This window comes from Ochotona curzoniae, unplaced genomic scaffold (assembly GCF_017591425.1).
Source record: "Ochotona curzoniae isolate NIBS_2020 unplaced genomic scaffold, NIBS_Ocur_1.0 contig_50, whole genome shotgun sequence".
NCBI classification, from domain to species: Eukaryota; Metazoa; Chordata; class Mammalia; order Lagomorpha; family Ochotonidae; genus Ochotona; species Ochotona curzoniae.
In genome coordinates, this window is record NW_024466446.1 from 1,762,962 (window position 1) to 2,339,677 (window position 576,716).

At 44.3% G+C, this 576,716-nt stretch overlaps 4 protein-coding genes and 1 non-coding gene across 21 annotated transcripts in view; 3 read left to right on the forward strand and 2 right to left on the reverse strand.

The window, feature by feature from the left end:
* Positions 1 to 12,289: 12,289 nt before the first annotated feature.
* VPS13A (vacuolar protein sorting 13 homolog A) lies at positions 12,290 to 130,508 on the forward strand. Of its 5 annotated transcripts, none has more exons than XM_040988780.1 (72): positions 12,290 to 12,473; positions 20,099 to 20,142; positions 21,973 to 22,015; positions 24,292 to 24,387; positions 24,625 to 24,726; positions 26,406 to 26,515; positions 27,120 to 27,179; positions 28,725 to 28,784; positions 28,966 to 29,046; positions 29,922 to 29,979; positions 31,524 to 31,651; positions 31,833 to 31,939; positions 32,897 to 33,068; positions 35,726 to 35,788; positions 36,194 to 36,323; positions 38,109 to 38,203; positions 38,472 to 38,614; positions 40,390 to 40,579; positions 40,664 to 40,778; positions 43,975 to 44,111; positions 46,241 to 46,373; positions 49,337 to 49,454; positions 51,875 to 52,013; positions 52,792 to 52,876; positions 54,780 to 54,934; positions 55,321 to 55,477; positions 58,042 to 58,121; positions 59,429 to 59,488; positions 59,766 to 59,919; positions 60,371 to 60,487; positions 60,562 to 60,665; positions 63,606 to 63,773; positions 65,268 to 65,572; positions 67,963 to 68,110; positions 70,698 to 70,845; positions 71,935 to 72,062; positions 72,402 to 72,571; positions 73,104 to 73,321; positions 75,066 to 75,298; positions 77,384 to 77,476; positions 78,223 to 78,579; positions 80,951 to 81,052; positions 81,410 to 81,568; positions 81,729 to 81,984; positions 83,634 to 83,794; positions 85,555 to 85,658; positions 86,652 to 86,934; positions 87,746 to 88,141; positions 88,361 to 88,465; positions 88,580 to 88,726; positions 90,663 to 90,791; positions 91,204 to 91,337; positions 93,111 to 93,240; positions 95,091 to 95,323; positions 97,475 to 97,628; positions 98,432 to 98,578; positions 98,904 to 98,985; positions 99,934 to 100,003; positions 101,759 to 101,864; positions 103,300 to 103,413; positions 104,097 to 104,242; positions 105,605 to 105,686; positions 106,507 to 106,620; positions 107,344 to 107,419; positions 107,500 to 107,663; positions 108,290 to 108,335; positions 108,442 to 108,565; positions 110,669 to 110,780; positions 122,955 to 123,040; positions 125,388 to 125,511; positions 127,088 to 127,162; positions 129,160 to 130,508. In XM_040988780.1, exons 1-72 carry the CDS (start codon positions 12,374 to 12,376, stop codon positions 129,208 to 129,210), a joined length of 9,516 nt encoding a protein of 3,171 aa, XP_040844714.1. In that variant the 5' UTR covers positions 12,290 to 12,373; the 3' UTR covers positions 129,211 to 130,508. The 5 variants fall into 5 exon arrangements, with proteins under 5 accessions (XP_040844714.1, XP_040844715.1, XP_040844716.1 ...); XM_040988781.1 differs by having other exon boundaries at positions 71,938 to 72,062; XM_040988782.1 differs by lacking the exon at positions 60,371 to 60,487.
* A 2,877-nt stretch (positions 130,509 to 133,385) lies between these two features.
* Positions 133,386 to 234,755, reverse strand: GNA14 (G protein subunit alpha 14). Of its 4 annotated transcripts, XM_040988787.1 has the most exons (8): positions 231,697 to 233,104; positions 231,026 to 231,585; positions 171,040 to 171,224; positions 144,787 to 144,941; positions 142,332 to 142,460; positions 140,543 to 140,672; positions 138,183 to 138,336; positions 133,386 to 136,994 (listed from the first exon to the last, which is right to left on the reverse strand). In XM_040988787.1, the coding sequence occupies exons 2-8, from the start codon at positions 231,147 to 231,149 to the stop codon at positions 136,804 to 136,806; spliced, it is 1,068 nt and encodes a 355-aa protein (XP_040844721.1). In that variant the 5' UTR covers positions 231,150 to 231,585; positions 231,697 to 233,104; the 3' UTR covers positions 133,386 to 136,803. The 4 variants fall into 4 exon arrangements, with proteins under 4 accessions (XP_040844721.1, XP_040844722.1, XP_040844720.1 ...); XM_040988788.1 differs by lacking the exons at positions 231,026 to 231,585; positions 231,697 to 233,104 and adding an exon at positions 234,513 to 234,755; XM_040988786.1 differs by having other exon boundaries at positions 231,026 to 233,104.
* A 15,926-nt stretch (positions 234,756 to 250,681) lies between these two features.
* On the reverse strand, positions 250,682 to 470,832 carry GNAQ (G protein subunit alpha q). Of its 7 annotated transcripts, none has more exons than XM_040988794.1 (8): positions 406,862 to 407,126; positions 405,510 to 405,622; positions 373,650 to 373,834; positions 300,536 to 300,690; positions 284,025 to 284,153; positions 281,536 to 281,665; positions 264,197 to 264,350; positions 253,441 to 257,918 (listed from the first exon to the last, which is right to left on the reverse strand). In XM_040988794.1, exons 3-8 carry the CDS (start codon positions 373,794 to 373,796, stop codon positions 257,728 to 257,730), a joined length of 906 nt encoding a protein of 301 aa, XP_040844728.1. In that variant the 5' UTR covers positions 373,797 to 373,834; positions 405,510 to 405,622; positions 406,862 to 407,126; the 3' UTR covers positions 253,441 to 257,727. The 7 variants fall into 7 exon arrangements, with proteins under 7 accessions (XP_040844726.1, XP_040844728.1, XP_040844729.1 ...); XM_040988795.1 differs by lacking the exon at positions 406,862 to 407,126 and adding an exon at positions 405,922 to 406,247; XM_040988793.1 differs by lacking the exons at positions 405,510 to 405,622; positions 406,862 to 407,126 and adding exons at positions 376,143 to 376,146; positions 381,090 to 381,094.
* Positions 470,833 to 555,489: 84,657 nt separating this feature from the next.
* The window catches only part of CEP78 (centrosomal protein 78), a 24,428-nt gene continuing 3,201 nt past the window's right edge, over positions 555,490 to 576,716 (forward strand). For 3 of the 4 annotated variants that reach the window (XM_040988801.1, XM_040988797.1, XM_040988798.1), the window contains exons 1-13: positions 555,490 to 555,882; positions 558,705 to 558,877; positions 558,981 to 559,053; positions 560,068 to 560,171; positions 563,642 to 563,816; positions 566,533 to 566,646; positions 568,363 to 568,427; positions 568,693 to 568,804; positions 572,202 to 572,337; positions 573,165 to 573,210; positions 574,824 to 575,030; positions 576,110 to 576,276; positions 576,459 to 576,630. In XM_040988801.1, the coding sequence (XP_040844735.1) occupies positions 555,630 to 555,882; positions 558,705 to 558,877; positions 558,981 to 559,053; positions 560,068 to 560,171; positions 563,642 to 563,816; positions 566,533 to 566,646; positions 568,363 to 568,427; positions 568,693 to 568,804; positions 572,202 to 572,337; positions 573,165 to 573,210; positions 574,824 to 575,030; positions 576,110 to 576,276; positions 576,459 to 576,630 (1,797 nt within the window). In that variant the 5' untranslated portion in view covers positions 555,490 to 555,629. Of the gene's footprint in view, positions 555,883 to 557,532; positions 557,548 to 558,704; positions 558,878 to 558,980; positions 559,054 to 560,067; positions 560,172 to 563,641; positions 563,817 to 566,532; positions 566,647 to 568,362; positions 568,428 to 568,692; positions 568,805 to 572,201; positions 572,338 to 573,164; positions 573,211 to 574,823; positions 575,031 to 576,109; positions 576,277 to 576,458; positions 576,631 to 576,716 lie in introns of all 4 variants that reach the window. The other variant, XM_040988799.1, reaches the window with a different exon arrangement.
* On the forward strand, positions 561,282 to 561,406 carry LOC121162092. The gene has a single exon (XR_005884756.1). It is a non-coding gene; the product is annotated as a small nucleolar RNA ACA64 (small nucleolar RNA).

The window sequence follows — 576,716 nt, forward strand, 5'->3', positions numbered from 1 at the left end:
CCACTTAAGCTCCTGACCCGGAGAAAGTGACTTAAGAACTATTTTTTTCCTTAAGCCACTCTATTACATTTTTTTAAAAACAATAATCGAACTCTCATACAACTTCTAGTGATATTTCAAATACCTCAAAAAAAAAAGACACTCTTGTAGTTCTTAGCCAGCTATACATTAAAAAAGAAGAAGAAGAAAATTCAGAATGATCAAAGATTAATTTAGTATATCGTTCCTGCCTTTAAAAGGGGAAAGATGTGCAGCCAGTGCTGTGGCACAGTGAGTCAGGCTGTTCCTAGAGAGCCAGTATCCCATCTGGGCGCTGGTTTGGGAGCCCCAGCCACTCCACCTCCAATCCAGCTACCTGCTCATATGTTCAGAAAACATCAAAAATGGTCCAGGTGCCCGAACTCCTGCATCCGTGTGGCCGACCCGAAAGAAGTTCCTGTCTCCTGGCTTTGACCTCTCCCAGACTCAGATGATGAGGTTCGTTCAGGAATGAATCAGCGGATGGGAGACCTCTCTCTCTGTCCCTCCCCTGTTCCCTCTGCCTCTCCCTCCTTAATTCTATCTTTCAAGTAAGTAAGTATTTAAAAAAACTGGAAAAGATTTATTAAGCCTCAGAAAAATTTATCAAGAAATTATTCCAAGGAATCACTCAAGTGGTTTTAATAGAACTTATGAGCAGATGGGTGTCATGCTGTCTGATCTGCATGCAGTTAAGGCTCATTTCATTAAATTCAGGGTTTAAAAAAAAAAACTTCACAAGGTAGATTTTTTTCTGATCTCTATACTGCATCTTCTGAAGTATTTTGTACTAATTATTTCCATCATTTTTATGATTAAGAATTCTGATTAATGTTTCATTTTCATTCTTTTTAATCTACTTCCTTAGGAAATTTCTACATTGGATATCTTCTCTTTGTCCTTCCCAATTCACTCCCATGTTTCTCAATCTTTTTTTTTTCCTTAAGACTTATTTACTTTAGGGCCCATTATGATAGCCTAGTGGCTAAAATCCTTGTCTTACACGTACCGGGATCCCATATGGGTGCTGGCTGTTGTGCTGGCTGCTCCACTTCTCATCTGGCTCCCTGCTTGTGACCTAGAAGAGCAATAGAAGATGGCCCAAAGCCTTGGAACCCTGCACCTGCAGGAGAGTCCTAGAAGTTCCTTGCTCCTGGCTTTGAATGAGTTCAGCTCCGGCCATGGTGGCCACCAGGAGAGTGAACCAGCAGACAGAAAATCTTTCTCTCTGATTCTCCTCTGTAAATCTGTCTTTCCATTAAGTGGTTCCTTCCCCAAATAGCATCGATGGCCAGGGCTGAGCTGATCCTAAACTGGGAGCCAGGAACTTCTTACAGGTCTCCCATGTAGGTACCGGGGCTCAAGCACATGGTTCATCTTGGCTGTTTTCCCAGGTCATAAACAGGGAGCTGGATTGAAAGTGGAGCGCCTGGGACATGAATCGCTGCCATAGGGGACGCCAGCACTAGCAGGCAGAGAATTAGCCTTTTGAGTTACCGTGCTGGCCCCTCACCCTCAGTTCTACTATCTGTACAAACTACAGCAATGGGTGGCCTTCCCAATGGTAACTGTCTCAATTTTTTTTCCCTCTTTCTTTTGATAGCTTTAAGTGCAATCAAGGGGTATCCTACACTGAAAGTGAAATTTTGGCTTTCTTTCAGCTCCTTGCCACACAATACACACACATATGCTTTTACCTCCTATCTAATTTCATATATCAGTGTGCGTGTATATGCATGAAAAGTAATGCTTACATAATGCTAACTATAAATATTGACAGTTAAACACATCAAAAGCTGTGATTACCTTCTTATCGTGTATACTCTATTCCACCGAAGTTGAGGATTGCCTTGTTTTTTGTCCTCATTTTGTGCATGCCTAGCTAGTGAGTGCTCCCCCTTTCTCGTGTGATGACTCTCTGCCAGAGCCCCCCTTCCTGCTGCTTCCTTCTGAATGAACGCTTTCCTGATCTACCGTGCATTTGACACGTGGGGGACCTCATTTCACCAGAATAGTGCAGATTCCTCTCACCCCTTGTGTGTTTTAGTCCACATTTTTGGGTCTTCTACTGTACACTCGCTTGTTTGGAGCACTGTGAAAAATGACATCTGAGAATATATTTGGGGGGAGAGGGCTTATAGACTGTAGTTCTCTTATTTGTTGGATGGGTTTTCTAAGCCGTTGCTCCATTGTCTTTTAGTTTTCAATGTTGCAGTCATAGGGGCTGGACCAGGCTGAAGCTCCTGGGCTCCAACAAAGGTGCAGGGATCCAGGGACTTGGCCATTTCCTGACACCTTTCCCAGACACATAGGTAGGGAGCTGGATTGGAAGCGGAGCTGTTGGGACTCAAATCAGATTCTGAAAACCATTTCATTGGCTTTGAAGAAGTTTCTCTTCCTCCTCTATGGAATTATTTATTGAATTCAAAATGGAAATTCCCACTGAATTCATGTGCACAGGAATTGAGAAGTTGTATGAGTCACAGATAAAGTTTGCAGTGTATGGCTTCAAGGATTTGTAGTAGAAGTGATGAGCAAGTTCGGCTTTGGTTGAAGGGGAAGAACCTTGGGTTTATAAATGTCTGAGGTATTTCCAGTAAATTGGAGGTCACCTCAGAAGCTGTGAGGATAATAAATCTAGCCTCTAAGATCACACTCTTTTTGCCCAGTGGGGAGCCTCCTGGGATCATGTGTCTGCCGCTATTTATCTTGTCTGCATTATTCAACAGCTCTGTTTCTGCTCAGTGTGCTTGGGAGGGCTTCGAACAGCTCCAGCGTCTTCCAATTTTGACTTAAGTTGTCTTTCTTCAAGTAATAGCAAGGACGAAGAGAAGGAGATGGAGAAAAAGAGAAAGAATGAAAGAAAGAAGAAAGAAAAAGAGGGTGGGAGGGAGAAAGGAAGAAAAGGAAGGAAGGAGGGAAACTTGTTATTGATATACAAGAAAACATCTTTGAAACTGTCAAAATCCAGCCTTTTAAAATTATCTTTTCAGCAATCGTATTATCAATATTACATTGCAGTATCTGCGAGGGGCCCAAAAGAGAGAGCTTACATTTAAATACGACGAATATAAAGCTTGGTGCCCTGCTGTAGCACCCATCTGGGTGTTCCACTTCTGATGCAGCTCTCTGCTGATGGCCTGGGAAGGCAGTGGAGGAAGGCCCAACCCTTTGGGCCTCTGCACCTGCAGGAGAGTCTCAGAGAAACCTCCTGCTCTTGGTTTGGGATTGCCCCAGCTCTGACTGTTGCAGCCAGTTGGGGAACAAGCCAGCGGGTAGATCTCTTTCCCTCTGTCTCCCCTTCTGCATATAACTCTGCTTTTCAAATGGAAATAAATCTTTAAAAAAATATGTAGGATTTTTAAGAAATATCTACACTATCTAATGCATACAATGCAAAGGCAAAATCATTTTTAATATGTATTCATAGTTATTTGAAATGGAGAGTTACACAGAGAGAAGGAGGGACAAAGAGGGATCTTCCATCTGCTGGTTCTCTCCCTAAACGGCTGCAGCGGCCAGAGCTGGGCTGCTATGAATGAGGAGCTTCTTACAGAGGGCCAAGGACTTGTGCCATTCTGTGTTCTCCAGGCACAGAGCAAGAAGCCAGATTAGAAGTAGAGCAGAACCGGCAGTGACACCCATATGGGATGTCAGCGCTGTGGGCAGAGGCTTCACCTACAATGTCACAGTGCCAGGACCCATTTACCATCTTAGAGATACTAATTTTAAGCTCGCTTTTAGGAAAACAAAAAAAAGTTTTTTTAAATATAGAAAACCAAAAAAGAATTTTTTAAACTTGAATTGATTGGTTTGAAAAGCAGAATCGCATGCATATACACAGAGTAAGGGAACACTTTGATTTACTGACTCACTCCCCCAAACACCCATACTGACCGAACTGGACATGGCTGAAGACAGGAGCCGGGAACTCCATCCAGGAATGCCATGTGGGCGGCAGGAACTCACGTGCTTTAGCCATCACTGGCTGCCTCCCAGGCACGTTAGCAGGAAGCTCAGGGGGAAACAGAGGCAAACCGGATCAAATTTGGCAAATCGTAAGAATCTCTAGCTTCCACCTTCTCCAATGCCAGGGAAAGCAGTGGAGGACGACCCAAATCCTTGGGATCCTGCACCTGCTTGGGAGACCTGGGAGAAGTTCCTGGCTCCTGGCTTCAGATGGGCTCAGCTCTGGCCATTGCAGCCATTAGGTGAGTGAACCAGCAGACAGAAGATCTTTCTCTCTGCTTCACTTTCTCTCTGTAAATCTGCCTTTCCAATAAAAAAAAACACAAATCTTTAAAAAAGATGGGAAACATTTAAAGCTGCTCCATCCTCACAGAGTGGGTACTCAGTTTGATTTTCTGAAAATAGTTTGCATGTTTTATTTTTAATTATCATGTTATTAAAGCCTCAGGTTCCTACTCTGGAGATAAAGATAATTTATCAATACTTTTTTTTTGGCTGATGTCCTTATCATCTGCTCATCAAGTCCATTTGTGTAATAATAAGTTAAAACTCAAACTGAACCAACATGGGTACCACTTGCCTGCATCCCAAGTTTAAGTTCTGGCTTCTTGCTAATGTGCATCCTGGAATGCACAGGTGATAGTTACTTGGGTCCCTGCTGCACATCCATGAGAGAGCCGGACTGAATTCCCACATCCTGGCTCAGCCGTACCAGCGGCAGGCATCCAGGGAGTGAAGCACACGGGAGAGCTTCGTCCGTGTCTCTCTGCTTCCCAAACAAGTGCCTGCACTGCTTTTATGTTCTTAAACAGTTAAAGAGGAATTTTTTTATAAAAGCACCTCCATATTCACGACACATAAAATTATACAAAATTCAGATTTCAGTATAGATAAATGAAGCTTCATTGGGACACACTGACATCCATTCATGTCTATATTGTCCATGGTTGCTTTTGCTCCTCACTGGAGTTGAATAGTTGACACAGATTCCATCTGGTCTGCAAGACCTGAGCCATTTACCTTCTGGCTCTTTACACAAACACAGAAGCTACTGGTTCCTGAAGTCAACTCTGCTACAGATAATACGTGCAAATATTTTAACAGCCATAGGCCCCGCACATTCTAGAAAACTCTAACCATCATGTAATTGCATGTAGAAAATTCAATGCTTCCTCCCAAATAAACCTTGTAGCAGAGTCCATAACACTAAACTTTATGACTATTACAGTAATAGTGCGAAGATTGTTTTCATTTCCTTTACAAGGTTTCTCTCTCTTTTTTTTTCTTTCTACATCTTTATAAGCTTTTATAAAATTGGCCTCTCTAATAGCTGGAAAATTCCACAACCCTTAGAAATGATTCGAAAAGTGCTAGTTTCTTCTCAGGCAATGCCAAGAGTCCTGTAATATATATTCTTTCCCAAACAAGGTTGGCAAACTTGGCTGTTGAGGCAGCTGTACAAATGGAAATGCAATCACAGGAGGAGTTATCAGCCTTATGAATTGAGGCGTCTTGACACTACTTGACATTCATTGTCAATTACCAAGTTCAGGCTCCGTGCCTTCATCGAGCTGCACTACAGAGCTCCTCACATAAATGAGTGGATTCTGGAAAGCATGATGGTGTTAGCAGCGTGCTCTACTCCAAAGGACCTGGGTCAGCCAACCAGGCGCTCGGCATTGAATTATTTTTGACAGCAGCCACAGGCTATTAGAATGTATCCCACCTCTCTCCGTCAGATGTTTATCTTTGAAGAAACCACTCACATCTTTATTGCAGTCATAAAATCTGATGTAATGATAAAAAATAAAAAGGACATTTAACCTATACCTTCACACAGGAGCAACCACTCTGGGCTTATTAATCCCCTTTTTCTCTCGCTTTCCTCACTTGTAAATTGCAAGGCTTGTGGGAAGATGAAAGCAGAGAGGGGTGGCCCTAGAGTCAGCAGAGGAGTCATGCACGTGTTCCCAAGCATCCGGATGCAAGTGTGCTTTGTTCACACACGCATGTTTTTGCTGCAGTGTTTAACAGTAACTCCTTGAATTCTGAGAGATGGAACCATCTTTGGCTTAAAGCATTTGACATTTTATAACACTGTGCTATGTTAGACCCTAAAAGAGGGTATGTTTATACATTAATGTCCTCATGTGTTCGTAAGTTTCAGGTTTTGTTATGCTAAACCAATATGACGTACGGGACTACCAATCGTGACCAACGTTGTTAAAATAAAAAAGCATTTTAGAGAGAGTCTGGCAGGGAAAATTTCCTGCAGGCTCGGGCTGGGGAAGTCTCAGGGGAGATGCTTGTGGAGGAAAGGACATTTAGACTGAGACATAAAGGAAGAAGAGATTTCAACAGGAAAAATGTCCCCTGCCTACGAACCAGCAAGGGGGGACGTGTGCAGCACCACATTCCATCAGTTTGATTCACTTAATTAGGAGACCCGGAAGAAGCTCCTGGCTCCTGGCTTCGGATTGGCTCAGCTCCAGCCGTTGCGGCCTCTTGGGAAGTGAACCAACAGACGAAAGATCTTCTTTCTGTCTCTCCTCCTCTCTGTATATCTGACTTCCTAATAAAAGTAAACTAAAGATTTTTTTAAAAAACCTTACATGTTATATGTCATACTGTTGGATTTTCATGAAGACCCTTTAGAAAGGATAAGCGAGGTCTAAAAGGGGTTAAACTCATTACTTCTCAATGAGAAAGTGTTACAGGAGAGCAAATATATAAATTATTTGGACTCTTGGGTCCAGCGCAGTAGCCTAGTGCCTTGCACGCTCTGGAATCCCAAATGGGTACTTCACATCCAGCTCCCTGCTTGTGGCCTGGGAAAGCAGTCGAGTATGGCTCAAAGCCTTGGAACCCTGGACTGCGTGGGAGATTTGGAAGAGGTTCCTGGCTCCTGGCTTCGGATCAGCACAGCTCTGGCCTTTGCGACCACTTGGGGAGTGAACCATTGGACGGAAGATCTTCCTCTCTGTCTCTCCTCCTTTCTGTATATCTGCCTTTCCAATAAAAATAAACATATCTTTAAAAACCATTAGTATTGTTTTTGTTTGTTGTTTGTTTTGTTTTGTTTTTGACGCGAATCTGGAGGGGGGAAAGCAATTTTAAAAATCAAGTTTATAGGTCTGAGTTTGGTCCTTAATCCAGTCAGCACCTGCTGCCGCCTTCTGGTCAAAAGAGCAAACTGCAAGAGATGGACAGGTGGCAATTCAGGCAGCTTTGTGCCACAGTGTTTGTATAGGTCAACCAGGAATTAATTAAAAATGATGCTGTTAAAAACACATATCTCCAATGTCAGAGACATGTCCTTCTGACTAACGAAGGAGAAGCACGTAGCCTATGTCGACCTTCCCCCCTTAACGTGTGTGTGTCCTGAGTCAAGAATCTTGACCCCTGTACCCTCCGTTAAAGCCCTGCTCTCTGCACTGCATTGCCAATCAGTGCGGCTCGTTTCACCTTGTGTGACACAATAGTCCCAGAAGTGCTGCTTCTAGGAAAAATGGTACTCAGAGGTTGCATACTGGAAGTTACATAGGAACTACAAAATTCAGGCATAAAATTCTGTTCAAACATGGGTACTAATTTTAAAACAATAAAAATTTGCAGAAAACCCTGGATTGCTAATTTCTTTTGGAAAACTGGATGTTCACAGCACAGTGGGTCCCATTGCCACAGGGCTAGGGCAGGGTAGAGCTGACCAGACATACCCCTCACTGTTCCTACCACCTTGAGCTGTGTCCCTGATGAATCTGAAAAGCAAGCTGATGTTATAGCTGAGTCCCTGCCATGCATTTGGGAGATAGAAGTAGAATTCCTGCTTCAAAGCTTCCACTTGGCCCAGCCCTGGAATGGAAGGATATGGAAGATTCTTCCCTATCACTCTGCATCTTAACTTTGTCTTTCCAATTAATTATTAATGCTTAAAAAAAAAACTCATTAAAGGCCCAGCATGATAGCCAGGATCCCCTATGGGTCCGGTTCTAATCCCAGCTGCCCTGCTTCCCATCCAGCTCCCTGCTTGTGGCCTGGGAAAGCCTTTGGACCCTGCACCTGTGTAGGAGACCTAGAGGAAGTTCCTGGCTCCTGGCTTCAGATTGGCGCAGCACTGGTCATTGCGGTCACTTGGGGAGTGAATCATCAGATGGAAGATCGTCCTCTGTGTCTCTCCTCCTCTCTGTATATCTGATTTTGCAATTTAAAAATATATATAAATTTTTTTTGTTTTAAAAATTTTCCCTTGAAAATGTTTCTCAAAATGTCCACCAGATGGTGCTGTTGTACTTTCCTCAAAAGTTCAAGCCGAAGTGTTTCTCAAAATGTCCACCAGATGGTGCTGTTTTACTGTCATCAGAAAATTCAAGCCGAAATGTTTGTCAAAATGTCCACCAGATGGTGCTGTTTTACTTTCCTCCGAAGGTTCAAGCCGAAATGTTTCTCAAAATGTCCACCAGATGGTGCTGTTGTACTTTCCTCAGAAAGTTCAAGCCGTTCGCAGCTGTAGCCGAGGCCTCTGCCAGGATCAACTTAGTTCGTTTTCCTTTGTCTACAATTGTCTGCTCCCAAGTGTTATCCACATATTGGGTACCAAGGACTGCTTCTGTAGGGAGTTCTGAAGTACCCATCTCACTGGAACCTTATTTCTTTGTTTCTATCACTAGACATTTCCTGCTGACTTTCCACTTATTTGCTGCCCCAGTATTTTCCTGCAGAGTTCAGACCTCATCCTCCGCCAACCTCCATCCTCTCTCATGGAGCCACTGGGCCTTCTCACGTTTAGTTGCCGTGATGGACACAGTCTTGGAGTTATTTCATTGACCTCATCCACCATACTTAACCAGTTACAAGGCTGGTAACTTCCGCCTTTATGACCTCTATCCTGAATACCTTTAATCCATTTAGATTGCTACGGCCTACTTGTTATCCATCATTCCCTCCTGTCTACGTCTTGGCAGTGCCCTCTGGGCGGCTCTTTAATTCTGGGAATTTCCCACCCCACTCCATCCTTGTCAGTTGCTTCCTGTTTGTTTCAATTTACCTGCTTTAAAAGATAGTCAGAGCAGGGTGCACAAGATAAATGACAGGGGCTGGCTTTGCAACTGCATGCTGAAACAATTAATCCTTATGGGTGTGGATTGGATTCCCACCCACTTCCAGTCCAGCTCCATGGTAATTGCTCCATATAATGACCTGGGCAAGCAGCAGAATATGCTCAAATGCTTGGGTCCTACGCCCAAGTGGGAGATCTGAAAGCAGCTCATTATTTGGCTTCAGGATGGCTCAGCCCTGGCTGTTACAGCTATTTGGGGATGGGGAGGCGAACCAGCAGCTAGAAGACCTTTTTCTCCCTCTCTTTAAGATCTTTCTCTCTCTCTCCCTCGTTTACTGTCTTTTCCTTAACTCTGACTTTCAAACAATTAAGTAAATAATAAATTAGTATTTTTAATATTACCTGAGCTCTGGGAAGGGCTTAACAAAAGCAGAATACCCAAGCTCATGGGGCTGCTTAAGTCAATAAAGGGTGAAAGAGGAAAGCGTGTGGAGATAGGAACATGAGACAGCGGTCAATGTTAAGAAATGCAGAGAGGTAGAGAGTTCATTTCAGGGATGTCTTTCACAATCTAAAATAAGAACGGCTTCCGCAGGGGAAATGCGGAGGGAACAAATCGGGAAGGGCGTTGCTCTGGACTCGAGTCACAGAGGACCTAACGCCACAGCTCCCGAGCCACGGGTCAACGAAGAACCCACTCCCTTTGCACCCCATTCTCATGGCCGTTCTTTTCCAGCCTTCACCTAGACCCACTTCACACTTCACTGCCTGACATGGTCTTGATTACCTGTGCCCTTGACCTTGGTCTCATTACCTTTTTATACATTGGCAGTAGCTCCTTGTCCCGACATGTAATCTGCTCTCTAGCCCTGAGCCTGGCTTCCCTCCCCTCCAATAATTTTCATTTACTTCCTTTGATGATACTGCTTCCTTCCCTCAGCCAGACATCCCCCTTGGCGCAGACCTGTTCCCATATAGAAGTACGTCTGTACAAAACTATAGCAGATTATAATTAAGCAGCTATAAAATCAAACAATAAAAGGGCAAAATGAGCGCTCCAACCTATGGAGGCATCAGTTACACCAGGAGGAAGCAGAAGCAAGCTTAGGGTTAAGTGAGCCAAGGGAAAGACTTGGAAACACACAAGGACCCCTGGAACTGCAACCTGACTTCCAGGGAGGACAATGGCTGGTCCCTGTGCTTCAGTTGTGACACACAGGCAAGGACAGAGGACCACGGGGCGGTGGCCGTGTGTGGGCTGCTGGAATGCTGCTGATTCTGCAAGTGCTGAGTTGAAAACACAAGGTACAGTCAGATGCTGCTCACGTGACGTCACAGCACGGATCTGAGCAGTCAGAGATGCCTCAGATTAGACGCTATCTGAGATGGCAGGACATTTCACCCAGGGAAACCTCTGAGATCAGCACACGCGGACGGGACATTAACACCTGGAACCAACCTCGTCTCTCTGGAAAGTTAGTTAGCCAGAGGTAGGCACCCTCTTCCACATCTTTCTTTCTAACATTTGGCTGGGACCACAGAGTAATCAATGTTTCAATGCATTCTTAGGAAGCATCAATTTCAGATACTATCCCTTCTTAAATAATTTATCCTGCATCCTGTGCAGGGATGTGACAACATCAGGTAAATGTTTTAAGTCTCAGCATCTTTCGGTCAACAAGAAATTAGGAGACACTAAAAAAAAAAAGTTATTTAAAAATACTTGAAGTTCCTAGGGAGTTAAAGGGCGATCCTATTGAATCCATCACCCAATTTCCTCTGATGAGAACGTCTCACAGCTATCATGCAAAAAGAACAGCGTGCTACCCACAGATTTCCTCACATTTCCCCAGCTCTACAGGCACGCACGGCGTATGTGCTTTTGTGCAACTTTCTGTACACACGATTCAAGACACAGCAGTATATCATGGCATGAGACTCCTTCTGCTACCCCTTTGGTAGCCACGCTTATCATTTGTGCCCACAATTATCATTTGGCGCTGACTCATCTGCTGTCTTTTGCTTTAACTTTGTTATTTCAAGCATGTTTCATGAGAGTGGGCATTTTTAGCCCCCTGATGCCTCCCTTGGTTTCACGACAACTTTGTCTCTGATGCCCTGCTGGTGCCCACCGTGGGAGACAGCCATGACGGCTCCCGGGTGGGGGTCTCTGCCCCCCAGGTGGGAAACCCGGGTTGACAGGCAGCTTTTGCCTGGCGCAGCCTTGGCTGTTGCAGACATTTGAGGGGGAGTGAACCAGCAGATGGGGGAGTGGCACGATCTCGCTCTGCCTCTCAAAAATGGGTGGAACAGAAAGCTCACCACTCCTTCGCCGCGACAAAGGATCAAGGTGCACTGTTTCACATCAAGCCCTCGATAGGGTGATTAAATATTCCCTAAATCCCACAGCTTGCTGTCTTTATGACCTCAGGCTCGTAGGATTCATTCATGACAAATGGGCGGGGCTGACAGAGCTTCACTTTTTATTTATTCAGTCACTGTGAAGGCCAGGGGTGAGGACCAGTGTGTTCCTGGGGATTAGCAGAGGGCTGACGCCGCACCTGCTGCTGGCCAGGCGCCACTCTCCGGAGGAAGGCGTCGGCTGAAAAAATGGATGTGGAGAAGGCAGGTGGAACTCCTTCCACACCAGCACGTTTCTTTCTTATCCGCCAAGGTCCCTTCCCCAAACTGTTGTCGGAGCAGTGGTCCCCAGGGCAGGTGGCGCGTCCTGGCCAGAGGACTAGCCAAGGGCCGTTGGCAGCATCCCACACCCCTAGGCTGGCCAGGTCCTCCTAACCAGCACTAAAGGGGAGGGATGCGCCCTGGGACACCGCCCGGGCCGTACACATCCCTTCTCCCCTCACGCACACACGCTCAGCCCGCGTGGGCGCCGCTGTCACCACCTCGATGGCAGTGGGGGAAGGAATATTCCCTCGGAGGGAGAAGGAATGTTCTCTGCGGGTCTAACCGCCGCCGTCCAGTCCCGGCACCCGGGCGGCCGGTGGGCTAGCGGCCGGTGCTGATGGGGGCGAAGATCGGGTCTGCGGTTGCTAACGCGTGGCGGTTGCCAGGCGACGGGGGAGCCGACTGGGCGGGGCCTTCAGGTACCTCGGGCGCACGCGCCACGCCGGCGCCTGCGCAGCCTCGCCCGGCCTCGGCTCCACCTGCCGCGCTCCGCCCCCTGGCCCGAGCTGCGCACGCGCGGCGCCGCGGCCCCGCCTCCGCCCCGCCCTGGGCTCGCGCTCGGGCCGCGGCCGCCGGGGCAGCCGGTGAGAGCGAGCGGGCCTCGAGAGGCGGGCCGGCCGCGTCGGGTGGGCCGGCCGCGGGAAGATGGTGTTCGAGTCGGTGGTCGTGGACGTGTTGAACCGGATCTTGGGGGACTATGTGGTGAACCTGGACTCGTCGCAGCTCTCTCTGGGCATCTGGAGAGGTAACGAGGTCGCGGAGGCGGGCCGGGTCGCTTGGCGGGGCTGCCACCTGCCGCCTGCCGCCTTTCCGGTCGGGCAGAGCCGCGTCCCGGGGAGCAGCCGCGTCCCGGGGAGCAGCCGCGTCCCGGGGAGGAGCCGCGTCCCGGGGAGCAGCCTTCGGGCGCGGGGACGAGGGTCCGGGCGGAGGGGCAGGAGGGGTCGGACCCGCAATGGACCCCGTGGGGTGTGCAGGGGAGGTGCGTCCTGCCCCTTGCTGCCCCGTCCTGCCCCTTGCTTCCCGGTCCTGCCCCGTCCCGTCCCGTCCCGCCCGGGTCTGGGGGCGGCCAGGGCCCCTCGGTTGGGCCCGCGGCAGGTGGCACGCTGCCTCGCACGTGAACCGGCCTCCCTCCCACTTCCTTCCCTCGCCTCCCGCTTCCGGGCCGCCGCCTCCTCCGGGGGACCCTGAGACCCTGGACCCTGGGTTTGGGTGATAACAAACACACAAACAAGCACAACCGAAAAACGGCCGAGCTAACTCGGCTGCAGCTCCCAAGCTGACAAAGTGATGGCGAGCACGGCTTTGGAGTTGAGTGGTGGGTTGGAGTGAATTCCTGAACCTAAAAAGAGAAAACAGGTGTACTGGGCACAGCGTTGCAGAAGCCGGGCGGGCGGTCCCACACCTGACAATGCCTGGGTGCCGAAGGACTCCCCACCTTGACTTTGCATCTGATTGACTTGGCTATTCTAATTAGAGCCTCATTTTCTAGTGCTCTCATGTGTTACTGTGTTACACCCTTAGTCATGGTAGGCAGCCGTTAGAAATGTCGGCTCCTTTTGATGTAGCTTTTCCTGGTAAGTGTCTGACATGTAAAATAGAACGATTTTTGTTCGAAAGACAGAGCGAGGGGAGAGAGTGGGCTTCCCTCGACTTGGTCCCTACCCGAGTACCAGCAGCAGCGAATGCTGGGCCGGCCAGAGCCAGGTGCCTGGGCCTCCACCTGGGCCTGTCTTGGGGGTGGTGAGAACCCGTTTGGGTCAGCAGCTGCTGCGTGTGGGTCTGAAACCAGGCATTGCGCTCACGTGGTAGCCACTGAAGCGGTCACCTGCCCAGGTAGAGCCATGCAAGGTTATTAGTCCTGGGCATGCACACACTTCTAGCCTATTATGAAATAGGATGCACAGGTGATGTAGTTGAGTACCAATACACACACATGCACCTCATTCCTGTTAGAGTAGAAAAACTAGGTGTAAGGACCAGCCTTTAATTAGTAGCTGGATCTTGTGGATTGTTCTCGGTTGGAGTTAGAGACCTTGGGAACACCTGCTGTGCTTTGGTTTCTAGTGAGGCCTCGCTTCTGAGAGGTTTGTGTGGAGTGTGATTGCTGTAAAATCCACTCCCGTGGAAGCCGGCGTTGTCGTGCAGTGGGTTCCGCTGCCGCTTGCGGTGGCAGCGTCCTGTCGAGGAGCGCGGGTTCCAGTTCTCACTGCTCTTCTAATCCAGCTTGCTGCTCCTGGGAAAGAAGGGAGAACTCCTTGGGCTCCTGCCGTCGGGGTGGGAGCCGTGGCGTTGCTGGCGTCCCTGCTGCTGGGACCAGTGGGAAGGTGAACCAGCGGGGACTGTCTTTTCACAATGAAATGATCATGGGATGTTTCTTTAACCAGCTGATGGGAGGGGTTCTATTTATTTATTTTAGTTTTTCTTCAAGGGGCAGAGAGGGAGACTGCAAGTTGTCATGCACCGGGTTACTTTCTGTATGGAATGCAGGTGTGTTCATTGGTATCGTAGTTACTAACCTTTTTTAAATTCAATTTTTAAAGAATTTATTTTTATTGGAAAGGCATATTTTACAGAGAAAAAGATCTCCTGTCGACTGGTTCACTCGCCAAATGGCCTCAGTGGCCAGAGCTGAGCTGATCTGAAGCCAGCAGCCAGGAGCCAGGAGCTTCTTCTGGGTCTCCCATATGGGTGCAGAGACCCTCTGCCTTCCCAGGCCATAGGCTGAAAGCTGGACTGGAAGTGGAGCAGCCTGAACATGAACCAGTGTCATATGGGGTTACCTGCACTTGCTTTTAGAGGATTAACCTCTTGAGTTACTGGGCTGGCTCCCTTAGCCACTAAGCTAAATGTCTGCCTTGCACTAATTGATGTTTGAATGTTAAATCTTTCATATTTGTAATAAGCTGAACATGGTGTGTAATTCTTGCACAGTGTAGGATTATGTATGCTCATATTTTATCAAGGACTTTTGCATATTTGTGCATGTTTATTTATTTATTTATTTATTTATTTATATGTCTTGCCCTGCTTTGGGTGAGAGGATGGTGTTGAGCTCACGGAGTGAGTCGCAGTGTTTGCTCCGCTGCTGTGTTCTGGGAAAGGTAGTGAGGGGTTGCTGTCATGCTTTCCCCTGGGTTTGTAACATCAGAGAAACCCAGCTGGCTCTGGGGCTCTCAGCTGCTGATTGAGTCCTTGAATTCTTTTTGCTTTTGAGACTTTGATACAATGTATCTGTCAAGCAATTGTGCTCTTGCCTTGAGGGCTTTGTGGAAATGTTTATAACTCTGTTGTTACTTTGTTAATCTCTGTGCCATCAGTAGTGGTGGGCCTCCTGACACTTCTCATTTTCTTCCTTGATTAGCTTGGCTAGAAGCTTGTCAGGCTATTTTTATAAATCTGTTGATTTTCTACATTTCATTGGTTTCTGTTCTCATTTTAATTTTTTCCTTTTGCTTACTTTGGATTTATTTTATTTGTAAGCTGGCAGTTTATTGCATTTTAGATCTTGCTTTCCTAGCATGTGTAGTCAGTGCTATATGCATTTCCTTCTATGCCTTGCTTTTACTGTGTTGCACAATTTTTGGTAAGTTCAACTTTATTTGTTTTAAAATTTTACTTAAGAAACTAATTCGTGCTTTATTCAGAACTATTGGGTTGGGAATGGGCATTTTGAGCAACAGACTCTCACCTTCTGGGGCCCTGTGGGATAGCCTGCTGGCTAAATCCTCACCTTGTGTCTTCTGGAATCCTTTATGGGTGCCGGTTGCTGTCCCAGCTGCTCCACTCCCCATCCATCTCCCTGCTTGTGGCCTGGAAAAGCAGTAGAAGACAGGCCAAAGTCTTAGGACCCTGGATCCACATGGGAGATCTGGAAGAAGCTCCTGGCTCTGGCTGTTGTGGCCATTTGGGGAGTGAACCAGCAGACGGAAGATCTTCTGTCTTTCCTTCTCTCTGTAGATCTGGATTTCCAATAAAGGTAAATCTTAAAAAAAAAAAAAAGAGAGAGAGAGAGACTGAGAGACTCTTCCCTTGCGTATCGGAGTACCTGTGTTTGATTCTTGGCTCTGGGATTGTGTTCCTGTCACCGATGTGGGAGACTTGGAATGTGTTCCTGGTTCTGGGTTTCAGCCCCGGCGGTAGTAAGTGCTTGGGAAGTGAATCTGTATATCGGGGATCTTGCTTCTCTCTGCCTCTCAGGTAAATACAGGAAAGTCATTTGAATATGTATGGGAAGGTGCATTGGTGAACTTTGGACTCTCATCCACTAGCGTTGTACTGGCTGTATTGTCTGTACTGGTACTGCACTGTGTTGTTAAGTTTTACTAAGTTTAATCTTGTTTTAAGATTTATGTTATTTGAAGGGCAGAGTGTGTGTGTGCACACGTGCGTGTGTGTGGGCGGAGTGTGTGTGTGTGTGCGCGTGTGAGAGAGAGAGCAACACAGAGGTTGAGGGCTTCCATTCACCGGTCAACTCCCCAAATGGCTGTTCCCTCCAGGTGGAGGCAAGCCAAAGCCAGGCGTGTCCAAACACTGGGACCACCTCCCGCTGCTTTCCCAGGAGAGTTAGCAGGGAGCTGGGTTGGGAGTGAGGCAGCCTGGACTCAGTTGGCACTCTGACGTGGGATGCTGGTATAGGAGGCAGTTTAACCCCTGGACTACAGCACCAGTGCCTACAATTTTTCTAAAATTTATTTCTGTGGAAAATAAATGAATCTTCCACGTGCTGGTTCATTCCCACAATACCCAGGACTGGGTCAGACCAAAGCCAGGGGATCGGAACGTGTTACAGGAATCCTTTGTGGGTTGCAGGGACCCAAGTAATTGAGCCATGTTCTGCTGCCTTCTAGCATGTGTATTCATCAGGAAGATAGATCCCAAGTGGAATTGTTGTTGTCCCTTGGGAGGCAGAGTCCCTACACGTTGGGCTGTCTACTGCTGCTTTAGCTTGGCAGCTGGGGCTCAAACCGGTGGGTGTATAGTTTCACAGAGGTGAGCCCACAAGTCCCTGCAGAATCTGCCCCCAGATCTAGTTCTCTCATGTTCTGTTGGGTGCTGTAGCCCAGCCTGATGTGCCCTGCTCACCCTCGTGGGTGGGTACCATGGCCTAGCCCAGCATGCCTGCCAGCTGGTGGCTGCTTTTCTCCCCTCCGTGTAACTCCTGCCTAGGTCCAAGCAACGTAGGCAGTTGCCCCCAGCTGGGTGTCTTTTCTCTTCCTTTCTAGAATTCCTTTTTAGAATTTTTCGTGGGTAGTTGTAATGGAAGTGAACTTACTCAGTTTTTGGTTATTTTGGAATGTTAAATTTTTCTGATAATTTTTGAGAAATCGAAGCTGCATGGTATTAAATTTTTTTTGAGGGAGGTGGAGAGAGGTACAGAGAACAGTTTTACATGCCTGCCCAGCCAGGCTTGGCGTGGGAGCTGAGGACTCAGCCCTGGCCTCCGGTGGGAGTCGCAGGGCTGGCAGGGACACAGGTGCCTGAGATGTGTCACACTCCCAGGGTGCGCTTGTGCAGGAAGCTGGGATTGGAAGCCATGAACCGAGGCTGTCTCATCTGGTGCCTTTTTAAAAGATGTATTCATTCAGTAGTGGATTCATTTATTTTTAAAATGAATAATCAATCAGTTGGTCTCCCATGCATTGACCCACTCCCTGGATGGCCGCTGTGGCCAGTGCTGGGCCGGGCTGAACCAAGGAGCCAGGACCTTGGGGCAGCTTCTACTGCTTTTTGCAAGCCGTTAGCACAGCTAGCTGTGTCAGAAGTCGCTGGTGGCAGCTGGCACAGTCACCTGCAGGGTGAGCCAGCAGACGGAAGATGGCTATTCCTTCTCTTTCTCTTGCTGTATACCCCTCTGACTCTGCCTTTCAAATAAATATGAACAAAAGGAACGGAGAGCTTTGGTGTTTGGTGTAGCAGTCAAAACCAGATGGGAGGCAGGTCTGCAAAGCAGAACCCCATATGGGCACTGGTTCTGTGCTGGCTGCTCCGCTCCTGATCTCTCTGGGGATGCCTTGGGACAGGCAGTGTGAGTGGGCCCAAGTTCTCGCTGCTGGTTTATCCTGTGGATGACGTTCTTTTTTTAGCTTCTATTTTTAAAAGCTTTGTTTGAAATAATACTTTACATTTATGTTATAGTAAAAGGTTTACTGACTACACTAAAGAAAAATCAAAGAAAAAATAGCTGGTTCAGCATGAAAAAAATAGGTAAAGAATTATAAAAAATAGTTGAAAACATGTTAAACAATTACTCATAAATTTGGAAATAGTCATAAAATCTTGAAAGCTATAATGTATCATTCTTTTCAATTCATTTGACAAAGATTTAAAAGTTTGGCAAAACTTTTCAGCAAAATTGATGCACACATTTTTTATTGATTCATTTTTATTTATGTAGAAGTTTTACTGAGGGAGGGAGAGAGAGGGCCCAAAGCTGTTGTTTGCGCTGTTCTGATGGCTGCAGCAGCTGCAAGGGCAGGAGCCATCTCAGTTTCCCATGTCTGCAGGGGCTAACGCGCTGGGACCATCCGCGAGGGCGGTCAGCTGTGGCCATTCTGGCACTGCAGTGCCAAGCCCTCCTTCTGCTTACTGGGTTTTGCTTTTGCTTTTTGAATTTAGGCTCATGTATATGTGCACTGATCTTTAAAATCCCCTCATTTCCTGTCGCGTGTCATCACTGCTGATGCTCAGGGCCGTGGATGCTGTGTTCTCCCTTCGTGCCCCGCACGCTCGGGCACAGTTGTGTGCAGTTCCCCGTGTTGTGTGTGCCCTGCTGCCACTGCTTCCCCCCCATGTGCAAACTCTGCCACTGTTTCACCTGATTCCAAGCTCTTCTGAGAGAAACCAGTCATTTCAGCAGTCCTAGATGAGCAAGACCTTGACAAACGAGTTCTGTTTGCCTCCCATCCAAGGGAGGAAACAGGGATTGGCTCGATGAGCACAAAGCGCCCTGTACTGTACTGGGGATAAGATTGGACAAGTGTAGATGAGATGATGGTGACATTTTTATTATTCAGTGTGGCTTTCTATCGGGTACACATTTAGTGGCATCCTGTGCATCCTTTAACAGCACACGGTCTTTGGGTGATTCTGATCAGCCTGTGGCTAACATTTCCTTGAGGACGGCAGGACCTTCTCGTGCGGTGTCTTGCTGCCATCACTCCCTCTGCTTCTCACTTTGGAGTATAATTAAGTTGGTTAGTTTCTACTCTTCAGCCCTTTCAATACTTTGCTCTTTTTGTTTTCCTGGATGATACAGTGTGTGGTGTATATGTATGCACCTTTGTCGATACATCCTTATGCACCTTTATAGATGTTTTAGTTACTCTGCCTTCTTTGAACATATCCTTTGCTTTTATGTGATGAAGTTTTATTATGCCATGTTTAGTGTTTATTCTGCCTTGTGAGCTCTGAACTTCCTCTGTCATTAGTTTTAAAACTGTTGGAATGGGTACTGTATTGCAGTGGTTAGGCCGCTGCTCGGGACACCCATATCTGAGCGGGTGGGTTTGAGTCCAGCCACTCAGCATCTGCTCTAGCTCAGTACTGATGTGCTTGGAGGCGTAACAGACGGTGACTCAGTGAGTGAGGACCTGCTGCCATGTGGGAGGCCTGGTGTGGAGTTCCTGACTCCTGTTGTCAGGCCGGTGCAGCTCTGACTATTGCGGCATTTGGCGAGTGAGCCAGCAAAAGGAAATTCCCTTTTTGTCTTCCTGTGTCTTTCAAGTGGATAGAATGAATCTTTGAAAAATATTTTTGGATGTGGTCACTGTTTTTGCGTTTCCTTCCTCCCCTTGGGTTATTCCCATCACTGTTACTCTAGAGCTTTCTAATCGCCCGGTGCTGTTGCTCAACATTCTTTCTCATTTTTTTTCTTTGCATGTGAATTTGGAAATTTATTCTTGGATCTCAAGGAGATTACAATAAGTTTTTTTTTTCATTACAGTTTTTACATTACATTTAAAAGTACATTTAAAAAATTACATTAAAAAACCTGTTTGTTCCAAGTATTTAGATAGAATTTGCTTTTCCTTTATCTACCATCTTGCTACTTTGCTAGCTAGATGTTTATATAATCTGATTAAAGTTAATTAATATTGGCTATAACTGCATTGATATTGGCCTGTAACTGCAGAGAGGAGAAGATTACAAAAAGTGAAGTTGTAGTCAAGCATCTATTGTAAATTGCATGAACAATAAATGGGATTTAATAGAAGCAAAGGTAGATTCTAATTTCTGTTAACCACATTATATATGATTATTTTTCCCTAGCATGCCATGTAGGAATAAAGCACACTTTTTAAAATGAAAAATATTTTAATGCTTCAAGTTCTTTTTTAGTAAATAATATATATATATCTTTTTTTCTTTTAGGGGCTGTGACCCTCAAGAATCTTGTAATTAAAGAAAATGCCCTGGTATGTTTATGAAAACTTTGTGCATTTAATTATGTGTATTTCCTCTTGATTGTGCATACTACCTTAAACTGTAAGGAAAAGTTTTGGAGCCAGTTTTTACAAAATGTGAATCAACTCATGAGAGATTTTAATCTCACTAAAATTAAGTGCAAATTGAAAAATTGTATTTTGCTCTTTCCTTTGGTGTTTCAGTTGTCTTGTAATGATTTTCAAGTTTGGGTACTACAGCCTTGCCTAGCCCACTCCATCCCCAACCTAGGCTCTCGTACTCACCAGTGGAAGCTACAGCTTTGTAAGGGTATCCCAAAGTTCCCCTGCTAGGCTCATTGCAGGCTCCACGTCTTGTGTGTGCTGGTGGGTGCTTCAGTCTAGCCTGGCCGTGGCTCACCCACAGTCCAAGCTCTTGCTGGTGGGTGTTGCAGCCTAGCCCAGCCAGGCATGGGCCACACCCCATCCTGGCTCTCATGCATACCAGTGGGTGCTTGGGCTTGGCCTGACCTGACCTGCCCCCAAACATGGCCCACACAAATGCTGATGAGTGTGGCTGGCCCACCTCCAATCCCAGCTATTGTGCCTCCCAAGCAGGAGCTGTGGCCTGGTAGGGGAGTTTCCCAAGATCCTCTACCAGGCCTGTTCTCATTCCTGGATCTCACACTTCAGTGGGTGCCATGACCCTGCTTGGCATGGTCTGCCCTCTGTTCTAGCCTTTGCATATGCTGATGGGTGCTGCAGCTTGGCCCAGCCTGGCCTCCCAGCCCCAGGCTGCTGCGTGTGTTGGTGAGTTCCATGGTGGGTCCAGGCTGCCCTGGTGCATCTCCATACCAGCTCTCGTGCAAACTGGTAGGTGCTACAGTCCCACAGAGGTGAGCTCATAAGTCCCCTACAGAATCTGCCCCCAGTTCTGGTTCTTTCATGTTCTGTTGGGTTCTGTGGCCTAGCCTGTTGTGGTCCATCCCCACCTTGACACTTGCACATGAGCACTGCAACCTAGTCCAGCCAGGCCTGGCCCTAGCCCCAGCTTCACTGTGTGCTGGCAGGCGATGGGCTGTGCTGCTTGGCCTAACGCAGCTCTCCCACTTGGGCGGGGGCCTTGGCCTGACCCCATGCCCTTCAGTTCCCCCTCTGAACAACCTTGTTTCCGCTCCCTTGCCCACCTGTTTGTGCAATGGCCTGGTGCATGGAAGACCTCAGAAGTCACTCCTCACCTGTCAGACATGCACTTGGCAGCCCCCGCTGCAGCATGTCCCCAGACCGCCTACCCTGGGCAGTCTTAGTTTTCCTGTCGTGCAGCAGCGTGCAGTGTACCTGGGAGCCAGGGGGCATGTCCCGGCCTGGTGTCCCTGCCTTATATTGTGCTGTGTCACACAGCGGTGCTCAGAATTGCTCATGTAACTTGAGCAGTAGACAACTGTGCTGGCACACTGGTGTAGTTAACACAGATTTGGCATTAACCAGGCGCAGAACGCCCACCATCTGTTGGTTGCTTTTCTTCCAGCAGCATAGCACTTACCTAGGTACAAGGCAACCTAGGCAAGTGTTACAAATATTGTATTAAAAATAATGTAAAAGCGACAATGGTCTTGATATTTGTGGTCAGTGTTGATATGTACCCTTACCCCTCAATTACTATAAAGAAGGAAACCTCTCTGGATTTAATGGAATTTTGAATATTAATATCTTTATAAGTTTGTGTCAGTGTTGGAAGCAAAGAGAATGTGTGAGTTAGCTTAAAACTTTAATAAATTTCGGAAGAAAAAAGTTGTCATGTTTGTTGTTGAACTCATGTTCTTTTCGTACATGTGTATATAAACACATTTTTTTTCCTTGCAGAATCAATTGGATGTACCATTTAAAGTTAAAGTTGGTCACATAGGTAAGCCGTGTTTTTACTCGAGTTCTTCCTGGAAATAGAGCCTAGTTTCTCTCTAATATGATCTTTTAAAATGTTTTTTGAACATTAATTGAAAGTATAGTAGGGCCCTTCCCATCCAGCTCCCTGCTTGTGACTTGGCAAAGCAGTTAAGGACAGCCCAAAGTGTTGGGACCCTCACGCTTGTGGCAGATATGGAAGAAGCTCCTGGCTCCTGGCTGCGGATCGGTGCAGTTCCAGCTGTTGTGGCAACATGGGGAGTGAACTAGAGGATAGGAAGATCTTTGTGTCTCTCCTTCTCTGTAATCTGCCTTTTCAATTAAGGGAAAAAAAATTATAATAATCATGTGTCTTAATCCAAGTGGAGCCAGCATGTAACTTAAAATACCGATGGAGTCCTTTTATCTCTTGTTCAGGATCTGATGTGTAGGTAATTACTTACCTGACTTGGTGTTAAAGTTGAGCTAGTTGAGATCCAGAGCATTCTCATAGAAACATGGTCTGATTGGCGCGGGTTCTGATGTTGGTTCCTGTTGCCATGCTGACTGGTGTTGGATATGTGGTACAAAGAATGGGGTCCGCATCGTCTTAAGGATTGTGGTGTGGGACTAATCTGAAACTAGTTTTTGCTTTGAAAGTTTAGTTTGCCGTGTTTAGTTCTGTATGATTTTACCAGTGTTCATGATTATATTTTGGCTGTATTAATTGGGCATAAGCTGATTGCTCTAAGGTTTTAGCATGTTTAATATTAAAACACTAGCTGTTAGGATTCATAAATTATGTTGTGGTTTGATAGGTTTGAGCAGTGTGTGTCTGTGGGAGTCTGAACTATGTTAGCTGTACAGACAGTATTGGCACTAGTGTGTTTTTGATGTTATTGGAGCTGTTGGCATCACTGGGGAACAGAGTATTCTGAAATCCTGTGTGAATCACGTGGAAATCTTTAGCATCATGTACTGCAATTATGGGTTGTTTAGCTCATTCTTCTTGGACAGCTTTTGTTATGTTCCTAAAACCTCAGTTCAGTCTCTTCAGCTCGAGTTTGACGACAGTTTAGCGTGAAGGGGGAGGGATGCCATCCATTATGTTCTCATCTAACATTTTCATTTTTGCTGATTTTTTAATATGTATTTTTGGAAGGTAGAATTACAGAGAGACAGAGACGCCTTCCGTCTTTCCACGAGCTGGCGTACTCCACAGAACGGCTGTGATGACGGGAACTATGCCAGGCAGAAGCCAGGAACCCATTGGGCTGAGGGGTCCGAGGATTTGGACCGTTTTTTGCTGCTTTTCTTGGCACATTAGCAAGGAGCTGGGTAAGCTGTAGAAGAGCCAGAACTCAAGATGTAGGCAGTAAAAGGCAGTGGCTTAATCTGTGCCATGCTGCTGTGCCCCAGGTTTATTTACTTTAGAGATAGGGAGGCTATGAGGGTGTGTCCAGATGCCCAGGATGAGCTGGACTGGGCAGGGGGCAAAGTTTAATCCCCGTTTCCTCCATGAGTGCCAACGACACAACAATTTGAAACATCCTCTGTATGTTGCAAGAATACTGGAATTGGGATCTGGAGCCAAGAATTCTAGGCATTCTTAAATTGGGACTCAGGTGTCTAAACTGGTTTTTAGTTGCTAGACCAAATGCTAGTTCCCATTTTTGTATATTTCTGATTATTTACATGTATGCATTTAATACTTCTGATTATGCTGTTTTTACAGTTATTTATGCTTTCTCCATTTAAAATGTTTTCATTTTTTGTGTGAAATTGAGATGGGTTGGGTTGGGGGAGGAGGAGGAAGATACAGGAACCTGATCCTTCTTCAGATGCCGGAAGTAGCTGGGAGTAGACCAGCTGCAGCCAGGAGCCTAGGGGTCAGTCCCTGGTCTCTCATTGGAGTGACAGGGACTCGGTCGTTTCAGCTCTGACTTCTGCCTGCTAGGCACAGGGACCCGAATGCTTGGGCTGGGAGTGGAGCTGGTACCGGGCCCAGGCCCTGCTGTGGGATTTGACATCCCCAGAGACAACTGCAGCACCAACTCCCTGCTCCAGGTCTCCCACAGGGGTGCAGGTGTCTTTCCAGGTCCATTGACGGGGAGCTGGGTTGGAAGTGGAACAACTGGGACTTGAACCAGCACTTACATGGGTGGCTGCACCTCAGATGTTACCATAACCCACCATATTACAGTGCCACCCTTCCTTCACCTCTTCTAGGCCCGGTAGAAATAGGGTGACAGTACATCTAGGTAGAATGAATAATTTGCTGTGTTTTTTTCCTAAATGTAGGAAATCTTAAACTTATAATTCCTTGGAAAAACCTTTATACTCAACCAGTTGAAGCAGTATTGGAAGAAATTTATTTAATCATAGTGCCTTCCTCTAGTAAGTAAAGTTTAATTACTTTTGTTGTTGTTAGAAAATCTTTGTTAACTATGTTCCAAATATTGTGCCGATAATTTGAGATTTTTAATATTTAAGTTTGCTGCTTGTTAATTCAAATTTAACTTTTTTACTTCAAAATTTTGCAGACTTTGAATTAGTGATTGCTTTCAAGGGTTTTTTGGGAGTAAATATATTTAAACTTAAAGTAATTGCTATCCTTTTCAATGCTTCCCACAGGAATAAAATATGACCCAGTAAAAGAAGAAAAGCAGCTTATGGAAGCAAAGCAACAGGAATTAAAAAGAATAGAAGAAGCAAAACAAAAAGTAGTTGATCAAGGTAAAGAGAACTGTGGCATTAGTATTAACCAGCATGGGGAAGTCCTAAATATTCATCCTCATAGAATATTTTCGTTGGAGGCACTTTTAACAAATGTGAGAGAATATTATTACATAAGGTATTTTGATGTGGCTTGTGTTATTTTGTCAATTGGTGGAGAAATTTTACTGGGCAGAAATTTACGTTAAGGCAAATAATGTCTGGTGTGTCAGGATAGCTGTGTATTTATGGCCTTGGCGTTTGAATTCTCATTGTCAGGTCTCTACTCCCTTGAAGATACTTAGCTCCTTGATGTGTTCACTTCCCCTTTCGTCTTTTCTTCTTCAACCTGCCCCATGTGATCAATTCCTGCAACCCATTTTTCATCACTAGAAGAGATACCTTGCAGAAACCAGATTCTGTTTCACCTGTCCCGTGTGCTGCGGTAGGACAGAGGTGGCTGCTTGGTAGTCGGGCTGCAGTGGGAGTGTGGAGGTTCTGTTGCTCCTTGTGCAGACTGTGAACCAGTTTGCGGTCCTCTCTTTCCCCCGCAGCGTTTCCCCTGCAGACGGTTGGTTTTCTTTTTGTGTGCTCTGCAGCCCTGAGCTGGTCTCGCGCTGCCTTATAGTGTCTCTGTCTGAGCGCTCGGGGTGCAGTTGCTTCATTTTGGCTCGGTGGATAAGGCCATCTGCTCTCCAGCGTCTGAAGTTTTGTTGTTACTCAGCTGTTCTCTCCTTTTGGCCTGGAGGATTTATTCATTTTCCCCCTTTTATTTGTGTTTTCGTTAATTTGTAGAGAGGAATAGAGAAGTACATGCAATGTGTTTGTTTAAGCAGAAGTCCCTTGTAGTTGGTTATACCTAGGTCTAAAACAACAAGTTTAGCCATGCTTAAAAATAATTGGTGATAACCATGTTGTTTTTAGGATGCTTTAACTCTTCAGCAGAATAAATAAAAGATGTGTTGACTGAAATTTTCCCTAACGTGTGGACTTGTACCTGGTCCCAAACCTTACCTGTTTGCCTTTGCTTTGTGTCCCACTGAGCTGCTTGGAGCAACCAGGACATGAACCGGTGCCCATGTGGGTGGCTGGCGTTACAGACTGGGCTTTACCCACTGTGCCACAATGCCAGTTCCCCTTTGACATTTCTAGAGGAGGAAGGGCTAACTAATTAATGGTTATCAAAGGCACATACATACATTTTTTTAAAATTAGGAACCTCAATTCTTTATTCTTTTTGTTTCCCTGGAAAACATTGAAATGAGAAACTTTTCAGAAAATGAAATGGGTCATAAAGTTTCTTCATCCTTGTTTCACAGTAGCAGAGACTTTTTATTTCCTATTTTATATCTAATAGGAGAAGGAGCACAGTGTTATGGGTTGAAGCTCAGATAAGTCTGTATAGTATAAGTCTGAGTTGCTTTTGTTGATACTGTCTTTTCCAATGTAGCCTATTGTGTACTTACCCAAATAATCTTCACTGCTCTGTCTCTTTATGTACTTATTCATAGTTCATTGGTAAATTAGTGTTCTAATAGGCTATTAATAGCGGTCCTCTCTTCCCCCGCAGCGTGTTTTTAGTGTTTTCAAGTGGGTTTTTTTTTTTCTTTAGCAAGGCAACATAGGTATGTTTTCTAAGTATGTGTATATTCAGAGCACCTTTCCATTCAAGTTACAAAAAGAAATGTTTGTACTCACAGGAAATCCCCAAGAGGAAAAACAGGACACTTTTGTAGAAAAGTTAGTTACTCAGATCATTAAAAATCTTCAAGTAAAAATTTCCGAAATCCATATTCGTTATGAAGATGATGTAAGTATTGTGTGTGTGATTTAAAAAACTGCTTTTATGGGAGCTGTTTTCCTGTTTGTTGACACTCTGTCGTGGGCAGGCTCTGAGCTGCCTGGAGGGGGGGCATGCAGAGATGAAGTCGGCATGAGTTGTTTTTTTTTAACCATTATAGTTCTAATTCTGGTGATGCATATTTGATTACACTTTGCTAAAATGTTCAAGCAGTGGATTATGGGGGAAAGTGCCCTAGGGGTTATTAATTTCAAGGCTTGGGTTTAAGACGCATAAAAATGCCTTGCATTTACCTGTTAGAAAGAATAATTGTGTCGGAATCATTCGATTTAGTCTTAACTGTTTGATCTTAAATAGGTTACTGTTCTCGAACCTGTAATTATTTGCTTTATAGTGCTGCTCTGTCACTGTTGTAATGGAAAATTAGGGCAGAGGCAGTGTTGCAACATTCATGCTTGGCATTCTGTCTCAGGAGTACTTACAGGAACAGAAGTTACTCTGGAAACTAATAGTTTGCAGTATTTGAGATAGGTTGCTTCCCTGAAAGTGGACTTTTCCTGTGAAATGCATTTTATCTGCTAGACTTGCCGACTTTCCTGTGTTTCCTCTTTAGGTCACGAATAGAGACAGGCCGCTGTCATTTGGAATCTCCCTTCAGAATCTGAGCATGCAGGTACTCTGTGGAAAAAAATAAACTCTAGCTATTGAATAGTACTCATGTGGGCTAACTTCAAAACTAGATGTTTTTACAGAATTGGTGCAGCAGGCATGGCTGCATTGGAATATGAGGGTCGGGGGGTGTGTATTCTGTGCAGTGGTTGAAAATCAATCCAGTTAAAGTATCATGACCTCTTATTGTTGCTGATTCCAGTGCTGGTGGTTTTGCCTTACCTTAAAAGTGCACGTTCACGTTTTCAGTGAATAAACTCAAAAGTAGTAACTAATCATTTCTGAAACTTCAATGTCTTAACAAACATGAGCAGGTTGTTTCCTCATGACCACTCTTAACTCTTTGGTCTACGAAGACGGATGCTTGTGGAGAATTTGGACACATTTGCTTCCCCTACTTGGGTGGTTATTGACCTGGCATTTGCTGCAAGTCTTAAATACTTTGTAGGAATAAATCTTAAAGACCAAAGTTAAACCCCTGCTGTTCTCTGTTCCATCTATCTCCAGAAATAGACATTCTATATTTAAAACTTAACATCTGTTAAAATGTAAGTTTTTATAAATGTATATAATCTTTTTATAGGTTACTCTTCTCACAATATTGTTGACATCTGCTTTACCATATGTATTACAATTCATTAAGTCTCGTCTGATATCGTCATTACATGGTTTTATATCTTGTATCTGTTGGGGTTTGTGTAAAATTTATTTTTAAAACATTGTACTGCAAGGGGAAAAACAAAGCAAACCAAATGAAAAGTTGTTCAATAAAAAGTTGAGTGGGGTCTGCTGATAAGGTAAAAAGTAAGGATGGAGGAATGGTCTTTTGGCAATGTGCAAGTCATTGGTATCTGTGAACACAATTTTAATGATCGTTTTTGCCAAAACAAACTTATTGATTTAGAAATTAGGATTAGGACCAGCAGTGGTTTTCAAGGCCGGCCTGTTGGCGGTCATGCATGCTGTTGCATCCAGTTCTCTTCACAGAAGTGTGAACCATCGTTGTGTATCTGGTCAGTTTGTATCTCCTCAGTACCTTTGAATACAGACCTAGTTTTTAACTAGTTTATATCCTTGTAAACTGATTGTAGATAGGAAGTCTGATTTTGCCTCTTTTTAATCTGTTTTTTTTTTTTTGTACATTATATCCCGTGTCCCTACGAAATCATTTCAGTGCCTTGAACGCATCTGCTCAGAACCATATTCCTTGCTGAGCCTAGGTTCAGTTGGTGTGTGTGTTGCATGGTAGGGAAGTCCAAAGGTTATCCTCTCAGGGATTGTTCTTGCGTGAGCTTGGTGCCTCTGCCAGTCCTAGACTGCCTGCGTCACTGCTGTGGAGGCCTGCTGGCTCTTGTTTACAATTGCCAGGGTTTGGTGTTTTTTGGCCAACAGTGAGCTTCTTGAAAGTAGAGATGTTTTAGTGGTTGATAGACTTTGAATGATACGTCTTCAAAGGCATCTGATGGAGATTGGTCTAGGATATGACAGATGAAGATTTGTTGTTCTGCCATATCTAATGTAGTCTTTATTACTATTTTTTCCTTTTCAGACTACTGATCAGTACTGGGTTCCAAGTTTACATGATGAAACTGAGAAGCTAGTTCGTAAGGTAAACTCTCACCTCCCGGGCTTGAGAGAGTGTCAGAGAGGCCGGAGTGACACGTGCATGATGAGGATCTCTGTGAATTGTGTCTATTTGCTTAACTGTAGTAGAACTCAGCTATTTGAGACTTCTGAAAACAGCATATTTAGTTAAAAATGAGACATTTAAAGTTGTTATTTGTTTCCAGTTAATCCGGTTGGATAACCTTTTCGCCTATTGGAACGTGGAGTCTCAGATGTTTTATCTTAATGATTTTGATGCCTCATTGGTAAGCAAATTTGTTTTTCTTGCTATATGTTTTTGTTCGTATTATTTTGTGTGAATTCATTGTTGATACTCCAACATACTATTTTTTTGAGGAAAAAAAATCTATTAAAATTTACAAAAATGTATTTGCAAATATGTAAGTACACATATATCTTAATACCTTTAAAGCATTCTTTTGTAATAGTTCAGTGAGAAATTATTGTTTAAGCACTTTGCTGTTTTGCTGTAGTGAAGTCCTTACTTGGAGTTACTTATTTATTTTGGTTTTAAATTGAACTTCTTTTAATATAAAAGGCAGAGAAAGGGAGAGCGACATCAGTCCTGTTGGCTAGCTCACCTCCCTGGTGCTCTCAGTGGCTGGCACGGGGCTGGCACTGGAGCCTGGTCAGGCATGCAGTTCGTGTGTTCCATGCAGGCCTCTCATGGTCTGCATTCATGCTAATCTGTAGTTGAGAGCTGGAACGGGAAATGATGCTTGGGCTGAATAGCTACTCCTTAGTTATTTTGCTTTGTTCTGATTATTTGAGGAGGAGGGAGAAGGATCTACCATCCCCTGGTTCACACCCCAGGTAACCACAGCGACCAGGGTGGGGCCCGAGGCAAAGCCAGGAGTGAGGCCTCCCTCGTGTGTGCAGGGTGCCAAGCATTGGACCACACTTCTGCTTTTCCATGGACATTAGCAGGGAACAGAATTGGAAGCACAGCATCTGGGACTTGAACCAGATTCCATACAACTAAAGGCACTGTGCCTCAGTGCCGGCCCTGACTTACTTATTTTTTTAAACTACTTTTATACATTTTTATTTTGCAGAAATAGGATTTTTTTTTTAAGTAAAAGCATGTTGTGGTAAACAAATGTGACTTGTCTTTTAATAGGAAAAATTGAGGAATGGCATTGTCAATGAAAATATTGTTCCTAAAGGTTATGATTTTGGTAAGTATAAGAAAATGCTAAAATCAGCATAAATTTTACATTAATGATGACATTGCTGTGATATTTTGTTAAAAGTTTGTTACATATTTTTAGGAAGTTTTTGTATTTCAAATCTCCAGGACAAATGTCAAACAAAAGGGGCGTTAATAAATTGTGACATCTGTTTGTTGAGCCGCACCTGCTGCTTGGGCAGGTATTGGGGTAGTGGGTTTGGGGGCTAGTAGTGAAGTGAGAAGAGCAAAGGAATTGAGGGGATCTGAGGAGGTGTTACCTAACTGCTGATGTAGTTTTCAAAGGGTACGGATGGCGCTGAGTGAAGCAGCGGTGAAGGACAGAAGAAAGTACAATGACCAGACAACAGGCTGTGCCTGCCCCCAGTTCTAGTGTAACTTGTTTTCTGTTGGTGGAATAAAGAGCAAGATGTTCAAGCATTTCTTTTTTTTTTTAAAGTACCAGAATAAATATTTCTTTTTTTTTCACATTTTATTATTCTATCATTTTATGATAGTTCTATATTCCCTCATCCCCTCCCTAATACCCTCCCTCACCACCTACTCCGTCTATATCATTACTAACATATAGTTCTTCATACTCAGTCATATGTCCGTCATTGCGGGCATGGAAAATGGCAGATAGTCCAGCATCCTATTGTCAAGATATAGTAAACAGTTTCATTGTAAGTCCATCTTTGCTGGAAGCAGAAATGCATACCACACTGCAACCTCACATCTGGATGTTAGTCTCCATTTCACAGCTACTGTACATCCCCTTAAATGAAAAGTCATGATACAAAATCAACAATAGGAGGAAAAATAGAAATTTACAATGCCATGAAGTTAAATGACATGTTACTAGATATGACAGTCTCCATTACACAACTACTGTACATTCCCTTAAATGAAAAGTCATGATACAAAATCAACAATAGAAAGAAAAATAGATATTTACAATGCCAAGCATTTCTTTTTATATAAAAATATTTTTGAAAGTTTATTGTCCAAAATAAGAGGAATATATTGTGTCTGTAGGGATAAGCCTATAGTATAAACAGTACCTACCTAGATTGTTCTGTTAATAGACTCCTTAATTCTTGTTTTTGGAACTAAATACAGGGCTGGAGGAAACGCAGATTGTTTAGGTTAAGACAAGCAGCTGACCCTGGGCAAACGCACACATCTTCTCTCAGGCTTTTTGACTTAAAGGTGAATACAGAGGGATTGGTCCGAAATTCAGAAGTTATAATCATGATGAAACAGTTTTTCCCTCAGCTCTGTAAGACTGTGCACTTGCTTGCAGTTGCTTTTGGCAGACTGTCCTTGTCAGAATTGACTGCTGGAGGGGCTGCTGGTGTTGGGGGTCAGTGCAGCCCTTCTCGTGCTTAGAGAGGACGGGACACTAATGACGGAATAGGTGATCTTACCCAATTGTGGCAGCATGGACATTAGAGAACTGTACAAGGTGTGAAAAATGAAAATTACTGTCTTCAAAGTAATTTGTTTAGTGCTTTCAGATTTTTAAAATTGTAACTCTGTTTTGTTTCCCAGTGTTCCGCCCCTTGTCTGTTAACGCCAGACTTCAGCTGAGCCGCCGGTCAGACTTTGACTTTTCTGATCCCAAAATCAACCTGGATGTTGAGCTGCACAACATAGCAATTGAGTTTAATAAACCACAGGTGATTTTCTTTGATGAAATTTTAAATTGTGAGTAATTATTTGGTTAAAAAAGCCTAAAATTTTAATGTCTTTCTAAAATGATGACATTACATTGCTAACATATCCTTAAAATATCAGTAATTGTTAATCTTAGTAAAAATAAAAAAATTCAAGAGTCTTAATTTTTCCCCTGTTCTTTAGTATTTCAGTCTTATGGAGCTTCTTGAATCTATCGATATGATGAAACAAAATATGCCATATAGGAAATATAAGCCAGATGTACCTCTCCATTACCATGCCAAAGAATGGTAAATGCTCTATGTTTTCACAGTGTTAAAAATGACATAGAAGTAAATTTCTTAAAACTAAGAATATTTTAGAGATAGTGTTTTTATGATTAGAGACAAACTTTGATTTGTGACTGCAAACTTGTGAATTGTTTCGCTTACTGTGTCAGTGAAATGGACCTGGGAGGCCTGCCTAACAGAAGCTACGGAAATAGTGAAATGACAAAACTTTAATTTACTGTAGAGGGATCAATATTTTTGAAATTATTTTTAAAACTGTATCTTGGTATGTTTTAAAGCATTTTTCTCCCTGCTTACTTCTTCCTATTAATTTTACTTTAAAATCTAAAAAAGTTATGAGAACCTATGCAGGATAAGACCATTTTAAAATTCACAAGTCTTCTCACTCCAGTATTATTACTTTCCACAAAGTGTAGTTGGGTTTTCAGCGACTTTTTCAGTTGTTATTCATGTTACTCTAAAATGTTATTTGTCAGCTAATGCCTTAATAGTTCGTAGATATGTATGTATATTAAGATGTATATATTTGATAGGCAGAGTTGTAGGGAGGAAAGAGATCTTCAGCTGCTGTTTCCCCCTATGTGGCTGCAGCAGCCCAGGCTGGCCTAGCACCCCAGAACTCCATCGGGGTCTCCCGTGTGAGTGACAGGGCCCCCACAGTAGATCATCCTCCATGCTGAGGTGCCGTGGCAGGGAGCTGGGTCAGCACTGGAGCCCTGGGCTTACCCTGCCCCACAACACTGGCCGCAGTGTTTATTTGAATAAAGCTGAATGCTTCTGCTTCCACATTGGAGAGACAGAAGGTTCATGTAGTGTTCCTGCAGGTAGGGCTGAGGAAACAAGTGCTCTGGTAATACACTGCTTCCAGTCTTTGAATTATAGTTGAGTTTTTAGTGATGCAGTGCCACTTAATGTCTCTTACTTTGCCTTACTGGTATTTGTGTGTGTTTTAACTAGGTGGGCTTATGCCATACATGGCATTCTGGAAGTAAATGTGATGCCCAGCTTACAGATGTGGTCCTGGAAGCATATTCGTGAACACAGACAGAAAGTGAAGCAGTATAGAGAACTGTATAAGAAAAAGCTAACTAATAAGAAGCCCCCCGGGGACGTCCTTGCAGCTTTGGAGGTTAGCATTTAAGAAACGTTGTTGGGCAGTTGGACCTGCGTGACTCCTCTGGTTAGTGACCACTACGAACCAGTTGGCCTGTTGTTTACAGGCTGTTTAAGTTGGTGCTTTTTTAACACGCTTATTCTTGGTTAATTTTGTGTGAGTAAAGTAAAATCCGGTGAAAATCTCTGTGTGGTTTTGAAATTTAAAAGAGTTCAATTTCACAAACATTATCATGTGAAACTTACTTTACTATGGCATTTTTAAGCTTCAGAAGCCTGCACCATGCTTACTGCATTGGTTCCGAGCTTTGCTGTGTTGATCTTAGCATGCATTGCTTCTGTTACGTCAGAGGGAATCCATGTGTGTATAAAGCACATTCTTACAGCCATGCTGTGCCTGATCTGAAAGTGCTTGAAAACCTTTATGGAAAAATAGAATTAAAAGATTATCTTGATACAGACTATTTTAAAACTTTTGCATATGAGGGATTTTAAAAACAGCATTGAGACTGTATTATGAAAGGATTACATAGGCCTAAGAATCTTAGTCAAAATAAATTATCTTTTAATTCCATCTGAATTTATTTTTATAACATTAGTTTTAAAGATTTGTTATTTTTACTTGAAAGGTAAATTTTACAGAGAGAAGGAAAGACAGAAATCCATCTGTTGCTTCTCTGCCCATATGGCTGCAACAACCAGAGTTGGGCCCGTCTGAGGCCAGGAGTCCAGGGCCTCTTACAGTTCTCCTATGTTATTGCAGGGGTCTAAGAATTTAGGCTATTTTTTCCCCTACTTTGTCTGGCTAACTAGCAGAGAACTGGATTGGTAGTGGAACAGCTGGGACTTGAACTGGTGCCTATATGAGATGCCGATAGTACAGGCAGAGGCTTAATTCATTACATCACTGTGTTATCCCCTAACATACTTTTTTGAAAAAAATTTTTTTAAAAACTTTTGAAAGGCAGAGTTAGAACTCTTCCATTCTTTGATTCACTCCCTAAATGGCCACAACAGCCGGAGCTGGGCTGCTCCCAAGCCAGGAGCCAGGAGCTTTTTCTGAGTCTCCCACATGGGTGAAGGGGCCCAAGAATCTCCACTGCTTTTCCCTGGCACATTAACAAGGAGCTGGGTCAGGAGGGGCACCTGACACGATTTCTCAACACATGGGATGCCAGCATCACAGGAGTCCTTATACATGCTCTGCCACAACTTTGGTCCCTTATGTTTTTATTTAAAAGTCAGAGTTGCAGAGAAAGAGAAGTGTCCCAGCCTTGGCTTCACTCCCCAAATGACACTGTAGCTAGAGTTGGGCCAGGCTGAAGCCAAGAGCCTGGAACTCCATCCCTGCTGCTTTCCCAGGAGCATTAGAGGGTGCTGGGTGGGGCAGTGCGCACAGCGACCCTCACAGGGGAGGTCAGGGTTACAGTGGCTTAGCCCACTGCAGGACAGTGCTGGATCTTCGGATCCATTTTCCATAGGCTGCAGTGCACTCCGGTGCATGGAATCTGTTCTATCTTGTCTCTGTGCCTTTCTCGGTTCTGCTGCTCTCTGAAGTTCTCTTTGAGACTCATCTGCTGCATGAGTGTCCTTGGATTTTCTGTCCGTGCAGGGCTGGCTTTCTGTTAAATGGGGGGGTGGGAGGGAAGGTTATCCCTAATCTTCGTCAGCAGCTTTACACTTAATTGTCGGTTTCTGTCATCCTGAAGTTAGTCCTCCTTAATTGACTGCTGTATAGATGAAGCATAGCTTGTAAAGATTAAAAGTTAGCCTGTCGGATTGAAGTATCAGTGAATCAGGAATCCAGAGTGGATTTCCAATTAGAAACTCCCTAAAGAATGAGCTTTGTTTTGGGGCCTGCACAGTGAATGGCTCAAGTGGCTAACCCTGAGCATGCAAGCAGGAGCATGCCATGTGGGCGCTGGTTCATGTTGCAGTTGCTCCACTTCTGATCCTGCTCCCTGTTTGTGGTCTGGGAAAGCAGTGGAGGATGGCCCAAAGCCTTGGGACCCTGCACCTATGTGAGAGACCTGGAAGAAGCTCCTGGCTCCTGGCTTCAGATCAGCTCAGCTCCAGCCATTGCGGCCATTTGGGGAGTGAACCAGCAAGTGAAACATCTTTGTCTGTCTCTCCTTCTGTCTGTAAGTCTGACTTTGAGCAGGAAAACTTGAAAGTAAACATGAGAAGTTGTAGCTGTGTCGGGAGATGTGGTTTGGTTTGGCTTGTTGCATTAGCCATAGTAACTGAAAAGTGGAAAAGCTAAAAGGGTTTTAAGTATATATATGTATCTAACTGGAATATCTTCATGATGGTATGCAAAATATACACATAATATGAAGGTTTTATCTTTACATTTTTATTTGAAAGTTACACCTATGTTTACCGTTAGTTTTAATTTAACCCCAAGTAAAAGATACTTTAAATCACAGATACGTTGTTTTAGCATATGACTATTAGAGTTTGTAACTTTTCTGTATGCTTGGCTTGTATGGTTTCTTTGTTCAAGAAGTTACTCTGTACTACTAACTTGAGTTGATACGTGTGAAGACTTTGCAGAACCGGCTGGTGTATTGGTTTTCTGCTTCCTGTCATCTGTTTCTGATGTAACGGTTTAATAGACTCTGCAGTAGTTACCTGTGGACCAACACTAACACCTTTTGTTTCTATTTTCAGGAATTAGAAAAATCTCTGGATGTCTTTAATATAACTCTAGCCAGACAGCAGGCAGAGGTTGAGGTAATTTCAAATTATCTTTAAATTAGTCAAAATAGATATGCCTTCCACGTGGATGCGGTGAATATTGTGATGTGACGGACACTACTGTGACACTCTTCGTTACGGTTCAAATTTGCTTTTTTGTGTTACAAGAAAGTTTGACTTCATGTTTTATCATATGCATTTAAACTGGATTCCTATGAGAAAATTCTTTGGGCTTATGAAATGTACAGAGTTGGTATGAAGGTAGGAGTGGTTGGTTTCCTAATCGCCATCTTGTGTGAGTAACAACTAGGGAGTAGTTCTAAATTCTCACATGGCTGTACATTCATCAGTCAAACAAGGCTGGGGATTACACTGTTAATTCCTTCAGTTTTAAATGAAGGATAACGTCTCATTTATTTGAAGATTTATTTTTTTTTTCAGGTAAAGAAATCTGGGTACAAGATTTATAAAGAAGGAGTTAAAGATGCAGAGGATAACAAAGGATGGTTTGGCTGGCTGTGGAGTTGGTCGGAACCAGATACGAAACAGCAGCCGGATGTTAAACCTGGAAGTATGTGAAAAGACAATTTTTCAGAAAATTTTCTCATTAAAATGAATAGATGTGAGCATTTATAATGATTTATAGTATACGTACTTTAAACTTATTGTCAATATAATTGCTCAAGTTGCTTATAAGACAAATTTTATTCAGTGTAATTTTTAATCTTGCTAATGCTTATAAAGAGTTCTATACCCAGAGGATTTAGCAAAGTCACGTAGCAAAGTTATAGATGCATAAAAATTTCAAAATATGGGCCCGGCGTGGTGGCCCAGCAGCTAAAGTTCTCGCCTTGCATGCGCTAGGATCCCATATGGGCACCAGTTCTAATCCCGGCAGCCCTGCTTCCCATTCAGCTCCCTGCTTGTGGCCTGGGAAAGCAGCCGAGAATGGCTGAAAGCCTTGGGACCCTGACCTGTGTGAGAGACCCGGAAGAAGCTCCAGGTGCCTGGCTTTGTACTGGTGCCACTCCGGCCATTGTGACTGCTTGGGGAGTGAATCAGTGGGTGGAAGATCTTCCCCTCTGTCTCTCTTGCTCTTTGTATATCTGACTTTTCACTAAAAATAAAAATAAAAAATCTTTCCAAAAAGGTCACTGAATGCTTCAATTTTCAAAGTGCTTTGTTTCATTATTAATTTTTTGACATTTTTTTTTATTTGAAAGGCAGAATTAGGGAGCTATAGCTCCATCTGCTGGTTCATTGCCAGAATGGCCTTGGCTGCGTGTGTGGACCAGGCTGAAGCAGGAGCCGGTAGCTGCAGTTGGCTTTCCTGTGTGGTTGGCGGTAGGGCAAGCACTTGGGCCAGCTAGTGCTGCTTTCCCAGGGCATCCTCAGTGAGTTGGATAGAAAGTGGAGTGGTTGGGACTCCAGTTGATGTTTATGCTGGATGTCTCAAAGCTTAACGTGACCACACAAAGGCCCCAGCATTGCACATGTGTATTGAAATTCTCTCTCGGAATTATTTTTGTTAACCAAAATGCCTTTGATAGCTTTTGAGGCTTAGATACTTAGCTGCCAGAATTAAATCTATCACGCTTTGGCAGTTTGTCTTGTAAAGTTATTTAGGCTCTACTTTAACAAAGTCCTACTCCCAACTGCTTTTTTGTATGCTAAATATGTTACATGCTAATAAGTGCCCGGTTCGTGAATTTTTGATTTTTTTTTTCTTACTGTGAATGTCTAGAAAGTTAACATTGCTAAATTTTTTTATATATATATGTGTATACACACATATGTATATATACACACATGTGCACACACGTACATTCACATAACATGTGCATACTTATTTAAAATTTTATTTATTTTACTTGGAAGTCAGAGTTACAGTGAGAAAGTAAGGGGGAGACAGATTTTCCATGTGCTGGTTCACACCCCGAATGGCCACGTAAGCCAGCACTGGACTAGTCTGGGGCTGGGAGCCAGCAGTTTCCTCCAGGCAGCCCCCCACCCCACCCCATGGGTGCAGGGCTACGTGCCTCAGGGCATTTTCCGGTACTTTCCCAAAACACCGTCAGGAAGCTGGCTTGGAGTTGGAGTAGGCATGATTCAAACCAGTGCCCACGTGGATGCCAACCCATTGGCAGAGGGATGGTCTTCTGTGACAGTGTGCTGGCCCTGCTAAATTAGTATACTAAGTAACATTTTTAGAGAATAATTTTTAAAATTACCAGTGCCATTCTAGTCTTCATTTATTCTTAAAAGTTCAAGAAAAAGAAAATTCTCCAGCTTAAGAGCAGCGAAATATGTTAGTTTCATATCACTGTTAAGAAATGTGAATTACTTTGAATTGTAGCTCTTGAAGAAATGTTGACACCTCAAGAGAAAGCCTTACTCTATGAAGCAATTGGCTATAGCGAAACAGCAGTTGATCCAACCTTGCCAAAAACAGTAAGATACTTCCTTGCCTTATACCTCAGATTTTAATACTAAGTATGCAGGTGATGGATCCGCTCAGAAATAAAACTGATCATATGGGTTTCTGCATCTGTCAACACTGTGTTTAATTTTTAAGATATGTTTTTTGGTGTTGATATAATGATTGTTTAATGGATGAATGGTGGTTTTTAGAGTAGTTATGGTTTTTTTTAAAATGAATGAATATGAATGTTTGTTATGTTAATTTTCTCCCCATTTTATTCTTCTGCATATCCTCTAGTTTGAAGCAATGAAGTTTTTTGTGCACTTGAAAAGAATGTCTATTGTCCTGAGAGAAAGTAACCAAGAGCCTGAGCTGTTAGACGTTGTGCTGGAAGAACTCAGCACTCTGGTTGTGCAGAGACCCGGAGCACAAGCATTAAAGTGAGTGCCGTCCGTTGGCTCAAGCACACTGAGCATCCCTAAGCTGAAACCCGAGAGCAGGAGAGCTGCAAAATTTGAACTCCTTTGAACACTGAAATAAAGTGCCTCAGCTTGGGAATTTCATATTTACAGTCAAAATAGGTGCATGGTAAAAATACTGTGTAACATCATCTGCAGACTACGTGTTCATATGAAACAAGTGCATTCCCTGCTTTGACTTGCATCTTGTCCTTTAGATAGCTCAGTATTGTGTATAAATCATCTAAAATTCATTACGTCTAAGCTCTGAGATCTTCCGTCTGCTGCTCCCTTCCCCAGATGGTTGCAGCAGCCCTGGCTGACCCAGCTGGAAGCCAGTAGCTGCTTCTCTGGTTCCCGCACACGTGGCAGAGGTCCAAACAGGAGGGCTGTCTTCCACTGCTTTTCCCTGCTGCCAGACCCGTGCTCTTGACCCCATCCATTACACTGTAACACTGGCCTTCCTCTGTGTTTGTAACAGTCATTCTGCGTGGAGGTCTGTGTAATGGTGTGGTGGGTAGAGCTGCCACCTGTGATGTCAGCATTCCATTTGGGTGCCATTTGGGTCCTGACTGCTCCACTTCCGATCCAGCACCCTGCCTAAAGCCTGGAAAGGCAGTGAGACTTGGCCCAAGTCCTTGGGTCTCTGTAGCTGCCTGGGAGCGGTGGATGCAGCTCCTACCTGGTCTATGCTGGCTCGTGTGATTGTGCGGGCAGTGAGCTAGCACGTCAAAGACCTCTGTGTCTCCCCCTTCTCTCTATAACTGATTTTCAAATAAATCTTTTAAATAAGAGGAGTTTCATGGAGATAAAATTGACTTATCTGTACTTTATCCGTTTAAAGTAGGGAATTCATTTTTTTCATATCTTATGTACCAGCTTACATGGATATGTTTGCAAGGTTGTACAACTCTTGCATTAATTTGAGAATGTTTCAGTATGTGACGTAGAAGCTCTCCTAGGAAGCAGTCCCTGTGGCCTCTTTCCCCAACTCCAGAACAAGCCATTGTCTTTCTGTTCCTAAAGATGTGTATGTCGTATATATGTATGTTTGAATATTATGAAGCATGTGTCTGAATATTCACGAACCAGATTTTGGTTGTTTTTCTTTTGGGGTTTAAATGTCGGGTATATCTAGGAATGGGATTGTTGCATCAGACGGTTAGTTGATGTTTAACCATTTGAGCAATTGCCGAGTGTGTTAAAGCAGCTGTACCGTTTGACATTCTTACAGGGCTGGTTTTGTTACAGAGCTGGTTAAGCTACCATCTGCAATCCTGGCTTCCTGTATGAGCACCAGAGTCCTGGTGGTTCATTTCATATTCAGATCCCTGCTAAGGCCTGAGAAAGCAATGAAAGGTGACCCAGGTCCTTGGGCCCTTGCGTGTGCATGCAAGACCTGGATGAAGTTCTTGGCTTCAGCCTGGCTCACCTGGCCATTACAAGACATTTAAGCATTATAGGAATTCACTGTCAGTTTTCCTTTGGATTTTGTTAGAAAGTACAGTAACTGTTAATCATAGCTTTTTACATAGAAATTGGTACAGAATTCTTAGTGAAGTCTGTCAGTTCAGAGACTCACTGCATATTTCCTTGGAAGTGAGTGGACTGGATGGAGTTGTGGAATATGCAGAGTGGTCTTAATTACTTTCTATTATTCTCAATTTGAAAATTCAGTTTCCTTGAAAAATAGAAAACAGTGCAATTTCTTAAAACTGTATTGATGCCTAATTTTGTCTTTTTTTTTTTCTCCTTAGATTTGTTACCAAAATAGATTCATTTCATGTTACTGGCTTACCAAATAACTCAGAAAAACCCCGCCTCTTGTCATCTCTGGATGATACGATGTCACTCTTCCAAGTCATATTTGAGATAAATCCGTTAGATGAAACTGTTGCCCAAAGATGTATCATAGAAGCTGAGCCTTTAGAAATGATATATGACGCAGTAAGTGTCTGGTAGATGTTCGTTCTAGTACAGTTCAATGTTCTTTCAGTTTTTGTCTCATGCTAGTGGTGTTTATTTTAACAGAGAACAGTAAACAACATAGTGGAATTCTTCAGACCTCCGAAAGAGGTGCATCTCGCACGGCTCACGTCAGCCACTCTGACCAAACTGGAAGAATTCCGTGATAAGACAGCAACAGGTAAATGCTGGCGTTCGTGTTGATGAGTTAGCTGTGGCCTGTGTTAGCTTGTGTGTTTGTGATACTAAAATGTTAGTAAATTCTACTTAATTATTTCTGTACTGTATACATCGTAATAGAAACCGAATTGGTGCTTTTCTGTTTAAAGACAAATGTAGCAAATCATTTTTTAATACTCAAAAGTTCATTCTTGGTTATTTATGCTAATTGCAAAATTTTGTTTCTTCTTTTGACTTTAATGACAGTAGCAAGCCTGATACTTCTTTTGGTATATTGGTTACAAAAAATAAAAATTGTATTTTTTGTGTTATCTAGGAGAGTTTGTATAAGGTTGGGTGTTAATTTTTTCTCAAATATAGTAGAGTTCAATAGAAAATCCATTTGGGCTTGGAATTATTTTTGTGGGAAGATATAAAATTACAAATAGAAGTTTTTAAATAGTTGAATGTAGAGATACTGTGTGTGATTTTAATGCTTTATAATTTATTGGGACTTGATTTCTTAGTATATGTTCATTTTAAGTGTCCCACATGTGTGAACAAGCCTGTCTTTAACTGTTTCATATCCGTTGGTTCACATTGGTTACTTAAGTGTTCTATATTCTGTGAGATTTCCCTCCTCTGCTTTTTGTTACCGTGACCTAGTAATTGGATTTAGAAAAATATATGAAAATGCCTCATTATGAATATACATCTTTCTGTAACTTAGCTGTCAAGTTTTAAAATTTGATGCTGTCAGTTTTTCTGTGAACAAATCTTTCATCTTTACAAATTGATAGTATATTTTCAATAATGCTTTGATATTTATACCTCTGTGTTTATTTTATTCTGATATTGGTATGGATACACTGGGTTTTTGTTTTGATTTTGGGTTAGAATTTGCTTGGTACATAATTTCCCAATTTACATCCTTTTTCCCTATTTTCATGAATAAGTCTATAGAACACAGTAAAATTTATCTCAGTCTAGATTTATTATGTATGCTGTATTTTTTTATCTGAAATCCAGAGAAAGAGTGAGCAACTCATTCTATCTGATAGTTCACTCCCCAAGTGTGTGCAGCAACCATGTAGGGCAGGTCCATGGCAAGGGTCCAGAATGGAGTGCAGGGACTCATGGAGTGTGTCAGGTGGCTGCTCGGCGGCAGTGCCCAAGGCATGCCTCAGTAGTCTTTGCTTTATATTTGCAATAAATGTATTTAATTTTGTATCTATGAATTTTATTTTGTGCTTTTTAATTTGGCTTTATTGTTTTATTTTTCTCCTGGCCTTTCTTTGTATGAATTCTAGGATCCTTCCTTCTTCCTGGAAATGCTATAATTTGGAATTCAAAATTCTTTTATTCTATAAATCCTAACCAACACACATTTTTCCAACATATAGATGTTACACATTTACATTCCTTCTAGTCACTGAAAGGGCTTCAGTAGACTTGAACTTCCCTTACCACCCGACTGTCTTGCATGCTGTTAGTATTTTTTTCCTCTTAATTGGACTTAGTTTTGTGTAGTATGCATTGATTTAGAATGACCAAGTACATCTCTGCTCTTCATTCCTGCGATTCAGTTCAGCCTTTTATCTGAGGTCAGTTTTTGGTGTGTGTGTTAGAGGTTTATTTGTGAATTATTTACTTTGTGGCCAATGTAAAGTGTCCTCTTTGAGGAGCTTTGAGATGTTTTGACTGGGTATGTGTTTTTAAATTGACTTTTTTTTTTAAAGACTTATTTATTTTATTGGAAAGTCAGATATACAGAGAGGAGGAGAGACAGAGGGGAAGATCTTCCATACAATGATTCATTCCCCAAGTGAGCGCAACAGCCAATGCTATGCCAATCTGAAGCCAGGATCCAGAAGCCTCTTCTGAGTATCCCACACGGGTGCAGGGTCCCAAAGCTTTGGGCTGTCCTCGACTGCTTTCCCAGGCCACAGCAGGGAGCTGTATGGGAAGTGGAGCTGCCAGGATTAGAACCGGTGCCCATATGGGATCTCTGGGTGTTCAAGGCGAGGACTTTAGCTGCTAGACCATGCCGCTGGGCTCCATCAGGTTTTTTTTTTTTTTTTAAAAGATCAATTTGTTTTACTTGAAAGAGATAGGAAAAAAGCACAGAAACATATTCCATCGGTAACTGCTCTCCACATGACCGCACCAGCCACAGCTGGGCTGGGCTGTGACAGGAGGTCCTGCGTGCGCTCCTGCGTGGGTTCAGTGAAGTAGGCCTCACACCTCTAATGCTCTCCCAGGCTGTTAGCTGGGAGCTGGGTCGGAAGTGGAGCAGCTGGGACCTGAACTGGGGCCCATGTGGGATGCTAATTGATACCAGAGGCAGAGGAGTCATTTGCTGACATTGCACTGGCCCCCATGTTTTTAATAATAGTTGCACGTGTGTTTTGGGTGCGGTGTGTTGTTTCAGCACACGCACACAGCATCTAGTAAGTTCTATTAATCAGCATTTCCGTCTCCTTATCTTCCTCTCTCCATACTTGTTAAATAAACCAGACTAAATCTTCTTTTGTTCACTCAAATGGGTCCAGTAGCTACTAATGTGATTTTAACAAAAAGGAAAAGGCTTCTGAGTTCTGAGTTGTCAAAGATAATTTGTTTATGTTCAAAAGCTGATTTTGGACTAAGGAACACAAAATAGATTAATCTGAATACTAATTGCATGGAAATGAATGAATTAGGTATATTAGAATTTTAAGAACTCTTTAGTGAATGAAGTATCCAAGGAAGAAGGAACCTAGTTTTGGTATCTTTTGGTTTACATTTGATTTTATTACAGGTGATGTAATAATTGAGGATTTTCATTGTCTCAGTAATGTTACAAGTCAGTGTATTGCAGTTTGATAGATACAGCTGTGCTAAGTTTAGAAATTGTAAACAGTCTACTCTGAATCCAGCATTAATAGCAAAAATGTTTTAATACCACTTACTAAAGTCTTTCTCAGTTTTGCTCAAATTTCATTTATGGATTAAAAATTCTAAGAAATCACTCTGGTTTTGTGCTCAGATTTAATTGGGAATATATACAGTGATGAACAAATCTTCCAAATTTACATTGCAAATACTTTGATCAAGATCATTTAAACACTCATAGTACCTTTATATTATTAAGCTTGTTATCAACTCATATGTACATTCTCTAATTTTTGAGTAATTTGGATAAGAATTCATTGTGAAGATTTGAAAATTTTTTTCAGGTCTGCTCTATATTATTGAAACACAGAAAGTTCTTGATCTCAGAATTAACCTGAAGGCTTCATACATTATTGTCCCGCAAAATGGAATTTTTAGCTCGATGTCAAATCTACTTCTTTTGGATCTTGGTCATTTAAAGGTATGCACTCATAATATTTATGTTAAGTGATTTAGGATGTTTCTTTGTTTAAAAATGCATTTTTATTTTTGTACAGTTTGGATATACTGAGTTTATTTTTGAAGATTTATGTTCTTTGAAGGCAGAGCTGCAGAGGGGAGGGAGAAAGAGACATTGCTTCATGCACTCCCCCAACGTCAACAGCTGGGTTCGGCCCAGGTCAAAGCTGGGACTCCCCCTGGGTCTCCTGTGTGTGTGTGGGACCCATCTACTTGGGTTGTCTTTGGCTGCCTAACATGGCATATTAGCAGGAAGCTGGATCTGAAACAGAGCAACTGGGACTTAAACCAGCTCTCCAATGGGATGTGTGTCCAAAGCTGCAGTTTAACCTCTTGTGCCGTAATTCTGACTTCAGTTTGTTGATTTTTAAATTTATGGTAGACACTAGGAATTAAGAAATCTCCTTTTGGTGAAAAAAGTAAAACATTTAATTATGTGATTTGCCTGTATTTCTTTCTTTTTTTTTCTTTATTTTTTCATGGTACAGTTCCATAGGCCCTGGGATTTCCCCTTCCACCCTCCCATTCCCCCTGCACACTCACTGGTTTCCCACATATTACTACAATAGTATTGTTCCTTTGAAACATCACAGGTCTGTCATTCTGCAATTCAAGTGTATCATGACATTATAGGTTTGGACAATGGTAGAAAGACAAATAAAAAAAAAATCAAACGAGCAAAAGAAAGTCCAGCATCCTGTCATCAAGATTTATGTGATAGTTCAATTAGAGTCCTTTTATTGAGAGTAGGGATGCGTACTGTAGTGTATCTTCACAGTATGCTAGTCTCCATCATGTAGTTCATCTAGATGAATATATATTTATACATGTTTACCTATGTATTATCTTGTATTTTGCATGAAGGATGCTTAGAGAGAACAAGAAGAGGGAACTTCCTGTTTGGTTTTTTATCTTTTATTTCAACAATGAGAGACCTTTCATCTGTTGGTTCAGCCCTCAGTTTTCCATAGTGGCCAGAGGGCCAAAGCCAGGAGACAGGAGTTCATGTTGGACTCCACGATGGGTGACAGGAGCCATCACCTTGTGTGTGCCAGGGAGGGAAGTGCTTGGGGGTGAGGCAGCGCCAGCAGGAAAGTGGAACACAAGCTAAGTAGGGGCTTGAACCCAGGGACTCCGAAGATGACCAGTGCCCCAGAGGCCATGCACAGGACTTTCATAGCAGTTCAGATATTTACTTAAACACTCAGCTGACTGCTTGTCCAGGGGCAGTGGGAAATAAAATCTGAGCTGTACAAATTTATACTTGTGCTGTACATCAACTGGGTACGTACCATCTGAACAGTCCAGCACATGTGCATTGCTGAATTTTTTTCCTCACCTGTTACATTTTCATGTTGTAGGTCTAAACGTCAAAATCTCTATTTATTGTTTGAAACTCCCCCCCCCGCCCTTTTTTTTTTTTTTAAAGATTTAACTTACTTTCGGGTCCGGCGCGGTGGCGCAGTGGTTAAGGTCCTCGCCTTGCATGCCCGGGATCCCATGTGGGCACCGGTTCTAATCCCGGTAGCCCTGCTTCCCATCCAGCTCCCTGCCTGTGGCCTGGGAAAGCAGTCAAGGATGGCCCAAAGCTTTGGGACCCTGCACCCGCATGGGAGACCCGGGGGAGTCTCCTGGCTTCGGATGGGCATAGCATCAGCTGTTGCACTCACTTGGGGAGTGAATCATTGGACGGAGGATCTTCCTCTCTGTCTCTCCTCTCTGTATATCCACCTTTCCAACAAAAAAATTAAAAAAAAAAAAAGATTTAACTTACTTTCACTGGAAATGCAGATTGACAGAAAGATTCCCCATTGCTGCTTCACCATTCCACAGTGGCTGGAGCTGAGCTGATATGAAACCCGGAGCCAGGAGCTTCTGGGTTTCCCTCATGGGTGCAAGGTCCCAAGGCTTTGGGACTCAACTGCTTTCCCAGGCCACAGGCAGGGAGCTGGATGGGAAGTGAAGCAGCCAGGACATGAATCGGTGCCCAATGTAATCCTGGTGCTTGGAGGTGGAGCTTTAGCCAGTTGAGCTAACGTGCTGGCCACTGAAATACTTTCTATGACCTAAACTACTATTACTATCTTCAAGGTAACCAGTAAAAGTCGTTCACAGTTGCCAGATGTGAAACAAGGTGGGGCCAATCTTGAAGAGATAATGCATAGAGCGTATGATTCCTTTGATGTCCAGCTTACAAGCATACAGCTGCTTTACAGCAGAGTTGGTAAGTCTGTACACGCTGTTTACTGATTGATTTGCTGAAGTAATGAGACTTCTATTCATGTTTTTTAAAAAGGAATTTGTGTATTTATTTGAAAAACAGAGCAGCTGAGAGATACAGGTTTCTTCTGTCTGCTAGTTTATTGTCTAAAAGGCTACAACCACAGCTCTGCACTAGGCTGACCCCAGGAAACAGGAACTCTGTCAGGGTCCCCCACGTGGGTGGTGGGGACCTAGGTCTGGGCCATCCTCTTCTGCCTCCCACGTCACATTAGTGAGCTACAAGTCTAGTGCAGCAGGCTGCAGGCTGCTAATGTTTTGGATACTTGGCTTGAGAATCTTCCAGTAAATGTGTCAGGACTCATGTGTGTATATTTGAACATTTACTTGGGAAGCATGGACACAGAGTTCTTACCCACTTCCCACACATGCAGAGCAGCCAGTTAGGCTCAGTTGAAGCAGGTGCCTGGAACCCTAAATCCCTTTCAGAGCTCCAGCTTGAGTGGCACAGCCCCAGGAATGTGAGCCATCATTGGCTGTCTGCCAAGTGCACCTTAGCAAGCAAGCGTCAGAAGTACAGGAGTGGGACTCAAGCTAAGGTGGGTCCCTGACAGTGTCTGAATTGCTCCACCCAATGCCTACTCTCAGACTGAGAAATTGAGATTTGGATCAATGTTTTCCTACCTTTAGCAAAAATTGTTATGTTAATTATTTTAAATACAGCTGGATGGCCAAGTGGCTTTTAAAAGTAGCTGTTGTGGTTGTCGGTTACCCAGCGCTAGCCACACAGAGACTGAAGAGAGCCGTTGTTGTGGGGATGCTGTATCTCACACCGTTGGATACCTTTATCCCACACGCTGAGCCACACGGAGTGTTTAAAATGAAAACAGAACCGGACACTCACTTAATAAAAGCCACTAGGGTAGTTAGAGATAGCTCTTGGACTCACTCAGGCTCACTCTGCCATACTGCTTTTGAGTCTCTGGTATTAATTTCCATATAGTTCAACAGTTTGGGGATTATTTCAGAGATTCATTCATGTGTACGTGGCAAAATTTAAATGTCTGAGCTGACTGATGGAAGCAGTGAGAATCCAGTTATTCATAGTTAAAATCATTAATCTGTGTAGTATTGGAGCATTTTTTTCTCCAGTTGTGTTACTTTAAGGTAATGAATTTGTTTTTTGTTATTATATTCCAGCTTTTAGGGAAGGAATCAAGAGCTACAGTGGTGGCAAAAGTTAATTGTTTTCAAGAGTGCATACATTCTTTTTCAGGGAGTACATTATGATATTTTGGTTTAAGTGATGTATGTTAAGGTTCTTGAAGACCTTAAATCATGCTCAAATTAATATTTAAGATATAGAGGTGGGTGTTTGGCTTACAGGTTGGGACACTGGTTGGGGTGCCTGCCTACCATATTGGAGTACCTAAACTCCATTCTGTTCCTTTATCTGTCTTCTGCTGGTGTCCACTTGGGGGAAGCAAAACCTAAATTCCCATATTTCAGCTCTGGCCTGGCTTAGCCCCAGTGGTTTGGGACAGTTGAGGAGTGACTCAGTTGATCGGAACTCTGTCAGTCTTTTTGTTTATTCTTTACTGCCCAACTAAATAATTCAAACCAAAAAAGATACTGATAGCAAAATTTTAGAAATATTTCGTTATTACTGCCAGAGAATTATTGCAATTCCTTGGAGCTGATTTTGATGACTGTTAATTGTTCTTAATCTTTTTAAAGCAGGTTTTTGTTTTGCTATTGTGGTTACTTTTGTTAGAGACTATCTTGATACATACTGAAGTATATGGTTCTTGATAAATTTTGTTTTCCATAAAATGGGAAGTGAAGGAAATTGGTTGATAATTATATAACTTTAAAATTTATGGTAATATCCTTTTTATTACCTGTTACCAGGAATTTGTGTTTTCTTGGCTGCTTTTCCATGACTTATGACTCATAGAATTACTAAGCAATTATGGAACTGCATCATGAAAAATAAAACAACAGATTATTAGGCATTAATGAAGTAGTATAAGTGAAAATGATTAATTAGATCTCATTAGTCTGTTATAATTTTTTGATGCTTTTTCTTTATGATTGTTAATATTCCTGTTTTAGAGAAGTTGACAATTCAGGTAAAATCTCATCCTTTATCTTACGACTGAGGCATAAGCACTTTTAATATTTGAGTGCTTCTTTTTTTTTATTAATTACATTGCATTATGTGACAGTTTCATAGGCTCTGGCTTTTAATTGAAGGCTTATTTTCGTTGTATGTGTCTGTCAGTGTAAGTAATGTGCTTGTGGTTTATTTTGTGGTATTTTTACCTTCTTTATGTGTTTGTATCCAGCTATCTTTTTCATCTTTCTGCCAATATTTAGGGCGCTTAAAACAGAAATTATCTTGTTATTTAACCATTCCTTATTGTACATTCCAATTTGTTGCCAAGAGGGTCACTTGTTAGTGGACCTGAATATTGAATTTCGGCTGTATCACTAGCATATTGTCCAGAGGAAAATTGAGTTTGAAGTCGGTTTTCTGAAATATGATTACACACAGCTATGAGAATTAAAGTATAAACATTGTTATAAATCTTGAATTTTTTAGTTATTCTTAGAGATCCTCAGTTTTTCTCACTCCCTTGTTCTTGCTGCCATGTTGTGTTTTCAGTAAGTCAAATGGATTGACTTGATTGCTGTAAGTGGATGCATAGCTGATATGATTTAAAAATGCATTTAAAACAGTTTTTCTATTAGAACATAGTGAATATTATGAAGCACTGGAAGAAAAGTAGTGAAAAAGTTAACCTTCTAACTGTGTGTACCTGGGAATGTGACATGAAGATGCTGTGCGTGTGGGACAGTTTTCCCACCCTGTGTCATATGTGATGTTGAAGTATAATACTGATTTTCGGTTTGGTGTGCTGTCAAGTCACACTAATGGTAAACATCGACTTTTCCTGTAATTAGGAGATAATTGGAAAGAAGCGCGAAAACTCAACGTGTCTACACAGCACCTTCTGGTCCCTATGCACTTCAATGTGGAGCTCTCGAAGGCCATGGTTTTCCTGGACACAAAGATGCCCAAGTAGGTGTTGTCTGTGTTGTGCCATGTTGGATTTGCAGTAATCCTTATATGAAACAAAACCGTTGTTTATAATTAGCTCATTTTATTCATAGAAAAATGTACATATGTAACAGTTGCCATTTGAATTACCTTTTTAAACTGGTATTCATTTCATTTTTTGAGTGTCAGAGATCTTTCATTTACTGGTTTCCTTGCTCTAAGTCCTACAACAACCAAGACTGGGTCGGGCTGGAGCCAGGGCTCCAGAACTCCATCTGGGCGTCCCACAGGGATGGCTGAGACTTACGTACTTGAAGATTTTTCTGCCTTGCAGAGTTCAAGTTAGCAGGGAGCAGGACCTGACCTGGAGTAACCAACAGACTGGGTGCTCTAGTACGGGGTATAGGCACCTCGAAATCACACACCCTCCCTCTCATCCACCCGTTGAAGTAATTTTCAGTGTGTGGTTCAGTGACCTTAAGTACATTTACATTGTTTTGTAACCTCTACCACCATCCATCTGAGAACTCTTTTTCGTCTTCCAAATTGAAATTTTCTACCTGTTAAATAGTGATACTTCATTCTGCTTTGCCTTCAGACCTTGATAAACATCATTCTGTGACTTAAGCTTGATCAGTTTTACTGTCCTATGGATCTCCTACAAATGACATTATGCAGTATTTGTCTTTTTCTATCTGGGTTACTTAGCTCAGTGTTTTCTAAGTTCATCTACATTGTAACATGTATCAGAATGTCTTTTGTTGTTGTTGTTGTTTATTTGAAAGGAAAAAGGACACAAATAGATTGGTTTTCCATGAACTGATTTATTCTCCAAATCTCCACAACAGCCAAGTTTCACACAGGCCAGAGCCAGGATCCATGTACTGCAACCTGGTGTCCTCCCTGAGTGACAGGGCTCCGAGCTTGGGTCACTGCGCTGCTTTCCAGGCTCACAGTCGGTAGAGGCTGGGTTGGAAGCACAGTGGCCAGGACTGAAACTGGCCCTACTCCGGGATGCCATTGTTGCAAGAGGGGTTCTTAACTCAGTTGGCCATGATGCTGGCTCCTCATTCATTTTTAAGGCTGAATAATACTCCTGTACATATCATGTTTTGTTTATTCATTGATTTATATAGTTTGGCTGTTAAAATGAAGGTACTGTAAGCAAAACCTGTTCAAGTCCGTATTTTCCATCTTTTTGAGTGTATGCTGTAGAGTTGTGGAGTCATCTGGTAGTTCAGTGTTCAGGGTTTGAGGAATGCTTTACTGTTTTCATAGCAGCTGCACCATTTTATATTCCTGCTGGTATGTAAAATGGTTCCAGTTATTCACCTCCTTGCTAAGTATTTTGTTTTGTTTGGTTTGTTTCAATAATTTATTGCTAAGGTGAGGGGGTTGGAGACCCACGTGGGCCTACTATTATGATGGAGAGGGTTGGGGTGGAGGGAAGTGAATGAGATGAATGTTTCAATTTCCCTCCTGTGTAGGGATGGGGTAAGAAAAGGAAGATGTGTGTCCAGCTGCCTGCTGTCATTACATTAGCGCTGGGGATGGAGATGGTCATTTGACGTTAGCTTTGAGGCTCCGATGTGGGGAAGAATGTCCCAGGGGTGTTACTTGAACGGCCTTGGTTTTTCTGAGTAGTAGTTGGCTTAGTTACAAGGCCTCTTAGCTGCAGGTGTCTGTTTCAGTGTGCCCGCAGACCCAGGTGCTTGTTAAAGAGCCTGACCTTTCCATCTTTTGATGAAATCCTCAAAGTCTTCTCTGGGCTTAGATGAGCTGGCTGTCTTGTCCTTAATCTGCATCTGGCTGTGCTCTCTGTTCTTCAACAAGAGTCAGCAACTGAGGTGGCCTGGTCTTGCAACATGTACTGTGGGTTGGACCACATGTCTGATTTTCCCTGAGGTCAGGGGTTGAGTGCAGTGATCTCGTTGGGGAGTCCCCTAAGAAAGCTCACTTGGGAGGTGCTTAGTGCTTGCTCTCAAGTGCAGCAGGTGGTGCAGGGTCGTGCTCAGTCCACCATCTGTACCAGCCAAGGAATGTACTAGTGGGTACAGTTGCCTGGTCAGTCCCAGCTCTTGCGCACACTGGCTGGTGCTGCTGCCTAGTCAGTTGGAGCAGCTCTGAAGAACTGCCTGGCCTGCCTCCAGCAGCCCCAGTTTTTGCACATGCCATCAGGTTCTGCAGCTTAGCCTGGTCCTGCTTGCCTGCATCTCTGGTTCCCTGTGCCCTGGCATGTGCTGTTTCCTCTTAACGGTGACCTCAGAGAACCTCTGCCAGAGGTAGAAGCTGTGACCTAGCCTGCCCAGTATGCCCCTAGCCCGGGCTCTTTGCACACTCACTCCCTGGTGCTTTGGCCTGACCAAGCCAGGGAGGTCCTTCAGATTCCTTCTTATTTTATGTAGAGATCTTACTCTCTGGCTCCTGTCTTTTTAAAACAGATTCAAAGTTTCTGGAAAGTTACCCCTTGTTTCTTTACGAATCTCGGATAAAAAACTGCAAGGGATTCTGGAACTGGTTGACAGCATTCCAAAGCCTCAACCTGTGACAGAGGCATCTGCCCCCGTCAAACCACTGCAGGTAATTTTATTTTCAGAAATAATAAAAGCATGAATTTCAAAAACTGTTATTGAAAGAGCTGTGTTGATTTTGAATCAAACAGTTGTGCAATTGATTTTGAGTAGAAGGTAAAAAAGTTAGAAATTGATGAAATGATGAAAAGTGTAGGTAAGTGGGAGAAGTATAAAATAAAATGGATCTTTACTTTTACAACCTAGTTTTTCGTTAAGTGTCTTAGAAAATGTTCATGGTATATACTAACACAAACCCGTCCCATATGTATATAAATGAGACTGTTAGATACTTGCTGCTCCGAATCTGTATTCTTTTCACGATCACGGTCATTACCATATGTGTACATCTGTATTTTACCTTTTTATGCTTGTACAGTGGTTTCTACTTTTCCTGGTGATAGAATACTGAATTGTGTGTTCTTACAAGGATACTTTAGGAAGTTGACAGGGAATGTTTAGAAGGTAACTCCCTGTAGTCTGTGCCTGGGTTTTTAAAGTGCTCATCTTTCCATGCACTCTTTGACCCCTGCCCATGGGGCGGCAGGAGCCCAGGCACAGACCGTTACCCACTGCCACCCAGGTTCTGCGTTAGCAGGCGCTGTGGTGGGCACAAGCATGCTAGCCAAAGTCCTGCCAGCTGAATGTCACCCAGGAAATGTGCTTTTCAGATTCTCATCTGATGATTTTTTCAGGTATTTCAAATTGATTGCCTCTTGGTCAAGAATGTTTTAGACGTTTGAATAGAGTCCTTGGTGCTAATTGACAGTGAATGACTTTTCTTTCAGACTCGCACATCTATTTCTTTGGGAGCGTCACAGCTTACACAGAAAAGAATTACTCTCCTGGAGCTTCCTTCTGTTGCGGAAGATGGTAAAATGAAACTGCTTATGAATATTTTCCCGCTTTATACGTGTATAAAATCATTTCAATTTTGAGGCATATCTTCCTCAAATGACCATGAAGGGAATGAAGATACCTGTTTGCTCTAACATACTGGGTTTTCTGTAACAGAATATTAAGAGCAAGCAAGTTTATCAACATATCTCATGTGTATTTGGGAGAAATTCAGGACTGAGTAACTCAGGGATGATTAAAGCTTGAGTTTGCATACCAGTTAGGGTTGATGCAAAGGAGAAGAGATTTGGGGTTGCTTGATGGGGCTAACGTGGAGGTAAGTACAGAGCACAGAGCAGGTGACAGGGAAGGCACGGTGGCAAGGGGAAGGTGTGTTAGTTCCTTCTCCATTCTAACTTGCAGTTTGTAGAGAAAGACCCCATTACAAACAGCTTTCCTGACAAATGTTAATTTTACCAGAGGGAAATGTGTGCTGTTTTCAGAACTTCATTCTGTGAGAATGATCTATACAGTGTCATCCTTATGCTACACAGGCACTGGCATTGCACAGTCTCTAACCGCAATAGTAATTCAGACCACAGCAGTGTGTATTTTCAAGAATATCATAGAAATTCCTTTGATGTAAAATCAAGATGTTCCCTAAGTTTGCTTTGTAGATTTGTTTTCATCTTATTGGAGGGCATGGTAAAAAGTGGGCTCCTAGGACCACTGAAATGTTGCTCATCATTTTCTTAGCTGTTGCCTAGGAGATTCCACCACATTTTGGAGATGTCTAATTTATAATGTTTGATTTAATTATTTGCACATTTTTGTTGCTGCAGTATGTTTTTAAAATGTTAAGCCATCTTTGTTATTAAATTAAAAGTCTTAGTAGTCTATATTCACATATGCAAGTTAGTAATATTCCTGTTATTAGGTATCTTATGTTTCTTGGCCATAGTGGAAAAAAAATTCTTTGTTTATAAGACTTTAAAATGAACTAGCTGTTAAATGATGGTAGCAACCATATTGGTTCTCTGCTTACTAGAAAATGTTTTGTATTTGATGGTCTAAGGGGAAGCCAAGCTCATGAGATCGTTACTCTAAATTCAGTATTAGATTATCAAGGCTCTATTCAGACTTAGCTTTCTTTAACTCTTGAATGGTTTTTATAGGTAGTGCATATGGTAGAGCAGTTGGAAATGCTGGCATTGTGGGCATCAGCTCAGCCTGCTGAGCCACAGTGCTGGCTCTGTTCTAGTCTAATTGGTTCTTTCACTTAAATCTCCGTCATTTTTAACTTTAAGATCCTAATTGTCACTTTATTCCAGTGAGCCTTCTTAGGTTGCAGGGAGGCCGTTTACGCCTGTGGTATATCCTGACAAAAGACAGAATCATGGCAGATCTTATTACATTACTCAGAACAGCATGTAATTTAGAATTTTGTTCTAATTGTCTTATTAAATGAAAAATTTCAGAAATAAACTCTTTTCAAAATGTGATTGTGTATAACTGAAATCACATGAAACAAAATAATAGACATAGAAAAGAGAAGGTAGTGGGGTACTACACCTAGCTCAGTTACAGGCTTGTTTAAACGCAGAGTTGTGACGGAGTCCTCTGCTGCTGTGGCCAAGTGGGCATATTCACATTTCTTACTGAATAGTCACGATTTATGTAATCGTCGAAATTGTCACTTGCTGTAAAATTTTTTGTGAAATTTTGAAATAGATGAATAATTTTTAAAAGTTTATATTTTGTAAGCTGAAGATTTTATTTTTTTATTTTACATTTTGTCATCCAGGTGTGATTCAAGTGTTTTTCTATATGGTTTAAAATACACCTTAGTGTTTTTAATGTTTATTTCAGGAAGGTAATTAAAATGTTGATACTTTGATCAATTTGATTATTGACTTAAGCAATGTTCTATGAAATTTAGATTCAGAGGAGGAATTTTATGATGCACCATGTAGTCCCTTAGAAGTAACTCCTCAAATTCCAACCAGAGTTAAAAGTATTCGACACAGAAAGTCACAAAAACAGGATCGTTCTGTAAATTTGACTGAGTTTAAAATACGATTTGAAGTAGCAGAGGTATGTACTATGGTAAAATTAACATGGCTTATTGTAACTGTTTCCTTTGCTGTTAATTACACCTTCCTTACACAGCCTCGTTACTAACAAGGGCTCTTGTTTCTTCTTCCTCCTCTATTTTTTTAAATCCTGGTTAAACTAATCCAGACTTGCTGTTGGTACTTCCTCAGTCTTTTTTGTTGGAGTTACCTTTCTTAATCAGGAATCAGGAGTTTACAGGATATACTGTAGTTATTCAATTCGTAGCTTTCAAAGTGATTATTTATACATGTGTATGTTTAATATGTGTGGGAAAATAAAGGTACTCAGATCCATGTAATTTGTATCATGTGTACTGCATAGATCTGAACAGCACACGTACACATGGTTTTGCTTTCCTTCCACAGGTTCTGATTCAGTTTTGCCGCCTTGTTGGAGATTGTGAGCTACCTGTGATAGAACTTGATATATTAGGATTGGGAACAGAAGTTGAGATCAGAACATTTGATTTGAAAGCAAATGCATTTTTGAAAGAGTTTTGCTTAAAATGCCCAGAATACATGGGTAAGAATCTGTTTTTTTTTTTTTTTTTTTTGATAAATTTTGTGTGTAGGATATCACATGATGAGAGGAAGCCAAAGACTGAATTAGGGTTAGATCTAATGAGGACTAACAGGGAACCGCACAAACTACCTTAATCCCCTCTCAAAAGTGCACATCTCGTGACATAATGGCGTCTCTTAAAGGTTTATTTGTTCTGTCAGAAAAGCAGAGTTAGAGATCTTCCTTCTGCTGGTACACCCCCCAAGTGGCCACAGTGGCCAGGGCTGGCTAGGCCAAAGCCAGGGGGTTCATCTGGGTCTTGCCTGTGGGAACAGGGCCCAAGGGCTCGGCTCCCCAGTGTATGTGCAAAGAGGGGCCAAGGGCTCGGCTCCCCAGTATGTGTGTGGGAACAGGGGCCAAGGACTCAGCTCCCCACCTGCTGACCCAGTGTATTAGTAGAGAGCTACTTTCCAGTGGGAGCAGTCTGGACTTGAACTGATGCCCACATTGGAGACTCGTGTCCTAGGTGGAACCTTTAACTCATTAGGCCCTAATGCCAGCTCCTAGGTACCACATCTGACACATGAACGCTTGGGGGAGAGACCACAGGCAGGTTGTCAGACAGAGTTAGTCTCTACCTTTAATCATTCATCCTGGTTACTCAAGGATGTAGTCCTAAAAGGAGGAGGAAAAAAATCTTTTCATTAAGGATTTTAAATCTAATTGAAAATACAGGAACGATTAGTTTCCTAATGCTTTTCCTAAAATTTACTATGAGCTTATTGTCTGAAATAACTCAAATTTATTAAAGTTCCTTAAAGCAGAAATCTGATCCAAAGCTCAGTGGACAAAAGTCAGCGTGTTTGCAGTGTTTTGTTTTTTCTTCTGGGGACTTCAACAGGAATCTGTTTCCTTTCCCAGATGCTCACTAAATCTGAGTTACTTGAGATTTAATTGCCCATTTTCTTCCCACTAGCTGATGACTGTATTTAATTCAGGGAGACCTCTGGTTCTCTACACATTGTAGCCCCTTAACACTGAGCACCAGGCATCAGTTCTTCACGCACTGTCATCCTGAATTTCTGTGTTTTGTTGCTGTTCTTGACATACTGGGTGATTAGATTGGACATACTTTTACAACCCAGGCCATTCACTTTTTAAACATAACCCAGATCACATCTTCAGAACCCTTTTGCTATTTAATGTAAGGTGTTAATATTTCAGGAAATCAGTGAGTATGTAAACTTGCGTGTGAGAGAAAAAGACAGGCTGCTGTTTACCGCAAACCCTTTGTGTTCTAGAATCACAATGAATGTATTACCGCTAAGGTGACAGTGTTTCCTGTGTTCTATACATGCTTATACTGCATTTCTTCTTTGATATTTTTTGCATTTTTCCTCAAAAGATAATTATTAATCATAGAATATTGGTCTTTATTAAACTTCTTTATAGCATGATAATAAATTAGTAGAGGTGACATTCCAAGCTTTTTAAATAACTTTGATGTAACATCTGCAAAGATATCCCCCCCCCCCCCCGCCCCGTACTCTGTCTTCACACACACATCACCTCTCCCATTGTCAGCACCCGCACCACACTGTGGCATGTCTGTTAAAATTGATGAGCCTGTGTGAGCACAGCCCTATTGCTTGTAGTCCACGGGGTCAGTGGGACCCACACTGATGTTTTACAGTCGTCTGAGGGCGTACATCCACCGTTGTCCTCCTGTACAAGGTAGTTACTGAGCTACAAATCATCCTCTGTGTTCCACTTTCACTTCCTGCACCCCTGGAATTCCTGGGAGCCACTGATGTGGTTATTGTATCTGTAGTGTTCTCCCTGCTAACATATCATTGTCCAAACCATAAAAGGAGTACCCTTTTTAATATAGGAACAATTTATTATTATTTATCATTTTATGATACAGTTCCATAGGCTGCTGGGATTTCCCTTAACCCCTCCCCAGTTCCCCACCCCCCAAACCTAGTTCCTCTATATCATTACTAAAATATAGTTCTTCCTATACAGTCATATGTCCATCATTGCAGGCATGGACAATGGCAGAGAGTCCAGCATCCTATTGTCAAGATACAGTAAACAGTTTCATTGTAAGTCCATCTTTGGAAGTGGAGATGCATACTACATTATATCCTCACATCTGGATATGTTAATCTCCATTTCATAGTTACTGTACATCCCCTTCAATGAAAAGTCACAATTCAAAATCAATAGGAAGAAAAATAGAAATTTACAATGCCATGAAGTTAAATAACATGCTACTGATAGATTAATGTGTCACTGAAGAAAGGAAAAAGAAAATCAAGAACCCTCTTGAAGGAAATGATGCTACAGTATGATTGATCTATGAGTCATTGGAGGAGGAGATTGTGCTGTGACTGTTTCATGGCAGTTACACACACTTGGGGAGTTTGAAAAAGTCAAGAGGCTGTCAGGTTGTGTAAGATAGTCCCTGAGGGCCAGAATTGTCACAGGAATGTCTTTTACACTTCCACAGTTACTATTATTGCCTTCGTTTGTTTTCAGTAATTTTATGATTTAAAGGTCATTTTAAAAATAATTTTTAGATGTAAACAAGAAACCAGTTTATTTGGTTACAACACTGGATAACACAATGGAAGACCTGTTAACAATGGAATATGTGAAGGTAAGAAGGCAGTCCATTATCTGTTTGTTAGGTTCGTGTGCTGGGTTGCGATGGGCAGGTTTCATGTTGTGATTTACAAGGAATTTCCTATAGCAAATTAGGAAGCTGTGTATTCTAAGAAGACAAGGTCTGCTGTTTGATTTTCCCACAACAGGATATAGAAGAACAGAAATGTTAGTCTTGATGGAATTTATTTTTGTATATAATGCAAGATAATGCTTACACTTCATTTTAATGTTTATATTACTATTTATTAGATTTTTTGTATTACAGTCTCTTTCTGCATTATTCCATGTTTTCATTGATCTATGTTTATATGCAAGGTCAGCATTATTTTAACTACTCTGAAATAAGACTAATGATAAAACAATATTTCACTTTGCAGATCACTTTTGCTATCTATTACTAATGTTAAATACTTTATGATTTTTTGGGTGGTGGTTTTGAGTTAAATATCTTAGATTTCCAAAATGCTCTGGAGCTAAAGAAAGTTAAATGATATAATATGATTAAAAAAAAAAAAAGTAAAATATTCAGCCTTTTAAGGAGGGTGGGGGAATTATGTTATTTGCAGCAACATGGATGACTGAAAGATAGTACGTTAAGTTGAATCTAGGCACAGTAGACCAGTACCTGGTGGCTCCCAGAGGCTGTGGAGGATGGAAGGCACCGATGGGGAGATGCTGAGCAAAGGGAGCAGCCTGATACTTAAGGAGGACTGGGTTTAGAGAACTGTTGCTGAACAAGGCGACTATAGTAATCAGTCATATCAGGAAGAGTAGAATTTTCAAATGCCTTGACATACACAAAAAAAGAGCTGACACGATGGCTTTGTAAATTAGTTTGATTTAATCATACTATAATATTTATGTGTGTACATCATATTTTCTTGTATAAATGAGTATGTTTTGATTTGCCTATCAAAAGCAGTACTAGTGATAAGTTCTTTTTGTAAAGAAAAACATTCGATTACGTATCTACAGTGTCATAAGTTTTGTTTTCAAATACAGGAGGAAGAAATTCAGAGAAATTGTTGATAACTGAGTAATTGTTTCTTATACTTGATGTTACATTATTACCAGGAGAGGAAATATTAGATAATATTTGTTAAATATTTGCTGTGTGCCATAGAGGCTTATGGTTACCAAATTGTTTTGTTTTGGTAAAGGGGTGGCTTGTTCAAAATAAAGTGAAAAAATATATAAATTCCTGGAAAAAGTATATAAATGTATGTTAGAACCATTATGCATTATTTACTCCAGTACACCTGTCCAAGATTCTAACAGCTTTGTTTTCTCTTTGGGTAGGTTGAAAAAGCTGCACCTAATTTGAAAAGTGCCTACAACAATGTTGTACAGTTGATTAAGGTATGAGGATACAGTTGATTACAGTTGATTAAATTGAGAGGATACTTTCTTTTCAGTTAGATGCTGGATGTCTTAAGTATATTATATATATTCTTTTCTAACAACCCCTTAGATCTTTGAGGGTAAAAACAATTTACAGAACTATCTTTTGTACCCAAAGTTTAGTGTTTTTTAGAGACCAAGCTGAATTTTTAATTTTATTGTATGTTCTGTTCTCAACTCCTATGAGTTCAGCTTCGTTCGAGTCTTCATGTAAGTGAGAGCATTTGTTTTGCAGGTGAATTTTTCTTCTTTGGATATTCATTTACATACTGAAGCACTTCTGAATACAATAAATTACCTTAATAATGTCCTTCCACAAGCAGAGGGAAAACCAACCTCAGTGTATGTCACAGAGACTGAAGACAAAGGGGATGTCATCAAAAAAATAGGTATTTTTAAAATTCAACTTCTGATATTTTTATCAGGCAGATAATGAATTTTGTCTGGTATTTTATTAACTTGATATTAAACAGTTATTTATTTGAAAGAGTTACAGGGAGAGAGGTGCAGACAGACACAGATGGTCTATGTATTGGTTAGCCTCTCTTGCTGGCTGCAGTGGTCAAGGCTGGTCCAGGCTGAAGGTAGGATTTGCTTCAGGTCTCACACACGGGAGGCGGGGCCCAGACATATGGGCCGTCTTCCAGTGCTTTCCGCAGGCCATCAGCAGTGAGCTAGAGCAGCTGAGATGGGAGCTGATCTCCACTGGCCTCTGGTTTTTGTGTTTCTGCTTTGGGTTTTCTCTAGTGCTGTGGTGACACCTCTGTTGCTTCGTGAGTGTGGTGAGGCAACCACCAGAGCTCTTCCTTATTGTAAAGTATTTATGCATTTACTTTGCAGCTGTAAAGGTCTCCACGAATGAAGATATCATTACCTTGCAGATTTTAGCAGAATTATCATGCTTACAGATTTTTATTCAGGATGAGAAACGTAACATTTCTGAAATCAAAATTGAAGGTAATGCCATTTCACAAACAAAGTTTGAAACTTAAATAAAGGAGCCAGCAGTTAGTTATTCCTCTTTCCCTTAGGGCTTGATGCCGAGGTGGTGATGAGGCCTCTGATCACAGAAATTAATGCAAAGCTAAGGAATATAGTTGTTTTGGATTCTGACGCAACAGCCATATACAAAAAGGTAAGAATCTGTTTTTACTGAGTAGGAAGACGGCATTAAATATAATTATCCTTCAAGAGTCATCAGAGTTGCCAATTAGAATAGTTAAAGTGTTAAATTTAATAATGAGACATACTGTGTTCTACCTGCATCTTAGAATGAGTCATAATTTGATTCTTGTCTCTCTTCCTTGTGATGTTTGGCAGCTAACCTGAGTTTAGATTGTGTTTATTTGTGAAATGAGGAATAAACATTTGTCAGAAATCAACTAAGCAGAAAATAAAGCAACAAAAATTTAGATTTAGAGTTTATAAGGGTCAAGAAATTTTCCAAGAGACATCCTTTCAGGGGTCTAATTTATTTGGAAAAATTTTATCTTGAAAAATCATGTGGAGCATTTAAGAAACAGAGTACCAGCTTTATTTTCCAGATCTAGAAAGTGAAACTCAGATGAAAAGCTGTCTATGGAAAGGCATGCAAAATTTATTATTTTTAACATATCAGCAAGGTTTAAAAATTAATTACGGAGTGGAAAAATCCCATTTTTCTCTCTCATCTTGGCACATTTTCATTCCTGCATTATCTTATTGCCTCATTCTCTATTCTCTGTTCTTTCTCACTCTCCTTTTTAAAGATTCATTTGAAAGTCAGAGCCAGAGAGAGAATTACTCCCCAAAACAAGGTTTTGATAATCACCTGGTACAAACATTTCTTTATTGCTAGAAGGCTTTCCCAGTCTTTATCCTGCCATTGCCAGTGTTTCTGGCTTCTGTAAAGCTGCTGCTTCAGTAGAGCTCTCAGGCAAAGCTCTCGGGGACAGTATTTCCTGGAGTGTCTGCCTGTTCCCTGGCTTGTCAAGCAGTTTGAATCTTGAAATTTTTAATTTGGGTTTTCATTTATTTGATAAATGGGAAAGGGGATATGGAGAGACACAGAGATAAAGTCTTGCACCTGTTGCTTCTCTCCTCAAATGCCAACAACAGTTGGACCTGGGCCAGACAAAAGCCAGGTTCTTCCAGATCTCCTGTGTGGGTGGCAGGGACCTAAATGCCTCAGCTGTCAATTCCTACCCCAAAAGATGCACGTTATCAGGAGCTGGGCGGGAAGAAGCATCAGGACTCTGACTCGGGTGCTCCATTTGCATGGTGACATCTTAAGTGTCATCTTAATGACAGCATCAAATGCCCAGTCCCCAGTAGAATGTGGTTCGTCAGTGTGCTTGTCAACATTTGGTTGTTTTACACATGGTGTGAAAATCTTAGAATACTGCATTTCCAAACCTTGTTCTCTGTGTTGGCATTGTTGTCATATGCGCTTTACTTTTGTCTCCATTGAAAATTCACAGTACAGACCTACTGATCTTGTCATTTCTCCACCTCCACCCTGCTTCCATCTGGAAAACTTTCTCATTTCTTAGAGTTCCAAGGGTGCTGGTCATACATGCTTTCAGATTTTTGGTGGATCCAAGAAGAAAGGTTTAAAAGAAACGATCTCAGCCTAATTTCCTGAGTGGTGTTTTGGTGAATGTATAATTTCTGAGTTGATACTTCTTCCTTTTTCAAGCTGTTAAAGACATGACTGCACTGGTACTGCAGGTCTGCTCTATATCCTGTCTTTGTTCTCGTGTACCTCAATTTTCAGATTTTTCCAACTTTAGGGTTTGTTTATGGTATGTTGTAGAATGTTTCAGCCTCTTTTGGTATTTGCTGTAGTTGGATGAAGCTTTTGTAGTTTTTATGATTTTCCCTCTCCAAGTGGCTTTTCTGTCCCCTGCCTCTGTTCTCTGTCCTGACCATCTCGTCTCAGTCTCTGTCTTCTCCCTTGACCTCCTTCATTTGTCTTCCTTGGGAAGCTAGAGGCATTTTCTGCTCTGCATGCAGTCTCTCCTGCGAGCTCCCCTCAGAGTCTCACCAGGTGCCTGCTGAGCAGAGTCCTCCTGTGTCAGTGGTTTCCAGGGGTTCTCTGCATCACATAGAATGTAGTGGGCCTTGAACATTGCAACAGAGTTTTATTCTTTCCTGTCTTGGCTAGCCTCTGACAGCCTTTTCCCCAGGGAGTTAATGCTTGCTTCTAATTCCCTGAAATACTTGTTTTCATTTTTCATTAGTTTTTCCTGTGCTTCTTTGTCCTTGGGCCTCAGATTTCTACTAGCCTTAAGGAAAATTAGTCCTGTGGTTCTTCTCTTGTTTCGTGTGTTGATAGGGTTTGGCGTGGCCCTCACGCAAGCCTTGTGCATCCTAGACACAATGGAAAAGTAGAGTTCTTTTACAGCCCCAACTTGTGCCTCAGCCTGGAGAGCTCCCTCATGTCTCTGGCTTGGGAGAATCTTTATTCTGTTGTTGAGATTGGTTCGCTTGATGTCCACCAGTCAGTCAAGAATACTAGTGCCCTTGCCAGGTTCCAGAATTTTAAAGAAAGGTTATATGTCTTCTGTTGTCTCCAATTTAAATTGGTATCTCTCAGCTTGAGATTACAAACTGGAGTGATGCCTAGTTAGAAATTAAGATGACTGTTAACAAACTCAAAAATTAAAAGTGTTCCAGAGCACTCTGAAATCTGTTCACTTATGTCAAACCAAAAGTAGATTTCAAAAGTTACGTGTTCATGTGCAGTTTTCATATTTTGCACAGAGAGCCAAGAAATGCTTACATGGTGACTCTTAGTACAAAAGAATATACTGTGAGTAAAAAATGCTTTTTCAAGTATTTTCTGCTCACCATTTAAAACACATACACACAGTGAAGCATACCTGCTAATTTGAATTTTTGACTCAGAGAGGGAGCTGAAGTGAGCAATTTGAAAACCTTGTAGTATAGATTCTAAAAATAAAATTGTTATCTCGTGTATTTGGTTTGGATACTTAGTTTTTAGTCAAATATGTGTGTGTACTCTTTTGTTTTTTGTGATGAAGATGTGTCACTTCAAAAATGGGTTACAATAATTTAGTTTTACTTCCTTAAGGCTTTATATATAACTGGAAAAGAAGTTTTCAGCTTCAAAATGGTTTCTTACATGGATGCAACTGCCGGCTCTGCATACACAGACATGAGCGTGGTTGACTTCCAAGTTGACTTAACTGTTGGTTGTATTGAGGTAGTTTTTGTCACGAAATTTCTGTATACTGTATTGGTAAGTATTTTAATAAATTCTTCTTTTTTATGCTATTCTGAAATTGTGGTATGTTGAAAATAGAATAGTAAGAGTTCCTTGCTTGGTGCCCTTTTTCATGAGTTTTCATAATTTTTTGTATGTAGTACATTACAATGATTAAAATCAGTTCACATGAGAATATTACAAGCTACTGAAAAAAATTTTAATAGTGTTTAATGTGTACATTATAAAGCATATATTTACATATCTATTTTTTTCAGTGTAACATTGGCTTAAATATTTTTGCTTCACTTCTAACTCTAATGAAAAAACACTGAATATAGAATTAAAACTTTTTTGGTTTCTGTTCATTAAAAAATTTTAATTGCCTTATAGGAACTTTAAAGAGGTTTAATCTCCGTTTGTCTTTGTTCTAAAGTTATGGGTTTGTGTGTGTGTGTGTTTTCCACAAATTTGTCTTTTGTTGCCATTTTTCCTGGTTGCAGTTGATACTTTTTCCAGTATTACAAATGTCTTTTTATCATTACTATCTGTTTCTTCAATATGCGCTGAGTTCTAGAGTATAAATAACTAATGGTACCTAAGGATATGGGAATCAGGTAATTATCCTGTTGGTGAAGATGTCTACCCGCCCGCCTCCCAGCAGAGCTGTGCTCGATTCTGACTCCAGCCTCCTGCCAGCGCAGATACTGGCAGGCAGTGGTGCCAGATGAAACCCCTGGGTCCCTGTGCAGGCTCCCAGCTCCCCAGCAGAGCTGTGCTTGGTTCTGACTCCAGCCTCCTGTCAGTGCAGACTGGGAGACAGTGGTGTCGTGGTTCAGTCCCCTGGGTCCCTGTGCAGGCTCCCAGCTCCCAGCTGCAGTGTGGCTCAGTCCCCGCTGTTGCAGGCAATTGGAAAGTGCCCTAGAAGATGGGACCCCTGTCTGGGTCTCAAATAAATGCATCCATTATCTTAAAAAACACATAAATATGTGATACAGTAAGTAAACCAGGGCAGAAAAGGCTTACAAACAGGCAGTGTTATATCATAAAAGCATTTTAAAATTCAAAAACTAGATTTTTGAAGAAAAATATTTTACTTTTTTAATCTTATAAATATGGTGTTTGTCTGTTGAAGTTGTGTGGAAATTAGGGCTATTTAGCCACTATGCAAAGTAAGACAGTACAAAAAATATATACTAATGAAACATTGAAGCATTGATACATTGCTTTATTCCAACGGGAAATTCTTATTTCATCTATGCTAACATACACAGTTTTTAATAAAACACTTTTTGTGTCAAAGTAAATTTATCTCCAAATACCATTTTGCATAAACTTTTTGGAATACTCTGTCTTTTGTGTTAATAAATTTTACTATGGAACATTGATTTTAAAAATAGATCTTCAGATTTTGAATAAATATATGACTAGTTGTAGAAATAACAATTCTTAAAGGAAATAAAATCATAAGCATCAACATGCATTTATTGTTTTATTGATGGTATAAGAACACAACCATTACCTTGATAGGCTTTTATAGATAATTTTCAAGCAGCAAAACAAGCGTTGGCCGAGGCAACTGTTCAGGCCGCAGGAATGGCTGCAACTGGTGTGAAGGAACTGGCACGCAGGAGCTCCAGGATGGCCTTGGATGTGAACATCAAAGCCCCTGTGGTGGTGATCCCACAGTCCCCGGTGGCTGAGAACATCTTTGTTGCTGATTTTGGACTCATCACCATGAAGAATACCTTCTACATGATAACGGAGAGCCAGAGCAACCCCCCACCTGTCATTGATCTGATTACAGTCAAGCTTAGTGAAATGCGGCTGTACAGGTAGGCCTTTGTTTCTGGGCGTGTAGGATGCAGTCTTAGGTGTTGGGCAGCATCGGCTTGGGTATCTTGAATACATTTTGTCCAGTGGGATTTGAATCTTCCCTAACTAATTAATACTGTGATTCTCTCTTGCCCTACTACTCTTTGGTGAGATCAAGAAAAGGAGAATTTCTAACATGTTCACTTTGTAAATACGCTTGTAACTCAGCTCTTCCATCAGTTTTGCCCCATGAGCTGATGCTTGAGTTTAGATGAATAAACAAGTTGTGGAATGCAGTCTTGCCTAACAGTTGGGCATAGGATCAAGAAGATGTAAGGAAATAAATGAATATTCAGATATTTCAGTGGTTTTTTACATTTATTTTCTGATCAAGAGGGAAGAAATTTACTCTAAGATGTTTACAATGATAATGATAAAATTATTTCTTACATTTGAAGAATTGGAAACAACACATTAATAGGCTGATTGAATGGCAGAGATATAATTGTACAATATTACACAGCCGTTAAAATTATTTTATATAATATTCATTAAAGGTCTTTTAGATTTTTTTTTACTGTATTAAGTGGGGATTACAAGGATGCATGAATACATGTGTAAGTTTAGTGTCATTTTAAAATGATTGATCGTAGGCATAGTTTCATACCTTCGTTTAAAGATTTGCTGACAATTACGGGCCAGCAGGATGGCTCAACTGGCTAATCCTCCACCTGTGTCAGCGTCCTATATGAGTGCCAGTTCCTATCCCGACTGCTCCACTTACCGTCCAGCTCCCTGCCTGTAGCCTGGAAAAGTAGTGGAGGACGGCCCAAGCCTTGGGGTCCCGCACCAGCCTGGGAGATGTGGGTCTTCTGGTTGGAGTTGTCTCACCTGCAGCCATTGGCGGCCATTTAAGAAGTGAACCAGCGTGGAAGGTGTTGCTCTCCATGTCTCTCCTTGTCTGTGTACATCTAGCTTTCCGAAAGAGAAGTCGTTTTTTAAAAAAATGTATGAAAGTGTTTCAAAAAGTTAACAAAAATGAAAAAAAAATGAATTTCATGTGTAGTTTTATAATATACATTTCTGCATATATAATATGAAGCTCTGATCACTCTGGCCATTTGGGGAGTGAACTAACAGATGGAAGAACTTTCTCCTCTTATCTGTGTAAAAGCTTTCTTTCCAATAAGAATAAACACATCTTTTTTGTGAAAAAAAAATGCTGCCAATTTAGATTTAAGTACATTATTGGAAAGTTGCACTGTGAAATTGCACTTGAAAGTGCAGTTGTCATGTGCCAGTGCAGCAGATTGTGAAGAACAAGACACGGGTGCTGAAGGAATGAAGGACAGCAGATTGAGTCAGGGGAGGCCAGGCAGCTTGTGGCGTAGCAAAGCATAGGAAGCAACCCTGGTATCTCACATTGATTGGTTAGTTAATGATGACATGTTGTGTGCAGAACATCAGAAGGTGGGTTAATGCCTCAAATTATGTTACCTCCGCAATAGCAGTAGGAACAATGAAATACAATGTTCCATAGTTTGGTTTTTCAGAGCTGTTTTGCATGCACCCAAAGCCAGGTGCTGGGTAGTCCGTGTCACAACCCTCTAAGACAACCATATTGTGACCATGCACTGACAAAGTTTTTCATGAAGACAAAAAGCTTTGAGATGCTGATATGCACTGCATCCTACCTGGCTAAGCCTTATTGGCTTCCTTGAAGTTTCCCAACAGCAACCCCAAATGTTGTAATTGACTTTAGGGTCATGTCTTGGGCAGCTGTAGCTTTCGAAGACCCTCATATGCAGTAGGGATCTTTCCTGGTCACACTGGATTCTGATGGAGCTTTTATTTCAATGTGTTTCTTAATGCTGAACGTTAGTTCTTAGCTTTGTAAAGTGCTTAGAAAGGCACATGCAGTTCAGTTGAATATGAACTTCTACACTTACAACTGGTTTCATCCAACAAATGTAGTACAACTTAATCTTTTTGTTAGATGTTATGGTATTTGCACATATCTGAACCAGTGGTTTAAAATGTTCTTATAATGTGGTTTTTTAATGTTTGCTTACAGATTGTATAGAGATAATTCTTATTTTAATGATTTGCTGTATAACTGGTATATTTTTATTATAATATTACAAAATCTTATGTTAAAAATTTATTTCTCCATGATTTGGAACACTTGAGCTCTGAGAAGGCTTTCTAGATTTGTAGTGAAATGGAACATGTCCTACCTGGCTGTGCCCTCACTTGCTGTATTTTTAACCTGATATTGTTTGTTATCACACATGTAAAATACTAATTCTCTATTTGTGTTTAAAATGTTCAACTTAATTAAGTCACTAGAAACCTTTTAATTATCTGCATGCATATGAAGCAATTCAGAACAGTATGTTCATATTTATAGGTCTCAGTATATTAATGATACATACCAACAAGTGCTGGATATACTGCTGCCATTAAATCTTGAAGTGGTTGTCGAGCGAAATTTGTCTTGGGAGTGGTACCAAGAAGTTCCTTTTTTTAACGTGAATGCTCAGCTAAAACCCATGGAGGTAACGTGGGATGCGAATTGATTTTTGTTTTGTTTGTTGAGAACTACTGCTTGTGGATTTTGAATTGAAGCATAATCACCTGAGGCAGAATTGAAATAGCAACTGTGATAATTTAGAATTCACTTAAGGCTTTCCATTCATTCTTTGTAGCAAATATTTGAGTGCCTACTATGTGCCTCGCCATGCTGGAAATTGGAGTTGCAGTAGGAGAGCTGTGACATTGTGTCTTGTTTCATGGAACTTCACCAACTCAGTGCCAGGATGATAGTGATTGTTGTTTGGAAGCAGATAAATGGAAAGATAAGACATTTATTCAGTTCCTTGAAGGAAACAAACAATAGGCATGGTATTACAAATAGTCAAAATATTAATAAAGAGTTTAGTGACAAGTTCTAGGTTGGAAATATTTGAATCATCGATATATAGATGATATATGTGGGAATATATAAAATAATTAAAAAATGAACTTGTGAAGCCAGTGAAAATTCTAGACTAATGGAGATAAGTAATGTTCTGCAAATGCATCTTAGGCATAACTTTATTGACCTCACAGTTGGCATTCCTTCACAGTTCTCTAATGAAACATCATAAATTCATGTTTTTCCTCTTGTCTGGATGGAAATGAGAACTGTGTCTCATGCTTGCTGGAATGCCAGTGCATGTTTTCCAGGAGGCTTCTTTCAGAAACCTACTTAACACATTGCCTGCTTCTTCTTGCCTCCGGTTTCCTTTTGTGTTTCACTAGAAAAGAATTATGTTCAGAAGGAGAAAAGCACCATCGTAGAGACTTAGCATTTTAAATTTAAAATGTGAGGATGTCGTCTGAAAATCTTTAGGCTCCTAAGTGTGTAAGATAATATGGATACTTTAACTTACAATGTCATAGATGTCAAGTAAATGTTTGAAGTCACTTCCTATCTGTAAGACAACAGACATCTCTAAAGTAGAGTAGCATGTTACACCCAACATGCTGGGGAAATCTGTGTCCCCAAAGGGTGAGATGTTTAGCAGATTTGTGTGAGATAGCAGGAATGTTGCTTGCTTTCCTGTGAGGGAGAATTCAGGCCGAATGTTGAGGCCACGCTCAAACCCATGTGCACATGCCCCCTGACTTTGGGATAGACCCTCAAGAAAGGAGCTGAGTCTTGCCCTGTCCTGATGCACTTGGGCGGGGGGGGGGGGGGTTGCAGCTGTTGCAGATAGCCACAGAGCCCACAGAATTGCTTCCTTTTGGCCCCAATCCTCTCGTGGCGGGAAAAGCTAGAATCGGCTCTAGTCAGCTGATGTAGCTTGTCATTTCTGACTGCTGAGGTATCTAGGGGTTAGTCCACACAGCCTGTTCTGACAGAAGCCACAGAGCAGGAGACCAGAAGTCTTCCTCTACTGAGATGCTGGAAAGCGTGAACAGTGACATTGAGTGGTGTTTAGTATATGAATTAACTAAAAGATGCATTAGAAATTGTACTTTACTTGGTTTATTCATTTATATGACACCCAGATTTTACAGTGCCTGCCTCATAATAATCACAAGATATTTGTCGTGAGTTTAAAAAAGGGATAAAAAAAATTAAGCTTTTTGTTATATTTTTATTTTGAATTTTGTGGTATAATTTCATATAAAATTTTAAATCTTAAAACCTATTTAGGATTACTAAGGTTCTCCTGTCCTTAATTTTATAAAATTTTGTATTTTGTATTTAGTGTTGTTTACAAAGTTGAGAGGGATGCCCACTATCGTGGGCCTCTGATTAAGATGGGGAGGGCCGAAGTATGGAGGCAGGTGGATTGGATAAGTGTTCAGTTCTTTTTATTCTCCTGGTCTGTTGGGTGGCAGGAGCTAGGAGAGGGAACTGCTTCTTGCTGCCAAGCTGCATCAGCACGTAGGGGTATGGGGCAGTCACTTAATGATGCCTCAGGGACCCTGATGTGGGGAAGAATGTCCCAAAGGCGTTGCCTGAGTGGTTTTCATAGTTCTGAGACGTTGGTGACTTCGTTGTACCAGGGTTGAGAAAGCCTTTCCAAAGTCTTTTGGCTGACCAAGTCTACTTAGCTATGCAAGTGTAAGACCCAAGCACTGGCTGCAGAGCATGGCCAGGAGAGTTGTCCAACCTGTTCTGCTTTGCATTGTTTAAAGGAGGCACTCAGTGTCCTCTGCTGGCTGTCATGTCCCTGTGTGTATTTGGGCATGATACCACTGCGGAAACAACAGCAGCTGAGGAAATACAGTTCCGATATGTGTACTCTAAGGTACTTCTGATTTCCCCTATGGCTGGCGTGTGAATCAGTGATCTAGTTGGGGGAATCCCCCAAGAAACTCAGACTTGACTCGTGTGCACCAGCTAGTGTAGGGTCAGGTTTGGTTCATCACCTACACTACCGGCCTTAATATTAAAACATCAAATTAATATGTATTATCTTTGAAATGTAGTCAAAGGAATCCTTATAGAAACAGAACTTTTAAATTTGATGAGATCAAAGCTACTCTGTAGGTGTTATATTGGTTCTAAGTAAATGCTTTCACAAATTTAGAAATGACCCAAAGTACCTTACAGAAACTGTCTTGATTAAATGTAATGTTTTAAAACAGTTTATCCTCAGTCAAGAAGATATAACAATTATTTTTAAAACATTGAATGGCAACATCTGGTACGAAGACGATTACATTGCCTCAGCTGCTGCAGAAGACCAACAAAATGTTAATAATGAAGTTCCCAGTGCCCCACCCCATTCAGCAGGTACGCTTAGCATTAAATTAGTTCCCCCTCTTTTTCTCTCCTCTTTGCCTCCTTTCCTTCCTTCATTTCTTTCTCTGGTTTTGGACAAATAGGATTGATAAAGCTCTTTCCAACCAACTAATCCTGTTTAAACATTTCCAAATTACCTGTTATTAACCATTCTGTTGATCTTTCTCTTCCATGAACCCAAATCCCTAGACCTGTTCTGAAATTCATTGTTCTTGCTTGTTTTCCCAAGTGCCCTGTGATCCTTCTATTTCTTTACTACCTCTTCTCCCTTTTCTGGTAGAGCAGCGTGGATCCCATGTGGGATATTGTCTGTTGACACTAGGATTGTGATAATATTAGACATGTAACTAGAGGAAAATCATAAGATGGTCAACATTAAAACTAACTTTGAAGGTAGATGCATAGAACAGAGTAACACAAACTAAGAAAAAAGGCTTCATGCAATATTGGATCCCAGGTGCTATGTGCAATATGACTTGTACCTGAATTTAGCAAAGAGCACACAGAAAGTTGGCTTGGTTAGAAGTGCCAGGATGATTTTACTATACAAAGCTGAAGTCATCATTGTGGCATTTTAGGAACTTCCCTGGCCTGTCTACATCAAAAGTGAAGGCTACACATTCCCAAGACCAACCTCAGCAGAGGCCTGCCCTCACATGGAGATCTCCCACACGGAGCCATCTTACATTCACAGCATTATAGGGCATTTCATTCCTACCAGCTAGCATAGTTGACCCAGTATGTTATTACTAAATGTGAATGGTCTGATTTAAATAGATTTGACAATGATAAAAGGATCAGTTTGTGAAGATGAAATAGTAATTCTAATTCACACTGAGTAACAGAACTTGAAATACATATAGTAAAATTTGATGCAACTAGAGAGAAAACATAAATATGCCAAGTAATTATGGAAAGAATTCTAAGGCAAGATTTACTGAGTTCACAAATTGTGTATGTGTGTGTGTGTGCCAATCTTCTTGATTTTCTTTGAGTATCATTTTAGTATATGCATTTAGTCCGTTGATTTAATGCTATTTTTCCTGATTTTTCTTTCTTTAATTCAACAACTCTTTCAAGGAGCAACTGTGGTGACGGCTGCTGTGGTGGAAGTGCACTCACGTGTGTCTCAAGTGAAGACGATGCTGAACATGACCTTGAAGACGGATTATCTCACCATGGTGCTGTACAGCCCAGATCCTGCGAAGGTGAGCTCGGGGAGAGGATGTCTTGGGAAGCAGTGTGTAGGGGAGCGTTTGCTAAGGAACACTTGGTCATGTGCACATGCAGTTGATAGACTTTGGTCCTCGGAGAAAAATAGGTGTTCTTTTCACTGCAGTAATTCAGCCATTTCCGTTATGAAGTAATTCATGGATGTAAGAAGTAAGTTTTCAAATTAGAAGAACCGTCGTGGCTTTTTGTGGGAGAACCTGTTGGAAATAGAGAACCTTACTGTTTCCAGCTGGCAGAGGCAGTAGTTTCTAATACTTCTTGTAGAATACACTCTGCACTATTGTGTGTCATTTGCATGTTGATGTCCTCCGCAGGCGTCCTTTACAGATGTCCGGGATCCTTCCCTGATTCTTGCTGAATTTAAACTGGAGAATATTTTAAGTACTGCAAAAATGTATTCAGATGATTCAACATCATCTTCCTTCTCATTAAAAAACTGTATTTTAGATGATAAAAGGCCTCATGTCAAGAAAGCAACTCCTAGGTATGAAATAATGCTACTGTTGTATGTTGTGTGTTGTTACTGGAGAAATTGTTGATTTTATCTTACAGACTTACCCTAAAGTTGGCTTGTTCGTTTTTTGGATATATCTTAGAAACTTGTTCGTTTCCATGTAAGCAAGTGATGGCTCTCCACTAACATGGAAGATGTCTTGTTTCGGCTGGGTGCTGTCACTGATTGGTGTGGAAATCAATAATCCGAGTAGCTAAGTTGATCTTAAATTAATCACCGTTCTCTGAATTACTAACCCATGCTAATTGTGATGGGAAATTCATGAGAAACAGGGAAGAAAAAGTATGCTTGCATTCAAAACTGATGATTTCTTGAAGAAATTCTTCCTAATTTATTGAAACAGTTCCATTTCAGAAGCTTGTAAGCCCATGACCTCAGTTTGTGGATCTTCCCAAGAGACATTACTTCTAAATACTTTGAAATAGAAGGTCTCGTGTTTCTTTAGTATGTGTAGTTGCTGTAAGCTACTTGTACGCAGGAATTTTACTGTTGTGTTTTTCAGGATGATAGGACTAACTGTTGGGTTTGAGAAAAAGGACATGATGGACGTGAAGTATAGGAGAGTCCGCGATTACTGTGTGACAGATGCAGTCTTTCAGGAAATGTACATTTGCGCCAGCGTGGAGTTCCTCTTGACTGTGGCCAATGTCTTTTTTGAAGCGTACGCTGCAGGCTTAGTTGTGGAAAGCAGTGTTCAGACGTGGGCTTCTAAGGACGAAGGTCAGTGACGTCTAACATGCTCTCACTGCCTGTGGTACTGACACGTTACCAGAGCACTTACTTTAATTGGGCTTTTAGAGGATCAAAGAAAATACATTAGTAAGGTAAAACTGTTAGTTTTCAGCAATAGAATGCTGTGATTTCTGGAAGGACGTGCAGTTTGCTTTTTCCGCGAAGGTGTGAATGTAGATTGCTTTCAGAAGGTGTGCCCCCAGCCTGGGATGAGTCATTGAGCTCTCTCTGCAGGCAGTAATTGGAATGGATTTTCTAGAAGAAAACAAGCAGGAGTCATAATTCAAGATGTGCTTTAGTTGAAAGCAGTCATACTTATTTCTGTTATATCTTGGCTTTTAATAACTGAGCTTTCCCCCCCTTTTTTCTCCTGTGAATTTTATTTATTGTGTTACAATAAGGAGTGTCAAATCAAGATTTAAAAACTGAATTCTTCAGCTTTGATAGGTTTTACCCACATTTAAAATGTTCTTGTGCCTTCAATTGTCTCAAATCTTTGTTTTTGTTTTTAATTTTTAAAGTTTATTTATGGGCTGGTGTGGTAGCCTTGTGGCTGAAGTCCTCGCCTTTGATTCACTGGGCTCGCCTTGGGGGTTGGTTCCAGTCCCTGCTGCTCCACTTCCCATCCGGCTCCCTGCCTGTGGCCTGCGAAAGCGGTCAAGGACGGCCCAAAGCCTTGTTACTCTGCACCCATGTGGGAGACCTGGAAGAGGCTCCCGGCTTCAAATCAGCTCAGCTCCGGCCGTTGCAGCCACTTGGGGAGTGGATCAGTGGACGGATGGAAGATCTTTCTCTTTGTCTCTTCACCTCTTTGTAGATATGACATTCCTATAAATAAAGATAAATACATCTTTTAAAAAGGAGTTTATTTTGAGACATTTTTATCTTTCACTTGAAAGAGTTACAGCAAAAGAGGGTGAGAGATCATGGCCACTATGGCTAGAACTGGGCTGGTGTGACACTGGGATCCCAGAGTTTGTTCTGGGTCTCCCAAGTGGGGTAGGGCCTCAAGGCCTTGGGATTTTCTAGGCCATTAACAGGGAGGTAGATCAGAAATGGAACAGGTAGGACTATAATCAGCCCCCATATGGAATGGCAGCCCTGCAGGTGTAGGATTAGTACACTGTGCCACAGTACTAGCTCGGTAGTACTGCCACTGCTGCTTTGCCTTTTATGTTCAAAATTTGTTTATTTGAAAGAGTTACTAGAAGGGCGGGATAGACAGAAGTAGAGACAGTGGCTAGTGGGTGGATGGTGGCAGTAGAGGGTACGGAGTAGAGGGTGGAGGCAGACATTGAGGTGAGGTCAGAGTAGAGGTGGATGTAGAGGTGACTCTTCCACTTGCTGATTTACTCCCTAAATGATAGCAGTGTCTGGGCTGGACTGGGCCGAAGCCAGGAGGCAGGAACTTCAGCAGCGTTTCCTGCCTGCGTGGGAGGAGCCCAGCCATGTGGGCTGTCTTCCTCTGCCTTTGCAAATGTGTTAACAAGGAGCTGGATTGGAAATGGCGCAGCCAGGTCTTGACCTGGCACCTTATGAGATGTTGACATTGTATGTACAGCTTAATCTACTGTGCCATGAGGCTGGCTCCTGCCTCAGATCTTTTTATTAAGAGAATTATGGTAAATTCCTTTGGGATATAGTTGCTTAAAATGGAGTAACTTTCTCACGATTTATTCATATATACCAAATACTTCCAGATTCTTAAAAGACTAATTTGTTTTTATTTTAGTACCTGCACAGCAACCAGAGAAATATGAAGTTAATATTATCATTAAGAATCCTGAGATTGTGTTTGTGGCTGACATGACCAGAAATGATGCTCCTTCTTTAGTCATTACAACGCAGTGTGAGATCTGCTGCAAAGGAGACATGGAGAACAACACAGTGACTGCTGCTGTTAAAGACCTCCAAGTGCGGGCATGCCCGTTCCTTCCCGCCAAGAGAAAGGGCAAGATCACCACTGTGAGTAGCTCGTGTGTCCATTGTCAGGGTTAGTGTAGACTGCTCCCGGAAACAGCCATCCAGAGGGGTTTAGTGTAGATTGCTTCCGGAAACAACCATCCAGAGGGTGTTAGTGTAGACTGCTTCCGGAAACAGCCATCCAGAGGGGGTTAGTGCAGACTGCTTCCGGAAACAACCATCCAGAAGGGGTTAGTGTAGACTGCTTCCGGAAACAACCATCCAGAAGGGGTTAGTGTAGATTGCTTCCGGAAACAACCATCCAGAGGGGGTTAGTGTAGACTGCTTCCGGAAACAGCCATCCAGAGGGGGTTAATGTAGACTGCTTCCAGAAACAGCCATCCAGAGGGGGTTAGTGTAGACTGCTTCCGGAAACAGCCTCCTAGAGAATTCCCCATCTTACTCAGGTTGATACTTTTCTTTATACTTACAGAATAATTTTTAATGCTTGGTGTTTGAAACTCATTTTAATTTTCCATTCATTTTTTACATTTCATGTATATAAAGAGCATACTATGATTTCCCACCCAACCGTCTTTTCCTCCATTGTTACCCTCCCTTCTTCCTTCCTTCCTTTTTCTTTTAATTTTTGCAGTGACATACTTTCAATTTACATTATAATTGCAAGTTTAGCATTCTACTAAATAAGGAATTTAACTGGTAGAAAACTGTTCCTTGAGGGTTGTAAAAATAAATCTCAAGATATCGATTTCGTCATGTAGATTACATTTTGTGCACTCTGTATATTAACACAAATCAGGGAACCTGTGCGCATAGTGCCCCTCCGATCGCACTGAGCAGGTGAGCTCCACGTGCAGGTCCGCGTGGCCCTGCTGCTCTCGGTTCCCTGGGCGAGGCTCAGGACTGGGGTGGCTGGCTCAGATGGTACATCTGTTTTCAGATATCTTGCGAATTTCCCAACTCTGTTCCATAAGGGTTTAACAAATATAAATTTTGATTTTTGCTACAATGGGGACAACTTTAAAAGGTTTGTAGAAAGTGGGATTAAAGGATAAGTTTACTTTGGTGCAAAAAATTTGAAATTATGTATGTGAGAGATCTTCAAAATGTGGAAGCCAGAGTATTTTTAAAAAGATACACATGGATTTCATGCATCAAAATATGCTTATTTCTTAATTTTCCCACCAACTTTTAAGGTGTTTATATGTATTTGCTTAGAACGTTAGAAATGCTGCTCACCTAATTTGCAAGGCTAATTGCTGGTCATTGAGAAAAGAGAAAAAATCAAGGCCTTGCTCATTATCTTGTAGGCTGTCACTTCCAAGAGCCAGGGGCTTCTTTCAGGTCTCCTATGCGGGTGCAGGGTCCCAAGACTTTGGGCCATCCTTGACTGTTTTCCCAGGCCACAAGCAGGGAGCAAGATGGGAAGTGGAACAACCAGGACACGAACTGGTGCCCATATGAGATCCTGGTACAAGTAAGGCAAGTAGCCACAAGGCTACTGCCCTGGGCCCACTCTGGCAATTGTTAACCTATTAAACATTTTTTTTAAGGTAATTCTGTTTAAGTAACCACAGCCAGAACTATAATTTGGTCACAGTTTTTTTCCTAGAAAGAATTCTTTGTGTTTGATTTGCTGATTTCTTGCTCTGCCTCTCCTTGCTTCGCCTCACCTTCCTGAAGGATATTTCAGCATTGGATTTTGAGCTCACTGCTTTGCTCCAGCTTGGGTCCATGTCTGAGCGGACTAGTTTTGCCAGAGGAAAATTGGAGCAATAGTCTCATGTCTCTCTGAGACTCTTTAGGTGACCATGCTTTCAAATGTTTTGCATCAAATTAAACTTGTCCTTTTATTCTCGGGTTTTTTGTTTTTGTTTTTGTTTTAATTTGGAAAACATTCTTGAGTGCCTTTTACAAATTTTTCCCCTCTGTTTAAAAAATATTACTACTGGTATGGCTAATATTTTCTATTTGTTACAGTAGTAAAATTAAAGAATTGTGGTAATAAATAACACTTGTTAATATTTATGCTCAATACTTTGCATATTCATTACTGGGAAAATTTTCAAGTTAAAAATATTTGTGTATGTAAAAATTAATTTAGTGGTATGAATTAATGTCTCCTAGGTATTGCAGCCCTGTGACTTGTTCTATCAGGCTACGCAGACAGGATCAACTCCGCAGGTGATTGACGTGTCCGTCAAGTCCCTGACGTTGAAGGTAAGGTACAGTCCAGTCATCAGAGCCTAGTGCACGTAAGAGCATCCGCAAGCCAGAAAAGCAGTTAGTATACTCAGACTTAATCATTAAGTAACTAGAATAAATGAACTTTTACTTTTTAAAGTGTTATTGACACAATGAATTTAAAAATATCTGAGCAACATTTGTTTGTGCATTTTTGTTTGAAAGACAAATTTGCAGGGAAGAGAAAAAGAATCTTCCAACCCACTGGTTCACTGTCCAAATGGCTACAGTGGTCAGGGCCAGGTGGTCCAAAGCCGGGAGCCTGGTGCTTTTCCCAGGTCTCCTGCATGGGCTCAGGGCCCACGGCCTTCAGGCTTTCCAGGAGAAGATGGTAGTACTGAGTAGGCCCAGGTCTCCTGCATGGGCTCAGGGGCCCATGGCCTTCAGGCTTTCCCGGAGAAGATGGTAGTACTGAGTAGGCCGTACTGCGCCAATGTTCTCCTGTACTGGATATTGGCATTTGACTAGCATCATGTTGTCATTTAACATCTTTATGTATAGTTGAAATAATTCTTAATTTTAATGTTTATAGGATTAATGGAAATATTTTAATATTTTGAAATTAGTTATGGTGATTAAAGGTTTTTGTATGTAATGTGTTGTATCTTATGTTTGGTGACTATAATGTAATTTGGTTATTCCTCATAACTACTGGTCAGTTTAATGGTTTCTGGTGGTAGCATGTGTAGACCTTTTTATTGGTTTAACTTTCTTTCACGTAGGTCTCACCAGTTATCATAAACACCATAATTACTATAACTTCAGCACTTTACACAACTAAGGAAACCATTCCAAAAGAAGCTGCTTCTTCTACAGCACATTTGTGGGAGAAGAAGGATATAAAGAACTTAAAAATGTGGTTTCTGGAAGAATCAAATGAAACTGAAAAAAAGGCTCCCGCAGCTGAGTTGGTGCCCAAAGGAGAGATGATAAAAGTGCACGTGGACTCTGTGTTTGTGGTCCTCGAGGCTGGGATCGGGCAGAGGACAGTGCCCATGCTGTTGGCAAAGTCCCGGTTTACAGGAGAAGGCAAGAACTGGAGCACGCTGATCAATCTGCACTGTCACATTGAGCTGGAAGTAAGCACATAGAGCGGTTGACAGTTTCTTAGGACAAATAATACTGCCTGAAATAGGAATATTTATAAATATTTGTTAAGCTTAATGTAAGTATGCTACTGGTTCACACACTTAGAAGAAAGCTTATGAAGTTATTTATGACTGGATAAAGAAATTGTGGTAATTTGCACTATGGAATACTGTTACTCAGCTATTAAAGAGGAAATCTTATCTTTTGCAACCAAATGAATACAATTAGAAACCATTATGCTTAATGAAGTCAGCCAGTCCCTAAAAGATCGGTAGAGTCTCCTTGATATTTCCCTAGTCTGTGGTCCTGACGCACACAGTGCAGCCCGTGGGGTCTGCAGGCGTGAGGGACGTCCGGCATTGGAGTGTGCACAGCCTGTGTGTTCCCCAGGAACAGTCGGTGTCTGCTTTAGGGTTTGCCTCGTGTTTTTCCTTTATTGTGTTTTCTTGACATGTATTGATATGTTTACATAATGGAGTGCTAAACCTGTGAAAAAGTAGTTTTTAAAATATGTTATCTCGGGCCCGGCGCGGTGGCGCAAGTGGTTAAAGGTCCTCGCCTTGCACCCCCGGGATCCCATATGGGCGCCGGTTCTAATCCCGGCAGCCCCGCTTCCCTTCCAGCTCCCTGCTTGTGGCCTGGGAAAGCAGTCGAGGACGGCCCAAAGCTTTGGGAACCTGCACCCGTGTGGGAGACCCGGAAGAGGCTCCTGGCTTCGGATCGGCATAGTATCGGCCCGTTGCGCTCACTTGGGGAGTGAATCATCGGACGGAAGATCTTCCTCTCTGTCTCTCCTTTCTGTATATCCGCCTTTCCAATGAAAAAATAATAAAAATAAATCTTTAAAAAAAAAAAAAAAATATGTTATCTCAAAATGAAGACTAAAAAAAGGGAAAAGAAAAGAGATAGCTGGGAGAGGGGAGGAGGGAGGGAAGAAATGAATTTTCTTGAAATTGTATCTACAAATCACATTGACTCTGACAAAAGTCAGAGGACCTTAAAGTTTATACTTGAATATTTGCTTTTATGTGTATATTATTATTATTCTAGAGAACATAGCCACATCAAATTTATATTCTGATTATATGAACTTAAAGATAACATGGCAATAGGCAGTTGTTGGTTAGGTTTAAAATTCTTATTTTTAGAGCTTGAAGTTATTTTAATTTTTTTATGTATAAAAAGGAAACAAATTTCAAATATGTTTATATACAGTTTTAAGAATTTTTTTCCTACCCTTTACTTCCTCTCTGCTCTTTCTTTTAGTTTTTGCAGCGACATTTTTTCAGTTTTTTTCGTGCTCTGGTTCCGTGGGCACGGGGATGCCCCTCCGCCCTCATGCCCCTCCCCACTTCCCCTTCTTACCGTAGTGTAGTCCCCTGCAGCAGTCCCGGCCCCAGCTCTGTGCTAGGGTAAGTGACCATGGCGTTGTCAGTGCACATAGCAGCAGAGCGTCTCGCATCCTGCAGTGACTGGTTTCCTAAAGCACAAGACCATTGTAAGAGGGAGTGTAGACAGTGACTATAAGCAGTCCTTGAGTGAAAACGTAACCACATAAAATGTTAAATAATCTAAATTTCTGGATATTACAGGTAATCTAATTGTAATAAATATTTAGAGGACTGTGAGTTACACTTTTACAGAATGCAGAATTTTTGTTTCTAGTGAACATCCATGAAGGCCTTTCAGAGTTTGAGGGTTTATTTGTTCGAAAGGCAAAGTTACAGAAGGAAGCGTAGAGAGGGACCGATCTCCATCCGCTGGTTCTATTCCCAGATGGGTTTCGTGACTGGCACCAAGCCAGACTAGTCAGGAGCTGGCTGCATGAGTGTTGCCTGCGTGGTCTAGGAACAGATGCCCTCGGGCTGTCTTCCAATATTTCCAAGCCATTAGCAGGAACTTGGATGAGAAGCGGAGCAGTGAGGACTTGAGCTGTTGCATGTAAGGAATGCCAACACCACATGTTGTGGCTTTACTTTCCACACCACAGCTTTGGCCCCTCAAACTTTCATAAGGCATTTTTGTAAACATGTGTCTTTCCTTTAATCCTAACCCTACAAAATGTACGCTGCTCGCCTTCTAGCAGTGTGTCCTAGTGGTACAACATCTCAGTAATACGCTGCTGATGGACAGTGGCACGGTCTGCTTCCATGGCTGGTGTCTCAGCTGCGGGTGGGAACGTGGGCCATTGTCTCTAGGTGAAGGAAGTGCTGAGGGATTGTCTAGCAAGCTCCTGTGGAGGGTACAGAACACTTCCCTGTGAAAGTGGAATGGCCAAATGGCTTAATGGCAGGAAACAACATAGATCATTCTAGAAGTGCGGGAATGCTTCATTTAAAAAATAAAACATTCTCTCTATAGGTACATTACTATAATGAAATGTTTGGTGTATGGGAACCTTTGCTTGAACCTTTAGAAATTGATCAGACTGAGGATTTTAGACCATGGAATCTTGGAATCAAGGTATGTGTAAATATGCATGTAAGTGCATATTGTTTATTTTAAATTTTAAATGTCTTTATTTAAAATTTTAAATTTGAAAAAAAGTTAAGAAAATGGTATAGAATTAACCACATATGCTTATAATGCTAGGAACTTATTTTTTCTTATAAATTTATGCCTGCCATATTTCTGTGTTTGTTCTAGTACTGTCTCCATCTTATTTGAGTTTACTTGGCTGAAATGTCGGTAATTTCAGTAAGGCAGCAGAAAAAATAGTGCATCGCTCTCCCTGATGTTACCAATGTTTTTACCTGGCATAATGAGTTGCAGTATTCTAGCAGCAGCTTTTTAAAATGATTTTATAATTTATTGTTTTAGATGAAAAAGAAAGCCAAAAAGGCTATTGTCGAGTCAGATGTGGAAGAAGAAAACTACAAAGTGCCAGAATATAAAACTGTGATCAGTTTCTATTCCAGAGACCAGTTAAATATCACATTATCCAAATGTGGCCTTATCATGTTAAATAATTTAGTCAAGGTAAGAAAAGAGATTAGAAATTATGAATCTTGAGCTACTAGCCTGAGTTAATCCTTTTATTGAATAAGAAGGTGTTTTGTTTTCTCCTTGTCTGTTAGTATTCTTCCTTAGGTTTAGTTTCCCATGTTTGAATTTATTTATGGTGACTCTCCCTTCTTAGGCGTTTACAGAAGCTGCCACTGGGCCCGCACCTGTCTTGGTCAGGGATCTCGCACCATTTATCATCGTCAATTCCCTCGGCCTGACTGTCTCTGTTTCGCCGAGCGATTCTTTCAGTGTACTCGGTGTTCCTATGGCTAAGTCGTATGTACTGAAAAGTGAGGAGAGCTTGAGTATGGATTATGTGCTCAGTAAGGACAACGATCACTTCAGTGCGATGACCAGCCTGAGCAGCAAACTCTTCTTCATTCTGCTGAGTAAGTGAAGTCGCATCTTCCAAGGGCTTTGATTGAAGTTACATCTCACCCCATTTCACTCATTTACACTGTTTAGAAAAGGTTCAGTATTTGAAAGGCAGATTTACACAGAGAGGAGGTGGCAGAGAGAGGGAGAGTGATAAGGGACCTCTTACTGGGTCACTTCCCAAAAGGCCACAAAGTACGGGGCCAGGCCCAAGCCAGGAGCCTGGGACCCGGTCCAGGTGAGATAGGACCAGGCTCAAGTCAAGAACTGTGTCTAGGTCCTCCCATTGGGTGGCAGGACCAGGGCGGCCTTCTCGGGCACATGGCAGGAAGCTGGATGGAAAACCCGTGTGGATGCTGCAAGCAGCAGCCGGGTCCTCTGTGCCAAGATGGCACTGCAGCTTGGTGCTCACCTACCACTTCTGTATCTGACTGATTTTAAATTTTGAGTTAATGAAAAAGACACATTTGTAATTCTTTTGGAATTTATAAGTGATTTTTTATGTTCTTATTGAAGTAGCAATTTTTGTCTTCCACAAGTTTTATTTTTATGAAAGAGGAAAGTAAATTCATTTATCTTGTCATTGTGACATTAAATACTCCCAAGCCTCGTCCGTGTCACTTTCCCGTGCTTCAGGAGTTTATGGATGAGGGTGGCATTTGAAAGGTTAAAAATGGGAATGATAGGGAAACCTAGTAACTTTGTTAGCACTTTCTTCTAGTTATGAAATAATGCATTAAAGGTGTTCGTGGGGTTCTTGGACTTAGCTGTTAGCAATTTGGCCTCTGGCTTTCCAGAAGCATTTTGACCAGTGAAAAGGATGGATGAAGTTATGCAAATAAGCAGTTTCACCCTCAATACTATGTGTATATGTTAGGTAAACATATGCAACGTTTTCTTTAACCCAACCCAAGAGATAATTAAAAAGTGACACAGCTTATTGGAAAAATTAGAAATGAAAAATTTGTCAGATACTTGCCAGTGTTTCTCTTAAGGAATTAGCTCTGGCTGTTGTAACAACAAATCTCAGTGTTTTTACGCTTTGTAATATTTTGTCATCCAGTTTTTTTTAAGACCTACATAATTATAAAGGCAGAGTAACCCAGAGAGATCTTCCGCCTGGTGGTTCATTCCCTGAAAGGCCATAGCAGCCAGATTGGCCCCAGACTGAGCCAGGATCCTGGTGGCAGGGCCGCAAGCGCTGGGGACATTCCCTGCCGCTTCCCCAAGCTGGCTGGCAGGGACTGGATCGCAAGCAGAAGAGGCAGTCACAGAGCTTCTGGGATACTGAGACTGGCATCCAGTATGGTGTGCTGGCACCATAAACCATAGATTAGCCCACTATGCTACAGTGTTGGACCAAACACAGATATTTTTAAAGGGTTTGCTGTTGTTGCCTATGGTTAAACTCCTGGAAAAGATTTTGCTTTTCAAGTAAAATTGTTTGTTTTTTGGCGGAATGCTTTGAACATTTTAGGCAACTGCTGTGGAAATCTATAGCAATTTCTTAAAATATCCCTGTGTAGGCATTATAGCCAAGACATTAGTAACTGATTTGTAACTTTTAAGACAATAATTTGATATTCCCTATACTTAATATGTGCTTTAAATTAGTATACAGTGAATTATATTAAAAACTTTCCAATACGTGTATTCAATTTAGCACCTGTTAACCATTCCACTGCTGATAAGATTCCGTTAACAAAGGTGGGACGGCGTCTGTACACCGTGAGACACAGAGAGTCTGGAGTGGAAAGGTCTATTGTCTGTCAGATCGATGCAGTGGAAGGAAGTAAGAAGGTGACAGTTCGATCCCCAGTGCAGGTATGAGAGGACTGACGGGGGTGTCCCGTGGTGTACGTCTGTGCCCACAAAGCAAACATGGGCAGCCGAGCAGCACTGAGCAGCGGAGAGTGAGCGCCTTGAGCAGCACGCCTCATGGTTTAATAGTATTGTATAAGAACACAACAGTGTTTTATTTTTTAGATATGTAATATTTATATATCATTTAAATAACAAAAGCTGTGGCTTTTTTGGGAGAATTTATAATGAACCCTCTGTATTGAAAGCTGTCTGCTGCCCAGTGATTGGCTGTCCAGTTGTGATAATGAGGTACCTGGACACCTGTTAAAACTCAGCTGACTTTCTATATCGTGATGGTTTCCTTATGAACTGTTTTATTTCTGCTTTCTCTACTCCTCTTCGTAAATCTTCCTTTCAAACAAAAATCTTAAATTTTTTTTTAATTTCCTTAATTGCTAAGCTATAAATATAAGTATTATAAACATTATCCAGCTTGTATCTTACTTTGTGTTTCTTGTCATGTAGGTATTTAATTTTTTCCTAGAATTTTTTTGCACTGTTTTATTGTCTAAAGAAGAAATATGCCTGAACTTGTTAGGCCCTCAGCCAGAGTCAAGGGGATGATATGTTACTTTTGTCTACAACATTTAGAGTTCTGTTTTGGGGATTCTTTTGCATTTTTTTTTAAGATTTGCTTGTTTGAAAAGCAGAGTTACAGGATGAGAGCAAACGATGGAGAAGGCAGGTGACGGAGAGAGGAGGTATTCATGTGCTGGTTCACTGCCTGAGCCTAGTCTAGACAACAAATCTGACCGGAAACCAGGCCCAGAATTTCATGCGGAGCCCCCGGGATGGAGGGCCAAGCACTCGACCAGCCACCCCTGTTGTTGTTGGTTGCTGTGTGGCCGGTCACTCGTGCGGGGGGCTGGATCCGAAGCCCTGAGGACGTGCGCTGCCCTTGTTTGGCCTGTTAGCGTGCCAGGCAGCTGCTTCTGTGGGATATTTCTTAGGATAAATAATTGTATGTTTGCTTTCGTAGTTTGTATGACTGACATGAATATTTTCTTTTCCTTTGTTAGAATACTTATGTGGACTTTTTTTTTTAATTAATTTTTTTAAAGTCAGATTTACGAAGAGGAGAGTCAGAGAGAAAGGGCCTCCATCTGTTCCATGCCCCATTTGGCCACAGCGGCTGGCTCCAAGCTGATTTGGAGCCATGAGCCTCCCCTAGGTCCTCCATGTGGGGATCCTGCCCATGTGGGCACAGGATCCTCAGGGGTTGAGCCATCTCCCGCCTGTTTTCCCAGGCCACAAAGCAGAGAGCTGGATGGGAAGTGGAGCAGCCGCATATGAACCGGTGCCCACATGGGATCCTGACGCATGCAGGGCGAGGCTTTGGCCACTAAGCTCTCATGCTGGGCCCAGTTACATGAACTTTTTTTTTTCTTAAAGGTTTATTTATTTTTATTGGAAAGGCAGATTTACAGTGAGAAAGATTTTTGTCTGCTGGTTCACGCCCACATGTGGCCGTGATGGCCAGAGCTGAACCAATCAGGAGCCAGCAGCCTCTTGTTCAGGGTCCCAAAGCTTTCCCAGGCCACAGGCAGGGAGCTGGATGGGAAGTAGGGCAGCTGGGACACGAACCAACACACTTATGGGATCCCAGTGCATGCAAAGAGAGGACTTTTGCCACTAGGCTACCGCAGCAGGCCCACTCACCATGGACATTTTTAAAAATAATGTTTTTAAGTCCTTGGATTAACATTATTTTTTTTTCACAGATTAAAAATCATTTTTCAGTGCCACTCTCTGTTTATGAAGGAGATAAATTATTAGGAACCGCTTCACCTGAAGATGAATTCAACATACCATTAGCATCTTACCGGTATGTTTTTTCTTTATTTTATTGTGTACTCTGAGATAGCTCATACAATTTTTAGTTTCTGAATCTCTGTATTTTCCTGTGCTTAACTTATAAAACTTTGGCCAAATCTGCCTTGTTAATAGCACATGTATTTTATGCAGGTTTCAGGGCCCTTTAGGTATTCTGATTTTTAAACAAATTCAGTGTTCTTAATTTGTGTTATGTAAATTATTTGTTGTTATATTGATAAATATAATTATTATGTGTTTAGAATATAGCCATATTTGAAGAGAATGACTTCATTGTAGTATTTGTACTTCCTTTATGGCTATAGATAACGGATAATTTTGTCATGCATTTACTGACCTTTTATGTTTCTTCTTGAGAAATGTCTATTCAGATACTTCTAACATTTGTGTTAAATTTATTCTTGGGCACAACTTTGGTTTTTTTTTTTAAATCGTTAAGCCTTGGGCTTGCCTTGTGTCCAGTGCCAGCATCCCGTGTGGGTGCCAGTTGTTGTCTCAGATGCTCTGACCCAGGTCCCAAGGCTCCTGGGAGAGCGGTGGAAGAGGCACCCTGCTCCCCACGTGGGAGACCCGGAAGCAGCTGCTGGCTCCTGTGCCGGCCTGGTCCTTGCCTGGCTGCTGTTTGGGGAATGAATAATGGAACAGAGATCTCCGTCTCCCTCCCATTTCTCTCTCTGTAACTGTGCCTTTCAGGTTGTTAAAAAAAAAAATGAAAGAAAAAGAAAAAGCAGGCACACACATAAATAGTAAGTTTGTGAAAAATTCTCTGCTCTCAAACACAGAATAGCTTGATTGGTTTCAGAAAAGGTAAGAAGATGTATAAATATCAACGTGTGTACTTAACCTATCTGTGAAAAGTGTATGAAAGTATTTACAAATTATAACAAGGTAATGGAAGGAGATAATTTTATTGCTACCAAGCTGCACTCACATCACTGCGTGTTCTTTTAAAGCGTGTTAACGTGTTGTGCAATCTTCTACACAGATCATTGCTTTTTCTGAAACCAGAAGATGCGGACTATCGAAAGTGTGAAGGAATTGACTTTGAGGAAATTGTGAAAAACGATGGTGGTCTTCTGAGGAAGAAGTGTAAATCTGTAAATCCTTCTAAGAAACTATTTATTATTAATATTGTCCCAGAAAAAGATAACTTGACGTCTCTCTCGGTGTATTCAGAGGACGGCTGGGACCTGCCCTACGTTCTGCACCTGTGGCCGCCTATCCTCCTGCGGAATCTTCTGCCATACAAACTTGCTTACTACGTGGAGGTACTCCTGAGTATTGTGCCTTTCTACTGTTAATTGTTTTTAGCTTTAGTTATTCAAAACTAGGAACAATAAAATGTAAGTCAAACAAAACTTACAACACTAGTATAAAAAAGAGTAGAAATTGTTCAAATGAAAAAGAATGTTAACGTACTGGATAAGAAACAACCTCACACCAAAATGTTTGCTGTTGCTTTGGCCAAAAATTGGGATCACTAAAGGCAGAAGTGTGATGTGCCATTAGAAAACTTGGCGCTGACCTTTGACCCAGGGTGACTCTGCCGCAGATGCCCGCTCACCGTGCCGTACGAGCGCCTTGGTGCTCCACTTCCGGTCCAGCTTCCTGGACACACCCTGGTGGTGTGATGGCTCAGGCACGCGAGTGCTGCCACTCCCGTGAGAGGCCCAGATCTGCTGGCACTGCCTGAATTGGCCTGCTCCTGTCTCTTGCAGACATTTCGGCAGGTGAGGCAGTAGATGAGAGGGTAAACAATTTTTTTTTTTAAAATCAAGAATGGTATTACTTACTCTGTTAATACCACGATTCTGTATTTTTCATTGCCAGTAGATAGTAATGTTTGTTGCCTTGCTAATTTTAGTATTTAATATTCATAATTTTCAGTGGAATTTCACTTGCATTGTTTACTATCCTCACAGTCATCCTTTGAAGTAGATTATTAGATCATTTTATAAATACAGTCATTCAAATCTAAAATATTTCACATAAGTTTTTTGTTGGGTAGTGTTTGGAATAACTGATATAATTTCTGGGCTTATTCTAAATCATTTTGACATTTATGTGTTTTTATTACAGGGTATAGAAAATATAGTTTCTACTCTAAGTGAAGGTCACTCAGCCCAGATTTGTAATGTGCAGCTGGAGAAAGCCAAGCTACATCTAAAATTACTTGATTATCTCAGTCACGACTGGAAAAGTGAATATCACATAAAACCCAATCAGCAAGACATCAGTTTCATCAGTTTCACCTCTGTTACAGAAATTGAAAAAACTGAGTTAGATATTGCTATCCATGTGACTTACAATACCGGTCAGACGGTTGTGGCATTCCACAGTCCGTACTGGATGGTCAATAAAACTGACCGGATGCTGCAGTACAAAGCAGATGGAATCCATCGGAAGCATCCACCTAATTATAAGAAACCAGTACTCTTCTCTTTTCAGCCAAATCACTTTTTTAATAATAATAAGGTATGTAACATATTTTTCTTTTATTTAGCTATTACTTTTAGTTTTTAGAGTTCCAAACAAGTTATAAAACCTGTGTTAAAGCAGCATTTGTTAAATAGTTGAGGCTAAGGTGTGGTGTCTTGATGTTATAATGTTTAATGTATCCTAAAAAAGTTAGCGATTTAATCAGGTAGTGTTAAGTGTGTGTACTGTAACACATTTGGAATGCCTTTTCCCTAGGTTCAGCTGATGGTGACAGACAGTGAGTTGTCGGATCAATTTTCCATTGACACTGTTGGCAGTCATGGAGCTGTTAAGTGTAAAGGCCTGAAAATGGAATACCAAGTGAGTTTACTGTGTGCTCACCAACATGCATTGATGTAGAATGTTTCTTTTGGCTTCCTACACTTTATAAGGTGTTCTTTTTAATCCCATTTGTGACCCTTTTTCTTTCCACAGGTTGGTGTCACCATAGACCTCAGTAGCTTTAACATTACTAGGATTGTTACATTTACACCCTTTTACATGATTAAAAATCAAAGTAAATATCGTGTATCAGTGGCTGAAGAAGGACATGAAAAGTGGCTTTTTCTTGATTTGGATCAGGTAGGTTAATAAATGAGTTTGAAAGATGTACCTCTTTGGATTATTTTTTCTCTTTGAATTGCATACCTGAATATCTGTAATATTTTAACTCTTCTTCCTTTCCAGTTTTCTTTGAGTCCTAAGAACCTTTATTGTTTGTGCTAGACTCTAGGTAGTTAATTATCTTACGTTGTTTGTCAGGGAGCTGGATTGGACATGGAGCAGCCAAGACTGGAACCACTGCCTGTGTGCGTTGCTGACAGTGTAGAAGGCCACTTGATGCGTTATGCCACAGTGCTGGTCCTATGATACTGAATTTTTGTATTTTAATAATTATAGTATTCGTTTTTAGAAGTTTCATTTCAAGTCTGTTCATTCTATTTTTTAAAGATTTATTTATTGTAACCTTATTATATTGCATAAATTTTTTTCAAAAGCTAAGACACCTAGCTAAAACACAGGTTTGGCTACAGTGGCCCCAGATGATTCTCCAACTCATTTCAGTTTTGACTCTTATTTTTAGTTTGTGATACCTAATGTCTAGTCTTCTTTCTGGTGCCTTGATTATCTCCTATTCATTTAGTTTAGTTTCCATATCACTGGTATCTGAATTTTGTTTTATTCTTTTTAAGATTTACCCATTTATTTGAGAGGCAAATTCACACGCAGAATCTTGGGGTAGTGGTGGAGGTTGGTGGTCAGGGGAGATTGGAGCAAGACCTCTTCCATCCTCTGGTTCATTCCCTAAATGGCCGCAATGCCTGGGGCTCTGTTAGGTGGATGCTGCCAGCTTGGAGCCACGGGTCCTGCTTCCACAGGGGTTGCAGGGGGCCGAGTGGTTGGGCCAACTTCAGCTGCTCTTCTAGGTACATTAACAGGGAGCTGGATTGGACAGAGCATCTGGGGCTTCAGTCAGTGTTAATGTGACATGCTGTCTTCAAAGGCAGCCACTCATGCTGAGCGGCAAGGTGATCTTCCCCACCTACTTGCTCCGCCTCCCCCCCCCCCCCATTTTTTGGTAACCAGAGTTAAGAAAAACAGTGGGAGAGAGAGACCTTCGATCTGCTGGTTCATTCCTCAACCTAGGAATTCTATCCAGTTCTCCCATGAGAGGTGAGGGGCCCCAGCACTTGGGCTGTCTGCTGCCGCTTCCCCAGGCTGTCATCAGGGAGCTAGGTTGGAAGTGAAGCAGCCAGGATATAAACTGTTACCCATATGGGATGCTGGCCCCCAAATTGATTTTCTTGCTCTGAACTTTGAACATTTCTCTGATTTTTCTTACCCAGTTTTTATGATCAATACTCTAAATTTAATACATGTCATGGCTTACCTTTTTCTTTGCTTAATTGTCAAATGATTTCCAAGAACCGCTTTGTCCTGTTCATTTTAAACTGATCATTTGCTTCCCAGTTGTAGACTCGGTTAACTGACTTTTAACTCCTCTCTGTAAGATGTGTACCACATGTTAAGTATCTTTGATGCTCCAGCCCTCTTGGTTATCACAGCCTTGAACTTACTAGCCCCTGCTTCTTGCGTTCACAATTCCCATGACAACTTTTCTCTAAATCGACAGTTTTGTGTTGTTAACGAGTATATTTATTTAGTTGAAAGAGCTACAGAAAGAAGGAATGCCACAGAAACCTAGTAAGTTTCCCTCCCCAGTTGGCTTCAACATACAGGGCTGGGCCAGGCCGGAGCCAGGAGCCAGAAGCCCCATCTGGGTCTCCCATGCCAATTGTGAGTGTGTGAAGTAATTGGGGCTGTAGCAGGGAGCTGGAGAAGTGGAGCAGGTGGGATGTGAACTGTGGCATCTGAGTGACTCTTCACAGCTTTTTAGCTAAGCAAGCCAGTGAGTGAATGAAGTAGATTAGAAAAGGATTTTGAAAGTTTTCTCAAGTCTTCTCTAAGTTTCGTGCAATGCTGGAAGTATTTACAGTAAGTGTCTGTGATGTTTCAGTGTGTCCCCTTTTGGCCTGAGGATGCGGCTGGTAAACTTCTTATCCGAGTGGAAGGGAATGAAGGGCCTCCCAAAAGGATATATTTTAACAAGCAAGAAAATTGTATTTTATTGCGTCTCAATAATGCGGTAAGTTATCATTTAAAATGCGGTAAATTATCATTAGTAAAAGTGGTAACATAGTCTTAGATGTAGATTTATTTTTTATCAAATGGTTGCCTCACAACTTTGTCTCTTTCACCAAAAATGAGGATTGTTTTGTTTAAAGATGAGTTATCAACAGGAAACAGATAAATAATTTATTGTATAAAAAGTAAATTAAATCCCTAGAATGCTAGAATAAATTCTGCCTAGAATTTCATTCAACTGCAATCAATAATTGAGATTTGTTTTTCTCAGAAATTCAGTGTAAAATCCTGGATTATTTTCCAAATCATTGCCTCAAATGTCATTGAGTCATAAAATATTTTTATTGTTGAATGTTACTTAATATTCTTTGCAGAGAGATCATATTAAAGATGATTTTCTATTTTTTTTTTAGCTTGGAGGTATTATAGCAGAGGTTAACTTGGCCGAGCATTCTACGGTTATCACATTTTCAGATTATCATGATGGGGCAGCTACTTTCCTGTTAATAAATGATACCAAAGAAGACCTGGTTCAGTACAAACAAAGGTGAGATGATTGCAGCTGTAAAAACGAGGCAGTGAAACATTTACTTAGGATATTATGCAGAGTCCAGAAGAAGTAAGCAAAATTGATGTTTTGAGATTTGTTTATTTATAGCGCTTACCTACTCTTTTGAGGAAAAGTGGTTTTTCTTTTTTAAAAGATGTATTTTGTTTCTTTGTTTAAAAGACAGAGTTTCAGAGGGAAAAGAGGGAAGTGAGAGAGGCTGAACTGCCACCCACTGGTTCACTCCTGAAATGCTTGCTGGTCTGAGGCTGGGAGCCAGCAGCTTCTTCTGGGTCTCCCATCTGAGTGCAAGGGCTCAAGGACTTGTGTCATCCTGTCGTGTTTTTCCAGGCCTTGAGCCTGGGAGCTGCATCGGAGGTAGAGCAGCCAGGACTCAAACCATGGCCTCTGTAGGATGCTGGCACCACAGTCAGGTGCCAAATCTCAGTTAAGGCATGCAGGCAGAGGAGTAGCTAGCTATGCCATGGCTCCGGCCCCCAAACAGTGTTTTTTCTCACTTCTGTTTATTTCTGTTTTCACAGGAAGGTCATGCTTATAAGATAAATGAAAAGTATGTTATAAAAATAAGAAGAATAATTTAGAAAGAAGGGAGAGTAGGAGCGCCAGCAGGTGGAGGATAGGGTGGGGAAATACCATTATGCTCTTCAATCTGTATATGAAATTCATGGATTTGTTCACCTTATATGAGAAAAAAATCTTGAAAAAATCCTAAACTTCATTGTGGTTGACAAAACTGTATCTGTTTTTCTTTAACTATATCCCCAAGTATGTACAAATAAAGCTGATTGGATACCTACAAATTTATTTTTAAATGCTTAGAAGAAAAACAACAAATGTAAGATTTGGAAGAGTAGAAAAAGCTTGATCATTGCTGCACCTCACTGGGAATATGTCAGGAGTGGTCATGAGTGTGTGAATGTATTAAACTATAAATATGAAAATGTCAGTTTCCACCCCTCCCCCACCATTTATATTCTCTGCTTGCTGAGATGTGTGGGGAAAGGACAGCTTCCTTTTTTAAAAAATTTTATTCAAATTTTTAGTTTAAATTTTGAGTTTTATGATACAATTCTTTATATTCTAGGATCCCCTCTCTTCAACTCCCACCCTCCATATGATTTTCCCCATATTGTCACACCAGTACATTCCATCATAAGGAGTTAGTTACATCAGCCTGCTATTTCAGTGTGCCCTGACATTGCTGGTACAGACCGTGTCAGTCCATCGTCCCATTGTCTAGATATGAAGGACTGCTTCCTTAAAGACAAATCAAATGTGGACGGGGAGCGGTGCCTACTGGGTGTTTGACTTGGCTGCATGCTCGTTGTCCTGGAGCCGCGGCAGTGCATGAGCTTTGTGCTCCTCCCCTTAGTCCTGGGCTGCACTCAGTTCTCTTTGGGATTTCTCTTTTCCCTGTTCCTTTGCAGTGTATCTTACGTATCAGTGCATTTGTCTAATGCTAACAATGAATTTTTGCATAATGATAAGTTCTGCATGTTTCATATGAATTAAGACAAAAGTTGACAAAGCACTTTGTGACGACTTCAAGGGTTTCATATCCTGAGCAGGAAATTGCCCTTGAAATAGTCTCAGAATTTTCTTCGGGAACCTTTAATGACTGTGTAAAGACAGAGTTTGTCTAGGCTCAATGAAAACCTTAGTGGAATTCAATTTTTAGACTAAGAATTAAAAGGTATTTTAGATTATTTAATATACTCATTATTTAATTCATCTTTTTGCTATTTATGTCAGTTCCCTCAGCGAAATAGAAGATTCTCTTCCTCCTGGAAAAGCAGTGTTTTATACATGGGCTGATCCCGTGGGTTCCAGAAAGTTGAATTGGAGATGTGGAAAAAGCCACGGTGAAGTAACACAGAAAGATGTACGTGTGGGAGTGATGGTTACAGTGCTGGCATCGGCCTTCCTGTCCACTGAGGCAGTATTTTTAGCCTTGTTAGTTTCAACAACTGTTTTGTTGCTGTACTTGTAAATAACGGCCAACAATCTGAAAACTGGTGAAACTGAAAGTAGCCTGTTGATGTATTTCATTGCTTCTGTTGTGTTATAAGGATTGATTTGTCCTTAGAGAAGTGTTTTCAGCATTGACCATAGTGTAAAAAAAAAGTCTGCATTGTTTGCCATCTTAGGGACAAACAGCTTCTGTGAGCAACATTTAAGGGTCCCACTGAGGGAGTAGTTAAACTTATTTATTTCTAGGTGGCAAGCTATGGTGATAAAGTTATATACAAACATTTTCTACTGATTGCTTAAATATCCTGCATCAAACAAGGACATTTGCCTTCTTCTAGTTGAATTTGTGTGAGAATATGTACATGTACTGACACACACATGCACAGGTGCTGAGCCCTAACCCAGCCTGGCCTGACCTGAGTGTAGATGGATGCCTTGGCCTGACTCGGGGAGGCCCACCTCAGCTCCTTCAACTACTTGAAGATGCAGTGGCCTAGTCCATGGAGGCTCCCAGAAATCATTTTCTACATGTTAGTGACCCCCATTCTGACCCATCCCAGTCCCCTGGGCCCAGACAGTGCACCCCCGAACCCCCAAATCATGCATGGCTGTGGTGATGGTAATGGGGCGGCTTTGGTGCTCAAGTGTTCAAGGTAGTGCAGTGGGCACTCTGCCCTTCCCATCCCCCCAAATCTTTGAAAGAAATGAAAGAACAGAATAGGCAACTCAGCTGGCACATTGGTATAGTTAACACTGAGTTGGCATTAGCCAAGCCCAGCGTGCCAGCCGGCTGTTGGCTGCTTTTTTCCCAGCAGTGTGCCATGTGCATAGACACTAGGCAGATGCCTACAGGTAGAGAAGCAGCTTGACGGCCTGCGAGTTTGTGTGAGATGACTTTGCTTTCCCCCTTGAATGTTTAGTGGAATTCACCCATGATGCCAAGCCATGCTAGCCTGCAGTTGCCTCTGTAGGAAGGTCATAAAAGCATCACCTCTGTTATTGTTCGGTATAAATCAGTCCATTTTTCTGATTGTGTCATTTTGCAGTTTTTCTATTAATGTGTTCAGAAGATCCATTTTTTTTTTTTAACTTTCTGAGTTTATGGTGATGCCCTTTTCACTTGTAGCATCGATTATTTTTGTATTCTTTGCTGTTTTACTTGGCAAGTGTTGATAAAGACTTACCGATTTTATTGGGTTTTGTGTTGCTCTTTGTGAATTCTTTTTTTCCCCCCTTATTTATTTAAACAAAAAGGGAGGGAGGGAAGGAAAGAGAAAGCATTCCTACCTGTTTGCTCACTTCGTTTCCAAACAGCTGGAACTGGGCCGGGCTAGACTAAACTGGGCCGGGCTGGGCTTTAGAGTGTAATTAAAAATAAAATATTTTTAATCCTGCTGGATCCAATAATGTAATAAAATAATTATTTCATACTGAAAGCACTTTTATACATAGCACATTGCTGTAGATACAGAGTAAGTCAGAGAAAATGATACCTGTGCTATTGATTAACCAGATGTTAAGACGTTAAAAGATGCTAAACAATTGATCTGTCTTCCTGAGTGGTGGTGTGACAGTAATATGGCGGTAGCTAACATCCAACTAGTTCAGTGATTGTAATTTCTGAGTGCTTTGCAAATACGAATTTATTAACTTGCCACTCCAACCATATGAAGTAAGTGCCATTAATATCTCATTGTATAAATGTAGAATCTGAACTTTGTGTTCAAACACTAATTTTTTCTTTTCATGATTTTGTTTTAGGATATGATGACACCTATAAATTTGGGGAAAAAGACCATTTATTTAGTTTCATTCTTTGAAGGCTTACAACGCATTATTTTATTCACTGAAGATCCCAGGGTTTTTAAAGTAACATATGAAAGCGAGAAAGCAGAGTTGGCAGAGCAAGAAATTGCACTGGCACTTCAAGATGTTGGCATTTCTCTGGTCAACAATTACACAAAGCAAGAAGTAGCCTATATAGGCATTACAAGGTCAGATGCATGGAATGTTGGGTATATGTGCTTAATCAGTGCTTCATGAGTCAGAAATGGTGATTCTAAAAATCATCTAAATTTTGTGTTTTAACCACCAATATTCAAGCAATGAAAATTTTGAAATAAATTTGATGTTTTATCTGCATTTTGACAAAAATGTATCAAAATTGAGACATAGACTCCTTGTTTTAAAATTTCTACACCTCTAAAAATTAAGTTATCCCATAAAACAGAAGCATAAAAAATGCCTCATCGGTGACCCGGTACCACCTGGTAGAGCGCGGAGTGCCTTTAGGGCATACGGCTCCATCAGTAGTATTCGGAAAGCTGGAGATTAGTTGTCACGCTGTGGCTTAGGAGAACTAGCGAGCTGAGGTTGTATGCATCATTTCACATGGAAGACTTCGCTGGGAGAGCTCTAACCTCCTCTTCCATCATTCTTCCTAAACACTGAAATCCAAGTTAATGTGTGTATCAGGGCATAGTGAAAGTGCTTCTTCCGATCTGTGTAGCTAGGGTAGCATTCATCCTTAAGTGAAATTGCCAGACACACACACACACACACACACGGAGTGTGATACATATTTAAATATAGTTTGTACATTACAGATGCCATGGATGTGTCTTTGAATGGCATCAGTGATATTTCAAAAAGAATGTTAAAAACTGCTTAAGAAAATTATAACCTCAAAAATGGAGGATTTTATTATTCAAGTGAAAACATCAAATACAGAAGATATTTTAACGCTTTTACACCTATTATGTTATTTTCTATGACAAATGGTACAAATAGGAAGATTAATAATATAAGTTTATGTGTATTAAGCAAATTTAAATTTTAGAAAAACATTGAATATACATTTTGTTATCTTGAACTCGTCGATTGAGTCAGCTCACTGTCTTGCATGCTTTCTGTCTGCGAATACGGGAACCCTGAAACAAACTGCCACACGCCTGTCACTCCCAGGACCCACCTTCCTGCTTCCCACATGCCTGTCACTCCCAGCGCCCACCTTCCTGCTCTCCACACGCCTGTCACTCCCAGCGCCCACCTTCCTACTTCCCAGCTTTGCACCTGTGTACCATTTTGATGTTACTACCTTGCGGTTGCCACAGATACATTGTATATTCTGCTGTTGAAGGAGGTTGTCCACTTTCCACAGAGTTTCCTTCCCTTTTACTTGAACCCAATGATCTGGCAACCCTCTTACTTTGTTAGTCAACAACTTCTGCCAGTTTCCTGATTGTCCTCATCGCTGTTGTCTCTCTCAACTTGGAAAAAAAAAATCTGTTGTTTCTATTTTCTCCCTGACGTTTGCTTATTTTCTTCTGTCTGTTTTCAAAGCTGTTTATCAAACACCTGTTCCATTTTTAAGAACAGTTGAGGCTGCCATTGTGCACAGTAATTAAGATGCAGCCTTGAGCCTCTTTGTTCCTTCTTACCTCAGCGTACAGCGTTATCTTCACACACAGTTTAGCTAAGTCAGATTATGTTGTTCATCTTACTAGAATTTTCTGGTGGTTCCCCGGGAGTCTTCTCTATGGCCTTCAGAGCCTTGCATTGTTTGGCCTTTCAGAATCTGTCTTCTTTACTTGGACTGTCTTCCTGTTCTGCCTTGCTTCTTGCTCCTCTTCGTCAGGTCCAGACATGCTCCCAGCTTAACACTGTTGTCGGAACTGGTCCCTGTAGTTGAAGTACTCTCTTGTCTGCTGGCTGATCGTCTCGCCGCATCTTACGGTTGCTCCAATCTCACCTTCTCAGAAGAGCCCCCACTGGTGACTGCTAGTGCAGCAGTCCTAGCATTTCACAGCTTCTCAGACCAAGGGTCTCCTCCGCCCAGCCCTTAGCAAAGTGCTCTAGCTTCCTATTGATCAGAATTGGGTAATATTTGTTATATTCACTATTTATTGTCTGTCACTGCCCAGCTAAAACGATGGGATGCATATTCCTTGATATTTCCTTGATACTCCGAATAGTGACTGAGTATGAACTTAATAGAAATTAGTTAATTCACATTTTAACTATGCAATATGCTTGCTTGTAACTTGGGCTGCTACAAAGTTTTACAGTTTTCTATTTGATGAAACAATTTGATATAAGTGAAAGTGGTTATAAACGAGTACTATGGTTTTGCTTTTCTACCTAAGTTCCGATGTGGTTTGGGAGACCAAGCCTAAGAAGAAGGCGAGATGGAAGCCGATGAGTGTGAAACACACCGAGAAGTTAGAGAGAGAGTTTAAGGAGTACACCGAATCTTCACCCTCAGAAGATAAAGTCATTGAGCTGGACACTCACATCCCGGTAATATTCTTAAGTACTGATGTTTTAATTTGTATGTGTTGTTCAAATCACTGCTGAAATATTAAGGAAAGTCTGACTTCCCTCCCAAAACTAATTGAAAATAGTTATTTCTATCCTAATAATTCATATAAATATTTAAAAGGAAGGAAATCAGACCCAGCACCATAGCCTAGCAGCTTAAAGTCCTCGCCTTAAATGCACCAGGATCCCATATGGTCACTGGTTCTAATCCTGGCTGCCTCGTTTCCCATCCAGCTCCCTGCTTGTGGCCTGGGAAAGCAGTGGAGGATGGCCCAAAGCCTTGGGACCCTGCACCTGCATGGGAGACCTGGAGGCAGCTCTGGGGCCCTGGCTTCAGATTGGCACAGCTCTGGCCATTGCAGTTACTTGGGGAGTGAATCAATGGACAAAAGATCTTCCTCTCTGTCTCTGCTCTCTGTGTATCTGAGTTTCCAATAAAAATAAAATAAACCTTTAAAAAATAGGAAGGAAATTTTTTAAGATGTCAGGTAACTCATGATCTATTCTTTGTGTTAAACAAGAAACCAAAATTTTATTTTTGTTCCTTATTAAGATTATTTGGTTAATGTATAGTGATTTCACATACTGCATATCTATGCTGTTAGAATTATATCAATGTTTATATAAATTATAAGGATACAGCAATAAGGATCTGAATATAGACCTAGTTAAATACTTAGCAATTTTTATTAGTAATAAATTTTAATTTTTTTGTGTAAGTTGTGGTCAGTGTGGAGAAGAGAAATTTCATGTTTTTCCTTGGGGGATGTTATATCTTTCAGGTTCGTTTTACACCAAGTGGTAATAACATGAAAATTTTGCAACCACATGTAATAGCTCTCCGAAGAAATTATCTCCCAGCATTGAAAGTGGAACATAGCACATCTGCACATCAGTCATCATTTAGAATTCAAGTTTACAGAATACAGGTGAGTCTTTGTAAATAAATATACATATACACACACAGGCCAAATCGTATTCTAAAGGAGCACAGCAAGGGACCACGTGTGCCTTGGGCCCACAGTCCAGTCACCCATGCCCAGGCCCAAAGGACGGGGCGAAAGGGAATGTGGAATTGGGAGCAGACTGAGAAGTGGAGAGAGAATTGTGGGGACATTCTGACTCCTTGCCGCTTCTCCTTCCCTGCCAGGATACGCCAGTCTTGTGATTCTTCCTGCTGCTTGAATTTTGTACCTCTAATCAGGTGTTATCATTGATGTGCTAGTACGCTTACATATTCTTTCATTTCTTTAGATCCAAAACCAGATACATGGCGCTGTGTTTCCTTTTGTGTTCTATCCGATTAAGCCCCCCAAGTCTGTCACCATGGACTCAGGTTTGTTTGTATTGTTTATATTACTATGTAGACAGCTCCATTTGCTGCTGCATGCTCTGTCACACTGGAGCCATTCTGGTTTCTGTAGAATCATTGAGAAAAACTGCATCCAAAAGCTTCAGCAAGTTCTCAGCTAACTTCAGCAAAATTTAGATACTGAAGAAAAAAATGTTAAATGTGTAGATTTAAGTTCTAGAAATATTAAAGACACATATCTAATCTATAAACTTTGGTCTCTTTAAACCTAGCAACCTTTAAGGAAATAGGAACTTCCTATGCAGAATGTTGCAGGATTGTAGAACCCATGCTGTGTTCTGCAGATGAGAATAGCTGATCCCCTCCCTCCCTCTCCCCCTCCCCCCTCCCACCCCCTTCTCCTTTCCTCCCCCTTTCCTCCCCCTTTCACATACTGCATATCTCCCCCTTCCCCCTTTCCTCCCCGCTTCCTCCTTCCTCCCCCTTTTCTCCTTCCTTCCCCCCTCCCTCTCTCCCTCCCCTTCCCTCTCCCTCCCCCCTCCCTCCCTCCCCCTCTGCTTGGCCCCATCCTTTCCTCCTTGGCTCCCCTCTGCCTTTCCTTTCTCATCCTGTACCCCTACACTGCTGACTCTGGTATATTATGCTTGGAGTCTGTGTTTACCAGTGTCCCTGTGGAAGCCTTTCCACCCTGATGGTCTGGAACAGGTTCATAGGAAGTTTTCACAGCTTTGATTCTAATACATGCTAGTTTGAAATCAATGACTTATGGGATTCATTATTGGTTAAACTTACTCAGATATTTTGAGAATTCTGGAGTCTGAAATTTAGGCTAAGTGGATCTTGCATATATGAGAAACTTTAATCGGTACTTATGTTTTAGTAGATGACTTAATTTTCCATTATAATGCATATTAAATTTAGAAGAAAATGCATACCATATTAATAGAGTAATAATTTTAATCACCATTGCAGCGCCCAAGCCCTTTACAGATGTCAGCATTGTCATGAGATCCGCAGGACATTCCAAGATCTCGCGTATTAAGTAAGTGTCTTAATACAGTTCTTACATCTTCCCTTAATACTCAAAGACATGAATAAAATTTAAATCACATAAAAATAATTATACTCTTAGAAAACTATGGGTAAAACACATGAAGGTATTTTAACAAGACTTGTTTCTGGGTAGTGGGTATTTTATCTTTTCTGTGTTTTGTTTTCTTTAACATGTCTATAATGACGAAATAATTGTCTAGAAACAATGAAGACAGTATTTTTTTTATATTCATTCACAATCTGGCCCAAGAATTAGAACATGAACAGAAACATCTGATACTTACCTAATTTATTTCCAGTGCCTTGATACTAATATAAAATCTTCCTGGGCCCAGAGCCATAGCCTAATGGCTAAAGTCCTTGCCTTGCACATGTTGTGATCCTATGAGCGCTGGTTCTAATTCCACCTGCCCTGCTTCCCATCCAGTTCCCTGCGCTGGTTCTAATTCCAGCTGCCCTGCTTCCCATCCAGTTCCCTGCTTATGGCCTGGGAAAGAGGTTGAGGACGGCCCAAAGCCTCGGGACCCTGCACCCATGAGAGACCTAGAAGAGGCTCCTGGCTCCAGATCGGCTCAGCTCTGGCTGTTGTGGCCATTTGGGCAGTGAATCTTCAGATGGAAGATCTTCCTCTCTTTGTCCTCCTCCCTGTGTATCTGACTTTCTAATAAAAGTAAATCTTTAAAAAAAATTATTCCTTTGTTTTTTAAAATACAGTTTTGGGTCTGGCATTTTGGCATGGCAGATTAAGCCAGCATCATCAGGTGTGCCACTGATGGTTGCTCTGCCTCCTGCTGAGCCAGCTCCTTGTGGCTCGCCTGCAATAGGCAGTGCGTGATGGTCAGAAGGATGGGCACCTGCCCCCCAAATGGCAAACCCAGACCGAGCTCCCCGCTGTGACCTAGCCTAACTTTGGCCATTAAAGCCATCTGGAGATAACCAGCAGATGGAACGCCTTATGTTTCTCCTTCTCTATATTACCCTGACTGTAGAAATAGTCTATTTATTATCTAAATACACAGACACACACATACATAATTCACTGTATGTATTCCCATGCTTGGTGAGGTTTAATTTTAGTTTTTTCAAGTAGAATGTTCGAAGTGATGTGTAGACTACTGGGACTTGCTTTTTCATTCAACATTTTTACTGAAACTTACTGATTTTCTTTTATGTAACACCAGTTTTTATATCAAGAAATATAACATTCTGTTCTATTACTATTTACCACATTTTATTTAGCCCTTTCCTCTCTGTTCATTTTTTTAAAATTTATTTTTACTGGACATGCATTTATACAAAGAGACGAGACAGAAAGATCTTCCATCCAAAGATTCACTCCCCAAGTGGCCACAATGGCCAGAGCTGAGCCAATCCGAAGCCAGGAACCAGGAGCTTCTTCCGGGTCTCCCACGTGGGTGCAGGGTCCCAAGGCTTTGGGCCATTCTCAACTGCTTTCCCAGGCCAAAGGCAGGGAGCTGGATGGGAAGTAGGGTCACTGGGATTAGAACCAGTGCCCAAATTCGATCCTAGGCATGTTCAAGGAAAGGACTTTAGCTACTAGGCTATCGTGCTGGGCCCACTCCGGTCATTTTTATGTTTTGAGTTTGTTGCTGTATATAAAGTGGGTTTAATTTTTGTACCCATTTATCCATGAAGTCCTGATATTAACATTCAAACATTTCTGTTATGTTTAATTTTCCTAATGCAGTTAATGATGTTTTAAATGTTTTCTCCTCCCACACAGGTATTTTAAAGTGTTGATTCAGGAGATGGACCTCAGGTTGGACCTTGGGTTTGTCTATGCTTTAGCAGACCTCATGACGGAGGCTGAAGTCACCGAGAACACGGAGGTACGACTTCATGGTATCTGCTGGGAGATGAAATCCCACGGTATTGCTCAAGATTGATGTTTATAGTAAAGGCAGGTTGACGGAGAGCTTCTTCGAGGTCTCGCACGCGAGTGCAGCGGCTCAGAGGCTTGTGCTGTCCTGCTGCTTCCCCGGCCAGCAGTGGTGGAGCAGCCAAGACTCCCAACTGGGTGCGGTGCATGTATTGGCTACCAGCAAGCACTTCAGGAAGCAACTTAATCCACTGCTGGCCCCTGTTCCTCACATTTTTACCTGTTGAAGTCTATGTCATGGAGCATTAGACCTTTCACTATAATGTGAACTAAAAATGTAGTATCTCAAAAATCAAGAAAAAGAAAGAAAGGGAAGAAGATAACTGTCATTATGTTAGAATTTTATCTGGGAGCTGTGGTGGCTTACTGTCTCGTCATAAGAGATGTAGAAAAAACAGGTTCTTTAAGGCGCTAAAATGGTTTCATCTTTCACAAGTATGAGTTTTCACGTTTATTGTGATTGTATTTTTGCATACATTTTAGATAATAGAAGGTAGAAGAGAATTGAGAAAGCGTTGTTACTGTAAGACAGCAACCAGGAGAGCTCTGGAGGAAGTCACGGGAGGGAGGGCGGGACGGTCCTGTTAGGATCATCTAGCAAACCTTCCTGGGTGGCTGCTGTTTTGCTTTTGCTTTGAAATGACAGAGATATGGTTGTGTCCAATAGAGCCAGGAAGAGAAGGGTTAAGTAGCTACTTTTTGATAGATTCAAAAAACTAAGAAATCACTGATACGATGCATCAGACACAGATTTTCGAGGTAGAGTTCTTAAATTTACGGCAAATGTCCTGAACAAAGAGGAGGGAGAGTACCCCCCAGCGGAGTAAGTTTACTGACACACATTCACGTGCTCGCAGCACTACATTCAAATGACAGCGAGATTAGTGTGGCCCTGCTCAGGGTGACACGTATGAACATACCGTGTTACCTGCTTAAATTGTTCAGTAGTTTTCAATGTCTGCTATCACCCCAGTATCAGCCGTAGCTTTATGGAGCCACTGAAATATTTACTATCTGTAGCTTTTCCTGTCTTGAACATTTCCAACACAGTTATGTTCATGTGTAGTGTTTTGATAACTGCCTTACTACAGTCTATAGCTGCCAGTAATACCGAAAGTGCAAAAGCATTGTGAAAATAACCTTTTGTTCATGGTTTTATTCTTGACAATTTTCCAGTGGTTTTAATGAAACGTAGGAGATAATTTTTGAATGAGAGACAGAACTTTAGCCAATAGAGATGTCAGTTTATATTCTGAGGCATTAAGTGTGCAAGTATGAACAATCCTGTGACTGGATTTTATCATTTTCTGCAGTGTGCGAGCCATTAGTTTGAATATCTCGTGAAACTCAGGCCTTTTAATTGTTATTTTATCCTTCTTTTATAGGTTGAACTTTTTTCTAAAGATATGGAAACTTTTGAAGCAGAATGTAAAACAGATTCGTTAGTAGACCAATCACAAGTCAGTCTCTATGAGTACTTCCACATATCGCCTATCAAGGTACGGGAAACATAGCTCATCCTTGTGATTGTTGATACTGTAGGTGATGGCAAACTCAGTTGGTCTTTTGGGGAAGATACAGTATTTAAATTGCGCTTTTTAATAGTACTTACATTTTGTAACTACAGTTAAGTGTGAATAACAAAGAAATGATTCTTTTAAACTTTTACTTATTTACCCTTAAAATAATTTTTCCCCATGCAGAGATACTGATGGAGTCACCTCCAACATCTGATAATATTTTAAGCAATTTCCAAATTATAGAATATTTGAAGAAATCTGTAAAATTGTGTAGAGTATATATGCAAGAAAATTGCTTTTTTATGGCTTCATACCAAGTTTAAACAATTGAAATATGCACTTTTGGAGATATGTGGATAGCTTCCAGCACCTTCTATTTTTAAATTTTATAATGTAGAGAGCAAATGGATACAAATTAAGATTTTTTGTAAGTTTTCCAGAAAAAATGAAATTGAACTTAAAGACATGTAATCTTAAATTATCAAATTTACAATTTATATACTCAGTTTTAGTCCCACTAGCCTTCCATTGACTAATTTAGTATAATCCAAGTAAGTTTGAAATATTATTTATGGTGTAGTGAATTTAGAATGAAACTGTTTTTAGCAGTGAAAACTGTCAGCATGAAGAAGATGTTTTACAGCATTTCCTTGTCTCTGTAGTTGCACTTGAGTGTCTCACTGAGTCCGGGCAGAGAAGAGGCTAAGGGCTCAGAGCAGCACGGAGGACTCGGGCCAGTGCATTCTGTGAACCTCCTGCTGAAGAGCATCGGAGCCACCCTGACAGATGTACAGGATGTCGTCTTTAAGTACGTCTAATACTCACGTTCATAAATGGACAGATGAGCCATTTACATTTGCCCAAGACAAAACATGGTTTCTTCCTGTAAATGGAATGCAATAAAAAAAAGCATTTTACCTGCTAACGTTTAGCTGCTATAGAACAGAATCGTTGCTAAACAAAATGAAACATACCATGCTAATTTAGACATTTTAGAAGCTTTTTGTGGCCTGGGAATGGAATCTAAGGTATGTCTGTACAAAATTGTGGCGCTTGAAAGATGTTGCTTTGAATCCAGGAAGAGCAAGACTTTTCACAGCATACACAGTTAGAAAAAACGTAACATGGTGATCAAGGAGATGAGGGTACTCACTCAAATGCTGTGTTCCAGAATTTGTGTTTCCATGTGAGTCAGATTGCAAGGTAACGGAATGTATGATCATTTGGAAACTCAGGCACCATGTCGAGCTGAGGTGACTGGTCTAATGGTTGACCTTTGTGTTCCATGTTGGCATTGCTGGGTTCCATGCCTGGCCTGACTCCTGCTGAAATATGCCCTTCAAGGCAAGAGTGTTGACTCAATTTGGAGAGTATGCCAGAGCTGGGGAGCCTGCCTCTCTCTCTACCTACCTCCTTCCTTCCTTCCTCCCTCCCTCCCCCTCTCTCCCCCTTCCCTCCCCCTCTCTCTTATCCTCCCTCCCTCTCTCTGTCTCCCTCTCTCCCCCTTCTTCCCCGTTCCCTCTCCCTCACACTCCCTCTTTGCCTCCCTTGCTCTCTCCCACTCTCCTTCCCTCTCTCTCCCTGTTCCCCTTTCTGCCTCTTTTTTGTTTTCTCCCTTTCAAAAAAAAAAGTAGCCCTGAAATCGAGATTAAAAAATAGCAGTCAAATAAAAGAGCATAGATTTGATGATAGCAGGAATTGCGTGAAATTTATAATACTCTTGTATTCCACAGTGAGTTGAAAGCATCCTGGTAGTGGATCAGGTATGTGCAATGAGTGGGTCATAAATTCGCTTGCCTTGACGCCTCAGCTGTCAGCATATTAGACACAAGGTCCACAGAAACGGAAATGTGGTTTTTCTTGAGCAGTCTTTATTTATCTTCATGTGTGATGGCCATAATAGAACAGAGTTGGGAAACAGTTTACTAGTAGTTTGTGGATAGGATCCAGCAGGGTGTTTGAATCACCTAAATTATATGAAAATTTATGTGTGTGGATGGCTTTTAGCAGATGTCATAGATATTTATAGGAAATGTCTTATAGATGATGTCTTAGAAGGTGAGATTGGGAGAGATTTGTCTGCAGAGATAAAATCACTCATATTAAAAATGCTCTTTCACTTTCTCTTCTTGCTCGCTCCCCTCCTCCTGCATTTTCCTGTTGTTTCCAGGCTTGCATTCTTTGAACTCAACTATCAGTTCCATACAACATCTGAACTTCAGTCTGAAGTGATCAGACACTATTCAAAGCAGGTATGTGGGACATTATTCCACAGAGACAGGGTGCTGCAGACCTTGGAGTTTGTGTGTTTGCACCTGTGTCGTGCTGGGTTGACAATACGTAAATGACCAGTTAAGCATGGATCCTTTTCTCAGAATTGTAGAAAGACATTTAGCACAACTATGATTTCAAATGTTATGTCCTCTGGCTTTTTCTTAGACATTGACGGATGTTTCCCCAGATCGGTGTGTTCTAGAAATCACTAAGTCTGTGATAGAACCAAAAATTTATTATTTTCTAAATAAGTGATGCAAGGTTTCCTATTAATAACTAATGAATGCACAATATTAATATATTTAGTTGTTGAGTCAGCTGTATATTAACTAATTTTCTACCTTTAGAAAGATACTAAGAAGTTACAATAATTAATCTATGTAATTACATGGCTAATGATGTTTAGCAACTCAGAGCATCCCAGGTCGCTGTGGTTAGGGGCAGGTTGCTAAGCGTGGCCGAGAAGAGGGTCTGGATCCTCTTGGCCTCAGTCCCACCGTGGGCCCCTGAGCATCATTTGACCTGTGTGTGTCTAATCTCTGAGATGGTGCTGCTAGTAAGCACTGGACAAGCATTGTAGATACTCGAGTATTATGGAAATACACTGTCATATCCTCTAATACTGTAACATCAAATTGGTTTTTAAACTAAGCTTCATGATAAATAAGGTCATATGGTTTTGGTGTTAAAATTTGGAGTAAATCATGCATTCACCTGAGAAAAGTGGATATATGTATTAAATGATCTTTAAGAAACAGTGTGGCAGGTCCCACTATCTGAATTCAATGTCGTTTATAGGCCATTAAGCAAATGTATGTACTCATTCTTGGACTTGATGTGTTGGGAAATCCCTTTGGCTTGATTAGAGAATTCTCAGAAGGTGTGGAAGCATTTTTCTATGAACCTTACCAGGTAAGATAGTTAACTTCTCTTGTGTAATATGTGACACTCATAATTCAGAATAGGTAATGCATTTCTGTTACTTACTAAAGCTATATGTATAAATAGATTTGGGGAGTCACACAAAACGCATTTACAGGAAAAATGGTTAAATGATTTGGGGGAAATTTTTCTGAAAATTTAAACTTTAGTATTTTGTTAGGGCGTGTTCAGTTTCAGACACTGTTAGAATACAGATAGAGCGTAACTCACGTAGCAGAAGGAAGGTCAGGAGGCACTGCCAGCACTGCTGTTCTGTCCGTCATGTGGAACTGTGAAGACCATGCAGGCGGACAGCTGTGCCAAACAGGCCCTCTGAGACTGTTCAGAGCCTTTGCATTTCCATTTATAATTGTATGGGAAAATTTAAACATGCAGTTTATGTATTTTAAAACATTAAGGATTTTAAAATCTTTCTTTTCTAAAAATTGATTTTTCATTGTATAGTTTACTACATAAAGCATATCCTCAGTGCCTTTTATATATTCTATCTAATTTTGGCTTAGAACAGCATCCAACATTTGATTCTTTATACTTTCAATGTCATGAAATGTCCCTGCAATTTCTTATCAACACTGTGAATGTTTTTGCTAGCATCACTTTGGTACATCTTTATTTTTGTCACTACCACTTTCCCTGTTTGTGTTAATAAACACAAGTTTTAAATTTAATATAAACTTTTGATTTCCCCTTTAGGGAGCCATCCAAGGTCCTGAAGAGTTTGTGGAGGGAATGGCGCTAGGATTTAAGGCTCTACTTGGTGGAGCTGTTGGTAAGAAGCTAAAATACCACCCATTATTACATTATACAGTAATGACACTGCTTTACTAAAGGTACTGTCATTTCTGTTAGGTGGATTAGCAGGCGCTGCTTCTAAAATCACCAGTGCCATGGCCAAAGGAGTAGCAGCTATGACGATGGATGAAGATTACCAGCAGAAGAGAAGGGAAGCTATGAATAAGCAACCGGCCGGTCTTCGAGAGGGCATCACTCGTGGAGGCAAAGGCTTAGTGTCTGTAAGAAAGTTTACGGGGTTGTGGGCAATGCTTTGAGATTTCCTGGTTTCTTTGAAGGGAAGTTAGAGAAGGAGAGACCAAGAGAGGTGCCTCCCATCCATTGCTTTCCTCCCCAAATGACCACAAGGGCCAGGGCTGGGCCACGCCAGCACCTGGGGTCAGGGACTTCCAGATCTGCCACGAGGATGCAGGGCCCGGGCACTGGAGCATTAACAGGGAGCTCCGTGAAAGAGCAAGCAGAACCTGACCCAGTGTCCTTGTGAGGTGCTGGTGTGCAGGTGACGGCCTGACGTGCACTGCGACAGTGTTGGTTCTAGTTGTGAGTGTGTAAGAGAATGTTGAACCTGCTGTCTTGAACAAGAAGATAGGTGGGGTCAGCGTTATGGTGTGGCAGGTTAAGCTCATACTGTACGAGCATCCATAGATCTAGATCGCTGTTAATTTGTCATGAACCTCCAAAAGCATTTAATTAAAGCTATTTGTTAGGAAATGTGTTAACCCTTACTGTGTACAAAAAATAAAACATTTTGTGTATTTGAAAAAAAAGTAAAAGTAAAGTGCAATATTTTGTGTATTTGAACATGATATGAACCTATTGAAAACCTTTAACTGTGCTTTCTCCCTAGGGTTTTGTAAGTGGAATAACAGGAATTGTCACAAAGCCAATCAAAGGCAAGTGCAGTGAACCCTTTGGATAATAATTAGCAAATATTCCATGCATTATTTGTGTTTGCATCCTCAATCTGTTTCTCTAAAGTTAGCTTTTTTTTCTTTCTAGGAGCTCAAAAGGAAGGGGCGGCTGGTTTCTTTAAAGGAGTTGGGAAAGGTTTAGTTGGAGCCGTGACAAGGCCGACTGGAGGCATCATAGACATGGCCAGCAGTACGTTTCAGGGGATAAAAAGGTAAGTTGTCCTTGACGTGAACATGAGCCAGACACCTGCGCTGTGACACAGGAAACGCGTCTGTGTGGCTTTGGGCAGCATCTCAACACTTCGGCAAGTCACACTGCATTGGATCTTCCCTCTTTCTTGGCAGTTTGCAAATTGCTGACATTGTTTCATTTTAACTCTAGAATTTTGTATTTTTCATTTATTACCAGCAGCGTAGGGAAGAAAGATTTGGCAAGAAAGCTTTTTCAGAAAGTCATCCTAATTGAAATACCTTAATGTAATGCTAATATGTCAGGAAAGAAACTAGCAGATAAAATACTCTGTCTTGAGAAATAAAGTATGGTATTTTATATTCCTTGCTTCAAACTCAAGTTTGTCTTTATGCTTCCTTTATTTTTTTTAAAGGTTTATTGTATTTATTTCATTGGAAGCTCAAATATACAGAGAGGAAGAGAGAGAGATTTTCCGTCCGCTGATTCATTTACCAAGTGACCGCAATGGCCAGAACTGAGCAAATCCAAAGCCAGGAGCTTCTTCCGGCTCTCCCATGTGGATGCAGGGTCCCAAGACACTGGGCCGTCTTTGACTGCCTTTCCAGGCCACAAGCAGGGAGCTGGATGGGAAGTGAGGCCAGCAAGATTAGAACCAGTGCCCAAATGGGATCCCAGCCTTGCAAGGCGAGGATTTTATCACTGGGCCGTTTGTGTCAGACCCTTGAGTCATTTCGGATGCTCCCCAGGGTTCCATGAGCAAAAAGCAGGGCTCAGAGCTGGAGTTCTCTCTCAGGCTCACACTCTGACACGGGTGTTCGGCATCCTAACGTGTGCCTTCACCATCAAGCCAACTGCCCACTCAACATTTATTTTTAGATTTGTTTCAAGACACATAATATAGTCTGGAAAACTACAGAAATATAAAGGGTCTCTTAACAGAGGCCCTTGAGTTTCTTCTTGATAATATGGGATGAAAAAGTGATAAGCCATGGAAAGTCAGTTCTTCTCATTATTGTATTTGAGTTATAAATGGGTCATGAATTCTTTCTAAAGGTTTATTTATTAATTGAAAGAGTTACAGAGGCAAAGGAAGAAGCAGAGAGAGAGGCAGAGAATCCACGGGTTCACTCCAAATGGTTGCAACAGCCGAGGCTGAGCCCGACCAAAGCCTCGGGAGTTTCATCTGGGTCTCACATGGCTACCAGGCTCATGGCTGGAGAGCGTTGCTTATTCCATGGGAAGCAGATACATCAGTACCAGGTACAGGTAACACCTGTGGTACTCACCTGGCTGACTCCAGTGACAAAACAAGCCCCAAGAAATAACAGATGCTCGTTTAAGGGAAACATATGTGATGACCATGAGACCTATTACCCAACTGCCTTAATACTACCTGCTGTAAGCATAAGGGATTTGGTCTGGTATCTGTGGCTGGGCCATCCTCCCTTCCTCATAGTCGTGTCATCAGCAGATCGTTCCAGTGTTTGTATTCTGCCTGAATGGTGTGACTGCTCTGACCCAGCAGTCTGGTTCTGGCCAATAGCCAAGCTTCACGGGTGAATGCATATGCCTGCTATATAACATACCCCGCAACCGGGTGTGTACCAAGCTCCCGACAGGAGCAGCAGGGGGTTCCTGTGGCACCATCTACCTTATTTGAGCAAGCTGGACCAGAATCTGAACGCTCTGAGCCCAAGGTGGGATTCTACTTGACAAGCAATTGAAAAGCAGTTAAATAATATTTTCTGTCCTCTGCCTGTACCTGGTATTGATAGACCTGCTTCCCACGGAATACGCAGTGCTGTCTGCCTTTCCAATGTGTAGAAATAAATCTTTAAGAGAGACGGAGGGAGAGAGAATGACTCAAGTGATTGGGTTCCTGCCCTTCACGTGGACAGCCTGTTGACTTCTCGATGCCTGGCTGCGTGGTGGTCCAGTCTTAGCCATCACAAGCCTTTGTGGAGTAAAGCAAGGAATGGATGCACTCACCCTCTCAGGAAAAAAATTTTTTAAACAAAGAAGTGCTTTTGTATTATTTTGTCTGAAGGATTAATTTTACTGGTTGTGTTTTGTAGTGATCAGTGAACTTCTGAGTAGTTTTCTAAAATTTTCTCTCCTCTAGAGCTACAGAGACTTCAGAAGTGGAGAGTCTGCGACCTCCTCGATTCTTCAGTGAGGACGGGGTGATCAGACCTTACAGGCTGCGGGACGGCACTGGGAATCAGATGTTACAGGCAAGTGCAGAAACGCCTGCATGGAAACCAGTCAAGCTAGCCCTTTCAAAAATAGCTATATAATGTCTTACGTATACAGTTACTTGCATTTTTATGTCTGTTTAATTTATAAGTTTCTTATCTTTAGTTAGAGTTTAAAGTACGTTTTTCTCTTTTTTACAGGCATCAAAAAGTTTGATATGAAAACAGTTAATGCATGACTTTGCAAGTGAAAGCCAGCAGTAGAGTTTAGTTTTTAAATGTATAAACCACGCACAGCTGTTTAAATATTTTGAATGCAAAGAAAAGCTTTTTATTGGTAATCTTTTTATAGGAACTTGAGTGAATCCAGTCTTTTTATAGATATTCTTTCTTCTGCACTGATTTTTCTAGCTTTGTTGAAATGCAGAGTGCCCTATGTGCCCTCACAGTTGGTAATACATGGATTTAGCCAATTAGAGTGCTCTCCTTGGGGTACCTCCTTCTGGTAATCAGACCACTAGCAACCTTTGTGCTTTTTTTACAATTTCTTTTTAACTTTATATAATCCTGCTACCCAATTAGTCATGAAGAAGGAAAAATAAAACTCAAAAACACTGCATGTGCGCATTATTCGTGGGTTATTAGGCATTGCTTTTAAAAATATTCGAGTGGCCGCTGTTGCTTGTTTTGTTGTAGTCTAGTCTGTGCAAAATCTGGTGGGCTTTGATGAGCAGTTCACATGCAAGCCAGTATCTTTTAGCAAGGAAGCTTAACTTTTAGAACATTAGGCATTTTGAAGATAGAAAAGTTAGTCATTTTAGACAACTTTCTTACTTGGGAAATCAGCCTTTTTAAGAACTGGAATTATAGGGTAAGTAACATAGTAAACCTAATTTTCCAGGCTATTTCCAGGTTACCCCAGTGTTGGTGCTGTTTCTGCGATTTAATGTTGGAATACTAAATGAAATTACTTGCCTGGATAAAATGAGATTTTTTTTTTGTATAGTCTTGAAAGTATTTGTATTAGTAATTGTCCAAATGTGGAGTTCCTCTTGTAGATTTTCTGTTTTAAATATTTCCGTGTTGAAGTGCTCAGGGTAAAGAATTAGAACTGATATTTTACCCCTAGGCTGTAGAGTGTATGATACAAAAGCATAATGCTGAGTTTCCCATCTAAAATATTAAAACGTAACCATCGGTTTACTGTCCAAAATTTAGCATAATTATTTAACACTGTGATTTTAAATGCTTTGAAAGTATGAATACCTGCTTGGAGAGAGAGACCTGTAATCTACTGAGAGATTGTGCTGTGAGGAGTATATTTACATATTTACAACCCCTGCAATGACAGCGTCTTGTTCTTTGGGAAATGGAAAAATTGCACCATGACCCATGGTTGATACAGCTGAAGTAGCAATTCTTACCCTCTTGCTTTGTTGATACATGGTTAGCATGTCACTAATATTTCTCAAGACAGAGTTGAATTATTTTTAAATCACCTTTTAAAAAATCTGAAATACTTATTGAAGCTGTTTTAATAAACTTAAAAGAATGAGAAGAGTAAGCATTTAGATATGCAATCATCCTTATTAAGGAACAGATATAGTTATTTGAGTATAGGAAAGCCATGAGCTACCCTGAATTTGTCATGGATAGAAATTTGACATCAGTAATAAGTTGATTTATTCCACACGTTCATTCATTGTTTTCTGCGGGTTTAAACTTTGGAATTTAAATAAGTGACTTCCAACCACATATTTTTTTAAAATGCAGATTATTTTCGGGCATCTTTGGCGCTTACCGCTGAAGAGAGCCATTGAAGAGAGTAAAAATTCAAAAGCCTTGTCAGCTATTACTTGTTTATGAGCAACGGTTAAAACACTGTTAGCTGGAATGACTGAATTTGCCAAGTGCCTCGGGAGATACGCTTGTGGGTAACAGTGAGGTGCCAGGAATGGATTGCTGTCTTAGTGGTAGAGGGGAGGTTTTGAATCAGAATTCTTACTGTATTATTAGTAGCCACTTGGAAAAAAAATGAAAATCTGGTCTGTGTACATCTTGGAAGTGATGTAAAGATGGTACCGTGGAAAATGTTCGGGACTTTGAATTGTTCCTCTTTTTTAATTTCTAAAAAAGGTATTCTGTAATCACTAACTTCCAGTTGTCCAGATGTGATTCTTAGACATCAAATGTGCTGTTTCACTATGTCCCTTTCTGCAGAGTGACATGTGATTCTAGTGCTTGATAGCCATCAAAGTCGCCTACCGGAAGAGTAGAATTTTAATTATTTTATGAATCAGTGTGTGTCGTATTAGTGTCAAAAAGTAGTATATCCAGAATTAATTTATCCTGAGTCACAGCTGAAAACTCTGCACTAAAATTGTTCTGATTCTTTGAACTTTTCATAATTTTATCTGTCGAGGTAATTTTCCATTCCTAACTAACATTTGTGCTTCTTTCTTCCCTTACCATGCTTACAGAAAAATCGGGCCTACAGGGAGTGGATTATGGCTCACAGTAGCAGTAGTGATGATGATGATGAGAATTAGCCAGATCTACACTGTTAAAATTCATACGCTTTTGTCATGTAACTCGATGTTTCATTAGCATGTTTCCACCATGGCTGTCATGATTCCCATGTATCTGTGTGAGGGAGGCGAAATATTTTTGCCTTTCAAAATGTTTTTCTGGGCAATATTTGGACAAATTAAAAATGATTAATTTCATAGTGCTGTTTTAAACCCTTCTGACAGCTTTGCATTGGATGGCCTAAGCCACCTTGAGCTATGTATAGCACTGTGCTGACATTAAGTCATAAAATATACTATTATGCTTGAATGTTTAGCTTAGAATTCAAATGCTTGAGCCCATGGTTTCCTAGTTTTTTAGTTTTGTCAGGCTTTTCTTTGTGTAATGAGTATTCTCTGTGTTCTTTTAAAATGGTTATTTTAGATTTTAAAACAGGAATTTGACCAAAAATAGGTAGCTTTAAGAAATATTAGTTCTCATTTTCTACTTGTCTAGCATTCTTTTAGATTCAGATGAAATCATGGTATTTTATGTATTAATTCTAATAAATATTTAAATGTCAAAGAATTATTGTTTTCATGGCAGTAGTCTCATCTTTTTGGAATAAAGAGTGACTGATCAAACAGCCCCTGGCTGCTCTATCTGTCACTGGTTGTGGCTTTGTGCTATACGGGCTTCGTGTGTGACTCGCATTTCCTCCTGGCTCACCTTCGGCCAAAAAGAAGCCAAAACTCCTGGAATGTGTGGACAGCCAGCCACTGCTACTGGAAGCTAGGAGCACTTCAGCCTTATTTTATATTGAGTATGCTTGAAAAAGGCCTGGAAATGATCATTGACTTTTTACTCTACAGCATAACTAGGCACAAGGCCTTTGTGAAAAGGAAAACAATGAAAATATTTGTAAAACATTGAGTGAGTTTCTTGTATTGATGATCTTAAATTTTTCTTACTTTATTTGAATAGAAAAAAATTTATCTCCACAGTAAGTTTTCATTTTAATGAAAATAAAATTGAAGGTAGGATTTTACATTTATTGAAAATTTAAACAGAAAGATTTAAAAAGTTATGGCAGTAAAAACTAGTAAACTTTGCCCATGTGTCAGACAATGTCATCATGTGGTTTTTAGCCCTTAAAGTGAATTATGTTATTCAATAATATGATTGTGCTTAAGTATCTAGTTCTGTTTTCCTATCAAAATGAATTAATCTTCTCAAACTTCTTTGCATATAGATCTTAATTACATTGGTTTTCCAATTTTGTAAAAATGTTTATTGTTTTAAGACTGGAAATTGCTCTTTTATGTCACTGTTTTCTTAGTGAAAATGCTGGACAAAACTCTACTTACTCAGATAGGTGGGAATTTAGTTCACCTTTAGGATGCTAATAAGGTCAGTAGTGACTCTATAGTTAATTACAACTTAAAATGAAAATCTGGTGAGAAAGCAACGAAGGAATGATACAAAATTCATGAAAAATGAAATGTTTATTTTGTAATGAAAACTGAAATCCATGCATAGCTTTTCCATGACATACATATTCCAGGAACTTTTTGAAGGCTCCTTTCATGTTTGAAATTCATAACATGATGTCATAGTTGTTGTAGATTTCTGTATGCTCAGTGCTCAAGTGTAGAAAATGAAGAGTCTTTTCCCTTACCATTTAAGTGTGTGTAAGATTGTGTAAATTTAGCGATAGAAACTCTATTTCCATTTATAAGTTCTTGACACTTGAATTTCCTTGAAAATGAGCAGGGAAGATCCTAAAAATTGTGCAGTTGTGGCAACCCAATTAATAAGAACCTGAAATTGCTTAGGACTCACATTGGATCTAGTCAAAAGAAGTTTAAATCCAAAGTAATACTACTAACACTCAGTATTCCTTATAGAGAATAAAGTTAAATTTGTTTTCTTTAGCATTTGATACATTTTGGCTCTTGAAATCATTCAGAACATCTTGAATGTATTGCTGTTAGCATGTGTGAGACGTCAGTGTTCTCTGTAGGACCCACTGCAGAAGGTCCCTGCCGTGCTGACTGCTCACCTCCCTGACTGAAGCTGTGCGTTACCCTTGGTGATGCGAGAGGGGTCAGAAAGGACCATTCCAAACAGCACTCGGTGTTCTACCACATCTTGAAGCCTCAGGTTTTCATCTCATAGATTTTCCTGCCATTGAGTTTGAAACAGCTTGAAAGGATTAAAGGCTGTGTAGGTTTAAATCTGATGATGTTCAGTATGTCACTTTAAATCTGGTATTAGTTATAAGTGTATAGAAGAATATTATTTTCTGTCCTCGTAGTTTTAAGGAAAATGTAAGTCAACTTAAAATATTTAGACTAACAGTCTCATCTTGAATTCCAGTAGTTGAATGTCTGAATTTATGAAGCGCACTGATTACAATCAACATCATACAGACAAATTTCTGAATCAGAGGAGAGTGAAATATCATTTCAAGTGGATCCGTGTTAAAGAGCTAATTGGAATAATTGATGGTTTTCATTTACAGAGGTTTATGGGTCTGTTTGTTTTACCTCTCTGAAATGTTTTCAGGTCCAGAGTTATGTGCCTGTCAGTGCGATACATTTAGTGATTATGCTGTGTCAGCCATCCAATAATAAAGCAATAGTATATTTCAAAAAAACAGATTCAAAATATGTTATAAATTTGAGTTTAATCTTAATTGCACATAGTTAGCAAAGAAATGATAACTATTTCTAGTAAAATGTACTTGCCATTCAGAAACAATTACCTCAAACATTGAAACGTTATATTATTGTTTTGTTTCTTAAAAACGAGTAACTAGGATAGTCTGATACAACTGTGATTGGTCTTAATGTGTAGTCTGTTTTGTTTTTCTATTAGAAATTGTGATTTACCAACAATCTGCCAACTACATTATGACTTAAAAGATATTCTGAGTATTTGTACTAGAACTTGGCATGTCTCTTAATTTTGTTAGATCAAATGTAAGAATATTTCATAAAGATTGTGGTAGAATGAAATTAAAAGGCAGAAAAATTACTGAGATTGTGTGCGTGACTACACATAGGAAATTATACCAGACAGTATATTCTTTGCCTGCCTACCATTTCTAATACGTTTTGTTTTAAAATTTCTTATTCACGGTTGTGATCTGCATATTATTTCTATTCCTTTGTTCTTATGAACAGTATTAGTAACTTCTGTTAGAATAAGTGGGGAGAAGTTCATCTGCACTAATGAAGAACATAAAGAACCAACAGAACCTTCTCTTTTTATCACTGCTATAGCAGGTTTTTCACTAGACATATTTCTGCCTTTTTATTTTACCTTTAAAAAAATTTCTTCCCCTTAAAATCTTTCAACAAAATGAGAGAGAGTGTGTGTGTGTGTGTGTGTAGTTCCTGTGTAATTCCGTTGTCCCATAGGAGTAGTGAATTCTTTACCCTTTCAGGCATTTGTGGATTTTATCCATGGTGTCTTTGAACCTTCAACAAAAATATCATACTCACCCATAGAAGTTGTAGAGGGGAGGCTGTTTTTGTTTGCTGTGTATTTGTTTTCTTCCAGAAGTTACAGATGTTTCTAATTAGCCTCAAACACTGCCTTAGTAGCACTGCCTGCAGCCGCCAGTCTTTGCTTTTCCTTACGAAGAAGTACAGCTAACGTGGAAGAAAGGGTTACGTAGCAGTCACGTCACCAGAGTAGTGCCGAACACCCTTCTCCTGCTTCATCCGAAACTTTGAGTAAGTGGACGAGTGTGAGGAGTAGGCGGTTTCTTGGACTACCCTCTTTGTCTGGGGCTTCCTCTCCGGAAGGATGCCTCTGGGTGGGACCAGAAAGCTGCAGAGAGCAGCTTTGTGACCCCGGCAAGTTGGAGATGACCTGACCAACTTGGATGCAATTGTCAGGCTTCACCTCATTTATCAGAAGGCTCTCAGACAGGCTTCGCTGATGCCATTTTCAAGGACACAGACATGCGGACGGGGGGCTGTGTGTTCCGCTAAATATAGCTGGAGTCAAGGGATACTTTGCTCCACTTAGAACCTTTAGGAATTATTTAAGAAAAGTAGTTTCTGAATACGATATAGAAATGGTGTCTTTCTCTGGAGGTACTTATTCCTTGTAGGGGAAGACTCTGAATTTTCTGTTATCAAATTTGGCGTGTATTGCTTAATTCTGCTTTTAATCTAATAGTTTGACACAAATCTGACTTCTGAGTCTCATTAAAGTTTGCTGTCATTGCATTCCTTAAATTTGTAAATATGTGAAGGATGAATTAATACTATCCTTTTATTTTACCGATAAAAGAAATGGAAAGCACATTTTTAAGCTTGCCCTTTTTAATATTCAGTGAATATTAGATTAGAAACTCTGCAGTCTTAATTAAGCTAAGCATCCTTAATTCTGGCACAAAGCTCATGATTTCTCTGCTGGGTGTTTTGGAGCTTGGCCTTTTGGCATCCTCTAGTTACCGTGGACAGGTGAAGGACTCAGCAGATGGTTTAGTTAACCTCCTTGAGATATCTGTGTACACACATGTGCATTTGTGCATGTATGCACACGAGCTGTGATACTGTTATAGGACCGAAGTGATAAAATGCCTGATTTTTTTGTTGTGGTTGGCCTAAAGTCCTGTAAAAGAAAGGTCACATTGACTTACCTAATGAAACAGTTCCTTATGAAATTAGATTGGAAACTTCATTCATTCTTATGAAAATGAAGTTTACTGTCTGTGAAAAGAAGCAATGTCTTGATTTTTTTGCTTCAGTGAAGAGGCCTTAGTTACAAATTCAAAGTATATCTTCTAACCACTCAAGGTGACTGGTGAAATACAATGACGGTGTTTCAGTGAAAATTTAGCCTTGTAAATAACCGTGGGAAGCATTTGCAGAGTCGTGTATTTCACATATTTTTGTGGTACTTCGAGTCTTAGTTGGAGAGCTTGATTATGAAGTGTAAAAATCTAGCTGGAGGAAGCTAATTTATATGAAGTTAACATTTTTGCAATAATGGTAGGTTACTTTGAATTATGAAATTGACATCAGAATATATAAAATACAATTGAATTTGTATTGCCATGATTTAATCATGAATGTACGGACAGAATGTGATGTCATGTCTGGATTCATTCCACAATTCTCTGAAGCATTTGCTAGTTGCGTTTCACTCTTCACTGACACCAGATCCCAGCCTGAAAAGGGGAGTGAAGATTCCTTGCCCACTCCCCCATGAGCTTGTCTTTGTCCTTCGCTGCTTTGCTCAGGGGGTTAGAAGCACGCATGCTGTGTTAGCCACTCCAGTAAGGAGCTGCCGCAGAAGATACATAGGGTATGTCCCCTCTTCCAAGGAGACATCCTTCAGGATTATGTGACATTTAGAGTGATTGAAGAAGTGTGCTATCTGAATCCATATCCCAGTAAACTATAGAAATAAGCTTCCCTGCCTCAGCTGGAATATGTATACCATAGTCTCTCAGTATCTATAAAGGATTGATGGCAAGTCTCCAGAGAATACTCAGACATGTGGGTGTTCAAGTCCCTTGTGAAAATGTTTAGTGTTTGCATATAACCTACACAAATTCTACTCTTTCCTCTTTTTCATGAGACAGTTTCTTGGGCTCAGTTTTCGCATTCCAGCTTCTCGTAGGCCCTCTTCCTGCTGCTTTCCCCTGTATTGTAACAGTAGTTTAGTCCCACAATAGCAGTCACAAGACCATCGTTCTTTTGAAGTGTGTCCTGACACTAAGTATAAAGACTAGTAAATAGCCCAGCACTCAAATGTCAAGATATATCTAGCAGTTTCTTTGGGAGTCAATCTTTACTGGATTATTTTATAATACAGTCCCATAGGCTCTGGGATTTCTCTTAACCCTCCCCAGGTCCCTTCCTCCCCCACCTCCTTCCACCGATTTTGCCTAAATTATTGCAATACTGTAGTTCATCAGCAATCACAAATCCATCATTGTGGGGACAGTGGCAGAGAGTCCAGCATCCTGTTGTCAAGATTACTTTGTATCACTGATAAGTCAATTGTATGTAAATAGATGTTATGTGCTGGATGCTATGTCCAGCACATATTTATAAATAGATGTCAATACCTTCATATTTCAGGCTTTTTTTTTTTCAGATTTATTTACTTGAAATACAGAGGGACAGAGAGATGTTTCATTCAACTGTTGAATTTTCCAGGTGACCACAGCAGTCAGGACTGAGCCAGACCAAAGCTAGGAGTCAGGAATTGCATCTGACTCCGCAGCATGAGTGACAGGGTTCAGATATTCGAGCCACCATCTGCTTTCCAGGCACTTGAGTGGAATTGGAAACAGAATAGCAAGGTCTAATACCAGCCCTCTAATAATAGGGTACAGGATAACTCAGTAAGCCACAACTTTGAACACTTGCAACCAAAGCTTGATCTTTATTTAAACGTTCTACATTAGTATCTCCTTGCCATGATTTTTGTAATTCTACATTTATTTAAAAGATATCAAATCAGTAATAGCAACATTCCTATCTAGCATCTGTTTGGGAAGAAGAAATGCAAGATACTGGCACTGAAGGATTTGGACACTGTTGATGTAGAGAGTCAGCTAAGGGAAGCCTCCATACCTTCCGCCTCAGCAACGATCAGTATCTAGGAACTCAGAGTTTTGGGGGACCGTGGGGAGGGATGCCCGACACCATCAGAGCTAACATGGCGTAGTGAAAAGCATTGGCGGTAGCTAAGTGCAGAAACTAGTGTCCTTAGTCAAGTTTTTTAGCTAACCCCAGTCAGGTGACTTAACTACCATTAAACCTGATTACACAAGATTTTTGGAAGATTTAGATGGATTTACTAGATACATTACCTAATCTCACTTACCTTAAATTTCTTGGTGTGTAAATTAAGAGGTTGGTTTGGGTGAACAATAACATCCCTCTCAGATCTGGAATTTCTTTTCTGGTATACATAATGTGTAAAGTCAGGTAGACTGAACATGGTGACTAAAAAGCATGACATTTGTATATTGTACCATGTGTTAGGATGTGATCCTGGCCGATCAGCCGTCACATTCTCTCCATTCTTCTGGGGATTTAGTTGTAAAAGTTTGTATTCCACTTATAATACTGCTGTTATTGAATATTGACGTGTTTGTAACAGTAACAGGCCAGTAATTAGTTGCTTTTGATGTTTATTTAACTATATACACTCCAATAGATAATTATTTTTTAAAAGTGGATTAGTGTAACCATAATATCCATTCATTTTTCAGGTGCTTGCACTTATGGTTTCGGATGAATTTTAGAAAATATTGCTTGAATTACTCTTTAAAACATTTTTAGCTTTTATTTTTATCAAACAGTTTTGCGACTGTTGGCAGTTGGTTTGATTTAAAGTGTGAAAAATGCAGTGTAGTGAAAGACAGGTTCCACTGCAGTACACAAAGCTGATGTTTAAATACAAGCTGGAACTCAAGTTGAGCCGTGATTTTTAAATTATGTGAAGGTTAAAATGTATTAATGAAGTACTTTCTTGCTAAGCCATCTGTTCATATCCATTATGTATATTTTTCTGTTGGTTTACTCATTTTTCTTTGGTTGATTTCAAATTGTTTGAATACAGGTTTTAGGAAGTTAGTTCTGTACCTGTAAAGTGACAGTTTTCCAATATATCTTTTGATTTTTTATTGTTCATTTGCTTGTATATGCCATTCAGTAGTTTAATTTCTGTGTACTTATTTTTTCTGTTTTTTATGTATATTTTATTTTGTTTGGCCTTTTCCCATTTCAAGAGTATGTGGTAACTTTGTAGACTTTTATGGTCATTTTGTGTGTTTAAATCATTGATTTTGTGGGTTAATGTGGTGTGACTAGAAAAGAAATTGGCTTTGTTTAGTGTTATCCAGCATACCGTTTAGATGGTGATGCATGCTAATTTTAACAGGCGGTCCTCATGTTACCATCTGCTACTTTCAGGTATATAGAGTTGTGTAAAGTCCTGTGTTGTGTGTTGGTTGATTTCTGTGATCTGTTCTCTGCAGAGAATGTCTGTATAGACGTTACCAGTACCAAACACGTTTCATTGCTGATTGCAGCTTTGTGAGCTGCATGAATGTCTCCCAGGGTCAGCTTTCTCCTCCTCTCATGATTTACTGGGTGTTACCACATATTTATTCTAGATAAATTTTACCACAATTTTGCCACAGTAAATTCCCTTCTCCCAACCATCCTCCAGAAATCACACTCTTGGGATCCCATTGGGAAGATACAAATATTGGGATGAATAGAATCTTTATTGTAATGAATATTCATATCCAAGAATGAAATATGGCTTTTTATTTTCAAAATATTTCTCCATAAAGCATTATAGTTTTTATCATGAAAGTTCTGTATATTATTTGTTAAACTTATTTACATATATAAATATTTGTTTCTATTGCTCATTTTTTTCTTTGCATTTAACTGATTGCTGGTTTTACACACCTGAGTTTCATATGTAAATAATTTCTAATCCTTGCTAATATTTTATATTTTTCTTTGAATAATTTCTCTTCTTAAAACCTCCATTTTATGTAGATTCTTCATTTATAAATTTATAACTTAAGTACTTTGTAAATTATCTGATAATACTTGATTTTTTTGAGTGTTTATGGTTGTTGCCCTTTTTGATTATACAAGATGTGTATTGGTCCTGCCTACTACGTGTAAAGTTATAGTTTCCTCATTCTTTTATAATCTTTGAGGTTAGGAACCTCTTCCCTGCAATTAATATTTTGGAGTAATCCTGCTATTTTGTTTTATTTAAACCTTTGCCACCAATAAAAGTAAAGACTATTCTGTGGTCTTTCTATACCAAGATTATTAAATAACCACATAACTTTCTTCTATAGCCAAATATTTTTAGGTTTTGATACAAAAAAATTTTGTGTACGAAGTACACAACTTTTTAAAACTCAACTTTTAAAAAATTTCTTCAAGATGTCTCACATTTTGGCTAAATCCTTAACATGCCTCTTGTTGAAGAATCAGAGTCACAGTTGAGTTGCTTACCTTAAAGATACTTGTGTTCAATTACTAGATTTTTAAAATACTGGCATGGTTGGAAGACACGTTAACCCAAGTGGCTACTTCCTTGGAGCCAATGCTACTGAAGACCGTTTGAAATAACTTGTGTTTTCTAGTTACGCTTTTGTTTTCTGGGACAAAGAATTGTGCAGAGCAGTCTGCAGGTAGTGTCTCAGTTGAGACCGTTCTGCATGTGGAGTAGGCCTTGCAGCCCTCGCTTTGCAGAGTCCACTTCTTCAGTGGGTTGTGACACTGGCAGAGAGCTTGTTGTAAGGCAGATAGGGACTTTCACGAGAATCAAACTGCACGATACTAAAAATATATCAGATGCGTATGTTTACATATGTGTCAGTAAAAATAACTAAAAAGTCTGTTTTCATGCAGTTGTGTAAGATAAGGTTACTGTAGTTTAAAACTTCACTGGAATGAATTTCAACTAAGATAACAGCAGCTTCTAAGGATCTAATGACAGACCCTGCTGTGGCTGAGTAATGTGGGACAGAGTGGTGCAGCAGCTGCTTGAAAAACAGCAAGGACCTTGTGAAAGCTTCTTGTTTGTTTTTGATACAGTAATGCCTTGGCCTCTGAAAAATGTTTTTTAGAATATAATAAGGCATTATGGAATGTCTTGTTTTCTTACTTTCTGTCTTTCTCTCTCTAGGTCATGGAAAACGGAAGATTTGCAAAACACAAATACTTTACCCATGTCATGATCAACAAAACAGATATGTTCATGATAACCAGAAGGTAACTTGCTTTCTGTAATGTAATGTGATAAAGGGTTAATTAATGGCCATTCCTGGGGTGAAGTTGTTACTCGAGTTTTGCTCCATGTAATTGCTTGAGGCTCTGGTCCTTGACTCTGCAAGCTCATGTTCAGTTCTGTACATGCATACACATTAACATGGTCCTGTGCAAACACGCACATTTGTTAGTATTTCAACCCATTTGAGTACAACCATTCGTTAGTTATCTGCTTTCAAAGATAAGTTTTCCCCCTGTAAAGGTTAACCCAGATATAACAGCCCTTTGATAATATCTATTCATTAAAATATTGAGATTTATTAACATAAGTAGATGCATACGCTATATGGACAGCTGCAGTGACAACTTTAGGTAGCGCTGAAAAGTTAGATGCAAAAAAATAAATGCTGGTGTAGCTTCTAAGGAAGAGAATGCAGGAGTCATTACTAACCCATGGGAAGGAATGAGCCAAGTGCAGGTTCAGATGGGAGATTCCTGGGTCACGCAGTATGTAAACTTGACCCCAAGGAGGGAGAAGTTAGGGCTAAGCAGTAGTAATCAATAAAGCAGTAACTTTCTTCACTGTTAAAAAAGTGCTTCAACTTGACTGCTGCACTTACCAATCGTTTCTAATCTTTCCAAAGACAGATGAAGTCTCAGTGACTTCTGAGTCTAAAATTATCTATTTTAGCTAAAGTGTAGCTCCAAGAAGAGACTTGCACACAGTGTTGGAAGTCACACCTGTAAATCTTCGTTGCATCTCAGATGATGCTGCACCTGTTCCCTTTCCAGAGTTAGCCGTTCACTTCCTTCCTTTCTACCCTTCTTACAACATTCCGTGTCTGCTCGGGTGTGCAGTCATACACGTGCCAGCGCATCCACTACCCACGATGCCTCTGTACTTAGTTTTTGTTACCTGCTGTGTAGATCTTGAGCTTGTTCCGTGTAGGATACTGAGGTCTTTATAGCTACCATTTTAGAAGCCTGTGCCCTAATTAACCTGAAACTTTTTGTCAGTTACTAAAATAACATGATTCAATAGTTACTTCTGTTCACAAATTGTTTCAATCTCTTTTCTTACTCCTCCCCCTCCCATTGGTAGCAGAATGGTAGGAATCATTCTGGTTAAACAGCAGCCAACTGTGGAGTATGTTGCCAAGTCTTTTAAATAATTTTCTGAATACACCTTTTAAAATGAAGCAGCGTGTGTAAGGAACCCTCCGAGTTCATAGCAACTGTGGATTAAGCCATTGCTAGATTTGGAAATGTTTGTGTACCAAAATAACTTAATTCCATTTTGTACAAACTTCTTGAAGTAAGGGAAACATGAGTTAAAAGATGTTTGCATATACTGTTTTTATTTCCAAGTTTGGGTTGAGAATTGTTGAATCAGGTGAGGGCTGCATCGGAATGTGCTGCTGTCCTTGAACCTGGTTGGGGACTACAGGGAATCACTAGACTTGTCCTCGCGATCTCTGAGGCAAGGCTGGTGAAGGACGAGGTAGGGACAGAACACTGAAATAAGAGCAGAAAGCCTTGCTTCTGCTTTTCCATCCCAGCCAGGAAGCAAATGTCTGTCTGACTCATCTCCTAACTTGTGTTTCTCTAACTCATCTGCTAACTTAAAATGTGTCCATTAAAAGAAATCTACAATTGATATTACAACCAGAAAGAAAAACTGGGAATACTTGTCAAGGAAGGACAAACAGGAAACTGTTGTAGGCATTGTAAGTTACTGACTCCTTCCTCCAGGATAGAAAACAAGAGTTGATTAGAATAAAAAGCCTATGTGCTTTTTAAGTCTCTGTGTAAAATTAACATTCGTAGGGCTTGAATTTACTGTGACAAATCCAGAGCAAGGGACTTGTTGACATTATTCAGTGTGGCTGGAAAACCCTGTTCCTAACGTAAGTTAGGAGTTTGGAGCCTTAATAAAAAGTGCCATTAATTACTGAACGTTCTCCAGAATGTCAGTTAAGAATTCTTTCTGTAAGTGTTTGCTATTTCTTAAATTTTATGTAGTATTCTCATTCTAATCAAAATATTTTAATCTCCTCTGAAGTTCTTATTTATGGATTTAGCTGTGTCTTAATTTTCAGGACCTTGGAAATATTCCTGTTACCTTTCTGTTGCCGTTTGTAGAAAGTTTAGTTCCGTTAGTATCTAAGAACATAAATGTGAAATTTCAGTTCTTTTAAGTTACGAGTTTTTTATGGTCTAGAATAGAGTTTTCCTTAGTCAACATTCCCCATTTACTTAACTTGGAAGTGATGTGTGTCCTGCCCTACTGGCTCTAAGTGCAGCAGTTTGTCTAATGGATTTCTTTCCCATCCCTGCCCTGACCACCTAGTGGAGTGTTGTTTGTAACAAAAGGAACCTTTGGACAACTTACGTGTGAGTGGCAGTACAGTTTTGACGAATTCACAAAAGAACCATTCATTGTTCATGGGAGAAGACTGCGCATCGAAGCAAAGGTAGGTTCAATAGACATTTTTTTAAAAGTAGCTCTGCAAACAGTACAAAACAGTACAAATAACCTTTTGTTTAAGTTCCTGTACACTGTACCTTGGTATAGTTTATTTTTACTCCTGTGTTACTCAGGCTTAAAAGAATGCTAGATGACAGTTACAGTGATAACAGCAAAGGTGTATTAAGCTGTTCCTAGATTTGAAATGTTTAATTTCATTTTGTACAAACTTCTTGAAGTCCCTTCATATCTTTACAGAGTAAGGAAAACATGACTTAAGAGATGATGTTTGTATATAACGTTTTTATATTTTCAAGTTCTGGTCCCTCATTCTATGTGCAGTTACAGAACTGGCCTTCCCCATCCATGGAATAGTGGTAGTAGCTTTTAGCCCCTCTGTTTTATTGGAAAGGAAGATGTACAGAGAGAAGAGATGGAGATCTTCCATCTACTAATTCACTCCCTAGCTGGCCACAATAGCTGGAGTTGGGCCTGTCAGAAGCCAGGAGTCTGAAGCTTTTTCCAGGTCTCCCATGTGGGTGCAGTGGATACAGGAGTTGGGCCATCTTCTGCTGCTTTCCCAAGCCAACAGTAAGGAGCTCATTGGAAGTGGAGCAGTCAAGACTTAAAGCAGTGCCCATATAGGATTCAGACACCCCAGGAACAGGCTGAGCCCTACACGCCATGGCATTGTCTCCAATAATAGCTTGGGCCCCTCCTCCAGCCCCTACTCATTCATGTGTTTCCCTTGCTGGAATAACATTGCTCTTACTTCCTTGATTTTTCTCCCCTTCCGTCTTGAGACTTTTGGGGGTTGGGAAGGCAGGAATCTTGGATTATTTGTTCTAGTCTAAATTTGTCTGGATATTTAAATCACTTGTAGGAATTACCTGGCAAATAAGACATCCACTGTGCTTCTATGATCCTGCCCATCGCTATGGAACAAACGCCATCCTCATTGTAGTCCCACTTTTTGTCTCTCAGATCTTAGGATTTGCTTTCAGACAGTTTTTCCCCCAGATACCAAGCAGAATATTAAGAGTATAAATAATCAGAAATACCTATGATCATATACCCTATTTCTACATTTTTATTATGTGATTGGTTTAAAGTGCCACAGATACATGCCTCTACAATTCATGTATGCATGTATATATGTATGAGTTCATTTCTGTAATGTTCATTACTTTTGAGATTGATTGAACCGTGATTCCATGGCCTGATAATCAAAAATGTCAGAGAAATTATTCGAAGAGGAAAAGCAGTAGTAGAGTCCCCAGACTGGCCTTCCCGCCCCGCCAGCGTTTCGGGACTTGGTCAGTCAGCATCTGACCGTGTGCTGGCTCTTTGTTTTCCGTGTCCCACCCTCTCTGTCTCCTTACGCTCTTCAACGTAGGTTTGTGAATGATGAATGTGTTAGAACGTAGGTTTTTTTTTTTTTAATCTGGATTCTTCATGATTCCTCATCTTTTAAAGTAATTGTATGACATGTTAAACATGGACTAATAAAAACATGTGGTGTATCTTCATTGTGTTTCTGCAACTGGATTTTCTCTTTAATGAAGTTAGCATTCTTATCACAGGAACGTGTAAAGTCTGTATTCCATGCAAGAGAGTTTGGAAAAATAATTAACTTCAAGACCTCGGAGGATGCTAGGGTAAGTATATAATGAATCTTCTTAAACCAGGTAGGAATTACTCAATGTCATGTGTGTGGACTACTTTTCAAAATAGCACATTGTGTTTGGATTTTTATTTTATGTTGTATTTTGGCAGATTTTAGTATATATAACTAGATAATGCTTCCAACATATATTTTCCACTAGATTCAGTTCAACACTACTGCTTACTTGTCAAAACTAATTGTGTTGTCTTATTCTAAACCCTAATTGTAAATCTGCTTTAAAAAAATCAACAAAAATTATTTCATTCTTGTGTTAACCTGTCAGCTCGAGGGGGAGACGGGTGGGCTTCTGTTGCTGGTTTTTCTGAGCGTGGCTGCAGCTCTGTCCGGCAGCACCAGCGAAGCATTACCGTGTCATGATGCAGCCAGGGCAGAAGGGGTGAGACCTGCGGTCAGAAAAGCTGGCTCTGCTCTTCTTGACAGCAACACTTTACTGGAGGCCAGCCGAACTTTACATATTTCTGCAGTGAATTTACATGTAGTGTGGTAATTATGGCGCTGAAGGAAGTGTAAACTCTGACTCTCTGACCTCATGGAGCTCAACTGATACACTGTCGCTGACACTGAAATGCACGCAGTTCCAAGTAAAGGGGCCGTTGCCATACTGCAAGCTTCGTGAACTGGTGTGTGTGTTTTATAGTTGTGCCCAGGCAGGAGCAGTGCAGAAAAGAGACTATCCAAAGCCCGTGCTTGCTTCGGTGTTTCTGTCTGCATGCCTGGTTTTCTCTAGTTACATTTGGACCCAGACAGAGGGACTCTACGTGTTTAGACAAATTAGCAGATGCTGTGCAATTTTACTATCAGGCAACGCTGGCATTCTCAGTAGTAGAAAACAAAGTGAGATTCATTACAAAGAAATAAAGCAGAGCCTGAATATGCATATCCCCGGCGCCAGGGAGGCAGAGTGGAACATGATAGTAATGGGATTTTTAGCTCATGTTCTTTCTGTTATTGAAGGACATGGCCCTTTAGTTCAGGTTCTCTGTTAAAAAGTATCTATTCAGTCCTGGGGTGACTTTACCCCAGGTTGTGTGTAATCCTCTCCTCCTGTCAGAGACTCCCAGAGAAGGCTGGTGAAGCCCAGGTCTCCCTCTGCACTTGCCTTACGGCCATTCTTCCTAGGATCTCAAGTTGGAGGCCTAGACGATTCCACTGAACCTTCCTACGTATTAAATCTAACACTTACCTGTTCGTGGAATCCTCAAAATAAGGGACATTATTGGTAAAAAGGTTTGAATTGGATTTGCGTCCTATTTAGAAATGTATCATGAGACCATGCAAAATGCTGAAAGATCTGAAGCTCTGGCAGCTGTGGGACTGCCTGCATGGGAACTACTCAATCAGTACAGTCCTGCGTGTGAACAAAATGGACACAGGTTCCATTCAAACATGTCTTTTCATACTGTGCCCGTTGTGTCTTCCAGCTACCAAGCTTCCTTTTGCCTCAGGAAGCTTCAGTGTACTTTGCTTTTTATAAAGATGAACATGCAAGTCAAAAGCCCTTGGAAAAGTATTAATTCCTTAATTCCTACTTTTTTATTCGAAAGTCAGATATACCCACAATGGCTGGAGCTGAGCCGCTTTGAAGTCAGGAGCCTTTTCTGGGTCTCCCACATGGGTGCAGGGTCCCGAGGCCTTGGGCCATCCTCCACTGCTTTCCCGGGCCACAAGCAGGAAGCTGGATGGGAGCAGGGCAGCCGGGATGCTAACTGTTGGCCACACGGGATCCTGGCACGTGCAAGACAAGGACTCCAGCCAGCAGGCTTCCGCACTGGGCCCTATTCCTGTTTACAAAGCATACTGAGGACTATTGTCCCTGACCATCTATCAGTTTAAATGTGTGATCTTTTATGCAGTTGGAATGTTATGTTGACTGTCTGCCTACATCTACTGTAAATGGAAAGTGAACGTCTATTTTTTACTTTCATTGTTGAGTTAATTGAGGTAACTGTGAGCTTATGTCTCCCACAGTGGATCCTCACAAAGCTAGAAGAGGCAAGAGAACCTTCTCCAAGCCTCTGATGGAGAACACAGCCCGAAGACACACAGCAATAAACAACCACAGCTTCAACACTGTGCCTTCCCAAGCCTGCTTGGGAGATTTGGAAGAGGCAATTCCAAGTACCGTGTGTTCTAGGTAACATTTATAGAAATCAGGTGAAACACTGATTAAACAGTCAGCCATTCAGAGATGCACTGGATCATCTCCCGTGAGTCCTGCATCTGGCCAGAATTGAGGTGGTGTTGTGCACACAGCAATGTGTCTTCTAGGAACCTTAACTGTTGCTCCAGGCTATTTTGTGTAATGTGGAGAAGCTTACTCGTGAACTGTCTCCATGGGGAGTGGAGTGCTCCGAGTTTGTATTCCATCAGCTTCGCTCGTGCTTGCTCAGGCTCTTGAGTAATGAGCACACGAGTGAATCGGACATCGCCACAGTGGCTTCAAGGTGGCTTTGGAGATAGTTTCTTAAAAATCATGAAATCTTCATTACAAATAAGTATTTTAGTATTATTTTCCTTATACTTTAAATAAAGGATAATTTACATTATACTTAATATATACCATGATTATTAAAAGCTAATGTATAATATGGATTGAATAGGAAAGGCTTGGAGGAATGGCTATCATACCCAAAAAGGGACAGTCCCTCTCAGAAATGTAACGCCTTACAGATACTTCCACAAGCCAGCTCCGTGGAGTGGCTTGGTTTACCTGGGTCATTTTTTGATAGACCACTGGTTTTACAGGACAAATCCGGAAGCCTTACTGACACCTACTTTCCATTCACTGGTAGCTTAACCTGAAGGAAGCAGAATTCCCACTGTCATGACTGTAATTCATTATGCTTCAAAACATACAGTCCTCCCCCCACCGCCTACATAAATTTATGTACCTCAAAATATAACCTGTCACAATAGTTGAGAATATCTAATTTGCCTTCTTTGTAACTATTCAAGTGGAAATCACTCCTTCAAGTGTATAGCTCAACAGAGTACAAATCATGGGCTGTATATTAGTCAAAATAAGACCATGGGTTATTTTTCTTGGTTTTTGTCCAAGATCTTTGTTCCTTAATATTAAATGAACTGCTTTACCTGAAAAGGGATGAATGTATCACTACGAACTATCAAGAGAATGATGGATGCATTATCTTACTTACTGAGAATACAGAGTATTCCATGCATGTCTTCTGTGCTGCCAAATTACTGCAAACTTTTTGGAATTGAAGATTCTGTATAGTCAATGGTTGTGGAATTCTCAAACTAATCAAACCCTTGCTTTGTTGTAAAAGCTCAAATAAACAGCATGCAGACTGTAATTGTATCTCAGTGACCAGTCCTTGCGCTGCGTCTTCCTAACTTCTGTCTGGTTACAAATGCTGCCTCAGTTCCCAGTGTGCTTCCTCCCAGAGGTAACAGATCTGGCCCTGAGATGGTGTCTGTCCGGGAGCTCTGCCCAGCATCTGGTATGTATGCTCACTTGCTGAGCTCCTCTCATAGCAAATGAATCCTAGGAGCAGAGGTAGGCAGAAGGTTTGCATCAGCGTGTCCTCAGCTACAAGTGTTGCTTTACTGGTATTCCATTCAGTGCCTTTAGTCAAATTTCTTATTACCTTCCCCAGTTTCTGAACGTCAACATTCTTAGAAAAAGAACTCTCTGGACATCCATCAATAAAGTAAAAAGGCCTAAACTAGTGCAGATAGATGCAGTGGTTGTCTGAGAACTGTGTGATTATCTTTGGTTCCTCTGGAAGGCAGCAGGAATGGTTCCTGAGAGTGGAGCACCTGCAAGCCAGTGCATCTGTCTTTCCCCTCCCCTTGGGATGCCCCTTGTTCTTCCTTACACATCACCTCCCATCACTTCCTCTGTCTGCAGGGTAGAAGACCCACAATTTCAAGGTGTGCAGTTTAACCGTTTTCTTAAAAGACTGTCCTCTAAACAAAAAAAGAATCAGTAGAGTACTAGGCAGTGAGTCAGTTTTTGTTAGTGTAGCATTTTACAATTTCATGGGTCTGTGCCTGTTTCTGCAGTCCTATGTTTATGTAACATGTCCAGAACCTTAACTAGACTGGAAAATAAACTTTTCCCTGAATTAAATCTACCTAATGGCTATATACTTGATAGCATTGTGTCTTTGTTTATAGTTGCTATGGAAAAATGTCCTTATGCCTTCTTCCTATCCCTGTTTATTTGCTTACTATATTCCCCAGGCCATTAATTCTAGCACAGTGTATAATCTGGCCAGTGCTAGTTCTGTGGAACTAAGACAGAATGTCCCCTGTTAACTCCAGAAACGCAGAATTATTAGAAAGAGCAATTTAGATGTCTAGTACAAAAAGAACCCTGTAAATTCTTAAAAATCACAGAACACTGTCTGAGACAAAGGACATGTGTGTCTGCAGTGGCTTCATTTGGCAGTTTTCTCCCCTGGTTAGCAAGTTCTCAGGGTTTGTCCTGGGGCAGTTAGTGCGGCTTCTGTTCTGGCTGTGGGATCATCACCAGCACCTCTAGGCAGCCCTACCTTTGCTCTTGAATGTCCGAAGCTTTAAAGCCAGCCATACTGGCTACAGCCAAGTAAGAAAGTTCCTATCATAGTGATCTTTTTCTCCATAGTGAGCAAGAGCAGTGATAATCTGAGAAATACTTAGCTCTTCACTTAGGAACAGGGTATTACTCGGTGTTTCTATCTGGTAAGAAAAAACAATTCAAAGATCATGTGCCAATAATTCTGCGCCTTCATTATCAGTTGCCATGGGTACTTGGTGCTTCATGTTATACCAAGTGACCACTTTGGGTAGGCCTCCGCATGGAAAAGATAGGGACAGAATACCTGCTTGGGTACCTTTAGAAGGCTGAAGTATAGCGATTGAAATGGGAACAACTGACCCTGGGTGCCTCGGCCCACAGAGGTCGCTGCAGTCGGAGGTCCAGGGCTGCTGTTGCCTTTCCTCAAGGGCAACCAGTATCATCGGGCAGCGGTGTGCGGGGGTCCCCCCATCCCCCAGGCTAGAGCTCTTAATCCTGTATGAGGTTATGAAACCAACGTAACACCTCAAGACCAGCATATTGTAAAAGTGAAATAGAAAATAGGGAACCAGTAGAACAGGTAACAAGTGTAAATATGAATTCCTGAAATACTCTGTGAAATGCTCTATACTGTGTATAATGCATCACAATTTAAAGTGTTTTTACTCCTTATCTTGAATTCTAAGGATAGCTTGAAAGCCTGCTGCCAGGGGCGTGGACCATCCTGTGACTGTGAGCAGCGTGGGGTCCTCGTTCAGGAGTCTTGTGACATCTGTCCTTAGCACAGAAGATAAGATAGTTAGTGTTACCATTTATGTGTGCAAGAGATGCCTTCACGTGACTCACTGGGATCGGCTACAAGCCTCAGTCAGCAAGACGCCCCACCCAGTTGTATTGGAAATGAAGGTGGTTTTCCTTTTGGTAAGTTGAATTTGCTTTGCTTACCTTCTGACTAATTAGGCCCTTAGAACTGAGAATCTGATATAGGTGGACATTCTTAGAGGGACAGATTACTGATTTTCCACGGTGATGCTAAGGGGTGCTATCCAATGACAATACGGTTTTTTTAAAGATTAATTTTTTAATTGTTATTGAAAAGCCAGATATACAGAGAGGAAGAGAAACAGGTCTTCTGTTCGCAAATTCATTTCCTAAGCAGTCACAATGGCTAGAGCTGTGCGGATCCAAAGCCAGGAGCCCGGAGTATTCTCTGGGTCTCCCTGGTGGGTGCAGGGTCCCAAGGCACTGGGCCATCCTCGACTGCTTTTGCAGGCCACAGGCAGGGAGCTGGATGGGAAGCGGGGCCGCTGGGATTAGAACCAGCATCCCTATGGGATCTGGGGCATGCAAGGTGAGGACTTTAGCCACTCGGCTATCATGCCAGGCCCGACAGTATGTTTTAACAGAAAATAATGAATTTCCTTATTTCTCTAAAAAGAAGATGTCACTCACTTTGCATTCCTTATGCATGACTCAGTGCAGAGCGTATCGGAGCTGGTCTCCTTGGTGCTCTAGTGTCATTATCCTGCACTCAGACAGGAGCAGCCACTGTCCTAACGCGCTCAAAGATCTTCCGGACGTTAAGTCTCAGTGCTAATGTAGCCGAGCCAGCATCCATCAGGTGAAATGTTATGGTTATTGTAACCTGTCTTTTTAACTGTCCATCAGAACAGCTAATGGTGCACTTTAGTCCCCCCACTTTTCTTTCCTCCGTAATTGTAATAGCAGTGTTAGTTTTGGGGCTACCCTAGAAATAGGACTAGCACATTGAGAAAATGCTGTTTCCAGTTCCATTACAAGGGAACGTATTTGTGTCTAACAGAAACCCTTTTCCACTGTATTCTTTTATAAAATAAACTTTGGCATTTTAACAGTTTTATTTATTTAGCATGATGGATTAGTTCTTTTTAAAAGCAACATGGCATTTCCAAAAAAAATGGTAAGTTTTGTTACTTATAGAGCTGCATGAAAAATGTTACTTCAAAATTTGTAGGTTGATTGGCTCCTGCTGTATTACTTCCTAAAAACATAAATTTTCTGTCAGTGAACACCATTCATTTAGAACCGCTCAGATTCCTTGATGTATTCCTTGTAACAAGAAACCCTGTGAGATGGCTGTAATACATCACCTAATCAGATGTATACTTCAAGTGGATCATGTGGGAAGAAACCTCTTGGTTACCCAAAAGATCTCAATTTTGGGGTGTAAAAACATTCAAGAAAAATATAGATTACATAGAAATGTTCTCAAGTTCAGTAATTTTGTACTTGAACTCTGAGCAATTGTCTGTGGAACTTGTGACACGATTGGATACGTTGTAATTGATTGTTATAATGTTATTGCTGTGCAGTCATGTATTACACAGGACGGTCTTTAAGGGAGATGCATTTCTCCTGCTAATGTTTATGTTGACCAAATGTAGACTTATTGGGAACACATATACTGTGTGAAATTAGCTTCATTTATGCTGATTAGTTTTTTAAATTTCTGCATCTAATTCTTCTCTTTTCTGTTTCTTTGTGTGAGCTCAGCCCGGCTGCCTATTTTGTGTATTCTGCTAAGACAGTTTATATACACAAATATTTATAGTGATGTTCTTTATCTTGAACCGGAATTTAGTCTTTTATTTTTTTTGTAAAAATTGGCTGGCCATGCTCCTTAAGGACATATTTTTAAACGGTAGTTATTTCACGGGTTGCATGGTAAGGTAACTACCCAGTTGAGCCCTGTCTATTTCCAATACACTGAGTCAATTAAAATTTCTGACCTTCAGCCTGCATTTATTTTAGTTAGAAGCAGAACCATCATCAGTAGTCTTCCGTTGCTTCCCTCAGTTCTCCCCAAAGCCTTGTTTTTTCAGCCCTGTGGGTGGCATGTCAGCCCAGCAGGTCACTGTGAAGAGCCAGTGTGTGTGGCAGTGCTCAGTGGAGCCCAAAGTATAGCAGTGCCCCTCTCACGTCCTGCTCCTTGCCCCAGTGTGTAGTGGTGCGCTTCTGCAGGGGGAGATTTCTAACTACAGAACCAGTGGCGGTAGGACATTAATTCACCTCTGCTAAGGAGAGCTCAGCTTTTCCACAAGGTAAGCAAATACATCGTTACATTTAAATAATCCTTAAATGATTATTTGACAGCCCTGCCTCAACCAGAGCTTTTTAAAGGCAGCAGTGCCTTGGTTGCTGTGTAAATCAATAGCTCATTGCTATGGAATTCTTGAAATTACAAAAGAAAAAGTTTATAATCTCTCTAATGGCAGAGAGGTTCAATTCTCTTGAACCCTTTGCATATTAATTGGCCAATGCGAGCCGGTTCTTAACGTCACCTGAGGAGGAGTAGGGGACATTGTCTTGGTGTTTGTTGGTGTTTCCAGACTCCCTGAAGAGCCGCACCCCCAGGTCTGGCTCGTGTGCAGAATTGTCTCACTAGTCCTAGAACTTTACCATTTCAGGTGGATTTTCAGTTTTTCAAGTTCCACAAAATGTACTGCTGAGTGCATCTAGCAAAGGTAAGAAACCTTTTTTTCTACAAATGGCCTTTTTGGTTATTTATAACATACTTATCAACTTTAAAAATGTCTATCAATCAATTTTTTGAATTTTGAGTTCCACCCACCTGCAATTGCCTGGCTGGGTCAAGCCAAATGATTTTACAGGCCCTGTGCGGGTGGGGGGCCGGACACTGTCCATGCCACTGAGGTTGGTTTTCAGATGTCAGCGCTGCTACGGTAGACCTTCTGTTTGTAAGCATAAGTTAAGTCTCCCCCAGCTTTGTACCTGCAGTGGATCCACCAGAATGAGAACCTGGAAGCCTGATAGATGGAAGGAAGACTCAGGGTAGGTGCTAGAGTACGGGCAGTGTTCTGTCACAAAACCTGTTATGCTTTGTTAAGCTGGGAGGGTATCAGCTGGAAATCCTAGCTTAGCAAGGCAGGCCACTGTAGCGTGCCAAATGTTGACAAGTGTGACTGACTGCTGCTGCCCAGCATTGGTAGAATATTTACCCACACACGGCTCTCGTAGGACGAAGGTCAGAGTTTAGCACTGCAGGTATGGTTTCTACTGAACACTTGCCACTCTCGCACCGTTAGCAAGGGAAGCTGTTTGAAGTCGGGGCCAGTCTGTCCGCATGCTGACTTAGGTAAGGTGCGTCCTGTCCCTCGAGTGTTGTGTGTGCGTGTGTACCTTCAAGTGTGACCCCCTGCACTCTCCAGCATGCCCAGCACCAAGGGAAGGCTGAGGTCAGACAGTGAATACAGACTTGAGGCCTGTTCCTGAGTTAACTCAGGGGTCACAGCCGTCAGTCAACCTGGAGCTCTAGGAAACACGACACAGCCCAGTGCAGGTGTCTGAACGCTCTATTCTCATAGCATGCATCCAACAGCAAAGCTAAGGTGGTCTTAAGAATTTTGGCAAGGGTTACATTACATCTTTTAAACAGTTTGGCCTGGTAACCATTTCATAAGTGCACAAAATCTGGTCATTTACACTGAATATATATTCTAATGTTTACAGTATCACTTTTGCCAATACAGCATATATGCTGTCTAGAATCCATTTACCATATGTAGCTTTGGGTTTTTGATAAGATTGTGGCGATACTAACACATTAATTTGGCTTAGAAAGTTAACACAGAACCCTTTCTGATGGCATGCGAATGGACTCATATTGCAGCATGAGAAAAGCAATTTAGATTGGCTTTACAAGATTTAAAAAAAAATTTTTTTATTCCATTCACATTCCTTTGGAAAAGTTTGCCAGATTAACCCCAGAAGACTCAAGGCAGGATCTGTAAATTATCAGCCCCCTATAACTGTGCTTGCTTTACTGCCTTGTAATAAACATACTTAAAATCTAATTTATATGAAGAAGTACAAAGTGGCCTTTTAAAGTGTAAAGTGGCCTGTTGATCCCCAATTCAAAAATTATACAAAAAAGTAGAATTATTAAAATAACTGGAAAATTAAAAGTTCTACAAGGTTGTAGTCAACTAAACTCAGACGACTCCTGCACGCTGCGTTACCCTCTGCCCAGGCTGCATGGTGTCCTCAGGGCCTGGCAGGGTGAGGGCTGGTGTGGGCTGGCGGCGCCCCTACACGAGGTTGAACTCCCTGAGGTTGAGCTGCAGGATGGTGTCTTTGACAGCAGCAAACACAAAGCGGATGTTCTCCGTGTCCGTCGCACACGTGAAGTGCGAGTAGATGACTTTCTCTTTGTCTGGATTCTGATCCTGGTAAAGTTTCAGGATAAAGTCTTTGGCAGCTTTGACATCCTGCTTCGGACCTGATGAGGAAGGAGGAGACTCATCAGCGTGTCGACCCAGAGTGAGCCTTTCTCTCTAGGGAATAGGTAATGTGGGGCATCATATTTTACTATGAACCCATAAAATAATTATTGTCCACTGGCATCTACACATTTTGAAGGAATATATGTATGAAAAGCAGAGAAAGATGGGTCTTCCGTCCACTGCTTTACTCCCCACGTGGCCTCAGCAGCCAGGGCTGGGCCAGACCAAAGCCAGGAGCTGCTTCTGAGCCTCCCTGCAGATGGACTCTGCTCCGTTGCTTTCTCAGGCACAGCAGCTTGGAAGTGGAGTCAAACCAGTGCCCAATAGGATGCTAGCACCACAGGCAAGTGGCTTAGCCTTCCCCACCACAGTGCTAGCCCCCCGTAAACATTACAGTTTAATGTGACTTCTGTAAAAAATGGTGGCACATTTGGTGTTGGGGTGCCAGTGTGAGTTCCAGTCTGTGCTTGGATTCAGCTTGCTGCTGCTGTGCCTGGAAAAGCAGCAATAGATGATCTGCATATGTGGAACCCTGCCACCCACAGAGGCCCGGATAAGACTCCTGCATGCGGCTCAGCCCCAGCTGTTGCAGCCATCAGGGAAAGGAATTGTAAAGGGGGAAGTAGACAGATGTAGGCTGTGAAAGGGAAAGAATGAATGTGGAAACATTTTTAGTCTGATTTTAAAACTTGAGGGCTCTGTTATGCAGCTAAAAGGGGGGAAAAAGCTGCACACCCTGAGTTCTCCAAACACCGCTGTCGGGCTTAAGAGTGGAGAGGTTCCAGTCTAGACATTCTCAGTAGGTTTTATGTGTAAAGAACCTGAATGTGTGCACCTGTTTCTGAGGGATGTGTAAGGGCTGGTATGCAAAGATGAGTTGTGCAGTCTCTGGCCTAAAGAACTGACTGAAGAGAGAGCTGAGGGAGGGAGCAGGACAGTGACAGCCAGGAGGGACCAAGGGGGCACTGCTCTGGTACCCCAGGAGGTAGAGGTATAACAGGCTCTGCCTAGGAGCTGTGGCCTCAGCTGGGCTCTGGGAAAGCCAAAGGAGTTAGCATGGGTAAAGGTTTGGTTGTGAAAGAAACATACTGGGTGCGAGTTGGGTTTCTGGTCAGAGGCCTGTGTGCAGGGCCCTTCTCAGGACAGACACCAAACCCTGATTCCCAAAATGAATGTTCACTTACCCGTGTATTCTGGGAAGTAGCTAATTAAATGAGAATACATGATTTTCTCTTCCAAAAGATCCTTCTTGTTTAAGAAGAGAATCACAGATGAATTCAGAAACCAGGGGTAAGTGATGATGGTTTTGAACAAGGCCTTGCTCTCTTCCATGCGGTTCTAGGTGAGAAACAAAGGACTTGGGACAAACTGCTCACCCAGTTGTCTGCCCTCTTCCCGCCCTGCTTCTAAGAGTGCCATTAATGAAGTGTCCACTTGTACATCTCCGCATGCAGTGCCTTGGTTCTTAGCCCCAGCACTGCCATGTATGGAGAGGAGAAAGGCTTTGGTGCAACATTGAGAAGGAAAGTTCCCACTCCTGTTTGAAGGTCTCCTGCACTGTGTGATTGCTGGAATTTCTAAGGGAGAAGTGCTGGCCTCAGACCCAAGAGGGCCACTGTTGGTGGCTGTAGGATCCCAGACAGTCCTCCAGAGCCAGCACAGTGGCCCTCTTAGGTCTGGTGGCTGTAGGATCCCAGGCTCTGCCTCCGGAACTGCCACAGCAGGAAGGCAGGCCTTCAAGCCGGGCACTGGCCCTGAAGGAAGCTTTGGCCACTAGGGATCTACTCTGGCAAATAAAGGGCTGCCTAGTGCATGGGTGAGCATACCATTGTTCAAGAAACTTAACTTTTCCACGTCCATATAATACCAGGGTCTGGTGAAGATTAGGTTAAAAAAATAACTTGTAAAATATTAGACGCTGGTAAGAAAGCTTATGGGGAGCAGACAGGGTGTGCATGTGTCTAGTGGCAGTATCTGTCCCAGGTAGAAATCTTTGGGACAGCAAAATGCTTAGAGGAAAGGAATAGGAAGTTACCTCCACAGAGGAGAGTGGTCAGGCTGACAATCCAAGACCAGCTCACGTGCCCCAAGAGGGACATGCCATAAACCCCCACTTCCTTACAGCTCCCAATCTGGGCACATTCCTTGTGGGGATGCAGAGCTGGAATGTATTGCCAGAGAAGGCGCACCTGTTGTAACATCTGCCTGACAGGGGAGATAGTTTTAAAAACAGATGAAGAGTTAATTCTTGACTATGCTCGGATTTGGTATCTGCATGGAGCCACACACACGTGCAGCACATTGAACAGCTGATTACCAGGATGTCACGTACCAGAGGCAGCCACTTTCGTTATCGTGGGTGGGTGGGTGGGTGGGTTCTTTCTTTTCTTTTCCTTTCTTTTCCTTTCTTTTCCTTTCTTTTCCTTTCTTTTCCTTTCTTTCTTTCTTTCTTTCTTTCTTTCTTTCTTTCTTTCCTTCTTTCCTTCTTTCCTTCTTTCCTTCTTTCCTTCTTTCTTTCTTTCTTTCTTTCTTTCTTTCTTTCTTTCTTTCTTTCTTTCTTTCCCCTCTTCTCTCCTCCTCCCCCCCCCATTTCATCTTCCATTTCCTAACGACAGCCCCCAGCTATTCCAAACAAAATTAAAGCCTCTGTTTAATTGTTGTTTTCCCCCTCGGGAGAGCAGGGCAACAGCCAAGCTCTCTTTGCACAATGACACATGTAAATAGGTTAATCCGCCGCTAATTACCTAATGTACCTGTGTTGCTCAGGGTCAGGTCTGCTCTCAAGTCCTTCATGCCCTGGAAAAGCCTGTGCAACTTCAGTGGGAAGAACTTCAGAAGACAACCCTAAACTCAGAGCAATCACTGGGGAGCTTCTGGAATGTGGGAGCAGATCAGGTGAGGGAATAGAATCCAGCAGCGTAATGGCAGCCCCAGCACCTCTGGACCTACCTGGTCAGTGTCATGGGCCCATGGGGTGGAAAGCCTGCGCTCAGACCAGGTAAGGGAAGCTACCCTGAGGCGGGAGGCAGGTCCCATCTCAGTTTGTGGAAGCGCACCATGGTGACCTTTGCGCAGTGATGAAATCGCCTAAGGCTGCACCTCCATGGTCACAAAGTGCAGCTTTGTAACTGAGCTGGCCTGAGCCCCAAGGAGCACCATTCATCCCCAGATCACGCTTTCTAGCAAAAACTATGCAGCCTCAAGAATTGCCATAATTGGCTGGCTTCTTGTTAATTTGGAAGTCTGGACACAGTTTAATCATGTCCCCCAAAACATGATTGGAACCCTGGCCCCCGAGATGGTGGCATTAGCAGGTGTGGGACCTTTAAGAGGTGGCCCCTTGAGTTTTCATGAAAGGACTGTTAAAGAAGGAGCAAGCCAGTTCCCATTGCCTCTGGCTTCTGCCAGCACTTTGCTGCTGTAACCCAGCAAACACCGACACGGGCCAGGAGCAGCCTCCATCAGTGCCTGTGTCACTGGGACTTTGGCCCTCTAGGACTGTGACCTGCACCCTTCTATTGACACAAAGCTGACCACAGCTTACCTCGTTGTTACACTCAGCCAGGACCTGGTCATACTCGCTCAGAGCCACCAAGAAAATGATGGAAGTGACGCTCTCAAAGCAGTGAATCCACTTGCGTCGTTCAGATCGCTGGCCACCCACATCGACCATCCTGTTGAGTGGAAACAGATCCCCAAGGTTGGAAGACACGCTTCTTTTGAGGGGGGTTTTCAGTTTAGCAATGAGGAATGAATGGGTGTTCCCCAGCAAAGGAGGCACGGGATGTAAATGCAGAGGACAGACACTTGGCTGAGGCCTACTGGGAACCCTCATTAGCAGACTGCTGTCCTAGGCCAGGCAGAGCCCACAGACATCTGAAGTCTCAAAATAGCAAAGGGAGGAGAAAGCAAACAGTCCCCCAGGTCCTCCAGCTTGCACCGGCACTGGGTCAGTTCTTGTTTTCATGGCTCATCTAGTTTATGTGCCAGCCCTTCTCTAGATGAAACCAGGTGCCTGCCCTCCATCCAGCATGTAAATCCAAAGCCATTAGCTGAGGCTTTGGGGGAAATGCCCCAGACTCGAGCGCTGGCATCCCATGCTCTCATGGCTTAGGGCTCAGGCAGCTGATGACAACACGTTAGGTGGGCCTCTCCAGAGCTGCAAAGCCCAAGAACTAGGGGCCCTACCCAGCAGGGTGGCTACCCCATCACTAGCTCTGACCTCTTGACTAATGCTGGGCAGGATGCAGACTCACTGTGACCAACTGCTCAGGCTCTGCGGGAGAAACAAAATGGCACCTGTTTTGAATGAAGCATCTCCGTTTTAAAACCTTTGCCCCAAAGTTTGTTTTTGTTGTTCTTTTTGTGATGCTACATTGGCAAAAGTGAATGCGTCTGAGGGTTAGAAACAGGCCACAAACTGTGGAGTCACACCCTTTCTTCCCCACCTATCCCCCTGACACCAACCCTGGCAGACACTTGACAAGGGTAGCTGGGGGGTCCCATTGACCGCCCGCTCTCCCTGCCCCCACAGAACTGTGCTAGAAAAGGGAAGCGAAGCAGAACTGTACTGTGTCCTCACACCAGGTCCTGGAGGTGCAGATGCTTCTGCAAGGACGTTTTCATGATTCAAATAAAGCTAGAAAGGGAAAGTCATTGTCCACAGGTTAGGCTGCGGGGTCAGCATGATGGCACAGCGGGTGAACATGCTGCTCCGGATGCCCGTGCCCCGCCTCACCGTGGCAGCTACACCCTGCCACTCACATGACAAACCCAGATGGCAGAGATCTTACATCCATTGCTTACTCCCTGAATACCCAGGAAGCTCCAGACAGAAGCCAAGAGAATGCAACTCTGTCTTCCGTCAGGGAGGCAGGGACCAGCCTGTGAGCCATCCGCACTGCCTCTCGGTGGCTGGAGTCGGGAACACGGGCACCCTAACCATGTCTGGACAGCTGTGCAATGCCTGCCCCCTTTGTTGTTTCTGAAAGGATACGTTTGTAGAAGGAAAAATAAAGTATTATTTAACTAAGGAAGCTGCCAGAGCCAGTGTGTGCCTTTTGTTACCAGATCCTTTATCTCCATGTGATAAGTTGTTCAGTTGTCCAGGAAGGAGCCCCTTCTCCAAGGCTCACCGGAAGGGCGAGTGCTCCCTGTTTTAGGACTGAGACCTGCCTAGCACCCTCCTCCTCTTCTGTTCGGGAGAGGTTCGTTCTGCCCCAAGGGATAGCAGCACGACCTGTGCTTAGCAAGAACACACTAGCAGTCCATCTGGGAACTCCTAGGCCTGGCAGGCCGATTCTTAAAGGACCATGTGAGGGAGACAGTCTTACCGGAAAATGATGTTTTCCAAGTCAAACGGGTACTCGATGATGCCGGTGGTGGGCACCCGGACACGAAGCACGTCCTGCTGGGTGGGCACAAAGGATGGCAAGGCGATCCGGTCAATGTCCGTCAGGTAGCTGCAAAGCCAGAGGAGGAGTTGAGGCTCCTTGAAGGGAAGGGACTCCTGACTCAGCAGGGACCCCCCCACGGACACACGGGTGGCCTGGCCACCATACCCCTTCCCATGACCAGTGAGGAGACCACTGCAGAAGCTGGTCTTCAGGCTGTTGAAGCTCCATGGCTGAGCTGGAAGGACTGGGATGTGGAAAGGACTGCCGACTTCCCATCTCCCTGCCTCCTTCCAGCAGCCTACACCGTCCACCCTCGTGCAAGCATCTTAGCTGGGTTGATGCTGTCCTCTGTAGAAACACTCATTGAGCAAAAGCCATAGAGAAGCTTAGAACAAGGGAAAATCCTTAGAAAATAACAAGATCTTTCCTGTTTAACATATCAGGAGCCTGTACATCCTCTAAAATAACCCAAAACTTGTCCTACATTATTTTGAGCCATATATTAGAGGCCTAAGTTTTAAAACATACCATTTTCAATGGAAACAAATGATAATGCTTTAGAAGAGCACACTGGAAAGCCTTTAGGGAGGCTTTTTTTACTGGAATAACTCACTCCGGCCCTGTTAGCACTTGCTGGCAAGAGGCTGGCTCTGCCCCTCTCCTCCTCTGCTCTCACGTCTCTCACCCCTGGACCTAGTGCATTGCTGAGGTACAAATGCAAGGAAGGACACACGAGAGAGCTGGTGTTTTCTTTGGTCACAGTTAGCTCCTTGTTTCGTTCGCAACAGCCAAACTCTGCTGGCAGTTGCCAAAATGCCCCACACCCTGCCTTACTGGTCTACTCCCTGTCTACACGGGCCATGCCCATTGTGTTACCTTGTCCCTGCTGGCCCCTCTGCCTGGAACGCCTTTCCCTGACCCTTCCAGCGCTGCCCTGAAGCTTAAGCATCACCTCCAAGATGAGATGCTGGTGTCATCTCCCTTTCCCCTCTCCCACACATTGGCCCATGTGGCCCCCACAGTCAGTAGGACAGTCAGTCCATTCTACAGATGGGAAAACGGAGGCTTAGGCCCCTGCACGCCCCTCCCCACAACCTCCCACCATTGGCATTCTGACCCAGGAGCGCACCTGCCCCATGCCACCTGACTGCTCTTCCTGAGCACAGGAGGCACTTGGTGCCCTTAGCGTGGCCCCTACCCCATCACCAGCACTTGTCAGATGCCGTGTGAAGTGGAGCCACACACCCACCTAGGCAGACGTTACTAACGGCATCTGACACCCTGCAGACCTGGCCCAAGGAAACGTGCGAGCCTCCAGCCTCACCACAGCCATCTTCGGTGGGCGTCTCCCACTTTGCAGAGTCCCCCTGAACTCTGCAGCGGTTTCTGGTGAGTCGGATCCAAATGGAGCTACATCAAGAGCCCAGCCAACCCTCGGGGCCTTCCCAGAAACACCGTCAGGCAGGGGTGGGAGCTCCGTAGCTGACCTTGAGCCCTGCCTGACACCCTAGGTTGCCAGTCAATCTTGCCCTCCTCCTCCGCATCTCTGTGCTGATCCAGGCCTTCAGCGGGGCAGTTTCTGCTTGGCTGCTTTACTGCGGGGTTTTTTCAATCTAGATATTCCCCACAATTAGTTAGTGTGCACTCTTAGATAAACAATGTTAAACGGAGCCCGGTACAACTGCCCGGCAGATGCCGGTGAAGTCTTTGGGGATAACATTTCCACTGCACTGTCCTGCTTTGTCCAGCTGAAGGGGCGTGAGGCGGTGGGTGGTGAGCACCTGCCCAGGCCAGCACAGAGGCTGCCCCTGAAGGGAGGGCACGGGTCTTGGGACAGGGTTCAGGAACCTGAGGCTAGAATGGAAGATGGTGCCGGGCAAGTGGGAAGGAGCTGAGCCACAAAAGGAACGCTTTCCTCACCCAGGATGGAGATCACATCACTGCTCCGTGGCCTGGCTGGTGGCCAAAAAAATCTGGAAATTACTAAGGAAATGAAATTGTGCGAATTCTGGTTGGCATGCAGAGTACATACAAACGGATCGCCACCTCCAGGGATTATTTATGAGATGGGAGGGATGGCCCTGCAGATACAGGCCGCCGCCACAAGAGGGCAGCACACAACCAGGTGCTGAGAGGCTGTGCGTGTAAACTGATTTCAGGGTCATTTTATATCTTGGCATCCGCTTGAAAAAGCATTAAGTCAAAGAGATGTAGGAAGTGGGAGTTGGAAGGCTATATATCTGGTCTCAGAGAGAGGCCAGGCTTGGAAACCAGACGGACCCGGAGATGGGGTCCCCGGCAAGGAGCCAGGTGTGGCATGCAGAGCCGACAAACAGAAGGTGGCCCTGTGGTGGCCCTTCATCCTCGGAGCCCCGTGGCGGGCTGCACTCACTACTTGGCCGAGTCGGACAGCTGGTACTCGCGCCGCCTGTCGTAGCACTCCTGGATTCCGGGGTCGCGCCACAGCTGCTTGATGGCTTCCACCTGGTCCCTGGACAGCGAGGAGACCTTGTCCACCTCCACCGCTCGGATTAGCCGCGCGTTTTCCTGTGCACAAAAGAAGAGTGTTGCGTGAGGCCCTGGAAAGGAAGCCAGCCCTTGAGCCATGGGACGCCCCTTGGGTTGTGGGGGGGAACAGGGATGGAGCTCGTGGTCTACCGCTCCCCTGCAGGCTTAGCCTGGTGGGAACCTGCGACTGGGGCCAGTGCTGGGCACAGCAGTCGGGGCCAGCCTCCCATCAGCAAATTGTGCCTTCGAAGTGGGCCCACCCCGGGGCAATAGTCTCAACATGAAATTAAAAAGCAACAGTATCAATTGGGTGATGAACCTGTTTTTTCTCTCATCATTGAAACAACAAGTACTTTTTAGAGCAGTTTTAGCTTTACAACAACCTTGGGCAAGACGCGTCTGTATAATCCTCCATCACAGATAAGCGTTTCCCACCCAGAGAGCTGCTCCCATCCCACGGTGCGGCAGTGTGATATTATCACCATGATTATGACAGACTTCCTCCTCATTCTATCTGTCCACTGCGGTAGCCCTTACGGTCATGATTTACACGACTGAAGTTACCATCCCTTGCCCTCTTAGCACATCCAAGGCCTCTACGCCCATTATCTCATTGAAATCAACGGAAGGCTTGTACGAGGCCAAGGCTCTAAGCAAACAGCAGGAAATATGAAGGACAAAGGTACCTTGAACCTACAGCATCACCTGGTGGCACCTGAGACTCCGCCCCTTCCCGCCTGCATCCCTTCCCTGCAGCCTGGGGAGCTCAGTCCACTCCGCCCTCTGCTGGCCTCCAGCAGCGGCTGCACAGTGGCTGGGAGGCAGCCCCCTCCCATGTGGACAGTGTCCCTGGAAAGCTGCTTCAAGCTTGTGGCGATCATCCTGTTGCCCAGCCAACAACTAACAGGGGAGGAGGAGCCGACAGATCGCCAGGTCCTCGCCCCACATCCATCGCAGAGGGGCGTGCGAGTTAGCAGAGGCCAGTGGCTTCCTCGGGGCAGGTGAGGCCTCAGACCAAGGCAGGATGGGTAAGCGGGATGCGCCCTGGGGAGTGGCAGCAGGAGTGCTGAGGACCCTGCCCAGGCACCCCACTCCATGCCAGTGGCTTTCAGGGGAACCTGAACTGTACACAAAGAACAATTACCCAAATATAAATAGTGGAATCGGCCTTATTCTTAACCGATGCCTAAGACACATTTCTCTGCCATCAGGGTGCGCTGACAGCCTGTAAGCCACAGCCCCTCTGGTCCCCACTATGGGACATGATATGCCACCTGCCCTTTGGCACCAGGAAGGAAGCTCCCGACCACATTTACCTGCAACAGAAGGGCTATGCCCACCACCTCCCCTCCCGGCAGCGCCTGTCTCTCCCTCACAGAACCTGACAGCACCTTCTCACCCTGAGCTGAGCTCCAAATTGGACATACCAGTTTCCACCCCCACCCTCTGTCTCACAAGGGCAAGGTCACGTCCCAGAGCCTAGTGCACCATGGGGACCTCCTTCTGCCATGGCTGCTGGATAGGCTTGTGTGACGCACAGAAAATGTGTCCCCCCAACAGACACAAAAGCACGTGAGGTTGGAGAGTGGCGCGCAGGCCCACTCCAGGGGGGCACAGGGCGGAGGATACCCTGGGCCGGTTGGCCCCTCTTCCCTGCTCTGCCTCTGCAGGCACCAGCACCCTTGCTTCCTGTGGCACATGTCTGTTTGCCCGCTGAAATGTGCCAGGTGTTAGCGCCAAGATAACATCAGGGGATATTACAGACGCAAGGGAATTTCCAAAAGTTCATGGAAAAATAGAATTCAAACCTTAACCTTGGTGCAAAAAAAAAAAATTGAAATTCACGCATAAGACAGAGCATGAAAAAGTTCAAGAAAAATGTATGTTACATGCAAAACTATGTGGTAATTTCAAAATTCTTCCACCAAACAATTTTTTTAATTCTATGTTTTCCTGAACGCTGGCAAGTAGCTACCTGTATCCCTTCCTCTCTGCTCGCCTTTGCTGTGTAGGTCTTCGGCTTCACAGCGAATGAAACGGACATCAAGAAAGATTTTTTTTTGTCTTGGGGAAAGATTCCAGAAGCAAGCATTAGGCCAGGCGGGGATGAGTGTGGGAGAGATTGTCCTGTTAGCTATTCTAAAATAAAATCCTTACTCAGATGTGAGTTGAATGGCTCGTCTACACTGCCACCATCCGCGTGACCAGAGGCGCACTTGGTGCCTAGAGTCCTTCTGGCTTGGCCACACACTCCCACACGAGCACAAGCAGTAGCGTGCTCACACTCACTTGACAACCCCGGACAACGTAGGAAAGCTTGGAGCCATTGCACACCGGATCCTGTCCTTCTGGGCAAGGGGCAGGGGAGTCCCTTGTGTCCCAGCGTTAGGGTGACTGCCATGATGGGCGGGGCAGGGCGTCACGCTGCTCAGTTGGAGGTGGCCAGCTTCTAAGAGGGCACCTCCAAGAAACAGATACAACCAACGGGTCAGTAGCTCCCAGGGGGTCCTTGACTACAGCAGCTTAGGAGGGGGGCTTCCAGAAGTCCCTGGACAGTGAAATGAAAGTTTATCTTGTTGCAAACAAGTATGTAGAAATCTGTACAGAGGCTTTCCATAAAGAACATGATTTGCACCAAAGTAAACTCGTGTTTTTCCATTCCATCTTACGTGAACTTGTTGGAACACTCTGCCTAACGCGGGCTTCATTGAAAAGGCAACAAAATCAATCTCCAAGTGCAAATGTTACAGGTGCAAATTAGACACACACACAGAGCCACAACCAGGCTCCTAAGACACCCAAGGCTCCCTTCTGGCAGTTTTTCTTCTTTCTCCAACAACACCATATTTCTCACTGCTGAAAAGGAGGAACATGTGTCCTGTGTATATGTCCCTGGCTAGCAGTGCAACAAGCGGCCCCATGCAACAAGGGATCCCCGCTGTTGGCTGCTGTTGGCGACAGCCCCGCTGAGTCCTGGCTGGGACTCAGCCCAGCAGGCAGCCTGGTCGCCAAGTCCCTCCCAGTGGGGGGCTTCGCATCCCATTAACACGTCTACCTCGGGAGTCCACACTCTCCCCACATCCCCGTTCTTGCCTTTGATAACTAAGCATTGTGGTGAACTTTTTTTTTGCCTTTGAGTATTTTTGATCCATAAATTAAAACCCTTATTTATGTGAAAGACAGAGTTAAGGAGGGAAGAGAGAAAGCTCCTTTTGCTGGTTCGCTCCCACAGCAGCCAGGCCTAGGCCACAGGGAAGCCAGGAGCCTGAACCCCAGGATCCTCCGCAGCTTTCCCAGTTGCATTCGCAGGAAGCTGGCTCGCAAGCAGAGCAGCCGGACTGGAGGTGGCACTCTCATGGATGTCACGGCAGTGGATTAACCTACTGCACCACAAGGCCTGTCTACGAATGTTTTCAAGGCCCTGCTAGGTCCTGTCACAGACTCTGCTACCCCACCAAATGCTGGAGGACCTCAAGACATGTCTCCACAGTTCTCTGTCCGAGTAAGTTGAGGAGAAGGTGTGAAATACAGCGTTGCTATTTTCAAACCACACAAGTTCTCCAAAACGTGTGGAACAGAGGCTGATGTGGTGGTATAGTGAGTCAGTCTGCCATCTGCAACACCAACAACCAGACGGGTGCTGGTTCAGGGCTTGGCTGCTCCTCGTCTGATCCACCTCCCTGCTAATGTCCCAGAGAGAGCAGATGGCCGAGGTTTGGGTCCCTGCACCCAACCGAGAGACCGGGATGAAGCTCCTGGCTCCTTCCTGGCCCAGCTTTGGCTGCTGCAGCTACCTGGGGAATAAACAGCAGAGGGAAGTGCATTCTCTCCCACGGTCTCCTCTGTTGCTCCCAGTGTTTCCTCCATCGCTCCCACTGTACCTCTGACTCTCAAATTCTTTTTGAATTTTTTAAAAAATCATGGTGTACACTGATGTGTATGTTAGTATGAGTGTGGTCCTTGGGGTGGCAGTCCGCAGTGGTCTGAATGTCTGGATCCCTCCTCAGACCCTGTGTTGAAATCTACTCCACCGAGACCCGAGCCCTCATGGCCATTCAACCAGGCTCCGCATACGTTAGTGCCGCTGCAAGAGACACCTGAGGGAGCCCGTGTGTGCCCTCCTCCAGCCCAGTGCCCAGTGAGGCGGCTCCAGGTGCAAGGAGCAGGCAGGCCCCCACCGCACTCAAACTCCACTATCCCAGGCTCCAGAACTGGAGCAGGAAATTCTTTATCAATCATGCAGCCTGAGAATTTTGTTATGGTCATGTGAGCGGGCTGACACACCTCAGCATCTTTCCTTTGCTGATGTGCCCCCTTGTGCCCCCAACAGCGGCAGGCATGATATGCCAACATTTATTCTTTTTTAAAATTAATTTATTTCATTGGAAAGGTATATTTTTCAACGAGAAGGAGGGATAAAAAGATCTTCCATCTACTGGTTCACTCGCCCAAAGTCCACAACAGCTGGAGCTGAGCCAATCAGAAACCAGGAGCCTCTCCCAGGTCTCCCACGTGGGTGCAGAACCTGGGCAGCCCTCTGCTGCTTCCCAGGGCTACAAGCAGGGAGCGGGATGGGAAGTGGGGCAGCCAGGACATGAACCGATGCCCACACAGAATGCCAGTGTTTGAAGGTGGATTAGCCAGTTAAGCCAATGCCCAAACATTCCTTCTTTAACTGAACAAGGCTATGCTTCACATAGAAACGTGTAGTTACACACAGTAAATTTTTAAACACATATGCACAAGAGGAAAATGCCTGGCCATGACCATGAAACCAAAGCAGGCCACGGTCAACAGCGCAGTCCTTAGTGACAGTTTATGGAACTGAGCAGCTCCGAGCAGGCATGGGTCTGCAGCAACCATGACAGCCTCACGAGGGATGCCCGGAGCCTAGCTCGCTCACTATTGATTTTATTACACATGGCCCAAGAGGAGGTAGGAGTATGCCCCGTGCCAGATGTATACATCTTTGGTGGCACCTGAGGCTCAGACCCAAGGAACCCGTTTGCTATGGGAAACCTGGGGCGTGTTCTATGGACTCTGCCAAGTCCAAGGGTCATGCCAGCACAGCTCAGTGTCCCTTCCCATCTGCACGGGCGCCAAGTTCAGACTGCTCCCCCCAGAGCACAGCCTGCGATCCGTTCCCTGCCACGGGTGTTCACACAGTGGGGTCTCACCACAGAGCCGCCCCTGTCCCCGGGGCTCCATCCCCACCTCCCTTCCTTCTCCACTGAGCCCTTTCTCTCGGGGTGTAGAGATTCCAAAAATTTTTTCCTATTTGCCTCTAACAGATTTCTGCCACCCCCTAACACCCAGGCAGAAAGGAGAAAGACCTGGCTGGAATCCCTACATCAGCCAGCCAGAGCTGGCTTTTAAAAAAGAAAAATTTAGTTGTTATTATTGAAAAGGCAGATTTACAAAGACTGCCAGTTCTCTAGCTCACTCCCCAAGTGGTCAGAGCGGAGCTGACATGAAGCCAGGAGCTTTTTCTGGGTCTCGCACATGGGTGCAGGGTCCAAGGCCTCAGAGCATCCCTGACTGCGTGGGCAAGAGAGCAGTCAGGACACGAACCAGTCCCCATATTGGATCCTGGCACATATAAGGCCAGGACTTAGCCACTAGGCTATCTCGCTGGGTCCCCCAGAGCCTGCTTTTTGAACTCCATTAGCTTTTGGAGCGGGGAAGCCCACCGCACTCTGGCCATTGCTTGGATCCACATGGGCAGCCAGGCAGGTGTGCTAAGCCAGGCGGCCCAGGCTGTGACGGGGCAAGCAGACGCTGGCCCTTCAGCCTGGGGTGATGGCTACAGCAGCCAGGGAGCGTGCTCCTGCTGTGAAGTCACAGGACCCTGTTGTCCTCCCTCAGCTCTGACCTCGGCGCCAAGACCCTCCCTAGCTTTCCTGCACCCCCTTCCACCCGCACAAATCAACCCAAGAACTGGGCTCCTGGCCTGACCAGTGTCGCTGTGGGCTTCTCTTCTGCATCTATTCACTGGCTTGGGCTGCAGTGTTACAATCGGCACCGGCGCAGTCACTACGACACACACCTGAAGGGCAGCTTGCAGCCCCACCGGTGCGTGGCCTCAGCCTTTGCACACCAAGGCGAGCTCCGAGTGTCTTAGCTCTCCGCACAGGGTCTGGCCTGAGCTTCCTGACTGGCTTGTTGGGGTCCCCGTGTCCTTGTCCGCCGAAACATGCAGAGTCTCAGCCTCTAGCCACGTGAGCTGACCTGGAGCTCTTCTCTAACAGGCTGTTTAGGTCAGGCCACCCCGGATAATCTCCCTTTGGATTAACCTCAAGTTAATGCGTGGGGACTTTTAATTCCATTTGGCAAATGGTCTCATCTTTCTCACCGCGCATAATCTCATTACAAGGATGGCAGCCGCTCCAGGAGGGCGCGATGCTGGGAGTGTCCACCTGGGGGCGTGTGTCTGCAGTTTCGGGGAGCAGAGCCCCTAGTTGCAGCAGCGGCTCTGATGCCTGGCGTTTCGGGGGTGCAGTCTCCTCCACCTGTCCACGTTTGCCGTGTGACGCCTCCCATGAGCCCTAGGTACGCAGTTTGTGATTTGAGAACCCAGAACCGCAACGCCTCACGGAGGAAGGGGTGCTGGCCGTAGTCCAGAGAACGATTAGAAAATCTAATCCTGTGTTCACTTGGGCCAGCGGGAGGCTCAGCGAGAACAGCAGTGCCGAAGGGAGTCAGCAAACCCGTGTCCTAGACAGCTTGTGTCTGGTCCTCAGCCCCCCGCTACCCCATCCTCAAAATCACCAGGTAACCAGAACAAGAATCTGCCTATAAAACTCGTACAGCTTTCCTTATAGCCCCCGGCGACGGTGCAAAACTATTCCCAGGGCTTTTAAGTACTGCAGGCGAGTAACCTGGAGATGACGGGACACACGCAGGTCAAGGATGCAACACCCACACACTGGCTGCTGCAGCAGAGTGGGAACCAGCCACCTTGGCTATCACACACCGAGGCTTGTGACAGTGGGGTTTGCACTGCCTCATTCAGCCACGGCAGCCACCTACACAGGTAGACACTCGAATAGTCCTGTCCGACAGGAGAAAGACGAGGCTTAGAGGATGAGAGGCAGCCGCGATGCATGCCTGCGCTTCGCTGATTGGTTTACATGTGTAGAACCCCAAATAGCTTTAACTAGGAAACAAGGCCTTGGGATTCACGTCACTATGGTGCATGGCGCCGCCTGGTGGCAACCACTCTAATTGCAAGTGTTGCCAGAGAAGGACTTGGAAAAAGTTTGGGTGACCAGCTGCATCTGTCACGGTGGGGCAGAACGACAGGGCTGGCTGCTGTTTGATCCTTATCTTAGAGCTAAGCGAGGGGACGGCCCAGACTGTTCCACTCTGAGAGGAAGCTCAAAAGAGGGACATGGGACAGATACGGAAGGGGGCGTGGGGTGGAGTTAGAATGTGGAAGGTGTGAAAGAGGCATTTTCTCTGACAGAGATTGAGAGAAAACACCAAGGCATTTTCATGTACGGGAGTGAACTGGACATGTCTGATTTGCTTCTTGGCTACAACACTGTGGAACAGGGCTTTTCTACTTCTTGACGGACTCTTCAGCATCACTGAGAGCCTCTGGCCTGCACTCCTGGCGTTCAGATGGCAAGAGCCATCCATCCCCGTGCAGAAACACCAGCAACAGCGACAAATGTGCTTCCAGAAGTCATGACACATGCACATCTGGGCAACGGAGCCCAGCCACCCAGGCCCCGAAGCTTTCTGCATGACCTCATCAGAGCTGCCTGGGCCAGCTCAGCGACAGCCAGGGGCTAGACCAGAGGGAGCAACAGCCCTGCAGGTGGCAGCTGGCTTCTGGCACAGGCGCGGGCCCACAGGAGGCTGTCCTCCTCTTTGCTCTGAATGTGGTGCTGTTTCCCACACCTGTTTCCCACTGGCCTACCTTCTCCCCCTCCCACCCCAGGGCTGGAAACGCCTTCACTCGCACTGCCACCCTTTGCCCAGTGCCACGGCACCCAGGGGACTCTGTTTGGGTTCTGCAGTTCTTTTTGTGCCAGAGCCCAACTTTCTGAGAATAAAATGTTGGCTCCCAGGGAACCTGCCAGCCGGTGGCATTCCTTGCTTTGTTCTTCCCTTTATTTTCTCGATGGATGTTTCACTTTTTCCATGCTTTTTAATGGCTTGAAAAACTCAAACCACAACAATTATGTGGGTCACAGCTTGCTTTAATGATGTGCCTTTGAAATGGTGGTTTGCCTCCTGGATATGCGTTTCGGTGGTTGTTTTCCCTGTGCAAGGGGAACCCGCAGGCATTTCTGCCTGGGGCTGGCATCAGAAGAGCAGGGTACCCCAGAATATATTAGGGGTCCCTCTTTGGAGCCTGTCCCTGCCACCCTCACAGTGTGTGCCCTGGCCTGAGTCCACATGGGTCAGTGGAGAGCGATGCCTGCACCTAGGGGCACCAGGCTGCCCCAAGTCTTCTCTTGCAACCATTACCTACTCTTTTTTTTTTTAAAGATTTATTTTTATTATTTTTTATTGGAAAGGCGGATATACAGAGAGGAGAGACAGAGAGGAAGATCTTCCGTCCGATGATTCACTCCCCAAGTGAGCACAACGGCCGATGCTATGCCGATCCGAAGCCAAGAGCCTCTTCTGGGTCTCCCACGCGGGTGCAGGGTCCCAAAGCTTTGGGCCATCCTCGACTGCTTTCCCGGGCCACAAGCAGGGAGCTGGCTGGGAAGCGGGGCTGCCGGGATTAGAACCGGTGCCCATATGGGATCCCGGGCGTGCAAGGCGAGGACTTAACCACTTGCGCCACCGCGCCGGGCCCCATTACCTACTCTTATGAGGGGGGGTCAGCTTCAAGTGTACAGGAGAGAGGCCAATCTTAACCTTGACAAAGCCTAGGAGAGCCACCAGGAGTAGGTGTGTTGCCTGTGGTAGAAATTTTTGCAGAGCAGAGCAGGGGCAAGCATGGTCCCAACCACTCACACGCCAAGGGGCCAGGGGGGCTGCAGGAAAGAGACCCCACCCAACTGGGCAAGCTTGGCTCCGTCCTGGATTTAATGCCCCCCAGTCACATGGTGCTGCCAAAGCAAAGACAGGCTCCCCAGTTGAAATGGAATTTCCCCATTTTTCAAAAAACGTGTTTGAGAGGGAGGGATGGTGGAGGGAGAAGACAGAGTGTGTCTGCACACACTCCTATCAGAGGGCAAGCTCCTATCCCTGGCTCATCCCCAGGGGCCCACACCAGCTAGAGCTGGGCCAGGCTGACGCTGCTAGGCCAGAACTCAGTCTGGGTGGCAGAGATACAAGTGCTACAACCAAGTATCCATTGCTTCTACAGTGTACCATGTGCAGGAACCTGGAACGGACAGCACAGCCAGGACCTGAACTAAGGGACCCTGGCACACGACACGTGCTAACCAGTGTCTCAACGGCTAGGCCAAATGCCAGCCCCAAGTTTGAACCTCAGAGACACAACACGGTTTCTTATTGCAAGCACACCCGTGTATTTGGAATGTCCCCCCCTTGGCATTTGGCTGTAGTTGCCGCACGGAAGAGCCCTGGCTGCCTCTGTTAGCACGGTGGTCTTGCATTTACAAAGCTGCTGCCTGCAGGGACAGAATGGAATCTGGTGCCCAAGCCAGAGCCCAGTCCAGCCCAGTTCAGCCCAGTCCAGCTTTCCTCTCCTTCACAAACAGCCACCTGCCTGCAGGTGCAGCTCCTGACGGCGACAGGAAGCACCATCCCCTCACTCTCACACGTGGACGCCCGAGTGTGGAGGATGCACAGCAATATTTACCATGCCAGAGCAGAGGGGTTAGCTGGTCTACTGTCAGGCCCTCCCCTGGCACCATCCCGCCTGCACAACTTTCACACGCTCATGCCCTCCAGCTAGGCTGGACGCCCGTGTCCATGCGACTTCCCCACACCAGCTCTCACCTCAGGAGACCTCACCCTGCCACAAACCGTCTACCAGGCTCCCCGCATCCCTCCAGCTACTGATGAAGCAGCAAAAGCAGCACCCGATCCTGTGACTACCTCATTTTTCCTTTTCCAAATGCCAAGCCAGACTTTCAGGGGCCCAGGAGAACCTGGCCTCCTGCCTGCAGCTCCGGGCCTGACTTACAGGTGGGGAGCTAGCTCCCTGCACACAGCTGGCCCACCCCACCCTGCATCTCAGAGTGACTGTGTGTGGTCCCTGCAAGGCCACCAAGCAGTCACGTACACAGCCCTGAAGCCCTGGCACCCCTCTGCTGGGAGCACCCCAGCATGAGGCCATCAGCCCCTCCCACCTGGCTTTCCCTGTGTGCTAAGTCCTGTCAGGAAATCCTTCCAAATCCTAGAGAGTGGAATTGTGTTCCCAGCAAGTTCACGTCCATCTGGTGTTCAAGGTCTCACTTAGAAACAGGGCCTGTGCAGATGTGATTACGGCAAGGACAGAGATGTGGTCACAGCTGCTAGGCTGGCCCGAACCCATGGAGCCTGCCAGACGAGTCCCCAGGCGGCAGGGAACGGGACGTTGGAGGTGCTGCAGGGCGTGTCTCCAGGCCACGGCAGGCCAAGCACCGCCAAGGACCACCGCGAGCTGGGAGAACGCATACGCCCCATGTGGCCCCGGGCAACATGTCCACTTGCACCCAACCGAGAGAGCATGGCTCGGCTCCCCCAGCCTCCCGCACTGCGCCTTGCTCACCCTAGGGAACCAAGGCACTCAGCCAAAGCCCATGGAAGAGCACCCTGCGCAGGCAGCGAGCCCCCTCAGGAGGGACGACCACAGCAGCCATGCGCAGGGTCCCCCAGGTGTTCCTAGCAACAAAAGGAACATACAAGTGAGACAGCTGGGCTCAGAAAGTTGGGTAACTTTCCCGATGTCACATAGCTTGTAAACCGGATGGATTCGCATGCTGATTCTCCAGTCATCGGTTCAGCCTCATTGCCTTTAGGGAAACGACGGTGACTTGTGCACGTCCTAAGGCTTGCTGCGTTTGTTTTGAGCATGTGCTGTGGGGTCTGGGGTTGAGACCCGTGGTCAGGGAAGAGATTGGGGCTGTCTGGTCCTGAGGCTGTTGCTGGGGCTTTGGCGGTGAGGCACGCTCGGTCCAGCCTGGAAAGCCAAGCTTTGCCACCGAGTACAAGGATGTACTGAGCTGCGCATGCTCGTAGCTATCACTCCGCACCTGCCAAGCAGCAGCATCTGGGTCCAGAAACCAGACACTGCCACCAGGTGTCCAGCAATCTTCCCCTGGGCCTCCTGGCCCTGGCTAGGCTGTTGCTCAGACCTGGGAGCTGAGCCTCTCAGATCCCCAGCTCTTCGCTCCGCTCCGTGAGCTCAGCCGGGCTTGGGTTCCCATGGAGGACAGGGGCAGGAGCGCCTCCTGGGAGGCCATCAGCGTCCTCCTGAAATGGCTGCACGAAGTCCCCTCCAACATGACCCTTGTCTTGCCTCCCTTTTCCCAACTGTGATTTTAAAAGACTCAGTCCAGCCCTGGACCTGTGGCACAGCACGTTAAACACCTGGGATATGAGCATCCCAGAGGAGCACCAGTTCAAGTCCTGACTGCTCCACTTCCAAATCCAGCTCCATGCTCATGTGCCCAGGGAAGGCAGTGGGTCCTGGTCACTTGGTGAGTGAACCAGTGAATGGAATCTCTCCTGTCTGCAGCTCTGCCTTTCGGACTTTTTTTTTTTTTTAAAGAATACTCCACTCACATTCTACAGCCACCCCACCAGCATGAATTTCAGGGTTCAGCTTCCCCCAAATCTCCAAATCTCCAGGCTCCCCAAATCTCCAAACCCATATTTCCTCCATGAAACCTGCAGCTCTTGGGCCTCCCTCCTGGGGACCATGGCTTCCCCAGTAGATGGTGCAGCACCCACAGGGCGTGCACACCCCACCTTCACCATGCACCCCAAGTGCTTCCCTCCAGAGATGTCCCAACAGTGACCCAGCCACAGCCTAGGGCACCAAAGCACGCCAGCCCACAACAGAGTGGTGTTGTGTGTCCGTTAGATCTACAGCATAAACAGGAGAACGCGGCAAGTGGGAAATCCCTGCACTAGCCAGCAGACCTATGCGCCCTGGAGAAGTGGGGGGACTAGGGCTGACCACGGTCACGGACACAGCACACGTGACATTCAACAGCTGGTGCGGCGGAGCCAAACCCGCAGTGACTCTAGACACCGAGAGCCCTAGCAGCCAAGGAAAACGGTTGGGGATTAGCTGATGTCACTGTAAAAAAAAAAAATACATATATATGTGATAATAAACAGGCTGCCTTCTGGGTGAACTGGTCAGTGCTAACACAACCGCTGGCCTTTGCTTTTCAAAATCTCCCTGCGCAGCGAAGGGCAAGGGGATTAAATCCAAGAAAATGGATGTTTACCCTTAACCTTTCGTTTTTAACTCCAGCCAAACATTCTTGTCCTTTAGAAACTGTGATCAACTTTCAGATAAGCCTTTCTTCCCTCCCGTCCAGCGGAGAGCATGTGTGGTCTCTCAAGCAACTTCAGAAACCTGTTAGAGATGCTTCAAAACAGGCTTGGGTTCTGCCACAGAGCCGGGCGGTGGCCGAGCGGGCCAGCCCACCAGCCCACGCGCCCGGCAGCCAAACACAGCTTCCTTTTCGCATCACCCACGAGCGGACACAGAGCGCAGGTATAATGATAGCGTCTTGTAGCATCCACATTCAATACCTTGTCGAGAACTCTATGTCATGTGGATAGGCAGATGGTTCAAGGAAATTCAAAATTCTCCTATGTGACATAAATGCCTGTTACCGTGTCAGTTATTCTGAGCCCACTACTAATGCCGGGATGACCTTCTTAGATTTTCCAGAATAATTTCACGCTAAAGAGTATGCTTGAAAGGGGACTTCCTCTTTCTTAGAATGTTTGTCAGATATTAGTACATCTTTGCTACCTTGGTGTCGGTAGGTCTTAATTTTTTTTTAAAGCATTCATTGATCTTTTTTAGGAATTGCCATTCCCCCTTTAGACCCTACATGTCGTCTGTCTTCCCTCCCTTCTTCCTTTTTCTTCTTTCTTTTCACACTGATTTATTTTCACTGGAAAAACAGATCCACAGACAGCAGGAGAGACAGAAGTATCTTCCATCTGCTGATTCACCCTGCAAGTGGCCACATCAGCCCAAGCTGAGCCAATTCAGAGCCAGGAGCCAGGAGCTTGCTCCAGGTCTCTCCCACAGGTGCACGGCTCATCCTCTACTGCTTTCCCAGGCCACAAGCAGGGAGCTGGATGGGAAGTAGAACATCCAGGATATGAACCAGCATCATAGGGGATGACAGCTTTTGAAAGTGGAGTATTAACCAGTTGAGCTATGGTACCGCCCTGATTGCACTTTAAAGTCCAGTCTGACATCTTCCTGAAACTTGCCATAGTCAGTCATTTTCAATTAATCTGCATATTAGGAGACTCAAACCCTTCTATGGCACAGGAAGTAGAGGAGGGGCCACTCTTACTTGATGGCCACAAGCTTAGTCCTTTTATAAATATTCAACAAAGATCGTTGTTTCTCTGGAGTACAGAGGAGAGCAATCAACAATAATCAAATCTCAAGATGTCAATTTCATTCATTTGCACTTTCTTTTTTTGTAATCTATGTCGTAGTTACCATGGTATCTATCCTGTGGGGATTGGCTTATCTCTCTGAGCAGAATGGTCTACAACTGTATCCCCTGTGTTGTCAAAGACCGGGCCCATGGCCTTTGTTTTTAAAATTGGTAGTTGTACCGATGGGAGAAATAGATGCACTACTGGAGGTGGCAGCCCCTATTTTTAATGCACAGACGTGGCATGGCCCATTGTGGAGACTCATGAATGCCAGTCCTCATGGTTCAGTCCCAGAGAAGGGTCAAGAGCCTAGATAAGAGGCCTGGTGCAAGGGATCAGCAGTTAAATCCTCACCTTGCGTGCACCACGATCCCATATATGTGCCAGTTTGTGTCTCAGAGGCCCCACTTCCCATCCAGCTCCCTGCTTGTGGCCTGGGATGCAGTCAAGAACAGTTGCAAACCTTGGGACCCTGCACCTGTGTGGGGGGACCCAGAAAAAGCTCCTGGCTCTGGATCAGTTCAGTTCTGGCCATTGCAGCCACTTAGGGAGTGAACCAGTGGATGGAAGATCTTTTTGTATCTCCTTCTCTCTGTACATCTGTCTTTTCAGTTTAAAAAAGAAAGAAAAAGAACCTAGATTAAGAAGCTTGCGGTAGATACTCCCACACTGAACGAACAAGCATATGAATCCAAAAGCTTCAACCTTGGATCCCATAAAAATACAGAGGAAGCTGCTGAATGAAATACGACTTTATAAAGCTTGTGTTATCAATGTTCCTCCCCAGCTTTGTACTGCTTAGAGGTGAGCTAACACTTGTTTTAAACACATCCTAACAACAGCAACAAAAACCATATACGGTGGTCCTCAATCAGACCCTATAACTTCTCCATTTATTAGCCTCAAATGACCTATTCCAACCAGCTTTATCATTTACTTTTGTCAAGCTTTCATCTAAGAATTTAGGCCATTTCCAACATAACCAATTTAAGCTATAAGTAATGAAATCAATTTTTTTTAAACCACCTTTGATCAGAAATTCTTTCCAAGGGAGCCTATAAATACTGATTTTTGAAAAGCTCTAAATATTCGATTACTTGCTAGAGATGACACAAAGTGAGTCTTCCTCTTACAAACACTGCTCTCCTAGGACATCTGCTTTCTCCAGGGCTTCAGCCTGCAGGCCAACCTTGTAAGACCAGGGCACTCTCTACTCCAAGAGCCAGAAAAGCTCACAGAGGAAGAAAGATCTCAAATTTCCAGCCTTTTCCTAAAAGAAACAAATGGCCTGAAAAAAACAGATCCCATTTTTCTAAAAAAAAAAAAAAAAGAGAGAGAGAGAGAGAGAGAGAGAATGAGAGACAAGTCCACTTTCAATTGAGCCTTGGGTTGGTTATGCACCGTTGGGCTATGGAGTTCTGGGAGTCGGATGCACGTAGAGCTCACATCCGCTGAGTCTTCAAGTTCAAAGTTCCTGACCTTATGTCCTCAGCCCCGCCCTACAGGATGTGGAATTAGAGAAATGGCTTCCCACTGGAGACTCTAAGGAGAAAATCTCTCCCTGATGAAAAGACAGGCTTTTGGTAAACTGCTCAACAGCAAACAGTCATGTCTCCTCCTACCCAGGGCCCAGAGGGTCTTCAAAAAGATCATGAGGAATGGACTTCATTCCAGTAGAAGCAAATGAAGTCCATGCATGTTGAGTATAATTTGACAAATGGTATTTGACTGCTGATGTAGACACAACTGGTGAATGACAGCAGACCTGTGATAAAACTCCTTCAAGAACACAGGCTGGAGAAGAACTGCTTAGTTTTGCGATCTTCCAATCTCTTTGATTCATAGCTCCGACATTCCAGGCCAGGCCAGCACTGGTCGCCTTTCACTCTTCCCAGCCACATTTTGCACAGTGCCGCACACTAACCCTGCAGGGTCATATTATGGATGGCTTCACTTTTCCTCCAACTCTGCACAGCCTGGGAATCCCACAAGGCAGGATGTGTTACAACTCCCCTACTTCATTCTGAGCAAGCAACCCAGTGTCTGAGTATAAACGATAGAGTGAATAAGTAGATAGGAGATGGAACCAATGAGAAATGAACCGGCAGACAGGAGCCATGTTGCTTATGAGTTAGATGTGGGTCACAATCCAACCTATGGTTTTCCAATAGAGAAGAATACAGCTGTAGTGAAACTACCATTTCTGCTCTGTTTTTATCTAAAGCTGTATTTGAGTGCATAAAATGCTAACCAAAAAATACCTGTTCTTTACTTAGGTAACAAATTCCTTCTTGGGGAAAGGATATTGCAGGTGAAAATAAGCTGGATCAGCAATTCTGGTAGAAATATAATGAGTCACTTATGAAATCTGAAAGTCTCCATCAGACATTGAAAATGTAAGAATGGAAACTAATGTTAACGGAAGTATTTTAATATATCCCAAACATCTTTTTAATATATAATCAGTGCAAAAATTTCTGTTGAATGTTGGATGGAAGAACAGCGAAATCATTAAGAAAAAAAAATCTGTGGGGACAATGACCCAAATAAGCAACGCACAAATGGGTGACTTGGACCCGGCATGGCAGCCTAGTGGCTAAATCCTTGCCTTATAACTGCCAGGATCCCAAATCAGCCCTGGTTCATGTCCTGGCTGCTCCTCTTCCCTTCCAGCTCCCTGCCTGTGGCCTGGGAAAGCAGTAGAGGACGGCCCAAAACAGACTAGCTACATTGCAAGGAAAATGGTTTTAGTGCTCGTCTGTGGCGACTACTTCCAATTTGGATTTTGAGCGTCATTAACTTTCACTATCCATCCATGATGCTCAATCACTTATCCTGAAACCATCATCGTGCCTACAGACGTGTTGCTTCTTATAAGTCCCTGATACGCTAGTCTGGAATTCTGCACCAACATACTTCAGACAAGAGAAACACGGCTGACTGTGGCCTCCACCATGTTCCAGCCGAGTGTGCTGAAGTCAGGGGCTTACAGCCTCGACACACGGCGAGTGGGTCTCTCAGCCAGAACTGCAAACTTGCAGGACACCTGCTTCCACAAGCATCTGCTGCCACCTCATCGTCTCAAAAATCAGAATGCTCCATCTCACGGGGAGTGGAGGCAAACAGCTTGTTTGAGGCCTAGGTAATGAGAAGGAATCTCGTTTCAGAATGCTTGCTCAACTCCTACACAAGAGGCCGAATGGCCGACTGGGGTGAGGAAGAGGTTAGGTCTTAAAAGGAAGATATTTCCCCAACTTGAAAAAAAAAAAGACACTTGGTTTTCTTCCAGAGCCAGGAGAACCTTTTAAAAATAAATCAAATCCTCATTTTTAAGAACAACCATGTAGAAGCATGTTTGCTGGATCAAATGCCACGTCTGAGAAAAAGGTCAACATCAAAGCCAAGAACAGCAAGTCGACTCCAAGCAGGATAAAATCTTAGTGGCGTTCATATAAAACAGCTGTTTTTCCCCTAGTCTCATTGAATCTAACCTTATGTGCGATCTCTCATTTAAGTAAACGCACAAAGAATCACTCGAACAACCAGGAAACCAGTTTTTTCTTTAAAAAGTCTCTTTGCTTTCTAATTCTTACCTATTATGTTTGTGATTTTTTAAAACACGATTTATTTATTTCTATTGAAAAGGCAGACTTAGAAGGAGAGACAGAAAGCCATCTCCCCTCTGCTGATTCACTCCCAAATGGCTGCAACAGCTGGAGCTGAGCCAATCCGAAGCCATGAGGGTTCCAAGGATTTGAGTCATCCACCACTGCTTTCCCAAGCCGTAAGCAGAGAGCTGGGTTGGCGGTGGAGCACCTGGGACACGAAAGGGTGCCCATGTGGGATGCCAGCACTTACACATTGAGGAGTAGCCTGTTGAGTCTCTGTGCCACATGCATAAGTGTAATCGTGGGAATGTTTTAGATTCATTCTCTCTCCACCTCCTTTCCCCAGTTCTTGTTTTGGCTCTCTATTGCCATCCCTACCATTATCACGACCTACTCTTACTGTTCTTCCTTAGAAAAGGAAGGAGACATCCAGAGACACTCCTGGCACTGCTACAAATGGGAAGATGTGAATTCCATTCCCTTGTTTTTAACATGATCTGTGGTGCTGCTGTGATAAACCTGACAGAGCGAATGAGTAATTAGGACATATTCTTGGGAGCCAGGGTCATTCTTACGGGAGAAGGATGGCAGCTTGGAGTTGGGCGATAGGTAACAGCTATGGCATTGGGTTTCAACTGGAGAGTAAGCATTAGGATGTGTGCAAACATCAAGCAGGACCAGATACCCAGCAATCTTTTAATGCACTGCTTCGGGTCTGCCTGATTTACAAAAATCAAGGCAAATCTCAGTGGCTAAAGTGTGTCCTCAACGTGGACAGCACCCAGTGAGCCGAGGCCCAGCAGGAGCCAACATGTGAGGCGAGTCGGTGTCTGGAGATGCGGGAGAGCTTCCCTCTGCTGCCGTGGCATAAATCTAGAAACAGAACCACCACCCACTGTGGGTTTTTTCTTTTCACATCCATTTCTATCTCTTTGGGAGTGTGGTTCATCTGCCTGTAACCAGGGTGCCTGGTAGGTTGTCATAGTTTGGATATTTACACTTGCAAAAATATTATGCTTGTGCATGTCATTGTGTAACACAGCCAATGAGAATGTTCTGGTTTTATGACTGTCTAGTAAGTCCCCTTTAAAAATATAAACATATGTCTTTTCAGTCATTTATAAATTTTTTTATTTTTAGAATTATTGTCTTCAGGGATTTTAGACTTCAGGGATCTTTTGGGATTCTAGCATTCAGGATTGTGTCTTTGGGGTTATGGCCCAAATCCTTCATCAGGATGCACATGGGTCAAATGGAAACACCACAGCACTTTGTGTGAAGGACTTCAGTATCTGAGGCTTGTGACATCCCAGGGAAAGGGGGAGAGGTGCTGCAGGTGTCCCCTGGACTTCCCAGGACTGTAGACGGAGTCGGAGCAATCAAGAATCCGCAATCACAGAGAGACAGATGGGCCGAGCACAGTGTGACCGTGCACAGCCTCCGCAGCTGACTCCCAGCACACTCAGCTCCGCTTCCCAGTCAGTGGCCTCTGGGCATCTCACCAAGGAGCAGCCTCCCTCTGGGGCCCCTGGGACAGCCCAAGAGACAGAGACGGAATGTTCCCTCTGCCCCTTTCCGTATCAGGCTCCTTGGACAGAAGGAAGTGGCCTGTCCCAGAGCAGAACCATGATGAGTTAGGTCCAAAAGCTCCCTCTGTCTGCCAAAGCCTCAGCACTTGAAGATGGTCTGCTATGTCAGAAGCAGCTCAGCCCTGAGCTGGGGGGGGGATCTCCTGTTTGAGAGTTTCCTGGTAGAAAAACAAGAGCACAGGCCCCGAGAATCACTCATACATATATGATGATCTACTTTAAATATGTATACATATATGTAAAACAGAGGGTCATTTTTAAAAAAATATTGAGAGACAAAGAAACAAGAGACCTCATGAGCTTGTTTACTTTCCAGTTGTCCACAGCGGCCAAGGCTTGCGCCATCACCTGAGGTGTTCAAGGGTCTACACTGCAAGCAAGCTGGAACCGGGAGGCAGAGCCGGGATTTGAACCCAGGCACTCCGAGACACAGAACCTTAACTACCAGAATAACAACCTGCCCCTAATTATATGCTTAAAGTAAGAGGATGTTGAGGCTCGAAGACCCTTCCCTGCATGACTAATCGTCCTATGAAATCTCAGAATATTCTCATTATTCTCCAACCTGGAGACAAGTCTTCTATGCTCTGTACAGTTCAGAAACCCAAGATGACCCAGCCTAGTTCATTCATGACTATATTAATGTAGAAACAGACTCAACAAGGACTAGTAACTTGCCTTGATTACCTAGCTAACTAGCCCACAAGGGCTTGACTCTAACCTGTATCGCTTCCTCAGATAAACCTCTACTCTTGGACTTGAAGAGCATCTGCCAGTGAAAACAGCATGGCATCCACGTGTGTCCTGTCCCCCAGCTCACAGGCGAGGAAGGACTGCTCCTCACTGAGACAGAGCAACTGGAGGCAGAGAGGAGAGCAAGAGCGTGAGCGAGAGAGGGGAGAGAGCGAGAGAGCGAGTGAGCGAGCAGGTGCTGTTTGGGAGGTTGGGATAGATTCAGTATGTATCTTCCTTCCCCTTTTTCTCCTCCAAACTGAATTAATCCCAAACTCCTGAGCACTCTGAACAGACTGAAGCTCAGTACACTCAGACTCCTAACTAAGCTACACTGAACCCCAAGATGGGAAGGGACCTCCTGCATTCCCAGAGCCCCTACCGGTCCATGCAAGATTCCGTTCTGCCTTAGTCATGGAGAGCACCTGGCAGGCCCCCAGGAACCTGGGAATGCCTGACCAGCTAATGGTGAAGCATCCCAGCGGGTGACGGTGTTACGGCTACTCCGCAAAAGGCCCCGAGGCCGCTGTCGGATGACCCAGTGAGGCAATGGCTCGGTCACTGTGCACTCTGCCTCCTCCATTACCTCACCTGGGAACCTCGCTCACATTCCTCTCCAGGTCAATGGGTCTACCCGAATGCCTCCCATTGCCCACCTCGCTACAAAGGAGACAGCCAGCAAGCCAGAGAGCACTTCCATGTGCTGATTCACTGCATTATGTCCACTAGAGGCCAGCCCGGCTCAGACCAAAGCTAGGAGGCAGGCAGGGAGAGCCGAGTCGGGTTTCCCTTGTGAGTGGCAGAAATGCACCTGTTTGACCCATCACCTGCAGTGTGATCTTATGATGCAGGGGTCACGGGACCCTCTCACATGGGTTGCTGCATCCCAAATGTCATCTTAACGACCGAGCCAAATGCCTTCCACAAATAACAGACCTAGCAGCATACACAGCACATACAAGCAAGGAAACATTTTCCAGAACAGATATTTCTGTAGAAATAATGGAAATGATAATGCTTCTCAAAGTTACTACTCAGATAATGATTTTAACTGCTAATATTTAACACATAAGAAATCATTCCTTCTAAATAATTTAATAATATACACTAAAAACTGTTAAAGACATTATAAGTGTTTTCTCAGTTACTACATATGCATTAGTTTTTTTTTTTTTAAGATTTATTTTTATTGCAAAGGTGGATATACAGAGAGGAGAGACAGAGAGGAAGATCTTCCATTCGATAGTTCACTCCCTAGGCGGCCGCAACAGCTGGAGCTGAGCCAATCCAAAGCCAAGAGCCTCTTCCGGGTCTCCCACGCGAGTGCAGGGTCCCAAAGCCTTGGGCCGTCCTCGACTGCCTTCCCAGGCCACAGGCAGGGAGCTGGATGGGAAATGGGGCTGCCGGGATTAGAACCGGCGCCCATATGGGATCCCGGGTGTGCAAGGCAAGGACCTTAACCACTGTGCCATCGCACCAAGCTCGCATTAGTTTTTAAATACGAACATAATTAAGAAAAACATAGTGTGTAAGTTGTGCTTAAGTCAGAGAAGTAGTAAGTAGTAAGCTGGGCAGGTGTTTGATAGAGTGGTTCGGCTGTCACTGGGGTACTCAGATACCACGTGGGATTACCTGGGCTTCTGTTCTAGGGCTACTCCCTGTTTGGCTTCCTACTAAAGTACATCAGGTTATGGCTCAAGCATTTCCCTGCCACTCACCTGGGAGACCTGGATCTAGGAAGCTCCTAGCTCCTGGCATCAGCCTGGTCCAGTGCCAGCTGCTCTGGGCATTTGGGATGTGACCCAGCATAGGCAAAACCCCTCCATCTATCTCGCTGGCTTTCAGGGAAATGTAATTAAAAAATGAAGTAAACTGTGATGACATTTTTCTCTCTAGAAATCACCTACATTTATATTTTTTAAGTAAATGAAATGTAACAGAAAAATTACCACTCAACTCCACTCTTATCCCATAGGAAAGCATTTTTATGATTTTATTGTTATTTAAAACAGAAGTGTGTGTGTGTGTGTGTGTGTGAGTGTGTGTGTGTTTGTGTGTGTAGACATTTAGGTATTCTGGCTGTAATGTCATCTGACACACATTCTCTGTAGTCTTCTTACACTTATTACAATGTGATACATCTCTTCCTCTTCCTCTCTCTGTCACACACACACACACACACACACACTTTTCTACAATGTTCTTTAGAAAAAGTGTAATCCTCTGAACATGTGCCGGCTAAAATGAATCCCATTTTGCTTCAGTCTGAACATGTTCTTCGGCTTTTATTTCCTCTTTGCTGGCACGTATTCAAAGGTCATTGCCATGCTTTGATTCTTTCAAATTTACTTTTCAAATTGAAACTATCTCTGGCTTGTTTACTTCTCTTTTCTAGGGAAATAAAATTAAAAATACACTCCTTTGCTAGCGCTCCAAAGACATTGTATGGGAAGCTCTTCAACCCCCAACTGTCAACCACTGGATCCGCTCCTCCTGACATTTCTAGCTTTGCCTGCATGGCCCTTGTGTAAATACTGAGCGAGATGACAGTGACAGGCATGGAGGAGAGCTGGGGCCCAGCCAGGCAGAAGGGATTGACCGAAGTGGCTGGGAATGGAGATGGAGAGACAAACCACCCTCATTCACATCCTTTCCCGTGTTCGTGCTCAAACCTTCCTCTGTGAGCTAGCACACGCGTGGCTTCTGAACACCCCCTGACTGGGCTCTGCAGCCAGCTGTTCAGCATTTAGGTTCCAGCTCTGACAGACCACGCCTGTGTCAACACAGGCAAACCGTTCAACTTTCAGGAACTTCAACGGCTATCTCTGAAGCGGGAGCAGCCAATGGCCCCCGTGATGGGGAGGGGTCAGCATGAAATGATGTGCTCCTGATCAAGTCTGGCACAGAATGCCTGGTGCTCACTCACATTCATCTCCCTTATTAGGGTGTGTGCAGCCCCAACCTTAGGGAGCTCACCATATATTATAAGATGGGTTGGTGACACAGGTAACATGTGCAATACTTTGAACAGGTAACACATCTGGCCTCTGCTGCTTCCTCTTGGTTTTTCTCTTCTGTGCTGTTACAGGCCTGCAGTGATGGGGGAGACCCAGCAGCTCCCAGAACAAACGGTGTCCTTAAAATAACCTCACAGATAAGCCTATCATCTTTGGGGACAGGGTGCACCTCATTCACTTTTGTGGATACCACATGCCCTATGTCATGTTGCATTATTTCCTCACCGGAAATTCAGTCCCCTACTTTCTGAGAATGAAAAACTTCAACAGCAGCATTACACAGAGAAACTTGAGAAAGTTTCTGGAGGGGTAAGCACTGTGGCTTCCCTGCAACACTGCCATACTACAAGGGCATTGGTTGCATCCTGACGGATCCACTTCTGATCTAGTTCCCTGCTGAGGCATCTGGCAAGCTGATGACGTCACACCTGCATCCACACCGGAGGCTTCTCTTCAGCCTGACCCATGTCTGGCCATTATGGCCACTTGGGGAGTGAACCAATAGATGCAAGTTCTCTCTCTTTCTCTCTCCTACTCTGCCTTTTGAATCAATCTTTTTTGTTAAAAAAAAAATTCCTGGAAAATAAAAGTTTCTTTGGTGTAAAAATTTGGTGTAAAAATTTGAAATGCATGCATATGAAGGTTCATGGAAAATGCATATTTTATTTAAAAAAAAATCAGACTGCATAGCAGGTATAGCTGCCACCTGCAGAGCTGCCCAGGGACAAGGTGCTACCAACAGTGTTGAACACGGAGCTGTTCTGCCTTCAGTGACACTGGGGAGTAGCAGCCCTGCTACTATACAAATGCCTCTCCAGTAAATTCAAGAAGCCATACATTCTAACATGTGCTCATAAAATACTCTTGAGAGACATTCATAAAAATTAAGGCTTATCTACAGAGTGAACAAATACACATGAATCATTTTTTTTTCCAAAGAAAAAGCAGCCAAGATATAAGAAGATCCTCTTCCAGACTACATCTTAACTGAAAAAGCATGTTGGTTAAAAATCAAACACTTGACTGCATTTCTAATAAATTTCCTGTAATAAGCAGTCTGCCAAGTCATAGGCAGAGATCTTTCAACAAGTGAGCCGAGCAAAGATCTCACTGGTATTTCAATGAACACCCCCACAGGCCTTCAGAGCAGTGGTTAAGGCATGGTTTGAGATGCCCACCTGCCACGTCCATGTACCTGGTCCCATTCCCAGCCCCTCTGTGATCCAGCTCCCTACTAACACCCACCTGCCATGTCCATGTGCCTGGTCCCATTCCCAGCCCCTCTGTGATCCAGCTCCCTGCCAACACACTCTGGAAGGCAGTAGACTGTGGCTCAAGTGCTTGGTTTCCTGCCACGCATCAGGGAGACCCAGCTCCAGAATTCTGGGCTCTTGGGTTCAACCTGGCCCAGTCTTAACTTCTGCTGGTGTTATAAGAAGTGAATCAACTCTTGCAAAATTTGTCATACATAAAATTAAGATTAAAATGTTGATAAAAGGTTATTACCAAGCTTCTATATAATTTTTGAATTCCTTTCTACACACTCTTAAGTATTCCTAGACTGAAGGAGAAGGGTGGGGTGGGAGGGAATGACAACAGGATGAAATAAATACTCAGTGATAGGAAATGAGGGAAGGATGGCACCCGAATGAAAACAGAGGGTAGTTAAGATTTCCTCCATCCCTCTTTTAACTAATCAATTGTTTCGGGTTACGTGATTACTTTGTGAAGATAACACGTAGCAAGCTTTTTGATTACCAAACACACTAGAACATTCACCACTGTACGACCTAGTCTGGCCATTTCAGCCTCTTGGGGAGTGAATCAATGGACGGAAGATCTTCTCTGCCTCTCCTCCTGTCTGTATATCTTATTTTCCAATAAAAATTTTGTAAAATGAAATCTTTAATAAAAAAATAACAGAATCATGGATTGCTTCTAGAAGGCAATGAAGGAAGGTTCCCGATTACTGAACCTGACCAGGTCGCATGATTGGAAAACCAATGAACTGCACTTCCTATGAGGGCTATTTCACTCCATCCTCTCACCCTCTTATTTTCTTCTGATCTTAAAACACTTTGTTCTTAAAAATTATCTGTCTTCTTTCTATCCATTTAGAAGGAAGAAAAACGAGAGAACTTTCCTGCTGGAGTTCACTTCTCAAATGAGCACAACTGCCAGGTCAAGGCCAAGAAACCAGAAGTCAATCTTGGGCTCCCACATGGGTGGCAAAGGCTTAAACATTTGCACCACCATCTGCTGCCTTTCCAGGTGTGTTTTAGCAGAAAGATGGTTTAGAATAGCAGTGGCTGGTACTGGAATCAGCATGCCCATCTGGGATCCTGGCATTCCAAACACAACCCCAGTGCCCAAATCCGTGTGACAGGAAATCAAGCGGTGACAGGAAAGCATGTGCCAGCTTGCCACCGTCACCTCATGAGGACACCTTGCTGGCTGAGACATGAGCATGTTCTTGAAAACCATCTCCTAGTTCTCAAGAAGGGCCCAGCTCCTGCCGACAAGCGGAGCCCGTTGACTTCCTGCCGAAGTCTACACCGCAGTTGTGAAATTGAGACCGAAACTTCTTAAAAAGCTGGCCGTTGTAAATTTCACATCACCATCATTCCCTAGGCCTCTCAGCTGATGCGGGGGCGGGGGGGGGATGACTGTTCTCTTCATGCCTGAAATAAGCAAACTTGATAGCTACCAAATCTCTGATGACTGCACATTGGTTAACACCATGTCACACTATGACAGCCTCCTGTCCGAGCAACACTGCGGGGCCAGCCACATTCACCTCATTCTTCTCAAGCTCTCTCTCAGAGGCTGAGCCCAGTAGCTCCTGCTGGGAGTGTAACAACGTGATGGCTCTGTAAGATGCTCCAGCATCAAATCTCCTCCAAGATCCTAACTTAAACAACCATTCACCCACCAATATACCTTTGTAAGAGCTAGGGAAGCCAGATGATGTTGTATGATATGAGAGAGCAGAAAATACAGCATGACCATGATACCCCTTACTCTTCCCAAGACCCAATTGCAGGCAGCATAGTGTGGAGAGATGCCTGCTTAGGGAAGGGAGACAAAGTTGGGTCCAGACCTTGGTAGCAGGCCTAAAACCAGATGTGCCACAGTAACACACAGCACCAAGCAGAGTTCCACAGTCCCTGCTCCCAGGGCAGGAGCTGAGGCCTGAACTGCTGAAGGCCAAGGGATTTCCTCTACTGCCCCTCCCCAATCAGAGGCAGCATGCTGCATAGCAAGGCTGCACCTGCTGGTGAATGGAGCAGGACTTTGAGTCCAGGACTGGACACTAACACAGCACAACGATACATCAAACCCTCCCAAAGTAGAAAACTGTACATGCAGCACCTGCCATCGCTGTCTCCATCCTGGGCCAGGAGGGACATCCCTCAGTGGGAGACAGGCTGGCTGAAGAGTGAACACTCATGGAGAGCCATGACTGGAGGACATAAGCTTACGAATTTAACAGCAATGCATGGGAAGAAACAAACCAGTTTCTTCCGGCAACTGATTAAAGCACTCAGGAAATCTTTGTCCTGACCTGTGAACTAACCAGAGGAGGAATGGGTTGTCCTAGGCAGGGCCAGTACCCCATGGGGCACCTTACCTTATTCTGCTCGCACACATATGGAATCCGCAGGGTGTCCATCGCTCTGATCATGGCTTGCATGGCGGTGAATATATTTTGGTAAACCAGATTTGTGAACCCCTTCCTGTCTTCATCGCTGTAACCCGATCCATGGATAATTCTCATTTGCTTGATAAAAGTGCTCTTTCCACTCTCACCAGTCCCTGTGAGACAAAGAGAAACAGCAAGGTCAGCAGGCCTGAAAGGGAACACACTAAGCAAGGATGGGTCTTCTGGCAGTGTTAGCCCATTCCACAACAAACAGGCTGATGGGAATGGGCTTGGTAAGGGCCTGTTGAGGCTCACTGAGGTTTAGGCCACAGGGCAGTGCTGCTCTCAGTCCAGGAAAATGCTTGTCTCCATCCCTGATCCTGACCCACAATGGGTCGAGTCTCGGTAATCCCTGTGGTTGACCCATCCACTGCTGAAAATGATACAGCATAGAATGATCTCTCTGTGCCGTGTTTTCTCTTTGAGGCCTTCAGAAGAAGTCACAAACTGTTGCTATCAATTCCTTTTACAGATGAGACACCTGGCCCTCGGGGGGTTAAGTCAACTCAGCCAACTGAGTCACAGCAAGAGAAACCAGCAAGGCTTTTCACCAGGACTCCAACGACAGAGAATCAACCCTAAGTCATGAGCAGAGGCACTAGTGGGGGACTCTAAAGTGCACAGCCGAACCCCAGTGACCCACCTATCCTGCAAGCACCTTCTGCCAGACGCAGAAGGGGCATCTTCAACGGGGGGTGGGGGAATCAACAAACAGTCCCCCCGTTATGTCCCTTCCACCTGCAGAGAGCCAAGGTTGTGCTGGCTTTCCAGTTCAGAGATGAGGAAACTAACTCGGAGCGTGCCTCACATCGGGGACCTGGGATGGGTGGGAGGCTGGGTGGGGCTTTTCCCTTCGTTTCTCCCCTGACCCCAGATACAGGGGAAAAAATATTAGTGTGGAAACAATGGTATTACCCATTTTCCTGTAGCCCTTGACCCTTTGTACCCTCATCAACTAAATAAGATTATTAAAAAAAAAAAAAGAAAAAAAGAGGTGTCTTGAATGTGAGTAATCAAGTGACTATCTTGTCCTGTTCCGGCAGTATGGCCTGTACCCTGGCACTCCCCAGGTCTGGGCAGAGAAACAGCGGGAAACTCCCCAGACCCTGGTTGTCCTGGCAACTCCAATGTCTGGTTTGCACAGTCAGCCCATCTAGCACGTGCAGATGGCGAACTGTCAGATGAGGTCCCAGGAGAGAACACCTTCCTTTTTCCTGGACCCAGCCTCAGTTTCCATACTTCACACATGAAACAGCTGAGATGAACAGAGAACACGCATCCTCAAGGAGCCATGTACCCCCAAATCAGAAGAGTCACTCAAGACAGCCCAGAATTCTATGCCAAGAGCGAAGTTCAGTCTCAAGGTTCATTGTCCTGGTAGAGGTGAAATCTAACCTTATTAGCCCTGACACGTCATTCCAAAAAGACCGGGCTATAGCTTTCAGACATGAACTATTCACAAAAAAAGTTTTAAACAGTTTGTAAATAAAAATATGAGAGAAGATACAAATGTATTTGAGAAATATCAGTATTTTAAAAATCCTTCATTTGTACTCTGAAGTTTTTTGGGGGTGGGGAGAGTGAAAAGCCACATGCAGAGCACAGAATGGCTCAGCAAAGGTCAAGAGGAGTGATAGAACACACCACCAAAGCTGTGGGTGAGAGAACAAACTCAGAGAGGACAAGGTCTCTCATTCCAGTTAAACCTCAACACGCCCACACAGCATCTTCTTCTCCCACAAAGGAAATTGAGTGTTGGGAGAATTAAATTGGTTGTCCAAAGTGACTCAGCTTGGAAGATCGGGGCCTGAGCCTAGGTTGCTATACACAGCACCCATCATTACAGCAGGGACCACTTTCTACTGAAAATTTCCCAACCCAACTACCACAGCCCAGCCCTTTGGTCACCACAGAGCATGTGACACTTGAGCCTTTGTCCCCCTAGCTTGCAGGACCCTCATCTCAGTGACACGGTTCCAGCAGCAAGCAGGGGAGTGGAGGGGAAGTGACGGCAAAGGAGGGCATCCTTCCACAATGATGGCGATGAGGAGGGCTACGGAAACTGGACCAAATCAAGAAAAGGATCTAAACGATTGCCTCGCCTGCCCCGAGTATAACATCTGTGCACACAGGAAGTACTCAGGGGAAGAAGCATCTGGAAGATGTGACTATAACTGCCGACAGCCTGGCTGTGTAGATTGCCTATGCCCAGTTACATACCGGAGGATGACTGGGTCCTCCCTGTTTCCGGCATCTATGAGGCTTTCTCACCTGATCCCCCGCAAAACCAACAGGCTGGCAGGGGCTCCAGGTCTAGGTCTCCAGGGGCTAGGTCTAAACTCACACTGAGACCAACAGCTGTCTTGCTGGGAACAGCTTTTGCTCCACACCAGCAGTGAGGAGCCTTGTGACTGGAAGGTGAATTTCAGCATTAGGTCAAACGGGTTCCCTTAGAGGTGCCAAGGAGTGCACAGCCCAGAAGGCTTTCCATTCTTGACCCGAAGTGCGAACATGTAGGAAATAAGAATAGTTTCCTTCCCATGTTCTGTGCCAGTTATCAGTTGGGAAACTGTCCTTCTCCAGGGAATTTTGGCTTCACAGTTTTCATATTTAAACCCGGGCCCGGCGTGGTGGCTCAGTGGTTAAGGTCCTCGCCTTGCACGCCTGGGATCCCATATGGGCGCCGGTTCTAATCTCGGCGGCCCCTCTTCCCAGCCAGCTCCCCGCTTGTGGCCCGGGAAAGCAGTTGAGGACAGCCCCAAAGCTTTGGGACCCTGCACCCGCGTGGGAGATCCGCAAGAGGCTCCTGGCTTCGGATCAGCATAGCATCGGCCGTTGCGCTCACTTGGGGAGTGAATCATCGGACGGAAGATCTTCCTCTCTGTCTCTCCTCTCTGTATATCCGCCTTTCCAATAACAAAATAATAAAAATAAATCTTAAAAAAAAAGAAAGAAAAGAAAACCCAGCCACAGCTGTACGTATGCCTCTGTCCTGCATGCTATTGTTGTAGTCAGCAACGGACTGTGTACATGAGCACCATCCTCCATGATGAGGACAGAGCTGAAAATGCCCACGATCTAGGATTTCCCAGTGTCTGCTGAAGGTTTAGATGCACCTGGCATTGTGTTAGTCACCTTACAGTAATATGCTGCACACAGTCCAAGACCAGGAGCAATACAAGCTGTACCGCACGGCCCAGGTGTGTACGTACACACGGCGATGTTTGCAAAGCCAGGAAATTACCCAGTAATCCATTTCTCACAACCTACCCTGCTGTTGAATGACAGAGGATTGCACTTTCAAACTTGCATCATGTCAGAGCCCCTAGCTGCTGCAAGTGTCCTCTATAATGTCAGTGGATGGCTTCTGGGCAAGGCACAGCCCCAAATGAGAATTTTGTTGTCCTTTTTTCTGCCACTATGCGCTGTGATCTCTCATCATGGGAGAAAGCAGTTTCTGTTCCAAGACTCCCAGCCTCTCCTGGGTCTCTCTCTGTAAAGCTCATCACAGAATCCTTTGTCTCCCTTGACCTACAAATGGCACTTGTCTCCCTTTCTAGAGTAGAAGCTCAGGTGCAGCTTCAACAGAACACGCAGGGTGTGCTGCTCTCTGGGCAGCCATGCACGCATAGCTGGGGGCCTGTTTCAAGGCAAAGCTCATCTTGACAGCTTGCAGCTTCGTGGTGGTGGTGGTGGTGGTGGTGGTGGTATGGATGTGCATCTTTGACCATGCTGGACTGGGACCTCTCCTGCAAGACATGTGCTTTAGGCTCTTGATTTCTAACGGTTTTCAAACCTCTCTCATCTGTGTACCTCTCTTGCAGATTCTTGGCACATCCAACTACCACCTGTATGATTATTTATGTTCAGCTTTTCTTTAAATGTGCTCAAAGGACCCATGGATGTCTTAAGTGAAAACGCAGTATTTGCCACAATGAAGCAAGATTTGTTTCAATTAAAAACATCTTGCCCATCACCAGTGATTTGGTTACCACATTTTGACAAGCATTTGACATAGGAATCATTGTCTTCTTCATGTGGGGAACTTACTGTTCCTCTTTTCAATGTCCAAGTAGATTCCCCTTTCTCTGGCAGCTTCCGAAATGCTACCCAGGAATCTCAACCAGATACCAAGTAACTGAAATCTGAGATGCATGTAACTGAAAGAGGGCCAATAAAATGTCAACACCCAAATCCTGAGCTCAAGATTTGAAAATGCAATATGAGGTTCAAGTTTCGACCTAATTTTATATACACAGAAAGGTTCACGGATGGGGATAAAACGTTGCTGTCAGGAGCCAGAAACAGAGGCCAAAGCAAAATAAATCCCTTCCAGCAGTCAGACCAAGGACACAGAAACAAAAACTCAATTGTTCTTAGTGTCCCTACAATCCAGGGCCAGGCTCCTGGGAGCCAAGGCATGGAGCTGGTCAAGTTTCACAGACCAGTAGAACCTTCCTGGCCTGTGGTGCTTTCTGCAGCTATCATGGGAAGCCACTGTTCCACTCCGTTTTTGATTGTATGATTTAAACAGAGCAAGGAGGGAAGTGAGAGCTGAAGCGGATACCGTTCAGAACATCAGTCACAGGATCTAAACGACCTCTGTGGCCAACAGACACAAGAGGGGAATGAGAAGGGCTTCAAATGATGTGTCAGAACGATCATACCTCCTCATTGCCCAAGACGGGTCTAATTTACACCTTCTGAACCAAGGTGATAGCATCCATTTTCATGCTCAGAAGCATCCTAGTGTGGACAACAGAGTTTGGCCATCCTACGGATAACTGGCCTCACTGTGGGAGGGGGCATCTTTACAGCTTCGTCAGACACTACAATTCCAACTCATTGCTTAAACACACAGTATAAGAAAACAGGTACAGCAGCCACCCGTGACACCAGCATTGCATGTGGGCACCATTTCATGTCCCAGCTGCTCCACTTCTGATGCAGCTCCCCGTGAAAGGCCTAGGAGAACAGCAGTAGTGGGTGCCCCCAAGTGTTTGGGCTTCTGTCACCCATGTGGGGGATCCAGAAGAAACTCCTAGATCCTTTTTGTACTCGGAGCCAGTGCTGGCAGTTGCAGCCGGAGGTGAATCCATGGATGAAAGATCGGCTTTTCCTGCTCTTTGTAGTTCCTTCAAATACACAAATCTGTTTTAGATTTTTAAAGATAATACACAAGCAGCCAGAGTTCCTATTCATACCACCTCCACATTAGAGGAAAACAGCTCATATTTTGAGTAAGAAAATTGTGGGAGCTGCTGACACAGTTCCTATATTGACAGCACCCTGGCAACAGAACCAGCTAAGCAACATAACCCAGCTGGCTGTGTTGTGACAGACAGTGGGAAAACCTAAGAAAAAGAGGTCATTTCAACCCAAAGAAATCTGGGTATGCGACAGTCACTATCTGTATTAATTATATCTTCAGTGACCTACTTATGAGGGAAAGCTTTCCAACAAAAGCCAGTCTAACGTAGCTGCAAGGACTAATTAAACACGCGAAGACATTCTTTTAGGGGAAAACATACTTCTTTTCCTTTTTTTGGTCAATCAGTAACTGGGATGCTGTGGTCATGCAGAGGGGCTCCTTTGCTGCTTCTCCAGGGCATGCAGCAAGCACAGAATTATCTAAGGACTATTCTCGTCTCATCCCAGTGTCAACCACGTCCCTGCGCTCCTTCTGAGATGGCTGGGGAGACGACTCTAGTTGTAGGAGACACAAAAGCTAAACAGAGAAGAATTTCCAAACAGCGATTAATAAGGGGAAATATCCCAAGATCTCCAAGGAAGGGAATTTGATGTAAAATGGGGTAAAATGTCTCTCCTCTCTGTACAGCTGACTTTCCAATATATAAATGTATATTAACAAAAAAAAGTCAGCGAACAGTCACAATCAAGAACCCTTGGTTGATGTTCCTTGATATAGCTGACCGCACATTCTCTGGCGACCATTTTCCTTCTCTTATTATTTTTCAAATTCTGGAACTTCTTGGATTCCTGGAGGAGCCATGCTTCAATTATTATGTTTCACAGGTCAAACTCTATAAAGAAGCCGTTCATTGTTTTTCTTCTGGATTGTGACATCTGGTCAACCACTGACTGACACAAACTCACCCTGAATGCATCACAGCCTGTCCCTACAGCGAACATCTGCTACAGACACACGAATTGGTCCAGGGACCAGAACTTGCATGCCTTATCAAACTCGTGCACCCACCCTCCAGTGACCAAAGTCAACAGCTTCCAGAGTGGGGTTAACACCCGTGGAGCACTCCCTTACTCCTCAAGCATGGTCAACTCTAGTTCCACAGGAGGAAATACAGAGGCAGACATAGAAGGGAATATGATTCCACTAGATGGGAGCAGCATCTTTGAGAAAGCAACAAATAAAAAAAAATTGGTGCCATTTCTGTGTTTTTTCCCCCACAACAGATAATCGTTTCGTTCTCTTGATATGTTTGCTGAAAAATATCTTCAGTCATTTAAGGAGGGTATTTGTATGGCCTTTACTATAAAGAAATTCAAAGTAACCAATGATTTCTAAAAATTCCATTGTAAAATAAAAAAATATAAGGCATGCATATTCTGGACAATTACTTGTTTGCTATTTTTTTATGCTTGATGGGGAGTTGGTGGTAAAAAAAAAAAAGTGAACCAATGTTGATACTTTTGAAAGACTAAGATGAGCAAAATCTGAGAAAACAGCTTGGAAAGAAAAACAGGAGGAATATGCTCAAGGTTTTAAGGCTTTTAAATCTTTGGTAAGTCTTTTGGTAAAAAAACTGAAGAATTTGTTGATACTTTTGGATCTAGAACTGAAAACTAACACTCAAGTCTGGGCCCCGCACTCGCTGTGCGGCAAGCACAGATTATTCCAAAGAGTTGAGCTGGAATCTTTGTTATGATATACTTGTAAAACTCACATTCCGCTCCTTTAAGAACATCAAGAACTCTTCACAAAGAATAATTATGCTCTGCTCTAATAAAGGAACCAGTTATGGAAGGTCCAATTCACTCAATAAGCAAGCACGGACAACCACTTCCAGAATGTTCTAGTATTATGTTCCAAGTTGCCTTGCGACATCAGAGAAACAATTTTAAAAGTTATTCTCAGGCCCGGCGCGATGGCGCAGTGGTTAAGGTCCTCGCCTTGCACGCCTGGGATCCCATATGGGCGCCGGTTCTATCCTGGCAGCCCGGCTTCCCTTCCCGCTCCCTGCCTGTGGCCTGGGAAAGCAGTCGAAGACCGCCCAAAGCTTTGGGACCCTGCACCCGCATGGGAGACCCTGAAGAGGCTCCTGGCTTTGGATCGGCATAGCATCGGCCGTTGTGCTCACTTGGGGAGTGAATCATCGGAGGGAAGATCTTCTTCTCTGTCTCTCCTCTCTGTATATCCGCCTTTCCAATAAAAAAGTAAATAATAATAATAAAAATAAATCTTTAAAAAAAAGTTATTCTCACCTTATCTTCGTTTTTAAATGCCCCAGAATTTACAGATTGTAGTAGCAAATCAGTCTTGTTAAGCGCTGCAATTAAAATGCTCACAGCACTGGCATTCTGATTTTCCAGCCAGCATCAAGTAACAGAAGTCTTGCCAATGAATGGAACAGTGTAACACAAAGCTACTGGGAGGAGATCAAAGGGAACTGAATGAGAATTTTCTAAAGGGTCATTATGATAACCCCAGTGAGGACTGCTCCTGCTCACCCAGTGCTGATGTGCCTGCTGAGACAACACACCCCAGAGGGAAAGGGGAAAGACAGGCCAAAACCTCAGACGAGCTTTACAGAGGCCAATTATTCCCATACGTCAACCAAGGGAGCCTCATAAATATTTAGCACTAACAAAATGGCAAAGTCTCCAATACTACTTGCTGTTTCTATTCTTCCAAACTCTAGCATGTGATCAATTCCTCTGCTCAAGCTGTCTTTGCTCAAGAGACAGGCAGGAACAGAGCCGACAAAGGAATTCAGCAGAGACTCGGCCATTTCCAGTGCTGCATCTAACATCTTCAAGAATGGCATCCGACAGTGTTGGGATTAGATCCTAATCATACGGTAAAGATAAATGAGATCTATATGGCACAGCAAAACACACTCCAAGCGAATCCCAGACATACACGCACAACCATGAAATAAACATAGTGCAAGAAGATTGAGGATTTGCTTAATACTGCATGGGGGGAATTCAGATGATTATAACAACAAAATACCAAATACATAATTAAAAGCATAACAAAGCAAAAATCCCAGTAAAGGTAGCTTTTCTAACAGATTTTACATTCTTCACATCCTGTTCTAATACAATTTATACTGCAAATTATTTTTTTAAAAATCCATAGAAAATATGAGAAGTGCAACAAGATGACTCACAAAAAGAAAATGAATGTGCATGTAAAAATTGGCTGACATCACTATAATGAGTGCAAATTAATACCATGACATACTATGTTTTATCTGCTACAAATATGAAGTTGACACAAAACCCAATGATCGTAGACTCATAGGGAAGCAGGTAGCCATGTGTATTTATTCTCATAGCAACCAGGATGGGACTATGCCAGCTTGTATCAGCCTTATTCCAAACATGTTATATCATTCCAACCCTCCACTTTTAGGAAATGCAACCAAAAGAAATCATCTAACGGTCATGCTATAAAAACGTTACTCCAAGAGGTTTACGGAAACAAACTTATCTTGCAACTCCATTTTCCAAAAACTGAAGTACTTTTCTATAAAATAGCAAAAGAATTAAGAGAAGATTCAATGCGTATCGATAGGAGATAAATGAGCTACTTACGGAGGCTCTCAATACCGTGAACACTATGATCAGGAAAATCAAGGCAGATGAACATACACTGACAAAAACGATGCTAACAGCAGCACAGTGAGTAGAGATACAATAAATAAAATCTACCTGGCTGAGAGGGCGTATCATGAGGGGTAAGATGGGATTCTTCCTCTCCAGTTCGAGGTCTACTCTTCACTGCGTGCCTACCTTCAAGTCTCATTTGGCAAATGGAAATAACAGCGTAAACCCTTAGTCAACAGCAAACACTCAATAACTGTCCTTTAAGATGAAGATGGTTCAGAAGGTTTTTCTAACGGTACACACACACACACACTTGAAAAAGTTTATGCAGAGGCACATGTTTGGTACAGAGGCTTAACCTCTGCTTTGGACACCTGCCCTTGCAAACACATACCGTGGGGAGCGCTGATGGCTGAAGTAGTTGGGATCTGTTAAACGCATGGGAGGCCTAGATTGAGTTTCTGGTTTTGCCCTGGCCTGAACCCAGTCTTCATAAGCATTTGAAGAGTGAACTAGGAGGCAATAGCTTGCTCCTCTTGTCTCTCTCCCTCTCTTCTCGAATAAGTGAAATTTAATAAAGGGAATTTTGCAAGGGAACCTACACATGGGCTTTGAAACTGTAAAAAAAAAAAAAAGACCTCTTAAAATTCTATTTTCCAAATTTGTTGAATTGCCTTTGGGTATCCACTTTTAATTTGGAATTATAGTCACGAAGCATTAGTAGCAATCACTAGATAATATTTGTTTATGCATAAGAAAGTGACAAAATCCTACACCTACTGGACTACAAGCATGTCATGTCTATCAGCTCTCAAAGGCTTAAGACATTTTGCTAAAAGCTAAACAGAAGTTTTAGTATCGAGATGTAGCATGGGTCCAGTCTCCTATTTATTCTGTCTTCGGGAAGAGCTTCACATCCTGTAGGCTATGTTCATACTATAGCCATCCATGTCATGTAAATTTCAAAACAATATTAACTATGAATCCTTCACTGAATATATTTTAGAGTCCCATGAGAGCTATATCAAAACATTCCCCAAGAAAACTTTTGGCTGAAAGGTCTATGTTCACAAAACGACGAACTGAACTGTGTCACATTTCCTTCCCGAATCCTTAGAAAAACACAAGCACTTGGCTCCAAATTGCTCACAGACATCAAGTTTATCATCCTGTGCTGGAAGCCAAGAAGGAATCTCATTCCTACTTTGACAATTGAAAAAACAAAATCTTGTACTTGAAATATGTATCTGTGAGGATGGTTTTGTTTAAAAAATGCAAATAGAGTGTCACTGTTTACCCATCTGATTAGCAACAATTAAAGAAAATGTTACTGGTGGATGTGTGGGGAAATAGGCATTTCTATGCATTGCTATTCAGGAAAATAAATTAGCACAGATACTGGAGAGAATTCAACAGTATTATTTGTAATAAAACACGCATATTCTAGATTACTATTAATTTTCGTGCATAATCATAATTATATAAGACAATGGTTCTTTCTAGGAGAAATGTGATCTAAATAAACTTCAGTAAAAGCTGCACATATACATTAGTGTATATTATATGTACATATATGTGTTTATTTAGAAAGAAAGATTATGGCTGATTTAAATGATGGGACAATTTAGGTAACTTACATACTTATAACTTTCCTATAGAATTGAAAACACAAATCTGCAGGAGTTCAGGAAAAAAGATGGCTCCCTTTCCATGGATTGCATGCATGTCTACTGGGAGGAACCGGAAATCACCCGACTCCGAACAAAGCATCTGTTATAAAGGAATACTTGGCAGCACTGAAAAGGAATGCACTTAGTCTATGAGCACACTGCAACAGCACAGGTGGAGAGCTGGTTGAGTGAAAAATAAGAGTGAGCTGCCAAATTAGCTCGAGGGCAGCATTGAAAAGCCCATTCAGAATGCACAGTTCCACAGCTGCATACGGGAGGGGTAGAGAAGGGAGCCGTGATGATGGGGATAGAAAGACAGAGGGCAGCGAGGTACGAGGGGGTCATGAGGGAGGAACAGGGCCCAGGACAAGCTCATAGATGTTGCTGAAAGTGCCCCATTCTGAGCACCGTGTCTCAACAAGATCATGATTCATTCATCTGTTCATTTCTTACTTCACAGATAAAATGTTCTAGAAAGGAATTCTATGCACCCATCACAAACTCAGTCACCCCAGGTCACCCCCAAGGAGTCAGAACACCACTCTATTTTTGTGCTAGAAGTTTCCAGGAACCCAGGCTTTCCCCTCTTTGGCAGTCCAGGCTAACCCCATTGGCTTGCCTTTTTACCCTCTTTTTTAATCTTTTACCCTCCTAACCCACCCCAGACTTCGCAAATTAGAAGCATATTTGCAAAGTAACTTGCTATGATTGAATTTGCCACATGTGCCTGCTGTGAAGTATTTTTTTTAAATAAAATTTTCTATTGCAACAGATTTACAGAGAAGGAAAAGAAGAAAATATTCAAGCCACTGGCTCTCTTCAAGTGGCCACAATGACCAAAGCTGAGCTAATGCAAAGATAGGAATCTCCTCCAAGTGTCTCATGTGGGTGTTGGGTTCCAAGAACCCAAACCACCCTCTCCATTGCTTTCCCAGACCATTAGCAGGGAGCTGGATGTGAAGCGGAGCAGTGGGGACACTGGTGCTCATGGGCAATGCTGATGTTGCAGGCAGAGAATTAGGCAATTGAGCCATGCTACCAGTCCCAGGATCCTTAAAAAAAAAAAAAAATCATGGTAACTAAACAAGTTAACAGGCCTTGGCCTTCTTGCAGCTCTGCATTTTGAAGTGAGCGATGGCCAAAATGGAGGTAAATCAGTGAGTCCCCGGGGCACCCCTCTACATTCAGCCCTCAATGGATGCCAAAGACACAGGCAATACGTGTACAATGGTACTTCAAAAAGTTTACAGAAATTGAAATCAAGAGATAAGCTTACTTTGATCAAAAAAAAAAAACAACTTGAAATCCATACAGTCTTTAAAAGGTTCACATAAAAAGAATATCACTTTAAAACTATGCATTTTTTAAAATTGCAGCACAATAAACTTACTTTTTAATTCCTCTTTCCATGAATCTTTTTAATTACTTCTGTATACATGGAATAAGCGAGAAGGGAGAGCAAAGGAGAATATAAAAAAAGGTTAAAACAGAAAAGCAACTCATTTAGTTGGCAGAGCCAGACCCATTTCCCAAATTTATTATCTCCAAGAACAGCTGAACCACTGGGACAATAACCAGGACACAGCGTACATCACAGTGGAATCCAAGATCACCTCCCTGCTTGTTCTGATGTGTTAATGTTCTAGCACAAGTACAGACATTGCGTTGAGCACCCTCACCCCATAAGAGCCCCAACCATTTCACCAAGAGCTAAGTGCTACAAAACCAGGAGTCTTTCTTGGCAAGAGATGAAACCCTCTTTTTAAAAAAAAAATAAGATTTATTCTATTACAAAGTCAGATATGCAGAGAGGAGGAGAGACAGAGGAAGATTCGATGATTCACTCCCCAAGTGAGCGCAACAGCCGATGCCACGCCAACCCGAAGCCAGGATCCAGAAACTTCCCCCGGGTCTCCCACAAGGGTGCAGGGTCCCAAAGCTTCGACTGCTTTCCCAGGCCACAAGCAGGGAGCTGGATGGGAAGTGGAGCTGCCGGGACCAGAACCAGCGCCCATATGGGATCCTGGCACGTTCAAGGCGAGGACTTCAGCCACTAGGCTATGCTGCCGGGCCTGAAATCCTCTTTTTTAATAACCTACAAAAATATGAGAATCTGGAGAAACGGTTCAAGAAAGCAGGCTCTGTGTAAGGCTGCTCCTGCTGCAGTGGGCCGAAAGATACAGTGGTTAACAGGTAATGGGGTCATGGGTGAAAACGCTCCCATCAACGGGTGAGTCACCGTTAGCTCCCATTACCATCCCAGACAAGCCCCAGTCACAAAGAGGAAACCAGTGCTTTCTCAAAGAACAGGTAGCAGTTGGCTACAATTTTATATTAAGAATTTTCAACCATATCTGTATGGGAGGCTGCATCAGAAGTTCCCACGGAGGTTGTTGGTAAAATTAGGACATTTGAGTAAACAGCAAGTCTAAATGGCTTTCCAAGGCCTTGGATTCATTGAGAACCATGGCCATGACCCCAGCTCCCAGTCCCCTAGCTTCCGTATGGTGCCACTGCATATTATTCTTAGCAGTCTCCATCTTCTGAAACCTGTAAGCTCTCCTATCTTCTGGGGTTTCCGTTAGGAAAGTAACATTTAACAAACCTTAAATCAACCAAGATATTTGAATGTAAACTGGATACAACAGAATATTCTGGAAATATTAATATCTTTAGGTGTGACAAGGACATTCTATTTATGGAAAAGGATCTTTCTAAAGAAAGATTTGGCGATGCCATGGCGTGAAGCCTGCATTAAGTCTTACACCATTCATAAAACAGAGAAAGTGATTGTCCAAGAAAAATCATGGTCATCCTTCTTTATGTCTGTAACCCAATAAGTAACTTTAAAGCATCTCATTTAATGATATGTCTTTCCTAGGGGGCACAGTTAGTGAAAATTGGGGTGGGTGGGCAGAAAGAACCTCTGCTGAGCACCTAAGCAACATGAAGCTTTGTATCAGGATGTTTTGCAAGGGTTAACTGGCTTTATCCCTTCTCTTCTCTTGAGCCTCGCTACAAGTCTGTTGCTCTCACCACTTGGACATAAACCAAAGCACGTATCTTCTCTCTGGATTCTTACCTCTGATACCACATTGCTCTGGCCTGAATTCTTTTTGCTAATAGGAAATGACTCTTGCTTCATTATTCCCATAAATTAACTGTGTAAAGTCTGATTGCTGGGTCTAGAATGCAGCTTTCCAGATGCTGTTTCCATGGAGGTTGGCCTACACACCCACTCCAACCAGTAGCATAATGGGAGGGAGGGGTCTCCAGCGGAGAAGGAGCTGACTCATGAAATATGGGGACGTGTAGACCAAAAGGATGCAAGGGACAGATCCAGTTGTTGTATCTGGAGAGATGATAGGTCTCCAGAATACAAGGGACTCCATACAGTGACACTTCAAGAGTGAGACCAAGCACTGGGGAGATTGAGACAAAGGTTGAGCATCCCTGCTTGGACAGAGGGCACAATGAAAAAGAGAAAAACTTTCCGCACCCTAGTATTTGAGGATGGTTTTGTCTCCTCTAAAGACCCCTACAAGATACATCCAAGCAAAGAGGATGAGGTGTGGTTATATTGATCAGGCCTGGTCTCACCTACCGTCTTCTATTGAGTCAAAATACCATCCTGGGCTAAACTTTGTTCCCTGGGATAAACAAATGCTCCTTTAGAGGTCTAACAGAGGCTTAAAAAAATCCTTTAAAAATGAGAAAAAATGACTAAGTTAGAAAATCATCCTAAAAATGTCATGCAAATGATACCAATTCTTAGCTTGGATACTTTTGTCTGTAAATGGATAATCAAAATGTATTGTATGCGTACAATGGACTATTACTCCGCCTTAAAAAGGAATGGAATTGATAGTACAATGTTTTTAGATTCCATCTAACTGAGCTAAACCAGACACAAAATGGCCAACATTATGGCGATTACATAGGAGATGCCTGGCTCAAACTGACAAACAAAAGGTAGAATGGAGGTTACCAGGAACTGAGGACGTGAGGAGAATGAAAAGTTACTGCTTAACAGACTTCCTTTGGAATAAAGAAGTTTCTAGTTTGGATAGCGGAGATTGTTGCATAACATTGCAAAGGTAACTCATGCCAGTACACTGCACCCTTCAAAGCAGTCAGGCCCTTTTGATGTGCATCTTGACACAATTAAAAAATTATGCTTGTTAGGGTTCTCCTATCAGACTAGCACTCAGCAACTAAATTCGATTACTTTTTCCTTCAGCTGGCTCACTTGTGACTACACTAACCAATATATACTCCATCTCTTCTCTTCTAGCTACCTGGTTTCTAGCAAGCAAACAAGGCACTATGGTGAACCTTTCTCTCCATTACTTCACCCCCTGCCTTTTTTGGGGAAAAAATCCATGCAACTTGTTACCTACTAGTTCTTTTCAGAAGGTTTGAACTAGCAAGTTTCAATCCATACTTTTCTGTTCTTTGGAGTTCCCATCTAAGATTTAGAATTAATTCCCTCTCATGTATCTTGAGTCTGTAGATATTTCTGGAACAGTTGCTTCAGGGATTTCATTAGGAAGTGCTGACAATAGTAGAAGGGTAAAATCATAGTTAACATCATGGACTCAAAAATTTTGCACAGGAGCTCAACAATGGGACTCTGAGATGAGTAACATTAAAAGGTTTGTGTAGAGGTTTGAAGAGAAAAAAAATCCATCATTCCTCCTCTCATGGAAATGACCTGAGTAGCAAGGCACAAGACAGCCCATCCTTTACATGGTGCCAGGAGGTAGTGTGTAACAATGTTAGGGCACAGCCAGGAAATGCTATGGCAACTGTGGGGAGAAACAAAGTAGATTCTACCTGGGCTTAAAAACACTGAAGCAGCTGAGTGAAATGAGGCAGAGGATTTAAGAGCAAGGAAGGCATATCAAGAAAACAGGAGGACAGGATCCCAAATGATGCTTACGGGGTAGGGTGGAAAAAAGTCAGCCAGCTGGTACAGAGGATTTACTCAAGGCACATGGAAAAGGGAAGCTGGGGTCCAACTGGTGAGGTCACCAAAGTGGTTCTGATGACTGAAGCAAGTCTACTTGGTCATATGGCGACAGTGCCTGGGCTAGGGAGCACCTGCTCTCCATCAAGTCTCACTGGAAAATGTGTAATATTAAACCCTATACTTATTTCACACTCGATTTAATCTGCACTTTCAACTACATTATACCTTATACCTAAAATTTTGAAAAGGTAAGATCAGCTCACTTCATGCTTTACTTTTTGCTTATATTTCAAAATGAAATTCCAATGAAGCCCTTTCATTTCATAACTGGGTTCCCTTCTATGCTGGCTCACTTTAAGGGGCTATTTTCCTAAGTCGATGTCAGATCATGGGTCCTCCCATAGGTCTTAACTAGTTTATTCTAGACACATGCACATTTAGTCCCAGGATCAAAATTCTTGACTTGTGGGAATCAACATGGGGTACCTGCTACCAAATGTCTACCCACTTTAGAGTCAGTATGAAACCAACCCAGCATTTGGGCTGCTCAAACCAGTGTAGCAATTCAGTGGCAGGAAAGAGTCATGACTTCACAGCCAATATAAACCCAAGAACTAAATCCAAATGGGGCAGAGGATCATTTAGTTGGGGTGTATTCTCAGCTGAACAATGGAACCTGGCACAGTCCCATTTTTCTCTTCAGAGCTCCCGCTATAGGTTATCATGAGGAGAGAGGCACAGAATTCATGTCTGTAGGATGTGAATTTGTTTCCATGGTGACAAGCGAGCAGGCCTTTCAACTCCAGAACAAATGGAGCATTCTCTAAACCAAACAATGTGGGGATGTTTTCAAGACAGAAAATGGCTATAATTCTGAACAAACACTGATTTATTTCATCTGTAACTACAGAAGAGGTCAATGATGTAGAGATGTTCACATCCTGAACCAACACTGACTCAGAATATAGTGTAAAATACACCTGATTCTCAGAGGGGCTTATCTTGTCACATGAAATTAGGTTGCCTTCAGCCTCAAAGGAACTCACCAACAGCTTTCAGGTAGGATTCCAGCAGGAAGAGAAACTTATTCTCGTATACAAAACTTTTCCGATGAGTGCAATTGAAGTAGTACTTTCTAAATACCAAGGACACTTGAGTTCATGTTTTCAAGTGGTATCAATGAGCTCATGAATTCAAAGAGAACCCCTTGAGAGACTATAACCCTTCATTTCATGAACTGCCTCTCAGACAACCTTAATGTGAAGTACAGCTTTGGGGTCCTGTGGCAATGTATAAGCATACAACAAGTTTGTGGAAAATGGAAATAAAAGGTAAGTTGATTTTGGTGCCAAAATGAATTTAAGCCCATGCATAATTTTGCATAATACACAGTTCTGAAATCCATCTATATGAAGAGGTCTTCAAACGGATACCGAACTCTGCACTGTAATCGTTATCTTCTGATTTCATTTCCATGAATTTTCTAAAATATACTTGTGCATAATATTGGGAAAAAGTATAAAATATCTCCAATAATTTTCATATTGCCAAATACTGAAATGTTGTGTGTTGGGTCATTTTACTTTTATTAATGTAACGATCAGAGAGTATAAAATCATTAAATGGCCCTCATTTTTATTGAATGACTTATCTCTAAGTATAGACATTTAGGCTATTTTTAGCATATGTGGCATTATAAAAAAATACTACAGTGAATGTTACTATACATCAGTGGTTCTCAACAGGGGCTGTTGGGAAACAATTTTGTCACAACTTCAGTATCAAGAGAGGGAGGGATGCGGCCACTCCTGCAGTAGACTGGACAGCATCTCCAGTGGTCTACATTCAAAATATCAGTAGCAATGAAGCTGAGACACCTGCTAGGTAGGCATCCTTGCCCACAGGTGGGAGTGCTCCTCCAAGGTAGGTCTTAGGGCATGAAACACTCCCAGATCTCTCCAAACTGCTCTCCACGTAGACAGCTCGACCACACTTCCCATCAGCACGACCAGAGAATATTCAACTTAACATCTTCTCAAACAAATAAACCCAACTGGACAAGTCTAAAGCCACCAAATGACCACTAACCATGTTAATCTCCATCACCACATGAAGGGGGATGTAACTTATAGTCCCAGGGTTTAAGCAACATTTCATTCACAGCATCATGATCCTGTAATAAAAATTGCCTTCTATGGTCCCAGAACATGATACACTTTGGGTCCAACCATTCTGAATTTATAGCTAACTAGCATAACTCTGCTTTTCAGCCACTGCCAGAATCTTTAAGCTTCAATAATCTCAAAAGTTATGCTAGTAAGAAATTACTTGCAATTGTCATATAGTCAGCAACTTGAGGTTCTTGGAGTTTCCCTGTAAATACAATACTTGGCATGACTTTCACATGTAGCAACTGCTAACACGACCCCAGTGTTCTCAAGCAAGTGGTTGCTTTTAAACATACCACATGCTAAAGCATGATAGGTGATTCTGCCAGACAGATCAATAGGTAGCAACACAAGAGTCCTTGTTAAAATCTGTGGAACGTGCAATTAACATAAACATATTTTGGTGCAAAAAATCCAAAATTCACACATACAGCGGCCTTCAAAAAGTGCATACAAATGTGAATTGTGCTGAAATTCTGAGATAAAGGTGCTTTGGTCACTGCCGTGAAAACCAAATGGATCACCCATTCATTCACCCATTTCATTTATCATGGGGAACAGTATTCCATTCTTTCAAAAATCCGGTAATGCTTAACTTTCCACTGTTTGCATCCTAGGAGAAATGGTTGACTTAGACAACAAGCCTGTTCAACATTTTTGATCGTTTAAGTCCACTGTAGTGCATCATCAGTAAGCCAAACATTTTATTATAAATATATTAATTCACAATACACTGTACAGGAGGCTAATACAGTTAGTCTTGATTTTCTTCCTTATAATAATGTTCTCTAAAAACCTATCTGAGCTTAAATTTAACAACAGCGACCAAAGTTTAGTATTATATTACATTAAAATAGAAACTCCATTTCTGGGACACAAAACAAAAATGCTTTAACTGCAATGACATCTTCTAGAAATAGTTTATTGTTATTTATTTTACAAGCATCTAAAATGTTTACATAAATGTTTATATACTTGTTATTTCAAAATAAACTTGCTATATTAACCACAAAGCATACTGTAATACGTTAGATGACACCAAAAATAAGCAGAGAAAAGAAATAATGAATTTATAATTTGTCATCAAAATAACTACTTTTTAACTCCATTTTCCATGCACTTTTGGAAGCACATTTGTATAAGTCTGTTACACAAATCCAGAGGTGAAATTTATATGAAATGTACTGTTCCCATATATTTTCATATTACTTAGTCTCATTGGGGAAGATTATTTACCCTCTCCAATTTCCAATTTTCATATTTGCAAAGATGCAAACTTCAGCTCTCCTGCTCATGTGCCAAGTTCCTTGTAGGACTTGTAAGTGTCAGGTCCTCTATAGCTCCAAAGGTCATTAGGGAAATTGTGCCCTTTCGCCGACCCTGCACTCTGACCCTCCTAACACAACCTTCACCTTCTGGCAATGAACCTCAATATCGACTTCATTTCAGGCATAAATGAAAGCAAGCAAAATGTGATGACTGCTTGACAGAAATTACAGTTAGCTTTCACTAGTCACTTTTCCCACATTTTTTCCCAAGGATTTATTTTATTTTTATTGGAAAGTCAGATATACAGAGAGGAGGAAAGACAGAGAGGAAGATCCTCCATCCGACGGTTCACTCCCCAACCTACTGCAAAGGCTGGAGCTGCGCTGATCCAAAGCCAGGAGCTTGGAGCTTCTTCCTGATGTGGGTTCAGGGTCCCAAGGCTTTGGGCTGTCCTCAACTGCTTTCACAAACAGGAAGCTGGATGGGAAGTGGGGCCTCTGGGATTAGAATCGGTGCCCATATGGGATCCTGGCACCCTCATGGGAAACTTGGAAGAAGCTCCCAGCTCCTGGCTTCAGATCGGCTCAGCTCCAGCCATTGTGGCCACTTGGGGCATAAACCATTGGACAGAAGATCTTCCTCTCTGTCTCTCCTCCTCTCTGTATATCAGACTTTGCAATAAAAATAAATCAATCTTTAGAAAACTAAATGTTTAAAATTAAAATCCTAGATAACGCAAGTAAGAGTGGGAAAGAGGAAGTGGGAGAGCCCAAGGTGAGAAAGGCTGCCGAGCTCCCTAAGGAGATGGTGTGGTCTTTCCTGTTTACTTTTAACTTCAGCTCCTAGGAGGAACCTTGGCACACCGGGCGTAATTTAAATACTGGATGAAAGAATGTAAGAGAAAAATAGTTATCCAAGTGAAAACCTAAGGGATGAAGGTAAAACATGGATTCAGAAGCATGATCGAGGCCCTGGCCAGCATGTGGCATTGGCTCCACTAGTGTGCTGTGTGGACCTGCTGCCCACCGTCATTTGCGCAAGCTACAGACTGAGCTGGCCTGAGGCATGCAAGGCAGAGTGGGACGGGAACCTCTCAACCTCTCGAAGACTCATCATCCACCAAGCTGGGGAGAAGGCTGCAGAGGCAGCCCAGCTACGGCCAGCTCTCTCCTTATGGAGGGAACCAAGATACAATTCAGATATGGGCATTACACTTGAGAAACCCCTCATGGGAGGCAACATGGAAAGACAATGTTATCCAGGCCTGAGATCAGCAGGGGCCTCTGCAAGTGCTACCTTGATGATTTCAAGGTGGTACTGCAAGTCATGTTGGTTTTGCTAATGCCTGGGCAGGAAGAGCTTTGATGAGAAATCCCAGCCCTGTGTATTCCATCTCCTAGTTTGTTCATGGGCTCCACTGCTCCAGAAGCATTTGAAGTTGAATATCCAGCCTTGTGAGCCTTTTCTGTCTCATTCTGTTTGCTATTAAGTGGGATTTGGAGACTAAGATCTCTCCTGGACAGAAGCAGCTTGGGCTTCCTGTCGCCATGAATGGGTCCTGAGCACTTCTCACCTTGATCCTGGTGGTGGCTTATGCCTGGAGACCGGCTGTGGGGAATGGGTGTTATCTGCAGCAGCAGCGAAGGCATACAGATCCTTGGCACTTGGGATTCCGTGAGGGCACAGATGGGCAGCACTGCCATGTGGCTGCTACTGCTCCACTCCAGTGCCCACGGGTTCAGAACCATCCCAACCAACAGTTTCTTGGAGCTCACCCTGCATGCCAAGTATGTGAACAAGATAGGCATGACCCCCGCTTCCCAGTGCTAGGGTATGGACATAGCTTGGCTGGTTTCTGTAAAGGCTCCCAAGAAAAGTTCAGATCCCAGAATGGTGGTGTTGGGGTGGCAGAACCTTAGAAGATGGAGCCTTGTGAAGGATACATCCCTCAGAAATAAGCACGCTGGTCCTATGAAGTGGCTGAGTTGCTGAAAGATGTTCAAGTGTGCTGGCTCTTCTCTGCTCAATTTCTTGCTTCATCATGTAAGCAGTCTCTCCCTCTCCCACGTGCACCTGAGCCTTGTGATGTGATCTACCATGCGGTCCTCATCTGAGCCAAGCAGCTACTCGTCATCTGCCCTTGGATCTCGAGACCCTAAGTTATAGAAACCTGTTTTCTTGGTCAAGGATCCAGGCCTGGATATTTTGTTACAAGAAAATAAAGACTAAGACCATGAGGGAGAGACATCTGAGCCTATGACTCCAGAGGGCAATTACTGCCACAGATGGGATCACTCTGGGAGGAGCCAAGCAAGAAGCAATTCAAGGCCAAGGGCACTGTGCCCTTTGCTTTCTTCCTGAGCTGGCGGATTTCAGGAGCTCGGTGTCTGGCTCTTTGGTGGAAAAAAATAACCAAAATCTAAAGGTGTTTTCTCACAGGGATATGTTTTCCCTGACATAAATTATTCAGGGAAAACATCTATAAATTTTGGGACCAAGAATTTTACTTTGATCAGCTTTTGTTGTTACTGTTGTTGGGAAGTGGAAAGGAATTTGTACTTTCTTAATGCTAAGAAATTCCAATTCATCCCCAAATTTCTTTTTCTCAATATTTACTAATTGGTTTGAAAGAGGGACATTGGGAGGGAGGGAAGAGGTGAGCTAGAGTCTAATCTTTCATCCACTGATTCACTCCACAAATGGCTTGCAATGGCCAGGGGAGGGCCAGTCCTGTAAGGGCTGCTAGCTCTGCAGGTGTGGCTTCACGCAATATACCACCATCCTGGCCCCATGCTCCCCAAGTTCTAATAGCTTTATTCAGAAATAATCTGTATACCAGAGATTCACCCATCTAATATGTACAACACCGCGGTTCCTCTGTTTATTAAGTTGCACAATCATCACCATAATCTCATTTTAGGAAACTTTTCCATCTCCTGAACAAAGTTGCAGTCTTTACCAAGTAACCTCTCCTCCCCCTCCAGCTCAGACAAGCATCGTACTCCATCTCCACAGATGCCTCTGTTCTGAACATTCCCCTGTCGAATCATTCACATGTGGTCTTGTGTGACTGGCATCTTGGATCTAGCATCCTAACTGCTGAGGTTCACCTATGCTATAGCATGTGCAAGACTATTTTTCTTTCTTTTCTTTGCAGATGAACAAACTGAGGTCCCAACAGCGGGCTACAGTTACATAGTAACTACTCCCACACAATGTTGCTTGCATTTCAAACCGGGTCAGTCTTCTGAAAAACAAAATCCCAGTTTCTTCTATGTTTTCGTGCTATTGTTCAGAGACAAGCAAAGGGTAATGCAAGCATGCCATGAGAGCACAATTCATGACACAGCTAATTGCATAAACACTTCAACACTAGAGAGACTGGGATAAGTAGTTAATTAGAGAAAACTTGAAAGTACTCTGGGAGAGGATCCAAGATGGCTTAGTGAGAAACAGCGCTGAGCTTAGCCAATGAGAGACACCGGGAAAAACAAAGGGGCCCCATGTACAGGGGCCCCAACCTCAGACACAAGAGACACACTGGGGGGCAGCAAGAAGCCACCCCAGATGCCACACTGCCAGCCACTCCTACCTACACAACCAGTTCCTGCCTGGGAACACCTTGCCAAGCGACAGTAGGAGGAAAGTGCCAGAAGCACAGCTGGAGCACCTGCCATCAGCATCTAACTGAGGAAGCATTCCACAGTCAGTTCTCACCGATTTCCAACCCAGACTGGGAGCTGACAGCTATCTGAGCAACTGCTTTGCTCCACAATGGGAAACACACCACCTCCCTCATTTGCTGGGGTCAGGTTGCTGCTGGACTCTCAACTCTCCTGTGGACGTTTGAGGTCGCTGGAATAGAAATAGGGAGGTAACAGGAGGGATGGGAGAGGAGAACAGATCCTGTGGCTGTCTGCATTCTGTGCGTAAGCCCCAGAGCTGGGCGGATTGCAGGCTGTTTCTGAGTTAAATGAATGCAGTCAACATTCCCCAATTTATGACTTCTCAGAAACAGAGCAAATGATACTGCGAGTAAATGACATCATGAAAAGATGAGCCTGATATGCTCACCAGAAAAGGTCAAGCGTTGGAACTCCTCCTTATCAGCAAATAACTCATAAACATGCGACTTCCTCATGAAGACCCAGTGTCTTCCGTAAAGCAATGTGGTGTGTGTATGCACAGGAATCCAACACACGACATAGAAGAATCCTTTGGGACAGTTGAATTCCTAGACTTCTGCAAATGACTGAAAATGTAGAGCTTTAGGCTAGACTTGCTAACATGTAGATCCGAAGGCTCTTGGAGAAGTTAATGGGGGGGGGGGAGTAGCTGACCTCGAGCTGAAACTACAAGAAAATATTTCATTTACAATCAAGATGTATGAGCTTGCACACCTGACTTTACTGCTTGCTTTGGGGAAAATTAAAGTATAGATGCCATGCTTTGCTAAATGCCCCTATACTTCAAAGGAAGAATTTCAGACACATGTCATTTGCTCTGCAATAAAGTTTCAGAGCCTTGCTAATGTGGTTAAACAAGACAGAGATCCATTCTCAGACTTCGACCACAGATTCTTTCCTCTACACGGACATTGAATGAGGGGGTTTCATAAATTCAAGACTTTAATGGATCCAGGCAAGGAGTTTTCAGACAGCTCACAGTGCTAATAAGCTTCAAGTGGTGGGGCACCCCTCCCTCCTGGACTGTTATTAGTGGATTCTGATGATTAATAATAGGCTCGGGGCCATCACATCAAAGAAGTGGGAGCCCTCACTCACTTTTATCTGAGGACCACTGGGTCTACCCCATCAGTGGCTTGGTCACATAGTCCCGCCACCTGATCCTAGAAAACCATCACACTTGATGCCAAAGACCGTTTTCTCCTGCTAGAAAAACATCCTTCTGGGCTTGTTACATGCCACGTTGTCAATAAGATTCAACTGTTGGGATGAGCACAGCAGTGAACAGCAAACTTTAACTGAGAAAGAACATTTTCACATATGTTATGACTATCTTAAGATACAGACTAGCACAAGCCGTACTAAAACTCAACAACTTTTTGAAAAAGCCAGCAAGGATTAAGGAAACATTTTCATGAAAATCCATGCACAACCTCATTTTAAACAATGATTACTACACTCCCCAAAAGGTCTCATTTCCATCTTAAGCCAATCGTATACTTGAGGAGGAATTTTCAAACACGTCACTTTTGCATGCATGTTATCCTTCTGAAGAAATGGAGTCAAACAGAAAGATGTACTATGAGGAAAGTGAACAAGAGAGACTCCAAGCTCACCAAAGAGCCAGCATGCCCCAATATTAACTCCTTCCAAAGCAACTTGCATGCTCAACACAGGTGAGCTCCCAGAACACTCTGGCCCTTTTCTCCAAGAGTAAGGCAATGTTAGCCATGACAGGTGGGCCTGTGCCCTATTCTCTGGTTTGCCAGTAGCGGGAGAATATAGTATTAAGATGCACGCAATATGGGGAGAATGCCTCTACTTAGATACTAAGATCTGGGAAACCCATCCCACCCTGTGCTACTGCTATGAAGTTGGGATACTAGACCCTGTGGCTGCACTCAGATACCCTGAAAACATTAGGGGTCTTCACAATGAAGTCGGGTACACCTGAATGAGAAGCAACAAAGGAGGTGAAGCTGACAATTCTCTTCAGACATGACTACTGTGTGGCAACACAATGCATTCACTCTCTTACACTCTTTTCTCTCACCCAATCTACTGGGACTCAAAGTTTTAGGGACTACGGAGGGAAGGGTGTCCCAAGTCCCAGCTCTCTCAACACACAGGGACAGAGATTTATAACCAGTGACAAGCTGCTTCTCCAAACTGGCACTGTTCTGGTATCGTGGCGGCTCTGTGACTTTGGGGTACATACATTCTTTTGATTTTCCAAGTTCTTCCAGTTCTGTAAAGTGATGGTAACCTTGCAGAATCAAAGGAAAATTTCATCCCTGCAAATTCCTGGTCTTAGGGTTTTCAATTAATTTTTGTCTCTCCTGCAGCTACATAAGGTCGCTCTCTACAAAAGAGAAGACTGACAAGACCACAAGACTGCCACTCCATCCACAGTCCTACCAATAAATGTAATGCAAAAAGATGGGCTGGATGTTTTTGGTCTTCATTTGGGTCTATTCACTCACTCCTTTTACATTAGTGGCAAGAACTACTTTGTATTTAGAAAGATCTTCCATCCCCTGGTTTACTCCCCAAGCCGTCAAAACGGCTGGAGCCAAGCCCATCCCAGGCCACGAGCTTCTTCCAGGTTTCCCACGCAGGTACAGGGTCCCAAGGCTTTGGGCCATCCTTACTGCTTTCCCAGGCCACAAGCAAGAATCTGAATGGATATTAGTGTATGCAAGACATGAACCAACGCCCATATGGGATCCCTGTGCGTGTAAGGCAAGGATTTAGCTACTAAGCTATCACTCTGGGCCTACTACGTTATAATTAAAAAGCACTTTAAACGTATTTTCTATGCCAAGTAGGATCAATGGGGTGGGTAACTTTTCTTTGCCACCTGCAACAAACCTGGAGTGAGGGGCAGGCCAACCGTAATTCAGAGGAAGAGGGACATCTGGAACTTCAGACTGAGTCATCAACTGTAACCTTCCATTTCTGAATCTTCACTGTAGCCTTCTAATCTCAGCACAACTCAGCTCCATGAACTCCAGAATCTTCTGGGTTCGTTGACATTCTCAGGGTTGCTGCAATCAATCCTTGCTTCCTTTTCTTTCTTGCCCAGCCTGGGTCATGTGTTCTACTGTTTTTAACGCCCTTACAGCCACACTTAACTTGCAGCTCCAAGCGTCTGTCCACCCATCCTTGGACTGATCCTATTTGGCATAGAAATCCCAAAAGAAACTAAAGGACACTTCAGGTATGTGCTGCTACTCACAGTTAACCGTTCCCGTCGGGTCACCACAGTACTTTGTCTCAATACTGAGCAGTTTCTAACCCACTAGCTCTGACCTGTATCACTGCCTCCAGCAACTTCACACACCTCTCCTCCGTTCCCACCCTGATTTAAAAGGAATCCACAATGGATAAAGAGCAAGCTCCCAGGCTGGTGCAGTAGTTCTAGTGGCTGAAGTCCTTGCCTTGCATGTGCCAGGATCCCATATGAATGCCAGTTCATATCATGGTTGCTCAACTGCCCTTCCAGCTCCCTGCTGTGGCCTGATAAAGCAGTTGAGGACAGCCCAAGGCTTTGGGACCTTGTACCCACATCAGGAAGAGACTTCTGGCCCCTGGCTTTGGATCAGTTCCGGTTGTTGAGCCACTTGGTAGTGAACCAGTGGATGGAAGATCATTTTCTCTATAAATGTGACTTTCCAATGAAAATAAATAAGTCTTTTTCTAAAACGAGACTGCTTTCCTTAGCCCATATCCATCTGCCTCTCCTAAGAACTTGTGTGTGACCTTGAATTTGGAGCTTGCCATCACTCAGTGCAAATTCCATGTCTGTCTTACATTCGCTGCTATGTCTATTTGGACTTCTTTTCCTTCTCTTCCACCCAGCAGACAAAGATTGTCAAACTTCTCAAACACAAACCTCTTTGAACCCTCATCCCGAGCTACAAGATTTAATCATTGGTTCCACTTCTATCGCTTGACACTCCCTACATGTTTCTGTTGTTACACAACATATCTGGGATTGTCTAATATCTTTTTTTGCTACAAATATTGAACTCTGGGAAGTTGGGAGCCTTATTTTTCTCATCTTTGTATTCTCAGGATACTGGACAGTCCATGATTTACTCAGGGGCCACTGATGATATTGATAAAAACTCCACTCTAACTCTGTTGTGGTATTACACTTTTATTGGGCCATGTTAAAGTCAGCATCCCTACTGATTTCTACAGTGTTAAAACCCGAGATTTGTTTCAACCAAACTGCATATAAAAGCGTGCTCAAAGATTTCCCAGCAGCACTCACTGGCATGAAGCTGCAGAGTCCTGGGACATGAACAAAAACTTCACCCCATTTCTAACTGAAGTACTGCCTCAAACAAGGGACAAGACGATGCCGCCTTTGCTGTGTGAATGTCAGCAGGAAATGGAAGCAGGGCCTTTGAGACCGAGTTCAAGCTTAGAGGGAGAGGGAGAAGGCAAGAAAATTATCAAGGAAGACAAAAAAGTGACACATTTATACTCAGGGTTATCCGAGTTTTAGAATAGAGGGCAGAGGAACAGCAGGTTGCTGGGAACTCTCTGGGCATCAAAAACAGCAACTCAGAGAAGCGGAACTCCTCCACAAAGTCATGACCCCCGAGTAAATGTTTGGGATTTTAATGTCTTTTTCTTCTCACCGATTAAGGAGGCTGTTTTTTTCTCAACCTTTTTATATTAGGAACTTGGGGGGTCGAGGTGCTGTCTGAAAGTCCACATCTTTCACATGCTCCCAGGTGATGCCAAGGCTGCTGCCGTGCTGGGAACCACTGCTTCAGTATCAAGGATCCAGCCTCCACCAGCGGATCCCAAATGCGGACGACAAACAAGGGACTCCACCGACCTTGTGGCAACAAGGGATTCAAATTCTACTTGCATCCCTTTTATCTCATCCTCTACAGAAAATGGTACTTCCACTTGGTTCATCTAGCAGATAATCTCAACCATCAGGTTGTGGGAACAGATTCCAGAGGAAAAGAGGGGAATACAATTCTATAATTCACACGGCTAAACAGAGGCGGATTGCCTTGATCATTCCCAGTCAGCTTTTGCAGCAACAGGCTGGAAAGCGCATGTCACAGAATTCAAGGACCACATTACCCAGCGTCAACTAAGCCCTCCCAGAATGTGCAAGAGACTGAAGCAATATCAAAAAACTTCTTAAAGATAGCATTTAATAACTTACATTAGCCAACCAAAGTTGCTCTAGGAATCCATAACTATAGCGAAGATTTGGAATATGGAGTTAGAGTCATTTTGAATGACCTCAACAAGACATTGCACACGAAAGTTGTAATATGTGTGTGTGAATTTAACATTGGTATTCCTAATTGGAAATACATACACCAACATTTCACAGTGGGGTGGAACACTAATTACTGGAGACCACCCCTGAATGCCACCAGCTCAATCTGGCACCACAGAATAAATGACCTGGCTGTGGTAAAAATAAGAGCCCAAATCAATTGTCTGCAAGACAAAGTTTACAGCATTTTAAAGACAGAAGACCGTGTAGAAGCCCAAAGCATGTCTTCCACCTAGAGCTAATTTTCTACTGACTATTTGAAAAACTGCAAATACAGGTGAAGCTGTACACAATGCGTAAGTTTCCCTCTCATACAGGGACCTTTTACCCATGATGCAACTTTTCTACCCATCAAGAGGTCCCCTTTCCAGTCCAGAAGGAAAATGAGTCTCCATCGCTGAGAAATCTTTTAGCAATGAAGAATGCGCCAACTTGAAAGGCACACAACAGCCCTCTTTGCTGACTGTTCTTTTTCCTGCTATCTCCCCGTAACTGGATGTCCTGCACTAGCACTCTGCCCACTTGTATAATCACCACTTCAAGGGCATAACTCCTATTGACCTCTCATCACTGGAGAGGATCGACTTCGCCTCTGACGCGCAAGATGTGGTGCACATCTGAAATGTGGAATGAGCAGTGTAAAACCCAACAGCCTATGTTCATTCTAGGGGCTCTGGGTTACAACTCATTCATGCCTGGCGTTTCACAGCTTTTAGAGGCCACTTGCACACCTTGGCTTATGGCCTCTTCCTTCTTCTTCAAGGCCAGGGGGATCTTAAGGCCCTGCCTCAATGATGCCTGCTTCTGACATTCACTGTTTCTCTGCCTTTGACCCTTGTGTATTCCCCATAAGGACCCCGCTGAATACGCCCCATCCTTGCGATTATATGGGAACTACCTGTGTAGCTGAATCTCCTCTCTCCATCCTTACCCCGTCTGCAGAGTTCCTCTGGCTCTGTAAGTAACAGGTGCCGCTGTACACTTTTGGGGAGGCTACTACTCCACACCCTAGGTTCCTTCACTGAACCCCTTCTCTTGGTTAAGATAGCCACTGTCTCCGTTCATGTGCCTGAGTTTGGGTCGCTGATCTGCAGGCAGCTTCCTGCTGTCAGCTATCCTGGGTCAGGTGTCTGCATCTCCAGCATCTCCTCTCCTCCAACTTGTCACTCCAAAATGTCGAATCCGCCCCTCAACAGCTGTTCAGTGCACAGCAAACACCTGTAGCTGTCTCTAAAAATGCACATTCTATATCAGTGGGTTGAGGAATTGCTATGAACAGTTTTGTCCTATCTTCCATTTGAAGGACCTGGATTGAATTTGCACTTCCTAACCTCAGCCTAGCCCAGTCTCTGGCCCTCTGGCTGCTAAAGGCATTTGGGTTGTGAATCAGTAGATAGGATATAACACACACTCTCATTCTCTCTCTTTTCCTTCTTCCCTTCAACTTTTCAGCTAAATAAAAAATTTAAGACACAAAAGCAAGAGTAAGATTCTTGTATGCAATGGTATTTCAAACACAGCTTCACTTTTATTCTGCTTTGTAGCAATATATTTTAACAATCAACCTTGGGATCACAGGAATTCGAGGTATACTCTTAGGACTTTGTCTAGTTCAGCAACGTAGGACCAGTTGTCCGCATTTTCACAGGTGCACTTGTCTGACAAACAGCCAACTGCAGGGGCAGTCTAGGCCAGGCCACTTCATTTCTTTGAGCCTTTTCAGGGCAAGGCCATTTGACTATGCCTCCCTGAGCAAACTGTTAGTGTTGCCAATTCATTTGACTTTGACCTAGAAATTTTATTCATGCAAATAGTTGTGGTTTTCTTTATTAGGAAGTTAGGGTTCCTGGAAGAGCAAAGAACTTTACCCACTGTATTGTCTTAGGGTTCAGGCATTATTCTCACAGCGAGGGTATGGTTCACCCCTGCTTTAACAGGTTCATGTTTGTAGAAAGGGGAGGGGGCTATTTGTTCACCTAAGGTGTGGAAGCACTGATGGTCCTTCGATCTTGCTTTTTCCCTCTCCGCTCAGGTTCCCTACCACCTGTCAGCACACACTGAGTCAACTGTAGGTTACCTAAAGCAACCATGGCAGGGGAGTTGCCTGTAAAAGCACACTGTATCTTGAGGGGCCGATGCTGTTTTAATTATGACCACTCAAGGTTATTTACTTGAGCACTCAGAACTTCCTAAAATAATGTTCAGCACGCTATGCCTTTTATAACAAGGAAACCAGTAAGAGCAAAACCAGTGCTCCTCCCGCCCACTAAGGAAAAGGACAACTGGGACAACAGCAGCTGGCAAACCAGCAAAACTCTCCTTCGATGTTCTAAACTTTTCTAGTACATTCCCCGTCCCCCCCAGAATAAGGTTTCTAGGCTTAAACTTTGCACAAGAGGGAAACTAGGTTGTCCATGGTTGCCTAGGGGGTCACAGGTAAAATAGACAACAAAGCCAACATGGCTGAGGACGTCAGATTATCTATGCTCCATGGCACTATCGTCCCTCTTTGCCACTCTACTGGGAAAAGTCATGGTTTGGCTACCTGATGTTGCACATTTCTCATGACAATCTTGGCTTCGTACACTATTATCAGTACCAATATCCCCTACCCCATCCATATCAGCTCATTTTCAGAGAACTAAGATTTTCCAGAAATGAAATGCTTCTTCAACTTCATCCTGCTCATGTTCAACTTCTTGTAACAACCAGAACTGTACCAGGTCAGCATGAGGAGCAAGGAATTCCATCCACATCTCACATGGATGGCAGGGACCCACCACACGAGCCATCACCTGTTCTCTCCCAGCGAGCTGATCAGCATGGAGCCGAGAGCAGGCATGGAGCCCACAATGCCATGCAGGCACTCCAATATGGGATGCAAGTCTCCCAAGGAGAGTCTTAACCACTGCGTCAAATGCTCACCCCTCATTCACTTTTTTCAATAGAAAACCCATATGCCAAATATCCAGAAAATGACATACTGCTCATTTCAAACAACTTTTTAGACATGGAAAAATGCCACAATCCCATGTCTACAGGACAGGCAATTCTACCAGGCAAGAATTTGCACATTCTTTCCTAGAAATGGGAAAATGTGGATCATAACCTTGAAAGAATCAGTACAGTGTGTATTTAGTGATACTGAGCCACAAGTTAGCTTGTGTTTGAAGCGGACACCTGCCTCCAAGAAGGCAGGCATAATACCAGAACGCTGCATGTTGGGAACAACCCCTGGGCCGCTATTTCCTAGAGCTCAACGCCTCCTGACAGTTGGCACTTTACTCACTACATGGAATTGCTCTTAAACACTGACCCTCTGCTTCAACTGAATGAGCCATTCCTGTTCTGAGACCTCAGAGTCTCTGGTGTGCAATTACGAGAAAGTAGACTTAACTGGGCTGAAGAAACGCATTCTCCGAGTATCGCTGTCTCGCAAATCCCGACACCGGTTCCTAGCTGGATCATCCTGAGGCAGTAAGTCCTCATGTTCAAGTGCTAGATGATGACAATTGCCCATGCCCTCCTCTGCCTTCCCCAGAGAGGGAGGGTATGACCCATGTGCAGCGCACAGCGCAGAGGCACACAGTACGGGAGCACCAGCCTTGGCTCTCTGGGCCCTGATGCAGCTCTTCAAGTGATCTGAATGGTCCTTGTATCCAGCATGGCCCCCTCCTTGCTCGGCACTCTCCCCTTTTTACAGGGAAATCTCACACTTCCTGTCTTGGCTTACCAGGTCCACCTCCCACGTCACGGATCACGTGCTTCATGTTTTATGTTCTCATGAACACCTGAGTTACTTGTGCACATGCAAAACTTACTCTCAGGCAGAGTACTTGAATCCACTCCTTAATGCTTAAGAAAAGGCTAAACTAATGACTGCAACTGTGTGTGTGTGTGTGTGTGTGTGTGCGCACACATGCACGCACACGTTGGTAGTCTTACTTTGTCAGCTATCAAAAATGGGAAGATCTTACCCAAAGACAATTTCCAGAACCTCGCTATATTTAAGAGCTGGCCACTTCGTATTACATTCCCAGTGCCAACCATGGGCTCCACCTGACTAGTGAATACACCTTTAGTGGAGATATTTGTCCAGTGCGCCCCATCGCGCACCTGCCCCGCCCCCATCATACATTAGCCTGACTTAATAGGTTTTCTGCTTGCTTTTCTGAAGGAAATGGAGTTTAATCTCTGCTCTAAAACGTAGTCATCTTCAGCCCTTTGTAAATTTTTCCTCGCTTCTTTTGCATTGCAAATCGTGTTTTCCTTTTTAGTCCAACAGCAGTATTTGTTATTGATTGTGCCACCAGTCTCCTCATTATATTGTACTTCACATTCCAAGTACGTGTAAGCCTCTCGACACAGATCCTACAATTGTACCATGCCTACACAACTGTGGGTTCTGTGTCAAGAGCCTTAAATTAAGAAGGGCAGTAATGCAAGAATATGAATTACCGTGTAATTGGAGACCGGTGCCATGTGTGCTAACGCACACGGCCTTATGAGTTAGCATTTTCCCATGATTAGATGCCTTGTTTTTGTTCAATAAAAAGTATTGGTTAGACAAGGCATCTAATCATGGGAAAACGCTATCTCACAAGCATGCAGGTTCTTTCAGGGATATGCTGTTTCAATAATCAATTATACAACACAGCTGGACTAAATAAATCAGACACAGTTACGGGGATAAGAAAATAAATCCAGCAGCAACATTTCCAAACCACTAACTCAGTAAGTCTTTAGTGTGAAAGTGGGGTTTAGGAGACAGGTGAGCCCTTGATTGTCGCAAGGCTCATGTTCTCATAGATTATCAGCATTTCAAGTCCAAGGTGATATGCTTGGAGAACTCCCCAGTCTCTCTACATTGGCTAGGACCAGTGTAAGGAAGAGGTTGTTTCCACGGACCACCCACCCTGTTCTGGTCTCCAGCCAGCCCTGAATGGTGTAAGAGCTAAAACTGTAACTACATTTTACTGTCAGAGTTGCCAGTATTTATAGTCTGTTGGGTTCCCAGGAATATGCAATGAAACAACACCTAGTACTACAGAGCAAGTTGGATTTGGTTGAAATGTCCTTTTCTGAAAAAGGCCTCACAGACTACTTGAAAATTTGATATGACATGCAAGTTAGGGTCTCTGCCTGCACGCTAGGTCATTGAAGATTCAAGGGCAATATTTGATTCTCCAATCACTACACCACTGACAGTCTGCTGTTGGCCAAGTAGTCTACCAGCACCAGAAGTTGGTAAAACATTTTTGTTGTTATGTGTATTATCCATGGTGAAAAAAAAATGTGACAGCTGCAGGAGGTCACATTTTAATGATTTCTTAGGGATAAGCAGCACACGTGACACGAGGAGATGGAGACAATCACCAGAGCGCAGACCAAGGATTTACCACTGAGCCTATGTTCTTGTTTACACTTCTCTCAATTGTAAACGACACCATGGAGAAGTGATCTCTAAGTTCTCATAATCTTTGACACATCTTAACTTTAATAGTAGATACATATTTTATGATGGTAAATGATAAAACAGAATTATGAATTTTATGTATTCACGACAAACCTTTTTCTTAATTTTTTGATAGGTCTAGGCTGATTTGGGGGTGGGGGAGAGATTATCTCAAATCTCCAAAAATAAGCATGTCAACGCAGGCCCACTCAACTCACACGTGTTCAAGGGGCAACTGTAGTTGGGCTAGGGTCTATAAAATTTAAGAAAATTCAAAGTAGTTGTGAACGATAATGACAATCCCTCCCCCAATTTACAACTGAGTTTATAACTTTAAGATGCATTCACTTATTTTATTTGGAAGAGTGGTTCACTCCCAGTGGGACATTGCTTGCAGTCTGAGAATTCACTCCCTGAAATCGGCCACAACAGCCAAGGCTGGGCAAGTGGAAGCCAGGAGCCCAGAGCATCATCCATGTCTCCCAAGTGGTTGCTGGAATCTAGGACCTTGACCAGCTTTCACAGGTTTCCCAGGTTCATTCCCAGTGAGTTGGATTGGAAGTGGAGCAGCTCGGATCTGAGCACATATGGGATGCCAGCTTCCACAAGTGGTAGCCTAGCAAAACATACCACAAAGCTGACCCCCATAGCTTTTGTTTAAGATTTATTTTTTATTTGAAAGGTCAACTTTACAGAGAAAAAGAAAAAGATCTTCCACCCACTGCTTCACTCCCTAAATGGCCATCAGCAATGAGCTGATCCAAGTCTGGGAGCTATGAGCTTTCTCCAGGACTCCCACATGAGAATAGGGGGTCCCAGGATTTGGACCATCCTCTGCTGCTTCCCCAGGCCACAAGCAGAGAGTTGAACTGGAACTGGATTGGTTGGGACATGAGCTGGCACCCATATAGGATACCAGTGCCACAGGGTGAAGGATTGGCTTACTGTGCTACAGTGCAGGCCCCTACTGCACCTTTCTTAAAGTGGAAGACTTGACCCCAGCCTTGCCAGATTTACTCTCCAGTTTCCAGTTAAGGGTAGTGACTTAGTCAGGTGCGTGGGACAGCAGCCTGCACAACAAGCTCATGCGTAGTACAAACAGTTCTGTTTTTGTTTAAAGCAAAGAAACTCTACCGTGTCAGAAGAACAAGGACACTGGATCCAGGAGAGCAGATGGGGGTGATGGGGATGTGAACTAAGCCTTTTGTGTGGCCTGACTCCTCAGGATTCCCAGGAGGCTTCAATGCCAAGCTTACATTTCACCTTCTTCAACCTGCTTCTGTGCAATCGCACCTCACATTCCTCAGTCACAAAATGCTGCATGATGTTCACCACACTTCCTACCCCCGTTAGAGCATCGGCTGCTGTCAACATCTCGTATGTTTGCCTTCTCCGTCCCACTTGGCATGGTCCGCCAGTACACAGCTGACACTTGATGAATATTTGTTAAGTTAATGTCTGGATTTTGTCCATGCCTCAGCCCCCTCCGGAAACGAGGCTGCTAAGGGAATGAATTACACATGGGAACGTGCCTTCTCTACCCCAAGTACGTTATCACAGCTTCATGAGCACAGAGGATGGCAAATGTCTCGGGTGATGCCTCCTCGCTCTTCACTCCTGGTACTAACTATCATTTCTCATGGGCTTTGCTCACACACTACGCTGAGCAAATGCAATACACACCCCCATTCTGCCTGCACGAGGTGAAACCAGGGGTTACTGAAATTCTGAGTCCCAGGACATGCAGCAAGCAAGAGGCGGCCGTGACATTGGCCTTAAAGCCCGTTCTCCCATGCAGCCCATGACTCTGCTCCCTCCTGAAGTGCTGTTCCCATGGCAAAATGCTGATATGATTATAAAACGCTACGTTTCTCATTTCCTACTGCTCCCAAGCAAACCACGCTATCGCTGAACAGGCATGTGAGTGTGATAAAGTCGGCTCGCAAAGCCACACAGACAGGAAATGAATTTTAGTATAGTAAAAATTCCCATTGCAACCATTTTGGACAGAGAAGAGAGATCAGAGAAGGGTGGGAGGGGTGGAGGAGAAAAGGAGAGAACTCAAAGTCATTAGGGATGTTTCCGAAAGAGGAGTCCCCCCTTCAGGGGCTGCGTGTATGTGTGTTCTCAAAGACCAACGTGTTTTTCAAGATAGCCCAAGCAAGCACAAGGCTATGTTGTTTTCTCAGTGTGTGTGTGTGTAGTGTGTGGGGGGAAGAGCGGCAATAACCCACTGGGGCTGCCTTGATCCTGCAGGGATGAAGCCGTCATCACTAAATCTTAACATCCCTGAAGGCGTTGCTAAGTGCACTGCCGATGAAACATGCCTGGTACTGCAAATGCTGCCGCACATAAAAACACCAGGCTCCTGCCCACACCTCTACTTCACACCCAGCTTCTCCCTACACACCAGGTCCTGAGCTCAGCGTCTCTGCATAGCGTCAAACAGCCCTCCCTGCATCAAGTCCAAATACCAGAGTGAATAAAAAGATGGTTTTCCCAAATGACTCAAGGGAAGCCATGCTTAGGAAGTTGGTCATAAAACCTTGGAAATACAACGCTGTTGTGTGAGAGTGAAGCCAAGGAGATGTATTACATAGAACATGGTATTGCACAATGAGGTTTACCTGCTGTTTCCACCTGGAATCTGAAAAGGCTGAAAAATCATAAATGGAGAATTTTAACTCTTCTTTCATTCTGCTCCACTGGGATCTCTGCCATGATCCTCAAAGCTTCAATCCTGAATACCACAGTATCGAATGTTCAAATCCCAAAAGAGCAAGATTCCCCCCCCCCCAGTCTAAAATTGTAGATCACAATCCTTTAAACATAGCTTTGGAAAAAGTGTTTCTGAAATCTTAAAAACAGTCATTTGAGAAACATAAGAATACTCTGTAGGCTGCATTAAACCATTCAAGAAGCAATGGTAAATGGGTTGTCCAGTTCTAAGCACCCAAGCATAGTAACAGCAGTCACATTGAGTACAACATGAGAGCACACCCTAAATGCACAGACAGGTTGGGGCTAGCACTGTGGCCCATGAGGTGAATCCACGGCTGTGATGTCATCACCCCACATCCCCTCAGCTGGTTCATGTCCCTCCCAGCTGCTATGCTTGTGATCCTACTCCCTAACGAAGGCCTGGGAAAAGCAATGGAAGATGACCCAAGTAACTGGGCTCCAACATGAGCCATCTGTAGAAAGCCTGGGCCAGCCCTGGCTGTTGCGGCTGTCTTGGGGAGTGAACCAGCAGATGGAAGATATGTCTAAGTCTTTTTTTTTTTTCCTTTCAGAGGTTAAGGGCAGACATTGTGGCACAACACGTTGAGCTGGTATTTGCAACACCCATATCCCACACTGAATCGCTTGGGATACAGGTCTCTCCTAGCTTCCAATGGAGCTCTCTTTCAATGTGTACCCAGAGTGGTGGCAAATAATGGCTCTCATTTAATTCTTATAAACCCAGGGCATCCCAAATGCAAGTCCCAGCACTGGCATTTCCAGTCCTAAGGACTGTGAATGCTTCAGTCAGGGATGAACCAGCGCTCTCTCCTCCCAGTCACTCTAAATAAATAGAAATATCTCGTAAGAAAAAACAAGACCAGAAAAAAATGTTTAAAAGGCATCAAGAAATAAAATGTTGAAATGCATGATTTTTAATCATGTGCACCTAGCTGTGTAGCCTTGGTCATGTCAAATGCCACCCATGGCTGACACACCGTCTATGACATGACCAATCTGAAAGTCACAGCAAGTCACACTGCAAAGGCAGATGCCCAAAGACTGAAAGCTTCCCTCACAAACGCAAAAGTACAAACCAAGAAATACCAATGCTTTCTACACAATATTTACACAAAATCAGTTGTGTGTGAAAACATGCGTGAAGAGTCAAATTTGAAGATGTCTAAACCATTTCCCTCCACAATGCACACCTCCGGCACTGGAAACGAGATGAAAATGCACCGAGTAGCAAGGTGTCAAAGAATAACGCTCCCAGTCCCCTACAGGGTATGGGGACAAAATCCCAAACAAAGCACAGTATCAGGAAAGGAATTCAACTCGTGGATATGAAAATCTGTCTTACAGGGATTGAGTATGGCAATTCAGGACATCAATCAAAGTGATCATTAATATGTCAAGTCCCACACCATTAATTAGGTGGAGGCCTGGCACAGTAGCCTAGTGGCCAAAGTCCTCGTCTTGAACGCCCAGGGATCCCATATGGGTGCCAGTTCTAATCCCCGCAGCCCCGCTTCCCATCCAGCTCCCTGCTTGTGGCTTGGGAAAGCACTCGAGGACGGCCCAAAGCCTTGGAACCGTGCACCCGTGTGGGAGACTTGGAGGAGGTTCCTGGCTCCTGGCTTTGGATTGGCACAGCTCTGGCCATTGAGGACACTTGGAGTGAATCAGACGAAGATCTTCCTCATTGTGTCTCCTCCGACTTTGCAATAAATAAATCTTTAAAAAAAAATAATTAGGTGGGCTGCTTTGCTGTTCATTTTCTTCTAGGGTGCAGATCTGCTCAGTCATCTTTGCCCTGCTGTTCTTCAAATCCTCCCGTTGTTTGGTAGCCACTGGTACCAGCATTCTCTACCAATTTTCCCAATGTTTTGTGCCATGCTTCCAAGTTGTTTTGGGGTTTATGCAAATTCACACATGCTCATAGGGATTACACATTTGGTGGAAATGATGCTGAAGATGGAACCTCAAGAACAGTGCATATCTTCTTGCCCTACGGGGCACATGATTGGCCTCCAATCTGGCAATTCCCTCCCTGGCTTGTTCCTTCAGGCAGAAGCGGTGTTTATTTCTTAAAAGCTCTTGGAATTTCTTCAACTGGAAGGAATGCCAACGAGAACTGTCTCATTTTAGAACTGCAGATTGTGTCACTGCCTTATGCAGCCCAATCTACTTCGCCGAATGGGAAAACAGCCTTTATGGGAAACACTTTAAGCTTCATTTTCAGGAGCGCCTCTAGTGCTCTTTTAATTATTCCTCCCATCTCCCTACCTGAAAACTGGAGTCTTCAGATTTTTACTTTTGAGATGACAACATTTGTGATGTGTCTCAAGAGTGTTATCTGTGGGATTTTAGACTTTAGGAACTTTGAGATTTCAGAATTCTGACATCTGGGATGGTGGCCTTCTGGGTTGGGCAGTGGATTAGGATCGATTCTGCCCATGAGCCAATTAACACATCACTCTCCAACCAACAGAACCCCTGAGCTACATTTCAGCTATTTCTGAAGATACTGTATGTCATACAAACCCTTCTAGGACAATCATTTGGCCAAGTGGGTAAGACGCCACTTGTAGTACCCGGATTGAGTCCAGGTCATCCACTTCCCACCCACAGGCCTGCTGAACAGTCCACGTGCTTGGGTGCTGCACAGTCAATGGCAAGCCGTACTGCATGCTGGGCTCCTGGCTGCAGCCTGGCCCAGTCCGGCTGTCGCAGGAATGTATAGGGGAGTAACTGGCATCGTGAGATTTTCCTATTTCTTTTATAAGATCATTTTTAAGATTTATTTTCATTGGAAAGTCAGATTTACAGAGAGGAGGAGTGACAAAGATCATTTATCTGCTTGCTCACTTCAAGTGGCTGCAATGGCCAGACCTGAGCCAATCTGAAGCCAGGAGCCAGGAGCCTTCTCCAGGTCTCCCATGTGGGTGCACAGTCCCTAGGCTTTGGGCCGTCCTCGACTCATTTCCCAGGCCACAAGCAGGGAGCTGGATGGGAAGCGAGGCCGCTGGGACATGAACAAGTGTCCATATGGGATCCCAGGACATGCAAGGCGAGGTTTTTGTTTCCACTAGGCTATCACACCAGGCCCCAAAATGATGATTTTTAATTAAATCTTTAATTAAAATAAAACTTCTGATCTCACAGCCTGAACTGCTCTGGACAAGGGATAAGTGAATTTAGCAGCAATAACCACAATCAAGGGGCCTTGAATGCATACGGTACAGCTTGAGAGAAAGTTAGCTTTGCAAGCAGGAGCAAAAGCATCGTGGCTCATCATGGAGAGTAACGCAGACAGTGCCTGCCTCCATTCAGTGAATTCCTCTTCTGGCTCATTCTCTAAGTTTCTGAAACATTGGTCTTTTCTAGTATTCCATTGCCAATGTTTAACGGCAGGATCTTTTCCAAGTAGGCAGGAAAAGATATTTGGATAAATTTTTCCTTTTAACTTTCTCCAAAAAACTTTCCTATTGAAAACCTTTTTTTTTGTCTAAACTGTAAGCTGGCTGATCTATTATTTGGCCCGTTTATGAATTTTGTGTTCATTTGGCATCTTTATAGGGTTGAGCAAAGAACTCCATTACTTTTACAGTTTCTACTACCTAAAAAGGTTGGCATTCAAACAAGCATACTCCCAACTCAGCAATCTTTGTATTCTTCCTGTTCAGAGAGAATGTGGCACCTCAGGTAAAAGGAATCTTCACAAAGTCCGGGAAATCAATACAGTAAGTTTGTAATTAGTAAACTAAACCCTGTTGAACCACCACAGAGCCCTCTAATGGATCAAGAACACATAAGCCATCTACCCAGTACAGCACAGTACAGTAAGAAGCAACTGTAAGCCCATGATGGAAGCCAACCGGTGCCTGCCTCTACTGCAAGAGCTCCATTTGTTGGATGCTGGTTTTTGTTTGCCTCTTCAGCTCTCCCCTCCTGATAACAAGATTTCATTTCAGTACTTTCCAGGGCCAACACTGCTCTGCCCAGTCATTCATCAGGGGAATACGAGACTGCCAACTGATGGATGGTCAATTAGTAGTAACCTGCAGCTGGACTTAGCTCAGTGCTGCACATTTCAGAACACCTTCCCAATAGGCTACATGGTCTATGAGGTCTGTCTGTGACATCAGGTTAAGCAGTATGTATCTGTATTATTCCTCATTGATTTCAGCATCACCCCACAGTTCCATCCTCTCATGGTTGAAAGGGAAAACAAAGTTTCATACGTTTGGTTATAAACCACCCCAGAATTCACAGGAATTCATTCTACATTTCATGGGCAAAGGTTTCATCTTCCAAATTCTTAAGTACAGATTCTTTACCTTTGTGTCCCCGGTGACATAGCCCAAAGATCACCTCCACTTGCTATGTAGCCCTATGAGAACTATCTGAATACTTCCACGTTAAATGTTTGAATAAAAAATTTGAATATGAAAAATCAGCTGGGTGATGAAGAAGGGAACAGCGCTGCCTTAGTGTCCACAAGTCGGTCAGAATTTCCACTGGAGCGTGCTCTCCTGGACCTCAGCCATGCAGCCAAAGAGATCACCAGCTCTTGGGTGGAAACACACACAGCTCAGTACCACAGCTTGTGAGTTCTTTTACAGGTCAACACAGAAACAACCCCAAGCCACCTGGGGACAAGAACAAAGACACACAGGAGCTCCTGCTCACCCTACCCCCGAAGCAAAGCACCCCGCTTAGGAAACATTTTCTCAACTTCCCTTGAACCACATTCAAACACCTTCACAAGAATCCTTAGAGAAAACACGGCATAGACAGAGTTCCCAACTTACAATGATTCAACTTAGAATTCAATAGACGTTTTTCTCTAGGAGGGTATTACCATGACGTGCATTCTTTCCAGTTGTGAGGTTTCCAGACTCATGGCATGTGGTTCTGGTCCTTTGGGAGCAGCTGGACAGTGAGCACAGCTCCCACTGAGCCCTGTGGTCACCATTGGGCATCTGATGTCACTGTGCTGTGTCGCCCATGCTTTCTGGATGCTGTGCTTCCTGCTTTCACAACCCAACATGTTTACAGGATGCCCCTGGGTTTCCTGCTTCTGGGCAAAAGAGGAAGGCATTTTCTCCAGGGACAAAAATCAAGATAATTGCCCAGAAGGAAGGCGGGAAGCCAGAAATGATCAACGAGAACAGGGGTTGCAACAAGAAGTCTTCTCCATCCACTAAAAGAATCATTTGTTTTCAACATAGCATTCAGCAAACTATAGGAGATACTCAACAATGTGCTACCAGACAGGCTTTGCCAAGTTGTAGGTTGATGCAAGTGTTCCTATCATGGTTAAGTCAGGCCTGGCTAAGCTATACTGCTTGGTAGGTTGGCAGCATTAAATGCATTTTACACTTATTTGCTACTTCGAATGGATGCATCAGGATGTTCTCCATCGTTAGCAGAGGCATATTCATGTACACAATGGGATATCACACACCCTCACAAAGAAAAATTTTAGGGCAAGGATTTGGGCAAGGAGGGTTAAGCTGCCCTTGTGACACACACATCTACTGGAGTGTTAGCTCCAGTCCTGGCTATTCTGCTTCTGATCTAGCTCCTTACCCATGTGCCTGCGCAGCAGCAGATGACAGCTCACGTGCCTGAATTCCTGCCACCCACACAGGAGATCTAAACGCAGTTCCTGGTTCCAGTCTGGCCCAGTCCTGTCTGTCGGGATATTTAAGGAATGAACCAGTGGATCAAAGATTCCTATCCCGCCATTCGTCTCTTTGCCTTTCAAATCAATTTTTAAAAACTCTTCATTTAGTGACATCAGGGAGTCTGGAAGACATTATGTTAGTTGAAATAAGTCAGGCACAGAAGAGGAATATCACATGGTGTCATTTTCATGTGGAGTGCAAAAGTCTACCTCAAAATGAAGTAATGGCTTCCAGAGGCTTGGGGACTGGGGGACTGGGGCATAAAGGAATAAGTCTTAGAAGTCTAGGATATATCACAAACTATAATTAATACACTGTGTATTTCAAAACTAGTAAAATTTTAATTGTTTACTACCAAGTAAAGGTATGATGTTTCCTCAGTTTTGAATAGTGAAGCTGAACTAGGCTAACTCTTCCTTCCTTTCTGGTTCCAAGAGCTGACTATAAGCAGCAAAACGAAATAAAAAACCAAGACCATCGTTGGAACCAGCACTTCTCAATAAATTTAATGTATCCCGTAGGGAAACATCTTTTCCTGTTAGCAGGGGGAGGGAGGGAAGTGTGACTCAAGCAATAAGGGAATTCGGGAAATGTTTACCAGTTCAAGATTTTAAGGTGGAGAGCCCTGAAATGAAAACAACAACATTGTAGAAGACAAGAATTCTGTCCTTTTAAGGCCTTAAGCCAGGAGAAGTCAATCTAACTGAGCTGGGGAGAAAACATCAGTTCAGTTTTGGAAAAAACTGTTTTTCTAAAAAGGAGATACAAGCATATCCCCTACAAAAAAAAAATAAATAAACTGAGAAGGTAATTTTCCAGTTCCTGGGCTAATAAACCACATTCTTAGTTTCTCATGTTTAAAGTGTACTTGCTCACTAATCTCTTTGAGGCTAAGCAACACTGCTCCCTACAAATCCCACTGAGTTGCTCGTTATTTTGAGGACAACTAGTTAGCTCACAGATATTATCCTCTTGATTATACCAAACTACAATCTCAACCTTTTTGATTCCTTCTTCATTAAGATGTGCAATCACCCTCCCATCAGGGCAAAAAGAGCCAGTTTCATTAGAGCAAGTAAAATATCCAAGGGGAGGGGAAGGGAGATACAGATGATGCAGAGACTTGAACTCCCGGGGAAGTTGTATCCACAAGCAAGAATGTGGCCAACACCCAAGCAGGCAGGGAGCCGACTTAAATTCCTAACCTGACAGTGGCAGGTGTGTGGTCTCAGTCTGCACTGAGCCTGGCGTTTTCATGAACATGAGTAGCGGGTCCTCTCTCTTTGTCCCCCTTAGGTGAGGGATTTGGGCTGTGAAATACTCCTAACCAAGTTCCTCCAGACATATTCCAACCACCACAGTTCTTATCTCTCAGAGAAACCAATGACTGCCTTGGCGCCATGACTATAACCTTGTTGGACCAGCTGTATTGCTCCCTCAATTCAGTGAATTCCTTCTGATGAGGGACAGAGAGACGGTCTTGCTTCCTGGACTTACTGTCTTTTACCTTCCTTCGGCTCCTATTACACACATAGGTTAACATGTACCCAGCTGCCCTACCCTGTGTCTCAGGCTTATATATGCACCCAATGCACAAATTTAGCACATCAACACATCAGATGGAATGTATAGGGTTTCAGTTGTTGGAGTTCATGAAGGAGTCAGACCTCTATGCTTCAACATCTTCGACCTCCTTAAGCCTTGCATTGTGGACTGAATGTTTGTCTCACTTGCAAAATTCCTATGCGGGCACCCTGGTGCACCGTGCAGCAGGTGGGATTTTGGGAAGGTAATCCCGTTTACCCCAGATGATGAGATTGGAACTCCCATGATGAGCTCAGTGCCCTCCTACTGGGAGATGGGGCCACCAGAGCTTCCTCTCTAGGACGCAGCAGTGCTGGCATCCTGATGCCCACCTCCCAGCCTCCGAAACTGGGAAATGCCTGTTGGTTCAGTCATCCAGGCCAAGACACTTTCCAGCGCAAGTTCATCAAGCCATCTTCCCTTTCTTGGCTACAAACACATGGGTTTCCATAGAATGATTTGAGATCTTCTTGGGCTTCAACAGTCCATACAAAAAGATGGGCCAAATTGCCACAGAATGAGAAGACTCTCAAGGTCATCTCTGGCTCACACAGGCAGGAGAAGTCAAGTGAGAAGGCATGGGCAAGAACTCAGAGTGGGTGACCGCTATGAATCCTGAGCACAGAAAGCACCCGGGTCAGTGAGCAGGAGGAGGGACAGGAGCATTAGGGTGTGGGGTGAACCAGCGCAGCTTTGCACAGATGGTGTGCAGGGTTATGCAAATCGACAGAATGTGCTTTCACACACCTACAACGTGGTATTTTATATAGGGAGGAGCAAACCAGTGGGTTTCCTGGGGAATCAACTTTCAAGCCTCTTGTGCCAACTCCTCTGGCTGCTGTTTCGACAATACCTGTTTGCTGCCCCACGTTTGTGCCTTAGGGCTGTTGTAACCGAATACTCTGGAGACTAAGAAATCCAAGATCAAAGTGCTGGCCGATTCAGCTCAGAGGGTGCCCCTCCGGCTTGCAGCAGCAACAGCCATCTCACAGTGCCTCACGTGGGAGAGACATAGAGAGATTTCTTCTTACGAATAATCCCACTGGATCAGCGAGCAGCTCTCATGACCTCACTTAACCCCAACTTCCTCCCCAAGAGTCCAGCTTCCCACTAGGGACTAAGGGATTAACACATGAATGTAGAGGGACACAGATATTCAAACAGTTCCTCCCCTGGTCTTGCAAAAATCCAAAATCCATGCCTTTCTTCGATGCAAATAGCATGAGACTCTTGAAAAGAGCCTTACCAGTATGATGCCACAGCCCCCATCTCCCCTTACAGCCAGGAGCACCAGGCTGCCACCTTAGCACGTTCCTTAGGACTCTCTGGCGCTGTGAGCCAACGGGATTTGCCATGTTAGATTTTGAACTTGAGGGGAAGCACAGCAGCCCTTTGGATTTCTCCCTTTCAGAATGCTTGAGTCACACTGTATTTTCCAAGCATGTAACTCCGGTATCACAGGTTCCCACCTTCCAAGGAATGACATCCAGGGATGCACCAGGCCTTGGGTCCCTCTCACACCTGACTTTGCTAAGACTCAGACTTCAAGTAGACTCTAGGATGAGCTGTTCTCTGGGAAGATCCAGGCACTCTGGATTTCTGCAGGAGTCTGCCCACATGACTCTCTAGAAGGGCAGCCATGCACTGGACAGGGTCACCCTGCTTGGCAAAAACTGGGAGGGACTTGAGCCTTTAAGACATAGGAGGAACCCATCTGCTTTCTGGGCTTATGTGCGTGGGAGCTGGCAGGATCAACAACCTCCAAACTGTCTTTGGGTCATTCCTCCCTCTCTATGAAGAATAAAGTATGTTCACAACCAAATGGTCCTATCAATCTGTCAGAGAATCTATCAGGCCCAATGTCATTCTTTGATGCGCTCCTATTTTTTCTTTCCTGTCCCCTAGAGTCTCAACTGGCAGCACTTGAGTTGGCACACATTTCCTGGCTTCTGTTGCGATAGCTGATTAAATCCCCAGCTCGCACCCAGACTAATCTCTTTATCCAATAGTGCTCAGCCACACTCCTGATCTCTTCCAGAAAATCTTTCTCACGTTTTGCAAATGGATAGCATGATAATGTCCTAAGTTCTCAAATTCTGGTTTGTGTTCATTTAGCAATTCCTGTTTCATTTAACTTTTGTCAGGACAAACTGTCAGTCCTCCAACACTTCACTTAGACATCTCCTCAGCTAAATATCAACTGCATTGCTTGCGAACTTTATCTCCCACAAAACTGTAGATCCAGCACACTTCATATTTTCTTTATTTACCACTTCTTGACAACAACCACTCTAGTTTACAATGACCTGCTCCATATTTCTCCATTGGGATTATATCAAAGGAAAAATTGCCAGCTGGGACCAAATGGGGACAAGAAGAAATAAGATCAATGCCCTCCTTGCATTTGAAGTGCTCAGATTCTACCTTAACCTTCTTAGGCTGGCTTTTCTAGGATATTCTATTGATGTATGCAGTCTTTCTGAATATGGTGATTACTTCTGATGTTTTGCTCTGAGCCTTCATCAAAATCATCCTTAAAATCCATATTCCTAGTAGACATCCCCAACCCCTCTACACACATGGCTCAATTTTGAAGTTGATTCTGATGTTTTGGGTTATTGCAGCCATTACTCTCGAAAACCAACTCTGTTCTTATTCCATAAAGACACCTTAGCAAAACACTGGACTCAGTGCCTTAGACAATACACAGTTCTAGAGACTCGGAAGCCCAGCACTTCACATGTGCTGGTAGATCTGATTCCTGGAGAAGAACCACCTCCTGGCCTTCAGGTAGGCACTTCCCTTTCCTGTGAGGTCCTCACACAGCAGAGAGAAAGAACCGACTCCCTGGTGTCTCTCCTCCTAAGGCCACTCATCCCACTGAAGCAGGTGCCACTCTTAAAACTTCGAATCCTATTTACCTCCCAAAGGCTCCACCCCCAAGAATAACCACATTGCAAGTTGGGACTTCATTTATGAGTTGGAGAAACAAAAGCTTCCGATTCAGAACAAGCTTCTCCACACTCCAAACTTAAAGCTAAATACTTCATTATCCATGACAGCAATATTTGAATTTGATCAAAGATGTGAAATCATATAGGAATGTCTGGCAAAGAATAGTTCATAAGAATGTTGAAGATTGAAGAGTAAACCAAGAGTCACTTAGTAAAAATATTTGTGATACAATGCTGGACTCGTGCATGCAAAGGGACAGAGGATTCATATGTGAATGTCCTCCTCTCACTGTTAGAAAGTCTTCTGGTTCAGCCCATTTGAAACAACGCAGATGGACCATGGAGATATTATCCTACATACAGTAAGCCAAGCACAGAAAGGCAAATACAGCATGATCATACTTAAAAGGAAAATCTAAAACAGCTCAGAAACACAAAGCAAAAGGAAAGTAAGATGGTAGTTATCAGAGTTAGCAAGGAAGAGAAGCCAGCATGTGATGGTCAGAAGGCACAAAAGTTTCAGTTTCAAACGGGAAACAACTTCGGGGAACCAGTGCTGTGGGTTGCTGCTGACAAGGGAGTTGTGACGCTGGCATCTCACATGGGCACCAGTTCACATTCCAGCTGTTCCACCAGTGATCCAGCTCCCGGCTCAAGGCCTGGGAAAAGGGAACGGTTCAGCTACCAGGTCCCTCCTACTCACGTGGGAGGCCTGAAAAAAGCTCCTGGTCTCGACCCAGTACTGACCAGTATGAACATTTGGGGAATGAACTGAAGATGGAAGATCTCCATCTGTCTCTAACCCTTTCAAAGCAGTCCTGTTGAAATCAGACCTGCCAGTCTTCCAGGTCTCCAGTATCCACTCTGGAATCCCTCTACTCCTCTTTGAAGCCATCCCATGTATAGGATTGCTCCCCTGCAGCATCTAGAGACCAACAGAGCAGAGCATTGGAACTGTTCTCTTTTGAACCTGAGCAGTATAGAACAAGACAAGGTCTCCCAGCAAACTCTTGGACGTTTGGAGGACTCGTTGGTTTGTTGGAAACTCACTAAGCAGTCATTTTCTGAAAATCTGACATGCTGTGTTTTTGCTTTTTATCTTTTTCACTTATTTACTTCGGGAGGCAGGGAGGGGAAGGCAGAGAAGGGGAAAGGAGAGAAGGGAAAGGAATAAAGACTGGCGACTTCTAATCTGCTGGTACACTTTCTCCCATGTGCAATTGGAGGGACTAGGCCAGGACAGAGGTAGGACTGAATCTGGTTTCCTACATGAGTGAGATCCAATCCCTCGAGCCATCAGCAGCTGCCTCCACCGGCTACACACCCATTAACTGGAAGCTAGAACTGAAAGCAGAATGAGGAATTGAACCCAAGCACTCCAGTATGGGATGAAGATGTGTTAGTCCCTCCCCACACCACCATGCCTGCATGTACTACACGGTCTGTGATTCTTAAAGGGTGATTTCACCACTGGCTTGTCGGAAGCTTAGGATGTTTTCTCCGTGCTACTGAAACAGAGAGGAAGCAAGCAATCCCAGTTCATCATTTCAAGTGCCTGCAGGTGCTTCTCGTCACAGCCAGGTTCCAGAGCTGAGGTTTGACGGATGACCCTTCACTGTGGTCTAGCTTTAAGGCAGCTTTGGGAAGTTCAGAGCTGGGTCACTCAGTGTGGGAACCAGGGCCCCAGCGGAGCTGACGAGCACTTCAGATGTGGATCTAACTGCAGAACGATCTGCCAGATGTGTTAGATACACACCAGACTTTATCTCTTTAATATTACAGATTACATTTTGCACATGTAATATAGATCTCAAACGCTGTTAGAGAATTTTGGCACAATGGTAAAGTTAATTTTGCCTATGCTTACTTTTTGAAAAAAATCTTGTTTCTTCAACATGTAAAATTACACATGTGGCTCACACTGGCAGCACACCGTCAACTTCCACTAACAGCTTTGGTTTGGAGGAACCCAATGACCCCACCAATGTCCCCCTGAACCATTCTGGGAGGCACAGGAGCATGCGCCAGGGCCCCATCTCCACTCAGAAGCCATCCCACTGTCCTATCCAGCCACAGATTCTCTGTATCAAGTTCTCCTCCAGGAGTAGATGAGAGGAATGGCATAATAAAGCCCCAGAAGTCAGCTCCACAGAGAACAATAGGACTCTGAACAACTTCTTTGTTCTCTCTCGGCTTCAGTTACCACACCAGGAGATAGAAGTATATTGCAATCCATGGTTGTAAGAATGAGATGGATATAAAATGGCCTGATATGCAACTTTACTGCCATTGTTCTAAGTGTTCATGTGCTTTAAAGTTGAAAGCTAGAAGACCTTTGCTTAGAGTTTTTCCCATGCATTTGGATGTGAACATGATTTTACAAGTACTAGTCACACTATGAATTCATTTCTGTCCTTGACAAATCTGGTACGGCAGATCAAGATTACTGCCTGAGAAGCCTCATGTCATATGGAAATTCAAACACTGTTAGAGAACAAAGGGCTATGAAGAGCTATGTCACTGGTCACCAAGGTCAACAGCAAGAGATGGGAAATCCTAACTTCACTACAGGGAGACCTTGCACACACACACACTCCTGTAGAGCCAGCATTTGCTTGGATCCATCAGGGCAACTAACACTTCTACACTAGGATGTCAGGGTTACCATGGAAACTCAGAGCTGGAAGACTTTATAGCATGGATACAAGCTCCACATTTCTCTCATGAGGCGCCAGCAATGCTTTGTGGCTTCTGCTACACTGCAAATTACAAGCCCTCTGGGACTTATACCAGAGACTACCGGTAATTTAGCCACACGGCTTTAGACAACACCCAGCTCTTTAAAATGCGAAAGCATTAAAGGGAAGAGCAATTGATTAGATAGATGTCGCAGTGAGCATTATGAAGTGTTTGAAATTTCGGAAAACATGTAAGTTCGCAATAAGGGAACAGACACTTAGCCGAGCATTTAAGATGCCCGTGCACCATGCTGAAATAACCAGGTCTGCTTCTTGACTCTGGCTCCTTAACACCAGCTTCCAGCAATGCAGACCCTGCAAGGCCGTAGGGATGGTTCAGGTAACAGTTCCTGGCTTCCAGCTTCAGGACTGACCCAAACCAGCCCAGCCAGCTAGTCTGTCGATCTCTCAAATTTTAACAAATATTTGTCTTGATAGTTTTGGCAGATACTTGCTTTGAATTTTCCTATGACTTGTGCACACGCAAGCATACATACACACACACACACACACACACACACACACACACACACACACACACTTTTGTTTGATCAACCTGGTTCTCCTTAGAAATAAAGTGGATTTTTACATAAAAAGTTTAGTTGCTCAAAAAAAAAAAACCTGAAACAAAGATACTTCCCTTGGATAAGTTTCTGGCTATTTTCTACCTGCACCAGGATAAAATATCATACACATTACTGGTTTAATTTTTCTGTGGCAAGTTCAAATGGTTGTGACAGTGCTAATTTCAAGCTAGCTGGTGGCAGGTTTAAGAAAATGTCCCTATGGCTGTACACATTCGCCAACACACTCACAGAATGGACTGGCTTCCGTGCACTGAGCCTAACTGACAGACACCTTTCCTGTCTCCACTCAAGGTAATGTTAAACAAGCAAAATCCTCTTAGCACTCTCCACGCTGACTTCCATGGTGACTGTACTAGGCTGGCCGGTTATCAGATGCACCAACTCAGAAGTACTGGCTCATTGCAAAGTCCTTACAGATCTCCTGGCTAGAACCAAGTCATCACAGAGCAGAAGGACAGAAGGCTCAGCAGGGGACAGGTGGAGCGTCTCATAGGCTAGCAACAGGTTCTAGCTTTCCTCCCCAAAGCAACACAGAAAAAGTTTTCGAGCAGAGTAAGCCAAATTATATTTTTTAGAAGGTCATGCAGGCTGCATGTGAAGAATGACTTGGGACAAGAGTGCTAAATGAAGAAGAATCAAAGATGAGCGCAGAAAGCAGAGGGAGACCAACAGCAGGCATTTTGTGGGGGTTGGCCCCCAGGGCTCGACTGTGGCAAGATGCTCGGCTCGGGGAGACAGACCCACCACGGCGCTGAGGCCCCACCACGGTGCTAAGGGCTCTGCAGTCAAGTTGCTGGATTCAAAGCCTTGCTCCCACAGGACCAGCGACCTTCACTTAAAGCTGTCATTGTCTATTAGAATGGAGAGAGTGTTAACTATACCTCAGATAGCCAGGACTAAATGAGATCAGAATGCCTGGAAGAATGATAGGCTATGGAAATATTGTGTTACGGCTCTCATTTCTATTAGTATTGGCTACCAGAGACTATCAAAAGAGACCCTGGTTTCTGGTTGCAGCACTTATGTGGCCAACGGTACCATTTATTGACATGCAATAGGTAAAAACGTAGCATTTAGAGAAAAGAAGAAGAGCTGATTAATCTTGAATGTGTCAAATGACAGTTTTGTTTTTGGTTTTATATGAAGATGTTTAACCTTCTCACCTTAAAAATTTAAAAAGGGATATTTCCATGTTGTTTCTTTCCCCAAACGTTTTAAAACATGAACTTGGAACTCCAACACCCAATAGGCACTATTTGAAATAACACCAATTAAAAAGATTTATATCAACAAATGCAATACATTTGCATATGAAGCAAATAATGTCACAGCAAAACACCCCAGTTAGTGCAATATAAGGCAATTACAGCTGCCAACAGTACGCAATGTTGATTTCTGCAGATCACCAAAATAAACTTTGCAAAGCACCCAGTCTCAGCACACAAAATGTGAACAGCAACTTGGTTCCTAGAAGTGTGGCTATTGCTCGAACATGCACCTGATGATGTGGAAGTGGCCTAGATACTGAACAGTGGATACAGCCAAGCTAGATTAGAAAGAGTAATGGGGCAGGGGGTGGGAGGGGGTGGGGAAGGACATCTCTGTGAATGGAGCACTGAGTAGGACTCGAGAGAGCCATGCCAGTTCTCAGAAGAGGGTGATAGGCACTCTTCAGTGGCAGTATCAGCACTGGTGGTCAAGGGGTGGTTGAAAGGCACCATGGTTGAGATGCCACCTGGGGTGGGGCTCCCGCAGGCCACAGCAGAGGGCCCGGAACTAGTCCTGGCTCCTTCCCCAGTGCCAGCCTCCTCTCTTGAAACCGATGGCTTGGGTCCCTGCCATCCCCCTGGGAGACTTGTTTGCTGTCCTGGCTCCTCAATTTGGCTCGACTTAGCAACCATGGCCACGGTGGGCATTTGGGGAATGAACTGGCATATGGGCGAGCCCTTGCTCTACCTTTCACTTGAAGAAAAAACAAATGCAGAATGCTAGTAGAAAACTTGATCGTGAAGGCCACCGTAAGGCAGTCACAGTCAGAAAGGAGCCACGGAACAGGGACAGCTGAAGTAGAAGACGTCCTGGCAGAAAGCTGCAGAGCAGTGGGCTCAACTGTGTCCAGGTCCAAGGACTCCTGAAAGAAGCAACTTAGAACAATGAGCCAGAATATCTGGCTGAGGAAGTATCTAAGAAACAGGCAGGCAAGCTGATGCATGACTACTTTTGACAATATGAAGATACAGGAGGAAGTAAGTAATTTAAGGGCTGAATTTGTAATTAAAAGCAAAGCAGAATGATTTGGGAAATCCATGACCCAGCCATAGAAAGTGGGAAAAAAAAAAAAAACGTGTTTTTTTTCTCAAACACCAAAATTGAAGCTGATCAATTATTTGGAAAAAAAAAAAAAAAAGATTTGCATGTGGGCCCTGTGCAGTGACATAGTGGCTGAAGTCCTCACCTTTCATGAGCCAGGATTCCATATGGGTGCTGGTTACGTCCTAGCTGCCCCACTTCCCATCCAGTTCTCTGCCTGTGGCTTGGGAAAGCAGTAGATGGTGGCCCAAGGCCTTGGGTCTCTGCACCCACGTGGGAGACCCAGAAGAGGCTCCTGGCTTCATACTGGCTCAGTGCTGGCCACTGCAATCACTTGAGTGAACCAGTGGATGGAAGATCTTTTTTCTGTAAATCTGACTCTCCAATAAAAATAAAATCTAAGAGCTTCTTCCAAGACCCGCACACGAATGCAGGTCATTTGACAATCCTCCTTTGCTTTCCCAGGCCTATTAGAGAATTCAGAGGTGGAATGGGGGGGACTTGAACCAGCAACCATATAAAATGCCAGTGTTACAGATTTTGTGTGACACCACAGTGCCAGCCTCTTACATGAACTTTTTTGAAGACTCCTCAAAGGCATGGATGGTCAGATACATATTTTCAATTGGCCAGTATTTTAGCTGGGTTCATGCTCAGCACGGTAGATTTATTGAGAAACAAAGCTCTCATGTAGTTCAAGGTCACAAACTCACTAATTGCCCGTCTGGCACATCCACAGATACCCAGACATGGGAGAGCACAGGTTTGTCTGCTCTTTTAAAACTTTCTATGCATTTACCAGCACAAATGCAAGAAGCAAGTCTTTTCAACGTTGTAGGAGAAAAAACACCACTTGAAGTAGCACCCGTTGGGCTGATGGCAACCCTTCATGGTTTCTTCTCCAATTTAATTTCCGCACTAAAATTCAATCCATGAAGCCAAGTACTACATAATTAACTACAGTATCATCTCCTTGTTTTAAATGGCCACTCTCTGGTTAAGGAAATAAAGGAGAAAAAAATCGCCCTCTCTCCTGGTTCCAAGACGTATTCCCGTACAAAGTAAGCCATTTGTGCTCAAGATGCTCTTGCATTGAACAATACATTTACTGTAATGTTTGCTTTCCTGAAAAGCCATTTCCAAATCGATAAGATGCTATATAATTGGTGTTGCCTTAGAAACCAGAAACAACAACAGGAAGACTTAACCGACTCTATGAGTCAACAGTTCCTGCTAACTGTGCCCTGTGTCTTTGCCAAGTCTCGCCACTTGGCTGGACCTTCTAGAATCTGAAAGAGTGGCACTTGCGTTTCTCCAAATCTCTAGTAAGCGGTCAGCGTTTAACATGTTCCCATCAGACAAGGACCAATACATTTATGAAAAACAAAATGAACAAATACTCTAATTCCACAGCAATATTAAGATTGCTATAATAGTTTCTAAATACGCGTTCTGCGCTCCTGGACCATTTGGTTTGACAGCCTAGTATGGGCTCACCCTGCACGTGCAGGGCACTGACTATCCACCATAAAGATGATGTTGGGATTCTACAAATAATTTGTCACCCTGTTTTATTTACAGGTCACTGATAATTAGCTTACTTTTTTCCTAGTAAGCAACAGAAATGTGAATTCTAGAGTGACACAAACTGGAGTCTCTTGCCCTTGGCAGCTCCTGGAGCTCAGCGGCATGGAGAATCCACCTGCTGAGAGCCGCCCACGCACTCAGCAAGGCTTTGCAGGTGAAATAAAGTTTACCTTTCTCTGGCTCATGAAAAATTCACAAGACATAAGAATGCATCAAACATTCATTGGAAAAACAAGCCAACCTGACCATCAGAAATATTTCTCTTGAATGGAAATCCCAGGCAGTGTTCTCTGGAGGGTAAATGTTCACTGAGGTCATCAACACAGGCTGGTTCCTCCTAGAAAATGCTTCAACACCAGGGAACTCATGGCAGCGTTGAAGTACTTAACGGTCATCAGCCATAAAGCTGTTGCAGTTTATAACAACATTGAGACTGGTGCAGCAAAATGCCATGGTTTATGAGAAAAAGAAGGGGCTAATTTTTGGTTTCTGGAGTAACTCTTGCCAAGGTAAAACACAGACTTTTCCTCTATCAGCCAGCCTGGCACCTTACGACCCATGATTTTCTCCTGGGCCCACCGTGTAGGTACAGGGGCCCAAGGACTTAAGCCATCCTTTGCTGCTTTCCCAGGCCATAAGCAGGGAGCTGGACTGAAACTGAGCAGCCAGAACACCAGTGTTCATGTGGGACACCGGCACCACAGCTGAGGCTTAGCCTACTTGGCCAGGGAGCTGACTCCCAGACACACAATACTTAGCACTGGGTTATAACTGCCTATGGAGTTCTGTGCATGCTTGTAGCCTAGGAACAACAGACTACGTCATACAACCTAGGTGTGCAGTAAGTTCACTTGGTGATGTTCACCCAAGGAAATCACCTAATGATGCGTTTCTTAGAATACATCTCATGGTCAGGCCGTGTAGACTGCATTCTGCCGAGAAGGGCCACCAGCAGAGACTTCACGTGGCTGGTCCTTCTGGCCACTTGCCCTTTGGGAAGTAAGTGTTGCATCATGACTCCCCAGGGACAGGGGACCGACCTGAGCCCAGACAAGGCAGCCGTGGCATAATGGAGGCTACTGTCTGGAGGAGGGCGTAAGAGGCAGGGAAGGAATGTGGACCCGGGACACAACACCTCTGATGTCTTCATTTTCACTGTATTATGCTCATGAAAGATGAGTTCCCATCTAGAGGAACTGGGTCATGAACTGAATTTAATTTCTCCTGGCTTTAACTAGCAACCCTCTAGGCTTATCACTTTCTCACTGCTCTGCTCAGTTCCTGGTTTTCTTCCACAATTGCAAGAGTATCACTCGGTGTCTCGTTCCTAGACCCTCCCTAGGTAGAAGGGACGCTTTCCATCTGAATCCACGTGTTGGAAGGAGGAGAGCAGCACTGGCATCCAGCTGTTGCAGTCGCTGAACCCTGGGGTTGAGTAACCAAGTGGCTGCACACTTCACCTCACTCAGACACCAGAGAACATTTCCATTTTGCAAGGCTGAAGCCACTTAGAGAGTAATTTTCCATAATTCATCAATAATCTCATATGCATTTTCTTAGCTCTGTTGCATTAAGAATTATGTTTGAACTTGATCATCTATCGTTAAAGCCACTGTTGCTATTTGAATTAACACCAAAAGTACCAGGGAATAAATAATAGAATACAAATAAAGTACTCTCTATGCCAAAAACTTTCGGTTTTGTCATTATAGTCTTGACAGGTAAAGGTTCTTTAGGCTATGGAAACAGTGAGGGGCTGGCACTGTGGCTCATGTATCTTGGCCTGCAAGGCTGACTTCCTGGATTTGAGTCCTACCTGTTCCACTTCTGATCTACTCACCCACGAAGGTGCCTGGTACAGCGGCAGATGGCCCAAGCCCATGGGTCTCTACATGAAGAACCAGATGAAGCTGCTGGCGCCAAGCTTCAGGCTGGCCCACTCCCAGCTGAAGGCCATGCAGAAAGGGAACCAACACAAGGAAGATAACTCTTGCCTCTCTCTCTCCAACCCTTTCAAACTCAAATTTTTAAGAGAAAAAGCATTGAAATTAAGACCAATTAAACAATTTGCTGGTCTAGCTATTAAGGGGATAACATGAGCACTTATTTTTTCTATCTATAATATGGGTATATCATGCCGCCTTTGGAAAACAGTCAGTATTTTGTAGCCAACTGGTCCATATCTGATTGGTCGATACCATTCTGGTATGTCAGCGCATATATGTATAATTCAATGATTATTAAAAACTGTATTGGTCCTGGGCCAGGATATAGACCTAATCTGATCTCAGAGCTCAGAATCAACAAAAAATAAGTAGAATTCCAGTCCATTTCAAGATAAAAAGCCTATGAAGGAAAAAATAGGAAGACAGAATTGAACAACTAAGTAAACATTGCAAGGATGACTTCCAGGACAATTACCAAGAGCAGCTTTGCACAGAGGGGACCTTCCAGCTAGGACATGAAGCTAGAGGAAAAACAGCAGTGTATACACAGTGGCACTGGGTGACAGAAACCAAGGTTCCAGAACAGAGCAAGTCCACAGAGCAGCATGGAGGAGAAGGTAGTGGTGCTCCAAAGGAAAAAAGAGGGGAGCCTGGCTGAAGAAACTGACGTTGAGCGATATTAGCAACTCCGATTTTAATAACCACCTAGATTTTAAGCCCAGCCTCGCTGACGCCACAGAATGCACTCCTCATCGCCAGAGCACACTTCCTCTTCCCCACCGCCTGGGAGCTGTACACCATTGGAAGGCCCAAGGCTGTGGGGCGTGACCCTGGGATGCCCTTGCAGTGGAGCTGTGGACACGAGTGCCCAGGGCAGCAGTTGTCACAGCCACACACAACAGCTGCTCTGTTCTGCAGCCTGGCCCAGGATGGGCTTTTGCTGTGTCAGGAGTCCCTGGGATCCCGCCCTTTGGCTCAGCATGTTCTCCAGCTCCCATCGATTCCGAGTTTCCTGCTTCCCCTCCAATAAATTATTCTTCTGCTTAAGTGATCTGCAACCAAGAAACCTGGCCAGCAGGGTTCACTTAGCCGTCAGCAGAAAGCCAATTTCTCATAATGAAAGGCCAGTCTCCCGCGGAGGCTTCTGCAGCCTCCAGAGCCCTCAGACTTCTAACCAACTGGTGACTTATTGCCTCTGACAGCGTTTGCAGTCCCAGATGCCTGGCTGCAAGGATCGCCCAGCCCCATCCATCCCCTGGCCAGAACTGATGGATCCCAGAGTGCCCCCTAATGCCACGTCAGGCCCTGGTCTGGCACAGGGGTGTGAAAAGCAGCCAAGAGGGTTCTCACATTTGACAAGGAGTGAAACAAAGACATATTGACGGCAGTGCCCCGGAGGAGGACACCCGCCCCACTGCCCTGGCCCTTGCTCTTTCCACCAGTCCATTATTCACTTTATTTCCTTGCAATGCCTGGTGAGCATCCTTCTGAGACCCTGTATCGACTGAATTTCATCCTGCTTGAGTAACAGCAGCCACCCTTCTCTGCCTCCTTCCTTCCACCTGCTTCCCCACAGACAGCAGAGTTTTTGCAGTGAGATTTCCCTCTGCAGTTATCAGAGGAAAACAGAAACCAAAAAATATAGAGATCTTGTAAAAAGTAAAAAGACTCTGAAGGCTACAACATTTTTATAGCACTTTCTGCCAAACTCCACTGTCAGATTTTTCCATCTTTATCTGTTCACATTTAAGAATCATTCTAGCCTCAAAAAATTCATCCTCTTATGACATGCTTAAGGTACGTACTCAGCCACTGGGGATTGATTCGATTTAGCGGACTTGATATCTTTATTTCATGTAACTTACACTCCTTCAAAGACGGATGTTTCTACAGGGTGCCTCAAAGAAACAGCTGATGCCCTGGCTGGAGAAAGCTGGATACACAATGAGCCTGGAGAATGGTGTGAAAACAGATAGCAAGAAGTATTCACAAAAATAATGGGGACATATCATACCGACATGGAAGCTGGCTGCAGGGATCTTACTGCACAAATAGAGTACTCTGAGCCCCAAATCAGTCTGTAGAAGCTCTAAGCAATGGAGGACAAGTGAGGACAGACCTAAGCAAGACTCTTGTGGCTCAGTGTAATGTGTCAAAGTTGTAAAATCATTGATTTGCAATCACGTCACACTGGATCCAGCAGGAATCGTCAGTGGATGCTGAATCTGCAAGAGCGGTTTGATGAGAACCAAGGAATTAGCATGGTCTTGGAGGGCGTCTCTCCATAAAAGACCATGGCCAAAAGAGTCAACATCTCAACCCAGTGGTCAGCTCTAGCATTGCAAACTAAGAACAGGAGCTTACTGTGTGCCTCCAGAAATGAGTTCCTAGGGAGGATACAGCACCACTTGCCCAATGTTCCAACCATGAGGATATAGCTGGACTCTAAGAATAGCAGGCAAATCTCACATGAAAAACATTCAATTAAGAAAGGGAGAGGGGACTGTGCCGTTTGAAAATTCAATGTCAAACAAAGCTCTACTAGAAATGAAGGACGTGCCACAAGGATATATGAAATATCGGACCAAACTGGGACATAGGTATTTGACTCAAATAGTCCTATCAGGAGTTAAAAGTTCCTGGAGTTTCCTAAGTGGGCTGTATTTACCTAAATGATTATCCCTATTTTCAGAAAACACTGGATTTTGTCCATAAGCGACAGAAGGCATGTCATCTGCCCTCAACTCCCATTTGCAAAGTGTAATTTTCACTTAAAACATCCGAGCAGTGGCCAATCCAATCCACCTGCTATGTACTTGTCACTCAAACTGACTTCAGACAACACAGTAATTACCCTTCCCTGATATGGTTACTTCTGAGTCACTGCCAAGTTCTTTATCCTGAGAAAAGGATACAGAAGGGTACCCCACTCCTTGGAAGGTTGAAAGTTAGAGGATTTTAACTCCATCCTTGGGGTTCAGAAGAGCTCCACAAGGTTTAGAAACCACATTTTTAGAAAGAGTTGTTCCTGTGGTGTTTTGTGCTACTCTCCATGGGGCATGATGAAAATAGGGTCCTGGAAGGTGAGGGGATGCCGGAAAGCATTGGGGCTAGGGCCTGAACAAAGTCCCCTAGACTAAACCTAACAGGCCAAACAAGTCACAGGTGCTTTAAATCCAGGGACCAGGACCTGTCACCAATATAGCAGTGCTCTGCTCCGAGGTTACTTCATAGGAACAGTTAGCATTTGTCAAGCTTCTGATGCATTCCAGACACTGGACTTTAGACATAACTCTATTAAGTACTTCAACATCAAACAGGACTTGGCCTACCCTTGAAAACAAGGCAGCAACCCAGCCAGCCTCGCTCCTCTCGGGACCGAGGCCAGCAAGGGGAGAGACGCGCACCTGCAGACCATAAGCATTCAAACCAGCACATACATCCACAATCCTCCCAATACAGCTCTGTGTGGGCCTAGGAAGCCTGGGCAGGTGGGGAGCAGCAGTCGTGACCAGTGGGCACATTCCTCCTCCAGGCTCCCTCTTATCAGCGGGAGCCTCTTGAATGCACCTGTAGGAAACTCCACTCCAGCCCACCGTTCCCCATGCGCCCACAGCCCCAGGAAAGAGCTGCCATTTTGGGCATCCCTCAGCAACAGCTTCCATCTGTTGGGCCCAGTCCAACAGAAGGCTTGGGATTCTTAGGCCATGGAATTCCATCCAATCTTGGGGCAGGAGGGGCAGTCTGAGCCTGCTGGGAGAAGGATACAACCCAAAACTCCTGGCCAGGTCTGCGGGACCCAGCCGGATAAGTCTGACGCTAGCACTGAGTGGAAGCCTTTATTTCACACTGACTAGACAGACTTTTCTAGAAGGATCCCAAGAGCTGTCTCGAGGGCATGGAATCAAAGACCCCGAAGTACATGTACACATCCTTTTTGCAGGCCCATGCTTTTCCTTCTGTTGTAAAGGAGCCGACTGCCTGCCTGCATCTACAGGTGCAAAAGCACCGAAGAACTTAGCGCACACACCTGGACAGCCCCCCAAATGGCTTGGTTGAGAACTCAGGCTTTAGGCCACAGCTCAAGCCAAGCTACTTGTGCTGGAGCCCCAGCAAGGAGAGAGTGGCCAACAGCTGCGGCCGGTGGGGGTTGAGGGAGAACCAGATAGATGGGAGGGTGCCCGCAAAAAGTGTTAACATCCCAGCTCCGTTTGGGGATCAGAGAAAGGGTCTTCGAAAGACGCCCACCCAGAAGCACAAAGGACGAATGTCCTCAAGTTGCCTGCATTCGCCAACCAGACTTGCAAAAGAGGACCTTTAGCGGCCTGGTCGCCAGGACGCAAAAGCGCAGGAGAGTCCGTAAACTAAAGGCGCCCGCCGGGAAGAGGGGGGCCCCCCCTCCCCGGGGAGCACGGCGGGTTGTCGGACGCCAGTACTCACCCAGCAGCAACAGCTTGAGCTCCCGGCGGGCGTCCTTCCTGTCCCGGCGCAGCTGCCGCTCGATCTCGGCGCTGATGCGTTGCGACTCCTTCTCCTCGGCCGACAGGCAGCAGCAGCCGGCCATGGTGCGCGCTGCACCCGACGGCTCGGCCCGGCAGGGAGCGGGAGCGCGCCGATCCTCCGCCCGGCCAAGCTGCGCCGGACCCCGGGGTTTGAAGAGAAAGGCCGGTTTGGATGTCGCAATCAGAGCCTTGGATCGTCCTGGCTCTGCGCCCCAGGCCAATACCTTGCGGTGGCAAGGCTCACTTGCTGTGGATTTGGGCTCCGCGCCTAAAAGTTGCGAGTGGTGATGGCCCGGGCGCGGGAGCTCACACACAAGCCGGGGCAGGGGACAGACGCTTATAAACAGTTGGGGCGTCGGTGTCCGGGCTGGCGGGGGATCTGCCGGGCCTGGGGTTACCTCCGGCTGGTGGCAGGCGGGTCCCTTGTCTGCAAAGTTCCAAAAACCTCTGTAGTGGCCACAGACTAAGAGCCACAAGCACCAGCAGGAGACCTTCCGTCTAGGCGACAAGAGGAAGCGGAGTGTCTCAAACCTGAAGCCCAGGTTTCGAAGTGGTCCTCTGGGGGCGGGGAAAGGGACTAACCTAGCCGCAAGCTGGAAGGCTCCACACCTGCCTCTCTGGCTGTGGCGTCCTGGGACGGACTGCTGCCGAGGTGCTGTAGCCAGGTCTTGTAGCTGCCAGATCCGGGTTCCGACAGGTGAGCGAGCTGAGCCAATTCCTGACCTCCCCGGCAAGGGGACCCGGCGTGCCAGCGGCCAGGAGGTCTCTGCCAAGGTCTAGAGTCGAGGCGTGCACGCCGGCCTGTCCTCCACGCACACCCGGGAGTCTTAGACCGCCTCCTTTCACTCCAGCGACGCTCCCAGACCTCTTGCTGGACCAATGCCCTTTCCCTCCTGCTTGCAGCGAAGCTGAGCTGGAGCCTGCTAACTGTTGGCGCTGAGAAGCAGCTGTAGCTGGGCTGTTATAAAAGCACGGGCGCAGAGGGGGAAAATCCCAGCCCCCTGCCCTTCCTATGCCCCGGACATGGGGGCCTACGGATGGGGGAATGGAAAGCATCTGCTGCTTTGCATTTTATAACAGGCAACACTTGTGCCTTGTAGAAAAGACTGGCAAGTCTGGCCGCACCTGGCAGGTGTCCTGCATTGCAGCCAGATCACCGCCTGGCACAGGTGGATCTGCCCAGCCCCTTTAGCGGGGGCCCCTGGCTGGTCCGCCTCATGTTGGAGCAGCTTTTAATATTAAAAAAAAAAAACAAAAAAACAAAAAAACAAAAAAACAACAACTTGAAAGCACCTCCCTGTGACTCACAGCGACGCAGTGCTGGTTAGGACGTCTGATTTTGCCTGTGCAAACTGCGAGGCAGCAAGCTCCGGAGTGCACGTTACGTTCCAGGAGCTCATCTCCAGCAAATACTTACCAGCCGCAGGCACTTCGCTAACGCGGCCTCTTGGAAGAGCAGGTGTAGGTACTTTTCCTCTAAGTAGCGCACATTTTTACCAAGGGAAGCCCAGAAGCCTCCCGAGCGGGGGACTATTCTACAAGGAACTTGCCATCCTGATGCTGTCTGGCCCCAAGGTTGCATTTATTTTTACAGCGGGAATAATGTAAAGGAAACAGGCGTTAAAAGTGGATGTGTATGTTTGACTCTGCTATAGTAATCCACGCAAACTGATAGAAACAGTGACCCCTACAGGAAAACTCCTGGACTTTCTTTTCTCTCCTTCCTAGTCTCACTTAAAATAATAATAACCAGAGAAACAGAGATGTTCCCGTCTTCTGGTTCAGCTTTCACAGGTCCACAACCTGAATCCAGAAGCCAGACCTCAACAAAGTACCCTAGCCAGCACCTGCTGCTTCTCAGGTTCCATACACACAGGAAGTTGGGCTATGGAGCAGAAAGAACCAAGACTCAAACTCAGGCATACAGGTACAACATGTAGATGTGCTGGGCCTGGCGCGGTAGCCAAGAGGGTAAAGTCCTCGCCTTGCATGCGCTGGAATCCCAGCGGCCCCACTTCCCAGCCAGCTCCCTGCCTGTGGCCTGGGAAAGCAGCAGAGGACAGCCGAAGCCTTGGGACCCTGCACCCACGTGGGAGACCTGGAAGAAGCTGCTGGCTCCTGGTTTCAGATCAGCTCAGCTCTGGTTGTTGTGGCCACCTGGGGAGTGAATCAGCAGACAAAAGATTTTCTGTCCTTCCTCCTCTCTGTATATCTGACTTTTGCAATAAAAAGAAATAAATCTTAAAAAAAAAAGATATATTTGTCTTAACTTCTACATGAAATGCCTGCCCAACATTCTAAACATTTATCCACGGTTATTTGCACAAATAACCTTTAGCTCTTAAACAAAAGGGGTGTGTATAAGATTTGAGAATTAGGCTTCAAACTAATTGCTGTACCATAATTATTAGAATGTGTTAAGGCCCAGAGCGACGGTCTAGTGACTAAAGTCCATCATCGGACGGAAGATCTTTCTCTCTGTCTCTCCTCCTCTCTGTATATCTGACTTTGCAATAAAAATAAATAAATATCTTTTTTTAAAAAGATTTATTTTTATTATTTTTTTATTGGAAAGGCGGATATACAGAGAGGAGAGACAGAGAGGAAGATCTTCCATCCGATGGTTCACTCCCCAGGCGGCCGCAACAGCTGGAGCTGAGCCAATCCAAACCAGGAGCCTCTTCCGGGTCTTCCACGCGAGTGCAGGGTCCCAAAGCTTTGGGCCGTCCTCGACTGCTTTCCCGGGCCACAGGCAGGGAGCTGGATGGGAAGTGGGGCCGCCGGGATTAGAACCGGCGCCCATATGGGATCCTGGACATGCAAGGCAAGGACCTTAACCACTGCACCACCACGCCGGGCCCAATAAATATCTTTTTTTAAGAAGAATGTATTAGTATTAGATTAAAACTAGAGCAAATTGGAGTGTCACGTTAACTGGGACAAGTGCTCTTAATTCTAACATTGCTGGGATTTCAAAAGAGTTATGAAACTTATTTGTGAGCTCATCAACTTGGCAACACACATCAGACTGTGTCCATCTCTTTGACCAAATCAATAATTCCTCCTCTAAGATGAATCAGGGAGTAACTCCTACGATGCATTGCAAAATTTCTATTTCCAGTAACAGCACTAGATAAAACAACCTAACTGTCCAAAAATACAATAGATCAAATAATTTATGACATATGTATAAATGATATTATATGGTCATTAATCATGTCAGTTATATGTAAATAAGACTCGGGGGGGGAAACCTCAAATTATATTGAGTGATAAAAGCAAGATATAAAGATGTAATAAACAGTATGGCATACATTTTATTACAGACTACACATGCATATTTAAAATGATCTATTTATTTATTTGAAAGCCAGAGTGACAGAGAGAGGTAGAGATAGAGAACTTTTATCTGCTATGTCACTCACCAAATAGCAAGAACAGCCGGGGCTACGTTCACTCCAAAACCAGGAACAAGACAGTACAGTCAGAGCTCCGACGTGGGTGACAGGGGTGCCCCTCCTGCCATCATGCTCGCCCTCCTAGGTTCGTTATCAGGAAACGAGATTGGAAGCAAAAAGCAGCTGAAACTCAAACCGGTACTCCCACGTGGGATGCCAGCATCATGACACTGGCTCCACGGGTACAATTATATTTACTTTTAATTTTCATGATACAGTTCCATAGACTCAGGGATTTCCCCTTCCGGCCTTCCGAGAACCCTCCCCCCGCCACACACTGTTTACCCCATATTATGACAACACTATAGTCTTTCAACAACAGCCACATTTTTAAGAAATGAAAGGGATGTTTAGCAAAAAGAGAAGTTGCTGGGAGCCACAGCTGTTTGGCTGACTTTGATGGTCTGATAGAAAATTATGTGGAATGACCTGTGTGCTATTATTCATGCTTCAACTGTAAAATAAACAGGGTGGACCCAACTATTTCAGTTGCTGTAATATAATTACCCAAGGTTAAAGAAAGGAAGGACAAACAGGGCAGGAAATCTCCGTAGAAGGGCAAGTGGCAAGGTTCAAGAAAAGAGGTTGGCTTAGTTCACTGTTTTGGAAGTGGAATCTTCAACATCGGAAACCATACCAAAGTGGGCTCTGCTGAGGGGTTCCCAGTTACACTACAACGCCTCCCATGGCCACAGCATGTGGGGGACAGATGGAAAAAGGACTCGGGGACCAGGCTTGCTCTTTCTGAAGGCTGGTCTGGAGAACTATAGTGATGCCTGGGACTCCAGGGACCACGACGCTCTGCATCTTAAACCATCTACACCTCATCATCACACTGTGTGGGGACCAAGCCTCCAAGCACATGAATCTTTAGTGGGGCACACTTAAACCAGGCCCCAACCACAACCAACCAGAGTCAGCTCCAACGGATCGCCTGTTCTCAATCATCAACCTTTCTGGATGGTTTTCACACATAGGAAGTCTGAAAAAATCATACAAACTTGTGGTTGTAAGCACAAGCAATTAAGGGAACTAGAAAATGGAGCTTCCTCAAGCCAATGACTTTCATGCCTCAGTTTTGTTGTCTCTCTTTTGTTTATCGTTAGGATTTGGGAAGTAGGATGAGAATAATTGTTGGCTTTGAATTCATTTGAAACATCTTTCCAGGAAAGGGTAGTTGTGAAAACAGTTCTTGGTAAAAGAGAGCATTTGTTTTCTTAAGCTATCTCAAAAATGCTGCAATTCCATTTTATTTCTCTAGCAGATTCAAGCGCAGACTGGACATGAGTTTCAGTCGCCTGCCAAGTGCGGGGTGGTAAGGGTGACCTCATTGTCTAGTATTCTTCTGAATGTTCACTGGGTTGCCGCCAGCCACTGTACCAGGCACTGAGGAATCCAATAATAATGCAATCCCAGCTTTAGGTAGAACAGTAATCTAACAGAAGACAGGGATGCTGAACCCTGAGCCTAACCCCACCTGGTTCCTCACCAGAACAGGTGGAACTTGAGGTCCCCGTGTGGCTTTGCCCACAGACATGCACAGTGGATGCTTCATGACCTTCACTCACTCTTTCCCTTCCAGCTCAGCTCCCATCACTCTCCTGGAATCCCAGCACAACGCTGCTCTCAGGTCTCTCCACCTGCATATTTTGAGCTTCTAGGAACACCATCGCTCACCTGGGCAGGTAGGTCTTTTCCTTCTCTCTCTCTCAGATTCTGTTTAGTTTTATTGGAAAGTCAGATATGCAGAGAGGAGGAGAAATAGGAAGATCTTCCAGCCACTGAGTCATTCCTCAGGTGGTCACTATGGCCAGATATGAACTGAGCGAAAGCCAGAAAACAGGAGCTTCTTCCGGGTCTCCCACGTGGGTACAGGGTGCCGTCCTCTGCTGCTTTCCCAGGCCACAAGCAGGGAGCTGGATGGAAAGCAGAGCAGCCGGGATTAGAACCGGCACCCTTATGGGATTCCGGTGCATGCAAGCAAGGATGTTAGCTACTAGGCTACCGCGCCTGGCCCTCGTTCACTTCTTTTTGAACAATGCCTCTTCTGTGAAACCACCTCCCTCTTCTTGTCAGTCATGAACCATCTTTCACCATGGCCTCAGCACCTGTTCCTCTCTCTCACATCCCACTCCATCGCGCCTGTTTCCTCACCCGTTCTGGGATGTACTTGTGGGTAGAGTCTTCTTGTTCATCCTCCTGCTCCTGAATTAGAAAATTTCATTAAACCAGGGCCCGGCGCGATAGCAAAGTGGTTAAAGTCCTCACCTTGACCACCCGGGATCCCATATGGGCGCCAGTTCTAACCCCAGCAACCCCACTTCCCATCCAGCTCCCTGCTTGTGGCCTGGGAAGGCAGTCAAGGATGGCCCAGGGCTTTGGGACCCTGCACCCATGTGAGATACTCGGAAGAAGTTCCTGGATCCTGGCTTTGGATTGGCTCAGCTCCAGGTGTTGCAGCCGCCTGGGGAGTGAACCATCAGACAGAAGATCTTCTCTGTCTCTCTTCCTCTCTGTATATCTGACTTTGCAATAAAAATAAAATAAATCTTAAAAAAAAAGAAAGAAAATTTCATTAAACCGAATAAAAGTTGAAACCAAGAAAAATTGAGATGAGTAGAAAAATGGTTCCTGTGGCAATAAAACAGTGAGCAGGCCATCAGCAAGGGCCATCAAACAACCGGAGGATTTAGGAAACACTGGGATATGTGACGGGACCTCACCTTGCCACTTGCTCTTCTACAGAGAACGCCTGCCCTGCTTCTCCTTTAGGATAGGGAGAGGCCCCCAAAATGCTCTGCTCTTCTAAATGCAGTACCTGGAATCTTTAGTAAATAACACAAAGTGTTGACCTTGAAGAAGTTTGCAGAGCTAAAACAGCACAAATAATAATGCAAACACTTGCCACAGGAGTTAAGGCATCCACGTCTCTTAGGAGATTCCCAGGTGTCGTTCCTGGCGCTACTTTCCACCGCAGCTTCCTGCTCACAAGGACCCTGGAAGGTAATGGCAGTAGTTCAAGGAGGTGAGCCACTGCTCACCCAGTGGGAGAGAGCTGGTTGAGTTCCTCCATCCCAGCACCGAGCCAGACCCAGCCCTAGTGGTTGCAGGTTAATCAGCTGGCGGGGGGGGCTCACTCCCACCTTCTCATTCTCTTCCTTCCTTTCTCGTCAGTAACTGAAAGAGGTATACTGTGAACACTATGCATACATTTCAAACTTCTTTCGCTGTTCTTGTGATCCACTTCTCCATGAACTTTTGGAAGTTTCTGTAGGTGTCACTGTTTTCCAAATGCACTTGTCACTCACTCCTGGGTTGTGACTAGTACTCTTTTGTATAAAGAAAAAATATAAAGAGAAAATGAAAAAATACGCAGTCTTTGTTTCATAAATCTTTGGTTTCACTGTGTATCTGAGTATCCAGTCTTAAGCACCTCAGCCATCAACGGGAGTTTGCTTGTCCGTGTCCTGGATGCGTCAGTCTAAATGAGTCCCAAGTTTCTAAATCATTTTCTGAGTTCAGCATGTTCCCTGTTTTTCATTCAGTTTTCTGAGTCCAGTGTGTTCCCTAAAATGTTTTCATTTCTTGTGCGCCTTCCCTCACCTGCTCCATTATCTCCAGTTTGGAAGGTCAAAGTCGATGGAGTAATGATGATTTAGGTAATAACTATAATAACTGTAGCTGCTGGCTGGTTGTACTCCACGTCTGTTTTTCTATGGCAATCAACATGTCAGCTTGTTGATATGAAACATGCTTGCCCAAAAACCAGAAGCTGTTCGTCACAGAACTCCTACTGAAACAGGTCAGAATTACAAACAATGCAGTCGGCCTGCGATCACACATGATTTTAAGAGGAATCACTGTTGTTTGTTTTTGAATAGAACTCGTCAGGAATTTAAGAAATATACACTTTTAAAGTTGAAGGTTTTATTATTTTGTTTTTGTTCTGTGAGAGAAAAAGAATAATGCCCACAAGTGCCAGGACTGGAACCGGCTAAAACTAGAAGCCAGGAACTTGTACCATCCCCTGCTGCCTCCCGGATGCCTACTGGCAGGAAGCTGAACTTGGCAGTGGAGCCAGGACTCTACTCCAGGCACTCTCACCAGGGCTCAGCTGTCAGCCGGAGGCACCGCCAAAGTTTAATTTCATTTGCCTTCTTTACCTCTGCACCTCACTTACATCACTCTTCAGTGAAACAATCTTAATAAGCTAGCATATATTCATCGTTTTATGCTCTTATAATCAGATAAGAGTATTAATCTACTTGTAGACATACAGAAACCATTTTAAGTGGGCCATCTTTCATGAACTCTGCATTTTGTTTTTCTAATTAATATTTGGGGGTAGGGGCAGCAGGTAGAGGTGTTGCCGACAACAGTGGCATCACAAATCGATGTTGATTCATGGCCGCCTGCCCCACTTCCAGTCCAGCAGGGTTCCTGTTCACGGCCAGGGAAGAGCAGCAGAAGGAGCCAAGTGTCTGGGCCCCTGGCATCCACGTGGGAGACCCAGACAAAGCTCGTGATTCCCGGCTTTAATCTGGGCTGGCCTGGCTGTTGTGGCCATGTGGAGAATGAGCCAGTAGATGGAGGATTTCTCTCTCTCTCTCTTTCTCTCCTTCTTTCTGTCCCTCTCTCTCTTTCAGTAATCACACTTTCAAACAAACAACTAAATTCTTTTTAAAAGCAGAGAATGCCTTAGGTGTCACAAATTGATAGACATTACACACTAGTACAGTTTTAATGATTGAGACTATTGTAAACTTTGTGATGTGAGCTTGAACACCTTACCTCTTGATGGTTGTTCATGGCCCTTGCCTATCTATGCCCAGCTACGGTCCCCGTGCACTAATGCTTTTATTTCTATGGGATAGATTCCCAGGAAAGTGTATTACTGAATTGAAGGATGGATGCATATTTTATTTTAATAGATGTGCTCATTCCTTTCCAAAAACACTAAACCCATCTCAATTTCTGCCAAAAATATGAGCACCCATCTCCCTTCACCCCACAGGCAATAAATAATGTTGCTCATTAAACGCTGGCAGTCTGAAAGGAATAAAATACTATCGAAGTTTTGCTTGCATGTTCCTGACTACTCATGCTAGCTGAGGACACGCTCTTCATTCTTGTTAGAATGTCTGCTCTCCTTCACTCGTTTTTAAAACCTGATTCATTCATCTCTTAACAACCCGCACGCCTTTCAGTGTTGTAGATCAACTCTTTGTCATGTGAATTACAACGTTTGAATGTATTCTCTCTCCTTTATCATGTTTAGTGGAATCTTCCCCATTGTATAAGATTTTATTTTTATATATAGCCGGATTCTGCTATTTTCCTGCTCAGCTTCCAGAGTTCTAGTCTTTCTGAGGCCGTTACTGGACAGAGCAAGCAGACCCTTGCTGTTGGCGGCCAGAGAGTCAGTTGAAAGGATGCAAATGTTGGTGAGAAGGATTTGTTCCAAGAGGCCAGCAGTCTTGGGGGGAAAAATGATCCGGGTCGCTTCCGGTGGAGGTCGGAAAAAACAACGTGTCCAGGCAGCTGATGTGTGAGCAGGCTTCCCGTTTGTTCCAATGATGCTTTGGGTGAAGGCGTCTTGAACACGAAGCTGAGCTCTGCAGGTGGATAGCTGCACACTCGCAGATCAGCCGGGTGTGAGGCCTGCCTGGCCAACTCATTTTCTTCCAGTAGGCTCCACAATGTCCCATGCACATTTTCTTATTCACTAGCCACAGGTGGCTCACAGCCAGCCCTTGTCAACCAAAATATGAAAAAGGGAAGATACCTTCATTATAGTTAAAAGCTCTCTATTTCTAGACCGTACACGCAGTATCACAGATGCTTCTGTAAACCACTTTTTTCCCCCTAAACGTTGAAGCACTTTAGTCCATGTGGTATTTTTTTTTTTTTAATGTATAAGAGACCCATTTCATTTCTTCCAGATAGACTGCTAGTCATCTTGACACGGGTTATTGAATTTCCATCCCCTCTTCCTTTAAAAACAAATATTCCTTTTTACTTGAAAGTCAGAATTACAGAGAGAAAAGGAGAGACAGAGATCTTCAATCTGCTAGTTCACTCCCTAGAGGCCGCCACAGCTGGGGTTGGGCCATCTGAAGCCAGGAGCCAGGAGCTTCCTCTGAGTCTCCCATGTAGGTGCAGGGGCCCACGGACTTGCGCTATATTCTGCCGCTTTCCCAGGCCATACACAGGGAGTTACATCAGAAATGGAGGAGCCAGAATACAAATCAGTGCCTATAGAGGATGCTGGTGCCACAGAGAATTAACTTTGTACTCCACTGCCTAGCCCTCCCCCCAGCCTTTCCCCCAGTGACTTAACTCTCAATATTGGACACATGTTACATTCTTATTGGCTAATATCCATATCCTTCTATGTCCACTGTTCCACTAGTTACTGATTCATCTATTCCTCTATCAGTTCCAATTTGAGTTGATTACATAGAAGTTTTTAAAACATTCTGATTATCTTATAGGACATTCACCCTCCAGTGCTATTTAAACTTCTCTTAATTGTTTCTGGACATCTATTCTTCCATTAGACATTAAAGGAATCCAAAACAAGACCATGTGTGTCTACACCATGATGGAATTGGCACTAGGTAAAGAAATCGGAACCCTTCTATTTAGTATGGCCAGACTTGAGGCTGGGATTCCCTAACTTCTTAGCATTGATTTTTCTCCTCTGCCAAACCAGGGTAATACTGTGTTTTTATATTTGTTTATTTTGTGTCACTTAAGTAACCATCTTGTTTTGTTTTTGAGATTTATATTTTTCTTTGAAAGTGAGAGGAAAAAACAGAGAGACACAGGTCTTCCGTTTGCAAGCCCCAGCAGCCTAAAAGCCTCCCTCTGGGCCGGGTCACTGCGCCCTATTATCAGATCAAGGCTCCATCTCTAACCCATCAACTTACAACATAAGAACAAAGTTTCCACAAGCCCTGCTCATTCCAGAGCGACACTCCCGATGACAACGGCTAAAGAGACATGCTTCCGGCAGAGCTGAAAATGCTTGCTTTTCACCTGTCACATTGGGTCTCACCCTAAATGTGGCGACTGAGTGCCCCCACTGGCCTTCAGCCGCTGGCTGTTGTCACTGCAGCATTTGCTACTGCCCGAGTTCTCTAGTTTCCTGCTTTCTTGGTTTATCACCACAAGGAGCAGGGCTGCATCCCTCGGGCCTGCACCTCGGGAAGCCACGTCACCTTACACCCCCAGATTCTGTTCAGATCCTTTGCAACATGACAATTAAGTGCTGAAAAAACTGGTAAGAGGGAGTGCATTCTTTTTATACTGTATTATGTAAGGGCAAGAAAAACCAAAGCCTCCTGAGGACTCTTGATTTGAGAGACGCCATTGCCTGTGCTGGCCAGGATTACACGGGCCGCACGTAAGCCGGGCCTTGGGTTCAACATGCAATGTGTTGGCGCTTAGGGCTGGGAAGCTCAAGGATGATGTTGGTTTCAAGCTTTGCTGGGTCCAGCTGCTCAAGCGATATCACAAGGAGGTATGCAATCATGATTTGTTGAATGAGTAAGTCATGCCTGTCACACTGGATTGCTCTGAAGAGTAGAAATCAGAGCTTTCTCAAGCCTCTGGCTCCTTATTTGGAGCCAATAAACACTTGAGAGGAGTGGATAGTACTAGTTTTTATTTCTCTTATCATTGCCATCATCAAAAACTTCACTTTCAACCTCACAGACACAAGATCAGTGTCTCCCTGTGGGAGAAGGACAAGTTCCCACTGGGCATGGTCCCTGGAGTGACGCCAACCCACTGGGAGTACAGCAGATGGAAACTGTGCTTCACAGCATCCAGGCCTTTCTCACTCCTTTTCAAAAATGATAGTGTCACGTTCAGAGGCCAGGCCTTAAAAATTAATATCTTGGCATATCCTGTCTTCAGGCTATCTGAGGGAAGCCAGCTCTCTCCATCTTTTGGCTGAACTTTTGTCTCTCCTGTCGGATAGGTCTCCTCTGGTGTGGGTGGCAAGATGACAGTCAGAAACTCCACATTCACTGACATCTTCTGGTCCTTGAACAGGAAGAGAACTCCCCCTTCCCCATACTCCAGAAAAATACCCAACACTGACTCTTATTAACTGACCTTGAGTTAATTGAGTTTCTTGGAACTAATTGGTTATGTTCTAGGGAACAGAATACTCTGCTGATGGAGCCACAGTCATGGAACAATCAGTTTTAGTCATGTATTTAATCCAACCCGTATTTTTTTTTTAAGTTTCATCATTTAAAAACAGCTTATTTTCAGTTCTACCTTCAGGTTATCCCTTCTCAAATGGGGTCAGATGATGAAGAAAGAGTCACTCTGTCTGGATCTCTAGCGAGATTATTGAATTGAATCCGAAGAAATTTTTTAAAAGGGCACTGCTAACTCAGTAGAGCTCTCTAGCATTTCCTAGGTAGGATCTGGAGCGGAGACCTGGGTAATTGCTAGTAATAATAACAATAAATGTAGTATAATAAATCTCAGTTTGAGTGCTTTGTATTTCTGTTCGGGAGGTCATCTTAACAACTGACATGCTTTCCCAGTGGCCAAGGTCTGCTTCCTTTGGCTCATGTTCACTTTGTGCACCGCATACTGTCTGGAATCCCCAAATCACCCAGAGCCTTCAAAGGAAACGGTTCCACCTCAACCACCCTGACAAACGCTGTCCATCACTTCTCCTTTGGTTCTTTCCCAAGTATTTCTTGGCGGTCCCAGCTGGGGTCATAGACATGGCTGGGACCACCTTCCTTTCCCCATGGGACCTCTAGTTTTTTTAAGAAGGCAGGCCCATTGATTGACCCAGGAACAACATGCCTGGATACTGTCTGATGTACCACCACAGGCTCTGGGATCACCGAGATGAGGCACTCTCTGGAATACACACTGTATTCTCAAATTGTGTTTTTTATAACGAAACTAATAAGGGATCCTCATTCTCAGAAATGATCATTACTCAAAACGCTTCTAAATAAAAGAAAAGCCAATGGCTCAGATCTGTGTAACTCAAGTGTTCAGCTCTAAATGTCCCCCTACATATTTGTAAAACTTCCAGGCCTGTAGGATATTTGAAAGAATAACACAAGGTCCTCTAGCCACCTCCTTGACAGACTCACTGACATTTTCTTCATCTTTTCTCTATGTTCTCTTACACTGTCTCAAAATATTTGTTTCCTAAACTACTTGAAAATAAGTGGCAGACATCATGATTCTTACTCCCGAAATAATTCAACCCACACTAACCAAAATAGGGAGATTCTCATACAATATTATACCAAAGATGTTTGAACTCACATAATAGAATTTAATATGCACTTTATATTCAAATCCCCTGTTGTCTCAAAATGTCCTTCAGAACTCTTTAATTTTTTTGGGTAAAGATTTAGTTATTTTTATCTTAAAGGCAGATTTCATAGAGAGAGAGAAAGAGAGAGAAAGATATTCCATCTGCTGGTGTACTTCACAAAGGGCCAACCCAATGAAAACCAGAAGCTTTGTCTGGGTCTCCCAACTGGGTGCAGGGTCCCTAGACTTTGGGCCATCCTCCACTGCTTCCCCAGGCCATAAGTAGGCAGCTAAATCAGAAGTAGAGCATTTGGGACATGAACCAGCATCCCTGTGGGCTGCCAGTGCTATGTGCAAAAATTATGCCATCATGCTGGCGCCCATTAGCTGCTTATTTTTTTTAATCTTGTATAATCAAGGTTTCTGCACATGACCTACAATGCTTTCACAACTGTTTCTAATGGGCATCCAATCATGAAAGAAATGTCTTGGACTTATGAAAAGTCACAGCATGGCAAGCAATAGAAGGTAGGGGGATTGTTCTAAATCAAGCAGATTAAGAGGAAAACCAAGTGCAGTGCAGAAACTGTGGGTTTGGCATGTGTATTTTTGCTCTTCTGTATCATTCCTCCTGGTACAGGGATGCAAAGGCAGAGGTATGGGAGCTGCCTTTGAGTCTCACCTTCTCACCTATCAAATCATGTTCTGAGAACCACTGCTCGCAGTCCCAGACCATCCACTTGGGGATCTCATTTGTGCAGGAAACAGGAAGCCTTCTGACTACTCAACAAACAGGTCTCCTGTCACTCCTGTCACTCACAGCCAAATCCAAACGCTAGTCAAAACCTTTCTGACAGAGATTGTTGTAGGCAAGCACTGACAGAGAGCCTGGCGTACGAAGGGTAGCATATTATTTTGCTCTCTCCATGTGTTTCACTGTGCTCTTCTGTCTCATCTAAAAGTTTGCCCATTCAGAGCAACTGAAATGTAAAATGTATTCCTTTCCCACTTGTGAGCAGGGACAACTGGGGCTCTTCAAGGGCTGTCATGAGGGAGATTCCTGCTGCAGGAGCATTGTAATTTATATTCTTGCACCACAGAGAAGCACACACTCCTAGCTGCCTACACAAGCCCAGCCCCTGTTAACAAAAAGCAAGCAAAGACTTACCCAGCTTGCAAACATCTTCCCTTCTTGACAGCAACTCCAGTTCCCTTCAGCGGCTCACTACAAAATTTAGCAAACAAAACAAAATGTGTGTGTGTGTGTGTGTGTGTGTGTGTGTCCAGTCCAATACAGATGTATCTTTTAAAGCTTCTTAAGCATCTTTCATAAAATAAGATCTTTGTCATCATTCCAGACTGACCTTTGCTAGGAATTCAGATGCCCAGTATTGCACTTCTTCCCAACTAGGTATAATTAATTCCTGCTCAGATGTAACATATTTCATGAGTTCTCATTCATCCTTGCAGTTCTATCTCCATCTCAAGCTGCTTTGGTCAGCACCTTGTATTCAGTGGATTTCTACGTAATTGCTGAATGAATGTACTGGTTAAATGTTTATTAAGCACTGTGCTTGCAAAGACTGCATCTGGTCGCAGTTGGCAAACATTTTATGAAAACAGATGTCTAGTAAACATGCAGGCTTTATGTATCAAGAGGCAAAATTGAGCACATTTGTGCAGGTACTTACAAAACCACTTAAATGTAATCATTTCAAAATGTCGAGATTACCCTTATTTCAAAACCATACACATAAAGGAATTCAAAATGAAAAAAAGACTTTAAAATGGATTAGAACTATAAGACTCTTAGAGGCATAAACGTTCATGACCTTGAATTAGGCAACAATCCCCCATAGGAGACACCAAAAGCAAATGTAGATAAAGTGTACTTCATCAGAAGATTTCTGTTCATGGAAGGACACTGTTAAGAAACTGAAGGACAGGTTTTCGGCCCAGCAGTTGAGACATTGGTTAAGAGGTTTGCATGCCAACTTCCTATGCCTGGACTTGAGTACTGGCTCCATGTCTAATTCCAGATTCCTGACGAGGCAGACACTGTGTGGCAACTAATGATGGCGAAAGTTATTGGGTTCAGAGCCGATGCTGTGGCTCAACAGGCCAATCCTCTACTGTTCAGTGCTGCCATCCCATATGCATGCTGGTTCGAGTCCTGGTTGCTTCACTTCAGATCCTACTCCTTGCTTGTGGTCTGGGAAAGCAGCGGAGGATGGCTCAAGTCCTTGGGCCCCTGTGGAGCCACATGGAAGACCCCGAAGAGGCTCCTGGTTCTTAGCTTTAGATCAGCTCAGCTCTGGCCAAAGTGGCCATTTGGGGGAGTAAAACAGTGGATGGAAGGTCTTTTTCTGCCTCTCCTTCTCTCTGCAAATCTGCTTTTCTTAAAAAAAAAAAAAAAGAAAGAAAGAAGAAAAGAAAAGAAGAGAAAAAAATAGTTGGGGATTTCAGTCTGAGTCATGCCCATTGCAGCATGAGAAGAGTGAACCAGTGGGGTGCTCTCCGTGTCTTGCATCAATTGACTGATTGATTTAAAAGGCAAAGTGACAGAGAGACTGTGGCTTAACCTGCAACATGACAGCATTAGGCCCTTTGTTTTTCACTCTTCCTTAAAAAAAAGAAAGCCATTACAAAAATTAAAAATGAAATTGGAAGTGAAAGGCATCCTCAAGAGTAAGAGAAAAATATTGCCAATGTTGTCTAATAAGTGTTTATTATTAATCGGTGAAGAATGCCTGAAACCCATCCTCAAAAAGACAGCATGGCTAGACTCTTAGAGGGGACAACAGAGTAGATTAAAAGATATTTCTCAAAAGAAGATCTACAAATGGCCAACCTACATAGGACCCACCAGTTTTATTAGAAACATATTCAAAAGAATTTGGGGCCAGCATCATGGTATAGCAGCTTAAGTCTCCATCCTTGGTATGAGCAGCCACTATGGGCACCTATTTGAGTCTTGGCTGCTCCGCTTCCCAGCCAGCTTGTGGCCTGGGAAAGTAGCCAAGGACAGCCCAAAGCCTTGGGACCCTGTGCCCGCGTGGGAGACCTGGAGGAAGCTTCTGGCTTCTGGCTTCTAGCTTTGACCTAGCCCAGGCCCAGCCATTGCGGCCATTTGGGGAGTGAACCAGTGGATGGAAGAGCTCCTCTTTAATTTTTCTCTCTCTCAGTCTGTCAGATAAATGAGCATAAATCAAGAAATGAAAAAGGAGAAAGGCAGAGGGAAGGCAGACTTGCTGTGCTTCCTGGAGCTGGATGTGTGAACATCGTCCTGGATGTGGGGACATGGGCCTCTGTGCTGCTCAGCTGCAGCTGGCTTGTCACCCAGCCTCCCTAACACCTGGCCACTCCCCTGACACAGGCCCTCTCCTCTAAACACATGGGTCTCCAGCTGACTCCCTCTCTCTGGATTCCTAGGTCCCGTAACATACATGAAACTTGACAACAGTATTCTAAATGAAATAAGCTGGGCACAGGAGGACACATATTGTTCAACTTTACTTACATGCAACAGAATAAGAAAATTCACAGACAGAACATAGAATGGAGGTAACTAGGGAATGAAGCCGGTTGTTGAATAAGTTCAGAGACAGCAGATTTTCTCATCATTGGTTGGTTTGCTCTCAGGTGCTACCACAGCCAGGGCTGGGCCAGGGCACAGCCAGGAGCACGAGCTTCGTCTGGGTCTCCCACGCAGATGCAGGGCCACATACTTGAGTCATCTTTTACTGCTTTATGGGGCCGTTAGTTGGGAGGTGGGCTGGAAGTGGAACAATTGGGACATGAACTGGTACCCACATAGGATGCCAGTGTCATGGGTAGTTGCCACACCTGCTCCAGCACAAGGCAGATCCTGGAAAACTTTTGGAAATAGGTAGCCGTGCTGGATATATGATGCTGACACAGTAATTATTGCCACAGAATGGCAAAATGTGTGTTTTATATGTATTGCAATAAAACACTTGTTAAAAAAAAAAGGTTTTCTGGATAAAGTTTGAAATTAAATTTCCTCAATAATGTTATAATTGCTTTCCTGTCTCAAGCATAGAGTAACGATCATTTTCAACATCTGCATGCTATTACACTCTATAACTGCACCATAATTTTAAACATCCACTTTTGATTGTTCCCAAAATAAATATGGAAATTATAACAGGTGCATGTTTTTATTTATCTGACTGATGGTGTCTCCTTGGTATATTGCTAGCAGAGGATCTGTTAAGTGAGATGGCATAGTTCACTAAAACTTTGACAAGATGTTGCCCAGGACACCCTCCAGAAAGATTAATCCAACTCACCTCCCCTGTGTCACATATAATCTTCCTTATTCTCAACATCTGGGCACCATTAGACTTTTTAATCTTTTCCAATCCATCCAGTGGAGACTGAGATCTTATTTTTTTTATTTGCTTTATTTGAGTATATAAGACATTGTACATCTTTCCCTTTATTTAAAAACTTGTTTATGTATTTGAAAGGTAGAATTATAGCAAGAGGGAGAGGGAGAGAGAGGAGAGAGAGAGAGAGAGAGAGAGAGAGAGAGAGAGAGAGAGAGAGAGCTCAAACAGCTGGTTCACTTGCCAATGTCTGAAACAACACAACCCGGCTGGCCCAGGCCAGAGCTATGAGCTGAGACATTAACCTTCCAGTCCCATGTGGGAGATGGGAACACAGCCACACGAGTTACCTCCTCTGCCACCCAAGGGGCCACCTTAACAGGAAGCTAGAGTCCTGAAGAGGGTGTGGACATCAGGCCCAGGTAACCCTATATATGTCACATGTCTTTAACCAGCACTTTAACTTATAGGCCCTATGTCTGTTCCTTCCTACCTTTAAAAAAATAATCTGCTTACTAAACTCTCCTTGGTTCATCACCATCTGCTTCCCATTGCAACCCCATGGCAACCGTGCTTCTGTCCCATTTGACCCAAGAGTCCTAATGTGTGAACATTGGAAAGCATTTTCAGGTTCCTGCTCTCCTTGGGTGGTCCCAACGCCTGATGTTAATAGCAGAGTAAAGGCTGAGGGCGGGTCTCCTGCATCCCTACTAAGTGCTCTTTTGTTGTGCTGCACCACCTCGCCGAGGGAGCCTGTTCACCACAACCACGGGCTTTGCTATTGGAATAAATGCTGTCAGGCCCTGGCTGGAGTCAAGGACATTCCCCGGGCTGGAAGGAGTCTCCGATGTTGGAGCCAAATGCTGAGGACTGGATCCAGAGAAAATAAATGAACAAGGAAAGACTGTGATGCATTAATGTGCTCTAACTGCATGATTTATTTGCTTAATAGCTGATGAAAAAGAGCATGGTATTTAACTATTTCTTTTCCAAACCTCATGTGCATCCTTTTCAATTCAACCAACGAGTAGTCTAATAGAGTCCTTCGGATTTCTACTTACTGCTTTTCACGTAAAATTCAGCCAATAACAAGCTGTAACACCAGTCACAAAAGAGCATCCATGCTACTATTCCACTCGTATGCAATGTCCGGACTCAGCAAGCAAAGCTTGGGGGACAGAAAGCTGATTCGTGCTTACCAAAGTCAAGCGGTGGGAGAATGAGGAATGACGTGGAACAGGTATGGATTTCTTTGTGGGAGTGATAACAGGTCCTAAAGTTATGACAGTGATGGATGTGCAAGGTTTAAATGCTAAGCATTGAAAGCCAATGAATGAAATCTTTTAAGAGGGTGAATTTTATGCTTCCATAGTTGGATCACAATGAAGCTATTCCCCAAAAGAAATATTTACAGGAACCAGTGCTTCTCTCTACACTAATATATTTCCATGCCATTAAATTTTTTCAATAAGGCTGTTAAGCAAGTTATTAATCATGCCATCAAACAAATGAAGAAACTGAGATGCCAGGAAGCGATCTCACTCAATGTACATAGCCACTCAGCAGGTTGAACAGCAGGCAATCAAACCCACATCTATACAGTCCCAAGCCTCTTGGGTTAATTGTTCATTCTTTGCTTACTCGTGTGGTCATTGTTACTGTACATGTGATGAAGACTGCTCACTGAAAAGAGGCCACAACACATTGGTATCTGAAATATGTCTTGATAAAGCAGTTATCCCGTATGTTTCGTAACTCATCTACCAAAATCTTTCTTAGAGGTTGTCTACAGACTAAACGGATACCATGGCACAACTCTGCTCCCTTCCCTGGCCCTTCCAGCTGTGAGAAGCAGTTCAGTTGTCTCGACTGTGTAGCTGAAGGCCAGACTGCAGATCTGAGGGTCAGACTGGGATTTACCGAATGTATGAGGTGCTGTCTGGCAGAATGTCAAAGTTGTCTTAAATCTTCCCATATTTGGTAATATACCTCTCTTTCTCTCTCCTCCCCCACCTTCCCCTTCTCCTCTTCCTATTCATTTTGAAGATTTTCAATTGCACTTCACAGATGGATTTCAGCTGGTCCTTTCTTCCTGTTATGTAAACTTGACAATTATTATTTGGACTACATTTCAACCATTGTTCCTTGAACTTCAACCATCCAACATACTTAAAGAGTGAAACCAACTGTTAAAATGCACCAGAAAATCTTTAACTGTGAATTGCTGTCAGGGTTCAGGAACAACACTTGACCCTTTCAGCACCACCATAGCCTGACCTCTTTGTATAGAGTTTCAGACATTTGTTTTTTCAAACAAGCCTTTGGAAGAAAGTCAGATGTGATTCTCACCTTTGCTCTTCTACTAGTAAGATATTTTTTCCTTTGGCTTCTTTAAAGATTTTATCTTTCAATTTCTGCCGCTTCGATGTAACATTCCTAGGTTTCCTTTTTCCAGAACTGGGGTAATACCTTCCTCAGTGATCTGGACTCAGACTGAGAGTACCAAGGGCCTTATCAACATCCCATCAGAAGCAGCCCATCTCAAAGGGATCGGCCACGTGTGTTCATAGAGCCCTGCATAGAATGCTGGCTGGAACAGGCTACAGAAGGCAGGCACCCTGGCAGCCCTGCCTCCAGTGCTTAGGAAACATGGGCTAGTTGCCTTATTTTATCCACAGGCTTTTGGAATAGAGAAACCTCTGGGTTCTGCATTCTTGGGAAAAAACAGGAAGAGAAAATCAACAGCGATCAACAAATTTGAGTCACTGAGAATTCAAAAAGAACCTTTCCAATTTTCCCTAGGTACTTTCCAATTTTCGAGACTTACATTTTAGAACCAGGACCTTGCTTGCAGGGACCTAGGAGCTCCGGTGAGATGAAATACGTTCAGTCCTGTAGGAGATGGATCCATGTTTAACTGGTAATGGCAACGAAATAAAGCCATGATGGTAATGCCTAGGTCATTTAAAACAAAGCAAATCAGTTAGAAACACGTGCCTAACTCCCGCCTTCCATGTTCCAATTCCTACATCTCAAAACGGGCCGTGACTCTGTATACCGCACTGAGGAATATGGCAATAGCTCAAAACTGGACAGTTTGATCCACCCAGTAAAATATACCATTGTTGTTCCTTAGGATTAAGTTGCACCCCGACTTGTTGTTGAGGCGTTAGTGGCTCAGGCCAGTGTCACAACCCAGGAGGAAGATGAGAAGAGGTGGGGAAGATGCAAAGCCGAGCAGAAACACTTTGGGGCAATCTGCTTTCTCATGGTTTATACAGAAAGTACAGGAAAAACTCGGTCCAGGCGGGCTTGCTCCAAGAGTAAAAGGTCAAGAGAATATTTGGCCCAAATGATACTCAGCAAGCTTGTGCCTTTCTTCCATGCTGAGGGTGAATGCCCTGGTTTCTAGGTAGCCACAGGACAGGTCACTCCAGTAAGTTCTGAAAGGCAATCCTCAATGAACAAAGCAACCAGAAATAAAACAGGCAAGCACAGCCTCAGTGATTTTTGAGCAAAAAATGGCTCTCTCCTCTGATCTGTCTGGTTGTAACAGTATCGAAACCACACAAAATGCCATCAGCAAGGTCTGGGCTGCCAGGCAGGAAGATTTGATCGCAACAAACCAGAAGTTTTGTGGCGGTTTTCAATCCCCACACGGGCATCTGCATTCTAGAAAATCACTTGCCACTACTGCCTCAACTCCAAAAAATTTCCTCAAGAAAAGAAAGCTAGTTTGTCATGAACCTTGCTTAGATGTGTTTCTCAAAGTCAAAACTACTACACCCCTTTGCTTTTCCAATGTGGAACAGACCTGCTCCTTACCAACTGTTCCAATGAGGATGACTGTTTTAACTAATCCAAGCAGGTGCTGGCAGCCAGTGTGCTAGTCAGCAAACTGGGGGAGACAAGATGATTCTTTATTAAGTAGAAGACGGTTTCAGGTTGCAAATGGGTGGTTCTTTTTAAGTCTTTATTGAGCAGCTATTACACTTTTGAACAGTTGAATATAGTCTACATTTGGGAAATTTTTCAAAGAGCAAATCTGATAAACACCACTAATATGTATGGTTCCACTAAAGGAGACTGACATTTCTGATAAAGCAGGAAAATAGGTATGTAGAAATCATTAAATTTGTATGTTTTGGCAAATAAAGGTGTATTCTAGAAAGTGTTTTAAAGAAGAAAAGGTGAATTTCAGTAGTCCTTATGATTAAAAAAAAAAAAAAAACCTCAAGAGGGCTTAGGCAACTTCAAGAGAAGCAAAACTCAAAATGAAGAATACTGTAGTACAAAATTATGGCCAAAAAATACTGTATTTTTAACCAGCAAGATCATCGGGGTATTATTATACAACATTAGGTGGGTTTTTTCTTTTCTTTTTTTTTTTTGCAAAACTAGTTCCCATCCCCAAACAATAGACAATACATGCATTTGAATGACATTATAAGAACAGTAAATATGATTCTTTTAAATACTGTAAGTTAAAAATGTTTTGACAAAACTCCCTAAATACATAGGTTTAGTAAGAGTTTCCAACATGATGATGGGTGAGGAATCCAGCAAGAAGTTGCATTTGGAGAGTTCTTTGAGGAAAAGAATCCACCAAAACATGTGTTTCAATCAAAGCAACCTGGACAAAATTACACAATAGCTTTCCATTGTTCTTAAGCTTAAAAATATTCTACTGGAGAATACTTCACCAAACTCTTACATAGAAGTCAGATTTTTTTTTTTTTACCCAAATAAGATTCGATTTTCCCTAACAGGTGTTTTCATAACAACTACTGGGTTGGAATCATCTAGGAAAATGGAGGATACATGATAAAGTAATGAGGAAATAAATATTTAAGCACCTGCTCTGTGCTAAGTGTTTATGCAAACTTTGAACACACAATTCTGGAGGCAAGAGTGTCACGGAAGGGCAGCAATAGTTGGGAAGACAGCAGGGAATGGTTTGTTATTCTGTGAGAAAAACACGACAAGTTTAGACTGTACTAAGTTATCTACTAAATAGCAGGTGTCTAGCTCCAAAAACCTCTAGCTGACCATAAACACCGAAGCCATTTGATGGAACGAAAATGAAATCCCTAAGACACAGTTACCAGGACAGATCTACTAATGCCACATATGCTGGAATTATGTAAAAAGATAAACATATTATATTATTAGATTCAGTGTGTGTGTGTGTGTGTGTTTCTAAAGAAAGATCTACCTTGGTAAAAAAAAACATGAAATGTATACCAAGCACACTTTATTTGTATCAATTGAGATGTTGTTAATTACCAATTAAGTGGTTTTGAACCCTTGTTTAATGTTAAGAAGAGCAGCAATATACATTACAATATTTGGGTACACTTTATTTTAATATGGGTTAACATTCTGCTATTGTTTCATTCATTCTTTTGAGAAACTAAAAAACAAAGAGAAACCAAGGGGATCTGAGGGTAACTTTCAACTAACAAAGTCTTTGCAATTTCTCATTAGACAGCCCTTTCTTCCCAGTGTTATTATTATTTTTTGCAAATAATAAAGTCATTTCGACCCAAATCCAGCATAAATAGCTTTCCCCCAATTCCTGACTTAAGACAACTAAAATTTACAATCATGTGGCAGTATAAATTTTAAAATTACAGTTCATACACCTTGACAATCAAGATAGTCTGAAATACAAAAAGTTGCCCTTTAGCTGAATTACCGTTTTTTTTGTTTGTTTTAAATATTAGGCCTGCTAGTTAATCTACAAAACAAACAAACAAATAGACAAACAAAACAAGTTTCAGGTGTTCTTCAAATACTTTTGTAGATGCCTTCTGCTAGTGAACAACAATTGCAGGTTCCTAAGGATTTTTTTTCCAGTCTAATCGTGACATCAACAGAGCTCTTTCTATGGAAAGGTATTAAAACAAAAACAAAAACAAAAATAGAAACAATCAAAACTTCTAGGGGGTTTATGTACTTTTGAGCGGGCACACTATTTCCCTTTGTTTCAGATATGAGGCACACACTTCTGAATTTAAGCTCTGTAAGGCATAGTAGAAACCTCCAATTTACAAGAAGGGGAATCTGTGTGGGGGGACTGCCATGTCACACGCGAAGGGAGAGACGTCTGTAAACTGGTACACTGCGGTGTGGAAGGTGACTCATGAAGTGGCTGCCTGCCTCGGGACACCAAAGGCAGGTTTCTGTGTTTTGTGGTTCCAAACAAGACATGCCCAAGATGCCACACGACTTGCCACGGCCTCCGTGACTACGGCATCACCCCAGGAGCCAGCGGCAACGCCTGCAATGCTTGCAATCATAAGAGAAAGCGTGAGTAAACTTCGTTTGTGGTTTTTTTTGTTTGTTTGTTTGTTTTTTTGTTTTTTTTTTTACAAAACTGAAAAGAATCCCTTCCCGCCCCATCCCCTTTGATAAAATCCCAAAGAAACAAAAAGAAAATCCTTTAGCTTCAATGGACTAGTGTGGCTGCGACTCGGTTTCTCCCGCCTCACTACAGCTAGGGCGATCAATTTTTTTCCTTTCTCGAGAGAAGGGATCCTGTCATGCACCCTAGCAGAAGCAGTGAAGCCACAGACCTTAATTCTGCATAGCAACTTCCTTCCCAATTTCATACAAATAGAACAATCTTTCCCTGTTCCACTCAAGCTTCTTGGAGCTCAGAGATCAGCTTTAAACGACTACATCTACAATAGCTCTATTAAATAGAAGATCTTGATTCACTGTTAACACTTAGGATCTTGTGATGAGGTTTTCTGCATACACACTGTAGGCCTTCAAATGTTGTTTCCTTTTTTTGTGTGTGTGGTTTTTTTTTTGGTGATTTTTTTTTGTTGTGTTTTGTTTTTTTATTTTTTTGTGTTTTGTGTTTTTTAAATTTTTTTTGAATTTTTTTTTTTTATTTACTTATTTTTGTTTGCTGCACCAAATTTAAGATCGCCCTTTCAGGCAAGCAGTGGTCTCTAGCTGTTAAAACATTTCCTTAGTGGATCACAATAGCTTCTAAAACTGCCTTTCTAATAAAGGCCATCAGAGAGGTGATACTAAACTGTGCATTTGCCAAATAAGAATATGAATCGTATAAAAGCTCATATTCCAATCCTAGATCAAATGGCAAAAGTTCTACAAAGTTGGTTTCCATGTTTGTATAAAAGCTCTGACTGATTTTATGTGTTTTGCTATGAAATTACCTTTGGGTCTTATCATCAGTATACCTCTAGTCAGGAATGTGCAAATGGTTTTATACAGCACGATGCTAGTACCGCTCTGTACAACAGTAATGTTTGTTTTTTCTTCTTTTCTAAATGGGAAAAAATATATATATCCCTAGTCAGAAATAAACTGACAAATTTACATTCTCCTCTCTTTAAAAAAGTAAATAAAATAACATTATTCAAAATGTGAAGTAGCTATAAGACATACAATTACACAGATACATATCAATACAGCACATTCAATCTGCCAAAAAAAAATATGAATGATTACAAAGCCAGTATGGATGCTGCGATATCAAGAGATGTACAGTGATTAGAGCAGTCCCGATTGCACTACAGACAGGCAGTCTGTTAATTAAGTTACAGGTGCTTTCTGAGCAAGGAAGAAAAGGAACCTGGGGGGTGTGAGGTTGGGAGAGTCAACAACGAGCACATCTCATTACAATTTTGATACTTATTGAAATAAGCTGTCCATTATCTCCCTTTGCCTTGTTCCCAAACAACCAATGTGATGGAAGTCTGGATTAATGCCAACTAGTATCGAGGCCAGCATCCCGGCGTATTCCAACTCCCAGTGGCTTTGAAACAACCATGATTTCATTTCTTAAACCACGTCTCCAACTTCAGCTGTGTGACAGCAGCTCATTGATACATGTGCTGTACTTTTTGCATTTGCTGAAGAATTGCACATACAGAATTTCAGACACCTCTCCTAGGAGGTTCAGTTACACAAACACACATTCTACGGAATAGTGAGAGGTTACTTTGGAGTTCAGTCCACCAATCTGCCTGCAGTCCAGCTTAACCAGTCACTAATACATGAAGGTCCTGGAGGTGCTTAAACCCACAGTCGCTTCCGATTCTGCAAATGAAAGGTGCCAGCATGAACACTGTCAGCTGATGTTCTTGGCAGATGTATGCAAAATGAAAGAACAGAGAGAGCGAGCAAAACTGGACTTCAAACAAGAAGCTTGCATGATAGGCCACACATGACACTTCTCATTGCTCATCTGGACACTGAACACGAGACATGGACAGCAGACAAAGCAAAGGTTTGGACTGCGAGAACCACATTTACAGTTACCAACTGTTTGGCAATCGCTTCACTCTCGGCCAGCCATTTTAGGCTTCACAGTCTTATTCTCTTATGTTTTAAGATACTGATTTTTTGTTTGTTTGTTTGTTTAAGTTCTTTTTCGTTATTCACAAAAATGCCAGCTTTGGCAAGACATAGCCATAGTAAAAATCACGTTTGAAAACGTGGCCCAAACAGTTACGGGAAGAAAAGACAAAGGAGGGTTGCTTGACACCGTCCCCTCCCCACTACCACCTCCCTCTGCACCCCCAAAAAAGGGGGGTGGGGAGAAGAACCACCTACATGAAAGCATTACAAATCTGCGTAGCAGCTGTTGGGGTAAATGTAGTGTCTGTTGGCATATTTTTTTGGCATCTGCAATTCAAAGAGAAGGTGAGAAAAATCAAAGATGAAGCAGCGAAAAGAGGGAGGCTGGGCAATGGCACGTGGTATTTCAAAAAAGAAAGAACTCCTTCTGGGTATCTGTTCTGGCCTCACTGACTCTGGCAATTTCTTTGAGCAATCAGACAATGGTTGAAGGTAAAAACCTCAAAGAAATGACACTTAACCGTTAGGTAGTTACCCTTCATCCCACTCCAAGGTCAGACAATATATATATATATTATATATATATATATATAAAGGAACACTCCATGTGAATCCAAAACAGTCCATTGGTACCCACCGTATGAACACATGTAACCCTTCGGCACGAACTACACCGGTAAATGAAGCTGATGTGTGATGCCTTAAATCAAATGACATTTCCTGCCTTTATCATTTGAGAGAACCTGACTACTAAGAATGGAACTAGGATAAAGGCAGTTGGAGCCTGGGAGGGGGGGATGGGGATCAGGAAGGCGGTACGGGGCAAGAAACACGGGAATCAGCTTTGTTGTTGTGTTCAACAGAGAAAGAGAGAAACAATTCTTTGTGAGTGCATGACTGAGAAGTTAAAATACATTGAGTCACAAGGTTTTGCCAAAAAAAAAAAAAAAGAGAGAGAGAGAGAGAGAGAGAGAGAGGAAATGTGCTGGGCCTGTACTTCAGCATCCTCTGAATAGTTTAAATAAAATCATAATATTTCCTACAAACTCTGTGGACACGCTCACACAGAGTCCAGGGCGGCAATAAATTAGTATTATGCAAACTGCACGGAAACACAGTCCCTCTTGCGTATCTTCTGTAACCCCCCCCCCCCCGGGAAGGGCAGGGCGGGCTGCTGGGAAGCACGGTCAGACCAGGTTGTACTCTTTCAGGTTCAACTGCAGGATGGTGTCCTTCACGGCTGCGAAGACGAAACGGATGTTCTCGGTGTCTGTGGCGCACGTGAAGTGGGAGTAGATGATTTTGTCACTGTCTGGGTTCAGATCCACGAACATCTTCAGGATGAATTCTCTGGCTGCCTGGGCGTCTCTCTGTGGTCCTGTTAGCCAAGGGAGAGGGAGAGGAGGGATGGTTTGTCAGCTGGCCTGTTAAAGCATGCGGTCACCATCCACCCCGTCATGACATACTGGGCTGCTGCCTATGGAGACAGTATCTGAGCTTGCAGATCTCACTGGTGACAATCACTTCCCCTGAGGCCGCCACTGCACCTATTCCTCCTCCTCGTCACTGCCTCTGCCTGTCCGTCCACAACAGGCACGACTCGAAGACCAGGCCGCCAAGTCAACGCGGCCTGGCCTCCCCTCGCATTGCCAGGGTGGCATGCGGCACTGCTGCTCTTCTTCAGCCAGCGCGGTGATGATGCGCTTCTGCAACTCTCGGCAGCACACTGAGCATGCGTGCACACGTGGATGGCTGCCTCAGGTGCTCGCCCCACTCTGCCGTCACTTCACACACTCTCCAGACTGAAGTCTCACTCAGGACTGGACACTTGTCCCTTGAGGTCAGCCCATCAACGACACTCTGCTAAAGTCTTCTCCAGCTTTCTGGTGCTCTCAGCAATCTGTAGCAATCAACTCATTATGTGGGGGATATGCAAATTGATTTACATTGCTTTGCATTTGTTCAGGGCATCATGGACGTCAAACCTGGGCTGCGATCACTTGAAAGAGGGCCATGATATATTTATCTGGGTACATTAGAAACCCAACAGATTCTTAGATACGACACCCCAGCATGGGTAATGAACGAAAAAATAAAGTGTCTTTCATCCAAGCAAAAAAACGTTGTGCATCAGAGAACATTATCAAGAAAGTGAAGAGACACTGTAGATAGTGGGCAAAAACAGTAACCTGCAATTCATACCCCAGGTAGAAGTTTAGCATCCACACAATGTGAAGATCTCTTACAGCTGGATTACAAAAAATGGGGATAAGAAGTGAGGAGAAGGTCTGGCTAAACCCATGTCTTGCATACACCAGGATCTCATATGGGCACCCATCCGTGTCCCAACTGCTCTCCATCCCATCCAGCTCCCTGCTGTGGCCTGGGAAAACAGTAGAGGATGACTCAATGCCTTGGGACCCACAGGAACCTCCTGGCTCCTGGCTTTAGACCGGCTCAGCTCCAAACATTGCAGCCACTTGGGGAGCGAATCAGCGGACAGAAGATCTTTTTCTCTCTGCATCTCTCTCTCTGTAAATCTACATAGATCTTAAAAAAAAAAAGTTGAGGCGAGACTTCTCCCAAGACACACTGACGACCAGTAACTGTAGAAGACACTCCATGCTGTAAACCACTTGGGGAAGTAACTAAATAGAAACTGGGAGATGCCTCTATTTGCATATTCAAGTGGTTATAATCATAATAATTTCAATAATAATAGGAAAATAGCAAATGCTGGTGAGGATGAGTAGCAATCTGAACTTGCAAGGCTGTGGGTAGAATACAATGGTGCTCTAGCACAGCCCCACAGACAAGGACTTGCTGCCTTCCCCACAAGCTAACCACAGGAACATCATAGGGCCCAGCCCCCGCAGTCCTGGGCATGTGCACGGCAGCCTTATCCACGACAGACAGCAGAAAGGGGCCAATAACAAGTGTTCACCAGCCAAGCAATGAAGAGCCGAAGGTGCTATATCCACAACTTGAAAATAAACCAGACATATAAGAACGAATATTGGGGGCTAGCTTTGTGGAGCAGTGGTCTATGTGGCTGCTTACAGAATCCTCTATCAGACTGACAGTTCAAGTCCTGGCTGTCCAACTTCCAATCCAGCTTGCTGCTAATGTCCCAGGGAGAGCAGCAGGCGATGACACAAGTGTCTGGGTTCCTCTTGCCCATAGCAGAAACCTGCACAGCGTTCCTGGCTCTTGGCTTCAAATTGGCCCAGCACAATGTGTGGTGGCCACCTGCGAGTGAACCAGTGCATAGAAGAGCTCTTTGTCTTTCCTTGTCACTCTGCGTTTCAAACAGATATATATTTAAAAAGAAGAAGAAATACTGTATAAACCCACTAATATAGACTATACAGGTCCAAACAGGAAAAAATAGAGAGGTTCCTAGGAGCTGGGAGAGAGAGTAACTAGATATTGTTACTCAACCGAGATGGTAAAAACATTTTGGAAATATTGGTTATGGCTGTACAATGCTGTAAATATACTAGTTTTATAGCATTTCAAATAAAAAATGATTAAAAGGAAAAATTTTATATATATTTATAATTTTAGAAATCATTAATGTAACATCCTCTAACTGTTGACCTGTACACTTTGGATGGATGGATGGTTTGGTGTGTGTATATGACAGATTTATCTAAAGGATAGATTTATTCCAATAATGGTACTCAAAAAGTTTATTTCAATAGGTTCTCATAAATGCATGAACTTAAAACTTAAAATCCAGCGCTGATGACACCACGACACCTCCAATCACAGCTCAACACTGTCCTAGGAGCATCTTCGCGCTACCAGCAATTGGCATCTCCTCCCATTGCTTCCAGCTATTTCTATGCCCAGTCAGAAGGAAGTCACGATATAGCCTCTTTGTCTTCTACCACCGTCCCTGTGGGACAGACCCTCCCCATACTGACACCTTGGTTACAGTCCTTGAGGTAAACAGGTGTCTGAGCACCCACAGAGGTTCTGAGAATCATTTCTCCCAAAATGCATCCTGAAGTTAGGGCGCTAACGTGAAAACTTGCAAATCAATCTCACCGCAACTTGGGGATTTCTCTTTTGAGATTATAGTCAACTGTGCCAGAAATTGGGAAGAAAGAGCTATGAAAACAAATTTTCTTCTCACTTTGTACAACTGACAAAAGAAACGTTTGAATTTTTGACTTAGGTATCTAGAATTGAAATTTTGATCAATGATTATATACATTTTATGTATTTAGATGCAATTAGACATATTTATACATATGCAATACATACTTCTGTAATTATTTAACGTCCTTTTCAACATATTATTGTTAATTAATTGTAGAATAACACCAAAAACTAATTTAAAGCAGAGATAAATCATTTTGTTTGAGCTACAGTAGCCTGTCATTTTTGTAAAAAAAAAAATCCATTATTTTCTGCTTATGAATGACCTATGTTACATATACCCTTATCTGGGAAATAACTGGTACCGCCTGTCTTGTCTTTTTTATTAACTCTAAAGATTCAAGTTCACTCGGAAGTGTTATGTTTTAAAGTATAAATTATGCCATTTGAACAGACATAAGCTAAAAGGAAACCATTGTGGTTTTCAAGGCAGGAACAGAATTCCACAGTCTCTGGACAGCTTTGCAATCTAAGCGCATGTGGAAATGGTAACTGCCCTTCCTGGAGAGAAATACCGAAACGGCATTCCTTTTGATGAAGACCTTGGTAAATGCAGAATTGTGCAAGGATGAAATTCATAACCCCAAAACATACTTCTAGAGAAAACGCTGTGCAATGCGCCTCAGCTTTGGTCAGCATTAGCTCATCTCAAGGGCTCTGATTCTTAACAGACGACAGCTTCACTGGTTTTAGGAATCCTGGAAACTGAGGCGTCCCCCTCCCCGGCCGTGGCTGTCTTTGGTGGGCATTAAGAGCATACTGCGGGAGGTTAGCAGCAAAAAGCAATTTCAGGTTTCAAAATATTCACAACGGGCACACACTGGAAGAAAAAAAAAATTCCTAGTGATGGGAAACCCGGGGGGAATTATTGGACAAAGGAGACAATGTCCAGGTTGGGAAGATGCTGCAGAGAGAAAAAGACATTCTTTCAAACACTCAAATGAGACAAAAAAACAAAAACAAAAACAAACCTCTTTATTGTAGACAAACCAAGCACTGGGAGCAGTCTGCTGTGACGGAGCAGCTAGTGTCTTAGAGGGCTCTGGGTACACGCATAGCCTGTGCTGTACCTGCCGTGCGTGTGTGTGTGTGTGTGTGTGTGTGTGTGTGTGTGTGTGTGTCTCCTGCATAGTGTGCTCACTTCCTAGTTTTGCTGCTTCTCACCAAATTCTGGGGAAAAATGCAAAAGAATCCCATGAGTCTGGCCCAAGCAAGTGTATTTAGGTCTCTGTGAGATGGGGCTGGCTCCGGTCTGAGCCAGCCGCCTGATTTCCGCAGGCAGATCTCATGTTGATGTTGCAGAACTGGCCTGCTGCTGGGAGGAAGTCAGCTGCCAGCAAAGCCAGCGTCCTCAGGACGGCGCAGTCTCAGGCATTCGTGACTTACGACAGGGCCGGTGGCAGATCAACAGCAGCAAAAGAGAAGGAAAAAAAAAACCCTGGGCCCGGGGCGGTGGCGCAAGTGGTTAAGTCCTCGCCTTGCACGCCCGGGATCCCATATGGGCGCCGGTTCTAATCCTGGCAGCCCCGCTTCCCTTCCAGCTCCCTGCCTGTGGCCTGGGAAAGCAGTCGAGGACGGCCCAAGGCTTTGGGACCCTGCACCCGCGTGGGAGACCCGGAAGAGGCTCCTGGCTTCGGATCGGCATAGTATCGGCCCGTTGCGCTCACTTGGGGAGTGAATCATCGGACGGAAGATCTTCCTCTCTGTCTCTCCTCTCTGTATATCTGCCTTTCCAATAAAAAATAATAAAAATAAATCTTTAAAAAAAAAAAAAAGTATCAAAGCTTTAAAAAAAAAAAAAAAAAAAAAAAAAAACCCTGTGCGGGCTAAGGAAGTCATTTGTAAAATAACAGCAAGGCCTGAAGTAACATATACTTGGACAAAGGATAGAAACCTATTGTAAACAACTCAAAAGGCACGGTCTTTCCCACCTAACATTCTAACATTGGTATCTCAACACACCAGCTCTCTTGGTCTCACATATATGAGTATATCAGAAAAGAGAACTTTGGGTCCTTAAACAAAGAATGCTCCCATTCTGTTAGCCAGCAGGGCTGCAAGCGCGTGTGGGATGAAAGATGACTAAACCTTCATTCCTGACGGGCTAGCGTCTTCATAGCAAGCGACAGAGCCAAATCTACTCCTAGTTTTTAAAGTAACCACCTTTCCCAGGGACCTTTAAGATGGGCCAAACGCGGAGCCGCTCTCCATCTTGGGTATCGCAGGGTGATGACGTCATTTGTCAACTGTTCTCTCGCTGCTGCGTACCCCTCTGTAACTGGGGCTCCTGGCTTTGTGCCCTTCGCCAAGTTAGGTACTGTGCTACGTGATCTACTTGATTCTTCTTCCTCTTCACAAGGAAGAAATGGAGCAGTTACATAGTAAGCCTGCCTGGGGCAATGTGGCCAGCCGGTGGCAGAAGCGGAACTTGGCCACTTCTGGCCATGTTTACACTGTCAACTGTAGTCACCAGGAGGAGCTGACAGATGCTCTCGGTAAAGGGCCAGAGAATAAATGTTCCCGTTCTTCCGGACCACTCAATGTCTGATATCAATCCACTCGGGTGTTTTGCTGTGCAAAGGAATGTGTCTCCATCTCCAGAGAACTCCACCAAAGCAGGTGGCGTGCCGCACTGGATGCTCTAAGCCAGTCTCAGCTCTGCGTGCAGTGAGAGGGCAAGCTGCCCACGCTGCCCCGTGAGCTCTTCCTGGCCAGCAGCTGCGGCTCTGCGGCTTGGTGGACACTGGCTGGGTGCGGTGGGGTCTGTTCCTACCAATCAGTCAACAAACGCTTCTCAGAATCGACTGGGCGTCTAGCTGTTCAGAGTCTCAGCCTGCTGCAGAGGACACGCTCCGTTTCTAAGAACAGAACTAATAATACAAAGCCAGCCAAGTACTGAAGGGGGTGCTACAGAGTGCAAGTGTGGCATGAACAAGAGTGCTAAGCACAGCATTGAGAACGGTGGGACAACACCGGGTCAGAGCCCCCAGTGCTGATCATGCTAAATGCCACTCCTATGCCATCTATGCCAGTCTTTGAAAAGATCCTGCGAGTTTGACCCTAGGACCTGGCAGGGGAAAAAATAACCCAAATGATTTGATTACAGTTCTATAAGCAGAAAGTGTCAGAGCAAGGCTTGGACCTGAATGACTTCGGAGACAGGTCCTCGAACCCAAACCTGTGTTCCCTGCCCGGAGAGCCAGAGGCAACCTGCTATCATATTTATTGGGGAAGGCGCGGGCAGCCATAATGGCCAGCACACAAACCACCAACCGTCTCTCTTACCAGTTCCTTCAGTATAGACAGGAAGCTGTTTCATTTCTAACTTCTAGCATAATCACGAAGTGACTATTCTGTGTTATGACAAGATAAGACAGTTAGCAAGTGCTTCCCCCATCATAATCTGCACACCTTCACAGGGGCAGGGTGGCCCCGGTGCCCTGCAGGGTACTGTAGTGCGTGCGAGGGCTACCCGGAGAGCTGACTCACCATCGTACTCTGGGAAGTAGTCGACGAGGTGGGAATACATGATCTTCTCCTCTAGAAGATCTTTCTTGTTTAAGAACAGAATCACCGAGGAGTTCTGGAACCAGGGGTATGTGATGATTGTCCTGAAGAGTGCTTTGCTTTCCTCCATTCGGTTCTGGAGACAAAACAAGCAGTGAGTTCTGTGATTCTGCAATCTGTGATTTTTAAGCGTATTAAAAAAAAAAAAAACCAACCAACCCATCTTCTGTGTGTATCCATACTGACCAGATGCGGAGAACAGCACTGGCCTTTGTTCACTCGAATACCGAACACACGTTCCAGATACACACCTGTTACTCACACTATTAACTGCTACAAGTATCAGTACTGTTTTTTTTCCCTCAGATATAACGTACTTAAGAACCTTAAAGGTTATTGTTATTAATAAAAGATCACCATATGTTAGCTTATAACAGCAGTAATTGAGGCAATGACCTATCTCAATGTAAAATTTGAATCAAAATGATCATTTGTAGCTTATTAAACATTGAATTGGGAAAATTCGAGTCTCTTCTAAGAAGTTGGAACACAACACTCTCGCAAGTGTTTCTTCCTGGTACCTAGGCCTGCTGGGGAAACAAACGCAACAACTCAAAGGCAGAAAAGTTCTAAGCTGCATGAAACGCAGTGTGCCCCTCTATCTTCTGCATGCTCCTTCCCTCCCCTGATGATGCTTGCTGTGTCTGACTTCACTTCAGCTGCAGGCTCACACCGTATGTGTGTCTAATCTGATGTCGACACTGTAAGGATGCCAGTGCGGTTCCCTAAAAAGTTCTGCTTACGGGGGTTGGGGACCGCCGTTGTAGGTGTCAGGGAGAGAAGGGGGCAAAGGCAGGCATGCGCTTGGACTTAGCTGGGTGAAAAGGGCATAGTGTAGGCTGATGGGCTGCTGTGGCCAGGGCTGGCGGTCAAGGACCTTGGTTTGAAACGCCTCTGCTATCTTAAACATTCTGCGTGACCCTGCCTGAGTGGAAGAGCTTCTCCGTGCCTCAGTCTCCTCGTCCCTCGCAGCTTTTATAACTTCATATAAATCACTGAGTCAGGAGGAAGGCACATGGCGCCTTTCAGTGGCCAAAGTCTCCAGGCCAGGCCAGCTGTTTACCTCGAATCTCTGCTCAAGGTTTAAAGCTGGGGAAATCTCTGCAAGCCCTGAAATCACACAGAGTTGATCTAGCCATGATTTGGAATCCAGACACTTTAGATTTACAAGAAACCAAAACATCACGTAGGTTTCTGCATACTTTGCCCACAGACAGAAGCTTTCTTCCGGAGGTTTTCTACTTGTTAAAGCAGAGCTGTCTTCAAAAGTGCCAAGGGGGCCCGACCCCTGCACGTCCCCGAGCAAACGAGGACCACGCCGATGCGTGATGCACGTGGAGCATCCGCAATGGCAAACAGTTAAACACAGCTTCCTGCCACCCTATTTTTGTTACTCAAATCAGTCAACAGGAACAAAATTGATAAGAACACCAAACTCGGCTGGACAGATCATATTTCCTCAGTAATTTTCTTAGGCCTTGCAAATCTGCAAGCGGTTGTTTGATGGCCAATGCAGCATCCTTTCCAGGCCCGCCGAGAGCTCCGAACGGGTTTAGTTCTATGGGTTCTGCACGTGCACCGACGCTTTCTGCTAGACATAGAACACGTTTGCCTGTTGCTCTCAGGTCCAAGGTTCCTAGGTGATTAGAGGAGGTTACAGGTTAAGCCTGTCAGAAGAACTGGTACAAGCCAGTGTGTTGTGAGAGGAAAGTCGATGCGAAACAAGGAAGACAAAGAGAGTGCGGAGGGAGGCGGGGAGACGAAGCAAAGTGTGGGGACACGGTGCAAGGGAGGAGAAACGTGACTGCGGACTCCCAGAGCTCCACGGTTTAGAGAAGTCAGAACACTTTGTTTGACACTTTCTAGCGTCTTAGTTTAGCCGAGTAAGCCACTAACAGCCTCCTACTTATTTTATGCATAAACGATCCAACTTTATGTTTACACAACATACATATATATAAAAGATCTGTCTTCTCTTTCCTAACATTTCCCACTTACAAAGCTGGATTCTAACTTTAGGAAAAAGAATTCATTTATTTACCTGAGAAGGAGGAAAAGAGATGGGAACGACAAACAAAACAAAACAACAACAAATTAGCCACAAAGTGACTATTTTAAAGGATGGATTCCACTCGTGAATCTTATGGCACACTGTCCAGGGCACACAGGTACCAGCTCACTGAATAAACACAGGCTCCCTTGCATTTCCCTCCGCCTCGTGGACAACACTGCACCTGCCTTGGGGTCCATTCAATATCTCTGTTGGATTTTGCTGGAACTAGACACACATGAACTGAAAACAGACAAGACAGGACAAAATGCAGACCACTGCTGCAAACACCTGTAATCCTTCCACTCCTGGAGCATCAACCACTCAGTAAGGCACGGCGAGCACAACGCTCACTCTGGGAACAAACCTGGCAGGACCGAGTGGCCCGCTCGCTTGCCATCGTGACGGGAGGAGACGGCGACCGAGCAGTTAGCTTTCCTTCACTTTGTATTTCTACAGGACTGTTTGCAGATTCTTCCAAGAAAAAGTCCCAATTCAGGGACAGCCCATTCCCCAAAACCTGTTTCTGCAGTTCTGATCTGACTTAATGTTAATAACAGCAACAAAAGAATTCAGCTTGTTAAAAGTGAATTGAGTTTCACCAAATTACACTTCTGTTCTACATTAGAAAAGTAATAAAGCTTAATGACTTTTCTGTTATAAAACGAATATATGGTCATGACAGAAAATTTAAAACATCAGAGCAGGAAGAAGGAATAAATCGCAAGGCTTGACTTCCTCCATAGGACTATCATTTTTGGCTTATTTTGATTTTATCCCAGGGTTTGAACATACTAGTATTGCCTGAAAGGACACTTTTAAAATCATATAAAGCCATCTTTGTATCTGCGTTGTCCAGGTCATAAGGCACTGGCTAAACATGCTTATAGCTCACTTCAAGTGTGACCAAAGTAATCGTAGAAATGATTTCTAAATGTTGCTTAACTTCAACTAAAATGAGAACTTAAAAGAGTTACATGGGGCCGATAGCTATTGTATTAGGTAAATTTTCTTAAAGGATCATGACCCCTAAATGTAAAACTATATAGTTGAAAATTCATAAATCGGTTGCTTTATTCAGTACCGTGAGCTCCATCATATTCTCATTGAAAAACACTTATGTTTGGAGGGATGTTCACAAATAGCACCGCAATGTACCACTAAGCTTGCTGAGAATCTGAAGGCTCTGGTTACAGCCACCCACCAATAGCTCTCTGCCACAGGTAAAGTTGAGTGATAAATCCAGAAATAATGAGTGAATTCTTTCACATTTTTTTTTTCAAACTGTATGTGGCATAAAATGTACAGTAAACGTCTTATGAGATGAAAAGGACAGTCAAGGGGCCTAGTGTGAACCTGTTTGAAGGGCAGTGAGGCCAGATACATAATAGGCTAGTAAACCTGTGCTACTTCTTCGTTCTGTAATAGTCTGCCCATGACAACGAAGTGTTCGTTTCTGTTTTAGGCGTAATGCTTTGTTACGGATTTGTATATATCATTTTCATATGCTAAAGTCCTTAAGCAATGTTAACTTCTGTTAACTGTTGCTTTGAATTAGAAATAAGATGAAAATATTTTGCTATTTCCAAATTAGATTTTTCTGGCGTTAGACAACACTTTCCATTTCCTCATGAGTCTTCCTTAAAAGTAGCTCACATTTTTGTACTAGTTGATTTACACAGCTCCACCGGAGGAAGCACTCTGCAGACTGTACTGTAGCTTTCAGCTGGGCTTCCTCTGGCTCACCCCTCTACTGCTTCTGTGCTTCATGGAGAGTGACTCGGCCACAGTGTCACAGACAGAAACAGGCTTGGATGAGGCAACAGAGCGAGGAAACCCTGCGCAATCTGGAAGGGTCCCAGAAAGACAGGATCAATCCACCCCATCAAAGACTCGGTGCACGGGATAAAATCTGCATAACTTCTTGGTGTGTTATACAAGGAAATGTGAAAACTGCGGAAAGTAAGGATGGAATGAAATAACCTACCACAAACAAATCAGTAAAGCACTTTCTTTTTTGCTTCTGAGTATTTTTATGGATGGGTCAGCTTGGTCCTCAAACATGTGGTTGCCTAATTCTTTGGCTAACGTGGGAGAATGATATCAGTGGGGTAAGAATCCGGCTGCTTTGTGCTCCAGCACTTGTATGGATGACTTTTCTGAATTCTGCTCCGTGGGGGACCACTTGCCCTGTCACCCAGAAGTTCATTTATTTAACTTCTTGGTTTCCAAGTCCTTTGTCTCTACTTCTTTTTACTTGCACAGACTGCACATTTGGAAGCAAACAATAGGGAGAAAATGAACAAATAAGTTAGGGAATGAAAATAATTTTGGAACTGGAACATGGCAGTACACAAATAAATTGAACAAATGATATACAGAAATTGAGGAGAGGGGAAAAAATGGTGCAACCTGTGGCTTAAAAATGTTTTCACTGAGTGCTGTTTTCCATCTGTTGGGTCTGTCTTTGCCCTGTTTTGTTTCTCATTGATTGCCAGCTGTGTAAGAGTTGCTATACAATTAGGACATCCCCTCAGAGTGTCCCCTCTTTCCTCCGACATTGTCATCTTTGCTGAACAATTGCTGACTCAGCTCTAAGTGTGCAATGGGGATTGACACTGGCAATAGAAGGAACTTTGGGTGACAGTAACCACATGTTCACAATGGCTGGGGGTGGCAGAAGGAATCAGAGGTCTTATCTATTTCCTTGAACACTGGCAATAATTTAATAGCAACGAGGATCAGGATATAAGGTGGAAATTACATACGAACTGGAAAATCCGTAAAAAGTACACTTTGCTGGGGACCAAGAGATCTATCTTGCCAAGACAGAAGTCTGGCGCCTAATGGTATTCCTTCGGTGGTACAAAAGTTCATGGTTGTTGGAGTGAAGGGTGAATTTGGCTTTTATTTTATGTTTGCAGTTAGGGACCTTGCTGAATGAACATGATTGGAATGTAACTCTGAAAGACCTTGTCAGGAATTAAGAAACAGAAAGCTAGAAGGAAAAGTTAGTCTAAGTGTCTTCCTTTCAGCTCAAAGAAGTCACAACAAAAGGGACAGGAGAGGAAGAAGGGTCACATTCAAAGGCAGAAATATAGATGCCAACAGACACATGGAAAAAAAAAACCAGTCAGGATCACTAGCCACCAGGAAATGCAAACGAAAACCACGATGAGGTACCAGTGTCTGCTCCACATCTCCTACTTCAGTGTCTAGGTCACACATGTCACGTCAGTGAAATGCTATTAGCAGGGAAAGCTGATTACAGCAGCCGTTGGGCATCTGCTTTCAGTGCCATTCAGTCTCGGGAAGTCAGAGAGTATAACCTTTTCTTCCACAAAGCCACTGCCTGCTAACCTTGATTTTTGTCAAGGTTGCCCCAGCTTGCTTTGTGGTCTGGCTTCACTAAGATCTGTGATAATTTGCACATTTTTTTCCCCCAGAGGTATTTAGAAAAGAAGTAGAGTGGGCTAAGTGGCTTCCCTGTATTGAAACTAATACTCGCACTGGGCACATCACCAGTGTCATGAATGGAGCAGGTGCTGTATTCCTCCCTTAGGCAATTGATAAGCAATCTTGTAAGATAACTGAGTGTGTCCCAGGGAGCCCCAGGGAGCCCCAAAGAGCAAAGACCTGCAGAACTGTGGGTAGTCTAGAAGTAGGTCGGAACATTCTAATGGGGGTGAGTGGGTCGGCTGGGGACAGAGGGTAGAAGGAGCTGACATCTCACTTAAAGCAATGCTGCCCCTGGGTGGATACTGAGGGTTACAGCCTGGATCTGAGCCAACATCTTCCTTCCCCGGGGTCATAAACAAGGAAGCCCTTTCCTTCCTGTAATTTGAAGTCGATGGCTGTTGTCAAGACAACTAGGAAATGAGAAGGGGAAAAGCGGTGTACAAACAGAACAAGATGCCGGCAAATGCGCGCGCACGCGCACACACACACACACAGAGGGAAAAAGTCACCAGTACTGAAATATTATACTAGCTACAGTACATACACAGAAACTTCAGCTGTGCCAAGGAAAATGTAAACATGTATCTGAAATCGGGTCCCCCTGCCCTGAAATGTGCTGGCTGCAGGTACACAGTGCCAACATTTAACCCTCATAATGTATGGAACTGCTTCCCTTGGGACTGGGTGACAGAATGGTGCACCCTGGGAAGAAAAAACAAAAACCCCACATTTTAAAACCTGCAGTCACTCGCATTCAAAAGTACTACAGAATGTTGAAAAGACAAAGGTGTTCCCATGCTTTTGTTGAAAGCCTTATTAACAGGAAGTGGTTCTGAGTCTGTCACAACCAGCGGTGTCGTGTTCATGCGTTGCAGCAACTGGCCCTGGGTGGGAAGAACATGCACTCAGCACAGGCTTGCTAAATAAATGCCAGGCTGAGAGGAGTCGGCAGGGCTGGGTTTCCTAAGTGTTTTGCACGCCCCACTCAGGACCTGAGCAGCGAAGCAGGGAGGGAAGGCAGCAGTTCACGCAGATCCAATCTCCTCTGTTTACACCAGACCTGACTTCCACCTGCACAGTGTATTTACAGAACTTGCTCCAAATCCCACAAAGTCTTGCACTGAAGCCAAGGGGAGAACTCGAGTTCCTCCACCTTTACCTCAAGGCTTCCTGTTCCCTCTTGTTGTTAGACAAAACATCCATGTGTCATTAACCCTCTTAACACAGAACTCCATATTTGCGCAAATGCTTTGAGCTTCTATAACAGGAAGTTATTCTGCCCATGAGTTCTGCGTTTTTTCCCCCCTTCCCAATTGATTTCAAATGAGCAATCTTTCTTAAGAAGATTTGACGTCCCTTGCTGGGGCATTCTTTTTGTAAGGTACTAGTTGGAAACACATGCATATGCTCTCCAAGCACAGTGGCGACCCAGAGGAGGTCTACTTGGGGAGAAGGCAGGTGACAAACAGCAAGTCAAAGTCTGCCAGAGGACCACAGCATCTTCTCCGGGAAGCCTACACGAACACTCCACAACTACCCTGCTGCAGCAATGGTCTGCTCTCTTGGTCACGTTGTTTTCACTGAAGCCATAAGGATTGCCGGGAATGCTTAATACCAGCACTTATGAGAAGGAAAGCTGTTAGAAGTTTACGTATGGTAAGCTAGTGTACAGCCTTACTCCCTCACCATAGGAAAAGGTAAATGGGAATTCCCACCATTATTTGGCTAAAGAATAATACATAGCTCTGGCTTCAAAAGAAGCAAACAAAAATGAGTAAGACTGAGATAGGGAAATCCCAGGCTTTTAGACTCAGAGTTGATGGACTAAAATTATTATGTTCTATTCATTGCAGGGTAGGCGAGAGAAGGAGAGAAAAGGAGGGAAGGAGAGACAGAGAGAAAGGAAGGAAAGGAAGGAAGGGAGGGCGGAAGAAAGGAGAGAGTGAGGGGGAGAGAGAGAAGAAAGAAGGAAGGAAGAAAGAAGGAGGGAGGAATGGAAGGAGGGAGGGAGGGAAGGAAGAAGGGAGGGAGGGAGTGAGGGAGGGAGGGAGTTTGTTGCCACTGTCAAGTCCACCTCGCCAAGGCCTGCTCCAGCTGGGCTGGGCTGGGCAGAAGCCAGGAGCTGAGATCACAATGCAGTCTCCAGTGAGTGGCAGGAATCCAGCTAGCTGCAGCATCAGCACTGCCTCTCACGGTCGGCAAGAGAGGGAAGATGGAGCTTGGACACGAAGGTGGAATCAAAGCCAGACACTCTGCTATGGGACACGAGCATCATTACTACACGGCCAAGAGTCAGCTTGAACACGTCTCAGAACTTGGGGATCATCTCCTTACAGTTAATGAAGCTTCTTAATTCAAAGAAAGATGCAAATATTAGTCTCCCCGAAGTTAACGGGTAATTTCCTAGCATTCTGTTTTAATAGTCTGTGCTGTAAGGATTCTGCATAAGAACAAATGGTCTTTGGCCCACATCTACAGTTTATTTTATGGCGGACAAGGTTATGTTGATCTCGGCTGTAGCATTTTCTTTCATTTTCTAAGACTTTCTTTGTTTCAATGTACTGGCTGAAGTTGCTTGCATTATTGAGTGATTTCCTTTTCAAGATTTTTATTTATGTATTTGCCAGAGTGACACAGGTGTGTGTGTGTGTGTGTGAAGAGAGAGAGAGAGAGATCTTCCATCAACTTGTTTGCTTTCCAGATGGCCACTATAGCCCCACTGGTTGGGGCAGGACAATGCTCAACACAGGACATTGTAGCTGATCTCATCTTTCACATGGGTGGTGTATCCACCTTCCCAGGTGCACTAGCAGGGAATGGGATCAGGAGGCGAACAGCCAGGATTCAAACTGCAGCACCCAGCCTTGGGATGCTGCCAGAGTGGCAACATGGGGAGTCCGACTAAGAACTAGATTGGGAGTAAAAGCCGTGCATTGAAGGCTGGCCCTATCAGCAACTATTGGTGATATGGGGCAAGTCATCAAAAGTCACTGATTCTCAGGATCCATTTTAAAAGGAGAGGGTTTAGACACACTCAAACCTTCCGCATTGTCTTTCTACAACTGTGATTAGTCTGCTCAAATTAACACCAAACTGCCATGTTTATGTGAAGCAAATGTCTTTGCCAGGCCAACCTGGGGATGTATTTTCAGCTTTATGCAAATACTCGTGTTGTAATTATAGCACCACCTAGTGGACATCTGACTGACTCGAACAGCCAACAGCAATACAAGTTTCCGTTTACAGAACTGAAAGATTTACTTACAAATAAAAGCTAGCAGTTAGTGCACTGGTTAAGATGCTTCGGCAGGGCCCGGTGGCGCGGACTAGTGGCTAAAGTCCTCGCCTTGAATGCTCCAGGATCCCGTATGGACGCCCGTTCTAATCCTGGAAGCCCCACTTCCCATCCTGCTCCCTGCTTGTGGCCTGGGAAAGCAGTCGAGGACAGCCCCAAAGCTTTGGGACCCTGCACCCGCTTGGAAGACTTGGAAAGAAGTTCCTGGTTCCCGGCTTCGGATCGGCACAGCACCGGCCGTTGCGGTCACTTGGGGAGTGAATCATCGGACAGAAGATCTTCCTCTCTGTCTCTCCTCCTCTCTGTATATCTGACTTTGTAATAAAAATGAATAAATCTTTTTTAAAAAAAGAATCAATCTTGTTTTAATATGAAACAGTTCTGATGGTGGAGTTGGGAAATGAAATAGCAGCTAGGACTAGTTTGCCCTTGGAATGCTGTACACTGGCAAGTGGGGCCGAATTGGTCGCGACATGACTGACACACTTGGAGAAGCTCCATGTTAGACTGAGAATGCTGCAAAGCCCTCATGTTATCGGGAGCATTAAGAATTCCAAGTTAATTTCAGGGTAGAAAATGATCAAAGTTCAATCCAGTTAGGTTTAAAGTGTAATTTTTCTTTTTTTTTTTTAAACACCCTCTGTAAAAGTTAAGGAAAATAAAGAATCCCATCTGGTGATGAACATTCATCCTCTGTCCAGTAAAGGAGAGACTGATATTTGTCCAAGTAGCTGCTTGCTGCTTTATTTATAACAAACCCAAGGCCTGGGAGACATGTGGGAAAAAACGAGTAAAAGCTTCATTTTCTATCCTAAGACCTTCAAAAAAAAAAAAAAAACTCAATGAAAATCAGAAGGCAGAGACCCAAGTCTGCCAGACTCAAAAGGAAAACGAACCGAAAGCGAAACAAAACAGGTTGCTTCTGAGAGGTGCCAACAACAGGCCTTTGTCGTGAGCTCGCGTCTCCCTGGGGCTTCTCCGTTACTGTCCTTTGCTTTGGAAGCAGCTGTGGTTCTGTGGGAGCAAGCTGGAGAACCACTTTCTGTCATCTCTCCAATGCGGAGCCTGGGGTTCTATTCGGTGTGTGACTTTCAAAATAGCAAAGCTAAAGATCATGCTTGTACATTTTATAAAATACCAATTTGCCACTCTAAAGACGGTGGGTGGGGCATGGGTGAACTGGGGTGTGGTGGCAATCAGATGGTACCCAAGAAAGAGCCCAGATGGGCAGATCTGGTTATGAATGTGCTCCATATTTCCCTTGACCTGGGTCCATGGAATTCTTATCTGATCATCCACAATAGACAGCTTTTTCTTTTTCGATTTTGAGCTTTACGTTTTCTGCATTTGCTCCAAGTCACATCAACAAGCAAGTGCCGAGATAAACCATGGCCTCATAAAAATGTTTTCCTTATTTCAATGGACTCCTTAGCTTGTACTATTTCCAAAGACGGTCTCCACTTCAACAGCACTTTGAGCAAACGGCCAGGAAACGGACGCCTTCCCACACCAAGGCAGTGTGCTCGCTTGCTGCTCCAATCACCTATGTTTCCAACTGACTCTACTGAAAGTTACTGGAAAAGAGAAAGCAACCTAAAAAGCTTATTTTTATTTTAGAATATTTGAACTGCCAGCTTTGTTTAAAAAAAAAGTTTAATTTTTAAAATATTTACAAATTCTTTAAACCACATAATAAAAAAATTATTTTTGTAAGGATTTGCTCTGAACAATCCCTGCTAACACTTTCAACCTACCTTCCAGACACTTTTGTATGCATGTTTAATAAAAACCTATGGGTTCCAAAGTAAAATTTACATTATACATGGTATTTTAATATAATTTGTCTTCATCAACACATTATGAAAAACTTTCTGATACTAATTCTATTCTGTTATTTTTACTATCAGCAAATGACCTTTTATGTTCAATTTTAAATGTCTCCTGCTGTTAGATATTTTAGTTGCTTTCAGATGTTCACTACAGTGATTTCTTTGAGACATGTAACTTCTTAAATGATTAGCATAAAATTCCTTACAGTGGAATTATGGGATGAAATTATGGGGACACTTCCAAGGGTTATGCAGATGTCATAGAGACAGAGTATATAAGCTTATTCTCCTGCAAAAGAAATGTCCACTTTGCCATATGCCCTTTTCAAACCTCTGTTATTCTAATGTATAAAAACATGCATCTGGATATTAACTCTGCTTCCATGGTTATGAAATGGTCAGATTCATCTTAAAAATTTACTCCAGCTTAGAGCACAGATTGGTGGAAAGGGAGCTCTAAAAACTGTCTTTGAACAAGCATAATGAGAACACGGAGAGAAAAAGAGAAAGACTGTCAACTTTTCCAGATTCTTGGAAACTAACCACAGGCTTGCAACAGTCAAAAGAACATTTATTCAAGCAAAATGGCTGGCTGAATTCGAGCGAGAACAGCTTGGTAGCTGGCCTTTCTAACATGTGCTATTCCCATACCTCTCTCATCCGGCTCTTCAGGAGGTTTTAAAATCAACAGCCTCCCAGCCACGGTAGCTGTGAAAACCACCAGTAATCATGTTAAATGTAGATGAACCAAACATGCCAATCAACAGGCAGAGACTGGCAGGACAGAATAAAAAAAAAAAACATGAACAAACTGTATGCTGGTGATCAGAGACACACTTTCGATTCAGAAATACAAATGAGTGGAAAGAAAGACTATAAAGAAACTCCATGTAAACCAGTAACCAAGAGGGGGAGGCAAAGAAGAAAGACTTCAAGACAAAAACCATCACTAGAGAAAAAGAAAATCTATCCTACCATGCTAAGGCTTAAATCAATCAAATAAGTGTAACCACTGCACGTTTGCGGTAACAATGTATGTGGCAAACGTCCTAAAACACAGAAAGCCAGAACTGGCAAAACCAAAAGAAACAGCTAAGTCAACAATAGTTAAGATCTCAACATTTTACTTTCAATACTGGATACAATGAGGAGCTAGAAAAACAACAGGCCTCCAGGAACACTCTATATTATAACTGACACGTATATACAGAACCCTCTACTGAGGAACAGGACAACACACATTGCTATGTTCAACAGCCTCTCTCTTCAATTTGTGCAGACAACATAATTCCTATCAAAATCCATCTTTTTTCACACTAATTGGTAAGATTACAATTTTTAGGGAAAACGAACAGATAGTGCATACGCAAGACCATCTAGAAAAAGAAGTGAAAAATCCACACCTTCTAAATTCTAAACTTACCACAAAGCTACAAGAATCAAGAGAGTGTACAAGCGGCTTAAAAATACTCATGCACATCAGTGGGATGGAATGAGCACCCAGTGGTACAGCCTCATCTTTACAGTCACCTGATTCTCAGCAAAGGGATCAATGCCATTCCAGATGAGGAAAGAACATCATCTTTGCAAAGCAGGAATACAGACTTTCTCAAACAAAAATCAGAGAGAATTAGCTGCTAGAAGATCTGCTTTGCAAGAATTATTAAAAGTTAGCCTTTAGAGAGAAAGAGAAGCATCTAGGTCAAAAAACTTGAGTCTGTATAAAGGAAAAAAAAATAGTGGAGAGTAAGTGCAGGTCAATGCGAAGCTGAACTTGTCTTACTCTCACTTGATGCTGCAGATAACAGTAAGTCGCAGCAGGGATGCACTGGACTACATGCCCCTATGCACACGATTTCGCATGCACTTAAGCGCACAGGGGATAGCATCGTGTCATAGCGGGTTAAGCTGCTCTTTGTGATCTGGCATTCCGCAGAGTCCTGGTTCCAGTTCCAGCTGCTCCACTTCTGACCCAGCTTCCCACTGATGCGCCCGGGGAAGGCCTGAACGCCTGTTAGACCTGTTTGGTGTTACCTTTTGGGGGGCACATCAGCGGATAATTCATTCTGCCTCTGTGTCTTTCAAAATAAACGAATGAATTTTAAAAATCCTGCTTACATAGTATTACATGCAAGCGGAATGAAGGAGAGCAATGACATAGGGAAGGGAGACATTAGGATTATCTTGCTACTAAAAGCCACTTGCACTATCTGTGAAGCCATACTATCATTGTTTGAGTGAGGACTTGGACTGGGTAAAAAAAATTTCCAAATACTCCACAATCTCCAAGTACTGAGATATTAAATAATTCACCTCTGTATGAGGAGAGGAAACCAGGGGAACACAGCCAAGGGATGCTAGCAGCCACCGAAGGCCGGGAGATGAGAGGGGATTGGTCCCTGCAGCCGCTCCGGCTTTATATCCGCACTCCCCAGAGGCGTGCACACAAGGGGCTCGGATACCTGCTTCGTAGGCAATTCCCAGGAATGTTCATTTGGTGGTAATTCGCCTAAAAGAACACATACAATGTGTATACTATTCTACGCAGAACGTGTCAAGAAAACACCAGTGAAAACAACAAAGCATAACTCTGTCACGGACACGAACTGCCAGCAATGGAGTAGATGAGGGATGGAGGCTTGAATAATTCTAGCAGGATTTTGTCGTTGTTGTTGCTGTTTGGGATAGACACACAGAGTCTTGCTCCTCAAATTGTGAAATCAGAATTTCAAGGGCACGTGGAGTATTTGCAAAACAGATCACATACAAGACAAGCAATGTTCTACATGCTAATTGATGAGCCAGAACATCTCATATTTATGGATGATACTTAGATTAGCACAGAGTTGAAAAACTAACCTTAAGTTTATCTACATGCTAAATTACAATCTTTTTTTGACTATATGAGCTAATTTTAAATTCAAATGGAGGACCCAGTGCAATAGCTCAACTGGCTAATCCTCTACCTCCAAGCACAAGGATCCCATAGGGATGTCTGTTTTTGTCCCAGCTGCTCCACTTTCCATCTAGCTCTCCGCTGTGGCCTGGGAAAGCAGTGGAGGACAGCCCAAGGCCTTGGGACCCTGTACCCACGGGAGAGACCAACAGGAACCTCCAGGCTCCTGGCTCAGCTCTAGTCATTATAACCACTTGGGAGGTGAACCAGTGCATTAAAGATCCTTCTGTCTTGCCTCTCCGCACGCCTGCCTTCCCAATTAAAAAAAAAAAAAAACTTTTAAAAAAATGATGCATTTTCTTAATAAAGATTTATTTTAAATTTTCAGTGTAAGAGTAAAGAACCAAGAGTATCCAAAAAACTGTTGGATATTCACGTAAGGATATAATTGGCGACATAAACACATTTATACTGGTAGCCACAGTAAAGGATCAACCAGCCAGCCAGCCTGCAGAAAGACCCATGCATCCACTGAAGCTTGATGCTTTCCACATGCATCGGTAAAATCAATGAGATGATCGGAATCAGAAGAACTAACAAAGAAACACAGCTGCTTGAAGGGTTCAGGGAGCTAAGGATGCCAAAGGATTACTAGGTCCCCATTTGGGGAGAGATGGGTCCAGGGATGGGAGCCACTGTGAGGGAGATTTCTCCCTTGCTGGTATCGGCAGACTCTGTAGGCGGCACCTGGGATGTTGAGGGCACAGGCTTGTCTGGGCTTTGTCCGAGGGCTAAGCAAGGAAAACAGCCACTCGAGGGAAACCAGTTCTCCTTCTGGCCACCAGAAGGGCCACAGTGACTGGCCCAAGGAGCAGAACTTGTGGCAGTGCCAACAGGAATGTAAATTAGGGCATTCATTTTAGAATGAGCACCAGCAGGTGTCAAAAGTCTTGGTCAAATTCTACTTAAAAAAAAAAAGATCTGTTTGTTTGAAAGGCACAGTGACAGAGAAGAAAGAGAGTTTCTATTTACTGGCTCACTTCCCAAACACCATCAGCAGTGAGGCAGGAGCCAAGAATTGCAGCCTGGTCTCCATTGTGGGTGACATCTTCCGCTGTCCCTGCAGAAGCACTGGCAGGAACCTGGCTAGGAAGTGAAGCTTACTCCTCTGTGCTCTGCCAGTCCCAAGCTCTACTGCTCAACAGGAGCCCTAAATACACAGATGATGCACTGTGCTGTGCTTAGGTTTCTGTGTGTGTGTATCTCTGTACTCCTCGACTAAAATGGTAAAAGATAAAAAATAACAGAGGAAAGACGGCTGCACTGGCTGTTCAGTAACTGAGACAACTGGACAGAATGTGGCATCAGAGTCAATTCTTACTGTACACAAGGCCTATGGAAACAACAATATTTTGTTAATTTTTAATAGAAGGTACATTTGCACATCCTTGGGAAATATAAAGAATTTGTTAACATACAAAAATCCAACCAGTTAGGGACATGAGCAAATTAACCGCATTAACTAAAACCTCGGTAAAATAAACAGAACTAAAAACCAACCATATGCCCTCACAGATGACAGCTTCCGTAAGTGTCAGCAACTTCCAGAACACACTGTAAGCCTTCCAGAATACAGTGTAAGCCTTCCGGAATACACTGTAAGACATGCATGTATCAGCAATAAAGAGACTACTTCACGCGGCGTGGGGTGAAGGGGAGGCCAGGCAAGGACATGAACTGGGGATCTGGATTACGAACAACCTAATTGGTGTGACTCACAGAAGGGCATGTTCACATAACAGACCAGCATGGCACTCGGAATAAATGAATTAGAGTCATGGGGCAGTCACATGGGGGAAAAAAAAAAAGACAAACCCTCAAGAACAATGCTGAGTGGATTACACGAATTGCAAAATGAAGTCATTTACACAGAATCTGCAATCACATACACCATTCAGAATCCAATGTAGCACCATGGCTCACTGATTCAGTAAAGCACAGTGAAAAACGAAATGTCTAGAAATGAGATTTGTGCCTTTGAGACCAGGGGCTATTCTGGGAGAGAGAGGAGAGAGAGAGAGATAGAGATAGAGAGACATGTTTCAGTGAGAGACCCACCAATTCTTCAATTGTCTATGGTTTTGTTTCTGGGAAAACAAAGATTGAAAGCAGGTTTGTCCACAGTTTCAGTTCTTTACTTTCCTGCACCATTGAAACTGTTTCTGGAAACAGGTGGAAAATAAATCCCACTTTCCTAGTTTGGCTCGCTTTTCTTCCTGTATCTACTGCCAACACCACAAGGTACAGGTGCATCCCAGACACGGTTAACACTTACACTGAAGGTCGTCCCCTTTGAATCCTAGCACTTGGTTCCTTAGAGGGTCATTATCCTGGATCAAACTTTCTATCTTGGGGATCAAACTATGCCATATTAGGTTAAGCTTCTGCCTGCAGTGCTGGCATCCCATTTGGGGACAGGTTCAAGTTCCAGCTGCTCTACTTCCAACCCAGCTACCTCCTAAGTGCCTGGAACAGCGGGCAAAAAAACGGCCTAGATCCTTGGAGCCCTGAACAGCTCTGGCCCTTGTGCCATGTGGGGAATGAAAGCAGCAGATAGAAGATCTCTCTGTAAATCTGCCTTTCAAACAAAAATATTAATAATAAAACAAAATCTTCCTGCCTTACGTGGAGTTCCCCAGGGAACTGCAGTGACAGGAGATGCTACTTGGAGTGACAACTTGCTTACCTGATGCACTGTTAATCCCTGACTACCTCCTGTCGCTGGTTGCTAAGAGATGCAGCACTGCCTCCTCTTGCTTTGCTATAGTATTAAGAGTACAGAATGCCCAGTAGCTACCGTGCACAGGCTTGCCAGACTGTGGTCTCTGCCACTGGCAGGGTCTGGCTACCAGTGCCAATGGCTCGAGTCCCTCAGTGGGCTCTTGCCCACGTGTAGGTGTACACACACACACTCACACTCAACTGCAGCTCAAAGACACGGTTTCTTACACCCTTAATTACCCTCCAGAATTAGCTCTGACTCATCAAGCCTTTACCATTTTCAAAATCCATCTTTACTCCTGTTCAATTTCCGTGTCACAGGGAGGAGATGACAATTTGAATGAGTTCTCCAGGAAGGTACATTAAGGACACTCCTTCACTCACTCACTGTTTAACCAAGACACAATTACCCAACGGCCTACAGCCAAGACGGCCGGGGCCTCTGCAGCAAGGAGCGCGGGCTTTGAGCCTAGCTGCAAAGCCCCGCACTTTGCCATGAGAGCTTTGGAGTGCTCTCTGGGGCCCACCCATCACACACACAATGATTTAAACAAAATGAAAACAACAACAGGGTGACTCACTCCAGCATTCCTTGAGTGTCCTTTAGGAAGAAGGCTATCAACATGACCTCGTGATTAGCCTGGGGCTGTTCATGTGGGTTTTATTTTATTATTTTATTTTTCATTTTCAGAACTTGAGCATGATGCTAGGAGAATCACGCAAGAGCTGGCCACGAATGAACCCTCAGGTCCGCTCTGCCTCTGACCCCACGCTGGGTGGATCATGCAGCGACACAGAGCTGTGTGTGTTTATTGCAAAGAGGAAACAAACTCCAACCATCAGTTACTGAAAGGCACTGTGATGGGAAGGCTGGATTTTGCAGCCCCTGCCTTCCTACCCTGCTTGTGTGAGATAATATAAGCCATCACCTACTGCCTGCCGCGCGCTTACCTCGTTGTCCGACTCCACGAGAACTTGGTCGTATTCACTAAGCGCTACTAGGAACATGATAGAGGTGACATTTTCAAAGCAGTGTATCCATTTTCTTCTCTCTGACCTCTGGCCCCCTACGTCGACCATTCTGAAAGGTTAACAACAATTGTATTAACAGCACATATAGAAAACCTTCACAAAGCATCTGTAGCACTACTCAGAAACGTAGGAAAAACATTCTCTAGAAGGACAATGGTCAACCATGTCAAACAATGTTTACTGGTTACCTGCAGATTGTGTTGGCCCAGGATTCCCAGGCCACACATTGTACCGTGGTTATCAGAAAGCTACCAGACGTGTAGGAAAATCCTAACTCACTTTGGAAGAAAATCCTTATGTACGCCAAGAATCAGAACAAGATCGATTTGTGTTAAATACTGAGCCTGCTTCTTCTCCTATCAAATCAGAATGAGTATCTACATAAAAGCATCTGAAAGGTTTCAGCTATAGGCAGCATGAAGCTCTCACTGTGTATAAAAGCTCAAGGATCTTTCTGGCCCAGGGCAACCACCTGGAGCTAAACCTTCACCCTGACCGTGGCTGGGGCAGCTCTGCCGTGACACGTAACACTGTGTATTATAACAGGTGCACCAGCCAAGCCGCAAACCTGCTGGAAAGGAAGCGGTGCATAAAACATCCACATACAACAAGGTACCACACCAATGCCATCGTTCAAACTGTTTCTATCAGCTCTATATGGAATTAACTGGCATTGATTCATCTGAGTAACCAAGAACACATGAAACTCCCCGGCAGTGCTTGGCACTCAACCAGAGTTTACTCTGTTGAGTCCAAAACTTGACTGAAACATACACAATGTCCACAAGGGCGCATTGGGCATGAGAGAGAGTGAAAGTCAGGCTCTTGAGCACTTGCTGAAAACTGCTGGGACTGCTCGTCTATTGCTGCTACTCCCGGCATTAAACCCAAACCCACCGAGCGAGGGTCCCCCAGGGGCTGTTGCTAAAGGACTTCCCGGCACAGCTGAGAAACATGAGGTGCAACACAGAAGATTTGGACATAATTAGAAACTAAAGATATCAAAACTTGAATCCTTAGTCCCTACAAATACTGAGGTTCTGGGTTGTCCCTAATGGCACTGTGGGAATAATAAGCTACTTGTTCACATGAAATCTTTATTCCATGAAACTCTGCCCTGCACAACCATTTTGATAGTGGCAGAAACTTACATTTCTAGGTCATTATTTTCACCGCAGTGAAAAAAAAATAATAATAAAGGTTCCTCAAAAGCTACTGCATAAAAAAGCAGGAAAAAAAAAAAGATGTAATGCATCTGGTTTGGGAGCTTGCTGATTGAAAAAAAAAAAAAGAGGAGAACTGAAACCTTCATGAAATACCACATGTTTTTGGAAAATATTTTATAACATAATTGTAAGGGAAAAGAAATTTTTGCCTCAAGTTAAGAATCTCTAAACTTTAGTAACACAGGATGCTGAAGCAACAGGGAATCTTGGGCGTGATCTAATGTGAACATCTTGTACGACAAAAAACAGAGCAATTTTCTAAAAAGCCACCCATTTTAAGTCTCTTGCAGGGCTGCATGTCACACATTCAGTTATGGGTACAGAGACAATCTGGAAGAAAGGCCAGCCACGCTGCAAGGCCTGCTCATCGGAGCCCCGGGGCACAGGGACAGTGATGGAACTCCAGCTTGGGACGGTGACCTGGTACATGGACCCCTTCAACAGACAGGCCCTCGAGGAACTCAGCTCCTGCACTGCAAGCTACACATTCACACAGCTTCGTTTTTCACAGAGTCAAGTGGTTGGCATTCTAACCAACAACACAGCTGACTGTGTAATAAGGGGCTAAATGAAAGTACGCTAGTATTGTTTACTTTTTTCTAATCCAGGAACAAAAAAATAGGACGCTCTGAAGACATAGTACCTAGATAGCACAGCCAGCAGAGGTCAAACACTTGCAATTTACTTTGCTACAGAAATTTAGACTCTGTTAATTAACACAGTTTCAAAATCATGAACTTCAAAATTTTTTTTCAAAGAAATTATTTTAAGAATATAAAACATCACCACATCTTTGCCAAATAGGCAAATTTTGTATGGCTCCCAAATGACTTGCAGAGAACAAAATCAACATGAAAGATTGCAATAAGAATATTTCTCTTATTATATCTCACATAATTCCCCAAACATTCCCATTCGCCTCTTAAAGTGCTACCAAAAGAAGTTACAGTTAGCCCGCATGTTGAGTAACTGATTTACCAAACTAGGATTTCATTAATTTCCTGGTGGCCTGAATTGAAATCAGGAACCTGCCAGTGCTTTCCCATCCTGTCCTTCCTGTCTCAGGAATGTGGTATTTAATTTGTGTATCTAATGACAATCCCTTGCTTTCAATACTTAAAGGGCTCAGACACAGTCAAGGCTTAAAGGTTGTGAAGCAAGCTCTGGGGACGCGGTTACTACCTGAAAATGACACTCTGTAAGTCAAAGGGGTACTCGATGATTCCCGTGGTGGGGACTCGAACCCGAAGCACGTCTTGTTGCGTAGGCAGGTAGGCGGGGTCGGCTACACGGTCCAAATCATTAAGATAGCTAGAGGAGGAGACAAAATGAGTGACACCATTACACACCAAGGGGCAACAAGGAGAAGTAAGAGCAGTGAGTCAGAACAAGAAAATGTTAGAAATGGTAACACAGTTTGGGACAAAGAAAGATAAAATCTTCAAGTCCTCAAAATAAATGAATCTAACTAAGGATTGTGGGCCCTGTGTGGTCCTCACTTCTTACCTTACCCTTGACCAAAAAAATCACACAAAAAGCACAGGAGAGGGGCAGGGGGAGAAGTTCAGATGTATTTCCCTTCCTCTATTTTCTGTTGTCATGGCAGGTCTGGTTGGTAAAGCAGGAGTACAAACAGTTTTAGAATCATTTATACAACTTTGATTCGTATAAATAAATAACAGAGCCACACATAAGGTCAAGATGCTTTTCTTGTTTGTTTTGCCTTTTTGCTTTTTTTAAAAAAAGAAGGCAGTCTTTTCCTGGAATATTCTTTTTTAACTCCCTTAAAAGAAGAAATCAGGATTCCATGTTCTGAATTCTTCCAGAGCCCAAGTCATTTGCAATTAATCTAAAGATCCCACATTTCTAGTTATTCCGACAATGTCTAAGACAAATCCTCAATGTTCAAAGTCATCACATTTCAACATTAATCTCTGTTTGATACTCTTCCATTCCTTTAATTTTTTTTTAAAAAACTCAGAAATAACTTTATATTTTCAAGAGGTTGCAAAAACATTAGAAAGAATTCCCTGGCATACTTTAAACCTTTTCTCTCAACCCCGCATCGACAACATCCTCTGTCTCTATCATACCCCAATATCTACACCAGAAAACTGATATCATGACAATACCGCTGGCCAAATTATAGACCTTATTTGTATTTCACCCATACCATTTGTATTTCACAGACATATACACATATATACATATACACCCTATGTATGTACTACTTGCATGTGTCTTTGTATATAGATGGTTAGCATGTTTCCATGCATGTGTGTGTGTGTGTGTGTATACTTGAGGAAGTACACACTGCAATAAAATTCTAAAACACGTGGAGATCCACAGTCGTCCCCATATCAGGGCACAGAAGGGTTCTCTCATCACCATCCTCTTGTGTTGTCCCTGCCAATCTTAACACTGGACAACAACACATGTTCTCTGCCCTGGTACAATTATATCATTTCAAAACTTTTATTCTGTTCACTTGTCATGTTCTCAAAGTCTCAACAAAATTTTTGGCAGTGTTGCAAACGATAAAACTTTCTAGAAGTGATAGTCAGATGAAAATGATTCCTTTAAGTAGTATCTTTATGATTTAAAAAAGTTACCATGCTCCTTTGTCCTCGAGGAAATGGAACACAGACTTGCAATTGAAAAGTAAGAAAAATATAGAACAGGTGGACCCATTAATAGAATTCGAAGGGGCAGTTAGATTTTCAACCCCTTTATGTTCACAAATAAGCACCAGTAAGTGCTGAGAGACCTAACAGGAATGTCTATGGACATCACGCTCTAACTCAACGAAATCACAAAGTCTTTGCTTTGTTTTATCTACCTGTACTGATATGACTGAAGCTAAAACAGTATCAGGCAAGGAATAGTTACCATTTATTGGATGGACGGCCAATGGTGATGTTTACTTAGGCATTATTTAAATGCCATTCTTATGGATGTTTCTATATGAAATTGAATGTTAGAAAGCAAAATTAGGGCCCGGCGCGGTGGCGCAAGTGGTTAAAGGTCCTCGCCTTGCACGCCCAGGATCCCATATGGGCGCCGGTTCTAATCCCGGCTGCCCTGCTTCCCTTCCAGCTCCCTGCCTGTGGCCTGGGAAAGCAGTCGAGGATGGCCCAAAGCTTTGGGACCCTGCACCCGCGTGGGAGACCTGGAAGAGGCTCCTGGCTTCGGATCGGCATAGTATCAGCCGTTGCGCTCACTTGGGGAGTGAATCATCGGACGGAAGATCTTCCTCTCTCTCTCTCCTCTCTGTATATCCGCCTTTCCAATAAAAAAATAATAAAAATAAATATTTAAAAAAAAAGAAAGCAAAATTATGCTAAGTCTGTAAATTTAAGGAATCATACAATAGCATAACTAAGTCTGACTTTAATGAAAATTTCACTTCATATTTGTGGGGGGAAGGTTCAATTTTCTAAGACCCCTCACCAAAAAAGGTCCCAACCTAGAAACTCCCCATTGTAAAACAACTAATTTACATGCTAGACATGTCAGCTTTTCCCCAGCTGGCAATGAGCTCTGTGCTGACCAGTAGCAATCAAGCTGATGGTGAGACGAAGGCTGGGGGCACTGTGATGAGACAGGCACGGAAAAGCGGACTGGATCCAAAAGTTCAATCAGTCTCTCAGCACAGTCTTGGGGTTGATCGATATGGGTAACAAATCTATTTTCTGGGAGTTGATCTGTCTCATCACATCACATCTACCGAACAAACGGCTAGTCTCCTCAGACGGGATTCCTTGATTTATCAGCTCCTTCATCCAAAAAACCTTGAAAAGAAAACCCCACTGTCAAATCGACAAAATCACCTTTAATTTATCTCCACTCCCCACGGATGTAATTCAGAGGACTCACAAAGAACTTCACATTTGCACCAGGGGTGCTTGCTCAGGAACATGAATTTCGGTGAATCCTGCTCGGGTCACACAACACACACAGAGGTCAGCACACAGGGTTGCCAAGTGTGCTGGGCTGCTTCCAGAAGAGGAGCCTGACAAATTACTTGCTGTCCCTCCAAGGATGCTCCATATATTTTAAATTAGACATTTACAGCTTGAAATTGCACTGTCTCAGGTGGTTGGCAGAGGAAAAAAAAAGTCCACTTTACTCAGCTAAAGAGCTTCAATCAGTCTAGTTTAACAAAGGGAATGGGCTGAGAGGGACCGTGTCCAGCTCTGCTGGTTCTAATCTACCTCGCAGAAAACTAAAACAAACCCCTAACACGGCAAGGCAAGGCAAAGGGCAACAGAAGACCAACAATAGTGAATGTCACAGCCAAAACACAAGACTGGGTGGTTGTAGGCAATCTGTGAGGTGCCTTTCACTGCTGAGGCAATGCCAGTGTGGCCAGCTTCCGCCTGCAGAGTCCCTGGCCTGGCATGCACCCTTCATCCCGGCCTCACAGGACTCAGTCAAGAGCATCTCAGCACTGGCTGCACTTGACGCTTGCTGAGGCAAGAGAACCATCTCCGTTGCTCGCACCCGGTTAAGACTTGGCCACTGCCACCTGTTGATGCTTCCATGGAAAGTACATCTCACAGCCTGAGGATGACTTGGGAGCTATGGGGGATGGGCTCCGGGTGGATTATTCCATTCATTTAACCTTTTGAAAAGAAACACCAAGGCCTGGACAAATTTATACCACAGAGTAAATTCAGGGAGTTAATTATAGCTATAATTTGTTTTGTAGGAATGGTTCTGAGTGGCTGCTTAGGTCATTCTCAGGGTGTTGCTATGGTGAGAGGCACAGGTACATTTCCAAGGCGATGCGTGTGTAACGAGGGGCTGGCAGCAGCTTGGTCCTGACGTCAGGGAGGGAAAGCTGCCGTGGTATACGAGCCATCTCCGAGTGTTTACTAGGAACTGCTGGGCTTAACCCCTGAAACTCAACCTCATCCCAGTCCTTGCAGGATGGAGATGAGATGACTTTCCACCGCATTGAGACATTTAATAATTGATCATTTGACAGCTGCCTTGAGAAAAATCACTTTATCACATGCGTTTGTTAGGTAGCTTCAGCTCTTACACTCAGTGGGAAGGGCTCTAACCACCCAGCTCATGGCTGTGTCAACAGCACCGAGCTCCGGACCTGGAACATGACAGGCACCCAGCATGTGACTCAAATGGCAACCACTTTATGGTAAATTGTATAGTGGTTAGAGAGGCAGGTTATAGTGTTTAGATGTCCACCTTTATCCAACCACCTCTCTGGGCTACTATTGGCCTGCACTGCATAGTGACGACATCCTGAACCGAGATGACTCTGTCAAACCCGAGGGCAACACAAAAGGACAGGTGTCACTCAGGGAACTATGTAGGACTTGCTTCCTGTCCTTCTGCAGGCTCTGACCACATCACGACATATTCTGTATGTTCATTTTATACCTGTTGGCATGAGCCTGCAGCTTTTGGAATTCTCCCTTACCCAGGGCAAACTGAGCAGCTGGTGTCTCATCAAAAAACACTGCTGGTTATACTCCCTTAAAAGAAGAAATAGGTTTCGATGGTTTTCAGTGAAAACTGAGGCAACAATGAGATTCACGTAGTAACATTTCTACAACTCATTTCTCACAAGGAGCAAAATGCATAGCTTTATGGAATTCAGCCACGATTGCCAACCGTGACATTGTGATGGATGCTAAGCAGATGAATATTAATGGAATAATTGCTGTCTGCTCTAAGTTCCCTAGTTTGTAGCAAGGAAAGAGTTATATAAAGAGAAAGATATATTAGGGATAGAATAGATTATGTGTATTTCGGATGCAGTAGTTGTTTGCGAACCTGTCTGAATGGTTTCTTACCCCTGGTGATAATCTATAAACTCATCCTTCTGTAGTACAAGAGAACTACTTTAAAAATCATCCCTTTAGTTGACAGCTGGAAATGCCTAAACTCTACACATTTCTGGCTACAAAGCAAAGAAAATCAAAAACAGGATACACTCCACTACTTCAAATAAGAGAAACTTCAACTTCTCCAAAACAAAATGCCCAAATCAAAAATGGTATTGCTCTTAGGTAAGTTGTTAAAAGACATTCCAATTGTTTCTTAGTTATCTTTTTAATTAACTGGGAGGTAGACCCAGACTCAGAGAAAGAGAGTGTGGGGAGAGCTCTTAGCGCATGAGCGCCCCAACTGCCCCCAGTGGCCAAGGTTCCTGCAGGCCGAAGACAGGACGTGATCTCAATCCGGGTCTCCCGCGTAAGTAGCAGGAGCCCAGGCTATTGGGTCACCAGCAGTTGCCTTAGAGTTTGCATTTGCTAGGCTACAGTACCCACCAGCATGAGCTGAACCCAGGGGCAGGTGGGGCCAAGCCAGGCTGCAGTGTGTGCTAGTAGATGGCAAGGTAAAGAGAGCTATGCCAGTCTGGGCCACAACACCCACCAGCACACGTAAGACCTGGGATGGGCAGCAAACAAGTAGGGGAGCTATGAAGACTTACCCTACTGAGCTATTGCTCCAGCGGTAAGCATGAAAGCTTGGACTGGGGGCAGAACAGGCTGGGCAGGGCTACAAAGCCCATTGGTCTGAATATGAGCTGGGTAAAGGGGAGAGCAAGGCTAGGCTAAACAACCACATCCAGTTGGTCATCGCATGAGCCAGAGTAAGCGCAAGCTGTTTGGGCTTTGCCTCAGCATCAGCTAGCAGGTGCTGGGACTGGGGTTAAGTCCTGTCAGGGCAGAGAGCAGAACCACTTGCAAGATCTGGGACTGAGAGTGGGCATAGCAGGGAAATTGTGGGCCCCCCTCTGATGGGCTGCAGCTCCCAGAGCTGGAGATGGGCCTGGCTGGACAGGCACATCAAGCACGAGTAGACACAGGAAGGAAGAAAGGAGACTGGAAGCAGTTGTCTGATGCACTTTCCCCCACGGCTTGACGCTCTGCACCCTAATCAACGATCCACATGGGCATGCATCCCTCTCAACTATGTAATCATCATCCAAAATAAAGGTCATGACTATTAAGAAAAAAATTACACCAAGAATGAAAGGGTGTCTGGGAAAAGCAGAAAAAGACATCTTAGTCTTTCTCAATTGGTGAAATTTCACTAAATACAGTAAGAAAAATGAAGTCAGCATTTTGGCATATTCAGCCTGCATACTACGGGTAGCGTGTGGAGGGCAAGAGCGCTCTTCAGCCTCCACGCACCAGCTCCCCCAAGGGCAGGTACACTGAGAGCATTTGCAGTTCAAGAGCAATATTAAGATGAAGCTATGGCACAGATGATAATTTGGGGTAAGTTTCACATTTTTAATTATTGAAAAGAAGGTTAGAAAAACTAGGTCAACTTCATTAAAAAAAAAAAAAGAAAAAACTAGTAAGACCTCATTGTGAGTGGACCAGTCTCCAGGGATTTCAAAGCTAGATCATTTCATGAGATTGCTTCTGACACTGTCCAAAGCAGCAAAAGCTAACGAGGAAAACAGAACCCCACCATCTTGGCAGGACTATTGCTATAAGATCGTAATGATCCAAGGGTAAAAAAAAAAAAAATTAAAGTGATTTTAGAAAAAATAAAAAAGAAGTAAGAGTTCTGCAAATCTGATACCTCAGGGTTGAGAGAGAGGAGAGAGTCAGATGGAAATTTCTGTGCCATGACTCAGCCCTGTGCCTGAGGCATCTGGCAGATCCCGCTGCTGACATCAGCTCTGGCGGTCATCTGGTTAGGCTGGTTAGCTGCACCGATTACTCATTACACAAACACTTCCATCTCCTGAAGAGTGTGCTTGGCACAGGGCAAATCCACTTCCCTTTTCCCTCTTTAATACCTGGCACATTCTGATTAGAGTTCAAAGAGCTACAGTAGCATTTACGATAGGTGTTAGTGCACCAGATAATGCGTGCTTCGGACTCACAAGTCCAGGTGACAACAAAGAGCACTTTGTGGTAGCAGCAGGGTAACAATCCTGTTTGGAGAACTTGCTCAAGGGAGAATATCCCGCAGGGTCACAGAGGAGTCTTACGGGGGGCGCTGAACTACTCAAGGCAAGCAAATTGTACAGGCTAATTGAGTATCATCGAAAACAAGCTATGCTTTTGCTCACCAGCCCAGCACGGATCTAATATAGCGAGGACTGCTCCCCACGGTGCACTGTGCCCGGCCACACGGGCCAAGGGTTAGGCTCTCGTCTGTCAGGCTGGCCAGGGCTGGGGTCACAACAACAGATTCCCAAGTGTGTTGCTTGAAGAAATAAATTGACCTTTTAATTAAAACAGACAGTGAAAGAGACAGAAACAAAGGATACAGAGGGAGAGGGAGAGAGAAGAGACCTTTTTCAATAATCATTTATCCATCTTTTATGTAAGAACTGAAAGCGGTTGACTAATATTGCTAATATTGAAGCAATTCTAAAGCAAATCAAGACCTTTCCGAAGACTGGTTTCTACGTTAGCCTGCTTATCGAGACATAATGGCAGCCCTGCACCCAGTTAATTTACACGCATTCATTGAGGACCTGCTATGCGTTAAACTGTAATGTTAAAATAAATTCTTTGCCCTTAGGATGTCAGGCTACCTGGGAAACAAAGATAGCACGGATGAATCAATTAAGAAATAATTAAGTGCCAAATTGTGTGCTGCTAAGTCAGAATGCACTAAGAAGAAAGGGGTGATTAGGAGCCTGGGTCACAGGAGAATACTGTGCAAAAAAAGGATGTGGGGGACAAGGGACACTGCGGGCACAGAACGGATCGGAACAGGCAGGGAAGAGGAAAGCAGAGAGATGGGAAGAAAGCAGAGAAGGTGTACAATTCTTATTCTTGCATTACTCATCCATGTAACAGTTTTTACTGGGAGCCTGGAGCAAGCGGGAACATAGGAGGCATTCACTGGTGTACCCCTGAGAGTGAGGCACAAAGGAGGGAAAAACCCCACAAATTCTGTCCTCAGGGTGCTCAGAGTGTGTGTGTGTGTGTGTGTGTGTGTGTGTGGTGTGGTGTGGTGTTTGTATGGTGTTTGTGGTGTGATGTGGTGTGGTGTGTGGGGTATGTGTGTGTGGTGTGGTGTGGGTGTGTGCGCATGTGTGGTGTGGTGTGATGTGTGGGGTATGTGTTTGTGTATACATGTGTAGTGTGGTGTGGTGTGATGTGTGTGCACGCGCACACACCAGATCATCATTAGGCTTTGTGGGCCACATGGGCTCCGCTGCAATGACTTTGACATTGGGTACAGAGGCAGGTGTACGTAAACCAAGCCACCTGCTGCGTCCCAGTAATGCTTGACTTTACAAAATGAAGCAGAGGGCTGGATTTGGCTGCTGGTTTTGCTAATCCCTGATCAGCAGGAGGAGCAGCCCTCCTTTCAGCAGGGTACCACACCACCCTGAATAAGGATGGCAGAGATAACTCGAAGGATGTCAAACCCCTGAAGATGAAATATTCCACTAAATAGGAACAAGCAACAGACTGACACACTGAAACCCAACCCAGCCTTTCTGCCTGCGTCTTTAACTGCAGCGAAGAGAGCAGTTAAACACACGGAAGACTTATTTTTGCACCTCTAAAAGCTTGAAAAACAGGAAATGCATACTGTCTCTTAGGCTCATGGCAGCTCTTGGTGGAAGAAACAGGCACGGCTTATCTGTGCTGTTTGCTTCTCTGGTTCACTCCTGTAAAAGGTTATTATGAGATGTGGTCCATTAGATAACAAGAGGAGAATACAAGCAAACATGTTACTCAAGTGAAAAAAATTTTCTCTACATGATTATTGTTATTCTTTGAGAAGCACAAAGGTTCAAGCTCATGTCCTCTTGTATTTAATCATGTGGAGGATGACTTTTGTTCACTATATTTCTGATAAATATAGGGTTGCCGAGTTTCACCGGGGTGCACTGGCTCATCATTTCTCACATTAGGGCAGGCTACCGCAACAGAACAAAGAGATGTAAGAAGTCAGAAGCGAGCTGAAAGATCAGTCTTTACTGCCCATGTGTGAGGAAAGTGAGATTCCCTAGGGGAAGGTTCTGGGGGTGGCCAAGAGCCGAGGGAATTCCTTCCGTGGTAAGATCTTGACCCAACATTCTCATCATGCAGTGGTCTTGGTGCCTCTAAATGCCTGGGGTAGGCTGGAACTTCTTCTAAAGTCATCACAGTAACATCAGGATGGCAGCATGCCAGGGCGACTCCTCAGTGAGCAACGTTCAAGCAAAGCACCTGCTCACAGATCTAACTATCCTATCTCCGAAACTATGTGTTTTAAAAATTGATTGATTTATTTATTTAGGGCCCGGCGTGATAGCATAGCAGTTAAAGTCCTCGCCTTGAACATGCCGTGATCCCATACGGGCACTGGTTCTAATCCTAGTGGCCCCTGCTTCCCATCCAGCTCCCTGCCTGTGGCCCAGGAGGGCAGTTGAGGACGGCCCAAAGCCCTGAGACCTTGCACCAGCATGGGAGACCTGGAAGAAGCTCCAGGCTCCTGGCTTCAGATCAGCTCAGCTCCACCTGTTGCGGACGCTTGGGGAGTGAATCATCAGATGAAAGATCTTCCTCTCTGCCTCGCCTCCTCTGCCTTTCCAGTAAAAAGAAATAAATCTTTTTTAAAAATTATTGATTTATTTGAAAGGCAGTGTTGCAGAGGAAAAGATGGAGAAAGATTTTTTTTTTATTCTTTATTTTATGACACAGTTGAATAGGCCAATCAGAAACTAGCAGCCAGGAGCCTGGAACTCCATAAGGGTCTCCCATGTGGGTGACAGAGGCTCAAGCACTTGGGCCATCTTGCACTGCTTTCCTAGGCAATAGCCAGGACATGACCAGGTCCTCACAGGGGATGCTGCTATGGCAGGTGCTGGCTTAATCTATGCCACAAAATCAGCTCTTACATTTTAAAGCCATATTCATGATCGTACTCAAAAAAACTGAAGCACAAGGCTAGGATTCAACAGCAATGACAACATCCAGGGAACTCCTTGGAGGAGACTTCAGGGCATGAGATAAGGACTTGGTGGAGGCCTGGCAGTTGAGTTTTTGGGATCTGTGTCCTATGGCTAATGTCAATGAGCTTGTGGTGCTGTAGGCAGTGAACTCATTTGACCTGTTGTCTCAGTGTAAAAAAGCAGGTGGTGAGCCCCCCGGGAAACAACAGTAAACCCACAGCCATCTGTTGATTGTGTTCTTTGTCTAAAGATACTCAGCGCCCGCGGGCTTCTATCAGTCACACAAATGTTAGTAAGGGAATCTACACAGCTCCAAAGGATGCTAGGGTGGTTTTTATTCTTAAACAGCATTAGAAAAATGTATCACGCAAAAGCCAATTGCAAACTTATTCCCAACTATTTTTCTTTTTTTCTGGAACTTCCCAGCTCCTTAGCTGTCTGTCCTTTGAGCCCTCCGATTATTTGTGACGTTAGCATGTTAGCTAAACAGAGTAGGAAGATGGAAAGTCAAGCCAGCTGACTGTGTCCTTAGAATTGGCTCCAGTGAAAAGTGACTGGATGGAGTGTGTGTGGGTGCAGACACTCTCAGCTAAAATACTGCAATAATATTGCGGAATTAGCTGTGACTTACGATACCTTCTATCCTAATATGAACAGTACATGCTTAGAGAAATATGGCTAAATTTTCTTCAATGATACCAAAGCAACAATAAAAAATGATTTTCCAATAAATCTGAGATCATTTTTCCTACATATGCTAGAAATATAAAGCTACCTAGAGGTAGTATTTATTTTAATAAATTATTTATGTGTTTCCTGGTAAGCCGCTTAAAAATGCCTTCTCATCAACCTTTATCAGTGTCTCATCCGGGTATGCAACAATTGTTGGTTATCTCCCTGCCCTCCACCCATCCATCCTCCGGGGGTTTATGTTTCACTCTGGTTAGAAACCTTAGTCTCTACAACAGGCAAATGTGCATTCACTCCTCCTCTCACTTAGCGGTTGTGTGAGCTTGGACAAGTCACTCAATGCTTCTCTCATTTGGCTTTCTTTCCTAGTAGATGGACAGGATGAGACATTCTTGCCACTGTGCATGTTCTTTGAGGATCTCACTAAACACCGAGCGAAAAGCAGCAAAGACTGCAGCGCAGAGTAAGCACCCAGTAAACAGCAGTGACTAGTTCTCAGCGACAGAGCTTTCCAGACCGCAGACCTTGCCAGCGCCTTCCATTGTGAATGGCCAAAGCTCACCTATTAACATAAGAGCCTGTAGGACAGCCACTGAACAGCAGAAAGCAGTCCTGTAGGGAACAGTCAACTGCACTGTCCAACAGGAGCACTTGGGCCTGGAGCACACAGTGTGACACTTTGCTAGTCCTGGTAGCAGATGCAAGAGCTACGTGTGAAACACTAAGAGAGACGACAGAAGAAGTGTCTTTGATGCTGGGTGCTGAAAGACAGAAGTTTATCAGAAACGATGAGAGTTCCGCTTGCTCGGCCACAGCCCTCAGGGTTCCTGGCAAATGGTTCCTACTGGAACCTCCCAACTGGCAGTGTGCAGGAAAGAACATGGCCCTGCTACAACCTCTCCACAGCTATGCACAGCAGGCCCTGCTCCGCACACTGCTGGAGAGGGGATGTGCAGAGGCCCCCAGATCCAAACCATCTCTGAAAGCGGCAGTGCTTAAAGAAGCTGGCTCTAATTTCAGGAAAGTATCTCTAAGGTGTGAGAAGTCAGTTTTAGACTATCAACGAAGCACGCTTTATTGTAATGACAAAGCCAGAAACAAGAGCACGAGAAAACAGCACTAGAAAGTAGTGAAGATACTTCAGGGGAAAGGACACACTGACAGTAAGGAAGGGAAGGGGTAGCAGCTGCCTGGAACAGAGGAAGGGGTTTACAGCGGTTTACTGTAGGCGTTCTGTGCAAGTGAGCTCAGCACCGGGACATGGTCATACCCATGTGTAGAGTCTACATCCTGGCCAGTGCCCTTGGCAGTTTATGGAGCACCGGCTGCAACTGTGCGCAAGAAATGCACAGAATTCAACAGCAGAGAGATGAAGTCAAAATGCCAGAGGACTCACCCCTGAAGAAAGAACGAAGTGCCCAGTGCTAAGAGGAAGAGAGAAGGGGCACTGATACGAAAGCTTTTTGGCACAGTGTGATCCCGGCACGCCGGTCCCACTGCTCGGGCACTGATCTGTCAAGACTGCTAAGGAATCCCTGGAAGCAACCAGAAACACAGGGCCAACTGATCCAGGCTCCCACATGCAACCCCCCAAATGCCAGGCAGGTCAACAGACCTACCTCTGCTGCAGGAAACAGAGCATGCCACAGAAAGGAAGCCAGCAAAGCAACCCATCAGCCATCCCAGGCTCCCTCAGCCGAGTGGCCAGATGTTCCCACATGAGCTCAGGAGTTTCAGTTCAAGCTTTCTGCTGCAGCGGAATTGTATTTTTTAAAGGTATACAGTGGGCCCAGCGCGGTGGCACAAGTGGTTAAAGGTCCTCGCCTTGCACGCCTGGGATCCCATATGGGCGCCAGTTCTAATCCTGGCAGCCCAGCTTCCCTTCCAGCTCCCTGCCTGTGGCCTGGGAAAGCAGTCGAGGATGGCCCAAAGCTTTGGGACCCTGCACCCGCGTGGGAGACCCGGAAGAGGCTCCTGGCTTCGGATCGGCATAGTATCGGCCCGTTGCGCTCACTTGGGGAGTGAATCATCAGACGGAAATCTTCCTCTCTGTCTCTCCTCTCTGTATATCCGCCTTTCCAATAAAAAAATAATAAAAATAAATCTTTAAAAAAAAAGGTATACAGTTATTTGAGACAGCAAATTGGGCAGGAGGAGGGGGACAGCAAGCAGGGCAGGGCAGAGGAAGGTGAGTGAGGGAGATTGGTAGAGAGACAGAGAACAGAGGAGTAGGGCTCCCATCTGTTGGCTTCTTCCCCAAATGGCCGCAAGAGTCAGGGGTGGGCCTGGCCCGAGCCAGAGGCCAAGGCCTCCATCCTAGTCCCCAGCACGGGTGGCGGGAACATGCAGCCAGGAACTCGAAGTGGTCGTAAGCCCAGGTCCTCTGATGAAGGACACGGGCACCCTAACCACTAGGCTAACCATAACCACTTGTCCTCCTTTCTCCTCAAAGTGACCTGCTTCCGATGCCAGATTACAGTCACCATGTTATTTAGTTCATGAAGAAACTGCTGAGCTTGAACATAAAATTGGAACATATACCTTCTCATTAATGACTCTATTTCAGGGTAACCAAGCAGCACCAGCTGAGAAGAAAACACACCGCATGGGACGGTGTCAAGGCAGACAAACTGGCATAAGCAGATCAAGTCCGGGTGGAATTACTGACTCTAGCAAGAATTACCAATTGAAGCCTAAAGTTTCCAATGTCGGGGCACATTTAAAATAACAGACTGGTGGGATTATAACTTGTTATGAAGGATTACACTATTGTAACAATATGGGGAAAATCAGTTGAGGGGAGGGATCTGGTGGGGGGAATCACAGACCCTGCAGAATTGTACCATAAAATTAAAAAGAAAAGAAAAGTTTTAGGTAAGGAGTTGATGGTGGTCTGGGGACTGTCAATTGATATGCACAACAAAAGCAAAAAACATAACGTTGACCTTCACGGATGCCGCTCTCCTAACACTGCTGTAAGTTTTAACTTTACCAACCCTGGGTAGACCAGTGTACAACCACACCTTTTAACGCATTCTAGTTACAACACTCCAGCTGAATCTGAACAAGTCTATAGGAAGCATCTTAGGGTTTCTAGCGAATCCCTGAAACAGAGAAGCTTAACTGTACTATGACAAACAATCACGCAGATCCAGGTCGAATTTTTTCAACCAGCCAAGAGAATGCAAAATTGGTTTCCACTGTTTCACATATTCTTCAGAGACAAAACTAAATGCGGTTTTTAGTCGTATGTTCAACCATTTCAAAAGGACATTTTGGAAAAAGCTTGGAAATTGAGGTATAAACTGAGAATGGAATAAACAAGGTTGATGATTAATTTCAGAATAATATCACATTATTCACTGTACATGAAAATGTTCCACTTTTCCAAAGAGATGCATTAAAAATGTCTAAGGACATATAGTTGTAAGTTATTACTTAGACATAGAAACGCAGTTAAAAAAGAATTGGGTATGGGGCTGGCGTTATGGCACAGTGGGTTAAGCTGTGGCGTGCCACACAGGCATGCCCTATCAGAATGCCAGTTCAAGTCCTGGTTGCCAGGCTTCCAGTCTGCCTTCTTGTTAATGTGCCTGGGAAGGCAGCAGGAAACGGTGCAGCAGCTCCCCCTGCCGCTCACACGGGAGAGCAGTGCGGAGTTCGGCCCAGCCCTGCTCTCTGTGTTACAGCCATGTGGAGAGCGAACAAGTGGATGGAAGATATTTGTCCTTCTCTCTGCTTTTTATATAAATAAAAGCATCTTTAACAAAATCAGGTATATGTATACACACACATACTCGTATATACATGATTTAGAAATCGACCTCTCCCTGTATATTCGTCAGGAGGAAGCAGACCTACATAACCAACAGTCCCTTGAAGAAGTTTAGATGAGCCGCCAGCAGTTCACTCCCCTCACATCTTGGTCTGTCTCTGCCATAAGGGATGTGGCCGAAGAGGGATTCTGTTTCTGTGGTGGGCTTGGCTGGCGAGGACATTCTGCCAGCTTTGCCAGGGTCACTGAGCTAACACGGGTATGCAGAAAACTATCTTTGCTCCAAGGCAAAGAGGGACATCACACTCACTGGTGACGGAGAAGGTCTAGAAATCCATCAGTCTGCTCAGGGGAACGTCCTTGGAGATGTAACGGAGCCCGGTCCCAAGAACGCAGCCACAGAAGCGGCCGCAGACAGCATGGGCACGAAGAGGACTCTCGGCAGGGGAGTGTCTATCCCAGGAGCAGGAGGCAGAATGGCCTTCTGGTGGGCAGCCACTCCACCTGCGAAGCACAGCAGCGGTGAGCCACTGGAGCGCTGATTCTGGGAGCAAGATGCTCTCGAGGGAGAACAGGTTGCTGTCAAACTATATTAGGACCTGGGGATGAGGTTGTACAGGTGCCAGGAAAAATAAAAGGAGGACTCGTGGCCAGCAACTGGGGTGAGGGAGGCTGGGCATGCTGTGAATGGGGGGTGCAGGGTTTAGAGTAAAAATGCAGGTGCAGTTGGAAAGAACATGCTGAAAATGGAGGAGTTGTTAGTATAACTTTACGTTGAAGCTTCTGTTCGTTGGTAGAGGCTAAGAGGGCGGGAAGTGGAGCGGAATCCAGGAGGCAGGTGGAAGGTGTGAACAGGCAGTTAGGGGGAGAGACATCATGAGCATGGACCCTGAAGGATGGAAGCAAAACAGCGATTTGGGGAGATGGATGAGAAGCCAGAATGGCAAAGGGAACAGAAGGACAGAGGGGGTAGGACGGAGAAGACAGCTGGCCAAAGGTGGAGGGGGCAGAATTGGGATCAGACCAAAAGAGAATGTAATTTTTCCATCTCTGCACTTTCAGAAACTGATACAGTGGGAGCTCAGTGAAGAGGAAAGGGAGGATGGAGAGAGAGAGAGAGAGAGAGAGAGAGAGAGAGAGAGAGAGAGAGAGAGAGAGAGAGAGAGAGAGAGAGAGGAAGGAGCAGGTAGAGTGGACAAACGCAGGCTGCACTGGAGCAGGACACAAGGAATGACCGTAAGCACATATTACAGAGCCTCACAAGGGGTTGAGGTTAGCTGGAGAGACATTCTGTATCATGTTCCAAAATTACATCATTCAGAATCAATCCAAGAACGTGAGAACTAATTTGACCAAGCAACAGTTCTGTGGCTGATTTGAACTTAGATTTCCTACAAATGCCTCCAACTGGGCTGAAGGCAGAGCGCTCAGATCTTGTGATGCCCATCAGTCTGATGGGACTTTTTAATTTCCCCGAGGTCCAGCGCGCGTCCACTGAGTCATATCAGCCGCCTAAGGCCGCTGCATATTTTGCATCCATTCCAAAACAAGAGAGGTGAATGCTGAAATAACATAATGAATGTAGACAGAAATCTGGCCAACGACCACCCCAAAAAACACTCCCATTTATCAGGCGCCTGATGATCCAGATACCGCCCACACTGATGACATGAAGCCATGCTGGCCAAATCTGAACTTTCCGCTAGGCGAGATCTAATCTAGAGAACTAACAGAGCTCTCTAGGATGTAAATCTTTCCCAGGACACATGAGTTTGAGTGACAGCTCATAAAACGATTTTGGAATGCATGCAAAATTAGACACACACACAACTTTCATGCAGAGGACAATTTATTCATAACTGTAACAGTGGCTCTGAGCAAGCGGTCATGGCTCTGGTCTACAAAATAGATACTAGAAAGTACGTTTTATGAAGTTAGGACCAAATATATCTTTGTTTGCCATTTTTAATTGTGTAGGTGTCTTCCAAAACACGAGTAAGATCGGAATTTGCATGAGAGCTTACTGTGATAAGATCAGGTCACAGTGACACGTATTGTTGAAAATGCCTGGTTTACAATATGAAGGAAGAAACAGGATGGGGACATCAGATTCTACAAGTCTTCCATTTGTGTTTCCAACAGCAAACCATTGGAGAACCACTCTCCCCAACTCGTGTCACCAGGAAGACTGATGAGCTTGGCACACATTTCATATCCATACTTCCAAGGCTGGAATATTATTTACACAGTGCAGGACTCACCAGTTAGGGTCATTGAGCACCCCCCTCAGAAAGCTAAGAGAAAGAGCCCTGGGGCCTGCTGGATACTCACTATTTGGTGGAGTCCGACAACTGATACTCTCGCCGTCTGTCATAGCACTCCTGGATTCCAGGATCATTCCATAAACTCTTTATTGCGTCTACGTATGGGCTCTCAAAGGCAGACACCTTCTCCACGTCAACTTCCCAAACTAACTGTGCATGAGCCTGTTTGGAAAAAGCACAACAAATACAGCAGCACTTTTAATACTGTCATCATTACTTCCCAAATGGTGGGGAACACATTTTAGATCTATTCACTCAGGGAGCACCTTCCGTCACAGCCTTCCGAGTACACTGGCTCCTAGTGGAGCACTGCTCAGTATCTCCTCTTTTCCTGACAGACTGCTCCAAGTCCTTCCCACCGGAAGACAGCTTCAGGCTCCTTGTTGACTGGGAGAAACTGGAAGATGGTCCCCAGGACAGCAGGATCGGAACACTGCATACATATATCACTGTTTTTAAGCAAAGACCACGATTCTAAGACAATTCATATTATTAAATGGAAAAAGAGTATTCTTACAGTTTATTACTTTCAAACATATAAACGCCACAGACTATCAATGTTATATGTCTTTGCAGAAACTCAACAACATTCCTCAACTAACCAGGAATGGTTTTCATAACCCATCTTTAGGAGAGAGCATAAGGTTACTGCAAAAGTTAATAATACCAATTTAAACTGAATAATAATTCCCTACGCACTTCCACAAATCCCAACTTCCTAATCTATGTGCTGTATTTATGTGATCAGACTGAATCCTCAGACTCTTTACAATGAAAAAACAAATCTATTTTTCCTTATTATACTACATTTAGCAGAAGATAGACTTTAAAATTTTTTTCAACAAAATTGAAGCAAAAAATGTTTTATGGTCAGCCTTGAAATTAATCTCTAACAATTCCAGAAAAATTAAGTTTCAGGGAATGTAATATGCAAATTACAAACATATAAAATATGCAAATAAACATTAACAACTCATCGCCTTGGAAACTGGAGGCAGATGGATAACAATTATTACAATAGTCCTGAATTTGTACAGTAACATAAACATCTAAACTAGGTTAGTGAATGGCTAGTATGATCACATCAGCCAATTTGTTCATTTCATAGAACATTAAGCAGATAGAATTTTAATAAATTTAATTCACAATGGGGCCTATCCGGTTTCAGTTTTACGTTGTCTTCCCACAAGTAGGAAGGGTTCCAAATCAATCAGCTATTTTCAACTTATGGTTTGAAGCAGCTTGACACACTGGGACTGAAGAGAGATGCTCCCTCATGGAATCTGCTGTCACCCATTTTGCAACTGAGGCTCGAGCTGCGTTCTCTTCCTGGTCTTGGAAAACAGATCCCCACAGCTGCTTTCTTATTTGGCCCCTTCTTGTCGCACCAGATCTAACACAGGGCCGGAATCTTGCTCGGGACTCCACTTCCAGCGTGCCTACATGACCTTCCCTTTCAGAGCCACCCTTCCAACACCAGGAAGGACTCCCCAAGGAATCCTCCATGGATCTCCTGTTGCTATCCCATGGTGCTCTGTTGGGGCTGGCAGGGCTTGTTGTCACCTCCTGGATCACAAGGCTACGCTGGACCTCTCTGTTCGGCTTGCTGAATCAGACCTCTCCCAGCAAAGGAAGCTCATTCATTCTATCTACTCTCCACAGCTATGTTCAAGATCAAGTTTCACTCCTTTCCTTTCTGCCCTTGCTCACTGAATATGAACAAATTCTCTTTGTGTCCTCAGGCACGACAGCAATTGTCCTTGACGTAGTCCTAAACTAGATTTCTCACAGCTGTCACATTACTGCAGAAATCTCCCGAAGATTTTGTGAGACTTGGGGAGTTCGCAGGCAGACACAGAAGCCGGGACACAGCCAAGGTGCTTCCCTGTTGGACTCGGTCTCAGGTTATGGTTTTGAGCATGATTCTACTACTCCCTGTGCCCCGGGAAGCTGCGTAGCCCTTCCAAGCCTTCCTTCTGCTGGGGACAGACAGTTGTCCTCCCTGGCACTTTTACGTGGTGCTCAGCATCTCGGTTACAGCACTTCTTGTCAGTCATTCTTGCGAGGTAGTCTGCCGACCACATCATGGGTGGTCGCTGAGAATCCATAAATGACACAGATGCACAGGTCACACCTCTGATTTGCTGAGGCACAGAGCCGGGCAGGAAGGTGCACCGACCACATGACTCTGATGCTTGTAAAAGCTTGACAGCCATTGCATACTGCAAAGACTTGCTACTGGAGACTGAACAGGAGAGAGACTCGCTGAGGTAACAGCCACTCCTTAGTAAGTGCCATTAGTGATGCTCATTGTGCCTGACCCAAAATGCAGAGAAGAGCCGGATCTAGGCAGGAGAAGCGCTGAACACTGTGGCACACGGAGGGCCAAGTCATAATCAAAGAAGGCAGGTGCTAGAGGCCTCCAACTAACTCCCCATTGGGAATGTAGATTCACTACGGCTAGACCTCCCAGTATTTTCTAAGAAGACAAGAAGTCTAGCATCTCCTTTGAAATCCCGCTAATTTTACATCTTGAAACATTAGTTAAAAGAAATGTGGCTACGTTGGATTAGGGAATACTTCCTTGCAGAATTTGTTCTGGAAGATTCTTCCCTAGTTTCTCCCCTAAGCTTGACTGTATCACTGAGCTCCTCACAGAACCTAGAACATGGGGAGCAAGTAACATGCTGACAAGTGAATACTCTCCCAACACTTTACCACAGTTGCATTTAAAGCTATTCTATTACGCACAGTAAGAAAAGGTTGAGAGCCCTCTCTGAGTGGTATAGAGCGACATGACAGGAGCTAGTACAGGCAGGATTTCTACAATGAACTTGACTCTCTATACCATGCCAGCCATGCCATCTGGTGGGAGTTCGGGTTCTGTTTGTAAAGCGGTTGTTTTCTACCAGAGAAAACAGTGTCTCCATATCACATTTTCTTCCCTATGGCAACGATGAAAGGTTTATTGGAGGTCAATGAGATGCCAGGCAACACAGCAACTAGGAGAATTGGCTCCTATCCACTACGTAAGGTGTGTGTGTGTGAGTGTGTGAGTGCGTGTGTAACAGTTTCTACAGATAGCAAGGCCAAGGATTATGGGCTCCAAGACCCGGAACCAGAGAAAGTATTTGTGTTTCCATTCCTAATTCCATTGGACTCTAAGAGCATTTAAACAAAGACAGTTCTCAATGGTGTATAAAGATGAACGTTTCCCCAAAAGGCTTCTCAGGAATGAAACTGCATTCTAGTGCCGGAAATTCCTACAAGTTCCTATTTTAGTCTGTCCCTGCTCACCTGGGTTTAAACTGAAGTTGCAGTGCCCTCCCTTCCCTGTTGGGTCTTCTTTAAGAAGTTTCTGTTCAGATGCTGCACCATACGTGATCTCATACAGGACATCATTCATGATTGTCTTTCCAAACTGAAGTACTCCCACATGTTCTCTGTATTAACAGCTACATTCTTACATTGCCTTCTTTTAAGCCATACATGGATGGAAGAGGTTGTGGCTAATGAGTTCTCATTTATTTTAGGGCCCATGATAGAGTGAGTATATAAGGATACATTAGAAAAAAAAAAAAACTCATGGAAAAACTAAATGAAAAGGTAAGTTTAGGGGCAGATGCTTGACAAACCCAGATTCTAAATGAAGAGTCTGGGGACATGGGAGCATGAATGCTAGCTTTCAGAGCCCCTAAGAAGCTGGCAGGAGTTTTAGCCAGAGCACCGTGAGAATGAACTAGCAGCACTCACCCACAATGGCAGAATTCTAGGGAAAGACCACACGGACACCCGCAAGATGTACCAATGTGGCCATGCCTTGTTTTTAGGACCCAGTAGTCACAAAACTCAGGTAAGTCCGGGCTGTGTTGGTGTCTCTGTGACCGCTCCTGCCAGGGGAAGCAACTCATCGGTCCTACTCTCTGAAGGGATGGCCAGTGCAAACAGAGGGCCCCTGGAGTGGGAACCACCTCAGAGTGGCTTTTAGTTCCGATTAAAAGAACATGGCACACCGCTTTTATCCTGAGGCTTCTTTCCATTTTTGTATTTGACTCCACAGAAAGAAATTAGAAACTGCTAAATAATGTGTGAAAAAAAAAAAAAACTCTCTCTTTTTTTCCTCCTCTGCTGCTCAAAGGAAGCACAGAATACGATGATGGGCTTTGAGAAAACAGCCACTCATTATTTATAAAACAAAAGGAAAAACAGCCCTGAAGATCCACAGTACGGCTTCTATACCCACAACCTTTTGCAACCTTAAGCAGGTCAGCCAAGCTTTGCTCCAGTGGGAAAGGGCGTTCCGGAGGCACTTCTGCCTCCAGCCTCAGAGCTCCTATCACCTCTCAGCATAAAATGGCTGCTGACCAAACGGCTTCACCTCCAATGATTGCATCATGGCCCGCACAGCTGCCCTTCTTCCAGGGACATTCTAGAAAGAGCGACAGTTGTTGTTGTTGCATCTTTTCATGAGTGTTACTGCATAAATGGCAAAGCGTAGCACAGTCACGCTGAGCGGCTGCTGCGACGGGCAGGGCTGACGTCAGCAGTGACTCATTGCCACACGGCAGCCACTGCACATTCATGATACAACTCATGTTTCAGCAGTCACAGCCTCCTGTACGACACGGCCTTCCAAAGCCCTTCCCGAATGTGACAGAGCCGGTGAGTGGAGCCCTCCAGCCACAGCGAGCCACTGGATGCTGGCTACGTTCCCACGCTCCCTCCATGAGCAGCATGCAGTTTCTCACCAAGGACTTGAACGATAACCTGACACCAAACCAGGCTTCAATCACAAAGCTGTTGAGGACAGGCCCAGTTGCCTCTGGGAAAGTTCAGCTGTCCTGTGCCTCAATTTTCATTTGAGGATAAAGGTTCATTGTGGAGCCATTGGGAAAATCAAGAGAGATGGAAGCAAAAGGCCTGGTCTAAGTTCTATGATTACTGTACAACTTCATGGCACCTCAAAACTGGCACCAATCATTCCAGTAAATTACTATCCCCTATGTTTTACGCTATGCACTGACAAAGTGAAAACTTCTTGTTAAATCAAATGCTCCAGGTAGGGAACTAGAAGCTAATTAAACTGTCACAAATTATTCTAGTTTTTAAGATTATACAAGCTAAATTAGCAGCCCTTTGTTAAATATGCCCTTTTATCGTGAGATTTTTATTTTTAATCTCCACCTTTAGCCACTATTTATCAATGAGGCAGCTGCACTGAACAATAAGGATAAGGCATTGAGACCCTTCCCACGTGCGCTCAAGTAGGCTTCTTTGGTTTTCCCTGGTTTTGCCTCCCCCAGCCTCTCCTTGCCTGCTACACAGAGCCAATCCCTGTGCAGGTCGAGGAAAGATCTCTGCTTCCACATTTTTCATGTTACAATTATCAGCATCAGTGACACCGCAGCTCCAAGAAGGGCACACGGATGTGATCACGTGGTCCCAGGATAAAGAATCCTGCCCTGGGCTCTCTTCCATTTTCAGGTCAAAGTAAAATCGTGCCAGTTTGGAAGTGCTACTTGTTAATGTCATGATCATGAGTGTGACATAACTGTACGCTTGTGTGTGGGGAGTGAGTGTGTGTATGTGTGTGTGTGTGTGTGTGGTGTGTGAGTGTACAGAGAATGAGAGAAAACACTAACAAAGTCCAGTTAATTTCCACAGAATTCATACAGAAACCATGGCAATAAATCAAAACAAGAAAACGGAAACTATTAGTTTCCTGCAAGAGTCATCAAAAATCAAACTCATTAGGGTATATCTGCCTGGCTGCTGTCAATCATTAGTTCCTTGGGATTTCAATAGCTGCTTACTCGATAAATGGGTTTTGAAGTCAAAGTCACACAAACGGTGGTTAACGCTGAACGTGGAGACTGGAGCAGACATCCGTACTGTGGGACGCAGGAGCCGTGCTAAGGGAAGGAGGCTGGGACTCCAGCAGCCTGCAATGGAGGTATTTTTGCATTTCCCAAATTTGTTTGATTACGCCCCCTTTGGGGCTTCAGATCTGTTCAGATTCCACTGTGAAAATACGGGCTAGAATGAGCTCCCAGTCACCAAGCACAGGAAGATTTCACAGCACAAAACGATTCCCAGACCGGTCTAGCTACTCTGGCATCCCAGGCAAATGCCCTCTTGGCGGACGGCTGAGATCACATACTGCATGTGGTTCGTTTCCTGTTAGGACTCTGTCGGGTCTGCGCCCTACAGCCTCATCAGCCGGAGCGCTATACTGCCACTGCTTTGGAATGCTACTGTGTTTGGGCTTGGTAAAAATGAACCTAAGAAGCTGTTTAATGATTCCCCCCCCCCCCCCCGCCCCGTAGATCCCACAGTCCCACAGAAAGAATATACTCATGTGAAACTTGAACACTGCAGCTTCAGAAATGCCAGGAATCATGTCTGGGGAGAACTGAAAGCAAAAGGCTTACTTTCCCAGAACCTTGGGAAAGGAAGAGGGGCTTACAAATGACATCATATCTATATTTCTCTTCAACTCAGACAACAAAAAGGCCTGTTCCAATAAAAACCACTAAGGAAACCACAGCAACAATACATCTTTGGTAGTGAGTATCTACAATCTGATTAAGAGTAAAGAAAGGTATATAAGAACCTACATTCCACAAGGCTTGTTTTTTTTTCTTGTTTGATAAATATTGAGTTATTTAATAATGTAACTTTGAATGAGGACCCAAATTTCAGGAGGATTACATGTAAGATTAATCTGCTGTAAAGTTTCTTGGACCAGTGTTGAGAAACTGGTAACTTTTTACTGAGAACATGATCAAATAGTTTATAGTTTCTTTTTTTTTTCTTTAATTTAAAAGCATGCTGCGGTGATGATGCAAGTATAATTTCTGCTGGAACACAGAGCCAGAGAACCATAACGCTAAGTGACTGATACAAACAAGTATTCTATCACGACTCCCTGCCGGAGTCATCTTGTGTGGTACCAAGATTGTGTACCCTCATAAAAAGAAACCAGGATCCTATGGTCCCTCACTCCCACCAGGAGCGTTTTTCCAGGTTTTAGTCCACAAAGAGTTAAAGAACGTGCATCCTGAGTTCCCAGGCACACAGGTTCTAACCAACACCTCCAGGTGTGATGGGAACCCAGTGGTTTTGCACAGTGGGGGTCCCGCCAGATGGCCATACTCACAGCCCTGTGGCCTTGGAGTCAGACTGTTCTGCCACTTACTTCCTGTGGGTCCCTTCTAAGCCTTGACTTTGGTTCCTGTTGTGAGCTAATGATAACTGCTTCACAGTATCACTGAAGATGAATATACATGAGACAGCCTAGTAACAAGCACACGCTGCAGGCTCAGGGAAAGCAAGCTATACTTCACTGGAACTCAAGGGAGATCATGGTGAAATAGAACCCCCTAACTTTCTCCCTTTCTTGGAAGTCGGTGAACCAACCCTTCTGGAACTGTCCCTTTTGCAGATCTCTTCCTAAAACTGAAAAATAATTTTTATGGTTCCTATAAACATTATCACCTTTGCATCTTAAGAAAAATCCAAATGTCAACATACTGTATCTCCACGTTAAGTTCTTAAAACATACCAAGACTATAACCTGATGAAAATTTTGTCTAAAACATCCAAACAGATGCACATGACAACTCTACCAAATACTTTATATCCACATGTGCACCTCCCCGGGAGTTTCCACAAGATTTCCATAGAAAGCTGAAATGAGTGAGGATGCAGCTCTGCTCACAGGATTAAACCAGTCCAAATCGCCTTTGTATACATCAGACCAGCAACCTGCACTAATTTTTTGGGAGCACAAAAATGCATGTTGCCTCTTTTATGGGCTCTAAGCTACACTGAGTGTATCTATTTTTGAAAATCCTTACATGTAACTTCTAAACTTGGTTTCGCATCCCTTTTTACTCAGATGTGGCCATATGAGCCACAGTCCATTTCCATTCTGATCTTCACTCCAAAGAAACTCTATGGAAACTGCCTCTCAGAAGCAGATAACCTTTCACTGATCCCCTCTGTGCCTGCAAAGAGGAAGGAGTGTACCACTTCTCCACTTACACACGTTTTAAATATTCTAAATTCCTTATTCCTTTGTGGTAGGACGCATCAACTCTAGACTATCAGCACCTGCCATTAAACTAAGTCTAAACCAAGCGGCTAAAGTCCTCGCCTTGAACACACCAGAAACAAGATGGACATCTATCCTTGTTGATCCTGATTTTATTGGTCTGAAAATTGTCTAAGGATACTCAATAATACCCGCTGTTCTAACAGATGAATTCATCTTTTAAATAAAGGGCATATATAACCATCCACAGAATGTAGGGAGAAATTATGAACTCCTATGTGTTCACTCTTCAGATGGGGAGCTGCTATGCTTTGCTGTTTGAAGCATGGGCTGACAAGCGGCACCCTCGCCTACCCAAAGGTCCCGTGTGGTTTTCAGGAGTAAGTACATCGGGGTAGGGTAGAAGGTTCCACGGAGCCCTTACTCTGTTTAGGTGAGTGACAAATTCTATTTCTAAAAATACTCAAATCTTGACATGAAATGGGAAGGGGGATAATGTGGCTACACTGTGAGCCCCTAGAGACTTCTCAGTTATGAGATCAAATCACTTACAAGAATTCAAACACTTAAGAGTGCCCATTTTTCTTAAAAAAAAAAGGTGGGGGGATGTGTGTTCCAAATATGCTGACCTTTTTTGCTCTCCCATCGTGACCAGGGGATCAAGGAACAAGTTATCTGGCAGAGACTTGATGATAAATCTAAACACATTTCATGCTCAAAGCCGAAGAGCATTTTTACAATGAGTGAGAAAGTAACAGCTAGCAAACTTACGCTGGGAAAGAGCATTCTGAAAACGAATATTCGGAAATGTTTCCAATATGAAGTGATTTTGCTGTCAAAACCAATCAAAGGTGTTCTACAAGGTAGGGGGGAAACTATGTGTAAACTGCAAAAATGTGGAGGAAAAAATCCCTCAAAGAAAGATTTCACGAGAGGTTTAAACCCATTTGTTAAACATGAATAATGCAAAACCTTTCAATTAGTTTGAAAGAATAGCTTACTGACATAAGTGAAGATGGGGATTTGCAAGAAAACTTCAATTAGAATCTTGTGCACAACTGGTAAGGAGGGAAAAAGGAGCAGGACAGTTTAGTAAGAACAGCTTTCCATCTACAGCGACACATCTTGGGTGTCTCTTTATCTGAAACATTAAAAGTACTGATTTAAACAGAACTTAGAACCCGGCCGCTGATACAGTGTCATAAAGGATTAACACTTGTAGTTAAAATATTTTTATGACACAGAGGACTCAAACCTCTTACAAAGCACAATTTTAAGAAAACCCAAAATAGTTTTTGGGGGACATAAGCAGTCCTTTATATTCATGCTAACTACACGCAGGTTGGACCATACTCAGTCCACACCCAGTCCACTCTGGGTCCGCAATAAGAATCTACTCCAAAACCAGAAATCTGTAATGCAAGCAAGTTTTGCACTGCTTGTTACACACACTGATTAACAGCTGGGGTAGTGGTAGCTGGGCAGGAGGCAAGGAAAATAGGGGAGTTCTGTCCCAGAAGAGTGGAATCCTGCTGACTTGTTTGTAACCAAGAACTACACATTTCACCAACTCAAAGAACAAGAAAGAGGCTTTACTCCCTGACAGCCTCCTCCAATGCCTCTCTGATCTTACGCTTTTGAAATGGTGGACGCTCAAGTGACAAGGACTAACGGCTTGGGGGGTGGGAGGAGTGTGAAAATCTGTACCATTTCAGCAGTCCAGCATCAGAACTGTTCACACCAAATCAGCACTTAAATCACTAATGATACATTCTGATATAGTATCCATGATGGCCAGTCAACGGGAAGTGGCAAAATGATTAATTATTATCACTGCGTTATAAAAAGCCTCAGTTAAATATAGTGCAGTGGAAAACTACTAGACAATGTTCTAAGGAACAGAAGATGCTGTTTTCATTGTGCTAGAACTATCTGTTTCATGTTTTATGGATCATATTTTGTTGTGGGAAATCACCAACTATCTTGATCTTCACATTATCACGCTGTAAAAATATCCATGTAGAAGCAGAGATTGCGTTTCACCTGATCACAGAAATGGTGTTCCTGCTTTTGTGAGATCTGACCCTTTAGAGCAAATCTTGATGGAAACAGGTGTGTTGCAGGCAGTCAGCATTCGTGAGCATTTTCACATATTCAATCCCCTTCCGTCTCCCGAGAGTGTCAGCAGGGTCTCAGGTGACCTAAACGGGCTGTATGCACGGGCATCAGCAGCTCATCTCTTGCCATGCAGTAACTAGCAGACCAACGCCACACCAGCTCAGCACGGCATGCTCTTCTCGCCCAAGACACCCTCTGCCTTGGGTAACTATGAACGTGTATCGCACATCTAGGTCAAAGGCAACCATCGTAGAGATTTAAACCCAGCCCAGAGTGCAGACAGCCATCAGAGCACTTCATTCTTTCTGTGCGGTGGTGAGTTGGGAAGGCGTTGTACACTATTCCAATGCTTTTCTGTTTTTTTTTTTTTAATTACAGGATGCAAGGTCTAAATTAAAATTCAGAAAAAATGTTGTATATGTCTGAACACCAACTCTCATGCTTCTTATACTTACGCAGGGCGCATCCACCATATCTAGTTGATGCATTCATTGTATTCAGTCTTTTTAGCCCAGCTTGCTGAGTCATGACAGAGAGGAGTTGGAAAATGAACAAAGCAAATCCATAAGTCCAAATGTCCAATAACTTCGTTTTTTTTCCTTAAATGATTCACAATGTGATCTTTCACAACTAATCTTTGACAAGAAAAGTTCAAGCAATTCAGGGAAAAAGCCTGGTCTCTTCAACAAATGATGTTGGGACAACTGGATAGTAGCCTGCAGAGCTAAGAAGCAAGAACCACCCCACCACTTGTCACTTTACACAAGATTCAGCTCTAAATGGATCAAGAACCTAAATCTGCAGCCAGAAACCATCAAAGCATTAGAGGAAAACAAAGGAAGCATTCCACAAGATAGAGGAAGACATCCTGAAAAAGATGCCAAAGAAACAGGTTAGTCAAAGCCAAGACAGATAAATGGGACCACATCAAACTAAAATGCTTCTGTATAAGTAAAGGAAATGATCAACAAAGAAGCAACCAACAGAATGGGAGAAAATCTATGCACACTGCAGATAGGGGACTAACACCCAGGACTTACAAAGAGCTCCAGGAACTCAGTGACAGCTAAACAAACAACCCTGTGAACAAATGGGAGAATTCTGTGTCTCGCTGGCGTGGATGTGGGCAGAAAGGTACCCTCCTTCACTGTTGGTGGGAAGTAGGCTAGAACAACCACTATGGAAGTCAGTATGGAGAGTGCTAAGAGAACTGAAAATAAACCTTCTGTATATGACCCAGCTACTCCACTCCCGGGAATATATCCAGAGCAAATGAGATCTGCATACGAGAAAAGGCTCTGTAATCCTATATTCACAGCAACACAATCTAAAATAGCAAAGACATGGAAACATACCAGATGCCCAACAAAAGAGGAGTGGATAGAGAAAGCATGGTGCCTTTACTCCATGGAATATTGCTAAGCTATTAAAAAGAATGAAATTCTACCATTTGCAACCAAACTGTCACCTGCCTGCCATTGTCCGTACCCTCAATGTCTGGATACACTAAGATAGCAGAATGATGGACTTCTGACTGCTCAGGGAGGACTAAACTATTGTTAAAATATGGGGGAAATCAGTAGGCGGTGGCGGTAGGGGTTGTTGGGAGAGGGCAAGGGAAATTCCAGAGCCTATGAAATTGTATCATGAAATTAAAGCATCACAGTTAGAGAAAAGAGTTCTTCCATCTGCTGGTTCATCCCCCTTATGGCCCCAATAGCCAAGCCTGGGTAGAGCCAAAGGCAGGAGATTCGGGTGACAGGGGCCAATTGATTGGGCCATATTCTGCTACTTTCCCCAGGTCATTCGTAGGGAGCTGGACAGGTGATGGTGTGACATGGACGCAAACACGCACTCGCAAGCGATACAGACACCAAGGAGGCTGGTTCTACCTACTACGCCACAATGTTTACCCTCTCCTTGACATCTGATTTGTCAGGGCAAAATTGTATGTTGATCTCTGCAGGGGTGTATGCAATAGGCAGAGGTTGAGGGAAATCAATGTGGCACATGAGAGATGTTCAGAGATGTTCTGGCTGGAAGTGATGGTGCCGGAGCAGATGCCAGCACTGTTTTTTACCTTGGAGAGATCTCCTTTAAATGTATATTTGGACTTATGACTGATTATGAAGAACTAAACTATTGTAATGATATGGGGAAAATGTTGGTGGGGGAAGGGTTGGGCAGGGGGCAAAATGAATCCCAGAACCCAAGGAACTATATCATAAATTAGTAATAAAAAATAGAAAAAAGATATATTTACCAGTTTCATTGGGAGCCCACCTTTTATTTGGGAGTAGATATGCATACTAAATCATGTCTAAATTCTCATCTCTCCAAACTAGAAAAATAAAAGCAAAGCAAATACAAAGCAAACACAGGACAGGCTTTAACAAAGATAAGAGTAGCAACAAAACCAACTGAAAAAAAAAGTCTGGTCCAGCACTCAAAAATCAGAACTTCCACATCAAAAGCATTAAAATGAAAGATGATACGATCTAAGCCACAGACTTGGCCCAGCACGATGACTCAGTGGCGAAATCCTTGCCTTGCACACCAGGATCCCATATGGAGGCCAATTCATGTCTCAGGTACTCCAGTTCCCATCCAGCTCCCTGTTTGTGGCCCGGGAAAGCAGTGGAGGACAGCCCAAAGCCTTGGCACCCTGAGTCCATGTGGGAGACCTGGAAGAGGCTCCCTGCTCTGGATCAGCTCAGCTCCGGCCATTGTGGCCACTTGGGGAGTAAACACGTGAATGGAAGATCTTTGTCTGTCCTTCTCTGTAAATCTGCCACTCCAATAAAAATCAATAAATCTTTTTGAAAATTAAAAAATAACAGACACAGAATAGCATTTTACAAAATCCTAACTCTTAACAAACTTGGAATGGAGGGGGACTTTAAAAAAAAAGTATATTTGGAAAAACACCGAGGAAATATCTAAACACACAGTCTCGGGGATGCCTGAACATAATCAAGTAGGAATTATCTGTTCTCTGTCTTGTTAAATGAAAACATTTTCTTTTCCTTTAATGATACTCCCCACCATTCATGGGATGTTAGGTGTAGCCTCTCTAATACCTATCTAAGCACCTACTTTGTCTACCAAAGTCCAAAGATCCTTAGTATCTTAGGAGATACTAAGCTGTAAAAAGCTATGAAAACATAACAAAATGAAGAAATGTGAGAAGGACAAAGGGTCCACTTAAAAAGCATTCCCCCAAATGCACATGCCAACGATATAGGGATTTCCCTCTTGGAGGTGTTCACATACCTAGCTACACTCTTGCATCAGCAACACTTCTGAGGACAAAGCCATGTGAGCATGGTCACCCCAGATGTGTCGGGTTCTTTGCAGCCCAAGGGGAAACAGACGCTGAAGCCTAGCCTGCTGGCATGCCGGGGCTGCATCGCTCATGGCTTGCCCTTCCCTGTTCCCCAGGAAGGCAAGGCCTGTCTGAGTGCAGGCCCACAGGAAAGGCGGCAACTGAACCAGCTCCCCCAGACCTATCTCCTCTGACCTCAAGGAGCACCTACAGAATGTCCTAGCCTACTTTTAAGCAAGCTACATATGGCGGTGTAACTACTATGGCTTCATTTTCACTCTTGAAAATACCATCTTCAAGCTGGACTTTTCCTTCGTGCTAGGAGCATCTCTCTCCCAAAGCCGGTGCAGCCCCTACAGGGACTCCCAGAGATGGCTTTGAATGCCAATGTTTCAGACTCCTGGGAACTAAGCAATCAGAAGGCACATTCTCAAAAAGATGTATATATGTTGTATCATTTCTACCGCATTAGATGCTCACGCTAAAGAGCATTTGTGAACCAACCTATTTCTCCATGATGACTCTGCCCACTGAGATAAGGATGGCTTTGGGGAACCAGGAAGCACACACACGCACACACCCCCACACCATTTTTAATCCTCCATGCTACTGCTAACCAAGCAATATGCTCAATAAGGCAAATAACCAATGTTTTGTGTTAAATCCTACAGTTGCCACAACTTCTTTTGTGGAAATGGACTCCGCACAAGAAGCTGATCCAACAGTTAAAGTATGAAAGACTTGGCTATTCTAGAAAAAAAAAATATTTTTCTTCCAACATCTAAGCAAACAGTTTCCAAAATTCCTAAGTCTGATAAATTAAAACCACATGGAAAATGGTGCTGAGTTTTTTTTTTCCCCCTTTTTCTAACAGAGAAATATTTACGTGTATGTAACAATATAGTCAGAGTTGAGATACTGGGTATCTGGAAATGCTATCAGACTTAGAAAATGAATGTCAACTTTTCTCAGTGTTTGATTAGTAGTAACAGTTGCACAATTAGTTACTATCACACCACAAGGCAATCGAACTGCAGGCACGGACAGTGAGGGCGTAAGGACGCACCCTCGCAGGTACTGGAAATGCAGTGGTCTTCCTGTCCAACTGGCAGTGAGAACTGTCCTTAGCCAGGATAAAATGCCACACCCCGTGCCCAATCTATCCTTAAACAAACAAAACCCCCCAAATTTGACTGGGGTGGTGGGACAGTAAAGATCTATATTCAGGCTGAGCAGATTTTTGGATTTTCAGATTAGGAATGCTCAATCTGTAATAAATTGTATATGTTAGCTCTATTAGTATGTATTTAAATAAGCAATAAATGACAATTTACATAGAAATCACTATTTAAATTAGCAGTAAATCCTGTTTTAAATCTACTGGAATCTAAACTACAAACTATTAATTTATATGCAAACTATTGCCATATCCACTTAAACTAGTAGTAAATCGTTTTATCTGTAGCATTAAAATTGTGAAAATTATGCTTACAGAAAATATTTTAATATTATTCATCTGACAATCTAAAAAAGATCTTATAATCATCACATACTGAAAGGTGGGGCAAAGGAGGAACAGAACATAAAGTTTTTCAATTTTATATTTTTCTCACAGCAACCAGTAAATATATAAACCTCAACTGGATGCAGCTTAAAGAAATATTAATTATTTGAAAACTTGTGATTAAAAAATAAACTTATTTATATGAGGAATGTTTAGAAATTAATTTACTTTGTGAAGAAAGCTATATGAGAAATTTAATGATTTTCCTTACCATCCCCTTAATTTCTTTCCATGACTTCTTAGTGCAAGTAAAATTAATTATATATACAAGGCTCTTTAAAAAAAAAAAGACATGATAATTTAATCATGCTTTCTCTTCCTCCATCTGGAATAATGTTCACCAAATGCTGATGACAGCTTCCTCAGGGGTGGGATTCTGAGTAACTTTTTAAAAACTCTTTCTTTATAATGATTAAAAAATTTTTAAAAGTGTATTTACTTTTCTAAAACAACAAAGCCCAGATCCTAAAACCAATAACCATCAGGATGACTTACACATTCATTTACATGTCATATACTGACAGGAAAAGATGTTCAAAATATTCTAACTAAAATCATATTAAACACTTTTTAAAAATCTAAATGCCTAAGATAAAGTAACAAAACAAATACAGTGAGTTTATTTTTTAGATCTTTACTAGCATTTTCTGATTGTTTTACAATGAGTTGCATCAATTACGCAACTTATTACATATGTGAATGCACATGAAGCCAAAAACACTCACTGAGGCAGAGCTGAGATTTTTAGTGGATACTCTGAAGATAAAAGCTCTCTCAAAGGAAGCGTCAACTTCTGAGAGCAGATTCTTCATGACGGATGTGTGACTCGAGCTTACACTCCTCCCTCCCCACAGAGATGGTCTTTGGGTCTTGAGTTGAGGATGCTCCCGTCACTGGTATCAGTCTCTGCGAGCCCTAGGTGCGTCATGAACAGCCTTAAAGTTAGCCTTAAGGTTAGTGCTGTTACGGCAGCCAGTGACGAATCAAAGCTCTTCCTGAACTCAGTGTACATCAACACCCATACTCAGACTTGATGGACGAAAATCTGTAACACTCATCACCACCCTTGATCTGTACAAGACCGATGGATAGCCATCCAAATACTGCTTTGTAAGACACTAAAGAAAGCAATCCTTCGTAGGCTTGACTAAATGAATGAAGGCTGATATGATAATTACTGAACCCAAAGCCTGGCTGTACTGGGTCACTGGAGAGAGAAGCCTAAGACATCAATCACTTCCAGATCACAGCTTGCATCCTAAAGCCCCTGTCCTGCACAGGTCTTGATTCATTTAAATACAGGTTGGCTGACCCTCACCCAAAGTACAGAAGTATTTCAGATTTCAAATATTGCCCGATGTTGTCATATCTGCCTGTAAACGTGGGGCCCAATCCTACGCAACGAAATTCATTGATAAGGTAGTTTAGAACAGCATTTTTAATGATCTCATGCTTGAAGCAAAGCTTTCTGGTGTGGAATTTTCCACTTGTGGTGTCAGTTCATTGCTCAGAAAGCTTCAGCTTATGGAACAGCTCAGATCTGCTCATCGGCGATACTCAACCTAGACAGGTTTCTCTAAAGAGGTCTTGGTTCACATTTGACCATGAACTGCCTCGTACTATTGGACTCCTCCTGGAAAAGCCCAACAGCAGGACAGAGCTGTCACTTGCCCCACAAGCTGATGGGAGAGAAGCATGCAAGGCAGGGAGGAACAGCCTGGTGGTCTGGGTGGCCTCTCCTCTTCTTGGAGGAGACAAGTGAGACTGGGGTGCGGCTAACTTTTTCTAATCAAAAGCAACAATCTTAGCCCAGAGGGGGTTAAACTCCTGAATATTATTCTCACCATTCTGATTAAAGAACTGGAAAGCATACAACAAGCATTAGAAGCTTAGTGAACACATGCACCCATAAATGCTTTCCTTGATATTTTAGCATTTCTGTGTCCATGTTAAAATGATGGAGAGTTTTGTTTTGTAACATTTCTGAGAGGGCCAAGGTCAACTTTTGCCTGTTTATTTCACTGTCTTCACTAGCAACTGGGGAGTATAGCCTTTCTAAATGGCTCCGTGACTCATCTTCAATTCATTCTTCCTGTCTGAGAACGTGTGTGTGTGTGTGTGTGTGTGTGTGTGTGTACACATGCTCAGTAGTACATGCTTTATTGTTAAAGAAGATGTCACACTTCTTCCTCTGCCAGTATGGGTGCATAGTGCACTCAGTAAATGGCTAATTGAACAATGTCTTTATAAAACCATCCTGGCATTATGGTAGAAACCACACATTCCTAAATAGACCATTGGCTCCTTACACACACACACACGTTAAACAATGGACTGGCAAACAGGTAGGTGCAGACTGTTCTCTCTGTCTCATTCTTGAGCGTGGTTTTGTTACAGCTCTATGCATTTGATTGCTTTATGATTGCCTTATGTATAGCCTATGCCTGAATCAAATGTTTTAAATCAAAAAAGAAAGCAATGGATGAGTGAGTTCACAGTTCTTCTTGGTTGTTATAGTCCAGATCAGTACAAACACGCCCGTCTCCAGAGTAGGGGGCACAAAGGGGTCACAGACTAGGAGCTGGCAGGGCCAGTTCCTCCAGCTCAGAACCCAACATGACAGTTCGTCGTCCTCCTTTTCTTACAGGGACAGACGAAGAGGCACACAGCCAGGAAAGCACGTCAACAGGGGCTGTTCCTTGCATGCTAGAAAGAGATGAGATTTTGAAAGAAAAGCAGTCCACCTAGCAGAGTCTGCTGGGCTCAAGCTGCTGTGTACGGACCAGAGACGTGAGGCCTCACACATTCGTGTTTACAAAAAGCCAGCCCAACTAGACTGGACGGAAGCTCAGCCATACAGACACACAAAGAATTCTTAATAATATATCCTGTTCTCCATGGGAGTTTATGCCAACCCATAAGGTGGGGGGAAGCCTGACCTCTGTGCGCAGAACCCATGACCTGAAGAGCCTTTCTTAACTGTGTGGTGCTGAGAGACTGGCATTCAACGCTGACGTTGGAAGCATTCATATACAAAATGATCCAGCATTTCACACTGCAGTCAGATTTTGCATTCGCATTTCTCGCAAGGGCAAATAGGAGGCAATAAAAGCCGGAAGCTCTTGGTGAATAGTTAAAGCAGCATGGCCGTGGGGGCATGATCGGCATGGGGACAATCACCCTCCTGCACTTTTTGTGCAATAAATTGGGCAAAATCACTATAATTTGCTATAATTCTTTTTTCAGGTATATTTCTCAGAGCAGGCATTGCATTTTGTTGTAATATTCTTTTTCCCTCTTGGCCTCTTAGCTGCATCCTAGAGAATTTATACAAAAGAAATCTAGGAAAATCATGATTATTTTAGAAGACCTTTGATAAATGGCTTAATTGCTATGTTATTGAAACGGAGTTGTCACTAAGTCATTGATAGGAACGTCCAGGGAATTCTTGGTAGCAGAGTTGTCGTGTGCTATCACACTTGCAGTACCCTTCACTGCCCCCAAAACATGGCTTTGGTCCTGTTTATCAGAAAACTTGGCATGACAAATGCCAAATTACTATAAATGAGGGTGATCTTCATCTACAGCTTAGAAATCACTTCATGACTCCCGGCCTGCAAGTTCAATTTACAGTCAAATCCCCCTAGGGGGAGTTCTCTGCTACAACAAACAGCAGGCACTTCAGCTCTGACTTTCTGTTCCCAGAGAGCAGCATCAGCCTTGAGACCCCTCCTTGCTAGCATCTGCTTGTCCAGGGAGGGGTGGCGGCATCCACTGCACCTGCTGCCTTGACGGAGGGGATGATTCGGACTTCAGGGAAAGCTCCAGTTCACAGGCTGACCAGCCCCAACGGGACAGAGTGAGCAGGAGTGCTCCCACTCAGCAAGCGACATTCCTTGGCCAGGACAACGAACCCAGTTCTTACTGAAACCTGTTTCGACATGCTAGGGAGTGGGATGTAGAAAGAACCAAGGTTGAATATTCATTTTAGTTAGAGAGCATTTAACCTCATTTAAAGAAGAGACGTTTTGCTTCTGCTTTTGACTTGCTCTAGGGAGATGCTCTGTGGAGAAACGCAGGGTGCCACACACTTTCAGATGCAAGCAATGGTGGGACACAGACATTCAACTGATTCCCTGTGTGCCGAGTCCTGGGCCCTGGGCTTCAGGGCTGCCCCTGCGTGGCATCAGAGTGACTCGGACATCTGGAGGTGCTCACCTGAGTATGGCTTTGTAAGGTTAAGGTGAGTATTTTGTATCTTTGGCCAGATTATTCATATTAAAGACATCAAGCACTAAAAACCTTTATCACAGGCCGACCCACAGCAAAGCCGACGGAAAGGACACCAAACAATATCCGCATCCCTCTAGTCCCAATCTCTATTTCCACTGAAGGGGCTCAAATGCCATACCAAGAAGTTTAGAAGCTCAAAATGTGTACAACAGACATCTGCTAAAGGAAAAAAGCTAAGTGTCTGTGTGTCTGATATATTTGCTTTAATACAGCACCACTTTTTAAAGCCCATATGAGCGCTGGTTCTAATCCTGGCAGTCCCACTTCCCATCCAGCTCCCTGCTTATGGCCTGGGAAAGCAGTCGAGGACGGCCCAAAGCCTTGGGACCCTGCACCCATGTGGGAGACCCAGGTGAGGCTCCTGGCTCCTGACGTCAGGTCGGCTCAGCCATGGTTGTCTCAGCCACTTATGGAGTGTTTCAACGGACAGGGGATCTTCCTCTCTGTCTCTCCTCCTCTCTGTTGTATCTGACTTTTCAATAAAAATAAATAAATCTTTTTAAAAAATGTAAACTTTTTTAGGAGTTTTTTGTTCTATTTACTCAGAAAATCAAAAACACTTCCGTGTTTCTCTCCTGTGATGTCTTTTCCTCTCTGGTAATTATTCAGTGGCAAGGGGCTGAAGAAAATTGTTGAATGGAAGTTAGAGCTAGGCTTGCCTTTATTAAACAAAGTTCTCGGTTGTGACTTCCTTTCATGTTTTATCTCAAACCCAAGACAAAATAATAGAAATTCTTATAACTCAGCTGGCATCAAGAAGAAATGTAAGTTAAACTGGTAAATACATATAGAATGCAAGGGGGAAAATGATAAGCTGTTTATGAGGGGTTTTATTTTAAAAAGTAATTTCATCTGAGCAAGGCTAGAGTTTCACGTAATTAAAGTTACCTTAAGAAACCTAACTTCAAATTTACCGCAGGCTATGTCCACCCTTCCTTCGTCCTATGTCCAGCCGTCTCTTCATAGTGAGATTACAGTCTTCATTCAGAAATGCCTCCTGCAGAACTGGACAAGGTATACAGCCACCCAGAAGTGATGCAGAGTGTGGCTAGCCATGACCTAGCTGAACCGGCAGCACAGTCACGGACCTCGCCAGGGAACCCCAGCAGCAGAAATGTCCAGGCCGGTGTGTAAACATGCAAGGGCCTAAAAACGCCCCAAAACACTAACGACAGAGCTGCTGGCTGGAGTGTGAGCCGGGAGACAGCAGGCTCAGGGAGAAACGTGGCGAAGGGTATGCACTAGCCAGGTGGCACTGTGCATTCACCTTCAGGAAAGGAGCCACTCAGCCCATGGGCGCAGGAACACAAAGGTGTGCACACTCACAAACCTGTCGGGCCGTCTTTGCTTGATTTGCATTCTGTTCTCTTGGAAATGGGCATGAGCCTTGGCTGAGAAGTGAAGATGCCATCCCTAAGAAATAATACCTACTGGATGGACGTGACGGATAACGCTGCTTTTCCTTGATCACTGTACAACATACACCTCTACTGAAACAGTCTTTTAACTAGAAATAAACACATATACATAGAAGAGTGAAGTAAGTCGTAGCAGGGGACAGCAAGATGGTTGAGCTGCTGATCATGGCAGCCCCTGTAGTACGAGAAGGCCAACTCAACAGGGGAAAGCAGCATCCTTAGCATCTCACAGAAGTAACACTTCCAGGGTGCCTGAACACACATTCTTTTTCATCTCACCCTCAAGCACAAGCCCACAAGCTGGACGAGGGAAACGTGGTGTCTTCTGTCACAGACGAGGAAGTTGAGGCCAGCACAGAACTCAGACAGGATGGCATTGTGGCCAGTGTAACCCACGGCCTGGCCACCCTTGACAATGACCTACCCTGTCCTACAACGAACACTGGACTGCTTCAACCTTCCCGGGACTGCGGCTGCCAGGACACCATCACCACCGCCGCCGCGCCAGGCTGGTGATTCAGAAGGGTTGGTGGTTTTTTTTTTTTCCTCCCCTTTACTAGGATAATCTTTCCCTGAGCAAACCCATCCCAAAAGTCAGACCACCAGGAGTTTGCTCAGCCGGCATAGCAGTGGTCAGTTATGTCTAGAAACATCCCTTATTTGTTCACGAAAGTTCTGCAAATATTTTGGCAAATAAATTCAGAAAGCCGGAAACACTAATTAATAGGCAGAGACAAACCCACAGTAATAACATAAACAACAAAGTGCCTTTTCAGCGCTGCTATTCAGTGTGCCTTCCTGTTGCCAGTGCCACGAAAAACACGACGGGAATGGCCCAGAGGAGATGGGAGAGGAAATGAGTGCCTGTGAGACCACGTCCCGCGGGCAGAGTGTGGCCTTAGGATTTGCTACAGCAGATATCAAAGAGGAAGGGTGGGTAGTACAATTTGCAGGGAGAGAAAAAAAAAAAAACCCTTAGAGTTGGAGTTCCTCAAGAATACTGCGAAGGTGGGGCACTTACAATTAAGCCTTTTCACGACTTCTTTTTTCAAGCTTGGGAATGGAAGAGGGCCAACATAGAATGAGGACTCCACTGGTTACAAATACCTGTTAACTTGTCAACACATACACTTGCCTAGGTCCTCTACGCATGATTGTGTGTTCCACGCCTTTTGCAATGGTTCACATGGTGGTGGTCACCCTGAGGCCCGAATCCAGCCTGCGTTCGGCTCCCCAGGCTGTGTGCCTTGTCCAGTGTGCAAGGAACTATGCTTGTTCTGTAATCCCTTGCGTGGGGTCTTCATGTGTACAAAGACACACTTAAGGGTAGCGCCAACACCTACACAGACGCTTACCTATCTCAGCTTCTGTCTCAGGGAGACCAAAGCTCGCTCGCTCTCTCTCTTTTTTAAAGGTTTTAGGTGATAATGTTGAATTGGGAATACTGGTTTTGAGTACCGGTTGCATAGGACCTGCGAGAAAGGATGGAATGATTTTTCTGTTTCACTTTCTCCATCTGCAACATTAAGATGACCCCCGCCTCCCTCTTTGGGTCATATTTCTCTCTCTCTCTCTCTCTCTCTCCACCTATAGTCATGTTCTCTGCAGAGTCACAGACACAAACACATGTTCTTCTTCCGCACATCAGGTGAAAGTAAAGAATAAAGGTGATGAGGTTGCTGACGTGCTAAGCCAGTCACTGTGAAGTTGCTACGAGCCCATTCCAACAGGGAAACTTCCGCTTCCCCAGCCAATCACACTCCCTCATGTGCCTGAATTCTAACTGGTATCATGGACTCAAGTCTGAGGCTCCAAGTCTCTCCACTAACAATCCCACTGCTGGCATCTCTGCGGCAGCATTTCCAATTCCAGATTGGCTTCTTTCCCCTGCCAGACGGCTGGGACTCGGATTCCTAGCCAACTGCACAAAAGCTGGCAGCTTGTCCTCTCTTCCAGCGTCAGCTTGGCCAGGGCAGTGCAGGAACAATTGGTCTCATTTTCTTCTGAGATGACAATTAATTAGTGTGGTGGGAACAGGGAAGTGAGCCTTTGCCCTTCTGAGGGCTGCGGCCCTGGCCTCTCCCCAGCGCCAATGCCTCTACATCGTGTGTTGTGCCGTGGATGGTTGCTGGCCTCTCCTGAGGCAGTCTTGAGGGGGGACTTGAGGAATTCATGCATGGGGAAGAAGAAAAAGTTTAGAACTCCAGGAAAATTTAAAAATCCAGCTCAAAACTACAGACCAACATGTAGCAGCGGGATGCAATGGTACATTGCAGAAGATATGATTCGAGACATTAGAGAGCTTTTACAAGGACAAATGTTTCATTGAGAAGCGGCTCAGAGCATGGCATGAACACTACATGTGGTCACAGGAACCCTGCCCCATTGAGGAAAAGTTGAGTTGGGTGACAGCATCTTCAGCATGCTTTATTAGGCACGAGTAGGGAGTGCAATGCCCAACACACGAATGAGAACGCATGACTCACAGGTCACGCCCTCCCCCCAGGCGCCCTGGCTCTAGCTGACGGCAAAGGACATCACTTACTTAACTGTGGAAGAGGATGATGACGGCTACTCCCCAGGGTCCTCCAGAAAGGGGCATAAATGCAAAGCTTTACTGCAGGGATGGGTGAATGAAAATACGATTTTCAAAACAAACATCCTAAGTCCTTTTTAAAATTAGCAATAAGACTGGCACTGGAGCATGGAACTATTTCACATGGTTTAAGTGCAGAGGCCCCCACCCAAGTGCCCACCTAAGGGTGAGGTGGGGGAGTGTAATTAGGCAGTGTGGAGTGAATATCAAGTAAAACTTTGGTTTCACTGTGACCCCATGGGTTCCTTATTTACTACTGCTTTCTGAGTCCCTTCCAAGCCAGACTGAATGGAGACCATCACCCCCATCTCCTACAGGCCTTGCTACTTGCTTCCTGCCGATCAGGCTAGCTAGAGATTTTTTTTAGAAAGCCACAGCAGCAGTACAAGGCCAGAGCTGGCTGATCAAACCCAACAGCTCCCGTCCAGTCCTGCTCATAACCCACTCTCTCTGCAGCAGTTGGTAACAGTGCCCACTCTCTCTGTGAACTGAATGTCTGATGCTACCTTCTCCTGGTGCTACCACAGCAGAAGGCTCTTCACCGCAACTCCAGTACTTAGAAAGAACAGGTGCATACTGCCCCTGGTGGCTGTGGGTGACGGATCTTCTACGCCTACATGCTCTGGAAGCCTCCACCTCCCCTCTGTTTCTCTGGCTTTATCTGCTGGTCAGTGGAGAATCACCAAGTCATCTCTGCTAGAAACACTGGACAATCTGGGCTCCTCCTCGCCTCCTGCAGGCACCCCTTCAAATGGGCCAGTACGTGTTGTGTGACTGCTTCTTACCCATCTCTCCCTTCTTCCCACCTCTCCAGCTCCTCTTCCTCTGCCTGGGATCTGGATCTCTTTCTCCCCTGCTCTGATCTTGGCAATAGCGTTGAAACTCACACCCTGCATCTGGGAAAGTCCTTCTGAGCCCTTCCTCCAAAGTGCTCTGAGATGATTACTCATGCATGTAAACACAATCATATCACTTGCTTAAAGCCCGCCATGGCACCCCACAATCCATAGAACAAAGTACTTCTGATTTGCGGAGTGCCACAGTCTCACCGTCCATTCCTTGCCTTTCAGTTCACATACTCTGTGAGAAGCAGAAGGAGGCTCTGGAAAGCCCATTCTGACTACGAGGTCTTTCTGCTGAGGTCCTCTGCCTTGCATGCACTTTCTCCATAAAGACTGCCACTTGTCCTTCCCAAACCCCAAATACCTCCGGAGTTATTCCTGACTCTGTGCAGGCTGCTGCCCAGACAAGTCACTCCTGGCTCTCCACTCTCACAGCAAAGCACGCATCTCTATAGCCACATCCATCTCCCATGAGCTCCTGGGAGGCAAGCCCTCTTCTTTGCTGCCAGCCCCAGCTCCCACTGCAGTGTGCTCCACATTTGCAAAATATCAGTAAATGTTAACTGAAAAAAACAATATCTCAAGTTTTCCATAGACCTGTGCAGTCATGTGTAATTTCAAATCCCCTTTCTATAGAGTCCTACATTTATAAATCTATAAACACACATTTGTTTTAGCCAACAAGGTAATTCATAACACAAGGAAGGAGAGACCAGTGGAATCTCCGAGCAAAGAAGAAAAAATTGAGACCAAGGTTTTCTAATAAAAGACCTTCTTTGTTTTGTTTTGTCTCTCAACAATCAACAAGCATTTTGTCATAAATCTTGCACAAAGAGGACATCTGATGTGAGGAATAGTCTCTGTCCTCCACAAACCAATTTTGAATGTTCAGCTCTGAATTTCCTGATGCTTATCTTGTCTCAGCACTCCACATATCTGTGGGTGATTCCCTGTAAAGGAGAGCTGGCTACAATCCAGTTCACTAAGACGGGTCAATGGGACCAAGCCAGTCTCAACAACACCTTTCTGGCTGCTCCATTTTTGCTTTGATCTCCAAATCTTTACTGTGCGTCACAGTTCTCATGAATATGGTGTTGCCTGATTCCCGTTGTCACTTTCCAACTGGACAACCCTCTTCCCACATCACCCCATACTTGCTGTACTTCTATTCACTGCCAAAACCTACTTCCCTCTGATGAAGTGCTTTTCAGTCTCCTGCAGGACCACACCCCACGTCAGCTGTGTTGTCACCTCCCCTTTGAGGTATTGTTTCAAAGGAAGGCTATTTTGTTTGGCTTAAAAGGTATTCTCCTCCAGCGCTGGGTGAGAAATCAGCAGAGATTCCTGTTCTTATCAACTGAGTGCTTAAGTAAACAGAGCAGGTGCCAAAGTCAATAGGCGATAGAAAAATGAGATTTTGCTGCAGATTATTTGTAACTGCAGACACACAATTGGGAGCTGAAGAAGACACAGAATGTGAAAGAGTGGAGAAAAAGCACTGGGGTGTGGGGGGCAGAGTTGGTGTGCCCGCATCCTAGTATCAGGCCATGTCCACACATTCATGTGCCTCCAAGCTATGCGTGCTGCACCAGCAGTGTTTTAACAGATTCTAAGTGTCCATCAATACCACCTGACCCCTGTTCCCACGGAGGCCAGTTCCTTCTGTGCTTGCACTCAGCGCTGAGCCAAAGGTGCTATGGCAATGCAGAAAGGGCATGCAGTACAACTGCACAGCAGCAGGGCACTCGTGGCAGCCAAGGATGCCCCTGCTATGCCAAAGAAGGCCCGGGGCCTGCAGTCAACCACATGGAGTGGGCTGCTCCTGGGTGCTGGGGACTCTGACCATTGACCATCAACAGCATCTAGAAGGTCGGCTCTTCCTGTCACCATGCGAATGTCACGGCATTGCCAGGTAGGCACACACTGCGTTCCAAGAGCGTTCCTGCTCACCTGGCACTCTGCAATGATAGCAACACAGTGTTCTTTCTCCTCTACATCACCTTTGTCCTGTGAAATGCAGTGCCTTTTGCAGGCTGGTAGTAATCTCGGGTATCTTTCAAGGAAAGTCCATGTTTCTACATTGATAGTCGGATCCCTGGCCTTGTGTTTATATTTCTGCTTTCCCCAAGGAACTGCAACAATCTGCCATCAACCTGGTCATGGGTCCTTTGACAGTGGGGCAGAAGCAGTTTCATCCTCTCTGTGCCAGTGAGGAAACAAAGTATGGCTGAAGAATTACACCCTGGCACTCAGGGTGAGGCACAATAGCAAGCAGTGGCTCTTTTCACACCATCTTCAACCATGCACAGCTGGAGAAAAGACCATGTTACTTCCCGTTTTACTTTTCTAGAAAGACTGATGTTATCTTCCAAAAGGAAAAGAAAGAAGCAGCAGGGGGAAAGCTGTTGATAGTCAATTGGAAGAAAACTTCAAAAACATTTTATTGCTTTCCTGTGCCACCATTTTTCCTTCAAGAAGAACAGGGAGAACTGGCGCACTCAGTCTAAAGTCCGATCTAAGGGGTGGATCTGGGGGCTCCTGCGAACCTCTGGGCTCCTCTTCTAAAAGCAGCATGTCCTGGGGCAGACAGGAAATGTTGCAGGTAAATAGAATTAGCAGGCCCAACCCAAGGCAGAGGGTTAACATGCTTCTTGCTATGTCATCATCACACCACCACCATCACCATCATCATCGTCGTTGGATGAGTTTTCAGAGCCTGAGTTGAGTACGTATGAGTGAAAGTAAGAGTTTATTTTCACTTATTTACTGTGAAAGCAAACCATGGAGGCCCATCTCTCGACCACAAATCTCCCTGAAGATAAGAAAGGACTGGCAAAGTCACAGTGGTTCCATGTTGCATATCAAGCCCCGAGACATCTTCATCAAGCGCCAGTGTGAAAGGTAAACCCACAAATGCACAACAGGCAGATACGGGTGTGCTGGGCACAGCACAGAACAGCATCAGGCTTGTGCCCTACTGCTCCACTAAATTGCAAGATTTGAGAATCTTAGTGAGATGACTACCCTCCCCCACCTAAAAAAAAAAAAAAAAAAAACAACCAAGCACCAGTTCATCAGAAAAAAAGCAACGACCTTAGATCCACTCTGTCCCATTTCTCAGAATCTTTCTGCTATTACATAAACCACCTAAATGATTTTGGAATGCCTCCAGGCAAGAGGACAGAGCCTGCTGACACCTGTTGATCAGACCACGACAAGCCATTACTAGCATAGGGGGAGATGAGCACAGGTTCCTATGGCTGTTGCTACAGGAAAAAGTCAACCTTGAACCTAAAGCTGGAGAAATTGACTTTTACCTTACAACACAAACATGCATTACTTCATATGAACTTCATGTCTTTCTTATATACATGTGTGTGCACAACTCTAAAATGCAGACCCATACATATACAACACAGGGGAATGTGTAGGTAGCTTCTGCAAAAATGCTAAGTGGTTTTTTAAAATATTTTTTTCTTCCAGAGATGAATATTTTTATTCATCAATTGCTTCGGGTTTGCTCCATTCAGGCTTAATCTCTCTTTTCAAATACTTGTAAAGCCAGAAACAAATGAACAAGATGAGAAAATCTCTGGCTTTTCTCCATCCTGGATAGCCTAACTCATTCATGAGCAAATATCTGGGTGCCTTTTATGGAAGGAGGCCAGAGCAAGCCAATTTCCCCTCTCTTTTTATGATGACCAGAGCAGGCAGAATGTCCACTCCACAGGAGTTTGTGGGCACTGCCAGCTCCAACCACTGAGTGTGGGTGACAAAGTGTGCAGCATGGCATGGCACGGCATGGCATGCAGGGTCACACCATCATTCCAGTATCTCTTTCCAGAGATATAATGACAAGGAATTAAGATTCGCTCACCTAGAATTTCACCCATTTGTGTTTGGCTGAAAACACCTATGTTTTCACTAAACAAATAAGCAGTGCTTCTGGGAAATGGGCACTTGGAAGGTAGGGAGAGAGTAGATTTGCAAAAGCTCTGCCCATCGTTCACTGGTTACTGTCTCCTGCCCTAGAAATGACTTCGATGACATCATACGAAAACAGTGCTGTGGCCTGGACTCAGCCTGGAGCGCGCCCCGGCTTGCAGCACAGGCTCACCCAGATAGCAGCAGAGGGACAGTCACTTAAAGACACTAACGGACATACACCGTGGAAGACAAGAAAACTGAAGGCGAATCAAAAAAAAAATTAGGATAAAAAAAAGTAATTACCAAAAAAAGGATATTCATTAAAATATAGAGCATGCCTCTAGATATAGACCAAGAAACAGCTCCCCCCCCCCCTTTTTTAAATGTCTCCTTTCATATAAACTAACAGTGAACAAAAGCAAGTCAGTCTGTGGCTCCCTGTCTATAGAGATATAAACTATGTTTAAAATCACAGCATCCCAGTCAGTGCTTTTCCAGCCTTATGTCCTCATTTTGTTTGAGATTCTAGTAAAACTATCCCGTTAACTGATCTGCTGTTGTTTTTTTTTTTTTCCTTTGACCTCTGAAATGAGGTTCATTCTGCATAAAAACAGAACATGTTTGTCACGGAATAAAAACATCATAATTAAACAGAGGCAGAAACAGACAAGATTACACAAGGCAAGAACATAGCACCAGCGCCATCCCAGTAATGCAGATCTGATCCAACATTTAAAGACAAACACTGAATTTTAATTGGCTACTGAAAGTTCCGCTACTTAGTATATAAAGATGCCACAAAAGAAGCTTCCTGTCTTGTCCCAGGACTGCCATCAGCACCAACTGTAATCAAGCAGCAGCTGGTCCCATCAGAAGCGGCCGCCAGTTTGATGATGGCGTGAAGTGCAGAAAAGCACTTTGATTCAGTTCTTATACTGCAGACATACTTTGGTCAACACAGACCTACCACAACACAGACCTACCACAAACCTTCTTAGAGAAAGAATGAGAACTATAACCCACAGGATTTGGCTCGTGGATTTTGCTTACAAAACATTTGATTAAATAGTCTGAAGATCACTTATGGGTGTTTTACATAGCAGCGTGGGCAATGCCAGCTTTTCACGGAGATGCATCTCTGTGCCTTTTGCACAAACACTGCCATGTTCCGGCAGGGGCTGGAGCCGTAATTCACAGATGGCAGTAGCCTAAGCAACCCGTCAGTGATGTTCCAGCTCTGCAGGAAGTGAAGCCGCCTGGATTTGTGGACTTGTGACTTTAGATTCAACTCGGTTCATAAGAGCCCAGAGCAAAGGTGATGAATATTTATGTGCAAATGATTTTATGTTCATGTAGAAAGAACTGGAGAGCTGACATGTATATATTTCTATAGGAGGACAGTGTATAGGGCATGCTAAAGAGAGACAGATTCAACTCAACCCTTTCACAAACTGGTGAAACCAGGACTTTTTTTTCCTGGAGCAAAATATAATAATAAACAATAGCAGTATTGCAAATAACATCTATAGGAGGTATTTCACGATTTCCCATGCCACAATTGAGTATTCTCTAACGAAAAACGTCTGGATTCGGAAGCCCGTCCTAAACCGTGGCTTTAAAAACACAAGCTAAACTCTCACTAGGACGGCCATGGAAGAGAAGGCAGAGAACAACGGCCTACCAAATTTCAGGGGGCAACTTATGTAATTGCTTTAAAATTGTTTTTATGATATATACTAAGTACTTTCTAACTAGGTCTGCGCTCAGCGGGCAATTAAAAATTACACCAGGAATAATGAGTCAGGCTGTGTATCAATTAAGTCTTCGTTACTCCTTCATTGTTTAACCTTGCAAAAACAATAACATGAAATAAATAAGAGAACAAACTATTTAAACATGACCTCATACCATACCAGCAATTCTTTTAGATCTCTGCTTGTTGAGTTGGAAGGGAATTTTGTGAACCGAGTGGAAACAGTTTGCAGCATCCAGGCCTGTTTGTGCCTCCTCCGAGGGGCCTGGGCTTTCTCACCACACCCTCCACTCCTGCCTGCCCGCCTCATGGAAAACCCAAAGCAAACCCTGTGGGTACCATGATCATCACTGCCTCGAAGACAGCACAAGAGCAGAGAGCTCAGACAAGGCACGCCCAGGAAGGCAGGAGAGTGACACTCAGAACCCCGAGGCTAGAGTGGGTGAAACACCCACATGTGGAACTGGCTGGGCAGTCCGCTCACTGTCGGCGTTACTCATCTTGCTACTGCTGGGTCGTTTCTCTCCCAAACGTGGAACGCTCTCGTGAAATTCAGCCACTTTTCAGCAAGCATCTAGCACTTGCCCTACTTCTCTCTGCTTTTTGACATCAGCACTGAGCGGCTCCCTGCGAGGCCGTTTGGACCAGCATCCACTCATCCAGATCACGGTGACGCCTGCAGGGTCTCACGGTCTAGGTAGTACACGCCGGATTTCGATGAAAAAGCACTGTAAGGGGGGGTGGGGGAGGGGAGAGAAGCAGGGAAAAGGAAGAAAGGAGGAAGGAGGAAGGGAGGATCCGCTTCAGCCCTCACCCTGAATGTTAATGCCTGTTAATCATCAAAGAACAGGCGTGCTCACCCTTTAAAAGGCTATTTTCTTTTCTGCAAATTCAACTTAATGAAAAAAAAAATAATTTCCAGGTAAAGCATGCTGAGGAGGCAATAACGACTTTTTCCTCCTGGTTTTGAATTGAGGTTGCATGTTTCACATAGCATTAGGCTCTTTTTATTTCCTTGCAAACTCCCCAAAAGCTTTTTTAAACAGAGCTGTCAGCTCTGTTTGTTCCAGTCCCTGATTTACAAAGAGCCCATGGATGAGAGCAAGTACCAAGTAGGAAAGTTACTGCGGCATTTCCATTACAGCCCTGCTTTTATCTCCCCTTCCTGCCTTCAGCTGGGCCCTCTCCTGGGGGCAAAGCCAGGCTTTCAGGAAAGGATGGGTTTTAGCTCTGCCCAATCCTAGGATAGGGGGGTTCAGAGCTGGGTGGTGGTGGTACACGTTGTACGTGTTGCATCTGCCAGTACTGGGGCTCTCAACCCAGAACAAGGTAGCCCCAACCCAGCTGAGGACCACTGGGTCAACATTCACAGCAGTGAGTGATCCAAAGAAAAGAAGGGTTTCTTGCCGCTAAAACCCAGTCCTTCCCAGCCACGCTGCAGCAGTTACCACTACTGCCTTCGTGTAACTGCAAGACCAAGAGTTGGTATCTACAATTCTTATTTACGCACCGTAACTGCCCTCAACAAAGCCGCTCTCAATGAGCTTCCCACAGGTCCCTCAGAGGTCTGGTTGTGCACCTCCTCCACCCGCATCCTCCTCCGTGGCTATCTGGTAACAACAGCCACCTGTCCCTTCTCGAAGTCGTTGCCTGTTCACCTCCTTTCTCCCCACAGCAGTTCTACCTTCCTACCCTCATGTGTAGTCACTCTCCAGAAACCAATGCCCAGCCCACGATTTTCCTGTCCACGTCGGCTCCTTTGATCATCCTGGCAACCCACTGATCTGCCGCTTTTAACGTGTCGGTCCCTCACCCGCTGCCCAGAGCTCGGCCAAGGGGAAGGGATATGCTACCAGTCAACTCACCCCTGGCACGCTCCCAATCTTTTCTGAAATGTCTCTATCTCTGTATTTGGGCCCTGTCACATCAGCTATGAAGCTTAGCTTCCTGGAGTGCTTTGCTCCACTGACCCCACCAAAACTCAAGAAAATTGGCTTGTCCCGGGATGTTCATTGCTTATACATTTGGGCATTCTATGTAACAGCACTTTTCTATGGAAGCCAAAATTTTAAGGTATGATTTTAAAGTATCTTTAGGTTAGCTGCAGCCCTCCTATGATGCATGAGTTCCCCCATGTACAATGAAGAGAAACTGTATCTTGGGGGAAGTACTCACTGACCTGAGCAAGACAACTTTTGGGGCTGGGTTTGCTAAAGAATGTGGTGCTAGAAAACATGAACTTCTTGAGAAAAGAAACAAAAAGTATCCTCATAAGATGCTTAGACATTTCTCCTTTCCATCGGGAAGAACCGCAACAGTCAGGGAAGCTGTGGACAAAAGGTTACGCAGGAGACTTCCTATTCTTCCCCATTGACCAGAAGCCATAAAGCATTCTTAGGCAGAGATTTCCAGTCAGGTCAGGGCTGCCTAGAATTGAGTCGGCACAGCTCCGTGGCACGGTTCCATGGCACAGCTCCGAGGCACAGCCCCGAGGCTGTGTGCAGGCCTGCTGAGATGAGCCAGAGTGAATGGCTGGGCTGGACAGTGAACACTGCTTGGCCAGTGGCTGGCTCTCAGGCACTCTCCCCCAGCCTGGGGCTCAGGCTTTCCCACTGGCCTTGCCAGACCAGGGTCTCACCTGTGATGGCAACCAGGAGCAGCAGACATGATTGGCTCCATTCATGGATGTGGATGCCCAGCTGGGAAGCAAGCAAGCAACATGCTCAAGATCAAGGCAGTGAGCCTGAACCAAAACCCAGCTCCCTACCAGGCTCTCCAGGGAGGCCGTCTGCCCCTACCAGCCGAGGGGTATCCTGCTTACTCCAGAGGCAGCATTCTGGAATGAGTGGGTGAGGGCCAAGAATTTAAAATCTATTGTACCATGGGTGACTCATACACAAGCAAGGCTTGCCCTCCCCTAAGGAACACTGGACCATGATGCTCCTGGTGTCTGTCAATGATGGGAGAGAAATTGGCTTGAATGGGTTCTGGGGCCTTACCAAGTAATGCCCTTAATAGGACCAGCTGGCCTGGGGCAGCGGGGAGCAGGGAGGCTCAGGCCACAGTGGTGTCTAAGCGAGCATGCCTAAACCTCTTCTGAAGCCGCAGTACGCTGAGAGCAAAAGGTGGAGTCATTTAAAACACAACATCACTAACACAGGTACTGTGATCCAAGCCTCCAGCCTGGACAGCTGACGGCTCATCTACACCAACAGCTCAAGAAACTTCTGGAAAAGAGGTCTAGAATGCCAACAGCTTCTATTGTGGGCTAGCCTCAGGGTGCCTCTCTGGGTCCCAGCTTGAGCCCATATCTCCTGGTTTCCTCCTGGGCACCACTGAATCTATTGTGCCTCCCTGTCCTGCAGACAGGACTCATCCAATGGGGGCTGCTGGCAGGAGACCCACAGTCAGAACACCAACAGCAGCCTACTGTTATCTGTGGTTTTGCTTTACACAGTCTGGCTAGCTGTGGTCAACCAGGCCCCCACAATCATTAAACCATTAAATTGCAAAATCTACCCCTCAAAAAAATCAGCGTCCAGTTGCATAGCATACTGAGTCATGTAATGATATTAAGTGCCATCCAACTCCATGCCACCTGGAAATGCTAATAATGCCTTTGTCCAGACACCTACACTACCCAAGCTTCCCGAAGGTCAGTTAGTCACCAACACGTGCCACAAGGCTGGAGTCTGTGTACAAGTCCCACCTCTAAGAGAGGGACATTCTACTGGGTTATCAGGCTGGGTCCAATGTAATCCCAGAGGTCCTTAGGGGAAAAGAGGCCACAGAGGTGGGACAGAAGACATCGCCCTGCAAAGGCTGTGCAGATGAAGGGGAGGGGCTATGGGCAAGGGGAGTAGGCAGTCTCCAGGAGCCACAAAGGACGGGCACCCTGATTCTCCCTGGCACTGCTTGAAGCTGTTCCCTTTGGAGTAATGTGTTACAGCAATAAGCAAAAACCAATGCCATCTTTTTGGGATTTTTGGTTGCTGTTCTTCAAGCCCAAAGAGTCAGGGAGCACCTGCTGTCAGATCACAGACTTCCACACCTGTACAGACAGCTCATCTCAAAGTAAAACCTACTACACCGCACTTCGGAACCACAGCGCCTCCCCTTACCAGCTGAATTTTGGCAGTTAGAAGGAAGTTAACCTGTCTGTACTCTGAGCTACAAAATGGAGCCACATTTATTGAAGCCCTCGACGCCTCTACATCTGTCAGTAACCCACCCACGAGTTTACTACCTTTCACTTAGCAGGCAGCTCCATTTGCTAGTCTACGCTCCCTTCCTTTACCATATAGATCTCTGAGGCCAAGCTTCGAGTCAAAATGCTGACTTCTGTTGCACACTTTTTCAGAATATCATTTCCAGAAACTGCATACAATTACAGTGCTACAGGAATTGAAGGGCCATTTCTCTCACCCCTGCCTATGCATGTTTGTGAAATTACTACACTTACACAGGAACAAAGCTATCTGTATCACATACGCTGGAGTCTGAAACTTGAGGGACTTTCTGGCTATATGAGCCGTCAGCCTCAGTTAGAAAAATGTTATTTCGGGATAACCCAGTTAGACACCGCAAACAGACACTGGAAACAGCAGCAGGAGCAGCCCGGTGGCACATTTAACTACTGGGGGGATACAGCTGCACGGGCATACGATAATACAGAGTTATGATGGTGGTTACAGCTATCCTTAGCTGTGTTTATTAATTTATCCATGCAATCGGCCATTTCTCATGACTTATCTTGTGGCACGACTTCAGAGAAAAATGATGGCGTTGCCCTGAAGAGCTCACTGTTTGCAGGATGGATACACACACACACATCAAACTGGTACAGTTGCCACACTAGACATTTACTGGAGGTTCATGTAAACTTTGATTCTAACGTTCCTGGAAGCAGAGGAAACCATGCTATTTGCTCAAGTTTACTTCCTAGTAATGACTTACCCACAGCCAATACAAAAAGATGATGGCAATTAAAAAAAATTATCAAACCAGAGTATACAGCCAAGATCACTACTTGTGACACATTAAAAATATCTTGATAGTCTTGCTGACTGAGTGATTAAAACAGCAGTTGTGTATATTAATCATATTTATAAGCAAAACAGCCAAAGCAGGACATTTCTCCACAAATGTTCTACAATAACTTCACGGTTGTTTACTATAATGAGTTCTACAAAATATTCATAAAAACTCGATTCTTAAAAGGTAAATTAAACGACATTACCTTGAGCTAAAAAGGCATAATAAGCTTAGAAATTGGCTTTTATAAAATTTAGTCAACATTCTGGTTAAATACAGGTACAAGCCTTAAAAATTAAGGAATATAGGGGGCTGGCAAGTTGGCTCAAATGGCTAACCATCCACTCTCAAACGCTGGCATCCCATATGGATGATGGTTCATGTCTCGGCTGTTCCCCTTCCCATCCAGCTCCCTGCTGATGGTCTGGGAAAAGAGGGGAGATAGCCCTAAGCCTTGAGCACCAGAAGCTCCTGGTTCCTGGTCTTGGATTGGCTTAGCTCCGGCAGTTGTGGCCATTTAGGAAGTGAACCAACAGATAGAAGATCCTTCTCTCTGCTTCTCCTTCTCTCTGTAAATCTGATTTCCAATAAAAATAAATATTTTCAAAAAGCTATATAAAATTTCCAAAACACAATAGTCATCTAGAGTTTAATTTCCAAGCTTAATACATTGTCTTTAAAATATATTCACGATACATATTTATCAAAATATTTTTTGAAGATTTACTAATTATTTGAAGAATACAGTTGCAGAATGAAGGTTGGGGTAAGAGGGGAGGAAAAGAAAGAGACAGAGAGAGAGAGAGACGGAGCAGAGGAGCGAGAGAGAACAAGCTACTACCATCTACTAGATTGCTCCCTAAAAAGTTACAACAGGCTGAGCTGAAACCAGAATCCTGGAACTCTACCCAGATTGCCCATGTGGGTGGTGGGAACCCAAGGACGTGGGCCATCTTTGGTTGCTGTCACAGGTACCTTTACAGGGAGCAGAATCAGAACTGCAGCAACTGTGACTAAAACCAGAACTCAAGTGGGGTGTGGTGGCAGGTAGAAACCTAACCTACTGTGCCACAACATCGCCCACTCAAAACACTTTTTTTTTTTTAAAAAAAGAAGAGTGCTCATGCCTTACTTCTTAAGCTGCAAATGAAGACACTGTCCACGGTGACCCATAACACAGGTCATTATTTGGCTCTCAGAAATGCTTCAGTGGAGAGCAGCACACTTGAGTGAATTGTTCTACCAATCTCACTTCTATGGACATCCACTGTCACTGTCGAGGCTGTCACAAGTGGAGGCTTGGACTCAAGGACATAGTGCAAACCCGTATTTGATGGCACCCTTCCTTGTGGATAGAGGCAGAGTGAAGGCAACCGGCCACAGACACAAATACAGGCAAACAAACTTTCTAGAAGATTTGTTTTGATTTCCTCAACAGGCAAAGTTGGAGTGAGGGAGGGAGAGAAAGATAGTATCTTTCATTTTCTGGTTCACTCCCCAAGTGGCTGTAAGGACCATGGCTGGGCATGGCTGAAGCCAAGAGCTGGGAATGCCATTTGGGTCTCCCAAGTGGGTGGCTGGGGTCCTTGCTGCATTAGCTGGAACTGGAGTGGAAGCAGAGCAGACAGGACTCCAGTCGGTGCTCAGGGGGGATACAGCATTGCAGGCTACGGTTTACCTAACCCCTTAAACACACTCGGTGCCTGAATAAGTTGCATGCCATTAGAACTGGCTCATCCTGTCTGCATCAGGCCTGGAGACACATCTATAATGAAATGCAGGAGTGACATCTCTCCAAGATTCCACTATTATCAAACCCATTAGGAAGGACTCAAATTATCTGTCCATGTTCATCTATAATTTAGTATTGTACTGTAAATCTATGTAAAATATATCCGCACCCAAACATAAATATTAAAATCTACAGATCTCAGCAGAACCAAGGCTGCTTAACAGCTTCATCAATAGTTACAAATCATGGATACCTTCATGTTCCTGCTTGTCACAAAGGAGGCACAATTAGCATATGCAGATGTATGTTAGACCTCAAAGAATGCATGACAGTATATAGTATGTGAATATATCAAACCTCTACACATACAAAGACATAACAATTGAAACAGAATAAGCAAAGATTCAACCTAAAGACAACTTAGCTACTTTCAAAACAGTCTGCTCTATCCAAACTCAATACCCTCACTGTTCATTTCAATGGTCTCGTTTTCAGTACCTGCAATAACGCTTTTCCAACAAAATGCCAACCCAGGTTGAAAGAGACCCAGCCTGGTGAGTTATCGATCAAGATTTTTACCAATTTGATTAATACTCATTTTTAATAAGGAAATAATTTATTGAGGTACTTATTGAAAGATGACATTTCCTAAATTAGCATTAAATAAACAACTCAGCTCTTCAAGAAACATGAATGCAGGCACCAGGCAGACAATTTACATTCACAGCCTTTGCAGAAGTATTTCCTAGGAGGAGCACACCTTTCAACTCCAGCCCTGTGACCTGCTGAAACAGAATTTTCTTTCCAGGGGCAAGCATTTGGCACAGTGGTCAAGATGCTACTTCTGAGGACAAGGCCCTAAAACTCATTTGGGAACCCAGTTCAGGTCTTGGCTTCACCACGATTCCAGCTTCCTGAAGACGTACAACCTGAAGCGGTAGGTGATGAAGGCCTCAGATTGTTGCGTCATAGCGGAGGTGGCTGCAAGCAACACGGAGGCATGGGTGGAGTTCCATGCTCCTGGCACCAACCTGGCCCGGCCTCAGCTATCCCTGGCATTTGTGGGAGTGACTCAATTAAATAAATAAGGTTTATCTGTATGCAAACTCAATATACAAGTATTTCTGCATTGTAATACTTTTTGATAAGAAAAAATGAAATGGAATCCTGGAGAGCAAAATATTTACATAATTTGTAAGACTGGCTTGATCCAAAAAGAGAGACAGAGAGAGAGAGAAAACTATACTTTCTATTCTTCAATGCAAAGTCATTTTCTCCAACAGACAACTAGCCCCAGTCGATGTGCTTAAGGAGAAAACATCAAAGGAAGAATGACAAAATTCACCACTCCTGACTTGCCATGTCTGTTACAGTGTTTCAGGAACACATAAAATGCTTATGAAAGAAAGTGGGGTGTATAGAAACATACATTTTTGGATCAAGAAGGCTAAGGAAGCTGAATCAGCTTTTGGGAAATTTTGAATTAGTCTCTCTTGGAATAGTCTACTTACCTGACTTGGCAAACAACCACATTTGCTATACATGAAATTAGAAATGGAGATAGGAATTAAATCTCAAATACTATTCTAATGACAGCAGTGTGGTGCAGAAATATTCACAATTTCACTTGGATGCTATTAGGATAAAATGCAGACTTCACAGGGCAGCCTATAAAATGCTGTCTTTTGGCGACTTTCTACCCTTATAATTTTATGATCCACTGCTCAATAAAAGGTCCATAATTCATTCTCACACATGGACCCTATGGCTCAGCCTGTGCCAAAATCTATCTCCACCTAGGAATACTTGCCCCTACCAGCCCTTTCTGGCACAGAGGACTCGAAGAAAACTGAGAATTCTAATTACACAGATAAATAGATGCATGCATGCATCTATACGGGAGCATCTTCAAAACGGTGATCAAAAAACTAAAAGGTAAGCTTATCTTGCTGCAAACTATGAAAATCCAGGCATGCTTTTACAATACACACTTCCCATCGATATTTATCTCGGAAATGAGAGCAGCCAGCCCAGTAGTGTGTTAAAGTGAAATGAACACAGAGCTGAGCAAACTTACGACTGGCTGATGTTTCCCTTGCTTTTCTATACCACACGTGAGTTTACTGTCTAACTCCGTTTTGTGGAGTATCATGGGGGTGTGAACATGTGCTACGAAATCTCAGAGGGGTCTTTAACAGTTTGGGGCTTTTCTCATCCCCTTTAACAACTTCTTTATTGGCAAGTTGCTGCAATGACGCCTCTTGGTGTGTGGGGTGGTGGGCCATGAGAGCAAGCAAGTCTGCTTTGCTGGAAGGAAGATTGTTCTGGAAAGTACAAGAGAGTAAGGGTCCGTATCTTCCCCTGAGGTTCAATCCTGAGGATGTTGCTACACTCCAACAGCTCACGGAGCTAAAGGCAGCTGAAGAATACAGACAGAACCATAAAAACAGCAGTGAGTGGGTGTTTGCCAGCACAAGGAAATAGCTTCATCCATCCTCATGTGCAACGTCTAACAGGTGATTCCTATGCAGTGGTTGGGTTAAAAAAAAAAAAAAAAGGAAATAAACCTTACTGTATCTAGTATCCTTGTTGAGGCTTCACTTTACCAAGGGAAAATAAACCTTTATAAATTCTCTAACAGGGCTCACGGCAGAGATCCCTATGTATTTCATATTTATTTGCAGGGCGCCAAGCAGTTGAGTATTTCATCTCAAATGAAAGAACATGTAGGAATCCATTCACGGAGCTGTTGTTCTCTGTGAATAATGCATGCAGCAATTTGTGAGCAGGCGTATTGTTTCAGCAGTGTTTCCTGAGACAAAAGAATGAGAAAGTCTTAGAAAGGGCTAGGATGAAGGAGTTGGGGGAAGAAAGATGTCTGATACAAGACGAAAAAATTACTCACTAGACTGTTTCTAGCCAGGCAGCCAAAGCAGCTCTGAGCCTAGGCATTAAAGAGATTATGTTGATAAGCCCATCACTGCACCTGTATCCAGATGCATGGCCACGATGGATCTCAGTAACACAGCTCCATTTCCACCATGCCCTTGTACGATGCAAGAAGTCAGGCGGTGGTGGGCCTCCACGTAACCCACTGGACTCTGACCTGACCGTGGCAAGTTGTTGACTGTGAAACCACTCACCTACCCCCAAAATCCTCCATGCAAACATAGAAAGCTCATGCTTGGGAGGCAGGAGAGGGTGAGAGAGTGAGGACTCACCCTCACCTCGCCAAACTGGCCCCACGTGATTTACCCAACCCACTGCGATGATCAAAAACCAAATTGTCTGGTTAGACTGGAGTGGACAGCATGCCGATTGCAAACGGAGAAGAGACGACGTCGCCACTATTTTAGATAACTAAGTGCCCTCACACTCCTCAAATACAAAACAGGCCAGCTGGTCACCAGGTATCCTAGAACAACTTCCACCCTCTACACAGCCCTCTGTAGTCAAAGAGCAAAGGGGTTACATCAATGAAACCACAGCGCATGGATAGAGCCTGATCATGGCAGAGCACTCTGCTGTCCATCCCGAGCATCTTTGTCAGCTGTCAGGCCAAGGGTGAGCTTGAGCAGTCACCACAGGCAAGTCCATGGACTCCTCTGCTCTATGCATTGGCGTTCTGCAAGTCTGATCTCAGAGAGTTGTGGGGAATGGAGTAAAGCCTGGGAAAGTAGCCACTTCCACAGATCACAGCCAAGTTTAATGCCAATGAAGAGCTCTGAGCTCATAAACCATGACCCTTTTCCTGGTAATTAGGAGCCTCACAGAAAGGAGAGCCCTAAAGGCAGCCCTCTCCCTTCCCACACACACCCAGAGGCAACCTCACGGAAGTGAGGGACAGCAGAGGCTCATCAAAGTCAAACATAGGATCAGAACCTTATCTGATCAAGACACACACACCACACAGCCTAACGAGCATGCCTCTCTACTGCTATTTTGTAGCGAGAAATGGAGGGAACAATTTGGCAAAAAGAGGGAAAACATGAACATTTGCATAAAGAGGTGTGTGACAAGCCCGGCACAGTAGTCTAGTGGCTAAGGTCCTGACCTTGCAAGCGCGAGGATACCATATGGGCGCCAGTTCTCATCCCAGCAGCCCTGCTTCCCATCCAGCTCCCTGCTTGTGGCGTGGGAAAGCAGTCCAGGACGACCCAAAGCCTTGGGATCCTGTACCCGAGTGGGAGACCCAGAAGAGGCTCCTGGCTCCTGGCTTTGGATCAGCAGCACTGTGGTCACATGGGGAGTGAATCATTGATGGAAGATCTTTCTCAATGTCTTTGCTGCTCTTTATATCTGACTTTCTGATAAATAAATAAATCTTAAAAAGAGAGATGTGTGAGAAGCCACAGAGTGCCCCACCCGGAGGCAGTGATGCCATCCTTGCACGCCTCTAGGATTATGATGATCTCACCTTTTATATAACGGTGCTTTATGTGCAGGTAGAAATACACACACTTGTCAGTGGCACACTCTAGCGAACACAAAACTTCTCTACGCATTAGTTGTTCCACCTGGCCCTGCTGAAAGCGCGTGGGCCTGGGAGCCGGACGCTCCAGCATCTCATGCCCTCCTCTATGCAACAGAAGAGGTTGTGGAACTACTCTTGAGTCTATGGGCAGAAAAACGACTGATTGCAAAATGTGCGTTAGCAGCCAGCACTGAAAGAGCCAGCCACACCCCAGCAGCTTAATTATTATATTCCACAAAACAACAAATCTCCTTTCTGCAGAGACCGTAGTAGACAAATGGAGTGAGGCATGCAGAGCCCTCGCACACCACCTGCTCAGAAACAGAACTGTTACAGCTGCTGGAGCTCCGGACAGCAGGATGGACAGCAGGATGGACAGCACGTGTTCCGCCCCCAGTTGCTCTAAACCCACTGTTTTCAGCCAGATTTTATGAGAGACTTTGCTTACTGGGTACCAGGCATTACACTGAACACCAGACATTAATTCTCATTTGCTCTTGATCCTATCTGAGCCTCCCAATACCCCTATAAGGCAATTATTAGTAGTTTCCCTATTTTACAGAGAGAGAAAGTGGGACTTGCCCCAGGTTACGCAGTCATAAATCAGTGAGCTGGCTTCCAGTGCGGTCTGGGGGAGAGCGATCAAATGCACGGCCAGCTCCGCGCCAGTGAGCTCCGTGCAGCTGCCATCCGCTCAACTCGCCTTTCATGACCTCGGAACCGCCAACTACAACCATAAAAGGCCAACATTTCCCACACAGAGGCACGGAGGAAATAAGTCTATTAAAATGGATTTTCACATCTATTATTTCATAAATTAAATGTAATAAATCTTTTCAACTAGATTGCTTTTCAACATACTAGCCAGGCAACTCAACACTCGGAAGCAACTTGAGATTAACCATTTTCAGTACTGACCTTCCCAAGAACGGCTGGAAAGTTCAGTGAATGAGCAGGTAGTTGTGATGCCTGAGGAACACGATGCTATACCAAACAATGTGTTGTAACGTGTTTCCTGCAAGAGACTCTGTCTCTGAAGAACAGTTAGACATTCCGCACTTCTTGTACAATTTTTTATATTCCTTACTCTACATCACACAGCCTGTCATTCTGAATGCTGTTATTCCTAATAGCTTCTCAGGAAAAGGGTCTCCGTGCCACAAATATGAAGTGCAATGTTCTCAGATGCAGAAGTAGCCCCGTCAACATCCTAAGTGATGAAGACAGGAGGTTCAAAACAGGGACATAAACAAAAACACACTACCCCGTTCAAGGGACATTTGAAACCTCGCTCAGTAAGAGATGTTACTGCATTTTGGGGCTTGGGTTCTGTAGATACACTGTACTCATTTTCAAACTAGGTTGCTCTGCCAAGTGGGAAAACAAGATGAGTAATAAATGCTTATCTTTCCCCCGGTGAAGCTTGCTAATGGGGGGAGGAAGCTGTGACAACAGCTACTGTAACCTATTTGAATTAGTAATTTCCACAGAAAACTATTAGATCCCATTGTGCACTTCAAGTAACAAATTCCTCATCATTTAACTGAGAAGTCTCCTATTGTGCTTGCTTGCTTGAAGAACCTTGCGCTTATTGAGATGGGGGCAAGAAGGGAGAGGTTTCAGCTAGGTTACAAAGGACACAGCCTCATCCGCAAAGTTTCGGCATTAGGATTCATGATTCACGACCCTGCAGTTCTATTGCCTAGAGCAGGTACCTTTCAAACACTCCTGTCCTGAGTGCTCGAGCCATTTTCCATCCATGCTGGTGACTGAAGCGTCATTGCTAAGTTGGTTTCATTCATGGTGTGCCTGCCTGCCCCTTTCACCAGCTGACACACCCAGACATTTCCCAAGGTTTCCTCTCCCACTCACGTGGGCGTCCCATCAGGACAGAGCAGGGACATGGAATTCTCCTCTCCGACCCTGCAGCACACTGATCTGTGTGAACAAGATGCTATGTTCCATAAGTAACTATTGTCTTTTGCTCAGTCTCCATCAGGGGTATTAGATGGAAGAAAGTTCTGGATCTCTGGTAGGAACTGTGTGAAGCACTGGAGGACTTGTTTTTCCTTTTTGGAAACCCCTTCAAACACCAAAAACACTGCAACGCAACTGCAAATTTTAAAAACTCAACCTAAGGAAAATGACCCAAGGTGATGGCAAAAAAAGGGAAGGAAAAGGGAGATTGGGAAAATTATGTGCTTTTGTTTCAAAATAGGCAAGATGTGGATACCATTTCTATACCTCACCTGCTACAGGACTTGGGCAACTGCATGTTCCTGTGCTGGACTCTTCAGCTCTAAGATGAGGGATCACCTCCCTCCTGGAGAGAAGCATGGAGATTGAAATTCACTGTACAGTAGCATCGGTTCCTTTAAGAAAGTTCTTGATTTTCTTTTTCATTTCTTCAGTGACACATTAGTCATTCAGTAGCATGTTATTTAACTTCATGGCATTGTAAATTTCTATTTTTCTTCCTATTGTTGATTTTGAATTGTGACTTTTCATTGAAGGGGATGTACAGTAACTATGAAATGGAGATTAACATATCCAGATGTGAGGATACAATGTAGTATGCATCTCCACTTCCAAAGATGGACTTACAATGAAACTGTTTACTATATCTTGACAATAGGATGCTGGACTCTCTGCCATTGTCCATGCCCACAATGATGGACATATGACTGTGTATGAAGAACTATACTTTAGTAATGATATAGGGGAACTAGGTAAGAGGGGATAAGGGAATTCCCAGGAGCCTATGGAACTGTATCATAAAATGATAATAAAAATAATAAATTTTTTTAAAAAGGAAATGCACTGTAAGTAAAACCCAAGCACACTTCCTGGGTGATAGAACCTCTTTCTATGCGGCCTCCCCTGCCTTTCCCAAGATCATTTTTCAGCATATATTTGATTTTTTAAAAATCTGGCATTAAATCTGTTGAGAAAAGAGAAAAGGAAAGGGTGGACTAAAAATTAAGATATATTTCAGTGCTAAGAAGTCACATTTTAAGACAGACATTTTCAAGTTGCTGGAAATGCTGAGTCTGAAACCCAGTGACAAATGCAAAACTGAAAAGAATCCTGGGAAAACCTTCAGCTTTAACTGAAATGATAAAAAGTGCTTGTCTTGTAATTCTGTACCAGCTTATCTTGAACGCATTCTTACTGGACACAAGAGTCACAGTTATTCTGATTTACTATGAGGACAAATTCCAGTTTCAATAATAATTTTCTTGACAATTGCTACTAATGCTACTAAGGCAAGGGTTAGGGCTAGAATATTTCAAAAACTACACATAACGCTTCTAAAAAACACACATCCTTAGGGCCAGAGATTTGTCACAGGGGCTGAAATGCTGCAGGGGACACCAACATTCCGGTCTATGCTTCCATCCTGGTCCCATTTCCAATCCCAGGAGAGCCGAGGGGGCAGAGGTGAAGAGGGCCACGGGGAAGAGAGAGACTTAAGTTCTGGGTTTCTAACTTCCACTTGACCCTTTAGTAACCACTGCAGGCACTTGGGTGGCATGACCATGCCCTGAAGATGTCTGTCACCATGTATCTTTCTTGAAAACAGTTTTCAAAAGTCATGAGTAGGTATTTACATTCTTGGGAAAAAAACACACACACAAATGCGCCAAGAGCTGCAAGGGCTCCCTTAGCTCAACAGCTCCCCAAGGCAGAGGGTAACGCCTTCCCTCCGGGCTCTGCGGTGGGGCTAGACTTGAATTCCCATCTGTTTTTCATGACCCGTAACATTCTCCTTCCAAGAAAACAGGAAGGACAGTAATCATGTGCCACACAGCATATCAGAGAACTGAACATGGGTGATCACGTCAAGAGAAGGTGCCAGAAAAATCACCTCCTCCGCGATGGCATTCAGAAGTATTTTCATCCATTAGCTCGATGAAAGCCCAGTGGCCTTGACCAAGTATGGTGAACTGACAATGAACCTGCTCACAGCGAAACATCCAACGCAAAATCCCAACCCGAGTTCGAGTTCCCAGGCTGCCTCGGCCTCCATTTCTCAGGGTGAGAGTTCGGAAAGACGTCTCAACAGGTCTGACAGCATTAGAAACTCCTGGCACTTGGTGTCGCTCCATTAAACTCCAAGTGGAGTTTATGCTTTTTTCTCATACTGTTCGCGTGACCACCAATAAGTGCAGCTATTTCACTGAGACATATTTCAGAAAGCTGACTTCATTAATCTCGCATGGCACCCCCACCTTTCGGCCTTGAGTCGAGACAACGCGACATTTCCTCACAGTGTTCTATGTTCTTTGGGGGTCAATTCATCTGCTCCCCGAGCTCTGCAGGTGGCATGGAGTGACTGTGGCATGCGAAGGGCACGTGGCATTGGGTTTGAAGCTCTGTTGCTGAAGACGGTACTTCAGTGGGTGAGGAGAAATTTGGGGACTAAGGCTGAGTTCATTCGGACTTGGTGCTTACAGACGGAAGGTGAGGAAGGTCCCCCATCGCGGTGCCTCCCGACTTGAGCCCACCTCCTCTGGCTCTCCCGAGAGGTTTGCCTTCCAGCCTGCCTTCTCCCTCTCCTCCTGGAAGTTCCGACCCAAACGCTGCTAGCAGCCCAGGGAACTGCCATCTAATTTCACTCCGCAGAACGTGCCCAGGTCCCATCAAGCCTTGATCAAAGAAGCACCTAACACGTGGCATATACTGTGCCTGTTTTCAATGATTTTGAACTTACTTCAAAGGCAGAGAGACAGAGAGCTCCTTCATTTACTGGTTCATTCCTCCAGAGCCAAGCATGGGCCAAGCCACAGCCGGAAAGCAGGAACCCAGCAGAGGTCTCCCAGGGGTAGCAAGGACTCGGGACCTCGTCCTTGAATCACATCACTGCCAGTGTAATAGGAGGTGTGGGTGCTCCGAATTCCCTGCACCAAATACCTGAACCAACGATCGTCTTATTTTCTGCACAGCTTCCACTCGCACCGTACACACGTGTACACACCCAGACACTCAGAGGCACCCTACACCTACACAGATCCCGACGGAAATGTCAACCACACAAGGCAGGAAGCTGCTCGCCGAAGTATTCAGCAGTGCATCCACAGCACCCAGGTTACTACTGCCCAGCACCCAGTGGGAGTTCCAAAGTTTTTTGGCAAATAGATGTTTGGGGTTTCCATATCTGGTTGCTTTTACCGGGTGGAAGAGCTGCTCTACCTGCCCGGTCACTGACTGTATTCTCCCCAGTTGTCTCTAACACTTTCTTCAGGACAACAATCAACGATGCACGAGGGGCTCACACCCTGAAAACTGCCACGGAATTAGTCACCGTGAATTATTTCACATGCACTAGGAACTTAACTGCTGTGTCTTTATCCACAGTTTCATAAAAAAAAAAAATAGAGCCTGCTGAGACATGAATGGATGTGAGATTTTTTTTTCTCTTTCCCCAAATGCAGGAAAAATCATACTCAATATGGAAGAGAAGTACTGCTAGCCCAGGTCTTGCATGCAAAGGGTCTAAATTGAACCCAGAAGCCTAGAAAAGCAAGCCACCCTGGGGGCGGTCTGGCAAAAACATTTCTAGGAATTTATTTACAACGGCTAAAAATTGTAATGAAGTGCGTGTCAAAGGTTTGCAAGAATTTCACTTCTTCCAGTTGTGAACATCGAGTTTCCAGCACCCTGAGCTGATAACTCAGACACTGGAGCTCCCAGCCAGGGCTGGAGGCGACAGGCAGACACTGCCACAATGAGGTCTGCAAAAACATGCAGCAAGATTCAAGTCAGGTGGTGAAAAAGAGGGAGTGAGCGAGCTGGAGTGTGAGTGAGACAGCGTGTGCAAGTGCAGTGAACCACACGGATATTATCTCGGTGACACTCCTGATAAACGTACCAGGAGCAAACACTCAGTGAAAATTACTTCCATCTTTTTTGTTGCTTGCATTTTCCAAATTACCTTTGCAATAAAAAAGACTTTTAAATGCCCTTGTGCGGATGAATAAGAAACGGATTCCGAGGGAACCATCTGAGCATCTGTGAAAATGATTTTCCACACATATAAGGCACGTTTAACAGTGCCATTCTGAGAAAAAAATTAATATTCTTGAAATCCAAAAAGCTACCCTTCATTTTATAATGTGCTAACCCAACTAAGCATTTTACAAGCCAACAGACGTAACTAATAAAAACTAAGACGTTTAAGTGACCAGGGAGAAAAAGGAGTTGGAAATCTAAGAGGGACATGTTTTTCTCATCTAAATAAGGGTGGAGGCTCTCCTTCACTCCACGCAAAATAGCGACAGAATGACATGTAACATCAATCAAGAGGCTATTGCTGAAATGAATGGGGATCTACCATTCAAAGCAAAGTGCGAGTTCTTCGCAATTCAAGCAGCAACTCCTAACTTTACAGACCACTGCTGTATGCTCTCAAACCCTCGAGATCACGGTAACGCAGGAAGAAGGGTTGTCCTGGGTCTGACAGATGTGGAGGAGGGCTTCCCTAGCTGGAGACAAATCTTCAAATGGGGGCAGGCTTTAGACTGGAGATGAGGATGACTACATGAAGTGTATCCGCCGGTCTGCGCTCCAGGCCTCACTCCAGCTTCCTGCTCCTGCAGCCCATGGGAGGCAAGAGGCAAGCGCTGTTCTCTCATTTATGACTTTGTGTCACCATTTAGTTCTTAAATGAATGATGATGTAAACTTGAGAAAGTAAGCCAGGGACGTGCTTTGTAACACTGACTATAAATTAATCTTTGCTTCTGCTTTCCATAAGGACAAAAGATAGCAATTAACAATTGAGCCTTGGGCCCGGCAAGGTGGCGCAAGTGGTTAAAGGTCCTCGCCTTGCACGCCCGGGATCCCATATGGGCGCCGGTTCTAATCCCGGCAGCTCTGCTTCCCATCCAGCTCCCTGCTTGTGGCCCGGGAAGGCAGTCGAGGACAGCCCAAAGCTTTGGGACCCTGCACCCACGTGGGAGACCTGGAAGAGGCTCTTGGCTTCGGATCGGCATAGCATCGGCCGTTGCGCTCACTTGGGGAGTAAATCATTGGACGGAAGATCTTCCTCTCTGTCTCTCCTCTCTGTATATCCGCCTTTCCAATAAAAATAAAATAAATCTTTAAAACAAACAAACAAACAAACAAACAAAAAAAACAATTGAGCCTTATTCACAGCTCTTGAGACAACCCTCAGTGTGTTTGCACCTGAGGTTAAGAGGGTCTGCTTTCTCTTTTTAAGGATTTATTCTTATTGCAAAGTCAGACATACAGAGAGGAGGAGCGACAGAAAGGAAGATCCTCTGTCTGCTTATTCACTCCCCAAGTGAGTGCAATGGCCAGAGCTGAGTCGATCCAAAGCCAGGAGCCAGGAACTTCTTCCAGGTCTCCACATGGGTGCAGGGTCCCAAGGCTTTGGGCCGTCCTTGACTGCTTTCCCAGGCCACAGGCAGGGAGCTGGATGGGAAGCAGGGCTACCGGAATTAGAACCGGTGCGTTTTAATAGCACACCCAGCAGAAGGAACGTGGGCCAGCACTGTGGTTTATCAGGTAAAGCTGCCTTCTGTGACACCGGCAGAAACCCAGTTGCTTTCCTTCCAATCCTGAACCCTGCTACTATGTTGGGAAGGCAGCAGAGGGAGGCCCAGGTTCTTGGGCCCCTTCACCCACCTGTGGGACCCAGGTGAAACTCGCCACTACAGGCTGGCCTGGCTCCAGGCACTGCAGCCGTTCGGGGAATGTGCTAGAACATAAAGGATCTCTGTTTCTCCCCCAGTCTCTATAACTCTGCACTTCAAATAAATAAGTTGCTTTAAGCGTTCTTCATTTTTTACTGGAAAGGCAGATATACAGAGAGATGAGAATTCCATCTGCTGATTCACTCACCAAATGGCATAACGGCCGGAGCTAAGCCAATCTAAAGTCAGGAGCCAAGAGCCTCTTCCAGGTCTCCCAAGTGGGTACAGGGTATCAAGGCACTGAACCATTCTCCATTGCAGGGAGCTGGGCGGGAAGTGGAACAGCCAGGATGTGAACTGTAGCCCATATGGGATCCCGGTGCTTGAAGATGGAGGATTAGCCAGCTCAGCCAACTCACTGGCCCCAGTCAAATAAATGGTTTTAATATTTAAAACAAGCAAACAAAAAAGGTAGGGTTTTTGAGGGCAGAAGTGGTAGGTTAACAGTGAAAGGTAAAAACCCTCATTTTCAAAACCCCAATTTTTAAGATTTGGTCCTTTAATTACCCATTTTTTTTTAACTTAGTGACATGCTAGGAGGAGCGTGGCTTTCACATTGGGGCCTGCACCATCCTCGCCCGTCCAGGTTGTTAAAAGCAGACTCATGAACCTCTCGGCCCAGCAGTGCTGGCTCACAGCGGGTCTGGCTGGGTCCCAGGTCCCGGCGGTTCCAACAACTTCCCGAATGCTGCTCCTGCAGCTTGGCCAGGGGACCAGGAGCTAGAACTGCCGTTCTGACGTGATTTTAATTACAGGAGCCATCGAACTCATCCATATGCTGTCTCGGGGGGCCTGGCTCGGACACCCGGCTGGTGAGCACATCCGTTCCTTACCTCGAGGTTAAAGGGCCAATCCTACCCTCCACTGCTGTCATGTAGCCTCTAACCCAAAAGATAATGTACATACATGTTTCCTGTGACACCAACCACTACAAGATAAAAAAAACTTTATCACAGGCCAGTTTCGCTTCAGATCTTTCCCCACCACTTACCAGAGCCTGGTTCTTACACCAATCAATGCTTCAAATCTATGGCTATTGTCTCAGTAGGAATGAAAAAGAAAAGTCCCTTCCCAATTTTGCTAAGATCACTCACGGTCTTGGGGAGCCTCCACTGCCACAGAACACCTTGGTTTAATCTTGTTTTTAATGAGAATGAGAAAAATTGCGATGTTGTGTGGGTCAGGTATCACGCTCATAACAAGTATCACTGTACCCAGCTTCAATTTCCATCTCAATTCCATAATCAAATGTCCTGCTGATGGGCACCCAGATTATATCCCTGCCACCCACATGGGAGACTGAGTTTCTGGCCCCCAACTTCAGCCTGGCCTGGCTATCACTGCCATTTGGGGAGTGATTTCTCTCTCTGACTCTCTCTGCTTTTCAAATAAAACAGCTTAAAAAAAAAAACTAGCAAGACAAAAAATACAAAGAACAAAAAGATTGTCCTTTCAATATATTTTGTCAAAACTAGATTCAAACTCAGTAAATCCTGATGTTTAGAGACGATAAAAATCTTCCCTTTGAGGTTCAAACACACACTGTAAGAGAAGTGCCCGATTAAAATGCTCCAAGAGATCCCTAGCATTTAAGAGCAACGCTGCATCTTATCTGGAAAATTACATAAATCTGGGGAAATTTGTCAGAGGCTGTATTTACACAACGTAATTAAATTCAGTGTTTCAAGGACTATGTCTTTCAGAAGAAAACATCTTCATGGTTACTCTCTAACATTCCAACCATTTGTCTCAGAAAGGGGGCACGGGGGCATGGAAGGGTCTGGAATGCTCCAAAAGAATGCCTCACAGACTCGGGAATAAACGAGTTATGAATCCTTCCTCAAAATACTTTCTGTTGGAGTCCAAACAAAAGGCGCTGGTTAGCAACAAAGAACTGGTTGGTGGGCCATCTGCATTTCGATCATCTGATAACAGGGTGTTCCCCCAAGACAAAATTAGGAGTAGCATGCTGGAAAATAAGGCTTCTTGTGAATACAGAGTGCTTGGGATGGCTGTATAACTTAAACAATAAAGAACATGTAATCAGGAATTTCTAGCCTGTGTGTCTTTCCCCTGCTTCACTAGATTTCTGGAAACAGCTTGGCACAGCGTCCTCCAAAGGAATAAACAGGTTTCCTTTTCAGCATGACATGTAGAATCAACTCAGGAAATGGCTTACATTCTGCCACAGTCCAGAATCCCTCCCGTGAATACACACATCCTTTACTGGGAGCTCCCTTCGAAGGAGCGTATGATGCCTTTTAAATACACCTCGAGCAACTCTGAATGCCTTCTAATTCACTTAGTCAAAGCAAACCTATTGAGCATTTCAAAAATTGTCTCTATCCCAATCCTAAATAAGGCTTTTATTCATTTATTTTTCTTTCTAGCAATGTGTATTTGTCTATAATCCCAGATATTTTCAGAGTATTCCCAAAGAACGACCTTACCCAGTGCTTCCTGACTCAGAGTTGCCTTTTACAGATTGAAAAGGATGCTACAAGTTCAATTCTCATTTGCTATGTGATGGAAGGTAATCGGACAAGGAAGAAATGCCTCTTGCTTTTTGTATCATAGTCTCTAACTAAATTCCTGCTTGCTGTATTAAAGGGGTTGCTTGTCTTTGTCAAAAAAAAAAAAAAAATCAGTTTCTTTCTAACTCAATGAACTGCCTGCTGTTTCACTCCCAAAACTTAAGTAACAGCAGGCTAGCAATTTTAATGAATTGCCTTTTCATCCTGTTTTGCAACTTTTGTCTTCATCATTACAATCAGTTTCCAGTTATAATTTTCTCTCAAAGTCAATTTGCACTAATTTTATATGTGGAAATTCTATAATATACCAGATCGTACACACTGAACTAAAACAAATGAAACTAAGAGGAGGCTTTAATCTATTTGTTTATAAAATATATAAAAACATGCTCCAGATAGGTCTGTTGTGTAAGAAATGGAATCAGAAATACTGGAGTGCTAACTGGCATCTCCCATCAGGGTGGCGGGCATCTCAAGTGCTGACAGCCTATGACCTGTCCCAATTTACATGTGTCTTTATGTTGGCCGTCTGTGTAGACAGAACAGCACACTCTTCTAGAATGCTCCACAGTCCCTCTAGCCGTAGGAAACATGCGACTTTGACTCCAAGAGACTTTATCACTCAACCCAAATCACGCAAGGTAACTTAAGCTGTTCCTGGGAAAGCTGGAGTGGCAGTTCATGACGAAACACCTTTTCACCCTGAAAATGCAGGAGGGAGCAGACAACAGAATTAAAAGATGTGTCACAAAACGACATTGCCCTAGAAATGAAAGATCCCTCCGAAACAGCAGCGAGGCGACGCGCTCCTGAGTCGTGGTCTGCTTTCCAGGGAGCTGCTGTCTGTCTTGCAAGTTCTTCCGCAGGGAGAGGGCTCAGCTGGGAACACCTCCTTCAGAGTCGGTGGAAGGAGAGGATGTTTCTAATCTGCATAACTTGGTTCATATTCTATTTGTTCTCGTTTCAGAGTTTCTTTAACTTGCTGATTCATTAACATAACATGCAAAGGCAAAATGTACTTAGGTCAGCATTTTAATTAAAATGAGTAGCTCTCCTTTTTCTTACTTTGAAATGTTATTATTCCATTCTGCTATTTATTTATCCTCATCCATATTCTCAATTTGGCTGTTCTCACTGGCCAACTCTATCAAATTTTTTCTCTTTTCTTCCTCTTGCAGCAATGGCTAGTAAACTTTATAAGTTTAAATTATTTCTGTATACTTTTGCTAGATTCTCTTATACAAAAGAAGCAGGCTTCTGGGAAGAGAAAAGGTAAGTAGGAAATAGGCATATTATTTAAATATTAGATCTTTAAAATACAGTAATCTCATTTTGCCACTTTAGGAAACTGAATGTTAAACTCCATCTTGGAATGTTACGCTGACTGTAATTTTTCTCTCTCTTTTTTAAAAAGATTCATTTATTTTTATTGGAAAGTCAGATATACAGAGAGGAGGAGAGACAGAGAGGAAGATCTGTTCACTGGTTCACTCCCCAAGTGACCACAACAGCCAGAGCTGAGCCAATCTGAAGCCAGGAGTCAAGAGCTTCTTCCGGGTCTCCCACGTGGGTGCAGGGTCCCAAGGTCTTGTGCCATCCTCGACTGCTTTCCCAGGCCATAGCAGGGGACTAGAAGGGAAGTAGAGCATCTGGCACATAAGCCAGTGCCCATAGGGAATGCCTGTGCGTGCAAGGTGAAGACTTTAGCCACTAGACACAGGCCCTGTTGTTCTCTCTTTACACAAATGTGTTATACAAATGGCACCTGTGTGCCTTCATGAGCACTGCTACTTCAGAACACTGAGGTCTATTAAATGCAGCCATGTGTAGAAGAAAGGGCTGTTCTCCTTTTCCTTTGCCAGCCCCGTTAAATATGGAAGGTCAGAGCTTTGAAAAGCATGCGTTCATGATGGCAATAACGCAGATCATCCCAACTTGTGCACTGCCCATCACACTGCCCTTCCATTCGTTTCTGACATTTTTCCTCCATCAAGCACACTTTATACTCTGAGCAACCGATCCTTGTGGACACATCCCTTTGAAGTGCAGCTTTGAAGCCAGGTCATGAAATAAGATGAGAAATACGCCTTCAATTTTTAATTTCTTCAAATCCCGCCTTTTTTCCGAAGCCAAGATTCTGTCCAGAATATCTATCTCCCTCTCTCCCTCTTTTTTTTTTTTTTCATCCTAATACATCCTGAACACTGAATTAGGCTGTTTAAAAATGTACTGGCCTCAGTTTCCTTCATGCCTTTTTAGCACCTGGATAGTCTTAAATGTAGCCTTGCGAGTGGATGTTCAGTCCAACGCATTCTTCCAGAATAAAACCTGTCACACTGGGAGCCTCTTCCAGAACTACGTCAGGTCTTCCACTGTTGGGTCAGCACTGAACCACAGCACCTTTCACCATGTCGTGCAGTAGGCAAACACATCACGTAGGCTCAGGACCCATCCCATCCCTACTACAAACGATTACCAATATTTATTATCAAATAAAAGAGAATCAGATGTGTGCAGAGGTCTAATGCAGGTGTCCATTATCACATCCACTAAAGTTTCTTCTTGGCCAAGGCCCCTTTTCACGACCAAGTGAGTGTAAGATGATCTCTTTTGAAAGAGTAAACGACACGCTTACAGTCCATTCAGAGAGGGCAAGTCCGTCAGCCTGGCAAGGATGGGCATGGATGATGACGTGTTAAAAACCAAGGCTGAAGAGCATTATTCAGTTTCAGTGTGACCTGTGTGGTATTCTGTGGCACTACTGGGATGGAAATCAAACATATGCTAAGCATTTTTTTTTACTGGGCTAAGCTTAATTTATGAGCCATGGAGAAGAATCTGAGGAGAATAAAAACACTGAACAATCCCCCTTTGAAAATCAGTTAAGAATACAGAGTGGAAAGAGACGAGAAAGACCTCTTGTCATGTTTTATACAGGAAGAGCTCCTCAAAGTTCTTCTGCACCTCTTGAACAGAAGTCAAATAAAACAAACACTGATGGATCACTCGTATGTGAAATGCAGCCTGCAGCAGCACTACAGGGAAATGGCAGAGGGCTTTATCATTTCATCTGATTCCTATTGATCGGGGAGTAAACCGTTCATTTTACCTGTAACCTACGCTGCTTGGGAACCTCTGCTCTATCTGGGTCATGAGATGAAGACATGAATTAGTGCGTCACCACAAGTACTCACACAGTAGTTGTCCATCTAAGAAAAAAGACAAGGAAATCGGGTCTCCGCAGCCGCAGTGTCAGACTGCAACCTCTGTCCCCACTGGAAGCGGAGCCGGTGGACCCAGTCCCACAATGCCCTCTCCACTCGGATCTCTGCACAACGTGCTCAACTCTGGTGGCACCTCGTGTACCCCAGGCACTGCGCAAGTGCTCATTGCCCTGCTCCTCGTAAGGGCCTGTTCGATAAAACAGCCAGTGCTTCCAGTGGAGACGTGGGGGAGACGCAGCTTGCAGAAATGATCCAGTATGGCAGACAAGTAACAACGCTAGCATTTCACTGTGTGTGTGGCTAATTGAGAAGGTCTGTCCCTTCCAGACCTGCATGACGCTTCTACTAACTGGCCCACACAGATAGAAGTGTTCCTGTATCCTTAAAAGGGCAAGCAGATTTTAAAATTTTCTTCTTGGCCTTTCGGCTAAGATCAAGTGTGAAAGGGCGAGCAGTGAGAAGTGGTGTTGCTACTGAAATCACCGACTTCCAGCTGGGACACACTCCCGAAGACAGCAGCGATGAGGAAACATTTAAACAGGTGTAAAGCTGGAGAGGAATGAAATAAGTGTCCATACGCCCTTCAACAATCATCGAGATTTTTGCCATAAGGAGCTATTTGTTTAGTCTTTTTCTACGCCGAAACATTTTGGCTGAACTATCTCAAAGCATACCTCATTCATCCAGAATCTGATCTGTCACCCACCCCCACCTGCTACAGAAAACATCTTCAAAAAAAAAATCAAATTTTCTTATGCAACCATGCTATCACCATCATGCCTACAAAACTAATTTTTTTGGTATGATGCCTGGTCTGTATTTATACTTCACTGATTATCCAAAAGAATGTCTCTCTTTTCTTCATTTCTTCTGTGCAAAATCAGAATCCAAACAAGATGCATGCACTTGGTCTCTCTGAGTTTCTCATCAGAGCACTCCCTCCTCAATGTCTACTTTTCAACATACCATCAACTTGAAGGGGAAACTAGCTCTCAATTTTTCCAGCAATTTTTGTTCATTCTGTATCCCCAGTGCGTACTACGCACATTAGAACATATTGGGAGGGCCCGCTTCCTTCAAGCTGTAGAACGAAGGTTTTTTAGTACCTGTATTTTTGTTTCTCTGTATTTTTTCCAAAAGGGGAAGCAACAACTCATGACACGAGGCAGCTGCGCTTTGTCTTGCAGAAGTTATCTACATTACTAGGGACAAAAGTCTGTTTTGACAATGATGCTTAATTACAACAGGAAGCATACTGAAGCCCTCCTTGAGACAGGTAGGAACCCAGCCAACCCAGCCCTCTGCCCCACGACAAAAGCAGCTACCGTGCCAAACTCGGGTAATTCTCTCCAGAACAGAGCTGCCCATTGGCAACGATAGCAGTTTGGGGAATCAGCAGGCTAGCAGACAACTAACATGCCAGATCACAGAATGGGCTCGCTTGCTTCTCTCTCCAGGGGCAGTGGGAGGGGATTATTATTTACGATGAAGCTACACTGTTGCACTTTTGTCACAAGCATGAGGTCTCAGGATCATGAAGCTTTCACTGCAGCAGGACCCAGATGCCAAGTCTTTGCTGAGAGCAAAGTGAGGGATCAGGGCTTTCTGGGACTGGCAGGGACTGGCAGGGACTGGCAGGTCCGTACACGTAACAGGGAGAGTCGGCCAGCTCTGAAAAAACAAATCCAATTTTGTCAGAGAAGCCACTAGACTTTTGCTTCCATGGGAGGCAGCTCCTCCCCGGGTTGTCTTCGCTGGGCTTGCCCTTTCGTGTTGGGCGGAAGCCAAAGGTTACTGAGCCAGACACAGCTTCCTGTGGTAATGTCTCTGAGAGCCTCACTGATGTCATCTCCATCTCACAGCCCTGGGCTGTGTGCAATGAATGGAACACCCCACAATCCCCACACCCCCCAAGAGAAAGACAGGTGTGAGTGAAGAGAGAACGGACAAGGCCTGCACAGCTGCTTCAACTGGCCAAGACGGCCAGGGCTACAGGTGAGGACTGAAGGCCATGGGTCATTCCTGATCCACGTCCTGGGATGCCACGGGTATCCACGCAAACCCATTATTTTATTTCAGAAAGCACATCATTAAAAGAAACTAGGTGAACAATTTAAAACAATTTGTCTGCAGAAAGGAATGGAGGCAATAATCCAAGAGACCCTTCATTTTAAATCATGAAAATACTAAAAAGTATCAAGAAGGTGGCCTGAGAACACATAGCTGGAATTATAAAGATACCCTGACCTTACACAACACTGACATCCTTGGAGCATAAGAGACAGCCACTTGTATGTGCCTGGATGCCAGCTGCTCTGTCCCTCGATAATCCGGGTTATTCTCCCTGGTTCTCAGCTGAAGACATGACATCCCATGCTGGGCGTTTAATAAAATGCAGAATACCACACATACTTGTGAGGGTTCCTGAGAGACAGTAACGGATAGTAATGCAATGCTGCACATACTAAATAGGCACGCATTAAATAATATTTTTGGCAAAAAACAAAAAAAACAAAACGCCCCAAGGTTCTTCCTGTCTGCATTCCATGGAGATAAATTTTTGCCTGTCCAGGGTGTGGTGTGCTGTTGCCCTGTGATAACACTTAGAAAGTCATAATCAGTTCATGGCACACTGGTGTGCATTACAAATCCTGGATGGATGGATGGATGGATGGACGGACGGACGGATGGACAGTAATTCCCAATTATCCAAACTCAACAAGTGATTTCTCTGCTCACTCTCCCCGCTTTCTGGACATAAGACAACCCCGATTAGCACTGTGTGTTAAAAACTACCTTCTTCCCCACCAAAGGATATGTGGAACTCCGTGGCCTGTTTTTGCTTCCAACAGTTTCAAAGTAATGGAAGTCCTGCTTCTCCAAAATTTTATTGATTTCTTATCTTGCTAGCTACTGCCCTTCTGACAAGCAATTTTCACAGACCTGCAAAGCCACACAGGTCTCCCCTTGAGTTTACAAACCTAACAAGTGCACCAAATAGAAGCACTGGCGGGCATCTCGCTTCTGGCTTCCTGCTCAAGCTGTCATCTCCCTCCCATGTCTGTGCGCCCCCCCCCATTCACTCCTGGTCGGGATCCTGGCTGCCTCATTTCTGGAATGTTCCTGCAGCTTCCAGACAGTGCCACATTGCCTCCTGCTGTGCCAAGGCCCCAGGCAGCCCTCCGAGGCAAGGAAAAGCAATGAGCAGAGCAAGCACCCATTCCATCCTTCAGGATGGAGGCAAACACCCCCTGGCAGAACCTTTGCTCATTCCTCTTGCCCAGGTGGAGTGGCTCCTCATCTCCCTTGGTGGATGGGAAATGCCTGGGTCCCTCACTCAAGGAGACTTGCCCAAGATGCGGAGAATATACTTGAATCATCCCTGACACCCTCAAGTGGCTGCCCTTGGAATCCTGGTCTAACTCCACGACTTTGGCACTTTTAGCCTGCTTCTAACTTCAGTCAGTTCAGCTGTAATCAGAAAATACCGCAAGCTGGGTGGGCTGTGAACAGTAAGCATGTATCACTTCTCATTGTTTTGATGACTGGGAGTTCCAAGACCAAGATGCTGGCAGGTGAGCACCAACTTCCAGGTTCACAGAGGCGGTGCCGTCTTGGGGTATCCTCACGTGCTAGAAGGAGTGGAGGAATAAAGGATAGCTCTATTCTTGGGACATAAATTCCATTCAGGAAGGTCCCACGCTCCCCCTCTCACAGGAAGCTTAGGATCTTACATTTTTTTAGAAGATTCATTTACTTTTTACTTGAAAGTCAGAATTACACAGAGGAGAGAGCTCTTCCTTCTACTAGCTCATTCCCTAAAAGGTCCCAAAGGCCAGAGCTGAGCTGATCCAAAGCCAGGAACCAGGGGCTATGAGTGGCTGCACGCATCCAGGCCCTGCGGTCAGCCTCTGATGCTTTCCCAGACCATGAGCCCGCTATTCCACAGTGCTGACTCCAAGCAACTCATTTGTAATATCAGAACTTGTTCATGTATTTCTCTCAACCTCACAGGGTGAGCCTTTTACTGTGTAAAAGTTAGCAATAACAGTTGAGAATTTAGATGGAGGACGGTGGATGCTAAAGAAAAATAGTATTTTTAAAAGCATTCCTTGTGGAATGTTGAACTTGGCATTCCAAGCTAAAGCTTGTTAGGCATTTCCCACAAGCATCAGAAAATTATGTTTTTATCCAGTGCATATAATTTAGAAAGTAATTGTGATGACTGCATAGAAAACAAATAGGCATTCCTTAAGAAGATACATTTTTTTCTATATATTCCATTCTTGCCAAAAAATACTAAGTTTTATTTTCATTCATTTAGTGAGTTTTAATAAATGCAACACTAAAAAGAAGGTAATGCTTAACCCACTTACCATTCAACAGAGATACAGACAGGTTAGATAACTCGCTCTGGTCTAAGTGTTTGTATTCCTTTAAACTTCATTTGGTGGTTAGCTAGCATCGTGGCTAATCCTGCACCTGTGGTACTTACACTGCTTGTGGGCCCAGGTTCAACACCCAGCTATTCTACTTCTGATGTGGCTCTCTGCTTATTACTTGGGAAAGCAGCAGCAGATGACTCAACTCCTAGGACACGCTTCCCCCACATGGGAGACCAGGAGGAGGCTCCTGGCTCTAGGTAGCCCAGTTCCCACTGTTGTGGCCAGTGGGGATTAAACCAGTGGACAGATCTCTTTCTGTTTTTCTTCTTTGTGTAACCTTGCCTTGCCAACAAAAGTAAAACAAATCTTGAAAAAAAAAAAAAAAGATGAGGGGCTAAAGCGGTGACCCCCTGCTGCTCTCTCTGTTGCAGCTTCTGATTCTCATCCCAGCTGCTCCACTTCTGAGCTAGCTCTCTGCTTATAATCTTGGAAAGCAGTCGAGGACGGCCCAAAGCCCTGGGACCCTGTACCCACATGGGAGACCTGGAAGAGGCTCCTGGCTCCTGGCTTCAGATCAGCTCTGCTCTGACCATTGCAGCCATTTGCAGAGTGAAATGCAGACGGAAGATCTCTCTCTCTCTCTCTCTCTGTAAAAATATGGCTTCCAAATAAAAAGAAATAAATCTTTAAAACAATAAATTTTTTTTAATTTGATGAGTTATGTGACCTGACATGAATCTTCCCTAAATATATACTTCTAAATTGTAGGAAGAAAAAGAAGGAAAATAAGAATGTTAAATAATAAAGGAAAGAAAATTGGTTTAAAAAAATGCAGAGTATTTTTGATGAAAAATTTTGATCCAAGAATTTAGAATGGGGTTAAAACCAGAACTACAGCAGAAAAAAATGATCACCAATTTATTTTGGTGACTAATTTAATTTATTTGACTTTAATTTATTTGGAACTAAATGGACACTGCAAAATGTCACCTTGGTTGTCCTTGATGGCCTTGTAGGAAATAGAAACGCCAACTTCCTTGACCATGAGCCACGAAAACTGAGCTCATCTAGTCCACAGTGTTCTTACATTTCACAGACAGCCTCAGCAACTCATCTTGGGGTTTCTGCTTTAAGTATTTCGCAATGTGGCTCAGGCCTCACTATGCCACACAGCTCACAACCAGAAGAGGAAGTAAAATTCAGAGTTGCCATCCATCTCCAGGCAGACAGGTGCTGGGTTGAGACACAAAGACCAGGAAGGAGACAGCACCACCTCAGCTAACGGGATGAGGGCTGGGAGGCACCACCCGCGATGCATCACACACGGGCCTTCTCGGGGAGTGGCAGGGGTCCTGAACCAGGCTTGTGGATGAGCAGGAAAACAGACACAAAAAGATGAAGGTTTGAGGAATCACAGGTCCATAATCAGGTAAGTCAACAACAGGACGCAGACTACGACCACGCAGTGAATGTGCCCGGGCCTCCCGGGCCAGTGTGCAGCCTAGAGCCAGGCAGTCTGGGCGGGACGCCCCACACCCACTCTACAATCTCCAGGCTTCTTCACCTGCAAAGCCTCACTCATCTTATTTACGGAAGGCGGGAGACAGCAGCAAGGAGCATCAGGAGCACAAAGGGCCACTCACGGGTGTCCCAAAGGCATGAGGGATGCAGTGTGGACAAGCAGCCAATGAGAAAATGCAACATTCGCACATGCTAATCCCCTTCCATTCTTCCACTGAGGTTCCCCTGACTTGATAGCTAAGCAAAAGATCCATACACCCTGTGAGAAGCTGGGAATTAAAAATATGGGAAGCAAAATAATTTCTGACACAGACCTTCCTAATCCAAACCTAGCATTAAAATAAAAATACACCTTACTTCTGGAAAAGAGAGGAAAGCAAACATCAAACAGTAAATCAGCATTTTTCTAACTGCAGCCCCTAGATGTGTGTAATCCCTAGAAAGTCCAGGAGTTACAGAAATACCGAAATGAAACGATGTCAAACCATTCTAAGATTGAAGATAAAATATAAACGTCCTTTTCCGTGAAGGATGAGAAGGAATTGATTTCTGACTCTGTATATCAGTTTGGACAACTGGACTTCTCAGTGAGCCAGATGAGACTTGCTGCTCTCGGGAAAAGCTCAAGCTATCTGCCGGTGGGGTGAAGAGTTTGCTGAAGGGAGTCCAGGGAAGATTAATGAGACACCCTGCCTCTGCGGGAGGGTAGATTATCTAGATGTCACAGTTTGGCATACTTTTGTTTTCAGCTGAGTAAACAGCTGACTGTGCAGATCATAAATCATCAATCCACAGAGGATAAGAGGATGTGGGGCGTGGGGCTGGAGGTGTGGCATAGCAAGTTAAGCTTCCACCTGTGACATCAGACCATAAATGCACCCAGTTTGAGTCCCGGCTATCCCTCTTTCAATTCAGCTACCTGCTAGTGTGCCTGGGAAAGCAACAGAAGATGGCCCGCGTATTTTGGGAACAGGCCATCCAATTGGAAGACCCAGATAAAGCTCCTAACTCCTGCCTTTGGCTTGGCCCAGTCTGAGCCATTACTGCCATTTGAGGAGGGAACCAGTGGATGCAAGACATTCTCTCTTTCTCTCTCTCTCCCTCTCTGCTCCCCTGTCCCATAACGCTGCCTTTCAAATAAATAAATCATAAAAAGGAAAGAGTCCACAAAACTTGTGTTCATGTCAAACTATTAGTAAGCTGAAGTTAATGTAGCCTAAAGTTCTCAATGCTGAAATCACAGCAATGCATTTGGACTCCCTTCAGCAAACTCTTCACCTATCCGCCCTCTGGTGGTTTCATGCGGCCTCTAGTGACAGAGCCAGTTAACTTCCAACATCGCCAGAGACCCTGCTGGGAAAGTGGAGTCCTGGGCACACCCCAGCTGCACTGAAACAAAACCGCATGTTAGCAAGATTTCCACTCTGTGATTCGGACATTAGCTAATATCTGAGATGTAATTTTGCAGAACACACAATCATTGTTCCCCACCCCATTAGGGTGACCCAAAACTGTCACCAGGTCATCAGTACCTTCATGCCAGTGACAGAAAGATACCCCATCTGCGTACAAGGCCTGCAAAAACAGGGTTATACAAGAAGAAGTACCTTTCCTTGGAACCCCACTTTCCTTGTCATTGGAAACAACCTTTTCCACATCTAAAAAGGCCATTCACAAAGTACAGGGTGTTAGCCATGGTATGTCAGTGCCATGAATCCTGAGGTGAAGAATTACTTTTAGAATAATATTACTCTGGGTCAAACGTGGCTAAAGCCAAAACTCCTTGAACTTCGGGTAGCACTGCTAATGGCAAAATTGCCATTACCACATAAATTAGAGGATCCAAATCAATGGCAGGTTGGATTAGCGAATCCAACAGCATTTAAACACCCAGCTCTTGTGAGAACCCCCTGAGATGTGTTAGAATCCAGTGCCTACTCGCTCACCCCCATGCCAAGATAAGGTGGCATGAAAATGGCTAAATGAGGTCAAGAAAGCAAAGACTAGTCTAGCACCTTCGAGAGCAGATAAAGAAAGCCATCACCTTCACTCTAACCAGAAAATCATTCAAAAATTTTGATCACCACAAGTCAAGCTAATGTCTACAGCATTTGGCATAGTCTACCTTTCAACTTGTAACAGTGTTACTGTTTTAGCACAGAGGAAGTGTGCCCAATTGAAAGGCACAGAGGTGGTACTGATCAACTCAACACTATTGTGTATGTCATTCTTAGGTATATTATTATGTATATGCTGATATGGCCATTGCCCAAAGCCATTCTTCTTCAATAAACAACAGAAGATTGTCAGAAAATTGCATAATCATTTTACTAAGTATCAGTAACAACAACTAAAAAGTATCTGTTTTTATTTACCAAATTCCTTTAAGAAACACATTATTAGAAAAGTAAATATATTCAAACTACCAAGTTACATTGTGTCAGTCAAAATTAATAATCATGGTTTTCAACAAAGTACTTCCCCCTCCCAACCCCGAAAGTATTCTAGTATAACGGGACACAGAAATGTTGTGATTTTTTTTAATTCTGTTTTTCTGCTTATATTTATGTATGAAGAAATAAATGTGCACGGACTCATGAACATTAACAGTAAGCTCAAAAGATACGATTTAAAAGCACAATTAAGTATCAGGGACAAATAAACTGGGTCAAATGGCATAGCAAAGAAAAGGAGTGAAGTTTCTTAGAAATAAGATTTTAAGCTTTGATATGCATTGTTTTGATGCCACAGACAAGCAGGACATACCCTAAACTTGTAAAACAAAAGGTTAGGTGCCACCAAGATGACTCTCCCAGCAGCATGCAAATGAGAGGGGAAAGTGCTAAAACCTCCAATCCATCTTCATGAAGCACTCTTTTTTTTTTTTTTCTTGATTCCAACAAACATGTTGAAAATAGAGGCGTTGCTTTACAATCAAGGAGGAAGCATAAGATCACACATTACTGGAAGCATTCATCTAATGCTTAGCCGGGCGTTACCCAACAACAGCCCAATGTCCAGCTTTATGATTTCCTACTAAAATGAGTTAAGCTGAGCCACGTGTGTCCCCGCTGCGGGTGGTCCTTAGGACAGCAGTGTGAGCAGCTCAGACAAGCTCAGAGAGGACTCGCTACATCAGCGCTTACTTGTGTTTGCACAGATCACATTAGAGAACTCCCCACTTCTCTGTTGCAAGTCAGTCAAATTGGTTTGTACTGTCCAGCATACAGAATGTACTTAATAACTGCTGAGTGACCAAGTACTACATCACATCTCATTTCAACTTTTTCATGCTCCATGTCATTGGATGTTCACAGCACACAGTGAAGCATGCTTTATAATCATCACCATTTTGTAGATAAGAGAAACTAGAATTTAGACTAATTTGCTCAGTATCACATATCAATTTTGTTGTAGAGGCAGGTTTTAAACTCAGTTGACTCTTACCCCAAAAACATATAAAAATCCACCACAGTAAAACAGTCATTCAAAACAGAGAGGACAACCACCTGTCAGATACTGTGCTACATTTAAACAAGCCAGGCCTGATCTCTGCTGCCCTTAAGTGTTAACTTTCAGGCATGGTAAGATGGCTCAGTGGCTAAATCCTCACCTTGCAGGCACTGCTATCCCATAAGGGTACAGGTCCATATCCCAGCTGCTCCACTTCCCATACAGCTCCCTTCCTGTGGTCTGGGAAAACAATAGAGGATAGTCCAAAGCCTTGGAACCCTGCACCAGAACACGGGAGACCTGGAAGAAGCTCCTGACTCCTGGCTTTGGATTGGTTCATCTCCAGCTGTTGTGGTTACTCGGAGAGTAAACCAGCAGATGGACAGAGGCTATTTCTGACTTTCCTTCTTTCTGTAAATATGCCTTTTCAATAAAAATAATATTTTAAGAAAGTGTTCATTTTCATTGTTCATCCAATTTTAAGCAATCTAGATCAACTGAAGATAAACTAAGTTGTGGTTGCGCAAAGATAAGAATGAGCTGAAGATGAGCCTAGCTGAGCCACCTTCAGGTGAAATGGGCCAGCACAAATAGCTCACTGTGCACAAAACATAAAGGGGGTTAATCATACATGCACAATATGTTGATATTCCACATACTACAATGTCAAGGCACAATGACACACACAGGAGTATGTGCAGAAGGATGTGTCTATATACACTTTTCTATAGTTTCCCTTTGCTTCAGCAAAATGACTTATACCCCATTATTTGCAATAACTTAATCAGAATGCCACACATTAGGATTAAAATGCAGTAGGCATTGAACATAGTGGTTAAAACAATATCTAGGATGTCCGCATCCCATACTGAGCTGCTTAGGTCCCAGTGCCAGCTCCACTTCCAAATCCAGTATCCTGATAGCCTGAGAGGCAGCAACGATGGCTCAGCTACACGCATCAGGTGCCAACCCATGCCAGAGCCTCAGAGTTCCAGGCTCCTGCCATGAGCATGGCACAGCCCTGAATGTCGCAGACCAGTGACACAACCACTAGACAAATCAAATCAAATTTTTCAAAAATAAGACTCAGATACTACAGTAAACAAAGAAGTAAGATTCCCTGATTATTTTTCCTAACTTCAGCCCTCATGCTAACCAAAATACAAATGGTCTATTACCACATCAGTTGCAGGTCATAAAAGAAACATCCCTCCATCTCCCCCCCAAAAAAGCCAGAAAGCTTGATGCTTTCAGTGGCACAGATATGAAACAGGAAGGAATTTTAGAGCTAAATTAGTCAATCCTGTGTAGTCCGAGCAAGGTCAGCCCATGCAGGGATTTGTAGAAACGGATCCTCTCAGTATACCTCATCTAGTTCCCATTCTTGTTCAAAGAAAGACAACAGGGCCCCGCTGAATAACAACAAAGCTGCACATTCTGTTATTTATAAGTAAACTGATACACAAAAATGCCATGTTATTAATCTAGCAAAAAAGCCAAGTCCTTATGCTAAGCCATTAACACAGGAAAATAAATTGAGGCCATATTAAAAAAAATGAAAACTTGATGGCTACTTCACATTACAACAACGCTTCAAAGAGGTCGTGGGAAAAGGGGTTAAGTTTATTTCGGTGCAAACATTCTGAACTTTATGCATAACTTTTTCACAATACACATTCTCCAAGAACTTTATGAAAGACCCTCCACAAACTGTAGAAGCCATCTGAAATGGATATTTAGATCTTAATGTTAAAAGCAAAGGAATTTAGAAAGAATTTAGAAGACAAGAGAGTAGATTATCTACATAACCTTAAAGTAGGCAAAGACTGATTTAAAAGAACATCAAAAGCATTCAGCACCTAAATGATAAATCGGACTACATTACAACACTTTCTTTCATTGAAAGAACACTTAAGAAAAAAGCAAGCCTCCAAATGGAGACGACATTCACAATACATTTACCAACAAATGCATATCTTTTATGTATGAAGAACTAACCCCTTCCAAAATTGAGAAATCAGATAAACCAAAGGGAAATTTCCCTGGGAAGAGCCTCAGGCTCTTGTCGGTGGCCAGGAGCCAGTTACAAACACCATCCAAAAAACCCAAGTGAGATGTCAACTCAGACCCTAAAAACCTGACACGATGTAAACAGGAAAATCACTTGAGTGATGTAGAAGCAAGGCAAAACAAATCCTCCACTGCGTTCGAGACCATTGTCAAAGAGGAATCCGCTGGCTACTTTTTCAAATAATCTTGTTCACGCTCTGCAATGGACAAAGGCCAATACAGAGAGAGACTTCGCACCACAATCTAACATTTCCAATTGTGATCATCTGCTAACTGTGCCTGGACAGTCGGCATGAACTGAAGCACCGTGGAGAGGGACTTTGCAGAGGTTGGCCCATTCCTTGCTCGATTTTAACAAAACTGCTTTTCAAAAATTTCACATGTTAAAAATACATTCTATTTTCGAACACATCCAGATAAGGAGATTTCTCTACCTCCCTTGGTATCCCATTTCAATGACTGTCACTCAGAGGAACGTTTTCCTTACGAGAGCTCCTAAATCTGCTCATGCTGTTCAAGCTACTTTGTTTATTTTATTCTTAAGATAGGATGTGAGTAGCATTCATTCTCTGCCTGATGACAACTCATCTTCCAAACTTTTTTGAGTCATTTGCAAGACAATTTCTTTTAACCAAACTTATCCATTGAATCCTTAGAGCAATCGTCTTATCTTTTCGCTCCCAGTACAGATGAAAGACAGTCCGAGAATGTAAGACTTTAAGGTTCAGGGAGAACACGCTGGAAATCCAATATTACTCTGTTACACAGTGCTTGGGCTCAAACTTAACTATCTAACCTCAACCAGAGATTGTAAATTAACTCCAAATTTCTCCCATCTGGGATTAAGCCCAGAATAAGAAATTGTTGAGGACAGGTTTAACAAATGCTAAGCAAAAAATGGAACGCTTGCCCTCATTTATTTTATAGACAGAGTGTGTACTTTCGCAGTGCACAGTAGTGACTTATGTCAGCATGGTCCCCTTTGCTCCACTAACTGTACCCGGTTCCCCCCAGGGATTATCAATGTACGCACTCCATGTCCGTCTGTCCGAGGAGCACACGCGGCATCGAGTCTAGCCAACCAAGGAATTTTTCCCAGCCATTTGCCAGGAGACAAAGGACAGCCAGAATTCACCCATGGAACAGTTCTCCAAGCTTGCCACAGTTTCTGAGAAGCGGTCCTTGAGCGTCCCCCAGGAAGGCCTTATTCCCATCAGTTCCCGTACCACCACAGCGGGCCGATACCTGCTTCTGCTGCTTGCAAGCAGAGGCCTGGCGACTCTCACTCGGAGTGCTCACAGCAAGCTCTGACCAGCTCTGCCTTTCCTAAGTGTGTATTATACAGGTGGGGGAAAGTAAAATGAAATCAACCCAAGAGGCATTTTACAAACTAGCATTTTCTCATGCTGAAAAAGAAAAGGTAATAACTTATTCCAATGATCAAAGACAGGAATAAGCTGGCACGCTGCTTCAGAATCTTGGCTACATTTTTCTTTTAGAAAATGAAAAAATGCCTCTGGAGATCTTGGATTTTTTCAGGAAGCACAGAAAATTCATAAGGCTCTAAATGTATTGAAGGTGGTTCTTTCCTGTGGCAGGCCCTTCCTTTGCAGAGGGGACAAAGGGTCCTGAAGCAACACATCCTCGGGGCACGTCTGAGCCTGGCAGGAAGGGAAGGCCAGGTAGCAGGCCTCAGGACCCTGGGCAGCCAGCCCAAGGCGACAGGCTGAGGTGCTGAGTGAGGGCTGGGCAGCAGAACTTCAAGCTCCAAAGCACAAGCTACGTGCTGAGCACTCCTTATCAGACACCCTTGGGACTAAGAAGTGTGGAGGATTTCAGAATATTTAGGATTTGGGAGTATTTGTACATACATCATCAAGTATTTCAGGGATGGGATTTAAATCTAAGCAAGAAATCCATTTTTATTTCACAGACCTTAGACACACAGTCTGAGAGGGTAACCTTATAAGGCATCTTTTCAACAAATCCGTGCACGAAGCAAAGTTTCACGTTGTGGCAACACAGCAGCACTCAGAAAGCTTCAGATTTGGGAGCATTTCAAATCCTCACGTTAAGGAAGCTCAACCTGTAGAACAAAATGTGAAACTGACTGTTGAACGTGAGCATGAGCCAAGTCCTCTTGGAGAACTGTCACACGTCCAGAGACTCGAATCACATTTCATCCTCCTCCCGGGACAGGCAGAGGGAGGAAAGCCCTCCACCACCGTGACCTAACCGTAAGAGAACCCCGACTTCACAGCTCACAGAACAACAAGCCGGCTACAAAGGCACGCAGGGTCCAGTCCCTAGTGCTATTCACTCAATGAATAAAAACTCCATGACATTCCCAGCGTGTCGTGTAGGAGACAAGGAACGCTAGAACAGGAAGCTTGCTTACTCTAAGGTAATTTGCAATTTGACGAGAAAATAGAGCATGCACATAGGAAATCACAACCAACAACAGGCCATGCAGGAAGAACACCAACTGTGCATGCTATCGGGACATAAAAACCAGGAGTTCAAACTCTCGGGATCCGCTTACCCAAGCTGAAATGCAAGGGGATTTCTTAGCCATATTAACTTCTACATAGTAGCTGACTTCAGCATCAAATCAAAGGATAATCAGAAGAGCATGTTCATACTAGACAGAAGTGATGAGAACTCTTCCTTTTGTAATAAAGAAATGATGGATAGTTCTACGGCCAAGTGTCTCAGATGGAGCATGGTCTTAGTTTTATGTTTGGATTTGGTCAAGTGACACTTAAATCATTTGTTATTAGCTACCTACAGTGGCTTTCTGATACAAGACAAAATTACTGAACCTGCTAACCATGAGTTCAGGATCTGCCTAAAACTTACATGTCTTCCTACCTGGGCTGAATTCTAAGCAGCAAACCTATAAAAGCAACTTATTGGGCAAACAAAACTACAGGACAACAACAAAAAAATACATTCAGGTAAAAATCTTTGAGAAAAGTTTGTAATCTGTAACAATTGATCAAAACTTTCTTCCTTAACATGCAATCCCTGAACAGGCTGAAGTTTATAAGATGGCAAGCACAACCATAACATTTGGTCCAAGCCTTCCCTGAACCCTGCCCCCTCCCATTAACAAGCCAGCAGGACCCTCAACTCAATACACTCATTATGATGATCCTTAGGTAGAAGCGAAAGAAGAAGAAAACAATATTCCACTGTAGTACTCCCCAAGCTAGAACCAACTCCACAGCAAACAAACTTATGAAAAATTCAGAAGAAGTCGTAATATGTGTGTTTTGCTTCACAAAATACATGTATTCAAAGACCAGTACAAAGCTGTACTACACAATACGGGGATCCGTTTACTTATACAACATTTATAGCTGATGGCCAACACGATGGTACGCACACAGAAGCTTTCTTTAAAAAAAAATCAAAAATGGTTATTTATCATTTATTTTTTTTATCCTCAGTGTCACAATAAAATATGCATCAGATTGTACTGACTCTAAGTGACTGCTAATCAAATATAAACTAAATTCTTTAGACAGTGACATATACAGCAAACAACATGGTATGGAATTTCTGTAGACAATTCTAAGCAAAGTGTAAATTATTATTAAAATAATAAACACCTGAAAGAAATGTAAATGTTGCCTGGATTCAATACCTTTCACAAGAACATCCTAAACCATTTCCCAGTCCTCCTGGCCAGTTTCTGCATTGCTAGCACACTCCTTCCGTTGACTGACTCCGGCCGTCTCTTCTCACCCAAGTACCCCTTCCTGCGATACACGCATGCCCCCTCTCTGTACTGTAAATTCTGTCTGGCCCTGAATAACCTTCTCTGCGTCCCGACAACCCGTACTGCGCAGCCATTCTCTTGTGCACACAGAGAGAACTCAACAACCACGTGTGGAGCTGAACAATCGTGTTCCAAAATCTGAAGAAAGACTTTCACTTGCTGAAGTTCACAAATGATTCACTTATTCATTAAAAAAAAAAAAAAGTCATGTGAGCACGTACCATGGGCAAGGCACAATGCCAGACAATGAAGAATCTAAAGACAAGACCGCCTTATGGCTTGCTTTCAGGCTGGTGCTGCGGTATAGCATGGTAAGCCTCCACCTACAGAGCCAGCATCTCATAGAGGCAGCACTTTGTGTTCCAGCTGCTCCACTTCAATCAGGCTCCTTGCTTGGCCAGGGAAGGCAGCAGAGAATGGTTCAGTCCTTGGAGCCCTGCACCCACAGGGGAGATCTGCATGAAGCTCCTGGCTCCTGACTTTTGATCAGTTAGGCTAAGGCCTTTGCGGCCACTTAGGGTGTGAACCAGTGTATGAAAGACCCTTCTCTCTTTGTCTCTCCTTGTCTTTCTGCAAAATCTGTCTTTTAAATAAAAACAATCTTGAAATAAATCTTTAAAAAATCAGCCAAGGAGCTCTGAACCTAGCCAAGTCCCTAAGACAACTGAAGCAATCACAAACACTCCATGCGGGATTATGTGAAAGGTGGGTGGTATTGCTCAGGATGAGCAGCGCTAACGGGCAAGAACTCTAGAAGGACCTGGCTGCTGAACTGAACTGGGAAGAGAGACATGACTTCCGTACTAAGCATCAACAAAGGCAAGGAATCCGCAGAGCACGAGGCAAGGGGAGAGGGACATTGCAGAATACGAGCAGCCAGTCTTCCACACCCATAGCTGCCAGCACAACCAAGCAAGGATCAAAGATTGAGGACCAGATTTGAAAAACACCCAAACTGAGCCTGTGACTGAATAGATGCAGTGCATTTTCCTGTCATTAATCCTTAAACAATACAGTGTAACAACTATTCTTCCAGAATTTACATTCTATTAGATAGGATAAGTAATCTAGAAATGATGTGAGGCTGTTCACATTCATGTGCAAGCACTGTGCCATTTGATACAGGGACCTGAGAACCGGCAGGTTTCAGCATCCATAGGAGTCTGTATATGGTATAGAAAAATGCGGAACACAGGTAAATCACATTGTTTCTATGAATTAAGAGATTCAACATAATTCAGAGATCATCACACACTAATATCATATCAGGAAACTGTTAAAGTAACCAAGAGTCAAAAGAAGAATTCACATAATAACAAGACCCCAAAAAAAAAAAAGACATAACTGTAATTCTAGAGGAAGTCAATAATGTGATTATTTTAAGTAAATGATGTTCAACACAACAAAATCTACTGAATTAAAGTCAATATGAAGGGTTCAAACACAACAGTCACTAAACACATTTCATTGTGTTTCACAAATTAAGCATAGCTCCCAAGCTTCCACATCTACATAATAATAAATAATACTTCTATGAAAATCTTACATCAGGGTATGATCCTGAAGGTTTCTTCTGACATACATAGGAATTTAAAAAAAAAAGGTACATCATATCCTATTACATTATCTATATTGGCAACGTGTACGTACGTCAATAAAAATGTGTATTGCACACAAAATAACAGCTGGAAATTCATCAAATCATGTTATTATCAACCACCATAGATTCAGGAAAATCACTGGCACTAAAAAGAAGCCGACAGCATTTTCTCAGACATGGGACAGCAACCTTGCCATCTATTTCAGAAGCTCATTACACTGGGATGTCTTAGAGGGACGGGTGTGACCCTTCACCATTTAGGCAACTTAGGAACAGATCTAAACCAGGCTGGTTTGTCTCAGGTTCCATGTTTCTGAATTCACAAACCTGCCCAGCTCTTTCCTTTCCTAAAAGCAAAAACTGGAAGGATGACTTGGGAAGGATTCTTTGTCATTTGTAGAGAAATACTTTCTGTTGGTGGAAGACTGAGTGTGACGGGAGGGAGCAAGCGAGTGCAGGAAGCATTCAAGGAAAAGGCATGCCTCACTTTGGTGGTATTGTGGAAGTCTTTGACTTACAAACCTGCAGGTGGTAACAGAAGTGAAGGTACGCAAAACTGCCTTACTTCACCTTCCAATTCATTTTTGTGAGTGAAATCTCAGTTTATGAGCCATACTGGGCAGGCCAGCTTCTGCTGTTATCAACTGATCCCAGCAAACGGAGAGAATGAAGTGTCTAACTGAGGGCTCTAAAATAGTCAGAAGTACAAATGCAGTGCCTCATCAACCATCGGTAAGACTCACCCTCAGAGAAGCACTTAGAAGCCCTGAGGAATAAGGGCCACGTGGACTGGGGGGGATGCAACAAAAAGGAAGAAAGTAGACCAGAAAGGCACTTCCACAATCGCTAAAGAGATTTCCCTTTCTGCAGTGAGGCCTCTGCACAGCCCCCGCCCCACGCCACTCCGTTCTCTGCCGAGCAGCTTTCCACTGTGCAGGTGGAGCCCAGTGAAGAGCCGCATGGAGCCTCAACAGCCTTGCCTGCTGCCACAGCTCTGTAACACCGAGAAGGTGGAGTGGAGAGAGGGAGCGGACAAGGGGAGCGGACAGGGGGAGTGGACAGGGGGAGCTGTTTTCTGTCTCAACCAAAAGATAATGCGGGACACTGGAAGAATCTGCTTGTTTTCCAAAACGCTAGAAATTCGGGTGTCATTTCTCTAATCCTTTCTCAACTGGTTTTAGCTTGTGTTACTTAAGACAACTGAATGGAAACATGTTGGAAAGGTTACCGAAGTGACAGATGGACCTATTATGAAATAAAATGAAGCATGTGGGCCTACCGAAAGGAAAAGCACTGTATTCAACATGAAAACAGGAGAATGATCTTAAGCTGTTTTCATCCTTTTCTCAACGAAGCACCAAGAGTGGGAGGCGGAAGTAAGGCCCCCCTCATTCTGGCCAATTTATTTATAAACTATCTTCTTAATGGAATGTGTGTCCCCATATTCTATATTTATCATCAAATACCCAATTATATCTTTCACTGACATCACTAAAAATACAATCTCAATTTTGTATACATGTAAGTTTAAAGGTTGAGGAAAGAGACATTTAATCTTACTACCCTTCAAAAAGGTCACTGACAATGAGCTCAGCAATGTACCCACTGTGCATGGCCAATCCATCAGCAATCCTGCTGTGTCACAGAGGGACCTGTGACGGGTCAGCTGTGCTAAGCAGGGCAACGAGGGGTCACACCTACCTTATTGTGCTCATACTTGTACGGGATCTTGAGTGTGTCCATGGCTCTGATCATGGCCTGCATGGCTGTGAAGATATTCTGGTAGACCAGCTTGGTAAAGCCCCTTTTGTCTTCATCGGAGTAGCCCGACCCATGGATGATCCTCATCTGTTTGATGAAAGTACTCTTGCCGCTCTCTCCCGTCCCTGAAAGGTGAGCAAAGGCGGCTCGTGAGACCACAGCGTTGCCTCAAAGCTCCCTAGACACAGCGCCCGGGAGGTGACCTCTCCATACAGCACGGCCAGAGATGTGGAGAGAGCTCCCAAGGGGCACCGTCAGCAAAGTGAGCAGGGACTCCATTTCAAAGACAAATGGGTTATACACACACACACACACACACACACAGAGTCCATCCCCTCTTTGCATGCCTCTCAGCATGGAATTTTGGTAGCGAATTCTAGCCGTGTTTCCGTTGAGAAAAAAAACAAGCCCATGGAACATAATAAAAACTTGAATCAGCTCCCTGCCTAGGAGAACATCTGAAAGGCTTCCAAGGGCAGGGGCGGCTCAGCCAGGATCTGGATCTGGAAATGACAATGCACTTAGACAAACACTGTTCAGAGAAAGATAAGGGGGAAAATTCCTGAAATCTTCTAGACATTTTCTTTCATCTCAAAATGAGGTATATGGAGAGCTGGGCTTCCAAGATGAAAAGAAGGACCACTCCCCCCGCCAGCAGGTGCCCACCATGTTAACTTCAAGGAAGCTGGGTTATTCCAGTCAATCATGGGCTACACATAAGCCACCATGGCTCCCCTCCCCTCTGCCTGGCTCCTGCTAGTAACACAAGCCAGAAACATACTCAGACTGGCTTATCTATCCTGTGCCATCTCATTTTTCCCATCCTGAATATTCCTTTGCTGTTATAAGCCTGAAGAATCTCTACCAGATACACATGTCCATTAGACGAAAGAAAAATGAGATCATTGAATGACATCATATTTCTTCCAGAAGTCTAAAACCTTGAACCTATAAACTTTATTTTTCTAATTAAATGTGGCTTTTTCATGTGCCCTTTCTTGTCAAGTTTGAGGTTTTTAAACCCACAAACATCTCTGCCTTTCCCTAAAAAATGTGGAGAGAAGAGAGGGACCCATTCAGAAATTAAATATGGAAGAAGAGAATAAAGCATGGGATTATCTTGCAGCCACAGATCTTCAAGCCATTTCCTCTTGACAAGGCAAAGAAAATACAAGAGAAAGAAAACTCAAAAATCAAGACTACAACATGGGTCCCAATTTCACTCTTCCCGATCACTGGATTTCATTACTTTCTTTGTAAGCAATCGCAGAAATTCAAGTCAGTATTCTAGTTTTTGGAGGCGCACTCTTAATTGACTGCAGATGTCTGGATAAACACAAACTCTCAGACAGATACAATAAAAGGTAATTTCTAGCCGCACGGTCCCAGATGACACCTCTGTAATTCCCCTAGTAAGTTTAATAAAGTAATCTGGAATTTCTTGAAATATAAGTTTAATAGTACAAAAGGAATGTAATCAGGCCATTTGATGAGGATGAGTCCAGGGAGTGCATAATCCCATCTACAAATACTGGAGCAGGACACGCAGTATGAGGAAAGCAGGAGCACTGGTACAACACAAGTGACCAGTTCATTCTCTGCCTCCTTGTTTATTGCCGCTAAAAGCCCACTCGGAGTGCCCAACCTTACGGAGAATCACCGATTCAGAACCTCAGCCAGTTCCTCGTACACCCGAAACAAAGGAGACCTCAGTGTCTAGGCTTAAGAACAGGTACAAGAATAAAAGCAAAGAGAATCAGGTGACAGCACTTTCGATCTGTCATCTGAGAAAAAAAAATTTATATACGCACACTCTATAGTCATAATAAGAAAGCAGCCAACAAGATTATAGATCACACCAGCCTGGGCTTCATTTTCATCACACTCGGCAACAGCCATCAGCACATGGCACTTCCGGCGCCTTGGACAATTATTATAACGTGTTCTCTGGTTTGCAAAGTACAAGCGTTCTTCAAACGGCTTATAAGAAACTGAATTAAAAGGTAAGTTTATTTTGGTGCAGAACATTTTGAAATTATCAATGCATTGTTTTTTCAACCCAGATATTTTCCATGGGCATTTGGAAGGACCTTCATGCTCTGTTTGAAAAACTCAGTCCAATAACACTCTTCAGGAGACCACACATGATGAAGAAGCAGGTGGCACAATGCCAGATGATGACCCAGCACAAGGAAGAATTCCAGATGGGAAACTTGCCAAAAATCTTGGTATCTTTAGACAGAAGGAAAAGGCCTTGGGAAGGAGAGATGGCATGGCCAAAATGGCCTGGCTGAAGGAATGTAAGCGCAGGCCCAGGCTGTGGACATCCCTCCTAGGCCTGGTAGGACTGGTACAGTTTCATCACAACTTCAGATCAGTATAATCAGCTCCAACTGCCATAGTTGAAACACCTCAACCTGGGTTGGAGTACACCCAGCTTTCATCCATTTAGCCTAGGATCAAATTCTGAAGTACTGCTTTAACTCATGGGGACCCATTCTGCATCTTGGTCCCATTCTTCCATACACTCACTATCCCTTCCAGGTAAATATCACTCAGGAACTTGAAGTTCACATTTTCATTTACTGTAGATACGTTACAAATTCAGCATGAAGACACAACCTAGTGCATGACAAAACCTCACAGTTATTCATGATTAGCATGAAAAAAGGAATATTTGGTGCAATTATTTAATAAAACAGGGCCAGCGTGTGGAATAGCACGTAAAGTCTCCCCCTGGTGCTGGCATCCCACATGGGCACCAGTTGTCCCAGTTGTTCCACCTTCCGATCCACTTCCCGACTGATGTCCTGCACAAAGCAGCAGATCCCCGCGCCTGTGCCCCTGCCGCCCACGTGGGGATCCTTGCTGAAGCTGTTGGCTCCTGGCTCGAGTCTGGTGCAGCCATTTGGGAAGTGAACCAGTGAGTGGAAGCTCACCTTCTCTGTCTCTCTCAATCTGCCTTTCAAATAAAAACAAAGATTTGAAAAACGTTTCCTAACACTCCATGAAATAAGACACTACACTATTCAGAACCCTGAATGAAAACAAGCACACTTCCCTACCAGCGGACGGCTCTGTGAATTCACAGGGCAATGAACAGCACAGGCAACTCTGACCAATCTCAAGAAATACAACTCTATTGCAAAGGCCATTCGGAAAAATGCAGCAATGAGCCTTCACACAAACTGGCAGGAGAGCAAAAAAGCCTTCCCGCTAATTGAGTATATGAACGTATATACACCGCTGCATAGAGCATATATATGAATATCTGCTGATTGGAGCATACCTCTTATCAAGTCATTTAATAATTTTTACAAGCAAGTCAGCACATGCAATGCTGTGACTCTCATAAAACTGATCTCTCCTTCAAAGATTCCTACAAACAAGGCTTTAAAGTGTCCCCAGAAAGCTTAGCTATTTGCACCTTCAGGCCAAGTGCCCTTGCCTTTCATTATCTCAGTTCATCACGCAAGTAAGAAAGGATGCTAAGAAACTAAGGTTACTATTACAAAGGCCACTTCAGGAAGCATACATAATTGGCCAAGAAGGAGGGGAAGCCTGGATGCCTTCCCTACTCACTGGATGAGAACAGAGCAGAAAGAGCCATCTTCCATTCAATTCACCTCTTCTTGCATCAGAACAAACCTCCAACGTAAACTCTGCATTCCATGTTGCCGGCATGTATCACCCTGTAGCTATTAGAATGCACTGGTTCCTCCTCTCACAAGCTCCAGGCAGCTTTCTGGGCTACTTCTTTGTTTTCCTTTTTTAAATCAAGAGTTCCCAACAACAGTCTGTATCTGCAGAAATATTGCTTTGTGCCCTAAAAACATCAGTTACCACCCTTCCCACCCTGAAGAGCCACAGGGCCCCACGTCTGTATCAGGACCCTGGGAAAATCAGAGAGAACAATCGGGGACTGAGGAACTCATTTGGTTCATCTTGTTTATCCGTATAGAAAAGGCAGGAAACACACTTTAACACAGGTTTCTTACAAGCTCACAAAAGGTCCACCCCACTTCCACTGATTCTTGGGTTCCCAGGCAAAAAGAGCAAATGCCAAAACAGAGTTACACAAACTGTGGTATTTCAGAGTTGTACAATGACTATGTTTCATCCTCCCGAGGCTTTTCATGACTGTATTTGGAGATATTGTCAAAGCATTACAAGTCACATCTGAAGCCCTTCATGGAGGTGAAGGCTCAGGCGGGGCCAAATGCCCTAGCCCACACCCTCTTCGTTGGCCAGCACCCAGACAAAGAACTGCGAAGAACAAAGCTGAGGTCTTGAAGGGTAACTGTATTTCACGTCCATTGGCTTAGGCTAAGCTTGGAACACAGAATCTGGGCAACACCACAGCTGAACTTGAGCTATTTCCCTACAAACTTGTATAAAGCAGAACAAGACATTCCAAGGACGAATATTCTACCCACAAGCACATCATTAACCCACACCTGCAAAGAATTAATAGCTCTCAGATAAAAGTAATTTAACATCTTGGAGTCAAATACGATCCATGTGTTGCCCACATTCCAAGCCAAAGCTTCATTATAATACATGTATTCTGCCTTCTGCCCATTTTCCTCCACTTGGAATGGAAGCCTGCATTTGAAGTGATCATAATGTCCTCACTTTAAAAGACCGTCCTTTGAGGACAAGAACTGTATAAACTTTCCTGCTGATAGTTTTAAACGGAGAGGGAGGCGGGTGCGGAAGGAGGGATTTAACCTACAGGCTGACAGAGGCTTCCAGAGTCACAGAACTTGAGTAGGACTCCTGACTCCACTCATGTGACCATGGGTGTCAGAGGTGCTGCCTCAAGTAGCAGGGATGCTACCACCTGTGTGTGAGACCCAGAAGGAGTTTCAGGCTCAGGGTTTCAGCTCTCCTCTCGACTTGAGCTTCCTACCGAGGCATACCTGACGCGGCCCAAGGACTTGGGTTCCCAATACCCGTATGGGAGACCTGGCTGCTTTTCAGACCCCTGGCTTTGGCCTGGTCCATTCACTGGCTCAGCCTTGGCTGGCAGGGAGTGAAGCAGCAAATGGGAACAACCTCTCTACTTCTCAGACATTGGCGAGCCAAAGAAAGAAAGGCAAAAAGAACAAGGTTGTGTGCATGTCGTAAGCTTCTGGAAAAAACTCAGCCAGCAGCCTAACCTTCCAAATGCACTAAGGATTATGAATTTACAAATGTTAAAATCGTGAAGTTTATGCTACATGAATGTTTCTCTCTTCTTTAATTTTAAGAGCGATCGCCGATACAGTTTGGAGAAGAAGGGGAAGTTTATTTAAACTCTCATGCTGAAACTTTTTCACAAACTTACGTTGAGTCACTCTACTCAACTTCCCCAGCCGTCTGGCTGCAAGAAGCCCGTGGTCTCTCTCTTCCCGTGGCTATGTTTTGGAGGAAAAGTTTGAAAATCCTTCAATTCACAGATTTTCCAAGGTAAGAAGGTGATTCATTCAGAGATTCTCCTGTTAACAACTAATGAAGAAGACAAAGTAGAGTCTATCAAGGTCTCTTACCTGCCCAGAGAGCTTCATCTCCTATGCTCACACACAAAACATGCTGCCTATTTATTAAAGTCATTAAATATTTATCACTGAAAGTTTGTCTAAAATTTGAACATTTGGTAATAGTTATTTCCAGGTCTCTTTTTCCAAAGTAAAATTTACATTTTCTAGTTCTTGTTCTAAAATAAAGCTGAAACAATACTGGATTATTAGTTTGTTTTTTTCCCTTATGACACAGTGACCACGATCCAATGACCAGAATTAGCAGCTAATGCGTCTAAAAGAGGCCCCTGTAAGAATGTGTGATAACTTAACAATTCCCCTGTGTTGACACACTTTGGGTATTTCTGATTTTTCACTCATAAGAATAACACTGTAATGAACAGGTTTCTGTTCGGAACAGAAATATCAGCCTAAAAAACCATGTTGCTATGAGAGCAATAGGAGCACATGGCTAGGCATAAGACTCTAACATTTTGTGAAGAGCCCTGAGAACTGTTTCAAGCTTTCTTACCTATTTGTATTCTGAACCTACCATTTTCTTAGGGGAAAAAAGTGTTCTTCCTATCGCTTTTAAAACAAATAGGGTTTTTTTTTTTTAAGATTTTATTTATTTATTTTAAAATCAGAGTTACAGGGAGGGAGGGAAGAAGGGAGGGAGAGATAGCTGTGGTAGCCAGGGCTGAGCCAGGACCTTCCTCCGGTTCTCCCACATGGGTGCAGGGTCCCAAGAACTCCGACAGTCTTGCAGAGTTTCTCCCTGGGCCATCAGCAGGGAGCTAAATTCCAAGTGGAGACAAGAACCAGTGTCCACACAGGATGGTGGTGCTGCAGGGGACAGCTACTCCCACGACACCACAACTCTACCCCCAACTGTTTAGTTTTTAAAGTAAGATTAATGTGAGGTTACAAATATTTACTAAGCTCATCATTTTCTTTTCACTGGTTAATGAAATTTGTTCCATTATTTGTTTTACTCTGATTTTTCTTTCTTTTTTTTTTTTAAGATATCACAGTGGCTCAGAAGGTTAATCCTCTACCTCCAAGTGCCAACATCCACAGAGGCACTGGTTTAATGTCCCAGCTGCTCCACTTATGATCCAGCTCCCTGCTTAAGGACTGGGAAAGCAGTAGATGGCCCAAAGCCTTGGGACCCTGCATCCACATGGGAGTCCCAGAGGAAGGAAAGAACTTCCTGGCTCCTGCATTCGGATCAAGTCAGCTCCAGATATTGTAGCTATTTTGGGGAGAGAACCAGCAAATGCCAGATCAGTCTGTCTCTACTCTCTGTAAATTTGCCTTTCCAATAAAAATAAATAAATCTTAAAAAAAAAAAATCTTTAGTGAATCTATTTTGCTGTTGTCTTTATGGCTTTACATTTCACAGTTAACTATTCTACCCCTATTTTGGTATGTGGTAAACAATGATTTTCCTTTTTAAATAACTAGAGCTTTCTTTCCAAATGATTTTATACTCTAAGGTCATATCCCGGCAAAATTTTTAAATATAATGGAATACTTAACCCCAACAAGAGGATTGTTCATCGCCCCTTGCTGTGCCAACACAACACGGGGACCACATGGGGGAGCAGGGAGCACCAACATTCATTCTCTGACGTAACAACAGAAAAAATCCCAGGATGTTAAAGAGCCTTTCCACTTTAGGGCTCCATTTCGGCCCGCCCTTGTACCCTACAGATGTCCCTCTTTCAACGGCCCTTGTCTGGGCAGCTTTGTGTCCTGGAGCAAGTCCCCTGAGCTTCCCTCCATCCCCTCTGCTGAACACGCCACACCCTGCTTTACAAGCCCGCAGTGAGCTCTGAATGGACTCCAAGGACAGCGTGTTTGATAAATAAGCAACAAGCAGCAGCTATAATTAAAGCAGAAGAATCACATATTGGGGGGAGAGAGAGAACAGGGTGATACAGGGCTGGGGGAAGGTAGGGGAATGGTCACCAAAAACTTAGATAACCAAGACAAAGAATATTTTAATACAGTGTTTTTAAAAATCAAAGTGAATGTCTCCAAACTCCAAGTAGAACAAAATAAAGCTGTGATTAGTGTGGAGTTATGCGATGCTGTGCTGTGCTGGTAGCTGAGAAATCACCTTTACTGCTGAACCTACAGCAGGTCCTTGGCTCACCTTACCCCAGTGTTGGCCCCGATTCCAGTTCCCTCCATTGCCCATCTTCCCACCCCATCCCCACGCCAAGCTTTAACTAAGCTTTTGTATTTGGAGATATTTTCAAATCTTTTACCTATAATTTTATGGAGTGTATACTGTAAACCAGGTCCTGTGTCAAGGACAGACAGACGATGCTCACACAGCACACTGGGGCTCAGAAGCAAGTTCAGGTTTTGTGCGAGGGGCACTACCGGTCAGCTTTAGAAAGTTTTCATCAAGGAGGAGATGTAGTTTGTTCTGTTAAGAAGGGGCTATATAAAAAAGAGGATATTCCAGTAATCCAAAACCAATGGTCATGTAGACTGGAATGCCAGGAGCAGCCGAGGGAGACGACATGCCTCAGGGTCAGATGAGATGGATGATAACAAGGGGAGGAGATGAAACGGGGAGAACTCCTGCATTTTTGGCTTCAGCAACTACATGTATTCTTAAAAAATCTTAAGAAAGGGTTTAGGGAGAGAGGGGTGACTTCTGTGTGATCCATACTCATTCCAACAAAAAGTGCTTGCTGGAAGCCTTGCAGTTCACCACACAGATGCAGAGCTGCCCCAGGGAACAGAGGATGTGTCCTACACCCAGGGGACCTAAGAGACAAGGACACAGCCACCACTGAGCTCTTTATGCTAATGGGTGAGTCAGAGCAGACTGCACAACCGCGCTTAGAATTTAACTTCCCATGAGATAAATCTCTTTATAAAGATATGAATGCTTTGCCTTCTAAGTGTACACACAAGCACATAGTCACAGATCATCCATATATATTTATACACACATACCACATTTATATACATACCACATACATACTTCCTTCACCAGTACTTCTTTGAACATTATTTGCAATCATTAAGGATACCATGAAAATATCAAGTCACAATAATAACACTTGAAAAAAAAATGGGAACAGTTCAGACTAAATATCTACCCACAGAAATGAATTTTCCAGGCAATAAATCATGTTGAACACACACCATACAGATTTTTGGGTCATACGCAACCATCAATCATGTGCTTTAAAAATGTGGTTGGGTAGAAAATGATGACATGGCCTTGGGATGAGCTCTTAAGTCCTCATTAAGCCTGGAAAGATTCCCTGGGGATCGAACAGCTCAGGTGGCCCTCCCAGAAGGGGAGCAGTTCATTAAATCTATGCTAGAGAAGATGGAGCTGAAATGCCAAGTTTTCACCTTATTGCCCACTCATCAGGAGACTGTCGCCAGGCAGGTGTGTGGCTCCACCAGGAACAAGGAGCCACACAAAGTCAGGAGATCTTGGAGAGATGAAAAAAGAGCAGAAATGGACAAGCTAACCTCAAGATTTCTCTCCAGTGTTGAGATTTTATGATGCTTTTCCTTCTCTGTCGGCCGTTGCACAACATTAAAGACAACATGAATAACTCATGTAGCAGGGAAAAAACCAACAAAACAAAGTCACCCGTTGTCACTGAACAGGCTGGGCAGCTCTGTCCCAAACATTCAAAAACCCTTGATCCTCCGATATTGAAAAAGGCTTTTGAGTAGTAATGCAATGCTCAGAATTTCAAATTTTAAACCAGTTTATATTTCAGATGGATTATCAACCAGTGAAGTGTCTGCAAATGTTATCAGAATCTGCAAACTTCAGAACGTGACATGCAGCTGACACCATGTGTTTCAGATAAGGCTTACTCTCCTGCATATCGAAACAGTTATTCAAATCAGTTGACTAAAAGCTACATAAAAGCTACAGCAGTCTTCCTTCAAGGTTAAAATGTCAAGTTTTTTTTTTTTTTAACTCATGTGGCTCTTCACTTTGAGACTGTAAAAATAATTATCTTTTGAGATAGGGGAATTCAGATGCTACAGGAAATGAGCTAAGTCCTGCCCCAATTAAAAGCAGCAATGACCTGGGATGTCTGACTACACACATGGATGTTCAGACTGCAGAGCATGGCATGTTTTTGGAGCTAATATCAACTCAACCATGCAGGCGCTTGTATGTGGGTCCCAAGCCTGAGTTGTACTCATAAAACTAGGAAAGGATTTTGAAAGAATTGCATTATGGCAAACAAGAGTTGCAAATCTGCCTCAGTAGAACAGTCACTGACCTAAACTTGGAAGAGTTTACTGTTTGGGGCTTGCATTTTGGTACAGCCAAGTTGAGTTCTTTCCTGTGACACTTGCACCCCACGTAGACAAAGGTTCAAGTTCCAACTCTTCCATTTCCAATCCAGCTCCCTGCTGACACACTTGGGAAAGATGTGGAAGATGACCAAAGTGTTTGAATCCTATCCCCAAGCGGGAAACTCAGACAAAGCTCCTGCCTTCCACCTGGCATAGCCATTCATTACAGCTATTCGAGCTGTGAACCAGTGTCTGGAATATTAAAAATACATATATATATATATATATATATAAACTGTTTATGTAACATCTGAGATGTGGTTAAAATGAAAGGTAAACTTAGAGAAATGTTTGCATTTTCTTAAAGAGAAAGACCACAATCTCTGTCACACACACATATACAAACACACTCACACAATCCATGCATTATTCACACTTTAAAATTCTCTCTCAGAATAAAATGTTGCTGCTAAGCAAAAATCATAGCACCTGTTAGGGCTCTCACTGTTACCATTAGTTCTTACCATTACCAGCAAGGATCCTTAAAAGAGCCATTTCCCAATGTCTAGATTCTGCCTTGGAGAAATGCATTAGGAAATCATTTGGGTTCTCATTTCCAGTAGGTAAAAGATGCAAAAACAATGTGTGAATCTCAGCACTTTTTAAAAGCTCAAACTGGTACCAACGGAGGAAGCAATCCTGGGAAACAGATACCTGATGCGCTCATTCTTCCAGATTTCAATAACTCCTCTGCAATCTAAGGATACTTCCTGTACACTCACACAGACAGGTGGAACATCTGGCACCAGCAATTGATGTCAGGGCAATTTTCCCAGCCACTTACAAAGGAGTAGCGTAGGGCCTGGCAAGATAGCATAGCAGTTCAAGTCCTTGCCTTGAACACGCCAGGATCCCATATGGGCATCAGTTCTAATCCCGGTGGCCCTGCTTCCCATCCAGCTCCCTGCCTGTGGCCTGGGAAAGCAGTCAAGGACAGCCCAAAGCTTTGGGACCCTGCACCAGCATGAGAGACCCTGAAGAAGCTCCTGGCTTCAGATTGGCTCAGCTTCAGCCACTGCGGCCTCTTGGGGAATGAACCATCGGACAGAAGATCTTTCTCTCTGTCTCTCCTCCTCTCTGTATAGCTACCTTTCCAATAAAAATATATAAATCTTTGGGGGGAAAAAAAGAGTAGCCTATGCTTTGTATCATTCATTTGAACTTTGTCCTCCAATTTACTTTGCCTGATGTGCTATGTTCTCGAGAGTTCAGGCCCGAGACAACAACCGATCTGAGCTTTATTTCCTTACTCTTACGGAAAGTGCATATGGAATACACCTTCTCCCTGTGCAAAAAAACAAATAAATAAACAAACACTCCTTGCTCAAAAGTGTCTACCTAGGAATATGCAACTAGTGGACAGGAAACAAGAAAAGAGGAGTCTTTACAACCAGAATTGCTCCTTGAGGAAGTAAAATTAAAGACAGCACATCGATGCATTTTATTAATGTTCAGTAAGATTTGCAGATACAATGACTTCCTGTCATTTGACCGATAAAAGAGGAAGTGAAAGCAATTACTTTCTTAATTTGGGTGAATATACAAGTCTTGGAATGAATCTTGGCTTAGAACACCTGACCCAACTTATCCAGATTGTAGTCATATATGTTATTTTTCACATCAATGTAAAAATACACCAAGATAATATGAGGCTATGTAATAAAAATAATTTCAGTAATTTTTTTAAAGTACCAGAAATCAACTGGTTAATATGCAATATTTCCCCTGAAATGTTTCATCATAGAAAAGATAGAGAGGTCATTAAGGCATTTATCTAATGTACCACATACACTGCACAGGCCTTTTACAACTAACAAAGACAGAAATCAAATCAACTGCATGCAAAACAATGACTCGATGAAAAACAACAGGAAATACTGAATCGCCAGACCATGCCGCATAGGGTGATATTTCTTGGCATTTACGAACTCTTTCTTGCACACACAAAGTTGGGCCAGTGTTACAAAAACCACCAGTTTAAGCCAAATGCGGCACAGGCTAGGGACTGTATACAACCCATCTTCACTGCTGAAAACCTTTAACACTGCGTGTGCAACAGAAAGACTGTTCAGTGTTCCAGATCTTCCACAAACAGGAGCAGAGACCATGAAGGTTGGATAACTTGTCACCCATTCCTTCGTTTATATTATACTCAACAGATTAACATAAGGAATTTTATAAAGTACAGATAATGAACTTCTTGTTAGAAAACAGCTTATTGTAATGGAATAAAATCCATATACTCTACAACCCCCCTAGTGTAAAAGCATACAACTCAATAATTTTTAATATCTTCAGAGATGTGTGCAAATAATAAACAATTTTATAGAACATTTTCACCATAAACAATTTTCATCTCGATAATGAAACTTAATGAGTTGAAAAACATCTAACTAGTCCAAACACCAGGCTTAGTTAGAAAAGCTTACTGCTAAACGTGATCTTGGCCTCTCTTCTGGGTTTCTAATTGTGTATTTGGATCACTGAGTTTTAGAGGGGAGCTGCAGAAGAAAGATACGGATGGAAGCTACTGGAAAGGTCCGGGCAGGAGGTAGGAACTTCAATTCATCCGGTGAGGGGGAAGAAAGATGCCAACAACACTGCAAAGACAGGGCAGGCAGGTCTGGCTGTGGCCTGTGCAGGAGGTAAGCAAGGCACCAGGAAGACCATCACAAGCTGGGATGCTGGGAGACCGCAACCGGAAGCTCCGGCAGGGAAACAGCTGGTGCGACGGAGAAGCTAAGCAGCCCCTTTTAGAGGCGCTGTGTTGGCAAATGCATGCCAGTCGACACACATGTGCCTGCTGTGCTTCTAGAGATCCTCCTCCCAGGACAATGGGAAGGACACTGTATGCACAACCGACTCTGGCTGATACCAAAGGAGTGTGTGGTATGTAGAACAGTGAAAAGAAGGTGGGAGAGTCTGAGACGGCCCGCTCCCCGCGCGTATACAAAAGACGCAAGAAGGATGCGGGGACAGTGGAGAGTCGAAGGGTTCTCTGGGTGTGAGGTTTGCTCTGGCTCCCAAGCCACTGTGTCCTGTCTCCAGCACCACTTACCTCTTCCCTATATTTACCCGTATCAGCTGTGCCCCTGTGCTATCCTAACGCAGTATAAAGAAATGAGAGATGAGGAACATTCTAGAAAGGCCAAAGAAATACACACACATACGACCTTTTATGGCACCAGTTATTGTACTCCACCTCAGAACTTGCACTGGGTCAGAGGTAAAGGTTCTAAATTCTGTGCTTGCATGCAACAGCCCAGTGTGAGTCATGTGCCTTGTTTGATCAGAAAATTGGGATCCTGCATCGTGAAGAGCTGAATGTGTTTCTTCAAATCTCCTCGGGGTATTTCAGTCACCTTGTTGAAAATTCATGTTCGTTACTAAAGTTAACGAAGGCTCTCAGAGGGTACAACTGACGCAAACTGCTGCCGAATGTCACCTCCTATATTTTACCACTTGACAGTAGAAAGCAGGTGTCTGGGAAGTAAACCAACAGATACAAGGTCGATCTCTCTCGCTCACTCTCTCACACTCTTTGTTCTAGCTCCCTCATCCTTTCAAATAAATAAATCTAAAAAAACTGAAGACAAAGAGAAATAGCAAAGGTGAGGAACAGAGAGCATGGAACAGAAGTGAGCATCAGCACTGGTACCGAGTCCTAACAGTGCTGGTGGATTCCAGAAGCTGGAGCTGACACGAAGATACTCCCCTGTCCTGCCCCAACCCTTCACAGACCTAACCTGAAACCCTCACTGCCCACACTTCCCCTCAAGGGAAGGAAAGGAACAGGGTCCATCTTAGCTCATCTGTGCCCTTTGCTCAATGTACTTCCTTATGGCCTGATCATAAAATAAAAGGAGCTGCATTCCATGCTGCATGATTGATCGGGTTATCTTATAAAAACAAAGGAGGAGAGTCCCACGAGAACAGAGGGCGCTGACACACTCATGGCAGCTCAGCCCGAATGCGGAATTCCAAAAAGCAGATGAACTCCAAAAACAAACAATTTATTACAAGCAGAAACTATCTTCCTGGGAGAAAATTAGCATATACGGGGAAGAGGTTTGGAGGCAGACAGACAACCCAAGGGTTCCTTGTGTAACCCTGGGAACTGCCATCTCTTCCACTGAAGCACTGATCTGATCTCTGACACTCACTGGAATAATAGGAGGCAAAATTGGTTCTGCTACCTTGCTGCCAGCTTACCCAGTGTGGGATTAACTGTGAAGTCCAGTTACATGGATAATGCATAAAAATGACACACTGTCTTATGGAAGTTGCTGTGGATCCATAATTATCTGCTTGTGTAGAGCAACAAGAACAGCTAAATGACAGGCCTAAACACATGATGAAGCGCGCAGCCCCTGGAAAGACACAGATCAGAAGAGGGCAAAGGAAAAGGAGGGCAAGGGGTAGGGTGCCATCCTGAACAGGAAGGCTGATGGCTGGGCTGGCCACAGAGGAGTGCGGGCAAGGCAAGCCGGGCAGGAACAAAGGTCTGACTCTCAACCTTCCGGCTCCTTCTGTCTTCACAGTGCCACTTCCTTATGTGTTTGAAGTGTTGTGAATTCCAAGACTATCAGACACGCCCATATTCAAGTACAAAAACAACGCTGCAAAGTCAAACACGAACGGGCTCTTGGGCTACTAACTGAGGGGCATCCATTAAATAAGGCTGCTTTTCTTATACAGGTGTAATATGACACTTTCACAAAACCGATAAGAACACCTTCAATGCTGAAAGTTAATACTAAAAGCAGATATGAAAGGGCTGAGAGTTCTTTACTCAAAAAGTAAGAAAATAAGCAACAAACAGAAAACACATTTTTCCTTAATTCCACACTGTTTCATTACCACTGGTCTAAAATTGCTGCCTTAGGTCATGTTTGTCTGGATTATGATTACATGAAAAACTGCCTGTGGCTTTTCAAGAAACTAAGCTGTTTACTAAGAAGACAGAAAAGGCTTTCCAACTTTAGAAAATGCTCGATTTCCCAGGTCAGAGGTAAACTGCATACTCAGGAGTGAAAAATAGATCCTCTTAGGGGAACTAAAGGGTTGCCCTAATTATACATGGATGATCTAATTAAACTGTCATTTACAATTCATTAAAGTTATTAATAAATTAGAAGGGGGGAAGGATAACATAGTTAAATTTACAGGAGTGTTGAAATCTCTTGGACAAAAAGACAGTAAAAAGCTTGTGGTGAAATTTCCTAAGAACGTAAACTTCACCCAAAGAGTCACTTCTGGATGCAGCTGGAGGTTCTAAGATCTGCCTCATTTACACAGCAAGAAAATGACATCTACCAAAGTTAAACGAAGCTCCCAGGATCACACCCTCAAACTCATTTCCCCACCACTTACAGAGTTGCCACACTTCCTGAACTGTATGAACTTCTGAGTCCCAAACAGAAAAAGCGAGTGGGTCAAGGCTTAACTAGCATCACTGCCGCCAGAGGAGGAACCGGAGCAACAGGGCTCAGCAATTATTCCTGGAGAGTGCTCAGAACAGAATGTCGGCACGAACCAAAAACGATGGAGAGGAGAGAGGACCAGATGTTGAGGCGGTAACATCATGGGCTACAGAACAGCACCATATTGCTAGCTCAACAGTGCAAGGACAGAGAAGTAGTGAAACACACAAGGAAATGGAAAATCTGGGTCAAGGCTGATGTGCCTAGAAAAAAGTCTTACCAGGAATTTCAAGATGAATAAAATACCAGCGGCAGCAAGTAAGACCAGAACCCGTAAAATGCCAGTCTGCACCCCAGTTTCTCTACACAGCACACTTGCGATGCAGAGCCAAGCAGACCATGCTCTAAGTGCTTCCTGCCACCCACAGAGGAGACCTGGATGGAGTCACTGCCTTCTGAGTGTGTGTGTGTGTGTGTGTGTGTGTGTGTGTGTGTGTGTATTTCTCTCAAGACATTCTACCTTTAAAATAAAGTGTGGTGTTGCCAGTTTATGTCCCAGCTGCCCCACTTCAAACCTAGCTCCCTGCTGTAGCCTGGGAAAGAACTAAAGGACAGCCCAAAGCTTTGGGAGCCTGCACCTGCACGGGAGACCTGGAAGAAGCTCTTGGCTCCTGGCTTTGGGTCAGCTCAGCTCCAGTTGTTGCAGCTACTTGAGGAGTGAACCAACAGACGAAAGATCTTTTTCTCTGTCTCTCCTTCTCTCTGTCTCTCCTTCTCTCTTGTATATCTGCCTTACCAATAAAAAATAATCTTTTTTTAAAAATGAGATAAAACGTCACGGTGGTGGTGGTGGTAATCTACCTGTTCACAGAAGCTAACTCTGCTTCGGTTACAATAGCATCACACCATCAGCAAAGAAACCATGGCGTCAATAGAACACTGGCCATTAAGCAGCTCTGTTGTAACGAATCATGCATTTTCTTCTCCTTAAGATACCACATTTCAAGAAGACCAAAAAACACCTAGACAACACCTAATCAGGCAGGTTACACTGTGGGTTCTAGCGACTGCCCCCACAAAACTGTGCACAAACCAGAAGTGCAAAAAAGCCCAGTAGCCATGGGCTCCACCACCACACTGGTGCAAAAGCCTTCTCTTGGAAAAGGCGACTCCCACAAAGCAAGCAAACAAATAAACCAAGCCAGATCTCTGATGGTGTACACTTCCAGTGACTTGAAAAGGAGCTGCTGTATAGACGCCTGGAACCACATGAGGAACCACAAGGATCCAAGGCAGGGAGGGATCTCAATCAGCCTATCCAGGAGTGGATGCTACCAGATGGCCTGGGAATAACTCTGCAACCCCTCACGCGGTCATCATTGTCTGTACAAGGCAAGGATACGTTATCTCAGAGCATTCCTTTGTAGGTGAGAATGTGCTGTGACTTGGCAAAGGTCTGTTATGGGACATAAAAGAATTTATAATACAGTTTCATTGGACCTCGCCAGGCCATAACCAGCTCCACCAGGAACACCCAAGGCCCTTTCAGACCCATAGGCTTTTTACTTTCGGTTCCCTTCTCCCCACAGGCTTTTCTCAGCCTGGCAAACATTCGCTCATTCTTGTCCTTTAAGTTGGCCAACTCCCCTGAGGCCGGTTGGCTGTTCCCTCTATGTCTATTATGTGATTACATTTGGATTGTAATTACTTATGTAACAAGAAAGACATTTATTTACTGGAAGAATGGTGGGAAGGACTACTTCCAAAAGCCAGGCAGTGGCTGAGAGCCCAAGGGCCAGGCTAAGCTTCCCAAGGAGACAGGCTTTGTGCAGGTCCCCGACCTGTACATCATGGGAGGCAGTGCTAATGGTGCAAGTAGATGGGTCCGCAGCTCTCCAGATGGGAGACGTGAGTTGAGTATAGATTCTCGGTGACAGCCTGGCCCAAGTTCTGAGTGTTATGAGCATGTGGGAAGTAAACCAGCAGACAGAAGATTGATTGCTCAACCCTTCCCTGCCCTGCCAAATAAATAAGAAAAAAAAATTAATTAATCTTAAAAAATCTTCAGAGAATTTCACTATAATAAAATATGGACAAGAATTATTTAAAATGAGAAAATTTTAAGCTGATAAAGGATTGTATTCAAATCTTCTACTCAGCTTCAGCTATCTTAATCGCAGAACACAAAAGCTAGGTATACCTTTTGGTGGCCTGGGAATAACGCTTTTTCACCCTGTTCTAGATAGGGAAGACAGGCAGGGAACACAAGACTGGGACAGAGCACTGCAGGCTTAGCCAGAAGACAGCACGGGCTCTCAGGGCAGTAGCAGCGATGAACCTGCAGGCTGAGTATGGCCAAGAGCCTGACGCCCAGTGGGATGTGTACAGCAATCACTACCCAGCAATCCTAAATCATGTCTCATGCTTACAATAACCACTAGGTAAACTTCACCTTCCTCATTGTACAGCCTAGGAACCTCCCTGACATAAGCAACTCGCTGTCCATCCTGAAGCAGATAATCCCACCAAATAAAGTGCCCTAGCATTCCAGGACACAGGCCAGAAGCAACAACCCACCATCTAAGGTCCTGGCCCCAGCACATTCAGCTAGGATCCAAATTGGAAACTGGAGTCTTTTTCCACATGACCATGGCCAAGATCTCACACAGGAACCCCAGGGTCTCACCACAAGAATTCGCCACACACCTCAAACCCCGGGACATTTGTTAATTCTTCATGTTCTTGTGCTAAAAAGACATACAGACAAAATTCATACTACAGAAACTAGATAACCATGCTGAGAGATCAGGTCACCTGTGAGACTAACAAGAGGCAAGGTTGCCCATGAACCCACACCTACATGATCCTACGGCCCCATTGTGTACACCCCCAGGACAGAGTGACATCACAACCAATGAGGCTGGCAGCCAAGATGGCATTGCAAGGCAAGGCTCAAGGGTAGGGCTCCTGTCCCGGGCAGAAGTGAGAAGGAATGTGACAGGGCCAACAGGAGTCAGGCAGATTGTCACAGCGGTAACCCATGACAGGAAGCAAAACAGAGCTCAACGTGTGAACTTTCTGGGTGAGACACAAGCTTCGAACCCCCCTGAGACCTGGGGCTACAACGGTTGTTTTCCTGCAGAGTGCACATGTCCATGGAGAGCGGCACGGCACGTGAGGGCAGCAGACAGACACCTGCACTTGGGGAGACGAAGCCACCCCTCACAGAGCTCATCCTTGGCCATCAAAATCTGAGAACAGTGTGAACATCATCGAAACAACCGCTCCGCCCATGTGGGATTAATACCAAGTCAATCTGAGCAGAGAGCTTCACTATACATTTATATTTCTTCTTTGTTGTTGTTGTTGTGTTTAAATGAAATGCATATTTACAGAAAGGAGAGAAAGAGGGATCTTTCATCTGCTGGTTTACTTCCCAAATGGCCCCAGGTTTCCAACACAGGTGCTGGGTACTAAGGCTTTGGGCCATCCTCCACTGCCTTCCCAGGCCATAAGCAGGGAACTGGATGGGAAGTACAGCAGCCTGGACTAGAACTGGTGCCCAAATGGGATCCCAGGGCCAGCCCTAGGCTTTATTATATTTTTAAGGAAAAACATTGCAAAGGGCATTTCATCTAGTGCTGAAGTCACCAGCTGGGATGTCTGAGTGCTATAGCAGAATGCCCTGCATCTGGGTCAGGGGTTCTCCCCGCACAAACTCAGCTTCCTGTTATTGCACACTCTGGGAGGCTCGGACACTCCAGTTCAGTTCACCCACGTGGCAAACACAGACTGAGTTCTCTGCTGCCAGTTTCAGCTTAGGAGTGAATTTGGGGATTAAGATCTTTCTCTGACTCTCCCCCCACTCCTCTCTCTCTCAAGCCTTTCAAATAAATTAATAAAGATCACAACTGAAGACTGAATGACAGGAGGGTAGACTTGGGGCCCAGCCATTAGGTCACCACTTGGGACATGGGCATCCCATATCACAGTACCTGGTTTGAGTCCAGCTACTCCAACTCCAATCCAGCTTCCAATTAATGCACACCATGGGAGGCCACAGATGATGGCTCAAGGAGTTGGGTCCTTGCCACTTGTGTGGGAGACCTGAACTGAGTTCCAAGCTCCTTTCTTGTGCCCGGCCCATCCCTAGCTGCCGCACACATCCAGGGAGTGTACCAGCGAACAGCTGACCTCGCCCAATCTCCACCTTTCTCTCACCCTCTTCATATATGCGTGCATCTCTGACTTTGGAATAAAAATGAAGTGGGAGACTAAAAGATCAGAACACAATTTTAAAAATTCTCCGTGCAAATTCTCCTTGTGGGCAAGAAATTTTTCCCTCTGCGGACATTTCAAGTTCATGGAAAATGGAATCTAAAAGGTCAGCTTATTTGGTGTGAGAAATTTTTGAAAAGAACTATCCATTGTCTTGGAATCTACTGAACACTCCGTGTGTGTGTGTGTGTGTGTGTGTGTGTGTGTGTGTGTGTGTGTGTGTGTGAGTGTTTCCACGTTGACTCAAAGACAGCCCTGCTCTGCTTCAGAATGCTGGTCTCCAATTTCCTCTTAGCTTCCTTGCAATTTGGTTTTTGTCTTGAATTCTTGGATAAAACTAACCTCAGAGAAGATTCCAGATTTGTGAGGCTAAGCCGTACCCCATATGCTATGATACCCTGTGCCTCTTTCTGTATTTTGTTTCTGACAGAAACACCTTCCCATTTACCCTACCTCTTCTTCATTTAGGAAAAAAATCCTATCTGGTTTCAACTCCTCACCATGAAGCTCTTACCTGTTCCCCTCCTAGCTATGCTCCTCCACAGGCAATCGCAAACGGTTCCATTAAGCTCATGTCCATGCGCTGGTCAGCAAATTCTCAACTCCTTACGAGAAGCTCGTCCCACTTTGGGGAGCTATCTCATTCACTGCCTGCAACAGGCTAAGCTTGCTCACTTCCCAATGCCAACTCCTCCATCCTTTGTGGCTGTCCTTCCACATTAGGGCTGGCCCTGTGCCACAGAGAAAAACACACTGCAACGAGCAATGTTTATCCCTCCCTTGCAAGGCACTCATCAGTGGCCGTTTGCTCCAACGAGTCCTTTCCATCTGCCGCACAGCCACAACCCCAGGTTGTCCCTCCAATGAAATGTCCAGTATCTCCTTTCTAATGTATGCAGAGCAAAAGTCTCCACACAGATAAACAGGAAAGTGCTTAATATGCGGTCATCTCTATGTAGGAAATGAAAGCGAGAATGAAGATTTTTACTTCTCATTTGCTAAAGCTCTGCATTTTTAGCATATGCTTGCACACACTGATTTCTCACTAAACAATTACATTTTATGAAATAGCCAATTAGTGCAGAAGGAGATATTCACAGGCAGTCATTACAATGTTCTCACAACATTTTGTTGCGGTTACAACAAAAAAGCAAAAAAGAGCAAGGGTAGAAAATAAAAGGTAGAAACCGCAAATATCTAAATTCATCAATAAGCATACCAGGGTGCACACATAAAATAAAGCACTGGGCAGCTAACAGAAATGCTAAATAAAATATCTACAATCTATTGAAAACCGGTTATATAACAAGTTTATAGCTTAGGGGAAAAAAACTACATTCTATTCATAAAATTCAAAACACCACAAGAGCAAGATTTACATCCTGTATATACACCCCAGTACACTTCATTTAAGATATATCTATAGACAATTAATTCCAGGACAGGTATTTGACACAGAGATTGGACAACTGCTTGAGACACCCGCATCTGATATGGAAATGCCTAAATGAATAAAGCAAACAAATAAATTATGTATTTAGGGGGGCAGTATTGTGATGTGGCACAACAGTTTAAGCCACCACTTTCATAGTCTGCATCCTATGATTACAGAGCCAGTCCAAATCCTGACTGCTCTGCTTCCAATCCAGCTTCCTGTCAATGTGCCCTGGAAGGCAGAGAAGATGGCTGAAGTCCATGCCACCCGTGTGGGATCCTGGCTCCTGGCACTAGCCTGGCCCAGACCTTACTGCTACTGACCTTTAGTGAGTGAGCCAGTGCACAGCAGTGTGTCTTTGTCTGCCAGGCACTCTGCCTTTCAAATAAATAAATCAGCACAATTTTTAGCAGAAACACCTTCATTCATTCATTCATCTCAATAAATTGACCATCGGTAAAGACGTGTTTTAGACTCACTTTTCACAAATATCTTCAAAGTCTACTTAACAAGGAATACAGATCAATGCAGCCTTTCAGCTAGACAATTAATTTCCTTAACTGTTAACCCAAAATACCATCTAGACAGTCAACTTCCTTATGTAAAACCTGATTTATTCTCAGTCTATCATGGGAACAAATCCTTGAATCTGGATACCAGAGAAAGGGTTCCCCTTCAATGGGGAGGAATTGAATTCCAAGGCCCTTGAGAGAGTGTGGACTTGCGATTCCTTATTTTCAATTCTTAAGACTTAAAGGGGTTATCCCAACAAGTCATCAAGGAGATCTCAATGAGCTCCAAAGAGGTCACGCATCAAGTCACAAGCAGTGGCTGCCCCTAGATGAGTCCATGAGACACAAGGCAGGCCTACAGACCTAAAGCCATGTGCACAGCACCCATTCCGGCCTGATGGAAGGGCTTCCTGCTACAAAAATGGCCCGATGCTTGACTGCCAGCCCGTCCAGCTGTCTGCCTCACAGCATGCTGACAACCCTACAAGGGCAAAAAGCTAAACACGAGTCCTATCCTAATTCCATGCTTGTTTCCAAAAGAGGCTGAAATTCTGTAGTTTAAGGTAAAATGCTCTGTGTATTTTGTACTTCTCAATTCCACCTGGCAAAGTGAGAAAACACGCCTTAAAGTGGAATGACTCAAAACACAACATGTATTCAATTTTTTGTGTTTAACATAAAGGCTTTGCTCTTTTGTTGCTGCACAACTAGGGTGACCCAAAGGTCCCACAAAAGAGAAAAAAATATGCGTAAACTTTTAAATTGCACTTTCAAGGAATTTTCACTGCAAAGACTACACTGAACTCAACACAAAAATTTAAACAGCAAAGGATATGTGTTATATCAGAAATTCTCTCATTTCCTAACTCTCATTTTACAACAAAAATATTAAGGACATACAAGTAACAATTAAAACCATACATTAGCACTATCCTACTCTGCCTTAAATTTGGTATTTTTATATTTTTGGTGATTGTTCTGGATCAGTTAAGAAATAAAGAAAGTTTAAAAACTGTAGAGACAGTCTGCATTTCAGCTTCGGTAAACTTAACATTTAGTTCCAAATGCCAATACAAACAATTGTTAGGTATTTACCTAGTGTCTTCCGAATTCCATCTACCACTCTAAACCAGAACTGTGTCACTTGACAAACTCAACATTTGTTTCACTCTTTGTATTGCTTAATAATTCATTGGCAATTGTCTAAGAGCCCATTAATAAATAATAAACAAAAACAAAATCTCAGATTTCATGTTTGGTGACTCATAGCGAAAGTATGAGCCTGGAAAAACAAGAAAAACACTTTCAAAGATGAAAGCAAAGGAAAGATTAAGCAGAGAACTATTCGTGTGAATTATATCCAAATGGACAGTCCTCTTTGATGCTCTGCATGAAGTTCTAATAAACATAAAAACTTGTAACTTACAAGATGGGTAAATAGCACAACTCAAAGAAGTTGCAGAATTTCAGTCTGTGGAAAAATGGAATTGAAAGACAAGAACTAAAAAGTATAAGCATTACTTTACAACATCAATTTCACCAAGATGAAGAAATCTTATGTAATTATTAGTGCCATTTAGTCTGTTCTTTTAAAAAAACTGGGCATCTTGTGAATTTAACCGTGCCAATGCAGTCTTTTTCACATATTTAACAAAAGAAAAATAGGTGAAGTTGCTTTCCTTGTTAGGAAGCAAGGAGTTGCAAAGAGCCAACTCGGGATTACAAGGTCAGGCTTTAGTGAGCTCCTATCTAAACTCACAAAATCGGGATGAATGGTTTGGTTCTGTTTTTATCAGTTTTAAAGAGTGCTTGCTCCCATCTGCTGGTTCATTCTATTCCCATCCACTTTGAACATCCCCAAATGTTGCCAAAGCTGTACCAGGGCTGAAGTGAGGAGCTCATCACTGAGCCCGGGGCTCTCACACAGGTGGAAGGGACCCGACCACTACGTCAAACAGTCACCTACTGCCTCCCAGGAAGCCAGAGCTGGGACTGGAGCCAGGAACTGAACCCCAGCACCCCCAATCTACTGGCTACTAGGCCATGCGCAATGCACACATTGCTATAGCATAGAAGGGCTCTCTGAAGAAACTAGAAACTTGCCTGCTAATGATTTGCTTAACCTCATAATTAAAAAAACAAACAAAAAAAATTGCTATGACCTTTGCTCTTTATTGGTCAGCTCTAGCTGGCCAGTTCACCCCCTTGGCAGCCAAATGACTTGGGCTGTACGTTGTCTTGTAAATTCTATTTCATCTCCTTGCAACAATTCTTCAAACACACTAGATTGTTGACTAGATTGTTGGAAATTTCCACCGAATGCACTGCTCTCAACTGCAGCTGATGGGCTAGACAGTTCCGGCACCCATCAGGCAGAGCATTTGCTGCACTTTAACGTTTCAGTCAAAACTGCAAACTCGGGTTGCGGGCCTGGTTGGAGTTCCTGCGGTTTGATCCAACATGGCGGCAGCACCCAGGGGCGCATGCGAGGACTGGGTCTCGGGACCAACTCAGTAAGAGTCAGGCTGATTGGTCCACTCCACCCGACGCCCACCCTCAGGGAACACCGCTGACATCGGATCTGGCCTGGGAGTACATGTTGCAGATCTGAGGCGCCTCCGCCGCTGACTCCTTAGCAAGGAGACACAACATACTGGCCTGCACATACAGATAAGACGGCCAACCTCTGATTCAACTGAGGACCTTGAGTGTCTCACCCAAAGATGGAAAGAACAGCCAGTTGATCAATGCTACAGGCCAGATTCTCTACCAGTCATCTAAGGCCATGGACAGACGGAAACAGCACAGCCAGCAAGCAAGCATGGGAACTTGTACTTCACGCCCAGCACAACACAGTCAGCGCCATCTCTGAACAATCGAGACTAGTCGAGTGACTCAGGACATCCTCCCCCGACCAGAGTCCCTGGGATGAAATCAGAGGACCCTCTCTGTCCCCTGGTACTGATGTCATCTGGCAGCAAGGGGTACTGCAACACCTCCCGTCTCCTCTCTCTGCCCTCCCGTGCCAGCCACAGGAGGGATGGCACAGTCTCTCACCCACCTTCCCCTCATCCCTTCCCATCCCACCCAGTCACCTGCATTGGTCTGTAATCTCCTCACCTATGTAACAAACGTTTAAATTAAATGATCAAATATAAACCAAATTTTAAAAACACAGAGTAAACCAAACTGGCAGCATTGGCTATTGTGTCTGCTGCTGTTGAACCTCTTCAATTAAGGCTGGCTAGGATAATTTGGGGAGGGGAGGGGAGGGGAGTTGGGGCTAGTCTACCATTGTGGCTCTCAGCCACATCACCCCAGCCTTTCCTAAAAGACGCTGTCATTTTGTACAATGCTCGCTTCTATGGGGCACAGACTCTGAGATCTTGTCTGGAGCAATCAGGACTTCACCATTCTTTCAGCAAAGCTTCGACATGCCTGATGTTTGTTCTTTCCCTTGAGCAGAATTTACACAGCTCTCAAAGAGGCTCGTCTCCAACACTCTCACCCTTCCTAGTGCCTCAAACTCGATTCTGCTCAGACGTGTCATCACCAAGCTAGTGAAAATTTTATTTTGGTACAAAGCAACTCCAAGATGGCAGGCACTTTTTTTTTTCATACGTTGCATTTTCCAGGGACTGTACTGAAGACCACCATGTATCCATGTCCCCAAGTATATCATTCAACAAAGCCCACTGTGTGCAAACCATCGCTAACACAGTGGAGGTGAAGTAACAGGGGCCCGGGAGCAGTGCCCCTGAACTGCAGGCCTGGGAGCTGCCCAAGCCTGTTGGGGGGGTCGGTCCCCAGCAGTGCACGGCCAGCCAGATTTTCACAAGGTCCTGCGATGATCTGGCATCCAGCAAAGAGCAAGCACCCCCATGACTCCCTGCTGTCTCGCAGCAAAATCATCTCTGGGTGCTCATGTTATTTCTGTATTTGTGACAAAAAAGCAAGTGATTTGTATGCTTTGAAAATAGTTCAGTGTCTCTCCAGCAACATCCCAAAGTTCGTTTGGAATGGGCGGGGAGGCGTGTTCCCCTCGGTGACCTTGCCCAAGAGGGAAACTAACTCAGGCTAACCTGGCTGTGTACACTTCGCAACGGGGTGAGGAGAAATTAAAACCACTTCAAGAGCCTGGGGAAAGTTCTCCCCGGAGTCCTGCTGTGCAGGTGGATGCCTTGTACACCCCTGCCCAGCGGTGGGCCCTCTTTTCTTGCTTAAAACAAAAACAAAGTACAGACGCGGACAGTTCATCTACGACTGCTTTGTTAAATGAAGTAATCCTCTTACGGTATTTAATCTGCCAGTGTTTGAACAGATAATAAATGTTGTGGCTATCAAAACTAAGGAAGTAAATCAAATACAGCTGGCTGGCAATGAGACTGAACCAAGTAACAATTACCATGAACTGTGCTCGAGCGACCCAGCTACTGCTGCCAGCAGAGATCTTCACTTCAAATCCGACTTGGCCCTTGCACTACCTCGCCACCCACGTATATCCACTGCGAAGGAAACAGCCCATTGAGCCCTCACCACTCAGGGTCACAAGTGTTCAACGCTCTGTGACTATGGGATTCAAAAATTAGGGTGCAATGATTCTGGATACCATTTAATTGAGTGCAATAAAATGTTACGCTTCCTTCCAGGAAAAAAAAAAAAAGATTTAAGGTTTCTCAGAGGAAATTGTATCATGAAAACGGCTTCATTTCCTTATCACCTTAATTCTCCCGTGCCATTCTGAGAGAAGTCTAATTTCATCCTCTACTTGCATTTGACTGCAATAAGAGGGAGTGTCCTCGGGCAGAGAGGGGTCAGCTGGCTTTCCCTCAAAGTGGCACTGCACCATAACTAGATCTCTACTCTCTCCAGAATATTCTGTCCTCATTCTTCCTCGTTTGTTCAGCTCAGCCACATGCCAGGAGGTGTTGGGAGGATTTCAGTAAAGAGACGGTCACCCCCTTTCATACAATGTCACAGTAAAGGCATGTGTGCAAAGATGCCAGGCCTGGCAGCCACTCCAACACCCCTGCAGGGACTTCAGCACCGGGGGTGAGCGCCTTGACGCTTGATAAAGCAGAACAATTCCAAGAGTGGGCCGAGTTACACTGTTCAGTACACCGGCGTATGATTTTGCCCATGACTCCGAAGAATTTCCCGGCTCTTTGGACATTAAATCCTGATTAATTCAGATCAACATGCAAGAAGCCGTATCATATTTCAAAGAATGTCAGGAATTATGGGACAGAAAAGTAGGCTCCCAAAGCTGCAAAGGTCTTCAGGGTCTCTGACCTCAGGCTCTATGTTTTATTAAACACATACAAACTGAGGCACAAAGCTAGCAAGAGACCAGACTAGCTTGATTTTTTGCCACAGCACGACTAGGCTGACAGGATGCCACCACTCCCTGCAGTGTTAACCGCCAGCCCAGCAACAAAACCCTTCTAAGACAGGCACTAGCGGAATCCAGAGAAAAGTGCCTTCTAAGTATTCTGGGTGACCTGCTCAGTTGTCAATAAATTTGTTCCCGCATTGCATGAAATCTATTCAACAAGGCCCCTCCTGCGTAACCACCAAATCCACAGCCGCCCAGGTGCTAAGGCGGAGCCTGGTGCAGCCACGGGCACGGTGCGTTCTGTGTGAGCAAGGTGGAGATGGCTCAGACCGCAGGGCGGCAGCTTCGAAACAGCAGGAGTGGGCAGGCTGTCTAAAATCATTACTCCATAGCAAAGTCGTGAGAGACAAAAGGGAAACTTACATAACTGCAGGAAAGCACTTCCCATACATGACATGATGCTTTATTTCTATTCACGTACAAAACAAATGTGCATGACCTTGACTTCCAAAGCCAAATCCAGTACGCCTAGAATTTTGCTCAATAGTTTTCAAACCAACACACTAACAATCTGACCAGTGCACTTCGGAATGACTGAAACAGTCATTGATCTGGCCACTTCACATCACTTAGATGAATCTTACAGGTTAATCCAAACACTTTTTTATAGGTGTTATGTTTAATTTTACAGAGACAATAAATTTAAACTTTAGATTTATAAGACATAAAAGAAGTGCTCTTGATGCAAAGCAATAACTCGGCCTAAACATTTTCAGTAAGTTTTTTGCTTTAGATTTGTCCAAAATCATGACCCTACCAAGCAGCAGAACGCATGAGTGACAGAACTGCCTGCTCCCAAACAACACGGGAGGGGAGCTTCCTTCCTGAGCCGGGAGTCCCTGCCACAGTGCCCATGCACCCATCTTCTCTGGCCTCTGACTAGGGAACACTGTTTCTTAAGGCATGTTGTCTTCTTTAGCCACAGAAGAGCAAAAACAGTATGTGTGTTGAGCACTTTCTATCTGCCAGGTATGCTATGCTTGTTAACTGATTTTGCACTCCCAAAAATACTATAGATTAGCATTATTTAAAAATGATTACATTATGGGGTTGGCATGGTAGTCTAGTTCCAGCTGTTCCACTTCTGATCCAGCTTCCTGTTTACAGCCTGAGAAAGCAGCAGAGGCTGGCCTAAGATCTTGGGCTCCTGAACCCACACTGGAGACCCAGAGGATGCTCCTAGCTCCTGGTTTCAGATCAGCCTGACCCCAGCCATTGCAGCCATTTGGGAAGTGAACCACTGGATAAAAGATCCACGTCTCTCTCCATGTGTGTCTCCTTCTCTCTATAATAGTTGTTTCTTGTAATAAAAGTAAATATCTAAAAAATTACATATTAGAGATTGAGCATTCCTAACCCAAGATAGAAATCCAAAATGCACCCACATTTGAAACTTTCTGAACACCAAAACACTAAAGGCAGAAAATTTCCCACCAGACCAGAAATGACAGGTTCAACTGAAAAGCAGACACACTAAAAATGATAGGATTACCTTAAGGCTATGTAGATCTGGTGCCTATAAAACACAAAAATTTTTTTTTGTGCCTAAACCTACGTGCCATCAGCAATATACCTTATTATGTATGTGTAAACATTCCAAAATCTGAAATCTAAAATACTTGTGATTCCAAATTATTTCAGGTATGGGAGTTCAACCTGTATTTAACACATTCTCACACTATCTTTCCATCTTAAGTACCCTAGACCCCAAAACTGAAATACAACTGCCACCAAAACAGAGGAAGTTTCAAAATCACCACCAGAAAAATTCTTGATTACTTGTATAAATGTAAAGGCTCGGGCAACTTGCTAAATGTATGTCCCCATATAAAGTTAATCCCTAGCCCTCGTGACCCTGTCAGGATCCTGTCATAAATCCAAAGGCACGGTTTCCTTTCTCATGTTTTTGGAACGCAGGAAAAGCTGGGAAAATGGCTTCCAACTCCAGAAGAGGACCATTTCCCCTGTGGTGCCCGGATTCCCAGCTTTGGAAACCCTACATCCTAGGAGAAGATCCAGTCTTGGGGCAGACAGATCGGAGTCTCTTCTAAAGTTCCTCCCCAGTGGTGAGTCCCAGAAAGGGTCAAGATAGGAAAGACAGAAACAAAACAAAAAACCAAACCCAGCCTTTCACTCAACTCCCAGCCAAAGGAAGTGTGAGTTACTGAAGAGGTATGTGAGTAGGCGGAAGGCTAGGACTATTTTCAGTGAATACACAACCTGTGTTGGATTTGCATTCAGCATCCAATGAGACTCCTTAGGGATACTGCTAGGCCAGGAGGACAAGGTGTCTTTCTCTTTAATGTCAGCAAGGGACATCACACTACAGGAATTTGCTGGAACAAGAAAACGAAACAAAAAGTCATCCTCAGGGAGGCCTTATTCATTCTAAGTTTTGAGACAGGACTGTGGCCAAGTGCCTGGATGCAAAAACCACTGGAACAGAATAGGGAACCATGTAAGATGACATTCCCAAACAGTACTTAGAAGAGGGGTGACAGCTAATAAAACAGGCTCACATGATAGTACAACTGGTGACATGTTAGAAACAAATGCTGGCAGTGTAAGAACCAAATGATGAGAATAACCACACTAGGTAGGGCCCTTCCCCGTCCCTGAGGCATGGAACATGCAACTATCCACGCTACACACGGGAAAGAGCAGAGCCACTGTTGCATGTGAAACAATTAATGTGAAGCCAATGCTGTGGAGCAAAGGGAACTTTCTTGTTCTTTTCCAACTAGGTCAGATTCACAGGGACAACGGGGCTTCATGAGTAACTTGAGCAAAGCAAAGGTCAGCTATCTTCAGGCTAAAGGGGTAAGACAAGAGCGGGCTGCAGGCAGCAGGGAGCCATCTTATTTAATGCGGAGTGAGGCTGCTCCCTGACATGATGGGATAACAGAGAGGACCGTGGGCGCTCTGTGGCCAGGTGCAATCGAATGAGAGAAGGCAGGGTGTCTTCTGACAAGCATCTGCCGCCACATAAATGCTACTGCTGGCTATGCAGCCTGTGTGACACAGTCATCTTGTGGCAACTTACATAGTTTAAAGACTCTCGGAGCCGGTATGTGGTAGAGTAAGTTAAGTCACCACTTACAACACTGCTGTCTCATGAGCACTGGCTCCAGTCCCAGCTGCTCCACTTCTAATTCAACTCCCAACACCAGAAGACGGCCAAAGTGCTTGGACCCCTGCCATTCTAGCAGAAGACCCCAATGGAGCTCCAAATTCCTGGCCACTGGGGAAGTGAACCAGCAGATGTCTTTTTCTCTGTAATTCTCCCTTTCAAATAAATAAATCAATCTTTAAGCAGCAGACATGTTTTCACAAGGGCAGACACTACTGATTATGATCTTCGGGTGCCTTTACAAACACGTTCCTAAAAAGACATGGCTTGCCTTTATAAACGCCAGGTGGAGAAACCTCCCGACACTGCTGAGCAACAGTTTCCTGGTCTTTGTAACGGGAACGGTAGAGGAGCCACGGATGGGTAAACACGTTGGGAGAATGAGAAGTGCACTTGTTACCTTGAAGGTAAGAGATGCTCATGCCACACTCACTGCTGCTCTTTATTTTTGTTATTTCTCAAAATCCCCTCAAGGATAAAATCTTAAAACTCTTACATACTGCTCTATTTTTTTTTTTTACATGATTGGTTATGGGCTTATCTCCACCGTAACCCACTGCCAATACAAAGAAAATAAAGATTAGCTTTAACAATTGACCAAACAAAAATAAGCAGAAAAGTACGTCTCTAGCCCCAAGCCATAAAATATTCTGCTAAAACAACAATAAATCACTTTCAGGTTGTGCAACACCATGGGTCACTCTGGCCTATTCACTAATGTGGAAAATGTAGGAACTTCCTTTGGCAGTTATGGAATCAACAAGAGAACAATGATTACAGGAAAGGCTGGTAAATACTTTCTGAGGAAGCAACACATCACAAAATACTTGCTATAAGCTTAGGGATGTATCTTTTTGCTAGGTCAAGATTTTTTTTTCCTAAGATTTATTTGATTAGAAAGGCTTATTTACACAGAAGAAAGAGAAAGATCCTCCATCTGCTGGTTCACTCCCCAATTGGCTCAACAGCCCCAGCTCCCTAACCCAGGAGCTTCCCACGCAGGTGCAGGGTCCCAATGCTCTGGGCCGTCCTCCATTGCTTTCCTAGGTGACTAGCAGGGAGCAGGATGGGAAGCAGAGCAGCCCGGACATGAACTAGCACCCAAGGACTGATGGTGCTTGGAGGTGGAAGATAAGTCAGTTGAAGCAGGCTTCGCTGGTCACTTAGTCACCAAGGCTCTCTAAGGTCAGTCACAGGCTAACGCATCAACAGCCAGGCAGGGAAAGGACGTGGCAGGAGACCTGGGTTTTCAATGTGGGGCAACAGGCAGTTGTGAAGACTCAGGACAATTCCAAAGAAATAGGGCACAGGGGAGACCACTAGCTGTGCTCATGGACTAATTACCAAATTAGTAGTCTGCAACCTAACAAACTCCCTAGTTCTTTGATGATCTCCCTTTTTTCTTCCCAATCCAGAAGTACCCCAAACCATTATTAGAATGTGGTACTAACATTGAAACGAAAAATCAGCAGCAAGCACTTCATTGTTCATGGCCGGCGGTCAGAGGTGCGGGGAGTGTTCCAGGTGGGGGGCGTGTCCCAGGTGCGGGGAGTGTCCCAGGCGTGGGGCGTGTCCCAGGTGCGGGGCGTGTCCCAGGTGCAGGGCGTGTCCCAGGCGTGGGGCGTGTCCCAGGTGCGGGGCGTGTCCCAGGTGTGGCACACCACGAGCTGCATCAGAACCAGGGCAGCACAGCGCTTCCGGGGACCCCTGGGCCAAGTGCTCCATGTTAAAGGCAACTCACTCTTCTCGCTACAAGTAACTCACCTCACACGACTGTGCTGTCCACTCAAACTGCTCTTTCAGGCCAGTGTCCCCAGTGTTTCATCTAAATTTTCCAACTTCCAGTCTGTGACAAGTATTTTTCTTTCTTGTGGATTCTAAGCCAAAAGAATCGGTAGTTTCTATGTATTTGTGGTCTCATTTCTCATATGCATTTTTTTCTAGTTTGTCCTTGATACTTAGAGATAACAATATGTAATTCTTAAAAGTATGACATGCAAAATCTCCATAAAATACAAAGAAATTGTTAAATTAAATAGATTACTGGTGTCATTTGGGGCTTTACCAAGTTTTTTCCTATTATTTCTCTACATTGATCTGTCATTTTTATTATGCACAAAATATATATGAATAATATGCTTTTGAGGAAACAGTACAGATTCTTTTGAATAGTTACCAAAGCAGTTAATTTGCTTCACTTGCTATTTCATTTCTTCAAACAATGCAAGTCTCCATCAACACGGGAGTGATCGGTCCAAGAAAAGAGATGTGTTGCAGCAGCAAAATTTAACTGTCACTAACCACGCCAGCACGGATGAAGCTCGGAATCCTTTTCCCGGGAGATAGAGCACCAAGAGAAGTGCAGAACCGCATGATCGCACTGGTCCTCCGCTAGATGTGCATCGGTCTGCAGGGACAGGATCAAACAGGTGCTCCCCCAAGGGAGACTGAAGACACAGTATGTGCGTTATCATGATGGTGGTGATGGCTTCTTGAACCATGACACATCAGAGGTAGAGAAAAGAGCTCCCATCTCATGGAATGCTAGCAATAACTGCTGGCCAGGACCAAAACGGGAAGCTGGGAATACTGCTCGGCTCTCACGTGGGCGGCAGAATCGATCAGGCCATCACAGTTATCTCCCAGGATTAGCAGGGTGCTGGGACAGAAGTCACGCTGAAGATCTAACTCCAGTAGGACAGGCAAGTCTTTAACAGGCATCTTATCCTCACCGCTTACCCCACCCCAAGGTTTTCTTTCAAATAACATTTTTACTAAGAAGGAACACACACCTTCAAGTTTTGAAAAGTTAAGTATGGCTCCCCAAAGTAAAAAAGATCATTTTCCTTTGGGTTGATTTACTCCAGCAATCCCTAAAGCTGAGACAGTGAATCTTGTTACCAGCAAACATTTCGCCCACAGGAAAGCAAATAAGGCATAATAATAAAGATCATAACATCAGCAGATTCAATATCCACAAGAGGAAAGGGGTAATGAATTTGTGGAAGACAAGGACATTTAGTCTGTGACTGCCAGCCTGCTGTTAGACATGTCGCATTCCCTGCCCTGCTGCTTGGCCAAGGACAGACTGTGGGGCCCACCATCCTCCCTCCTACCCTGTTCATTCTTGTTCATAATCTGGGAAGGCTTTCTCTGCAGATGTCCAATGGTCTTTTCTCGCTGTGCTGCCTGCCATGCCCATGGCCTCCTGCCGTGATCAGTACTGCCCCTCGCAGGCCTGTGTTGTGACAGACTCTTAGCTGCCACGATGACCTTGCTTGCAGAGTCTCTGAAACACATCTTTGATCATCAGGAAGATTTCATTTTACTATTTTTTTAAGTTTTTTAGGGGCCAGTGCTGTGGTATATCAAGTTGACCTGCTTCCTGTGAGGCCAGCATCAAACAGAAGTGCTGGTTTGAGTACTGACTGCTCTGTTTCCAATCCAGCTCTGTGCTAATGCATCTGGGGAAAAAAAAACTGGGCCCCTGTCCTAGTGGAAGATATGAGAAAAACTCCAAGCCAGCCCTGGTCACTGCAGCCATTTGGAGAGTGAACCAGTGAATGGAAGATTGATCTCTCCCCCCTCCCCACCCCCCCGACTGTATCTTTTTCTCTGCGTGTGTAACTCTGCCTTAAAAAACATACATATCTGCTTTTCAAAGCTTGGCCTTCAGCCTTGCTGGGAGCTCTAAAGAGCAGCTTTACCGCTGAGGACCTTCAGGAAAGAGGATGCTAGTCTGTGTGGCACAGCAGGTCACACCCTGCGCCTCCCTGCTCAGACACCCCCCAGTACTGACCATGATGGGGACAAAGGATTCTCTAGATGGCACCTGCGCAGGCCACATCACAAAGGCCCTGTGCCCCTCATGCTCTCCTTGGGGTACTTGAAGGCCACAGCAAGCACTTTGCGGTGCTTGTTCTGGAATCTGCCTGGAACCTGCTCCTCTGCAGCCAAACCTAGGCTCAGATTGGTCTCTGTTCAACCCTTCAGGGTGCCCAGCGCGCCTGGCCCTGATGATGAATTCCCCCTTCTGAGCCACTCTTATCATCAAAAGCTGACAATACATGCCTCAGTGTGGATCATCTAAGGGTTTGGTTTGTTTGTTTTTAAGGACAGAAATATTCTGGAATGAGGCAGCAATGAGGCTCCATACAACTCTGAGAATATATCAACCATTGAATTGCATGCTTTACAATTCCATCTTAGAATTTGGCAGTTAGCATATTTAACAAAAATCAACCACTGAGTTGTATGTTTTAAAATGGTGAACTTTAGGTTATATCAATTTCAAATCAATGTCAAAAAAAATAAGAACTGAAACTGTGGACATAAAGAATCAGGGTCCAATGCAGCAGTCTAGTAGCTAAATCCTTGCCTTATAATCACCAGGATCCCATGTGGGCACCGGTTCATGTTCCAACTGCTCCACTTCCCTTCCAGCTCCCTGCTTGTGACCTGGAAAAGCACTAGAAGATGGCCCGGAACCCTCAGGACCCTGCACCCACATGGGTTACCCAGAACAAGCTCCTGGCTCCTAGCTTCTGATCGGCAAAGTTCTGGCTGGCCCTTACAGCCACTTGCGGAGTGAACTAGCAGAAGGAAGATCATTCTCTCCATCTCTCCTTCTCTGTCAATCAACCTTTCCAACAAAATTAAATTAATCTTTATTAAAAGTGGGGGAGGGGAAGAATCGTAGACACCAGGATATTACTTTCTGGGTATAACGTATTTCAGAGGCCCTTCAGTTACGTCCCTCTCAGAGAAATCAACCACTAAATTCAACATGTGGAATCATAGCCCTGCCTTCTCTCTAGAGAACTCAAAACTAGATGTGTTTTAAGTGTCTCCCAATTCTTATATAAATGAGAATGAATGTATCAATGTCCAAGGTGTTCATTTACAATACAGTTTCCTTCCACTGGGACGCCAAAGTCTACCTGGAACAACCTAATGCAATAACAAAGGAAAAGAGTCATTTAAATTACACCATTAGACAAGGCAGTGACATTCGATGTATTTAATGTATTTCCCAGACACTATCTCAAATGCTTTCCGCTTCCCAATCAACAGCACTGCTCTGTTCTAATAGATCTGGCCATCAGATGTAATTGGCCTTCAATTACATTTCATTCCAAATTAATCTTCATAAGCGTACCAAGCCAAGGCAAAGACAATGTTGTTTGCCAAAGCAGACAGTGATGGGCTGGGCCTCTTAAAGAGAACCCTGCAAGAACACTAGGGCCCCTGGTTGAGTAATCCCCTTAACGTGGGGATTTTATAGGAAATCGCCACCTGCGGGCAAGCTGGCTCTGCTCGCACAGGTTCTGGGGAAGTGATGTCACCACCAACTGTACCCACATGGCCACACACCAACAGAGAGCACCCTGCTCCCCAGTGGTGGGTGCACAATCACACATCCATGTGTTCTCAATGGATGCAGTTACTCTCTGCAGACTGCCCTCCGCTTCCGGGAGCCACAGTGACTCCTCCTTAGCTCAGAAGTGCATTCCATTTTATTCTGTCTTACACAAGCCCTGCTCCCGCTCTATCCCCAGTCCCTCTGGCTTTGCCACCTGCAGGTGGGAAACACAACTGTGGCTCTCAATGATTTCACACCCCTGTGGTTCCCTGTAATTTCCTAACACACTCGAATGATCATCCAGGGCCTAAAGCAGCAATTTAAGAATTTCTGCTGGACTCAAAGTTAATGCAACCATCAAAGTTTCCAATTTAAACTCAGGCATTAGTTTGCTCATTGTCCCTTTATATACAATTAGGCTGATGAGCCTGCCAATTTATCACTCCCAACACTAAAGTATAAAATTAAGGCCAACTTGCAAACACAAAAATCATAAAACGTAGATGCCCACATGATGCAATAAATGAGACATTCAATACTTTATTCAGTGAAGGAAAAAAGCGGTAGAGAAGTACATTAACCCCACATACAAAACATCAAATATAGTAACCCATAATGTACACGCATTATACTTAACACATTATGTGCATACATGTGTGGGCATATGTTATGGGCTTATTATGAAATTTAGAGAAATATTCAAGAGTTGGATTCCCTCAGTTGTGCCACTGTAACCTGTCTGGGGAGCGAACCGCCAGATGCAAGATCTCTGCCTTTCCTTCCCTCTTACAATCTTTCAAATAAACAAAAATTTTTTTAAGTGATAAAATGCAGTACAAATAACAAACTATATTTTCAAACTGAAACTGCTACACTGACTAGCAGAGATGTAGACAGATCTCCTGCAACAATGGAATCACAGAAACAGACTTGCTGCCCATCAACCCTGAATAAACTACGTAGACCTGCCCCATCCCACCCTTTCTCCAAGTGTAAAACAGCATGCTACTGAGAGAATGTTGTAGAAGCCCTTGTTCCGTCCACGTGAGTGCCCCGGCTTTCCATGGCAACGTAGGTCAGAAGACAACATGACGTATTCCCAGCAGGTGCACCAGAAAACAACTAATGAAGCAAAGCCTGGACTGACAGATAACAAATTCAATGTGGTTTGCCTCTAGGAAGTGCAGTTAGATTTTGTCCATGTCTATTTAATATATGTTTGTTCCCCATGGATTTGTTATTTTAAAACAGAGGACTTCAAAAAGTTTGTAGAAAGTGGAATTAAAAGATAACATATATTTTCCAAGCACCTCTTCTACGTAATACAGGAGATGGAAATTTTCCAAGGATCTCTTATCTGTAATGAATTTTGACGAAAAATTAATAACTGAAACAGTGTTTCTTTAAAGTCTTGACTCTTCCTTTTGATATTCCAAAGGCAGGGATGGTGGCGAGTAAAATATGATATGCACCAATCATTGGCCACAACACAGGTATGTGGAACCGGAGTGTGGAACTAGTGTTAAGAATGTGGGGCTGCCCTCCTGTAGCCCTTGACCCGTATCACCCTAATCAACAACGTAAAAATCATCAAAACTTGAAATAATTTTTTAAAATGCAAGGCTGTGGTGCCTACTCTGGCTATGGCAGGTGCTAAGTACGATGCAGTTGGTTCCATTAGCCAAGTAAGCAGTATCAGAGAAGCCCTCCTGTGGTTGCATGCTACATAATCCTCAGGCTAAAATCAGTTATAGCACAAGATAAATGCTACCCTTAACATTTCTGGAAGGCAGTCTGGAAAAACATGTACTTGAAAATACTCACTGTGGCCAGCCTGGTGACATAGCACGCTAATCCTCTACCCACAAGCATGCCATCCCATGTAAGTGCCAGTTCTAGCTACTCCCATTTCCTATCCAGCTCTCTGCATGTGGCCTGGGAAGGCAGTGGAGGATGGCCCAAGTCCTTGGGATTATATACCCACATGGGAGACCCAGAAGAAGTTCCTAGCTCCAAACTTCAAATCTGTTCAGCTCTGGCCATTGCAGCCATTTGGGGAGTGAATCAATGGATAAAAGGCCTCTCCCTCTCTCTTTCTCTCTCTCTGTGCCTCTGCTTGTCTCTCTATAAAAACTGCCTTTCAAATAAAAATTAAATTTAAAAATGCTCAATCCCTTTTTCATCCAAAAATTACATTAGTAGAACTTTGTGACAGGAGGAAAAGAACAGAAAATTAAGCAAATAACTTACATAAAAATGAGCACTCAACAATTTAAAGCCAACTGGAAATAATGTAATTATTCATTACTGGCAACTGATGAACTAGAGCATTATACATTTATCTGAGAAAATGCTGCGCAACTCACAAAATTATACAGATATGGTTTAATCGATATAAAAAGATATTCAGAATTTACCAGACAATTAAGAACACATTTGTTCAAATAATTTATGTAGTGTGGTGTGTGTGTGTGTGTGTGTGTGTGTGTGTGTGTGTGAAAAAAAATGTTCGGGACATCAACCAAAAACATTTTCTGGTATTGCACGTCTATATTCAGATCATCATGCTACTTACTGGTCACATGGCATATTGTAAATTTTCTTCCTATAATACTTACACAGCAAAACAGAACAAATAAAAGACTGCCACTGATGTCAGTTTTATATCTTAAAGACACATAAATAATTTCTACATGATTTCATAGTCTTTCAAAGCATTTTTTAAAAATGGGAAAAAATGCATCAGGCTAGCATAGAAAACCGCAAAAGAATTTACAAGAATTATGTAATTTATAAGAGGCAGGCACTGTGACACAGCACAGGAAGCCACAAGTCAGGATGTGGCATCTCTAATCAGAGTGCCCGGTTCAAGTCCCAGATGTTCCATTTCCAATAAAGCTCCCTACTAACGTGCCTGGAGAGGCCGAGGAAGAGGACTCAAGCCCCTTGGCGTGCACGCACGCGCGCGCACACACACACACACACACACACACACACACACACACACACACACACGGAAGACCAGATGGAGGTCCAGGCTCCTGGCTTCCGCCTGGCCCAGCCTTGGTCACTGTGGCTATTTGCTGAGTGAAGCAGCAGATGAAAGATACTGCTCCATCTCACCTTCTCGCTGTTAACTGCATTTCAAATAAATAAATGAAAATCTTTAAACACATATAGAGAAATAAGTTATCAAGCAAGTCAGATGTGGAAAATTTTCAGTACATACTCTCCTATGTGTGCTTGATTTTAATTAAAAATAACTCCAGTAAAAACTAGAATAAAAGTGGACAGGTGAGATGGTTCTTTCTCTGAGCTCTGTAAATCTGCCTTTCCCTCAGGAGAAAGAGAAATAAATTTTAAGGAGAAAAAAAAAAAGCCCTAGAATAAAAGCAGCTACATCCCAGGTTTAAAAAAGAAAAAGAAAGCTTCCTCAAACTCCAACAATACAAAGCTAGACGGTATCCCCATCGTACTCCTGACCAGACAAGCAGGTCTGCTACTGTGACTCCTTCAACATCACACTGCAAGTTCCAGCCCAAATAGTAAGAATTTAAATGAAAAAAGCAAAGCCAGAAACAAATTACTATTGAAGAAAATTATTACTGAAGAAAAAAGCAGAAACGCTATAACTGAAAAACTATTGGTATAAATATAAAGGGAAAACTGTTAAGATAAAAAGAGAAAACTATAAATGACAAGCTATAATAGACGTTATGAGATCTTCTGTAAATACTTATCAACTATCTACAATGGTAAATTCAGAAACAAAAGCTAAAGACACAACTGTGAAACTGTATCAATAGAAAGACCCAGAAAATACTTCAGTCTGATAAAGAACAAAATCTCCTCATCCTCTTTTTGCCCCCGTGTCTATGAACAGAAGCAAGGCAAGCAGCATCAGTCTCTCTTTCCAGCAACTCCGTTCATGGATTTTATGAGCCCACTTACAAATGTACAGAAATCAACAGCTTTTCTATAATGAGCAAACATCAGTGACAAGACATAATTTTAAAATGGCCTGTTCGCTACAGCAACCAAAAACAAAATCTGAAATATCTAGAAATAAATTCAACAGGAAATGTGTGGGACCTATATAAATAAAAGCACACGATTTCACTGACTGAGGTAGAAAAGAGGAATTTGAAACGGAAAGGGAGTGAGGGGGAAGCACACCACATCAGCGGATGGCAGAAGTGTAACATTTTCTCTCAATTAATTTATATATTTAGTACAATCACATTCAATATACCAATGAGATTTTTTTTTTAGAAGTTGACAAAATGATTCTCAATTTCATGTGAAGAATTTTAAATGTGTGAACATGGCCAAGAATCTTCTTTCAGTTAAAAAATATAACGAACCTATCCAAAAGAGAACGCTTGACATCATCCACTCATGCTCAGACACGCGTGGGCTGACAGCCTGGCTCCCCTGCCCTGCTCCGCCTCGGCCTGTGTGCAAGGCTCCAGGGACGGGGCTCTGTTCCTACACACAGCCAGGCAGCCAGCATACATCCTTATCACTTTTCACCAGGAACGTCAGGGCAGGTCTTCCCAAACGAAAGAAAACTCTGAGGTACGTCAGAGTTATCAACAAGAAGAGCAGAAACTCATCAGCAAGATTTCACGTGCATGTTGAGGTTCAAGTTCATTCTTGAAGGAAGTAGCTCGAGAAAGGACTTAAGGAGGAGATTCAGCGAACTTATCTCACAGGTCTTCACACATAAAACCCAAACCATGGAGCATCCGATGAAAGTCCTTTCTGGGCTACTCAGACGTAATATGATAGAGTTTAATTTCCTTAAGTGATTAAATGTTAACATCTGGCTTCCTGTGGAAACCCAGAGATGAAATCCATGGTGCTGAGTAACATCTCCTTTCATCTTTATAGCATTTTAGGGTAGAACTCATTCACCCCGCCATTATAGTTCCTCATGGTTCTCCACTGGATGGAAACAATACATGAATGAGAGGCTGGGCCTGCCTACCCTGCCGGTGCAGATAAACACACTGAAGAGCCTCAGAGCTTGCCATGTGTCACAGAGCAGGGGGCTGCTGTCCAAGCTGGGGCTGAGCTTTCAACTTGTGGGGTCTTAAGGACCTTTCCACCAATACCAACAGCCAGGGGACTAATGAGACCCACTTTTCCAGCATATTACTTCATATTAGCAAAACTCACCAGACAGCTGTCTTTTAAAAAATAATTAAGATTTTTTTTATTTGAACAATTTACAGAGAGAATAAGAAACAGAGAGAGAGAGAGAGAGATCTTCTATCTACTGGTTCACTTCCCAAATGGCCACAATGGCCAGAGCTGAGTCTGTATGAAACCAGGAGCATTTTCCAGATCTTCCACATGGATACTGGAGCCTAAGGATTTGAGCCGTCCCCAGCTGCTTTTCTAGCCCATAAGAAGGGAGCCAGGTCAGAAAAGGAGCAGCCGGGACTAACACTGGCACCAAAACTGGGACCCATAAGGGACGCTGGAAGTGCAGTCTACTGAGCCACAGCACTGTGGTTTCTGTCTTGAACAATTTCACACTGCTTGTTCCAAGAGGGACCCATCATCATAGCTTACTGTGTGCGTGCTAAACCACGTGCTCCAATCTATCCTGAGGACTTCAAAGACATTCATGTGACCTTTCCAGCACTTCCCACAAGGCAGGTACCAGTTGCTGAGAGCTCCCTGACAGTGGAGACCCACAAGCTTTGCTCCAAGGCCTGTGCAAGGCTGCCTAGTCCCCAGCAACACACCTGCTAACACATATCTGTCTCTCTCTGAATAGACCAAAGCCAGGTAAGAGGACTCTCTGTAACAATTAAAAATTCATGTAATGGCCCAACCTAAATTACCCAGATAAGGCTCAAGTAACAAACTGCTAAGCATGGCTAATTGCTGTTTTTTCGCTCTCTGCTATAATGGTTCAGGCATGGATACTCAGCTAAATCTTTTTTCTTTTTTATAATGCTTTATTTATGTGGAAGCCAGAGTTACGAAGACAAGGAGAGACTGAAATCTTCCACGCACTGATTCACTCTCCAAATGGCTACAATGGCCAACAGTCAGGTCCAGACCAAAGCCAAAAGCCAGGAACTTCCAAGTCTTCCACATGGTACAGGGGCCCAAAGACCAGGGCCACCCTCCATTGCTTTTCCAGGCACGTTATCAGGAGGAGCACTGGAAGTGGGGCCACTGGCTATGTCTTTACGTCAGCCCCCTAAGGCAATCTTTACTGTATTTTGTTGCACGCCTGAAGATATTATCGTGCAATGTCTGAAATTACTCTATTAAAAAAAAGCATAGCCTGAAAATAATAAAGTAGGCCATTATCCGTGAAGCCCACCATGGCAAGCTTTCCCTTAACTGCCACAGTTTCGTTCAGACCACCCTTGGTTCTCAGTCTCATGCTGGATATTTATCTGAGTGACCAAATTACAAGTTCCATGCAGGAGACAGCTCAAGGGAACCTTGACTTCACAAATAGCTAACTCAACATCTTTTTGGTGATCTAGGATTAAATGCAATTAAAATGTTTACTAAGGCAAACGAAAAGCACGCCTTTTCTTTTTCCCCTTCGATTGATGTGTAATACCTTACACATAGTGGAAACACCTTTCAATGCTTTGAGGACAAGGTGGAATAGGAGAAGAAGATGGTCAGTCACGGTTCAGCTCACAGTGCACAGGCCACGCTGAAGAACAGGGAGTCAGGAGTTGAGGCAGTCCTTCCAAGAGGCACAAACATGGCATCCCAAGGACTTTACTCATCCATCGGGCTTATTTTAAAGTCTGCACAGTAGCGTCTCACATTTCCAATGAGCCGGCAACATTTCAAATACAATAGATGTCACATAACCAGATTTTCAGTTTTTCTGGAAAAACTGGAAGCTCTAACAACCCTAAAAACTCGCTCTCCAAACACAGTGACAGGTGAAGTAACAACAGCTTCAATGAGCCAAGACCTTAAGCAATTTAAGCCTCACCCAGACACTGCCACACCACCAAAACGACGCACCTATAACCTAAAGAGTGTGACTGCAAAGCCTCGGGCGCAAGCACCAGCAAACCAGCTGCAATTGCTATGCCGGATGTTCCTCCTGCAGGGGTAAGGCCAGAGTATGCTCGGCTCCTTCTGCCTCCAGTATCTCAAAAGATAAGAGTAATTTAGAAACTAGGGCAAAGAGAGGCAAAAAGAGATATGCTGGCTCAAGGAGTCGGTTGGTTAAACCCTCGTAAGCCACAGAGTTTCCTCTCTGGTTAGTTCTTCCCCAACCCTTCTCCACTGTCCGTTTTCTACCCTGAACCCCATTGCTGCATTGCAGATTTCAGAATTCTACAGACTAAGGCTTTAGGCAAACATCCTGAAATCAGCCCATTCTCCAAGAGCTTCCTCGTCCCCCAACAAGCCTCTCCCTTGACTGCCCACCTGGAGGCGCCAAGAACACAACTATATAGCATGGTTTCCGAGGTCAAAACAAAACCCAGTCCCTGCTTGAAAAACAACCACTGCAGCCATTGTTCAACCCCCAGGCATCTAGAGCGCTCCTCCAGAAAAGTCAGAATTTCCCCTTTCGGGAAGTTCCAGAGAGGAAGTCAGTGCCACAGAAAACAAAGGCCAGGCAGGCTTCCACGCTCCTGATGTCCCAGGCAGCCCCCACTAGGAAGCAGGGGTCCCAGGGACTCAGACACCCTAGCTAGGGTGCAGGCCCACAGCTGTCAGCACCAGGCTCAGGCAGGAGGAGCCCTTGAAATTGACATGTTTGAGGAAGGGTCTTGCTTGTTCTCTCTGCATTGCTGGGATCTGAAACTCAATTGTGAAACCAGCTGAACGCATCAACAGGACTGTGAGTACAGGCTGTCAGCACACTCCAACTTACTGATGTCTTAGTTCCTTGGAAACAAGAAGCTCCACTGTGGGCAATGACAAATTTCCTGGTGGCCAAGCAATGACAGCAATGTAATCAATAATACATGCGGAAAATTGTTGCTGACACTGAGTTTGCATCCAATGCTGAAATCCTTTTTTTCTACAATTATTTGAAAAACACTTCTTCACGTGCAGAACCTTGGTAATAAATAGGTCTTTGGGCATATGACTTCCTTCTTCTCCTTGTTTCCATTCGTGTTAACCTGTGCTAGCCTTCAGCAGTTATCAACATGTTTCCATTTATGTTAACTGAACTGCAACAGGCTTTCACTGTATCTCCTGGAGTTGTCAACCTCAGACAGCTCCTTCTCCACTCACCGCCTCCCCCGGACCTCGCTCATTCACACTGACTTCACCTCTGACTTGCTCACACAAGTTCTGCAGTTGGCTAAGCTCTGTTTCTTGTTTCTGCAGCATTACCCGGTACTTCATGACATCTCACCACGGAAGAGGAGGAAATTAGCATCCCCACGTGTCCCTCCGCCACCTGCCTGCCTCTCTTCCTCCTCCTTTCCAGCCAAGGACTTCTGTCTGTTCTCCCACTCTCTGTACCTTGCCAGGTTTTTAAACCTTGGGATAACTGGGGTTTTTTTTTCCCCCCTGAAGCTATAATTACACCTTCTTCATCTTGTGGGGATTAGCCAATAAACTGCTCTGCTACATGTACAACATAACGATTATGTAAATATTACTTCCTGCCAAACCAAGAGCAATGATCAATGAGCCTGGCAAATAGGTTCTTTCCTTATATCCCTTGGGATGCTCAAAATTACACCAAACTTTACTTTCTTCACCTTTAAGAAAACAAACATCTAAGATGCCAGTGCTGTAACACAGCAGGTTAAATTATATATATATATAATTATATAAAGCAACTACGATATACACCTGTCCTCATTACTACTTGAGTCCGTGTGTTTTGCTTTGTTTTTTTAATCAAAACTACATTCACATTGCCTCCTACTACCTAGTATTCATCCCTCTATAGTAAAGAAGTGCTCATTATTTCAAAAGCACAAAGGGAACATTTATTAAGCTAAACAATTAGGCCAATGAAAAGAACCCCCGAGGCCCAAACACTCCAGGGTGGCATGCCCAAGGGAAAACCCAAGACACCAGCTAAACAGATCAATCACTTAGCAGGGCTGGTTCTTCTTCTGTTGCTATACGAAGGCTCGCTGTACGATTAGTTCAATGGCTATCTGACATGTTGGTGCTGATTTGCTTAAAAGCAACAACATGTACATAAACTATGCACACAAAATGTGTGTGGCCATGTTGCAAAGCAGAAAATGGGGCACAACATTAAATAAAAAGAAAGTTGTTTGCTCCTAGTGACAAATTAATTTCTAACATAGACAAAATTAGAGGAGAAGCAGTGTTGTACAATATCAACAGCTGGACAGGGACACCGTGTTGAATTCAAATCCAGCACAAACAACACTCTCTGCAGACTGACCTCAGGCCTTCAGAGAATTTCTCAAGTTTCCCCGAACCTGTTATTTTCCTAACCTGCACGCCAGGCACAGACAACACCGTTCTGTACAGGCAAAATGAGACAATGTGTATAAACCAATCAGCATAGTCAGCACTCAGGCTATATCTTGGGTTTCTGGGATCAAGAGTTTCTCCCAAGAGCTACACGTGAAAATCTTTGCTAAGTGAATTTGGGGTATCAGGCGCTAATTTGTTCAGGTCCCAGGAAAACATGTGAGAACAGGGGGAGGGCTAGAATGATAAAGAATCAAATCATAAAATTAAACAAAAACGACCCAGTAAAGACAAGGCGTGTAACACCAGACAACAAAGACGGTCCTGGACATTACTACAAATTTCTTTACAGTAAGCCTCTCTTGAACATCAAAAATCAAAAAAGGTTCCTTCCAGGATTTCAATTCTGAACTTCATCTTAACATATTAGGATATGTTTGACAAGCAGTATGCAAACAATTCCTTACCACAGACAATGAAAACTCAAGGGAAAGGCAGTTGGTATGGTGATGGACACACCACTTAAAATGCCCACATTCCCGTATTAGAGAACTTTCATCTGAGTGCCAGCCCAGCTTCCACTCCCAGCTACCTGCTAATGTGCACCCTGGGCAGCTCACAGCTCAAGCACCTGAGTGCTTGCCACTCAAAAGAAGTAGACTGAACTCCTGGCTCCTGGCTTCAGCCTGGGTCAGGCTTGCCTGCTACAGGCATCTGGGGAATGAGCCAGTAGACCGATGGTGTGTGTGTGTGTGTGAGTGTGTGTGTGGAGAGTCATCTGCTAACGGAAGATCTTTCTGCCTTTCCAATAAAAATAAATTTTTTTTAAAAAAGTCTATAATCTATCATTTATATGAATTGTCAGTTTTTTACAAGGGCTCTTTATAAATCACTATATGAACCAGACTAGAAAATCTTGAGCTCTGGAAGCTGAACACTCCATACTTTGATATGCATGTAAGACTCACACCAGAAGCCTAGGACCACTCAAACATCTCTCCTGAGAGCCTGACAATACCAGCTCTCTGTCATGGATTTTATTCCCTTTCCATCTGCTTTCACTTACTTAGTTCATCAATAATTTAAACCTGAAATGAAACCTTTTGTCAAGAGGCTATTGATTACTAGACTCCCTATACAATCACAAAAAAGTAATTTCTACTTGAAAGAGGGTGATGATCCGATACATACCTAACAATGTCCACCTCTATGTTACCATAGTAAAATACATTATTAAGTAGGCCTTTTCTTCATTTCATTTGCCTTCCCCATTTCTCAATAAGGAGAATACTAAACCTGTTTATATTCCTACTCATGGTCAGTATTTTTTTTTAAGATTCTTTTCCTTGGAAAGGCAGATTTTACAGAGAAGGAGAGACAGAAAGATCTTCCATCCACTGGTTCACTCCCCCAAGGAGCCTAGACAGTGGGAACTGAGCTGATCTGAAGCCAAAAGCCTCTTCCCACTGTCCCACACGGGTGCAGGGTCCCAAGGCTTTGGTCCATCCTCTACTGCTTTCTCAGAGCAAAAGCAAAGAGCTGGGTGGGAACTGGAGCAGCTGGGACATGAACCGTCACCCACAGGGGATCCCGGCACGTAAAAGATGAGGATTTAGCCACTGAGCCATTGCACCAGGCCTAATTTGCCATCAGTATCCTTGTAGATGATAGTATTTCTCTTTATCAGGCAATACGAAAGGAAAATGGTGGGTGTTTAAAACATTCTTACTTCCAGTTATCATGAGAAGCAAAAGAAAGAAATTAAAGTCACTCATATGGTTAATGATCACTTCAACTATTTGGGAAATTCATGTCAACCTATACCTTTCGACCGAGTCCAGTACAAAGCAAGCAAGCAGGAAAGACTACAACATCCCAAAGCAGGGCACTGTGGCAGGTGCAGATGTACAGGCACAAAAATAGCACTGACTATATACCAAGTGAATTCACAGGAGCTCATCGACTCCTGCTACGGCCTCTACTGTTAACAACTAGAACAGTCCTGGGAGCCAGAGTGGATTGAAACAGCTATCTGGGCTTAAGCAGTTGGCTCTATAGTTAGGCTACTGTCTCTTATCCTGCTAATTGAGATCCTCGGAGGGAATGGTGATGGCTCAAGCTGCTGGGTCTCTGAAAGCATCCTCACTGATATACTAGCTCCCGGCTTTGGCATGCCCGCCTCAGGCTTTTCAAGTAATTGGGGAGTGAACCAGCAGATGACAGTTCTTTGGCTTATTCTCTCTCTCTCTTTCTCTCTGCCTTTCAAATGAAAAAAAAAAAAAAAATTTTAACTTCATGTCATTTGCCAATTTTCTTTAATTTCCTTTCTCTTATGTTTCATGGTTACTTCTCACATCCCTAGTCTTAAGGGAACACGATTAGTCACTTCTCAAGAAGTTGTTAACTAGGTGTTTGTCACTCTTCATACTGTTGTTAGCAAAGCACAGAAATGAGGAAGTACTCTGCTGTGTGGCTTTACCTTGATTCTAATTCTGTATCATTTCCAGAAGGCCACTTAACTGCTTGACCATCCCTAAGAATGACGGCAAGCTGTAAAGGCAGGCATGTGGCAAGTCTCTGACGTGACAGGCTCCAGGAGCTTCTTGGGCCTCTGCGCACAGCTCCCGGTCATAGGCCATCTTGGCTGTGTGACTCAGGCTGCTGTCTGGGGCCTGGGGCCACCTGAACCACCCGGGCCCTGACTGGTCAGCCTACGGTCAACATGTCACAGAGATGGATTAGACAACCTACAGCACACTGACACCACTGCCAACAGGCACCCACCGCGTCTGTCCGTGTGCTTAGCCAACGTCTGCTACAGGACAGTTTTAGCAAAGCAACATCATTGTTCTCAGAAAGGGTTTCACGGAAAGGAAATGATCCTGGTCTTTGTAGGGAAGCAGTGCAGCTCAAACTGCACTCAAAACAGTATGTGCCACATATACGTGTGAGTGTGTCATATACATATGAAACCATTTGACCAGTGAGGTAAGCATAATTTTAAAATTCTATATTGTGGGCCAATCTTCTGACTTGAGAAGTGGACTGAAGACCCATCTATTATAGCAGCTTTCAAGAGCTATTGCAACCTCACAGGGATGGGCCACGTGCAACCTCACTCTACATGTTTCTGTTGGCTTGGCAGAATTTAAGAAAGACAAGAGCTTCCATCAACTGGCTCACTGCCCAAATGGCCACACACAACAACGGGGGCTGGGTTGCCCAAAGCTGGGAGCCTGGAGCTCTATCCAGGTCTCTCAAGTTGGTGGCAACGGCCCAAGTCCATGGGGTCATCCTCCACTGCTTTATGGGACAAGATGCTGGACAAGAAGTGGAATAGCCAAGACTTGAACTGGTAACCATTTGAGATGCAGACTCTGCAGGCAGTGGTCCATCCTGCGGTCAACAATGCTGGAAACCTGGGGAGGAGAGCTGACAATCCTGCGCTGGAATGACTATAAAGTCTCCTGGGAGAAGTAACTGTGACCTCAACTAAAAAGCTTTTCTCTAAATATTTATAGTCCCTTGAAGTTTCAAGATAACAAAAGCAAATTCTCTATATGTATCAAATAAATTATTGTCTTAAAAAGACCAATACATATGCTAACAAGATAATCTTTTTTTTTTTTAAGAAGTGCCTTGGAGAAAGTGTATAAATGGGTCCCTAACTGGTACCTAGGCAACGGGCCAGTGCGTGCTCAGATGACCCCGCACTCTTACTGTACTGATGCAGAAAGGACTGAAGCAACTGCACAAACTGCCTACACAGAAACAGACATTCTGTTTTCAGCCCAACAGCTAGTTCTGTACAACTGTATGAACTCAAACTCAATAGTAACAATTACTTGGTATACACTTACATATTACTGAATACCAACATGCAGTACTTTCTAAGGTTCAACCAGAACACAAAACAGGTCGAAGTCTGAAAGAAGTCCAGCTGTAAGTCATTCTTTGGGAAAGATTTATAAGCATCACCTATTGCCCACGAGCAGACTTATTTAAGCTTCTAATACTCTCTGCCACCATCAAATTATCACAATAATGTTCAAGTGTGTGGGGTGAAGTCATGATAATTATGATGTGTCAGGGAGCTGTGGAAACGCTGCTGCAATGCACATCTCTGTTTGGAACCTACAGTTGGCTTCGGGTTTCTTTTTTTCCCTAAGATTTTATTTACTTGAAAGAGTTGCACAGAGAGGAGAGATAGAAAGATCATCCATGTGTTGTTTCACTCCTCAAATGGTCACAAGGGTGAGGGTGATGGGCAACCCAAAGCCAGCAGTTCCATCTGTGTCTCCCATGCGGGGGCGGAGCCCAAGAACTCGTACCCTCTGTCGCTCTCTCAGGCCATCAGTAGGCAGCAATGCTGGAAGCGGAGCAGCAGGACCTGAATCGGCAGTATGCCAGACAGAGGTGTGACCCACTAGGCCACACCACTGTCCTAGATTGTACAGTTTCTTATTCCTCAAGTCTGGGTTCACGCCCTGCATCCCTAAAGATTTAGTGCATGTATTCTGACGTCGGGATGCGCTAGACACCAGGGTTCATGAAATCGCTGTGAGCAAGTCTACTACAGGGGACAGAGGACAGAACCAGCGAGAGAACTCCCTGACACGCTTACTGCTGTAACCCACCAAAGGGCCAAAGGCCTTTAGCCTGTAACAGCCAGTCCTCACACATACGCTCAGGTATCTCAGAGGTGAATGAAGAAAGTTACAGGAGACTACTATTTGAAAATCTTAAATTACTAACAAAACAAAACCAGTTCAATGGCTTGGACATATGATACTAGTCCCTCCTAACTGGTTTTCAAGAGTCTGGAGTTTTGTTTTGGTCTGGTTTGGTTTGGTTTTCCTTTTATGGAAACCACATCACACCGGGTAATGGAAGAGACTGCAGAAATTAACTGCAAACATTTTTGCAGAAACACATATTCCACCTGCTACAAAATATACACCACTTAAATATTATAGTGTCAAGCCAGTACAAGGTGCTGAGCTTCACCACAGAAAAAACTGTCATCCACCGGGCCTTGATAGGTGGTGTGAATACAATTTCTACAAACCAGCTGTCATTCAATCCTAATTTAAACGAATTTCAGTTTTCCTGATACAAAGATTCTTTGACCTTTTATCTTCTGGACTGTCTAAAGTGGGACAGCCTTCCGATTTGAAGCAGTCTGAAAGACACCTTAACTAAAAACTCCGACTCAACTGCGCTGCTACTTCTCAGAATTTCCTAGCATTGCCATAAAGTCCCTACATCAATATTTGCTTATTCTTCGGCCACAGCGATTATAACCACCACCACCCTTGCCTTTGTCACATAGTTGCTGCCAGATATCCTGGTCACAGGTGCTGTTTGCACACAGATTCCAGTCCAACAGAGTCCTGTTGCTCTAAGCAACACTATTAGCCTAATAGCAAGTCATTCTCTAAGTAACCTTTGAGTCTTACTGAACTTCACAATACTGTGCACTCTCTCAACTGACATTTAACCGTGACTGTTGCTAATGAAACTACAAAATATTCTCTGTAAAATCAAGATCCCCCTGCCCCAGATCAACTTCAGACCTTCATTATAAGTTTCGAAAGACAGGTCTGCTGCGGCCCTCGCTGTCACCCATCTTTCTCGCACTGCCTGTGTTTACATTCTTCTCTAGCTTCAGCATTGTGATTACACATTTTATGTTATTTATTTATGTGCGCACTGGTAAATGTTTTCCTAACTTGTTTAGAAGCTCCATGACAATACAGATTTTGTTTTTGTGTGGGTTTTTTTGTTTTGTTTTGTTCTGTTTTTTTTGGGGGGGTGGTCAATGTACCACTATATTTCTAGCATTCAGCACAGTGCCTGGCACAGCATACTAACTCAAAGGGAAAAAGACTATTCGAGATACTAAAAGTGCGACTATCTAAGCCTTCACGTGGTTACTGTCACTACATCTTCAAATCCATCCCAAATCGGTGGACCACACCTTTCCTCCTTTGCTAGGCATGTCTGCAAACAGCAAAACCAACAGGAACCCCAAGGAGGCTCTGTCTTGATGGCCTTTGGACTTGCCATCCGCAAGCAGCACCGCGCACTGACACCAGTGCTGGTAGAGGGTTCATCTGGGTCTGTGTCACCGGCGGGTGGAAGTTTCTGGCAGAGGACTTCGGGAACTTCTGAAGTACTATGGGTCAGGCTGGAAAGTTATCTCATAGTCGAGAACCACATGTAATGTTCATGTTTCAAGGGATACTGGGGAGAACATAGCTGAAGAAAACTAGAAACCCTTCTTCACCCTTTCGATGTCAGAAAAAGACTGGCCACCACTAGTACCTGACAGAGGTACCAAAAAGGGCTTTGCAATTAAGCCACACCATGTCCTTGTGACTGTCTCTTGGCATTCCCCTGTTCATCACAGCCAGAGTCCAAGTCCACAGCTGAACCGTTTACTCTTTCCTGAAGTCAAGGGGATTTAGTCCTCACAGGACGCTCGGTACCCAACTAGGGCCAGGTGTACCACCTTATCTGCTGGGATACGCTCCAAGACTCCCAGCAGATACATCAAACTATAGATACTACCAGGGCCAAATATGCATTTTTTTCTGCACATACCCACCTATGACAAAGTTTAATTTATCAATTACGCACAGCCTAAAATTCATATAATACATAACTAACATAGTAAAGATAAAATATGATAAAAAATATAACTGTAAAAATATGACAACAAAAGCTATTTAAAAGTTATAAATTTGGGATTGGTACCATAGTATAGGATAAGCCTTGGCCTGTGGCACTGGCATCCCATGTGGACACTGGTTCGGTTCCCAGCTGCTCCACTTCCCATTCCAGCTATCTACTAATGACCTGGGAAAGCAGTCGAGGATGGATCAAAGCTTTAGGACTCTGCACCAGCGTGGGAGACCCAGAAGAAGCTCCTGGCTCTTCAGACAGCTCAGCTGTGGCCGCTGTGGTCACTTGGGCAGTGAACCAGCAGATGGAAGATCTTTCTCTTTCTCCTTCTTTGTATAACTATTTTAAATAAGAATAAAAATTAAATAAATCTTTCCAAGAAAACTTTTGAATTGTCATTTCCAGGCTTTTCCATTTCATAACTTCAGAGCATAGCTGACCATTATTGACAGTGCAGGAAGCAAAATCGTGGAAAAGGTAAGACTATTGTACTTGGGACCAAGCAACATACAAAACATGTCAAAGTTCTCCTGAAGCTTCCAGCATGGAGGAGACAAACCTTCAGCAAACAAATGCACAAAATCTACGCCATGAAAACACCCAGGAAGACAAGAAAAGAGAAAGCGAGAGCTTAGGGTTTGCCACGGGGAGTGGCGGTCAAGAAGCCCTGGTAGAGACGACTTCATCACAGGCTTAAAAGAGGTGGGAATCAACTGTGCTGACTGCTTGTGGGGAAAGCCAGCCAGGATAAACCCATCTCAGGGTCCAACTCCCGGAGTGACCTGTGGGTGGGAGGAGAAGCAGAGAATGGAGCAGGCAGCAGAGTCAATGAGCAGGGCAGGAGATGCCATCAAGAGAATGTGGGCAACAGTGAGACAAAGCAGCAGGCTTGTGAGGGTACTCAGCTGGCTGTGGGAAATGGGTATTATCTTCTCATTCCACTTACCCACAACTGTTTTTGAAGTACCCTCATGGTTGCCTTGTGCCTTAACAGGATGACTGACTCTTGTGGGAAAATCACCCCAGAGGAAGGCCCAGCAACAGGACTTCCTTTAGTGCTTGCTACACTGGAAACAGGGTAGCTTTTGTTCTGTAATGCAACATAAAGGCCTTCTGGAGCATACTGGTTCATCTGCCAAAGAATCTAATCCAACATCTTCCCATCCACAGAGAACAGAACTTCTGTTCGTTCATCCTTCTTCCTTTGATGAAGAGTGAACTATTGGTAAAAAAAGCATTCAGAAGCCATGTGGGCCCGGTTTACAATGCTATCCCAGTCCACGGATAGGATGGAGAATACGGGACGAGTTATATTCTTCTTAAATAATTAATAACAGATGACGAACTGGGGTTTGGGCCTCCACGAAGGACACCACAACCCACCCTAGAAAGCACAGGCTCAAGTCAAGATCCCATACTCCATTCCAGCTCCCTGCTAACTGCGGACTCTGGGAGACTGCTGGTGACGACTCAAGGAGCTGGGCCCCTCCTGAAACCCACAGGGCAGCCCACACTGCATCCCCGCCTCCTGGCTTCAACCTTGCCCATCACTGGATGCTGCAGGCATTGCAGAAGCAATCAGAAAATGTGACATCTCTCCATAGATCTGTCTTTCAAATAAATACCGTTTTCCAAAAAATGATGAATATACTGCCTACCAAGCATAAGGCAGGCAGAATACACAATAATGGAAAAGGTGGCTGCTGCTACTATTACTTTGTCCAGCAGACCCCAACACTCTGTACATTCATGCTCTGGACGCTGGCACGGTTGACACTGAAATGCAAAGCAGGTGTGTCCCCAGGAAACGAGGCAAGAAACAAATCAATCTTTAGGTTTGCCCCATCAGAGGGCCAGTTCAAATCCCTGCACCTCTGCTTTTGATCCAGCTCCCTGCTAACCTGCCTGGGAAGCAACAGAGGATGGTCCAGGCCCCTATCATCCACATGGGACCAAGATGGAGTTCTGGGGTCCTGGCTTCATGGCCTCAATGAGCCCTTACCAATACACCATACAAGTTGATTTCTCTCTCTTTTCTACATGTGTACAGTGGGGGGCAGTGGGTGATATGTACGTCACTATGGCTAGCCTTTCAAACAAAGAAAAAAAAAATTTTTAAATCCACATTCAGAGCCAGCCGTGTGGCATAGTGAGGAAAGCCATTGCCTGCAATGCGAGCATCGCATATGGGTGTCAGTTTCCGTTCTAACTTCTCCACTTCCTATGCAACTCTTTGCTAAGGACCTGGGAAAGCAGCTAAAGATGGCCCAAATGCCTGGGCCCCTGTCACCTAGGAGGGAGACCTGAATGAAGCTCTTTGCTCCTGCTTCCTCCACCCTGGCCGCTGTTGCTACCTGAGAGCAATATTTCCTCTCTCTCTCTTCCCCGCCCCGCCCCAACCCTTTCATATTAATTAATTTTTTAAAAATCCACTTACTAGGAAAGGCCCATGAAACCACAGCAGCATCTTCCTCATTTACTCATTACACTTGTCCAAACATTTACAAGAAATATTCTCTTCAAAGTACAGCACTGGGCCTTTCCCTGAAGCTGGGGCACGTCTGGAGTTTCCTATTCCACGAGGGCATGACTTCCGGCAGTTGAGCAAGGATGGCAGGAGTTGCCCAAAAAGCAGCAGACCTGAGGGCCAGCCATGAACTCGGAACTTCAGCAGTCTTCGCCACGAAGACAGAGCCAAGTGCCATTCCAGGCCTATGTCACACACTACAGAATTCCTGCACAACTATTTCGTTTGGGTTTTGTTGTTGTTTATTTGATTTTTAAAAATAAATAAATGAACATATTGATTGGTAAAATGTATCTCCTCTGCCCAAAAAGTGTGTGTTACTATTTTTCAACAGCAACTTCAAAAAATAAACATTTGATTTGACTGATACCATTCATAAGGCTTTCAAAAACACAATCTATTATTTTCCATTTATGAAAAGAGATACCTCTGGCTGCCTGCCTACCCAACATCCGCTAACCTTCGCACTTGCTAGCAAGGGCCGAGGCCAGAGAGCGTGTCTGTCCCTCCTTCACACCCCTGGGCAACAGTGGCCCTACCCTCCAGGCAGGCATGCTTGAATCTTACTCCTGATCTCACTGCTATCCACTTCCTCCCACAGAAAGGCTGAGCCTGTAGTGTCCTTCTGACCGTGATACACAGAGCAAGACTGAGTCCCGGTGTTGGCAGTGGCCACACACAGGACGGGCTTCGAGAAAGGTTTCCTCATTGGCTCCCAAGAGGGAAACGAGGCAGCAAAGAGATCTCTAGTTCTGCCACATCTGGCAGTGGATTTGGAAGCCAGTTTGTCTGCTTGCTAAGCACCCAGAGAACCTGGAGCCAGAGTACTAAGCTCACAGCTGAACGCTTCCCTACCTGTGAACTGCCTGATAGGTCAAATCATCCACTTCCTGCTTGCTGAAGCCAATGAGAATTCACTGCTTCTGCTTCCATCAGCCTGCTGAAACACCGCTGAATACCTGATCGCTCATTTTCTTTTAGTCTAGCACTATAGCTGAAAATGTATTTTGCTAAATGAGGTCCCATTTGCACATGAGTAAACAAATTATCTTGCCTAATTCCTGTATTACTTTGGACATTTCCCCCTTAAAAGCCACTTTTAAAATTCATAAATGGAGTCTGGGATTTCAAAAAGCAATGCTGTTACTTTCACAAAACTTGCATCGGAGCTGACGCTATATGCACGTTAAGCCTCTGTCTGGAACACCAGCATCCCATACAGACGTGGGTTCACCTCCCAGGGGCTTCGCTTCTGAGCGAGCTCCCTCCTAGGGGCCTGAAAAAACGGTGCAATATGGCACAAATGCTGGCCCATACACCCACAGGGAGACTGGCGAGAGACGACAGGAAGGTGAGCCCCTGGCTCAGGCCAGTCCGGCTCCTGCTGGTATGGCCATCTGAAGGATCACTCAGCAGATGGAAGCCCGCTGTCTCTCTCTCTCTCTCTGCCTTTCATGTAAAAGCAAATAAATCTTTTTTAAAAAAAAAAAAAAATTGTATGTACTATCTGGGCAATTATTTACAAGAGCTAATGAGAACTTCATGTCCTCAAAATGCTCTGTTAACAAGAAGGCTGGGAGGACAAATCACACCCTCTGATCACTTCTTTTGCTCAGTGTCTTGTGCAACTGCAGAATTTTTATTGAAAATTCATCTCTTTCATGTCTTCTCCTGGGTCCTTCCCAAGGATCACACTTTTCCTCCGATAATATGACCTCAAGAAGTCAGCAGATCGTGTTGGTGTGCACAAACACATGTGTGTACACACACACACACACACACACACACACACACACACACACACACACACAAATCTGACACTAGCAGCTCAGTTCCCACAGACTATACTAACGAGGTACAACAGGTACAGGAATCCAAAGTTTGGTCTATTTCACCAAAGAACCACTCTGCTAAAAAACAGTTTCATAAAAGTTGAGTGCAATCATAGTGTGCCAGTAAACAGCAACCTCCCCTTTCTACACACAGAGAAGCTGTTTCTTCGCCTGCTGTCTTGAACACACATGACTGAGGAATGCATTCCTTGCATAACTGTGTGTTGACCGTTTTTGTATGTACAGAAGAAAATCACTATTCAAGTGACTTAGATCAATGCCAAATGGAATTTCTTCAAAATGTATTAAACACAGAGTCCCATTAATTTCAGATCTCTAAGAAACTTCCATACCCAAACTACAGCAACTGCTTGCAAGTATCCAGGATGGAGACGACCCCAAGTCAAACAGTAATCCTTGGCGACTAAACTGCTTCCGGCCTAATCTGAGGATATTTGCTCACTTACAGTAGACACATCACTTGTTCACTCAGGGAACCTTTCAAAGACCATCAGGTGGTTTTAAATGGAGTTTGCCCAGGCAGCTTACAATATGTTCAAGTTAAACAGATCGATCCCTTCCAAGCTGACCTATTTCTTCTGCACTTTTTTTTTTTCGGGGTGTACATGTCAGCACAGCAAACAGTACTAAGAGGCAGGCATCACTGTGGAATGGACATGGCCCAAAACACAACCAAAACAAAAACGTCAAAGTCATTCACATTCCAGCAGCAGAACACCATGATGCTTACCCAGGAGGAGTGTGCCAAGCACACTTCTAGTCTAGATCACTATGAGCATTTTTCCCACCATCTCTCTTAACATTCCCCCACTGCCCTGCTCACTGCCCTGTCCAGAATTCCCTCCCGCTCATCCTGCTTGCTTTCTCTTTAAGATGGCACCATTGAGGGTCCTCACCTTGCACATGCCAGAATCCCATATGGGTGCTGCTTTGTGTCCCAGCAGCCCACTTCCCATCCGACTTGCTGCTTGTGGCTTGAGAAAGCAGTCAAGGTTGGCCCTAAAGCCTTGGGACCCTGCACCACGTGGGAGACCCAGAGGAAGCTCCTGGCTTCAGATTGGCTCAGCTCCGACCATTGCAGCCACTCGGGGAATGAATCCGCGGGGGGAGGGTCTTCCTCTCTCTCCTCTCTGTATATCTGACTTTCTGATAAAAATAAATAAATCTTCAAAAAAAAAAATAGCACCAACGAAACTGTTACTGGCCCTTCAGAACTCAGCACCATATTCTATAGCTTCTCGACCTTTTGGCTAAGATCAAATGTAGAACTCAGCACCATATTCTGCCTGTCCTGCTTTAGTTTTGAGTACCCACATTAACTTCAATTTTACTAACTCTTTCCTCCATTTCCACTTATGATATGCACTCAATCACCAACAACACTGAATACTCAAGTATCTTTTTTCTGCCTGCATTTATTAATATAACCACAAGCCTCCTTCCCATTTAGCCCGTGTTACTCCTCTGTTTGGCTGTCTTTGAGCTTGCTTTCATTTCCTTTGGCCTTTCAAAAACCATTAATTCAAGTTCTGCAGGGACTCAATCGGTACTTGAAGCATCTGTGGGCACTTCTCTTAGAAAGAAATCTTTTTCAGCAGCTTTTTGGTCCCAGGCCTAAGTGTGGATGACCTATGACTAACCCTCGGGCCACTTGGTATTTCTGTTCTTTCAAGGTAGATAGTCTAACATTTTTTAATGTACTCATTAGTAATAAGCACTATTTGGCTTAGCAGGTCTCTCCATCTATGAGCCAATTTGTTTTACACTTTACGTAAGTGAAACACAGTGCTGAATAAAGTTGCTGACAGATGGGGTTATCTTACTGCAGTTCCTATGACCCCCTAGCAAGGCTGTCAAGTGCAAGTTAACAGTGACACACAGCCCAAGTGCTGAACAAATCCCAAGAACTCCGCATTCAGGAACCTGTACTTCAATGCGACAATGTCAGCGTAGATGAGAAGATACCACTATCCTATTGGCAGATAAAAATGCTGCGGGAAAGCAAGAAGCCTTACTCAGGAGGCTGCAGCATGGAAGGACAAATCCAGACACAAATGCTGGTTCTCGCCTCGAGGGCTCCATCACACAGTGCGTCTCCTCACTGTCACAATGCGCCAGAGGAGCCAGGCGACCAAGGCTGGTCCTGCAGAGGAGGAGAGGGATGGTGGCAGGAAGCCATGGGGAAGAAATCTCCACCGAGCACAAAAGGAAGGTGAAAAGGCAGGAGCATGAAGGCAGCGTGTACATTGCATGCTCACAGGGAGACCTAGGTAGGCCTCTTTGGGCTATTGACAATCTCCATTCTAGAATTCACTCTCTGAAGCCACTGATTCATACAATGCCAAAGCAGCTTGCTTTCGTTTGGAAGACGCAGTTTCTCTGGCAGCAACAAATGAAGAGATTTAAGAGGCTAATCCAAAAAGACTGATGAATTTCCCACTTGCACAGGTGCACTAGGGCCAGCATTATGGCAAATCAGGTAGAGCCACTGGCTGCAAAGCCAGCATCTCACATGGACACAGGTTCAATTTCCAGCAGTTCCACTTCCAAACAAGATCCCTGCTAAGGTAGACACTGGGCCCCTGCACCAACATGGGAGACATGGATGAAGCTTCCGGCCCCCCGTTTTGTCCTGGCCCATCCCTAGCCACCACAGCCATTTGGGAACAGAACCAACAGATGGAAGATACCTCTGTGTCTCTCTCTGTCTCTCTGTACATGTGTATCTCTGTCTCTGTGTAACTCTGCCTCTCAAAATAAATCTTGAGTGAATAAATACAAAATAAAAGAGGTCCCACATAACGCATATTCAGCAATTTTTCTGTTCAGCACCCCACAATCAGGAATGCACTTAAAAGGACACTGTGGGGCCCGGCATGGTAACCTAATGGCTAGGGTCCTCGCCTTTGCACATGCTGGGCTCCCAACTGGGTGCCAGTTCATGTACCAGCTGCTCCACTTCCCATCCAGCTCCCTGCTTACAGCATGGGAAAGCAGTCAAGGGCAGCCCAAAGCCTTGGGACCCTGCACCACGTGCATGGGAGACTCAGAAGAGGCTCCTGGCTCCTGGGTTTGGATCAGCTCAGCTCCAGGTGTTGCGGCCACTTGGGGAATAAGCCAGCAGATGGAGGATCTTTCTGTCTTTTCTCCTCTCTGTAAATTGCCTTTCCAATAAAAATAAATAAATCTTAAAAAAAAAAAAAAAAGACACTGTGAGGAGGCCAGCACAGGGGGACTGGGAAGACGCTTCAGTCCTGACCAAGGCCAGCACACAAACACTCCTCGGCAGGCCCCCAATGTACTCTGCTGCTCTCAAGGCCTGCCTCCTACCTGCTCCCTTCAAATTCATTAGGACTTGTTGTGGTGTAAGACTGCTTTTCTATTTTATTTTTGTCAAGTTTACCAGCAAATGCAAGGCTAGTATAACAAAAACTCAGATTTTCACATATTGTCTCTGAAGTCACTTACGTTCAGCTATATGCATGCAGGTAAGATTTTTAAAGATTTTTCTTTACTTACACTAAAGTTCATGTTACTCTGAAATAATCCAATCTCAAGTCTACTTTGTGTCCTGATCTCATTTAATTCCACAAATATGCAGTGTTTTTTTTCACAACTGTTAATTGCTCTGCCCCTCCATGGACATTAGTGCATCAACAACAAGAGCTCACTCTAATTATTTCTACTCCTGGGTTTCATGTAAAACATCCAACATATATTCTTTCATTTATTCTCCACCTTCACCTAAACAAAGAAGCTGAGACTTAGAACAATACTGTGATTGTCATCTTTGCCCACACTGACCATCAGGGTTGGGGTAGGACTCAGACCCGGGCTGGGAAGTGCTGGGGCTCTTGCCTTTAGCCACCATGCTTCTTGCACCCTACAGCATGGTTTGCGAGTCGTTTCTTCATGTGTGGAATAGACACACTAGGTAACCTTTCTCAGTAGCCTCAAGACCTACACAGTCCACCAGGTTGCCTGCCCACACAGACCCTGGAATGCTGAAACTGCTCTGAGAGCGCAAGCTCCAGCTTAAGGCTGCCCCCCACACTTTGTTTCCAGTTGTCTTGCAGCTGCATCCTCTTTCCCCATTAGGGTTTGGCCGGGACACCTCACCAAGACAGGCCCAAGCCAGGCCAAGCGTTCGGTACAAGGTCTCCTTCCTGCGGACAGTGCCACACCGGCCTTATTCCCCATGCAAAGGCCTCCAGCAGGAAGCTGCTCTACCAAATCAATAAACGTCTGACCCGACAGAAGAGTCTGTGACTCAAGGCCGGAAGCGGCCTACACCTTCCCTCGAGCCCCAGATTCCCAGTGTAACCGTGCCAAGCCATTCATCGTGGGCGCCCAGCGAGCAAGGGCAGTCCTTGGGCACCACTGCAGCTCATCCCAAAGGATATCTTGAGAGAGGAGTTCAGAGTGTACATACACGATCATTGCACTGCTGATACACGCTGCACACCCTTCCAGGAGGAAGCGAGTCAGGTGACCATGGCGAAAACACTTGCAAGAGCGAGCCATTACCGTTTCCTGCATCCAAGACACACAGACAGCACCAGCAGAATCAATCCATCAACCTCTTCTTTCCTTCTCTCCCTGCTCGTGGAACAGACACACTCAGTCACTCACTCGCTGGCAGCGGCCCAGGACCGGCCCGCCAGGCCCGCCAGCGCCTGTGCAGCAGCCATGGCCATTTAATGAGCAGGAAGGGCAGGGACAAGCAGCACGCTTCCTGTTGAAGGCTGCCTCAGGCGTTCCCGCTGACTGGTAAGGACACACAGCTCAGCAGCAGAGGCAGATAGCAAAGGAGGAGCAGCTCTAGCAGCTCTCCTGCTGCCTTTTCTGTCTGCATACTTCTTTAAAATGTACAAAGAATCCACTTTGAAAACAGATTTGAAGTGAGAGCTGAGTTCTATGGAATGCCCAAAACAGGAACTGCACAAACATTGCAAAATACTGGGCAGCACTCGAATTTTAGTACAGCTCTACTTCAGTTCTTCGTGTTTGTGTTTTAAGTATTTGTTTGTTTATGGGGCAAGCAGAGTGGCATAGCAAATAAAGCTCCCTGCTGTGACACTGGGATTCCATATGAGTCCTAGTTTGATCCCTGAATGCTCCACTTCCGGTCCAGCTCCTTATTCATTTGTGTCAGAAAGTACTGGAAGATGGCACAGTGCTGGGGTCCCGATATCCATATGAGAGACCAGGATGAGAATCCTGGCTCCTGGATTCAGTCTGGCCCATCCCTATGGCCATGTAGGGAGTGAAACCAACAATTCTCTAGCTCTCCCTCTCTTTCTCCATAACTCTGCCTTTCACGAGAGAGAAAAATCTTGCATCCGCTGGTTCAATTTTCCAAATGGCTACAACAGGTGTGTCTGATCCAGCCAAAGCCAGGAGGCGAGAACATCAGCTAAGTCTTCCACATGGGTCACAGGGGCCCAAGCAGCTGAGCCACCTTCCCAGGTACATTAGCTGGACTGGAAGCAGAGCACCTCAAGCTCCAATCAGCATTCTGATACTGGATGCTGGTGTCAGGCAGCAGCTCAACTCACAGTGCTGCAACGCTGGCCTCTGTCAGCGCAGACATTTCAGTCTGCACTTGATCTCTGCCAAAGGCCATGAAAAGCGATAGTTCAATCTTTCTAGAAAACAATGGGGCCAGCGTTCTGTCTAGCCATCAGGAAGACACACTGGAACGCCTAGCTTCCATTCCCAGATCCTAACTCTACCTTCCAGCAAAAGCAAGCCCTGAGAGGCAGTGGGTGATGGTCTAAGGCTCCAAATTGCTGCCACCCAGGTATGAGTCCTGGATGGAGTGCCTGGATCTCAGATATGACTTCATAGCGGAAGGGAGAAGGCATTTGGGGAGTGAACCAGAGGATGAGAGCTCTTGGTCTCTCCATCCCTCACCATTTGTGTCTGTCTGTCTGTCTCTCTCAGACTCTCCAATAAAAAAAATATATATATACACATACCACTTATATTATGCAAATGTTTTCAGATTCTTCAACAAATACAGTTACTTCAATGTAAATGATCAAAAGTACACATTGCATAAGACAAAATAAACCAGAGTGCTCATAAGGTTCAGAGACCAATTGGTGAATAAAATTATCTGCATTCTTTTGTACTGCGTGGAACCAAAGGCAAAAGCGTTTAGCGGCTGCATTGAAGAATCACTACACTAAGACTTAAAGAAAGAGAAAAAAGTTTAAGAGCTAGCCTCCAGTTTTCCACATCTGTACACTACCTCTTGGTGTTTACAATTACGCTCTTTTACAATGCAAGCCAAACCATTGTGGCTTAAAAGATTCAATTTCAATCATGCAACAAGAGCATTCCCTCTACCAGGAAGTCGTGGCCAGCATGGATGGCCAAGGAACCGAAATAGAAAGCAAATTTTTCTGATTTAAATACTTCCCCTCTCTTCCGCTAAACAATCTTTTTAGGCATGATGGGCAAATGTTTCCGCATTTCTCTAAGCCCAAATTCAGTACTTCAACAGCTGAGAGAGAAAATCATTCATCCAGAGGAGTCAGCTGTCACGTAGAATGTTCTCGCACAGTGGAAAGATTACATAAGGCCAATCTGTACAAAGACGAACCAACTGGCCCTCCGAAGGCGAACACGAGAAGAAAGGCTTCATTTCCTTGTCAGGGGCTTGGGAAGGAAAAGGGTAACCTTTGGGAGCTTTGCATTTCAATAAATATTCATTGCCCATCTCTGCAGGGCCTAGCGCTGTGCTGGGAGTAGAGAACAGATGGAAGACAAAGGGCAAGAAGCGCTAAGCCAAATCTATACAGCATCCTCTAACAGAGTGCTACTTGTCTACCAGGGAAAAATGAACGTTATCCAGACTCCAACATCAGGTGACGCTCGGAGTTAGTGTTGCGATGCAGTGAGTAAAGGCGTCCCCCTGTGATGCCGGAGTCGCATATGGCTATCCTGGCTGCATGGCTTCTGACCCAGCTTCTTGCTAGTGCAACTAGGAAAGCAGAGGAAGACAGCCTGAGCCACTGGGCCCCTGCACCTAACTGGGAAATGCAGCAGCATCCCCTGGCTTGGGCCTGGCCCAGGCATGGATGTTACAGCTCTTTTCATTTGGGAAATGAAAACCAGCAGAAATTAGAAAGTATCTCTTTCCTTCTTCCCGCAACTCTGCCTTTCAAATACATAAAATACATCTAAAAAACAAACAAACAAAAACCATAATATTATAGCTCTAAAAAAATAAATCAGGTAATATTTTGGTAAATGTCCAAGCTTCCTTGATTCAAAACAGAGTAGTCCTTCATCCACTTCAGATCATAAGAAAATAGTAAATCAATAGGTTGGGAAATACCGCAAGCACACTTTAACAGAGAAATTTACTAAGAGAACTAGAACTAGACATGTCTACCTGAGCTATAAAGGTTTAAACACCAGAGAACATGAACAATGATTCCAGTGAGCAAAATCTAATATGCAACCTTAAATTAGACTGAAAGGAAAGCAACTGGCATCAACAGTTCCTTTTTTCCCCAATCGCGAATTAGGCGATGGTCGGTATGAAAGTCAGCGTTGACCTCTGACCTCTGAAGCACAGGTCCAGAATTTCATGCCTATACAACCTGACAAACACGTCCGTTTACTCCTAAGTCTGAAACTCATCAGACGGTCCACAAATAGAAACCAAGGGAGGCTGAAGGTGTTGATATACCAATCATTAGAAAAGATTATAGAGAGAATGCTGGATCACATTGATGCCCTAAGGAAAGCCATGTGGCCAAGAGATAAGAGATGGTTTCTGTGTCAAGTCAAGTGAAAGCACTTGCCGCTAAAATAACCACAACTGTAATAAAGCCAGCTTGTTTGATGACACATGCAGAAGAGGGGAAGAGTAAGCGGAAAATGAATACGTAATTATAACGTGTCACCTGGCTGACATGGATTCACCAACAAGCATAATAATTCTACTAAGATTACATACTGATAATTAGCCTTCCAGTGTGAGCTGATAATACATAGTTCCATTAACGTTAACATTATTTTAGCAAACTATAAATGCTTGCTCAGATGGAGCCATAAACAGGAAACAAAATTATTATTATTCCTCTTTTAATTTGGGATGATTTATTAAAATAAGCCTTTCTCTTAAAAGGCACATCTTAGAACCTTCACAGGAGAAAAAAAAAAAAAAGTTGAAGAATATCGAATCCCCAGTGAGATTCAAGATACTTAATAACACACGGGTACAATCAGAACAGACCTGTCAGCCAGTCAGTACAAATTCACTAGTCAATCAACAGACACAGAGCTTACAAGACAATGGCAGCACCCTGTGCCAGCCCGGGACACTTGGCATCAGAACACCACAGCAACTCTGCCAGGGTGCAGAAAACGAAGGCAGCTTGTCCACCATTTACACAAGGAAATGAGGAACTGAGTTTAAATATCACCGAGAAACATCCACCAAGTACTGCATTCTGGAGATACACTTAAGCGCCTGGTGTAATGGCTCAATGGCTAAATCCTCGTTTTGCAAGCACCAGGATCCCACTTGGCACCTGATCGTGTCCTGGTAGCCCCACTTCCCATCCGGCTCCCTGCTTGTGGCCTGGGAAAGCAGTTGAGGATGGCCCAAAGCCTTGGGACCCTGCACCTGCATGGGAGACAAAGAAGAAGCTCCTGGCTCCTAGTTTTAGATTGGCTCAACTCTGGCCATTGAAGTCATGTGGGAAGTGAACCAGCAGATGCAAGATCTTTTCCTCTGTCTCTTCTCTGTAAATCCGATCTGCCTTTTCAATAAAATAAGTAGATTTAAAAAAAAATGATGCACTTCATATGTAGAGCTGGTAGCAATAATTACAAGCTACTCCGAGCCCAATAAAGTATAAAAACACTCTCACTTTGACTTTTCAAATTTTTTTGCCCTTTTTTTTTTTTAAATTATGCATTAAACATTAAGCTTTCCTCTGGCCTCAGCTTCTATTCATTGAAAACAAACATTTATTGGAATGCCCTTATGGATTTGGTCATATCATCTTACTTACACATCATAAAAATCAATAAAAGCAGCATTATTTCCTTATTTTTTCAAGTAAAAAAAGCAGTGGCTATGGGCCTGAAATTTAACCAAGTTTACCAGGCTGATAATAGCATTGAGTTCCAAACCAGAAGGACCCCACTCCGAGGTCACATAATCTCGCCAGGCTACTTCGGATGATGCTTATTTCATCACGTTTTTCTGTCCCCGATAAAATCATACATGTGGCCAGGTATCATAAAGAATGATGGCTGCAAATGTACCCAGAAGCTAAGGATTTGTCGGTCAGACGCCATTACTGAAAACATTTGACAGCCTGTTTTTTATGATTTGAATTCCTTTCACTTCAGCAGCCATTTCACTGTTCAGTAAGCACTGGGAATGAATCAGAGCAAGACATTTCCTCCCCAAACGTGCTCTTGAGAAACAACCCTCTTATCACTTATTCCCCTACAACAACCTCACAGAAAGAATCTATGGGTAGCGCTTACGCCAGTGATCAAAGACTACCAGGAAGCCAAATGCCACAGAATTGTGAAACAAACATGTAAAATATGTATAGACTCCAAGAGAATACAAAACAAGAGAGACATACAAAAAAAAATTGAAGAATTTCCATTTGAATGCTGATTTGCCCAGCTTCTCTTTCGAGCCCATGCCACACTAAACCAGACCTTGGGCGCGGAGGCGAACAGTGGCTCCCAGGACCTTGAGCCCCAGGTAGGCTTTCAAGGATGAGCCAGAACCCTGGGAAGGCATCCTCTGTGACACTGCCTAACCACATCAGTCCACAGTCCTGCCTGCGGTCATATTCCCAAATCCAACAGTGGGTATACCTGCTTCACCAGGAATTCGAACTCACAACTTGCACAGTGTAATAACAAGAGTGTGAAATTAACACTGAGAGACAAGAAACGCACACACAAACATTACCGGGCATCCTTCACACTTACCATTGGGTGTCCATCATTCTCACACTGCCCACTTTTACCCCCCACCTAAATAATGAGATCTTTCAGAATCAAGAAGAAAGGCTTGCATTTCCTTTCAACCAACCACAAAATATAGTACAGAACTAGACACACAGGAGGTTGGTTGCAAATAAACAACATCGTGTGGCTATTTCATATTTATATATATATATGTAAAACATCAAAGAAAGGTTTCTCATAGGATCAGATGTTCTTGGAACAGCGCACTTAAAAGGGGACTCTTCAACACAGTTGGCGGAAATGTCAATTAGTATGGCCACTAGGGAAAACTGAACAGAGGCTCTTGAAAAAAAAGGAAATAACATATGACCCAGCCATGCCACTACTGCGTGTGCAAACAGCCTGCACCCCCATGTTCCCGGCAGCATGACACACAGTGATCAAGACACGGGCTCAAGCAAGCCATCCACCAATAGACGCAGGCGTCCAGACAAGGTGGGCCATGTGGACAACAGAACATTTCTGGTCATTAAAAAAAAAAAAAAAAAAAAAGAACAAAATCTTCTCATTTGTGGCAATATGGACGGAACTGGAGGACATAATGTTAAGGGAAGTAAGCCAGGCAAAGAAACACAAATTCTACATGTTCTCCTTTCTGGAAGGAAAAAAAAAAACCTCATAGAAGTGAATTGAATGGTAGGCACAAGATGGGAAAGAAAGGGTTACACAAAGCTTAGGTAACAGGTACCAACACACAGTGGTGTGGGAGTCACTAATTCTGGCCTTCTACACATTAAGGCAATTAGAGTCTATAATTTTTATATATATCTATAAATGACTAATAGGGGCAAGGTTGAGGCACAGCACGGTAAGCGTCTCCTGTGCCCTGAGCACATCAGAGCAGCACTCCAAGGACCAGCTATTCTGTCTGCAATCAGTTCGCTACAACTGAGCACAGGAAGTCAGGAGGTGACAGCCCAGGCCCTCGGGCCATTGCGCCCCGCAGGAAGAGCAGGATGGGGCTCCAGCTGAGGCGCTGCTGACACTGGGGAGGGAACCAGAACCAAGGGCTCTCTAGTCCCCTTTCTCTGACTTTCCAACTTTCTCTGTTGCTCCACCTTTCAAACAAATCCTTTTTTAAAAAACAAATTATATTTATTGGAAAGTAGGATTTTAAAGAGAGGAGAAACAAAAAGAAAGATCTTCATCTGCTGACTCACTCCCCAAGTGGCTTCAATGGCTGGAGCTGATCTGATCCGAAGCCAGAGGCCAGGAGCTTCTTCCAAGTCTCCCACATGGGTGCGGGGTCCCAAGGCATTGGGCCATCCTCGAATGCTTTCTCAAGCCACAAGCAGGGAGCCAGATGGGAAGTGGAACAGCTGGCATTCGAACTGATGCCCATATGGGATCCTAGCTCACACAAGGCAAGGATTTAGCCACTAGGCTACCACACTGGGCTCTCAAACAAATCTATAATAGATGCCAGTACTGTATGTTAAGTCATTAACATTGGAAGCAGCATTGTATGTTAAGTCACAAGCTGTGATATCAGGATCCCACACAGGTGCCAATTTCTGTCCAGGCTGGTCCAGCTGCAATCCTTCCCTCCCCTCCCTTCTTTCCACACTAGCTCACTCTCTTTCCCTGTGTGTGTGTGTGTGTGTGTGTGTGTGTGTGTGTGTGTGTGTGTGTGTCTTTCTCTGTTTGGCTCTGCTTTTCAAGTAAATACATCTTTTTTTAAAAGTCTAGTATTTCTAAGTCTTGGCAACATTTTGTACTTTTGCCTTTTTCGGCCGCTTTCTCAGGCATTTAGCAAGGAGCTGGATCAGATGTCAGGCAAGCAGAACACAAAGCAGCACCCACAAGGGATGCTGGCACCACAGGTACAAGCCACAACACTTGCTCCAAACTGGGAAGTATCTGAGATGAACATTCTGGTCATTGCACAGCACATGCATGTATCAGTACACAAAGTATACACATATCAAATGATTACACCATACCTTATAAATAACTGCAAATATCAATTTGAGAAAAGATACATATATTACATTGGACTTCATAAGCCAGAGGAAAAATGAAACTTGGGGAAGTGTATTCAAAATGGAAGGGGCATTATCAATGTAAAAGTAGTAACAAGGTTCTCTACAATTAAAAAAAAACCAAGTTCTGTCCATGACACAAGGAACCCAGCCAAGTAAGAAGCATCATGCAAAACAAAAGAGCAAAGCCCAAGGAGCGAGACCCGCAGCGGCAGGCCCAGCTCTCCCAAGAGCATCCTGGCGGGCGACTTCTCCCCCTGAGCCTTTCTCTGTCGGAACACGAGTCCTTGGGGGGCCATTTCCGTCCCTCCCAAGGCACTCTCACTCTTTCTTTAAAAAGATGTATTTGTGTATGAAACGCAGAGTTACTAAGAGAGAGGGAGAGAAAGATCATCAGCCCACTAGTTTACTCCTCTCAGAGCTGTTGACAGCTGGGACTGGGTCGGTTCCCAGGCCAGCAGCCAGGAACTCCACCCTGATCTCCAAGTGGGTAACAGGAGCCCACAGAGTTGGACCGTCGCCTGCCACCTTCCAGGCACATTAGCAGGAAGCGGGTTGCGCAGCCAGGCCTGCACTCCACATGGACAGCAGCTTGACCCACTGTGCCGTAACATCAGCCCTGGCATTCTAGGCTCCTGTGCAAAGTGGTGCCTGTTAACCCTGCCCTGTGAGGTTAAGGTCAGTGACACCTTCAGAGATGTAGAAACAGAAAGGAAACTCTTTTCGGTATGAGAGTGTTTATTTTCGATGCTGTGATTAAGAATGACAACATGAAGTCTGTCAGCGAACGTCCCCCTGAACCTCAGAGCGGGACACTTCACCAAGGTGAAAACCAGCACAACTCCACTCTGTCACTGAGCTACTAGAAAACGATACTCCCTGCTGGATGCTACTGGCAAAGCGGCAGAGCCAACGGTGTGATCTCCAAGGATTTGGCATGCAAGAGGAGATACGTAGCAATAACCATAATTGGCAGGTGCGGTGCCTTTATCCAAATCACCAAGGCTGACTTTGGCTGTAGACACCTGCAATGCTCTTCTTAGGGGCTTTTCTCCCTATCAGAGATGGGCACTTGACAAGCCAGTTGTGGCATGAATTAATAATCCCTACAATTCCCCACCCACCCCCACACAAGATTGGACCCTCAGGAGTTAGCCTATGAATAATGCAATCCCCTCACCCTTTAGAAGGGACAAGTTTATAGCATGGCTGAATCCCTATAGAGCCATGCCAACAGCACTGCCATCACCATGAGCTGATAAGAAACATATCCATCGGTCTCACACCAGGTGTGCACCTGAACCCAAAGCTTAAGAATGTTGTCAGCTTCCGCACACTGAACTTGGGCTTAAACCACCTCCCGAGGACCAGGCTCCCCTGCCCATCCCACAGCTGGTTGAATGCTGTAACCTTTACTGGCTGCCTTTCTTCAGCTCTCTCACTTGTCCACCCATGCTTCCTGCACAAACCCAGAAAATGCAGACGTATGATAAACATAGGATGCCACACTGAGCAAAGGAGACTCCAAGTAGTACAAACATGGGAAGAGACACTGAGGAAGACGCGGCATCTGAGACGAGCGTCCAGCGGGTAAGGATGTGCCAGGGGTGGGGTGGCGGAGGAAAAGGCACCCTAAGGACAGGATGGATGGGACAGAGGAGAGCAGTACAGACATCAAGATGGAGGAGGGAAGACCCACGGTAAGGGCTCGAGCTCAGCCACAGCGCCACACAAAGGCAGGCAAGCAACAAGGAAGGCAGTGGGATCAAACGCTCTCGGTTCGTTCTTGAAGACATCTAACCTTTATTTGCAACAATTGGGAGGCAATTAATGACCTGAATCTAGTTTAAGTAAAGTAATGCCAAAAACGTAGGGATTGTTTGTAGTTAGTATCTAGACTGAGCCCCAACTGCCAAGCCTATACACTCAGCCCACGGGGCAGGCAGGCTTTGCCTAAGCCAGCGCAGAGGAAGAGTCTTCCTGAACTCACCACGCTGGCCAAAACACTCAGGGAAGCAAAATGACGCAGCTATCAGGAGCCTTCTGGGATCTCTCCCCAGTGTTGCCCAAAGTGCCCTCCCCACAGGCCTGGGAGTTCAGGGACCTGGCTATAAATCCCTCCAACCAGACCCCTCCACATTCACCCAGTGGACACCTGCAGGAGCTGATGTGGGGGTCCATGCCGGGGGCGCCTGAAGCCACCACCCCCAGGTTGCACAACTGCCTTGGCAGACAGGATCCAGTGGACAGCCCTACCGAAGGCTAGGATTTTGAGACAACACAGCAAAACCAGCACAGAGGGAAGGGGGCGTGGGCGGAGGCCTGGAATTATTCCAGCACGAGGTTCCCTGGCGTCTCCCGAGGGGTGTCACGCAAGATGTACGTCCAGCACCTGACCACCAGCTGCCACCTCCCACGCACGCTGACGTCCGCCAGAGGAGCCTGGAAGCCGATGGTTTCTATCCTGGGTCAGTCACCTGAGCTCCACCTGCCAATCACCTACCCAAATGCCACCAGGAGCCATTCCAATCAGCCCCAGGGTGCAGAGCTCTCCCGACACCAGACACAAGGCAGTTCTGCAGGCGGTCTTGCTGCCTTGACACGCCCAGCGCAGACTCACACTCAGGGCTGGAGACCTAGTCGTCCCAGTGAGTCCAAGCACACTAGGGACCATGGCGTAAACGCTCAAGCAAAGGGCTGTGAGAGCGCCGAGGGACACTGAAGATACAGGCCGTAATTACAAGGGCTCCTTTGTCCTAACTTGTTGGTTAATTTCAGAGACTACAGGATATAACACAAATCCATTACGTGTGTAGCAACAAACACAATTACCTATTTCCATCTGGCTGCAATTATGTCAATAAAAGAGATACACACAGTTCCTGCCTCCAGAACATTCCAATCCATAGGAATATCTTCTTTCACTGAGATACGAAGCCAAACAAACAAACAAACAAAAAATATTCTACTTTTAAATGTATACATATACATCTCAGTAACAAAAATCTTCCAAATGATAAGGGGTCACCCTACTATTGTTTTTACCCATGAGCCCAGATTATCTAACTAGTACTAATAAAAAAAAAAAAAAAAGAAAAGAAAAACAAGAAACCATCTAAAATATGCCAGGACTAAAACACTCCCAACAATTATTTAAACAAAGATAGTGTTTCTCCCTTCATTTTATTTTACTTTCAGGAACAGAGCTTATCTTCAGGTCTCCTGAAAGCTGCCTCTGGTAAATTTCCTGCAAAGTTCTGAAGAAAAGTATGCTTCGTATGTGTGCGCTCATTATAACTGCCCAAGGAACAAGACAAAACAGGCGTGAGACTTATAACGCACAAGCAGATTTTGCCATATGAAGCCCAAATTTCTTCCCCTCTGAGGCAGGCAGGGCCTTGCCCGGTGGGGCTGACACAGGGCACGCGGGGCCACTGGCAACGCTGCGGCACCTGTCCGGAGGGCGTGTCCTCCTGCACGCGCGGGAGGCTAGACCTCAGGAGAGCCCTGAGCCCTGAGCCAAGCCGTCTTTGCAAGCCGGAACCGTTCAGCCATGCCAGAGGACTCAGCCAATGCGGATTCTTCCTGCCATGCGATCCGGGTAACTCCAACCACTCGGGTTTCATTCAGAGTCCAAGTCACATCGGACAGAAATGAAGCAGTGTGGCCTGAAGACTCGTGATGCTTGCCTCCAACCTAGTCAGCACGCAGGGACTACAGGGCGAGAAATAATGGTAAGCAGAAAAAGAAAATGCCAATAAAGGAATTGGCACTGATGCTTATCCTGCTAGCTTTCGTTTTCAGCTGGGAAAGAACATTTGAAAATACAGAGAGAACACTCCAAAAGGTTTGTGTCCGTGAGGCTTAGGGCTACATTTACATATGTCCACAGCAAACAAAGGACACTTTTCAAAATAAAACTCACTGCTCCAAAATATTTTTTAATAAATAATTTGATAACTACAGATTCAGATGCTCATAAATTTATTCATTACATTCTCTTGCTCAAGCAAGCCACCCACTGGGAAACAGGGAAGACAAGGGGAAAAAAAAATTCAATAAGCTGCCTCTGCACCATCTGATTCACCACGGGTTCTAAAAATTTCTGTGCAGAATCATGCAAAGAAGGTTGGAAAACACACATGTGTGGCCGGGCATTGTGAATTTCCATTTCAACAGAGATGAACTCGGCTTCATTTGCCCCCTCCCCTGAGGTTACACCAGCAAAGCCATCGATATTGTTAAAGGGATTCCTGCTCGCTGACTTTCCCAAGCAGCACACTTACAACAAAGGCAGCTGCCAGAACAGCACTTTCACACATCCAGGACATGGCTCCGACCCACCCCTGCTTTGTGAGAGCCCACACATTCTGGAATGAAGCCATAATGTAGCCACAGGCAGGCAGCACAGCCTAAACACCTAGGCTTGGGCTTCCTAAGCTGCAATATCCAGAAAGGAGTGTCAACTCTTCCTCATCACAATGAGATTTAGGACCGGGCACCCACCACCCCGTAAAACCAGGAGCAGGGTCCTCTGCACTCAAAATGACTCTACTTCTCGGAACAATTTGACAAAAGACAAATGTCCCTGTGGTCACATTATCTCCAGACATGGGAGATACAGAAATATTTCCTCCGGGGGTTGGCACCATGGCTCAACAGGTTAATCCTCCTTCTTCAAGCTTCAGCATGTCACAGGGGTGCTGATTCTTATCCTGATTGCTCCACTTCCCATCCAGCTCCCTGCTTAAGGCCTGGGAAAGCAGCCCAGGACAGCCCAAAGCTTTGGGACCCTGCACCCATGGGTGGGAGACACGGAAGAAACCCTTGGCTCCTGACTCCTGGCTCCTGCTTTCAGATCGGCTCAGCTCCGGCCATCATGGCCATTTGGGGAGTGTACCAATAAATACAAGATTTTTCTCTGTCCCTCCTTTTCTCCATAAATTCGCCTTTCTGTTAAAAATAAATAAATCTTTTAACCACAACAACAACAACAAAGAACTATTTAGTCTGGCTTCATCAAATCACAGCTCGAAGGAAGGGTCCATGATGGGTACTGTTTTTAACAAGGAAGAAGAGCATTTTAAGCTACAAGCTTTTATTCTTGCTTTATGATAAATGATGGAAAGAACTCAAGCCATTTCACATAAGAAAGCAGGTCCAGGGCCCGGCGCGGTGGCGCAAGTGGTTGGGGTCCTCGCCTTGCACGCCCGGGATCCCATATGGGCGCCGGTTCTAGTCCCAGCAGCCCCTCTTCCCATCCAGCTCCCTGCTTGTGGCCTGGGAAAGCAGTTGAGGACGGCCCGAGGGTTTGGGACCCTGCACCCGCGTGGGAGACCCGGGAGAGGCTCCTGGCTTTGGATCAGCATAGCATCGACCACTGCAGCTCACTTGGGGAGTGAATCATCGGACGGAGGATTTTCCTCTCTGTCTCTCCTCTCTGTATATCCGCCTTTCCAATAAAAAAATAAAATAAATCTTTAAAAAAAAAAGAAAGCAAGCAGGTCCAGGAGTGTCAAGAGGCCCGAGAGCTGCAGGTGACCCCCAGTCGTCCACCGTCCCCCAGAAATGAGATTCACAGAGTTACGAAGAGAAGAGCTAGAAAAGCTGTCTAGCGAACGTTGATGAGTGAGGACAAAATTCATTTCAACTGGGATTTAATACTGCCAATCCCAAATGCACAGGGAGAACAGACTCACAACAAATTGGGGGTGTAAGTCAAGTATGGGGTTCGAGCGTGGACTTCACAGCACATTCTTAACCAAGATTCTATAATTATAACTGTACCAAAGGCTTCACATGTGTTAATTATAGCCATCAAGATTCATAAAGCAGACTTCCTGCAAAGAAGGCTAAATGCTCTTAAAAGCAACAGCCTTAACTTCCTTGCTACCCCCTCAAAATAAACAAAAGAGAAGCAAAGTAACAGGAAAACTTGATGTGAGTTCGAGACAGCAAGGTGGCTAACCACCAGCACTGACATAAGTGACGGACAGAACACACTGAGAGAACCAAACGCCAGAGGTACGAGGAGACCACCCGGGACCCTCAAGCACTGCAACATCTCACTGGAACTCACGCTCCTCACATTCTAGCCACAAAGGAGAGGAAAAAGAAGCCACACAGACAAACCATCCCAAGGTGTTCCTTGGACCTGACTTAAATTATCGAAGGGTTGAAGTCTGAAATTAAGCTCACCTTGGTTTACTGGACTAGGAAAGCAGAGAACTGCCAAAGTTAAACAGAAAAAAAAAAAAAACAATTTTGCCCCCACAAACTAGAGACAGGAATTGGGCCAAGTAGTTGGGACGTTGCTTGCGTTGGCTGCATCCCTTATCGGAGACTGAGGTTCAAGTCCCGGCTCCACTTCCCATCCAGCTTCCTGCTAATGCACGCAGCAAATGATGGCTCAGGCATCCTGCCATCCATGCGGGAGTCCCAATCAGAATTCCAGGCTATTGGCTTTGGCTTTCCAAGCCTTCGCTGTTGGAGGAATCAGGGAGTAATTCTGTTGGGGTGTGTGTGTGTGTGTGTGTGTGTGTGTGTGTGTGTGTGTGCGCGGTGTACGCCTTTCCAAAATCTTCAAAAGAAAAAAAAAAATGTCCAAACAGTGAGGCATCCCCCTGAACAATTTCTGATAAACACAGTTGGCTCACTCAAAAGAGGGGAATAAGTGGAATTAATTGTAAGACGGAGGAAAATGAAAAATAAGCAAAAGCTCATAGACTGAAGCAGCACTGCCGTATATTCCCTCTATTGCTCTGCTTGGAATAGTTAGAGCAGAATGCAGTGTTGGGTGTTTGGCCTGGTCACCAGGCACTGAGTTGCGATACCCACATCCTGTATCCTGGTCTTCGGGTTTAACTCCTAAACCTACGTTCAGTTCCTGCTCATGCACGCCCTGGGAACCTGCAGGTAACAGGTAAGTGGCTTAGGCCCCCGCCACACACATGGCACACATGGACTGAGTCCCAGTGCCTGGTTTTTGGCCAGATCCAGGCCCAGGAGAAGGAGGAAAGATGCAGGACTCTCTCTCTGCGTCTAAGAGCACAAACCATCATGTTCCAACCCACCAGCTCAAGTGCTAAGGGAAAGAGAAACAGACTCAAGACAAACAGGAAAGGAAGCCAGTGGGATTCTACTCACACTATTTTTGGACAAACAGAAAAGCCAGCAAAGAGTGGAATCTTCCTAAGCAATGAAGACAAGGCACAGAACATACAAAAGGCAAACAAAGAGAACGCTCTGGAATATTCAGTCCAGGAAAAAAAAAAAAAGAAAACATTTGATAATTGCTTTGTAGCATATATGAAGATACTGTAAGAATATGTGGGCCGTTGGCATATGAAAAAAATAGAAGATGAAAACTGTCAGAACTGAGAAAGGAAATGAAGCGCAAAGAAAGTGACATTGTTAATTTAGAACGAATTCAAAGCATCAAAAAGATGTAGCAGGTACTTCATTCATTCATTATTTACCAGCACTTGACGCTTGGATACCTGACACTGCCAAAGCAGCTGCAGGTAAGGAAACAGTCCCACACAAAACACTCAACAGCTTTGGCAGGGAAACAACTACAATCCAATCAAGCTGATTGATCTGCCTAAAAATGAAAAATAATTTCCATAAGACAGAAAATCTTAAAATGTCAGAGAAAAATCCTGGAGATGAAAGAATAATTTTCCCAAGGATAAACAATAAAGAATATAAAGCAATGATGCGCAACTGATAAAGTTAAGGCTCCATGTTATAGAAACAAACATGCAAAATCAGCAAGTAAACATGGTAAGAATGTTCAGAGGCTGCTGTTGCGGTGCAGCAAGTGAAGCCATCGCTTGGGACATCTGCACCGTGCGCTGGAATATCACTTCAAGCACTAGCTGTGCCACTTCCAGCTTCCTGCTAACCGTGTCTGGGAAAGCGGTGCCAAACGCCCAGCTGCCTGGGCTCCCATCAATCCACGTGAGACCTGCCTGGGGTTCCTGGCTTCTGGTTTCATCCTGGCCCACTCACCCTGGCTCCTTCCAGCTTCTGGGAAGTGAACCAGTTGATGAAAGATTTCTCCATCTCTCCCTCTCTCCACCCCCTCACGAATCCCTTCCCTGCCCCTTTCTATTTCTCCCTCTGTGGTTCCAGCTTCCTACATAGGCAAGGCTTTGGGTCCCGGCTGCTCCACTCCTGATCCAGCTCCCTCTGATGGTGTGGAAAAGCAGCAGAGCATGGCTCAAGTCCTTGCACCCAGGAGGGAGACCCAGATGAAGCTCATGGCTTCGCAATGGCCCAGCTCCAACCACTGTAGCCATTTGGCAAGTGAATAGCACAGAGAGGATCTCTCTGTGTGTTTCTTCTTCTCTCTTTAATTCTATCTTCCAAATACATATAAATCTGCTTTAAAATTTTAAAAAATGGAGTAGGTTGGTATAATCAGGGGAAGAGCAGAAGAGAGGAGATATGGATTAGAATTACAAACATGGAAATGATCTTGAACACCCACATCCGTCTTCCATGCCACCTGACAGAAGCACCGCTTTGCTATGCAAACTAACAGAAGTTTAGTTTATGTTTAGCATTTCAGTAAGCATCAATAAACCATGAAGAGTTCAGAAAATGACCTCAACCACTGGTAACTTTAAATTCTTCTTAAAATATTCACTATTTGATACATTCAGTATTGTCTGAGAAGACAGCTAAGTAACATAAAACACATATGCTTTATGTTAAATGTGATTGTTAAAATGTGTTGTTAAAATGTGGTTGTTATTTTCAACCACTAACAGAGAAGTATTCTTTAAGTATGGTACTGCCAATTCATCTAGAATAGCAAAAAAAAAAAAAAAAAATTTCAACACATTAATAAAATAACAAGAGAATGGGATCAATATAGATCAAGGATTGGTAGATTACAGAGTGCCAAAACTGGCCTGAGGCCTGTTTTTGCAAATCACAGTTTATGTGGGCATGGCTGTACACTTGCAGTGGCAAGGTGCCTAGGGCAGAGTTGAGTAGCTGCAACAAAACCATACGGCCTAAAAGCCAAAAACACTTGCCATTTGGTTGTTGCTGTTATCATTGTTTTTCAAAGGCACCGAGATGGACAAAGAAAGCAGACATCCACTCCACTGGTTCACTCCCCAGCTGCGGTCAACAAGCAAACCCGATACACAGCCCAGGTCTCCCATGAAGGATGCAGGGAGCCAATCACCTGAGCCAACACTGCTGCCTCCCAGCTTTGCACTAGCAGCAACCTGGAGGAACGCACTGCGGCTGGGAGTCAGACACAGGTAAAACCACGTGGGAGGCAGGTGTCTTAGTATCTTCAACTCTAAGCTACAACGCCTCGCCCCCCCACATAAGAAGTTTGCCAACACTTAGTAAAGGCCAACAATTCTCTCCACTGTGGACGGGGGGGAAAGAATAAACATGGATTGGTCTCTGCAGCTGACAAACTAAGAAATACAACTTGAGGCAGCAGAGGCACAGACTGTTAAGCAGCCAGCTAGCACACTGCCATCTCATGCAGGCGTTGGTTCAAGTCTTGGCTACTTTACTCTCATTTTGGCTCCCAGCTAACGGCCTGGGGGAATCAGCAGAGGGTTCCTGCATCCATGAGGAAGACCTGGAAAAGCTTCTGGCTCCTGCCTTCGGACTGGCCCAGCCCTAGCCTTTGGGTCATCTCAGGAGTGAACGGACACATAGAAAATCTCTCTCTACTCTTACTCTCTCCTATCCCCCTCACTTTCTAACTCTGCCTTTCAAATTTAAAAAAAAAAAAATCTTAAAAAAAAAAACCTGAATACTGCTGCTGAAAGGTCTATAAACTGACAAGAATAAACTTTACAGCAGAGTATACACTTTTCAAATGTAGAACGTGCAACAGATTCAACAGAAACCAAATACCACACAGAACAAGGGAGGAGATTAGGGGGGTGCCAGGTTGGGGAAGATAGTTCAAAACAAGACAAAATAGCAACAACAACAAAAAAATCAGAAGATGAAATTCAGAGGTAAAAAAAATTCCTCACACATGTAAATATCTAATACACAGCAACACGTCTACGTAGGATAAACGCACCAACTCACTTAGGGAAGGAGCTCAGGCTGAAGTTAAAAACAAGAAAAAACAAACTGAGCGGCAAGAGTACTTGAGGGCCCAGAACAGTAGCCTAGCAGCTAAACTCCTTGCCTTGTAGGCCCAAGATCCCATTTGGGTGCCGGTTCTAATCCCAACAGCCCTGCTTCCCATCCAGCTCCCTGCAGTCCAGTACAGCCCATAGCCTTAGGACCCTGCACCTGCATGGGAGACCTGGAAGAAGCTCCTGGCTCCTGGCTCAGCTCCAGCCGTTGTGGCCACTGAGGAGTGAATCATCTGATTGAGGATCTTCCTCTCTGTCTCTCTGTATATCTGACTTTCCAACAAAAATCAATAAAATTTTTAAAAAATAGTTGAAAATAGGAGAGAGGTGCCAAGTGGAAATAAAAGAATATTCACATCCAAAAAGGTTGGATTTAAGTACAATAGCATCAACTGACATGAAAACAAAAAGGGACAAGCATGAAAGTTTAGTTCTCATGGGCATTTTTCATTATACCTCAAAACAGAATACTTAATAATATAAAGCAAATTTCTAGAAATAGGAGAAATTGTCATAAACACCAGAGTGATGGGAAACAGCAATATAATTCCTCAGTACTTTCACACATAATATAAACAAGGATGTCAGCCACAAGTAACATTTATGCTTTTATTATATGTAAACACATGCATATCTTATGTGTGCATGGGACAAAAAGGTGAGGACTTTAACTGCTAGGCTACCATGTCGGGCTCTGCATGTTATTTTCATGACCAAAGAACTACACAACAGCAATGTGCAACAAACAACATTCTTTTTTTTTTTTTTTTGCCTAGAACCATGGTAACAAATCTGGCTCTAAAGAACATCTTAAGAAGATTAAGATCTTGGGCCTGGCGCGGTGGCGCAGTGGTTAAGGGTCCTCGCCTTGCACGCCCGGGATCCCATATGGGCGCCGGTTCTATCTCGGCAGCCCCGCTTCCCTTCCAGCTCCCTGCCTGTGGCCTGGGAAAGCAGTCGAGGACGGCCCAAAGCTTTGGGACCCTGCACCCGCGTGGGAGACCCGGAAGAGGCTCCTGGCTTTGGATTGGCATAGCATTGGCCGTTGTGCTCACTTGGGGAGTGAATCATCGGACGGAAGATCTTTCTCTCTGTCTCTCCTCTCTGTATATCCGCCTTTCGAATGATAAAATAATAAAAATAAATCTTTAAAAAAAAAAAAGAAGACTAAGATCTTGACCCAGCGGTATGGCCTAGCAGTTAAAGTCCTCGCCTCAAACACCCCAGCATCCGATAGAGGCGCCGGTTCCAATCCCGGCAGCTCTACTTCCCATCCAGCTCCCTGCTTCTGGCCTGGGAAAGCAGTGGAGGACAGCCCAAAGCTTTGGGACCCTGCACCATGGGTAGGAGACCCGGAAGAAGTTCCTGGATCCTGGCTTCAGATCAGCATAGCATCAGCTGTTGCACTCACTTGGGGAATGAATCATCCTCTCTGTCTCTCCTCCTCCTCTCTGCATATCTGACTTTGTAATAAAAATAAATAAATCTTTAAAAAATTAAGATCTTTATTCTATAATAGAATAGCAAAAGTTCAATAGGCTTGTCTTGATAATAATTTAGAATGTCTGTTTTAATAGAAAACAAAGGAAAACAACAGACTGAGGTTAGATTATTTTCGATAAACATGACAAAAAGTGACTTTCATTTGTATGTTTGGAGCTCATAAACAGGAAAAGGAAATGAAGAGATATCTCAGAAAATAAGAAAATGAACTAAAAACAAACATATGGGAAAACGATCACTCTCACTAGTAGTCCAAGTGCACATTTGAAAAGTACCAATTTTTTGCCTACTAACTTACTGATTTTCTCATAATATTGCTCATGAATTTGTAAATTGGATACTCTCACTTCAGAATGTTTTGAGTGGGTATAACTAGGAGACATATAATTTTTCATATCCTTTGACCTAGAAATAAATTTTCTATGAATCTACTCTAATAAAAGCATGTGCTGTGTCGTAAATGAGGTATCTCTGGGGGTATGCTTCTAACCCAGCAGTTAAGACACTCCCATCAGAATACCCGTGCAGGATTCCTGGCTCCTGGCTCTACCCTGGCTCTACCCTGGCTCCTGGCTCCTGGCTCCTGGCTCTACCCTGGCTCTTCCCTGGCTCCTGGTCCCTGGCCCCTTGGCTCAGTGCTCCTGGTTCCTGGCTCCTGGCTCCAGCTTCCTACTAATGCAGACCCTGAGAGACAGAAGGAAATGGCTGAACTGGTTGGGTCCTTACCACGCACATGGAAGATCTACATTGAGTTCCTGACTCCCAACTCCTGCGTTAGTCCACCACCAGCTTCTGCAAGCTTTTAAGTAGTGAAACAATGGATAAGAATTCCCTGTCTTTGGAATAAGCAAATTTTTTCATATCAAGAACTTCATCACAAGAGTATTTTTTAAATGGAACCACGGGAGAAACCTTAACAACACAAACAAACAGGAAAACCAAATTAATACTTACAATTCAACAAGATGTTTGATAGATGTCTAAATATTAATATGAAGCCTCAGGAGCCAGAGACCTACACCATAATGCTACATCAGCCACAGTTACACTAACATAAGAAACAAAGTAAAAAAAAAAAAACAAACAAAGTAAAGCAGGATAGTGCAGAATGTATCAAAAAATAGTCTATTTTGGATATGGATACATTTGAAAAATTTTTTAAACCAAACTTTGTACAAAAAAAAAAAAAAAAAACTACTGCAGTGTTTGTAGATTTTCACAATCACTGCTGGACAAGCAAAATAACGTAAATAAACAGACCGAGATGTAATTCTTTCAAAGGCTAACATGAAACAACAAATTTCTTAGGAATGCAAAAGAATTCTGAAGTGGAAGAAAATAAACATTTCTTCTTGATTCAAACTTGGACTCCATGAAATACAGTAATTTGCTCATTATAAAGGCTTTTTCTTAGCTATTTTAAAAACAATCATACCATCACAGAATTGATCTCAAGTAATCTTTCCATTTCATTTCAAAAAAAAGAATAAGACTCAAATGAACACAAACTACAACACACTGCTTTGAGATATGTAAGTGTTAAATAGAAAAACAAACAAACAAACAAAAAAATATATATATATACATATATAACCCCCATGACTCAGAACTGGACACACAACAGCTTAGAAATTGAGTAGCCTTTCATAGTCAGGATTTAGAACACCCCTCCAGGAGATTCTCTCTTCTCATACTAAGCCTGGCGTGGCAGAGAAATCTTGGGCCCTGTGCCCTCTGAGGACAGAGCTGGTGACTTCATGAAAACATGTTTACGGTTGCGATTTCTCCAGAAAGATCTGATGAGGCCCTGTGACATCACCAGACATTGCACAGATAAGGAAAGGCCCATTATCAGAACATACTGGAACCCATTAGTAGGACAGGAGCAGCATTTGCTCCAAACCTTCAGAGATTTCTGGCGTCCTTAGCATCCCCAACTTTGAACGGCATGTTCAGGGGACACACCATCCGTTACTGCGTTGACTGCAGCTAGGACCTCCCAGCAGCAGGCTCCATGTCAGAACCAAGCCTGGCCAGAAAAGGAGCCACTGCATGGCAACTCATTAATTCGTGGACCATTTGGAAATGATTGCCAATCAGAACAAATGCTGATTTCAAGTATCTCTTGATTCCTGTGATTCCCAGTTACTCTCTCAAATTATCCCAAACTATTCAAAATATGTTTGTTCGCATTTTGAATCAAGGAATCCTTTTAAGTCAATGTGATTGTGGACAAACGTAGCCAGTATCCTGCATGTTGGTTATAATTAGAAATGGGCTTTAGAGACCTTTAAAAGAAATCTTAGAGGAGGTAGGTGTTCAGCTTAGCAGGTAAGAAACTGCTGGGAGGGCCCAGCGCAAAGCCTAGTGGCTAAATCCTCACCTTGCAACCACCAGGATCCATATGGGCGCTGGTTCTAATCCTGGTGGCCCTACTTCCCATCCAGCTCCCCGCTTGCGGTCTGGGAAAGCAGTCCAGAACAGCACAAAGCCTTGGGACCCTGCACCTGCATGGGAGACCCGGAAGCAGCTCCTGGCTTCAGATAAAGTTTAGTTAGCTCCAGCCATTGTGGCCACTTGGTGAGTGAACCAGCAGATGGAAGACCTTTTTGTCTCTTCTACTCTCTGTACGTGTGACTTTTGAATAAAAATGAATACATCCTTTAAAAAAAAAAAAAAAACAACTGCGTGGAATGCCTGTGTCCATACTGGAGTGTCTGGGTTTGAGTCCTGGCCCTGCTGACTTCAGTGTTCTGTCCAGGTATACCTTGAGGGGCAGCAGGTAACAGCTCCAGTAGCTTAATGGCAGCCAGTCCCCCAGCCCAGCTGGCCCCAGCCCTAGTAGTCACAGCGTGTAGGGAGCGAGCAGCAGATGGGAATGTCCCCACCCAAGGCTCAGTCTTTCAAGCTAAAAAAATATATATAAATCTTAGAAAAAAGTCTACCCCCTCTGTTCGGTTGTGATGGCCCAAAACATGAGGGGAACCCAGGAAAACGCATCCAGTTGAGAAGCACTTTTCCTTGGCTAAAAACTGCAGTTCTTGCCACATGAATGACACGCCCCTCCCTGAGGAAGACTGGCAAGCATACCTCACTGCAGCTTATCTCCCCGTTGCCTCGGGCACCTGGAAGGCACTCCACTGCAGAAGCAAGCCAGGGGAAAGCCAATTTCCTGGACAAGGATGTCTCGAGGCAGAGGCTGGTAACCTACCATCAGATTAGCAGACTTTCTAAAAGAGGAAGGATGCCCTTCTAGCACCTGGAACAGTAAATGGTTAAAAAAAAAAAAATAGATACACAGATAAAACATGGATGAGGAGCCAGGACGCAAAGCTTCCTTTTGACATCTAATTGCTTCTCAGCATACTGCACCACAAGAGTTCTTGGGGCTGGGACCCGCAGGGACATGGCATCTCACAGATTATTCCTGCCTTTAGTCTATGCTTCTACATGACCCAATGTCAGGGACAGGAAGGGCCCAGTGGATGTGACTGTGTGCATGAAGCCACATGCTTGGGCGGTGCGCTGGCTTGGCTCTTGCTGACAGGATGGCGGCCCAGGGCTCAAGCACAGCTCCCGGACCCATGTCCTTCCCTCCGGAGTCTGGTGCAGGCCCAAGCACACCACCCTTCCTTGCACTCGCACTCTGGGGCCCTGCCAAGCCTGAGGACACCCCATTCCTCTACCTGCCCTGGGAGCAGCCGCCCTTTCTCCTGTCCAAGTGAGATCCCAGGTACAGAAACCTAATGCTGACAAGATCAAGAGAAGAGGAACATGGAGCAGGAAGAAAGGAGGAGTCCAGGGAGGCACAGTGCTCTGTCAGCCTACCGTCACCACACCCCTTCCGCCCCAGGAAGCCAAGGAAGAACTCAGGAAATCACTTGCTTCAAGTCTCTCTAATCCTGGTGTACCAAGGACAGAGGTCTCAGCACCACACATAGTTTCAAGCAAGCTAACGAAAGTATGAAAACTCTGCATAGCCACTCTACAGATGCCTCTATCATGGCCTATTCGTCCGGCTTCAACAAAAGCCAAAGGAAAAAAAAGGGGTCTGGGTGGAGGCACAGTGATAGAAGAAGACAGGGACACAAACACTTCATGCTAAATCTTCCCTGGGGGGTCTTGGGAAAGGGACTTTGTTAGTAAATAACAAAGCTTGATGAACAGCCTCCGCCGGTGTTTCTGTGGTCATCAGGCAAACACGGATGTATCTGGAGGTGGAGTAGAAAACTTCAGGCAGGAATTGTCGGTCCAATCGGGTAGACCTTCAACTTTGGTGGCCACAGGAGTGGTCAGTGTGACTCTAACAGGGCCTTGCCATTTGGGCACAAGAGGTGAAGGGGGCATCAAAGGTAGAGAACTGGGCCTCCAGGTTGTAGAGAGGAGCAGAGGGGTTGAGGTGAAGGAAGTTGGGACTGCATACAACCAGTGACAATGTCGTAGGTAATTTAAAAGGGGAATATGGAGGGATCAGCCACACATAAGCTCAAAAGGCGGTGCAAGAAGTTGTTTTTCAGGGAGAGCTCTCAGCCACAGGAGGACAGGGGGCAATAGGGCTACCCAGTCTAGATGGAGTGCCAGGGTAACTTTGGTAAGGAGAGTTCTGAGAGTTCTATTGGTCCGCTCGATCTCTCCAGAGGATTTGGGGCAGGACAGAATGTGAAAGTGCCACAGGATGCTCAAAGCACAGCAGATAAATTGGGTCACTTGGGAGGTGAACTCAGGTCCGTTGTCAGACTGAATGGAGGAGGGCAGGCCAAAGCAAGTCATGATTTCCTTTAGCAGGGGAGTTGCCACCATCTCTGCCATTTTGTTGGTGGTGGGCAAAGCTTCTACCATCCTAAGAAGGTGTCAAAAGGTATTTAAACCTTTTCACTGTTGCCATGTGGGTGAAATCCCCCTGCCAGTCAGTGGCAGCAATGTGTCCCATGGGTTGGTGTGTGGGGAAGACAGGAGGATGAAGGTTAGAGGTGGGGTTAGTTTTTTGGCAAGTGGAGCATGTTACTAAGAGGGACTTAGGGAAGGAAAGGTCTTCAGCCGAAAGTTGCAGGGAAGGTCTGGATATAGTGAATCAGGGCAGAGCTATGGAGATGGAAGAGGTCGTTGTGTAGGTATGAGAGTTTGGTGGACTGTCGGAGCATTGGGGTTTGTTGCCGATGGGTCAAGACTGGTGGAAGAAGGACAAGAAGAGCCAGACAGAAGCAGGTGAGAATGGGGAAGGCATGCGATGTAACTGGGGCAGTGGTCATTTCTAGGTTTACCTCCCAGGCCGCTGTATCGGCCAGGTTATTTCCCTCTGAGACTTAGGGAAGAATCGTCTGGTGGGCTCCACAATGAATAACACCAATGGCTTAGGGGAAGCAGGAGGCCTCATTAAAGTCAGGGATAAAGGAGGCTTTGGCAATTGAGGTCCTTGTGTTATAAAACGCCCCCTCTCTTTCCAGATGGCTGAGTGGGAGAGTAGAATGTGGAAGGCCTATCTGGAATCAGTGTAGACACTAAAGGTTTGTCCCTGAGCTGGGCAGAAGGCTCTGCTTAACGCCATTAGTTCAGCTTGCCAGTTTGTGGTACTTACAGGAAAGGGGGATGGTCTCGACCACAGTGTCAGTGGTGGTAATGGCATAGCCACCTTTTGTAGGCCTTCATGAAAAAAGGAGCTTCCGGCAGTGAGCCAGCTTTGGGTCACCAGCAGGAAGAGCTTCATCATTGATACAGGAACACCAGGGCACTAATTCTTTCTAGGGTTTCTACGCATGAGCGGTTGGGATCTGGGGCATTGACCTGAGTGGGGAGGGGGAGTAGGGTTGAAGGGTTAAGAGGACAGCTCTGAAAGGTTAATGTGGGGTCCTCCACTGGCGAGACCTGGAGGGTCAGAATGCCTAATAGGGGGCGGGCTGAGACCCTTACAGGTAAGTAGTTCAGAAAGATGATGAAAGCGTAAGATAGCTGTTACGGAGCCAACGATAAATTTTTTGCATTCCTGGATGAGGGCTGCTGCTGCTGCCAGGTTATGGAGATAGGGAACCCACCCCAGGACAGCAGGATCTAGTTTCTTTGACAGGTAAGTGACTAGAGTGAAGGAGAGTCCAAGTTGGTGTCCCAAGCTTCCTAAAGCAAAGCCCGACTTCTCAATACCACATAGTAGGAAGCGGCTGGTGATGTCGGGTGGATGGAGTGCTGGAGTCTGGAGAACAACTTGTTGGGGTTTTTAAGTGGAGACTCAATGGGGATTAGGAGGGGTTTAAGGAGAGAGCCACGTGTTGCATCACACAAGAGGTGAGCCAGCAGAGAATAATTGGGAATCCAGGAGTGGAGGGAGCCCATCACTGCCAGGAGAGAGAGAATTTGGTTCTTCGGTGGTAGGTGAGAGGAAGAGATGAAATTAGGTGTTTTCTGTCTAGGGTAATGGGTTTTTGGGTGGGAATAAGGAGTCCCAGGTAGGTGACCTGTGGCATGGACACCTGAACTTCAGAGGGTGAAACTCTGTAACCCCAGTGGGCTAGGGAGTTTAACAGAAGGGCAGTATCACTTTTGTGATGTTGTAGTGATGGTCTGCAAAGGAGGAGGTCATCCACTTACTGGATGGGTTTAGAGAAAGCGCAGGTGAGGAAAGAGATCCCTGGCAAGGGCTTGGACAAAGAGGTGAGGGGAGTCCCAGAAATCTTGTGGGAGGACAGTCCAGGTTAGTTGGGTGGAGAAGTGAGAGTCTGGGTATGTAGATGTATACTGAAGAAGGCATCGAGGAGGTCTAGGACGGAGAAATGGGTAATGTCTGAAGGGATGGTAGACAATAGAGTGTACAGGTTAGAAATGAGACAGGACGTAAGGGCAGAACAATTGAGTTAATGATTCGAAGGTCTTACACAAGTCTGTAAGTTCTATTGGGCTTTTTTTACTGCCAAGATGGGAGTGTTAGAGGGGGAATGAGTGGGGTGTAGGAGGCCCTTTTGTAGAAGATCAGAGATAATAGGCTTGAGATCTCTAAGGTTCTTCAGGGGTTATTGAGCCTGGACAGGGAAGTGAGTGGGGTCTTTGAGCTGAATTTGAACTGATGAGTGATGGGATGCGATGGAGGGATTCTGAGTGTCCCAAACAACAAGGTTTACCAGGGAAGAGGGTAATGGTAATAGGAGGCTTACCTTACTAGTCAGGAGGTTTTGCAGATTGAGGATAAGGAGGAGTGAAGGTGAATGAGGTGAGATGAGTGTGAGAGGCAAATGAGAGGGATGCTCCCAACTTACCTAGGAGGTCTCTCCCTAGGAGAACCACGCAGGGGGGAATAATTGAAATTTTATGGGAGATGATTAATGAATTTAAAAGACATGGCAAGGAAGGGATCTGGAGAGGTTGTTGGCTCCACATACAACAAGTGGCCTCCCACTAGCTGTGTGTTCCACTGAGGGAAGGAGGCCAACCAGGTGCCCAGGCTCCCACAGCCAGGCAGTTGTCACGGAAAATGACAGAGCTAGGCTTGGAGGCAAACACCAAGAGATGACTTGGAGGCAAATGAAAAGCAAGGCCCCAAACACATTGAAGAGAAAAAGCAGGAGGAGGGAGGCACAGGACACTGCCCATGGGCTCTGGGCAGACTCAGGCCTGAGCATAGTACAACTAGACACTGTGCCCACAGGCTCCACCCCCGCACATCCCAGGCTATCGCCCTTCCTGCAGGAAGCCAGCAAGCCCTGCTGATGCGACAGGAGGCTTCTGATAGCACTCCCTGTGAAGACAGAGCAGCTATCAGCGGCAGGCCAGGCTGCAGGAAGGGCAGCTCAGGCAGGCCCGCTGAGGCTCATTCACAGGCCCTCCTCACTGCACTCAGCTCACCCCAGGACTGGTGGGGTTGCCTGCAGGGGGTGACAGCAGAGGGCTGAGCCCCCCAGCAATGCCTCCTAAGTTCCATGGCCCTCCCAGAGGGGGAACACCCCAGGACTGGTGGAGCTGTCTGCAGGTGGTGACAGCAGAGGGCTGAGCCCCCCAGTAATGCCTCCTAAGGTCCATGATCCGCCCCCCAGAGGGAGAAGGAAGCCCACCGCCTTGTCCAGAGCCTGGTGAGATGGGGCAGAAGGCAGCCAAGTAGCCAAAGGTGCAGAGGGCAAGCAGGGAAACTCTGCACATACCAGTGGGCCCCTGGAATTCATCTAAGATCTGATGTGCTGAATCTAGATTTCTACCAAAGAAGGAAACATATAAAATGCCCAAAGGTTCATTCAGGGAGGGGTGGGATGGGGATCGGGGGACAGACAGCAAGGCAGGTAGGGCAGAAATACTTGACCGTGTTAGAAAAGGCACATGCGGTGTTTGTCCCCGCAGAGAAGCATTCACAAAACCAATGTGTCTCCCGATTTTTTTTTTCAATTGCTGTGTGATTTATCAGAAACATATACCACCAGAACTCTAGAGAAGCAAGAGAGTTAAGCACTCAAGGATGCTGGCATTCTTTTAAGGGCAAACTATCAGCGAGAATTCAAGTCATCCTATATTATTAGAACAAGTCACAGGAAATGGGCCATCTCTCTAGGACACAAGCTGCACTGGCGGTCTGCAAAAAGAACTGACACCATAATGAAGGTCTGCTGTGTGGAGGACCTCAGAACCAGTACCCAAGGCGAAATGGCACCACTGCATCTACCCCTGACAAGCACGCCAGGCCACCCCATTCCATGCTCCCTAAACCCACGCAGGCTGCCTACGTGCCGCCAAAGCAGAGGCTCCTGCAGCCCTCCTCGGCTCTCTCCGTGCCCCACACTCAGAAGGGATGGTCTCCAGGCTCTTTAACAACAGAGATAAGGAATGCGTGCCGTCCTTCCACATCTGCCCACTGCACCTTCCTCCCTCGCTGCAGACAGACGGCACCCCACACCGAAAGCCAGCCGGCCACGAGGCGGCATCCAGCCCTGGCTCCCTGCCTCTCCACTGGTAACCACACACCAATCTGAAGTCCCTGCCCGCTGGAAAAGGAAAGAGAATTTTACATTTTGTTCGGGAACAAGAACATATTTTGCTTTACAGACCAGAGTGACTATGGCAAAAAAAAAAAAAAAAGCAAATCATCTCCTAAACCCACATTCACAAATCCCCTTCTTCCAGTGATGCAAGCCCCGACTTCCCCTCTCACCAGCTCACAGCCACACCACGTCTCACAGAAGCACCAAGCTTGAAAGTTCTCAAAATCTGAACAAAGAAGTCTAAGAAAAACCTCTCAACCACTGTTGAAGAAAGGACGAAGATGCACGGACTGATGGCATGCGAGGGCCAGCTGGCTCGGGAGACCCGCAGCTAACAGCTGGACCAAGGCCCCCAGGGTGGCGAGCTCACTGTCGCCTTTCCTGTTAGCAACAAGTAGACAGCCGGACAGCTGCAGGCACCACCAAATATTCAAGTGTGGCAGCAGAAAGGCCACCCATCAACCTGCTGTCTACAGCAGAAGGAAAGACAAAAGCAGTTAAAAAAAAAAAAAAAGAGTACATTAAAAACCAAAGCCATTCTAGTTTGACGTCCTACCAAGTAACAGTGATTTTAACAAAGTGACTAGGCAATGGAGTCACAGTTTCAGTTCTCCAAAGGAAAAAGCACCCAAGACTATCATCTTCTAGAACTACATGTTTGCAAACATCAGTATCCTCATCCAGCAAAGGAATTAAAACAAAAAAGTCCCACCGTCCTTCTGCATTAACAGGTGGATCAACACACGGCACACACGTCCTTGAAGCAGGCAGCGAGTTTCTGAAGCAGTCAGCTGGCTCAGGACTGGGGATTAACTCTTTAGGACCTGTGTAGGAGACAGCTTCACACCGGAGCTGCCTGCTCACTGATTCACTGGGGACTGAACGGCCGGCAAGCAAAGGAGTCAAAGCCATTCCATCTCCACAACACTGCCTTTCAGGGCGGCCCCCAGAACGGCGAGGGGGAATGGGAAATGGAGAACGTAAGAAGAAAACAACAAGTTCAACTTCGCTTCCTCCAATGACTCTACTTTCCTCTGGGAATTCAAGCTGCCCCAGCACCCCTTCCTGCACACCCCTGGCAACAAAGAGAATCACTGTGAACGGAGCTGGCCATCATGCCATGTCAAGACAGAAAGCAGGCACCGCTATCTTTGCCATCCTGGAGCATCCTATTTATTTACAAACACAGGGCAAGTGACCAATCACAAATAATTTGTCATCCGCAAAGGAAAACAAAGAAAAGATATACACACTCCAAGAAAATAATGCATATTAATTTAGGAATTCAAGTTCTCAACTTCATCATCTTTGTCCTCATTCTGGAAACCCCAGGAAGCACCCACAACAGCCCCCAGGCTTCATGATTTGGGTTCTTCTTAAGACAAGGCAACAGAAAAGTGCAAGCCAGTAAAAAACAAAGTGAGAGGGCTAGGTCAGGACAATGGCAGCCACTACAAAACAACAGGTGCAAATGGCCACTGTGCTTCCTGTTGGCAATTAAGTCGTGTCACACGTTCCACGGTATTCCGCACAGAGTAGGTGCTTAATACTTGCTCATTTGGCCAGCATACTGTATGCCTGCTCCTTAGTAAGGTACACTTAGTTTAAAAAAAATTTTGGAGGGGCCCAGTGTGGCAGCCTAGTCCTCACCTTGCGTGCACTAGGATCCCATATTGGCACTGGCTCGGATCCTGGCTGCTCCACTTCCCATCCAGTTCCCTGCTTGTGGCCTGGGAAAGCAGTAGAGGAGGGCCCAAAGCCTTGGAACCCTGCACTCGTGTGGGAGACCCAGAAAAAGTTCCTGGTTCCTGGTTTCGGATCAGCTCAGCTCCAGCCATTGTGGCTACTTGGGCAATGAACCAGCAGACAGAACATCTTTCTCTTTGTTTCTCTTTCCCTCAGTAAAATCTTACTTTCTAACAAAAGCAACTAAATCTTTTTTTTTAAGAAGTTTTTCTTTTGAAGAAATGTTTGCTTTTCAATAATTTCAATAACTGACAAATGTGTCTTGACTATCTTCATAATTTTACTTGCAAATAATCCTAACTTTGTTCTGTAAAATTCAATGGTGGCACAGCAGGTTAAGCTGACACACAGGACATGCATGTCATGAGACCAGAGTGCTGGGGTGAGCCTCAGCACTTCCGATCCGGCATAGTACTAACATACACTCTAGCACACAGCACCCGAGGGCTCGAGCACTCCCACACAAAGGGAGGCCAGAATTGCGTCCCAGTCTCCTGGCTTCAGCCTGGCCCAACATTGGCTGTTGGAGCACTTGGGAAGCGAACCAGTAGGCAGAAGATCTCACGTTGTTATTCTGCCTTTCAAATAAATAAATAAACATCTAGAAATACAATAAAAAATAACCATGAAGGCTTCTAACAAAATATTCCATGCTGATTTGAGAAAGAATGCCTAGGTCCACAGATTAACCACGGCACTCCATGACAAGCTCACTTGGGGGTCTGGGGCACTGCCACACAGGGTACTTAGTTCGGAAAGCCCAGATCCCAAATCACCTAGGACTTACTACTTCATTGGATCATTTCATTAGTAACAGCTGTTCACACACCATCGCGTTTTGAGTCTGAGAATAGGTCTTTCCTCCAAGTGACTCCACTCGCAGAACAAGAGAGTCCATGTTCACTGTGGACTATAGGCAGTTGCTGCCATGGATTTAATTAACAAGCACATATTTCACCTTCAACTGCTACTTCACACTTTCCTCCGATGAATTCTGCAGAGATCTTAACATCACTTAAAAGCCATCACAAAAGCCTCCCTGAATTACATCACCCCGTTTCAACCAGGAAATGTTCCGCCATCAATACCTGTATTTCCTTGAATCCAATGCACTGAGTGTCCAGGAAGCGGGAGAAACCTACCCTAACCTTCTCAAAATGGCTCCTCTCTCTTCCAAGGCATTCCCTCCAAGATCTCTGCTTGTCCTCTAAAAGTCACTCAATCAACATTTCCACTAATCAGTGTCCCTAGAGGAAACAGTCCTAGAATGCTGGAAACATGGGCCTGTACCAGAAAGCAAAGCTCCTAGCCTTCTCAGCCGTGGCATCACACGCAGCCCCAGTCACTCCCAGAGCCATTTCAGGCCCTTCCGATCGCATTTGTAATACCAATTGTACTTAATCGGAACTTCTGAAAAACTGAACCTCAGCCTCCGCTTTGAAAAGTGAAACTTTTTTCTTTCAATAAAAAGGCAGCTATCGAATCTGTCAAAACACAAAATGACTTTTTAAGATATCCTCCTGGTTCTCCTTTCCAAACTCACCTACAAACATCTGAGCAGACACACGCAGAGTTAACTGTAAAGTAGGGGTGGAAGAAATGAGTGCAGGGCAGGACTGACCGTCACGTGGCAGCCGGGCCAGGCAGCCGCAGAGCTCAGCTCTCCCTCGGAGGGCCACACACGGAAGGCTACCCACGCTGGGCTGCAGCCAGTTTTCTGAGGGATGTTCCTATTTCATTCTTCATCTGTAAACTGTAATGACTGTGCTCCAAAGGGGAGGGGGGCCAAAAGAAAGGAAAGAAGGAATGCATTCAAATAAATCCTGATATTTAAAAACAATTCACCACTTGGAGGCACAGAGTCACAAAAAATAAAACCAACGCCTTAGCAACCACGGCTCCATCTTTCCAAGATGATGCTGCTACAGCTACTAGGAAAACGCTCCTGAGACAATTCCAGTCACCCACACACACACTCCACACCTTCCCGCGGGGGACTCTGTGGACTGACCAGCAGAGTGAATGGTGCTTTTAACCAGGTGGGCATCAGTGAACTCTCCTCGGGGGGGTCTCGATTGGTCTGAACATCCCAGGCCTCCAGGTCCCTTGTCTATCTCAACTGTTCAATGTTAGGTACAAACATTAACCCCTAGTTAAAAAAACAAAAAGAAAAAAAAAAAAAAAAAAAACAAAGCTCCAGCTGCGATTGCTAACGTTCTGTATTTACCCTTTGTGATTTTCCTGTGCGTAAATAAATCACCAAAACCTATGTAGTCATCAACTGCACGCAGGAGAATATCAAAAATTCATTCCACTAAGTGTATCATGGATGAAAAAATCTATGGCAGAAAGACGATCGGGTTAAGCTATCCCCTATATAATAAACATGAGAATCAGGTTTTCTTCCTTTAAACTTCCTACTTAGCAACACCGTTCCCATTCCCAGAGTACGGAGCACAGAAGTGTAGAACATCGTGGCTTTAACCGTGTGACATAGCAGCTCCTATTAACACCTCCTCTCCTGAAACGCACCACTAATCAATTGGCTCCAACAGACACACACAATTTTCCAAAGATCGTGATTTTATATGCTGCTGATAAAACTATTACCTCTCTCTCTCATAATTTATTCATTACTATTTGATCACCATTTCTAGCAGTGCGGTCACAAATAAAACTCTTCATTCACGGAATGCCTGCCGAGGCCACTGTAGCAGCTCGCTCTTGTACTGCAGGCTGAGAGTTAATGGTGAACAAAACAGACACAACCTCCACACTTAGAACCAGCTGCTACAAGCAGGCATGCAAGTCAGGTCAGAAGACCCAGGTCACATCCTTTAAGGCGGACCTAAACTTTGTTTCCATCCAAACCAAAGACATTTGCGCAATCGCCTTATTTGATGATTACATCAAGTGATCTGAAAAAAACTTCAAACACCCACAAAGTAACAGCAGGCTAATAGGAAAAAAGGGATCTTCTAGGAACTGAAAGCAATTCACAATGAACATCTAGAACCCAAGAGTCGAGAACAGCTCATCACAGACTTGAAGCCAAATTAATACTAAACGGTGTATGTGCCCTACGCACTACTGAGAGAAAAGCTTAGTGAATTCCTGAATATTAGTCAATTAAATATACTTTTCACCTAGAAAATATGTAAAAACATCAATGAAGTTAAAATAACAAAAGCATGTCCTTGCACTTCTATGCAGCATATCAAGTTGTCCTTAGGTGCCAAAGAAAATAAACATTAAAAGTAAATTCAGGCTGAATAGTTTAAAGAAAATCAGACCTCAGGCCTCAGAGATTTTTAAGGTTCACTTTTTTTTTTAAAGAACAAAATCAAAGCAGGCAAGCACCTAGGCACAGATTTGGGAGACACTGGCATAACTGCTGGATATGAATCAAACAGCCCGGGTTAGAATGTCATATTCTCTTCCAGTCAGTGAAACATACGGTTTCTCCTTTCATTTCTCCCAATTATAAATATATATTTTAAAAGGCCACATGAACCCAATGCAAGAGTCTACCCAATCCTGACACGCCTTACACCGAAACCGACTTTGAAAATGACTTTCTATGGCATTTCAATATGGAAGCGATTTTCCCTCTGAGTAGTTAAACATACCAGATCTTTAAACATCCTCTGTGAGAACACATTTTGTAACCTCCTCCGGGTATGGCTCAGTGTAAAGGAAGGAAAGATCGGGAAAATTCAGTGCACAGCAGCACCCCAGAGCCGTCCTCTGACAGATGCCTCCCCAGGATCCTGCCCGGCTCCAGTCCGCCCTCATTGCCCTCCTGGACTCAACCACACACCACTCACACAGGCACAAACCTACACTTAGCCACACTGCACTTGACCACAATAAGCAGTGTGAGTGTTGCCGTAGGTAAGTCACAAAAGCAACCTGCCTACAGCAGGAAGTGGTGATTCCTAAGGATGTGTGAGCACCCCGCTCCTGGACAGGCACTTTCTAAGCAGCCTTCACAAATGGAGATGCTAAATTAATTTGTTATTTTTCCACCGCTTCTAACAGCCCATAAACTTCGGGGATGAGGTGGGCTGAACGAAGCCTCACCCTACTGCTTCCTGAACTGGAAGAGACGGCCCCACTTGACCACCTTGGAAGCTGTCAGAAAGGTGCACCTTGCAGTCGTGCCCCGCCCCCACGGGGGAGGGGGAAGCGCAGAAAATGCTCCGCAGGTTCACTGCTGGCAAGGCACCGTGTATTCTCTACGCACACAGTCTGTAAACGTCCCTCTAAGCAGGCTTCCCTCCTGGGTCCTTGGGCCGAGCCCCCAGGCTAAGTGCTGGGAAACCCAGAGGCGCCACCTTCCAGGCGAGCAGGGCTGATGGCAGACACCATCGCGCCCCATCCACAGCCAAAGATAAAGGCTGTAAACAGGGCGGCAGGGAAAAAGAAAGCCCTGCTCCTCAAACCCGTCTCTCCCAACCACGGATTTTCTCCCTTTAATGGTGTACTCAAACACCTTCCCCGGTCCTCCTGATTTGCATCTCAATCCTGACAGTTGTGAAAACACCAGAGTGGATATGTTCAACCATTAGACACAGCACAAAATGAGAAGAAAACCAAAGTGGGTTTTTTTTTTTTTCTCCCAAGAGATCTTCACTTTGCAATTGCAGTTCTTTCTCCCCTCCCCTGCTGGCTTCATTCCCTGTAAGCCCACCTCTTGCACCCAGCACGCTGCCTTCTGTTCCTTTAAAACATGTGCACATCCATCTAAACAGGCCTCCAGAAGAAGACACACAGTAGGGCATGTGAAATTAACCCTTCCCTACTGCGTGGGTGAGGCCGTTTTTATTTTGTTCCTGCTTGTAAGCGATCCAGTCTAGGCCCCAAAGGCAACCGGTTCCTGGGCTGGCAGATGGAATGCTCTAGCCCCAAGCCAGATGCCATACCCTCTCCTCGAAGCCAGACCCTCTCCTCGTAGCAACGCATACTTGTTATGCACACGCAAACATCCAGAAGCGCAGACGCCCTTCAGGCCTGCGACTGGCCACACAGCCCTCTGCTCTTCCAACCACAGAAGCTCCCAGTTCTGTCCCGCCGGCTCCCCTGCGAACCTTGATGACCCGATACCGAACATTCTCTCAGAGATAATCATGGATAGAATTCCTATCTGAGGAACGGCATTTTCTTGCTAACTTCGTGTGGAAAGCAGAAATGTCGGTTTATTTATTTCGAGATCAGAAGGAAATTGTTTTCTGCTGCACATTTCCCGTTTTTCTTTGTAACCCAGATCCCCCAAGATATCGAAAACGCCGTCAAACAAAAGGCTTCTCTGTGTTTCCCAGAGACTGTAACTGGAAGGTTACGCTGGTTTTCGCTAGTAACCAGTGTGAATTCAGGCCTAAACCTGGGATGCCTCATTAAACAAAAGATAGCTGGCCTTGCCGACAACCGCACCAGCAACGCTGCCTTCTCTCCCCGGCCTCAATCCGGAAGGAATGATGCAGCCGAGAAACACGCCTGCCTCCAGCCACTGGTCCCCATAAACTCTTCTGGGGCCCCTCCCTTGGGTGGCCTGGTGGCACTTGTGTGACACACTTGGGCTCGACCGCCATCCCCGCCCCCACCCTACTCCAGCCCCTTCCAGGGGAGGGCCGACCACTGGGCCTCTCATTTTCACCCCCTAGAGATCCCAGTCACTAGTCTTGCCTACCGTGGGGTCCCCCATTTTCTCCGGACCCCGGAACGCAATCATAATGGATTTACACTGGACACCTATATGGCGCGTCAGCCTCCCCCCACCCCCGCCGCCGCCCCGCCACACATCCACGCACAACCCTGTACCCCGGGTCCGTTGGACACCCTCCCGGCCACACACACACCAGCCCCCCACCTCCACCACCCCTGGGGGCGCGGCGGCCACAGCGCTGCAAGTTCAAACCCTCTGCCCACCTTCCCAGCCCCGCGCCTCTGGCCACAAGTGATCTGCCATTTAGCAGATGCACCGCAAGAGAAGGCACAGCCCCCCTCCCCCCCCGGGGCACGAAACGCTACATGCCCAGGCACCCAGCCCGCCAGCCCCGACCCCTCCACCGCGCGCACGGGCGCGGGCAACTGTGTGTGCGCGCGCGCGGCCCCGAGCTGATCGGGTGGCGGCCGGGGGCGCGCCCGAAGGCTCCAGGAGGCGAGGGGCGGCTGCCCCCAGGGGGCTGGGGGGGGCACCGAGGCCAGGGGGGCAGGGCCCGCACGGCCGGCCCCGGCCCTACTCACCCAGCAGCAGCAGCTTGAGCTCCCGGCGAGCGTCCCGCTTGTCCCTGCGGAGCTGCCGCTCGATCTCGTCGTTGATCCGCCGCGCTTCCTTGGCCTCCTCGCTCAGGCAGCACGCCATGATGGACTCCAGAGTCATTCTTCCAAAGTGACTCCGCTGCAGCCCCGCCGGCACCCCCTGCTCACACGCGCGCACACACACACACACACGCCCTCCCGCCCTCGCTTCCCCCCCGAGGCAGCGCTGGCCGCGGAGCCCCCACCGCCTGCACGCGCGTCCGGGATGAGCTCCGGGAGGCGCCGCGGGGGCGACGGGCCGGGGTCACCAGGTGGGCCGGGGTCGGGGAAATCGAGGAGGCTGCGGGCGTCCTGCGCCGCCCGGAGGAGCGAGGCGGGCGCGGGAGGCGGGCGCTGGCGCGGGGGGCGCGCAAAGGAAGGCCGCCGCCGCGCCCGGCCTCGCTCAGACGCCCGCGCCTCCTGGCCAGGGAACGGGCAGCCCGCCTCGCCCCCCGCGCCGCCGCCGAGGCTCCCCTACGTTCTGCGCCCGGCGGCGATAGCACATCCACCGGTGGTGGGGGGGAGGACGTCCCCTTTCTGGCAGGCGGCTGCCGACGGCTCCCCGCACCCGGCGCGCCCCGCGATCCTCCTCGCCGCCGCCTGACAAGGCTCCCCGGGCGCCCGCGGCCCTGCCCGCGCCCACCGCCCGGCTAGCACGCCGACCCCGCTCGCCCGGCCCGGCCGCCGCGCGCTCCTCCGCCTCCTCCGCCCAACGCCCACCCCCGGCCCCGATTGCCAGGCGCCGAGCGGCTGCTCAGTGCTCGCCCTCCCCCTCGCCACACACACACATTTTCTTCTTTCTCTGAACTGGAGCACAGATCCGGGAGGGAGGGAGGAGAGGGAGGAGGAGGAGGGACAGGAGGCGGGACCGGCCGGCCCCTCCTGCAAGGCTTTCCCTGGGCTCGCGGCCGCGCGACGCGCCTCCCGGTGCGCCTCGCCCGCCTCGCCCGTGCGGCTCCCCGCCTGGGCCGGCCTCTCTGCTCTCCGCGAGCTCCCGGCTGCCCTGCGCCCTCCGGACTCGGCGGGCTGCAGATGTCCCCAATCGGGCTGAGCTGGAGGCCGCGATCGCGGTTCAGGGCCCCGCCAACCTGTGCGCCCGGCCACCGGCCAGCCAGCCCGCCTGCCGCCCGGGCGTGGTGAAGCGGGAATATGGCGGCCTCCGCTTCCCTCCCCAGCCCACCAGCCCCGGCTCCCTGCGTCGGCCCCGGCTGGAAGCCACGGGTGTCGGACCCCGAGCTCGTGCAGGGACCGGGGCCGGGAACCCCTGCCGGGCCTCTCGGCTTGGGGCTCGTGGCCAGGCTCCGCAAGGCCGCTATGCGGTCGCCTCTTGTCTCTCCCGCGTTTGATTCCTAAAACGCCATTTGGTTCGAAACTGCTTCTCGTCTCCTCTGACCCCCAGTTGAGTCTTAGAAAATAGGATCCTTTCCGTGTGGTTTGCGGCCGGGAGGGAATTTTCACGCGCCCCCGCTCCCCCAGGAGTCTGGAGCCAGCAATCTACCCCCAGTTCGATGGATTTCACCTGGGATAGAAATCTTAAGCTCTGAACAGAAGAATGAAGCCACCTGAGTTTCCAGGGGCCTTCTGATGGGCTCCAGCTTTTCCTGCTGTTGAGATGATTTTTATTTTGGTTTTCTGTCCTTCTTGTTTCTGTTATACAAATTCTCATCGTTTTTGAAAAGGCACACACTGTTTTCCAAATCAAGTAATCAGACTGAACCTTCCCCGCCCAGAATGAATTCTGGGTGACTTCTGAGAACATGCAAATTGGTGCGACATGAAAGAATGAGAATTTAAAATGGGGACACCAATCTTGGTTTCCGTTTTTCTTGTTGTTTAGTTTTCCACTTTGATTAAGACTGGGTAAAAAAAAAAAAAAAAAAAAAACATTGCTTGTGTGCCTGGTAGTAACTCTTGCTGACATATAACAACAACAAACCTGCAAGAAGTCAAACTCCCATGCCTTTCTGTCTTGATGGCAGCTGGGGTCTTCAAGCTAGGGAGTTTTGCAAAGAGACTGGCTCTCTCACATTTTCTAGATGCACCTGCTGCCAGCTGATGGAGCTGCTGTGATGGAAGGGCAGTGAGGGCACTGTGCAGCACAGCTGGAATGCACATCAGGATCCTGGACAACAGATCCGTGATTACCTTCATCCACTCATTCCCCCAACTCTCTCTGTTCCTCTCCTCTCTCACATACTGCAAGCTATAACTTAAGTCATCAAGACATAAAAATCTATATATATTCACTTTTTAAAAGGATTTTTGGCCAAAGAAAATGATTGAGTTTCACCTTGGCCGACAGCGTAGAGAGAGCAAACCTCACCTCTTTCAAATCAAAGTCTACCTAGAGGCACTACACTTCTCATGGAATTGAAGTTGGTCTGTATGTAAGTGACCAAAGAAATTAAAGATTGTACTTCTGTGTGCGGAGATGGAGAACGGCCCCAAGGGGAGACATGGTTGCATGCTGTAATGCGTGGGTATACCTGCGAGCTTACAGAAACACACAGATCCTGGAAATCAGAGGCACTCAAGTTGTGGTTGGCTAGCCAGGCAAACTTGGCGATTTGAAAATGTCTTTCAGAATGTCCCAGAAGACTCTTACGTACTACTACGACTTGACTGGAATGACCTGTTATTGATGAAACAAATTGAAGTGTTTCAACAGTTCATAGACACAAACTTTTTCTCAGCCACTGTCCCCAGCATCACCAACACACCCTAGCTGGCTCTGAGTAGATATGGGAATTGGCACAAGCAGTAGGATGAACTCAGGAAGCAAGGAAAACCGACCCTGTACAGCGACAAAGCAGTGTTTGGCTGTCAGGAAGGAGACGGGACAAGAAAAATCGAATCTGGGCCCGGCGCGGTGGCGCAAGTGGTTAAAGGTCCTCGCCTTGCACGCCCGGGATCCCATATGGGCGCCGGTTCTAATCCCGGCAGCCCCGCTTCCCTTCCAGCTCCCTGCCTGTGGCCTGGGAAAGCAGTCGAGGACGGCCCACGGCTTTGGGACCCTGCATCCGCGTGGGAGACCCGGAAGAGGCTCCTGGCTTCGGACCGGCATAGTATCGGCCCGTTGCGCTCACTTGGGGAGTGAATCATAGGACGGAAGATCTTCCTCTCTCTCTCTCCTCTCTGTATATCTACCTTTCCAATAAAAAAAATAATAATAAAAATAAATCTTTTTAAAAAAGAAAAAAGAAAAATCGAATCTGAGTAGGGGTCATTCCAGAACTCTATTGATAATGATCCGGAGAACATTTACCGAGCACATATTCCTGCAAAGAAAACCTCCCAGGATCTGTGCAGAAGTGATTGCTGTTGTCTAGAAGTGTGTTTTCTAAAGCAGGGGGCTGAGCAAGGATCATGTGACAGAACCCCCGTTCTTAAGTCAACAGGCGTTTAGGCATTGCGTGCTCTGTGTCAGTAACGCCCACCGGAAGACAGGCCTGCAGAGAGGGACGACACGCGGGCCTTACCTTCAGTAGGCCTGCCGTCCCAAAGGATCCCGAGCCTCTGACCAACAGAGAGCTTTAAAAGCAAGGCATAAAATCCTAAGATCCTTGAAGAAAAAGGGGCATAGTTCAGTCTCACATAATAGTTTGGTTCCTTTAAAGGTACTTCCTGAGGGGGCAATGCAGGCGTGCAGGCCAGGGTACTTCATCCTCCTCCTCCTCTCTCTCCCTCTCTCTTTCTCTCTCTCTCTCTCTCTCTCTCTCTCTCTCTCTCTCTCTCCCCACACACATGCACACACACATCTTTGTCTATCTACTGTGTGTGTATGAGGCAGTGCTATCTGTGTGTCTCTCTGCCTTTCAAATACATTGAAAAATTTTCCAAAGGGCAAGCGGGGATCTGTGTGAAGCCCTGCAGGTCGGACTAAAGCTGGGCCAGAGCTGCTCTGTGCCCACGGTGCAGGCAGTTGCCTGACCCAGGAATGAAGTGATGCGGTGGGAGACATAGGCCCAGAAAGACTCAGAAAGTTGCAGACGGCGCCACCTAGGGGTCGGTGTTTGTAAGCGCTGAAAGATGGGTCGGGCTGAGCTGTTCAGCTAAGAGGAAAATCCAGGGACAACATGTTGAAGACACAGCACCGGAAGCCCAGGACGTTCTTCTGAATGACAAAATACCTTCCAAAAGCACCTGGCAGACACTCCAGGTGAGAACTTGAGCAACATCTTACTCCTGCCTTGCTCAGGGAATGCATGAAGCAACTATGTTGTGCCTATGCAAAATAATGCTTTGTACTTCCCGATTGGAAAACCGTCGGGGCCCTACTGGATTGGAATCTCCCAAAAGGATGGCCTGATGGGAGCTACATGTAAGCTGAGTAAAGCATGCCTCAACCAGAAAAGGTACTCGTTGGGCAAATGAAGGTATCTGTTCTGAATTCATACAGTAGGATGTTGGTTCATCCTAAGAGATCCTTAGCCCTATAGGATCTGAAGGCTCACGGGAGAGTTAGCTAGAAAGAGTTGGCATCCAGCCCTAGATGCTAACAGGAGTCATCTCTCCCCACAAGACTTTCAGACTTTGCTAAACTCAAAACTAAGACCAGGAATACAAACTGGTGGGCTATGTCCTGCAGAAATACTGCCTTTGTTTCAACGATGCTATTTAAAATGTTAGATTAATTGCCAAAATTTAAACATCAAGAGAGAATCACATTACAATGTGATTTTCCGTTCAGAACTAACCTGTAAGGCTGTGGTGCTATGGCTCAATTGGCTGAGCCTCCCCTTGCAGGGCCCAGAATCCCATGTAGGCACTGGGGATCTTCTGTCTGTCTGCAGGTTCACTTCCAAAGTGGACATAAACAGCTGGAGCTGAGCCGATCCAAAGCCAGGAGCCAGAAACTTCTTCCAGGTCTCCCACACGGGTGCAGGGTCCCAAGGCTTTGGGCTGTCCTCCACTGCTTTCCCAGGCCACAAGCAGGGAGCTGGATGGGAAGTGGAGCGGCTGAAATGTGATCAGGTGCCCATATAGAATCCCAGTGCATGAAAGACAAGGATTTAGCCACTAAGCTACTGGGCCCTCTCAAGTGTTAAATTACAATATCAATGCTATTCCTGTCCCAAAGCCACATCAGCCATATGCATGTCATATTTTGGAAATCATAACATGATGTATAGTGAAAATTACTAAATCTGAGTGTGATCCATTCGTGAAACACAACACATAATGATAGAAAGCACATGATTAAAGTAACTGACCTTTGGCCTCCCATTGGACAGTCTTCCTTGTAACCTTTTTTTTTTTTTAAGATATATTTACTATTTATTTGAAAGAAAGAGAGAAATCCATGCACTGGTTCACTCCCCAAATGGACGCAACAGCCAGAGCTGGGTCAGAATGAAGCTGGGGTCAGGAACTCCTTCACAGCTGCCCAAGAGGTTGCAGAGGCCCCAGCACTTGAACAACCATCCTTTGTTTTCCCAGGCACATCAGCAGGGAGCTGGACTGTAAGAGGAGCATCCGGTACTCAAGTCAGAACCTGAATGGGATGCTGGCATCACAAGTGGTGGCTTAACCCACAATGCTGCCCCCCGTAACTTTTCAATTAATAATTATATTCACATGGTTTTCAGCTGCCAGTTGAAATTTTATCAGAGTGTAAAAAAAAAATGAGTGTCTTTTTAGTTTTAGAAATGGTTGAGACATTTTCAACTCAAGAGTAAATTTAAATAGAAATTATCTCCTCAGGACCACATTAGATAAGACAGTTTCTTTTTCTTTTTTCCTTCTTATCTTTGAGGTCAATCAAAATCTATTTGTGCCACAAAATTTCCAAGGACATCTTTCAAATGTGTTAATGTGTTTCCACGTTCCCATTCTCACACATATCCCTAAGAGTTAGACCTAAAGTCAGGACCTTGGCCAATGCAGAAATGTGGGATGTGACCCCATATTAAGCAAGGCAAGTAAGGAGTTCAGAGGTTTTGTTTGGGGTTTTGGTTTTCATTGCCTACCTTCCAGAATGGCTCATCACAGAAGAGTTAATGACCCTGCTCCTACTTTGGGTTTCACAAATGTGTACTTCATGGATTTTTTTTTTTTGGCACTAATTTTGATTTTTAAAGTATCATGATGAAGCATTATTTTTTTTAATGCTGTCTTAAATGTTGCACCCATGGCAAGGACCTTCCACTATCTTGACCTTAGCATTGAAGTTGCACTGGAATTGACATTCTGATGGAATCCTGTCATTTTACACAAGAGAACTGTACGGGGGTTCTATTCTTTATAGCTTAAAATATGTATTGCTGCCTGTAGACCTGGAAGAGAGGAACTGGGCAGGACAGCAATTTGTTGTGCAAAGAGAAACCGGAGCTGTTTTCAAGGCCTCTGCAAGGATACGCAGTTATGAGAAAAATCAAACAAAGGCAATCATGAGAAGGAATGGAAACGTTACATTTTGAGGTTACTATTTGACCTCGATTAAGAAGCAACAGCCAGACACTGAAGAGACCCACAAAGCCACAGGCTCCAGGGAATTTCTTTAAATCCAGTAGCCATTTGGTAAAGATAAAGTCTCCCTGGAGAGTAGGGTTAAGCCTACAGTCTGCATCCCTTTCTTCTTCCTTGGAGCCACTTTAAAAACCTCTGAGTTGACGCAGTCCCCACTTCCGACAGAAGCTCCAGCCTACAGGGTCTATAGATTGTTCCACGCTGTTCAGGCAGGAAGTCGCAGAGGCAGTCCAGGAGTTTGGGTTTTCTCTCTGCACCTTCCTTAAAACGAACAGAGTGCGGGAGAGACCAGCTTTCCTGGTCTCCAAATGTGTGCTCCTCCCTTCTTTGAAAGGGTCACGGTTTACCTGGTCCTTTCCTAGTCTCCGGAAGCCCATCCCCTGCTGCTCTCAACGCGAACCCTCAACTGGACTGTCTGAGTTTTCCATCAGCTCTAAGTAAGCTCCAGATTAGAATAGTAGTTTTGACTCCTGGGCAGCACCCTACAATGATCTGGGGAGCATACACAATACTAAGCGCTGGATTCTTACCCCAGATATTTGGGTTTAATGGGCCTGAGGTGGGTGGGGTTCAGTGTTATGTTTAGTATTGTTTTTATGTCTCCTGGGCATCCCAGTGTGCAAGGCAAGATTGAGAACAATTGAGTTACACTAATAAAACTAATTATATGTGCTGGCCCCAGTGAGTAGGTGGATAACACAGCCCTGATTACTCACTCTAACCGGGAAGACCAATCTTGTTCAGGACAGGGCTAACAAGGCTCGGGGCACACTGGAGCACATACGTTCCCATCCCCCATGTAGTCACCTGGGCATTTTCCACTTGCCTTTTCTTCTCATTAGGACTTTAACATTTTTCAACTTGAGCTTGCCACAATAGCTCAGTAGCTAAATCCTCACCTTGCAAGCGCTGGGATCCAGTATAGGTTCATGTCCCAGCTGCTCTTCTTGTGGCCCGGGAAAGCGGTCAAGGTTGGCCCAAAGCCTTGGGACCCTGCACCCACGTGGGAGACCAAGAAGAAGCTCCTGGCTCCTGGCTTTGGATTGGCTCAGCTCCAGCCATTCTGGACATTTAAGGTGTGAACTAGCAGATGCAAGATCTTCCTCTCTGTCTCTCCTCCTTTCTGTATATCTGCCTTTCCAATAAAAATAAATAAATCTTAAACAAAATTTTTTTAAAAATTCAACTTTATACAACAGGAGAAAGTCTGCTGCTCACCCTGGCCCCACATATTACACATCTTCCCTACCCCAGACCCAGGAAGTACTACTAGCTGACATGATATGCTTCTAGAAAGATCTGTGCATCTTTAGACCCCAAACAAGGGAGCTTCAGGAAGCTCACGGGAAATGGTGCAGAGAGGTCCTGTACAACTTCCATTAACTTTTTGAAGGGTCCTTGGATCACTTTAGTTACAAGAATGGTTGTGTGCCACACAGCCTATTCTGTGCTTTGCTTTTCTTACTCACGGCGTATCAGAGGCGAGTCTGCGGTGTGCACCTGCTCTTTCTGACACTACATAGAAGTCAATTAGATTGCCCAGCCTTCATTAGCCTGTCCGTCTTTGGTGGAGCAGTTATTTGCAGTCATGCACAACTTCTGTAATGAATATTTATGGATTTAGTTCTTTACTCTTCCCATGGACTTTGACTCAGTTATTAAATACGCCACACATATTATTTCAGTGCCTGCTTGGTGTCCCATTGCTTGAATTTATAATAATCTGTGCAAATAACTCTGTGTTAGACATTCATGCTGCTTCCAGTTCTTACTCATTCTGAATGCTGCTGCTCCAACAGTCTTTATACATCAACCAGTGTCCGTTACCACATCCCCAGAATAAATCTCACCAATTATTGGGTCACTTTTGAAGGTTTTCGATAAATAGTGCTGAATTATTCTCTTACAAGTATTTTATACCCACCAGTAATGCATACCATGTCCCATCCCCTCACCTTTCTTTAACCACACGTGTAATTAAAACATTACAGACTGGCTTGGCAATAAAACACTGGCAGTTTTTGGTGGTGCTGGTTATGATCTGTGACCTAGAATTTGCATCCTATATTATAAACTATGCTGAGATTTTAATCATTTCAGCGATTTTCAGACTCAGTCATCCATCTACTCATCATTTTAGCACTACGTTAACTGAATCCTATACCATATCAGAAAAGTTGAGTTAAGGAGGCAGAAGGTTCTAAGAAATCCCATAATTCAGTGAAAATTCTGGTTGCTGGTCCAGTCAATATTTTGTGTTTAAACACAAATTCACCCATTCAGCAGCTCGTTCAGCCACGGCCTGAGCTTGTTGTAAATGCTATCCAAGCACCTTCACCTGCAGGTGTCAATCCATCTTTGAACTCTAGGCATCTAGGATGGGATTTACCCCCAGGCAAAGAAAAAACACTGCTAGGCAAAATGTTCCTTTCATTTCCAGGGTACCAGGGAGGTCCAGTTCCAGGTAAGCATGCCAAAGCCCAGAGAGATGAGAGAGCAGGACTCCAGGCAAGCATCAAATAGGGCACACTGCCTCACAGGGACCCCCGTCACAGCGTGACCATGTGCTGGTCCCCAGAAGAACTGTAGCCAGGACGTACTGGATGGGCACTGGGAGCGCGACGGCCCTGGGGTGCAAATGGCCTCAAACGCTGTTCCCTGGAAGCTTGTGAAAGGAGCCAGAGCTTGACAACTCATTCCTTCCCTTTCCAACCTGGACCGGCAAGTGAGTTCAGTCCTAAGTTTATTAAAACTCAGCGGGTTAAGCTGCTGCCTCAGATTTCTACTGGAGACCACAGGTTCAAGTCCTAGTTTTCCACTTTCCATCCAGATTCCTGTTAATGTGCCTGGAAAGACAGCAGATGATAGGCTAGGTACTCAGCTTCCTGCCGCCCACAGGAAAGCTATATATCAGCACAGATACTTCTCACATACCACGTGCATATATATAGGTAACCATGGGCTTTATTTAATGCGTTATTGAGTTATACATTTATAATGTGTAAATGTTGACCAATTTAAGAAGACAGAAAATTATATTAAAATTGTACTTATCACGAACAGTATATTAATCAAAATGAAGGTCATTGTTCTCTATCACAGTTCTGCTTTCCAAATATTCGTTTCCGTAATTACCCTCTGGTACTTAATGCTGTATGATGGTCTGTCTAGAGGTGCCAGCCAGCAACCTCTACAAGGTTTCAAGCAGCTAATCTTCAAAGCACGTAACAGCGATTTTAATCCATGACTCAGTAAGAGTCCCACGTCTCACTGTTTTTCCATCTTAATAAATAATCCCTGTTTGCTTTGGAGAATCTACTTTTTCGAGTTTGTAATAAATGTTTCAACAGAAACTGGGGCAAGGCATTCACATGCCTGTCGTGTTTTGATGGAAATAGAGCATTAAACAAAAGGAAGAGCGAGATGTCAATGATACTCATTTGACATAAGTATATTTAGGGTCACCTGTGAAGACGCAAAGGAGTGTAGTTCTCCCACTTTGGTTGGGCTTCCTTGGAATTAAAGTGACCCTTCAGTACCAGCCCTGCGACAGAGACGGGCTCTCTGCACGGTCACTGGACCTGAAGGGTAGAAACGGCACTGTAGGGAGTGATGTGGCTCATTCAGCGTGGATTCAGACCTGCTCATTCCGGACATCTGGGGGACTTCTGGGCTGCACTCCTCAAAGATACAGAGGCTCGTGACGCTTCAGAGCTTCACCAGAAACTCTACTGGGCATGGGCTGGAAATCGGAGTTCATTTTTGAGTACAGAGAGCTAAACAGAGCAGCACACACTGGGAGGCAAAGAGCGTGGAAGTCACCTCAGAGAACCTGGAGTGGAATCAAGTTATTAATCGTGAGGGAAAGTCAGCCCTTCTGCAAAATGCACATTGAATCTGGAATCCCAGCATGGATATGGTACAGCGCTTGATGTGGATTCACTACTCTGTTTCTAACTGATTCAAGTATTGCCTGAGGCTCGCCTTTCTGGGCCCTGAGAGCTCCAAGAAGGCAGGGACTGACACTAAAGCTGCCTTTATGTTCACACATCTCTTTGTTGCATGATAAAATACTAATTTAGTGCCTAGAGTAAACAGTGACTTGCATACTGTCAGGAGAGCAAATATTCCTATTAGATGCCATCGCAAAGACTCAGTCCTGCCTGGAGCTACACATTTGGAGGTGTAAGGTAATTTCTCCCGTATGTTGGCAGGGCCTCCAAATCATTGTTTGATGTTGCAATCAGGTAACTCATGTTTAAGATCAGTAGATACCCAAATCTCTACCCTATACAGAGTGCTGACATTGGCATGAAGCAGCTTGTTAAATCTGGCACAGCCATCCTGCTAGACAAGAACTACACAAAGGGATGGAGCAGCCTGCGTTAAAATTACAGAATAGTAGAGCTGTAACATATGCTAAGTAACTGAACTTTCACTGCCATGTTCTGTCTTTTCATAAAGCGTGTAAAACTTAAGAGGACAGAAACAATGCCTTAATGCTTGGCTAGCGAATCAGTATAATCTTTCTATTTGGCGTGCCAACTAATTTGATTAGTTATAATACATCTCCTCTGAAAAAAACTTTGCTTTCCAAATTCCTCGTGCTAAGTCCAAGGACTCCTGGAGTGTGGAACTTACCTTACTTAAGAGATCAATCTTGCTTACTATTGTTTCAGAAAGTAGAAAAGGAAAATGGTTCAGATCCTAGGGGGTCATTGGATTGCCCAATTGTGTCCCTGTACGTGCTTGATACACAATGCCCCACTTACCACACTCAGTCTTGCCTGGTCCTTTGCAGGTGCTGCGATGACAGGGGGATGGGCCAGGGTTGTGAATGCTAAAGCTCCTTTAGGGACACCTACACACAGAGAAATTGTCATTTCCCTCCAAGAAGGCAAGGAAGAGTTCTGGTAGTAGCCAAATGTGCACAGACAATCGGCTTCCACCAATCCAATTTATCGCCATCCTTGTAATGATCTTTTTCCATTCGGGGGCTTCCTGCCCCTTTCTTGTACCTAGACTTGATTAGGACAATTCCACATCACCCCAATATTGCTCTATTAATTCTGAACCTCCAAAAGAAGTGCTTGACTTTTCGTTCCAGAAGGCTTTTTAGTTCTACAAAATCTCGAAAAATCTGTGCCTTGCTCGGGTTACCGGTGGTAGCCAACAATCTTTGCCCCTCCCTTTCTGCATTGTGTGCAGTATGTCTTCTGTCCCCAAGGACGTTGAGTTTGGCCATGTAACTTGTTTTGGACCCGGAGCAGTAGTAACAGTGCTAGCTCTGAGCTCTACGTCTCTGCTATGTACACATATAGGGAGAGTGTGTCTAACTAGCTACTGCTCCGGGTAGGATAGGCTTTAGAAAAAAAAAAACATCAGTAGAGTAGACTTGAAATTGATCTGTGGTCTGGAGCCAAGCCCAGTGGAACACAACGAAAGTCGAGAACCACAGCATGGGGGAACTGACCTCTGGATCAATGAGCAAGGAATAAATCAATGAGGTCTTCAAAAGCTTGTGGAAATTCTGTATGAGGGGAAAGAAACTACGTATGCATGGATTTCACATTTCCCTTGCCCCCTCAAACTTTACCTTTTGATTCATTTTTCCCCCCTGAACATTTGAAGCACCCTCATAAATGTTTGCTGTCATTAAGGTTTTTAAATGTGTTTCTTACTCAGCATCTATGCAGTAACGACTGACTAATACACTTTCTATTCTGGTGAGTGTGAGAGAAAGGGACGAAGAAGCAGATGAAGTTCCCTATTTTAAAAAATTTTACTCATTATTAATATTATCAATTTATGTACTGTTCCATAGGGCCTGGGATTTCTCTTATTCCTTCTCCCCACCCACTGAGTTCCTCTACATCATTACTAAAGAATAGTTCTTCATGCACAGTCATATGTCCATGTTGTTGATTCCGTTTTGTGGCTTTTCAATCAAGGTCATGTATAGTAACTGTGTAATGGAGACTATCATATCTAGTAACATGTTATTTAACTTGATGGTGTTGTAAATTTCTATTTTTTTTCTGCTGTTGTTGACTTTCCATTGTTGCTTTTCAATTAAGGGGATGTATAGTGACTGTCTAATGGAGACTGTCACATCCAGATGTGAGCATACAATGAAGTATGCGTCTCTACTTCCAGGCTAAAGATGGACACCCAATGAAACTGTTTACTCTTCTTTTTTTTTAAGATTTATTTTATTTTTTTATTGGAAAGGTGGATATATAGAGAGGAGGAGAAACAGAGAGGAAGATCTTCCGTCCAATGGTTCAATCCCCAAGCGGCCGTAACGGCTAGAGCTGAGCCAATCCAAAGCCAAAGCCAGGAGCTCTTCCAGGTCTCCCACGCAGGTGTAGGGTCCCAAGGCTTTGGGCCGTCCTCAACTGCTTTCCCAGGCCACAAGCAGGTTAGAACCAGCGACCATATGGGGATTCTGGAGCTTGCAAGGCGAGGGCTTTAGCCACTACGCTATCGCGCCAGGCCCTGTTCACTATATCTTGACAATAGGATGCTGGACTCTTTACCATTGTCCATGCCCACAATGAAGATTTATTTGTTTTTATTGCAAAGGCAGATATACAGAGAGGAAGATCTTCTATCCAATGATTCACTCTCCAAGTGACTGCAATGGCCGGTGCTGCGCTGATCCAGAGCCAGGAATTAGAAACTTCCTCCAGGTCTCCCACACGGGTGCAGGGTCCCAAGGCTTTGGGCCGTCCTCCACTGCTTTCCCAGGCCACAAGCAGGGAGCTGGATGGGAAGTGGGGCCACCAGGACTAGAACTGGCACCCATGCAGGATCTCAGCGCATTCAAGGTGAGGACTTTAGCCACGAGGCTACCGCGCCGGGCCCAATAATTTGTTATTTGTATAGCAAATGTAAATGTTTAGAACATTTGTCATAAAAACTCTAGTGAGAAGAGTTTTTGGCATAACTGAAGTTGCTACACCAATGTGTAAGACAACGACATGTCAAGGACAAGCTTAAGAAAATGACCAACAGAAACTAAAGAGTCATCAGTTCCCAAGCGCTCCAAAGGCAAAAACTGCAGCTAAAACCGGAAGGAAAATCTTGGCAGAATACCAAGGCAGAGTCCAACACTGTATATCCCTAGTTGTTTGTAAGATTGTTACTTTTGTATAAATGCAAAAATCAGTGGATCAAAATAGACATGGGGTGGGGTGGTTAAAGCGCTTTGGGGCGTTACTGTCCACCTAACTCCAGGTGCCACCCCAGCTTCCTGCTGATGTGCACTGCTAAAAAGAACAGGTGCTTGTGATCCCATCATCCAGCTGGGACACCCTACATGAGCTCCTGGTTCCTGGCGCTGGACTGATCCAGCCGCAACTTGGTGTTTGGGAAGTAAATCAGTGGGTGGAAGATCTCTTTTGTTTCTGCCTATCTCTCTGTCTTTCCAAACAAAACGAAGCAAAACGAGACAGAAAATCCTGGAGGGTCAGCACTGTGTTGGAGCAAATTAGGCTGCTGCCTGAAGTGCTGGCATTCAGTACAGGGCTTGTTCAAATCTTCCCCGCTCCAGTTCGATCCACTGCCTGCTAATGCGCCAGAGAAGGCAGCAGCGAATGGCTCAAGCACTTGAACCCTTGCTAACCAATGAAAGACCTGCATGAAGCTGCTGCTTCCTGGCAACGGACCGGCCCACTCTGACCCCCGCGGCCATCTGGGGAGTACACCAGCAGCTGGAAGATCTCCCTCCCGGCCTTTCTCTATCTCTCTCTTTCTTTGTAACTTTGCTTTTCAAATTAAATTAAATGAAACGACTTGTAAGAAAATCTGGGCCGTGTCAATGTTGCAGGGTCATTCTCTGCCTTGGTGCATGTAAGCCCTTTGCTGTGCCCGTCCTGCGCAGCTGGCGCCTTAGCAGTGCCCTTCTCAGTGCCCTCAGCACTCCTGGCTCTTACCCCTTCCTCAATCCCGCTTTCCTGAACTTTTCTTTGGAGACCCAATCATATATCTTCTCTAAAAAGAACTCTTTCCCATTTCCTGCCCCCTCTCCAAGGCCATCTCCTTTTCCCTTGACATCTAATTTGAAATTAGTTGTCACTTTTTTGTAAGTGTAATTTAAGGAATTATTTATGGGGGAGCGGGGAGAAGCAAGAAGGAAGGTGGAATGTTAAGAGGAAAAGTGGGAGAGAATGGAGAAGCGGGAAAGGCAGGGAAAGTGGAAAGAAGGGAAGCCTCGAAGGGGAGAGCAAGGAATAACTTGGAATAGGGGAATAAAAACTACTATATATGGAATCTGCGAGGCAAACTTGGCTAAAAAAGGTAGAATCCGCGGATCAAAACAATGGCTTATTGAGTTACTGCTCACCCCTGGAGTCACTAACATGCCTTCTAAGATGTCTGAAGTCACGCACAGCCCCTGACCTCCGGGCTTTCTTGAAACTGGCTCTTATGCTGAGTCAGACTCGTCTTATCAGGCCTTGACTCTGTGAACATTTCTGCCGGACTTTCGTGATGCGAGCTCGGGCCTCTGCCTTCATACATGGACGTGTGCAGGAGGACATTGTGAGCCTGGAAGGTCAGCGAGCACAGGTTTGCAGTCCATTGGACAGTATTCGCATGACAACAGCCAAATGGCTACCTTTGGTATAAACAGCATGTAAATGAGAACACCTGGTGGGATATACAAAACAAAAGGAATTCCCAATCAAGAGAGGGAAACAGCACGGACTCTCAGTGTATAAAGTCTGATGCCCCTAATAAACTTCGGCTTTGACCATCAGTCAGGGTCCACGCGTGTTATTATCGGCTCCGTGCACCAAGTCCGTGGCTGCGGGACGGCGACAGACGTGGGATCACCGATCAGCGTGGTCTCTCCCTCTCAGGTTTATTGGCAGAGCGACTCATCCGTGAGTGAATCATTCGCTCAGAAGCCTCTGCTGGGTCGTGTGAGCTGGAAGGGGCTTGCAAGGCGCCACGTAATTTACTTAGGGTAGAAATAACAAATCACTCTTTGAATCTTCTTTTTCAAAGACTTTTTTTTGCCCTCTTCCTCTCATAAAAAAAAAAAAGTCCACATAACTGTTCTTATCTTACTTCCTTTACTGGTCTCAAGTTTTATTCTTTTGCAACAGTTCTTAAAAGAGCTCTTGAAGACATTCTTTCCACAGCTTTACTTCCCTACTTTTTGCTGGGCCCATAGCCTTTACGGCGGGCATGATCCGTGGCTTCCTCTCCTGCTTGCAAAATGGGCTTGAAAAAGTCATTCTCTCTGCCTCAGTTTTACCCTCTGTAAAATGGACATAGGAGTTACTGTGAAGACTGAAAGCGTCGTATATACAGCGTTTGGGAACCAACAGTGGTAAACAGACAGGTTCCGCTGGTGAAGAAGATGCCGGATCATAAATGCGCACGCTTACTAACGTATGGTAGGTTGCAGCAGGACACAACGCGGCAAGAGCATTAAAGGGAGAACGTGTCTTGTGACCAAAGGCCCGCTTGTATCGCGGCTCTGGCCAGTCAGACGTCCAGTGGTGCTCCCTCTGTACAGGACGCCCTTTCTGACTCAGATCTGGAACCGTGAGCATGAACAAAGGACTCCAGGCTCACCCGAGGGGAGTGCTGATCGTACTTTCTCATGCCCTGCTGGCCGCTTAGGTGTACCTTGGGTGCTGAGCATCTCACGGCACAGCCCACTAGGGTATGTGGGGGGAAGAGTCTCACCAAGATTAGGAACAAATGCTTTACCTCACTGTTCTGGCCCTTGGTGCACACGTCTCAGATCGCTCAGACCCATGGTCAGAAGGCAACGCTACTAACCAGCCTGCTCATGCCAAGCGGGGTTAGGGACTCACCTCGGGTGAGAGTTAGCATTGTGCAAGTCTGTCTTCCTCGCAGGAAACCAAGTCAGACCAATTCCAGACCACATGGGAAGCCTCAAACTACTATTAGTTACTGCTGTGATTATATACTGCTGTGATTACCTCACTTTTTAAGGTTGAACCACAGTTTCTGTAATAAATTGCTGAATGTTGGGTCCGGCACAGTAGCCTAGTGGCTAAAGTCCTCGTCTTGAACACACCGGGTTCCCATATGGGCACCAGTTCCAGTCCCGGCAGCCCCACTACTCATTCAGCTCCCTACTTGTGGCCTGGGAAAGCAGTCGAGAACAGCCCAAAGCCTTGGGACCCTGCACCCGTGTGGGAAACCCAGAAGAAGCTCCTGGCTCCTGGCTTTGGATTGGCTCAGCTCCAGCCATTGAGGTCGCCTGGGGAGTGAATAATCAGACGGAAGATCTTCCTCTCTGTCTCTCCTCCTCTCTGTATATCTGCCTTTCCAATAAAAATAAATAAATCTTAAAAAAAAAAACTAAATTGCTGAATGTCAGCAAAATCAATTTATTCAACGTAGTACCTTCAGGTTGAGAACAGTGCCCTTAACGGAGAGATTGTTTGTTTGTTTTTCTGTCCTGTCCAATAGGAAGAGATCTCTTGTATCCATTCAATACAATTGTATTGGATTTTAAGTTGAAAGCCTTTTTTGCCCTTGTCACATATTGAAGGTCCCTAAAACGCTCTCGTAACAGTCATTACAGGAAACAGAAGAATAACTACCTCATTAGCAAACAAGCAAAACAACACACACCGCTTCCAGGACAAAATCGGAGTTCCTAAGATTACCCAAGAGCCTGGTCTTGCATATGGGGATCCTAAAGTTCAGTATCACAAGAAATCACTTCTGAGGGAATCACCAAGAAATTCTTGGAAAGAGCTCTTATTAAAAAAAAAATATATAGGTTAAAAAAAATTTTCGCACCAAAAATCCTTTAACTTTTTTTTTTAAAGCATTTACTTATTTATTTGAAAGGTAGAGTTACAGAAAGGGAGGAGGAGGAGCAGAGGCAGAAGAAGAGACATTTTCCATCAGTTTTCCATCTGACATGGACGATGTACTAAGCTGTAGCCAGGAATAGGGTGCAGAGTCCCAAGGACTTAGGCCATCCTCTGCTGCTTTCCCAGGCACGTTAGCAGCAAGTTGAGAGGGAAGCAGAACAGCCAGGACATGAACTACTGCCTATATGGCATGCCAGGACTGTGGGCACCAGCTTAACCCACTACACACGGTACTAGCTCTTTTTAGTTTCATCTTTCCACAGATTTTTTGAAGTACCCTTGTATATGCCAGACAATATACTAAGCACGTGGGGTTATGATGGTGCTAAACCCTAACATGGGTTGAGCACCCATAATATAAAAATTTTAAAAGTTTTGAATACCAACATGATGCCATGTGAATGGAAAATTCCAGATCCTGAAATTATTTCACACATGAAGTCATGCAAAACCTAGCTTCAGGTTATGTGTATGCGGTATAAATGAAATATAAATGATTTTTTTGTGTGTTTAGATATTTTCTTACATGTATGCAAATATTCCAAAACGTGAAAGAATTTGATATCAGAATCACTTCTGGTTCCAAACATCTAATACTCAGGGAACTTCTCCCACAGGGACAAGTCAGATTGTGGAAACAGAAGATACCTAGACTAGGGGACCACGGCTGCCCCATTTTTATGGACCGGATGTTTGAGCGTTTCCAGAATGCGTTTCCTGGGACATAATTCCCCCGGGACAGGTTTGGGAAATAGGAGTTCAGGGGGTGGGCTCTTGTTAGAAATTAGGTTAAAAGGCTAGATAACTGCCTTTATAGAAGAGACCCCAGAGACCCCTCTTGTCCCTTTCACCATGTGGGAACACATTAAAAAGACAGCCATCTACTTGTAAGAAAGCAAAACTTCACCACACCTGGGATTGTGGCCTTGGACGTCCCGGGCTCCAGGAGTGTCAGAAGGAAAGCTCTGTCGTTTACAAGCTGCCCAGTGCATGGCGTTTCTGCATTAGCATTTTGAACAGACTAAGGAACTCACCCAGGAGGACTTATTACACAGGGAAATTGTCATAAGCAGAGAATTAGAGTCGCAACGTCATCCCAGAGGGCGACTGTGGTAAGTAGAGAAATCATGATGTTAAAATGTAACATCAGTTAATCTCACTTTCTAGCTGAATTATTTAATTTAGCCATATGCCAACCACTTAGCTCCCACAAATCAAAATGGATGTCAGATAAAATTATACATATTCATAGGTCAGGATCACTTAGAAGTCTTAAAAATATTGAGGGTCTGATAAATCATATGAACTGTAATCCAATAAAGACATAAACAGTAGGATGGCCTTGCAGGAGGAACCGTAGCTTTCTGTGATTTATTTTCAAGAAGGGTTAGAAAATACAATTTGAAAAGAGAAATTACCCAAGATATGCTACTTTTTTTTTTTTTTTTTGCCTCCTAAGGATGCCTTACCTATATCCGGATTCGCTCTGTATAAAAGCTACCTACTGAACAGCTACAAAATTGTTCTGGTTTCCAGCGATGAAAGAAAAACGCTGAAACTCTATAATCAAACAAGGGAATTGTCAAACAATGCAAGCAAATGGCTTACTGGGATAGGAAGCTTCTAATGGAATAAACATGCTTTGAGAGGATAAAGGGAGTGTCCGCATCACATAATAACCATCTAGCGTCTGTGTGTTTCTAAGCTCATCCATTTTAGGTACCATAAGAAACAGGAAAGGGAATTAGAACTGGACAACGTTCTACTGCATCGGCTGAGACCTGGCTGAACCAAATCATGGTTTCTGATTGTCCATGTATTGCTGCTCATGGAAACTCAGCCTTAAGATAAACAGCAGGATCACCTTTTAATGGGCACCACCTGTGTGCTAGCAAAACACATTAGTCCTATCTTTATCCTCCTCTGCAGGCCGTGTGCTTCGCTGACTGGCTGCCCATTAAATCAGAAGCTGTCGTTCACAATATGCTTTTGCTAGGTGTTAGCTTTAAATTGCAACCAAGAGTCAGTCTGCCTGGCTTTCACTTCTTTCTGCACGAAAGGAAAAAAAAAAAAAGGTGATGTTTCATTTCCTACTTCAGAGCTATTGCACAGATTTCATGGAAAAAACTGGGAAGCAACAGCGCCCATCACGCTGCTTCGGCAAATCACAGGAAGGACAGTTTTCAAGCTGGTCCTCCGGGGATGCCTCCTGGAAGCACACACACAGTGCACAGCCCCAAGAAGGTGCCCTCGGCAGACACTCCGGCAGCACAGCTGGAGCAAAGGAGATCCCTAACACAACACAGTATCCCAAATGCTTAAATATCCATGCGTCCTTGGTATGCAAAACGCATTCTGACTTTTGAAAGGAGAAAAGGAGATAGAGTATCCTAGCAGGTGAACTGTAACAGAACTCTATGTGGAAACCTAACACATGCACATGATTAGGAGTAAAGCAGAAGCAAGGACTAAGATAGCAGTACATCCTTGAGAAGGAGCTGTTGAAAGTGTAAACGGGGGGCCCAGGATTACCACTCTGGGATACATTCACACCGCTTAATAATTTACACGAGTTTGTAAGCCCTCAGCCTCTACTCCCGAGTCGCCTGCAGTGTGAGTATTCTGTTTCTCTAGGCTGCCACTTGCATTTCTACTCATCAGTTCCTCTTCCAGGAATCTCCTCTACACCTGCATTTCCACAAGACCAGGCAGACGGGGAGAGAGGGATGGGATTGGCTGCTGCCACTGGTGACTCACGCTCTTGCTGTCAGGCAGAGAAGGGATGCTAGGAGCTGTTAATGGCTCCCGGCTCTCTGACTAGGCTAAGTTCGGTTTCTATTTGCCGGGCTGTTTCTCCGACAGTTCTGCAGCAGAGGGGGGAAGACGTGACCTTGAATAACGAAGTGCATTTTTTGTCCTCCTGTCCTTATGTTTGGATTGCGCCCTTCCAACGGTAACACACCACACAGAATTGCCACAGTTGGGGGATAAGTAAGAATGACCTTCGTGAACATTTTTGCCTGAATAAATATCATTTCTGAGACAAGTGAAACTGAATTATTGTTTGTACATAAACCACAAATAAAACATCATACTCAAATTTGGAAGAGGTGCTGGTGAGTAAGATGAAACAAGTAATTTGATTTTATTTTAAGTTAGAACCTTGATCAAAAAAAAAAAAATTTCCCCTCCTTTACAGGTGCATGTTAACATGTTCTTAATGTCTGGGGAAAACCAAGTATGCAGTAAGTAGAATCCGTAGCCACTTACAGCTGGTTCCGATAACATGTTCTATAGACTTCCATTTGATGACTGTGGCTCATCACCTCCACGAACTATTGACCAATCAATAAGAGCTGCAGAGAGGAAATTAAAAAATGTGTGTATTTATCTATCTTCCTATATAACCACGAGTAAGAAGAATCTGGAAGAATTCTCATCCAAATTTTTAAAGAAGTATTTATTTTCTTATTGGAAAGACAGATTTTACAGAGTGAAGAAGGGACAGGAAGAAAGATCTTCCATCCATTGGTTCACTCCCCCAAGTGGCTGCAATGCCTGGAGATGAGCCAATCCAAAGGCAGGAATCAGATGCTTCTTTTGGGTTTCCCAGCGGGTGCAGGGTCCCAAGGCTTTGGACCATCCTTGACTGCTTTCTTAGGCCACAAACTTGGAAGCCAAGATATGAACTGCAGCCCATATAGGATCCTGGCATATTCAAGGCAAGGTCTTTAGCCACTAGGCTACTACACTAGGCCTCTGATCTTTTTTCTTTTTTTAAAAGATCTATTTTATTTATTTTGGAGGCAAATTGACATAAAGACAGGGAGAGATGAAGGGAGAAACAGACGGACAAGGAGATACAGAGATTTTCCATCTCAGGCCTTCAAATGGCCTGAAGGATTGGGGCCAAACCAAGATATAGCCAGGAGCCAGGAGCTCCATCTGGGCCTACCACATCTGTGGCAGGGCCCAATCACTTTGACCATCTTCTCCTGCTTTCCTAGGCCCAAGAAGAGGGAGCCGGATGGGAACTTGGACCATCTTCTGCTGCTTTCCCAGGTCCATCAACAGGGAGCTGAATTTGTTGGGATAGAGTGGAGATAATGGGAAAGGATGACATCTTCTACTTTACCTATTTCTGTATTGTTTGAAATGTTTACAATTAGTTACTTTTGAAATTTAAAAGTGAGTCATAGAGATGAGATAGTAAGTAAATAATCAGCTTGGATCTAAAATATAGCTTCTAATGACAGCATCATGATTTTTCTAGCAATGATAGATTAGCTGCTTGGATCTCACTGTGATGTGTTTATAAAAGCTTGTAGGAAACAATGACAAATGTGCTTGGCTATAACAACATCTTTGATGGCAAGCATTTTGTTTCCTGGAAATAACTTGAAAAAAAATAGGAGATAAATTATGAAGATGATGAGTACTACATAATAAAAGATCTAGGATTGCACTTTAACTTAATTATACACATAAAAACACATCACAGGTTAATAAAAACAAAACAGCGCGAGCTTTATGCTTGAGTGGCTATTGTGTCCTCTGGTTGAAATTAGGGATTTTATTTAGCAGACATTTCGTGATGGACTGAATTTTGTACCCCAAATCTCTATGTTGAGACTTTACCCCCAACTGTGATTGTATTTACACATGGGGGTCTTTGGAGAAGTGCGGCTAAATGGAATCGTAAGCAGGGTCCCAATGCCACAGGTCTGGCTTCTTGTGATGGAGAGGAAGGATGTCGGCAGTCAGTGTGTGGAGGAAAGGCTATGTCGTGACCACGTGGGCAGGAGCCATCTGGAAAGCATGACGAAAGGCCTCCTCCCCAGGAGCCAATGGTGCTATGCTGTTATAACAGCCTGGACCAACCAAAGCACTGCCAGCAGGGCAGGACTCGGGGACAGGGCTAGACGAATAGATTTGGCCGAGTCTGCCCGTGAAGGAAGAGGCGCAGGAGCCTGTGTGTGTTTTAGATCGCACTGTGTGACCGAGCCTCTCTGAGCGAAAGTCTGCATGCACGGATTGAGGGTGGTGACAGGCAGGGATGTTACAAAGATTAAATTCTTATGGTTTTTAAAGGAATGAAAACGGTGTCTGGCACAGAGTACACAGTGTGGGTAATGCTTATTCCACTGGGAAGAAGAAGGAGGTCAGACACACGGAGAATAACTTTAGGTAATAAAGACCGAATAATCACTTCCACTTAGCATCCGGATATATTTATGTATTCCCTTCATAAACCTACAGCAACTTTCTTAATGCAAATCCAAGTTACAGTGACATTCTAATAAGCACATGTGTTTAAGATGTTACCTTTAAGAGATACGGTTTGGTTCACAGAGAGACCTGGAATTAGCCTACTAAGGCAACCGGACAAGAAGATTCTGAACTTGAACAATACAATTTCAAGCTGAGAGGGAGATAAAAAGCCCTTTGCAGTTTTAAAAGCCCTTTTAATGCCTTAGGGACCAGCATTATAGTGTATTAGGCTAAGCATTCGCCTGTGGCACCAGCATCTTACACAGGCAATGGTTCAAGTCCTTGTGGTTCTACATCTGATCCAGCAACCTGCTTATGGCCTGGAAAAGCAATAGAGGGTGACACAGGCCTTGGACCCTTGCATCCTTGGAAGACACCCAAAAGGAGCTCCTGGCTCCTAGCTTCAGACTGGTCCAGCTTGGGCCATTAGTGACCAGTTGAAGAGTGAACCAGCAGATGGAAGATATCTCTCTCTCTCTTTCTCTTTCTCTGTGTGTCTAGTTCTCTCTGTAACCCTGCCTTTCCAATAAAAGTAAATGTCTGTTTTTGGTTGTTGTTAAGCAACACTGCCTGATGCCCAACGGAGTTGAAGTGGTGCCATCACCAGCAATGCGCAGGCCTGATCTGAGAGCCCCTTGTTGTGGAAGCCTGAAGGACAATGAGCGCAGTTCACTCTGCAAGTCAGTGGGGACTCTCAATCGCCCGGAAGTCCTTTCTCTATCACACTCCCAGTTTTCATGACCAAACTGTCATATTTTAATGTGGTTTTCATTATGAAGTTCTAATATTTTCCTTTTCATGAGATACCATGTAACATATTCAATAATGATTGATAAATGAAAAATCCAGATTCACAAGCTGGGATATTTTGTAACATAAGTAAGTCAAATTCTGATCTTAACAATTTATTTATTTAAAATCTGGAAGTGGCTCCTGGCTCCTGGCTTTGGATGGGCAAAGATCCGGCCGTTGAGGCCACTTGGTGAATGAATCAGCTAACTGAAGATCTTCCTCTTTTTCCTTTCTCCTTCTGTATACCTGACTTTCTAACAAAAATAAAACCTATTTTTCTAAATCTTTTCTCCCTCATAAAGCTTTTCAGAACGCAATTATGGGCAGTATGGTACGGGATGCTCATTTTGCCAGTACCAGGATGGCAGCTTTTCATACTATGCCAAATTGAACAAGTGAAATCCATCAAACCTTTTGCCATGGTATAAATCCTTCATAACTAGAGAAAACATCAAGATGTGAGTGGTAGTTCTAATGTTAGTTCAATTAAAAATAATTTATTGGAAAGATGTTCTTGGGCCTTGTACCCACATGGGAGACCAGGAAGGAGCTGCTGGCTTCAGTCTGGCTCAGTCCTAGATGTTGCTGCTATTTGGGGAGTGAATCAGTGAACAGAAACACGCACACACTCTCTCTCTCTCTCTCTGTTCATCCACCTACACCCCCTCTGTAATTCTGCCTTTAAAATACATTATAAAATCTTAAGAACAATTGGTTTGGACGAATTTAGGAGATTTGGGTGTCACTTCTGAGCCTCAGTTTCTTCATTGTCAAAATGGCAATACCAAAACAAACAAATAAATAACAACAAAAAAAACTGTGTGCTTAGATTTTCTGGGTTGTTTTTTTTTTTTGCTTTTGACACTATTTGTATTATATATTTATACATAGAGATACATATCTGCAGCTCTCTCTACATATACATGTGTGTTTGTGAATTTTATATATATGTGACACATGTAAAAAGCATGACCTGCAATGGGTATTAACAAGTAACTGTTCGGAAAACCAAATGAACTAATGAACATGCATTTCCCCTATGGGTTTTCATGAAGACTACTAGAGGCAGTGTCAACTAAGTAAGCCTTGTAACATTCAGCACATCCTAGCTGCTTGTGACAACTGTTTATCTTCTGCCCTCCCTTCGTCTTCCTAGTGTTGAAACACAGTTCCCTGCCTGATAGTTTGACCATCATTTCTCATGAAGCTTCAACACTCTTCCATAATTCTCCACTAGACAACTGTGGGTCAGTCCTCTGAAAGTGACTGCATTTTGTGTGTGCCTTAGGGCATTGATAGGCTACACATTCACTTCTGCTGTTCTCTTCTAAACAAAAAAAATTTATGAGTGCAGGGAAGAACTCTGAGGGCTTTGAACAAAGAAGACTTTGGGTTGGGTTTTCAATCCAGCTATGTTTTTGCCTTCCCAGCAAAGCAGCCTGCAAAACACTTCTTCACACGTTCTTCAGTTTGATGCGTACAGCAACCCTAGAGGTTTATGCAGAGAATTGCTCTTTAGCTCTGCGGGGAAGTGAATTTTAATGGATGAGTTTTAATAGCTCTTCAAGCTAATTGAAAAGATTGGCCGGCATCACAGCCCCAACTAGGAGAGAAGAACAAATATGCAGAAGAATCAAACCCATGTAAACTGAGATCATGTGGCCTGGCGCGAGACAAAGCCAAAGGTGCTCTCTCTTCATGGGAACAGGATCGAAACCCACTCTCACCTGACACACCAAGGTACTTCCCATCATTGCTTTGTGGTTTCAGCTAACTCTCAGAAGGACAAAAAGAGGCCCAGAAAGAGACAGATAAAGATATCTCTTACTTCATCCGCCCTCTTCATGCCCAGGCAGCCAGGTGGCAGTTTTCATGATTTAGTTTAGGAATGGTTTTTATCTAATACAACAGGTAACTGAGTGCCTATTTGAGCCAGAGGTTATTGTAGCTTCAATTCTTACACTTGATTTCAGCCAAAAGTCCAAGAGGCGACAGCAGCTCCAAATCCTGTGACCGTCTTGCATCATATGTATCATCATTTCTTTGTTACATCTCGATGGATTGATAGAGAAACTTTAGCTTCCCAATTGGGACATAGTGGCAGTCTCTCTCTCTCTCTATTTATCTCCCCTCTCTCTCCTACTCCCTTACCTTCTATTCCTTAGCAGGAGTTCATACAGTATCCTGCACTGCAGTGGAATGACACAAGTCTGTAATGACGCAGTGTTTGGCTCAGCTCAGAGTCCATAGGAACTGATGCTGTGTGTTCCTATCTACACAGAAGATCCTCAAGGTCTCTGCACATCCTTGGTTATGCTTGAGTCTTCTCCCAGACAACAGCAAGGTATGTCGTGCCCTCTAGGATCCTGGAGGAGAGATCCCGGGTTGGGAACACGCACACTTCCTTTTGTATTGTGCTGCTGGCCTCTGGCTGATGTCTACCTGCTCCTGAGCCGCTCCTATATTTCCACACTCATTTGCTCTCTCTCTCTCTCTCTCTCTCTCTCTCTCTCTCTCTCTCTCTCTCTCTCTCTCTCTCTCTCTCTCTGTCTCTCTCGTGCACATCCTCAGGCACTGCTCTTGCAATATCCTGGAATTCACTAAAGGTTAGGGTCAATGGAGGTGAATTATGCCCCAGTATAGGAAAGAACCACCAATTCAGAGAAGACATCACTGGTCTTAAAACACCCCTCCTTATCTGCCTAGGCTGCTCTTTTCCTATCTCTGTTGGCTGCTAGGCAGGTAAGAATTTTGAGTTATCCTAACCTTAATTACAAGGGCAGGATGGTGGAGAAGAGGATAGATGTGGAGGTTAATCAGTGAGCTGGTTAAAACAAAGAAGGCCCATTTTATATCCCTGATTGTGTGTGAAAACTTTATCTCAGATTTCCTAGGGACCCCTGGGGACCATGGTCTCCACTTTACAATCCCACCGATCCACAGAGGTATAGCAACTTGTCCTTAAGCACTGGCTTCCTATCCCCAAGTCCTCTTAGCTGTAGTCAAAAGTAGAGTTGATGTAAGCCATTCATGCGTTCCTTTCCCAAACTTTCATTATAAAGCTGTTCTTTGGTCCAAGTTCAGCAGGTGTCTTCCCATCTGTTATTTAGACCTGCTGTTGGCAGTGGTGGGAACTTGTCCCAGGATTTGGTCCTTTCATGACTGGCACCTGGAATGGCTCAATAAACTCCTTTGTATCGGAGCTCCTCAATTTCAAGAACTTTGGTTTAGCATCAACCATGAGGCAGGTTTCTGTTGCACACCCTTTGTCTAAACGATTTTCCTCAGAGCACCAGGGACCAGCCTAGATATGCTGACACAAGGGACTGAGTGCTGCTTCCATTCAGTATCTTCCATCTCTGCTAAGCTAGGACCGCTCTTTCATCATCTGTGGACACAATAAAACGTCTTTCCAAAAGACAGTTCCAATTTCTTCCCCCAGAAAGTTTTGTTTGCGATCAGCTTTCCTCTTTACTTAATTGCTTCTTGTTTTTCCTGCCATGCTCACATTATCTCGTAATCACAAAGACCAGAGATCTCATTCTTCAATAAAAACTAGCACTTTGCTCTCAGTGAAAGACCAGGGAGGAAAAGATCACACTGCGTTTTTCCAGAATGTAGGGACTGTGCCGCTCCTAGTCCATGTTCATTATTCATCAGCTCTCATTAGTATTCTGGCAGCATTAAGGCACTCCTGTTGGTGGCTGGGAAAGAAAAGATGTATTGGGGAAGTTAAGGTGAGCCCTTCCATCTTGCAGTTACAGCGAGCCAAATAGCCTCAGTTGTCACTCCTGAATAGGTGTTTATTTGACCGATAAGCACTGAGTATGTCTTCTGTGAAAATGGAAAATATCACAGGCACCATTAAGCACCATTAACCTAATGGTCAACAAAATATGAAAGCCTTTTTGATGGTTGAAAGGACAGAGTTATGTTCTAAGGCCTACAGGAAGATGAACAAAGAAAGCAAGATGCCCTGGCTGAAGAATCCAATTAGTCCAACTTTGTCTTGTCAAATTCCTTTCTCCTCATCCCACTGTTTTGCCCCAGGTGGTCAGCCATAGGGCACACTGGCTACACTTGGAACGTACAGGTCCTATTTGCCTGGCACACGGAATCTTTGAAGAGAAGAGCAGAAATTGTGCTTCCTGTAGTTGGGTAGTACCTCAAGATCATTGGCTTACACCATCTGCGTTCCATGCAAAACTGAAGTCAATCCAAATGCTGTGAAAAAAGCATTGTTGCTCTTTGTAAAGATTCCTGATGGCCAATGGATCTTATCACTCCCAAGTTATAAATGTATTCATGAGATACCAACAGTTATTCACTAATCAGATAATGTCAATTTTGTCGTCAATAAATTGATTCGAGTGATGGGATGACTATGTTTGAATCATGACAGGTTTCAGGAATATTACATTTCACTATCTGTCATGTCTAAGGATATAATTACTATCATTTATCTGTTGATTTGTTAATATAATCATTTATCCATTAATAGCTACTATAGATACAATAATTAATTTTATGCCCAAATAGATTTGGTTCAGGTTTTGGATTTTCCACTTATGAGTTGAATGGACATTTAACATATTTAACTGTTTGTGGTCCTGTGTTCCGACGTTTAAATTCAAATATCTTTATCATAGGATAACTGACAGATATATTGAAATTCCCCCTGAGAACCAGTATGATGTGTCTCTCCCTGTGTTTGCATGTGTGTGCACAAAGACACACACACACACACCTACACACATAAATACACAAAGGGAGGGAGACAGAAACACATAAACACATACATACATCAAGAAGGTAGAGGGGAGAGAAACTTACTTTGGGAAATTGGCTGGCATAATCATGGAAACTGAGAAAGACTGAAAGATGGAGGATAGTTGAGCAGGTTCAAGAGTCATGGAAAAAGTGATGGTGCAGTTTGAGTCTGCCAGAGTCTGCTGGTCAAAATCTTCCTGCCTTGGGGAAATTCAATCTTTTTCCTAAGGTCCTCAACAGTGGGGAAGGCTCACCCTCATGTCATGGAGGGCAGCCTGTTTCACTCAAAGCGCACTGACTTAAATATTAATCTCTAAAAAATACTTGCACAGCAATATTCAGATATGATTATCAATTATCTGAGTAGCATGGTTTAGCCAATTTGACATATAATATTGACCATGAGGAAAGCAATACTGACAATGAAAGTAACATGTTCACCAGAGTGTCTAACACAGAAAATAAAGTAATACAAATGAGCCATTATGGTTGTTACTTTTGTTGCTGGCATTATTATTTTTTCTATTTTACTTTTGATGATTTTTATATAGTTGATTAGGGTGAGAAGGGTCAAGGGCTAGAGGAAAGTGGATGAGACCATTGTTTTCACATTCTCTTTTTTTTTCCTTCCTGTATCTGGGGGAAGGGTGAAGACAAGGGGAGAAGCTACACCCAGCCTCTCAGTCATCCAAGAGTCCCTTAGGTGGGGCATGTCCTGAGGGTCCTGCTCAAGTGGTTTTGATAGTTCAACAACTTTGAGTTGCTGCTGATCTCACCACTCCAAGCACGATGAAATCTCTCCAGAATCCACTGGCTAACATAGTCCACCTTAGAGTTTCCATTTGCCCAGATATTCACTGCCAATGCTTGACTGGGGTGGCTGATCAATTTGTTCTGTCCTCGGTCTTCTGTTATGGTAGCAGGTGTCCTCTGCATGCTTCAACGTACTGCAGTATCCTCCATGTGCACCTGGATATGCTGTCCATTGCTCTGTCTGAGCCACTGAGGAGGCTCAGCTGTAACACATGCACTTCACAATCGGACCATGGAATCTACAATTTTCTGCATGGTTGGGAGTTCTGAGTTCAGCAATTCAGCTGGGGGATCCTCAAAGAAACATCATCTGAGGTGATCCAAGACCTGATTCTTGAGTGTGCTTGTCAGTATAGGGTCTGGCACAGTTCATCGCTCAAATAAGCCTACACCCACAGTGATGGTTGCAATTGCTGGGTCAGTTCTGTCTCTAGCCCTGTCTTCTATGAAAATCAATGGGTGTTGCAGCCCAATCCTGCCCATCATACACTTGTCCCTCACACAAACCAGTGGGAGCTGCAGCCTAGTCGGAACGACCCCCAATACTCCCACCAGGTCTGCCCCTTGCCTTGGTTCCTGTGCTTGCCAGTATGTACCCCAGACTTGTCCAATATGTCCCACATACCATTCAGCTCTTATACATGTCAATGGTCGTTGAAGACTAGTTCAACCCAATCAGTCCCAGTTACTCGTATTCTTTATTAAATACCCACTTTTGTGTTTTTTGGGCATGGGATTCGATTCTGAAGTCATGGCAATTCACATGATACTGTTTTAGATTAGCTTACAGACTCAACACAAATCTAGATAAGATACCTGACCATTACAAAAATGCCCTGAAAACTGTGAGTAAGAAAGAACTGCTGTGAGAAACATGATTACTAAGAGAACATCCTATAGAAGTTCCCAATTCAAAATGCATTGTGGGGCAAGGATAATGTGTTTAAGAGTTAAGATGCTGGACTCTATGCTAGGTATATGCATGCAATGAAGAAATCCCAACTGAACTTCAACTGTGATTATGCAGCAAGGTGGAGGAATCCACCATGGGGGTAGGGTTGTGGGAGGGGTGGGGTGGATCCCAGTGCCTATAAAACTGTATCACATAATACAATGTTATTAACAATTAAAAAAAAAAAAGATTTAATGGACGAACAGATCCCAGTCAGGTAAGTGATTGTAGGAAGAAAAAGAAGTAGATGCCTGCTGAAGGAACAATTGAAGGAAGAGTAAGCGAGAAAGAGCATGGCTCATTCCAAGAAGCATAAATAGTCATCATTTGTTGGGGTAGGAGATGAAAGAGACAAATGAAGACAGCAAGTTGAGAAACTGATGGAGTTAAGGGACTCTTATCTTACTAAGCAATATGGACTTGATTCTGAAGGCAGTGATGATTTAAAGCACAGTGGGGCTGTTGGAAATGGAGGGTTGGACAGGTGAGACCTGGTGACATAAGGAGAGAGAAGATAAACTTTAGCAGTAAGCTGGCTTAAGGTACTATAACTTTTTGGGACATAATACATGGTCTTTTGAAGAAAGATCTTTTTTTTTTTTCCTGTAATATTTACTTTTATGGAAAAGGCAGATATACAGAGAGAAGGAGATACAGAGGGGAAGGAAGATCTTCCATGCACTGATTCACTCCCCAAATGGGCTCAACAGCTGGAGCTGTGCCAATTTGAAGCCAGGAGCCAGGAGCTTCTTCGGGGTCTCCCACGCAGGTGCAGGGTCCCAAGGCTTTGGACTGTTCTCAACTGCTTTCCCAGACAACAAACACTGCTTTCCCCAGGAACTAAATGGGAAGTGGGTACGTCAGGACACAAGCTGACGCCCATATGGGATCCCGGCGCATTCAAGGCATGCTAGGCTATCACATGGGCCCTTGAAGAATGGTCTAACACTATTCATTTATGCTTTACCTCATCTATGAAAGGTAGATATTCAGACTCATTGCTGTTTTGAAAGGCCTTGTCTAACTCCAAAATTACACAAGCCTTTGACTTTTTTTTATCTTTGTTTAGAAAACATGTTTTAAACTTTTCTTTCAATCCTACCAAGTCAATGCATGAACATATCGGTATTTAGCTATACTTTGTGATTGTCACAGGGTGTCATAATGAGAAAGATCAGAAAATTAGATAAGACGCAGTAGTATGTTTCATAAGGTCCTGTTTGAACTGTCGAAAATAAAAGTGGCTGACACTACAGATCTCAAAATGTTAGATGAATTGTTCTAACTAGAATCAACCATAATAAGCAAATTGCTATGATTAGTAAAACCAAGGAAAAAGTGGGTTGGCTAAAAAAGAAATGCTCAAGAAAGAAAAACAAGCAGACCCATTGCTTTTCCATTGTGTGTCTGCAAAATAATTAATTTCTCTGGTTTCGAATCCTTGATTTCTAGTTCATGACATTTTACTAATAATGGCCGTGTGGGATCTCAATGAAAAGATGAAACCAAATGAGGCTCTCAGCTGAAAACTATTGCATGTTGCCACTGCATTCTTCCTCAAACGCTGCTTGAACCGCTCTTTAGAAATCTTCTTGAATAAGAACTTACAAGATATTTTCAAAGCTAACATGGGTCAAGTCCGGATTCGCTTGATGGGTTACTACAGCTCTTGTTTTATTTAGAATAGTTTAAGAGGTAAACAGCACTTTGAATGAACCCTTTGATCCCCCAGTAGAATGCCGAATGCAAACATCTGGCATCTTGAATAACATACTTGGAGCTAGTGTTCATTACTGAGCTGAGCCCACAGGACAAGCATTGGAAAGCATTTATCAAAAATTCAGAATGCATGAGAATTTAGATGAAACTCAAGGAGGGATGCCTGTTTCTGCAGGTAGTGTTCCAAATAGGGATTTTTTCCCCCTCATCTTACTGCACATGGTCTATATAACTCAGTTTCTTGGAAGGAGAAGTCCACATTGAAGCCCTGCTTTGACAAGCCTGCCACGCAATTACCAGGTTGGTTGTAAAGGCTCTAGGATCTGCCCAAGGGCCAGGTGAAGCTGATATATTTTCACATTCCACAAAAATGATCACAAACAATGTTATCTTTGTCACTTCACTGATTTAATAACTGTATATGGGCACATGTTTTTCCTGGATTTAAATCTCAATTTGAGGGCCCGGCGGCGTGACCTAGTGGCTAAAGTCCTCACCTTGAACGCCCGGGATCCCATATGGGCGCCGGTTCTAATCCCGGCAGCCCCACTTCCCATCCAGCTCCCCGCCTGTGGCCTGGGAAAGCAGTCGGCTTTGGGAACCTGCACCAGCGTGGGAGACCCGAAAGAGGCTCCTGGCTTCGGATTGGCATAGCATCGGTTGTTGCGCTCACTTGGGGAGTGAATCATCGGACGGAAGATCTTCCTCTCTGTCTTTCCTCCTCTTTCTATATCTGACTTTCCAATAAATAAATAAATCTTAAAAAAAATTTTTTTTTAAAAAGGTCAGGTTTGACATGCCACCTGCATCAGCCAATGCGCATACTGGTGGATGCGGTGCGGATCAGTTCTGCTCTAAGCTCCATGTCTTATGTGAACTGACTGCTACTGAGGGCTAGCCCAGCTCAGCCCAGCCCAGCCTACCATAAGCCAATTCTTCATGAACACCAGCAGATGCTGAGGCCTCGTCTGGGAGACTCCCAACAAACCCCACTAGGTGCACCCGCATGGGTTTTTTTTTTTTTTTAAAGATTTATTTTTATTATTTTTGTATTGGAAAGGCGGATATACAGAGAGGAGAGACAGAGAGAAAGATCATCCTTCTGCTGGTTCACTCCCCAAGTGGCCGCAACAGCCAGAGCTGATTCTGGCTGCACTGGGCATTGGAGAAGGGAACTAGTGATGCAAGAACTTCATTTGTTTGCCTACCTGTCTCTATCTTTCTGTCTTTCAAATAAAATGAAAATAAAGAAGAAATTTAAAAATCACAAACAGTTCCATTTCTATTCTAGTTTGTGACCATAAATTAGGTAAACAGTTCTTAGGTATGATACCTACAACATAAATCACAGAAAGAAAAATAGATGAATAGATTGGACTTCATCAAAATCCGTAACTTTTGTGCTGAGAAAAATACTACTGAAAACACTGAAATACAAATTACTGACAGGGAGATAAATATTTGTAAATCATATTTCTGCCAAAAAACCGATATGCACAATACATGAAGAACCACCAAAATGTCACAATAACAAACAACAGTCTTTTAAAAAACGAAACAATTTCTGAAGAAACTTACTTCCCTTCACCAAAGAAGATATATGGGCAGCTAATAAGTACATGACAGATGCTCAGCATCATTAGTCAGCAGGGAAATGCAACTTTAAATGGCAAGAACGTTGCCCCTGTCAGAACAGCTAATAAGGAAAAAAGACTCTAACGATACCAAGTACTGTTGGAGGAGGAGCAGCTGCTGTTCCCATGCTCTTTCGAGGGGACACACAGTGGTACGGCCGCTTTGCAAAACCTTCAGGTAAACAGGAAGGGGCGGGGCACCCACCACAACCACCATTCATTGCGGAACATACGGAACACTGGCAGGGCTCTGGCCAGGTTCTTATAAGAAGACCAAGCCAACCATAAAATGTCATTGTTTTGCATTTCCCACCATGCCCACCCCCCTTTTTTTTGGTCTCACTGTTGACTAAGAAACAGAAAACAAGGAGGCAGGAAAACAAGGTAATTGCCACTAACGTCCGACTCAACCAAGCCCAAAGCCTACACTCTAAAGCCCGGTGTTTTTGAAGGGGACCCTGTTCTAACTATCCTGAAGAACGCCCACAGCTGCCAGGGTCAAGCCCAACACCTTCCCTACCACATGTGGCCTGCTGGGCTTGAACAAAAAAAAAAAAGGCTTTTCTTGGTTGAAGTTCTTGAATGTGGGCTTAGTGCAAAAAGAGAAGGAAGAGCAGAAAGGAGAAGAGGTGAAGGAGCAAGAAGAGGAACGAGAAAAACTCCCAGACAGTTCTGCCAGAGCCTCATCGAGCTTACCCACCTGGCACAGCTCTGACTCTCTTAACCTGGGAAGTTAGATCCTGCTGAGCAGCCCTTTAAGTGGGTGCTTCTCCCAACCCCCTTCTGAGCATCAGCGAACCCAGCTGACCACGCTCCTTGCTACCTTCTGCTAGATGTTATTTCTATCTCTAGCAGACTTAAATCTTGAAGGCATCGGAAGGCTATAAATTGAGATTTTAAGCATCCTGTCCTGCCCCTGCCAGCAGATGGAAGATCTTTCTCTCCGTCAATCTTTTCCTCTGTAAATCTGCCTTAAAAATAAAGAAACCAATGAAGCAGTGCAGCTTTATGGGTTGTAAGCAGTGTTTGCCCCTGTTCAAAGGGAGTTGGAGCCCTCTACAATCTAGATTGCACAGAATTTCTCTCATTCCAGAAACGGGTTCTTATGTTGTTGCAGCTGATCTCTGCCCTGGAAAACCACTTTTAAGTTCCTACTTTCTGTAGATTTGTTTTGTCTTTTCTAGGATTTCATGTGACTTGTACAGTACTCTTGCTTTTGCGTCTGACTTCTTGCATGCAGCCTAGGTTTTGAAATTCATTCATTTTATCAAGCATTCATATCTGTTCTTTTTTGTATAGCTGAATAGTATTGAGATCATTTCAAAAATGTAATGGCATTTTTTTTTCTTCTAGATAAAGAGCTATGACAGAGATAACAGTTAAATGCTTAGAAACGCCAGACAAGTAATGGAAATGAGAGAAAGGAACTGAAAAATGGCCAAAAAAAAAAAAAATAGGACAGATTTATTTATTTGCTTAGAAGGAATTTAGAGACAGAACAAGTTTTCATCGACTGTTTCACTCCCAAATAGCTGCAATGATTAAGGCTGGGCCGAGCAAACCAGGAACTCCACCCAGGTTGGCCTCGTGGGTACAGAGCCCAAGCCCGTTGACCATTTTCTGCTGCTTTCCCAGGTGCCTGAACAGGGAGCTAGAGTAGAAGTAGGAATAGGAATAGCCAGTACTTGAACTTGCCATTCATATGGAACTCCAGTGTCTCTGGCCCTGGCTTAGCCTGCTGTGCGAAACACCGGAACCAAGAATATTTGCTTTGAAAAATATTAGACTCACCAGCTCATTTTTCAAAGAAATATTTTATTTCCAACTAAAAGGAAAGCAGAAGTGTAAGTACAATGCCAAACGGCAACTGACACCTTGATTTTCAGGGTTTAGCAACGAATGAAACGAACAGTGGCAAATGCCCTTGTAAGGAAGAACCTTCCTTTTAGGGAACAGACCTGAGTTTGCATGTGGGATATGAGTTTTTAAGTGCTGGAAACAAATTTCCATTTTATTGAAATACTAAATAGCTATCTCTGTTCAAATAAAACGGACTTGGGGGCATGCTTGTGGCCTGGAAGACACCCCGCTGTGTCCTCTTATTGCACTCAGGGAGGTGGGGGCGGGGGGCTTGGCCAAAGTTCTCACCTCGAGGAGAGAAAGTAGAAGAGAGCTAAGTGAGAGGAGCATGAAAGTAAGACTTAAAGCAAACTTACTCCAGAAGTCAGTGCAGGCAACCTCAAGACAGAGAGCTGCAATAACTGGGGCAGGGCTATCTATCGGTACTGTCTTGTTGGCAGAGAAGGTGTGGTCTGGGTCATGACTTAATTGAATACTCCAAGAGGGCAGAATTTGAAGCGGGGCTTGAATACCACCTGTTTGGTTTTGATGTCCGGCCTCAGCTGCCTGCTGGGTTTGAAGTGGATGGGGTTCCAGCACAAGTGCTGGCAATCCTCAGCTGCTTTTGGGCTTTTTTTCTTTCTTACCTACCTCCTTCTGGTGGACACAAAAAAGATCTAATCCAGGCCTCTTCCTGCTCCCATCCACTCTGCACAACCCCCTGCCCTGGTCTCAATGGTTACCTCACTGACCACACGGGAGGGGAAAAACGAAGCACATTTCCTCTTAAGGTCCCAGGAAGAAAAGTGGGAGAGACTGCTTGTGCTGGCTATAGGCCTGGTAGTATTGTGCATGTCTGCCACACAGCTGCAGTGGGGGAGGAGCATGTGGCCTGGAACCTGCTGGCACAGGACAAGTGCAGCTTCCCGGGTCCCTTCCCAGTTGGCTTGATTAGACTCCGCTGGTTGGGCCTGTTGTGGATCTTCATTTCAACTGGCTCCTTGGGTAATTCTTTTCTTTTTGGGGGTGTGGTGGGGTGGGGTGATATTTATTTATTGCTTATTTGAGAGAGAGAGAGAGATTTCATCTGCAGGTCCACACTAAAATGGTGGCAACAGCCAAGGATGGGAGAAGCCAGGATCTGATCCTGGTCTTCCACGTGTGCGCCAGGGGCTCAAACACTTGGGCCATCTTTCCTTGGTTTTCCAGGTACATTAGCAGGGAACTGGAATGGAAGTGGAGCCGCCTGGAGTTGAACCAGTGCCTAAATGGGATGCTGACGTTCTGGGTGGTAGCTTAACTCAGTACACCAACAGCGCCATTCCTCCTCAAGTAATTCTTTTCATTTTTAAAGATTTATATACAGAGAGGAGGAGAGACAGAGAGGAAGATCTTCCATACAATGATTCATTCCCCAAGTGAACTCAATGGCCAGTGCTGTGCTGATCCGAAGCCAGAAGCCAGGAACTTCTTCTGGGTCTCCCACATGGGTGCAGAGTCCCAAAGCTTTGGGCCATCCTCGACTGCTTTCCCAGGCCACAAGCAGGGAGCTGGATGGGAAGTGGAGCTGCTGGGATTAGAACTGGCACCCGTATGGGATTGCAGTGCGTTCAAGGTAAGGACTTTAGCTGCTAGGCCACAGCGCTAGGCCCTCCTCAAGTAATTCTTATCCACATATGATTTTGACACCACTGGCATTGAGTTTTGCAGCCATTATGGTAAACAATTTGGTTGCCTTTGGGAATCCATTTTATATCTACATTGGAGATCTCTGGGGGGAAGAGAAGCAATAACAAAGAAGGTAAGGTCTTTAGCGACCTCTAGGGGTTAGCTTGGAAAATGAATGGTTTTATAGTGATAAGGTACTTTTTCAGAGGTGTTAGGAATAAAAATACTGAGTAGTATTTTTGACCTTAGTGGTATCAGGCAGTGATGGGTAATTCACACAATTGTCTCAGTTATCCTGATGATATTATTACCTCCATATTGTGGAGGAGGAAAGTCACCTGCAACCCATTGGCCTGCTTGGACAAGCTCCTCCATCTAATTCTCCACTTGGCTACCAGGATATTTTGTTTTTAGTTATTTCCTTTTTTATCTTTAGTTTTGTGTACCCTCTTCTCCCAGATCTCTGCATTTTGGAATGTTCCAGGAATCTGTCCCTGGATTCTGTTACTCCTATTTATTTTTCATTTCTTATAGGAAAGTCATTAGAGACAGAGAAAGGCAGAGAAGAGAAAGAGGTCCTCTGAGTCACTCAAACGCCCATAACAATTGTGATTGGGTCAGGCCTCAGCCACGTACCTGGAGTTCCACTTAGGTCTCTCACATGGATTGGATGGTAGAGACCCAGGTACTTTAGTTATCTCAAGAGTTACATTACAAAGAAGTTGGATGAGAAGTGCAGGAACTGGGACTAGAACGGGAGACTCTTGGCCATCTTTTGTTGGTAGAATGTGGAAGTGGATGTGGAAGACTCAAGCACCGAGTTAAACACTGCAAATCTTTGATGGGGGGTGTGAGGAGGGAAATATGTCTTTAAAATTATTTATTGGGAAGGGAGAAAGACAGAAAGAGCTGTTATCCCAAAGCCTTGGGGCCCTGCACCTGTGTGGGAGACCCAGAAGTTCCTGGCTCCTGGCTTTGGATTGGCTCAGATCCAGCTGTTGCAGCCACTTGGGGAATGAATCATCGGATGGAAGATCTTCCTCTCTGTCTCTCCTCCTCTCTGTATATCTGACTTTCCAATAAAAACAAGTAAATCTTTACAATTGCAACCACTGGGTTTCTGAACTCCTCAGGCTTTTTTTTTTCTCTATAGCATGTTCTAATTCTCCAACTTATTATGTAACTTAACTGTCTATTATATTTCTAATCTTTTTTTCCTCTGTGTATGAAATTCAAGACAGAGCTTTTTATCTGTTTTATCTACTAACATATGACAAGCATGTACCTGAAATATCATTAAAAAGTTTGCTTCTTGACTAAGACATGGAAAGGTAGACATTCCTAGCTTTAACTGCTTGAAAAATAAACTTGAACTATAAACAGCTGCTTTTGTCTTACTGAGAAGCCCCAGAGTGATGTCTTGGACAAGCTCTCTGGGGAACAGCGCTGGTTCCAGCACCTTCTAGTCTCCATGGTGGAACAGTAGGAGGCATGCCACCTTTTCTCATTCACTTCTTCCGGAGCAAAGCAGACACCCATCAGCAGGGTGCCGTGCAGAGCAGAGGAGACTGAGGCATTTACGTGGGTAAAGTTATACCAACTTACAAGTAGCTTGTTTTTTTTCTTACAGTGAGATGGAATATGTGGTCTGTGCTGTATTTATTTCATATACTGTTTGGGTTTAAAAATGAGATCCCAAATTGGAGTGCCTTTGTAGGCCGAGAACTCTGAGGTGACCCACCCCCTTGGGAATCTCCCACATGGGATGGAAGAAGCCCAAATCCTTCCTTGCAGGATCCAATGTCATCGGAACAACAGCCATGAGCCCTGAGTGGTCCGCAGAAACAGAACAGTAAACTTCCTTCGGGACCAGGGAGAGGAGCTTTCTCTGGTCCTTACTTAGTTCCAACTTTCGATCCCCACCCTCTCTTGCAATGACCATCAGGGTCGCACCAGAGCACCCCCACCAAAAAAAAAGTAAAAAACAACAAAAAATAGAATAGATAGACAGAGAACAACAAGGAAAGCTTAGAAATAGACAGGAAATGGTCAGCGTGGATTCACATATACCTTACTAGGTGGGGCACAGAGATTAGTTGCTCCTCACTAAGGTATTGAAGATTTCTCTGCACACCCTTCCTAAAATTGTTCTGCACCTAAACTGTTAACATATGCCTTGTTAGAGTTATAAGCCGGTTTAGACTATCCTAAAATCTGCCAAGTTCAGTAAAATTATGCTTCAACACTATAAACTGCTAAATACTAAAATGAAAATAGACATGAGACAGCTGAATAGTATCCTATAGCCATTTTAAGGTGTATAGCAGCCCATTCTGCATATAAACTAAAATTGAAATGTCAATGAAGTAGTCACAGGATCTGGCTAAGAATTTGATTTTTTTTAAACATATTGGTTACTCAATACCATGTCAATTAATTCCATAATGTTGTAAATTGTTGTTGATGTTGTGTTGGGGCTTTTAATTAATTGGGATATTTTGCCAGCTCTGCCTTCAGACCAGAGATGGTCTCCCCAAGAAACCGTTGAATTTATCTGGACAACAAGATGCTGGGTCCGCAGAAGCTGTAACTCAAAAAAAAAAAAAAAAACCAGCAATGAAAAATTCCGTGAAATGAATTTTCTGTTCCTAAGCCGTACTAAGGCTGACTCATCGGCAGACACACCTGGATAGGAGATGCAGTGAATGGCTCTGCTTGGTGCTTCTTGAGTTGCTGGAACTGTACTTGTCATAGACTGACAGAGCCCTGCACCAAGTGCTCTGGGGATACTGGTGAAGGAAGCTGCTGGGCCTATAGCTGTGTGTCATCCAGCTGGGCTCTGCGTGCTGTTTCCTTCTTGGCTAGTCAGAAACCTAAGTTGGCTGATTATAAAACCCGTTTTCCAAGCCCGAGGGTGGGCTACCTCCCCAAACGTCCTTCTTTTGAAAGAAATCCAGAAGCTGCCCACTGTCACCAACCCCAAATCCTAGTCTGCTTTCCCAGGCTTCCCAGCGTTACAATCCTGTTTGCTCCCAACATGCTGAAAAAGGGGCCAGATTGCACAGATACTAATGAATAAGCAATTTGAAATATTTGCTTCCACAATTTGCCTTTACCACTGAAAAACCAGACAATTCCAAGAACCACAGTCAGAAAATGAAAGGAGACAGACAAGAAAAAAAAATGCTGTGCCTTGTAAAACATTTATCAAATTTCCCCCCACAAATTCCCAGCAGTGTGACCACACATACAGCTACTTAGATTTATGGCTCCATCTCTCAAAATTGAACAATTTGTTTTAAGGAAATGAGTAAGTACAATGCTTAAAGGTGAAAGAATAGATTCTAGTTGGTGTCGGTAATTAAATTGTCACTGCTGTGTTGTTTATTTTGAGATTACAAAAATAAAGTCAGCGTAAAGGTATAAGAAAAGAAATCTCAGAACATCATTTCCTGTTGGAAAAATTTATCCATAAAGAACCACTTCAAAATTTGGCGTATTTCCATTGAAAAACTGAATAGATAATGTCCACAATGGACACTCGGTGACAATTGCTATGGCAACAGTGACTGTGCGACAATGGACCTGAACCTGTTGAAAAATGTATATCCCACAACAGCCAAGGTGTCCTACTCTTCAAGCTTTCTTTTCACCCCACTTGTCATTTCTCATTCTTCTTAGTGATCCTTTTCCCAACTCACAACGTCTAACCGTCAAACAGCTTCCGAGTTCATTCCTAGAAAATCTTCCCTACCTTCATTTTTTTTTCCAGCTGTGCTTCCAGCCAGTCTTTATGATAACATCTATAGGGTGAGGATTTCTGTCTGTCTGGCCCCACACCAAAACTCACCCATGAATTCCAGACTCCTTTCAAAAAAGTGTTTATGCAACCTCTCCACTTGGATATCTTTAACAAATATAACAAACTTAACAATCCCAACTAAATTCCTGAACTCTGTCCCCACTGCTGCCCCAAACATTCCTTTCCTGGTTTAGTGTATGGCAACTCCATTCATCTGTTTGCTTTCTCTATAATCCTCGACTCATTTCTGTATTTCATAATGCTCCACATTTGATCCTTCAGCAAATCTCATTGGATCAGTTTTCTCATTGTATGTTGAAGGAAATCATGTCTCCCCACCTTCTTTGTTTACCACCTGGTCCAACTGAAATCCAAATCATTTTTTTTCCTGCATCACAGCAAATTCTCCCTTAACCATGTTCCCTGCTTGTGCATTTACTTCTCTTACAACCATTCTCTAGAGGTATCAGTGGCCCTGCAGCTTGAAAAGGTCAGAAGTATGAATTCTCCTGTACCATACTAGACATACTCAATCAGAAGCCCTGGGCTGGGATCTAAGTCATCTGTGTTGCAATAAGCCCAGCAAAGTGACTCTGAGACATGGTCAAGTTTGAGCACTACTGCTTGACAGAGTGGCCAGAACGATCCTTTAGAATGGGAAACCTTAGCTACCTCTCACTTCAAAATCCCCCATTGGCCTTCCTAGTTGTGTTAGAGCCTGAGACCCGGAGACAGTCCTTCTCCTCCTCCTGCCCTGTATATGAACATCTGTCTTCCCATTCTCCACTCCCATTTCCATTCCTTTGCTTTAAGGCCTTTGCTTACCCTTCCTTGACTTGGAACACCCTCTTCTCTCCTTCCTCCCTAATAACCACAGGCCTCACTCTTGCATCTCCTGGTCTCTACTCAGAAGTCAGCTGGTTAGAGGACCTTTTCCTAGCTACAACATTTAGGATAACCCCTATTTCCTTTTCTCCCTTTCCAATCCTTCCTTACTCCTCACCGGGTGTGTGTGTGTGTGTGTGTGTGTGTGTGTGTGTGTGTGTTTTGTTTGTTTGCTATCACCCGTCACCATCTGGCATAGGCTATACTGTGCTTGTTTTTAAGTTATTGTATACTCCAGGAGGCAGAGAGTTTGGACTTATTGTGTTTACTGCTGTATTGCCAGAATCGGAACAATGCTGACATCTGGAAAGGGTTCCATAAATATTTGTTGAACAAATGAATATCTGAAAAAAATGGAGGCTAAGGCACTCCTCTGGGAAGATGACACATTTATTCCCATGATATTGTCACTGTGCATCATACTTTTAGGGCAAAGGCAGGGTGCCCAGTCAGCAGGCTATTTGCAATAAGCTAGGAAAAGAGGCTATGATGGCTTGATTCAACCGGGTGGCAGCAGGAAAGGTGCTGGTGAGAAGTTACTTGGATTCTGGAATCTATTTGAAAATGGACATAGAGCTTGGTGTGAGAGTGTAATGGTTAAATTCCTTGCCTTGCATGCCAGGATCCCATATGTGCACCAGTTCTAATCCCGGCTGCCCCGCTTCCCATCCAGCTCCCTGCCTGTGGCCTTGGAAGACAGTCCAGGATGACTCAAAGCCTTGGGACCCTGCGCCAGCGTGGGAGACCTGGAAGAAGCTCCTGGCTCCTGACTTCGGATTGGCTCAGCTCCGGCCATTGCAGCCACTTGGGGAGTAAACCATTGGACGGAAGATCTTCCTCTCTGTCTCTCCTCCTCTCGGTATATCTGACTTTGCAATACAAATAAAATAAATCTTGAAAAAAAAATAGACCTACTGGGTAAAGCTCACTTTACAAGTCATACATAGAAACAAGTCTCAATATTTGAGTGTGCCCCTTTAAAAAAATAAAGCCATTTTATCACACACATTATTTACCAGCCCCAGAATCAGATGACATTTGGCTGTGGCAGGAATCTAATTTCCTCTTGAAAAGTGAAACTTGGCGTCACTGAAGACATTCACAGGCTCTGAATGCAATTCTCTTTATGATAAACGAATCATTCTAATTTTTATTGAGCACATTTTTATATTTGTGTGATCGAATCCTCTCAGCAGTCTTCCGAGGCCTGTGTTATTAACCCTATTTTTCAGATGAAGAAAACAAGATTCAGAGAAATGGACAAATTTCTTGCAGAGCTGTCAGCTTGCAGAGGGGGAGGATCCAGGCTGATTCATGCCTTTTCTTCGGGAGCAGGAAGGTTTGGGGAACATTTGTGTATGCTCCCAAGAGGAGACTATTCACTGGGGACATTTCAGTGCTTGTCTGTTTATCTCTCTCTCCACTCTCAGGCTCAGCTCTCCTAAGCACAGCTTCCCTGGAGTGTCAGAATCCTGCAGCAAGAACAGTGGGAGCCAAGATGCCCAAATCAGGACTCTTTGTCTGGTGACTGGTGCTTCCGAGCAGCGGCGGAGGCCCTGGGTCAGACAGGGCGGTGGCTCCTGCAGACACTACTGCGTAACCCTAGGGAGAGGCTGTTTCTATTGCTCTGGGGACTCTGGGCTTCCCAAGACTGTGTAGCCAGCATTGTCTCCCAAAAAAGGAACTATTGTTCAGGTAGAAATAGACTGGTTTCTCACTAGGTATCTGAGCTTCAATAAGAATCTGCATTTCAACAATGCCTCCTTTTGCAATGAGTGACATTTTTTTCAGACTCCAGTCATAAGCCTGAACAGCTGTCTTTCCTACCATGCCTCTTAAGCATTGCTGGGGTGTGCTCCTGGGCGAAAACAGCGCATAGCCTATTAATACCGTGGGTTTCCTTTTTTTCCTGAGGGAACTCGTGGAATTCCCTGGCAAGGGGCAGGAAGGTCACATGGTTCAAAGCTCCCAGGGTTGGCTGGGAACTGTATGGAGAGCCCCCTCTGGGGCCGGTCCCCAGGATTCAGTATTTCAAGCCATCTCCACTGCCACCTGTGCGGATATTGACCCACATTTTATAAGTAAGGAGAACCATCACACAGGGGACCAGGGTGGGCTCCAAGGGCAGTTTCCAGGTCTAGTGCCAGATCTGTTCTCTTTCCGTTTCCTGTTCCACATTTGCCTTCTGCTCTTTGTAACCTTCTGTTTTCTCAAACAAAAGCAGCACACACGAGGTTATGTTGGTGGACCCTCTGACGCAGGGCATACCATGTAATAGGTCCTCTATAAAAATCCAAATTTTCTCCCCTCTTTCTTCTGAGTCATGCCATCGTCCCTTCCTGATTTTTTTTCTTCTCTTTTTCTTCCCTCTCCTGTCAACTTTTGCTTTCTTTTCCTGTTCCTAAACTTCTCTCTGCACATCTAAAGTTCTAATTCTCAAGGGCACCATCAACGTTAGAAAGAAGAAAATCCCTCAGGGGTAAACCAACAAGAATTGTGTGAGGCCCACATGAAGAAAGCTATAAAATTTTATTGAAGATATAAAAGACCCAAATGGATAGAAAACTATATATGTTTCTGAATGAAAGACTCAATATTCTACAGATGTCGGATTTCTAAATTAATCCATAAATTCAAGAAGTTGGGGACTTGATCTTAGCATCCCTAGGGAAGAGAGGATGCAGCAGCAGTAACAACAAAGAAAAATGAGGACGAATCTGACTTTGTTAGGTGGGACGAGTTCACGAAGTTCAACAATGTTGTGTTGGTGCAGAATAAAGATGCAGACAAATGGAACCCAAAAGAACAATTCAGGAACAAAGTTGTGTACAAGTAGGAAAGGATGTTTCAAATCAGCACAAAAGGGGACACAGAGTCAAAAACAATATTCAGGAGATTGTTAATCCTAAAAAAAAAATGCACTTAAATCACTTAGCTGCTATTCCTTTTTTTTTTTTTCTGAAGATTGATTTTTTATTTATTTGCAAGGTAGAGTGATGGGTAGGGAGACACAGAAAGAGATCTTACATCCTTTGGTTCACTCCCCAAATGCTTACAAGTACTTGGTCTGTGCCAGGAGCCTGGGGTGCCTTCGGGTCTCCCATTATGCATGTCATAGGCCCGAGAACGTGGGCTATATTCCACTGCCTTCCCAGACACACCAGCAGGGAGTTGCATCAGGCAGGGAGCCATTGGTACAAGACCTCAGATGAAGGACGCCCACGTCACAGTGGCTGCTTACCCTGAAACACCACCACACTGGCTCCAGACTTAAATCTGTAAATCACATCAAATCTAAGTGAATAAGATTCCAAACATTATATTTAAAATATCCAAAAGGACCTATCTAACATGCAGCAAATTACTTTTTGTAATTTACAAGTGCAATGAAGGCCATCCTAAGATACACATTCTGAGAGTCATTAATAAAAGACCGACAGACCTCACTTCAAAACAATTTAAAAGGTCTATTATGATAAGATGCCAAAATCAAAGTGAAAATATGTGCAATATATTGAAGACTAAGTAGAGTATACAAATTCTATTAACACCACAAAATTGCTATGAAGAGATAGAAACTACGGAACCGGGGGCGGGGCGAGGCGGGGAGACGATTCACAAAAGACTAAGACATAAAATTAAAAAAAGATGCATACTTTAAAGAGTAATAAAAGAATAGAAAAATAGGCAACTATGAGATATACTTTATGATTAACTGGATTATTTAAATCGCAGTGGATTGGTATCAGTACTGACAGGGGGAATGAGTGATTCCATACAAAGTTTCTAAGACTATAATTTGATATAAGCTTTCTTTGGCGATAATTTGGAAATATCTCAGTTTTTATTAAGCACACTGTTGGAGTTGTTCATTCTGTCCATCCAAATAATCGGTGCTTATTCTTACGGAAGATGAACATGGATGATCATTGATACCTGATTTCTAAGAAAGAAAACTAAGAATAGAGGGGTAGAAATTTCTCCGAATTAGGGAATGGTTAAATACATTATAACACATTTATACTGGTAAAAACTATATAACGATTAAAAAAGAGATTTATACTGAGTACATAAACAAGTTCTAAAGAATACCAGGAGACTCCAAAAATGTGTGGAAGTCGAATTAAAAAAAAATTTGTTTGGTGCAGAAGCCTTTGAAATTCTTGTGTAGTTTTCTCAGAAGACACATATTTTTACGGAATTTTTGAAGACTGTCAGATGGTAAGTGAAGAAAAGCAAGCAGTTAAGTCCTACAGGCAAGGAATGCTTTTTTAACTAATTAATTAATTGGAGAGTCAAGAGAGAATTCCTGTTAATTCACTCCTCAAGTGCTTGCAGAGTCCCGGTCTCCTACAGTGGGAGACCCCCTAGCAATGAGAGGCGTCCAGCTTCTGGAGCCCGCATCTGCCTCCTCCTCCTGGGGACTGCATCAACAGGAAGCTGCCGTCGGGTGGAGCAGATGCTTGAAGCCAAGCACTCTGAGGTAGGACAAAGGCATCCTAGTTTGTGTCTTAGGCCGAACGCCCTATGTTTGTTGCTGTCGTCATTTTTTCACTTGCAGAAGATGTTTAATATTAGTTGTGTTATTTATAGTAAGCAAGTTTTGCTAGTATAACTGAAAGTAAAAGGAATCTGCACACAATACTGCCCAAGTTGCGTTTTTCTGACTGTCCTGTATCTACTAAGGTCCTCAGGCCGACCAGCTGCTAACAGAGAAACTGGTGAGGCAGGTTGGTGGCACCGAGGGCATGGGGGGAGATTGAGGAGAAAGCTGAGCTGCAAACGCCCTAGCAAGAGAGAAGACAGCAATGGGTCATGGCTTCTCCCAGACTCCCAGTGTGACTGTCACGCTGGCACCAAGATGCTGAAGAGGTCACTTTGTAAGAATCACTCACTCAGTTCTCTCTTCCACTTTGGGCTTCAGCGGGAACTACGTTGGCCATGACCTAACACTGAATCACCCATTTTTTATTTGTTGGTAAACTTCCTCTTGTTACTTGGGAAAACGACACTGTCTCTCTCTCTTCCTTCCCCTCTCCAATACCCTCATTCCTATTCAGCTCAAATCTTTTGGAAAAATAAAAACTTCTTTAAAATATTACAAGTTATGTGTCCCTAATCTGGAAGTTAAAATCCTCCAAAAACCTGAGAGTATCCAAGTGCCAACATGGCACCACAAGTGGAAAATTTCACACCATAAAATTATGATGCATAGTTATTTAGATTACGGTATAATAATATTACCATCAGGCCATGTTTATAAGGACCACAAACAAATTTCATGCTGAAAACTGAGTGTCATTCTGAATAAACAAATTTTCCAAAAGTATGAAATACTTCTGATCCTAACCATTGAGGGATACTCAACCTGTGATTAGATCTTGTATCCAATATCAAACTCATCATTATCATCCATTGCAAAACCCTTCATCTTCTGTAATATTTCTTTACATATGCAATCAGTTATTTTGCTTAATTTTTGTACTCCTTTAAAATATTTCTCGGGCCCGGCGCGGTGGCGCAAGTGGTTAAAGGTCCTCGCCTTGCACGCCCGGGATCCCATATGGCCGCCGGTTCTAATCCCGGCAGCCCCGCTTCCCTTCCAGCTCCCTGCCCGTGGCCTGGGAAGGCAGTCGAGGACGGCCCAAAGCTTTGGGACCCTGCACCCGTGTGGGAGACCCGGAAGAGGCTCCTGGCTTCGGATCGGCATAGTATCGGCCTGTTGCGCTCACTTGGGGAGTGAATCATCGGACGGAAGATCTTCCTTTCTGTCTCTCCTCTCTGTATATCCGCCTTTCCAATAAAAAAATAATAATAAAAATAAATCTTTAAAATAAAATATTTCTCTTCTCGGGCCTGGAGCAGTAGCCTATTGGCTAACTTGCATGCACCGGGACCCCATATGGGTGCTGGTTCTAATCCCGGCGGCCCTGCTTCCCATCCAGCTTCCCTGCTTGTGGTCTGGGAAAGCAGTGGAGGACAGCCCAAAGCCTTGGGACCCTGTATCGGCTTGGGAGACCTGGAAGAAGCTCCTGGCTCCTAGCTGCAGATCAGCTCAGCTCTGGCCGTTGCAGCCACTTGGGGAGTGAATCATTGGACAGAAAATCTTCCTCTGTCTCTCCTCCTCTCTGTATATCTGACTTTCCAATAAAAAATAAATAAGTCTTAAAACAAAAGTATTTTTTTCTTATGATTTTTTTTGCATTGTAGTTATTTTGCACAGATTTAAAACATTTTTTTAAAGAGGCATGTTGATTTACCTAATATTTGAATGATAGCAGTGTTGAACTAAAACTGTAAGTGATGAGAAAAATGTGAAGCATGAAGATAATTCTGAATATCCCAAAGGACTTGAGCATTAAGAACAGAAAGAATTCTGGCCTGGAAGTCGTAGAGCCTTCTCCTTTGTCATGCTGTGCCAGCTCCTGGGACAAATGTGCATCTTTATCTATAAATCAATTAGACTGACTATGAGATTTCCTGCCACTGGTAAGATTTAAAGATTCTCATTGATTGTTGAGAGTGAAAAAAAAAAAAACATTTTTTGATGCAGAACTCAGAAATGGCACCAGTAATCTGTCACAGAGTGGGCTAAGCCTGCAGCTGCCATGTTACGGCCATCCCTTAACCGAGGGCCAGTGTGAGTCCTGGCTGCCCCATTTCTGAACAGCTCCCTGCTCTTGGGAATACAGTGGAAAGTGACGTGAGGGCTAGTGTCTCTGCCACCCATCTAGGACACAAGGGTGAAGTTCCAGACTCCTGGCATTGGCCTCAGCCAAGGAGACATTTGGAGAGTGAACCAGTAGGTAGATGACCTCTGCATCTCTGTGAGTAAATAAATCTTTAAATCAGCGACACCGACATAGACATATACTATTTAACCAGTGCTTACTGTGTGCCAAATACTAGACAATATGGCTTTTCTTTTTTGCATATTGCTTAATTCTTTCAACAACCACGTGGGGGTAGAGGTTATTTCCCCCATTGTGCAGATAGAGAAACTGAGACTTGGAGAGAGTAAATAACTTTCCTTAAGGCTCTCAACTACAAGTGAGCAATCTGGAGTTGAATCCGGGTCTAATTCTCATTAGTGTCCTCTTAACCTAAGACCTAACCGTGACCTATGTTGGCTGTCATTTACAGGCTACTTCTGTGTCACACGTTGGGAATGAGCGGAGAGGAAGGCAGGTCAGAAGTTCCTTCCACTCCCTAGAATGTTTGATTGTGGTGGGCCAAAGAACTGTCACAGCAGGCTGGAGATTCATAGCTGTGAATGCATCTTGAAAATTTCCACTGAGAAGAGATTTGAGCAGCTGACGATAGAGAAATGTCGCAGTTCAGTTAGACACTTCCAGGTCAGGTTCCCTGGCTAGCTTGGATGCCAGTGATTCACTCAGTGTGTGATTAAGTGGCAAGCCTCTGCTTCGACAACTAATGATTCCAAAGCTTTCTGTGGCATTGTGCTGAGGCGTATGAAAAAGACTACAGTCAACGAGAAGCAAAGCACTTGGAAATCAAAATTCAATTTCTGCATTTGCTCTACTCATCATCAAGAGAATCAGGAAAACGTAAAAAAGCTGTGAATATAATACATAGATTTTTAGAAGGCCCGCCGTTCTGAAATGTACACATGCATCCCAGAATGCCTAGAGCATGTAGGACCGGGCCATTTGCCACTCGTCTTATTTCACTGCATTGCTTTACACCTGTGTCTGTGAGCTCACTCTCAAGCAATGTTTCTTTCAGTTTTGACAGATGCATGGGGAAATAGCTCCTGACATGCCAGGAAACCCTGAGTGGGAAGCAAAGACTAGAAGCCACACTCAACTATTTAGATAAGAATAGAACAGTAGCCAGGCTTCTCTTACGTGTGTTGAGATGCATAAGATGCTTAAAAATCCCTAATGGGGAAGCCATATGGCACAGTGGGTTAAGCTGCCACTTGTGAAGCCCACATCTCATATCAGAGCACCCATTGTAAGCTCCAGATCCTCTGCTTCTGCTCCAGAATCCTGCTAATGTGCCTGGGAAACAGGGGAAGGTGACCTAAGTCCTACAGTGCACATCCAGATGGAGTTCCTGGGTCCTAGCTTTGTTTTGGCCCAACCCCAGCTATTGTGGCCATCTGGGAAGTGAACAAGCAGATAGAAGATCTCTTTCTCTGCTTGTCCTTTTCTATCACTCCATTTTTTTTCATGTAAGTGAAGGAGTCACATTAGACCTGGTTGGTCTTAAGATCTGTCAGTGTTGTTCTTTCTAGGACAGGAAGTTGACAAAGTCAGCCTGGCCCAAGGACTCACCGGTGTGCGTGAGAACTGTCACGGGAAGAGACTCAATAGAAAAGCTTGGGAAACTCCTTCACTGGGATGCTGTCCCTGCAGGTGAATGCAAGAAGCAAAGCAAAGAGCAGCCCAGACCATACCAGGTTACAGTACCTGCCAGCATACATGTGGGTTCATGAGCCTCCAGGGATGGAGGTCTGGTGGGGCTTGGGTCATCTGGCCCAGGTTCTGGTGTCTGCCTTCTAGGTGGATGTCGGGTTCATGAGCCCCAGGGGGTGGGGGATCTGGCAGGGCTTGGGTTGCCGGGCTCAGGTCCTTGGGCTCACTTTAAAGAACATGTACTACCTAGTGAATACGGCGGAGCAGTGGACACAGGCCCTGTTATAAAAGGAGATCATGCCAGTTCATTTGATGTCATAGTAGAAGAAGAATAGAACAAACTGGACAACTACCCCAATCAAACGATGACAGCAAAAAGTCTTGGTGAATGGAGACTTGAGGCTTACTATATCAGCCTATGGACACTGGGAGGGTGACATCATCTTTGGATTGGTGAAATCAACAGAATTCCAGAACTATCAAAATCACTTGGGCAGAACCCTCAGAATATATACACATGGAGACCCTGGTTAATATGAGGTGGCAGTTCCTCATCCCTGGGTACTGGGACGTTTGGAAAGTCGTGTGTGGCTTCTCCCTTTGTCTCTTCTCTTCCCCCAGAAACAACAAGAACAAATACCAAAATTGGAAACAATGAGTCCACCCTGTTTTCCCTAAACCTCGATCCTTTCCACGCTGATCAACCATGTAATCATTATAAAAAATATAATTAATATAAAAAAATTTTTAAAGGATCAATCAGTGCACTTTTAACCTCTACCGGTAAGGACCTCAAAAATTACACAGAAGACAGGATTAGAAAGCAACTCTTTGATTTCTTCAGTTAGGACTTATATTTTGCATAGGGATGAATTCAATCATTTTAAGATATGAATGAGAGCATTTTCATCTCTCGGTCAGCTCTCCCCTCTCTGGAAACTCTCTCGTAGTTTATGAGTGTTGGCTCTGAAATCCTTTAATACTCTTTTTCAGTGGGAATACTGGGGAGGCTAAATTTTGCAAGTGTTAAGTCTAGATTCAGTGTGTGTGTGTGTGTGTAATTGCAATAATGTTAGGTAACTTAAGAATGTGGAAATAAAGGAAATAGGATGGTGCATCTATTTTCAAATTCTAATTAAGGTTTCAGCGGCTTGGCTTTATTCTCTATAAATGCAATAGTTACAGAGATTGAATTTCAGTTGCAAGAAGAAGAAAAAAGCAATTTAAGGGTTTGGTTTAGGTGGAATATAATAGAAAACAAATTTTAGACAAATTAATGCCAAGACCTGGCCAATGTTTAGTGACAATGTGACATTACAAATAAGTTATTTTGGTCACTATTTATCTGGATTAGTTGTTTTTTCCTCAAAACCAGTATATAATTATTATATATTTCTTTTATTGTGTGACAAATATGACTTGGCTGTATTGCTTGAATATTTGAGTAAAATCAGAAAACTGAATTCAAAACGTTCTAGAATTATAGCATGCTGGATCTCAAAGAGACTTTAAAGACCAACTGTTTTTGGAATGTTTGGTCTACAAATGACAGAGCCAAGGCCAGAAAACGTTCACTCATTTGACAGTCATTGGCAGAAAACTTTCCCTATTGACAATCATTGGTTAATCATTGGGATCTTTGGATCCCAAATGTTCTGCTAGTCCAGTAGCTTTTCACATTTCACCTTCAACCTCATTGGAAGCAAGTCATTTATTTATTTAACCAGAACAGAGACACACACAGAGAGAGAGAGAGAGAGAGAGAGAGAGAGAGAGAGACAGACAGACAGACAGTTGGTTCTTGTGGTCAACCAGATCATACCCTAGGTCAGTTTCTTAAAAGCCCAAACAGCCTAGATCTTCTCACATGTCAGTGTCATGCCACTCCGTGTTTGAGTGGGCCTAAAAAGCATCCTGGGGGATTTTCTTGCTCTTGACTTGTTCATGAAGACTCATGAAGATCGTTCTGAAGGCTGCATCTGCACAAGTGGTCCCTCTGACTTATGATGAGCACAGGGTCATGGCAGAAGGGAGGAGATAGTCGTGGGGACTGCTCTTGGACAGGATTAACATGGGGGAGATGCGGCAGAGTCTCCAATGGCGACCTAGATTCCCACCAACTTCTGTTTTATTCCAGGCAAAGGGGCCAGCAGCGGTGGGAAGCAGAAGATTCCAAGATAGTACTTCCAAGAGAGAAAGAAGCCTTCACAAGTGGCCAGGGAACCTGGAAGAAAGTCTAATATGGGAAGCTCAGAATACAAGAGACAAACAGACAGCAAAGGGATATTCACCTAGGGAAACAGGTCCCTTGACTTTATTTTTAAATGAGAATTATAGGATGCCATTGTTTTAGACTGAGCTCTACAGGAGGCTCCAAAAGATGAAAACCAGCCAAAATGGTGTCACTCATGCTGTCACGTAATTCAACAGAAGCTTTAAGAAAGCAGGTACATTTACAAACAGACCTTTTTTTTAAAAAAACATTTCAATCCACCTGAGTTAGATAAGGAAGTTTCCTTGGCTTTATCCTTCCATAAAACCAATGAGAAATAACCTGATATTAACTAATCAAACGTTCTCTGCTGCTCTGTTTTCATGTCTCCATCTTACAAAACCTACTTACTACAGTGTGAATTTGCTCTGTTAAATTCAGGTTATTATAAACTTTGTCCCCAGTTCAACAGTATTGGGAGGTGAGACCTTATACGAGATAATTAGGTCATGCTCTATTTGAAGGGGTAAAGAGTTATAAAAGTGAACTTCTTTCTTTCTGTCTCTCCTTCTCTGTATATATCAATCAGTCAATCAATCAAAGCAAACCCAGTCCTCTTGTATTCTCTCACTCTTATCCTCTCTTGCCCTTCCAACTTCCACCATGGAATAATGAAGTACGGAGACACTTGTCAGATGTCAGCTCCATGGTCTTAGAGTTCCCAGACTCCAGAATTATGAGCTAGATAAATTTATTTTCATCATAAATTACCCAGTCTTCGATGTTCCATTTTAGCAGTAGAAAATTGACTAAGGCACAGTGGCTCCACCACTGCCCAAGGAGTGCTCTCCTCCTACTTTGTAAAATGGAGGTTGCCCCAATTCATAAATCACAAACACAAGCCAATTAGGCCCGTAGCTAAATCTGTCATAATTTTGTCTTCTGACTGCTCCAAGGTTCAGGAACATGTTTGTGTTCCCAGAAAGAGAGAGAGAGAGGAAAATAGCTGTGATGAATTGGGAAATAAGTAGTGAGCTAGAACTGACTTTTAAAAGATAGAAACAGAAAACAGTATATGAGAAGCAGTTACACCCAAGGAGGTCTGACCTGGGCCAGCGACAGGGAGCTAAATGTTGAGGTCTACATCCCAAAGACTGTGCCCAAACACGCAAGGATGTCAGGGAGAACGTGTGCCTTTGTCACATTTGATTTGGTTCATCTAAGAAATCAGAACATTTTGATTCCTTTGGCTCAGATCCCAGCTTAATAATAATAATAATAATAATAATAATAATAATAATAATAATAATGATAAGCAAAGACAAGCTCAAATCCCACAATTCCTCTCTGTTAATGCAATCCCTATTTTGTAAGACCTCATCAGCCCATTTTCACAGTTGGGGTCAAAACAAACAACCTACTTCCCATAGGGTTTCCCACATTGTGCTCTCCTTCAACAGATTTCACATGTATCTTGCTGCTGAACTACTAATAGATTGCTCCATTTCTTCCTCTAATACCTTGTCATCTCCCGAAGCTTCTAGATGCCTCGTGGTGCCCAAAAGTGCCCTCTTCTCGTACTCAATGCCATTGATTTTGCAGGCTGTAAGAGGCAGGGGAGGTGTAATTATGCTACAGGAACAAATGACTCACCAAGTCGCAGTGACTTCTAGCAGAGATTTATTTCTCATTACTCCTTATGTGCATCCCTAAGTCAATATAGCCCTTTCCCGTTGGGACACAGGGTGATGGGACAATTTTGATTGTTAATATTATTAATCTGCTGGTTGAGAAAAAAGGGGAAATGGTAAATCACACACTTGGAAATGACCTCTGCTTCTTCTGCACATACGTCACCGGCAGGCGGACATCTCACGGGTTGGCCTGACATTGGTGGTGCAGAGGAGTGCCACTTTCCCCAGGCTGTGAGTTTTCAGGAGTAATCATTCCACAGGTTGTGACTTTGAGGGTCTAGGCAGCTCTCTCAGGGTGCAGGATCTATCACAATAGTTCTGCTCCTCTAGCAGGGTTATATGTGCTATTGCGTAAGGGCAAGTTTCATAGTCATTGGCTGGACCTGAGTTGCTGACGGGGAATTGGCCGCCTGATAGGCTCTTCAGTGTTTGTCCTTATTCCATCACAGAACCAATCCATTCTGGGTTGTGGGCTTGTGGTGGACCAGGCTTAGCCCAAGCCAGACACCTAAACACACACGGATGCTGCCTCCTCTGCTATTGGTGACTGTTGTGCTCAGAAGCCTTCCCCGAGCTGCCTTTTGTCTAAAGCATCTTCTTCCTGAAAAACAGCTTTTTTTTCTTTTTTGATTGATTGATGATTGATTGATTGATTGATGATTTTCTTCTTCAGCTTGGCCAGCCATTTCACAGCACTCTGCCAGAGATTCAATTTGTCTTTTGTTTCTTCCCAAAGTGATTTTTTTCCATTAATGCTGTTTTTTAAGCCTCAGTTCATTCTGGGTTTTGGCCTGCCAGTTACCATTGTCACAGGTCTCTGTAATTCCTTCCAATTTATTTCTCTGTTACTCAGAATTTCCCTGGCCTCCCAAGGCTGTTTAAGTATGAATGAGGTCATCTTCGCAGTAATAACTCCAATTGCCCTGACTCATCGTGCCCACTTGCTCATGTAAGACCTCCTGACAGCCCCAAAGGTCTCTCCATTTGTCTTTCAGAGCGGAAGGGATGGGAGCTGAGGCTTAGGTCCTCTCATTTTCTCCCATCCCAGGGATGTTCACCGTGGTTGGTGGATACCAGATGGTACTTGGGTTATTTAAGACTCTTTGGTTGCAAGTCACAGAAATCAATGAGACTTTCAAAATGGAGAGTTTGCAATAAGGACAGGAGGGCACCTCTGATGAGAAGGGATGGAAAACGACTGATTGTCAAGTGGTTTTATATTTGAAAAAGGGAACATTCCAGAGCTTTCCTTGTCTCTTTCACCTGCTTGTTTCTGAGTGTCTGCATTTTGAGCTTGCCTCTGTAAACTGAGCCACATTTGGAAGATCCCACAGTTCTTATTTTTTTTCCATATATATATATTTTTTAACTTTTAATATTATTTACGTAGTTAAGAGCGATACATACTCATGTGGGTCTCATTAGGGAATGGAGGTTTGAAGTATGAAAGAAGCTGGATGAGACAAACATTTCAAATTTTTTTTTAGAATCTAATTTTTAAAAAACTTGTCTTATTTTTTGGGAGGGCAGATATACAAAAGAAGGAGATACAGAGAGAAAGATATTCCCTCTGCTGGTTTACTCCCCAAGTGGCTACAATTTCTGGAGCTGAGCCAATTTGAAGCCAGGAGACAGGTGCTTCTTCCAGGTCTCCAACACAGGTACAAGGTCCCAAGGCTTTGGGCTGTCCTCGACTGTCTTCCCAGGCCACAAGCAGGGAGCTGGATGGGAAGTGTAACAGCCAGGATACAAACTGGCACCCATATGGGATCCTAGTACACGCAAGGCGAGGGTTTAGTCACAAGGCTGCCGCACTGGAGTCTCAATTTTCTTTTCCTCCTGTCTGTAGTGGTTAAGCAGAGGGGCCCACTTTTTGTTGTCAAACTGTACCAGAACTTGGAGATGGAGAAATAGTCACCGGATGATGCCTTAGAGATAGCAATGTGGGAAAGAGTGTTCCAATCGAATGGTTTTGATAGATCTGAGAAGTTGTCAGCTTCATTGTGTCAAGGTTGAGAAAAATCTTCCCAAGGTCTATTGGATGACCAATAGACTGCATCCCCAATCCCAGGAACATACTGCAAAGCTTGGCTGGGAGAGTGGCCCAAGCTGTTCTGCTTTCCATCCTCTGGTGAGGCACTTGAAATTTCCTGTTGGCCTAGATGAGCTGGTTGTCACATTCTCTGTGTGTATCTGGGCATGCTGACCACTGCACAGGCATCAGCAACTGAGAAGGCCCAGTCCCAGTATGTGCACTCCAACGTCAGATCACATATGTTGTGATTTTCCCTGTGACTGAGGTTGAATCCAGCAGTCTAGTTGGGGAATCCCACTGAAAAAGTACTCTTGGGGTCATCTCAGAATTGACTCTTGTGTGCACCAGCAAGTGCGGGGCCAGGCTAGATGCATCACCTGTGTCAGCTAACACAGATACCATTGGTTACAGCTGCTCCCAGCCTCATACATATCACAAGAATTGGTAGGTGCTATGGCTTAGCCCAGCCCAGCTCACCACAAGCCTGGGCTTCATGCACACCAACAGGTATCACAACCTAGTTAGTGTGACCCCCATTAACCCACCAGACCCCTGCTAGCCCTAGTTTTCATGTGTGCCAGCACACGCTGCAGCCCACCCCGGTATGTCCCACATACCATCTGGCTCTTGTGCACATCCATGGGTACTGCAGCTTGGCTCAGTGTGCCTCATCCCCAGACGCAGCCCACACATATGCTGACAGGTCCTGCTGCCTTGAGCCGACTGGCCCACTCCCAGCCCAGGTTCTTATGCTCACCAGAATAGGTACAACCTAGCAGGGGAGTGCCCACAGTTTTCCTGCCAGGCTTATATCTTGTGCATGCCAGGAAGTACTGTGGTCCACCCTGATATGACTGACATCCAGTCCTAGCACTAGCCTGGACTATCCACACCCATTTTGGCTCTTGTGAGTGCCAGTGGGTCCTGGGACCTAGCCCAGTCTGGCCCGCCTCCAAACCCAACCCACAGGCATTTCAACAAGTGCTGCAGCCTTGCGCAACCCAGCCCCCTCTCAGCCCTGGCTACCGCAAATGTTAGGTGAGCTCCATGGTGCAGCCTAGCTCAGTCTGTCACCAACCCTAGCTCTCTGCACTAACCTGCAGCTGTTGCAGTTCCACAGAGGTCTCCTACAGAATCTTTCCCCAGATCTGGCTTGCTTGCATTCTGGTAGTTACTGTCGCCTGGTCAACAAGACATACCCCTCAGTCTCAGCTTTTTCATTTGCCTGTGGGCAGCAAGCGATGCTACTTAGCCCAGCCCAGGTCTCCACATGGGTGGCTGCCTTGGCCTGATGCAGATATGTTATTTTGTTCCCCTCCTCTAAACCACTTTTGTCTCAGCTCCTTTGCCTACCTGCAAGTGCAGTGGCCAGGTCCATAGAAGAACCCAGATGTCATTCCTCCACTGTTGAACATGCCCTTAGCTGCTCCTACTCCAATACACCCCCAGGCCCCTTTTCCTGGTCAGTCTGCAGCACAATCTTCCACGCCCTCACCTGGAGGCTGGGATGGCATGTCCTGGCCCCACATATCCTTAAAAAGAAAGCATGCTGGCATACTGGTATAGTTAACACAAATTTGGCATTAACCAGGCCCAGAATGCTTACCAGCTATTGGCTGCTTTTCTCTCAGCAATGTGTAACATAGAAATAAGTAATAGTAATAAATACTCCAAAAAATATGTAATGGGCTTCCAACAGCGAGGATTTGTTCCTCTCTTATGCTTTCTATCTATCTTGTCACAGCTGTTCAGGGGCCCAGACCCGTAGAGCAGCCACAATCTCAGAACTGTTACTTGTCAGTCACAGGAGAAAGAAAGAGCTCTGAATGGTTTTGCAAAGTTATATAAATATTCTAGTAAGGACACATTACTATTCTCACCACTCAGTAGCAATCATCAGCTACATTGCTTATCTGTCTGTCTTAAAAACACTGAGGCTTTCCCAGTCTCCTCTTTGCCCTTGCTCAGGAGACAGTCTCTGGCAAGAAAGTTCAATCAAGCCCAGCACGATGGCTCAATGACTAACTCCTCACCTTGGAAGTACCAGGATCCAATATGGGCACCCATTCATGTACTACTGCTGTTATGATCCAGCTCCCTGCTCATGGCTTGGGAAGCAATAGAGGACGGCCCAAAGCCTTGGAACCCTGCACCTGCATGGGAGACCCAGAAGCAGCTCCTGGCTTCAGATCAGTAGCAGCCATCTGGGGAATGAACCAGCAGATGGAAGTTTTTTTTCTTTTTCTCTCTGTAATCTGATCTTCCTTTTCCATCAAAATAAATCTGTTTCCCCTCCTCATAATAGATTTATTTTATTTCTGATGATGTCTACATAGTTGAGAAGGATTTATGCCCATGTAAACCATCGATTAGGATGGGAAGGATCCAGGAATGGGATAAAGTAGATGAGACAACTGCTTCCAAAAGAGAAACAAAGAATGTTGAATGAAGCTGGGAAACCAAGGTCTCCAGGAAGGGTGATCGCCTAAGACAATGCAATGAGACAAGCAAAGTAAATGAAACCGGTAGATTTTCCTGATGTGATTAATTAAATTCAGATTACATTCCTTTCAGATAATCTGAGGAAATGAAGGAAGCAAATAAGCAAATCACACACTGTTTTTTTTTTTTTAATTCAAAGGTGGAATCTTACTTTTCTTCAAACCAGAAAAGGGGGAAGAAAATATCATACTATTAAGAAAGGCATTAAAAAAAAGAGTAAAAATCACTTAGCTCTTAAGAGAAAGCCATAGCTAAAACATATTACTGTGTTTCTGCACATTGTAGCTGCTTTGGCTTTAGTTAATTCATCAGTTTACTGCAGGGAGCAAACTGGTGTGGACAGGTGGCTGCTGGGATCTGAGAATTCTGTCCATTGAGTCAGAGTAGCCGTGGCCTGATTAGCACACCTGGAAGTCCTGACCTAGCGTTCTGACAGAGAACTTGCCCAGTCCCCTCTGAAGGAGTAGTTGGCCTTACCCTTGAGGGACCGTTTTTCCTACTCCCCTATTCTGATCAAGCCTGTTCTCCATGCTCGAGGAAGCAGATGTTTGCCAGAGGTCTGAAAGTCCCTACAGGAAAGAACAAACTTACTGACTCAATACACTCACAATCTGGAATCTGTAGCGGGAAATAGCACTACATTTGCAGAATGAACCAAACTGGTAAGCCAAGAATGCTGACAGGCAAACAGATAGGGCCAAACCATGGCTAAGCAGCCTGCAGAGTCAGGGTACTGGGAGACAAGGCTGTGAGATGGTAGAGGGGCTGGGGTGAATACTTGGCTTTTAACCCCAACCTGGAGCTGCTTTTCTGTCCAATTAAAAGGCCCTGTGATGTTCTCACAACTCCTTTGTTTTGTTTAAAAGCACGGACACAGTTGGAGGTGACGAAGCTGACAGAGAGAAAGGAGCTGGGAAGCCAAGCAGGTGGGTAGCAGGAGTGGGCCAGCAGCCCTTTCCTCCTCTGTCAGGTGGGAGGGATCTGCTGTGCAGTAGGGAGAGACATGGGGGCTTTGGCCAGCTCCCTGCTGCCCCCAGCTCCTTATAATTCCCACCTTCTATTATCACCCCCTGAACATTCTAAGAATTCCAGAAACACTGGCTGAAAAGCCCTAAGGTAAGACAGGTGTCTCATTCTCCGTTGGAGTTTACTGGCAGACAGCCAGGGCCCTGCTGCTCCCCCGAGGCGGGCCTCTCCGCCCACAAGGCACAGCCTGTTCCCACTTGTTCTCCAAGGTACCACACGCCTGCATCTTTGTCTCTCCAGTCACTGAGAATCTCCCCCTGATTGTTCTGCTTCTCATTGATTCCTAATATCGCAGCATCGGTGAACATAATAAACTCTGTTCCTCTTAAGAATCTCTCTGGGAATAAGCACTGCACAGAGAATCCCTTATCCCATTACTGGTACACCAAACAATCACATTCTAATAGCATGAACAGTTAACGCTGCTGCCCAAATGTCAGACACACTGATAAAAAAGTGACTTGGCTACGTGCCGGGTTCTGACTTGAAGATTAACAGCACTTACCTTAGAAGCCTTCCTGAATAATGGCTTATTGCAACTTCAGAATAAAATAAAAATTATTTTGAGGATTAAAATTATCAGTGGCTTATGCCATTCCTGAAGATATAGACATGAACATGCTGAGGCAGCATGTTTTTGTTGCCCGATTTCACTGTAGGTTTTCAGAAAAGTTCACTTGGGTATTAGGGAGGTGTTACCAACAGCTAAGACTGCATATCTCTTTGCTGTGTAAGGTTTCGCCCACTTTGTCACCATGCCCTTAAGACTGGTATCACTCTAACAGCTGAAACCAGCACCATAGATTAGGTCTCACACATGATGGGAAACAAGAACAGCAACAGCCACAGCAGAGGCCTACTTGCTCGCAGTCTCCTGAAACTCCCACAACAGAATAGCAGGGATTGCCTTGATACATGCACCTGCTTAGTACAAGGGCACTTCACAAAGGGGCTGCGAGCATGGATTAAGATAAATTTGGAGCAAACTTTTTTGAAATCAAAACATACTAGCTGGCTTTCAAAAGCTTAGGATGAAAAACTATGTGTGGATTTCAAATTTCCCTAAAGCAAAATAAACTTACTCTTAAGAAAATTTTAAATTCCCAGGACCCTAAGTTCTTCAAAGTGTTAAAACTTGATAGAGCATATATTGACAAATAATGTTCATGATTTTTTAAAAAAAATTTCACTTTTAATTTAATATATAAACTCTTTGAAGTCCTTATATTTTGAAATCACCAAAAATGTCTTTCTCTTTTTATAATAAATTTATTTTATTTTTAGTGATGTCTACATAGTTAAGAAGGATGCATGCTACAGCCCAGCCACACCTGGCCCACCCCCAGACACAGCTCTTCCATGCTACAGCAGGTGCCAAGACCTAGCCCAGCCTGGCACACCCCATACATAGTCCTCACCCATGTTGAGGTATACTACAGTGATGACCAGTCCAGTTCAGACACACTGATAAAAAAGTGACTTGGCTACGTGCCGGGTTCTGACTTGAAGATTAACAGCACTTACCTTAAAAGCCTTCCTGAATAATGGCTTATTGCCCTTAGTCCAACTTTAGCACTCACTAGTGGGAACTGCAGTCCATTCAGGGCATCCTCTTAGCTGCCTGACCAAGTCTGCTCCCAGCCACAGATCTTGCATGTGCCAGTGGTTGCTCCGATCCAGCCCAGTATAACCCTTCATCTGGCTTAGCCTTTGCTATCAGATGCTGCAGCCTTGCCTGGCCCACCTCTAATCTCAACTCTCACTGGTGGGTGCTGCAGCCTAGCTCTGTCCAGCCTGCCCCCATCCCTGGCTTTCATGTGAACCAGTAGGTATGATAGCCTAGCCTAGCCTAGCCCATAATGCCCACACTCCATCCTGGCTCCTTGCATGCCACTGTGCTACAGTTTGGGTTTGGCCTAGCCCTGTTCTGTCTGCCCCCCTAGTGCCAACCTACATACCTGACACAAGTGAAGCAGCACTGCCAGGTCCAGCCAATACCCAGTTAACTCATATGCTCACCAGCAGGAGCTACGGTCCACCATGGGAATTCCCCAACTTCCCCAACCAGGCCCACTTCCAGACCTGAATTTCACGTGTGCCATTGGGTACCAGGCCCTTGCCTGACACAGTCTGCCCCACAGTGTCAGCCTGGTAGATGTTGCAGCCTGGCCTGCCCCACACCCAATTTTTGTATGTACCTGTGGGTGCTACAGCGTGGACCAGGCCAGCCTGTTCCAAACCCCAGTACCCATTAGTGTTGATGAGTTCAATGGTCATGCTAGCTTGGCCTGTTAAGACTCCCAGCCCTTGAGCAAACCAGCTGATATGGCAGTCTCACGGGGTGAGCCTACAACTGCCCCACCAGAATCTACTCCCAGACCCAGCTTTCTAGCATGTTGATTAGTGTCATGAGCCCTGCCGCAACACAAACTGCCAGGCAAGCCCTTCAGCTATGGCTTTTGTGTGTGCTCACAGCTGGTGGTTGATACCAACAATCCCAGTTCAGGTCTCCCATGTGGGTGGATACGTTGACTTGGCCCTGAAAGGTCCTCTGATTTCCCTCCTCCACACCACACAATCTCAGCCCCCTCATTTACCTGTAAGTGCAGTAGCCTGATTGGTGGAAGTCCCCCAGACGTCACTTTTCACCTTTCACGTTCTCTCTCAGCAGTCCTCCCTTCTCACATATCCCGAGACCCCCTTCCCTGAGCAATCCACAGCCCCAGTGCCCATGAGAGCACAGATCCCAAGCCCAGTTCTCTGATTGTGTCATGCTGCCCTGGGGCCCTGCTCCCCTGCCTGGATCCCATGCACACTCTGGCACAGGTCCCCTGACCCTGTCTTCCAGGGTGCCAGCGTCTCCCACTCCCCCACCCACATATCTGGACAAAAAAAAAAAAAAAGGAACAGAATAGGCAACTATGCAGGCACACTAGTAATAGCTAACATGAGTTTGACATTAACCAGGTCCAGGATGCCTGCCAGCTATTAGCTGCTTTTTTCCCACCAGTGTAACACTTGCCTAGGTACAATGCAAACTAGGCAGTTGCCTCCTGCTAGGGAAAATTGCAGATTTCAAATGTAGATTTCAAGGATGTGACAGATATTAATTAGCTTGATTTAATCATTCAACAGCATACTAACTTATTACAACAGCACATAGTACCCCATAAGTGCATTTATAACTACTATTTATCATGAAAAGAAATGAATGTTTTAAAAATATTTGTTTTATTTGAAAGGCAAAATTACAGAGAGAGCGAGAGAAAGAGACACATCATCCAGAAAAGCACAGGTGTACTGCCCAGACGGCTGCAGTGACGGGGGCAGGGCTGGGGCTGGAAGCCAGGAGCTTCTTGGGGTCTTCCCCATGCATGCAGAGGCCCAAGGATTTGGGCCATCTTTTGCAGCTTTGCCAGATGCTTTATTAGGGAGCTGGGTCAGAAGTGGAGCAGTCAGGACTCGTACTGGTACTTTTGTCCTCAAGCTTTCTACCTCATGATCACACAATGACTAGAGTAGCTTGACACGCCTCATCTTCAGGCAGGAGGAAGGAGCGTCCCTTGTACAGAGGCACCCTCCGTAAAACACAAAGGGAAGAATTGCCATGATTAACTTAGATTCATTTAGACCAGCTATGATTTGCCTCCTTGGGTTGGGCAGGAACGCATTCTCCCCTGAAGGGCATGGCTTCCTGAAAACTGTACCTAAGTGATCTCTGATGTCGCTGAGAAACTGTACGGAACAACCATGTGGTAAGCAACCCACAACATCTAACACTGTGTCTGCTCTTCTCAAATCCAACTGTCTAACTATTAAGTATTAGTAGGTGGGCCTGGCACGGTGCCCTAGTGACTAAAGTCCTCGCCTTGAATGCACCAGGATCCCGTATGGGCACCAGCCCTGCTTCCCATCCAGCTCCCTGCTTGTGGCCTGGGAAAGCAGTTGAGGGCAACCCAAAGCCTTGGGACCCTGCACCCATGTGGGAGACCCAGAAGAAGTTCCTGGCTCCTGGTTTCGGATTGCCTTAGCACTGGCCATTGGGGTCACATGGGGAGTAAATCAACAGATGGAGGATTTTCCTCTCTGCATATCTGACTTTGCAATAAAAACAAATAAATCTTTTTTAAAAAGACGGATTAATAGGTAAAGACTTATTTTAAAGAATTGTTTAGGTCATGTTGCAACTTGCATCCTGGGGGGCGGTCATTATTCTGTATTCTGTCTCGGTTCATCACTTCTTGGGGATTTAAAAAAATTTTTTTTATTATTATTTTTATTGGAAAGTCAGATATACAGAGAGGAGGAGAGACAGAGAGAAAGATCTTCCCTCTGCTGGTTCACTCCCCAAGTGACTGCAAAGGTCGGTGCTGCGCCGACCCAGGATCCCATATGAGATCCCAGCACCTGCAAGGTCAGGACTTTAGTTTGCTAAAATCATGCTAGGCCTGACTGTCATTTTCTTGACAGAGCACCTCTTCATTAGAAACTGGTTTGTTTGGTGAGAGTTTTATCAACACAGAACTGTAGAAGTATCCTATGTTTATTATTTGTTTGTTCCTTAAAATGTTTACTGCAGCTGGAATTCCTAGGGTTTTTAATAAACTGAGACCTGTTTTTGCATTAGTGCTTCCAGTCACTTAGAAATATATATTTACATATTTCAAAGCTGGGGTTACAAAGAGAGACAGGAAGAGACAAAGATTTGGTTTGCTCCCCAAATGGCAGTAGCAGCTGAAGCTGGGACAAGCTGCAACCAGCTCTTGGTGAGTTCAGAGGTCCAGGCCTTTGGGCCATCTTCCATTGCTTTCCCAGGGGCATTAGCAGGGAGCCTGCTCAGAAGTGGAACAGCCTGGACTTGAATCAGCCCTCCTACGGGATGTCAGTGTAACAGGTAGCCGCTTAATCCACTACACCACAACACTGGCCAATGGCATCTACGTTTATTCAGCTTTGTGTTGGGGGAGGAAATGCCGGACTCTGACTTGTGCCGAAGGCTCAGAGTCCATCTTCCTTTTTGCCTCCCAGGGCCAGGGGACCTAGTTTTTTGTTTGTTTGTTTGTTTGTTTGTTTGTTTTCAGTTCTCCTTTTCCAGAAGTGGCAGGCAGCCCTGCTACAGTCCTGGTTTTCCTTGGCATTCCTCCTTCCCACTCAGACTGTTCTGGCAAGGTGCCAGGTAGCACCAGCCCCAAGGGAGCTCTCATCCCATCAGCCTTGTGCAGAGTCTGCTCTCTCTCTGCTGGGCTGGGGGTGCTCGCTTCCACATCTCCCGGCCCCAGGGACCCGATCTCATCTGCCTTCTCTCCTGCGGGAAGCTTCCTTTCATTATTTTGAGCTCCATTAAGGATTTAATGTGTTTCTACCCAGCAGTTCACTGTGCTTGTGGTGGAGGGAGCGGGGTCTGCACTTGTGCGGTTTGCCATGTTAACAAAACTGTCTTTGTAGGCTTTATTTTTTATTTCATATTTTTACCTTACATTTAGCCCACTAAGTATTTTTTTTTTTCCACAGGATAATTAGGACTGTGAATATTTAGGAAAGCTACTTAGAGAAAACATATTATCTGTTGATTTTGTATTCTGTGCATCTTATAGAACAAACCTTAGTTCTGCCTTTTGGGGAGGGTGATTTTCTCTGCATGCAGCCCTGCTGCCTGCCAGTAATGGTCCCAAGGGTTTGGGCTGTCCTTGACTGATTTCCCAGGCCACAAGCAGGAAGCTGGATGGGAAGTGGGGCCACCAGGATTAGGACTGGTGACCATACAGGATTCCAGGGCATGCAAGGCAGGAACCCTAGCCACTAAGCTACCGCATTGGGCCCTAAGGTTTCTATCTTAATTTTAGCAGTGTTTTCTTTCTAATAATTGATAGAATTTATCTATTTTTAAAAGATTTATTTGTTTAAAAGGTAAGAATGATACAGAGAGAGGTCTTTGATCTGCTGATTCATTTCCCACCACTACTGGACCAGACTGAAGGCAGGAACCCTAATTCCATCCAGGGGCTCTCCCATTGGTGTAGGGGGCCCAGTGCTTGGGCCATCTTTCCCTGCTTTTGCAAGCACCTTAGCAGAGAATTGTGTATGAAGTGAAGCAGCTGGAATCTAAACCACCACTCATATGGAATGCAGCTGGGACACAAACCAGATCCCAGATCCCGTATGGGATGTTAGTATTACAGGCCGTACCTGTTTCTGCTTTGTCACGTGCTAGTTCCTACAACTAAACACTTAATATTCATTTTTAAATGTTTCTTGATTATAAATCAAAGGATTTAATGTATTTATTTCTTGCTAAAATCTATTGCGATTTTGTTTGCGTCTCAATGTTTGGTTCAGAGCTATGTGCTTTTCATGGCTATTATAAAAGATGAAGTTTTCATTTTATTGGGAGCATAGCTAATAATGTTCTTTATCAAATCATTTTTAAAAAATAGGAGTTCAAATCTTCAATGTTGTATATTCTCATGTAAATTTTGAACGTTTAATCTAATTCTGGTAGGATTAAATTTTTTCTAGTGTTCTTGAGCCTTTTTCATTTCCTCTTGGCATTTCTCATTATTCCCCTTTTGTATATTTTGGCTCTCTGCTGCTTGAGGCATAAAGGTTTATAGCACTTACGTTCCTACAGAAGCCTGCCTTTTCTCCGTAAGTCCTTTTCAGTTTCGTTCTTTAGATGTGAGGGAAGCGTTTGACAGAGCAGAGAAGGTGCTGCTGGAGACACCTACATCCCACAGTAGAGGGCCTGAATGTGAACCTCTGCTTCTGGCCCTAGCTTCCTGCTGATGCATATGCTGGGAAACAGAATCCCTGTCTCCCAGGCCTCTGGCTTCCACCTGGCCCAGCTGTGACTGTTGTGAGCATTCAGTCAGCAAGTCAATGGATGGGAAATATTCTTCTATGCTTACCTCTCTGAATATCATGGTGTACTTTCTTTTATGCTAGTCTTTACCTAATATCATTTTGTTCTATTCAGCTGTTCACTCCCTGAAAGTCTGCGATACCCAGGGCTGAGCCATGCCATAGCCAAGAGCCAGGTGCTTTTTCTGTATCTCCTATGGGGGTGGCAGGGACCTGGGCAATCCTCTGCTGCTTTCCCAGGAGCACTAACAGGGAGCTGGTTCAGAAGTGGAGCAGCCTGAATTCAAACTTGGATCAATATGTGAATATGGGTGCTGGGGTCACAAACAGAGTCTTAACCCACTGTATGGTGATACCACCATTGCTTTCCTTTTATTTTAATCTCTCTGTTTTGTTTTTAATGTGGTATTTTTAACCCCTTTTTAAAACAGTGTTTCTTATTATGGATGTTTTGCTCATGCTGTGTGTAGAATACTATATCTTTTTAAGATTGCAATTACTTGGCCTAGAAAAGGTTAAGATAGAAATAACTTGGCCTAAGTAAGACTTCATGTTTTCACCAGAAATCACAAAAGTTTTGACAAAGTGTCTCTGTTTGTATTTCAGAAGAGCTGCTCATTGTTCATGAGTCCCAAGCCAGGGTACCCCCAGAGATACACACCAGCAGGCCAGTGGGTCTGGGGCACACGTTCCCAGTGGAACATTCTTCAGCCCGAAAGAGAATTAAACTATCTCTTTGCAGGCAACACGGATGGCACTGGAGGACACTGGGGTGAATGGAATAACCAGATACTTCTCACTTATGTGTGCAAAAAAGAGCAAAGAGGAGGATGGTGGTGTCAGGGAGGAAGGGAGTGGGGAAAGGGATCGGGCTGCAGGTAAACGGGAGGAATACGTCCTAGGATCTACAGTGCGCAGGGCAACTGTAGCTTATCCTATATAAATATATATTTCATGATGAACTAGAAGCCAGAAGCTTGAAAGTTCCCAGTGCCAGGGTATCATAAAAGCTTATCGAGATGGAAATGCCAATCACCCTCATTTGTTAATTACACATGGTATACATGAATCAAATATCACACCTTACCCCATAAATATCTGTTTATACAATTAGTATGTATCATATAGGAATATGGTCAAAGAAGGTTAAGCTACCACTCAGGCCTCACACATGCTGTATTAGAGTGCCTGGGTTCGCGTTCTGCTGACTACAGCTTCCTGCTAGTGCCCACCATGGGAGGAGTCAGTGATGGCTTAGGTACTTTAGTCCCTTGCACCTGCATGGGAGACCTAGGGCACCTACCAGGCTCCTGGCTTCAGCCTGCCTCATCCCAGCTGTTGCCAGTATTTGGGGAGGGAATGCATGGATGGGCACTCTGTACTATGTGTGGTTGCCTCTTTCTCCAGCTCAATGCCTTTCAAATAGAAAAAGAATAAAAACTTGTAAAGTAAAGAGTATATAAAAAGCGCGGACAGCCAGGTGGGATGAAGGACAGTTCCTGCAGAGACTCCTCTCTGGAACTTCTGGGGAACTGTCCTTCTCCCAGATCCTGTACCCTTCGGGCAGCAGGCCAGTGCCAGAGAAATCTCCCAACTTCTCTCTCTCTTCTGCTTCCCCAGGCAGAAACCAGAACTGAGAGCAATTGGCTTAATAAAATACAGGCATGGAGAATGAGGAGAGAGTCTGAAGTGAGAACGAGAGCAGAAAAGGATTCTAGAGATGAAGAGCTCTAAACAGAAGATGATTTGGAAAACTACTGCGGAGTCCAAGTGCGAAGCCTGCCGGGCTGCCAAAAGCCACCTCGCAGCTCTCAAAGCCCCTGCTAGAAAAATACGACAGTTCACCGGTTTGCTGGAATCACTCATATTCCCCACTCAATGTTTATGCCTCTTGCCCCACATCTCTCCGGATGGAGAAAGGGCTGTTGGGGGTAACTTACAGAGACGGTGGGCCTGGCCTTTTTGCTTCATTTTGTTTATACACTAACCACTCCCCTCCCCCCGCAAAAAAAGAATTCAAAAACGTGTGCATGGTTGAGTGCCTTTGTGTGCTCGTGGGTGCCTGCAGCCTGTTAATTTTGGGAGGCCTACTGGTATTAATTTCCACTAGAAAGTAGCAGAAGGAAGCCAGATTATTTTTTCCCACAGAAGAGGAGCAATAAATAAATATTTTTTTTTAAATAGTTAACAGCAAAGATCAGCGATAAGCAGAACCAAATCAAGGAATATTGCATATTCTGTCGTCGAAGCTTTCAAAGCGCTTACTGCTCGAGAGATCAGAAAAGCTGCTTTTGTTGCAAAGAGCTGGCCGTCCGAAAGCAATCTATTTCTAAATCTCAGTGGTGGTGCTGCGAACCTACGCGAGGGTCTGAGGTCTAAGAACAGAGGGAAAAGGAAATGAAAAACAGAGAAGGGAAAGAGCCCAATTTAGAAAAGCGATAGCCTATTCTGAAGACAGGCAGGGCAGAGATCTCACACGAGGCAGCTCAGTGTTCCCTGCAGCATTGCTTGAATTACCAGCAGATTGCCCTCTGCAAGATCAGTTAAGGTTTGAGTGGCACGGGGCGTTAGATGCCTGTGTGCTATATCCTGTTCGTAGGCAATGGGCTTGTTAGTTCTCCTGGGGTATTTCATTTCCTGTAGCTACAGTAATAAGCAGGAAAAACTTAGTTTGGTGTGATTTCATTTCTGGGCAGTTCTACAGAACTGTCACCTGGCTGAAATGAATGTAAACGAACTTACAGATGACAACATTTTCAGACAGCAGGTGCTTGACCTCTGTACAAAAGAACCTATCTGAACTTTGATCCAAAAATGAGAAAAAAATGTGACTGTCACATGACTCAAAGCAGTTTCTCTGACTTCTGTAGGTTTCAACCATCTGAAACATACTTACTGAATATCTGCTATGAGGCAAGCACTCAATGAGGGGTAGGGATAAGAGATCTAGAGTAGCTTCACCAAGTGTAAGAGATGGAAAAGTCAAGTTCACAAGAAGAATTAGGATGACAGTGTAAAAAGGAAAGGCAAGTTAACTTGGGGAGGAACGGAAGTGACAATATCCTGCAGGGTGTCACCTGACAGTGGCATCAGACAGCCTTGGTGAGGTAATCCCCTCTCATTTTAATTTCACTGACACTGCCCCCTTTTCCTTAAGTTGGTTTATTTCATTTCATTTCAGTGAGATTCTGGATTTGAGAGGCAACAAGATAAATTAGAGCCTGCGATTTGGTGTGTGACAAGCACAAACCCTTGTTTGACATCGCTCAGTGCGTACCTGTTTTCTCTACACGTCAGATCTCACCTCCGTTAAAGACTGATAATGAAGACTACCTCCAGGCCAGCGGGAGTGTCTCAGGTGTTTATCCATGGAAAACTTCCCCCAGAGTAAGCCTTTGGGGCTACAGTGAAGGGGCCACCTTGGAGGCCTGTTCCCATATCTAGGTGCTTGGTTAGTACCCTGGCATTTCTGCTAAAGCTTCCTGCTAATATGCATCCTGCTGGACAGTAGTTGATGGTTCTAGCGCTTGGCTCCTGCGTTAGAATTCCTGGAGGGGGAATTCCTGTACCTCTAAAACTGCATCATGGAAAATAATACCTACATAAAAATAGTTACGGAGTTAATGAAAGAAATTCATTTTCTATGAGGACACTTTAAAAAGTTCATGGGGTCCCTGGAGTGACAGTTTAGTGGCTAAAGTGCTCACCTTAACTGCACCAGGATCCCATAGGGGTGCCGGTTCTAATCCCGGCAGGCCTACTTCCCATCCAGTTCCCTGCTTGTGGCTTGAGAAAGCAGTCTAGGATGGCCAAAAGTCTTGGGATTCTGTACCCATGTGGGAGACTCGGAAGAGGTTCCTGGCTCCTGGCTTCGGATTGGCTCAGCTCCGGCAGCTGTGGCTGCCTGGGGACTGAATCATCAGATGGAAGATCTTCCTCTCTGTCTCTCCTCCTCTCTGTATATCTGACTTTCCAATATAAATAAATAAATCTTAAAAAAAGAAAAAACAAACCTAAGCACAGCTTTCAAGTATTTTGCATCAAAGTAAACTTATCTTTGAAGTCTGTTTCTTCATAAATCTGTTTGAATATCCTTATATTTTATTTTCTTTTTATTTTAGAATGCTACATAATCATTATACAAATTTATGCGTATTGTATGTTTTGGTCCATGTATGCATTCTTTGTGTACAATCATGATATTCAGATGACTCACCAGAGTTTATACCACAAGTCAAAATAATACAATAAAGTATGTCCCACACTAGAAAAACAGGAATTTTTCCCTGTTTAACTCCCCGGAGAGAAATGAAAGTCCAAACCCCAAATCTGCCTCCCCTGGCTGAAATAAAAATCCGAATGAAATTAGAGTCTATTGTTCTCACCACACTCGTTTCTTATTTTGTTCCCTCTCAGCTGGACTTGCTTCACTCACTAGCGTTTTAATTCCTGATTTTGCAGCTGTGGCTTGGAACATCTTCCACCGTGATGGGTGGAACCTCCTCAGACACTTCTAAAGTCAGACGAATCCAATCCCAATTGTCTCACCACCCAGATTTCCTGAAGTTCGTAAGGGTTAGCAGGACATGTAAGAACATCGGGGAATCAGCCTGTACCCACAAAATACAAGTCTACTTCCCAGCCGCGTTACTTCTCTACATCCCAGCAGAAGCTAGAACCGAGACCACCTTGCTGTTGGCGTAAACAACACAGTAGAAACTCAATGTTTTGTTGGGAAAAGTGGGTAGACAAAGAAAAATAGGAGAGAGAAAACAGAAGACTTACTTCATATTTTGCTTGTTTTGCCTGTAAGACCAACACCTCTTTTTATGAAAGGGTTATCATCTATCTTGGTATTTGAAACACATTCAAGTCCTGAATTCCCCTTTTAACTTTGGGATTTTAAATAGTTACATTGATCTTTTTTCCCCTACATTCATTTGACTATTAAAGGTCACTGTTTCTCTTGCCATGTTTATGGTGTTAAAAAAAAAAAATCCCACTCCACAGCAAGTCCAGCCCCAGCCCACCACAGCTGAGCCCACCGGCTAGGATCATGTATGCAATCTGAACTCCCACAATCAACCAATCTAAGTACTCTGAAGTCATGCTGTGGTGGAGACCATGCCTGGGAAGGGCCAAGGCGGTGAATTCCAGAACCAAGGGACAAAACTTAGGAATCCAAAACGGAATTCCACTGTGATTTTCTTTCCTTGTACCTCTTCAAAATAAGATACGGAGAAACTAGACCTGGAACCTGCATTCTAGTGCCTCCTGCCCACCCCAAGCACTAACAATTAACATCCCAGATGTTTCATGCACTCATGTTCACTGTTCTTCAGGGGCCAACTCGCTTTTGCAATTTAAAACAATAGCTCACAGTCATGGCTGAATAATACAGTAAAAACAGAAAACATGTTGTGACAATTTTTTTTTTAAAGATTAACAGCCTAACCAAAATCACTTATGTATTGAAGCTCTGTCTGAGTCAAGCTGGACTTTTTCTAACACCAAATGCATCTCTTTTCCTAAAAACTAGTATTAAATTACAACATCAAAAAGGTCACAGGTGTACCAAGAAGCTCACTCCTCCAAAAGTGGCACTTTCCCCCAGTGCTTGTGTAGCTAGCTACACATGGACCCACACTATTCAATATTCAGGCTTTGAGAAAAAGGGGAAAATTTAGGTTTTTTTTTTCTTTAAATGGCATTACTGCCAGAGCATCCTGTACTGACATTTGCCTTTCTTCCATGGAGATTTCAGACCAAATATATGCAAGAAAGAATAACCAAAGGGGAAATGAAATAACCTTTTGTTAATAACAAGAACTGTATACAATTATAATCCTGCATATTGTGTGGACCTGAAATTATGACACCATACTTCAAAAACCTTCAGTGGTTTCCGGAAGAAACAAAATAGAAGAACTGTGCAGCTGGTGAAATCTCATTGAGGAGAAAAAGCAAATATTATGAAAAGAATCCTGAAACATGACAGAACTTCAAAAGTTTGCAGAATTCTTTTTTTTTTTTAATGAAAAACTGCTATGTGGCTTCTAATATTCTTTGCCTCAAAATAAAATTACCTTTAATTCCCATCTCCCCCCAAAATTTTTTCAAGTGACATTGTTTATCTAAGCTCACAAAGAGTGGGAATTAAGAGTAGGAAACTTGGGCCCGGCACGGTGGCGCAAGTGGTTAAAGGTCCTCGCCTTGCACGCCCAGGATCCCATATGGGCGCCAGTTCTAATCCCGGCAGCCCCGCTTCCCTTCCAGCTCCCTGCCTGTGGCCTGGGAAAGCAGTCGAGGACGGCCCAAAGCTTTGGGACCCTGCACCCGTGTGGGAGACCCGGAAGAGGCTCCTGGTTTCGGACCGGCATAGTATCGGCCTGTTGCGCTCACTTGGGGAGTGAATCATCGGACGGAAGATCTTCCTCTCTGTCTCTCCTCTCTGTATATCTGCCTTTCCAATAAAAAAATAATAAAAATAAATCTTTAAAAGAGTAGGAAACTTGCAGAAAAAAATTGATGGCGTGAAAGAGGTCTTAGACTCGATACACAGAACCATTCGTCACAGAGGTAGACTCGCCGTTGAGAACGGGAGAACAGAATTCTGATAGACTGGACAAGCTATCTCATCCACAAAGGAGACTGCCGTGGAAAATAATATTCAGCTATTGTGAAGATTAAATCCAGAATTCCTGGGGCCAGTGCTAAGGCACAGTGGGATAAGCTTCCAGTTACCCTCCCAACACCCCATATTGGAGTGCCAGTTCAAGTTCTGGGTCCTTTGCTTCTAGGTAAGCTTCCTGCTGATGTGTCTGGAAAGACAAGGAAAGATGGTCCAAATACCCAAGTATTACGGCTCTGCCACATCTGTGGGAGACTGGGATGGAGTTCCAGGCTCTTGCTGTCCAGCTGACCAACACCTGGTTGTTACAGCCATTTGGAGAGTGAACTGCTGTATGAACCTCTGTGCTCTCTCTCTATCTTTCTCTCTCTCTCCCTTTCTCTCTGTCATTCTAATAAATAAGTAAAAATTTTAAAACATAAAACCATAATCTCTAAGGTAGAGCTATAATTAATAAAGATCTAGACAGCAGGATCGACTCTGCTAAAGGTAAAATTAGTGACCTGGAATGTCAACTCACCCTCCTTTGTGCAGCTCATGCAAAGAAAAAAAGTGTCAGGGAAAAGCTAAGAGGCTGAAAAGATAGAATCCTGGAGCTCTAACATCTCAGCTTTGGGAAAAAAAAAAAAAATGGAATGAAGAAAGAATTAAGACCATAGGGAAAAAAAGTCCCTACATTAAAAACACACACACACACAAAACTTCAGCATTCAGATTCGAAGGCTCTGTCCGATGGTGAACAGGAGAAATAATATAAAATACATACAAAGTAATTAAAATATCTTTAATTCTGAGTGTAAAATGAGTGTGCCAAGTTATCCAGAGACATTTAAAAAAAAAGTATAATGGGAAACAAGTTGACTTCAAACTTGGTTGAAATACAGGTTGTAGGATGCAAAATATGAAGGGCAAGGTTTGATGTCAACAAAAACAGAGGGATCACATAGATAAGATCTGCTAGCCTATACAGACAGTCACACATTATTGCAGGAACTCACACACGATTCTAGAAGTTTCTGAGTGCTGTGAGTTAGATTGCCCTGGGAAGTTTAAAAAGAAACTGTGGCTCTTGAAGAGTTTGGGTGCTGATAAGGACTGAAGTTACCATTTTTATAGGTTTTTCAGCCCTTTTCCAAGAAAATTTCTGAATTCAGAAATAATCTAGCTGAAACATTTTCAGTAAAAGATTGTGAACTTAGAAAACCCTTTCTGCAGCTCCGGCATATAGCAAAGAACTTTTTCCTCTCACAGTGTGAGCCCTGTGCTCTGGATCATCTTAAAACTGAATCACAAAAGCTACTCTTTCATTTGCTTCCCTAATCCTAAGCTACCTCTTCAGACCACTGAATCTGAGGGCCACCTGCATCAGGAGCTCTGGTGTGTCAGTCACGGGTCTGGGGCCACACTACACATTTTCTAAGTCTCCAGGGGTGACACACTTGAGGCTCATGTCCTCAGGGGTGAACCCCTCTCTGCTTTTGCTCTGTTGATGTAAGACAAACTGGAATTACTGAAGCTTTTCTCTTTTTTTAAAAAAAAATTATTTTTGTTTTCAATTTGAGTTAGAGATACAGACCCTGAGATAGATAGATACATAGAGAATCTCCGTGCCAGTGGCTCTCTCTCCAAGTACATGTAATAGCTGGGTTTCAACAAGCCCAAAGCAGCAGCTGGTAGCAAAGTTCAGGTTCCCACGTGAGCTGCAGGCACCCTGTTTGTCTTACAAGGATCCTTCAAAATATTCATGGAAAATGCATATTATGAAAACCATGGATTTCTAAATTGTTGGAGACATTTGTTTCTAATTTCACTTTTTTCCCATGAGTTTCTTGACATTTCCTCATATACAAAGGCTTAGTGATCACAAGTTTCAGCTGTTTTGTGTCCAGAGTGAAATGAATACTAAACCAGAAATCATTGCACAAGTAAGATTCTATGCTCCCCACGCACGGGCACCTTGGCCAGTCTGCCCTGGCTGTCCAGAGAGGCCCTGTGCACTTACAGGAAGCAGCCTAGCCTGCAGACTGCCCAGTTTTGCAAATGCACAGCAGGCAGAGGAGGACACGTTTGTTTGTGGCTCCGCAGCCTTGCGATTTTGAACACTGCTGATCTATCTTTGTGGGCTGTCAGCAGGAAGTCTGCTTGCAAGGTTGTTGACGAAGAGGCAACAGAGCAGGATTTTGCTTTCTGTTTAGACAGGGACAAGCAGACTCTGAGAAGTGTGCATTGGTAAAGGAACATTGCCACCTAGCCACAGAGTCAAGGATTTGCTCGAGGCTGCAGACAAAGGATGGATTCCAGTTATACAGATCTGCAAGTTTGATGACTTTCCATTTTAACATTCATCATCAATAGGCTTTCCATGAAATACTGGGAGCAAGAAATCATTTGCTTCACAGCCTCGGTTTACAAAAGGCCAGTGAAAAGATCTTTAGAAAGGGACAGAGGCACAAAGAATAATGGATCTGGTGAGCATGGGAATCATACAGCACAATGTAGAGGACTTTGTGAAAACATACTTTCTCCTGCCAAAAGCCATGTGGATGAAAATCATATTTATTTTGCAGCTGACAAAATGTGCAAGTTTCTGGTAGATATATAAGGCTGCATAAGCAGTACAAACACAGGGCCCGTTGCGATAGCTCAATTGGCTAAGCTTCAGCCTCCAAGAGACAGCATCCCAAATGGGCACAGGTTCATGTCCTCGCTGCTCCACTTCTCATCAAGTTCCCTGCTTATGGCCTGGGGAAGCAGTGGAGGATGGCCCAAAACCTTGATACCCTGCACCCATGTGGGAGACCTGGAAGGGGCTCCTGGCTCCTGGCTTCAGATTGGCTTAGCTCCAGCCATTGTGGACATTTGGGGAATGAACCAACGTGTGGAAGATCTTTCTGTCTCTCCTTCTCTCTGTCAATCTGTCTTTCTAATAAAAAAAATATCAGACGTAAATGAAGAAAGCCTCATATACAAAAACAACACGAAGAAGGTGTTTAGAGGGTGTTAGTGGTTAATAAGCCACATTCCATATTGAGTACCTGGATCTGATGCTTGGCTTCAGTTTCCTGCTAACGCATTCCAGTCACCTGGAAGGACGTGGTGATGACGCAAGTAGCCGGTTTCTGCTTCTCATGTTGGAAATCTGCATTAAATCTCCGTTTTCTTGCTTCAGCCCTCGTTATCTCAGGCATTTTGAGAATGAAGCAGCAGATGGGAGTGATCCCACCCCTACCCTCCTTTCTGTCTGCCTGTCAAGTGATTAAAAAAAAAAAGATTAAAACAAAATAGCATGGCTCAGGAGCACTAAAACTAAATAGCATGGCTCTCACTTAAGATTCCAGAGTCAAATAATTCCAGTTAATGTGGTGGCCTTCAAACTCATCCCAGATAGACTCTCAAGGCTTGTGTTTCTAAGATTGCGGATACATTTTTCTATAAGAGACGAACCATTTACATTAGAAATTTCCCAAGTATTTGTTGTTTTATAGTTTTGGGAGCAGGCTGAATCTGGAACCAGAAACCCGTCCCAGGCTCAGAGACAAGTGGCAGGGATGCAAGCACTTGTGCAATCATCGACTTCTTCCCAAGGTATGCATTCGCAGGAAACTGAATTGAAAGAGAGGTGGAGCTGGGACTTGAAGCCGCCACTCTGATGAGGAATGCACATTCCCCAAGAGCACCTTAACTGCTGCACTAAATGCCTGTCCCAGGTTGGGACATTTTTAAAGTATTGGGCTAGGATCACATAGCTGGAAAGTTGGGCAGCTGTACTTTCCTGTCACTGGCTGAACTTTCAGAGGGCAGGAGAGACATCACACTTGCAAAGGACGTGATGAAAAACTTCCAGTAGTTGGCCATCTCTTGACTTCAGCCAGGTTGATGAAAACTAAACACCCACATAGCTAGCCAATATGCCTCCTGAGGTGTCCAAGGAGAAGTTGAAGTCGAAAGAGTTTCAACAAGATTTTAAAGATGTATTCTTAAAAAAAGGAAAACTCTCTTTATCGGAAAACCAAATTTACAAAGAGGAGAGACAGATTTTCCATCCACTGTTTCACTCCCCCAATAGCCAAAACGGCCATAACTGAGCCTATCTCAGCCTCCAGGTCTTCCATGTGGGTGCAGGATCCAAAAGATTTGGGTCATCCCCCATTTCTTTTCCAGACCACATGCAGTGTCCTGGATGGGAAGTGCAGCAGTCAGGACATGAACCAGTGCCCATATGGGATGCTGGCACTTGTAGGTGGAGAAGCCATTGTACTGCCCCCAAAAGCTGTATTCTTATTTTGGCTAGTGATCCTAGGATGGAAGTCTCCAGATATCTCAGGTAGGGCAAGGAGTAGTGTTCAGTAGCCAAATGTTACATAATAGAGCACTCTAAAATACAATATACAAAAAGAACTACAAATCCGCACCTGAGCAGGGACCACTGGGTGCATTTCCTAACTACCCCATCCCCTTGACATCAGCACGAGCTAGTCAACCAGAAGTTGTACTGCTCTTAACAGCTTCACCTCCATGTCACTCAGCCTCATTGTTGTGGATTGCACCACAATCTGCAAAAGATATGCTCAAGTCCTAAGCCCAGGTACTTGTGAAGGTGTCCTTATTTGGAAACCAAATTTTTATGCAGATGTAATCAAACTATGATGAGGTCATACTGGATTAGGATGGGCTCTAAACTCTGACTGGTGTCCTTATAAGAAGGGAGAATTTGGACACAGGATGCATGCAGAAAAGAATGCAGCAGCGTCTGGAATGGTGAACTACAGAGCAAAGAATGCCAAGGATTGTCAGTGGCTGGCAGATGCCAGCAGATTGGCACAAAGAAGATTCTCTTCCTGAGAAGCCTGTAGAAGGAACCGACTTTGCCGAAGCCTGGAGTTGAGGTGTTTAGCTTCAAGAACTGTAAGGAAATAAATGTCTAGTTTTTCCAAGGGGCTCTAGTGGTAGCATTTTTGTGAAAGGATTTTAGGAAGTGAAGACACTCAGAGGTGCAATTCATTATGACAGCAGCAAGTCCATCACACTTGAAGGGGCATGGACCTGGAAATTCTATTATTTTTGGCTTTGTTTTGCTTTTTTTGAAAATGTAGCCTGCCACAAGGAGAAAATCCACAATGATAAGACTTAGTCATCTGGGGACAGCCAGTTTGCTGGGCCCGCCATCTTGTGGTACATTGAGTTTCAGCATTTTCACCTGATGTCAGAAGGGTACTGGAGGCAGACTTCCCTTCCTAGCAGTTTGAGTATTGGGTTTAATTTCATGGGTAGTAATTTCTCTTGGGAATGCCTACAGTCAAAACAAATAAGAGGTACAATCATTTTCCATTTTACTTATTGCTAAAGAGGAGGGTTTGAATGGACTTCAACACATGTGTTGTTGTGTGGCTATAGATGCTGGTGACACGTAACTGCAGGGAGCTGTTTCTATTGTGTTTTGTGTCAGTAATATCTGCTGTATTCCTTTTGACTTTTCTGTGCAATTCTGCACAAACTGAATGACGGTCCCTGGTTGATAGTGCCTGTGAGCCTTGTGTATATACACAGAGAACTGAAAAATTTCTCCAGCAAAAATCTTTTAGCACTAATTATTCAGCCTGTTAACTTTCCTCCTTTTGTGACCCATTTGGTTAAGGATTAAAAGTGGGGCGGGGGGACAAACTGCTGAAGTAGAGCAAAGCTGGGTGGGACAGGTCTCCTGTCAGCTTCCCCAGTACAAAAATCCTGTCTGATTGCTTTGTTAATTATGCATCCATGGAAATATGCAAAACATGGAATCCATAAATGACTTTCTGCATAGCCCCAGTCAGTCCCTGAGCTCTTTCAAGTCACAAACTCTCCTTGGTGAGAAGTTCTTGACTCTCACTCAGGTAGGTGATAAAAATCAGGGTGTGGGAATCTTCCCTAAAGTTCTCTAGCGCTTATTTTCTACCCTATGGGCGACTGAACATCTTTCGACTCCAAGTTAGAAATATCAAGTTCAAAGATGGATACGGAATACCATTAAATAAGTTCCTAAAATCAGAGATTAGTCTTCCCAGAATCTAGATTTGGTTTACTCTCTCAGCTTACCCTGCACAATAAAGCTGACATTTGCTCTTCTAAATCCACATCCCAAAGCTAGGGCAAGAGAACAAGCACAGGGGTGAGGGCAGGAAGAATGAGTGGCACTGCCCTTTGCCTCCTCAACCCTTCAGGCATAAAGGACAGCAACTGAACAAAAAGTAGCTCTTCGTGACACACTCAGGGAGGCCCTCCTGTAACTTTGCCTTGTTCCTTGCTGGCCCTACTTTCTTTCCCCCTCAGTCCTCTGTTTTGAAAGCCATCACTCTGCCTTGCTAATTCTCCCGATGACAGAAGCGTAGGTGAGGATGGGAAATCACTGAGTGCCTTTAGACACTGACTCCCGATTGAATAAGAATCCGAAGCAAAGTGAGGTGCACTGACGGCTCAGTGGAAAGGACAAGGCTGCCATTATCTATACAAACCCTGGAGGATGCGTAACATGACTCTTCTCCAAGTTCCTGAAAACCACAGAGCTGGCAACCCACTTCTTACTAATGAGAAGCTTGCTTCAGGGAAAAGATCCGACATATTGTCCTCAAAAGCACCAAGACACCTTTCCCAACAGGTCACTGCCTAATTTGAGAACATTCATGTATGTAGAATTATTTTGGTGTTCAAAAGGACTTGCAAAATTATTCACACCCTTGTTGAGATGGCAGCCAAGTGCCTTTACCCTGGCAGCCACAGATCGTGTTTGGGCCTGGATTGTGTTTGGTGGGGAATAAGAAACACATTAAATATAACAGGGACATTTCTATTCTTTCCCCTTTCTTGCTTCATTTTCTCCTTTTCATTTCCTTTCCTTTTTTCTCAAATATCCATCAAGCCTCATTTGCCCCCAGATTATATATGGTGGCATCATAAATAGTTCCATTATTGATGGGTGGGTAATTCCTTTGACTTGACTTCAGGAGAAGAGAGTTTCCCTTCTAAGAAGATGCTCAGCCAGCAAGAGGCCTCACAGCTGAGTTCAAATGGGTCCCCAGAGAGAAATGTTCCAGACACGATGGCTCCTCCTGCTAGGTTCTGCCCGGGCTCTCCCAGGCAAGATCAGGACATCTCCACCCCAACCCACATCACGAGATCTATGCCCATTGGACACTGGCTCTGTTTGTTCAGGTATGAAACCAGTGACCGTCTTCAGGAAAATGATCTTGTCTCTAAGCCTCATCAGTGTTGCTGCTGTCAGGGCTGGCAGTGAGCAGCCAGTCATGGGTGAGGTGGTCCCGAGGCAGGTGGAAGTTTTCATAGGCCTTGAATCCAGCTCTCATCCATACATCTGACAGAGTCAAGAAAAGCAAATTTTTGTTTATATCACTGAGCGCTGGAGTAGTTTGTTCTCCAACACTGTTGCCAAAAACAACAGTGTGATCCAGATTGTTTTTACATAGGACTTTATATGAAGCAACTGGGTGCTCAGAAATTTTGAGAATTATTAAAGTCCTATTACTTGCCTAACACATTTCATAGGGTTAGTGTTCTCCAAATAAATTTGGTAATGCAACATAAAGTTATCTCTCCCAATTTTTAAAAACTATAATGCAAAGTTATATTTCAGTGTGATTTCTCCTTGCATGTAAAGTGCTTATACTAGATCTAAACAGGTGAAGAATTATACTGGAACATCTTTCTGGACAGCAGTTATTCACAGGAGAAAATGACAATCAATACGGACCTTTCACTGAGTGTACAGGCCTGCTACTTTCACTGCCCAAAGAACAAAGGCACTTCATAAACACTGGCTCCTCCCTCTTCCACTTGAGAGAGAGAGAACAGGCTGTTCTAAGGAGGCGGAGGGATGCTCTTAGCAGCTATTTGGAATTCTGTGAGCTTGGGCAATGTGTTGCTATAAAGCAGCACACTGTCTAAACAAAGCTCCACCTACAGGACCTTAAGAGTAGAAAAGGAAAAAGAGCCAGCGGACATGTTGCCATTCACTTATTCATTCACTCACCAAATATTTACTGATCAGGTTCACTGTGGGTATAGTCACAGCCTGCTGAGAGCTGCACAGAGCATGGAAGTCAGGCTTGAAGATGGACAGAGGTGTCTCACGGAAGTTACAGATGTGACCTACTAAAATGCTTGTAAGTTCACAAGAAGGGGAAGAAAGAATATTTTGCTTGGATTCTCAGTAAGGTCCCCCCCCCCGAGAAGGAAATGTGTGATCATCAGAAGAATGGGTAATATTATCTGCTATAATATGACTAGAAGGGCTCAAAGATGTACAGACAACTTGACCCATGACATAAAGTCTGGAAAGCAGACTACAGTAAGCTTAGGGATGGGCTTATATACAGTCTAAATTTGATGGAATTTGTTCTCTCAGGGCAATGGATGTTATGGAAGGTTTTGGAATGTTGCAATGGTAGAACAAAGCAAACACACTTTGAGAGTTATAATAAGGGCTGTGAGAGAGCAGGAACGTAAGAAGACACACTATTTCCTGAAGTAATCATTGTAATCCAGGTGTGAAATAATAAATGGTGGAACTGACACAATGACAATACAAACAGAAGGAAGAGACGCTGTCAGGGATAAATTGTCAGGTTATTCATTGAGTACATTCATTTACTCATTGAACAAAATATTGTCAGTAACGGGCTAGTGACAGCAAATGTAAGAGTGACCACATCAAACTTGATTCTTTCCTTATGTAGCATAAGGTGAATATTTACTCGACAGTGGAAGTGAAATATGATAAAAGCTATGAGTGAGAGGTACAGGGTGTTATGGGAGTTCATGATGGGGGATTTGGTGAGCGGCGGCGAAGGGAATGTTCCTTTAATGAAGTGACACATGAACTAAGAACAGTGCTTATTAGGTGCATGCTGAAGGGAAGGGCATTTAAAGCAGAGCGGACCACATGATGAAGACCCATTGTAAGCCGGCAGGCTTGCAAGGATGCCAGTGTGGCCTGCATCCCTGAGAACCAAACAGGGTACAAGATGAGACCGAAAAGATCATACCCAGCTGTGCCCTGAGGACAAGCACTCTGGAGATCCGTGCACACCGAGATAGGAGCGCATTCTGGAATGTCAGTCAGCACACTGCTTCTTTCATCAAGGAAGTCTTGTTATGAAAAGAATGCTTGCTGAGTCAGGCAATATGTTAATGTGGATGGGTTTTATGAGCTGAGGCAAGCTCCTTGGAGGCACAGCCACGGTTCTCCACACAGTGAGTCTGTGGGCTCTACGTGGAGGGCAGCACGATTTTACATCATTGCACCCTAACAGCAACAAGAAGTCACAAAGGATTTGAAAGTCGCGGCTGCGTTACCGAACATGGACCAGAAGGCTGCTCCAGTTACAGGAACGAGGACAAGGAAGGTTGTGTCATAACATTTCTTCTGTTACAATAAAAGATGTTCTCTTTGGGTAGGAAAGTAGGGACGTGGAAGAGTCTAATGGGAACAAGAGAAGAGTTGAGGACTTTTGGAATAACCACTGTCATAGCCATAGGGAAGCGAGTAGGAAAAAAAAAATCACCTATTAGTTACAGTAAGATGATGTGCTATTCTTTGTGATTGGGCTCAATCAACTGCTCTGGAAACAGCCACAGAAAGGATCCATGATAGCACAGAGAAGACAGCACTAGCCCTGTGGTTCAGTGGGAAAATGAGCTGGCTGAGAAGTCTGGATTTCACGTTAACCAGAGGGCCCAGGAAGAGAGTACTATGAACAAGAGGTCAAAGGGTACCATTTGGTTATATTCCAGTCAAATATGCCCTCAGTAGACACTTCGAGAGTAGACAGCCCATCGCTTGCACTGCTTTGTTACTGTGAAGCATGCTAATTTGAAGTTGGACACATACAGGGAAGCCAAGACATTTCACACTGGACCAGGTGTGAGCTGGGCTTTGCAGGGATCCCAGGAGCATGCGCAGAGCCCACTTTCAGGCCGACTGATCAGTGAGCCATGTGGAGGAGACCCCTAGAGGCTGAAAGAGGAACTGAAGCTACTAGGAAGCCATAATTAAATTGAAATAGACCAAGTTCATCAGGCAAACCTTGAAAGCGGTCTTGTCACACTGAGACTAAGCAAGCCCAGACCAAAAACAAACAAACAAACAAACAAAAAAAACAATTTTAAATTAATATGATAAAAGATTCATGAATATGGGGGCAGCAACCTGGTGTAGCAGGCTAGTCCTCCGCCCATGGCAGCAGCACCCCACATGGGTGCCAGGTTAAGTCCCAGCTGCTCCACTTCATCCATCTCCCTGCTTATAGCCTGAGGAAGCAGTGGAGGACGGCCTACGGTGCTTGAGTCCCTGAACCCGTGTGGAAAACCCAGGAGAAACCCCTGGCTCCCAGCTTTGGACCAGCTCAGCTCTAGACACTGCAACCATCTGGGAAGGGAACTAATGGATGGAAGATATCTTTTTCTGTCTATCCTCTCTCTGTAACTGCCTTGCAAGTAAATAAATCTTCTAAAATATTAATGAATATGATAAAGGCTTCCCTGAGCTTCATGTATAAGTTGCCACCACGTAGAGTGGGTGAGCAACAGAAGTAAGAATAATGTCCAATCACATTATTGGATACTGGAGACTAAGAATCGGTGTACAACAAAGAAAGAATACTGCGCTTTGGAAAAAATATATAGACCAAGTTCCTACATGGGAACTGCCTACAACAGGGAAAATAAATGAACAACAGGTTTACATGTGAACATGGATGAACCTAGCAAAGCCAACCATAATTTAGGTAGAAGAAACACAGTGGCCTATGCTGTTTACTTACCCGTGCAGCAGACACTGCAATGATGAATGAAAGCTCAAACACCTAGTTCTCCCAGACTCAGCTAGCTGCAGTTGTGACTGGCATGATGGCTATAGCTGGCACCGTAATTGCTAAGTGGATAGCCCAGTATTCCCTGTGTTCTAACTGCAGCCTGGTACATGTGCAAGTCACTGCTGACCAGCGAGTCGTAGGACAGCGAGCTGATGGTTAAGCTGGCACATGCAGAATGCAGACATGGTAGTAGCAAGCTATCCAAACGGGGCTGGACACAAGGCCCAGGGCCAACTCTCCCGGGTCTTCAACTCGCCGGGCTGTGTTTGCTCACTGCCCCGTTGCCTCAGTTTCCCATTTTGTAAAATGTATTCATGAAAACGTCAGGAAATTGACTTCTGGAAGACTTAAGGAGTGTGTATAATGATGCTTAAGACAGTGCGAGTCCTCATGGAACTGAACTTCATTACATCATCTTCACTCTCAGAAGAAAACAATGCCAATTTACAGAAACCCAACATAACACCGAGTCTACGGACCACTCTACAATTTGCCTACAACCGTATCCGTAGCGGCTACAAAAATGAAGAATGACTTGAAGACAACAGTAGGCACAAGCCCCTGGGAGGCCGCCAGGGGACGGGCGGTCAGTCCTGCCCTCGCAGGGGCTCCGTGGAGCGGCACTTCAGGCCCGGGCGCCCTCACATCCCTCACGCATTTAGCTCCGTCCTTAAAACGCCTCTCGCCACACACACACACACACACACACACACACACACACACACACACACACACACACACACACACACACACACACACACACACACACACACACACACACCTTCCCTTGAAACGCAGTAAAACATATTTTACTTGAGAGGCAAAGAGAAAGGAGGGGAAAGGCGCTCGTCGGGATGGGTCGCTCCCCAAAAAACGCCCACCACAGCCGGGGTCGGGCCAAAAGGGAAGCGGGGCGCAGCGGGGCTGCGTCCGGGTCTTCCACGCCAGGCCTAAGGCCGCGTCACGACCACGGGAATGGGGACACCGTAACGGCTGCCTGACCCATTAGGGCAAACAGGCGCCCCGGAATCCATACACACCCCACAAACAACCACGTCCCTGGAGCCCTGTCAGCCCTGAGCCCTGTCAGCCCTGTCAGCCCTGTCAGCCCTGTCAGCCCTGTGGGCCCTGTGAGCCCGGAGCCCTGTCAGCCCGGAGCCCTGTCAGCCCTGTCAGCCTTGAAGCCCTGTGAGCCCTGTGAGCCTTGTGAGCCTTGTGTGCCCTATGAGCCCTGTGCACCCTGTGAGCCCGGAGCCCTGTGAGCCCGAAGCCCTGTGAGCCCTGTGAGCCCTGTGAGCCCTGTGAGCCCTGCCAGCCTGGAGCCCTGTGAGCCCTGTGAGCCCTGGGAGCCCTGACAGCCCTGTCCGCTTTGTGAGCTCTGTCAGCCGCCCCGCCCCAGGCCCCGCTTCCGGGGAGGCGTGGTCGGCGTGGGCACGCACGGCGAGCGCGCTGACGTCCACACGTACCGCCCTCTCGGCCGCGGGGCCCGCGCTGCCCGGGTGATGAGAAGGCAGCCAACGGCCGGGAGGCGGGAAGGGACGCGGGAAGGGACGCGGGAAGGGACGCGGCAGCACGGCATCGCGGCATCGGGGGCGGCCGGCCCAGCCTGGGACTCGGAGCCTGCGTCTTAGGGCCGCTCGGCGGGGGCCGTGGGTGCCTGCGGAGTGCGGGTGGAGGCCGCCTGGCCGGCGTCCCCGGGGGCTGCGGTCTCGGCCATGATCGACTCGGTGAAGGTGCGGCGCGACAGCGCGGCGGATTTCTTCTCGCACTACGAGTACCTGTGCGCGCTGCAGGACTCGGTGCCGCTGCCCGCCGTGCGCGCCTGCCTCCGGGAAGGCGTGCTGGACTTCAACGCGGACCGCCTCCGCGTGGTGGACTGGACGCCGCTCCTCAGCGCCCTCAGGATCAATAAAGATCTGCCCTTGATCTCCATCAAGAGCTTCTTCCAGCCCTGGCTTGGGGAAACAGGTTTGTAATTCCCGCTTGCAAGTGCGCTGCGGTGCAGGGTTTTCTGGTTTTCTGTTTGGGGCCTCAGGGTTGGCATCCGTGGGCATGGACCCACGTTTATGGTGATTGCGCCGATTCCCCGTCTTGATGGCTTATAGCGAGTGCTTAGCACAGTTAGGGATGGCACTAAATATTCCAACAGATGTTGCATATTTTACTTAGTGACTTTTTAAGTTTGCCTGATGTAGAATTAAGCAATTTGGGGGAACACAATACATTCCAGTCCTTTTGTTCATGTTTAAAATGTGTGTGTATAGGAATTTTGTAGCTTGCTCTACAAATCTGAACCATTTTCAAATGTAAGGCCATATATTCAGGAATACAAACTCTGTACTTATTCAGAGCGCATGTCAAGTAGATCGTTGAGGACACAAAGGTGTTCCTTCTCCAGCATGTGGTGCAGCGTTTTGCACACGATGGAGGCTCAGATTGTGTTTGCTGAATTGAGCAGAAAGAGGCTCGCATTGTCTCGCTGGTCAGCATCGAGGCGTGAATGAGGCGTCCCTAGAGCTGGCTGGGGAAGGGGCGTTGGCAGGGGGCGTTTCGTGTTGGTTTCCTGCGGGGCTCAGGCGCTCGCTGCAGGCAGGCGTCTGGGGAAGGGTGGAGTGCGGGCGCGTTGGGGCTGCCTTTGTTAGACTGGGTGCTGAGATGCCCTGCTCCCCAGTGCCCTCTGCTCCCTGTTCCTTTGTCGGGTTTGGACTAGGAAGCTTAGAATCTTTGCCCTCTGCCGTGAACTGGCTTAATGCAGGAAAGTAGACAGCAGTTAAAAAAAAAAAAACAGACAATGAAACAATCAAAAAATTCTATCTCCTGCCAGCCAGGGATAGCTGTTGTTTTTTTGTTTGTTTGTTTTTAAGACTTGATTATTTGCAGAGCCTGTATTTGTAAACCCAGCACCGTTCAATTGATCTGCAAATTCTTAATCAGCACTGGTGGCACTTTTGTGGTCATTCACAAACAGGTGTGAGTGCAAAGAACTGTCAGCTGCTGTGTGCAAGTGGCCTTTGCAGGTTTGTGGGGAAATGGACTGAAAAGATAATGGGAATTTTCCAAGAGCTTTTTGGAATCTCCTGTGTGTTCCCATCTGAATCTTCATTTCTTTTGGATTACGGCAGATTTTTGTTAAAGTTTTTTTTAGCAAGTAGCATCCTACAGCGGAGAACATCCAGGGGTTCAAAGGTGCCTAGGTTTCAGATTCTAAGACAAGCCCTTCTGTGTGACCTAAGTGAAATTATTTTTCAGACTATGGCTTCCACATTTGTAAAATGCCGTTAAGATGCCCTGATGAGTGAGTTCTTGAGATTAAAGCAAGACATAATGTGTAAAGTGTGGTGGCATTCATTTTATTTCTTTTTTAAAAATTTTGAGTTGAAAGGCAGATTTACAGAGACAATGTGAGAGGGAAGATCCATCCATTGGCTCACTCCCCAAATGGCTGCAATGGCTGGAACTGAACCCATCTGAAGCCAGGAGTCAGGAGCCTCTCCTGGGGTCCCCTGTGTGGGTACAGGGGCTGAAGGACTTGGCCCATCCTCAGCTGCTTTCCCAAGTCATAAGCAGAGAGCTAGTAAAACAGCTGGCACTAGAACTGGCATCAATTTGGGACACTAGTGCTCCAGGCACAGGGTTAGCTTATTGAGCCTTAACATGAGCTCAAGCCTGCACCAGGGACTGGTGGTCCCCGCCCTAAAGGAGCTCCCATTTAACTGAGGAAGGCAGTAGGTAGGCCAGGGGTGGGACTGTGTGGCCTGCATGATACGTGTGAAGTTGCTCACTCTGCCTCCATCACGGCAGCCAGAGGCGGGACTTGGAAAGTCAGCTAATTTTAAGGGGATAGTTCTGTATAACCCATGAGTGATGTTATAAATGCCCAAATGGCTTTTGGCAGAAAAAGTTTCCCCACCCCTAGCACTGTGGGAAAGAAGAGAGTTTTCACAAGCTCCCTGCTTGTGCTGCTAGTGGCCTGGGAAAGCAGTTGAGGATGGCCTAAAGCCTTGGGACCTTGTACCTGTGTGAGAAACCTGGAGGAAGCTCCTGGCTCCTGGCTCCTGGCTTCAGATTGGTTCAGCTCTGGCTGTTGTGGCTACTTGGGGAATGAATCGGCAAATTGAAGATGTTTCTCTCTGTAAATGTGATGTTCCAATAATAAGTAAGTAAAGTAATAATAAGTAAAGTAATAATAAGTAAGTAAATAAATAACTAAATCTTTAAGAAAAAAGAAAATATTCCAAGTGTGTTGGCTGCAGAGGACTGGCACACTATGCAGTGCCCACCTTGTGCTCCAGACAGAGGCCCTGGAATTGGAACTGGGCTCAGCCCAGGGCTCAGGGGGCTCAGGGAAGGTGGTATATTTTTGTGATCTGAAGCAAGCGCAATTATTTGTTCATCCCTTTTATCTGGCAGGGAGTCCCTCCCCTGCTTTTTTTGTTTTTAAGCCTGCCAGGAATACCCTTGTTTCACCTGCCAGTGGTAGTCTGGTGAGGTAAACGCCTCTGTCCAGGTGTGCTGGATCTCCCCCTGCCTCTTGGCTCTGGTTCCCCCCACCCTGTCCTGCTCGGTTGCCCGTGTCCAACAGGCGGCAGGCTTTTCCTCTGTGGTCCATCTTGTAGGCGTCAGAATTTGCATCTTCCTTCCTCCTGTGCACGCAGGCTGAGCCGTCATACTCCACTGCCTGAGTTGACATATGTCGTCTTAAAGGCATTGATCATTTCTGTGCCTTAGCACAGAGATGTTTTTAATGTCAAGCTTTGCCTTTGAAACCATTCATCTTATCTTTGCTTTAGGTTCTGATATCAATAAGGCTTGCAGAAGTCGGGTTCCTGCCATAAGATCCAAGGATGTGACCTTCCAGCTATGCAAAGCTCTTAAAGGCTGTGTGAGTGCCTCAAGCGTGCTAAGGAATCTGGAGTTAAATGGACTAGTCCTGAGAGAGAGAGACTTAACTGTCTTAACAAAGGTAAGCCGTCGTCAGCGTGACCTCAAACATTTTGGGGTTGCTTTTGAAAGGAGAAAAAAAAGCTCATCGATTTTTTTTTTTTTACTTTTCCCCCCCATTGAAGGGATTGAATAAGTCGACCACATTGGTCCACCTGTCGCTTGCCAATTGTCCAATTGGAGATGGAGGCTTAGAAAGTGAGTTAAAATCCTGTTTAATCCTTGTCCCACCTGCCTGGGCCATCTTCGTTGCCATCTGTCCCCTTTCACTGCTGCTGCCCCTGTCTGGGCTGCCTCCCATGGCCCAGGAAAGCTCGTCAACTCTCCAAGCTCATATTTTTTCCCCTAAGGTTGGGTTAAGTCACAAATCACACAAGTACCAACTGCATGATACTCTGTTTTATGTTCCGCTTTGTTTATGTCTGTCCATTTTGTGTAGGGGTTCTCTTCCAAAAGTGTTTGGGAAAGGACAATAGCTGATGTATAGAGAAAATAATCATTGTCTTTACACTGTTGTAGCATCTGGGTGCAGTTTTATTGCACCATGGTATGTGCTAAGGTAACAACATGCAGAGTGCAATGGGAGCTCTTCAAAGGGGGGCAGGCCCAGTGGGAGACCACAGATAGGTTATATCTGTGGTTAACAGAAGGTGGCTACTGACTGAGGTCCTGAAGAACTCGGGTTCATTGTTTGAAACAGTGGTCTGGGGGGAGGGGTGGGTAAGGAAGCCTGCATTTTAATTTGAGGAAACAAAATTTAGGGTTCATTATTTTCTATTGCTTTGTTATAAAGTATCAGATGCCATGCTATAAAATAGCACCCCCAAAAACTCTGGGATTATACCTGACACTCACATTGTTGATTGAGAGCTGGGATCAGGATGTTCCTTTGGGAAGGAAAATACTAAGAATATTACACTCTGCATTGTTCTGTGCTTTGAAACATCTCTAAAGGTGTGTAGTACTTTTCTGTGTGGTAAGGAATGAATTTGTAACCTTCAGGGTTTTCAATTTTAGCATCTAAAGAGAAAGTATTGCTATAAAGTGGAATAACACCTTATTGTTATGAAATGTCGGTAACATTTTACAATGTCCCAATCCAGAAGGTTGTGGGTAGTGATTTTATGAGGAAAGTGGATAAATCAAGACTGACAAGATTGTGCGGGCTCTTTTTTTTTTTTTTAATTGTGTCTGTGGGTTTTTTCCTTTCAGTAATTTGCCAAGGAATAAAGAACTCTGTGGCTCTTAAGACAGTCAACTTCACGGGCTGTAACCTGACATGGCAGGGGGCAGATCACCTGGCCAAGATCTTAAAGGTGACTTTGTACTCAAACTTGCACGAAAATATACCGTGTGCTTGGAGCATATTCATGTTTTGATATAAGCATGCAATCATTTTTGTCTTTTGATGTCTTTGGTGATTAGTTTTAGTTTTATTGAAAGAAAAATTAACCAGTTTCCAGCTTGGGGTCCTACTGCCTAATAAAAGCAGTGTACTTTTTCTTAGATTTAAATACATTATGAACAATATTTTTAATATGAGCATGAGAATTTGAGCTTTTATTCCAGGTTCTTGCTTCACATAGAGATTAAGAATTATAAATGGAGACTAGTGATGGATGCAAATAGAAATAGCATTTATTTAACACGAGGTAATAAACAGACATTTGAACTCAAACATGCCCTCTACACACACACACACACAGAGAAAAGTGTGCATCATGAGTGGCCCAGAGGGTGCCTGTGGGAGAGAGGTGAGATTAGGCCCTCTAAGCAGTGCCCCTATGTGATGTAAAAGAGAGACCTCCTGCCCATTCCCAGTGTCTGATGGGACAAGGAATGGTACCCTAATTGGATGCCTAAGTGGGGTGGGTATGTGCGACGCATGCTGGTCCCAGCATGAGGCTTTCTCAGGGCCACTTTGACCCTATCCTGGGGAAGCAGGTAGTTGCCAAGGTAACTGCATGGCCTGCAAAACTGAAAATGGCTACCTTTGACCTTTTCAGAGCAAGTCACTGGCCCCCGGGCAGATAATATTCAAGGGTCTGGACCTGGAGCCACGTGCCTAGGTAAAAAACCTGTTGCCTTGAAAAAACTGCTTAACCTCTCTGTGCTTCAGTTTCTACGTCTGCCCAGGCAGGGAGGTCACTTGGGTTGCCTGCGTCCCCCGTGGGAGGTCGTGATTTGAGTCCCATCTCTGCTCCTGTGCGTCCTGGAGGCAGTAGATGACAGCTCCTACCACCCGCCTGGGAGACCTGAGCTGTGTTCCCAGCTGCCAGCTTCTGCCTGCCCTGGCAGTCGTTGCCAGCATGTGGGAAGTAAAGCAGGGCTTGAAGCTGACTCTGTCATCTGCCTCTTTCTCTTTGCTTCTCAGATAGAAAAGTAAACTTTTTAAAAAGGAGAGCAGACCCGTTACCCTTGATGGCGCTGGTTGAAAATCGCCCTGGTTTTGGCCATAGCCATGGGTGAGATTCAGCGCCTAGAGCCACCAGGAGCCTCAGCTCATCTCCCACTGGCTGTGTGGAAAGGTGAGACCCAGGCCCCGACATGCACAAAACAGGAAACGACAAGTAGCTGTAGAAAGAAAACCAAAGCCAAAAGGAGACCATTATTATCTTTACCTTTACTATTTTAAAAAAAAGAAAGAAAATCCCCATATATCATTCTGAGGATTAAATGAACTGGTTTGTATAAAATAGTGTATGGCATTTAATAAGCACTGTGTAACTCCTGCCTGTTGCTTCTCTTTGTGTTTTTTTTTTTAATACAATTATTCTTTGTTTGTTAAATTAAAAAAAAAATCTAATCCTTTCTAAGCAAAAAAGGAGTGCTTTCCAACTGTCAGTCAGCTCCCCAAGTGCTAACGGCAGCCGGGCCTGGGCCCGAGCGAACTAAGGAGCCTGGATTTCCTTCTGGCTGCCTGTGGGCACTGGAGTCGTTCTCCGCTGTCTGACAGTGCCCCTTGGTAGGAAGCCAGATGAGAAGTGCAGGAGCTGGGGGAAGATCCAGGCGCTCCACCGTGACAGTTGGGCGTTGAGCTGCTGCTCCAAGTGTCTGTCCCTCCGTATACTCTGAGAGACATGACACACTTTTCCTTTGTTGCGTGTGATTGGAGCTTCGAGTGTTTCATTGTTCCAGAATGTGCAGCCATCCCCTGGTGCCCCTGATGACTTGGTTCCAGGGAGCTCCATGGATGCCTGCGAGTACTGAAGTCCCTTATGGAGATAAAGTGGCCTAGCATTTACACAAAGCCTGTGCGCATCACCTGTGAACTTTGGATCATTGCTGATGACTTAACAACACATCATACCCTGCAAGTGATGTCTGTTGTAGCTGTTTAGGGAATAACGACAAGAAAAAGATCTGAGCAGATTCTCCTTGGGTATTTTGATTTTTGGTTGGTTGGATCGTGGATACAGAACTTGTTGATTTAGAAGGCCAACTGTGGAAAGATTTTTTTTTTCTTTTGAAATCTATTTTCTATTTTGAGCATTTACTTTATGAATATAGAGACTTGATTATAAAATACCTCTATGATAGTATCTGTAATTTAACATCAAATCAGCAATTTTTCAAGGCATATCAAACTGGCTTTGATATTTCAGGTCTCTAAATATGTTACACATATCCTAAGAAGTATGAAAGTAGGAAAAAAAATAATAGATTTGTTTTGGTATCTTTTGAAAAATATCTGATTTTTCTGTATGGTTTATAATGTATGCTAACTATGTGTAGCATTTCTTGCCTATAATTTATTCTTAAGCAAGGTCTGTATTAAAACATGTTTACCTGGGGCGGGCATTCTGCCAGCATCCCCTGCAGGTGCATGGTTGACTCCCGTGGCCCCACCTCCGTCCAGCTGTGCTAACGTGTCTGGGGAAGCAGCGGAGGATGGCCCAGGTGCTTGGGTCCCTGCACGCACGTCGGCCACAGCTGAAGCCCCTGGCCTAGCTGCAGCCTTGGCAGGTGTTCTGGACTGAAGCAGCTCATAGGAGATCACTCTGTACTGTGTTGCCTCTTTTTCTCTTATCTCTGTAACTCTGCCTTTCAAGTCGATGAAATAATCATCTGAAAACATTTTCACAAACATGTTTGCTTATGGCATGCACAGTCAAGTGTTTGGGTACCACCAGAGGATAGAATTACAGGATTCAGAAGCTTGGTAATTTTAGAATTTAAAACCAATTGACTGGTATGAAAAAAATAAATTTCTTTTTTAAGATTTAGTTTTATTGCAAAGACAGATTTACAAAGAGAAGGAGATACAGAGAGAATGATCTTCCATCCACTGGTTCACTCCACAAGTGGCTGGAGCTGAGCTGATCCAAAGCTAGGGTCCAGGAGCTTCTTCAGGGTCTCCTATGCGGGAGCAGGGTCCCAAGGCTTTGGGTCATTCTCTGCTGCTTTCCCAGGCCACAAACAGGGAGCTGGATGGGATGTGGAACAGGTGGGGTATGAGCCGGTGCCCATATGGGATCCTATATAAGGCAAGGACTTTAGCCACTAGGCTACCGCGCTAGGCCTAAAAAAAGAAAATTCTTATAAATTGTCAATTTACATAACTAATGAGCTATCGCATAACTAGTCAACGATAGATTAGGATCTGGGTCACTTAATAGATTTGACCAAAATCTACTGTTTAATCCCCTAGATAACACTGCTGGAATTGTATAAGTGTAATTGGCATGTGTGTATATGCATAAAGCTCTGATATAATCAGCCATAATTTGTTCCCCTCTTTTCTTATTTCAAAGCATCCTAATTTCTTTTGGTTAAATTTTTGAAGTATCAGTCGATGAGAAGACATGAGGAAACCTGGGCTGAGAGCCTCCGCTACAGGAGGCCAGATCTCGACTGCATGGCTGGCTTACGGCGCGTCACCCTGAACTGCAACATGCTCGTTGGGGACCTGGGCGCACGAGCCTTAGCAGACTCCCTCAGTGAGGACTTATGGCTTAGGGGTAAGGTTAATGAACTTCTCACATCTACATAGGGAGCTTAACTATTGAATACACTTAGCTCAGCACAGTAACATCATTGAAAAGTTGTGTTTTGTTGTTTTTTTTTTTTTTTAAGATTTACTTTATTTTTATTGGAAAGGCAGACATACAGAGAGAAGGAGAGAGGAAGATCTGTCCACTGATTCACTCCCCAAGCGGCCACTATGGCTGGAGCTGTGCCGATCTTAAGCCAGGATCCCAGAGTCTCTTCTGGGTCTCCCACGCGGGTGCAGGGTCCCAAGGCTTTGGGCCGTCCTTGACTGCTTTCCCTGGCCACAGGCAGGGAGCAGGATGGGAAGCGGGGCTGCTGGGATTAGAACCGGCGCCCATGTGGGATCCTGGTGTGTGCAAGGCAAGGACTTCAGCCGTTAGTCTATTGTGCTAGGCCCTGTTTTGATTTTTTGTTTGTTTGTTTTTAAAAAAACTTTAATAGTTTTCCTTATGCTTTGTAATTTTTATAAATGTTATATTTATTCTTTGTAGAATGTACAGAATAACAAGAAGAACGCTTTTGGTTTTTGGTGTGTTTCCACAGTGAGCCCTGTGTTTGTTCACCTAGATTACAGTAATGGACTCATAATGGACCTACTGCTTGTAACCCTGCTGTTTGTACATAAGGATCTATCTTGTCCAGTATGTTGAAGCGTGGTAGATTGATTGCCTGCTGTTTGATAATAGGGCAAAGTGTGTTCTCCCGTGTGGGGAACAGTGATGTCACAGCTCTACTCCGTGCACACTGAGTTGCTGCTGGAGATTAAATGACTGAAAGTGACATCCGTAGTGCATGAGTTTTGAAGACTTTGGACGTGCGCTCTCCAGAAGCACTCTGTCATCTTGAGGGCCAAACTCTCAGTGCCTTGCATTTGCTAACATCACCTGATTTCTGTTATAAAACTTTCAACTTTACAAAAATGAGAAATTACAAAAATGGGATTGCTTTAAATTTTACACCATGTTTCACTTAATATAGCACAGCGTTTTAAGAACTCAATAAATTTATATTATGACATCATTTTTCAGCGGCCAAAATTCCACTATATTAATGCATCGTGGTACACTTGCTTCTTCATTTCTGTTAATATGTAAGTGATGTCCAGTTTTTCACTCTAGAAACAGTACTTTGATACACACAGCCTTGTTCACATGTCTGATTCTTTTGTTTGGGCAAATTTCTTTTTAAAGATCTTCTCATTTACTTATTTATTCATTTAGTTGAAAGGCCCAATGAGAGACATAGAGACAGAGAAAGGTCTTCTCATTTATAGTTCACTTCCCAAGTAACCCCAAGCGCCAGGCCGATGCCAGGAGCTGAGTGTGTGGGTGCTGGTGCCAGGCCATCATGGGGCACTCAAGACCTCTTCTCAGCCTTATCATTCCCCCCCCCCCCCCCCGAGGCCACACCGCCTAATGCCAGCCTGCTGGGGCTTAGAGTTTCAACAGAGGAATTTTGGGAGAACACATACATATAGTTCATAACACAGGGTTTGGAAATATTTCAGTTATTGCTGCACAATGATGCTTCAAAAATTGACTTTCCTCTGGTGTAATGTTTCTTATACTTGTGCTTTTGTGACAATTCCTTTAGGTTTAAACAAGTAGATTAAACGTTTTTAATTATTTTATTTGATAGATAGATCTTTTCTGTCCTGGTTGATTCTGCAAATGCCTAAATTAGGCCAAGCCAGGAGCCCAGAACTATGTCGGAAGTGGAGTAACTGGAACTTGAATCAGTCGCTCTGATAGGGAGGCCAGTGTCCCAAGTAGCGAGTTAACAGCCTGAGCCTAGTGCCCACCCCGCAATGAGCGGATCGTTTACCCCAAGGATCGTTAGTGTCCACATCCATGTATTCTCGTCTTTGACCTTTTATTCAAAGAATTCTTGACTATCATTCTCTGATAGGTTTCTCGCACATAAGGTATATTCACACATTCTTTGGCTACGTTACTTGTATCATCTTAGATTTGCTTTGTCATTTTTATTCGGAACTAACAGTTGTTACATTTTCTTTTCACTTTTAAAGATTTATTTGTCTTGAAAGAGTAGTAGAGAAAAAGCAAGAGACAAAGACCTATTGGTTCACTTCCCAAATGGCTGTGATGGCCGGGACTGGGACCAGGATGAAGCCAGGAGCCAGGAACTGCATCTTGTGGTGCAGGGGACCAGACATTTGGGCTGTCTTCTGTCTTCCAAGAACATTAGCAGGGAGCTGGATTGGAAGCAGAACAGACAGGACTTGAACTGGCACTTTGGTTGGGGTTGCCAGTGTTGCCAGGAGCAGCTTAATGCCCTGTGCCACAACACTGGCCCCTTTGCTAGTGTTTTGAGCGCCATTTGCAATTCTAGATCATCCTCTGAGCTCTGCTCACTTTTTGCCTGTGATGCTTACACTGCCAATGGCATCCTTGGCGGTTTGGTTTTCATTTTGTGGTGTTTTTCTCTCATACATGGCATAGAGTTTCTTCAGCTCTACATTGTGGGCCGTGCTGGCTGCTTTACTTGCACTAACAAGAGAATAATTCTGGCACACCCAAGAAGAGGTCATTCTTACTTTCTGGATTTTGGTTGAACACCTGACGTGAATAGACCTGCACAGGAATCTTCTAGGCGTGAGTGAAAGCTGTCGTCATGTGAAATCTGTACGCACTTGGCACATGACCTGTTGTCTTTCCCCGAAAGCGCTTGACCTGCAGCAGTGCGGCCTCACCAATGAAGGAGCCCAGGCGTTACTCGAAGCCCTGGAAACGAACAGGACTCTGGTCGTTCTGGATGTAAGAAGAAATCCGCTCATTGGTAGGTCACCATATTTTTTTTTCCTGCTGAGAAAGCAGATCAGAATTAGTTTATCTATTGACAGTTTTTACAAAATGATATGCTTATGGTTATAAATTTATAAATGTACACAAATTGAACAAATTTTGTTTATAACTCGTATAACTATTTCTAGCAGATAATTACAGAATAAAATAAGTTTTACTCATAAGCTACTTGATTACTGCTGTAAATAAAGACGAACCTGGGTAATATGTTTCTACCTAGAGCGCTACTTCCTTTTTGTGGAACCTCTGAACTGTTGAAAATAATATTTCATTCATGTATTAATTTTTTGAGTAGTTTTTGAGCACTTTTTTTTGAAGATTTATTTTTTATTAGAAAGTCAGATATACAGAGATTCACTCCCCAAGTGGCCATAATGGCTGGAGCTGAGTTGATCCGAAGCCAGGAGCCTCCTCTAGATCTCCCATGTGGGCGCAGGGTCCCAAGGCTTTGGGCCGTCCTCCACTGCTTTCCCAGGGCACAAGCCAGGAGCTGAATGGGAAGCTGGGCTGCCAGGATTAGAACCGGCACCCATGTGGGGTCCCAGTGAACGCAAGGTAAGGACTTTAGCTGCTAGGCTACTATGCCGGGCCTGTTTGAACACTTATATAAGCTAGAAACCAGGTTAAGCACCAAGCCTGCGATGAAACAGCTGGACAAAGTCTTGCCATCTTGGGGCTTTTGTTCTGATGAGGGAGTTCAGACATACACGATTGCACAATGAGTGAGTTTAGGTAGAGAAAGTATAAAAATACCTGCAGTGAGAAGATAGCCAGGCCAAGTGGGACTATATTAGGTGGAGTTTTAGTAGCCACTTGACTGCAGGGACCTCAGTGAATAAGGAACAAGCCATGGAAGAGCTCAGGGGAGTACACTTAGGATGTGGAAGCAGTGACGACATAGGCACGTAGGGGATGGGCTGGAGGGAGTACTTAGGGCAAAGCGAGGAGGCCGGCCTGGATGGAGCGCTGAAGGAGAGTCTGGCACACTGTGAACTCAGACAGCTGGCTAGGGACCTTTTCTTGTAACATCTTCAAGGCCGGAGGAAGGGTTGTGCTGTTCCCAGTGAGCCAGACGTCATGGGATGCTTTGAGCTAAAGAAAAGGCAGGAAGGGGATAAGAAGGGAAGCAGGGAACGCATCACAGTAGTCCATGCAGGCGCTTATGGCCTAGTTTACCGTAGAAGACTGGATGGGGTACAATGAGATTGAAGCACTTGCGAGCTGACCAGACTCCGAGAGATTAGGTTTGGGTTCTGAAGGAAATACTACTGAGAGGTCAGCCGTCTGACTTTGTGTCTCCCGAGAGGAGGAAGAGGAGTAGAGGAGCAGCCTGAAGGCGGATCCCAACCTTACTTTCTCCATGTTCATGTAGCTGCCTGTCAGGTGTCTGCACGTCGGGGCAGTGTGCAGCTCTGGCTTTTCTGTCCAGAGCTACTCAGGGGGAATATGTAGATTGGATCTTGGCCGTTGCCAACATGGCAATGGGGCAGCAGGTAGGGTAACATACCATCCTCTTGTCCTTGAGGGAGAGGTTGAGATATTTGAAGGGGAAAAATATGTGTAAATTACGTAATGTGGATTTCATATTCAATTTTGTGGAAAGAGAAATAAGCCGTTGACTTTATTGTAAATTAGAACAGTTACATTTTGGGAAATAAATGCTATAATTTCAATTTCTACTTTATTGCAGACCATACTATGATGAAAGCAGTTACCAAAAAAGTTCTCCAGAACGGAAGGAGTGCTAAGTCAGAGGTACAATATTTTTAGTCCTATAGTCCTTTAATTGCCTGATTTTCTTACATTGTTTTAAAAAATAAAAATTGTCAAGGTACTCTTCTGCCATTTAAAATTAATTTTTAAATCAAAGCAAATGATTTAAGCTCTTGAATTTATTGTTGAACTCTTTAATATGAGGTTCTCCAAACGGCAGGTTGGAGACCTGCCATTAGTTACTCTCTTAATAGTTTCCAGACCATCCGAAGTCACGCGGACTGAGTGTGCTCTTCGTCTTTTCCAGTACCAATGGATAACTTCTCCGTCAGTGAGGGAGCCAGCCAGGACTGCCAGGCAGAAAAAGAGAACTATAATTCTAGGAAGTGGCCGAAAAGGAAAAGCTACTATTAGGATCGGTAATCCTCTCTGTCTTGGCTTTTTAATGCTTCCAGAACTCACTCTCCTTTTGTTTTGTAGTGTGCTAAAATCTCGCCTCGTGGTGTGCCCTGGACAGCGGCAAGCAGTAGTGACTTCCTGCGTGTTACAGGAGCTAGAATTGTTCTTACTCAGAGTAGAAGACCTTATGAAGTAGAGACATAGCCAGTGACCAGTAGGAAAGAGCTGCTAACATCAGTCAGCTATTCCTGTTGTTGGGTTTCTAATGTTTTTGGTAACTACCTTGAACCTTGCAATTGAATTTTAATGTTGTAGTTAAAATTTGGGAAGTACTTTGTTGGAAATTCTCGCCATACTTTTGAGGTGTTTTTTTTTTTTAAGATTTATTTATTTTTATTGCAAAGTCAGATATACAGAGAAGAGCAGAGACAGAGAGAAAGATCTTCTGTCTGTTGATTCATTCTCCACATAGCCGTAATAGCTGGAGCCGAGTCAATCCGAAGCCAGGAGCCCAGAGCCTCTTCTGCTGGAGCCATTTGGGGACAGAACCAGTGAATGGAAAATCTCTTTCTCTCTCTCTCTCTCACACACTCTCTCTCTCTATATATAAATATATACACACATATATATACATATTTATGTATATATATATGTAGTATCGTTAACTGTTAATATTTATTCAAATAAGCCAGTGTTTTAAAATATAGTTATTATGAAGTAGTAGTATAAAATTTGTTGGGCCTGGGAGGGAACATTTTACTTTATGATGTTTTTTAAACTGTTCTTATTCATTTCCAAGATAAAGTTACAAAGCGATCTTCCGTGCCCTGTTTCACTTCCCCAATGGCTACAACAGTTGGGGTCGGGCCAGGTTGAAGTGAAAGTTCTGGAATCCCATTCAGGACTGGTGTGGCTGATCGGGGCCCGTGCCCTCACACCATTTTCCCATGCCTTCCCATGTGCCGCCACGGTGACTACTTGAGTCAATGCCTGTATGAGATGTTGGCGTTGCAGACAGTAGCCCAACCAACTGCACCAGAAAGTTGACTGCAAAAGAAATGTTTCTGATTTCACTATTAACTGATTTGCTTGTAGCCAATTAAATAAATTGTTAAGAGGTATAGGATTTATGTACCTATATTTATTTTGGAGCAAAGATATATTCGTAGTCAGACAAATAGTATACATAAGGAACAAGATGAGATTTGTGACATCACAGTAGTTACATATTATTTTTAAAGTTCACACTGTGAAGTATTCCAGATTGGGGTTTTGATATATTAGAAGTAAATGCAGAAGATCTGTATATAGGTTCTGTAATATTAGTAGCTAATAGTACAAAAGAGTATTAGATAATAATAAAAACAAAACTTGCTTCTTAGCACAAGGAGGAAAACGGGGAATGTGATTGAAGTTGACAAGTCACCGAGCTATCACAACAATAATTTTGTTCTTGGGCTTTTTTGTTTGTTCTGTTTGTATTTGCCTCAGTTATTTGGAGACATAGAGGTAAGCCCAATGAGTTTCTGGCTGTTTGCTTAGGTTGGAGTAAATACAGGGTTGGATCATTTGTGTGAAGTGCATCCTGTCCATCTCTTTGTTCCATGTGCAGAAAGAAGATGGCAGCTTTTTTTTAATTTAAGATTTTGGAGTGTTTGTTACACTCTCCCTCCTGTGTCCACACCTGGGGAGGCGGGTGTGTCACATGAAGGAGATAGGAACTTTAGTAGAAATTGTTTCTTCTAGCAACAAATTCTGTTGGTTTTAGTAAATAAAAGAAAATGTGTTAATCTAAAAGTGAATGAATGGATATATACAAAATGCATAGGAAAATTCTTTGCGTGAAAGTAGTTAGATTAAAAGACAGCAACGGAGAAGCACAAAATGAACAAAGCTCCTGTTTTAAGAGACAGAACAACAGAGGAGACACGCTGCTGGGGAGAAAGAGAGAGAGAAATTTTATGTTCTTGGTTCACTTCTCAAGTGGCCACAGCAGCCAGAGCTGGCCCAGGCCACAGGCAGAAGCGAGGAATCCCAGCCCGGTCAACAAAGATGGCAGGGACCCAAATACTTGGACGACTTTCTCGGGCACATTAGCAGGAAGCAGGAGGGGACAGAATAGCCAGGACTCAAAGCAAGTGAAATGTCACGCACAGTGACCACTGGATTACATGTGCAGTTTGTTTTAACTTAAATAGTAATGCTTAAGTTTACCTTTGTGACCAAATTTAGTATATAAAGACACTTGGTTCTTTAACATTGCAACATAGGCTAGATCTCTATTTCTTTTGCTCTAGAAGTTTAAACTTGTTTTATGTTTAATTTGTTGAAAAAATTCTTTGATTTCTTGGAAGTCAGAGATGGAGAACGATGGAAAGACTTCCCGGTTTGTCACCTAATTGCCTAACAGCCAAAATGGGCCAGGCCGAGTGTCTGCAACGCCATGTGGGACTCCTACATGGTGGCAAGGGCCCAGTATTAGAGTTACTGCCTGCTGCCTCCTGGAGTGCACTTTATCCGGAAGTGGGAATTGGGAACAGAGACAGAAGTAACTCAACCATTCCAGTATAGGACATATGCCTCCTAATCTGTGCCAACCGCTGCACCAAACACTTGCCTTCTCAGTGTCCTCTGGTAAAAAGTCCAACAAGCACTCCAGGGCAACAGACATAAAGGAGAGCCACGTTGATTCACCCACCCCCAGAGACCCTCCGTCCGGTGGACTTCACATGATTAAACTGATCTTGGCTGGAACTTTTGGTCTAATCCGGAAGGCTGGTTTTGGTAGTGTGTGTCTAGCGCTCTTTGAGACTTGGAAATGCAGAGATGTACTGAAATTGTATAAGCTGAGCATTTCTGCATGGCATTCAGTGAAGTGTATTGTCGGTCATCTTCCATTATTTGGAATATATATATATATATATTTTTTTTAAAGATTTATTTTTATTATTTTTTCATTGGAAAGGCGGATATACAGAGAGGAGAGACAGAGAGGAAGATCTTCCGTCTGATGATTCACTCCCCAAGTGAGCGCAACGGCCGATACTATGCCGGTCCGAAGCCAGGAGCCTCTTCCGGGTCTCCCACGCGGGTGCAGGGTCCCAAAGCTTTGGGCCGTCCTCGACTGCTTTCCCGGGCCACAGGCAGGGAGCTGGATGGGAAGTGGGGCTGCCGGGATTAGAACTGGCGCCCATATGGGATCCCGGGCGTGCAAGGCGAGGACCTTTAACCACTTGCGCCACCGCGCCGGGCCCAGGAATATATTTTTATGTACTTTTGCATGATATGTATCTCTCATTTTACCAACTGACCCTGTTTTTAATGGCCTTAGTATCGTTGTTAATGATGGCTTTTTGAAGCATGTATGCATAGTAATTAATTTGTGGACCTTACATGCATCTTGATTCTTTAACATAGGATTGACCACAAAGAAACCTGTCAGCAGTGTGAAAAAACACTGCATGGGTAAGGAAGGTTATGCCCCGGAACCTCTGCCGCCCGGGGCGCGCGGTTTCCTGCCGTGGCGAACTGCGGAGCGTGCAAACAGGACCAGGTATTGGCGTTCCCCGTCTTTTAGGCATGCGCGGTGCTTTATTTTAGAGCTTGGATTTTGTGGAAGTTCCTCCGGTTGTTTTTATAGAATGAAGGATGACTCACACCAGGCTGTAGCCCAAATAATCCTATAAGGAAGCAAAATGAAAAAGAATTGCTTAATTAGGAGCTGGGCTTTCTCTGCCTTGTGAGAGTGAAGAGGCGCCTGGATGGGTCCCCCGGTTGGGCCAGCTCTGCAGGGCGGAGCGGGGCTGGGTAACGTCGCAGTGTGGAAGGGCCAGCCAAGGCCTGAGGCCTGGGAGCATCTCCCTCGGTCAACACGCCCAGCTCTCATCAGTGAATCAGTCCATGTAACTGATTTTAGCAAGTTCTAGAGACGTGTTCAGAGTAGTAATATCAAAGGCTTCTCTAAAATATACTGTAACTTTAGCCTTGTTAAGTGAATGAAATTATTATTTTCAGATGTTTCGCATGATTGTGTTCAAGAAATCGGGGCTCAAAAGTTGCTTAAGAAACCAAAAAAAAATTTAATAGACTGGAAATAGGCACTCTGTAACATGTCTTTCTAAAGACTGAAAATGTGAGCCAGCAACCCTCCTGAAATGGGGATTGAGTGTGGCTCTCAGCAGTTCTGAAAGCTGTCACTAAGTTGCCCGGATGCATGCTAAATTTTCTCCATTAGCAGAACCTTCAAGATCCTTGTCTTTGAGGTTATTATTATGCACAGTTCTATATGGATAGTGTACATAAAATAATAAGGTTTGTTGGCTTGCGTTTTAGTGGTGTGTTTACAATAAAATGTAACCTGACTTATTGGTATTTCTTTAGGGGGTTTCCATTAATCAAAACTCGTGATGTATCCAAAGAGTTACAGGTTTGCAGTTACCATATTACTAACATGTAGAGGCTTGGGATGGGAAAAATGTTGAGTCATTTTCTTGAGTTTTTTAAAACTAAAACGCCTTTTCCAAGAATATTTCCATGTGCAATAAACCCATTGAAAATTTTCCAGAATGCTCTCCCAGTGCTGTGGGATAGTTGGGTGGATTTGGTACACAGTGGTGTCCTTGGCCACGAGGAAGCCCTTTCTCCTGTCCACAGATTAGCTCGTACCTAGTAATACACATCTGACCACCACACGCAGCCATCATACTTAAAAAAATTTTTTTTAAAGATATGTTAGAGATAAATGTCTTCCAAAGAATAAAAATAAAATATGTATGGATGTCAAAACTTTTTACGTTGAAATAAACTTTTAATTCCATTTTTCCATTAGCTTTTTGAAGTGCCCATAGATGTGTAGATTCTGGATCTCAAAGCCACATCCCAGCAGCTAAGTGCAGAGCGCTCTGCTTTCCAAGAGCGTGTTCTCCCTGCCACTTCAGGGCCGTGGAACAAGCTCTTTCCGTGCGAGGACCAGTTCTCCTTGTCCGTTGTCCTGGGGAATCAACCTCACCATAATAGATGAGTGGCATGCTGGCTATTTGTACTGCATCTACATGCCCACGAGTAGAGTGTTCATCTGCTTCTTCGACTTAATATTTTCATTAAATGCAGGGATTGCTGCTTGCAGTAGAAATTCTGTCTGAGTGACTTGTCTTCTATTCAGTTATATAATGCCAGCACTCTTCTTTTTGATCTTAGATTGTCAGTTTTTTAGGATTTATTTATTTGATTTGAAAAGCAGAATGACAGAGAGAGGAAGAGAAAGACCTTCCGTCCACTGATTCTTCCCCCAGTTGTTCACAAGATCCGGTGTTTGGTCAGGCTGAAGCCCGGAGCCAGGAACGCCCTCAGCCCGTCCCAGGCCCAGGGACATTAGCAGCAAGCTAGAGTGGAAGTGTAGAGTAGCAGGAATTCAAACAGGCTCTGAGCTGTGCTCACCTGAGCAGTGGCCACAATATGCTCTCCAAGTTTCCATTTTAAATGTTGCAAAATATGTTAAGGAATGTTCCAGTGGCAGTGAAACTTAGTTAACTGCCTTAATTTGAGCTGAAGGAAATGAGGAAATCAGGAAATGAGGAGTCTGATTGGTCCATTTTATTTTAATTTCTGTCCATGGGTTATTTAAAACCATTTTAGTGTCTGTTGTTCAAAGTTAAGCTATACTTACTATTTTTCAGTTCTGTATCAATGGATTTTTTCCTCATAAAAACTATATTTTATTCCTAACCTTTTGTTGTCTAGAGAATGAGAAGAAACTTCTCATCTACTTTATAAAATATATCTAAGAAAATGTTTAGCTTGGTTCCACATTTAGTTTATCTGAAAGAAATTGAACAAAGTGGGCAATTCCAAATACTAGCCATTACCGTGTGTACAGATCTATGCAGTACTGTAGCAATAAGACATTAGTGTTTATTATTAATAGGGAAAGACATTTACACATAGATAATTGCTTGTTAGTTCTCAAAATCACTCTGGTTAGTTATCCTTCACTACTTGCTTCCTATTATGACTTACATAACTCTGTCCTCTTTCTTCAAGCAACCCAGTTTTCCCGTGACCGTGACAGTAGAGAGTCCTTCATCTTCAGAAATCGAAGAGGTTGACGATTCTTCAGAAAGTGTTCATGAAGTGCCCGAGAACACCAGTGTGAAACAAGAGGCATTACAGGAGAAACTGGAGGAGTGCCTGAAGCAGCTAAAGGAAGAAAGAGTAGTAAGGCTGAAAGCTGACCAGCGAGTCAGTGAGGTGAGGAAGTGGTTTCCGGTTTGTGGCAGTGTTTTAATCCTGTGCTGTGTTCTCTGTTCCAAAAAAAGTTTCAAAAGTGTAATTGTTATGGGATTTTTCTTTCCTGTGCTTTTAAGTGACTTGGCTCATTTTTTAATGATGCTTCAATTTTAGTATGCACTTAATAGGTTTATGTTGCATATATAATAACATGAAAGATACCAGTGCAGCTATTAGCCGATACTTCATAGTGAATTAGGAAAATGAATTTAAAAATACAAAGTAATAGGAAATTGTTGAGAGTTTTAATGAAAACTTCTTTTTTGATTAAAAAAAAACTACCATGAGTATTAAATGAAGCTAATGTACATGAAAGCAAGGTCTAATCCAGAAAGTTCTAGAAGTATTAACTTACGATTATTACAAGATGAATTTAAGGAGGAATTTTTAAAAATGAATTGGATTGGAAGACACTTATTCAATAAATATTGAGCCACTGATGGAGTAACGCAGAAGGCACAACGCGAACAAAATGACCCTTCTGAGAAGCGTTGGAGTTGGCACTCGTGATTTTACCTGAATCAGTGATGAGGGGGAAGTGCTTTGGGGGAGTAAATATTTCCAAGAAGCCGACAGGACGAGTGTCCGTAATTGTACAGCTAATAATTTAGATATGACTTAGGAACTTTGAAATGAACACTGAATATTATGATAGCTAAAATGAATCCTTAACACTCAGCAGAAATATATTTTTCTCAAATCAGACTCTGTATTTCATCCTCTAAGCTTAAGTAGCTAATGTTCTATTGTAGAATGATCTACCGGATATATAAATTTAGTTAGAAAATGTGATCTTTTTGCTAGATCATTAATTAAATAGTAACTTTGGGTTTTACTGATATACAACCTAAGTATTAGTTGGGAAATATTGTCAGATGTCTTTGACTTTTGTTACATTAAATGATCACTGTCCTCAGTAGAGGGTTAGGCTAATTACAAGTTAATTACGTACTTAAATGTTAGTTCTGTCACCTAAGTGCTGTTTTCTTTTGTCAACAATGAGAAAAGTCGTGTCACACATGTTTGGTCTCCTTTTACAGCTGGAACAGGAAAATGCTCAGTTGAGAAATATCAATTTCTCCTTGTCTGAAGCCCTTCACGCGCAGTCACTGACGAACATGATCCTGGATGACGAAGGCGTCTTGGGCAGTATTGAGAACTCGTTCCGGAAGTTCCATGCCTTCTTGGATCTCCTTAAAGATGCGGGGTTAGTTCAGTTGTCTCTCTGGCAAGCTTCCTTGTGTGACTTTAGCGGTAGTTGCTGAGGAACTTGATACTGGCTTTTTAAGGTTTTAAAGAGATGCAATACTTGTAGTTTTAGGAAATGGGAGCCATTCTTATGAGGTTGTAATAACTCTTGGCTCTCCTCTTCTTTTTTTTCTTGACCAGGCTCGGGCAGCTTGCTGCAGTGGCTGGTATAGATCAGTCAGATTTTAATTTACTAGGTCGTCCGCAGATGAATTCTACCATTAGTAGCCTGCCTAAGGAAGGACAGAAAGCGCTTGAAGAAGAAAAGCCGGAAGAAACGCAGAACGCTGTGGGACAGCTGCAAAACATCCAAGTAAGTAGACAGAGCAGAACTGAAGGTGCTAACCGCGACTAGCAGAAGGGAATTACCGAGTCAGAACGAAAAATAAGAATAATCTA

What these genes read in the sequence shown, in the direction of transcription:
- VPS13A (XM_040988780.1), top strand. Translation starts at nt 12,374, where the DNA reads ATGGTGTTCGAGTCGGTGGTCGTGGACGTGTTGAACCGGATCTTGGGG. An exon ending in TACGATTTGAAGTAGCAGAG is followed by an intron (nt 54,935 to 55,320) that starts GTATGTACTATG and finishes TTCCTTCCACAG; the next exon opens with GTTCTGATTCAGTTTTGCCG. An exon ending in CTCAGCTAAAACCCATGGAG is followed by an intron (nt 68,111 to 70,697) that starts GTAACGTGGGAT and finishes GTTTTAAAACAG; the next exon opens with TTTATCCTCAGTCAAGAAGA.
- GNA14 (XM_040988787.1), bottom strand. Translation starts at nt 231,149, where the DNA reads ATGGCCGGCTGCTGCTGCCTGTCGGCCGAGGAGAAGGAGTCGCAACGC. An exon ending in GCTCAAGCTGTTGCTGCTGG is followed by an intron (nt 171,225 to 231,025) that starts GTGAGTACTGGC and finishes TTTGTCTCACAG; the next exon opens with GGACTGGTGAGAGTGGAAAG. An exon ending in CTACTTCCCAGAATACACGG is followed by an intron (nt 136,995 to 138,182) that starts GTAAGTGAACAT and finishes CTTCCTCATCAG; the next exon opens with GTCCGAAGCAGGATGTCAAA.
- GNAQ (XM_040988790.1), bottom strand. Translation starts at nt 407,045, where the DNA reads ATGTGTTTCAGAGACTCTGCAAGCAAGGTCATCGTGGCAGCTAAGAGT. An exon ending in TTACAGAGTGTCATTTTCAG is followed by an intron (nt 281,666 to 284,024) that starts GTAGTAACCGCG and finishes TTAACCTTTCAG; the next exon opens with AATGGTCGACGTAGGGGGCC. An exon ending in TCGTGGAGTCGGACAACGAG is followed by an intron (nt 264,351 to 281,535) that starts GTAAGCGCGCGG and finishes TTTTGTCTCCAG; the next exon opens with AACCGAATGGAGGAAAGCAA.